The sequence below is a fragment of the Megascapheus bottae genome, chromosome 18 (genome assembly GCF_031878675.1).
Source record: "Megascapheus bottae isolate mThoBot1 chromosome 18, mThoBot2.hap1, whole genome shotgun sequence".
Taxonomy (NCBI): Eukaryota; Metazoa; Chordata; class Mammalia; order Rodentia; family Geomyidae; genus Megascapheus; species Megascapheus bottae.
This window is the reverse complement of record NC_143526.1, coordinates 2,611,446-3,188,161: the sequence shown is the minus strand read 5'-3', so window position 1 is coordinate 3,188,161 and position 576,716 is coordinate 2,611,446. Positions and strand designations below refer to the sequence as shown.

The 576,716-nt window shown below is 37.5% G+C and overlaps 2 protein-coding genes, 1 long non-coding RNA gene, 1 other non-coding gene and 1 pseudogene across 7 annotated transcripts; 3 read left to right on the top strand and 2 right to left on the bottom strand.

Annotated features, from left to right (window-relative positions):
- The first annotated feature begins 23,905 nt into the window (after window positions 1–23,905).
- Window positions 23,906–24,016, top strand: LOC150050012 (U6 spliceosomal RNA). The gene has a single exon (XR_016538784.1). It is a non-coding gene; the product is annotated as a U6 spliceosomal RNA (small nuclear RNA).
- A 61,514-nt stretch (window positions 24,017–85,530) lies between these two features.
- On the top strand, window positions 85,531–86,077 carry LOC150050011 (chromobox protein homolog 3 pseudogene; annotated as a pseudogene).
- Window positions 86,078–112,696: 26,619 nt separating this feature from the next.
- LOC150050010 (uncharacterized) lies at window positions 112,697–371,459 on the bottom strand. 3 transcript variants are annotated; one of them, XR_016538559.1, is made up of 3 exons: window positions 371,223–371,459; window positions 113,789–113,904; window positions 112,697–113,680 (listed from the first exon to the last, which is right to left on the bottom strand). It is a non-coding gene; the product is annotated as an uncharacterized LOC150050010 (long non-coding RNA). The 3 variants fall into 3 exon arrangements; XR_016538560.1 differs by lacking the exon at window positions 371,223–371,459 and adding an exon at window positions 190,700–190,772; XR_016538558.1 differs by lacking the exons at window positions 112,697–113,680; window positions 113,789–113,904 and adding an exon at window positions 166,144–166,498.
- A 61,912-nt stretch (window positions 371,460–433,371) lies between these two features.
- Window positions 433,372–549,923, bottom strand: Zcwpw2 (zinc finger CW-type and PWWP domain containing 2). 2 transcript variants are annotated; one of them, XM_090351789.1, is made up of 10 exons: window positions 549,835–549,923; window positions 547,104–547,253; window positions 515,400–515,745; window positions 499,413–499,572; window positions 476,598–476,712; window positions 467,917–467,963; window positions 454,724–454,782; window positions 451,404–451,471; window positions 438,154–438,275; window positions 433,372–433,891 (listed from the first exon to the last, which is right to left on the bottom strand). In XM_090351789.1, exons 3-10 carry the CDS (start codon window positions 515,684–515,686, stop codon window positions 433,730–433,732), a joined length of 1,020 nt encoding a protein of 339 aa, XP_090207915.1. In that variant the 5' UTR covers window positions 515,687–515,745; window positions 547,104–547,253; window positions 549,835–549,923; the 3' UTR covers window positions 433,372–433,729. The 2 variants fall into 2 exon arrangements, with proteins under 2 accessions (XP_090207915.1, XP_090207914.1); XM_090351788.1 differs by lacking the exon at window positions 549,835–549,923 and having other exon boundaries at window positions 547,104–548,784.
- Window positions 549,924–550,391: 468 nt separating this feature from the next.
- Window positions 550,392–576,263, top strand: Azi2 (5-azacytidine induced 2). The gene is made up of 8 exons (XM_090351787.1): window positions 550,392–550,473; window positions 555,732–555,949; window positions 557,819–557,944; window positions 558,377–558,476; window positions 559,522–559,670; window positions 565,386–565,444; window positions 571,875–571,993; window positions 574,307–576,263. Exons 2-8 carry the CDS (start codon window positions 555,737–555,739, stop codon window positions 574,717–574,719), a joined length of 1,179 nt encoding a protein of 392 aa, XP_090207913.1. The 5' UTR covers window positions 550,392–550,473; window positions 555,732–555,736; the 3' UTR covers window positions 574,720–576,263.
- Window positions 576,264–576,716: the final 453 nt, after the last annotated feature.

The following is a 576,716-nucleotide window of genomic DNA, read 5'->3' as shown; positions in this document are numbered from 1 at the left end:
AGGATTATTGGTGACTATTGACTAAACAGGCTAATCATGATACAATGTAAGAGAGGCTGACGATGGATGATTGTCTGCTCCAGAAAAATTAATCTAGGAAATATAAGCCTTTCCTCCTCGATCTGGCACTCATCACATTAATTTGACCAAGTCATTTCTCATCTATAAACAGTGGAAATTGAGCTAGAGTAAAATTTCAGTATTCTTCCCTATTTTATATGTGTTCAAAGTATTTTCTTATTAAAGATGCCACCCTGAAAACTGTGACAGGTGGAAGGAATCTTCAACTAGCTAGCTAGAACTCAGGTTCATAGATTGCTTCCCCTTACCCAAGATTCCAACCTCTTCACTTTTCCTCTAAGCCAAAATTCTAGGACAATAAGATGACCCTCAGTTTATGATACACTTTAGATATACAAGAATCTGTGGGACTTTTCAGTTTAAGAAGGGTTTTAATGACATTTGCTGAATTTTAGTAGGGACTTACTCATGTTTCTAGTAAATTAGAGATGCCTTCGTCTATACTACAGATTTGCCTCATCACCCATAGGACATGAAATTCTTAAGAAATTTTCCTCTAGGGGGCCAGGAATTTGGCCTAGTGGTTAAAGTGCTTGCCTAGCATGCATGAAGACCCGGGTTCAATTCCTCGGTGCCACATATAGCAAAAAGCCGGAAGTGGTGCTGAGGCTCAAGTGGTAGAGCTCTAGCCTTGAGAAAGTCCAAGGACAGTGCTCAGGCCCTGAGCTCAAGCCTAGGACTGGCAAAAAAAAAAGAAATTTTTCCTCTAGGAAAACATAATGATTCATGCCTAACACCTCAGCTACTTGAGATGTAAGGATTATGGCTATACTTCAGCACAGACAAAAAGATAGTAAGACTACATCAAACCCTAACAAAATAAGTACCAGGAAATTGGTACTTGCAGGGGAGGGAACAAAGCAGCAGTAGACAAATGAAGGTGAGAAGAGGGAAGGATGCAATCAAGAGTACATGGTATAGACCACAAAATTAAGAAAAATAATAGAAGTAGTGATTGAAAGAGGGTGGAAATGTTGAAAGGAGTGGTACAAATCAGGATACATTGAATACATAAACTGCTTTGTGAAATGGCAAAAAATCCACATCCTAAGAAATTAGGAAAAGAGAGTGATGGGTTATGAGTGATGGTTGAGAATGTTGAAAGGCGTGACATTGAACAATACATTGTATCCATAAACTTCTTTGTTGAATGGCAATTCCTTTGTACAACTACTTAAAGATAAGAAAAGTACTTATAAAATAATATAAAATAATTAATGCTAATTTTAAGAGATTAAGACTAAAAAATCACACTAGGCTAAAGCATTCACAGCACACACACACACACACACACACACACACACACACACACACACACACTGACCAGTATAATATGTATTTAAGTAAAACCAAGTCCAAGGAATTGTCGAAAGGTTGCCCTTTGCGGACACCTATTTTTAATTTTAAAATTGTTATAGATTTTTTATATAGAGAGGCTTTTAAGAGGACAAAATAGTTTGGGGTAAAAATTTTAAGTCAAAGCTTATATTGGAAGTCAGTGTTAAACAATTACATGGAACAAAAGTTTGAAAATTCTACATTGTCTGTACTGACTTACTAGAGTGCAAATCTTATAAGTATTCCATATGGCTCCTGAAACACCTAAGCAAGCTTTAGAATCCTGAGTGGTAATTAATTAATGGATCTGTCTGGAGTTGAAATGTTTACCTTGGCTGTCACATACTAAAGTACACTCAAAATAACCACCTGAATCTACAATAATTGGCTTTTATGTCATTAGAATTTTTAATAGCTAAGATGAACCTTACTCTTGTTTTATGTCTAATGCTGTCATTCTAAATGATCTGAAATGACAAGAGACTCCTGCCATAACAAAAGGTATTATGCATACTTGGGGATGTTAGAAGACAATAATTCGGCTATCAACAGTTTCTTTACAATTCTCTTTAAGATAGGGTATAGTAAAAATAACAAGAGAAAATTTCATTTAAAACACCATTTCCCTCTCTAGATTTTTAGATATGAGTTTTTGTTCCCCAGAATTAATATTTTGATGACCAAATGCAAGGCTTTTATAAATCTAATATAATGAGATGGATTTTAAGAAATACACTCACAATCCAATTTCAATTCTTTATAGTATGTCCAGAACAAATTAAAGCAAAACAAAAAGAAATACAGCAAATAGAAAAATACCCCATTGTATCATCTATTGAAAGATAGATGGAAAAAATTTACTTTGAAACTTCTTTAGCTTTTAATCACAATAGAAAAAGAAGGCACAAAATACCATCAGTTAAACAGAGGACGCTGGTGTGTAGGGAAAGGAATTCTACACATTTTGAAAAGCAGTTCTTATAGAAAGTATATAGGAGCTTTTAGGGAAATAGTGTGTTTAATGATGATAATTATTGATTTGCAGAATACTTGATATCATTAAAGTAACACAGACATGAATACATAACTAAGTCATTTAGAATATTTTCCCTGTATTAAAGTATTTATTTTCATGATCATGTTTATTTATTTATTCATTTTTTGCTAGTCCCAAGTTTGCTTGGACTTTCTCAAGGCTAGAGCTCTAACACTTGAGCCTCAGCATCACTTCAGGCTTTTTTTCTATTTATGTGGTGCCAAGGAATCGAACCCGGGTCTTTGTGCATGCTAGGCAAGCACTCTACCACTAGGCCAAACTGCTGGCCCCTCATGATCATGTTTAATGATTAAAAACAAGAAGATGTACAATATCAATTATTTTCTAAGAAAAACTCAGTTTATCCCTTGCTTGATACTAAACAATAATTGTTTAGAACTAGTCAAGTATACTTGAATGTTTTTGCAGCACACTAATAATTTGTATGCTATTTCTTTTCTGCTCTGAAATGGAGGACCTAAGATTGATAAATAAATGAACTTAAAATAGGACAGTAATGGCTCATGTCTGTAAACCTAACTGCTCTGTGATCGAAAGATCAGTTTGAAGTAAATCAGGGCAGAAAAGTCTATGAAACTCATATCTCCAGATAACCACTGGAAAGCAAAGTATTAATTCAAGACCGTGAGATAAAGTCTCTATACTAGCACCAAAAACAAAAACAAAAAAGGGGGGAGGAGGGTGTGGAGAAGTCTACATATCTTAAATTCACTGCAATGAGTAGAGAAGCCAGAAGGCCAGTCAGAGCCCAGATTATGTTTTTGCTTTGGATACAGAGACAAGATGAGAATGTTGCTAAGAGATCCCAAGTTATAGAGTTCTGCCTACCAAGAGCCAGGCCCTGAGTTCAAATACTAGCTCCACTAAAAGAAGAGAGGCCTTACCTGCTCCACAGTGGGGACTTTTGGAGAGAAACTAATCAGATATGCCACAGCTTCTCAAATTCAAACATATTACATAATTAAGATTCTGTAAAATTTAAATTTGAATATATATCTAAGTATAGGTAGTGCATACAGATATATGTAAACATGCTTAGGGCATATGTATCATATAAACCTAATATACATAATATATATCATGCATTATAATTATAAATGTTAATAGATGTTATTTATATGCACATAGTTATGTTATTTGTGTATTATACAAATGTGAAATCATTTGCTAGTTATATAACACATAAGTACATATAGTATATAATGTACAATATACATATTCCCTTAACATTTCTTACATTGCTTATATTGCATATATACCTACCTAACTTACATTACTTACATTACTTATATTGCATATATACCTACTGTAATTATATATATTCTAAGGTATCGCTGTGTAAGTCTATATACAAAACCACACATACTGAATAAAATTTGAAATTTAAAGTGGCGCTGTGGCTCAAGTGGTAGAGCACTAGCCTTGAGCTGAAGAGCGCAGGGATAGCACCCAGGCCCAGAGTTCAAGACTCATGATCAACAAAAACAAACAAACAATAAAATTGTGGAAAGGACAGAAAGATACCTATCAAGTAATGTTTTATGGGCTCTGCTATATACTTCCTGGCTTTCTTAGTGAGTGGACAAGAAAGACATGTGGGCAACAGTTGTGAATGTGGTGGTTCTGTATGTCCATGTGGTATGAACAAAACTTTTCATCATCCAAGGTGAACTATTTAAGTTTGGAGACAATGAATTATCCTAAGACTATGAATTGAAGTGACTGATCAGATTTCCCCCAAAGAGCTGGAACTTGTCTTTCACTCTGCTGCTCCAATGAATATGCCACGTCTTAAACGCATGCAAAATTCTAGGTGCAGAATCAGTGAGCTAGAATCATAAGTATGGCTCTGTGTTGACACGTTTGCCTGCTTCTTTTCATTCCCTGTATTTCTGGTAACAGCCAATTCCTTTGGATAACTCCTCTATCCCTACCACATGTGCCTTTGTCCTCCCAGTGACTCAAGCTTCCAAGCTTCTTTAGCAACAACCTAGCTTTTGAGAGAAGGAGGGTGGTGGAGCATGCTCAGACCTGAAATACAGTAGAATTTTCAGCTCCTGCAACTACAACCACAGCTCCCAGACCCTGGGAGCTTGCCTGCTAATTGTCTTTCAAAACTGCTAGATAATTTCATTTCCTTTTCCCCCCATCCTTGGATTGAGGTTACAGCCTTGGCACTGTCCTTGGACAATTTTTGCTCAAGGTTAGCATGCTCTGCCACTTGAGCCACAGTGCTAATTCCAGCTTTTTCTGTGTATGTGGTATTGAGGAATTGAACCCAGGGCTTTGTGCATGATAGGTGAGCACTCCACCACTAGGCTATGCTCCTGGCCCATCGTTTCTTATTTTTTAATATATTCACTAACCTAAGCCATATTTTCCCAATTAAATCCTATTTTGTTCAATTATCTAGGGATGCTACTGTCTGTTGGCTTAAAAGCCAAAATATTGTAATTAGTATGGTCCATCAGCAAATGACTCATTTACAATTTATTATTCTTTACTGTATACTATGTGCTATCCATTATAGATGTGATTATTTATATCTACATATTATAATATAATCATTGCATCCTGCTGTATTATATTCTGTTTGCATGTATTTTTGTTCTCTTTAAACATTTTACTTCAATTAAATTAGGGATAAAAGAGTAATTGAGGATAAAATAGATTTATGTTGGGAGCCAGAGTGGAATCAAACTGTACCTTGATTTGCATCAGACAATGGCTTTATTGTCTTATTGTTTTCTGGCCTTATTCTGTTTAAATGACCTGAGATTTACCATGTGAATGTAACAGCTGGAAGTTCCCTGGTTTCAAGAAGGGATAGAAGCTGGAGTTGAGAATAAACGAGGCGTCAGTTTTTACCTGGGCGGCAGACCTCCCGGACCTGATGTGTTTGTCTCTCTTCTATTTTTTCCAGTTCCTGCCCCCTATTTCAGGAACCCCAATTTGCTGCCGGTAGGCCCCGGCAGATTTGATCAGTGGTGTATCAGGATCACCTACAGACTTTATTAGGCCACTGGTTCTTGGTACCCATCCCTTGATTCTGACTCAATAGGTCTGGGACTGATCTTAACTACCAGCCTGCTAGATGATAAGGTTGCTCATCTTAGATCACATTTGGGCATCATGGAATTAAGCCAATGTGCAGTAAAGCTAATGTGTTTATATGATGCTTGAATGTAATATTCTCATCAGTCAACTGGGGACAGAACCTTAGTCAGTGATTCTAAACAGCTCCTGGAGACACTGATACTTTCCCACCATAGTAAGTAGCATGGACTCACACAGTGACCCAGAGTACACACACTGAATAATTGCCAAACCTCTAGCCAATTTTAGAGCTGTCATTTCTTACTCACTCTTCTGCCTCCTCTGGAAATGCTTGTTTCTTTTACATGAGAAAGACTATCAATGTTTGTGATAAATATAATGTAACCCTTCTATTAATTACAATAAAAATATATGAAAAAAAGAAAAACATGAAGACCAGAGGGATTGTAGGATTTGAACAGATACCACAGCTGATCTACTTTGTTTTCAACAGAACACAACCCTGATGTTTGACCACCAGCTCAAGCCGTGTTTCTTTAAGTGCTCAAGGGTTCACCAAGCATTGGACTTTCAGATAAATTTTTCCCTGAAAGTTATTTTCTAAAAATAACTACAAACAAGCAATGAATGAAGTCAGCATTCATTCACAATGCAGTAATGGGAAGTTAAGTGAAGTACAGGCAGGACTCAAATTTTGGTCTGACTAGGAGCCCTTCTACTGTCAAGTGCCACATCCAGATGAGAAAGGACACCTGTTTACTATAGCAAGAAAAGATGAGAAGATTACTTATAAAGCACCATGAAAACTGAAGATTCTAGAGACCAGCTTCAAATTTCAGATTTCCACCAGCCTCATGTAACTCAAGAAGCTTTTTCCTCTGACCTTCAAAATAGGTTGGTTTCATTGGTCAGTTAGTTGTCTTATATCTAAATGCTAAAAGATTTTACATTCTAGTTAAGAACCACTGATGTGAAGATTTGTCAGAGCCCAGATTCAACTCTAGTCATAAGGAATAGAATATGAGAGCCATGGTGGTTATCTAAACAGCCATAGCATTTTAAATGATACCCATGTTAGTGTTTGCTAGAGAAGAAAAACCAACAGAAAACCCATACAACACACATACATCTATGCAATATAAACCAGGATTTGTTAGACTGGCTTACACAACTGGAAGGTAGATATTCTACCAGGGCTGACTATATGCTGAGAGAAGTAGAGAACCTAAAAGTTGCTTAACCCTCAAAATAGGCAAATGCCTTCACTGACACACACAGAAGTATATTTTACTAATCTTTTCGGTGTTTTTCTGTTGGGAGCCAGAGTGGAATCAAACTGTACCTTGATTTGCATCAGACAATGGCTTTATTGTCTTATTGTTTTCTGGCCTTATTCTGTTTAAATGACCTGAGATTTACCATATGAATGTAACACCTGGAAGTTCCCTGGCTTCAAGGAGGGATATAAGCCTGGAGTTGACAATAAACGAGGCAGCAGTTTTTACCTGGGCTGCAGACCTCCGGGACCCGATGTGTTTGTCTCTCCTCTATTTTTTCCAGTCCTTGCCCCCTATTTTAGGAACCCCAATTTGCTGCCGGTAGGCCCCGGCAAGTGGCGCCCGAACAGGGACCCTGAAAATCTGGGACGCAGGTGGAGGACCCCGCTGTGGTGAGTGACGCATTGTAGGACTATTAGGAGAGGATTTTAAGAGAGTGAGAGAGCGGGAGGCTGTATTGTCCAGAGTAAAAATTATGGGTCAAGTTAATGGCCGCAGGCTATATGTACCGGTCCTAAGAGGCATACTTGAAGCCCACGGAACATGGGTGAGACAAGGGCTGCTTCCGAGCTTCCTACAGGAGGCATGCCCGAGGTCTATAGAGGAGGAATTCCTAAAAACCTGGCAGCGGATAGGAAAAGGAATTCAAGATTATTATAATGTATATGGCCCCGAAAAGATCCCAGTAGAAGCTATTAATGTATGGAATTTAGTAAGTGAATACATAAATCCTCAACATGAGAATGCTGAACTTAATCTTGAATTAAGGGAAATTTATGAATTAAAGGACCCTTCTGAAAAACCTGAGGCTGAGCCATATGCCGCAGCCCAAGAGAGTCTAAGTGAGATCTTGAAAAGGGAACAACAACCAGTAGATACTGAGTATCAGAATTCAGATTTGAATATCAAGGAGGAAAGTTATGATGAGCCAATGGAGGACCGGATAGCTACGATGGAGAAGAAGTTAGAAGAAATCCTACATCTTCTATCGAAAATGGGGATAGAGCAGAGAGCCCCCCCAGAAGTAGGAAAGAAATATGACCCTCAGGCCACTATGGTGTCTTTTTCTAAACCTTACCCCTCACACCCACCGCCTCCGGCTGCAGCCTTAAGGCCCCAATCCCTTTTTCAACCTTTAGACAAGCCTAAAGGCCCTAGCAACAAGTCCCTTTTAACAGGCACTACAACCAGGCACAGTGCATCGCAATTAAACCTGGCTCAGGCTGCTAGAGAGAGGGAGGATATTTCAGGGCCTCGATGCTTCCCTAGTTTAGTTGATTATGATGAACAAGTATACCATCAACCTGTTCCTGTTAAACTATTACAGGATTTAAAGAGTGCCTGCTCCCAATATGGGCCAACTGCCCCTTTTCTCAAGTAATGTTGGAGGCCGCGTGTGCTGGTGTTGTATGCCCAAATGACTGGAAGTGGCTTGCCAGAGCATGCCTTAGTGCAGGAGAGTACTTATTATGGGAGACAGAGTTCACTGCACAGTGTCGGGCTAAAATTGAAACAAATAGGTCTAAGAACCTGCCTTACACTTTTGATCAGTTGGTAGGAGAGGGAACCTATAAAAACACCGAAGATCAATTGGGTTATGCAAAGGAAGCCTATTTACAAATAAATGCTGCGGTGAAAGAGGCTTGGAAAAGGTTACGTAATTCCAATCGTACAAAAAATTTAGTAGAAGTTAAACAGGGACTGAATGAACCTTATCTAGAATTTTTGTCTCGATTAATGGAGACTGCAGACCGCCTGGTACAAGATGAGAACGCAAGGAAGATTATAGTTAGACACATAGCCTATGAAAATGCCAACGCCGCCTGTCAGGCGGCTATCAGACCCCATAGGAATAAGGGAGGAATCACGGACTTTATTTCACTGTGTGCTGATATAGGACCCTCCCATGTACAAGGCCTCACTTTAGCCTCCGCTCCTCAAGGAAAGACTGTTACTAAATTTATAAAATATAGAGGCCAGCAGCATTCTCGGGCTGCTAGACCCCCAGGGCGTTGCTTCTCTTGTGGACAAATAGGACATTGGATGGCGCAATGCCCACACCAGGCCAAGTTAGAGAAAGAAACATCACCTGGCACATGTCCACGCTGTGGGAAAGGGAAGCACTGGGCTAAAGATTGCAAGTCAGCAACAAATCGCAATGGCCACCCGTTTTCGGGAAACTGGAGAAGGGGCCAGCCCCTGACCCCACAAAACTATGGGGCAGTCCCTCCCTCTTCTCAGCCACAAGTACATCTTCTAACAACCCCCCAAAATCAGTCTCCGGCCTCTTCCGTGCCACCCCAAGCAGCACAGGGAGGGCCTGAGCCACTCCAACCCCAGTCTGGCTCACAGAGACAAGGATTAGGGTATTGTGGAGTGAGCTAATGGATTACTAAAACATCAAACTGTTAAAATACAGAAGGGGGAATTGTATTCTGCTACCCCTGTGAATATACTTATTCATGCTTTATTTGTTTTAAATTTTTTGAATTTGGACTTAAATAATTTATCTGCTGCTCAGCGATTCTGGGAAAAAAGAGAGCAGCGTGCTTTTGCCTTAGTAAAGTGGAAGGATCCCCTAATTGGTGCTTGGCACGGACCCGATCCTGTTCTAACCTGGGGTCAAGGGCATGTATGTGTTTTTTCACAAGGAGAAAATGACACCCGCTGGCTGCCTGAACGCTGCGTTTGGATTGTGGAGAGTGACAGTGGCCATCCAAGCAGCGACTCACTGGGCCTACAACCCCAACCCTCCAGTGGTGCATCCTGCGACGTGGGAAGGACTTGTGTTATTTGTGCATGTCAATTGGGACTGCTACTGATCCACTTGTTCAACACATTCATATGAGCTGTGTTTCTCCTCCTTTTACTATTATGTAGGGACCTGTTAACATATTCATTGACTCTACACAATTTAATATGTGACAATTGTTCTTTTACAAATTGTATACTATTGAGATAAAGGATTGTTCTTTTTATTTTGTCTTTACCATCCCTCTTCTTAAGAACCTTTTTTGTAAAAGATGCCCAGGTGAAAAGCAAAGGCCTCCAGAGGTAAGTAAAATTTGGCCGACCCCCTGTATGTCTGTGTTTTGTTTTATTTTTTATTTTATTTTTTTTAAAAAAGGTGTACTGTGGGCCTAAAATAGAAGCCTGGGTGGTCAAGGGACGCCTTGACCCCCCCCTCCCCTTCTGAGTTTCTTGTCCATAACAAGGCATACCTGAGAGTCCCACCAGCAAGACATGTCTAAATCTAAAAATAGCTGTTTGGTGAAAACATTCATCTGAGCTCATGTTTTTGTGTTAAGTGTATCTGATTAAGTCCAATTTTCTTGTTATATGTCAATGTCTGATTATTTAAAAGTCTCCGCTTCTCTGTCTTGCTCATGTTACATATTTTTCCTTGTCCAGTTTTGTCTTTAAAATTGGTACCAGTTCTAACTATGGATCCTTATGGTTTTTCTGTGCGTACTCAAGCACACATCCTTGTTATTTATTTGAACATTTCTGGGCCTAGTATGGCCGCTCCCCCGTGTCTGCAGTTGTAACAAGCCCTGGAAAAATAAATTCCAGCTAAGTTGCCTTGCAAAAAGTTTTGTTTTGAACCTGGTTCTCACCTGCAAGAGTAAAATTGGCAAAGCTCTCTTGACACTAACTTCCGGAAAATGAACGGCCGATATTAATTTGCGCGCTTTAAGATCTTTGAGTATGAATGTGTGTGAATGAGTGAGTGAACATGTTCAAGGTTAAATTGTCAGCATGCTGTATAAAACAATGGATAAATTTATACTTAAACACAAAGGCAATTGGGTAAATCTAAGCTTAAAACTTCAAGAAAAATATTAGGTTTGAATGTTTTACAATGTCTCAAAGGATTATTACATTGTGTTAAAGAGAAATTGGTAAAAAGTATTTTTCTAAAGATCCTGAAATCTGCATTAAAAAAAAAATCTGGTTTTGTAATACTTAGAGCTGTTTACATTGTAAACATTGTATCCTGTTTAACCCAGAGGTATTAGGGAATTTGGGATTTATTACCTTTAAAGTTTGGAGATATGTATTAGAGATTTAAATGTAAAATTGTTCATTAATGTCAGAAACTTTGCCTATCTGTCTTTTCTTGCTGACTGACACTGGAAATCTGATGATAAAATGTTGAAAAAAAAAAGGGAGGGGGGAAGGAAACTAAGTCCAGACTTAGACTTTTGGTGCACTGATGTTTGTAATTCTTGCATTAGGGAAAAACTGTTATTTGAGTTTAAACTGTTGATGGAGTTCTAGGCAGTAATAATCTAAACTGCAGAATAAAACAAAAAGCCTTTTCTAAAGGCAAAGGGAGTGACTTGGGCCCTAGGGGGCCTGGAGGCAAAGGGAATTCCTTTAGCCTTAAAGGTTTTTCAAATGCAAATAAAGACCAAAGTGTTAAGAGTTTAAGTTAAAAAGTGTAAAAGTTTTAAAGAAAATTAGAAATGATTTTTGAACAAAATTTAAAAGTAAAGTTGTCCTAAAGCTTTGTTTCAAAAAAAGAAGCAAGGAAAATTAGGACTACCAAAATGGTTGCTTAATTGCTATTTCAGCTTATTCTTGTAAGTTACTTTATAGCAATCTCCAGAAGGCCCATGGAGAAGGACAGCAGATCCTCATTCAGATGTAAGTTTGGCCCTCACCAAGTTCCAGGTAAGATCATGCTTAGAGACTATTTCTAAGTTGACCACCTTGTTGCTTCTAATTGGAGTAAAGTGGCCTTTTGTAGGACTCATTGATCTGAAAGCCGCAGTTTTGAGCCTGCCCGGGCAAAGCAAAGTCCTTGTGAGACTGTGGTGTCTAATCTGCCAGCAGGATGCTTGGACAGAGTTGCTTTGGAGCTCCAAGTGGCAGCTGAAAAGCTGGGGGAAGCACTCAAGCACCAAGCTCGGGACTCACAGTGGCAGGGTGCTAGCCTTGAGCTGGAGAGCTGAGAGACAGCGCCCAGACCCTGAGTTCAAATCCAGAAACCAACAAAGTGAAATGCGAATGGGATGTTTATCCCTGTGTGGAGAGACTTGTCAATCTTCTGTGATAGTGGGTAGTTTAAAGTCCTAATTGAGCGAATTTTTTATTTGACACCAGCCACAAATTCAGGAAAGTTTGTGGATCTGGGGCTTGTGTCTCTATTAATCTGTTTAGATCTGACAACTGAAGCATTGTTAAGGTTGCAGAGATTTAGTTCCCCAGACAATCAAGAAAAAGCTTTTGCAAATGGGTACTAAGTAAGTTACACTATTGTATCCAAAGATGGTTTGTGCAGTTGTTAAATGTTAAATATGATCTCTAGTTTGGAGCAAATTATTGTTCCTCATATCTAATCCTTGCAACCCCTTGATAAAACAGGCTAGGCTTCTTAAGGTCCCTGGTCAAGCACAGAGACAACTCCCTTGAGTCAGCTTGAAGAAGTCACAGAAGCTGAATCTCCACCCATCAATCCCCTTTAGATGAAGGGACCAGAGTCATTTTTGGAAAATGAGACAGGATAAATTAGAGGTATAGGAAAGAGTAAAAATTGCACTTGTGTTTCTTTTAAAATAAAAACGGGGGATATGTTGGGAGCCAGAGTGGAATCAAACTGTACCTTGATTTGCATCAGACAATGGCTTTATTGTCTTATTGTTTTCTGGCCTTATTCTGTTTAAATGACCTGAGATTTACCATATGAATGTAACACCTGGAAGTTCCCTGGTTTCAAGGAGGGATATAAGCCTGGAGTTGACAATAAACGAGGCGGCAGTTTTTACCTGGGCTGCAGACCTCCCGGACCCAATGTGTTTGTCTCTCTTCTATTTTTTCCAGTCCCTGCCCCCTATTTCAGGAACCAATTATTTTGACAGTGAAGATTAACCATCACAGGGACACATTAATGGAGAGAAGAAAGGTGAATGCATACAGATATTATATTCAATGTACAGATGTGAAAATGGAGCCATAGAATGTGGTTTGACATGGGGTTAGAAAAGATGGAGGAGAACAATAAAAGAGGTGGTAGTGATCAAGAAGAATTATAAATTAATTCTTGAATTGAAACCCGTCTCTACAACCACTTAAAGACAGTAAATAAAAGGAAAGGTTAAACATTTCCGTGTTAAAGCATCTATATGCAGCCAACAAGTAGAAAAATCCTACAGGCATTTAAAGGTATAAGGCTGTAAAGAGTTAGAAACCAGGCCACTTGATTGTCAATACTTCTTAGACTACTGCACAGCAAGGTGCAGAATTGAGCCAATTTATGAGAAAAGGATATGTCTGTTCAAGAACTGAGGCAAAAATTCCAGTTTGTATGGTTGTTCACCTGTTCTCAAATAAAGGTGACATCTCATCTTTGAATGCAGCTCAGATCACAAAAGTACAAGCTGCTGATGCCACTTTCAGAGTCCACGGGTTTCAACTCATCAGCAGCACTTGCATCTTGATTAGTGATTGTTGCCTGGTTTTGAAAAAAATTCTGTCTTGAAGATTAGTGGTCCTTTTGCATATAGTCAAGTAAGTAAGCTATTGAACAAGGCCAAGAAACCAGTCAGCAAAATGCTTCTTTAGCACAATTTTAAACCATCAAGTCTATATAATACCACCCTTCTGTTCAGATTATGGAAGAATCAAAGCCATGTGAGTCTATCATCAGGCTGAGGTCCGCCCTGTATGTAGCTCAGTTTGTTGTTGCTTTTGATGTTAAATGACTATAATAAAAAAATATTTAGAAGTCTTAGGGTTGTATTTGGGGTAATGAAATTTATGTACAAAATTCTAACTTTCACACCTTTTATTTTAAAAAAGTTCTTTCTCACATACTTACTATACCTCTCCCACTCTTCTCTATTTCTCTCTCACACACACTTCCCCCAACCCCCACCATACACATACACATACACACAAAGCATAGGCAGTGCTGGGCCAAAGCAGCCCTCTTCTGGAGTATTCCCTGCCTCCTTGCAAGCCTCCTGAGCATAGAAATCATGACCTCACAGAAAGGAATAACAGATTTTATCTCCAAGATGCTGACCCAAATGACTCTATTAGCATTGTACCAAATGAAAATCCATACCTTCTTCCTATGTGCTGCTGGGAGACAGAAGTCATGAGATGTTTGGCTTCCATGGGAAACTGGATCCTTCCCTGAGATCAAGGACATGTCCTGAAGTTACCTCTGAATACTACGGAAGCAAAGCCTGATTTATTTGCTTGCAAGTGCTTAAGAGCCTCTCATGCAAAAATATCCACCTTTCCCTTTTTCACTGCAATCCATCACCCCTTGGAGCCAACATCATTCACTGCAAATTCCTAGCTAAAATGATCACATTTAATAACGTAAATCTCACTCAAAACCAAATCAAAAATTGACAAACAAAAGATAGATATAAGCCAGTTGTGAGTGTGTGGCATCTAGAATCTTAGCTGATCATGAGACTGAGACCCAGATAAATGAAGTCTGAAGCTAACTCAAATAGAAAAATGTACAAGACTCCATCTCCAATTATCCAGAAGAAAAGCTAAGATGGAGATGTAGCTCAAGTTCTAGAGTGCCAACCTTGAGTATAAAAATTAAGCAAGAGCAGGGAGTTTGGCCTAGTGGAAGAGTGCTTGCCTAGTATGCATGAAGACCTGAGTTCAATTCCTCAGTACCACACACATAGAAAAGCTGGAAGTGGTGCTGTGGTTCAAGTGATAGAGCTCAAGCCTTGAGGAAAGCTCAAGGATAGTGCTTAGGCTCTGAGTTCAGTTCCTAGGACTGACAAAAAAATAAGCAAGAATTGGATGCTGAGTTCAAACTCCAATCTGAGAGAAAAAGAAAGATGTAAATGAAATTTAAAAAATCATATAATTTCCCTGTATCTGTACTTGTTCTGGAATTTCAACTTAAGACCTGAGCACTCTGCCTGAGCTTTCTAGCTCAATGCTGGAGCTCTATCTCTTGATCCACAGCTCCACTTCAGGCATTTTTGTGATTAATTGTAGGTAAGAGTCCTGTGGGCTTTCCTGCTTTGAACTTCGATGCTCAGATCTTTGCCTCATGGGTTTCCAGGATTATATGTGTGAGCCAGTGGCACCTGACAAGCATACAATATTTAGATTAAATGCAAAACCTCAAAAATTCAGGGTAGGAAGCTATTTTAGGCTCTTCCACTAGTCTCTAGGATTCTCTCTCTCTCTCTGTCTCTCTCTCTGTCTTTGGATTCTTGGGAAATGCAAGGTCCCCCATCAGTCTGAAAATAGGCTATTAAGTGGAGATTACTATAATCATTTATGAAGAATATAAAAACAGCACTTCTGAAATGACAAAAAACAGACCAGTGCTTTCCTTGGCCCAGGTCAGTGGAACTGTCCATGCAGGAGCATTTTACTACTTTTTTAGGAATAAAGTCAGTGATGGTTCATCTTCATTACAAGGCAATTGTTTTGAGGTGGCAAATTACTAGTAGCTTGATTGCAAAGGGACCTGCAAATGTGACAAGGTTCAAGCATTGAAAGCCTGACTTATTAGAAGGGATTATTGCTCATTAGCAAAGGGAAAATTAGACATCAATAAAATGAGAAAAATGTATAGAAACTGGGTATGTTCCAAAAGGCCCAAAATTCTTCTACCTATAGCAGAACAATGGTGGAGAGCAGGGGACGCATCAAAACAGATGAAAGTCTGCTTCTAAAATTCAACCAAAATGAAGAGGTGCATGCATTTGAATTACCCAATGGAAAGTAATGTAACTTACTTGATCATGAGAAGTGAATGTAAACATTATATTGTTCAGACCAGTAAGAAATCTGGAGGAATGATCCTTGGGCACAACATCTAACAAAACTGTAATCTTGGAGAGTATGCCGGCCATCAGACAGACACCAGACTTTGTAAGACTGACATTCAGTTAAGTGTCTTTCTCACATTCTTGATACAGTGATAGTTACTTGAAAGCATATAGTTTTTCAAAAACACTTAGAGTAACTACATATAAATAAACTCATTTTAAAAAATATTCTTTTGATTAGGAATATGATTACAAAAATAATCGGACTTAGAAAGTGATAGGATATTGTTGGATGAATATAGATGAATGCCTGGAGGAAAGAGGTAAGAGAGGGAAAAACATGGCTATTTAGATATACAAAAAAGTAATAGAGTGTCACATCAAAGATAAAAAAGGAGCAAGTGGCAAGATGAGGAAGAAAACAGAATAATAATGTCCAGAGAACAGCACCTCAGAGAGCTTAGCCTACTGCAGATGAGGCCCACTGGGAGAGACAAATGAATTATCTGGTATTTGAACATAGCCCTCAGCTTGCCCAGGAATTCAACCACAATAAAAGGTGTCTGGACACAAAAGCACAAGCTGGCATAGCGTTTAGTTCCCTGAGCCATCTAGATTTTATTCCTAGCCCAGTTTTCAGTTACCTCCCCTGGTATTTCAAAAGTTTAGCTGGGATTTGCAGAGTCCCTATTAATGTAAGCTGTCTGACTCTTTGGCTCTGTGGGCCTTTCTCAATGATTCCCTGAACAGAGAATTAACACTGCCAAGTGTGGCTATGCCAGGGGGTGCCATACTTAAAAAGAAAACTTATTTTTAGCTCCTGACAAATCCCCAAAGCTTTCAATACAAAAGGAAGACAAGTGACTAGACTTTCTTCTTTCTTTGGGCTAGAGGAAATACAAAGGAAGGGGAAAAAATCTACTCAAAGTTTGTTGCTATGTCACTTTTCATTTTTCAGTGTTAATTTGGAAATGTGCTTCAACTTGCTGTGAACCTTTCTACTGAAATATATTACACTGAACAGTGAAGTGTTTTAAAAATACTGGAGCACTCCGGTAACTGTCTGTCACTCTTTGTCGCACATAGCAATTTAAAATTATTGGAGCTCTTAAATTAAGTGCTTAAAGTTGAAGGTGATCACCACTTGCAGCATGTGGATTGTACCGCTATCTCAGCTCTAACAAGGCTTCATTTACCTTTAAGCAGGTCATTTTGGGGAGCAATAAGTGAGTCTGATTGCCCAGCATGCATTGATTTAAAAAAACTCCTGTAGCCATCGATTTGTTTCTATATGTATTTCTGTCTGGGTGCAGTCTTGCTCTGAGGGCTGAGATTGGTTCAAATTGAGCTCCCCAGCACAAGTCCAAAATGCTAATGTATTTAAATCATCTGTTTGAGGGAGGAAACAAATTTAACAATAATTTCTGCTTAAGTCAAAATTGTGCATCAGCAGATATATTTGCCTTTCAAAACCACAAGGTCATCAAGGAAGGAGTTTCTATTTGCCCAATGTCAAAGAATGCAGAAGTAAAATAAATGTATTGGATTTTCAGAGATATTTGGTATAACACAGTGTATTCAATCTCACAAAAAATAATATGAACTTTATCAGGATGTCATATCTTTTTGAAGAAATCTATGTTCTTGCTACCAGTAACTGTATTTTGCCATCCATCTGTACAAGGGGAATAAAGACTTTCCTTAAATATACTCTAATTTTTTTAAATGTTGAAAATTAAATCAGACAATAGACAAAACATCTTATATAGCCAATTCCAATATATCTTGTTATCAAGTATTTCCATGAGACAACTTTACTTTTAAATGTAACTGAAGAAGCTGTATTCCTAGTGCCTCATGCTTATAATCCTATCTACTCAGGTTGTAAAGATCTGAGGATCCTGGTTGGAAGCCAGCCTGGGCAGGAAAGGCTCTGTGAGTCTTATCTCCAATTAACTACAAAAAGTAAAAACAGAAACAAAAATAAAGCAAAATAAAACTTAAAGTGGAGCTGTAACTCAGGTGGTACAGCACTAACTAGCCAGGAGCAAAACTAATGCTCAGAAACAGCTCCCAGGTTCTGAGTTCAAGCACCAGGACTACTGTGAGTACACACACACACACACACACACACACACACACACACACGCACACACACACACCAAGAATGGAAGTTCATAAGATGTCTTCATGTAGAAAGCCTACTACATTATTTTCCAAGATGGCTATATTAGTTTATGTTCTCATCTTTCTACTAGCAACATGTATTCTCCTTTTACTGAGAAGAATGGGAAGCTTGTGCCAGGTTACTAAACTTAAAATTACAAGACAAAGCTCTGAAACCGAGATTCCCTATTTGTGCACCTTCTTTCTTAGTTAAATACATTACTGAAGTTTGAACAAATGTCTCTATTAACGAGCTTCAATTTTTTGTTTTTGAATTATTTATTTGTTTTATTTTTTTTCTTTTTTTATTGTAATTAGTAAAAGGGTTACATGATATTTGCCAGATAGAAGGTGCATTAATTCACATACATTGATACCCTTTCACATGTCTTGGTACCTGTTTCCCTCCCCCCCCACACCCCCCACCCGTCTTGGTTTTCCCCCTTCCCTATCAAATTTCAAATATCCAAATACAAATAAATTCAATATATCAGATAACAAAGTGAGATACTATACCAATATGAGATAACCAAGGGACAGCAAAGGAGATGAGAGACAACATAGTACATTAAGGACAATAATCATTCATTATATGGCTTTTGTTTCACTATCCTGGAGGTCCTTTCAATTAGCTTCACATTATATGTCCTTATGTATCAAGATTTTGCTCTATTGCAAATCTCTGCTAGTAGAGCCCAAGGTTTCTACTGATTATGACGAATGAGGGAAACCATTGAGCCTAAGTTCCTTTGAGTCTGGCTTACTTCACTTAATATGATTTTTTCTAAGTCTTTCCATTTCCTAACAAATGGGGCGATGTCATTCTTTCTGACAGCAGCATAGAATTCCATTGTGTACAAATACCACAACTTGTTGATCCACTCATCAACTGAGGGACATCTAGGTTGGTTCCATATCTTTGCTATGGTGAATAGTGCTGCAATGAACATTGTTGTGCTAGTGGGTTTAGTATGTCCTTGTTTCTGGGTGGTTGGGTAAATGCCAAGTAGTGGAATTGCTGGGTCATAGGGGAGTTCTATGTTTAGCCTTTTGAGGCACTGCCACACTGCTTTCCATAGTGGTTGAACGAGTTTGCACTCCCTGAAAACTCTACAGGAAGGAATAGGAGATACACTAGGCCTCCTTGGCACAGGTCGAAACTTTCTTAATAAGGACCAAGAATCACAACAAATCAGAGAAAGGCTGGATAAGTGGGGCTGCATTAAACTGCAGAGCTTTTGTATGGCAAAAGACATAGCTAGTAAACTAATCAGGAAGCCTACAGAGTGGGAGAAGATCTTCACCAACCAAACAACGGACAAAGGCCTCATATCTAAAATATATCAACAACTCAAAAAATTGAATCACTCCAAAACTAACCTCCAAAGTAACAACCATCCCATTAAAAAATGGGCCAAAGACTTAAAGAGAGTCTTCTCTGAAGAAGAAACAAAAATGGCCTATAGACACATGAAGAAATGCTCAACATCTCTGGTCATAAAAGAAATGCAAATCAAAACAACTCTAAGATTCCACCTCACTCCAGCTAGAATGGCCAGGATCAGGAAAACGAATGACAACAGATGCTGGAGGGGATGTGGCCAGGAGGGAGCTTCAATTTTTTTAATGTTCTTTTGTAAGAAACTTCCAGGAAGAGGTAATAGTACCAAATGGGTCTTTATATACTTTGCCTGTCACCTTCTTTCCTGTCAGGAAACATGTCCTCCATTGAGTTCCCTTAATAGTCATTAAATGCCTGATATACATAACTTGTTGAGGAAACAAAATGTAATGGAATAAAGGAAGTAGAATAGAAAAGAGGAAAAGACTAAACAAGGACACAGTCTCTTCTGGATTAAGACTGGAGAAAAGCTCTATAACTTAAATTATGCATCAGAAGCAAGTGGCACTGTGGCTCTGGAGGTAGGGCAGTAGCCTTGAGCTAAAGAGCTCGAGGTCAGTGCCAAGGCTCAGAGTTATATATAAATCAAAGTTCTCCATCACCCAGGCAGTCTTCTGTACCTCCTGGGGAACTTAGAAAGATGGTCTAATCTTCTATTCTTGGTGCCTTTCAATGCTGAGAAACATGTTCCTGAAAAATGCTGTGGTAAATAGGTGACAGTGGCTGAAGGCACTAACCTAAAAGTCGACCTTGGAAGGGCACCACAGCACCTATCACAGTAAGCTTATTCGGGAATATTGCAAATTCTTTCTCACTTCTAGATCTTTGCATTAGATGTTCTAACTTGAAAAGCTCAGTCCATTCAGACAATTGGCTCAACACAGCTAGTAGATGCAACCAGGAAATATAGGGAGCTGACAGTCCACAGGGCAGATGGCTAAATGATAGATGAGGAAATGCTTGCTTATGCATCCATTTTTTGTAGAAGTTCCTGTGGGATGAACTCTGTCCTTTCTCTAGATGCACTGATCCTAATTTACCCATGCCAGAAATCTTATTGATGGGACTACTATTAGCATTCTTCTCTTCCCTTACATTCCTCACTTTTTGACCTGTACTTCCTTCTTTTCCCAAGTACATTAGCTAAACCCATACATGTTGCTCCGCTTTTGGACAAAGCAAAGCAAAGTCATGGGAAAGGAGAGACGACAAAGTACATATCTCTGCTTCTACTCATGCCTACAGAGCAGTTTTGCCATTTTAGCAAGCTCTTGTTCTCTGATCCAGTGGAGGATTCTAGCTCATGGTCTGGTTCCCTCTAAGAGGGCTGAGACTTAGAGAATCAAGGATTGAAGCCAGCCAAACCAGAAGTCTATGCAACTGACTCCATCTACAATTTACAATCCAAGTGGCAGACTGGAAGTGTGATTCAAGTTGTAGTTAACCACATGAAAGCCAAGTGAGAACTAGAGGCCATGAGGCCATCAGTTCAACCCTAGTATTGATATATATTCCCTCTCTGTCTCTCTGTCTGTCTCTGTCTGTCTCTGTCTCTGTCTCTCTGTCTCTGTCTCTCTCTCTCTCTCTGTGTCTCTCTCTGTGTCTCTCTCTGTGTCTCTCTCTCTCTCTCTGTCTCTCTCTCTCTCTCTGTCTCTCTCTGTCTCTCTCTGTCTCTCTCTGTCTCCCTCTCTCTCTCTCTCTCTCTCTCTCTCTCTCTCTCTCTCCTCCTCCTCCTCCTTTCTCTCTTTCTCCTCTTCTCCATAAGGAGACTAGTGAATGATGTGTATGGACAATACATATATGTGTACACACACGTTATCCCTCATCTCTACACACCCAATAAACAGAGTTAGAATATCAAATACTAAAACTAGCCCATTGTTGCCACAGCTGATCTAAAATGAAAAGGACTGGCTCAAACCCTTCTGTACACACAATATTTTTCTTTAAAAATTACAACTCTTGTATAAACTCTACCGCAGGTACAGGGATGGAATCATTGTCCTCATAATCCTCACTGGTATCTCAAGTTTGAGAGACTAAGATAAGAAACAGTGAGTCACCTGCCTGGAGAGGCCGAAACTTCCATCCAGGGACAGAATTTCCATGAATACACTCTGTTCAGGTAAAAAAAAAAATCTCCCAAATATTCCAGGTAAGTCACTCACCACTGAATTGTGCACCTGTCTACACACAGCCCCTGCAGCTGCTGTAATTAATATGTCTACCCTTCCAGGTGGCTTATGGCCAAAGTCAGGAGTTGGCCACTCCATCCTAGCCCAATCTGGGCCTCACATTAAACCCTCACCTGCTTGAAAGCAGCTCAGCAAATCACTAATGGTTTCTTTTTCAGGAAAATAGAGAAGCCTAAAAGTGTTACAGCCAGCTGACTGACAGAAATCCACCACCTGGCAGCAGCCCCCAGCCAGGAAAACAAAAGGGTCTTTGGTTTACCTGTCAAGACTGCTCATTCTTCCTTCCCTAGGCTCCTTCCCATGGAGATTATCAAATTCTTCCAGCCAGGTGTGATGGAGCAGAGAGTGCTGACAATATCATGGAGGGTGGAAGATGAGCAGCTGTTTGGCTCTGAAGCCATTGGGGGAAAATGATCTCCAGACTCTGCTCTGGGTAGTGGTGACAACAGTCTGGGAGACAAATACTTCTCCTCCAAAAAGAGCACCTCAGAAAAGAAAGGAGCTAGGGTTTGTCCCCAGCGCATGGAAAAAAAAATGTCTGCATTATCATCTTTTCCTTGCCCTTCCTAGAAATAAAGCAAAGTTTCAAAGCTATGAAATATTGTGAGACTTCACTTTGTCACACAGAATCTGCTTAGAATTTGTCTTGTTTTTTTGTTTTCTCTGTTCATCATATTGGCAGGCTATGAAATGTTGTTAGGCTTAACTTCATCACACAGAATCATGTTATTGTTGTTTTTTTCTCTGCCCATCACTAATTGGGCTCTTTTAACATTTGTTTTCAAAATGCATTCCCAGGGACAGGCAATGGGTGAGAAATTTCCAGAAATGCAAATTATTGGGTCAAAGCCTAACCCTACTGAGTCAGGAGCTCTAGGAGATGACCTGGCTCTTTGTTTGTGTGAGTCTTCTTGAGATTGAAAGGCATCTGAAGGATTCATCATCCCTCAGTGAGGAGCGGAATTCACTGAAACGCTCAGCCATCACAAGCAGGCAATTTTACTTCCTGGAATGAGATCACACCAGACAAGTATGAGTGTTCCTACCATTCCCTTTCCACACTGATGTCTTGGCATCACCCCCCCTTCCTCAAAAATATTAGTTACTAACTTCAAGCTTTTCTAAATTTGCAATTTAAACTTCTCCTTTGAGTGTGAATGTTATATTAGCATAGGCTTCTTATGGAATGCAAATGTCGCCAGCAGGTACAAAGAAGAAAACCCTCACATCTGTCATCCTATTCATGAATTTATTTAACCCTAATACTAGCAATCCTACATAAACCGCTTCAGCAGTTTCTAAATTAAAAAAATTAGTTGGAAAAATATTGACTAGAGGGAAAGAGAGAGAGTGGAATGGCAATAAAAGGAAAGTAAATACCAGTGTGCATAAGATATGTAATTAGTTCAAGGCATTAATGACTCACAACTATAATGCCAGTGGCTCAGGAGTCTGAGACCTGAAGGATCACCATTTGAAGCTAACCCAGGCAGAAAAGGCTGTTATTCTTTCTTTAATTTAGCAGAAAAATCCAGATATGGGACATGGATTAAGTGACAGAACCTTAGATTTGAGAAAGTAAGCCAAGTGAGAATGCTAGACCCTGAGTTCAAATCCCAGTCCTGGGATGCACTCACCACCAGTCAATGCCTGACCAAAATTTTTTTAAAGTTATGTGAGGGCTACTGCTGGAACATTATTGGCTCTCACTACTGATAAAAAGATCTTTTTTCTGGTGCCAATCTGGGACTTGAACTTAGGTGCTATTCCTGAGCCCTTTTGCTCAAGGCTACCACTCTACCATTTCAGTCACAGTTCTAATTCCAGGTATTTGGAATTAGAATTGGAATTCCAGGTATCTATTGGAGAATAGAATCTCACATACTTTCCAAGGTGGACTGGCTTCCAACTGTGATCCTTGTTCCTGAGTAGCTAGGATTATAAGATTGGGCTACCTACACCTAGCTGCTGCTGCGTCTTCCTTCTCCTTCTCCTTCTCCTTCTCCTTCTTCTCCTTCTCCTTCTCCTTCTCCTTCTCCTCCTTCTCCTTCTCCTTCTCCTTCTCCTTCTCCTTCTCCTCCTCCTCCTCCTCCTCCTCCTCCTCCTCCTCCTCCTCCTCCTTCTCCTCCTCCTCCTCCTCCTCCTCCTCCTCCTCCTCCTCCTCCTCCTCCTCCTCCTCCTTCTCCTGTTCCTCCTTCACTTCCTCCTCCTCACCTCTTCTTCCTCCTCCTCCTTCTCCTTAGATCTTACCTTCACATATGGGAAAGAAAATTTATCCTTTCATCTCTCTAAGCCTGAAATATTACATACTTAACATAACTTTTTGTAGGCCTATTCATTTTCCTACAAATTGCAAATCATTCTTCCTGATGGCTTGAGTAAAATTTATATATATGCATATATATGTTCACATACATATATACATGTATATATATGTATATACATATATTGTCATAAGTGCAAGATCTTTAGGAAAAATTCCTAAGTCCCTTATACATTTTTTCAGGAAGAGATATTAAGAGGTGATAATTTAGCACCAGACTGGATTGGTTTAAGCCAGGTATATGTTTGCTTTGGCAACAAAAATTTTAAAAATGGACTAGGGCAAAGAAGATTAGCAGTGCCCTGTGCATGGATGACAAGCAAGTCTGTGAAAAATCCTGTTAAAAATAATAACAATAAATAAATAATAAACCAGGGAGTACTGGTTCCAGATGATAAAGAACCATGCAAAGTAAAAGGAATTTAAAAGCAAAATATAAAAGAAAAAAATAGAAAAAAAATGGTGACATTCAAATTATATGAAAAATTCACTATTAACAAAAGGAAAAGGCCAGTTATAGACTGGAAAATACATTTGCTACATGAGTATCTGACAATGTTTTAGTATTTGGAGTGTGCCAAGAGTGCCAATATTTCTCTTTGGAAGAAAATTTGGTAATGGCTATGAAAGGTGAAGCTGTTTATATCAATAACTTAGCAATTGTGCCTTAGTCTTGATCTGAGAATGTGACAAAAATTTGGTAATGGCTATGAAAGGTGAAGCTGTTTATATCAATAACTTAGCAATTGTGCCTTAGTCTTGATCTGAGAATGTGACACTTGGCCATATGGGCAAGAATGATCTTAGTAGCACTGTTTATCACAGCTAGATAACTAGGGAGAGCATGAGAAAATATTAGGTACATTGTGAAAAATTAGACAAAATAAAATTATAATACAAAAATAAAAATTTAAAATTGATATGCCAACATATTCAGTATGTATTGATATAAAAGCACTTTTGAGAGCATAACAACAATCATGGGAATAAAAAGCTCAGTCTCTAGGGCCAACTGTCTGGCCTAGTGGTATAGTGCTTGACTAGCATGCATGAAGCTCGGGGTTCGATTAATTGGTACTGCATACACAGAAAAAGCCAAAAGTGAAGTTACGTTTGGCTAGCTAGCCTTGAGCAAAAAAAATCTCAGGAACAGTGCTAAGGCCATGAGTTAAAAATAGCCTCATCTCACTTTCCTTACAAATGGGGCAATCAGGATATAGAAACAAAAGCCATATAATGAGTGATTGTTGTCCTTAATGTACTATGTTATCTCTCACTCTTTTGCTGCCCCTTGGTTATCTCATATTGTTACAATATTTCACCTTGTTATCGGATATATTTTATATATGCTTAATTGGTTATTTGAAATAGGAGAGGGAAGGGGGGAATCAAGATGAGCGAAGGGAGCAGGAAGGGAAATGGGGACCATGACATGAGAAAGGGTATCAATATTTGTGCAGTAATGTACCTTCTATCTGGTGAATATAATGTAACTCTTCTATTAATTACAATAAAAATATATGAAAAAAAGAAATATTCCACAAAGAATAAAAAAAATAGCCTCATCTCCATGATGGAAGGAATGGGAAACAAAGCCAAGCTCTGGTGGCTCATGCCTATAATTCGTGGTCACTTAGAAGGTTGAGATCAGAGGATAACAAAGACACACCTTCAATTAACCAGGGAAAAGCTAGAAGTGAGGTGTGACTCAAAAAGCTGGAAGAAAGGCGTGACCAAAGTACTAGAATGCTTTATTGAGCGAAAATGCTAAGCAACAGCATGAGGTCCTGCGGTCAAGCCCCAGTGTTAGTATACACACACACACACACACACACACACACACACACAGATTAGAAAGAGAAAGAAATGAAATGAGCAAAGTCTGGCAAAATTTTGATTATATAAGGCCAGTATAGGCATACAACAGGGCTTATGATGTTTCCATTAAAATCTTTTACATAGCTAGGCATGGTAGTACTTGCTTAGAACCTTTTGCTCCGAGAAGCTGATGCAGAAGAATAGCAAGTTCAAGGCCAGCCTAAACTAAATGACAAGATCTTGTCTCAAAGAGCAATATATATATATACATATATATATATACATATATATACATATATATATATAAAGTGGAAAAGAAGCAAGATGAAACTCTAAGCTAAAAACAACAGCAAAACCCCCAAAACTCTTAAACTAAAACACTCGTTTGACTATTTAACTGTGTTATCATTTCTAAGAAGTAATTTTTGTATTTGAATTATGATATCATATGGATTAGATAATTTCATAACCATAAATTGTGGGAATTTCAGCAGTTATTGCATCCCTCCATTCTGTCTTCTGCCACTCAGTTCTGATAACTGAACATGATTGCAAATATGTTGCCTTGTGGGCATTTTTCTGAGTTAGTCTGACCAATGGATCATAAAGCAGTACCTCTGAATGCAAATGCAGTGAGATTGTTATAAATACATAAAAGCTCCTGCCAGGACATAATGTGAGCTCAGTCCATTGAATCACTCCATGCTTTGCCTAAAATAACCCAGTTTTTTTTATTGTATTTTATTTACCCCAGGTTCATTTGTACTGAAAGAACCCATGGATCTTTCCACAAGGAAGAAAGAGCTTTTTTCTGCACTAATGTCTAAGTGAAAATTTCTGTGGTAGTGGGTAAAGGGAAAACATAGAGGAAGAATTTGAACTCTGAGGAAAAAAATAACATGCTTCATGATTTGTTTCATCTTGGTCATCTTTGGAGAAACTGAATTTACTTCAGATCAACTAAAGATTTAACCTCCCTATCAAGAGGGTAAAATTGTATCATAATATAAAACCTGACATGGATACAATTGAATTTTTCATAATTGCTTAATTTTATTGGTTTCTGATCAAAATTATTTTATTTTATTATCAGTGTGATGTATAAAGGGATTATAGTTACATCTGTAAGGTAATGAGTGCATTACTTCTTGAACACTGTTACCCCTTCCCATGTTTTCCTGCCACTTTCCCTCCTCCCACTCCCTCCAAAATTGTAGAGTACATTTCCAACATTCTGTCTTGTGATACAAGTTACTTTCAGTCCTTGTTTTTCCCAGAAAAAGTGAGAGGCAGTAGGGCTCAGAAGAAACTAGCAATATTTTTCTTTTATAATGAATCAAGAACTTTCTTTAAATTTAATTTTATTTTCAGGGTGTTGTATGCGGGGGGTGCAATTACATACTTATAAGGTAATGAGTACATTTCTTGTTGGACATTATTACATCCCTCCCATATTTTTCTCCTACTTTCCCTCGCCCCACTCCACTCCCAAATTAGAGTTCATTTTATTTATATTCCTAATTTCCCCATTCATGCTTCTTCAAAAGTCTTGAGGCTTTGTGCTTAGGGAAATCTCAGCTTTCCAGGGAGAAATCCAGAGTCCTTATGCCTTCCTTGCTCAGTTTGCCATGATCCAGGTAAATGTGATGTACATTTTGGAAGAACTTTCCACTGTCCCAGCTTCTAAAGCTCAGAGATCAGAAACTTCCACCCTGGAAGGTACTGTGTCACTTCAGTCCCATAGAAGAAATCGTGTGTAGGACAGGCTAAATCTAGCTTGTATGTAGCTTTTATTTATTTTAGACTATTTCCATTCTAGATTTTTATAATACAAATAGTGTGACACCCTTAAGGGAAGACAATTTCCTTAAAGGATAAACTCCATGGGTTATCAATTGACATTTGTTTAGAACATCACATATCGACAAAGCTTTAGCTAGCTGTCCCACATTAACATCAGGGGAATGTCAGGATAATACTATAAGACTTGATGTTCACTGATGAAATTGGTAGCTTGTCAAAAAGTACATATTTTAGATTTGAGCATTCATAGATGATGCTTAAGGTGCAGGAACAGTACAAACTATAGAAGATACATTTCTACTCTTGCATGAACATAGAACGAAACCCCAGCACATCTCCCACCCTTACTAATGGATTCATAAACATAGTCTTGAGATTCTGATTTAGAGACTATTCTTTACTTGATGTTAAAAGTAAAATTGGATAGAAAATGTGTGTCACAGCTAAAAGTACGTTGGCCTTAGTGAACCTCTCAAACAAGGTGATTTTAGAGCAGAGAACTAAATAGAACCAAAACTTCATTGAGTTTGTAAACCTTTGTAACGTTGTGTTTTGGATTCCAGAGTCATAAAACACTTTTGCTTCAGACTTTCTTTCCTTATTCTACTTAGAGACATTGGTAGAGGAGAAATAGATTTTACCCATCTTTAATACCAGAAGAAGCTAATGGAGTTTTAAAACAATTTAATTTAAGTTGAAAAATTGTAACATAAGACCTAAGGGACACCTAAAGAGTGGTCTGAAGAATAAACAAAAAAGAAAAAGAACAGGAAATGAAACTGGCTATTAGAGAAGAAAAAGCCCACTATAGGTAAATCAACAGAAATAAAGAGAGAGGGAAAACTGAGAAGATCTAAAGATATCAACCAGCAGAGAAAATTGTAAAGCCAAAAGAGAATTTGTGTATTTAAAGCCTGGAGAAAATGTCGCAAAGGTACTTATGTTGAAAATGAACTGTACAACTTATGGGTAGGGATGAGGGAAAACTGCTAGAGAACAAGGGAAGGGGTGATATTGTCCCAAAAGAAATATACTCTTTATCTAAACTAAGTAACTTTAACCATTGTACATCACCTTGATAATAATTTTTTGAAATAAGTTGAGTTTCTGATATTTTCTGATGTTTGTCTGGCTGAAGGCCTCAAAAGTTTACAGTCAAATGTCTTCTTTAAAAAATGTGTTATTTCCTAGAGACATAAGGCCAAATAGTATGACATTAAATGTAAGGACCTCCAGGATAAGGAAACAAAAACCATATAATGAGTGACTTGTTCTTAATGTGCTATGTTAGCTCTTATCTCTTTTGTCATCCCTTGGTTATCTCATATTGTTACAGTATTTCACCTTGTTATCTGATATATTTTATATGTGCTTAATTGGTTATTTCAAATTGGATAGGGAAGGAGGGAAATCAAGATGAGTGGGGGGGGGACAGATGGGGGAGGGAAATGGGGACCATGTCATGAGAAAGGGTATCAATGTTTGTGAAGTAATGCACCTTATATCTGGTGAATATAATGTAACCCTTCTATCAATTACAATTAAAAATCTAAAAAAATATAAACACACATTTAAAACTAAAAAATGTGTTATTTCATAGATACATATCAAACTATATATTATTATGTCCGTAGAGTATATATCTCATCCTAGACATTTTAAGTCTATGTTTATATCTCCAAGACCATGTCCATAACCTTGGGTACCCAAATATTGAGTCATCACTCTTATACTGTTTGGATGCAAACCCCCAGCTTAACTTTAATTATGTTCTAAAATCGGTGTGCCAGTGATTGCATATAGAGATTCCCTTGTTTGTTAAACATGACATTTGAAATATGATGTAAAAGATATGGAAACAAGAGCTTTATAATATGTCATTGTTTTTCTTAATGTACTTTTATTTCTCCTCTCTTTTGTTGCCCTTTGGTTAATCTCATATTATTACAGTATCTGACTTTGTTACCTGGTATATTGTATATACATTTGTTTATTTGAAATAGGAAAGAGAAGGAGGCGAAACAAGATGAAGGGAGGGGTAAGGGAAGGAAATGAGGACAAAAACATGAGAAGAACATCAGTGTGTGAGAAGTAATGCACCTTCTATCAGGCAAATACAAGTGTAACCCCTCTATTAATTACAATAAAAATCAGTGTTAATAAAATATTTCAAAAAATTGTTATTATCAAGGTGATGTACAGTGGTTACAGTTATTTAGCTCAGGTAAAGAGAGGCTACACTTACATACATAAGGTAGTGAATACATTTCTTGTTGAACATTGTTACCCTCTCCCTCATATTTTTCCCATATTTCCTCCCCCCAGATCCTCCCAAGTTGTAAAGTTCATTTCCAACATATTACTGTTTCATTGGTTCTCCATTTAGGAGGATATGCAGTAAATCTTTCATATTTTTATATACATTGTTCCATAAATCATTGCTGAAGAAGAATGAGTGAATGTTCAGGAGGCACATGGTCCGGTACTCTAAAATTACACAGATTCATCTACATAGAACATGTAGCAGGTCTGATCATGTCATAATTGAACTTCATGGAATATGCCATGTTATTGTCACACAAGTTAGTTATGATTAATATTTCCAATCCCATGCTAGATGTTATTTTATTATCTTTGCTAGAAATACTACAGATGCTTGATTCATTCTTTTTTACTATAAAGTCAACTTCTGAAATTTCACTGAAGATATGCTTCCTTTCAACAAATCTCAAATTATCACTTTATAAGAGGTAACCTACAAGATGCTTTTGCTGGGCTTGTCGATTCATGAAAAGATGGGCATTCAGCTCAATTTTTCTATCATTTCATATGTGTCTTTTGCTCTAATCTATTTCTTTATGCAGTCACTCTAACCAGCTTGGACCTCGGGGTGGTTGGCAGGAGAAGGAAAAGCAGGATTTCCTTATAAGAATCTTCTGACAAAAAACAAAACTGTGTTCTTTAGGAAATACCTTCTTGCCATCCTTTAGAAAAATGACAAAAACAATGAACAACTACCGAGCCTTCAATAACAAACACGAGGAGTTAACTAAGTTATATATGTGTCTAGTTGTTTTCACTGTGCATACCTTTTTCATTCCCTGCCTCCAATCTCCCTACTTAAATTATAAACAATATCTGAACCACTGAATACAGCTGAAAATATTCAGATTGTTCTTCTCCATATCCTTTGTCTGATGTTCACCATCTCTTTACTTGTCAGGCAACTGATCTAATATGAGATTCCTGGGTTTTGGGGCTGGATTCTAAAAATCCTCTCTTACCACATCTGCTTTCCCTCCCTTTGGGAAACACCATGCACTTTTTGAGGGATATATTTCCATAAAATTAAGGCTAAGGAAATATTCAATAGACTTCAAACACTTTTAAACATATTTGGAAGGCAGCAATGCTCACAACTATACCACCCATGCTGTACAACTTTTAAACATATCTGAATATAATATATGTGACTCAGAATCTCTGCCCACCAACAAATATCAATAATGCATGTTTGTGAATTTAACTTTTTTGTTTTTGAAGTTTCTTTAATATCTAGCTATCCATGTATCTATTTATCATCCATCTATTCATCTGATGTTCTTAGTGAAAACCATATGTCACAAATCAATCAATAAGGTAGACTTAGTATAGCATTCTTTGATCAACTACAAACTATACCAATATGTTTGCTTTAGATTTATAACTGAAAGAAATGTAAAATATCTAAGCAGTAGAAATGGGAAAACTATGGAAAACCATAGGTATCTCATCCTTAGGAATGATGCATATTTAACAAGTTTTTCATCTCAGACATTCTTTCAGGCCTAAGTATATACAGTTTTCCAAATTTTCTTTGAATAATTTTCAATATCATGGTCTTCTCACATTATTAAGTCAAATAACTATTGGACATTATAGTCATGTTTAATGGGGTCTTTTGTTTTTTACATTAAATTTATTTAATAGTAAAGGTTACATTCACATGAGTAAGGTACTGAGTACATATCTTGTTAAACTATGTTATGTCATCCCTCATTTTCTCCCAATTTCCCTCTACCTAATCCCTCCCAAGTTGTAAAGTACATTTTCAACATAGAATCTTGTGAGTATCACTGCTGTGTTGGTTTACCTCATATCGTTTGTCTCAAGATTTTTGTTATTCCCCTTCGATTCTCCAAATCAGGTAAAAATCTACAAAACACAGGGTATCAAAAATCAAACACAAGGGATAAATCAAGGAAAAAAACAAACAAAAACAAAAAAAGAAGATAACTTCACACAGTTTGTTTTTTTTTTAATTCTTGTCTCCATGTCTAGGAGTCCATTTAGATTAGAAAGATTTTTAGATAGTTATATACACATAGATATTCAGCTGCTATGATCCTCTGCTAGGCCTATCATAGATATATACTAATTGTTACAAATTAGGGAAACCATGGAGTCTGTTTATTTGGGTCTGAATTACTTCATTTACTATGATTTTCTAAGCCTTTCCATTTCTTTACAAATGGGGTGATGTCGTTGTTTCTGATGGCAGTATAGAATTCCATTGTGTATATATACCACATTTTCTTCATCCACTCATCCACTGAAGGACATCTGGGTGGGTTGGTTCCATATCTGAGCAATGGAAAATAATGCTTCAATGAACATAATTGTGCTAATGGCTTTAGTTTGGTCTTGTTTATGATCATTTGGGTAAATGCCAAGGAGATGGATTATTGAGTCATAGAAGAGCTCTGTATTTGGTCTTTTCAGGAACCTCCAAACTGCTTTCCAGAGTTGTTGAACCAGTTTGCATTCCAACCAACAGTATAGTAGCATTTTCTTTTGGCCACATCTCCACTAGGATCTGTTATCATTTCTTTTCTTGAAAATTGGCATTTTAACTGGGGTAAGGTGGAATCTCAATGTAGCTTTGATTTCCATTTCTTTTATGGCTAGAGATGATGCTCATTTCTTCATGTATTTGCTGTTCCTAGTGATTGTTTCTCTAAGGACTTGTTAAAGGTGAGGGTGGGTTTTTCTAGCACTAGGTATATTTGTGATATAAGGATCTTATCTGTTGTATGGCTAGTGAAAAATTTTGCCCAGCCTGTGGGCTGTTTATCTTGCTAGCTATGACCTTTGTCATGCTGAAGCTCTGCAGTTTAATGCAGTCCCATTTAACCATCCTTTATTTGATTTGTTGTGTTTCTAGATTTTTTTTTTTTTTGCCAATCCTGGGGCTTAAACTCGGGGTCTGAGCACTGTGCTGGGACTTTCTCAAGGCTAGCACTCTACCACTTGAGCCACAGCACGATTTCCGGTTTTTTCTATGTATATGGTACTGTTATTGCATGCTAGACAAGCACTCTACCGCTAGGCCAAACTCCTAGCCCCATGTTTCTGGATGTTTATTGAAGAAGTTTCAATCGCTACCAAGGAGACCTATTGTATTCTCTATCCCTTCTTGTAATACTATAAGGGTATTTGCTCTTACCTGTAGATCTTTGATCCATTTGGAGTTGTTTATGATACAAGGTGATATACAAGGAGCTAACCAGTTTTATACACATGTGTAACCAATTCTGACAAAACCATTTTTTGAAGAGGTTATCTTTCTTCCATCTGATAATTTTATGCCCTTATCAAAGATGAGCTTCCCATAGGTCTGTGGGATCATTTCCAGGTCCTCAATCCTGTTCGACTGGTCTGCAGGCCTGTTCATGTGCCAGGACCAAGCTGTATTATTACTAGAATTTTGTAATGAAGTTTGGCATTGATATTCCTCCAACACTGTTTTTCCTGCTAAAGATTGTTTTTTTACTGTTCAGGGTATTCTGTTACTCCACATGAATTTTTTTATTTCTTCTATTATTTCATTAAAGAATGTTGTTAGGGAATTTATGGATATTATAATGAATTTGTTGATAGCTTTGGGCAGTGTAACCATTTTCATGATGCTAATCTTCCCAATCCAGGAAGGTGGGAGATTTTCCACCTTCCTTAAATCTGCATTCATTTCCTTTTTCAGGTTTTCAAAGTTTTCATCAGATAGGTCCTTCATCTCTTTGCTTAATTCCTAGAAATTTTTGAGGCTATTACAGAATTTTTTCTAGTTTCAGCATTGCTTTGCATGTTGTTGATATACAAATAAGTTCCTGATTTTTGTGGGTTGATTTCATGTATGACCACATTGCCAAAGTTTTGTATCAGTTCAAGTAAATTGGGAGGGGATTCTTGAAGTACAGGATCATGTCATTTGCAAAGAGCTTGTGCTTCCAAGAAGTATGCATATTCTGATGCTGCTGGGTAAAATATTCCACTGATGTCTGTTAAGTATAGTTGATCTATGCAATTGTTTATTTCTGAGGTTTCTCCATTGAATTTTTCCCTGGTTGATCTATGCAGAGATGCCAGGGATGTGTTAAAGTTGCCACCCACCACTGTATTTGGATCTAGGTGTGATTTTAGGTTAGTTGATGAATTTTGTTGCAATGGCCTTTGGTGTATAAATTTAGAATTGTTATATCCTCTTGGAGCAGAGATCCTTTTATTATTATGCAATGTCCTTTATATCTTCTACTAATTTTAATTTGAAATCTATTTCATGTGATATAAGGATTGCAACTCTGGCCTGCTTATGGGTCAATTTGCTTGATTGACTTATTCTAGCTTTTCACATATATGCCATTGTTTTCTGTGATCCACATGTGCGTCTTGAAGACAGCAGATAGATGGATCTTGCTTCTTGATCCAACAATCACTCTATGTCATTTTATTGGAGAATTAAGTCCATTGATATTGAGAGTTAGGATTGGGAGCTCCTGCCATGTTATCCACCTTCTTAGGGGATATGATTCATCGTCTTACTACAATTATCTGATTCTTTGTTTAGCAGCCATTTCTCTGCCTATATCGTGTTCTTGTTGATCATCTTTAAGTATGTTTTGTAGTGCTATTTAAGTAGTGATATATTGTTTTAATTTTTCTTTTCTGTGGAAAATTTTTATTTGTCTCTAAATTATGAATCTGCATACACTATTCTTGGTTGATTTGTTGGTTGTCTTGATTGCTTGTCTTTAGACCATGGTATACTTCAATCCAGTGTCTATTTGCTTTCATAGTTTCTGCTGAAAAATCTATAGTTGTTCTCATTGGTTTTCCTTTATAGATATTTGTTCTTTTTTCCTTAACAGCTTTAAGAGTCTTGTCCTTTATCACTATTGATCCTGTGCAGACTAAAATGTGGTGGTGGGATGTTCTGTTTTTATCTGGACTGTTGGTGGCTTTTTGTCTGAATGGGCCTATCCATTTGGATGTTTTGGAAGTTCGCTGCTAGCATATATTTACTATTCCTTTAGCTTCCTTCTCCTCCTTCCCATTTAGCCTTAAATTAGGCTTCCTGATTGTGTTGTGTACCTCTTACAGTGATATATCTTGTTTCTTGGATTTGTTTTGAATATCCATTTGTTTTTTGTCTAAAAAGTCTAGACCATGTTCAATTTCCAGAGATTCTAACTTCTACATCAGCAAGTCTAGTGTCCAGACTTGGGAGTTTGTTTTGTATTTCCTGCCTACTAATTGCTCTATTTTGATGGCATCAATTTCTTTATATGACTTCTTTACTTTATTTGATATTCAGTGTTCTCTATCAAGTCATTTAGCTTAGTGACTGTATTTTAATTGGAATTCATTCAGCTTTCTATTTGTGGATTCCATGAATTCCTCTCTTAGTCTTTGGTTTTCCCCATCATGCTCCCCTATAGTCATACACAGGTTTTCAATCTTTTCATTTGGCATGTTTACCAACAGTGTTTGTAGAGTCTTTTGAGGACTATCCTCTAGGTTTTTCATTCACTGCTCTGTTACTGTTTATTTTAAGTTGAAGCTGAGGTTTCTTGACTTGCCATTTTACTTTTACTTCTATTGCTTGTTCTATCCATTTGGAAATGAAAGCAAATACAATACCTGACCAAAGCACAATTTTTTACATGAACCAACCCAGTGACCTGTAGCTGCACAGACTTCAGAAGTTCACAATCATAGAAAGGTTTCACTCTATTTCTACTTTTAGGTTACAAAAGCACATCCAATACTACCACAGAACAAGGTTTTAAAACTAAAACCTACCTTAAGCCTGTAACAACACCCCTTTTAGAGATTCAAAAACATTGATAGATATTCCCTTATCTATCTCTCCTTTTCTTTATTAATGGAAGGATTCAAAGGTAAGAGTTTCACAAAGTTGTGAGCAGTGAATAAAACTGTACTGAACTTTAAAACAATCTAAACCAAAGTTATAACAAGACGAGCCATTCTAACACAGGCAAAATTGATAGAAATACACTCTAATTCAATGACAAATCACTAAGGATCAACAGACTAAAGAAAACAAAGAGGAGTAAAGGACCAAAAATATTAAAAATGAGTTGAGGTGAAATTATAGAAATATTATGAGATACAATAAAAAATAAAAGGAGAAAATAAGAGTAGAGGAAAGAGAGAAGGAAAGGAACAGAAAGAAAAAAGCTAAGAGCTAAATTCAGATGAAGTGAGGAAAAAATACAAGAAGAATAAAAAGAAAGACTCTATGCATAAAGTAATATATGTAGAAAGTATGTATTAAGTAATACTGCTAAAATCAAAAATACTAAGATTGAGAAATAGAAAATCAAGTAATCAAAATATAGCCTGAATTTAGTATACATACTACTAAGGCTGAAGCCTACTCATCACAATAGGCTGTGAATCATAGAATAAATAAATCAGCAATGAAGAAGGAAAAAATGGGGAAAGGAGGGGGGAAATAAAGTAAAAAATAAAAAGGAAAAATAAGTAAAAATAGAAAATAAAAATGAAACTTAGGAAAAGAATACCTCTTCAATTTATTTGGGGGATTTTTTTTTGTGCCACCTATATCTGCTATTCAGTCTCTTGATGGAGCCTTTGTAGTGATCAGTTATCCTTGTGGCCTTGTTGTGTTTCTTAAATCAGTTTGTTTGAGTGAGCAGAAAAAAAAATCTGCCTTAAGAACTTGGAGTCTTTGTGTCCCTCTTTCCAGAGTAACTTTGTGGGAGGGAAATCAGCTTACGTGTAACACAGGAAGGAGGTGGCTAGTTTCTGTATGTGAGTCTTTACACATGAGTTTGTGTGTGTGTGTGTGTGTGTGTGTGTGTGTGTGTGTGTGTGTGTGTGTACAGATTTTTTAATGATGTACTTTGGTATACATTCATCAAGAAGTCTCTTTACCACGTATAAGCGTAAACCAATTAGTCAAATTGCTAACAAATTGCTGTTTTGTGATTACTGTTCTCTAAATATCTACACGGAAATAATTTTTTTCTTTTGTCTGTCATGGGGCTTCAACTCTGGACCTGAGCACTGTCCCTGAGATCACTGTCCCATGAGTATCTGGCCTATCCCTTCAGCCACAGTACCACTTCCCATTTTTCTAGTGGTTAATTGGAGATAAGAGTCTCACTGTTCTTTAGTGTCCAGGCAGGCTTTGAATCATTAACCTCAGATCTCAGCCTCCTGAGTAGCTAGGATTATAGATGTGATCCACCTCGCTCAGCTTTGAAGCAGATCTTTATATACACATTTGATTTTTTAAAAAAAAGTCTTTGGTTGGAGATTTAAAATAAATTTGACCCATCTGAAGTACCAGGGATAAAATACAAGGGCACAATGTCATTGTCTTTCCCCCAAATTATCCATAGTTTCCTGGAACAGATTTTGAAAATGGAGCTAAACAATTGCTATATCTCTACATTTCCATGGAAAGTAATTTTGAATTTTAATACCAAATGGTCTGAGCTATTTGAAGCAATTTATTAAAGTACTTTGCCCAAGGTATGTTAGAATCTCCATTGACTTGTGGCTGGTCTTCCTAGAGCTGTGACTTGATCTGCCTCACCAAGAAAGCAATGAGGTTTTATTAGTTCCTGCTGCAAATTTCTCTCTAATCATTGAATGACATATTATTGACATTTTTTTAGGGAACAATGAAATTATCATTGCAATTTTTGAACTGACAGAGAATTGAAGGCTTAAAATATAAAGAAGGTCGAAATGTTCCTAAGCCAATATTTTTCCCAATTTTAAGACTGAAGCTAAAAGTTATCATAACTTCTTATTGTTTTCCAATTATTTTTTCTTTCTTCAAAACATGAACATTGATTTTGATATACAAAGAGGATCAGGAGTTATGAACTTTGAAATAAAGTATTATTATCTTTTAAGAAATTGTACAGAGGGTTTTCCATTCAACATGTCAATTTGTGAGTGCAATTCATCGTGAACAATGTCATCTCTTTCATCATAGAGAAGACTAAACTTTAAGAAGACTCATCAAGAAAAGATATTGACTATTTTTTATGGCATCAAGTCATTTTATTTGTTATGCCTTCTTCACTGCACTAAATAAATCCATCTGAAGAACTTAGGATCTACATTAAAGGCATAAAAGTTGTAGAACAGATGCTATAATAATACAGCATTAAATATTGTGACACCCAGCACTAAATTTTATAGAAATTCAGAAAGGTAAGGATAAGGGTTGAATGCAGCATGATAAATGAATAGTTCAGAAACCCAGGGCCCTTAAGCAATTGTTGAGTTCTGTTAATATCTTGAGTGATTTGAGCAGAAAAAAAAATTCTAAGAACAAGGTGCAGCTGTGTTCAGAGTTAATGTTGAAAACTAATGATTTCAAAAGTACCATTGCATTCTTCCTGTTGTTGTTGGATATATAGTATAGGTACTTTGTATGTAGCCACTTGCAGTTTAGGTACTACTGAGTTACTCCCTGTAAGCATATGCCTGTGAGGACTAGTTGAGAATGGAGATGTATGTGTGCTAAAATTGAAGGTGGGAAGGTCACCTGATTAGTGGAAAGATATGGATAAACCTTAAATAGGAGGAACAAGACTCAAAACTCTGCCTTGTTTTGTCAACTAAGAATGTTGCAAGATGAGAAAAGCATGATTATCATTTTTATTCTGAGGAAATGAGACACTCAAAGTGAATGTGCTTTTAATTCTGCCCTCAACACTCATGAATGATGCCATTACCTATCAGAATCAAACAAACCAGATTATTTTAAAATCACCCTTAATTTCTCTCTTTTCCATATCATTTAATCAGCCACCACAACTAAAGTCTGACATCACTTTCATGATACTCAAATACTCCTCCACCCTTTGCAGAAGCCTCTATCATTCTATCATTGCTCAGCTTAAGAGTAACCAATCTATCCTGTGTTTTTCCAATCTTTTTTTCTCTATTGCTGGTGGGATGTTTTAAAACCTTAATTGGATAATTAATATGATAATATCTTAGATGCTACTTCAATAATTTTCATCTTTATGAAGTATACCAAATCCTTGGTAGCTGTAGTGGACTGTACTACAGCTTTTTGTTCTTACATCAAGATTCTATATCCATAGGATTTGGATATGGAACCATATTTGGATATTGGACCTTCCAGAGATGATTAGCTCATGAGGTAGAATGCCTATCAATGAGATTAGTGACCCCATGGGAACTATTTTTTTTTAATTTAAAGATATCCCAAGGAACTAGCTATTTCCTCTACTATGCAGGACAAAGTAAGACAAAACTAGAAAACTCCCTCCATGGCGAAGACGGACTTCATTCGACAACAAATTAAAAGAGATTCCAAAGGGCTCATTCAAACTTTTCATTGTGTGAGGAAACAAAGAGAAGGCATTGACTATGAAAATAGAAACAGGCCTTGCCACATATTGGACCACTGGTGTTTTTTTTTTTTGTCATTCCTGGGCCTTGAAATCAGGGCCTGAGCAATGTCCTCGGGCTTTCTCAAGGCTAGAGCCCTACCACTTGAGCCACAACACCACTTTCAGCTTTCTTCTATGTATGTGGTGCCGAGGAACCGAACCCCGGTCTTTGTGCATGCTAGGCAAGCACTCTACCACTAGGCTAAACTCCGGCCCATCTACTGATATTTTTTACTTAGACTTTCATGCTTTAAAAAGTACGAGAAATATTGTTATTTAGAAGCTAATGATGTATGATGCTTTGTTATAGTAACCCAAATGGAATAAGACAGTAGAGCACAGAAGATTCTGCATGGTTCAGTCTTCATATAAACCTGGTGTTATCACTTGTAGTTTTCCCTCCATAAATAAAAGCATAGCCATAGCTTCACCCCATGTGTGAAATCTCCCAGCAGTTTCAAACACTTCCTACTAGACCAAGAAAGCCTTGTACTGAGTTCAGTATGGTTTACTCTCTGTGTCTGGGATGATTTTCCTCAAATTCTTTATGTATTATATAACTCCCTGTTTGGTATTTTAAAACACATTTTCTGTGTCTCCTTCACAAAGCCTTTCCAGGAACGCTGATTTAGCATCAGATGACTTCCTGCAGGGAATAAGCCAGATCATGGCTATTGCACCTCCACAAAACTCTGTATAGTCACCAGAATTTGACTGTTTAGTACAGTTTTTATTCCTTTGGATCTTCATGTGTTTTATTTATTCTTTAGCATATTTTTATTAAAAGAGTACTTTTGGCCGGGTACTGAGGACCTGTAATCGCTACTCAAGAGGCTGAGATCTGAGGATCTCAGTTCAAAGCCAGATGGAGCAGCAAAGCCTGAGACCCTTATCTCCAATTAACTATCAGAAAATCAGAAGTAGCCCTGTGGCTAAAGTGGTAGAGCACTAGCCTTGAGCTGAAGAACTTAGGGACAGCACCCAGGCCAAGAATTCAAGCCCCATGACTAACAAAAAAAAAAAAGGAAAAAAGTGTACTTTTGATCACAACACTTACTTGGGATTTGAAAAACATGAGATATACAATCTGTTACCCTTTAAAAAAGTTCTATACAGCTGGAAAATATAACTTTTTGAAAGAAAACTATAAAGAACATTCCACATATAGTAGGTTGAACAGTATTCTCAAATATATATATATATATATATGTAGCTACAAACTGTTAATATAACTACATGGCAGAAATGACTATACAGGCATAATTGAGGATCTTAAGATGAGATCACCTGGTTTACACAAGTGAGCTTCACACCTAGTGACAAGTGTGCTTACAAAAGATGTTCAAATAAAAGAGGAGAAAGTAGAGGAAGATGATGTGAGAACAGAGGCATCAAATGCAATCTATAAACCAAGAGATAACAGAGGTTTTTCCCCAAGCAAGAGCTAAGACGAGGAACCTTGACTGAATTTCCTCAGGAAATACAAAAAGACATCCACTAGCACCATTGATTTAGATTTAATGGACTCCAGAATGAAGAGAAAATGATTTTCTGATTGCTTTTGTTTGTTTATGTAAGTATTAGGGCTTGAATTTAGATTCTTGAAATAATACTTGGATTTTTGGCTCAAGGCTAGTACTCTACCATTTGACCCAGACTTCCATTTAAAGATTTTTGCTGATTAATTGAAGGCAAGAGTCTCATGGGCTTTTTTTGCTCAGGCTGGCTTAAACACATCCTCACATCACAATCTCCTGAATAGCTAGTATTATGGGAAAGAACCACAATTACCCAGCTAAATTTCTCTTAATCAAAGCCATTTAGTGTGTGGCAACTGGTTACAACAGGACTAGGAAATGAATATACTAAACAGTGTATAAATAGAATTTATTTTCTTTTATAATTTTTATTGTAATTAATAGAAGGATTATAGTTATATTCACCAGATAGAGGGTGCATTACTTCATACACATTGATACCCCTTCTCATGTTTTTGTCCCCATTTCCCTCACCCTACCCCCTTCCCTCATCTTGTTTTCCCTCTTCCCTTTCCTATTTCAAATAAACAAAAAACGTATATACAATATACCAGATAACAAGGTAAAATACTATAACAATATGAGAATAACCAGGGAACAACAAAAGAGATGAGAAATAACATAGTACATTAAGAACAACAATCCCAAATTATATGGCTCTTGTTTCCATATCCTGGAGGTCCTTTCATTTAGCCTTGTCCACACCTCACTCCAGTTAGAAAGGCCATGATCAAGAATCTAATAACAAAAGATGCTAGTGGAGATGTGGCCAGGAGGGATCACTTCTACACTGTTGGCGAGAGTGAAAACTTTTTCAACCATATGGAAAGCAGTAGGGCAATTCCTCAAAATACTAAACATAGAGCTCCCCTATGACCCAGCAATTCCACTACTTGGCATTTACCCAGTTGCCCAGAAACGAGGACTTACTAAATCCACTAGCACAACAATGTTCATTGCAGCACTATTTACTATGGTAATGGCAAAGATATGGAACCAACCCAGATGACCCTCAGGTGATGAGTAGATCAACAAGATGTGGTATTTATACACAATGGAATTCTATGTTGCTGTCAGAAAGAATGACATGGCCCCATTTGTAAGGAAATGGAAAGACTTGGAAAAAATCATATTAAATGAAGTAAGCCAGACCCAAAGGAACATAGACTCGGTGGTTTCCCTCATTTGTCATACTCAGTAGAAACCTTGGACTCTCCCATCAGAGGATTACAATAGAATTTATTTTCAAAGTGCTTTAATATGTGCCAATTAGGTTCCAACAGTTGACCTTGTGTGCTCCTCTTATTTTCCTTACCTTTTTTCTGCCTGTCAGTCCCCAGTATAGTAGATGTGCTCAGAGTAAGTGCTTAGTAAATACTGTTTGACAGAAAACTACATGTTGTGTGATAACAGCTAAGATGCTACCTTACACAGAACAAAGTGAATACAAGTGGGCAAATATGTACCTTACTTCTGAAAACAGAAAAAAAAATCTGTCAAAAATAGGAATGAATTGTCAAAAGTACATGATACCAAGTACATAAAATGTGAAATACAAGTCACAGTACAAGTTGTTCTGAGACAGTGTAAATGCATAAATTTTTTATCAAGTTACAAAATAAATATCTAATGCCTCATCCAAATACATGTGCCTCTACTAACATGGAAGCATGCTCATAGTGATGCCTAACTTAAGAGGTAAATTGGGAACTGATGTATTTATTTTAGTTAGAATTCTTTGGAAACACTTTTTTTTTTTTTACAAAAATAATTGGCACAACAGTGTGGGGGGAAACTGGAAGGATAGATTCACAATGACAGAGAGAGAAAGAAAGAGAGCTGCTTTGTATTTCAGTTTCCAGGACCCTTGCTTCCTATGGAAGAATAAAGTTACTGAACTCACAGTGATAGAGACTAGTGTAAGTGCTACAGGAGCACTAAGTGCTGTGCCAACGTAGAATGGAATCTGCTTTGAGAACAATTGCTTCCATATCACGTTAGCACTCATTACTGAGTGTTCCTCATTCACTAAGTCTCTTAAAAAATCAATTCTTTCAGAAACAAAATTCACATTGTCTTTGTTTTCCATAGGCTTCCCGGAGAAGTGAAATTATGTGTTGATTAACAGAAAACTCTAGAAGTACTAGAGACAGGAGGAATACCCAGTAGCCATGTTCTATTGCTACTGGTATCAATCATTCAATTGTTATATGTTATTGCATCTATATAAATAAATTACAACAATAAAAATGATTTTGAGGAGTGCAGTAATAGGCTAAGTTACAGATTTATGAAAGCACAAATTAAACTACCACCTTAGTTTCATAGCTACCCTTTAGAAAGAAATGATTATACTTATTTTTCTGAATTCTTGCAATAATCAAGTATGGGATAAGTATAAATCCAAGCATGAATCTATTATAGTGCTCAACATTAAAAGGGAATTTAGTAAATATTTAATATTGTGTTTTTAAAATACTTGTACACAGAGTTGTGGACTTTTTGCTATAGTTTTCAGCATTCACTAAAAATTTGCCTAAAACCAAAGATATTTTGAAGACACTGAGGAATTAGCTAAGCAAATAAAGCAAAATGGCAGGGCAATGCTACATAGAAAGTGGTCACTACAGTGATCCTGGATTCTGTGCCATTTTTGTTAACTTAACCAGTCATCAGTGCATGGGAAAGTCCAACTTCAGAGAAATAGAAAAAGCTGATGCTATGAAACTGACAAATTAATCAAACATACTGGATTTAGTCACATTAGGGCAGAAATGAAGTCAGGCCCAGCTAGATGCAAAATCTCCACAGCATTGCATGTCATAGTTAGAACATCCCAAATGTCCCAGATCTCACAAAGATTTAAACTCAGCTTCAAATACACTCCAATTCTTCATCCAGAGACTATATAAAACCCTATTTCAAGAAAGATAACATAACCCATATTATCTAGCATTATTAAAAATAATGTCTTGCATTCAGTTTAAAATTATCAGGCAATTCATGAGACAAAAGAGAAAAATAAGTAACAGAAAAAACCATAAATTGATCAGGTGAAATTAGGTTTAGATTAAAATTAAACTTACAACATGTTTATGAAAACACAGGAGAATTTCCCTAGGAAACTTGAGTATCAGAAAAATTAAGTGGAAATGTTAGACTTAAAAGTAATTACTACAATCAAAAATCTTAAACTTAAGGGCTAGGTGTGTTGGCACATGGCTGTAATCTTCTACTTGGGAAGCAGAGCTAGTATTATCACAATTCAGGACTATTCTGAGAAAAAGATTACCAAGATCCATTCTGAAAATAAAGCTGATGGTACAGACCAATAATCACATATACTTGGTAGGTGGAGACAGGAGGATCACTGTGAGAGGCTGGCTTAGGCAAAGGATCACAAATACCTACTGGGAAAGTAACTAAAATGAAAATGTTTGGAAGTATGACTCAAGGTAAAGAGAGTTTGCCAAACAAACATGTGGCCCTGAGTTCAAACCTCAATTCTGTCAAAAAAAGTTAACAAAATAGGCATAGTTAAGAAATTAATAATTTTAATTACTTCAGTAAGGAATACCCAAATTAGGATACAGAGAGCGAGAGAGAGAGAGAGAGAGAGAGAGAGAGAGAGAGAGAGAGAGAGAGAGAGAGAGAGAGAGAGAGAGAGAGAGAGAGAGAGAGAGAGAGAAAGCTCCAGAAATCATGGATCATGGTACAGAATGAATTGCATAGCATAGGTGTAATGTAACCTTTTCAGGCCAAAACTATTGGACAGAAGAAAAATGAGGCAGAAACACTTTGAAGAGATAATTTGCCAAGAAAGTTATCAATCACAACAAAGTATCTCTTTTGGTTCAAGGCAGAATAATCCAATGAAAACTGTATTTGGGCATAACATGGAAAATCCAATGAAACAATAAGTAATCAGTGAATTTAATCTCCCTGATAGCCTCCAGAAGGATAAGAACGTTCCTGTCCAGATTTGGCAAACAATTTTGATGATTGAAACTAATCTAAAGTTAAATTCCCAGATTATAAGATTTGTTATCACCATGACAATGTCAAATTTAGCAAGACAATGTAGTATGAGTGTAATCAAATGAGGTAAATTTCACAGAACAGAATCTCTAGAAATTGATTATATGTACATGATGTTCAACAACACTATTATAGGTTCCAGTGAAGGAAGGCCAACCTTGTCAATAAAGTGTGCTAGAGCAATTGGTTTTCACCTGGTAAGAAAGAAAACATTGATTCCTAAATCATCCTATAAGTTATTCAGCATGGATCCAAATAAGAAAGAAAATAATAAATATACTAGAAAGCACATATAGAAAAGTATTGTTGTGATGTGTGTGGTCAGTTGGTTAGGTTATGAAGCATTTATTAGTCTCAAAAATTGCTAGAAGGACAAAATGACTCAATCACCTTCAAAAGCTGTTCAGTCATGTCAAATGAAGCTGAACATAATCTTCTGTTCCATTAACCTTATTTGTAAGCCAATACTTATAAAAAATAATCATGTGAAATATAGGATATGACTGAGAATAGCCACAGAATTTTTATTCTTAGTAGCAACAAAGTGTATAAAATGTTGACTGACAAAAGCATAAGTGAATGAATTATGATATGGTTACATAATGGAATGGAATACTACAGAGAAATAAAGAACAAATGATATGTCCATCACCATGAACAAATCACACACACACATATTCTGTTGAACAAAGAAAGCCGGACACAAGGTCCTATAGGATATCATTTACATGGAATTCAAAGGCAATCAACTATTTGTTAGCAACTATAAAACCAACTATAAAAACCAACTATTTGTTAACAATAGAAATGACAATAGAGGTAACCAGGAAAGAAGTGTCTTTGACTGGAAAAGCTATATAGGGAAAAACTGTTTCTACATTTGTTGATCTGGTTGGTAATTTTGTAAATGCATAAATATGTAAACATTGATCAGATGGTAAAGCAATAAAATATGAAAAGTAGAAATGATATATATTAATGTGCATGAATTACTGAAACATATCTATAATGTAAACAAAACCTATTAAAATAAACAAAAAAATCTACACCAGAAACAGATTCTTTGAGTTCATGAGTCAAAACTTCAGTAAATAAGTGCACCAAAATAATATGCATGATTCTATATATTTTAAAAAATGGATGTTACTATAAATAAACTTCTCCCCAAAATATGAAAGTATACGTGGAATTTGAGCTGTTTGGAAAATAACGTGATTTTCCTTTATAAGAACTAAAATAAGTAGAAAGACTTCTGTCTGTTAACTTATCTTAATTAGAAACTAAAAATATTTGGCAAAGGATATTACTAGTTTAAGTCCATTCACTTAAATAAGAATCATCAACATTAGTAAAAATTTCAGGTAAGGGCCGGGAGTGTGGCTTAGTGGTAATGTGCTTGCCTGACATACACGAAACCCTGGGTTCAATTCCTTGGTACCACATACCTAGAAAAAAAAAGCCAGAAGTGGTGCTGTGGCTCAAATGGTAGAGCTCTAGCTTTGAGAAACTCCAAGGACAGTGCTCAGGCCATGAACTTAAGCCCCAGGACTGGCAAATAAAATAAATTTATGTAATAGAAAATAAGAACTCATTTGTATTTTAAGGCCAGAGTATACTAGTAAATTGGGACATTAAAAGAAAGATACAATAGGATTATCACAATACCTTTTTGCACTATTGAAGTATACTAATGAAAATTTATAGAAAAATAAAAGTAAATCATAGCCCAATTTCTCATGAAAGTGAATAAAAAATGCCATCAACAAAATATTCATTGCCCAATCCAACATATCCTGACCACACTGAATTTATCCCAGGATGAAAGCTGGTTTAATCTTGAATTAATGTTAATAACTGGTATAATTTACTACCATAAAATGCACCACCACATTTTGCTACCTTAGTAACATGCACTAGTTTCAAGTATACAGTTTGATCTATCATTGGTTCCATTGGTTCTCAGGCCTATCCCTGTGCTATTACCAAGCTGTTTTTATTATTATGTTTTTGTAATAAATCTTGAAGTTTATATTGATATTCCTCCAGCAATGGAAAGCATCAAGGAAGTTTCTTAAAAGCAGAGCTTACCTATGACTCAGCAATTCCACTCCTGGGCATTTATCTAATGGACTACAAATCATGCCACACTAAAACTACCAGCACAGACATGTTCATTGCAGGATTGTTTGCCATTGTCAAGATGAGGAATCAACCTAGATGTCCATATTTATGCATCCGCATTATCACCAATCAGATCAAGAAGAACACAGAAGACTTTTTCTACATAGCTTTTCCAGACACAGACATTTCTTTCCAGGTTACCCCTATTGTCGCTTGTATTGTTACCATATAGTTGTTTTTTGAAAAGATGCCTGCCTCTGAATTCCACATCTTGTTTCTGACTTCCTTTGTTTAACAGAATATGCAATGCCTTTCAATACTGGTTTAAAATATATAATAATTTAATATAAAAGGGCCAGAATATTTAGAAATCCTAGAAAATAATAATCATCACACTCCAATTGCCTTAGTAATCAGTGGATTAACAGAAGTCTAATCCACAGACATTAGGAATGACATAGGATCTCTCTGCATCTCTATTCCACCTCATATTAGAAGTCTTCAATGATAACAGTAGTAAAAGAAATTTTAAAAAATGTAGAGGTTGGGTAAAAAATGACTGAAAACCATACAGCATGATTGAACACCATACAATGTACAGATAAACTACTAAAATAAACAATGAATCATATTAACTCATTCTATATCATGTTAATAATGTAAGTTTTAGTTTACTTTATGCCAACAATGTAATATGGTTCTCTTTTGGTTACATCCTTGTCATCATTTGTTATTGTTAATGAGGAATCTCAATGTGTTTTGATTTGCATTTTTTATGACCAGAGATGTGAAACATTTCCTCATGTCTATTGGTCATTCTTTTACTTCCTCTGAGAAATCTCCCTTTTAGTCTTTAGTCTATTTTTTTTTAAATTGGGCTATTGCGTTTTTGAGGATTTATTTGGTGAGGGTTAAGTTTTTGAGCCCCGAGTATATTTCAGATATGAGGCTCTTGTTGAATATATACGTAGCAATGATTTTTCTCCCATTGTGTGGGCTATTTGTCTTGCTTGCTATATTCTTTGTTATGCAGAGGCTCTTCATTTTGATATAATTCCATTTGTCCAGTCTTTCTTCGATTTTCTATGATTCCTTATCTTTGTTTAGGACTGTTCTTCCCATTCCTACATGGCTTAGGATTTTCACTATCTCTTCCTGTTATATTTTCACAGTAGCTAGCTTTATATTGAGGTATTTTATCCAGTTAGAGAATCTGTTACAAGGTGATCTACAGATATGTGTTTTAAGTTTCTTCATGCTGATAGTTTTTTACATATGTCAGCACCATTTGTTAAAGGGTCTGTCTTTCTTCAAACCTAAGTTTTTGGCTCCATTATCAAATAATAGGTGGCTATAAATTTGTTCACTTATTTCTGGGTCTTCTCTTCCATTGGTTCTCAGGCCTATTCCTGTGCCAGTACCAAGCTGTTTTTATTATTATATTTTTGTAATAAAGCTTGAAGTTTGGTATTGCTATTCCTCCAGAATAGAAGCCGCAAGGAGGTTCCTTAAAAGACTAAAAGCAGAGCTTACCTATGACTCAGCAATTCCACCCTTGGGAATTTATCTAATGGACTACAAATCATGCCACACTAAAGCCACCAGCACAGACATGTTCACTGCAGTATTGTTTACCACAGTTAAGATGAGGAATCAACCTAGATGTCCATCAGTGGATGAATGGATCAAGAAAATGTGGTATATATTATACACAATGATATTTTACTCATCCATCACAAAGAATGACATTGTATTCTTAGTAAGGAAATGGAAAGACTTAGCAACTATTCTATTATTCAAAGTAAGCCAGAGCTAAAGAAATAGAGGCTACATGGTTTCCCTCAGATGTGCATATATATATATATATACATATATATATATATATATATATATATATATATATATATATATATATATATACTGGGACTTGATAAATTGTATAGGACCCTAGCCATTAAAATATAGAGACCAGTCTACGGCCATACCACCCTGAACGCGCCTGATCTCGTCTAAAATATAGAGACCAAAGGAAGAGTGGTGGACAAAGACTCAATAGCTAAGCTATGTGCAGACGATCATGGAAAATAATATTCTTTGAAGTGAACTCCAAGAAAAGGAAACAAGAAATATATTTTAGTTGCCATTGTTGCTGTCTTTGTTTACTTTTACTTTTGTCTTGTTTTTGTATTTGGGAGGATAAGGGAGGGCACAGAAAAGGTGGAGCAAGGATGAACAAATACAACAGTGAAACTCACTAGACATGATGCAGAAAATGAACTGGGTATCTTGTGGGTAGAAATAGGAAGAAAAGACTGAGAGAGAGCAATGTAAGGTAGACCTTCTTCAAAAAGAATTATACTCATAATTCATTATTCATTACCTGTTTCATGTTACTGTAATCCCTCTGTATAACAATAAAAATTTTAAAATAACAATTTTTTAAAAAACCTAAATTTCAGTAAAGTAAAAAATGGTAAATATGGAAAGAACATGGAGTTCATGTAAATGAGGAGGCAAATGAGATATGTGTAATTTTTTTATCCTTCTCTTTCTTTGTCTCTATAATTCCAGTAAATCATAAAGTACAAGATACCATTAAAATAATGAATCTGGAAAGGAAGATATGGAGAGTTATTTATGGACACTCAAGTTTAAATAGGGTTGTTACAAACATTCAGATAAGGTTTAAATAAAGACAGGATGGAGATCAGGGAATGAAATGTTGCACTATGACAGAAGAATGATTTTAATGGGAAGTGTATTAAGAAGACACAGGAGGATTTTACGTTGGATTTTAAATGTTTCAACTAGCTGCTTTGACTATCTGGTAGAGAAAATAGTTCTGTAGTATAATGGAAGGATTGGAGAAGAGTAAAGAGACTATTTGCAGAAATGAAGGTGATAGATGATGGCTAAGACACAAATTAACATTATGCAATCCCCATTCACCCAGAAATACAGAGGCTCAAGAAGAAGCATTATCTCCCTGAAAGAAAAACAATAGTCAACAAAAGTGCATTATGTGCCCCTCAATGGACAAATGGATCAAGAAAATGCAGTATATATACATAATAGAATTCTACTCTTCCATCAGAAACAAAATAATTGAAAAAAATATATATAAGCTACATGATTTCCCTCATTTGTTTTAACTAGAATATGCTTATAAACCTACAAGTAAACACATTGATGTTAAAAGAAAAAATACACTACTACATGATAAGTTATAAAGGTCTCTAGATATTCACACACTGAGACCAGGAGGGTATTCTTAGGAGAGGATCAGAAAGGCTCAATAGCTATAGGCAGCTGATCACATAAAATGATATTTATCAAAATGATCTCCAAGAAATGGAAACAAGCCAGGAGCATGGTTTAGTGGTAGAGTGCTTCCCTAGCATGTAGAAAGCCCTGGGTTCGGTTCCTTGGTACCACCATATACACAGGAAAAGCCAGAAGTGGTATTTTGGCTCAAGTGTTAGAGTGATAACCTTGAGAAAGTCCAAGGACAGTACATGGGCCCTTAGCTCAAGCCCCAGGACTGGCAAAAAATAAAAAAGAAATGGAGACATGTTACAACTTTTCTTCATTGTTGTTTTTGTTTCCTGTACTTTTTGTCTTGTTTGTAAGTTTCTCATTTGGGGCGGAATAAGGGGAGTACAGATGGTAAGACAAAGAGTGAATAAGAAAATGTCATTGTGGTTCAAGTGGTAGAGTAGTAACCTTCAGCTGAAGAGCTCAAGGACTGCACCAAGCCCAGAGTTCAAGCCCCATGATCAACAAAAAGAAAAAGGAGTGAATAAATGCAGCAGTGCTACTCACTGCACACTATGTTGAAAATGAACTATACAATTTGTGGGTGTAGATGAGAGAAAACTGGGAGAGAGCAAGTGAAGAGGTAACACTATTAAAATTCTTCAAAACACTAAACATAGAGCTCCCCAATGGCTGAGCAATTCACTCCTTGGCATTTACCCAAATGCCCAGAAACAAGGACATACTAAAGCCACTAGCACAACAATGCTCATTGCAGCCCTGTTTACCATACTGAAGATATGGAACCAACCCAAATGCCCCTCAGTAGATGACTGGATTAACAAGATGTGGTATTTATACACAATGGAATTCTATGCTGCCATCAGAAAGACTGACATCCCCCCATTCATAAGGAAATGGAAAGACTTGGGGAAAAAATCATACTACATGAAGCAAGCCAAACTCAAAGGAAAATCAGCTCAATGGTTTCCCTCATTTGTAATAATTAGTACATTTCTAGGACTCTCTTAGGACTACAATAGCTCAAAACCTAGGTACATAATGTCATCTAGGATGAGACTAAATGAAATGAACTCTAGGATATGGAAACAAGAGCTTTGTTGTATATAATTGTTGTTCTTAATGTACTATGTTATTTCTCTTCTCTTTTTATGAGAAGGGGTATCAATATGAGAGAAGTAAAGCACCTACTAACTGACAAATGTAATTGTAACCATTCTATATCCCTGTATGCATTACCTGACAATAAAAATAAGATAAATGGTGGAAATGGGAAAAGAGGAGTATCAATGTTTGAGAAGTAATATACTCACTACCTGATTATTGTAATGGTAATATATTATCCTTTATATATTACCCCAACAATAAAATACAATAAAAAGTGAAAAAATAAGTATATTCATTGCCTGCCTTATGTAAGCTTAATATCTCTGTGCACCACCTTTACAATAATAATAATTTTTTAAAGGGTAGCATGACCCAGGAACCAGTGGCTAATGCTTGTAATCTTAGCTACTTTGGAGGCTGATATCTGATTATCATGGTTGAAAATAAGTTCAAGCCATATGGACATCATGGATTCTATAACAATTCCTAGAAAGCTTGAAAATGTAAGGGGTGAATGGAAAAACATTCTCTCTCTTTCTATTTCTTTCTCCCTCTCCCTTCCCTCCCCTCCCCCTACCCCCTTTCTCTCTCTCTTTCTCTCTCTCCAAGGAAGCATTCTACCACTACGCTGTATCTGCAGTCCTTTGACTTCTTAGTTAACAGAGGATTTCACTAACAATTTGTTGAAAGCTGATTTCAGAACATCTTACCTATTGTAGCTCAGGTTACAGGCATTTGTATTCATGACAGCTTATTTTTGTTTCTAGGGATGGATCCTAGAAAATGACACAGGCCTTGGGCCAGGAGTATGGCCGAGTTGTAGAGAGCTTGCCTAGCATGCATGAAGCCCTGGGTCTGATTCCTTATATATATAAAGCCAGAAGTGGTGCTGTGGTTCAAATAATATAACACTAGCCTTGAGAAAGCTTAAGGTTTGTCTAGCATATGTGTGTTGATGACCAGGCTTCAGGACACAATGACAGTATGGAGAGGAAAGAAAACAAAGACTTGAGCTAAGTTGTATTAGATTCTCCTCTGTCTAGGATGCACCTCTGAGGGCAGTTTCCTCCTACACCAACTCCTCAAGAACTCTCAAGGCGAGGCTACTGCTGGAATGACATTCCACAGCCAGGACTCCCATCCAGACTGAGTCACACACTGAGGCCCCTTCCAGTGCAATATACAAAATAAGCCCATGAAGAGTCAACAATATTGTGTGTACGTTTTAATTTGGATTTTCTCAGCCACCTCTCAGCAAAGATTAAAGCACAAGGACTCATCTGACAAATACAGGAAGCATTGCTAATTCAGTAGGAATGAGCCAAGGAAGAGAATGCAGCCTAACAAACTGTCTCCTTGAACATAAATGGAGCTCTATCTGAGACTCTGGAAAACTGCCAAATGATCTGTGGAATCCACCCAACCATTTATGGAACTGGGTGCTCTCTACATAGTCACTCAAACTAGCCATCAGCAGGTCTCACTAGTCATCAGCTGAGGACCACTGAAAACCAGTGAATGTGTTATTTTCCATGCACTGCCAGCCTTCTTGAGGAGAGGCTTTGAGAAGTTCCCAAAGAAAGGTATATGCACAGCCACATCTGGAAGTCATTTGGGTGGGCTCTGAACTTCTAAAGCCAAATGATAGAAGAAGATCAGCCATGGATTCTGCACCACTGAAGACATCTCCCTCTACCAAGCGCAAGATATTTCTCCTACTGGCCAGCATTGCTTTCCACAGTGGAAATGATTACAACAAATTGACAAAAAAAATTGAAGGGAGGAATTCTTTCCTTCATCCATTTCTCTCAAAGCACTTCTCATTGATTTGTCCAACACATTATTGTTATAAATTAATAAAGTAAGGCTCACATTCATTTACCTTATAGATTTCTCAGCCACTGATTTCCTATTATCTGTTTCTAATACTCAACACACTGACTCCTCCAGATAAATGGTTTGCAATGCAAATGCAGCCCCGGACTCCTAGATTTTATTAAGTATATAAAAGGTGTTTGATTTATCTTAACAACTCAACTCATCATTGTGTATTCAAAACTTAGCCAATTAAGCTCGAGTGCATATTAAATGTGGAAAGCATTTCCAATTTCTGGCTGATATTTCTTACTCTCTAATGAATTGCTCATTCTTTCAATTCTAGTACCATTAATTTTAAAATGTAAGAAATACATGTCTAATCTTCCATATATACAAAAAAAGTATTGCCTCATAGTACCTGAATGATAGCACTGAAGTAAATGAATAATAGGTAATGTAGGCATCATCTGACAGGGCCAGGCATATGCAGGTTGTGTTGGAATGCTTGTAGAATGGCTGAATGAACATACCTGATTATGACTGATGCCTATGTACAAATCAGGAAATGGTTCAATTCTCCCTGTAGTACCTTGTCTATTCTCTGATATCCATTGTTTTGAGTATATCTCGCAAGTTGAAAAATACACCCTTACATTTGAATTGTTTCTTAAGGCTAATTGACAGATCTTTATTATTATAGTCCTTTGGTGCATTAATGAATTTCACTAGGAAGCCTTTAATTCATGTTTTTCATTCCGAATATTTATAAATATTCCAAATATTTATAAAATTCTGCCGGGTACAGAGGATAGCGTAAGCCCAGAAGTTCTGGGCTGCAGTGTACCATACCAATCAGGTGTCTGCACTAAGTTCAGCATCAATATGATTACCTCCCAGGAGTGGGGGACCATCAGGTTGCCTAAGGGGGGGTGAATGGACCCAGGTTGGAAATAGAGCAGGTCAAATATTTATAAAATTCTAACTATGGGCCAGGATTGATGAATGATTTTACAATACTGGTAAAACCAAGTCAGTTCATAATTTTTCCCCACATGGTCAAGAATGCTGCCATAACTTTGCTCAGAGATCATGAAACTAGTCACAGAAGAATTAAACAGGTGATATCGCACAGAGACTCTTGAAGACATGAAGAAAGCCATGCCTTGCAGTGTTACTCTATCAGTGTACTCAGGAAAAAAGAACTTTTTGGCTGAACAAAGAACCAATAGGCCAGGTACTGCTGGATCATGCCTGTTATCCTACTGTAATCCTGTCTACACAGGAGGCTGAGATCTGAGGTTTGCAATTTGAAACCAGCTCCGCTAGGAAAGCCCGCAAGATTCTAATATACAATTAACTGACAAGAAAACAGAACTAGAACTGTGTCTCAAGTGGCAGAGCACCAATCTTAAGAGAAAATGTCAAGTAATAGCTCAATGCCTTGAGTTCTAGCCTATGACAAGATCAGGAGAACCAATAGATCTGAGGCCACAGTCTTAAAACACATTTCATTTTTCTTGAAATCTCAGTTTTTGTTCTCATAACCTTCAAGTAGCTGGGAGAGACCCACTCGCATTATTAAGGATAGATTTGTTTTATTTAACGTCTACTTGACTTAAACAGAACAACATCTAAAAAGAAAAAGTGCCTTCCCAGGAATAAGTAACCTGGCATTTGACCAAACAACTGGGCAGTAAAGCTTCAATAGGATGTCATATATAATCACTCATTAGCCAGCTGTAATTTCAGCATTTGGGAAGCAAGAGAGCAGAAGGATCTTGAATTGAAGGCCAACCAAGAGTACTCAGTAAATTTGAAAGCAGTTTCAGTAACACAGAAAGTCCACATATCAAACAAGAGGAACAGCACAATAGCAACAACATGAAAGAATCAGCCATCGTAGTCACAGAGGAAGCGTTTCCAGAATGTAAGCTCTAGCCACACTATTTAGCAAACTAGGGACTGCATTATGAATACAGATGCCCAGGCAGGATAAGTCCACGAGACTCTGACCTCCAATTAACCACCAAAAATCCAGAAATGGAGCTGTGTTTCAAGTGACTGAGTACCAACCTCAAGTAAAATCTCTAGAGGACAGCACCCAGGCCCCAAGTTCAAGCTCCAGTACTGGCAACATTTTTTAAAAGGGGGAAAAACAGAAATGCATATTCTTGTGTCCCTAATTATACTATCCTATACCTCTTGATTCAGACATTTTGGGGGGCAGAGTCTAACAATGTTGCCATTTCTGAAGTATACCTCATAGAATGAGGACCATGGGACTAGAGAATTGAATTTACCTTTTAGGTTGTAGGGAGAAAGTGGTGTTAACTCAGAGACAGATTATGAATTGTTTATTTTTCCATGGGCTTCACTTGCCAGACAGATTTTCATGCTTAAATTACATATCTGATGGTTTCAGCAATATTGCTTTGTACTCTAATTGTGGAAAAACAACAAATCAGAGTAGTATTGATTGTTCATAAATCTTTACTCAAGAACACAAAATAACTAATTCATGGAACTTTTCCTCCATCACTGCCTCTAGCTCCTTAGCTTTGAGATTCTGCAAAATTGGTTCCAATTTCCTTAGCTAAGTCAAAGAGTCTCACATCAGAAACTTCCTCAAGAATTTTTAATAGTCCTTGTGCTGATGGAAACTTTCAAAACTGCTTCATAACTGTTAATTGATAATATACTAAATATAAATGCAATGGAATTCTATGCTTCCATCAAAAAGATTGGCATTGCCCCATTTGTAAAGAAATGGAAAGGTATGAAAAAAATTATAGCAAGTTAAGTAAGTCAGAACCAAAGGAAAGCTGGTTGCATGGATTCCTTCATGTGTAAAAACTGATGTCTATGATATTCTTAATAGGAGATTTCAATAACTCAAATTGCTTATTGCATAGGAACATATATAATGACATATGAACATGAACTCCAAGATATGGAAACAAGAGGTTCTTATTATGTCTTTTATGTAGGTTTATTTTCTGTTTTTGTTTCTTTTAATTTTCTGTACTTTGTGTCTTTTACATAAGGTTATTCAATTTGTAGAGGGAAATGGAATCATAGAAACAGCAGAACAAAGGTTAAACTAATGCCCTATTGATACTCACTTGACACTATGCTGGATATAAACCATAAAACTTGTGGAGGTGAGGAGAAGACAGAGGTAAGTTGGAGAAAATGAGGGACAGGGTAACAGTGTTTAAATGCAAATATATTGGTTATATTACGGATGTAACTCTAACTTCCTTGCTCATCACCTTTTCAATAAAGAAAAAAAGAAGAGATAATATTCTGAAATATCTGATAGGAACAGTTATCAATTTGAACAGTGACTTTAAATATTCCATTTATTTATTCCATGGCCACACTAATGATGCATAACAACCAACCACAAAAGAGGAAGGGCATTCCACAATGACTGTTTACTGCTTATGTATGCAAGGAATGTGACGGTGTGGCTCTCCTGTTCTACGTTGGACTGAGTCCATGTCTAAGGGTGAGTACAGGCCAATCTCAGGAGTCTTCTGCTGGATGACTAGAGTAATTAGGTAACATACGAAGTTTCTTATCCTCTAGCAGACCTGTCCTTCTGATGAGGACACAACACAAGTAGAGGACAAGAAGAAATGCAAAATTGCTTATTCGAGCTTCCAACTGCAGCATATCCATTAAGATCTCATTTGTCAAAGCAAGTCAGTGTTTAGCGGAGAGCTGGAATAGGGAGACTCCACAAATACACTGGGAAATGCACTGACTCACTCTTTGGCACTACCTTTACCTGCCTACTCAGGCTCATTTTTTATTCTACTTTAGATTCATATTCCTGGTTAAACTCATTTGCCTCCTCTAAGCTATACCCTTCTATGAGCTTCCCTACTTCCCTGTGAAAACCCTCAGATATATGCAAGCAAATCCAGAAATGCTGAGAATAATCCTAAGTGACTGAAGAGCTACATGAAGGATTTACTTCAGAGATTTTTAGAGATGTTTACTTCTGGAAATGTGATTGTTGTGGTGTTTATTCTTAAATGACTGAAGAGCTGCATGAAGGATTTGGGAAATTTTTGATATGTTGACTTCTGGAGAAATGATAGCAAGTTCATTGTATTAGGGAACTGACTTTCTTCATCAACACCACACATACTACTGTGCCTGTCCCCGTCACTGAAACTTTACCCATGTGTGAGCAACTATGTGGGATGTGACCATCCCACTTAAGCTTCCAACAAACTTAGTGTCCCCACAGCACTAAGTTTACTATTTTTACATCAGTAATAGTTGTGTTTGGGCACAACTATTGTGTTTGATGGAATGAAGCAATAGATTGTTTCCTAGTTAATGATGTCTTCTATAGCTAGACTGTGTCTTCTACAGTGCAGGGTGTAATACAAGCTTAGTTCCAACGTGTCTATTGGGGCTCGGGCTTCTTTGTGAGCACTGAATGGAAATTTTTTCTTGCTGCTCTTCAGCACAGATTCCAACACTCTTATTTAAGTGGCCATCTGCTTAGTCCCTGAATCTCTGTTTCCTGGAGATTACTAGAGTCCCATTGAGATTCTCACTGTAGGCCCTGTGCTCTTCCTTTATGTATCATCATTTTTCCATTTCTGAGTGACAAGGCCTTCCTTTCAAGAGTTTCTGACTAACCATTTAAACTTTGAAGCTTGACTAGAACCATCAACCACTGTCCAAATATACCCAAAGGTGAAGGTTCAGTTGTTTGTATGGTGAGCTCACTCAACCCAACTTCTACAGGTTCAGTCACCAACACTCATCTAGATTTATTGTTTTATTTATTATTTATTTATTTGTTTGTTTATTTATTTATTTATTTTTGTCTGTCATGGGCTTGACTCTGGGCCTGGGTGCTGTCCCTGAGCTCTTCAGCTCTTCACCTACGACCCTACCCCTTGAGCCACAGCCCCATTTCCTGTTTTCTGTTGTTAAGAGTCGCACGTTCTTCCTAATTAATTTACTAGCTATGTCCTTTGCCATACAAAACTCTGCAGTTTAATGCAGTCCCACTTATCCAGCCTTTCTCTGATTTGTTGTGTTTCTTGGTCCTTATTAAGAAAGTTTCGACCTGTGCCAAGGAGGCCCAGTGTATCTCCTATACCTTCTTGTAAAGTTTTCAGTGTGTCGGCTTTTACCTTGAGGTCTTTGATCCATTTGGAGTTAATTTAGGAAGCCTACAGAGTGGGAGAAGATCTTCACCAACCATACAATGGACAAAGGCCTCATATCTAAAATATATCAACAGCTCAAAAAATTGAATCACTCCAAAACTAATCTCCAAAGTAACAACCATCCCATTAAAAGATGGGCCAAAGACTTAAAGACAGTCTTCTCTGAAGAAGAAACAAAAATGGCCTATGGACACATGAAGACATGCTCGACATCTCTGGTCATAAAAGAAATGCAAATCAAAACAACTCTAAGATTCCACCTCACTCCAGTTAGAATGGCCAGGATCAAGAAAACTAATAACAACAGATGCTGGACGGGATGTGGCTAGGAGGGATCACTACTGCACTGTTGGTGGGAGTGCAAACTGGTTCAACAACTATGGAAAGCAGTATGGCAGTTCTTCAAAAGACTAAACATAGAGCTCACCTATGACCCAGCAATTCCACTACTTTGCATTTACCCAATTGTCCAGAAATAAGGACATACTAAATCCATTAGCATAACAATGTTCATTACAGCACGATTTACCATAGCAAAGATATGGAACCAACCTAGATGTCCCTCAGTTGATGAGTGGATCAACAAGTTGTGGTATTTGTACACAATGGAATTCTATGATGCTGTCAGAAAAAATGACATCGACCCATTTGTTAGGAAATGGAAAGACTTAGAAAAAAATCATATTAAGTGAAGTAAGCCAGACTCAAAGGAACTTAGGCTCAATGGTTTGACATAATCAGTAGAAACATTGGGCTCTCCTAGCAGAGATTTGCAATAGAGCAAAACCTTGATACATAAGGCCATACATAGTATGAAGGTAATTGAAAGGACCTCAAGGATATTGAAACAAAAGCCATATAATGAATGATTGTTGTCCTTAATGTACTATGTTATCTCTCATCTCTTTTGCTGTCCCTTGGTTATCTCATATTGTTACAGTATCTCACTTTGTTATCTGATATATTGGATATATTTGTATTTGGTTATTTGAAATTGGATAGCGAAGGGGGGAAAACAAGATGAGGGGTGGGGTGGGAAGGGTAATGGGGACCAAGACATGTGAAAGGGTATCAATGTATGTGAATTAATGGATCTTCTATCTGGCAAATATCATGTAACCCTTCTATTAATTACAATAAACAATATATGAAAAAAAGAGTCTCACATTCTTTAGTGCCCAGATGGGCTTTGAACCGGGATTCTCAGATCTCAGCCTCTTGACAGATAGGATTACAGGCTTGAGCCACTCTGCCCTGCTTAGATTTACTCTTAACTCTCATTTCTTCTCTCTTCTATTAAATATATGTTTTGGTTTCTCAAAGCCTATGTCTTCCATCTGAATTTTCTTTTATGGAGTTATAACAGCTTGAGAACTAGTCTTGCCTGCTTATCTGACAGAGTGGGAGCTAAACGAGATGAAGAGATATTTAAAGTAAGAAAAACAAAAGGAGAAAAAATAAGAAATAGAGATTCAGCAAGTATACATCATTAGCAGGAAACAAGTTGGTCCCATGAGTGGTGATTAGGCATTTAAAGAAATAATAAGGATGGAAATCCTGAAAGCTATGGTATTAAGAAAAAACACTTAAAAAATAATCACTGTCTTGTAAAGTCAATGCCTTACAAGCAGTTTATTTCATCACATGAAAGGCCTTTAAAAATAAGTAGCCAAGTGCTGGTGGCTCACTGTTGCAATTCCAGCTGTTCAAGAGGCTGAGATCTAAGGACCATGGCTGAAAGACAACCTAGGTATGAAAGTCCATGATACTCCTACCTCCAATACACTTCCAAAAAAAGTCATATATGGATGTGTATCCCAAGTGGTAGAGTTATAGCCTAGGGCAAAAATGCTCCACACAGAGTTTAGGGGCTCAGCACCTGAGTTAAAGCCCTAGGATTCAGAAAAAGAGAAAAAAATAGCTGACCTAAATATTGTGATACTTCCTAGTCACTTATCTTGGGTAATAGAGGAAGAATCTTTTTACATTTCAGGAAGTGTTCTACCATGAATGCTAATGGTGATTGGAGCTGTGTCCTACTTTTCTCTTCTGTGATTCCTAACCCAAACTTCCCTTCTGAATTCCAAACCCACTTGCAAGTTTTGGAAGTACTTTGTGCTATTGAGTCACTTGGTCCCCCTAGAAATACTGTTTCTTCTTCTTCTCGCTGCTGTTGTCATCTAGAACTGATGCTGAACTTCATCAGTCGAGTTCCCTAGCCATCTGAAATCTCATTTAGTGCAGCTGGTGTCACTGTGGGAAATTGAAGATGTAAGAGAACTTGCAATCTGTGTTCTTCAACTTTCATTCCTTCTAGGCTATGTTTAAGCAAGATCACAGCTCTCCACCTAAAACCACATCTTGTATAGATGGCTCTTCCCTATTGCTGCAGTAATTTCTGAAAACATCCATTCTTTCTTAGATGATTAGATAAGAGTCACTGTACACTGTTGATTTCCTTATTCCCTGTTACAACTTTGTCAAAATGGTCTTTATTTGATCCTCTCTAATTTTTGTTAGTTTTGTGGCTTGAGCAAGGTATGGGTGCTGCCTCTTAGCTCTTTCCACTCCAGGCTAGCAGTTTACTACTTAGAGCTGCAGCATCACATTTTCTGGTGGTTAATTGTCCAGGCTGGCTTCAAACTGTAATTCTCATATCTCAGCCTCCTAAGTACTTAGGATTACAGATTTGACTCTTCATTATACATCATGATTGTATTCAGACAATCCAGTGAGTATTCAAACTCACTGTCTCCAAAAAGATTCATCATCCTTATCTCCCCAAGCTCAGCATCACCTTCCAGAAGTTTCCAGACACTTTCACTTCTTCATGCAATCGTCACAGTGAATAACAAACTTGATAAATCATCCAATCTTATACATCTGAGACTCTATTACTCCTTTCCAAACCTAGTCCAGATTAACCCATCATCTATTTCCAAGTTTTCTGCAGGAACCACCTAAAATTGTTCTCCACACTTTTGACCTTAATCCACTGGTTCTACAAAATCCAGGCAGAGATGTTGAGCATTTATTCATGTGTTTGTTGGCCATTTTCACTTCTTCTGAAAAGATTCTTTGGCTCATTAGCCAATTTTAATTGGGTTGTTAGTTTATTGAGGATTTAATTTTTAAGAACTCTGTATATTTGGGATATTAGGCCCTTGTCTGATGAGTAGCTGGCAAAAATCTCAATTCTGTAGGCTGTCTTTCTAGTTTGTTGACTATGTCCTTTGTTGTGTGTTTTGTTATGGAAGTCTCATTTATCAAGTCTTTCTTTGATTTTCTGTTCTCAGGATCTTTACACAGAGTTTCTATCTCTGCCCAAGAGCCCTAAGTATTCCCCGTACTAATGTTTCTCATAATATTTTCATAGTTTCAGGTCTCACATTGAAATCTTTGATTTATTTTGAATTGGTGCTGGTGCCAAGTGATATAAAAGACTCTAGCTTCAATTTTTGCATGTGGATACGTTTGGTGGAACATGACCACTCATCATCAATTACCTAGTTTATTTGTCAAAGATCAGTCAATAAACTCCCAATTTTGTTCTTAGCGTTCAGCTAAATCCCCTACAATAAGACCCACTAATATTGCATTCCCTCAGTCTATCAGGTTCCAGTAAGCCCGGAAACAATTTCAGAGATCAATTTCTTGAATTAGCACTGTATTATGACAGCATCAGGCCTTATCTATGGGTTCCTTACTTTTGTGTCTTCTCCAACCAGCTTCATTGAATTACTGTGCATTTATATTAGCTCTCTTCTCTTCCATAATGCCTCTTGAACCCTACAGCTGCATTAGCCCTTTCCTTGGAATCTTATAGCCTCTATATTAGCCTATTGTATAAATTCAGAGATATAAGTAAAGATTGGAATAAAAGAAGCCAGGTTGTTAATGGCTCAGGACAATCAAAGAAATCAATAATACTGGACATACTAATGACATGAAAATTGACAGAGCTTATGAACTTTTTATTATTCAGTAAATTCCAACTTTATGGAAAGATATACCATGTCTACCTGTGTTTCTGACATAGCAGCTTGTGCCACAAGCAATTTCTCCCATTTTAATGGTTCTCTCTTCACTCTGTTCCCTTTGTATGCAGAAGCTGTTTGTTTGATATAATCCCATTTGTCAACTTTGTTTTTATTTCCTATGCTATTGTAATCTTATCCAGAAAATAATTACCCATGCCAATGTCTGGAAATGTTTGTCATGTATTTTCTTCTAGAACTATAGAGTGTCAGGTCTTAAATTAATTTTTTTATGCTTTTTACTTTTGTTTTCTACAAAACAAGAGATATGGACCAATTTTCAATCTGCATGTTGATGCCCAATTTTCTCCATACCATTTGTCAAAAAGAACAGCATTTCTCCAAAGCCTGTCTTTAACAGCTTTGTAGGGCATAGGTTTATTTCTGACAATTCACTTCTGTTCCTGTGGGGTTTTTATCTGTTTTTATACAAATACCATTCTAGTTTAGTTACCATGACCTATAGTATATCTGCAAATCTTGTTTTATGATGCCTCCAGCTTTTCCTTTTACTTTGTGTTCAAGATTGCTATGAAATTTGCCAAGGATATGTCAGTATTATTTTGATGGAGTACATTAATCTAGATTGCTTTAGTTTGTATGAACATTATACCAATATAAATTCTTCTAATCCAAAGACAGATATCATTCTGTTTTGTGGTCGGTCACATCTTTGTTAATGCTTTGTAATTTTTATTATAGAGGTATTTCACTTCCTTGGTTAAGTTTATTTCTAGATATTTTAGTATGTTTGATTTGTTGAGCTCCTAATCATCAAATACTGCCCAGAACATATTAAATCTAGGTGATTTTTGTGTGTTACGTTACTGAAGTTTTGATAGTCTTTTACTTGGGTCTTTTCTATGTGTAAAATACAATCCATTGCAGCTATGAATAATTTGACTTCCTCTTTTCCTTTCTGTATGGCTTTAATTTTTTTCTCTTACTCTTTCACTAGACATTCTTGCACTATATTATTATTTTTAAAGAGTAGGAGTGAATAATCTTAGTCCTCACTTCAGACAAAATTGTGTGTGTGGGGGGGGGGGAAGAGAAAAAGAGAGAGAGAGAGAGAGAGAGGGAGAGGGAGAGAGAGAGTGTTCCGGGGCCTGAACTCAGGGCCTGGGCACTTTTCTTGAAATACTTTTGCTCAAGGCTATCACTCTACCAAACCAAACTTTTGCTATTTGGAGATAGGAGCCTCATGGACTTTCCTGCCTAGCTGGATATGAGCCATGATTCTCAGATCTCAGCAAGGATTACAGGTATGAATTAATTGCACCTGGCTAGAGGAAGTATTTTTGTACATTCTATATGATATTCCTATGAGTGTATCATATATAACCCTTCATAAGTTAAAGAATGATTTTTCTATACCTAGCTTGTTGAGGCTTTTATTATAAAAGAAATGCTACATTTTTATCAATATTTTTTGTATCTGTTTAGATGATCATATAACTTTTATTTTTAATTTTATTATTGTTATACATTCTTATTTATCTGCTTCTGTTGAATGATTCTTGCATTCCTGGAATTTAGTCATGTCTTAAAATATTCATAAGTATGAAAGGAAAAAGTTTTATCACAAAGAGCAAAGGAGTTGATATTAACAACACTCATGTGATACTTTACTGTTTTGTCCATGATTCAGCATTTCCTCTTTATTATTTATAATAAACCAAGGATCCCTATGAATTACAATTATGTATGAGAATCATCATAAAATAATCACTCTTTTGAATAGAGGGGTGATATTTAAGCATTTACTGCAACATGATAGTTACAAACTATATGTCCAGGGTATGTACATTATCAACTCATAGAACTAGGAAATATCAGGTAAACTAGTTATTCAAGGAAGGAGATAAACATGAGACTTATATTAGTTGGATGCTGTATAATAAAACACCTGAAAATGGAGGAGCTTGAAGCAATATGTAATTCTGCTTATGACTCTGTTGTTTAGCTGAATGGTTGTCAGCCTAACTAGCTCATGTGTGAGGTAAGCTGTGTGTTAGGTAGGAAGCCTGCTGATATTAGCTGAGCTCTGTAATATAGTTGAGAAATTAGTTGGTCATGTACTTGCCATTGATATAGTCCTCAGCTAAAGTATTATGGATCACCTCCACATTGTCTTGCTTCTTCCAATGAACTCAACTATGCTTCTGGGACATTAATGGGGAATATAAGATTGAGAGCAAAGATGTTCAAAACCTTGAGGCTCAAATATGACACACAATCCCTTCCATCTCATTTTAGGACAAATCAATTTACAGATTAGTGAAATGAGGAAACAGATTTCCCTTCTCATGGAAGAAGCTGTAGAATTACATTCTAACATGAGATAATTCAGTGTGTTTATTAATTGAACCACTGACATTCTCCTACAAGGCATTTTTGCTGTCCATATTGCTTAAGTTAGTATATTTATAAATAATGAATTACTTAAGCTTGCTCACGCTTAAGCTCACGCTTCTAATCCTAGTTACTCAGGGGGCTGAGACTGAAAGCCATGATTCAAAGCCATCCCAGGCAAGAAAGGCTGTGAGACTCTTATCTCCAATCAAGCCAGAACTGGCACACATATACACGTACACACCCTCCCCACACAAAAGTATTATAGTACTTAAATTAAAAAATCATACTGTGAGGATTTGTTCTATATCTTCAGTAAATTGAATGCTATTTTTGTCTCATACAATGAAAGGAATAGAAAAAGAAAAGAAGGAAGGCAGAAAGGAAAAGGCAGGAAAATGAAGAGAGGCAAGGGGGAAAGGAGAGAAAGAGACAGACAGAGACAAAGAATCAAGCAGAAAGAATGGCATAGAAAGAACAACTTAGACCCAGGTGCTTCATTTGGCTTTTCAGGACATGTTCTCTAGTTGTTTATTCTGTTCCTAAAATCAGGTCTCCATTTGTAATTCCAAGATAATCCTATCAAATGCAATGGCCCTTTTGGAAGGCATTACATTTCTAGAACATTTTGTTTGCAAAGTATTTTAGAGTCTCCTGTATTCTTATTTTTTGTGAGTTACATGGTTCCTTGTTTATGGCAACGAAAAGATCGTTAAACATTTTGCTGTTACCACTTACATATTGCCATAAAACATAACTAATATCAGAGAAGTCATGAGACAGAGAAATCTTGAGGTCTCTTTTTTTTACTTCCTCAGTTTGAGAAGATTATGTACATTCTAGAATTTTATTTTTAGACTCCTGTCTTAATATTTTATTACTGCATAACATAACATCTTTCTGTCTTAAATCTCAATTCCTTGCCCGCTTCTTGTTCAGTATTGTGAAGTTATGCAGTCAACATTATCCCCAAAACAACATGAAATAAAAAAAACAGATATTGAGAAAACTACAGACCTATCTGTTTCATGAACACAGATGAAAACTCCTCAATAAAATACTGGCCAACAGAATCCAGAAACAAATTTTAAAAATTATACACTATGATCAAGTAGGCTTCATCCCACACATGCAAGGCTGGTTTAACATTTGCAAATCAATCAATGTAATGCATCACATCAATAGAGCTAAGGATAAGAATCATATAGTAATTTCTCTGGACATGGAGAGGCATTTGACAGAATACAACATCCATTCATGTTGAAAGCACTAGAAAAAATAGGAATAAGAGATACATTCCTTAAAATAATAAAGCCATATATGACAAACCTATAGCCAGTATTATACTAAATGGTGAAAGACTGGAACCATTCACCTTAAAATCAGCAACTAGATATGGATGCCCACTCTGTCCACTTCTCTTCAATATAGTGCTGGAACCCTTAGCAAGAGCAATAAGGCAAGAAAAGGTCATCAAAGGGATCCACATAGGGAAAGAAGAAATTAAACAATCCCTATTTGCAGATGACATGATCCTGTACTTGAGTGACCCAATAAGCTCCACTCCCAAACTCCTAGAATTAATAAACTACTTTATCACAGTGGCAAGATACAAAATTAACCTCCAGAAGTCAGTAGCCTTCTTGTACACCAATAATACACAAACAGAAGGCCAAAGCAAGAAAATGATCCCATTCACAATAGCCCCCAAAAGGATAAAATAAAATACTTAGGAATTAACTTAACCAAAGATGTAAAGGAATTATTTAATGAAAACTATAAAAGCCTAACAAAAGAAATTAAAGAAGACATCGTTAGGGAGAACCAAAATAGTGAAAATGGCTATACTGCCAACATTGACATACAAATTCAATGCAAACCCCGTCAAAATCCCAAAGACATTTTTTGCTGAAATAGAAGATACAATCCAAAGGTTCATATGGACAAGAAAAGACCTAGAATAGCCAAAACAATTATAGGCAAAAAGAGCAATGCTGGTGGTATTGCAATACCAGACTTCAAACTCTACTATAGAGCCATAATAACAAAAACTGCGTGGTATTGGCACAAAAATAGACCAGAAGATCAATGGAACAGAACAGAAGATCCAGAAATAGAACCACATACCTATAGGCAACTTGTATTTGACAAAGGAGCCAAAGATATACAGTGGAACAAACACAGTCTATTCAATTATTGGTGCTGGCAAAACTGGGCAGCCACATGCAAAATACTAAAAATTGACCCGAGCCTTTCACCATGCACAAGCATTAACTCAAAGTGGATTAAAGACCTCAATGTCAGACCAGAAACCGTGAAACCGCTACATGATAGAGTAGGAGAGACACTGGAACTCATAGGCACAGGCAACAGATTCCTGAACAGAATTCTAGGGTCACAACAGATTGGAGAAAGACTTGATAAATGGGACTACCTAAAAAAATAAGTTTCTGCACAGATAAAAAATAGACACAAAAGTACAGAGACAGACAACCAACTGGGAAAAGTTATTTACCAACAATACATCTGACAAATGCTTAATATCCAGTATCTACAGGGAACTCAAGAAACTAATCCTCCTCAAACCCAACAAACCATTCACTAAATGGGCAAGAGAACTAAAGAGAGACTTATCAAAAGAAGAGGTTAAAACAGCAGAAAAGCATATGAGAAAATGCTCATCATCCATGGTCATATAGGAATTGCAAATAAAAACAACCCTAAGATACCACCTAACCCCAACAAGAATGGTCAAGATTTTGAACTCAGACAATGACAGTTGCTGGCAGGGTTGTGGAGAAAAAGGAACCCTACTGCACTGCTGGTGGGATTGTAAACTAGTTCAGCCACTCTGGAAAGCAGTGTGGAGGTTTCTTAAAGAGCTGAAAATTGACCTTCCCTATGATCCCACTATGCCGCTTTTGGACATCTACCCTGAGCATCATAACCCAAGTTATGATAAGGACACCTGCTCAGCTATGTTTATCGCTGCACTATTCACAATAGTTAGGTGATGGAAACAACCCAGATGCCCTACTGCAGATGAATGGATACAGAAAATGTGATATATATATATATATATATGTACATATAAAATGGAATTCCACATAGCCATCAGACAAGATAAAATACTGGCATTTGCAGGAAAGTGGATGAATCTAGAGTGAATCATGTTGAGTGAGACAATTCAAGCCCAAAGGAACAAAAGGCACATGGAATCCTTAATATGTGGCTATTAGATCCATACAGTACAAGAGCGAGGACTCAAAATTTGTATACCCAATGCTATGGGCATGGTATTGGAGATAAACACAACTGCATAGACATAAAAACCTATGACTCTATAAACATAATGTTTTATTACACAGTGTAATATATATCTATGATATACAAACCCTTACCCTAATTTTGATTATATTCTAAAAAGTAAGTGCCAGTGATTCTATATAGAGATTCCCTTCTTGAATTCTTGTTTGTTAAACATGTCATTTGAAATATGATGTAAAAAACAATGTTAATAAACTGTAAAAAAACAGATATTGGCAAAGAGCTCTGATTGGTGATTTCTAATGATCATTCCTCAATGCATAATCAATTTGAGAGATAGAGTAAATGATACAATATATGTAAGCCTGGCAAATGAGGTAAAATAAAATAGTAGTGTTCAATCAATCAATCAATCAATCAAATACCTTCTTTGTGCCCAAGGAATTAAGTTGCATTTCCCAGCCCTGAATGTCACATTTCAATCTGGGGAAAACAAACTTATAAATATATTATTATATTCTTTCAGCGAAAAGTAGGCAAGTATGTTATCCCTACAGTTTTTAAACTGAGCACTTTGAGAACAGAGGGGCGTTAGATATTCTGACTTATTTAGCTTTGTCATCTTTTATCAGTAGATGACTTGAATATTTCTTGCATGGAGTTAATGTCTGTCCCCTTTGCCAAAATTATCTATTGAATTTTAATTTCTCTGGTTTAGGAATTAAACATACCTGTGGAAGGTCTTATAATATTACAAGATTATCCACTATCAAAATCATTTGTTCTATTTTAGAAGCAGTGGAAGAAATACATTGGAGAAATGACCTGCCAAAAGTTTGAGAACTCCTATATCAGATTTTCACTGAACCAATGCAGCAGTGATAATTCCAAAACATGTTGGAAATTAACTTTCCAACTTTGGGGGAGTGCGTTGGGAGGGAGAGAAAGTAGGAGAAAAACACGAATGGGGGTAACAATGTTCTATAAGAAATGTACTCACTACCTTATATACGTAATTGCAACACCTCTGTACATTGCTTTTTTAAGAAAATTAAATCGAATTTTAAAGAAAGGTATGGAATGATCCAAGTCACACCTAAAACTAAAAGAGAAAAGAAAAGAAATTAGCAAAGACAGCAATAACATGAGTCAACTAGGGACATGGCAATATTTGTGTAAGGTGGGATGAAATGTTCTCCATTTATCTAAACAGTTGAGACTGGTGTTTCAGATAGAGAAGTTGAAATAAATATCTAGTGATTTCAAGGTGAGCCTCTTGACCAGAGAAATCCTCCTGACAGTAAAAAAAGGTACATAAAGCAGTAAAATGACCTCATTATTCGAAATTAATTATCAAGTTCTCTAACTATACTTAAGATAACCCTGGGTATAACATATTGCAAGAATTTAAATCAGAGATGATTGTTATCAAGGAAGGATGCTTAATAATGCTCTTTACTAAACAGAGTGAAAGATTATAAAAGAAAAATTATTGAAGGGATTTAAGTGATAATATACAACACACCAAAATTCTTCAATGATCATCAAGTGTACTATTTAGTTATATGTTTCTTTATTATTATTTTTTTTTTGGTGCAAGACAGGGGCTCTAACTTCGTACCTGACATTATGAATCATTTGCTAGCTCTTTCCCAACTAATCCATGCATCCAACCCAAAATGTTCTCTCTGGATGCTTCATGAAAATGTGTTCACTGACCTTCCTGTTTCTACCATCTAGAAGGATAGTCAGTACTTGGGGCTAAAGGTTGTACCAACATAGTCATTGACGTAGTGTTCTCAGAATATAGACAGAATACAGCAAAATGACTAAACATAGAATTAACCTATAATCCAGCAATACCACCCTGGGGCATTTCTCAAAAAGATTGCAAGTCAGAATAGTATGAAGACACTTGCATAACCATGTTCATTGCAGCACTATTCACCATACCCAGGTTGTGTAAACAAAAATGTCCTATAAAAGATGAGTAGGTCAAGAAAATATGATACATATGCATACACACTCATACATATATGCAAAGGTATCTTATTTATTGGACCAGAGAAACATGTTAAGTGAAGTAAATAAGACTTAGTGGGACAGAAGCAAAATCTTTCTTCTCATGTATAGAAATTACATACAAATTATATATGTATTTGAAAACATATACAGGGTCATATGCTAATATACACAAACAAATTCCCTAATATTTGATATTCCCAGGGGTATATTCCAATATTATGAGTCATTTGAACAACTAACTTTTAGTTTAACAAAATGAATACTTTAAAGCTGGAACATTTGTTGACAGAGAGAAAGATGTTGAGGAGACTACATGCAGAAAAAGAGGTAATTGAGATGGGAAAGATCTAGAGAAATTGTAAGAGCAATAGAAGAGGTGAAATTACTTTGATCAGTGTAGTTATAAACTGATATGTTGAGTTGAAACCCTTTTGTACAGCCATGCAAGCATAATAAAAATGAAATGAAAATAACTGAGAGTACTTAAAGTATGAGAATTTATCATACATGGAGGCAGATGTTTCTGTATTTGTTGGTATGGTATAGACAGAAGGATCCAATTTATGACCACTTTAGGATAAGTTATGTTATGTCAGTCAGATAAAAAATCTACCATTCTCAGAGACTTAATACAAAAATATCATTTCTTTTGTATATATTTTCTATGGGAATCTTTCTAATCCTGTGATCATTAACATACAAAAAAATGTAGCAGAATTTCAAAAAATGTTTTTTCTGTCTTTTACTTTGGTGATCACAGCAATAGGCATAGGAAGAATATTTTTGATTCCTTTCCAAAATAGAAGGCAATTTTTGGCAAAATTTTCCATTCCTAGATTTTAGCTGAGTGATATTGGAAAATTGAAAACTGTCACATATATAACATCTACTGATTAATCAACGGGATCCATAGGTTCTGCTTTTTTTTTCTTTCAAATTAAAAAAGTAATTAAGTATTAAAATTCATTCAGGTTACACTTGTGATGAAAACAACAAAATAAAACAAAATGACAACAAGGATGACCGTTTCCATTGGTGTACATATCAGCTAAGCTGCTAAGTGTGAACTCTGGATTTTTCATTACTTAGAAACTATAAATATAATAGTTCACCATTACTGGAATGGCTCATTTGGCTTGGTGCATGTACATAAATCATACCATTTACTTGGTTTGTGACAAGTGACTGAAACTCCTTTAATAAATTGAAAACCTCATTCCCCACCCTGAAAAAAATCCTTGGTAAAAGAGACAGAGTTGTGGCTGGGAATTTAACCTAGTGGTAGAGTGCTTGCCTAGCTTGCATGAAGACCCAGGTTCGATTCCTTGGTACCACATACATAGAAAAATAAAGTCAGAAATGGTGCTGTGGCTCAAGTGGTAGAGCTCTAGCCTTGAGAAAGCCCAAGGAAAGTATCCAGGCCCTGAGTTCAAGGCCCAAGATTGGCAAAAAAAAGAGACAGAGTTGATTTAGCATGTTAAGATCTGGGTGACATAATTCTTTGTTGGAGGGAGGCTGACTTAGGCAATGTAGGATGCTTAGTAGAATTCCTACACTTAAGCCACTAGATGCCAAGGCTACTTCCCCTGTTGGCCCTAGTAACGATAACCCAAATATTCTAATGTATTACCAATTTTCACCCAAGCCTAAACCCATTCTTGCCCTCATCTTCCCAAATTTGAGAGCCAACCGAGTTAAAGATATCCAACATTTAGCCTGTTGGATTTTTAGGCTTTCTTGGTGAAATTTGCATGGACAGAGAATAATGCAAATTTTAAATATGGATACAATGGGCCAATATTATTTAAAATATGTTCTATTTCCTAATTTTATCTAGAAGTCCTTTATAATGAAGGTCAGAGAATTCAGAAAATATTACAGTTAGCGCTGTATACAAGAAGCTCACATTTGGAATCCTAGCTACTCAGGAAGTTAAGATCTTGTTCAAAGCCAGCAGGGTCAGGAAATCCATGAGACTCTTATCTCCAATTAACCACCAAAATAAAGCCAGAAGTGGAGTCGTGATTTAGGCCCAGGATCAGAGTGAAAGTTCTAATATTGCCAAACCAAAAAAAAAAAAGGAAAGAAAAAGTGAAAAGAAAATGACAGAGCTTGAGTGTTTGAAGAAATATCTTCTGTTAGTTTTTTTGTTGTTGTTGGGGGATATTTTTGGCACTCATGGGTCATGAACTCAGGGCCTGAGCACTGCGCTTGGGTTTTTCTCAAAGCTACTGCTGTACCACTTGAGCTGCAGCACCACTTCTGGCTTTTCTCTAGATGTGGTACCCAGTAATCAAATTTGGGTCTTCGAGCATGCTAGGCAAGCACTCTACCAGTAGGCCAAACTCCTGGACCCTGTAGAAACTGAGGCTCCAGGAAGGGATTTACCAGGTAGAGGGAAACCCATTGACACAGATAGCACCCTTAAGTAGCCATTCCTTTCTAATCTTTCCTAATGTACTTTGAAAAGATGTTTCCAACTAATGATTTTCTCTTCTATACAATTTTCTGCTGATATTGCTTTTAAAGGAAAACAAAAGGAGTGCATTGGAATTATTTCCCAGTACTCTCAAAGATTCTCAGGGGAAAGAAGAAAGAAAGAGAGACATAGGGGGAAACAGGTGATTTTTTTCATATTTTTATTGTAATTAATAGAAGGGTTACATTATATTCACCAGATAGAAGGTGCATTACTTCACATACATTGATACCCTTCTCATGTCTTGGTCCCAATTTCCCTCACCCCCACCACCACCCCTTATCTGTTTCCACCCCCCCCATCTCTATCCAATTTCAAATAACCAAATATGCATATATCCAATATCTCAAATAACAAAGTGAAATACTGTAACAATATGAGATAACCAAGGGACAGCAAAAGAGATGAGAGGTAACATAATACATTAAGGACAACAATCACTCATTATATGGCTTTTGTTTCTATGTCCTAAAGGTCCTTTCATTTAGCATCATACGGTATGGTCTTATGTATCTAGGTTTTTTCCTATTGCAAATCACTGCTAGGATAACCCAAGGTTTCTACTGATTATGACAAATGAGGGAAACCATTGAGCCTAAGTTCCTTTGAGTCTGGCTTACTTCACTTAATATGATTTTTTCTAAGTCTTTCTATTTCCTTACAAATGGGGCAATGACATTCTTTCTGACAGCAGCATAGAATTCCATGTGTATAAATACCACATCTTGTTGATCCATTCATCTACTCAGGGACATCTGGGTTGGTTCCATATCTTTGCTATGGTAAATAGTGCTGCAATGAACATCATTGTGCTAGTGGATTTAGTATGCCCTTGTTTCTGGATGGTTGGGTAAATGCGAAGTAATGAAATCGCTGGGTCATAGGTGAGCTCTATGTTTAGTCTTTTGAGGAACTGCCATACTGCTTTCCATAGTGGTTGAACCAGTTTGCACTCCCACCAACAGTGTAGTAGTGATCCTTCCTGGCCCATCCCCTCCAGCATCTGTTGTTATTAGTTTTTTTGATCCTGGCCATTCTAACTGGAGTGTGGTGGAATCTTAGAGTTGTTTTGATTTGCATTTCTTTTATGACCAGAGATGTTGACCATTTCTTCATGTGTCTATAGGCCATTTTTGTTTCTTCTTCAGAGAAAACTCTCTTTAAGTCTTTGGCCCATCTTTTAATGGGATGGTTGTTACTTTGGAGATTAGTTTTGGAGTGATGTCATTTTTTGAGCTGTTGATATATTTTAGATATGAGGCCTTTGTCTGTTGTATGGTTGGTGAAAATCTTCTCCTACTCTGTAGGCTTCCTAGTTAATTTACTAGCTATGTCCTTTGCCATACAAAAGCTCCGCAGTTTAATGCAGTCCCACTTATCCAGCCTTTCTCTGATTTGTTGTGTTTCTTGGTCCTTATTGAGAAAGTTTCAACCTGTGTCAAGGAGGCCTAATATATATCCTATTCCTTCTTGTAAAGTTTTCAGTGTGTCAGCTTTTACCTCCAGGTCTTTGATCCATTAGGAGTTAATTCTATTGCAGGGTGACAAAGAAGGATCCTCTTTCACATAGTATTAGAATTCCTAGCCAGAGCAATAAGGCAAGAAGCAAGCATAAATGGGATCCAAATAGGGAAAGAGGAAGTGAAACTCTCCCTCTTTGCAGATGACATGATTCTGTACTTAAAGAACCCTATAGACTCCACTCCCAAGCTCCTTGAGCTGATTCAAAAGTCTGGCAATTATAATAGTCACCTCAGGAAACAATGAAGCCCAAGAGTCAACAGGAGAAAAATACTAGAAAGATGAAACTACAGAAAAAAAATCTAACATCTTGGTATATCTGCATTAACAATAATAATCCTGGAATTCAGAAATAGAAGGCACCCTGTTAGTATATTGACCACCATTTCCTTTCCTAAAACAAACATTACTCGCTAATGATGGCCCTCTTGATTGATGCAAGCTCATTTTCCACCTGGGACAATACCTAAAGTGGAGACTACCTTTTATCCTTGTAGATAAACAGTCTAATCTTTTTGTTAAGGCAATATCCTCAAAACACACAACTGATGCTTTAAAATATTGGGACTATAGTGTATAGTTTAACTTCCTGTTATTTTTTTTCCTTTCTCCCAGAGGAATAAGTGTTCTTGGTTCAAGAAGATGCCATAATCGCCTTACTTTACACAGCAATGCTAATTTCCATTCCCGTCAACAAGAAGGATAGATTAAATAAAATCAGCTATCCATTCATTCTGATTAGATGAAACCCTCTTGCCTTACAAGAGACTGAAAATTCTGAGTGGTCAATTTCTCAAAGAAATAGTAAGTGGGTGGGGGGGATGTAAAATTTTATTATAAGAAATGAGATCACTGGCCAGGAGCATGGCTTAGTGATAGAGTGCTCACCTAACATGCATGAAGACCTGAGTTCAATTCCTCAGTACTACATACACAGAAAAAGCCTGACGTTGTGCTGTGGCTCAAGGCTAGAGCCTTGAGAAAGCCCAAGGACAGTGCACAGGCCCTGAGTTCAAGCCATATAACAGGCAAAAGAAAAGAAAGAAAGAAGATCACTCCATTTTGGATGCTGAGAAGTCCCATACTCTCCTGGCTGCATAAGGTTCCTGGAAAGTCAATTGTGTTGTCTATGACAGAGAGTTGGAGAGCCACTTCATGTCTGAAGGCCTGACAACCAGGGGAGTCGAGGGTAGAAAACTGATGCCCCAGTTCAATTATACAGAAAGAGAAGGAAGTAAATGCTTCTTTCTCCACTACTCTTTTATTCTATTCAGGCCCTAGAGAGACTGGAGAAGCCCACCACATTGAGAAGGGTGATTATTACTTATCCACTTATCCACAAAAACTCTCAAGAGAAAGACACATCCAGAAATAATGCTTAACTGTGATACCTCATGGAGCAGTCACGTTAGCACATAAATTAATCCTCACAAGTCCCATGTCTACTAGGGCAGAGAGTAACTTTTTCTGGATGAATTAGAAAGAAAAGGATACAGACAACTGTGTCTTCTGGCAAGTCAGAGGCCTCTAGAGGTTTGAGGTGTCTCTTACCCTGAGCTTCTGTCCTGTAATTAACTGCCCATTTATTCTCATGAAATTGAGAATAGCTTTTACCATTGCTTTTTACTTGAGAACTTCTGTTCCTAGTAAGACAGAGTTCCTTACAGTTCTCTTTAGGGTGTATATATTTCCTTTTAGTGTCATTCATTATTTTATTTCATGTTCTCAGAATTTCCTGGCTTATTTTATCTCTTCCACAGCATCTCAGAACTTATTTAGAAATATAAAATATCAGGTTTCACTCAATACAGGCCTAGTGACTCAGGAATTTGGGAGTAGGTATGGGCTCTAGCAATCTTCTTACACAAACCTCAATATTATTTTTAATAAATTTTAAGTGTGCAAGTCACAATTAAGTCCCAAGTCTGCATTGACTTCTCCTTTAATTCTATAGCTCCAGTCCAGAGAACTAGGGAGAAAACATCAGGAACTGGGTAGATAAAAGAGAATGAGTCACACAATGATTATCCAAAGCTTTCACTTCCTTGGTAGCTACGGATGAAGCAAATGAAAATGTAGCACAGAATGTCTACATTTTGCTAGGAAGGTGGAACATGACTGCAATCTTAGCTATTTGAGAGATGGAGGAAGGAAGGATCAGAGTTCATGGCCAGCCCAGGCAAAAGGTTGGAGAAACCTCATGTCAAGAAATATGAGTTTTGCAAGGACAGAAAGGAATTACTTAAAAGCCTAAAGAAAGAAGTTAAAGAGGACACTAGGAAATGGAAAGAATTTCCATGCTCATGGAAAAGGAGAATAGATAGGGACCATTGTGGGAAAATGGTTCATACTGCCAAAACTGATACACAATTTCAATGTAATCCCCATCAACATCCCAAGGATGTTCTTTCCTGAAACAGAGGAAATAATCCAAAACTTCATATGGAGCAACAAAAAACCTAGACTAGCCAAAACAATTCTAGGCAAAAAGAGCAATGCAGATGATATTACAATGTCAGACTTCAAACTCTATTGTAGAGCTATAATAGGAAAAACTGCATGATATCGGCACAAAATAGACCAGAAGATCAATGGAACAGAATAGAAGATAAAGTGATAAAATCACATATTTATAGTCAGTTTATATTCAATAAAGGAGCTAGACATATGCAGTGGAATAAACAAAGCCTCTTCAATTATTGGTGCTGAGAAAACTGGGCGACCACATGCAGAAAACTAAAAGTTGATCCCTGTAGCCTATTGCCATGCACAAACATTAACTCAAAATAGATCAAAGACCTCAATATCAGACCTGAATCCCTGAAACTGTTACAGAACAGAGTAAGAGAGACACTGGAACTCACAGGCATAGAAAGAAACTTCCTGAACAGAGTCTCAGCATCACAACAGATTGGAGACAAATGGGACTAGCTAAAAAGAAGGTTCTACCCTGACCATCATAGTCCAGGATTTGATAAGGACACCTGCTCAGCCATGTTCATCATTGCACTGTTCACAATAGCCAAGCAATGGAAACAACCCAGATGCCCCACTACAGATAAATGGATACAAAAAAAAATGTGGTACAGACATACAATGGAATTCTACATAGCCACCAGACAAGATAAAATACTGGCATTCATTGGGAAGTGGATGGAACTAGAGTAAATCATATTGAGTAAGATAAGCCAAAACCAACGGGAAAAAAGGCACATGATCTTCTTGATATGTGGGTATATCAAAACAATACAAGAGCAATAAGAGGATCCTCAGGTATTCCAGGTCATTGACATGAATTTGGAGATATACCTGAATAGACATATAATACTATGTATCTGTGGCATACAATGATTCGGCTTAACTTGAATTATGTTCTTAAATTTATGTGCCAGTCATTGCATATTGAGATTTTTTTCTTGAATACTTGTTTGTAGAACATGACATTAGAAATATAATGTGGAAGCTCATTGTTAATAAAACATTTTAATAAAAAAAGGAACATGCGTTTTAGTAGTGCCCAGATTCCCAGCTAAGTGGGAAATATAGGTAGGAGAATTGCAATGCAATGCTTAAACAGAGTAAAAATACAAAACCCAACCTGAAAAATAAATTGAAGCACAAAAGGACTAGGGGTGTGACCCAAGTGGTAGAGTAAAGGGCTAACAAAGGGAAGGCCATGAGTTCTTCATGCGAAACTAGGCTATGGAATTATAAAACAATTTATGGAATCATAAATTGTGATATCTCTCTCATTTTAATTATTATACATCTTGATATTAGATACTTATTGTTATTTATTATGAAAGTCTATTTCTTATAAAATATTTTTTCTCTTTGATAAAATTTCTTTCTTTTTACAGCAGCATCCAGTTTTATGATTTTGTCATTCTTCCTTAGTCTAATGGTGAAGTGCATTTTGTTAATATATTCTCAAGTATTAAACTTCTATAATTACATTCCTGAGATAAACTCCAGTAAGTCATATGAGGAATAAAAGTTTTATTAAACTATCGATTTCTTTTTACTGGTGTTTCTGTTCAGGATTGGCATCTGTAATAGATTCCATTCTCAGTTCTGCTTCCTCTCAGAGAAATATCTTTCTACTTCTAAAATATTGCCTTTTGAATAGCTCATGTTCATGATTTAAAAAGTTTTTCTTTAATATGACAAAACTTCCCTTCCTTTAGGTATAAATGCAGCTTACCCCTACTACTTTAAAAACAATTTTTCTTTTGTTACTTATACTGGGACTTGAACTCTGGGCCTGGATAGTCTTCCTTAGCTTTTTTCTTTCAGACTGGTACTCTACCACTTGAACCACAGCTCCATTCTAGCTCTTTGGTGGTTAACTTGGATGAGTCTTATGGATTTTCCTGCTCAGGCTGTCTGTGAACAGCTATTCTCAGATGTTAGTCTTTTAAGTAGCTAAACATTATAGGTGAGAGCTACTGAAAGTAGGTTACAAGCATTTTTTTGCCAGTCCTGGGCTTGAGCTGAGGGCCTGAGCACTGCCCTTGGACTTTTTCAAGGCTAGAGCTCTACCACTGGAGCCTCAGCACCACTTCCAGCTTTTTTTTTCCTATATATGTAGTACCAAGGAATTGAACCTGGGTCTTCGTGCATGCTAGGCAAGGACTCAAACACTAGGCCAAACTCCTGGCCCAGGTTACAAGCATTTTAAATTAATCTTTCCAAAAATGTTATATACATGGAAATGTATTATGTGTAATCCTCTTAGTACAAAGAGGTCATTCATTTCATATGTGTGTATGTATATTAATGGATAAATTTGGAATATCTTTCTAAATTATAAAATCTTTTAAGAGGTAAATCATATTAGTTTATACTAAGTAGTAACATTTATTTCATCTCTCCAGAACTATTCAGGTCGTCTTGATTTTTATTATTATAAAATAGACTGTAAAAATCTCATGTTGTTACTCTATCTGACTTTGTTACCTGGTATATTGTATATATGTTTATTTGTTTAGAAACAAGATGATTAGGAAGGGGTAGGGGAAGGGTAATGGGTACAAAAACATGAGATCAATGTGTGAGAATTTAACTGTAACCCATCTATACATTACCACGACAATAAAAAAGAATATTTAAAAAATAAAAAAGGAGGGCCAGGAGTTTGGCCTAGTCGTAAAGTGCTTGCCTACCATGCACGAAGACCCAGGTTCGATTCCTCAGTATCACATACATAGAAAAAAGCCAGAAGTGGTGCTGTGGCTCAAGTGGCAGAGGTCTAGCCTTAAGAAAGTCCAAGGACAGTGCTCAGGCCCTGAACTCAAGCCAGGACTAGCAAAAAAGAAAATAAAATAGCAGAAAAAAATCTTCCTACTAATCCTGTATATATTTGCATATCTATATGTCAAAATTATTTGGATTTGAATTGCCAGCTAAATGTTTTGGCAGGTGTTCATCCCCAGGGTGCACTGCAGAGAAACTTCATGAATTTGCACTAAGCAGAAGTCTGTTCTTGCCACGAGAAGCAAGACTGTGCCTAGAATTGTTGGGGAATAGACTCTCTTAAGTTGGAAAATTCCTGGTACAGCCCCCCTTCAGCTTCCTGGCTGGCACCAACAAAAGTTTCTATTACAGTCTTCCTGGTCCTTTCCCTTCAGGATCTCTAGCTTTTCCTCTCCATGGAAATAATAGAAATTTAGGAGCCTCCATTTCTACCCAGGCCATGAAATAACATCCCCTTCTGAGGCTGTTTCATCTCAAAGTCCTTCTCTATAACTTCAAACAAGTTTTAGCTATTTAATATTTTAGTTAAAATGTATTTTGGTAAAACATTAAGGAAGAATTGTTAGCCAGAACTTTCCTATAGTCTCCATCCTGTTGGACTTTTAACAAAATCTATAGAAGTATCCCCAAGTTGCCTCTGTCCCTGTACCCAAGTGGACAGTGTCACCAGGCAGCCTTTAGCAAGCTCTATTAAAGATTGGCTGTTTGTGTTCTCTCTTATTCTGCCTCTCTGTGCCCTCTATGCTATGCTGACTTTCTTTTTGTCTCCTTTTGTATCTTTGCCTTTTCCTGTGGCTTTCTTTTATGACTGAGACCCAGCTGGCCTCTTCTTGTCCTGTTGGAATTTACTCAGGTCAAGTTTCCAATCATTCTACTACAAATACAGTAGATATGGCCAGAGTGCTTTTTTATATAGCAAGTGAGCTTCTATCTGATTTTAACCTCACACTCCTGAGTTTTCCTATTTCATTCCTGTGGGGTTGCATTTTAGCTGTTATTGCTGATGTGTTTATGGGGTTGGCCAGGCTTCTGAGGCTCACCAAGAAGCATACTCTGCATCTGAGCCTGCTGTGGGAGATGGGCAGCATTAGGCGCCTAGCCACACAGGCTCTTCACTTAACATGTCATAGAATGGATCCCAAATAAGCCTCAGGTTCCATATCAACCACAGTGGAAATAGAGTGCAAGTCAGACATAATACTCCCTCTTTGAGTCCCTTTCACGGGAACACTGTGATACCTGGTATCTAGTGCTCAGGAAGATTCAGCAGTAGCTGACACTGTCATCATTATTATTGATGTTGCTTACATTGTTTTCCTATATTCTTTTCATTCCTTTCCTTTTTCAGAACTTCAAAAGTTTGGACAAGGATTTTCTGTTTAACATGTCCATGTATGTGTCCAATCATTCTTGATTAGTCATCCTATCTATCATTATCTCTCATCCCATATGTTTCCTCTTCCATGAAACATTTTACATTTCCCACTATTGGGAATGACTTTTGGGATCAGGCATGTCATGATAAGATGAGATGCAAAGCTCAGAAATTACTTGGCAAGGAAAAATCTATCCCGGGTCATTGTACATGCTAGGCAAACTCTCTATGACTAAGCCAAACTCCTAGCCCTTGGAGATTTTTTTTGTCAGTCATGGGACATAAACTCTAGGCCTCGGTGTTGCTCTTGAGCCACCTTCAATTCAAGGCTACCACCCTACCCTTGAGCCACAGCACCACTTCCAGTTTCCTGGTGGTTAATTGGAGATAAGAGTTTAATGGACTTTAGTGCCATGCCTGGCTTTGAACCACGATCTTCAGATCTCAGCCTCTTGAGTATCTAGGATTATAGGCATGATCCACAGTGCCCTGCTTGGAGATTTTTTAAAGACAACTTAACGCTATTCAAAGAGGAACAGCCAGGAACTTATGATGAATATCAAGTATGGTCACAATTCTGGCCCTAATGTCTGTCCACATTAGCTCCTGTAGTTGCAAACTAAGAGAATGCAACTGAGTCATTTTTCCCCTCTAAGTTCTTTCTGTTCAGCAATGGCAACTCTCAATGTGGCAATTGCTTTTTGAGCAATTTGTAAATGAATTTTTCATGGTGCAAAAGTCTTTTCTGACACCTTGACATCTCCCATAGGTCCTCCAAAAGCCCTTAGGGGTTTGGGACACATAGCTGTGAGGCAGTGAGGCCATTCTGTGGGACCTGTGGCTTTGCCTCTAAGCCACACTGCTGGCACAAGGGCACATTGTCCTGGAAGAAAAGCTCTTCTTTCCTCCACTTACATCTTTGTTTTGTTTTGTTTGTGGTGCTGCAACTAGGGTTTGAGCTCAGAGCCTCAAGCTCTTAGTTGTGTTATTCATTCACAGCTGGCAGGCTACCATTAACATATTTTTTTTAGTGTGTGTGTGTGTGTGTGTGTGTGTGTGTGTGTGTGTGTGTGTATGTGTGCCAGTCCTAGAGCTTGAACCTGAGATTTTGTGCCTAGAGCTAGCACTCTATCACTTGAGCCACTTCTCCATTTCTGGCTTTTTGGTGGTTAATTGGAAGTAAGTTCTCACAGACTTTCCTACCCTGCATAACGCTGAATCACAATCCTCAGATATAAGACCCCTAATTATAGACATTGACTACCTGTGCTCTATTCACAGGTTTCTCCTTTCTTAATTACTTAGCCAAATTCTTCTAGGGACAAGAATAACTGACCTGTTCTGGCAATGAATGCAATGACAAGCATGGGTGTTATGTCAGAATTATAAACATCCCTTGCATGCATATTCATATGGTAGAGTTTGCCAAATGAAATGTTCACTCATGTATTTTTATCTACTTTTTCTCTTAGTTAGAGTATTACATCAAGCCTATACTTATGAGGATAAGTGGTAAGATAGTATATGTCTATCATGTTGATGTTTGTCAGCTATAGGTTCCTACATGAAATGATCAGATGCAATGGGAAACTACAATAAAAAGGGTGTTAGTGGACTAAAGCATAATAGGAAATCTTTATATTTCAGAACATAGAAGATGATATTTCCCAAGTCTGGACAGAATTAAATATGGCTGCTTTCTAGCCAGCACTGTATATGTGGTTCAGAAGACACTCCGGAGGAAAAGTTGCATTCTCCTACCTCTTTAGCTTAGGTGCATAAGTGTGCCACAATGCTTTGCCCACACCCATCAACAGTGGAGACAAGAGAAGTTTTCCAACTCAAAGTCATTGAAAGTCTACCATAGCTATGGAAGAGGTGACCAGTAATGCCTCTAGCTACAAGACTGCTCTCATTTGTTAGAGTGGGCTTTTACGAACCATTGCAGATATTTTGCTTAACTCAAAATGCCTAACAGGATGGAGTCTGGAACTTTTGTGCCTGTGGTATCACATGTATATGGCCTTTGGCTCCCCCAAGGGCTGTTATACATAAACATAAATCACCTGTCACTGAGTACACACACTCTTTTACTTTCTCATTATTTGTGTGTCTGCTTCTATGTGACCATTGGTCTTTTGGTGATATCATTTTCTTTGTCCAGAAATCATGCCAGGTACTGGTAAACATAGTTGAACAAGGTAAGCATAGACTTACCATTACCTAACATTGAATTCATGGATATTAAAATGGCATTTTGATGCAATATGATAATTCTAAGTGCAGGAATTACAAGATATAAAAGGACATTAAAGGGTCACCATGTCCAAATTTGGAGAATGTTTCAAAGAAAAAAGTGAAATTTAAGAAGTAGAGATTTTGTTATATGTATATTCAAATACCTTTCTTTATTTGATAAATATTCATATGTTAGAGTTTGCCAAATTGAAATAAAATGTGAGATATATATGTATTTTAAATATTCAAATAAGTACTAATGAGAAATTGGCTTGTATTAATATCAAAAACATTAATATATTTTAATCCAGTGCATATATACAATATATCATTTCTACATGTAATCAGTATTAAAATATTGATACATTTTTATATCCTAATATATGCAGTCTTCAGAGCAAAATACATTTTACTCTTTCAACCCATCTTAGTGCTCAATAGCCACTTACAATTACTTCCATACTCAATAGGTTCTAGGTAGGTTCTGTGATATTAGGAAACAGTGTTTCAATTCTGTGCAGAGAAGGTGATGTATCTTCTCTTACACAGCATAGGAAGGACTTAGAGAGAAAGAATATTCTGAGCAGCTAATTAATATAGGTTGAATCTCAGAGGTGAAAAACAGGTAAGGTCTAGAATAGACTTAAGTATCAGAGATAAGAAAAAGGAAAAGGAAAGCAATATATAAAAATACATTGCTAGAAGTCAGATGATAATGATCAATTAAGAAATAAGATCTGTAGGCATATTTTAGATATAAGGCCTGTTTGTTGTGAAGATCTCCCACTCTGTGGGCTATTTAACTTGCTTTCCATGTCCTTTTCCATACAGAAGCTCAGCAATTTAATGCAGTCCCATTTGTTCAAATTTTCTTTAATTTGTTGTGTTTCTGGATCTTTAAGAAAGTTTTGACCCATGCCAATGAGTCCTAGTGTACCTCTTATTCCTTCTTGTAAAGATTTGAGGGTATCTCCTTTTTCCTCAAGGTCATTGATCCATTTGGAAATATTTCTGGTGCAGGGTGACATATAAGGTTCATAGGTGCTTAATCAATTCTGTCAGCACCATTTGTCAAAAAGGCTGTCTTCCTTCCATCCTATTTTTTTGACTCCTTAATCAAAGATTAGGTGGCCATAGGACTGTGGGTTGATTCTGGGTCTTCAGTTCTATTCCACTGGTCCTCGGACCTATTCTTGTGCCACTACCAAGCTGTTTTGATTAATATAGCTCTGCAACAAAGTCTGAAGTTTGATATTGGTATTCCTTCAGTGCTGTTCTTTCTGCTAAGGACTGTTATTGCTATATGGGGTCTTTTATTATTCCACATGAATATTTGGATTGCTTCCTCTATTTACTTAAAGAATGACATTGGGATATTGATGGGTATTGCACTGAATTTGTAGAAGATCTTCACTAGCCATAAAACAGACAAGGGCCTCATATCTAAAATATACCGACAGCTCAAAAACTTGAATATCTCAAAAACAAATCCTCAAATAAACAAGCACCCCACTGAAAGGTGGAGTAAAGACTTTCTCTGGCCATGCAAGAAAGGCAAATCAAAACAACTTTGAGATTCCACCTCACTCCAGTTAGAAGAGCCAATATTAAGAAATCCAATAACAACAGATGTTGGTGAGCATGTGGCCAGGAGGGATTGCTACTACTGTTGGTGGGAGTGTAAACTAGTTCAACCACAATGGAAAGCAGTAGGGCGATTCCTCAAAAAACTAAGCATAGAGCTCCTCTTTGACCCCGCAATCCCACTCCGTGGCATTAACCCAAATGTCCAGAAACAAAAACATACTAAAGCCACTAGTACAGCAATGTTCATTGCAGCACTATTTATCAGAGTAAAGATATGGAACCAACCCAGATGCCCCTCAGTACAGGAATGGCTCACAAAGATGTGGTACTTCTACACAGTGGAATTCTATGCTGCCTTCAGAAAGAATGATATTGCCCCATTTGTAAGGAAATGGAAAGACTTGGAAAATATTATACTAAATGAAGTAATCCAGACCCAAAGGAACATAGGCTCTATGGTTTTCCTTATTTGTAATAATTAGTACACATTTAGGATTCTCCGAGCAGAGGATCATGAAACTTCAAAACCTATGTACATACAGTCATGTAAGATGAGACTAAATGAAATGAACTTAAGGTTTTGGAAACAAGAGGTTTGTCTTTGTGATTGTTGTTTTTAATGTACATGTGAAGTTATTTCTTTTTTCTTTTTATTACACTTATGGTTAATATCTTATGGTTACTGTACCTGACTTTGTTACTTGGTGTACTGTATATAACTTATTCGTTTATTTAAGTAGGGAAGCGAAGGGTAAAAGCAAGATGATTGGGAGGGGGTGGGGAAAGGAAATGGGACAAAAACATGAGAAGGTGTATCAAAGTTCAAGAAGTAAGGTACCCATTACCTGATGAATGTAATTGTAACCCCTCTATACATTATCCTGACAATGTAAACAGGAATCTCTGGAAAAAAGAATTGAAGAAGACCCTAGACGATAGACGATGAAAAGACCTCCCATATTCATGAATAAGCAGAATTAATGTTAAAATGGCTATACTACAGATTCAAAGTAATTCTCATCAGAATTCTAATATTCTTCACAGAAATTTAAAGGATGCATGTTTTCTGTTATATATGGAAGCTAGATTTAGCTTACAATTTATAAATAAATATGTTGGGAGGTATGCAAATATATGGCCCAGTTAATTGCTGAGCTATTTTAGATTCAAGAACTCAAATACCTCAGCCAGAGACTCTGCTGCTGCATGAGCGCAACCGGGAGCATCTGAGTAATAGCTCATCGAGACTACAATTAAAAATGGTCTCTAACAAAACTATGTTGCAAAAAATGGGAAAGAAACAGAACAGAAAGAGTAAAAATGTTGAAGAAGCAGAGCCTGAAGAATTTGTTGTGGAAAAAGTACTGGCCCAACATGTAGTGAATGGGAAGGTGGAATATTTCCTGAAGTGGAAGGGATTTACAGATGCTGATGACACTTGGGAACCCGAAGAAATTTAGATTGCCCAGAGTTAATTGAAGCATTTCTTAACTCTCAAAAAGCTGGTAACGAAGAGGATGGTACAAAAAGAAAATCTTTATCAGTGAATCTGATGACAGCAAATCAAAGAAAAAAAGAGATACTGCTGACAAACAAAGGGGCTTTGCTAGAGGTCTAGATCCTGAACGAATAATTGGTGCCACAGATAGCAGTGGAGAATTGATATTTCTCATGAAATGGAAAGATTCAGATGAAGCTGACTTGGTGCTGGCAAAAGAGGCAAATATGAAGTGTCCTCAGATTGTAATTACTTCTTATGAAGAGAGACTAACTTGGCATTCTTGTCAAGAAGATGAAGCTCAATAAGTGTTTGCATTGTTTATATATATATATATATATATATATATAATCTGAGTCTTGCTTTTTGAATTAATAGTGTGAAACAACTACTTGAAATGAAAATTAAGTTTGATATGTTGGTTTTGAAAGTAGCATTGGGAGCTGTTGGGTTGTTTTTTTTTCCCCCTCAATAGCACTGGTTACTTTGAACAAATATAATTAAGGCTTTCTTTAGTTGCTTCCTTTATCAGAAAATAATATTTAATACCATGGTATATTTCCTCTATATTCAGGAACAGGTTGGTTTGGTTTTTTTTTTATTAGGGATGTATCACTGTGTTACATCGCTGGCCCTTGTTTTATTTTGTTATTATTTAAGACAGGGTCTCTAGGCAGCTCAGGCTGCCCTTGAACTTACTAGGTAGCCAGGCTAGCCTCAACTTTAGGTCCTCCTGCCTCTGCCATAGATAGCAAATACAATACGTTTGCAAAATATCTTGAAAGGAAAGTATCTCTATCAACAGCTTCCCTCACCCAGATGAGACAATTAAGATAAAATTTGATTTTCTGTAATGAGCATTCCTTTACAGAATATGAGAATCTGTATACTAAAAGCACATAGATCATGATGATTCATCCATTCAAATCATGCCATTTGTAGGAAATAAATGGTACTAGATACTACCATGTTAAATAAAAGAAGCCAGATCAAGGAAAATGAGAATTATGTTACCTATCCAATTTGAAATGTAGAATAAAAGGCTATCGTATGATCATACACTAACCTGTGTATAGATCCAAAAGAAATGATACCAGCATACTAAAATGTTATCTGCATCCCATGTTTTTGTTATACTATTCATAATGATTATGAAACAAAATCACCTATATGTTAAATGAATGGATAATAAAATGAGGCATGTATACACAGTGATATACAGCTATAAAGAGAATTGCCACCACCATTTGCAGGAAAATAGAAGGAGCTATATGACATAGTTAAATTAAGTAAGCCAGTCTCAGAAAGACAAGCATCATATACTCCCTATGAAATATATGAACTGCAAAAGGTCAATCTGAAGAAAGGTGAGGAATTATGGGAAATGTATATGATTGTTGAGTAATGTATGCTTGTGTGAAAAAGTGATTAAAGCAATATGTACCATTAATCTGTTAATAAATATGAAGGATTTCATAAGATATTCTCTGCTGTACATCAAATGGTCTTTAACAAATATTTTTACAGTATTTCATTCATAGCCATATTTTAAGATAACAAACTCATAAAATATAAGAATTGAAATCAAATAATATCTTCTCTGAACAAACTCCAATCAAATTAGGAGTAATCAGGGAAAACAACAAGCAAATGTCATGAAAATTAACAATCCTCTCCTAAAGAATCCATTAGTCAAAGAAAAAGATATTTTTTTAATGAGAACCTATAAACCTGAGCACAAAATAAAACAAAAACATAATGTTACATTTTATGAGACATAGTTAAAGCAGTACTAAGACTACTAAGAGGGAAAGTTTTAGGATGCAAGACACCAGTGATACAAGATATTATGTTGGAAACGAACTTTACAACTTGGTGGAGAATCTGGCATAAGGATATTAGGAGAAAATGTGGAAAGGGGTAATAATTTTTGAGTAGAATTCTACTCACTTCCAAAAGAAATATCTACATTACCTTACTTAAAAAAAAATTAACTTTGTAGATAGCCCTTGGCAAGACTGTCATTTTCACGATGTTGATTCTTCCAATCCAGGAGCATGGGAGGTTTTCCATTTTCTTAGTTCTGCTTTAATTTCCTTTTTCAGGGTTTTAAAGTTTTCATTAAAAAGGTCCTTTACATTCTTAGTTAAGCTAATTCCTAGTTACTTTATTTTCTGAGGCTATTGCAAAAGGAGTTGCTTTCCTGATTGTTGCCTCGTTCCTCTCACTGTTGGCATAGAGGAAGGCAGTTGATTTTTTAGGGTGAATTTTATAGCCTGCTACCCTTCCAAAGTTTTCAATCAGCTCAAGGAGCTTGGGGTAGAGTCTATAAGAATCTTTAAATACAGAATCATGTCATCTGAGAAGAGGGAATGTTTTACTTCCTCTTTCCCTATTTGGATCCCCTTTATGCTTGCTTCTTGCCTTATTTCACTGGCTAGGAATTTTAATACTATGTTAAAGAGGAGTGGACAGAGTGGGCATCCTGATTTTAGAGGGAATGGCTTTAACTTTTCGCCATTAAGTATAATACTAGCTGTGGGTTTGTCATACACAGCCTTTATTATATTGAGGAATGTTCCATGGATTCCTAGTTTCTCCAGGGCTTTTAACATAAACGGGTGTTGGATCTTGTCAAAGGACTTTTCCACATCTATTGAGACAATCATGTGATTTTTGTCCTTGCTCCTGTTGATGTGTTGAATTATATTAATTGATTTGCGTAAGCTTTGCCTCCCTATGATGAATCCTGTTGGATCATAGTGTATAATTTTTTTGATAAGTTGTTGTAGACGGTTGGCCAGTATTTTGTTGAGAAGTTTTGCACCGCTATTCATCTAAGAAATAGGTCTAAAGTTCTCTTTCTTTGATGAATCTGTTTGGTTTGGGGATGAGGGTTATACTGGCTTCATAGAATGAGTTTGGTAAAGAACCTTCATTTTCAATTTCGTTGAAGAGCTTGAGGAGTATTGGTGTGAGCTCTGCTTTGAAGACCTTATAGAATTCAGCTGTGAATCCATCTGGCCCTGGGCTTTTCTTAGGTGGAAGGTCTATTATTGCCATTTCTATTTCAGTGCTCAAAATAGGTCTGTTTAGTTGGAATAGTTCTTCTTTATTCAGTGAGGGTATGTTAATATTGGCTAGGAATTCATCTACTTCTTCTAGATTCTCAAATTTGTTGTGTAAAGGTTTGAGAAGTATTCCCTCATGATACTCTGGACCTTGGTAATTTCTGCCGTGATATTACTGTTTTCGTCTGCGATTTTGTTTATTTCGGTATGCTCTCTTCTTTTGATGGCAAGATCTGCTAAGGATTTGTCAATTTTGTTAATTATTTCAAAGAACCAACTCCTTGTTTTGTTGATTCTTTTATAGTATTCAATGCAATACCCATCAATATCCCAATGTCATTCTTTAAAGAAATGGAAGAGACAATCCAAAATTTCATATGGAATAATAAAAGACCCTGTATCACAAAAACACTTCTTAGCAGAAAGAACAGCACAGGAGGAATTTCAGTACCAAACTTTAGACTCTATTACAGAGCTATAATTTTCAAAACAGCTTGTACTGGCACAAGAACAGGCCTGAAGACCAATGGAATAGAACTGAGGACCCAGATATTAAACCACAGACCTATGGCCACCTAATCTTTGACAAGGGAGCCAAAAAAATAGAATGGAAGAAAGACAGCCTCTTCAACAAGTTGTGCTGGCAGAACTGGTTAAGCACATGCAGAAAACTAAAGTTGGATACTTCTTTGTCACCCTGCACTAGAATTAACTCCAAATGGATCAAAGACCTGGAGGTAAATCTGACACACTGAAAACTTTACAAGAAGGAATAGGAGATACACTAGGCCTCCTTGGCACAGGTCAAAACTTCCTTAATAAGGACCAAGAATCACAACAAATCAGAGAAAGGCTGGATAAGTGGGACTGCATTAAACTGCAGAGCTTTTGTATGGCAAAGGACATAGCTAGTAAATTAATTAGGAAGCCTACAGAGTGGGAGAAGATCTTTACCAACCATACAATGGACAAAGGCCTAATATCTAAAATATATCAACAGCTCAAAAAATGACATCACTCCAAAACTAATCTCCAAAGTAACAACCATCCCATTAAAAGGTGGGCCAAAGACTTAAAGAGAGTTTTCTCTGAAGAAGAAACAAAAATGGCCTATAGACACATGAAGAAATGCTCCACATCTCTGGTCATAAAAGAAATGCAAATCAAAACAACTCTAAGATTCCACCTCACTCCAGTTAGAATGGCCAGGATCAAGAAAACTAATAACAACAGATGCTGGAGGGGATGTGGCCAGGAGGGATCACTACTACACTGTTGGGGGGAGTGCAAACTCATTCAACCACTATGGAAAGCAGTATGGCAGTCCCTCAAAAGGCTAAACATAGAGCTCCCCTATGACCCAGCAATTCCACTACTTGGCATTTACCCAACCATCCAGAATCTAGGGCATACTAAATCCACTAGCACAACAATGTTCATTGCAGCATTATTCACCATAGCAAAGATATGGAACCAACCTAGATGTCCCTTCGTTGATGAGTGGATCAACAAGATATGGTATTTGTACACACTGGAATTATATGCTGCTGTCAGAAAAAATGACATCGACCCATTTGTTAGGAAATGGAAAGACTTAGAAAAAAATCATATTAAGTGAAGTAATCCAGACTCAAAGGGACTTAGGCTCAATGGCTTCCCTCATTTGACGTATCAGTAGACACCTTGGGCTCTACTAGCAGAAATTTGCAATAGAGCAAAACCTTGATACATAAGGCCATATAGTATGAAGCTAATTGAAAGGACCTCAAGGATATTGAAACAAATGCCAGATAATGAATGATTGTTGTCTTTAATATACTAAGTTATCTCTCATCTCTTTGCTGTCACTTGGTTATATCATATTGTTACAGTATCTCACTTTGTCATCTGATATATTGGATATATTTGTATTTGGTTATTTGAAATTAGATATGGAAGTGGGGAAAACCAAGGTGGGGGGGTGAGGGGGAGGGTAATGGGGACCAAGACATGTGAACGGGTATCAATGTATGTGAATTAATGCACCTTCTATCTGGCAAATATCATGTAACCCTTTTATTAGTTACAATTAAAATATTTTAAAAAATTTAACTTTATTTTCAAGGTGATATATAGAGGGGTTACAGTTACATATGTAAGGTAATGACTACATTTTTGTCAAACATTGTTGATTTCTCCCTTGTTTTTCTCACACTTTTCCTTCCCTTCACCACACATGCTCTAAAGATTATTTACAACATACTGTCTTATGAGGATGACTGTTCCACTGGGTCACCCTTTGACCTCCATATCCCCCTGCTGTTGTTCCTCTTCCCTTTCTCAGATCAGATAAATATATATACAATACACAGGGTACCAAAATCAAATACAGTGACAAGAGGGAGTAAGCCAAAAGAAAAAGAAAGAAAAAAGAAATACCTTAACACAGTGAATTAAAAACAACAAGAACAAAGAAAAATATCTCATTTCCATATATTGGACTTTCATTTTAATTAGCATTATATGTGCCTATGTACCTAGTGATTGAACTATTGCGATCCACTCCTAGGACTATCCTAGACATATGTTAATTTATTACAAATAAATGAAACTACAGAGCCTAGTTTCCTTGGGCCTAGCTTATTTTACTTAATGTTATTTTTCCAACTCTTTCTCTTTCCTTATGAATAAAGCAATATCATCTTTCTGTTGGAAGAATAGAATTCCATTCTATATACATCCATTCATCTACTGAAAGCATCTGAGTTTCATATCTAAGTTATGATAAATGATGCTGCAGCGAACATGGTGCTGGTAGCTTTAGTATGGCCTTGTTTGTAATCATTTGAGTAAATGCCCAGGAATGGGCTTGCTGAGTAATAGGGGAGCTCAAGGCTTATTCTTTTGAGGAACCTCCACACTACTTACCAGAGTGGCAGAACTAGTTTACATTCCCACCAACAGTGTAGTAGCTTTACCTTCTGGCCACATTCCCACCAGCATCTCTCAGTATTGAATTTCTTGATAATGGCCATTCTAAATGGGGTAAGATGGAATCTCAATGTTGTTTTGATCTGCGTTTCTTTTATGGCCAAGAGATGCTGAGCATTTCCTCATGTGCCTGTTGCTCATTCCTATTTCCTTCTCAGAGAACTCACTGTTTGCATCTTTAGCATACTTGTTAATAGGGCAGTTATTTCTTTGAGGATTTGTTTTGTGGGGATTTAATATTTTGAGTTCTAAATATATTTTAGATATGAGATGCCGTGTCTATTGCATGGTTAGTGAAGATCTTCTCCCAATTTATGAGCTTTCTATTTATCTTGCTAGCCATGTACTCTGCCATGAAGTTTAATGTACTTTTATTTATGCAACCTTTCTTTGGTTTGTTGTGTTTTGGAGTCTTTATTTAGAACAAAAATGGAAATACTCCCAAAGGCTGTCTACAAATTCAATACAATACTCATCAATATCCATCAATAAAAGAAACAATCCAAAATTCATATGTCAATAATAAATGACCCTGAATGGCGAAAACAATCCTTAGCAGAAAAAATAGTGCTGGAGGAATATCAATACCAAACTTCAAATTCTATTACAAAGCCATAGTACTGACACAGCTTGGTACTGACACAAGAATGGGCCTGAGGACTAATGGAATAGAACTGAAGACCCAGAAATGAATTTTCCAACCTCTGGCCAGCTAATCATTGATAAGGGTGCCAAAAATTGAATGGAAAAAAAATCCAGCTTCTTCAACAAATGGTGCCAGCAGAACTGGTTAAACACCTGTAGAAAACTAAAGTTAGATAAACTTGCACCAGAATAAATTTCAAATGGATGAAAGATTTCAAGGTAAAAAAAGATATCCTGAAAACATGGCAAGAAGGAATAGGAGAAACACTAGGGTTCCATAGCATTACCTTACTTTTGTAACTACAAGCCCCCCTGTTCATCACCTTTACACTAAATAAAAGAAGAAAATGTAAAAAAAATTATACATTTCCTTAATTTTATAAGTATAACCCCTCCATACATCACTTTTACAGTTAAAAAAAATCCAAAAAAGGAAAAAGAAAGATAAATGATAAAAATAAATAAAAATTTAGCATAAAGTAAATTTTCCACGTTTTTTTCTTTTGTTTTTCTTAATCATTTTATTCTTACTTCCTAGATAAAATTATTAGCAGTATTTATTAAACTATTTTAAAATACAAACACAATGATAGGAACCTATAGGAAATTTGGAAAAATAGAGAACAAAGATGAAAAAATTAGGAAAGAAATACCAAACTCAAATAAATTAGGAAGACCTAATTGCAAAATTCAGAATTGGTGAAATTCTCACTAAAATGGATCAAAAACTGGTCCTTCAGGAAAAAGTAAAATGACAAACAGCTAAAGCTGTGGCAGAAATTTAAAAGAGGCACCCACATCAGAAATAAATATTACTTTTTCCTCTTAAATGCACCAAATATTAAGAAATAGACCAATTGCTCCAAATTCACAAAATGATAAAAAATTCAGCCAACTTCAAGAAGGTGGCTGCTAACGACAAGTATGATATTTAAGATGGAGCTGCGGGGAAGAGTCCTCACCTGCAGATTTCTTAATCTGTATTTTAGGATAATCTATATTTTAGATATAGATTGTAAATGAGATTGTAGACACAGTACTAAAGACATTATTAGAAGTGAGTTTATAGAGCTCAATCTTGCCCAAAAGAAAAGGAAGTTGAAAGGTCTCATTCTTTAAACTGATTCTAAAATACATGTAGAAGAAAAAGAGATCACCAGAATGAGTAAAGAGTAGGTTCGTACTGACAGATAACATGTTCTGAAAAGCTTCAGTTCTCCTATTGATAAAGGGTGTATGTGGGCCTTCCCTCTTCCTTTTAAAATGGCAAGCACTAAAGGGCTTGGGAGTACAGTATAGAGTAAACTGGAACCATGTTACTAATTGAGAAGAATTTTCCTGGTAATTCACAGGAAAAAATGACAAGATTTAATGATCACAGCATCTTAGGTACAAACAAGCTTTCTGGTTTCCCAAGTTATCCCCTCAGTAAATCCTTCTTTCCTCCTTTCCCACTCAACTTAGATTTGTGCTACATTTAAAAAAAATCAAGCAGTTTCTAGGATATTATTTTCTACCCAGATTCAACTGAAGTAATCTTATCCTTTGAGATTTTACTAAAATTTATTTGCCTCCCATGCTCTCTGTTCTATAGTAACTCATTTGCCTTCCTCACAGTTTCTGCAAGTTGGCAGGGATTTACAGCTTCCTTATTGCATTTATCTCTAGGTCTTCACTTAGCGTCTGCTGAAGCTTGATGGCCCCAGGAAGACTCATCTTTCTTTATGCTGCACTGATCCAGCCATAGAATGCAGCTCCTTTTCTTTGACATTACCATAAACCAGTTGCAAGGCAAATATGAGTGTGTCTGCATAAAGCTGACTTTACTGAAGCTTTGAAATTAGAGAGACCTTTATATTACAGAAAAACAAATAAGTTGAACTGCCTGTTAAACATACCTTTTCCTTTAAGCCAGGTAGGATTATCACTTTGGTGAGTAAGGTTGTTCCTACCCTTGATCTCTACTAGATTGCCTAGTGCTCTTCTTCTAGAAGATTCCATACCTTCTGAGCTTTTTTATTTTTTTATATCACCTTCTAGGGCTTCCCTACCCACAAAGCCCATCCTACTCTCTCACTCACGGTGTGGTACAAAGCCCAGCAATCATGGTCTGCTTAGATATTTACTCAGCAACACAGAATGATTAATAAGGCTGGCCAATATCTTCCCTCAATGTGCAGTTGTAAATTAAGGAAAAAATTATAGGGACTTTACTTTCTTAGTGATAAGATTTGAGCTGCCATAGCTTTAGAAATTGTCAGTGGAGGTCAGTTTTCAAGTCAAGATTCTTGGTTCTGAGTGGAAAGGTACCAATTGTTTGCTTGCATAGTGACTTGTGGATGTGACAAGATTCAGGTATTGGAAAAGCCTGTAGATAAGCAGGATAGATTGGACGGCAGCTGAGCTGTCAAGAGAGGGGAAGAATGGACCACAATAAAATGATAAAAATGGGGGCTAGGAGTTTAGCCTAGTGGTACAGTGCTTGCCTAGCATACACGAGGACCCGGGTTCGATTTCTCAGTACCACATACATTGAAAAAAGCCAGAAATGGTGTTGTGGCTCATGGTAGAGCTCTAGCCTTGAGAAAGCCCAAGGACAGTGCCCAGGCCCTGAGTTCAAGGTCCAGGACTGGCAAAAATAAAAACAAATACAATGATGGAATGGATAGTAACTACTAACCATGTAAATGTGAGTAAGCACAAAAGCATTCTCAGGCCTGGAGTTTGGCCTAGTGGTTGAAGTGCTTGCCTAGCATGCACGAAGACCCAGGTTCGATTCCACCGTACCACATACATAGAAAAAAGCTGGAAGTGGTGCTGAGGCTCAAGTGGTAGAGCTCTAGCCTTGAGAGAGCCCAAGGACAGTGCTCAGGCCCTGAGCTCAAGCCCAGGACTGGCAAAAAAAAAAAGCATTCTCATTATAGCTACAGAAGAAAAATGGTCTGGGAGGGAAACAACATAAAGCCCACTCTTAAAATTCATAACAACCTCAGAAGGTACATGGCCATGAATTACCCAGTAGAAAATAATGCAACTGAGTTGTTGTCCAGGAGACAATGTGAGCCTTATATTTCTCAGCCAGGCATGGAGTTACGAGAAGGAAACCCCATGAGCTAAATATAACATTGTCTGTTGCAATTTCAGTGAGCATGCTGGTAATCCTACTGACAACACATCTAGCAAGACCATCAGTATAGTCTGACGTTTGCTATGTTTCCTGTCTCCGAGTGAGCATGATTCTCACACTTAACTGCCATGCTCCAACATCTCATAACTACACTTTTGGCTCCAAATAACAAATTTCCTCTCTTATAAACAAATAGAATTTGATTGAAAGCCTGAAAATTACCTCAACTTTTCATTCAATTGGAGTGATGTTATCATACTGTGTTCTCAGTGAGTATTCCATAGCACTACGAAATGCAGAACCCCAATCTCCATTACTTAAAGTGAGCTGGGTCAGGAAAATGGCAGTTCCAGGCTAGGAGAAATAGCAAGAGTCGAGAGCAAATAACTTGTTCAATCTGCACTACTAACATTTAGGACTATATTATTCATTGCTATGGGACACAGAAGGACTATTCTGTGCATTGTAAATTATCAGTAACATACACACTCCTGAACATAAAAAAATGGGCTGAGACATTGCCAAATGTAATGGCAAAACTGCTGCTGGTGAAAATCTCTGCTCTGTTCCTGGTAAGAATATCTATCCCAGGTATCACACAATATGAACACACAACATGAAAGAAGCAGACACTACAGTCTTTTAAAACATCAACAAATAATCCATCCTATCAATATTTGATGATTGTCTTTATTCTACAGATGTAATTTAAGATAATCTAATTAAAAGAATAAATTAAAAGAACAATGATTATTTATTATACAAATTGTTTTTAAAATAACACAGTTTGGCACTGCCTTTGGTAAATAAATATATATGGAATATATAAACTAAATGTATGTATGTGCATGTGTGCATTCCAGAAGCATGCTGAGGGAATTAATAATACTATAAAGGTAAGATCATTTGGGGTTGGGTACCAGTGGCTTAGGTGTATAATCCTAGCTACTCAGGAGGTTCAAATCTGAGGGTCTTAATACAAAGCCTGTCTCCAATTAAATGTCAAAAAAAGCAAATAGTGGAACCGTAATAGAGTAATAGAGTTCTAGTCTTGAGTAAAAACATTCAGAAGCTGCAGTCATGCCCTGAGTATAAGTCCCAGGACCAGCAGAGGAAAAAAGCCCATAATAAAATTATTAGTGAAGATATGCTGTTGAGAAAATGGATTTTGTTAGAACATTCTGAATATCTAAACATACAGTATCATCTACTCATCTCCCTAATTACTTGTTAATATAATTTTACAGATAGAAAACTGGCTAAAGCATATTAGTTCCTGATATTTAATAGTCATATTTTGTTTTCAGAAGATAAGCTGTTACATTAGACTCTCATTACTAGTTCAGATCCTTTCCAAAGTCATTTTGGGACAATAATTGAGAGCTAAAAAAAATCAAAATGAAGAATGACAAGATTAGTTGTGGCCTCAGAAGAACCAAGATTCTGGTAGCAATAAAATCTAAGTCCCAGTGCCCCAAAAGCTTGAATCTGTAATCCACAATCCATATCCTGAGCTTAGCAAGAATGAGAGTGGTACAAGTTTATGTAATGTTGAAAAGTACAACTAAGACATTAAAGTCAGTAGATCCAAAGAGCAGAAGATATAGTTCAGCTTGAATTGGTATCTCTTTAAACTCACCAGAAATACAGTTTATAAAAACTGAGTTCAGTCAAAGCTTAGGAGGCTGATAAATTTTTTACCTCCCTACCCCAAATGTCCTTGTCTGACTTAGGGACTAAGAAGAAATGAAACATCTGACAGTTCAGAAGCCACACCTACGTCTACTGGAAAGAGAAAACTAGTTTTACATATAGTTCTATATCCCACAGTACCATTATTTATCTTTTTATTTACTTATTTATTTAGATCTTCCAGTATGTGGTGCTAGGATTTAAACTCATGCTTTTGTCCTTGCAGGGCAACTATTCCAACTTCACCCATTCCAGTAGCCCTACTATATTTTAAATAGTCCCTCAAGCATTTTGCCTGGGACTGGCCTTAGTTACCAAGGCCCTAAGTAGCTAGACATGTATCACCATGCCCATTTTGTTTTCATTAACTTTTTGCCCAGACTGGCCTTGGATTCAGGCATGAACCACTTGGTTCAGTGGTTCTTTTATTTTCCCCCAGTCCTGGGCTTGAACTCAGGGCCTGAGCACTGCGAATCTGGGTTTTCGTGCATGCTACACAAGAGCTCTACCACTAGGCCAAACTCCTAGCCCAGCCCAAATAATTCTTATCTCCAACAAACCGACAAAATGCTGAAAGTAGGGATGCTGCTCAAGTGCTAGAATGCTAGCCTTGAGTGAAAATGGCATTAGCACAAATACCTGAGATTAAGCCACAGTATTGGCACACACACACACACACACACACACACGCACACGCACACACAGAAATATAAATTTTTTCATAACTTTCTATAAGAAGCACACAGGGTCTGGGATCATAGCCTAGTGGTGGAGTGCTCACCTAGCATGCATGAAGCCCTGTGTTCAATTCCTCAGTACCACACACTCAGAAAAAAGCCAGAAGTGGTGATGTGGCTCAAGTGGCAGAGCTCTAGCCTTAAGCAAAAAGTGTCCAAGGACAGTGCTCAGGCCCTGAGTTCAAGCCCTAGGACTGGCAAAAAAAAGAAAGCAGACAATGGACTAGGAATGGTATCTAATTAAAGTCATATGTAGCTAGAATCCATATATAGATTTATGTAGAAGCATTTGTTCCAACGATTTCTTGTATTGGGCTTACTAATCATTCTGGATAAATTAGATTTATATTGGTTCTTTGATTTTTGTTTGTTTGAAAGGTAACTCTGCATAGGCATTATACACCATTTGGCAATTGTTCTTTGAATATCATACTTCAGAATTTTTCATAATTTATGTTTGGATATGACTCAAAAACAGTATTTAGTGGCAGGTGTTTGTTGGATAGATCAAGATAACCCTGTGAATTTGGCCAAAGTATTGATTAATATGAGGAAAAAAGTTATAAAGAACAAGATTATGATCATATGCAACAAATATCTCCATCTTCAAACCCATGGTGCTTTGTCAATTGAAAAGGATATGAATTTCTTCTTCATAAGTCTAGAATTATTCTTCATAAGTCTTCTTTTATAAATCTATAGGACTTATAAAAATAGGTTAGTATTTAATTGCCTACAGGCCAAATCTAGCTTCAGATGTGTTGTTGTGTCTTAAAGTGTCGGCCTACAAAAAGTAAAAGAATTTAAATCAAGATATTCCTTGAAAATTCCAAATTCTATTTTGTTCAAAACATTGGAATCTCTGACCAGTGTTTCTTCAAGGAAACAATAAATGCAAGTCAAAAAATGTAATATTTCTCAGGTAAGCAGAGTATCTACCACTATGTACCCAAACTGTGAGCAGATGCCAGACATCATTTACCATGTCAAATGAACTTTTTAATTTGAATATAATGATTGCTTAACTTGGAAATGGCCTTCCAAGCTTCTGAAGGCATTTCAACTTTCTGAGTTAGAATTAGAAGCCACTAGTAACAACAGACACAGAATGATCACCAGCTCTTAGGGATGGTCTTTAATCTGACTGATAAAAAGCAAGCATGTTGCCACTGAAGAAGGCAAATTGTACTGGGATGTCCTCTTGGCAGAAACTCTACTGAGGGGATTAATGCACTGGGTGAGAATCTTTTCAATACCTCCCTCGAGTCTCTACAGATTTTAAACTATGATCTAAAAGAATACATTCATGCATTTATATTCATAAATATGAGAGTAGGGTTGAAGCAAAATGAACATTTGGTATGCAAAATATGCTATGATTTCTCAAGTTTTCCACATATAAAATTCATGATGGGTGGAATTTTTCTTTATTTGGGAACAATGCTATTTTATTTTATTTTTAATTGTATTTTATTGTCGGGGTATTGTATAGAGGGGTTACAGTTACATTTGACAGGTAGTAGGTGCATTACTTCTCAAACATTGATACTCCTAATGCTATTTTAATCTATTGGCATTCATTATTATCTGATTATCTAATCAAGTAGATGATATAGCAGTCATGGCACTCAGAACAAGAAGCATCTAATACTGGGAAGTGGTTATGACTCCCAATATGTCAAAAATAAAACCCAACTGAAAAATTAACCCAACTTAAAAATGTTATTTTGTGTAAATACCTCCCTGATTTGCCTATCCCTGAGAAGAGATTCAGGTTAATTAGCAAAGATTAGCCTCTAGATTTCCTTTCTGTTCTGACCATCCCTTTTTGAAACCTTTCTCAACCTTTTTGTAAAATAATTAGCCTTTTGTTTTTGAATTTATTCTTTTTTTATTATATTATGACGTATTTGGACCAATAAATTACAATTCAATAATTACAATAGTTCTTTTTTAATTTTAATGTTACTGCATTTTACTATTGGGATAATGTATAGAGGGGTTACAGTTAGATTTGTCAGGTAATTGGTGCATTACTTCATACCCCTTCTCATGTTTTTGCCCCCTTCCCCTCCACTCACCCTTTCCCAATCATTTTGTTTTCCCCTTTCCCTTCCTATTTCAAATAAACAAACAAAGTTATACACAATATACCAGGTTTTTTTTTTATCATGTTGCTCCTTCCATCATTCTCTTCCATTTTGTTCATCTCCCATTCCTACCCTCAAGTTATATCGCAATTTTTACATAATACACATCAAAATCACTTTTTTATCCTTTCTTATCACAGGATTCATAACATCAAGTAGTAAAATAATTTATGGTCAAAGGGTCCAGAAAACAACTTGTCTTACCTCGACCACAGAGAAAGTATGTTTGAGACCAAACTACAGCTTAAAGAGGCTCCTTGTCATCCATCTTATGTCATTACCAGTGCTACTCCATTACAAGAGAAATGAAGAACCATTACCTGCTATAAATTCCTTTAATGGGGCTGGGAGTGTGGCCTAGTGGTAGAGTGCTTGCCTAGCATGCACAAAGCCCTGCGTTCAATTCCTCAGTACCACATACAGAGAAAAAGCCAGAAGTGGTGCTGTAGCTCAAGCAGTAGAGCACTAGCCTTGGACACAAGGACAGAACCCCCAGCCTGAGTTCAAGCCCCAGAACTGGCAAAAAAAAGGAAGAAAGAAAGAAAAGAAAAAGAAAAAAACAATTTTTTAATTAAAACATTCATTTAATGCACTCGGACTCACTAAAGGATTATACCTAACCTGTAATCCTAGTTAATCAAGACACTGAGATCTGAGGGTTGTTGTTGAAAACCACCCCAGGGAAAAGAAAATTGTGTTTTCTCCAATTAACCACTAAAAAGCTGAAAGTGGCAGTATGGCTCAAGTGGTAGAGTACAAGTCTTGCATCTTAAAAATATAAGGAGAATTGGGAGAACCTAAGTTCAAACCCCAGTACTACAAATAAGATATAAATACATAAAATATTCTAATGGTCTCCCATCATGAGGCCATGGATTAAATAATATCTGTTGCAAAATTTATCTGTAAAGTGAATCTACAATGCAACAATATCAATAAATGAACACAAAGGATTAATATCCATCCTATAAAGCAAATAATTCAATTAATAAATGGGCAAATGAGCAATTTTCAAAAGAATTGAAAATAAATGCAAGAAAAAGTATGCAATATACTTAGTCATGTAGAAAATGCAAAAACAACATGGAAATTCCAGTCAGAAGGCCTATTATCAAGAAAACAAAAACAACAAATAAAGACTGTTAAGATTGTTGAGAAACCTTTTTGCACTATTGTTAGAAAAGCAAATTAGTACAGCTATTATTTTTTAAAAGAAAAATCAGTAGAAGCAGAGCACGATGGCTCACATCTGCAATCCTAGCTACTCAGGAGGCTGAGATCTGAGGATCGTGGTTCAAAGCCAGCCAGGCACTAAAAAGTCCGTGAGACTCTTATGTCCAATTAATCACCAGAAAACTGGAAGTGGTGCTAAGGTAGGGAGGTAGCCTTGAGCTGAAGAGCTCAGGGATGGTTCCCAGGCCAGAGTTCAAGTCCCAAGACTGACAAAAAAAATCAGTATAGAAGTGCCTCAAAAAACTAAGAATAGACTATAGGATCCTGCGGTACTGTTTCTGGACATTTAGTTGAAGGAATGTAAGTCAGTAGTATAGACTCAGACTTGTAGCATTATTAACAATAGCTGAATCACCATAGATATCCCCAAACCAATGAGCAGACCTAGAAAATGTCATACAGATATACAATTGAGTATTAGACAAAAATAAATAAGAATGAAATACCTTTTGCAGTAAAATGAATGGAACTTGGAAATCATGTTGAGTGACATAAGCCAAACTCAGAAAGACAAATAACACAATTTCACACATATGTGGAATTATGATCCAAAAACTAATATGAAATGATCATAAACTACTGAGTGAGGAAAGAGAAGTGGAAAAGGAGAAGAAAATGTTGATATAGTTGTGTATATATTATATACGTGCATATATGTCATAGAGAAATAAAGTAGAGAAAACTATTCAAAAAGTGGAGGTAAAATGGAGGAGTTAAGGGAATGATGAAGGGATGAGATAGATCAGAATACATTAGAATAACATGTAGTTATTTCATATATCAGTGAAACTTTCTCATTAATTTAATAGATACAAATAAAAATTCTTAAAAATCATCTGTGGACATGAAAGGTGGTTAAGCCATGGGGAAAGCATCAGGATGGGTTCACTTAATTTATATTATTTAGAAAGGGTTTGAAGATGTGGAAAAAAATCATCTTGCCCTTTTGTCTCTTTTTGTCCTCCAAAAATGGCACAGAACCATTTTAGAAGTGAAAACTAGGCTCTTTTCAAAGACTAAGCTGATTAGTACCTTGATCTTGGACTTTCTAGTCTCTGAATTGTGAGAAATACATTTCTATTTGTAATTTACCTAATAGGTAGCATATTGTTACTGCTGCATAAGTAGACTAAACAACATTTACATTAAAATCAAAATATTTATAGTCTATAAAAATTTAACATGACCTAGCATCTTTAACTTTATACTGCATACCTTTCATTTATGACAATAATCTACTCTACTGGTCCCTTCCTTAAACATAACAAGATCCTTCCTGTCATTAATTTGCATAGACTACTACTCAGTTTACAACATTTTCACTAAACAAAAGTTCTAAAGTGTGGTTGCCTTTTTGCTAATTCTTTATGTCTCAAGTTAAACATCATTTTTTTTAGAGAAATAATTCCTAATTTTATATATATATATATAGTAGCCACAACTCTCATAAATATTATTGTTTCTTAGTAGCTCAAATGACAATAGTCATTCATTTACTTTCTTTTTCCCTTCACTAGAGCATAAAGTACTTGAGAGAGAAAGACAGGGAGAGAAAGAGAGAGAGTTTAACTCTTGTGTTTCCCCAACATCTACCCCAATACCTGACCAAAAAAAGGGTCTCATATACCTGTTGGACATACAACATGTAGTTGCGGTGACAATCCATCCCAAAATTTCCCAAAGAGGGGTAGAATAGGATGTGAGAGCTAGGAACCCAACAATTACTGCCCCATATCATGCCAACTATCAGAAATAAGGACAATAGAAAAACTCCACAGAATATTCTTTAAAAAATAGTAGGGAAAGTGAAAATTTGTTAGGGTGAATCAAGTGGGGATTATTTTTGCATCTTTAAAAATTGGGCTGAACCAGACTTAAAGGAACATGCTCAATGGTTTCCTTCATCTGACATAATCATTAGAAACCTTGGGCTCTCCTAGCAGAGGTTCACAATAGAACAAAATCTAGATAAGTAAGGCCATATAGTATGAGTCTAAATGTAAGGACCTCCAGGATAAAGAAACAAAAGCCATATTATGAGTGATTGTTGTCCTTAATGTACTATGTTATCTCTCATCTCTTTTGCTGTCCCTTGGTTATCTCATACTGTTACAATATTTCACCTTGTTATCTGTTATATTTTATATATGCTTAATTGATTATTTGAAATAGGAGAGGGTAGGGGGGAAATCAAGTTGTAGGGGGGAAATCAAGTTGTGCGGGGGAGGGGGAAGGGAAATGGGGACCATGACATGAGAAAAGGTATCAATATTTGTGAAGTAATGTACCTTTTATCGGGTGAATATAATGTAACCCTTCTATTAATTACAATAAAAATATATATGAAAAAAAGAAAATGGAAGGGAGAAGTCCAAAAATGTAACCAAGATTTCACCTATGTTATTTTTCTTAAATAGATAACTATGTAGCATGAGAAATTAAAATAAAAGGATTGAGTACAAAAAATTGGGCTGAACATCAATAGATAGAGAATAGAGATGAGCTAACAGAAACACACAGACATAAGTTTAAACTTAAAAACATGTTAAAGATTGATACTATACAAGTAGAGTGAGTGGTTCAGAAGTCAATAGGAGGACAGAAAAATGAAGATGTTGTACATTGGAAAAAGGGGATGTCAAGAAAAAAATCTTTGAACGTATCTCATAATGTATTTGAAGTCCTGAAGGATTCTGGACCAGGGTGATGCAAGATCAGTGACATGATCTTTGGGAAAATTTGTGTTACGATGATATTTCTGATGAGAAGAAATGGGAGGAGACTGTGAATTAAAAAAAAACTTGCTAAAAGACTACAATTTGAATGGCAGTACTGGGTGCCTAAGATATAGTATTTCTCATAGAATGTAAAATGAAGACATCAATGTCAGAGAAACATTGGGATGGCTGAATTATGAAGGTATGTAGAATAAAAAGGGAAATTTCAATGAAGCCAATCACACAACTGATACTTGAAAAGAAGGACAATTAAGAAGAAAACACTGACTGAGAGGAAGCTGGGTCTTGTTGCAGGCAGGTGATTTGAGTTGTCTGAATACATCTAGGCAGGGATGTCCTACAGACAGCTGGAAATGTACATCTAGTTTCGGGAAAGACTATGTACTCACCTCTTCTCAAGATAATCCATTAGCATAAACTGTTAAGTTCATTGAGAGAAAAACAGAGATCAGAGAACAAAGATTAAAGACAGAACATTGAGGAGCAACTACATTTTGGGGTCAGACAGAGTGAAAGAAGGACAAAAGAGTTTTGTCAGATGGTTCCAAAATAAACTGAACACCTGCCTGTGTGTGTCAGAAGTTCATCTTCCTAACAATAGCATAAACAAATTCAGCTATTTATCTTCCAGCATGATTCTTCCTGCAGGATCACAAATGTCTTATTAATGTCACCCTCAACATCCACTTGTTACAGCTATTTATTATTCATATTGAAGTGACAGAATAGCTGGCATTTGCTTAAACACTTAGCACAGGCTTCTTGCTACAAAAGAATCTGGGAAGAGGGAAAGATGAGCTGTACATGACAACCTTAAAATAAAATCAAGGTTAGCATGTAAGTTTAAAGACAAAACGCTTTTGTTTGTATGAGTTGCTTGTTGCTCTCCAAAGAAATTTAAAAGAAAATTAATTGGTTTCTATTTACAATGAGAAGAATTTTCCAATATGAATTTAGAAACAGTGTTGGCTTTACATTCTGAGACATTAGAAATGAGGTTTTAACACCTCTTAGCACTTCAGTTTCGGTCTGAGTCACAGATGAGAAACAGCCACATTTGCCAGAGAAGAATGGGAAACAGAGTAAAGGTGCACAGAAAAAAAAATTTCAAAAAGATTAAAAAAATTCAGGCACTGTTGGGTCACATGTGTAACCATAGATACTCAGGAGGCTGACATCTGATGTCACTTGTCAAAACCAGCCCAGGCAGAAAAGTCCTTCAAACTCTTCAATATACTATTCAAAAAAGCTGGAAGTAATGTTGTGGCTCAAGTGGTAGAGCACTAGCTTTCAGTACAAACAGACTCAGGGACAGCACCCAGATACTGAATTCAAATCCCAATGCAGTAAAAATATAAAAAGATCTCAATCTCTATAGACCAGGGACATGTCTTCCTGTAAGCCATTCCTTCTTCCTTTCTTAATTTTTATGTCACTTAATGGCTTCCAAGTTGAAAGCACCATAATTTATCCTACAATTTATCTATGACAAAGGCCTCAAGGCAAAGCAGCATAGCCCTACAGACAAGTGGCTAGAGTTATAAATTTCCCCAGCCCAACTTGAACTTAGTGACAAGAAGCTCTGTAAGGTGTGGGTTGGTGGCTCATACCTGTGATATTAGTTACATAAAAGACTATGATAACATGAAAAGTGTGTGAGACTTTTATCTCTAATTCATTACCAAAAGGCCAGAAAAAAAGCCAAGGGATAGCGCCAGGCCCCCAGTCCAAGCCCCAATACTAGCATAAAAAAAAGGCTCTGAACATAAATGCAGTCCAAAGATTCATTTTAATAACACTTCAGTGATTCTGATTTGAGGATGGAAACATTACACTAAAAGAGCAGACTATGAACTACAGGACAAAAATCTCAATTCTAATACTTCTCATTTAATACTTTTTACAGATGAGAAGAAAAATCTTTATGTCTATGCCAGCTGGCTCCATTTGAAGCTTCTCTTATATAGAATGGCTACTAATATCAGCATACATAATAAATTGTCTAAGAAATGTTTGCTATCTAAAGAATATTTCCCAGCACTAATACGACAGTGATTCACAGTATTTTTGTTTATCATTGTACACATTTGTAGAAAACTGATGTATAATTCTATTGTTTTTTGTCCTGATTGATTGGAATAAGAGCTTTTCGTGGACAATAATCTTAGCTTTAACAAAGATAAAAATATGGGTATAGAATACCTTGCCTTGTAAGCAAGAGTCTTTTAACCATGTCTCAGGTGTAACATCGAGAAAAAAATGGAGTCAGCTTAATAGGATGCCAACTCAACAGAAAGCTGAACAACAAGAATAATTTTTACTGGATCTAAATAACATGTCTACAAAAGGCCTGAATTCATAATAGTGCTCAATAATGAAAAAGAGGGATATATATATGTAAATAATATGTATCGAACATTGAAAATGAAAAATATTTAAAATAGGTTAGAGATCTGACATAAAATTTTCAGTTTCTTAGGACTGAAAGATGCTCAGTAGTAGAGCATCAGTCTTCCCAAGGTGAGGGGTCATAATTAAAATTGCTAGCACCATCAAGGAAAAGACTAAACAACAACAACAACAACAACAAAAGAAAATCCAAATGGCTTCCTTTGTTTGCTATGAGTTTTAATATGTTTAGGTTTTAATAAGGTCATAGGGATAAAAACTTGCTGCAGTAAATTTTAAATCCAAAATCCAATAACTCTAGCAAAGTTAGTGGGAGTTTTCTTGGAAGGCAAGCTTGGTTACCAACTCCCATGGTTACACACATTGGACTATAGACACACTCAAGGAGAGAGTAGAATTTGATGCCTAAACATTGGGCATTGATGGCTCATACCTATAATTCTTAACTAATCAGCATGCTGGGATCTAAGAAAGATGATTCAAAGTCTAGTCTAGGCAGGTAAGTTTATGAAACTCATACCTGCATAATTTCAGAAAAAAAAGCTGGAAGTGAAGATGTGACTCAATTGGGAGAGAGCTAACATTAAGGGGGGAAAAAGCCAAGTGAGAGTAGAAAGTCTGAGTTCAATTCCCAGTGTCAGCATCAACCAATCAACCAAACAAATAAATAATGAGATGCTTAAAAGGTGAATATGCAAAGAAAATCTGCTACTTGGACTCATTTTTTTATCCCTAGGAGGATGAAATTTCTGGATATTTCTCATAAAAATACTAACAAAGAAAAACATCAGGAAGTAATGATTTAATCTTCAGAACCAAGAGCTGATAGACACAGGACCCTACATTCAGGTAGGTTCTATATTGCTAGTACAACAAAAAAGCTTCCAATGGCTTTGATAAAGAAACTCAAGCTTGATTCTGGGGTGGGGGAGGTGGAGGGTGAATCTAAAGCACAAACTCAGGCTGGAAAATATTGGCCTATACTTCAGTCAACTCAAGTAATCCAATAAAACTGTGTGCTAATTTTTCAGAATCATTTAGTTTAAGGCTGCATTCCTTTATTTTTTCTGAGCTGTTCAGATTTTTATAATATGAAAAAATCAAGCATATCAAGAAAAATATGAACAAATTAAAACCAATGAAGATATAAGCTTGTAATATAAATATACTTTAGTAGTGGTAAGTATTTAGGTATAAAATGGTTGCGATTATTTGTGATTGGATATACACACTATGTATATATCTCTTGTTTTAAATTTTCTAATTAAAATTAGAAGAGGTGTTATCAAAATATAATTTTTAGAGTATACTTGTGATCTGAATTTTAGTATTTTATTCACAAAAGAGATTTGATTAATGGCAATAGTAGTGTCTGAATGTTTAGAGAAATTTTTAACTAAGACTAAAATGCAAGCATTAAAAAATTATTTGCAACAGTGCCAGTAGCTCACACCTGTAATTCTAGCTATTCAGGAGGCTAAGATCCTGAGAATCATTGTTCAAAGCCAGCTTGGACAGAAAAGTCTGTGAGACTATATCTCCAATTTACCACCAAAACGCCAAAAATAGTACAGTAGCTTAAGTGATAGTGCCCTAGCTTTTAGCACAAAACCTCAAGGACAGCACCCTGGTCCTGAGTTCAAATCCTAGGATCAGTAAAAGAAAATTATCTACAACTTTTCTGCTTGACTGTATTGAGCCACGATACTCTGGGTCACAACTTCCTGAGTAGTGAGAATTACAGTTGTGAGAGGCCAGTACCTGGTTGTTTTGAATAATATTTGAAGCTCTCATTAAAGTAGTATGTATATTCCCATATGATAATGAAAACTCTATAAAAATGTCTCTAAATAGGCACTATTATTGGCCACAAAACTTTTCACTTGAACTCGAAAAGCTACTTAAAATGAACTACTCATTTTCTATAATGGATAAATTAAAATTAAGACCTGTGGGAGACCTGAAAGTGGGTGGGGCAAGAGAAACACATTATTTCCCAATTTAAAAAAAGGACTCCCATAGTTGAGCACGGTGCCTAACGCCTGTTGTCCTAGCTACTCAGGAGGCTGAGATCTGAGGATTGTAGTTCAAAGCCAGTCTGAGCACTGATGTCCAAGAGACCCTTATCTCTAATTAACCACCAGAAGACAGGAAGTGGTGCTATGGCTCAAGGGGTAGGGCGGTATCCTTGAGCTGAACACCTCAGGGACAACGCCCAAGCCCAGAGTTCAAGTCTCATAACTGACAAAAAAAAAAGAAGACCCCCCCAACCCTCGTCCTCCATTTTTGAACAGAGATAGTAACCCAAATGTGGAAGGAAATACTATTTACTTGATAATACATTAATGAGATTAAAAGGAAAAAATAAGATCCACATCCTGGCAGACTACAAGCTTATAACAGTATTTTAATGTCTGAGGCCAGCCTAGAGCACATGGTAAAACTGTCTCTGAAACCAACAAATAGGGTACCGATTGCAGTGTTTCCTTATATAGGAAGTCTGTGGTTAGTATAGAACCTGTTAGTAATATCATTCTGTAATTTTTTCCCCAAATTGGAGCCTCGCCCTTCAACATCTCAGCAAGCACCCAAAGATGAGGGCCTGAATTTGTCTTCAACCCTGCTGAGTGTAAGCATGGGTGTACGCTTCTTGAAATAAGCATTTGGATCGACAATACTGGGGCTATTCAACATGTCCTTCAGCTACATATTGAAAAACAGCTTCTTAGGATAAGACGTTAGCAAAGAGTGAAGTGAGGAAATAAAGTTTATGGACACATTCTCTAATTCTATTTACTTGTCCAATAAGATAAACATCAAATCCTTCATAGGAAACTCCAAGGAGAAAATATATTTCTTTCTGGATTCCTCTCCACAAGTAAATTTGGTATGTCATGACTATGCCAAAGATTCACTTAGTTGTTTTTTTTTTTTTAAATAAGGTTGACATTGCAATGTTTGTCTTTAAAAGCAGTAGTGGGTCAGTCTGACATGAGTTTTTAGAGCCTTATATCTTAGAGTACTGGTTTGAATTGAGCATGACAATGGCAAAAATCTAAAACTTGTTTTATAAAACTGCTATGGCAGAAAAGGCAAGGCTCTTATGTAACAGCCCTGATCAAAGTGCTACCTACACTACTAAGTATCCAATAATGAGATTTGACAAGAGTCAGGTCCTTTAGGCAATCTCAATCAGTGCTAATCAAAGCAGAAGTGATTCAAAGGCAAATAAGAGTCAATGAGATCCTTCAGAGGTGAGAGGAGGGCTGTAGGATTGTGACTTTCTCCTTTTCCATTAACTTTCTATTTAATTACTTATTCTAGCCAGTGCATTATAATTTCATTTGCCTTCCTGTGACTTCTGTCTGATATCATGATAGTGAAGTTTCTCCTTTCAAGGAAAAATATCTCATAACTTGGAGAAATGATTAGTTCAGAGAAGGAAATCATGTTCTGGCAACTGGATTTCTAATTTAAGATCCTTTACCTGTGCTGGTATTAGAGAATACAAGAAGACAAAGTCAGGCTCTTTTCCAAAGGTACTGCTATGTTTTCTCCAGTGTTTTCTCACCTCTATAATTGACCAGTGCTAGAATTTTTAATTACTCCAGGCTCCCCCTTACAAGCAGAGGATGAGAATTTATTTGCTAATTATCCTTTGGTGTGGACATCTTAGGAAACATTGGATGAAAAGGGAGAACATAAGACAAAGAAGGAAAATGGCCAATAAATGTGATTGGTCAAACTAGGTGTCATCACGGAAGAACTAGGGAACTCAGTCAATGTAAGGTAGGCCAGCTGTGGTCCATTGGCAATATTTCTTTCCTCTTTTCAGTAATTGTCTGAGACTGGTTACAATGAGGAATATATAAAATGCAATCATCAGAGAAGGCCCTCGGGACACCAACTGCAACTGTTTACACCTGTCTTCACCTGTTTAATCTGCTTTAAATTTCATTGCTACTGTGGCTTACACTCAGGGCCTGAGAGGGCTCCCTTAGCTTTGTGTCTCAAAGTTGGTGCTCTACTACTTGAACCACAGATCCAATTCCAACCTTTTCGTGTGGTTAATTGAAGAGAAGAATCTCAGGAGTTTTCCTGCTTGGGATGGTTGGGAGCTAGACCTAAGATCCCAGCCTTAAGTACCAAAGCTCACAGATGTGTGCCATCACTAGAGGCCACCACCTTCCTAAGAACTTTTAGAAGGAACTGGGAAGAAGTTATTTCAGTCTGACAATGGTGTTTTTTGGTAGAGAAGTTCACATCTAAGGTTTGAATTAGATTGAATCACTTCAAAGAGTCTGATCTTATTCCTCCTTTGGCTTGATACATTCTCACTGGAACCTTCCCCTGGCTGAACCCTCTCCCACATTCCCAGCCTCCTCCAGCTCTTAGGTCAACTTTCATCCATGAAGGCCTCTTCTGGACACAATGCACTAGATTCTTAGAATCATAAACAGAAAGTAAAAATTTACATAAGGTAAACTCAACCCAAACTCCATCCACATAAGTATTTGGTTATTTGAAATAGAATAGGGAAGGGAGGAAAACAAGATGAGGGGCGGGGGTGGGGGGAGGGAAATGGAGACCAAGACATGAGAAAGGGTATCAATGTATGTGAAGTAATGCACTTTCTATCTGGTGAATATAATGTAACCCTTCCATTAATTACAATAAAATATATGAAAAAAATTATAAGACTGCTTGCAAAATAAATGTTTCCATACTGATTTACACTTAGTATATATTTGCCAAGTTCTCAGACAATACTTGTGAGAAATATGCAGGAAAGGACAAGAATTACTGGCACCAAATCACAAATAAAACCAATGAAGTTCCTAAGGTGACACTCACAGTTCAAATTGGATCAGAAATGGAGTTCAGGTAAAGAAGCAAGCGATAATGAAGAATCAAGTTTTGGAAGGAAACACACCTGGTTTACCTTTTATAAACTAGGTGGCCTGACATACATAGTAACCTACTTCATGACTGTTTGTCCCACAGTTATTGGGGGGACCTAATTCATGTGGCCATTACAGTAATTAAGTGAGCCAGTGCTAGTAAATGCTGTAAAGCATTTATTATCATTAGTCTCATTTACTATCATTACACCATTTATTAGCATTTATAGCAATCAGTAAGTGCATAATAATTAACTCCTTAATGTGCTATTTGAAATCACTTCAAGGTAGAAAATAGAAAATGTTCCTTTGTTTTTTTTACATGCCTTGGTGTTCCAGGACAATATATTACTCTTACTTCACATTTTAACTATTTGAAAAATCTCAGATGTCACGGTGGAACATGCTTGGGTTTTCTCAAAGCACTTCTATGAAGTGACAGAGGATTTGGATGGACACAATTCTTCCTCGCCAGTAAAGCAGACAGCTATTACAAAAACTGGGAAAATTTTTCCAATATCTACATACATGTTAACTCACTTCCTGTTAAATGATTAGTTTAGTCTCTGTGTGTGAGGGAATAAAGGTGTTGGCCCTATTTTATTGAAAGGAAATGATAAACTAATTGTAATTGGATATGTGGCCATGAAACAGAACAACAGGTTCTCACCTCTGACTTTTATCTCAGGAATCTTCCCACGACTTTAAGCAAGGAAAAATAGGAAGCTTCTCAGAGGGGACTCAATCGACTTGCTCAAAGCCTGTGTATTAAATTTAAAACTTTGCTTGTTTTTTCGCTAACAATAAATCAGACATCATTTCTACTGAGTGCTCAGAATAGGTGATGTGTCATCCATGAAAAGTTGGGTATTTACAGACACTTTATAGACTTTCCATGCATACAGAAAATATCATCTTTCTCATTTTGTGTATTATGAGATTGAGCTGTAGAGAATTTTGTGCACTGTCCTAGATGTATAGAAATAAATTTGGAGTACAGATTTAGGGAATGATTGCTATGAAGAGAGAATGTGTCATGAACAGAGATTTCTAGAACTGCTATAATATGAGGAAAAGCTGACCACAAACTCTGACCCCATAGATTAAAAAAAATAGCTAGTGCTAGTACCACTTTTTAAGAGTAATATTGAATCCTGCTGAACTTCTGGCAGATCAAACACTCCTTAGTCTCTACTGAACTTCCTCATTCAACCAATAAAGACAACAGTTTGTAGGAAATTAACAGAGACAATGTTGCAGAGTCAAATAAAGATATTTTATTGTAAGGCAGGCACAATTTCAGAACAAAGTCAGAAAAACTACAATTTCTGTAAAGTCTATTGTAGAACAAGCTGTGTTCTTTAAGTCCTGCAAAGTAGGCAGATCCACAGAGACAGCTCCTGAGCAACAGTGGCCATAACATCCGTTGAGCTGCTAGTCCTTCTGTGCCTTAGAAAATGGCATTTAGAAAACACTCAGTCACCTAGTGTACATTCAGGGTATTTGAAAACCACTTTCCCACTTTCAATATTTATAATTTCTTTGCCATTCTCACTGCAGGATCAGCAGAGAGCTAAATTTCAACCTGTAAGATTTATGTTCTTTGTATTGTAACATTCAAATCAAATAGTGTGCAAGTGCCCCAGCCATAATGTATGTTTGATTACATTTCAACTCCACGTGGTACCACATTGATATCACTTTGGTAGGCAAGTAAATATGACTCCAGTCATTACCTGGATCCAAAATATAAAAAAGAAAGAAAAAAAGAAAATGTGTTTTTAATCTAAGGATCCGTTCTACACAAATCAAACTACATGGCCCCATTTACTAGCTAGCTATCTTGGGACTGTAATTCAAAAAAAAAGTCCCTAGGAAGAGGATTTGTTCAAAAACAAGGCTAATTTCAGAACAGAATTATACATTTTAAAGCAATTCCTTTTTTTTTCTTTTACAACCCCTGGGCCAAGAAAAGGAAAAGACAGGAAATAAAAGACAAAAACAAAAACCCAACCAAAGTCATCCACAACTGTGTTACTGAAGTGATGACAAAGGAAAGAGTCCAATTCAGAACTACAGCTCTGTGACTCCAGTCTGGCAGGATGCTGGACTTCAGCTCTAATCTTGGCTGCCCTGCTGTTTTTGTTCTGTGGGCCAGCAGCATCTTCCTCACTGTCTTCAGCAACTGCCAGAACACATGAGAAGGTCGTCTATCCTCTCTCTTGCCAAGAAGTAGGCCTATGGAAGGACACACAGGAAAACGCCTATCATGCTAGGGCCCAACCAATATGGTAATTGAGTCTGATGGAATTAAAAAGCAGAGAGTAAGGGTAGACATATTCTCACCTCCTCAGCTGGCTTCTTGCTTCCTCTCCAGAAGGATGGCTTTATGTTTGGAACAGCCAATGGCTTGAAATATTGAAGATGTTGAAGTGTCCATCACCTTGCAGCCCATGCTAGCTCTGTTGACAAGAACATAAAACAAATACCCCAGCATCAATGGCCTATGAAATCTTGGGGAGAAGACACAACAGAGCAACACAGATACACAGAAAGGAGGGAAGAGAAGACAAGAGAGAATAAAACTCAGAAAGGATACTCTACCTGCCACCTCTCCCTGGGATTCCCCTATGCAGTCGTATCCTGGACTGGAAGCTTGAGGTGATTTTTTAAAGACCTCCTAGAAGTCCCAAAGGTCTGAAACGTCTGAAGACATCACTCCACTGCCACCTGAACTGAAAACTCAGCTCCTTGAGAACCTTAGCCAGCTTTGCCCCAACTCTCCTGAATGGGTCCTGTCACTGAAATGCTATATAACAGACAGCAAAATGCAATTGGAAATTAGCAAGCGATCTTCTTTGTTCCTTTGCTCTGGGGTGGTGGGCAGCAAAAGATCAGGAATGTGGGCTGAGTGGGCATCAACTTCATGGTCTTCTCTTTAGTGACTTTCATGGTCAAGTCATCTCACTATTAGCGTCCCAATGAGTGAACAAAGCTCTAAGAAGATTCTTTCAACCTCATGTCTTTGGTTCAATCTAGAATTGCTTGTTGCCTCGGGATCATTGAGAAGTTCAAATAGGTTTTCGTCCCAGCCAAGCTTCCTGCCTTGGACTGAACTCCAAACCTGAAATACGGAAGACACCTGGCTCCACCTGTGACTTTTTTCCCCAAAATCATGGACAACCCAGCCCTGCCTCTGTGATCTCCAAAGAACTCATTTTCCCAGAGCACAGAGCATGGAGTACACAATGAACAATCAATACTGGGAAATAGAAGAAGTTGAAGCACCACACAGAAGCATACAATGGATGGCATTCAGAGAAACATATCCAAACAAACCAATGGCACACCTAAAAGTACAGGCTGGTGGTCTCTATAGAATACAGGATAAAAAAAGAAAACAAAGATGTGCTTTATGTAGAGAGAATGAGTTAGATAGATTTGTACTTTGACCAGGCATTAGCAAGTTTGCACTATTTTGGCAACAAAATAATATTTCCACATACAAGCAGATAGTACTCCTTGCATCATTGATGCTGATACTCAAATACCCTGGCTTTGTCCATATCTTTTCTTATGCAATCCCTCTGCCTGAAATATTCTCCTCTTCCATTGGCCCATGTCATGTAATTATTCAAGTCCCATTTCCAATGTCCCTTTTTCAATGAAGCTAGTCTTTATCCTCTCATCTAGGATCAATACACATATCTGGCTATCTATCTCTATCAATTATTTATCTCTATCACCTACATATCTATACATCTGCCATTTATATTTGTTTATCTACCATCTATCCATCTATATCTGTCTATCACCCATATATTTATTCATCTATCCATCCATCTAGCATCTATATCTATTTATCAACATGCTTGTTTAAAAAAAAATTGGTGATACTGAGCTTTCAACTAAGATCCCCAAGTTTGCTAGGTGGGTATTATATGGCTTGAGCCATGGTTCCATGTGTTTTATTCTTTTATTTATACCTAAAGTGTAAGTTTGCAAATTGATTATCTGCACTCTGAGCAGATATTAAGATGCATTAAAAAGTCAACATGAGGGGAATGGAAAATGGCGCCAAGACAATAGGGACACTACCTAGCTCTCTCTCACGAAAAGAGAGAACCAGGGAGTCCCACGAGTCAAATACCTTAAGATCCACAACAACAAACTCAAGAAGCAACGGAGAAGAACTCAAACCGGAAAAAGAAATCCAGATAAAGCTCATATCCAACTTTCTCAAAGAATTCGGAACGCGAAGACCCTCCCCCACCCCGTGAAAAGCCGTGGTGGAGGGCACCGGGCCAGGCAGCCCCAACCCACTGAAACCAGCATTGGACCAGACCAGCAAGGGGCAGAAGCAGCAGAACCCAGATGCGGACCACAGGCGGTGGCGGAGATCCGAGGGGAGTGAAGTATTCTTCAACACCTTGCAGCACCCACAGCAAACGCAAAGGAGTGAGTAGCCCAGCGGGTCCTCAAACCCATCGGGAAAGCAGAGCTGGTGCCAAGCAATAGAACTTAACTCAGACCCCTCCACCCCGCCCAAGAAAGACTGGCAGGAGCAGGGGGGCAAGGAATTTAGAACCCTGTCCCTTCCCTCAATAGCCCCCTCCCTCAGGCCGTTGACTGGAGACTGACAAGCGGGTGGTGCTAAGACCCAGCACCCCACTAAGGGAGATGGAGGTGTCCTAGCCCCCACCCGCCCATCAGGTTACTCTCCCAAGCCTCTGACTGGAGACTGACAGGTGGGCTACACCAAGACCCAGCACCCCACCAAGGGAGGCGAACGTGTCCCAGCTCCCACCCACCCACCAGGTTCCTCTCCCAGGCCTCTGACTGGAGACTGACAGGCAGGTGGATACTAAGACCCAGCAACCCACCATGGGAGGCGGAGGTGTCCCAGCTCCCACCCACCCACCCACCAGATTCCTCTCCCAGGCCACTGGGTCTGAAGAGTGGGGGGTGCTGAGACCCTGCCTTACAACAGCAGGTGGGGTGTGCAGGAAAATAGGAGCCAGTATCTGTCCCCCTCAAATCTTGAGCCGGGTATCCTCCAGCTGGGAATCCTGAGCAAGACAGCACCGAGGGGGCCCCCCGCAGTCACAGACTCTCTGATAAAGCAGCAGGGAACTGAAGGGCCAACCAGCAGCCATGCTTGCCTTCTAAGAATCAGAAAGGCAAGGCTCTGCCCTTGGAGCCCATGTCCTCAGCTGGGCCCGCCCCTGGGAACAGAGCAGACACCTACTGATCCTGCTGAGAGCCCCTGGAAACTCCCAAACCCCAGACACTTGGCCGGGGGCCCGCCCCTGGAAGAAGCACAGGAAAACCAACCATCCGCCCAGCACGCTGAGACTGAAGCTCGCAAATCCATCCCACGGCCCACTGTGAGGCCACTGGTTGGGCTGTGAGCTAGTCGTGCAGCAGCACACAGCCTCTGGGAACAGGCTGAACACCTGCAAAAACTGCAAACTCTGACATAGTCAGCAGAGGAATCAATTTGGCTGAGAACCACAGGTATTCACATATTCCCAGAACCACCGGTCCCAAACCAAGTAAAGACCGCTACCTACTGACCACAGAGTGAACTACAACAACAGTTCTCGATGCCAAGGAGAGAGCAAAGACAAATTATGGCATACATAAATAATCAAAGTCCCACGCAAAGCCCAAAAGGTAACAAGAGCAAAGGGACGAGAGAGATGTCACCATGCCAAGAAATGATACCTGAAGAGACATGAAACATGACCCTATTCAAGGAGATGATTGTGAATATGACTAAAGAGATTAAAACAGAACTCCAAAAACAATTCCAGGAACATAAGCAGGAAATCACCAAAGAGCTTCTTGAATTCAAAAGAGAAATGGAAGAAAAGATTAATACCCTCAGAGCAGACATGATCAGCTCAGTGTCCACACTTCAAGCAAAAATGGAGGCATTAAGCAGCAGATTGACGGAGATGGGGAATAGAACATCAGAAACAGAAGACAAAACCCAAGAGCTGGAAAAGAGAATCGCCACCTTGGAAAAATCAGTCAGAATCTACCAGAGAGATCTGCAGCTACTGGAAGATACAGCAAAGAAATCTAATCTTCGTATAATAGGGATTGAGGAGGGGGCCGAATTTCAGGACAAAGGTATGCAACCTTTATTCACCAAAAGCATAGCAGAGAATGTCCCCAAGTTCAAAAGGGAAAATACTCACATTATTGAAGGTTTCAGGACCCCAAGCAGGTAAGATCCTAGAAGGAACTCATCTACACATATCATAGTAAAGACACTAGACCCGAATGCCAAGGAATTGATCTTAAATGCTGCAAAAACAAAGAAGGAGCTATATTATAATGGGAAGAAAATTTGAATTACAGCAGATTTCTCCATGCAAACCCTAAATGCAAGAAGAGCTTGGAAAAACATCATCGATGTCCTGAAGACCAACAACTGCCAACCTAGACTGATATATCCAGCAAAACCAGCATTTACATTTGAAGGAGAAACAAGAATATTTCACTCCAAAGAGAAGCTTTATGAATACGTGCACACTAAACCAGCGTTACAAAGAATACTAATTAATCGAGAACAAATTGTGGAACATCGAGAACCCCCATCAAGAAGCAAACATCTATAATTCACTAAACACAAAAGGGGAAAAAAGAGAGAGAAAGAAACCTAGAAGTAAAAATAAATAATGACAATGGACACTGACCACTACTCCATAATCTCCCTAAATGTGAACGGCTGAACAATCCAATCAAAAGACAGAGCAGCAGACTGGATTAAGAAACACCACCCATCCATATGTTGCCTCCAAGAGACACACCTCACTGCCAAAGACAGAAACAAATTCCAAGTGAAAAGATGGAAACGAATTTTCCACTCCAATGCACCATGCAAAAAAGCAGGAGTAGCAATCTTAATCTCTGACAAAATTAACTTCTCAGTAAAATCAGTACATAAAGATAGAGACAGCCATTATATATTAGTAAAGGGTACAATCCATGCCCATAATATTACAGTTATAAACATCTACTCCCCCAACATGGGAGCACCCAAATTCGTCAAACAAAGTCTTTTAGAATTACAGAACAAGATAGACTCAAACACAATCATTGTGGGAGACCTCAATATACCATTCCCAACAAATGACAGGTCAACTCAACAAAAGTTAAGCAAAGATACCATCGACTTAAATGACACCATAGCCCAGCTGGGCTTAACAGATAAACACAGAGTCTTCCACCCAACGGTGAAACTTTTTACATTTGTCTCAGCAGCACATGGAACACACTCCAAAATAGATCATATAATAGTTCATACAGAAAACTTAAGCAGATACAAGGGGTCTGATATAATCCCATGCATCCTATCAGAGCATAGTGGAGTCAGACTAATTCTGAACAATGCAGTCAAAGTCAAAAAACATACAATCATATGCAAACTGAACAACACACTTCCGAATAACTCCTGGATAACAGATCAGATCAGAAATGAAATTCAAAACTTCCTTGAATGTAATGACAATCAAGAAACATCACAAAGGAACTTATGGGACACAGAAAAGGCAGTTCTAAGAGACAAATTTATCACACCAGGAGTGCATATTAAAAAGACAGAAGAAGAGCATGTAAATGACATAAAAAAAAACTGAAACACCTAGAGGAGCAAGAAAAAGTTAATTAATTCTAAAACAGCTAGAAGGACAGAAATAACAAAAAAAATCAGAAATTTCAGAGACTGAAATAAGATCTACTATACACTAAATTGATAAATCAAAAAGTTGGTTCTTTGAAAGAGTCAACAAAATAGACAGGCCCTTGGCAAGATTAATCAAAAAAATGAAAGGGGAGACTCAAATAAACAAGATTAGAGACCCCACTGGAACACTCAAAACTGATTCCCAAGAAATCCAGTCCATAATGAATAGGTACTACCAGGGCCTATATTCAAATAAACAAAAAAATCTAGTAGAAATGGATGATTTCTTAAATAAATATAGGCTACCCACACTGAACAACGATGAGGTAAACAAATTGAACAGACCAATTTCTTACAACGAAATTGTGGAAGCAATCAGGGAAATGCCAACCAAAAAAAAGCCCAGGTCCAGATGGTTTCACTGCGGAATTCTACAAGACATTTAAAGATGAAATAACACCTATACTCTTGAAACTCTTCTGAGAAATAGAAACAGAAGGAGCAATACCAAACTCATTTTATGAAGCTAATATTACTCTCATCCCCAAACCAGGGAAAGACCCAACAAAAAAAGAAAACTACAGACCTATCTCTCTAATGAACACAGACGCAAAACTCCTCAATAAAATATTAGCCAACAGAATCCAGAAACAAATTTAAAAAATCATACACTATGATCAAGTGGGCTTCATCCCACAGATGCAAGGCTGGTTTAACATTCGCAAATCAATCAATGTAATACATCATATCAATAGAGTTAAGGATAAGAATCATATGATAATTTCTCTGGATGCGGAGAAGGCATTTGACAAAATACAACATCCATTCATGTTGAAAGCACTAGAAAAAATAGGAATAAGAGGTACATTCCTCAAAATAGTGAAAGCCATATATGAAAAACCTATAGCCAGTATTATACTAAATGGTGAAAGACTGGAACCATTCACCTTAAAAATCGGGAACTAGACAGGGATGCCCACTCTCTCCACTTCTCTTCAATATAGTACTGGAACCCTTAGCCAGAGCAATAAGGCAAGAAAAGGACATCAAAGGGATCCACATAGGGAAAGACGAAATTAAGCTATCCTTATTCGCAGACGACATGATCCTCTACTTGAGTGACCCAACAAACTCCACTCCCAAACTTCTAGAATTAATAAACCACTTTAGCAAAGTGGCAGAATACAAAATCAAGCTTCAGAAGTCAGTAGCCTTCTTGTACAAAAACAATACACAAACAGAAGGCCAAATCAAGAAAATGATCCCATTCGCAATAGCCCCCAAAAGGATAAAATACTTAGGAATATACTTAACCAAAAATGTAAAGGAACCATTCAAATGAAAACTATAAAAGCCTAAAGAAAGAAATTAAAGAGGACACTAGGAAATGGAAAGACATCCCATGCTCATGGCTAGGGAGAATCAACATAGTGAAAATGGCTATACTGCCAACACTGACATACAAATTCAATGCAATTCCCATCAAAATCCCAAAGACATTCTTTATGGAAATTGAAGATATAATCCAAAGATTCATATGGAACAAGAAAAGACCTAGAATAGCCAAAACAATTCTAGGCAAAAACAGCAATGCTGGTGGTATTACAATACCAGACTTCAAACTCTACTATACAGCCATAGTAACAAAAACTGCTTGGCACTGGCACAAAAACAGACCAGAAGACCAGTTGAACAGAATAGAAGACCCAAAAATAGAACCACATACCTATAGGCAACTTGTATTTGACAAAGGAGCCAAAGATATACAATGGAACAAACACAGTCTATTCAATTATTGGTGCTGGCAAAACTGGGCAGCCACATGCAGAAAATGAAAAATTGACCATAGCCTTTCGCCATGCACAAGCATTAACTCAAAATGGATCAAAGACCTCAACGTCAGATCGGAAACCATGAAACTGCTACATGATAAAGTAGGAGAGACACTGGAACTCATAGCCACAGGCAACAGATTCCTGAACAGAATCCCAGGGTCACAACAGATTGGAGAGAGACTCGATACATGGGACTACCTAAAAATAAAAACTTTCTGTACAGATAAAAACATACTTGCAAAAGTAGAGAGACAGCCAACCAACTGGGAAAAAATATTCACCAACAATACATCTGACAAATGCTTAATATGTAGTATCTACAGGGAACTCAAGAAACTAATCCCCAAAAACCCAATAAACCATTCACTAAATGGGCAAGGGAATTAAAGAGAGACCTATCAAAAGAAGACATTAAAATGGCAGAAAAACATATGAGAAAATATTCATCATCTATGGTCATAAAGGAAATGCAAATAAAAACAACCCTAAGATACCACCTTACCCCAAAAAGGATGGCCAAGATTTTGAACTCAGACAATGACAGTTGCTGGAGGGGTTGTGGAGAAAAAGAAACCCTACTACACTGCTGGTGGGAATGCAGACTAGTTCAGCCACTCTGGAAAGCAGTGTGGAGGTTCCCTAAAGAACTGAAAATAGACCTTCCCTATGATCCTGCCATATCACTTCTGAGCATCTATCCTGAACAGCATGACCCAGGATATTATAAAGACATGTGCTCAGCCATGTTCATCTCTGCACTATTCACAATAGCCAGGCGATGGAAACAATCCAGATGCCCTACTGCAGATGAATGGATACAGAAAATGTGGTATATATACACAATGGAAATCTACATAGCTAACAGACAAGATAAAATAATGGCATTCGCAGGGAAGTGGATGAATCTAGAGCAAATCATGTTGAGTGAGACAAGTCAAGAAGGAACAAAAGGCACATGGTATCCTTAATATGCGGCTATTAAATCCAAAGACTACAAGAGCAAGGACTCAATAACTGCATACTCAAAGTTATGGACATGGTAATGGAAATACAAACATAACTATATAGACATAAAAACCTATGACTCTATAGACATAATGTTTTATTTCATAAATTGATATGTTTCTATGACATACAAACCGTTAGCCTAATTTTGATTAAGTTCTAAATACTAAATCCCAGAGATTGTAATCAGAGATTCCCTCATTGAACACTTATTTGTTAAACTTGTCATTTAAAATATGATGCAAACATAAGCCATATAATGAATGATTGTTGTTCTTAAGGTACTATGTTATCTCTCATCACTTTTGCTGTCCCTTGGTTATCTCATATTTTTACACTATCTCACTTTGTTACCTGATATATCGGATATATTTGTATTTGGTTATCTGAAATTGGATAGGGAGAAGAGGAAAACAAGATGAGGGGTGGGGTTGGGGGGAAGGGAAATGGGGACTATGACATGTGAAAGGGTATCAACGTATGGGAATTAATGCACCATCTATCTGGCAAATATCATGTAACCCTTCTATTAATTACAATAAAAATTACATACAAAAAATTAAAAAATAAATATCTAGGCATGCATGTACCTGCAAATATTAGTAATAATCCATAGAAAAGAATGTCTAAATAAAATGCTGCTGTCGATGAAATAAAAAAGTCACCCTGAGTGGGATGGTCTTTGATTAAGTATATGAATTGCCACCCAGAAATACTGTGCAATGCTGATCTAGCGATTAAAACTATTTAGCTAGTTTCTACATCTATAAAATGTCACCAGATTATTGCATTAAGAACATAGGACACAAAAATATGTAGATAGAAATTAATGTACCCTCTCCAGTTATAGTGAAATAATCCTACAATTTTATCTGTAACTTGCCATTCCCATACACACAATACTTATTGGAAATCTCAACAAAATGTGGAGGAATTCTAATACTGTGTTAAAGTGGAGTGGAGGGAGTGGGCATCCTTGTCTCGTTCCTGATTTTAGAGGGAATGGCTTTAGCTTTTTGCCATTAAGTATAATACTAGCTGTGGGTTTGTCATACACAGCCTTTATTATATAGAGGAATGTTCCATGGATTCCTAGTTTCTCCAGAGCTTTTAACATAATAGGGTGTTGGATCTTGTCAAATGCCTTTTCGGCATCTATTGAGACAATCATGTGATTTTTGTCCTTGCTCCTGTTGATGTGTTGAATTACATTAATTGATTTGCGCATGTTGAACCAGCTTTGCCTCCCTGTGATGAATCCTGTTTGATCATAGTGTATAATTTTTTTGAAAAGTTGTTGTAGACGGTTGGCCAGTATTTTGTTGAGAAGTTTTGCATCGATGTTCATCAAAGATATAGGTCTATAGTACTCTTTCTTTGATGAATCTCTGTCTGGTTTGGGGATGAGGGTTATACTGGCTTCATAGAATGAGTTTGGTAAAGAGCTTTCATTTTCAATTTTGTTGAAGAGCTTGAGGAGTATTGGTGTGAGCTCTGCTTTGAAGACCTTATAAAATTCAGCTGTGAATCCATCTGGCCTTGGGATTTTCTTAGGTGGAAGGTCTATTATTGCCATTTCGATTTCAGTGCTTGAAATAGGCCTGTTTAGTTGGATTAGTTCTTCTTGGTTCAGTGTGGGTATGTTAATATTGGCTAGGAATTCGCCAATGCAATAATGTAAGAATCAAGCATAAAGGGGATCCAAATAGGGAAAGTGGAAGTAGAACTTTCCCTCTTTGCAGATGACATGATCCTGTATTTAAAGAATCCTATAGACTCTACTCCCAAGCTCCTCAAGCTGATTCAAAATTTGGAAGGGTAGCAGGGTATAAAATTAACCCTCAAAAATCATCTGTCTTCCTTTACGCCAACAGTGAGAGGAATGAGGCAACAATCAGGAAAGCAACTCCTTTTGCAATAGCCTCAAAGAAAATAAAGTACCTAGGAATTACCTTAACTAAGAATGTAAAGATCCTTTTTATTGAAAACTTTAAAACCCTGAAAAAGGAAATTAAAGCAGAACTAAGGAAATGGAAAAACCTCCCATGCTCCTAGATTGGAAGAATCAACATCGTGAAAATGACAATCTTGTCAAGGGCTATCTACAAATTCAGTGCAATACCCATCAATATCCCAATGTCATTCTTTAAAGAAATAGAAGAGGCAATTCAAAATTTCATATGGAATAATAAAAGACCCCGTATAGCAAAAACACTTCTTAGCAGAAAGAACAGCACAGGAGGAATTTCAATACCAAACTTTAGACTCTATTACAGAGCTATAAAATTCAAAACAGCTTGGTACTGGCACAAGAACAGGCCTGAAGACCAATGGAAAAGAACTGAGGACCCAGATATTAAACCACAGACCTATGGCCAACTAATCTTTGACAAGGGAGTCAAAAAAATAGAATGGAAGAAAGACAGCCTCTTCAACAAGTTGTGCTGGCAGAACTGGTTAAGCACCTGCAGAAAACTAAAGTTGGATACTTCGTCACCATGCACTAGAATTAACTCCAAATGGATCAAAGACCTGGAGGTAAAAGCTGACACACTGCAAACTTTACAAGAAGGAATAGGAGATACACTAGGCCTCCTTGGCACAGGTCAAAACTTTCTTAATAAGGACCAAGAATCACAACAAATCAGAGAAAGGCTGGATAAGTGGGACTGCATTAAACTGCAGAGCTTTTGTATGGCAAAGGACATAGCTAGTAAATTAATAAGGAAGCCTACAGAGTGGGAGAAGATCTTCACTAACATACAACAGACAAAGGCCTCATATCTAAAATATATCAACAGCTCAAAAAATGACATCACTCCAAAACTAATCTCCAAAGTAACAACCATCCCATTAAAAGATGGGCCAAAGACTTAAAGAGAGTTTTCTCTGAAGAAGAAACAAAAATGGCCTATAGACACATGAAGAAATGCTCAACATCTCTGGTCATAAAAGAAATGCAAATCAAAACAACTCTAAGATTCCACCACACTCCAGTTAGAATGGCCAGGATCAGGAAAATGAATAATAACAGATGCTGGAGGGGATGTGGCCAGGAGGGATCACTACTACACTGTTGGGGGGAGTGCAAACTCATTCAACCACTATGGAAAGCAGTATGGCAGTGCCTCAAAAGGCTAAACATAGAACTCCCCTATGACCCAGCAATTCCACTACTTGGCATTTACCCAACCATCCAGAAACTAGGGCATACTAATCCACTAGCACAACAATGTTCACTGCAGCACTATTTACCATAGCAAAGATATGGAACAAACCTAGATGTCCCTCAGTTGATGAGTGGATCAACAAGTTGTGGTATTTGTACACAATGGAATTCTATGCTGCTGTCAGAAAGAATGGCATTGCCCCATTTGTTAGGAAATGGAAAGACTTAGAAAAAAATCATATTAAGTGAAGTAAGCCAGACTCAAAGGAACTTAGGCTTCATGGTTTCCCTCATTTGTCATAATCAGTAGAAACCTTGGGCTCTACTAGCAGAGATCTGCAATAGAGCAAAACCTTGATAAGTAAGGCCATATAGTATGAAGCTAATTGAAAGGACCTCCAGGATATTGAAACAAAAGCCATATAACGGATGATTGTTGTCCTTAATGTACTATGTTATCTCTCGTCTCCTTTGCTGTCCCTTGGGTATCTCATATTGTTACAGTACCTCACTTTGTTATCTGATATATTGAATTTATTTATATTTGGTTATTTGAAATTTGATAGGGAAGGAGGGAAAACAAAGATGGGGGGGAGGGTAAGGGGTACCAAGACCTGTGAAAAGGTATCAATGTATGTGAATTAATGCACTTTCTATATGGCAAATATCATGTAACACTTTTATTAATTACAATAAAAAATATAAAAAAATTTTTCAGACTTTTACCATGCTATTGTGGCTTCATTTTTTAGGGTCATACTATTTCAAGGAGTCTTTGATTTGTCTTTCCAGGCTGGCTTTGAAAAAGGATCCTGAGATTTCAGCCTCCTGAGTAGCTGGGATTACAGGCATGAGTTACCTGTTTCCAGCTTAATTAATCATTTTTTTTCATGTCTTGGGGCCTAACTCAAACTAGGCAGGCACCCTACCTGTAGGCCATAGTCCTGGCCCCTAATTAATTGTTGGTAGCTGCATGTATCTAAAGGCTTTCTATCATACAATGCTTGTTTATTCTTTTAGAGAGCACCTGACTGACACCTCTCTCTCATTACATAAGGTTATAGCAGGATGTACAGGATGGGACTCACTGTAAAACACATGAGTACAGACTTTGCAATATGATACATTTGAGTTTGAAACTCAAGTCCTCTGATAAACAAGCTACATCCGTAGGATATGAGTTAACTTGTCTGGCTCTCCAATTGCTTTTCTGGTTTTTTTTTAATGTTTATATTTTGCATTTGTTGCTTATGAAGTTTGAACATAGTTCCATTTTGTTTTATAATCCTAAAGTGTTTTTATTTTTATTTTATTTTTTATTATCAAGGTAATGTACAGCGGAGTTACAGTTACATTTGCCAGATAGTAGATGCATTACTTCTCAAACATTGATACCCCTTCTTATGTTTTTGTCCCCACTTCCCTCCCCCATCCCCTCCCAATCATCTTGTCCCCCCCCCGGTCCCTTTCCTATTTCAAATAAACAAATAATCAGTATTCTTGCAGCACTATTTATCGTAGCAAAATTATGGAACTAAACCAGATGCCCCTCAGTAGATGAGTGGATCAACAAGATGTGGTATTTGTACACAATGGAATTTTATGCTGCCATCAGAAAGAATGACATTATTCCATTTAGAAGGAAATGGGAACACTTGGAAAAAAATCATATTAAGTGAAGTAAGCCAGACCCAAAGGAACATAGGCTCAAGGGTTTCTCTCATTTGTCATAATTAGTACACATCTAGGACTTGCCTAGCAGAGGATTACAATAGCACAAAACCTAGATACATCAAGTCACATAGGATGAGATTAATGAAAGCATCTCTAGAATATGGAAACAAGAGCTTTATCTTGAGTGATTGTTGTTCTTAATGTACTATGCTATTTCTCTTCTCCTTTGTTTCCTTTTTGTTAACCTCATATTGTTACTGTATCTGACGTTGTTACCTGGTATATTGTATATATGTTCATTTGCTTTTTTGTTAAGAAGGCATAAAATACTGATTTCCAGGGTAACAGGATCATAATTTATGAGGTAGAGTGCTTGGCACACCTGGTTTACCATTAGTGAGAATGTGTCCTATATGCACATAACTTATGTGAATTTCACTCTCTGTGCTTGGTGAGCACTCCATAGAAAATAGCAATACAGTAGCTTCTCCACCTGCACTTGACCTTGTGTATTAATACTGAAGAGTAAGGGCGACAAAAGATGAAAACCTGTTGCATTATACTGAAGGGCTCTCCGTCTCAGTGAATACTTTGTCATTTTTTTTTTGGCCAGTCCTGGCCTTGAGCTCAGGGCCTGAGCACTGTCCTTGGACTTTCTCAAGGCTAGAGCTCTACCACTTGAACCTCAGCACCAGTTCCAGCTTTTTTTCTATGTATGTGTTACCGAGGAATCGAACCCGGGTCTTCATGCATGCTAGGCAAGCACTCTACCACTAGGCCAAACTCCCGGCCCATACTTTGTCTTTTAAGTGAATTTTTTCCCTAATTCTCTGATTTTAGAACCTAATCTCCCTCATGCCCCAGACAGATAGAGAACTTCAATGCTATTCCCAGCAGAATCAAGTGCTACTTACAGTCTGTTGCTATGATTATTTATGTGACTAGTAGCAGTCCTCCTTGCTCAGCAGTTTTGTGTATCCGTTAGTTCTTGCTAATGCTATGATGGTCACACATTCTTCCTCCTAGTTCCCCCTCCCAGCCATAGACAAGCATGCTTTTTCTGTTTTGGTTTTCAACTTAATAGCCTTGAAGCTATATAAAGGGAAAATGAGGTACAGTCAGCTAACAGCAAATACAGGAGATATTCTTTTATATCCTTCCCTTAAGATTAAGGGAAAAAATATTTTAGGAGAAATGAAGCAAGATAACTTAAGGAAGTGGAGACCTGGTGAATGTAACTCAGAAATACAGTATTTACAAACATAGAAGTGCTATCTTTGCTTCAAAGAGAGACAATAAGATGCATTTCTTCCTGACGGAATGTATGTCTTCCTCAGAAACCTTAAGCCACCTGCCCCAAAATGCAGAAGATGGAGTATCTCCTTGTCTCAAGGGTAAGCTTCTATTTTATAGCAGGATCCATTTTTACCTAAAAACCCAGAAAGTAATGCCACGTGTGATTGCTAGAGACAAAGCACTTATCTTTACATATCTATGAAGCCAGACCCCCTGCTTTTATCTTATAAATAACCAACAGTCCAAGGAGCTATGTGTCTCTCTGGGTATCTCCTCATATGTGTGTATGCCTAGGGGAGAGGAGCCTGGATCTGGGTCTGGATCTCTCCCAGTTTGTCTCATTTTATGATTGTCTCTCCATGTCTATATCTCCCTATGAAATCACCCACACTTTTCTTGAATATGCCTTTGCCCTTCTGTTTGTCTGCTTTTTGTCTGTTTGTCTGATTGCCTGTTTGATAACTTACTCAATAAAGCCCTACCAAATTTTCTTACCACTGCAATTTGTCCAGAAATTTTTATCCTGGACCCTAAGTGAACAGTTTCTATATTTAAAGGGAAGCTTCACTAAACCTCACCTCCATCCAGTGACAATCTTATAGCTGCAAACCCACTCAGCTTTATGATTTGAGTATGGGACTCCACAGATCACGCTTTCCCTGTCCTCTGGTTCTTTGTTAGTAGTTGGATGGGGTAGAGTTTAACTGAAGAGCAGAGACTGGCTCCTGATTGGTTTCTATTAGCTTCCTGCCTGGGCCAGCAGCATGTGGCTCCAAAATTGCCAAGAGCAATTGAGTACACTTTGGACTCCAGCCTAACCAGCTGTCCACCATCTCTTCCTAAGAGATATGTTTGTTCCTCTCTAAGGCCCAGCCTCCAAGCTTTCAAGTTTTAATTGTCCCAATTCTTTCCTTTGTCTTCTCTCTCCCAGGCCTTGTGGTATAATTGCTTTCTGAAATTTACTATTTCGGAGAAATATGGCATCCATTCACATCAGTTGTTTGTTCAAACTCAGGTTAATAATACTTATTTTATATGTATTCCAACTGTTAAAATAGCCATAATAGCTTCTGTCTTCAAAGGAAACATAGTCTTATACTAAATCTTCCATTGAGACACTAGATTACTCAGGGCACAGGAATTCAAGGAGTATCCTAGTACTACCTATGCTTTCTCCCTAGATAAAATTTTAAACCTATCCTGATATTTCTGTCCTAGTTATTTTCTACCTTGAGCTTAAATATAGGATAGGATAAAAAAAGGAATAAAGTATAACAGATATAACCTATGGTGATAAGGTTGTTATTGTTGATGATGATGATGATGATAATGATGATGATGATGATTACTTGTGTTAGTAGAGTTTGAACTAATGGTGGTCTCAGTGCTCTACCAACTTGAGCTACATACCCCAGTTATTTTTCTTTCAAGTTTGCTTTCCAGGTAAAATCTGAAGATAACTGCTTCAATTAGCCTTGGACCTCACTTTTCTAATCTATGGTCTCTCATATAGCCTGAATTACATACTTTCACCAACACATTTGGTTTGCTTAATTTTTATACAATATCAATATTTCCCAACATTTTTCTTGAGCCAACTTTGAACCATGATCCAATAGATAGTGCTAGGATTATAGGCTTATACCACTATAAAGGCTTGGATTATGTAATTTGATATGCTAAAGAAAAATTAAATCATGACCTGAATTCTCAGGGAGTTCAGTTTGAGCACATTTGCCAGACGTTAAAAAGTAGAATACATCAACAATTCCACTAAGATCCATAAACACACACACACACACACACACACATACTTGCAAGGGGTATTTGCTGAAGCTTTAGGTTCTCTTATATCCATGTAGCAACAATTGCACATAATTGGAGGAACAAGAACCTCTGTACTATTTCAGCCTTTTCCAGTCTTGACATTCTCGTCTGCCAGCTCTCTAGAAGACGTCAGACATTAACAAAAGTTCTGACCACAAATCCAAGGACCTGAGCATCCTGCCAACCCCTCTGACCCCTGCACCACCCCTAGATGATCCCTGGCTTCCCTAGCCACTCCCGACAGAAAGAAGGGGCCTGGAAGAATTGGAGGTTCCAGCGGACCCCCCACCATCCTGTCCTGCTCAGGAGACCCTGGATCTGCTCTTCAGCTATGGCAGTGAAGAAGAGTCATCTGGTTCCCCTGCTCGAGGTCCCCTCTCTGACGCCGAGCTAGCCTCTTTGACCCAAGCCCTTCGGGATGAGAAGCCTGGTGCTTACCCTGCATCCCTCCAAGGCTACCAAGATGGCGTGCACATCCTGCTACAGGGAATGCCCAGTGGGAAGGGGTGAAGAAGCGGGCTGCTGAGTATCTAAAGCGGTCATGAGCCTGGCTCAGAGAGTCAGGGGCTGGCCTTTGTTCCTCATCATCTTCCTCCTCTTGCCCTCCTGGTTCTCAGGGTTTCTGGTCCTGCCTTTTGAACTCTACCTCCATGGCTGTGAGCTCTCCTATGTGAGTGGGGCTGGGGTTAGCACCTTCTTCTTTGGAAAGGGGTCAAAGAGGGCAAGCTTGTTTCTGAGTGACAGAAAAACTGAGCTATGATCTAGTTGCGCCAATATGTGATCAATCCCAGAAAGATTTTCTGGAATTCCTGGACATTTGCTGCAACCAGAAACTATGATTCATCAAGTTCCTCAAAGTGACGCAAAGAACTGCATGCTACGAGATGAGCCCACAAGAAAGTAAAGAGAAGGACCTATCTTGGATCACCTCATACTCTAAAAGATTATAGGGCATTTAGCATTAGCAGATGATAAGAATGTTGTCATTCCTATCTACCCCTTGGGCCAGGACTTTGTGGGGTTTTTGCTTTTCTATTTCTTTTCTTAGCTAAGAATAACAGAAGGCCTATCAGCCATTCTAAACTTAGAATTTTTATGAACTAGGACCAAAGATACTAAAGCACCTTCTAAATCAAACTAAAAAGTAAATTTGCAATCAGCTGAGATTTTGCCAAATTATTACTAAGCTTTCTTACAAATGACAAACTACACAAGCAGTGAAGCAGATTATTCTGTATCCTCAAGTTGGTTTCTAAGAGAGTTCACAATATAATGTGGGTTCCACAGGTCCTGGATCAATCTAAGCTTCAAGAGAAAGTGGCTACCAGAGAATTCACATAGCCAGCACCCAGAAGAAAGCCTTTCATAGTCAAGGGCATGCACAGGGCTTCCTACAGGGTGAAGCTAACATACGCTTTGGGACTCCAAAAGAGCCTATCTGATGCTTTGTTTGGGAAAAAATATACCAATACATGGATTTCCATAAATCATGCTGATTGACAAAACTTTAGACTATAGAAGCTTTCTAAAAATACTCCTCATTTGAATAGAAAGCTTATTCCTTTAGAGTCTATAACAATGACAGAAAGACAGACTAATCTGTAATTCATCCAGAGATGAATTGCAAACAGAATTATAAACAGCTGTCACACTTGCCCGGAAAAACTTCAGAATTAAGAAGGGCATGCAAGAGAAGAACAATGCTAACTAAAGACATCTAAAGATCAGATAGCAAAGGATTCATAATATCCTCTTCATAGGCTTCCTCTGACCTCCACTTCCTGAACACAAATGTGACTGAGCTGAGCGTCACATGGGTAACTAAAAATTTTGCAGAATGTACATGGAAAACATACTTGAAAATAAGACAACCAAAGTCAGTGCACTGCTATATGACCTGGTCAATTCATCTATATGAGGAAGAAATTAACAACTAAAATTTTTCACATACATATGAGAAATACATTACCAATGGATGCTTACTTAGACTCACTTCCAAAACTATTCCAATCTAAGAGAAACATGGTACAAAGGAAAATGAAACACATACAAACAATTATTCACTCTGTGATTTCGCAGGTAAGTCATTATGATATCTCAAGATACTAACAGTTTTAGTCACACATAAGGAAGATTTCAGTACTTCAGTAATTTCTCACTCTTTCTCTCTCTTTTTTGGGGGGGGCCTTGAAAGCAATCTCTGCGATATTCTTATTTTTAAAATTTATTGTTATTGGAAAGGTGATGTAGAGCAGGACAATGGTTACATTTCTTTTTTTATTATTTTTTTGCCAGTCCTGGGTTTGAGCTCAAGGCCTGAGTACTATCCTTGGTCTTTCTCAAGGCTAGAGCTCTACCACTTGAGCCTCAGCACCACTTCTGACTTTTTTTTTCTATGTATGTGGTTCTGAGGAATTGAACCCAGGTCTTTGTACATGCTAGGCAAGCACTCCACCACTAGGCCAAACTCCCGGCCCCTGTATTTCTTTTTTTTTCATATTTTTTATTGTAATTAATAGAAGGGTTACATGATATTTGCCAGATAGATGGTGCATTAATTCCCATACATTGATACCCTTTCACATGTCTTGGTCCCCATTTTCCTCCCCCCCACCCCCACCCCTCATCTTGTTTTCCCCAGTTCCCTATCCAATTTCAAATAACCAAATACAAATATATCCAATATATCAGATTACAAAGTGAGATACTGTAACAATATGAGATAACCAAGGGACAGCAAAAGAGATGAGAGATAACATAGTACATGAAGGACAACAATCACACATTATATGGCTTTTGTTTCTATATCCTAGAGGTCCTTTCATTTAGCATCATACTATATGGCCTTATGTATCTAGGTTTTGCTCTCTCCCAAATCTCTGCTAGGAGAGCCCAAGGTTTCTATTGATTATGACAAATGAGGGAGACCATTGAGCCTATGTTCATTTCAGTCTGGCTTACTTCACTTAATGTGATTTTTTTTCTAAGTCTTTCCATTTCCTAACAAATGGGGCAATGTCATTCTTTCTGACAGCAGCATAGAATTCCATTGTGTACAAATACCACATCTTGTTGATCCACTCATCAACTGAGGGACATGTCACCCCTCCCCTAACTTTTCCCTCCCATTCTCACCCACAAGTTTTCTAGTTCATTTTTCACAGTGTCCAGTGAGTTTCACTGCTGCATTTTTCCAACCTTTGTCCCTCCATTTTTTTGCCCCCAAAAGGAACTTTAAAAAATGCAACAAAGAAAAGAAAAAAAAATTAAAAAAAACTCTTGCTCCCACTTCCTGGAGTTCATTTCAATAAATATTATTTTATGTAGTCAGATGCACATAGTTATGGGGGCTATGTGATCCTCTCCTAAGAATATCCTCATATAGTCTCACTCTGTGATTGTCTAAAGACCTGTATAATTTATCATATCCCAGTATATTTTTTTCTTATAAAAGGAGAGAAGGTTAGCACTTTCTATTTAATTATTTTTACATCAGTACTATTGCTTTAACTCAGAGCCTTGCACTCTCCCTTAGCTATTTCACTCAATAATGGCAGTATATGACTTGAGGCACAACTGCTATTTCAGGACTTTTACAGATTAGTTGGAAGAAAGAGTCTCTCAGATTTATTTTCCTGGGCTGGCTATAAACCAGAATCTTCAGGTCTCAGTCTTCTGAGTACCTAGGCTTATAGGTGAGTCATTGTCAACCAGCACACTTTAGCATTTTGAGACTATTATAAAAATTACATGCTATCTTTAGTTATGTTTGATTTGCATTAAAGTTATCATTGGCTGTTTAATTTAAACAAGTTATAATATTAAAGACTGACTTTTAGTGAAGTCACTAATATCTGAAGAAGTTAAATATAAGAATATTCTGCTGGTTGGCAGTAGCTCATATCTGTAATACTAGCCACTTAAGGCTGAGTTCTGAGGATTGTGGTTTAATGCCCCACTAAGGCTGAAAATTACAAGAGACTCTTGTTTACAATTAGCCAACAAAAAGCCAGCAGTAAAGCTATGTGACTCAAGTGATAGATCACTGATCTTGAGTGATCTATCAGGGGGTAGTACCCAGGCTCTAGGTAAAGTAGAAAAGCCCAGGAACAATACCTAGGCTCAGTAACTGCACAGATAATAACTAAATTTATTAATTTAAAGTATGTTCTTGAAGTCAAATATAAATCTGTGCATTTTCTACTTCTAAGGCAGCTAAAACCTCTCCATACTAGTTTTATACAGATCCCTTTTGTTTACCCCCAAATACATGTTGAGCTTGATAATCTCTAGGTATCATTATTAGGAATGAGGAGAGAGTATTTATTATGTTGAGCATGCTTTTGATTTTTGAGGATGCTTCAGAGAACATGAATGCTCCTATTAAATTTTTGTATAGACACTCCTGACTGGCAACTAAAGTATAAATTTCCCCAAAGCAGAATCAATGTATTATGCATGACTCTTTGCAAACTTCACAATACCCACCAGCATGCTAGAGACTAAGTTAAGGTGACTGTATTTTCCAAATGAAAAGATGTAATACTCACTAAAATTCTAAATACTCTATAATACTATCAATCTAGGGTTATATATCCCCAGGCTTACAGTGGTAGGTTTCCGACTAGTGCTTTTGATCAAGTTGGTACCAAGAGTTTCAGGAGGGCCCTCACATTTTTTTTTAACTTAAATAAAAAATCTCGTTACTCTCCTGATTTTGTCTATAACCTACGAGGGAGGGAAAGACACAAAGAAAGTACTGTAATACAGCTTTATCTAAACGACTTCTAGAATTTCTCTCACTTCCTAGCTCTATATTCAAAGATTAAGAGCTTAGGTAGCTAAGGCTAATATCAAACTCATGATCCACCGGTCTCTACCTTCTAAGTGATGGGGTGACAGGTATTCACATTGTGCTAAGTATTGACACAGATATAAACAAAAAGAATATTGCTTAAGGTGCTGGGAGCATAGCCTAGTGGTAGATTGCTTGTCTAGTGTGCATGAAGCTCTGGGTTTGATCCCCCAGTACCACATTCACAGAAAATCCAGAAGTGATGTTTTTGTTCAAGTCGTAGAGCCTTGAGAAAGCCTAAGGAGAGTGCCCAGGCCCTGAGATTAAGCCCCAGGATTGGCAAAAAATTTTTAAGGATATTGCTTAATATGAAATTACTTGGTTTGAAATTTATCTATGCTAACATTTCATTTTGCCAAATCACTTCATAATAGCAAAAATAAGTATCTAAGTTCTCTGGCTCACTAGGAAAAATATAGATTGTAGATCTGGGGAGAGTAGAATTCTACTCATCACTGACAGCTGCTATCTGTAATATTAAACTGATTTACCTATCTATTGAATTTATTTAATAGCAGTACTGATGATTGAACTCAAGACCAAGAGCACTGACCTACATCCCAATCCTTTTTATTTTATTCTTGAAAGCAGATCTGGCTAATTTGCCAGGGTGACATCACAATCTTACTAACTTAGCCTTGGATTTACAAGCATGTACTACCACATCTAGCTTGCAAGAGGCACTTATCTGTCTCACTTTAAGGAATTCCAGGTTTCAGTTGCTTCATTGCAAAACTCACTGCTAAATATCTTGAGTACTTTTAAACATAACATGCATGTACTCCCTCTCATCCACTTGGAGACATCAATCAGGAAGTCTCCTTTCCTGTAGCCCAAGGAAGGTTATGAAAGTCAGCTACCAAAAATTCACTCAATTGAAGTTTTGCAACCATGTCTACACCAGTAAATTTCCAATATGTCAGTTGTTCCAAAGCTGTGACCTAGAGGAACCAAGTTAACAGGCAGAAAATGAATATAAACAAAGTTCACAGTTGTCTGTATGTGGCCTACACAGACACAAACAGATTACTTAACTAGGGCAAACACATGAGGAGCCAGCATGAAATCCAAATGGTGACAGGGCCAATTATGACTTGGCTTGCCTTCCTGAATCCAAAATGTCACTTGTTCTGTAGAAATGCTCTATCTATAAAAGCTCACAGACAGAAAGGCCGTATCACCATTGAAGTCATGTGGAAGAAGCCAAGTAGGGTGGCCTACCTCCAGGCCACCACTGAAATCCTTCAAATCTCTCCACTTGGGGGAAACAGAGATCTTTCATTTCAGCCAGAAGTTATAGGAATAGAAATGTCCTGGGAAGAACCCAGACAAATGAAACCGGCTGGTAGGCCCTTTGTAAAATTCTCAATCTACAGTTCACTTCCAGTGATCACTTGCCATGTGGCTTTTAGGTCCAAGATGTTCAATATTTCTATTGTTCAAGAGAAGCCAAAAATCTAGATTACTTACTTATTGACATTAAAAGTTGGCAACTAAAAACATTTTAATTACCATGCAAACAGATAAGACACAACAGTAGGCCAAATTCCTGGTTTGTTCTGTGGAGAAAAGTCTACACAGGAAAATTTCAGGTTTCTATTTTGCTTTTTTGTAAGCAGGAATGATCGAAGAATATTAGCCTTAAAGTGAGGAAACATATATCTGTGCTAGATCTCAGGTTGTTGCAAGGAGCAGGTAGAAAACCATCCAACAACCCAAGGCCATGATTTCCTTCTATCTAAAATGTAGGCAGACTAAAGCTACTGTGAAGATCACATCAAAATGACTAAACTACACAAAGAGTACTGAGTGTACTATGTGGTTTAGTCTCTTGACATCTGCATTTCTTCAGCTGAAAATCTAGGTTAGTAATATTACCTGAAACATGCTGTGATTTGAATTAAATGCTTAACCTAGACTGGGGCATAACTAGGTAAATGCTCTTATGCTTTCACTGTTATTATTGTGATTACTATTTGTGAACAAGAATCAAATTCTTTTTTTTCCCTTGTCAGTCCTGGGGATTGAACTCAGGGCCTGAGCACTGTCCTTGGTCTTTCTCCAGGGTAGAACTCTACCACAGCACCACATACAGCTTTTTCTGTATATGTGGTCCCAAAGAATGGAACCCAGGGCTTCATAAATGCTAGGCAAGCTCTCTACCACTAGGCTATACTCCCAGCCCCAAGAATCAAAATATCAAACCACAAATTAGAGAGATACTGACAAGAAGAGAAAAAGAGTTTGCTTATGGCAAAAAGCAGGCTTCTCACCTACCACCTAGGGAGATATCCCATCAAGTCCTACCAAAGATGAGTCATAAAGATCAATAAGATCAGTACTCTATATTGATCTTATAATAGTCAAATTAATAAAAGCTGGTTGGTTCACATCTGTAATCCTGCTATCTGATTTGAAGCAGAAAACAGTGGAGAGTCTATCTCTACTCGACCAGCAAAAAGCCACTCATGGCTCCAAGTGGTAGAGCATTATTCATGAGCAAGAAATCTGAGCAAAAAATGAGATCCTGAGTTCTAGCCCAGTTAACAGTACCATGAAAATAAAAACTAATAAAATAAAATAATAGAATATAAAATAATCAATAAGAGAGTATAAGTTTTGGTTGCTGTTCATGACTGATGGAATTGGAATTAATCCTATTAAAATATAAGTTTTAATGGATTTGTAAAGGAGGGCCATGGAAGATAAAGAACATTCTTTATCTTGTTTTGGAATTCAGAGAATAACTTGCATTGTTCAATAAAAATCCAAAAGATAACTAATTTTCCATTTTTAGCCTATCATATAACCCATATATGATTCATTATATAAAATTTAATTGTTCCTCTTTCTCATGAAAGTCTGTCATCAACATCCTTCATCATCATATACAACGTGTGTGTGAAGTCTGTAGACAAAGAATATCATCCTATAAAAGTGAACAAAGCTCCCAAAGCAATCATCTAGGCGAACATGGCTTATGTATACCATCATTATTTTGAATGAAAGAATAAAATATATAGAAGCCAAGGTAAATGGCAATATTATTTTTAAATCAACAAAACTGAATATTTCTAAATATTCAGGTCTTTCTAAACATAGTCATGAAAAGACAGTCCTATTTTCCTTCCCCTGCCATCTCTTATCTCCTACACCTCATTTCTGGTTTTCTTCAGTTCTCTATTTCTCATTCACATCAGAATTTTCATTTCTTTATTCTATAGGTCCTATCAGGCCCATTAATTTAATGAATGGCAATTTGGAGTGCCTATTTTTACCTTTACCTTAGCACACAATTCAGGTTGCAATTTAAAACTCCAGAAATCAAACTACTACTAAAAAAGTAAACCCTTTAAGGCTTACCAAAAGTCACCTTGTCCATTTACTTACCTTTGATCTATCAGAAAAATTTAATCTCTTTTTGACAATGTTCATTGTCTCATCATAGTTTATTTTAATGAGTATTAAACATATATTTTGTCACTTTTTAAATTATATTCTAAACTTTTTAAGTAAAGGAAATTAGTATTTTCAGTATTTGGAAACATTTCCCCTACAAAACATCTACCTGAATACTTTACATTTTGGCATCCTGGTAATAACTTTTAAAAGTAATATAACCCATATTTTTATATAATCATTTTTATATTATCTTTAAGTAGTTGTACAGAGGGATTTTATCAGATTGTATTTTTCACTAAAATAAAGAAAGGAATCCAGAAATTCATATGAAACTGCCAAGTGACTCCAGTTGCAAAAACAATACAAGGGGAGGAGGCTAAAGGGCATGGAGGGAAGTGAGCAGTGCTGGAGTTATCACAACTCCACACTTCAACTTTACGTCAGAGCTATAGTGTCCAAAAAAACCCCCAAACAATTCTGGGGCCAGGAGTTTGGCCTAGTGGTAGAGTGCTTTGCATGAAGACGTGGGTTCAGTTCCTCAGTACCGTACACGTATAAAAGTCAGAAATGGTGCTGTGGCTCAAGTGGTAGAGCACTAATCTTGAGGAAAGCCCAAGGAAAGTTCTCAAGCCCCAGGACTGGCAAAACCAAACCAAACCAAACCAAAAGAAAACAAAAAACCAGTATGATACTCTTGCAAAAATAGGCCTGAAGACCAACAGACAAGAAGACGCATAAATGAACCCAGGATCTATAGCCTGGTAATATTTAACAAGTAAGTCAAAATTTCTGTTGAAAAAAGTCAGCCTCTTCAATAATGTTGTTGGGAAAACTCCCTATCCATATGTAAAAGCATGAAACTGGATCCCTGTCATTTTGTAAGAATATCAATTCTGCTCATCATTCTAAAACTGCCTCTAAGAGTAGCTAGAATTACAGATGTGAGTCACATTAGTGCGGGTCTCCAAAGCTTCAGGCTTCACCTATCTTTGGGAACTTGGCATGGGGAAATGTTTGCCTAGTTAATTCTAAAATACTATGTATACAGTTTAGATACTCAGTTGCAAACTGAGTAGTAGTGACTTATTAATGGCTTCACATACTAAATAGCATAGCAGCATAACAATTCCACTCAGGAAAATTTTTTCCTCATAAAATGGAACTATTTAATAAACCGTATGCCTTTCTTTATATTCTTTATATGTTCAAAAGAAATTCAAATACTCTCATACAATTAGGGGCTACATTCACAAATTTACAGTGCTATCAGTCACTACCCTAAGAATGATACAAACTTGACTAAACTTTATGCTATTCTAATTTTCTAATTTTCTTGTTACCATTTGTGTGTATGTGTGTGTGTGTGTTTCTATTTTAGTTGAGTTTTTTGTCCAAACCATCTAACCATTATTATAGGTATGGGAACCCTATGTGGCTTCTTTATTTACTTTTTAATATTTTTATAATCATCAAGTCGTTGTACAAAGGAAACCCCATTCAACAAAGTGGTTTATGAATAAAAAGTGTCTTTTCAATACTGCTCCCTTCAACATTCTCACCCATCTCTCCAACCTACCCCTGCCCTCACTTTCCTTTAATTTTGTAGAATATATATTGAATTTTTGGCTGCATTCTCTTCCCCTCTTCTGTCTACTTCCATTTTCACCACCCCACTTCTTTCAAGTACCATTTCTTACTGTTAAGCTTTATAACCATGATTTTACTTTTCTAAGAATTATACTGTTATGGTAAATGTGACACTATGTCCTTTCTTGATAACTTGAGTTTTCACTCTCTGAACCATTCCCACTATTCAAAAAACTATATCTTTCCTGTGCTTCCTAACTACGTAGCACAGAAGATTCTCTATTGATTTTTCCAACTTACCATTTTCTCAACACTTCAAATCCTTTGCTAAAAGGAAAAGGTAAAATAAGCCCAAATTCCAGCTGAGTTATTACAATTTTGTGAAATCTCTGATGACTAATTTATAAGATATTCTTCAGCAATATTAAGGAATTCTCTGTATGTTACCTGAATTCTGTAACTTTCCATAGATGAGCTCTCTCATATAACTTTTACCTACTGCATTCAATAAAAAAAAAAACCTTGGTATTTCTTCATTACCAGCATATTTTAGATCTTCTTCTTACAGGAAAGTTGTTTGATAGTAGTTTGTTTGATAGTAGTCCTGGGCTTTAGACTCAGGGCCCAGGTGTTTTTTTCTGAAGACTTTTTGCTCAAAGCTAATGTTCTACTACTCAGGGCCCAGGTGTTATCTCTTAAGACTTTTTGCTCAAAGCTAATGCTATGTCTCATGGACTTTCTTGCCCAAGCTCGCTTCGAACCAAAATCATGCAAACATTACTCAGTTTCTTTAATGCGCCCACGTACACACATACACACACTTTAAATGAGGAAGGACCCATAGTGTCTTAGATATTTACATATAGCACAACCCAAGGGCTTGTGAAATAAAGAACGAAGATAAGTAAAAAGTTGGGAAAATAGTCCAATATCTAGTGATATTCATTGTCAGTAGGTCCAGGATGGGTGGAAACTGTAAGACTTTTGTTTATGGGACCAAAACAAATTCATGACATCATATTTCTGGAAATTAGAAAGTAAGGCAGCTTCTTTGGATGCCAGTGATTTATGAATGTAATCTTAACTACCCAGATGGCTGAGATTTGGAGGATACAGACTCAGTTCATCCTGTGTAGAAAAGTCCATTAGATTCCATATTCCAAATAGCCATTAAAAAGCTGGAACTGTAATTCAAGTTGTAGAGTGACTTTCTAGTGAGATCTGATTTCAAACCTCAGGAAGGAAGCTTTAATGAAGTGAGAGAGTTTTAAAAAGCAAAGTTGTGATATTATCAAAGAGATCCAAATTTCTTAAATGTAATACCAACCAAGTGGATATTGAAGCAGCAGTCTGATTTGCTTATATTTTTCATATAATTTTATTGTAATTAAAGAAAGGTTACATTATATTCGCCAGACAGAAGGTGCATTACTTCACAAACATTGATACCCTTTCTCATGTCTTGATCCCCATATCCCTCCTCCCACCCTCACCCATCATCTTGTATTCCCCCCTTCCCTATCCTATTTCAAATAACCAAATAAACATATATACAACATATCAGATAACAAGGAAAAATACTGTAACAATATGAGATAACCAAGGGACAGCAAAATAGATGAGAGATAACATAGTACATTAAGGATAAAAACCACTCATTATATGGATTTTGTTTCTATATTCTGGAAGTCCTTTCATTTAGTCTCATGTATGGTCTTATGTATCTAGGTTTTGATCTATTGAAAATCTCTGCTAGGAGAGCCAAAAGTTTCTACTGATTATGACAAATGAGGGAAACTATTGAGCCTATGTCCTTTGAGTCTGGCTCACTTCACTTAATATGATTTTTTTCTTTCTTTCCATTTCCTTACAAATGGGGCAATATCATTCTTTCTGACAGCAACATAGAATTCTTTTTTTTTAATTTCTTTTTTTATTGTAATTAGTAAAAGGGTTACATGATATTTGCCAGATAGAAGGTGCATTAATTCACATACATTGATACCCTTTCACATGTCTTGGTACCTGTATCCCTCCCCCCCCACACCCCCCACCCGTCTTGGTTTTCCCCCCTTCCCTATCAAATTTCAAATGTCCAAATACAAATAAATTCAATATATCAGATAACAAAGTGAGATACTATACCAATATGAGATAACCAAGGGACAGCAAAGGAGATGAGAGACAACATAGTACATTAAGGACAACAATCATTCATTATATGGCTTTTGTTTCACTATCCTGGAGGTCCTTTCAATTAGCTTCACATTATATGTCCTTATGTATCAAGATTTTGCTCTATTGCAAATCTCTGCTAGTAGAGCCCAAGGTTTCTACTGATTATGAAGAATGAGAGAAACCATTGAGCCTAAGTTCCTTTGAGTCTGGCTTACTTCACTTAATATGCTTTTTTCTAAATCTTTCCATTTCCTAACAAATGGGGCGATGTCATTCTTTCTGACAGCAGCATAGAATTCCATTGTGTACAAATACCACAACTTGTTGATCCACTCATCAACTGAGGGACATCTAGGTTGGTTCCATATCTTTGCTATGGTGAATAGTGAGCAGCATAGAATTCTATTGTGTACAAATACCACTCATCAACTGAGGGGCGTCTGGGTTGGTTACATATTTTTGCTATGGTAAATAGTGCTGCAATAATCATCATTGTGCTGGTGGATTTAGTATGTCCTTGTTTCTGCACAATTGGGTAAATGCCAAGTAGTGGAATTGCTGGGTCACAGGAGAGCTCTATGTTTAGTCTTTTGAGGAACCTCCAAACTGCTTTCCATAGTGGTTGAACCAGTTTGCACTCCCACCAACAGTATAGTAGTAATCCCTCCTGGTCAAACCACTGCCAGATCTGTTGTTAGATTTCTTGATCATGGCCATTCTAACTGGAGTGAGGTGCAATCTTAGAGTTGTTTTGAGTTGCATTTCTTTTATGGCCAGAGATGCCAAGCATTTCAGCATGTGTCTATAGGCCATGCTTATTTCTTCTTCAGAGAAGTCTCTCTTTAAGTCTTTGGCCCATCTTTTAATGGGATGGTTGTTTCTTTGGAGATTAGTTTGGGAGTGATTCAATTTTTTGACCTGTTGATACATTTTAGATATGAGGCCTTTGTCTGTTGTATGGTTAGTGAATATCTCTCCCACTCTATAGGCTTTCTAGTTAGTTTGCTAGCTATGTCCTTTGCCATACAGAAGCTCTGCAGTTTAATGCAGTCCCACTTATCCAAACTTTGATTTGCTGTGTTTCTGGGTCTTTATTAAGAATGTTTCAACCTGTGCCAAGGAGGCCTAGTCCTATTCCTTCTTGTAAAGTTTTCAGAATGTCGGCTTTTACCTCGAGGTCTTTGATCCATTTGGAGTTAATCCTGGTGCAAGGTGACAAAGAAAGATCCAACTTTAATTTTCTGCAGTTGCTTGACCAGTTCAGCCAGCACAATTTGTTGAAGAGGCTGTCTTTCTTCCATTGTATTTTTTTGTCTCCCTTATCAAAGATTAGTTGGCCATAGGTCTGTGGGTTAATATCTGGGTCCTCTGTTCTGTTCCATTGGTCTTCAGGCCTGTTCTTCTGCCAGTACCAAGCTGTTTTGATGATTATAGCTCTGTAACAAAGTCTAAAGTTTGGTATTGAAAATCTTCCTGAGCTGTTCTTTCTGCTGAGAATTGTTTTTGCAATATGGGGTCTTTTATTATTCCATATGAAATTTTGGATTGCCTCTTCTATTTCTTTAAAGAATGACATTTGGATATTGCATTGAATTTGTAGATTACCCTTGGCAAGACTGCCATTTTCACAATGTTAATTCTTCCAATCCAGGAGCATGGGAGGTTTTTCCATTTCCTCAGTTCTGCTTTAATTTCATTTTTTAGGGTTTTAAAGTTTCATCAAAAAGGTCCTTTACATCCTTAGTTAAGTTAATTCCTAGGTACTTTATTTTCTTTGCGGCTATTGCAAAAGGAGTTGCTTTCCTGATTGTTGCCTCATTCCTCTCACTGTTGGCATATAGGAATGCAGTTGATTTTTGAGGGTTAATTTTATACCCTGTTACCTTGCCAAAGTTTCAAATCAGCTCAAGCAACTTGGGAGTGGAGTCTATAGGGTTCTTTAAATATAGAATCATGTCATCTGAGAAGAGGGAATGTTTTACTTCCTCTTTCTCTATTTGAATCTCCTTTATGCTTCCTTCTTGCCTTATTGCTCTGGTTAGGAATTCTAATCCTATGTTAAAGAGGAGTGGAGAGAGTGGGCATCTTTGTCTCATTCCTGATTATAGAGCATATGGCTTTAGCTTGTCGACATTAATGATTTGCTTATATTTTTAAAGGCAACTGTTAAACAACAGAAACCCTTTCCAATGGGAAGGATACATTACAAATGATCAGATGACTAATGAAGGGAAAGAATTGATAAATATAGATGACTTTTTTTAGTCTTTTTCAAAAATCTAAGTCCACATACAAACCGAAGACATAACTCCATGCAGTAAAGTTGATATTCATAGTACAAAAACTGTAAGACAGCTCATTGCCTGTTATTTTCTCCATCAACATGTTTTTCGAAGTAAAAATTCAAATGTAGCAACAAAACTATCCATTTACTAGGTGATTGTGTTAATGAATTAAGTAATTCCTAAGTACCAGAAATTGTACTAGCCTCTGCAAAAATGAAATCTGGTGCAAAAGGGAAACATGGCCTCTGTCCTTTTGCAACTTGAATTCTGTGCAACTTGAAATTAAAATTGAAAGGAAATCTGAGGGCTCCTTTAATACAATCACACACAGATCCTCCAAGGTTAGCACAGCAGTTATCTATCACTCCTCTGTCAGCCTTGAAGTGCAGAAGTTTCATTATATTAATGGAGCTGTCGGATCTCTTTACACTGAGAAGTGATGTAGAAACAGTAATGGGGCACTTGACTGATTGAGTCTGCATCTCTAGAAGAGAAGAAATCAGATTCCACAACAATGCCAAGCACACAATAAATCTCATTCTAAAAAAATTTTGTATGGATCTCAAACACATTAAAAGTATTACATGCTACCTGGACAACCCTATCAACCCAGAAAAAATACAGGAAATAATGCTATGGGATCATACAGTTTCTGTACATTTTCTGACGTTCATAATTTAGTGCCTGCCTTCAAACACTGGGTAAAACCAACTGAATGCATCTCCTTCCTACTTTGAACTGAGTGATGGCACATTAGTAACTGGAACTTGATTGTGGTGTGTGTAATTTACAGCATGGAAAATGTTACTTTCAGGTGCAGGTGGCTCATGTTTGTAATCCTGTCTACTCAAGTGTATGAGATATAATGATTGTTATTTAAAGCCAATCCAGACAGAAAAGTCCATGAGACTTCTATGTTCAAATGAATCAGTAAAAATAGACATATTACTCAAATAATAGAATGGTGTGAGAGAGTGAGTTCTTGATTTCAAGCCTAATACAACACAATTTAAAAGAAAAAGAAAAGAAAATTACAAATACATTAGAAGATATTTCTTCTTTCTTTCCCTTTCTCCCTTTCTTTCTCTTATTAAGAGCTAAGGGGTAACATTTATCAGTACCCTAATGTCTCAGTGTAATAGATTAAAATTGGGGTAGAATTATCTTTATCGATGGATTTCCAGATATGTATAATTTAATTTTCATTTTCCACCATATTTGAATTGATATTGTTGACTCCAAACAAAATAATGTATACAGTAAATGATTAGTGATCATATAATGATGCTGTATCTGCTTTTAATTTTGGAGAGACTATTGGGTAGAAAATCGTGGTCTTTTATTGTGTTCTAGAGATTAAAAATAAGTCAAAAGATCTTTTAGATATCCACAGTCTGAATTTCTTTTTCATGTACTTTGTTCAATGACTGAATTCAGTTATTCTTTAAATCATGGAGATGGACTATACTAGTAATAATATGTTGTAGAGCTTTTGATTTGTCATATGTTACAGCTATTTTTTCTTTATTCTATTTTTCATCTTCAGACTTGAGATATATATATATATATATATATATATATATATATATATGTACACACACACACTCCACTGTGGTCCTTGGTTTTCTTGCTTTACGTAGGCAGTTCTCTCTATCTAATTTCCGGGATATCTGATGGCACAGTACTTGAGAGCATGGGCAATCGCCACAAACAACTTCATTTTCAATTCCAGCTCTGCCACCTTCAAACTGAGAGTTTGTTTTCCTAATTATACAAAGTTCTTTTAAAAATACCACATTTATGAGGCTGATAGTATGAGTAACTTAACCACACTGTCAAGTTAGCCATTCAAAACTATCTTGAAATGTCCCCATGTCTGCTCATTTTCATTTTGTCAAAGTAGTTCACCAAATATTTTAGATATGGTCTGATATATTCCATTTTTGAGCAGTTTTACATAATGGCTCATAGTCTGAAATTTTATAAATCTCAATAAATGTGTCTTGCTTTAGGGTTCACTGATATAATCTTAAGCAAGACTCCTTTCTCACCCTCTTCTCAAACATCCTTTAACATCTTTTTCCTCTACCTTAGGATACAGACTAGTTAGTACTGGCTGGAGTTTATTTTCTTGCTAAGAAAAGTATTCTTTCTCTCTGAAAACATAGAAAATTTCTCCTTTTGTCCTTTTACCAGGAAATATAGACTGTACATATATATGCCCATGTATACTCTTGTTTCCAAACACTTCAGATATGTGTATGTACACACATATGTGCACTTCTTAACTATGGGTTTAGAACCCCATTGTATGCACTTCATCATATCTAGCTACAGGTAGATATAGATCCGTGTGTATTAATATATGTGTGTTTATATGTTGGCTTGTATTTGTGTAAAAACATAGTTGTATGTATATTATATACTGTATACATATATGTGTATACACATTTTTCTCCTCCTCCTCTTCCTCTTCTTCTTCCTCATCTTCATCTTCATCTTCTTTTTTCTTCCCCACCTATACCTGAATTACATTTTTCAAACAGAAGTCTCAAGTTTATTTGTTTATTGAAATGGTTCCTTGATCTTATTATTATGATTTTTGTTCTAAATTATTGTTGTTCTTCCATCTGTTCTTTTTAGCCATGTGGAAATTTTTTGTTTGAAAACTGTCAAAGAACTTTATTTCTCACTCAGTATTTTCATTTCTTTGTATTTCTGCTTGGTGTTGTGAAAACATCCTTATATTTGATCTCCAAGGAATTTAATTTTGTTTTCAGTAAGACAATATTCTCTTTCCAAAACATCTGCTAAGTTTTTCTATTTATATTACATTTCTAAAATCAATTGTAAAATGTGGAAATTCTAATTGTACTTCCAGTATTTTCACTTTTTCAAATGAAGTTTTGTGTCAGTTGTATTATTCTGTTTTTGACTGGCTCATTCAGCTGTTTATCCACATTTTGGTTCTATTTTCATGTATATAGTAGCATAAACTTCCTCCCCATGTGAAGTTAAGTGTGACTTCCTTCTGCCACTAAAATATAAGAAAACTACTGCATGCTACTTCAGGGCAGAAACTTTTAGAGTCAGCATGTGCTCTGCACAGTTCTTTTTTTATGTCATAGCCACCACCATTGTTTCAGTTAGTAACTTTTCCATTATCTAAGCTTAACCACTAACATTGTTTCAGTTAGTGGCTTTTCTATCACCCTGAGCCATAAAGGAAAATATTGGATGGCATGGAGCACAGCTCTCCAACAAGCCTCAGTGAACCTGAAGAACAATGAGTATTCATCATATCTTAAGCTATTTATTTTAGAGGTCTTTTGTTAGTGTGGCCAAATCCAGTATATCCTGATAACAGCCTGCATAGTCTTTCTCCTCTACATGAAATTTTGTGACTAATCATTGTTAAATCTTCAATTTTTGAGAAGTAATGATGAATAGAACTGTAACCCCTCTATACATTAGCCTGGCAATAAAATACAATAAAAAGGAAAGGTATAAAAAACCGTCCTTCAATAACTTGTACAGATTAATTGATCAGATTGTCTCATATAGTTTGAAGTCATGAATAGAATGTATATTTCTTATTCTGTTACATCAGCTCAGAACACTCAGGTCTTTCTCCCAAGAAGATAGAATAGGTCCTTCTTCATCTCAAGTTTTTGTAAGACAAGTGTCTTTCTCCATGTACACAGGCCCAAATGACACTCAGTGCACCCACAGAGTAAACATCATGGTTAAGTCACAAAGATAAACAACTCATCAATGAGATGTGGGTTCCATAAAATCTCCAAAATCATCATCATGAATTATTCCAACATTTAAGGTAAAATGAACCTCTGGCTCATCTCTTCACTTTTGTTCAATGCCTTTAGCAAAAAAAAAAAAAAAAAACCTCATGACTCATTTTTCTCCTAGCAACCTCCAGGGAATACGAAGCTAGAGACATACTCTGAAGTTTCCTTTAGTCTTAGTTTGATTTCTCAGATGCTACAGAAATGTTAAGGGGCAGGGAATTGAAATGAGATGAAAAAAGAGAGAAGGCCAGTCTGAAAAGAATGTCCTAGTTTTAAAAATAAAATGAAGAATGAACAATGGGAGAAGAAGAAAAACTTCAGAAATAGCTCAGCTTGATGCCAAGCCTCAACTAAATTTTAGTATGCATAATAAATAAATTATGGTCACTTCCAAAGAAGTTAACATTGGTTTTCTTACACAGATATGTCAAATTTGGTTAGTCTAGAGAAAACCCATGGACCTTCGATAACAAACCCAATAAAGATTTTACCATTTCATGATTAATTTAAAAGGATATAGATAAATGACTACTAGTGAGATCAAGTGAAAATATTTAGAAAAAAATCTGTAGTGTTGATTAATGGCTTGAAGCTAACGTGGAGGAAAATCTGTACAAATCATTGAAGTTTTTTTATCTTTTTCAATAACATATATTAATATGTGATACACTAGGAGACATATATCATCACACAAATTTCTTTAAATGAAATCCAGTAACTTTAGTTAGCTACAACATCAGAATCTTGTACAAATTGTGAGATTCCCAAGCAGCACAGGAAATCCTTATATTAGAAAAATGTATACAGACCTGAAGACAGAAAATTGAATGAGTGAGAAGAACAAAAGATTTGGTATTGGAAAGTCCATCTGATGCTTTTGTATTGTTTCTGAAAATAGTTTTCAGCCAGGCATGAGTGGTTCATTCCTGTAATCCTAGCTACTCAGGATGCTGAGCTCTAAAGATCCTTGATCAAGGTCAGCCTGCGCAGACAAGTCTGAGTCTTCTTTTCAATTAACCACCAAAAAGCTAGTGGTAGGGACCCAGCCATAAGCAAAAAAAGTTACAGGACAGCAGTGAAGCACTGAGTTCAAATTTTGCCTTTCTTGATGATTAGAATGCATGTTAAGAGTTAGCCCCCCCTTTCCTGCTGTTAGACAAACACAAATCCCAAACAATGTGCATAGCAATATCAAGTCCCTATACTATTATTCAGATGTCAGCTAGAAGACTGTTGTCTGAAATGAGTTGTTTGTTTGTTTGTGAATGGAGACTTTCAAACTTAAACAGATTAGCAACTAGTATAGGAAATCATATGAGAAAGTTCTTCCTAAGTAGAGTTCTTTGAACTGTTAAAGAATTTCATAGGAAAATTACATTAAATGAAAAAATGTATTTATTACCTTACTTATGTAACTAAAACACCTATGTATGTCACCTTTACAATAAAATAAAAATAGCGGATTTCACACACATTTATTGCATACAGTATTTGACTATGTACATATAAACTGATTATGTACATATGAAGTACATATGAAATATAAAATAGATTCATTTTCTACCTCAAACTAGTAAATAATCTAGTGATGGAAACAAACAGGTACATAGCCATAAGACTTTGCTTTACATAATTATTTCATGAATGCCAATAATTTCAGAGAAACAAAGAAAGAATTTACTTAATCCTGTTCTCACCTAAAGAAATGGAACTTGAATCATCAAATAACTTTCCAAACATGTTTATTCTCACCTATTTAAATATTTAACCCTAGTTCCTACTAGGGTTAATAACACATTGAGTCCCAAGATCCCAGAAAAATCTATTTTACTGTGTCAGAAAGCAAACTAAACACTGACACCCTCAGATCAAAGCTCCCTAATAGCTCAAAGTTCTTTACACAAGAATTTCTTTTCATATTTCCTAGAGACCCCTGCATCTGGGCTGCCAGAAAGGACTTATCTTACTCCTATTATATTAGAATACTTACTAATATTTACTAATATCAGTGCCTTTGCTCTCAAGAAATCCAGTTTGAATGATAAATTCATGTTCATTATTATATTATCCTACCTTCTAAAAACCTATATTCCATTATATAATATTGTATGGTATATAAACATGCTATATATTACATATAATATACCATGTACTAAATATACTATCTATTATAGTAAACATATTATAGTAAAATATATTATAACAAGGGATTATATATGCATAAAGAATGACTATTTTTTGCCAATCCTGGGACTTGAACTCAGGGCCTAAGCACTGTCCTTGGGCTTTCTTGAGGCTAGTGCTTTACCACTTGAGCCAGCTTCTTCTGTTCCAGCTTCTTCTGTGTATGTGGTACCACGGAATCGAACTTGTATCTTCATGCATGTTAGGCAAGCACTCTAACCACTAGGCAAAACTCCCAGTCCACATAAACACTTTTTGGGTGGGGAAGCTGGCTTGGGGATTGAACTCTGGGCCTGGGCATTATCCCTGAGCTCCTCAGCTCAAGTTTTATACTCTACCACTTAAGTCACAGCACCACTAGAGATAACGAATTTTTAATTGAACAAGATTGCACATTATGTTCAATTGTTAATGATCCTGCGATAATGAACATTATTTAAATACCTTTATTATAAAAACAAATTAAAATAATTACCTAAATAAAGCAAAAGGTACTACAGAATTGTGGGGAAAGCTCCCACGGGAAAATATTTTGGGTAAGTAAAACTTATGCAAAACTTAAAGCTAAGAAATAGATTAAAATGTCAGTAAGTAGAAAGGGTATTCCAAGGAAAAGATAGAAAAAGTTTCATGCTCATGTTTATTCATTGACTCATTTATATCTAACAAGAATATAAGTAAAAATGGTTCAAGGAGTATTAGGTAATAAAATATGAAAATTGGCATATCTTGTTAGTCTGATGCTTCTTAGGTTAATGTTTCTTTTGTGTTGTTGTTAATAGAAATTGAAATGAAAGGAAAATAGAGTAGATAGATTCCCAAGGATCTTTCCATATTACTCCTCACAGATGTGGTGCAGAATAACCATCTTAACAGTAATGGTTTGTCTTTTCGTGGCTTGATTCATTTGAGTTATTTTTTTAAACTCTCTCTCCTGCCTGGGGATTTATGGTTTAACAGACTATAATAGGCAAGATAAAGCCATTCGTCATGCAGCCATAATGTGGGAAAGTAAATTTAACTTGGTGAGCTCAATATATAAATACTGGTCTTTGGGGAAACACACACAGCATATTTACTTGAATGCAAAATCCAGGCTGTATACCACATCCTACAAATTTCTCAGAGCTGTGTCATAGAGTAGGAGGCTTTCAGAGCATTAAGTTACAGGGACAGCAGGTTCCTACACAGGCAGAATACTTGTGGATTTTCTAATCTTTTGAGTCCATAGTCCTTAGAGGGCATTTTCATGCCATATTTCACCTCCTATACCTAAATTTCTATCTATGTTATATTTTAAATGGAAATGAATATCACCACGTGGAAATTTCAGGATGGATCTTCAGGATGCACTTACACATATGGTTGGACTGTTCCTGATCATGGTAGAGTGATTGAAAATAGTACTGTAGGAGTTTTAACTCATGATCTACAGTTTGTTCACAGGCCACTAACCATATCACTCTGCCACTTGAGCCACAGTGCCACTTCTGGTTTTCTGGTAGTTAATTGGAGATAAGAATCTCAAAGACTTTCACGCCCAGGATGGCTTCGAACTATAATCCTCAGATCTCAGCCTTCTGAGTACCTACGATTACAGAAAGGAACCATGGCTCCCAGTTATTCTTATTTTCTGTGTTCATATTCCTTCACAGTCTAGATCCTTAAGTGAAGATTCATTGTCATAGTTTTGTGCACATGGTTCTATATAATTGAAGCAGTTATGCAACTCAAGAAGGAACTATAACCTTGAGCTGAAGAGCTCAGGGATATCACCCAGGCCCAGAGTTCAAGTACCATGACCTACCAAGAAGGAAAAAGAAAGAAAGAAAGAAAGAAAGAAAGAAAGAAAGAAAGAAAGAAAGAAAGAAAGAAAGAAAAAGAAAATGACACAATACTTTCAGTTCAGTAGGTAACTTCAGTCATCTTAATCTTCAGAGTAAAAATAGAGTGTACTGGATTTCTTAGACCAGAGGTTAGGGTTCATGAGAAAAAAAATCAGCAATTAAATCCTTATAATTTTCTGAAAATAAAAGCAAAACAGGAAAAGTAAGTAAACATTCAAATTCAGTTAAAGGACAAAGATCTTCAATGGTAAGGCCAAAAACTTATATGGTAATGGACCATGGAGGAAATAAAATACTTTGGAGTAAAAAAATGAGGCAAGGATAATTGAGAATTGTTTTGATTTTTGAAAAAGGAAATTCCAATTCACAAAATCAGGCCATCCATAATTACGAAAGTTGTCCTCTTTCCTCTCATGGAGTATTGATGTCAGCCAAATCAAGCTACTCTGTGAAAAGCACTCTAATATAAAACATTTTTCATACATGTGGTAGAAAGTTCAGTTACTCAAGGTTTTAAATTTTTGATTCTGCATTGAAAAATGAAATTATTGCTCTGTGTACAATGTTAGCACACATAATTAATTCACTGTAAACTCTTACCTTGTCACCTGGAGCAAATAATTTCTTTCCATCAAGCTTAAGTATTTCAGAGCTTTCAAGCTGTCAAACAATCCCGTTTTTTCTCATTAAACATTAGGATAAAGTTATTGATAATTTATATGAGTATGATTTTTTTAATTTATTTTATTATTGGGGAATATACAGAAAGGTTACAATTATATTCATTAGGTAGTGGATATATTACTTCTTGAACATTGTTACCCCTTCCCATGTTTTTCTCCCACCTTGCCTCCCCACAGCTCCTCCCACTCCTCTTGTTTTTCCCTTACCTTTCCATGAAGAAAGGTCATTTGTCTCATGAATCAAGCCTTGAGATGCCCAAAATGATTCTAAGACTCTTAACTGCTAGAATACTGGAATTCATATGTGTGAATTTACTAAAATGGTAAAAGATAGGAGGAAAAAAATAGAGGTACACATGTAAGTTATTCAGACTATGTCTGCTTATCTTAGGACCTGCAGGTATTAACTGGGTTACAATCATGACAGCTCAGGCTAGTCTTTTGATATAATGTTGACAAATGAAGAGCAATTTTCATGGTGATCTCAGCATGCTTACCTGAATGTGCACAGTTAGATAAAAATCCTTAGGTTTCAAAATATGATTATTTTATAATTCATTTTTATACAGTTAGCAATATTCAACATAATGTACTCAAGTTATATTTAGAAAACTTTGCAATCTATATTTCTTACTTGAGAATCTCCTAATTTTATTTAAATCGTATTTTTAAATATCCTTCTAAATTAAGGCAAGTAGTCTCATTCTTTCCAATAATGCCATGGTGGCTTGCACCTGTAATCCTGGCTACTCAGGAGACTGAGATCTGAGGATGGTAGTTCAAAGCCAGCCTGGGCACTAACGTCCATGAGACTCCAATTAACCACTGGAAAACTGGAAGTGGCATTGTTCAAGGGGTAAGGCAGTAACTTTGAGCTGAAGAGCTCAGGGGCAACACCCAGGCCCAGAGTTCAAGGCCCATGACCCACAAAAAAAAAAAAAAAGCAATCCATTACCTGCCGGAGGAAAATAACTTCACTATTGCTTTATCCATTTTTTCTTTGATGTGGAGATAATTATTGATTTTCATCAGCATACTGTAGTGGTAGGTTAGTTATAGGAAATGAATGCTAAAAACCAATTCCCTTCTCATGATGCCTAAAGAAACATCCTGAGTTCTGTCCTGTCTCTTCCCAAGTTCTCCCCATGCCACTCTTTTCTTTTCTTTTTTTTTTTTTGAGAGTTAGTAATAAATCATGGTCAGGATTTCTCTCTTTAAGATATTAAAACTCCTGCCCAGTTCTCATCAAATGGAGACATCTGGGTAATGGGAACTTATCTTTCCTTGACCTGACATTTGTACAACTTAAATCTTACTTTAGGCTTCATGTCTATGAGTTGACTCTCATACATATTTAAAACCATTAGATGAGGGCCAGAAGCATGGCCTAGTGGTAGAGTGTTTGCCCAGCCTACATAAAGCCCTGGGTTTAATTCCTTGGTAGCACATACACTCACAAAAAAGTTGGAAGTGGTGCTATGGCACAAGTGGTAGAGTGCTAGCCGTGAGAAAGCCCAAGGACTGTGCCCAAGCCCTGAGTTCAAGACAGGCAGAAAAAAAATGAGATGGCAATCCATGGAATTTTACATGCACAGATCCATTCCAAAACTGTACCAAGAGATAATCCCTCATTTCCCTGAGATCAACCCACTATCATGACTTGGAAATCCTTCTGTAGTCCATGAAGCCTTAAAAATGGAATTTTTAAGCATGTGTTTGCTTTTGAGCTACTCAGCTACTCTATCTCTCAAACACTTTGCTTTGCCACGTGTGTGTGTGTATATGTGTGTGTGTATGTGAGAGATTTTTGTTGGAGATAACAAGACCTGGGATCTTCACCTCTGTAAATAACCACATGACATTATCCACCTAAGTCTGTCCTGAAAATAACAAGGATCAGAGACAGAGGCAGCTACTGCAAACTGAAGGTACTGAGAACTAGGGAATTGAGGAAGACTTCATAGTACCACGTCCTTTTTAAATACGATCAAATGTTAGGAGCAGAAAAGGTTTGCCAGTGACTGAATACAAGTTTACAAACATCGCCAAGAATGAAAAAAAGAAAGGGTGTTTCCTATCAGAATTGAAGATCTGTTTTCTATTAAAGTAACATGGGAAAAGATAAAATATGATTGCTATCAGTTATTTTGTCTATCACTCTGGCCTCATCCAGTCTCAAAGTTTTTTTCTTTCTTTTTGTAATGTATTGCAGTTTTAACTCAGTGCCTTATGATTATAGGTGGAAATGCTTCTACTTTAAGCCATGGCCCAGGCAACTATCTGAAAGATTTTCTAAATAGGCACTCTTTTATCATAATGTCCCCAATGCTCCCTCAAAAACCTATCATCCAAATTTATGGTCAGCATTATAAAGACATGAGTGTTTGGATTACAGAAGCCCTAACTTGTCATTTGTTTATTTATTTAAGCTAGGCATCAATGACTTATACTTATAATCTTCACTACCTGGGAGGGTGAGCCATTCAGATCATGGTTTGAAGACAGCCCAGTCAGACAAGTGCATGAGAATTATCTCTAATTACCTAGCCAAGACCAGAAGTGGGGATATGGCTCAAGTATCAGAATGCCAACCTTCAGTGAAAACGCCAAGCATCAGATTGAGATCCTAAGCTCAATACTCATTACAGGCAAAATACAATAATAAAATAAAGTAAAATACTCATGGAACAATGTATTGCACTTCACTTTGTCCTATATAGATGTCTCTCTTTTTATTCATCATTTCTGTTCAGATAATCATCAGTTTATCCAAAAATTGGCTCAGGTCTTTCCTACCATTGCTCTGTCTTGTTTTCTTTCTTCTCTTTTCTTATAGTCCTTGTAATCTTCTTTATTACAATATTCCTCTTTCCCCATAGTGGTTAACTATTAAGATTCATTTTATTTTGCCTATAAGCCTGTAAAACCTAGTCATTTCTTCATGAGTACTAATCTATGAAATCATGTAATATTATCCCAACTAAGATCATTGGTATAGCAGGTAACTTACTGGGGACACTATTTTTTGATATTTCCTTCTAGTATCTTACACTAATTTCTATTTTTTCCTGGGCATTGCTAAGTGACTTTTATTGCTTAATGAGTTAAAATAAATTCAGGGACTTTAGGTTCAACCAGCACACACATGCATGATAAAGAGAACTTTAGAAACAAAAGTATTCATTGCAAATTATCCAAACCTCTCCATACAAAAATTGCTAAGCAAGGACAAGAAGAAGAAAATAGTTCTCTAATACATATTTCTCCAATATATATACGTATGTCTTTTTTTTCTTTTTTTCTGCAAAAAGCTTTATTTCATTTGGTCCAAGGCTTGGAAAGGGCTACATGGTGTTTAGTTAGGAAATTTCCCAATGGCTATAGGGAGAGGTTCAGGTGGAAACACTGGTGTTGGATGCAGAAATGGCCCTCAAAGGCTGCTGGACTCTGGTAACTTCTAGTCGTGCTTGCGGGTGAGATGATCAACAAGATGTTCGCCCAGCTAGGGCTGAAGTGCCGCCGGCCTGCAGAGGTTGGTTAGGTGATTTCCCATTTTCTTGATAAACTTTACCTCTTCACCCAGGAAGTGGCTCTCCAGGAAATCACAGAGGTGAGGTTCTGTGCCAGCAGAACCCAAGACATGAAGACACAAAATGTCTTGGTTCAGGTTCTTCTCCAAGGCCAGGGCAGCTTCCATGTCTTACCCCACTCATCTTGAGAGGGCTTCTGCACAGCCTGGAACAGCGTGCGGCCACTACACTGGTTCTGCATCTTCAGGAGACGGTGAGCGCACCCTCACCCTACTCCAACAACTTGTGGAAGAAGTGGCCCACGACGCCACCCAGGGCCACATGGTCACCATGGTCGCCCAGAGACCGGGAGATGGAGGAGACCCGCAAATGCAAGTTGACCAGGTGGTTGACAGCAGCCTCCACCTTGGTGGAATAATTCTGACCAATCTGGGAGGTGTAGAACTAACACACACACACACACACACACACACACACACACACACACACACACACACACAAAGGTGTTGCTTGGTCCTGGAAGCAGGAGATAGGCGAGAAAAGAAGGGTTGGAGGTGGTGAGTGGAGAGGAGATCCGAAGGTAGTTGCTGGTAGGAAAGAGGAGTCTCTGAGTCTGTTCTGTGCAAACACTGTTGAGGCAAGGGATAGATCCGCAGGACGGGTGCACTCTGCTCTCTTTATATTTCTATAAAATATTTCCAGTTAGCCAGAATATAGTCATCTTAACTGGGAATATTTAATATGTAATATTTAACAATTTCTATTAGTTTTTCTCATTTAACCAGAACCATAACATAGATAGTTATCTATTAGGTATTTCTCTAATACATACTTCTCTATTAGAGAGAAGATAAAAGTTAGAAAATCATATTTGTTAGATCCAGTAAAAATCTCAGGATCTCTGTTTTTTTTTTCCAGTCCTGGGCTTGTGCTCAGGGTCTGAGCACTGTCCTTGGACTTTCTCAAGGCTTGAGCTCTACCACTTGAGCCTCAGTACCACTTCTGGCCTTTTGCTATGTATGCGGTACCGAGGAATCAAACCCGGGTCTTTGTGCATGCTAGGCAAGCACTCTACCACTAGGCCAAACTCCTGGCCTCAGGATCTCTGTTTTATAGGCTGTTTGAACCAATTTTTCTTTTCTTTTTTTTTTCTTTTTCTGCCACTCCTGGGGCTTGGGCTCAGGGCCTGAGCACTGGCCTTGGGCTTTCCTCAAGGCCAGCGGCTCTACTACCTGAGCCATAGAGCCACTTCCAGGTTTCTATGCATATATGATACCCAGGAATCAAACCTAGGGCTTCATGCATGCTAGGCAAGCACTCTACCACTAGACCACGCTCCTGGCCCCTGAACCAAATTTTATCCTTGAAATTTTATCTATTTTCAGAACATCTGAAGGCAACAAAGGACAGTATAAAGGTACTCATTATGGGCCATCTATTTCACTTAATAGATAAAGAATATGGATTCAGGAACAATCTTTGCTTTGCCTCATGACAGACATCAGGCTTAAAGGCAGAGTTTTTTTTGTTTTCTCTTTGTTTTCTTTTTGTCCTTAAGTTTCATACATTTTTTCATATATTTTTATTTTAATTAATAGAAAGGTTACATTATATTCACCAGATAGACAGTGCATTACTTCACAAACATTGATACCCTTTCTCATGTTTTGGTCCCCATTTCCCTCCCTCCACCCCTGCCCCTCATCTTGTTTTCCCCGTTCCCGATCCTATTTCAAATAAACATATATACAATGTATCAGATAACAAGATAAGATGCTGTAACAGTATGAGATGAGTATGGTTCCATATCTTTGCTATGGTAAATAGTGCTGCAATGATCATCATTGTGCTAGTGGATTTAGTATGCCCTTGTTTCTGGACGATTGGGTAAATGTCAAGGAGTGAAATTGCTGGGTCAAGTTTCATGTATTTAAACACAGTATTATAAGGTAGAGGACGCCATTTGCTTGCAGTCATATCTCTATTCATCACTTATATTGTTCCTTTCTATATCGTTTTTAAATCTGCTCTCAAGAATTTCTTCTCCATTTGAAAATGAGTTGCAGTAATTTACATTCCCACCTATCATGTAGGATGTTTCCTTCCCATCCCCAATCTTAGCCAGCATTTGCTATTTATTGTCCTCATGACAATAGTCCGCAAGTCTGATAGGGTGAGATGGAATCACAATACCATTTCAGTTCTTATTTCCCATTGTACCAAAGGATATTGAACATTACTTCATATATGTATTTATCATTAGTATTTCTTTTGAGAATCTTCTGTTCATTTGGCAATTTGCTTGTTTGTCCTTTTAACAATTAGCATGTTTTAAATTTGTTAGATAACTGGTTATTTTATCCAGTAAATAGGTAGCAGATCTTCTTTGCATTCTGTATGTTGTGTCTTGGTTCTAGCAATTGTCTCCTTTGCTGTGCAGAAACTTTAAATTTTATGGTCAATCCTTTCTCTTATTTACTAAGCAACTAGAGACCAGTTCATAATTATAACCTACAACTATGTCTTTGTGTATGAAAATATAAGATGAAATCCATTATTTAAAAGAGAGAAAGAGAAGGATAAGTAAGAATAATAGAAAGAGTAAATGTGATAATACATATTTTGTGCATGTCTGGGAATATAACCCCTGTGTGTACTTAATATATGTTTACAAAACAAGATAAAAAGTAAGTAAGTAAAAGAGAAGATAAAGCAAGAGAAAAAGAAAAGAACTGTAGCCCATTTGCACCTTAAGTTACCATCTTATTTTCACATCATTTATGTCCACATGTTCATGATATACAACTTTCATTACTTTATCTGTTTATGTACTTTATAAATGCTAAAAGCCATTGTTTCTTATGTTAACCTTTCCTGATGAACAAAAGACTAATTCCTTGGGAAATATTCCTAGGTAATTATTACTATAAGACAATAAATCCACAGCAACCTTTGTTTTTGCTTGTTTGTTTTTATCCCTCTTGTTTTTTTCTACAACATTTTTGTTCTTAATGTTTCTTGAAACAGAGCTTTGTTAGGTAGCCTAGAACAGATTAAAACTAACAAATAATGCCTCCAGGTATATTATACTATGCCTGGCTTTCCCCTACCACTTTAAAATATTTATGTAATAGCTGTTTATCAAAAAAACCTACTAGGAAATAATATTTCAATTGATGCTGAGTACTCCCAATGAGAATCAGTGAGGATCCTATTATCAGATCACTCAACCACTTTATGTGTACATTTCATTAACATTACTTCAGAAATTTGGAAAGGTTTCCCTTTTATATACAATAGGCCTGCTAGGCTATAAAATCAACCCTCAAAAATCAACTGCCTTCCTTTACGCCAACAGTGAGAAGAACGAGGCAATAATCAGGAAAGAAACTCCTTTGACAATAGCCTCAAAGAAAATAAAGTACCTAGGAATTAGCTTAACTAAGAATGTAAAGGACCTTTTTGATGAAAACTTTAAAACCCTAAAAAAGGAAATTAAAGCAGAACTAAGGAAATGGAAAAACCTCCCATGATCCTGGATTGGAAGAATCAACATTGTGAAAATGACAATCTTGCCAAGAGCTATCTACAAATTCAATGCAATACCCATCAATATCCCAATGTCATTCTTTAAAGAAATAGAAGAGGCAATCCAAAATTTCATATGGAATAATAAAAGACCCCGTAGAGCAAAAACACTTCTTAGCAGAAAGAACAGCGCTGGAGGAATTTCAATTCCAAATTTTAGACTCTATTACAGAGCAATAATTATCAAAACACCTTGGTACTGGCACAGGAACAGGCCTGAAGACCAATGGAATAGAACTGAGGACCCAGATATTAAACCACAGACCTATGGCCACCTAATCTTTGACAAGGCAGCCAAAAAAATAGAATGGAAGAAAGACAGCCTCTTCAACAAGTTGTGCTGGCAGAAGTGGTTAAGCACCTGCAGAAAACTAAAGTTGGATCCTTCTTTGTCACCTTGCACTAGAATTAACTCCAAATGGATCAAAGACCTGGAGTTAAAAGCTGACACACTGAAAACTTTACAGGAAAGAATAGGAGATACACTAGGCCTCCTCGGCACAGGTCGAAACTTTCTTAATAAGGACCAAGAATCACAACAAATCAGAGAAAGGCTGGATAAGTGGGACTGCATTAAATTGCAGAGCTTTTGTATGGCAAAGGACATAGCTAGTAAACTAATCAGGAAGCCGACAGAATGGGAGAAGATCTTCACCAACCAAACAACGGACAAAGGCCTCATATCTAAAATATATCAACAACTCAAAAAATTGAATCACTCCAAAACTAACCTCCAAAGTAACAACCATCCCATTAAAAAATGGGCCAAAGACTTAAAGACAGTCTTCTCTGAAGAAGAAACAAAAATGGCCTATAGACACATGAAGAAATGCTCAACATCTCTGGTCATAAAAGAAATGCAAATCAAAACAACTCTAAGATTCCACCTCACTCCAGTTAGAATGGCCAGGATCAGGAAAACAAATAACAACAGATGCTGGAGGGGATGTGGCCAGGAGGGATCACTACTACACTGTTGGTGGGAGTGCAAACTCGTTCAACCACTATGGAAAGCAGTGTGGCAGTGCCTCAAAAGGCTAAACATAGAACTTCCCTATGACCCAGCAATTCCACTACTTGGCATTTACCCAACCATCCAGAAACAAGGACATACTAAATCCACTAGCACAACAATGTTCATTGCACCACTGTTCACCATAGCAAAGATATGGAACCAACCTAGATGTCCCTCAGTTGATGAGTGGATCAACAAGTTGTGGTATTTGTACACAATGGAATTCTATGCTGCTGTCAGAAAGAATGGCATCGCCCCATTTGTTAGGAAATGGAAAGACTTAGAAAAAATCATATTAAGTGAAGTAAGCCAGACTCAAGGAAACTTAGGCTCAATGGTTTCCCTCATTCGTCACAATCAGTAGGAACCTTGGGCTCTACTAGCAGAGATCTGCAATAGAGCAAAATCTTGATACATAAGGCCATATAATGTGAAGCTAATTGAAAGGACCTCCAGGATAGTGAAACAAAAGCCATATAATGAATGATAGTTGTCCTTAATGTACTATGTTGTCTCTCATCTCCTTTGCTGTCCCTTGGTTATCTCATATTGGTATAGTAACTCACTTTGTTATCTGATATATTGAATTTGTTTGTATTTGGATATTTGAAATTTGATAGGGAAGGGAGGAAAACCAAGATGGGTGGTGGGTTTGGGGGGGGGAGGGAAAGGGGTACCAAGACATGTGAAAGGGTATCAATGTATGTGAATTAATGCACCTTCTATCTGGCAAATATCATGTAACCCTTTTACTAATTACAATAAAAAAAACAATAGCCCTGCTAACATTCTTGACTTTCCAGCTAAAATGATCATAATCATAAAGAATTTCTAGTACTATTGCTTACTTAACTTAAATATCTACCAGTATTTATATTAGCATGGATGTTCTTTCCTGTTCATATTAAATGAGATAAATGAGATATATTTGTTACTCACATTAGGAAAATTTGTTTTCTGTGGCATAAAGTCAATTTAAAGCAAAACTAGGAGATGGCAATAATTAAGAAAATGAGTGATAACCCTCAAAAGGTGTCTGGAAAGTAGTGGAACATGCTAACAGTTATGCAACTAATAATAATAAACTTTTGGAGAAATTGAAAAGAGTATGTATTTCCAGAGGTATGAAAAAGAAGTGCTTTCAGAAACTACTTTATAAAAAAACCTGGATGAAAACTAGAAATCATAGAATGTTCTCCTGATCTAACACACTAAATTTTTTCTTACGTTTTTCTCTAGTAAAGAAGCACTTATGATGAAAAACAAAATAATACTTTTAATTTATGCTTCCAATTATTTGTAAAATGGATTGTATTTGCTTGGTAATCTATATAGTAAACGTAATGATTTGCAAGTAATATTTTTGCTATGAAAGCCTTGCTACTCTCATTGTCAGTTACAGTAAATACTTTTAAAATATAATGGTAGTACTGTCAGCGGCAGCTACTATAAAAATTATAATTAAATTAAATTAAAAATTAAAATACTGATACAATACTAGGTATTGTGGGACATAGATGTAATTCCAATACTCAGGGAATAGAGACTAGAGAATCAAGAGTTCAACACAAGCCAAGGCTCTACAGAGAAGTAGTGATTTAACAAACCAAGGGCTGAAAATATAGCTCAGTACAATACCTAACAGGTCAAAAAAAAGTTAAAAACTATTAAGCCTAGAATTGAATTTAAATTTCTAGTACAAAGAATTGTCAGTAGAGGTATTAAATCAAATTTAGGATAAATATATATAAATGTTTTAGCATAGAAATTAGAAATTTGTTTATATTTTGAGATTTTTTAAAATCTTAATAATTATAGCTAGAATCTATACATTGGTTACCATGAAAAATGATAATAAATACATCCTGGTCTTACACAGAACTATAAATCCTCAGTCATCATTAATGTAAGTTCATTGAATCCTTAATTTAAAATCATTTCCTAACAAATATTTGCTGACAACTTTCAAGCTGCTTGCACTATAACTTCTGAGGACACAGTGGTAAATTGAATAGCAAATGTACCATCCATCAAACACAGAAAAATACTTTAAAAAAAAGTTATCACATTTGATTTATTGCTTCATAGTCATGGTTATTACTAACCACCCAAGCTGATCATAATCTAGCTAGTCAATAAATAACAACACATCTCCATGAGTGCCCTTCTCATTGTCAGTCACAGTCAATCAAACATCGCTCTTGATCTCTTGCTTTCTTGTGTCTCACTGCTTAATTTGTGTGTGCATTCATGTGTGTATGTATGTAAGTATGTAAGTATGTATGTATGTATGTATGTATGTATGTATGTATGTATATATGTATGTACTTGTGCCTGTACTAGGGATTGAATTGAGGGCCTGAGTGGTGTTCCTTATCATTTTTGATCAAGGCTGGCACTCAACCAATTTGACCTGCACCTCCACTTTTAGATTTTACTGGTTAATTCAAGGTAAGTATCTCCCAGACTTTTCTGCCTCAGTGGCTTTAAACCTCATATCTCAGCCTCCAATGTACCTAAGATTACATGTGTGAGTTACAGACTACAAGTCCCACTATTCAACTCTTGAACTTAAGCTTATGGGGGCAAAAATAGGTTCTGCCTTCCTCACTCCATATCACCACCATCTGTTTCAGTTCCTGGCATAGGGAAGATTTCAATTTAATGAAAATTGCTTTCCCCAATTCCAGCAATTTCCCAGTATTTACTAAAGAATATACATAACTCTTCATGTTCCTGAGTTATCATACTTTGAAAAGACCAAGCTTATTAAACTCACATTTTGACATTTGGCAGAAAATAGAGCCTGTAAATATGTAAGCCAGACTTTGTCAGATTTCTGTTCCCAAGATCATTTGATATCCATGCTTCTGTATTCTTTTTTTTTTTTTTTGCCAGTCCTGGGCTTGTGCTCAGGGCCTGAGCACTGTCCTTGGACTTTCTCAAGGCTAGAGCTCTACCACTTGAGCCTCAGCACCATTTACGGCTTTTTTCTATGTATGTGGTACTGAGGAATCGAACCTGGGTCTTCATGCATGCTAGGCAAGCACTCTACCACTAGGCCAAACTCCCAGCCCTTCTGTATTCTTTTGAATCCAAAATATTCTACAAAGCAACCAATTTTCTTTCAATTGCTCCCTGTGTTTTATCAGTTGCTGGAATACTAGAAGGAAAACATAAAAATATGATTAATTAATTCAATCTTACAATAAATGTTTATGGAACATCTGTGATATGCAGATGTTCTAGGCACTAGAGATTAAAAAATACATCTGTTTGAATGATAGTTGAAAAGTTGGTTTAATCATCTTAATTTCTTGGATAAGAAACAAGGATCAACCTTAAGACTTGGATAAGTTATATAGTCCTAAGTTACAGAAAAAGTCATATAATAGAGCCAGAATTTAAACACCTTTAAAAAGCTGTTTAAAAAGCTCAATCTCTTTTAGATACCAAGATCATTTCCTTTCATAAAGTCATTTCTACTCAAAGGATTGGCTACATCAGCATCAATTTTTAGGTGCTTTTGGAAAAGGTGTATTTCAAGCATGCATTCTGGCCAGACACATTGGATCAGAACCTGCAATTTTAGCAAACTTCAACTGATTTGTCCATATATTTAAATTTGTACAGTTTAAATTTAGTACGTCATTAACCAGGTATGGGAGGAAAATTTAAAAGGAAGCTAAGATATTTAGTTAAGATTACAGACGATGGAAAGTGTTTTGCCAGTATTTTGAGGTAAAAATATAGGTGAAACCTTTACGTTTATTACCTAGCATGGGTAAGTAGTTTATACATACACATTTAAGCAAACACATAAAACCCCAAAATTTCACTGACAGTAGCAGAACTGATAAGATGCACTGATTTTTTGCTAAAAGACTTCAGGATATGCCAAACTTACACAAATTATGTGTTTAAGTAAAACCTCTTAATTTAAATTACCTCTAGTTTCCCCAAGTTGCCATGCTGATAATTTATTTCAAGACACAGTTAACTTTCTCAGGCATTCATGCATCTAAATTTTGAGAACTCACTTATGATTAAAAAAATGTGACTCAGAGGAAAGCTTAGGTTTAGAAAACATTTCAGTAATTTTGAGTATTTTGCAGTAATTTATTTCTGCCTCCTAGTTTATGGTTTCTGTAACTTCTCCATCTCCAATTCTTCCCTCAGAATCCAGAAACATGTTATTATCTTTCTTTAAAATTATTTTACTTCATATATAAAACCAACTAACCAGTTAGTCATCCAAGAAAATCCCTCAGAATGTTTTTTTTCCATATTGGTGCTAAGACATTGATTCCTTCCTCATCAGTGTAAAAAATCACAAATAAAGTCTGAGTTATCAAATTCAATAACCACTTTTGCAGCTCACAGTATTTTAAAGCATTATTCTTCCCACAAAATTCCTTCTTCACAACCCCAAGGGCTCTTTTCTAGAACACATGAGTCATCTTGGAAGAAAGCAGAAAACAAAAACCTGTAAAAATACTTCACCATTAAATTCAAAAGCCACTCTTCAAAATATACAAACCAATTGTACCAATGTACAAGAAAAGAAAAAGAAGGTTATGCAAGCCAGAAGCTGTTTGACACTCTCATAGATAAGATAGGTGTAAAAGGAGTGTTAGGCTGGTGATACAGCCAATCCTTTGAGTAGAAATAGCTTTATGAAAGGAAATGATCTTGTTATCTAAAAGAGATTGAGCTTTTAAACAGAAAGGCCTGGTTGTTTAAATTCTGGCTCTGAAGATGTGTTAAGCAATTTTTGATATTTTGATCAAAAATTAGTGTTTTCCTCTACACTAAGTAAACATGACAGCCATAGGAACTATGAGATCTTGACAACATACAGATGTATTCCTTTGTTATCACAGAGGAACATCAAGCCCATAACTATAGAGGTAGTTATTTGTTGAGGTCAAGGAGGCTATGTATCTTTGATGTCACTTCAGACTTCATCTACCATATATCAACAATCATTTTTCTAGTGATTAGCATGCTCATCAATACCTGCATGTGAGAGCTTCTTTCATACCTGCAAGACACAGTGTAACCTTATGAAAAATTCCCCACTTGACCTAGAGATTCTGTTGGAACTTGTGTCCAGTTTTACTTTCTCAGAATGGCTGGGTAATTTTATTACACATTAATTCTCCCATACTCATCCCTCCCTCTTATTAATCTTAGTGAGGCCAATAATTACCTATCTCTCTTCGGAGATTCCCTGGAAAGCATTGTCTATTTTTATTTCCTCTCACTTTCCACATAATCTCAGAGCATCAATCTATGGTTGCTTGTTTCCTCAAAAGCCCTTCTTTCATGTCTTCCTTTTTTGCCAATAGAAAACCATTTCTTCAGTGTTTGATTGTGGTCAGTTCTATCGTTCAAATCTCTCTTCCTTATATTTGTATTTCTGTAATGGTAATTAATTGATTCAAAGATGAATTGGTCAGTGTAAACTCCAGATTAAAAGAACAAATCAAGTACTTGGATAAGCAAATAGGATTCCTATTTTGGCCAAGGTTACACTTTGGAAACAGATTTCAATTGTATCCAACACTGGGGAAGCTTGATTAAGTTGAGTCCTAAGAGAGATTGAAAAATTAGAGTAATTAATCAGGTAGTTCAGTAAAAAGGACTTTATTTTTCTTAAAAAACAAACAAACAACTAAAGGTATTTAAGTTTCCAGTTCACATTGATAAAACTGATGAGAAAATTGCTCAGTTCTCTATTTCACATTTCCTAGTAAACAGTGAAAAATGCCCAGGCATCTGAAAAAGTCCATGAAGTAGCTTAAACATATACATCATGCTCTGGTCTTAAAATAAAGAATATTTGTGCAAATGCCTCATGCATGGCAACTGGAAGAGATAAATCTGCATTTGCATAATGACCTCTGCCAGCAGCCACCCTATAGTATAGCACTTTAAGAATGAAAAGATAAAAATCATCCTTTCTTTCAGCAGCTAAAATCTAAGTTAAACTGGTCCTAGGTATTTTCTCTAATAATATACAGTCAAAATTTCATTTAAAGACAGTTCTATATTTTTTCTGAGAAATATTCCTATTTTTCTCAAATTAGAACAAATATTGGTCATCATCTTCGTGAGAGGTTCAACAACTTTTTCTGTAAAATAATTATGCTAAGTCAGAGAGTAAATACAGTAAGCCATTTTTCCTCTTTATTCATAGATTTATATATGGTTTTAACCAGAGATGATAGATAAAACGAATTGGATTAGTGACAAGATGCTAAAGTAGAAGCTTCCTTTGTCAAATTGTGAATGAGAAGTGTCAGGATTCAAAAGGGAGATTATATTTGGAAGCAAAAGAAGAAAGAGCATGGAAAATCATGAAAGAGGGGTGGGGGCAACTGAAATCACACAAAACAGAAAGGAAACGGAGCAAATTGGAAGAGTTTGGAGCTCCTGTCCCAACTCCTCCCACAAGGAGAATAAATCAAAGCTTCCACCACAGGTAAGACAGGTAGAATTTTTGTAATAGAGTAACATATCCACAATTGTTGCAAGATCTAATCCTCAGTTTAGGAATTTTGTGGGACACTGACTTCCCCAGGATCAGACAAGATAATCTCAGAAAGCTGAAGCAAAGTACCATACTGGGAGAGAACCTCCTGCACAATACTGAAGTGTCCAGGATCTTGAAAACAAGGAGCAATAGTAGCTTAGGATGTCTTATGACACACAACCATCCTGAGAGGAAGATGTCCACTTGAAAGGCTTTGTATTAGTAAATTAATAAGGTAGGAGAAGTCCAGGAGATGGCCCCTTCTACGTGGTGGCAGTTTCATTGCCTGAGGTTCATTTCATAAACAAAGAAAAGGGCTCAAGTTACAGGACATGACCAAATGCCCAGATTACAAATGCTACCTACAGGATGTGTGAGTTTACCACCAGACAGGTCTTGTTTAGACTGAGCCAACCATACAAACAAACAAACAATGGAATGATTGTAGCTCTGAGATACCTATCAGTGTTCAGTAGGTGGGAAATGATGGTGAGGGAGAGATATAGCTGAGAGATTCCAGCAGGGGCTCAAAAATTAAGGAAAAGCTCAGCAGTTGTATCTTAGCAAGTGATAGTATTTTCATTGCCTAAAATCCACTTCAGAGACAAAGTAGCAGTATCTGAGGTGGGGAGAATTACAAGCTAGCAGTGAACTGAGAAATTAAATCAGTTCCAAGAGTTTTAGTTTTAATTCTTGTAGTTTTGGGTCCTAAGCTCCCTTGTAAGGGTCAGGCCCAGAGTTGGGGTTTTAGCTCAGTGGAAGAGCACTGGCATGGCAAGGTCCTGAGTTCAGGACGTATGAAAAAAAAAGGCTAAAATGAGTCAATCCCATATCTCGTGTTTTCTGGTAGTGAATTCAGCCTGAAAGAGATATCTGCTGAGTGGGTTGGACTGTAGCCAGGCCAAACTGAGAGCTCTGAGCATAGAACCAAGGACTTATATGATATCCTCCCAGTGTCTCCTTTTCTAAAGAATAGTGACCTACAGGGAAACTTTTAAACAATTTAGGTCAGCAGTTAGAGCATCTGAGTCACTCAGTTCTCTGTCATTGGACCTAATTAGGATGCTCTGTTTACACCCCCTCTTATCATACACATTTCAGGGAAACTTCTTGAGGATTGCACAAGTGTTGCTTTAAGAGCCACAACAGGAAAAGAGGCTGTGCAATAAGTGGGAATATGGGTGGCCCAATAAAGTAAAAAAATCTGCATACTAGAAATGGCTTCTATCCACAAAAAGGGAAGTTTCTAGATTGGAAGCAGCACTGAAGTGAGTAGCCCACTCACAGCCCATATAAAACACCAACCTACACATAAGAATATACAAGTATCTCCATATAGTTATCTGTCTGTGTGTTACTGAGTCCTATTTGTTGCACTGATCATATAGGAAAATGTTGAGCTACTGAGTTAGATCCCAGTTGAGGGGTGAAAAGCTACTTGCAACACACCAACCCTATTGAGTCCTGCCTGAATAGTGAGAGCATTTCCACTGGAAGATGACACTGAATAAATCACCTCATCCAATGTCTACACTCACATCTCAACATAGAAACCCCAAAATTGTGGAAAAACAGTCATCAAAGACACTTCCAAACTCAATATCCCCAGTGTAGATAACAACAAACAGGGAAGAAGAAGATATCCCTGATAAAGAACTCATAATTTTTGTGTTGCTATACTGAGATTTTAAAAAATGGAGGATGGCATGTATTAAAAAGCTGAATGTGCCTCAAAGAAAATAAAGTACCTAGGTATTAACTAAGAATGTAAAGGACCTTTTTTATGAAAACTTTAAATTCCTAAAAAAGGAAATTAAAGCAGCACTAAGGAAATGTCAAAACCTCCCATGCTCCTGGATTAGATGAATTAACATTGTGAAAACGGCAATCTTGCCAAGGGCTGTCTATGAATTCAATGCAATACCCATCAATATCCCAATGTCATTCTTTAAAGAAATAGAAGAAGCAATCCCAAATTTCATATGGAATAATAAAAGACCCTGTATAGCAAAAACAATTCTTAGCATAAAGAACAGCACAGGAGAAGTTTTAATACCAAACATTAGACTCTATTACAGAGCACAGTAACCAAAACAGCTTGGTACTGGCACAAGAACAGGCTGGAGGGCCAATGGAATAGAATTGAAGACCCAGAAATCAACCCACAGACCTATGGCCACCTAATCTTTGATAAGAGAGCAAAAAAAAAAAAGAGTGGCAGAAAGACAGCCTTTTCAACAAGTTCTGATAGCAGAACTGGTTAAGCATCTGCAGAAAACTAAAGTTGGACCCTTCTATATCACCCTGAACCAGGATTAACTCCAAATGGATCAAAGACCTCGAGGTAAAAGCAGATACACTGAAAACTTTACAAGAAGGAATAGGAGATACACTAGGCCTCCTTGGCACAGGTTGAAACATTCTTTTTTTTAAATTTTGTTTATTATATTTTATTGTAATTATTAAAAGGGTTATATTTGCCAAACAGAAGGTGCATTAATTCACATACATTGATACCCTTTCACATGTCTTGGTACCCTTTACCCTCCCCCCACAGCCCCCCATCTTGGTTTTACCCCCTACTCTATCAAATAACAAATAACTAAATATAAATAAATTCAATATATCAGATAACAAAGTGAAATACTGTGACAATATGAGATACCCAAGGAACAGCAAAGGAGATGAGATAACATAGCACATTAAGGACAACAATCATTCGTTATATGGCTTTTGTTTCAATATCCTGGAGGTCCTTTCAATTAGCTTCATACTATATGGCCTTATGTATCAAGGTTTTGCTCTATTGCAGATCTCTGCAAGTAGAGCCCAAGGTTTCTACTGATTATGACAAATGAGGGAAACCACTGAGCCTAAGTTCCTTTGAGTCTGAAACATTCTTAATAAAGACCCAGAAACACAACAAATCAAAGAAAGTTTGGATAAGTGGGACTGCATCAAACTGCAGAGCTCCTGTACGGCAAAGAACATAGCTAGCAAGGTAACTAGAAAGCCTACAGAGTAGGAGAAGATCTCCACTTACCATACAACAGACAAAGACCTCATATCTAATATATCACAACAGCTCAAAAAAATTGAATCACTCCCAAACTAATCTCCAGAGAAACAACCATCCCATTAAAAGATGGACCAACGACTTAAAGAGACTCTTCTCTGAAGAAGAAATAAGAATGGCCTATAGACACATGAAGAAATGCTCGACATCTCCAGCCATAAAAGAAATGCACATCAAAACAACTCTAAGATTCCACCTCACTCCAGTTAGAATGGCCATTATCAAGAATTCTAATAACAACAGATGCTGGAGGGGATGTAGCCAGGAGTTGTTGGTGGGAGTGTAAACTCCTTCAACCACAATGAAAAGCAGCATGGTGGTTCCTCAAAAGACTAAACATAGAGCTCCCCTATCCAGCAATACTGCTACTTGGCATTTACCCAATTGTCCAGAAACAAGGACATGCTAAATCCACTAGCACAATGATGTTCATTGCAGCACTATTTACCATAGCAAAGATATGGAACCAACCCAGATGCCCCTCAGTTGATAAGTGGATCAACAAGATGTGATACTTATACACAATGGATTTCTATGCTGCCATCAGAAAGACATCGCCCCATTTGTAAGGAAATGGAAAGACTTGGAAGAAATTTTATCAAGTGAAGTAATCCAGAATCAAAGGAACATAGGCTCAATGGTTTCCCTCATTTGTCATAATTAATATAAACCTTGGACTCTTCTAGCAGAGATTCACAATAGGGAAAAATCTAATAGGGCACAACCTAGATGCATAAGGCCATATAGGACGACGCTAAATGAAAGGACCTCCAGGATATGGAAACAAAAAAGCCATATAATGTGTGATTGTTGTTCTTAACATACTATGTTATTTCTCATCTCTTTTGTTTTCCCTTGGTTATCTTATATTGTTCAGTATCTTAGCTTATTATCTGATATATTGTATATATGTTTATTTGTTTATTTGAAATAGAATAGGGAAGGGGGGAAAACAAGATGAGGGGAAAGGGTGGAAGGAGGGAAATGGAGACAAAAACATGAGAAGGGGTAGCAATGATCGTTAAGTAATGCACCTTCTGTACGGAGAATTTAATGTAATTTTTCTATTAATTACAATAAAATATGTTAATTAAAATTGTCTTAATATTTGGGGACATAACTAGCAAAGGCAATTGTAATTAAAAAGAAAACATTCATCATAGGAAGCATCATAAAATCATACCTTATAGTCATAGTAATAAAAACAGCTTGATACTAGCATTCAAATGACCAGAAGACCAATGAAATAGGGCAGAAGCTTCAGGGGTAAGATCACATACCTGTAGCCAACTAATGTGCTAGCCAATGATCCAAGAACACACTCTGGAGATAAGGCAGTCTTTTCAATAAATGGTACTTAAGGAAACTAGGTATTCACCCAGAAGAGACTAGAACTGGAACTAAATCTTGCACTCAGTATAAAAATCAACCACAGTTGGGTCCAATAACTCAATATAAGACATGAAAACTAAATTTAAATTGAATAAGCAGTTTTACAGTAAGAAACACAAATGGCTAATAGATATGTGAATAAATGCTCACCATTCAAGGCCATAATGAAAATACATAGCATCATAAGGCAATTCCTGCTCTTAGAACTAGCCAAACTCAAAATTAGTACATAAGTGGAAATAAAACTTAAGGTTGAAATCAACTAAATAGATACCAAGAGAACTATATAAAGAGTTTGTGAGACAAACAGCTCTTAGAAAAGATAAATGAAATTGATAAACTTCAATGAAAGAATAAGATAGATAATGAGAAAAAGACCCAAATAAATAAAGTTACTGATAATAATGTGAATATCAAGCCAGCACCCTTGGCTAATGCCCATAATTCTAGCTACTATGGAGTCTGATATCTAAGGATTGCTGTTCAAAGCCAACTAAGGCATGAGAATCAATGAGACTGTTCTCTTCAATTAACCACCAGAAAACTGGGACTGGTGCTATGGCTTTGAGCTGAGGTGCTCAGGCACAGTGCACAGGTCTGGAGTTCAAGCCCCATGACTGACAAAATAGTGATCATCATCATCATCATCATCATCATCATCATGTGAATATCAGAACACATGCCAACAAAATCCAGATCAGAAGTAAATATGTTGACAAAAATCTATATTCAAATGTACTGATGAATGTAGAAACATTTTTTTGAAAACTGGACTTATTCTAGATGTACTTAACCTACTAAAATTGCACCAAGATGATAAAATCACTTAAATTATATATTTACAAATATTACATGTATATTAACATATGCAGCATAAAATATACTACTTACAAAATATAAGATAAAATATCAATTGATATACCACTATCAATGAGATTAAAATAGTAATAGTCCCCAAAAAAAGAAAAGCCAAGAGCCAAATGAACTCACTGCCAAATTATATAACAATACTCCTCAAATATTTCTAAGAAATAAAAAAGGAAGGAATATTATTAAACTGAATTTTAAAATTCAGGAAAAGAGAATTAAAGACAATTTTCTTAATGAATATAGACACACTATTTCAATAAAACATTTGCAAATCTAATTCAACCACACCAAAAAAATCATTCACAGTTTAGCATACATGAATGAATAAATGTAACAAAGCATACAAGTAGAATTACAAACAAGGATCATCTTAATTGATGCAGAGAATATTATTAAGTTAAAATTTTATGTCTTTTATGTCACTATATGGTAAAAGTTCTGAAGGCACTATGAATGAAGCAATATATCTCAACATAATAAGGGATACACAGATACACAGGACAGTCCAATAACTAACGTAATACTAATTGAGGGAAAACTGAAATAATTTCCCCTGTATATAGGAATGAGAAAAGCGTGTTTAATTTTCTCCAGACCTATATAACAAAATATTGGAATTCCTATCCACAGCAATAAGGAAAGAAGGAGATATCAAAGGTACCCAAATAGGGTAAGAGGAAGTCAAATTAACTCTACTTTCTTTCTTTCTTTTTTTTTTTTTGCTAGCCTTGGGCTTGAGCTCAGGGCCTGAGTAATGTACTTGGATTTTCTCAAGACTAGAGCTCTACCACGTGAGCCTCAGCACCAATTCCAGCTATTTTCTATGTATGTGGTACCGAGGAATCGAACCCAGGTATTTGTGCATGCTAGGCAAGCCAAAATCCCGGCCCCTAACTCTACTTTCTGATGATGGGATTCTGTACTTACAGAACCCTAAAGATTCCACCCCAAAGCATCAACATCTGACAAACATGTTGAACAATCCTTGAGATGCAAAAAATACACACAAAAAATAAATCAGTACCTAGATGCAAAAATATACAAAAAAGCAAATCAGTAGCTTTTATACATACCAACAATCAGGAAGATAAGAAACCAAAAAAGGGAACAATTCTGTTCATAACAGCCTCAAATATACCTAAGAATAAACTTAACCCATGATGTAAAAGTCCTCTGCAGTGGAAACAACACAACTATGAAAAAGTAACAAGAATGCGGGGGAGGGTAATGGGTACCAAGACATGTGAAAGGGTATCAATGTATGTGAATTAATGCACCTTCTATCTGGCAAATATCATGTAACCCTTTTACTAATTACAATAAAAAATTTAAAAAAAAAGAAAAAGTAACAAGAAGACAAAAATTCCTTCTATGCTAATGGGTTGACAAAAATCAATATCCAATATCAAAAACATAGCCACATACCAAAAACAATAATCAAATTCCTGTAATTTTCATGAAAGTCCTATTTATTATTCAGAAAGTTAGAAGAATCATTTTACAACTCATATGGAAATACAAAGCATTAGCCAAAAGCCTTGAGAAAAATAAAATGTAATGATAAAGATATCACAACACTGAATTTGAAATTACATAGAGAGCCAAAGTAAAAAAAGAATCCTGGTACTGGGACAAAATGGACCTGAAGACCTACAGAAGACCATATATGGATTTTTACAGGTATATCCATTTTTATTTATTATTCATTTATTAACTTATTACAAGGAAATCTAAAACATATATTGGAGAAAGCCTCTTCAACAAAAGCTGCTGGGAAACCTAGTTATCCACATGAAAAAGATTGAAACTAGAACCTAATTCCTTGTCTTGTGCTAATACCAATTCAAAGTGGATGCACCAGAACCCCTGAAACCACTAGAAAAATGAATGAGGAAAAAAACAGAACACATTGAAATAGACATAAAGTTTCTGAATAAAACTGAAATGGCTTAGTGAATAAAAGCAAGGACTGAGAAATGAGACTGAATTAAAAAAAAGATAGCGTACAGAATGAAAGAAACATCTTTGCCAGCTTCACATCTGAAAAGAGATTCATGACTAGATAAAAGGGAGCTCAAACTAAATACCTGAAAAATCGAAAACCTAAGTAGGAAACGGCAAATGAATTGAACTGACAATGTTTAACGAGGTATGAATGACCAAAAAATACATTATGAAGTGTTCAACATCCATGAATATAAAGGATATACAAATCACAATGACATAGAGGTCTTGTGTAGGTGGCTTATACCTATAACACTAATTACTCAGGAAGCTGAAGTCTGAGGATTGTGGTTTTAAGCCACTCTGAGTACAGGCTGTGAGATTCTTTTTTTTCATATAATTTTTATTGTAATTAATAGAAGGGTTATATTACATTCACCAGATGGAAGGTGCATAATTTCACATACATTGATACCCTTTCTCATGTCTTGGTCCCCATTTCTCTCCCCCCACCCCACCCTCATCTTGTTTTCCCCCCTTTCCTATCCAATTTCAAATAACCAAATACACATATATTCAATATATCAGATAACAAAGTGAAATACTGTAAAAATATAAGATAACCAAGGGACATCAAAAGAGATGAGAGATAACATAGTACATTAAGGACAACAATCACTCATTATATGGCTTTTGTTTCTATATCCTGGAGGTCCTTTCATTTAGCATCATACTGTATGGCCTCATGTATCTAGGTTTTGCTCTAATGCAAATCTCTGCTAGAAGAGTCCAAGGTTTCTACTGATTATGGCAAATGAGGGAAACCATTGAGCCTATGTTCCTTTGAGTCTGGCTTACTTCACCAGGCTGGGAGATTCTTATCTCTAATTAACCACCAAAAAAAGCTGGAAATAGAGCCATGGCTCAAGTAACAGAACTATAGCCTTGAGCAGAAAGAAGTCAAGGGACAGAGGCAAGGCCCATATTTCAAGCCAGAGTACCAATACAAAAAGAAAAAGAATATAATTAAATTCTGAAAGCATATCCTATATCTAAATTGACGCAGTCATAAATTATCAGTCATAAATTATTGTCAGGATAGTTTTAGCATTATGTTATCTACTGAGTTTTTTCTGTCTATAATTTTGTGAAAACATGTCTGCCCAAAGCAAATTATGTACAAAAAAAAATCAAGGTAAAAGTAAATGTGTTAGCCAGGTGTGGTGGCTCACGCCGGTAATCCTAGCTACTCAGGAGCTTGAGATCTGAGGATTGTGGTTCAAAGCCACTCCAGGCACTAAAGTTGGTGGGACTCTTATCTCTAATTAACCACTAGGAAACTGGAAGTGGCGCTGTGGCTCCAGTGGTAGAATGGTAGCCTTGAGGTGAAGAGCTCAGGGACAGTGCCCAGGCCCAGAGTTCAAGCCCCATGACCACCAAAAAAAAAAAAAAAAAAAAGTGAGTGTGTTTAAGTGATTCAAAGTGAAAATCTTAGGCTTTTTGAAAGGCAGCACATATATTCATGGAGTTTGGTTGAGATTATCAGGAAAATGAATCAAACATTTATCATATAATATTTTATAGATCCTTGAACATTATCAGATTTCCTCAATGGCAGGCTCATTGGAACCATATAACAATGGAAAGCAAGGCTTTTCTGAACACATAGCCTCTGTCACAACCAATCAAATCTCCTGTTGCAATAGGAAATTAGGACTCTGTTGTAATAAAGTAGTATTTACAATTTAAAGAAAAAGAAAGAAAATAGACGAATGGTTTGGTCTATGATAATATTCCTAAATAAAAATCCCTGTCCTACACTGAGTTGGAAAATACAATAAAAGCAACCTAATACCATGCTCATCACTGTGATCCTTATAACCAGCACCTCTATTTTATAAGTAAGGGAAGATAACAAAGTACATTACATTATTGATAAATGCTTTTGGTTTGGGAGTCTGATAATTTGCTCTGAAGTCCAAGTTTCTTCACAATGGAGAACATTACAAGGTACAGCATCAAAAATAAAAATACTCAAAAAGCATTTGAATACAAGAGTGTAAGACACAGAAAAAAATTAACAAAAGAAAATTTAGAATAGAAAACCAAAGATTTAAAATTAGGCGTGGCAGAGGAAGATGGCAGAGGTGTAGCTAGGATATAACTGATCTCTCTCCAGGAACCCAGCTTTAGTGTCCCATTGAAAATTTCAAAGCATGAGAATTAAATTAAGTGAGCTGTAACAGTACAGAGATTTTGGCCAGAGAGGATAAATCCAGGCAGTCTATTGAAGAAGATGGAATTGAGCACATACCTGCAGCATTGGGCCACAGTGACCACCCAACAGAACCGGGACAGAGGCAACACACTTAGAGTACAGACAGCTTTTCACTCACCTCCAGTGTAAACTGGATGAACTAGGCGCAGATGTCCACATTCTATTGCCCACAGACAGACACAAATGTGGACAATCCAAAAAACCAAGGGAAAGCTTGAGTAACCTCAAAAAGACATCCTTACTCTTCACAGAAGGTGAAGCGGGGTGGCTGAGCCTGAGTAAAACCTAAGTATCTTTGCATCCATCTTGGCACCTCTTGCTAGGGGATGAGAATTCACCTAGTCCTGGAAAAGTGTAGAGGTTAGATGCTATTCATTAAATGCAGACAGGGGATTTGTTTCAGAGGAATTACAGATACACATAGCCTTGGGAAAGTTCTGCACCTGGAGAATGAAGCTCTGGGGAAGGTGAAGTGTCCCCACCCTCTGCATACCTGGAGACAAGGATGGGCATTTGTCAGTCCAGTACCTGGGGCAGAGAGCTTCCTGGGACTCTGCCCCCTGCCTTACCCTATTTAGGCCTGCCCCATTTTCAGGTATCTCCATGTTTGGTCCTGAGTCCTGTCTCGTGGCTGTTCTCCAATCACCATGGCGCCCCAATTCAGCTCTCCAGCAGAGGTGAATTGGCCTGGTGGTATTGTATTTGTTGTTTCTGTCATCTCTGGCCTATTTCCTGACTGTATTGAGTGTGTTTTCTGGCTGCTGGATTTTGAGACGAGAGTCCACCATGAACTTTTTAATAAAGACTCCGAGAATGGAACTAGCAAAACTTGGCTTCTGTATATTCTTGCCTTATTACAAAGGAAACCCTCCCTTTCTTCCTCCCCTGCCCGACACCTGAGAAAAATGCCATCTTTGATTCTGGCATAGAGCCTTCCAGAACAGCTAGCAGATAACCTGGGCCCCGGTGACTAGAGCACCATTTTTCAACAGGGAAAAAGAATATGAGAGTTAGTTCTGTCCAGAGAAAGGTTGTATTTCCCAATATGCGGAAGCTCCTCCAAGGAGGAACAACCTTATTGGTAGGCACATCAAGAGGCAGCCCTACCTCTCTGCAGTGAAGAACAACATCCCATTCATACAGTATCTAAACCTGCAGCTTAGCCAACTACACTAATTAAAAAGCCAAAGTCTGTAAAAATCTCACTGGAAAAAGTAAATAAATAAAAGACTAGATAGGCTGTAAAAGCCAGAAGCCACTCCAGGCTAGCCCCTCTAGAGGGGAAAAGCCACTTATTCCAGGCATGCCACAATCTAACCCACACTCAAGCTCACCTGCAGAGACTCCAAGCTACAAAAACCAGCCACCTCCTTCCTGAATTACACACAAAGCATATTGCTCTCCCACTAATAAATTAGTACGGGAGAAGGGACACAACTCCAAGCTTATAAGGTCATTTTTCTGCTAATTCAAACCAAATGATTTGAGAAAACAACTAAGACACAAATAAAACTGACCACCTCAAGGAAATCAAAATCTCCATCAAGAAACTGATTAGTGACATAGGGGAGACACACGATCCCTCAAATAAATTGAATATTTTTTTCTAATTTAATTTTTTGTATTTTTATCTTTTTCTTCCTTTTTCCCCCATTATTCATTTCTTGTTATTCAATTTATTCCTAGATATGCAGCCAACAATGATTACTAGGCATCTTTCTAATATGTGTGCATGCTTTTACTCAGACTGTTACTCGATTTTGCATTGCTCAGTCCTAGTAAATTTTATTTTACTATTATTCCTTTATAGATATATAATTTTTGTAACTTTTTAATTCACATTTCTATTCTTTTTTCTTTCTCTGAATTTAGCTCTTAGTTTTTGCTCCTCTGTTCTTTTGCTTCTCTATATTCCCCTACTTTTATTTTATCCTCATTCCACTTTTTTATATGACTTCTAATTTCACAACAACGTATTTTCCTTTATTTCTGGTCCTTCGCCCCTTCTTTATTTTCTTCAGTCTGTTGGTCCCTTGTCTTTGAGATACAGTGCTTCTGTAACCATTTTGATTCTATCAAAGTGGCTCATCATGTTATCCTCTTGGTTCAGCTTGATTTAAAGCTCATGATGGATTTGTTCACTGATTACAATTATATAAAATCCCACTCCTAAATCACAATACCTCTCCCCTAACGAAGAAAATGGGAGATAAGTGGGGGAATACCTACCTATGAGTTTGAACCCCTAAAATCAGTGCAATTATAGGGCTTCAGATTGGTGTCTGTCTTAAAACTGTTGTGTATTGGATGTGCTTTCATGTACTAAAAGGAGAGATACATTAAAAATATCTATCTATGGTTTTGAACCTATAAAATCTGTGCAACTACAGGACTCTAGGTTGGTTCTTGTCTTAAACTTGTGCTGTGGAAAGGACTTTTGTTCATTTCCAAATGGGTAGAAGAAGCTATAGATATACAAGAAAAATGCTAAGTCAAGGAACTTTAACTACCAATCAAAACATACAGACAACTAAGCAATCAATGAAAAAACCAAGAGTATAGTTCTTAAAAGGCTCTACAAAAACTGAAAAGCCTGAAAGCTGCATATGACCATGCTTGAAGATGATGAGGTTAATCAATTCCTAATAGAGGAATTCATGGAATTCATAAACAGAAAGCTGGATGAATTCCAACAGAAGGAACAAGAGTCCTCAGCCAAGGGATTTGAGAGCAAACAATGAAAACCAAATCAAGGAAGAGGCCCATATACAATCTAAAACAAAGCTATAACAAAAAAAATGAAGCTATCAAAAAATGACCAGTTAGAGACAGGAAAAATAATACAATGTAGAAAGTCTTGACAGTAGACAGTAATCTTGGCAGGAGACACAATCTCTGAAATTGAACATTACTAGTTATGATACAGAAAGAACAAATAGATATTCAAAACAAATCCAAGAAACAAGGGAAACATGTCACACCCAGATGGCCTAATGAAGATGGTCTAGAAAATGAAGCTAATAGAATAGGAAATATTTTGTAGCAGAGAACTTCCCATACATTCAAAAGGATAGGCCCAGGCAGATACAAGAAGTCTTTAGAAACTCAAACAGACGAGAGAATCACAGGGCATTCCACCATCACATTGTAATCCATACAGGATCAATAGAAACTAAGGAAAAGATCCTTAAAGCTGTAAGGGAGACAAGATCAAAAGCCTACGAAGGAAAACCAATCAGACTAACTACAGATTTCTCAGCAAAGCAAAAAAGCAAGAAGAGCTCAGAATGAAGTATGCCATGCCTAAAGACAAACCAGTTAACCAACAAATCAACCAAGAATAGTGTATCCGGCTAATAAAAACCTTCCACAGAAAAGAAAAATTAGAACAATACATCTCCACCCAAACAGCAGAGTCCAAAGAAAATCATAGCAAGGATCATCAAAAAAAAAAAAAAGCTTGGTTCTTTGAAAAATAACAAAATTGACAGTCCCTTAGCAAATCTGAGAAAAAACTATGTGACACACAAGTAAAATCAGACATGAGAACTGGAACATAATGGGAGAAACAACCAAGATCTAGAACATTTTAAAGAAATAATTTTCAAACCTTTGTACAAACAAATTTGAGAATCTAGCAGAAATGTAAGAGTTCTAGCAAACATTTATATACCCAAACCACACCTAGAAGATCTAAACCAGCTAAATAGACCCATAAAAATAAATAAAACAGAAAAAGCAATTAAAGAACTCCCTTTCCAAAACTACCACAACCAGACAGATTTATAGCCAAATTCTTTAAGGACTTCAAAGGATATATCATTCCAATATTCCTAAAACTTTTCAATGAATTGAAAGCAAAAGATCATTACCAAACTCAGTAAGACCAGCACATATGTACATATGACCATACAAAATGATGCTAATCAAAATGAACACCGAGATATGGAAACAAGAGGGCTTTTTCTGTTGTTTATGTTTTGTTTTGATTTAATGTACCGCATGAAATTATATTTTTTTTACTTTTGGTTTATCCCCTGTTGTCACTCTTTTGGATTTTGGCACCCTGCATCTTGTAAATACACTTATCTGATATGCGGAAGTGAAGGGGAATTAAAAAATGGTGAGACAAAGAACAATTTGTGAACCAATCCAACAGTGATACTCCCATGATACCATGTTGGAAATGAACTTTATAACTTGTGGGCAGGGAAAGTGGGAGAAAAATGAGGGAGCAGGCAACAACATTCAACAAGAAATGTATTCATATCCTTACTTACGCAACTGTACCCTTTGTATACCACCTTTACAGTAAAACAAAATTAAGCTTAAATTTTTAAAAATATGTGAAAATTACAGCTCAAAACTTTCTTAGTAAGAACCCAGAAACACAACAAATCAGAGAAAGTCTGGATAAGTGGGACCACATTAAACTACAGAGCTTCTGTATGGCAAAGGACATAGCTAGCAAATTAACTAGAAAGCCTACAGAGTGGGAGAAGATCTTCACTAACCATACAACAGACAAAGACCTCATATCTAATATATCACAACAGCTCAAAAAATTGAATCACTCCAAAACTAATTTTCAAAGAAACAACCAACCCATTAAAAGATGGGCCAAAGACTTAAAGAGAGTCTTCTCTGAAGAAGAAATAAGAATGGCCTATAGACACATGAAGAAATGCTCGACATCTCTAGCCATAAAAGAAATGCACATCAAAACAACTCCACCTCACTCCAGTTAGAATGGCCAGGATCAAGAAAACTAATAACAACAGATGTGGCCAGGAGGGATCACTACTACACTGTTGGTGGGAGTGAAAACTCATTCAACCACTATGGAAAGCAGTATGGCAGATCCTCAAAAGACTAAACATAGACCTCTCCTGTGACCCAGCAATTCCACTACTTGGCATTTACCCAATCATCCAAAAACAAGGACATACTAAATTCACTAGCACAACCATGATCATTGCAGCACTATTTACCATAGCAAAGATATGGAACCAACCCAGAAGCCCCTCAGCTGATGAGTGGATCAACAAGATGTGGTATTTATACACAATGAAATTCTATGCTGCTTTCAGAAAGAATGACATCCCCCCATTTTTAAGGAAATGGAAAAATTTAGAAAAAATCATATTAAGTGAAGTAAGCCAGTGTTGGGGGCCGAGTAATGCCATGTCTAATAACTTTCTGCTGAGGCTTGTAGTAGGGATAAAATACGTGGATCTCTTTGTCCTGTCCATCTTGTATACTGATAGGCTCCCTCACCCAATATAAGGAGGAGGGATTTAGGGAAAGGAGAGAGATCTTCCTGCCTTGATGAAGCTGCGTGGCGTCTCTGTTCATGCTCCGGGATAAGAAGGCTGGGTGCGGGAGGACATTGGGCCCCTTCCTCTTGCAGGTTGGCCTGGTGGGGGTGTGTTTTTTCCCATCCCCCTACCAGTAGAGGGGGACTGGGGACGAAGGACCCAGACTCAAAGGAACATAGGCTCATTTGTCATAATCAGGAAAAACCTTGGGCTCTCCCAGCAGAGATTTACAATAAAGCAAAACCTAGATACATAAAGCCATATAGGATGAGGCTAAATGAAAGGTCCTCCAGGATATAGAAACAAAAGTCATATAAGGAGTGATTGTTGTCCTTAATGTACTATGTTATCTCATGTCTTTCACTGTCCCTTGGTTATCTCATATTGTTACAGTATTTTACCTTGTTATCTGATATATTGTATATATGCCTATTTGATTATTTGAAATAGGAAAGGGAAGGGGGAAAAACAAATGAAGGGTGGAGATGGGGGAGGGAAATGGGGACCAAAACATGAGAAAGGGTATCAGTGTTTGTGAAGTAATGCACCTTCTGTCTGGTGAATATAATGTAATCCTTCTATTAAGTACAATAAAAAATATATTGAAAAAAAGAAAAAGATGTAAAAATTAAATGTATAGAATCATATTAGGAGTTCATTGGGAAGCCAAGAACTATAACTGTCAGTAGACATTTCCATCTTTCTGCTGTAAACTATATTTAGTAGATACTTCCATCTTTCTGCCACAAACTGTTATTTATCTCCAGAAATTCTGGACTCCTTATACTACTTACTAAGTTATTAAATTGGATATTTTGTTTTAATTCATAAATAATTATGTGTAAAATATACATGGCATATTAATGACATCAAGAATGGGCTTTCTGAAGAAAGAATTCCAAATTTTAAAAGGGGACTTCATATCTGACTAATATCTGAGGCTACCATGGGTAAAGTTAAGTCAAAACACCTAGTAAAAGAAAAAAAATATTTAGAATAATTTTAATATAGTCTTCGTTTTCAAAGCATCATATATTTGAACATATTTATTAGCAAACATCTTTAAAATTCAAAAGATTATTTTTACTCAACTGGCTTACAAATAAATGTTTTCAATGAAATAAATTTTATATGTGAAAACAAGGCATGAATTCATTTAAGTAGATTTTTTTCCTTTCTCCAAAGCATGTTTGTTATTCTAACACTTTGAAAGCCTTTCATTTAGTTACTACTAATTAGTCTAGCAGCACTCGGACTTAACAAAACATTTTCTTGAGTTTGTTCTATTCATTAGTCGATTGACAAAATGTAAGCACCTCCTGAATTCTTAAGCCACACTAAATTGACCAATGTTCACATACAATGTCATTTTTACACTGCAAAATAAAAGCCCATCTTTCTTTCCTTTGGGAGGTGGTAGGTTGGGGGATAGGCACTGAGTAATAATGCTGATTTACCAATGTTCTCTTACTCCCCCCATGCCCACTCCCCAACTTCAGCACACTATTCTCTTCCTACCCAGTTTGTTGTTATTGTTGTTGTTGTTGGTGGTGGTGGTGGTGGGTTTTATTGTTTGTTTGTTGATGCCACTACTGAGCTTGAACTCAGGGTCTGGAGAAGGCCCATTGTACTGGCTCTGAGCACTATACTACTTACCTAACAGCTCTGTGTCTGGCTTTTTGCTGCTGAATTGGAGATTAGACTCACTTGGGTTTTTCTGCCCAGAATGGTTTCCAACGTCAGATCTCAACTTCCTGAGTACATTAGGAATACAGGTATAAGCCACTGGTATTTGACTACTCTCCTCTCTTGTAGTCAATAGAGATCTCATGACTAGCATTAACTAATACAAGATGTATTGTATCATCTCTAGGCTGAGGTACTAAGAAGCCCTTCAGTCTTTCATCCAATTTTGGTGAATATAGTTGGAGCTTTGTGCAGCAGACAGATAAAGACATCTACCTTAGGATCTCAGAAGGTATCCATGCTTGGGGTAATACTCTACTATCACTACCATCATAATTTTTCAAAAGGAGCCCAAGGCTTTCACTATGCTCTAGGTTTCCAATGTTTATATCAATTCTAATCATAGATCACACTTGGCAGCAGTTGTGGGTGAGCCTGTTGCAATAGTGAGATTCTGAAGCTCTTTGTTTTGCATCATCTATTTATCCTATCCTGACTAAGACAACTATGAACTCTTTGAGATTGAGTAATGGAAATCTATTCCAAAAGACTTCTTTGAATATCTAAACACTGGATGTCATAACCATTTATTGTGATCAGCTGACCAATCATCCTTTAATAGGTACCATAGTTTTAGTCACATGACACACATTCCATCTTCTGCTGTAACTTCTAGTAGACACTAGACAGCTAAAAAGTATATTTCACAACTACCTTGTAGCTAATTTAGGCCATTAGAGGGGATGGTGTCAATTTAGCTAAGTAGAGGTTTGGAATTTTGAAGGGTGAAAGTAGGAAGTCACAGAGCACTCAGAGAGATTGGATCTTCATCTTTCAAGTCTGATGGAAAGGGATTCTACTTTGTTGCCGTTGGGCAGAGATTTTATCCAATATCATAACATGGGGGATAGTAGATTTCTTAAGAAAATAAGTAGACCTAGAATTTCATCTCAGCTACTCTAAACTTAGGCGGGTGAATATTTAATCCTACAAAGGTTTTGCTGGATATTGCATAACTCAGTTCTTTTTTTCCCTTTGTATTTTTTAAATGGACTGTTGTTTACAACAAGGAAAACAAAATCTCTTCCCTCCCCACCCCCCCACCCCGCGCACTTTAGGCAAGGTGTTTGAAGTCAAAGAACAAATCTTCATTCCCAAACTATGTTTCCCTTCCTATAGAGAGCCATTTAAGCTTAGGGTCTTGATCCATAATTATCAAAATTTATTTTAGGGAGAAAACCGGACATTGAGAAAAGAGGAATTTCGTGTCACTTTGGGTAAGAAACTTGGTGAATCATTATTTCCATTTTCTGTATGGGTGTGTCTAGGAAATGAATGATATTAAATGGAGTAAAGAAGTTTGTCCTTAATAGTGTGGGCAGGCATTATCCAATCCAATGAGGGTATTTATAGCTCAAAATGCCGGGGGAAGGGTGAATTTGTTCTCAGTTAATCATTTTCTCCTGACTCCAGATGCCAACTGTCTTGATACTCAAGCCTTCATATGTGGACTAGGATTTACAGATCTGTAATTGTGAGATTTCCTGGACAACATAATTATGATCAGTGTTTTTGCATATATATGTACATATTATATATAAATAATACATATGTAATTAGAATATATAATTTCATATTAAATATATAATCATATATAGATATTTACAAACTTATAAGCATTATATAATTATATACTTCTATAAATAATTTATAACTATTATAATATAATTATATATAACTAAATAATTGCATATAATTAACACACATGTATATGCATATATGTAATGTAAATATGTTTACATACATGTACATATTCAGGTACATGTATACCTACACACATACATACATGCATATGTGCACCCATAGCTGATAGACACAATGTTTATCTGTTTATGTCCTGTTGGTCCCATATCTCTATAATGATCAACACAAGAAAATCTATTGTTAGGGGGGAAAACAAGATGATGTGTGGGGTGGGGGGAGGGAAATGGGGACCAAGACATGAGAAAAGGTATCAGTGTTTGTGAAGTAATGCACTTTCTATCTGGTGAATATAATGTAACCTTTCTATTAATCACAATAAAAAATATATGGAAAAAGAAAATCTATTCTTTCCAAATATTCATATAATTGAAATAGAGAACTGTTAATATTTGGTTCCTTTGTAGATATGTAATTAATGATTCACTGTATATGACTTCAAACAAAAAACTACCAAAATACTGAATAACCTAAAAGGTCTGTTGGATATATGTACCTGCTATGACACAAAAGAAAATGTGCTTTTTCTGTACTTGAGTGTCTGTAAAGAATCTGCTTTAGTTTTTTGAGGAACTGCCATACTGCTTTCCATACTGATTGAACAAGTTTGCACTCCCACCAATAGTGTAGTACTGATCCCTCCTGGCCTCATGCCCTCCAGCATCTGTTCTTATTGGATTTCTTGATCATGGCCATTCTTTTTTTTTTTTTTTTGGATAGTCCTGGGCTTGAGATCAGGGCCTGAGCACTGTCCTTGGACTTTCTCAAGGCTAGAATTCTATCACTGAACCTCAGCACCACTTCCAGCTTTTTTTTTCTATGTATGTGGGACCAAGGAATCAAACCCAGGTCTTCATGCATGCTAGGCAAGACTCTATCACTAGGCCAAACTCCTGGCCCCTGATCATGGCCATTCTAACTGGAGTGACGTGTTAGAATTGTTTTGGGTTGCATTTCTTTTATGGCCAGAGAGGTTGAGCATTTCTTCATGTGTCTATAGGCCATTCTTATTTCTTTTTCAGAGGAGACTCTCTTTAAGTCTTTGGCCCATCTTTTAATGGGATGGTTGTTTCTTTGGAAATTAGTTTTGGAGTGACCCAGCAATTTCACTACTTGGCATTTACCCAATTGCCCAGAAACAAGGACATACTATGCACTATTTACCATAGCAAAGATATGGAACCAACCAAGATGCCCCTCAGTTGATGAGTGGATCAACAAGATGTGATATTTATACACAATGGAATTCTATGCTGCTATCAGAAAGAACGACATTGCCCCATTTTTAAGGAAATAGAAAGTCTTAGAAAATATCATATTAAGTGAAGTAAGCCAGACTCAAAGGAACGTAGGCTCAATGGTTTCCCTCATTTGTCATAATCAGTAGAAACCTTGGGCCCTCCTAGAAGAGATTTACAATAGAGCAAAACCTAGAGACATAAGGCCATATAGTATGATGCTAAATGAAAGGACCTCCAGGATATAGAAACAAAAGCCATATAATGAGTGATTGTTGTCCTAAATGTACTGTTATCTCTCATCTCTTTTGCTGTGACTTGGTTATCTCATATTGTTACAGTATTTCACCTTGTTATCTGATATATTGGATGTATGCATATTTGGTTATTTGAAATTGGATAGGGAAGGAGGGAAAACAAGATGAGGGGCAGGGTGGGGGGAGGGAAATAGGGACCAAGACATGAGAAAGGTTATCAATGTATGTGAAGTAATGCACCCTCTATCTGGTGAATATAATGTAACCCTTCTATTAATTACAATAAAAATATATGGGAAAAAATCTGCTTTAACAAGCACTTTTTGCCAGTCTATTCCCCACACAATGAAATGCTTTAAAATAAATTTATATAAATTTAAAAACAGAAAAAAACTCATTCCTACAATGTATAAGCCTGGTTTTCATCAGGTGCAGATGTATCACATTACCTACATTGGCATAAGCTGCAGTCCTAGTCAGGAAAAGAAAATTTGTCAGATCAATTCCAATTTAAGCCTGACCTTTCAACCCAGGGCTCCTCTGAATTTCCCAGTCCTCATAGTAGCTTCTTGGGTGGTATAAACACCTTGAGCTGTCTGACATTTTTAAATATCTAAAGTCAATAGACTTGACAAATAAGTAAAAGAAAAGGTGCTGCTTCAGGCAAATATACTCTGCTTCTCCATATGTTCTCTTCAGTGTGGAATATGGCACAACTTACATAGTGTCAACTTCCTATGTGCAATTGTACAGTCACTGGAAAGTAGGTCAAGACACACTGCAATTCTGTTTCCCAAGACTACATGCAATGCATTAAAGCTGAGATGTGTCAAGTTTGAAGGACCGGTCAGGAGGGAAAAATAAATAGAGGATTAGAAGAAACAAAATATCTCTGCTTGTAAGTTCTTTTATAAACTTTCACCAGTTTTTCAACCAGATCTAAGAAAATCACAGTTTCACTTGGGACAGAAATACTCACTACCCTTTGAAAAATTACCACTGGAAAAATCATTCACAATTCATTTATTGTTGATTTGAAAGATGTGGAAGTATAAGACCAATCACCTGGTTTTAAATGTAACTTTCAATCCCAAACTCATTCTAAAAGCTTGGTTCTAATCTACTTCTTTAATTAGAGTACTCAAACAAGAGGCATTAATATCCCTAAGAGATTTTTAATCATTCCACCTACCTCATGATGGAGGTCATAGCCCTGATTTAGAAAGCAGATTAAGCAAATAAAACAATCATTGATCTTAGCTGAAGACCAAAGAAAGTCACTCCTGAATGTTTGTCAGTATCTGTTGTACTGAAATTGCTACTTCGACTATCAATAACAAGTCTATTTCCTTTTGATGCACTAAAACAATACAAAGATCTACAAGTTTTCCCCAGCAATAAGTAAACTAATATCCATTTTAGATGCCTCCATTTTGATTAGTGCTTAGGCCCTACTAGGTGATTAATAGACAACTTTTCACTTTCTCCTGTTTCAATATTGAGACAAAGGTGACACACACATTTCAGTGAGTTCACACACTCTCTGTAACCTCTTCAATTTTCATAAACAAACATCGTTGTGAAGGCAGTAAAATTGCACTAATATAAACTAGTTACGGGGAAGACATACTGAGCAATGTCAAAATAATAATTTGGGGGCCGGGAGTTTGGCCTAGTGGTTAAAGTGTTTGCCTAGCATGTATGAAGACCCGGGTTCGATTCCTCGGTACCACATACATAGAAAAAAGCCGGAAGTGGTGCTGAGGCTCAAGTGGTAGAGCTCTAGCCTTGAGAAAGTCCAAGGACATTGCTGAGGCCCTGAGCTCAAGCCCAGGACTGGCAAAAAAAAAAGTAAAATAATAATTTGAGATTACCTTTCTTAAATAAGTGAAGGATCCTTCCTTTTACTGTCTTTAGAAATGCTTTGAGATTAACAAAGGTGTAATCAATCCCAGAATACAATACAACTATAAATTCTTCATACCCTTTATCTCTCATGTCTCATTGCAGATCACAATACTTGTCCCATGTGTGTCCCCTACAGGAAAACTTTGAATAATGAAATACAAAATTCCTAAAGTGTTTTTCCAAAGTTTGGCTCTGTATAAAGCCAAAATTCCATTATGAGAAATAAAATTGATAGCCAAGCTCTCATAGCTCATGTCTGGAGTCATAACTACTCAGGAAGTTGAGATCTAAAGAGCTCAGTTTGAAGTCAACCTGGGCAAGAAAATACCTGAGACTCCTTTGTCTAATTAACCACCAAAAAACTGGGATTGGTACTGTGGCTTAAAGTAGTAGAGCACTAGCCTTGAGTGCAAAAGCTTAGGGACAGTTCTGAGGCTCCAAGTTCAAGCCTCACATCTAACTAAAACATAAACAAAACAAACAAATAATAAAATAAAATTGAAGTCCTTTAAAGACCCTAAGTAGTATATAATTAATTTCTCTATAGTTGTATGGTTAGTTACCATTTGAAGAGCATTTTAAAAGATTTATCACTTATTTTTAAAACTTTGTAATTATTGTCTTTAAGTAGTTCTCGAAGAGGTTTCAATTCAATATGCCAGTTCATGAATACAGTGTTTCTTAATAGTAACCATCATACAAAATTTGGGTAAGAATTAAGGATAATGGCCATGCATTGGTGGTTCATGATTATAATCCTAGCTATTCAAGAGGCTGAGATTTGAGAATCACAACTGGAAGCCAGCCCAGACATAAAAGTATGTAAGACTCTTACCTCCAAGAAACTAGCAAAATGCTTCAAATGCAGCTGAGTCAAATGGTTCAGCACTAAGCTTAATTGAAAAAGGTAGTGTGCAAGGCCCTGAGTTCAAATCCCAATACAGGCAATAATTCTTTCATTCATTCATTAATGATAAGCTAGAAGAAGCACTTAGGCTATTATCATACAACATTCTCTGCTTTTCTAATTCCTACATCATCTTTGAGCATAAAATCTTCTAGAAACCCTTACCTGATCTTCAAATTTAACCTAATGCCCCCTTCCTATGGGTCCTAAGATATATAAAAATGTAGGATTAAAGGAAATATATGCTCCCTTTAATTCTTTGGATTTTATCACCACCCCTTTGCCCTAGTATTCATCCTTATATTCAATACCTAGAAGATAGTATAACAAAGAACCTCCTGAAAGGTGCTTCTAGAAATGTTTCATGAATTTCAAAGGTCTACACATTGTAAGTTGTTCCCCCAGTGCTTATAGATTCTGGTTACCCATATGACAGGTAAGAAACGACCAATTTAGGAAACATTGTCAATATTTTTCATACAGTGAGAAACTGATTATCTGTAAGTCAAGCAACTCACTAAAAACAGATTAATGAAGATAACAAACCAAGTATATCTGTCAGGCCTGAGGTGAAAAAAGGAAAATTAAGTGCACCTAGAAGTGCTGATGTAGATTTCCTTACCCTTCAGCAGAGCTGCAGCCTTTGAATTCTCCAAACTGTCCTTTACTGCTAAGATCCAAAAACTACCAAACCCTCACATTTAATCTATTTCAATACCCGGATGAACTATGGTGTTGCCAATGGCAACACTGAGACTGCATGCTGGGAATCCTGTTATGCCCAATAAAATTAATACTGACTGCACCTCCACAGAGAACATGGTGCTCTGCTGGTGCGGACCGAAAACAAACCACAAGGCTGACACTGCCAGAGCTGTGTGCAGTTTATAACTACAGAAGATGGATCAGATGTCTGATTTTTGTTTTGTTTTATTTCCAGACAGTTATTTGAACTTGGAATAGAGCAAAAAATTTGCCCAGTGTTTAAAGGAAGAGTGGCTGCTATAATGCTTTGTTCAGAACTACACTTATCACTTCCTTAAATAAAAGAAGGGAGGTTTACTATTGTTGGTTAATCTTCATGAGAGGAGTTTCCATGTCTGCTTAATAGCAACAGTCACCAGCATGCAAGTCTATCGTATCCACTAATGATAATGCGTTCAATGCCCGGAGGAGGGTCTCAGACGTTTATCACTCAGCAATCCTACCTCCTTAATTCTGATACCAATTCTTCTATGAATCCTAACCTACATACAAGTCTTCAAATCCAGAATAGGACCTGTGTACAAAGACCCAAGGCATGTGAATTTCAATAGCCTTGAGCATCCCCATGCTACATGACCAAGAATAACTAAAGAAGACAACGACATATCATTAAAATATGTCATTAAAATTATTTCCATAGTTCTCTTTTGTATGTGGAGTGGGGAAAAGGTGGGTGCTAGCCCTGGGGACTAAGGACTGTGTCCTTGAGCATTTTGTTTACAATGATGATCTACCACTTGACTCATAGATCACTTCTAACTTTTTTTGGTGGTTGATTGGAGATCTTACAAATTTTCCTGCATAGGTTGGTTTCAAACCACCATCTTCAGATCTCAGCCTCCTGAGTCACTAAGATTACAGGCAAGATCCACAGGAGCCTAGCCACACTATTTTTAAGGTTCTCCTATGGAGCTGGAACTTGCAATCCTCTTGTTTCATCCTCCTACGTGAGAGAATTAAGCACTATTACATCATGACTGTTTTTTAACTATTCTTGTCACTGAACTTGTGTCTCTATTACATTGGCTCACTTTAATATTTAAGAATCAATACAAAAAGTGGTAAAAATTAGCCTAATCAGTTAGATCAGATATTGATAAACTGTAGTCCACATGCCACACTGTGGCTGCATTTGTAAATATATTTTATTAGAATATTATCATCACCTACTTATGGGCTATAGCTGCTTCTAAACTGTAACAATGAGATTAAATACTTTGTACGGAGAACATATAATCTCTAGAGATGAACATATTTTTAGCATTTTGCCACCTCTGACCTAGACTGAGGATATTTCCTTCACATACTCCACTGCCTTGATTGTTATTCCTATTGGAATCCCAATAGCAGGTTATAGATATAAACACTTACACCCAGCAATAATCTTTTAATAATAATTTCAACTTGACCAGAGATTTTAGTTCTGAGAAACTCAATATGCTTTGCACATGATCTCTTTCATTGACAGATTTTATTATGGAAAAAATTGAGGATAACCAATATTATTAAATATAATTGACTCACTGTCACCATTTTGAGAATTTGTACATAGATTATACAATACAAAATTTTAAAGTGTTTGTCTCCTGGGAACATACACAATTTAAGACAAGAATGGTCCCCAGGGGATATATTAAGTGAATTCACAAAGCAAATAAGCATTGATAAATTCCACAAAAGGTTTAAGGCAGATTTAATGGGAAGATAAACAAACAATCATAAAAGTAACTCAATTGTTTTAACACATTTTTTAACAAAATGTTCCTTCACCTGTTTGGCTATTTAAGGTTTGTGGAATCATTTAGTTCATGACAGGAAAGACACATGGGCTTCTTGTAGGCTACTTGTATTAATAATTTTTGAGCTTGTGAATTGAATTATAGATATTCAAATGTCCTTTGGCATAAAATATTTCCCATCCTTAATAAAATGCAAGATTTCTTGATAATAAATCTGTAAATATAGTGACTAAGCTAATCTGAAAAGAAGTTTTAGGCCAGGTATGTATGATGGCTTATGTCTATACTTGAGAGATAGATGTTGGGAGGATCTTATTTCAAAGCCAATCCAAACAAAAAGCTATCAAAATCCCATCTACATAAATATTCCAGCCATGGAGATTCCCATCTATAATCTCAGAGTTGTGTGAATGTAAATAAGTATTTATACACAATGGAATTCTATGCTTCCATCAGAAAGAATGACAGCACCCCAATTGTAAGGAAATGGAAGAGTTGGAAAAACTCATATTAAGTAAGCCAAACCCAAAGGAACATAGGCTCAATGGTTTCCCTCATTTGTAATAATTAGTACAAAACTTGAACTCTCTTAGCAGAGGATTACAATAGCTAAAAACCTAGATACATAAGGCCATAGAGGATGAGGCTAAATAAAAGGATCTCCAGGATATGGAAGCAAGAGCTTTATAATATGTGATTGTTTTTCTTAATATACTATGCTATTTCTCTTCTCTTTTGTTGCCCTTTGGTTAATCTCACATTGTTACAGTATCTGACTTTGTTACCTGGTATATTGTATATTCATCTATTAGTTTATTTGAAATAGAAATGGGAAGGGGGAAAACAAGATGATTGGGAGGGGATGGAGGGAGGGAAATGGGGACAAAAATATGAGAAGGGGTATCAATGTGGGAGAAGTAATGCACTTATTATCTGGCGAATATAACTGGAACTGCTCTATACATTACAATAATAAAATAAAATAAATAACTACCTTTCCAAAATTCATATTTATGTAGATGTACAAACTTATGTCATCATTATTTTCTAGTCAATATATTGTAATTATTTATATAGAACTTACAACATTTCAGGAATTATAAATAATGTAAAGATTTCAAATATTGGGATGATTAGACCTATATTATATCCAAGTATTATAGAGTGGGTTTTGGTATCTGGGGTAGTGAAGAAGGGCTTGGAAGAAATCTACCATAGATACTAAAGGATGTCTGCATCATTATAGAGTGTATATGATTTTTGTAGGACTAGCTCATGTCTCAGTAACTGAGACATATCTAAAAATGAATTGTAAGATAGAAAAGAGAAAGCAAGTGATGACCATTCTACAATGGAGCAATCTATCAGAAAGGGATTGAAGAAAATCCCCACTCGGATGAGAAAGGAAATTATAAATATGACTATGCCCTGAAAATCCAGTGTTTATTGTGTTCATTTGTGAAAACAGCACACAGATTCTAATTATTCAGTCATATTTCAATGACTACTAAGCAATATCTCATTCAAATTTCTCCCTTCAAAATAAGTCTATGACTGTGTCTATTGGAAGCCTGATTTCACTACTGAAACTTAACTCACTTCAAGGGGAAACAAGTTTTCTCACAATCAGCAGTGGCTGATATTACCCAGGACCCCAAAATTCTATGAAAATTCTCATGAGCAGCAGTCAATTCCTTTTGAACTTACATACGAGTTGTTTTGGGGCCTTTGTCTGAAACAGCCCTTTGGGTTGCTCAAATCTCTCCACAGAAACTGCTTCTATGCTCCTCCTCATCTGTCCCTTGCATTCTTTTCTAGCATTTAATATAAAAGTAGCAACAATATCCTTTGAGAAAGATGTTTACCATTTACTTTTTTTTCATTTTAGCTTTATAAATTCATTGAATTTCCTTCTTCAATATTCATTACTCCATGATTTTTTTTTGTGCCAGTCCTGCGGCTTGAACTCAAGGCCTGACCACTGTCCTTGGGCACTGTTTTGCTCAAGGATAGTGCTCTGCTATTTGGGCCACAGTGCCACTTCTGGCATTTTCTGAGTATGTGGTACCGAGAAATTGATCCCTGGTTTTCATGCATGCTGGGCAAGCACTCTATCTCTATGCTATGATCATAACCCCTCATTACTCCATAATTTTAAATATTTCCTCTCCCTTCTGCCTGATATGGACACATATCTGATATCACCAAGCTCATAATTATCACATCAAAATGGTGCTGCTTTCTGCTCCTTCTTTGTGGCAGTCATCTTCCTGACACCACTTTGTTGCTCCTTGGAATTATCATTTGACCTGGTCTTTACAGTCAACAGACATCTCAACCCCTACCCAAATTTTCATTTGATCTCTGCTAAGCCAAAGAATGAGTCCATTGCACATACCATGAAACTCAGGCACAAAATTATGTAATGACTCTATTTTGGCCAACATATAAAGTATCTAAGTCTCTTCACTCCTGCTCGATAATTCTCTACACTAAATTCTTCCATGTCTAGAGACTTATATAATTACTCATGCCAATGTATTTTTTAATAACAAATACATTTATCTGGCTCAGGGATGGCAGCTACAGAAGTAGCTCTACACTTACATTCATAGTAAGAGGTTATTTTCAGGTTATAGTCATTAAACAAAATGTTTTATAAGGACAATATACTCCGTTCCACTGCTACCAAAACCAGAATAATACAGGAAAAGCAGTTCTGAGAGGAAAGCCCATAGCTCTAAGAACCTACAGAAAAATAACTGAAATCTCTCAAGTAAATAACCTTACAATGTAACTAAAATATATGGAGGGTAGCAAAAATCAGTGCAGTAATTAATGGAGACTAAAAAATTATACAAAGAATCAATGAAGCAAAAACTGATTCTTTATAAAAGTTAATAAGATTGACAAACTTCCACCTAATTTGACAAGAAAAGAGACCCAAACCAACAGAATAATAAATGGAAAAGAAAAAAATCACAACAAATATTGAAGAAAGCCAAAAGATTCTGAGAGATTACTTTAAAAACCTATCCTCATATAAGTTGCAAAGGCAATTTTCTAGAAGCACATAGCTGTCAAGCTGAACCAAGAAGATATAAACCACTTAAATAGATCCATAACAAGCAATAAGATTGAAGAGGTAATAGTCTACCAACAAGGAAAAGTCTAGGTCTTGATAGATTTACAGTTTAATTCTCTAAGACATTTAAAGAAGAACTAACTCTAGAATGCCTCAAACTTTTCCATGAAATAGGAAGTGAAGGACCACTACCAAATTCATCAAGCCAGCATTATACTCATCACCAAATTCTACAGGAATCCAACAAAAAAAGAGAACTATTAGAAAAATTGTTTGATTTATAGATGCATAAAATAGTTGCTAACCAAATTCAACAACTAATTTAAAAACCACTATGATGAAGTTGGTTTAAACCAAGAGGTTGCAAGGATGGTTCAATATATGTATATAAATAAACATAATAGAGCACATTAACAGAACCAAGGACAAGAATTACATGATCACCGCAAGAGATGCCAAAAAAAATCCCCTGAAAAAATTCAACATCCTTTTATGATAAAAGCTCTGGAAAAGCTAGGAATACAAAGAATATGTTTCAACCTAACAAAGACTATGTATGAAAAACATGCAACTAACTTCATATTAAATGGGGGAAAATAAAAACCATTTCCTCCAAAATCCAGAGCAAAGTATAGATTTCTACCCTGACCACAAAAGAAATAAAAATCAAAACAATATTGAGAATCCATTTCATCCCAGTAAGTTTTGTCATGTTCATGAACACAAACTATAATGAATGCTGGTGTGAATGAGAGAGTAAAAGGAACCCTATTACACTATTGGTGGGAATATAAATTGTTGCAACCACTCTAGAAGATGGTTTGGAGTGTACTCACAAATTAAACATAGGACTCCCTATGACATAGGAATACTAAACTTGAGTATCTACCTAGAATATTGTAACTTAGGATATAGTTAAGACACTTGCACATTTATGTTCATTTTCATTACCACACTGTCCTATTCACACTATTCAAATTTGGCTATTCACAATAGCTAAATTATGAAAATAAACTAAATAACCTACAGCAAATGAGTGGATAAAGAACACATGGTTTTATATACACTGTATTTTACTAATCTGTTACAAAGAAAATCATGTCACTTGAAGAGAAATGGATGGACCTAAAAAATTATGTTTAGTGAAGTCAGTTCAGACAGAAAAAAATGCACATTTTTTCTTATATGTAGACATGGGGCCTGGAGTATGACCTAGTGGTAGAGTTCTTGCCTAGCATGCATGAAGCCCTGGGTTCAATTCCTTGGTACCATATACATAGAAAAAGCTGGAAGGGGTGCTGTGTTTCAAGTGGTTGAATGCTACCCTTGAGAAAGCTCAAGGACAGTGCCCCTAGGACTAGCCAAAAAAAAAAAAAAGAAAGCAGCAGTCATATGTAGATATAGATATGTAAACATGAAAACATATACAGAATTACATGTATGTATACACAAATTGAGGTATGGTATAACTAGAGGAGGAAAGCAACCAACAAACTGTGTAATAAAATGAAATGAATAGAAGAAAGAGGAAATGTGTTTTGTAAGGGAGGGTAAAGTCAGGTGCACAAATGGAGGGAAGAAGGGTGATCAAATGCAGTCATTTTATTCAATATACATTACATAAAAATTGAACGACACAATTTGAGGGTAGGGATGGGATGGAGAAGGACTGGGGAGAATGCATTTTTCTTTTAAGTGACTGGTAAAACTGAAACCACTTCATACAACTACTTCATAAAAAAGGAATAGTATTGTAATAACCCCAAATTCATGACTACATACTCGTAGGGATTTATGGTAAGCCCCGGATTAGCCACTGGTTTACTTTGAGAGTTTTTGGTATAGACACCACAAAATATACCTAAGGAGAGATTCTTAGAAAAGCAAGAAAACGGGGCTGGGAGTTTGGCCTAGTGGTTAAAGTGCTTGCCTAGCATGCATGAAGACCCGGGTTCGATTCCTCGGTACCACATACATAGAAAAAAAAAAGCCGGAAGTGGTGCTGAGGCTCAAGTGGTAGAGCTCTAGCCTTGAGAAAATCCAAGGACAGTGCTCAGGCCCTGAACTCAAGCCCAGGACTGGCAAAAAAAAAAAGAAAAGCAGAAAACAAACAAGAAAAAATAACCTGCTTCCCCATTCTACTTGGCAAATCACTACTACACTTGAGAGTGAATACTATATTGGGAATAGAAGAAAAATGGATAACTGTCTCCCATACCCACACATCATGGTTCATGCACAAAGTCCTCAGGTTTCCAAGGATCCCTTTGCACCAAAGAAAACTCAAAAAATGTGGAGGAGGAAAAGGTCAGGATGGATCACAAGCGTCCTAAAGCCCTTCTTCATTAAGACAGGACCTGAAAACGAACTCTGGGAACCAAATCAAACCAGTTCAAAATCTCCTGAACTTTAAATTAACCAAGATTTATATTAATATCAACAAAGCATTTGGGGGTAACAGCACTTTGTTAAACCTAACTAAAAATTGATGTGCTTTGCAGAGTTTTCCATACAGCTGTGAATCTGGAAGAGTAATCACTCCTGAGGAAGATAATTAGATGGGAGAACAGTGCTTTTGTTTAATGTCAACTAATCCAGGTAAATAAAAAGGAGAGAACACAAACATTTAGTTCTCATAGTTACCTTTTAGGAGAGGCTGAAGAGACTCAGTTTGCTTAGCCTTCATAAAATAGGGGTTAATCCCAGGCACTGGTAGCTCATATTTGTAATCCAAGCTATTCAGGAGTCTGAGATCTGAGGAACACTGTTTGAAGCCAGCCTAGGAGAAGAACTCCATGAGACTAGTTAGCCACTAGCCACCAAAAGCAAGAAGTCAAACTGTGGCTCTGAGTGAAAAAGTTCCCAAGCCCTGAATTACAATCCCAGTAGTGGCACACAATTGCACACACAAAAAATAAGGCTCCAGGGTAGGTAAGGCCTGATAGATAACTTCCTATCAAGGTTATCAAGAAAGCAGTGCTGAAAAGTTCCTGCAGATAATGGTTTTGAAACAAGCAATGGACAAGTCAGACCGAAGATGGTATACAAAGTGATTTGTTCTCTTGCCCCTCATAAACATAAGCTCATCATCTGGCAGGAATCACCAAGCTTCAGAACAGCTTTATACCCTCTAACTAAGTTGTAGGCACCTATATTGTCACATTTAGACATCAAGGTAAATATACACAAATAAAACAAAACAAACACAAAGTTGTAGGCATCTACAGTGTCCCATTTAAGCATGAAAATAGTCAGGGACAAATAATATGACAACAAGAACTTTTGAACCAGTTGGGAAATGTTTGCTGTGCTAAATCCCTCTAGGTATCTCCAATTCTTGCTTGTTTCTTAGTTTGTCTAAACCACCTAACATATTAAAAGCTGCCATGTTCAGTGGTTCTCAGATCCCTGCTTCATAATTCATCTCAATATCTTTAGGCATATTAATAGCTATTTCCCACCATTACTATGGGTCACAATTAAGTGAATCATAAAATTACTTCTTGGCCAGGTGGCACCACCCTCTCTATTTCCACAGAATAATCTAGAAATGCTATGGTTTCTGAAGTATCATATTAGGCAATGTTGAACATTTTTACCTATAAGCAATTAGCAGACAGCATCCTGGAATAGCAGAAAGCCTACATTTGGCTTTAGAATGACATGTCCAATCCTGTGTGGTCATGGTACAGCTTCAGTGTTTTCAACTGCAGTGCTGAAATATAGACAGACTCTGCAGAGTTTCAGGGAAGAATAGGAAAGGACAAGAAAGAATAGATATCGGAGGCTAATAACCATGTTGATCACTATTCTCCAAGACATTGCTTTTATTTCCCAAATTGTTGTTTGGAAAACAACACTTTGAACCCTCATTTTAAACCATACCAATCAATATCTGGCTCCAGTAAGAGCAAGCAAAGCGAGGTATAATCAAGTGGCTAGCTGATATATCCATGTCCCTTGCCTCCAATAATGGGACAACTATAGGATCTCAAAAATCTGTAGTACACATCATTGATAACTACTCTAAAACACAAAAACTGTACCTAAAATAATACCTGAGAGTGATATTACAATGGTCTGACTTGGGATGGTATAATACAATATCTGAGACTGTGTGAATAGAAATTTGTTTCTCATATTTTTCAAGGCTGAATAGTGTACATCAAGAGGTAAGCCTCTCATCCCTGGAAAAAGAATGGAAATGTGAGAAATCATACTTATATGAGCTTGCATGTAAGAGAACAGATGTACTTTAAATATTGAGCTGGAACTGGATATTGGTTGCTTATGCCTACAGTCCTAGCTACTCAGGAGGCAGAAATATGAGGGTCATAGTTATGCCTCCTGAGTAGAAATATGAGGGTCATAGTTCAAAGCCATGTGAGCAAGAAAGTCTTCTTTCCAATTAACCACAAAAAAATTCAGAACTAGAAATGTGGCTCAAGCAATAGGGTATCAATTTTAAGCAAAAAGGAACTCAGGGACAGTGCTTAGTCCCCAAGTTCAAGCTCCAGTACTGGTACAAAAATTAAAATAAGTACAAACTAAAATATTGTGCCAAACACATAAAAAATTCACTCTATACATAATGACATTAATTTGCATATTGTTAACTATGCCTGCATCATTCACTATCTTCATAAAAGTCCCCTTTTTAATCACAGTATATTGAGCATTAGGCTCCCAACACATGATCTCTGGAAAACACGTTCACTCAGACCACAACAGATAGCCAATTAAAACTGGTCTTGGACTTTTTGAGAATCAGACTTGACTGAATCAAGATCTTTCTATGACAATTGCTAATCAAAATTACTCCAGCAATATGCCTTTACAACAGAGATTTTTGGAACCTGAAGGCTTTGCATGACCAGCAAGCTCCACAGCATCAAGTTCTTAGACCTGCTACAGTAGTCTTAATGGGGCCAATACCATGAAACCTCATTACAAAACCAGGCTATAGTATGGTATTAACGCTCTCTCTCTCTCTCTCTCTCTCTCTCTCTCTCTCTCTCTCTCTCTCTCTCTCTCTCTCTCTCTCTCTCTCTCTCTCTCTCTCTCTCTCTCTCTCTCTCTCTCTATATATATATATACATACATATATATATGTATGTATCTATAACATATATATCTGTGTCTACATATATATGTGTATGTATGTGTGTATAGATATATAGATATAGACATAATCATCCACGAACTTTAAAAGTGGTCCAATTTAATAGTATTTTGAGAGTTTTAGGTGCATACTTTACTTACATAGCTGTAACCCTTCTGAACATCACCTTTACAACAAAATTTTAAAAATTTTAAAGAAGTTAATGTTGTATAAAACACAAATTTAAAAGAAGCTCATAAATCCCCTTTCAAAATAAAAGATTTTGAGGATTTTTGAGAAGGTTCTGGAGCAGCTTTGCTGATTAACATGGTATTGTAAAAGGTGAATGAGAAAAACAAAGGAGCATAGAGCAAACCAGAATATTTTTGTGAAAAACATTTCTATCTCCTTAACAAATGTAGTCTATTTCAGGGAGAGCTGTATTTGACTTTATAAGCACTAATCTGTTACCTTGTTAGGTAGTTGATGTTTTTCAAATTTTACACACCAGTTTCAGCCTTCACATTTTTATCTGGTAGAGCTGATAGCCTCATTAAATTCCTTTTATCTCTTATAGGTCAAACCTCAGCAGTTCTAAAGATACACAAGACATTTTTCATTCTCTTCCCATAGATCTGCACTGTCAAGTCCTTGTCTAATGAAGAACCACCCAAGCTAAATAGACCAAGGGCAATCTTGACACCATCCTCCCTCTCAGCCCACTCTCATTTTGTCTGACTCATCACAGAACATGATACCACCACTGTGGCTTTTTTTTTCAAGCATAAGAACAGTATTCAGCACTGAATCCAATTCCTGCCTTTTGCTTAGCCCCTCCCCAAGAGCCCCATTCCAGACGAATCTTGTCAAGTCTATTTCTGAAATATATCACAAATGCAGGCACTTCTCAGCTTGTCTACTGTCAGCATCTTAAACTGCCATCCCCTTTCCAGAACAATGCTGCAATGGTTTCCTAATAGATCTTTATTAAAGTACTGCCTCTCTCAACTCACTGTTTAGCAGTGACAATTATCATATACATATACATATATTACATATGTATTAGATTCTAAGAATTCCTGCTTATAGATCTTCAGCAAGTCCTACCGTTCTTGTAATAAAATGTCATATTCTTACCACTAACTTAATATTAGTCCAAGTCACCAAGTACATTTTCCTTCCCCACCTGGACTCCCAGCTTCTCTGTTCTTCTTTCATTAGTTCAAATGCTTCTACTCTGACATACTGCATGGCCTTTACATATGCTTCATACAATTCTTGTTCTCTGACAAGATAGCATCATGCGCTTCTGCCATGTTCCTCTCTATCATATGATCTTAAGAATTTATTTCTAAGCCAGGTGGCCAAGCCTCATGTCTGTAATCCTAGGTATTCAGGAGACTGAGATATGATGATTGTGGTTCAGAGATAGCACCCCTGTCCTAATGAAAAATGCTGGGATGGCACAAATAAAGAAGAAGGAGAGAAGGAAGAGAAAGGGGTGAAGGGAGAGGAGGAGGAGGGGGGGAAGGAAGAGGAGGAGGGAAAGAGGAAGAAGGAGGAGGAAGAAGGCAAGAAAAGAAGAAGGAGAAGAAGGAAGAAGACAAAGAGGAGGAGGAAAAAGAAGAGGAGGAAAAAGAAAGTTGGGCTGTAATCTTAGCTAATAAGGAGGCTGAGATCTGAGGATCAAGATTCAAAGCCAGCCTGGGCACAAAAGGACATGAGACTCTTATTTCCTATTAACCTCAAGAAAATGGGAAATAGGGCTTGGCTCAAGGGTAGGGCTGGAGCCTTGAGCTAAAGAGCTCAAGGACAATGCTCATCCAGGGGTAGGGTGGTAACCTTGAGCTTAGGAGCTCAGGGATAGAGCCCAGGGCAAGTTCTAGCCCTATGATCCACAAAAATAAAGAAGGAGAAAGGGAAGAATTGAAGAAGGAGAAGAAGAAGGAGAAGAAAAGAGGAGGAGGAGGAAGAAGGAGAAGAATTTAATTCTTTACACTATTTCCCATCCACCCTCACTGTACAACATAAAACAGTCTCCTCAGGGCCATGATCAGGGCTGAATTTTATTCAGTTTTGCACTTTCAGTGATGCAGAACAATGTCAGGAATAAAGTAAGTATGTTCAGTAAATATTTGTTGGATGCATTCGTGGTCATAAACATGGTGTTTTAGGGATCACGTGGTTGTTCTTATAGATTATCTCCTATTTTATGCTTAGCTAGCACTTGCTTACTATAAAGCTTTCTCTCAGCAAACCCAGCAATAATCTCATGATTTTTATTTCTAATGAGATGCTTCCAATTTCCTCTGATACAGAAAAATAGATTAAAACCCTGTTAGAGCTGAACATTTTCTGAATGAAGATCTAAGTTAGGAGTGTCCATTTAGTGTAACCACTTAAGACCTCTATTTTAGTGGCAAAGGAGACTATATTTGCTTAAACCTTGAGTAGACCACAAAAAGTATTGCAAAGGTAAATAGCAGCAACAAAATAAGTCATAATGTTCATAGGAGTGGTAGTTTAATAACAACCACCAACATAGATGTCAGTGCCTATATGTATACACACATATATGTTACTTATACAGATACATATATATTATGTATGCATATATATATATATATATATATAGAGAGAGAGAGAGAGAGAGAGAGAGAGAAAGAGAGAGACAGCACATAATGAAACCCATCAAATGCTGCTTGGAAAAGGAGAAAGAACCCTTACACAAAAATATTAAATAATAAGATAATTTTTAAAAGAGGGGAAAGGAGAGAGAGTATAAAAACAAATATAGTGGAGGGGGGGATGTTGTTCAAAGTGTAGTATGGATATATCACAATAAAACTCCTTCATATAACTAATGTATTCTAACTCAAAAATAAAACAGTAATTATTATTATCATATTAATATCAGCTCTCACTTTACAGAGTATTTCCTAATTGCCAGGTACTTTCAGATTTATTTTATACATAGTTAATTCACTCAGTCATTACAATTATCCTATAAAATATTAAATATCATGCTCAGTATGCTGATGAGGAAACAGAAGTAGAGAGTACTAAAAATATAGTACATTTCCAAAGACAAAGTGGAACAGAATATAATGGTTAAGAACAGAAATGATTCCTACAAAACAGTAATTAGAATGTGTGCTCATACCAATACCTCAGGCTGCTTCCTAAGGAATCTTTACTGGGTTACAATTGTACAATTTAATATATACATATGCATATATATGTGTATATATACATATGGACATACATAGTCGATATGTTTTAAAGCAACAACACATAGTCCCATTATTCATCTAAAAAGGTTCAAGATGACAGAAAAAGGAATAAATTAAGGGAACACAATCCATGATGGGAGCAAAGAAAACTTTTACATGAGCTAGTGACGTAAAAGAAACTGTCTTTCTTGGAAAAGGAAATCACATCACCACAGTGCTATTTCTAAACGTATAGGTTTTGTATAATTTTACAGATGGCAAAACAAGCTTAAAATAATAACAATTGCATCCATTATGCAATATGTGTTCCTGATCCACATAGGCCTGCATTGAAATCCTTCAAGAGCAATTACCTAGGAAAATGCTCTCACCAGCAATCTTGATTATTTGGAGACATGCATTGGACAGTCCTTTACCACACAGACTCTTGACACAGGGAGTCCAAAAAGAACATCCTGGGCCAGAATAAGACAGGAATTTGTGAAATAAAGGAGTACAGTGGAGAGGAGTCAACATGGAGGTATGAAGTGCTAACTGCTTCTGCTGTTATCAGCTGGTCTGCGCAGGCATAGATGGAGAAAGTATCTTCAGCCTCCCATTCCACTCTTCAACACTTGTGCCTCAAAGCAGAAAACCCTCACATTTCTAGGCTGAACTCATGAACAGCGCTGTGGTATATAGAACATCTCATGCCTTCTTGTCAAAAAGGTCACAGGACAGAAGGAACACGGATCTTTTGCAGTCTCAGTAGAAATTTGTTAGCAGGAAGCATCTATTGGAGTCCAGGAGAATCCACACGGGGCAGGTCACAGGGACAGTAGTGAAACAAGTGCTACAGGACATAGAGTCTTGAGATAGTTGTTTCCAAGGAATTCTGGGTTACACTTTATGGACTATATTTATAGTCAGTTGATAGGGAGAAACAAGGTATTGCCATTGAAGTTCTCTATTACCAACTTCAATAAAGACATAGAAGGTCTTTATAGATGTCACAGGCCTATGAAAAATAACTGAATGAACCAGTCAAAATTCCAAACACTTTGACAGGTTGCGATGATAGATGCCAACTACTAAGGGAAAAATTTTTGAGAAAAAATATTGCTTGGATAAGTCCCTGATTAGAGATAAAACGCTATTAGAAATGAAAATCTCCAGAAAAAGAAAACCATGAAAAGTGGATGTTTTATGTCTAATTCCCAAGGTTTCTACTGATTATGTTCCTTTGAGTCTGGCTTACTTCACTTAATATGATTTTTTCTAAGTCTTTCCATTTCCTAACAAATGGGGCGATGTCATTCTTTCTGACAGCAGCATAGAATTCCATTGTGTACAAATACCTCATCTTGTTGATCCACTCATCAACTGAGGGACATCTGCGTTTGTTCCATATCTTTACTATGGTAAATATTGCTGCAATGAACATTGTTGTGCTAGTGGATTTAGTATGTCCTTGTTTCTCGACAATTGGGTAAATGCCAAGTTTTGGAATTGCTGGGTCATAGGAGAGCTCTGTGTTTAGTCTTTTGAGGAACTGCCATACTGCTTTCCACAGTGGTTGAACAAGTTTACACTACCACCAACAGTGTAGTAGTGATCCCACCTGGCCACATCCCCTCCAGCAACTGTTGTTATTAGATTTCTTGATCCTGGCCATTCTAACTGGAGTGAGGTGGAATCTTAGAGTTGTTTTGATTTGCATTTCTTTTATGATCAGAGATGTTGAGCATTTCTTCATGTGTTGGTTGTTGCTTTGGAGATTAATTTTGGAGTGATTCAATTTTTTGAGCTGTTGATATATTTTAGATATGAGGTCTTTGTCCGTTGTATGGTTAGTGAAGATCTTCTACTAATCTGTAAGCTTCCTAATTAATTTACTAACCATGTCCTTTGCCTGACAGAAGCTCTGCAGTTTAATGCAGTCCCACTTATCTAGCCTTTCTCTGATTTGTTGTGATTCTTGGTCCTTATTAAGAATGTTTCGACCTGTGCCAAGGAGGCCTAGTGTATCTCCTGTTCCTTCTTGTAAAGTTTCCACTGTATCTGCTTTTACATCAAGGTCTTTGATCCATTTGGAGTTAATTCTAGTGCAGAGTGACAAAGAAGGATCCAACTTTAGTTTTCTGCAGGTGCGTAACCAGTTCTGCCAGGTCCTTTACATTCTTAGTTAAGTTAATTCCTAGGTACTTTATTTTCTTTGAGGCTATTGCAAAAGGAGTTGCTTTCCTGATTGTTGCCTCATTCCTCTCATTCTTGACATAGAGGACGGCAGTGGATTTTTGAGGGTAAATTTTATACCCTGCTACCTTTCCAAAGTTTTGAATCAGCTCAAGGAGCTTGGGAGTGGAGTCTATAGGGTTCCTTAAATACAGAATCATGTCATCTGCAAAGAGGGAAACTTTTACTTCCTCGTTCCCTATTTGGATCCCCTTTATGCTTGCTTCTTGCCTTATGGCTCTGGATAGGAATTCTAATACTATGTTAAAGAGGAGTGGAGAAAGTGGGCATTCTTCTCTCATTCCTGATTTTAGAGTGAATGGCTTTAGCTTTTTACCATTAAGTATAAAACTAGCTGTGGTTTTGTCATAGACTTCCTTTATTATACTGAGGAATGTTCCATGGATTCCTAGTTTCTCCAGAGCATTTAGCATGAAGGGGTGTTGAATCTTGTCAAATGCCTTTATGGCATCTATTGAGACAATCATGTGATTTTTGTCCTTGCTCCTCTTGATGTGTTGAATTATATTAATTGATTTGTGTATATTGAACCAGATTTAGCCTCCCTGTGATGAAGCCTGTTTGATCATAGGGTATAATTTTTTTGATGTTTTTTATAGTAACTAATAAAAGGGTTACATGATATTTGCCAGATAGAAGGTGCATTAATTCACATACCTACCCTTTCACATGTCGTGGTCCCTATTACCCTCCTGCCCACACCCCCCATCTTGTTTGCCCCCCTTCCCTATCCAATTTCAAATAACCAAATACAAATATATCCAATATATCTGCTAACAAAGTGAGATACTGTTAAAATATGAGATAACCAATGCACAGCAAAAGACCTGAGAGATAACATAGTACCTTAAGGACAACAATCATTCATTATATGGCTTTTGTTTCTATATCTTAGAGGTCCTTTCAATTAGCATCCCACTATACGGCCTTATGGATCAAGGTTTTGCTCTATTGCAAATCTCTGTTAGAAGATTGCAAGGTTTCTACTGATTATGACAAATGAGGAAAATGATTGAGCCTAAGTTCCTTTGAGTCTGGCTTACTTCACTTAATATGATTTTTTTCTAAGTCTTTCCATTTCCTAATAAATGGGGCGATGTCGTTCTTTCTGACAGCAGCATAGAATTCCATTGCGTCCAAAAGGACCTAGCTAGTAAATTAATTAGGAAGCCTACAGAGTGGGAGAAGATCTTCACTAACTATATATCAGACAAAGGCCTCAGCTCTAAACTATATCAACAGCCCAAAAAATTGAATCACTCAACAACTAATTTTCAAAGAAACAATCACCCCATTAAAAAATAAGCCAAAGACTTAAAGAGAGACTTCTCTGAAGAAGAAACAAAATGGCCTATACACACATGAAGAAATGCTCGACATCTCTGGCCATAAAATAAATGCAAATCAAAAGAACTCTAAGATTCCACATCACTCCAGTTAGAATGGCCAGGAAAACTAATAACAACAGATGCTGGGGGGATGTGGGCTTGAAGGATCACTACTACACTGTTGGTGAGAGTGTAAACTCGTCCAACCACTATGGAAAGCAGTATGGCAGTTCCTCAAAAGGCTAAACATAGAGCTCCCCTATGACACAGCAATTACACTACTTGGCATATACCCAATCATGGAGAAACAAGGACATACTAAATCCACTAGCACAAAATGTTCATTGCAGCACTATTTACCACAGCAAAGGTATGGAACCAACCTAGATGTCCCTCAGTTGATGAATGGGTATAATTTTTTTGATGAGTTGTTGTAGACAGTTGGCCAGTATTTTGTTGAGAAGTTTTGCATCGATGTTCATCAAACAAATGGGTCTATAGTTCTCTTTCTCTGATGAATCTCTGTCTGGTTTGGGGAAGAGGGTTACACTGGCTTCATAGAATGAGTTTGGTAAAGAACCTTCATTTTCAATTTCATTGAAGAGCTTGAGGAGTATTGGTGTGAGCTCTGCTTTGAAGACCTTATAGAATTCAGCTGTGAATCCTTCTGGCCCTGGGCTTAAGTGGAAGGTCTCTTAATGCCATTTCAATTTCAGTGCTTGAAATAGGCCTGTTTAGTTGGATTAGTTCTTCTTGGTTCAGTGTGGGTATGTTAATATTAGCTAGAAATTCATCCATTTCTTCCAGATTCTCAAATTTGTTGGTGTAAAGGTTTGAGAAGTATTCCCTCATGATGCTCTGGATCTTGGTAATTTCTGTCGTGATATTACCATTTTCGTCTGTGCTTTTTTTATTTCCGTAAGCTCCCTTCTTTTTTGGTAAGATTTGGTAGGTGTCTGTCAATTTTGTTAATTTTTTCAAAGAACCAACTCCTTGTTTTGTTGATTCTTTCTATAGTTTTTGTGGACTTCAATTCATTTAATTCTGCTTTGGTTTTAATAATTTGCTTCCTTCTACTGGGATTAAGGTTGGTTTGTTGCTCTTTTTCCAGGAGCTTAAGGTGACACATTAAATTGTTGGTTTGTGATTTTTCCAATTTGTTATTGTAGGCACTCAGAGCTATAAATTTTCCTCTGAGTACTGCCTTTGCCGTGTCCCAAAGGAGCTGGTGTTTTGTGTGCTCCTTTTTGTTAAATTTCATAAACTGTTGGATTTCTGTTCTGATCTCTTCAATGACCCATTGGTGATTCAACAATGTGTTGTTCAATCTCCATGAGTTACAGGGTTTTCATTGGTAGAGATGAGTGTTCAGTTCCAATTTGATGCCCTTGTGGTCTGAGAGAGTGCAGGGAATAATTTCAGTGTTTGTGAATCTGCCCAGGTTTGTTTTATGCCCTAAAATGTGATCTATTTTGGAAAATGTTCTATGTGCTGCTGAACAAAACATATATTGTGTTGTTGCTGGGTGGAATAATCTGCAGATGTCTGTTAGATCTAGTTACTCTATATAGTTGTTCAACTCTAAGGTTTCTCTGTTGAGTTTTTGCCTGGTTGATCTGTCCATAGGTGAGAGTTTTGTGTTAAAGTCACCAACAATCACTGTGTTTCGTTCTATGTATGGTTTCAGTGAAAGTAAAGTTTGCTCCGGAATTAGGCGTGTAGATATTTAGGATGGTTATGTCCTCCTGGAGGAAAGATCCCTTTAGTAGTATGTAGTAACCTTCTTTGTCTTTTCTCACTAATCTTAGTTTGAAGTCAATTTTATCTGATATGAGGATGGCAACTCCAGCCTGTGTATGGGGCCGTTAGCTTGACATACTTTTTTCCAACCTCTCACTTCAAAAATTGTTTGTTTTTTAGGGTAAGATATGTCTCTTGAAGAAAGCAGAATGATGGATCTTGCTTTTTGATCCAACTAGATAGTCTATGTCATTTAACTGGTGAGTTAAGTCCATTGATATTGAGAGTCAGGATTAAGAAGTATTTATTAGTTCCTGCCATTTTTAAAAGCTTTCATTAGGGCCCGTGTCTTGACAGTTCTTGTGGTACTTTGATGGTATGAGTTTTAGGTGCCATTTCTTTCTCTGTATTACATTTGTGTTGGTTTTCTATGTGTAGAACATCTTTGAGAATTTTCTGTAATGTTGGTTTAGTTGCTACATAATGGTGAAGCTTTTCCCTGGAATGGAATGTTTTTATTGTTCCCTCAGTTATGAATGAGAGCTTAGCTGGGTACAGTATTCTTGGTTGGTAGTTATTTGACTTCAGGGCCTGACACATACCTTTCCAACCTCTTCTCGCTTGCATGGTCTCTGCTGAGAAATCTGGGGTTATTCTGATTGGTTTGCCTTTATAGGTGATTGTTATCTTCTCCCTGGCTGCTTTTAGGATCCTTTCTTTGGTCTCTATCGATCCTGTTTGGATTATAATGTGGCGGTGGGATGTCCTTTTCTGGTCAGGTGTGTTTGGGGTTCTAAAAGTTTCTTGTATCTGGATAGTCCTGCCCTTCTGGATATTTGGTGAGTTCTCTGAGCTGATTCCCTGAAGTATGTTTCCAATGCCATTGACCTCTTTCTCCAGACTCTCCTCAATACCAATTTAGATCATGTACGGATTTCTTTAACTCTTTGTTTTCCATTTGAGTGGTTAGCTCAGCAGCTTTATTCTCTTTGGACATTTGTTGGAGGTCGGTCACAGTTTTGTTTGTGGATTCTATGAATTTGTCCATTTTTTTTTGAAAAACCTTTATTATGGCCTCCTTTATGGCTTCCCCTTTTTCACATATCACCTTGTTTATGGTTTCCCCTTAAGTAGCTATGGCTTCCTCCCTTATCTCTTTCTTTATGTTTTCACACTTTTCATTAATGATGCTTATCACTTGCATTTGTATAGCACTTGGAAGACTCTCCTCTAGATTAGCCACTGACTGCTCCATTGCCTGTTTATATTGGGTGGGAGATGCTATTCCTTGATTTGACATTTTTCTTGAGTTTCTTGTTCAGCCCATTTGAAAATGGGAGCAAGATTAATACTAAACAAGATTATAATTTTTCAGATATAACCAACCTAGACCTTTTTAGTTGGCTGACAATAGATGTTCACTCTTTTAGATTGGTAATATCACTCTCTCTTTCTTTTTGTGCACTTACATACAAATCTAATACAACCACAAACCAATAAGTCCCTCAATCCAATCTGTATTGTATATAAGTCCCTCTGGACCTAGAGTATAATTGAACACCTAGATACAGAGCATTGCTCAACATCCATTAAATGTAGATCCATGCATTTTAAGAGTTGAAGGATGAACAGACAACCAGAGATAGAAAAATAATATGAAAGACAACAAGGGAGGAAGCAAAAGAATAATGCAGAGGGTAAGATTATTATAGTAATGAAGAAAAGGTATAGTGCAAAGATAACTGGCCTAAGGTGATAGACAGGTAGAATATTTGAGAAGAAAGTTTAGAAGAACTTGAACAAAACTTATGAAAATAAGAAGAATAAAAAGAAGAATATATAGAGAAAAGAGTGAGGTAGATATAGGATATTTCAATGATACAAATTTCAGAAAGAGAAAAGAAACAAAACAACAACAAATTTTTTTAAAAAAAGAGAGAGACACAGGGGAAGATCCACAGGAGCGAGGACAAGAATCACATGATTGTCTCAATAGATGCAGAAAAGGCATTTGACAATATCCAATACCCCTTTATGTTAAAAGCTCTGGAGAAACTAGGAATCTATGGAACATTCCTCAGTATAAAAAGGCTGTGTATCACAAACCCACAGCTAGTATTGTACTTAATGGCGAAAAGCTAAAGTCATTCCCTCTAAAATCAGGAACGAGACAAGGATGCCCAATCTCTCCACTCCTCTTTAACATCGTATTAGAATTCCTAGCCAGAGCCATAAGGCAAGAAGCAAGCATAAAGGGGATCCAAATAGGGAACAAGGAAGTAAAAGTTTCCCTCTTTGCAGATGACATGATTCTGTATTTAAGGAACCCTATAGACTCCACTCCCAAGCTCCTTGAGCTGATTCAAAACTTTGGCAAGGTAGCAGGGTATAAAATTAACCCTCAAAAATCAACTGCCTTCCTCTATGTCAAGAGTGAGAGGAATGAGGCAACAATCAGGAAAGCAACTCCTTTTGCAATAGCCTCAAAGAAAATAAAGTACCTAGGAATTAACTTAACTAAGAATGTAAAGGACCTTTTTGATGAAAACTTTAAAATCCTGAAAAAGGAAATCAAAGCAGAACTGAGGAAATGGAAAAACCTCCCATGCTCCTGGATTTGAAGAATCAACATTGTGAAAATGACAATGTTGTCAAGGGCTATCTACAAATTCAACGCAATATCCATCAATATCCTAATTTCATTCTTTAAAGAAACAGAAGAGGCAATCCACCTGTGGCCGGGTTAGGGGATGGACTTCAGTAGCGCTGGGGCCGGATTTCCGGCTAAGGGATCTCTGAGAAATCCTTTGCCAGTTAGAATGATGTCGCTGTCAGCATCACCTCTCAGGCTGCAATTGCTTTGGCCAGGTCCTTGCCAGCAGTCAAGATGGCGCTGCTCTCAGCTTGTGGGGGAAGGGCTATGTCCCAATGCTGTTCAGAAGTAGAAACTTCTGCTTGGAGGTACTCACAAATTGCTGGATTCTCCAGTTCCATGAAGCTGGCAGGTCTGTGCATGGCCGGGTGTCGGCTCTGGGCTGGTGCCCGCTCTGTGTGGTTCTGTCTGCAGCTGGTGGGTCTGTGCCGCCAAGAAGTGCTGTCTGCTCCGCAGCTGGCAGGCCTCCATGCTGTCTTCTCGCGCCAGTATTCTGCCTTTTTCCTCTCTGACTGAGATCTCTGTGGCACTAAAGCTTACTTAGGATCAATTTTTTATAAAGAACTGTCCCCTACACTGCCAAAACTTGAATCTTGGTGGGAACTCAGAACGACTCACACTGAATAGCTGCCATCATCCCAGGATCCAGATTTCTTAACTCCCATTCTGATGCTTATATTTTCAATATCTCTATTGGAGAGATAGATACAGTCCTCAAAGCTCTCATCATGAGCAGCATATAGTGGCCCAACGATTGCTAAAAATGAAAAGGTAAACTCTAGTAATCAGAGCATACTTTTTCCATGCAGTTAGCCATTGATTTGCAGGGAAAAGAAATAAAATACTACAACACAAACTTCGCTGATGATTATTTTCATGAAAAATAATATTCAAGGGCCAGGAGCACAGCCTAGTAGTAGAGTGCTCACCTAGCATGCATCAAGTCCTGGGTTTGATTCCACGGTACCACATACTCAGAGAAAACAAGAAGTGGTGCTGTGGCTCAAGTGGCAGAGCACTAGCCTTGAGCAAAACTATCTAAGGATAGTGTCCAGGCCCTGAGTTCAAGCCTGAGGACTGATAAAATAATAGTAATAATAATAATTATTATAATAAAGTAAAATAAAATTCAAAACATTCTAAAGGGGCTGGCAGTTTGGCCTAATGGTAGAGTGCTTGCCTAACATGCACAAAGACCCAGGTTCAATTTCTCAGTACCACATACACAGAAAAAAGTCAGAAGTGGTGCTGTGGCTCAAGTGGTAGAGCTCTAGCCAAGGACTATACTGAGGCACTGACTTCAAGCCCCAGGATTGCCCAAAAATTGTTTTAAATTTTGAAAAGTAAAGAAATAAACATTTTAAAATACATAGTACAGGTAGAAATTGATGTCTGGCTTCAGTTTGCTAAAAGAATATAAAAATAAATAACAGCAGAAAACATTTCACAGTGCCATTAACTTTAAAGCAAAATCTATGGAGTGTCAGAATCCTCAGTTTGTTTTCTTAACTTTCCTTTCTTCACATGCAAACACACATGTTGTATACCTCAAAGTGCGTCTGTGCACTCAGCTATTAGTACTGTTGTTGCAGTTATCAAGATTTAAAACAAAGTGAACCTTAAATAGTGGCAAAAAATTCCCATTTGGCCAACCAACTAAAACCTGCATGCATTCAAAAAAAGAGAATATATTTAAATACAACGAAATAAGCTCTAAATCTAGACTTTCTATTATTAATGCTCATGAAGCAGCAATTTTAGTAAAAAAAAAAGGAGAATATTTTAAGGATTATATGTTCTGCACAATTTCTCTGTGAGAAAAGAACAGATTATGTGTAACTATGAGGTTGGGGGTGAAGAAATATCTCAGGCTCTCCTGTCAGAATTCTATCTCTATAAAAGAATGGCAATGGGCAATGTTCAGAAATATAGCGACGCTTTCACAATGAGACAGCTCAAAGAAGTAAGCTACCTTTTGTAAGGCCATTACTAATATTTTGCATTAAGAACCAGTGATAATATTTGGGGAAAGTATACAAATAAAAACTTAGATACCATATGTTTAATATGTTAAAGTTTTGCCTGAGCCTGACTCCTGATGGCTTACAACTGTAATCCTACCTACTCAGGAGGCTGAGATCTAAGAATGCTGGTTCAAGGCCAACCCAAACAGAAAAGTTCATGAAATTCTTAACCACCCAAATGTGCAAAGTGCTCCTGTGGATCAAGGATAGAGCACCATTGAATGCCCTGGAATGCCCCAGTACCAGTACACACATCCCCAAAAAGTTACAAAGAAAATAAAGAACTAAATCAAACATCTTCTATTCTCCAGATTGTGAAAATACCTCCTATTATTTTTAATGCCTGTAAAATGATGATTCTTACATAAGTGCAAAATACCAAACATGACTGAATTTAATTGTTATTGCACACACTTAGGTGTTCTATTGATGGGCCAATGATTTGGGAATGAATAGCTTTTATGCTTCAAAGGGTTGTTTAGTCACCACATGTATCTACAGAAAGGAGCACACTAATTCACAAGCAGTGCCAGAGCCATGAAGTGAAGAAATAAATGCTTAGATCTACTGAAAAATAATATGCTCTTAGAGAAAACTCTCATCCCCATGCTGAAAGGAGATTCACAATTTAATTACTCTTTTGTCTTACCTAAGTGCTTTTGCTGCTTGAATACCTCCAGCACTCCAAAGTAGCATTCCCCTCCCCATTTCAGACAGCATAAGTCTCCATGTGAATTCTGATGCAGTCATCTTGCATTTGAGAACACTGGTAAGAAGTGGAAAGGCATTTCCCTGATGGTATTAGCAGACAAGAGAATAAAGGCTTGGCAGCCAGTCCTCAGCACTGAATATTGAGGATGAGAAGCAGCATATATCCTTTGTCAAATGTATACAGACTTGGAATGAGTGTGCATGATTATATGGGGGGTGGTATGTGTATTTCTGTGTGCAAACTGGTGAATATTTCTGCATAGAGTGATCCATAGCAAAGGTTCCTTGCCCAATTCCTTACTAGCCATTTTTTAATTCATTGAAGCTGGGATATCTTTCTTGCTACCTGTTATTCTGCTAAGGACATTAAAGTGGCCTTCAGTGCCACATTAAATCAGAATAAGATACCAAAAGAGCTGCTTAGCCACCACCATTCAGGGTCACTTCAAGGACAAATCTAAGCTTTCCATTGCAGTGATATGTGGTCATACAAAGGAAAAAAAGAGTGAAGCTCTGAAAGGAATGAATGAGAGAAAGACTGGATACATGTTACTCCAGGGTTTTATTCTCCAATTTACTCTTTCATTTTCTTTTTTCTATTTTTTTCTTTTTGGATTGGCACATAAAATAGTTCACATTTAGTACCCTGTATTTCTAAATAGGTAACTAGAAAGCAGGAGATTATGAAACAAATTCATAAAATTAGTTTAAAAGATATAAAAATGACTTTAATATGTCACCAAGAAGCCAGAAGTGTGCCTCGGAAAAGGTCCTACGAAGGTTAGATATGAGAAAATTTGCTCTACTTGTTACTCTCCAGACTTGGGTGCTAAACCAGCAATGCTTATGGCATCATGACTGGCAAAGGCATTTAAATCTGGTACTAAGTCTGGCTTAAGTGTTAGAAAATTGTCCACATTTACAGCTAAGGTCCAAAAAAAACTGTGAATAATAGAAAATTGAATTCTGAATTTTCCCTTTTGTAGCTTGTTCTGCCTTCTCATCTTTGGGGTCACCCATTAATACCAATTGCCTTTGGACAAGAGAGCAGAAATTGCTTCAGAAAGGGTCTTTTCTTCTTCCAAATGACATTGGTAAGATGGGCTTTCCTTTTCTTTTTCTTTCTTCTTCTTTTTTTTTAAATAAATCTGTTTCTCTTCTGATCTCCCTGCTTTGTGGTTAAAGTCTTTCAACCTCCTTGGGATGAAAGACGTATTGTAGAATATTGATTTTTTTTCCCCTTCCCCCTTGTAAATTCATGACAAATGGTGAACAAAGGCTTATCTGGAAGTTTAGACATCCAATTAAAATTTTTCTTTCAGGTGAAAATTCCTCTTTAAGAAAGGGCTCCGACTTCTATGCAGTCCTCATATATCTTCATCTCACTGGTGACATGTCCCAGAACCAATCTCAAGTAACTGACTTTAAAAGTAACAGGGTGTAAGTGGAGAGAAAGAGAAAAAAGACTGAGAAAAAAGAAGTGAGTTGAAGAGTATCACTCAACAGGTTTTCTTGCATTGCGTCAAAGAAAAAAATGTGCATATCAAAATTTCCACATAAACTGACAAGCAAAGTGAATGTGTTGGCATGTATGATCATAGCTGCCAAGACTGAGCAATATTCATTTCTGTGCCTTCCCTCAATCAACAGCACTATATGAAGTCAATCTCAGATTCAACACCAATCAATCTCCCTTCTTCCTACCCTTCTTTCTCTCCTTTCTTTGGTTCTGCTTTTCTATATGTGGATTCATTCTCAAAGAGTTCTTTCCATGTAATTTCAAAGATGGCTCTGCTTAGATTCTACTCCTATTCCCTAAAAATTCCTGCAAAAGACTTGACAATTTTTCCTATGGGGACATAACTTTGTCATGTGACTGCACCAACCCAATTTTTTGACAAGAGGTCTGCTATGCTGAGACTGGCCAAGTCTAGTTCACATGCCCTTCCAAGGACAAGAGGCAGCTGTCCAGAGCTGTAAGTTTTATGAGATCTTGATCTATTGAAAGCTACCATAGTTGATGAGCCTACCATAGTTTCATACATGCTACTAGATTCTTGGCTCAGAGATAACTATAGTAATCATAGCACAACAGGAAATACATGCATCATATGAATATTTGCTTTCTGTGGTCCCCAACTCCCTTGGAAAATGTGGATGGTTCAGCTATACCTCCTGTACAGAGTTCACATCTAAGAACTCGTCTTGTCACAGATAAGATCTCAGTGTAAGACCTGCTATCAAACTCTAACCTCTACAGAGATTATCATTACTTTTCTTAAATTACCTTTGCCTTGTTTTTTTTTGTTTGTTTGTTTGTTTTATTTTGGCTAGCCCTGAGGCTTAAACTCAGAGCTGGGACACTTTCCTGAGCTTCTTTTGCTCAATGTTAGCACCCTACCACCTGAGCCACAGCACCACTTCTGGATTTTTCTGTGTATGTGGTGCTGAGAAATCGAACCCAGGACTTAATGTAATGCTCGATGAGCACTCTACCACTGAGCCACATTCCCAACCTACCTTTCTTAAGCTTTAAATAACTTTTATTATCAAAAATTTTCAGGGAAAAAATGGAAGAGCAGATCACAGTAGGCCTTGTAAACACTCTGATATATAAAAAAATGTTTGATTTATATTAGTTTATATCAATTGTATAAGGAAGTTTCAGTGTGATATTTCCATAGATGTATACACTGTACATTAAAATATATAGTGTGTGTACTTCTATTGATTTACTTATTTTTACATTTATTTTATTATCTTTAAGTATATGTATGAATGAATTTCAATCCAATATGTTGGTTTATAAGTACAATGCATCTTGATCAATGTCACCTATTGCAGCATTCTCTCCCATCTCCCTAACTTACATGATTCCATTTTGACCTATGTACACTGAACATTATGACAGTTTTCACCTACTCTTCCATTCACTCCATTCCTCTGCCCTCCTTCCTTTGACCTTTCCCCATCCTGAAGGGAGTTATTATTACCTTTAACAGACCTATTAACTGCCTAGAGGAAGATCCCATCTCCATTCTCCAAGACTGTATGCTATGTAAAATACTGGAAAGGACAGTCTGGAAAAAAATGTTGATACAAAATGTACAGAAATGTAAGCCTCATAAGAACAATTTTTTAACAACATAATCCAAGAAATGATGAAGGGAAGAGCTTCTCTTACCACATGAGCAGAATGTGTTGATGTCAGCAAGGAAATCTTGAAAAAATTAAATATTATTCATGGTAATTTAAGGCAATTTTAAACTTCACATGAAGCCAGATAAGAATGGACCATGCCTGCAATCTTTGCTATTCAAGAGACAACCCTGAGGCTGAGAGCATGGCCTAGTGGCAGGGTGCTTTCCTAGCATGCATGAAGCCCTAGGTTCAATTACTCAGCACCACCTACCCAGAAAAAGCCAAGTGGTACTGTGGCTCAAATGGTAGAGCGCTAGCCTTGAGAAAGCCCAAGGACATTGTCCAGGCCCTGAGTTCAAGCCCCAGGACTGGCTGAGACAGAGGGAGAGAGAGACAGAGACAGAGACAGAGACAGAGACAGAGACAGAGATCGATCTGTGGATTGAGGTTCACAATAACCTCAGCCAAGACCGTTCATGAGACTTTTTTTTTTTTGCTCAGGGCCTGAGCACTGTCCCTGGATTTTCTCAAGGCTAGGGCTCTACCACTTGAGCCACAGCACCACTTCTGGCTTTTTGCTATGTATGTGGTACCGAGGAATCGAACCCGGGTCTTCGTGCATGCTAGGCAAGCCCTCTACCACTAGGCCAAACTCCCGGCCAGTTCATGAGACTTTTATCTCAATTAAATACCAGAAAACCAAAGTGGCACTGTGATTCAAAGTAGTAGAGCACTAGCCTCAATCAAAAAAGTTCAAAAACAACACCCAGACTAAGTTCAAGCCCCACCCACAACCAACAACTAAACAAAAAAAAACTTAAAGTGAATGAAATTTCTTTAAATCAGCACTTCAGCTTTATCACCTGTGAGTCTCTAACACTACTTTTGCAAGTGGATGATCTGTGTCAAAGCCAGTTCGGATACCTATTGATCAGGAACATGGATCTCTAAGGCACACACTTATGGGAAGCACTTTCTAAGTTTAATAGGAAAAAATTTTTATTCTAAGACAAGGGCCACATGAACTTCCTGTAAATTCTCAGCCACATTCAGACTGTCCTTATAAAATACTGGACCTAGAATTTTTGCACTACCATGATTGTTTGCTCCTCTCTAATTCATCAAGACCCCACACATAAAAGAAAGGCTTGATTCAATATGTAGGCATGACATTCTTACAACAATTTGAGGCTCAGAATCCTTTTGTTGTAAGGTCTTCAGTATATGAGGTTCCTTTAAGGGTTGCCTAGGATATAACTGTATTCAACTGTAAGTCTTTACTGAGGCCTAACTGGGCACAAAGTGAGCAAGAGACAGAGACCTGTAGAAACTTTGAGAAGTCTTTGTAAATAACTCCTACTTGGTAAGCCTACAAATGGGGGTAAAAGAGGGCAGAAGTTATGACACAAAACCTAATATAGAAAGGAGAGTAGACTAAAAAGAGATTCTTAAACTGTCTGACTGTTCTGCCGATATACATGTTATATCTAAGTCACTCAAACCTGTTCTTCCACATATATATGAACATGTACATGTGATTATTCACAGCCAGTCTCACCTTATATATACACATATCTCATTCTGGTGGAAAAGAGAAAGGAATAATGTGTTGAAGAGCATTCATCTGTAGACAGATGGGAAACATGCTAAACCTTTCTCAAAAGAATCAGAACTACAAATTTCACGGACATGCTTTATTTTTGTAATCTACTTTTAGAAGGAGAGCTATACTGCTTAGGACACAGAACTTTCTTTTTGGCTAGAGATTAAAATACATTTACCCAGAATAGCAGATCTATGGAAAGGATATCAGTGGTCATTAGTCTGACTTCCATCAGCAGAAGCAGGCCAAAGACTTCCTTAGAAATCACGTACAACTACCCAAAGCCAGAATTTGAGAGTGACCCTCCTCTGTTTGTGGGAGGGGGGTATTTCCTTGTCCACATACTCCTAAATAGTCACTACACTAAGAAGACTAAGAAAGACTCATTTATATACATATGTATGCATATATATATATTATTGTTCGAGATGGGCGTACATGAAACACATCTGTAATCATGAAGCTGAGATCTAAAGGTCACAGTTTAAAGCGAGCCCAGGTGGGAAGTTCTGAGATACTCTAATCTCCAACTACTCACGCCCCCCTCAACCAAAACAAAAAAAAAGCTAGAAGTAGAGAAGTGGCTCAAGTGGTAGAACATTCTCCTTGAGCAAATATCCTAAGTGACAGTGACCAGTTTCTGAGCAGAAATCCCAGTACTGGCACAAAAACAGAACAACAACAAAAGCACTGAATAAATTTTATTGTGTGACTACCAACTAGTACAGAGCATTCCAGCTGAATCAAGAGAAATGTTCATATAACTCCCTACCCTGAATATTTGAGCTAAAATTTCACTCTTATCCATCAGCCACTGAGCTATTCTGGGAGTAATCATTTTGAGGGATTAGAGAGTTTCTGAGTACAGAAGAGTGGCAAAGGAAACAAGGAGAGGGCTCTTTGGCAATATCAATTGGACAATTCAAATGGCCAGAGTGAAGCAAATATCTTATTCAAATACAATGAGGCTGTAGGGTGAGGCAAAATACACTAAGAAAGCAAGCATCAAGCAGGAAGAAGCAGCTTCAAGCATGTACTAACTCATAACCAAACTCACTTATTAGTCAATATCCAACCGTTCATTTCATATTATTTTCTTCATGTTCACAAAGTAAAAGGCCACTGAATAGAGGCAGGCAATTTGTTGTGGCAAATTAAATCTTTATTGTGTGCTTTCCCATAATTTATTTGTTTTGATCATAATCTTTTATTTGTTCTTAACAAACCAATATCAGCCTTCAGTTACTCCTCCACAATTTAACGATTAGAAGAAATGAGTCTCTGTACAAAAAGTATGGTAGACTGGGGTAGCTTGGGGCATCCTCAGGAGTTCTAAGATGGAGGATTCCCTGTTCTTGATGGGTTTTAGATGGAATATTTTAGTCAGGAAAACAATCGGATTTTAAATAAGAATGCATAGACATGAATAAAAGGAAGAAAAACATTTTCATTTTCTTTCCAGTCCTAGGACCAAACACTGCCTTCATAAAGACTGGCACTACCACAACTCAGCTTGGTAGAGCCAGTTATTCTATATAATCAACAATCATGACTCAAGACAAATATTATAATTAGGAAGTTTAGAAATATAGTCAAAATACTCCGTGAAACTTTCTGATGGTTTTCCACCACTCTGGGGCTATAAGTCAATTTCTCCAGTATATTTTACTATAAGTAGGCTCTAACCTTTGAAGGCCTTTCTAGGCCCTTCTCTTGCCTCAACCACTGTATTTCAGTAAGAACCATAAGTAGCTCTTAATCATTCCAGCCCACAAGGGTCCCCCACTTTTTTTGCTAAGCTTACATAAACTTCTATTTCCTCGGGGCCAGGAAGTTTGGCCTAGTGGTAGAGTGCTTGCCTAGCATGCATGAAGACCCCAGTTCGATTCCTCGGTACCACATACGTAGAAAAAAGCCAGAAGTGCTGCTGAGGCTCAAGTGGTAGACCTCTCGCCTTGAGAAAGCCCAAGGACAGTGCTCAGGCCCTGAGATCAAGCCCAGGAATGGCAAAAACAAAAAACCAAACAAAAAACTCAACTTCCTCCTTCAGATGTTACACTCCTTGGAAAAATATACTCATTTGTCCAAGTTCAAATGATAGACTAAGAAACACGAAATAAGATTATTTACTGTTATTCTAAAAGGTAGGTAATGAGCACATCTCTTTCTGAACAATGTCACCTCTTCCCTCATTTTTGCCTAGTTTTTCCCTTCTGACAACCCCCTCCCCAACAAATTGTATAGTTCATTTTCAATGAAGTGTCTAGTGGCTATCACTGCCACTTTGTTCAAACCCTGTCCCAACATTTCTATGCTCCTTCCCCAAAATAGATAAACTTACATAACAAGAATAAAGGTACAGAAAACTAAAACAGTGAAAAAGGAGAAACAAAGAAAAGACCACTTGTTTTCATTTCTTGGAGATCTTTTCAATAATTCTTTCATTTGACCATTATGTGCACCTCGCTATTGAGGCTTTGGAAAGACTTGAAAATTTATGTTACGCAAAATAAGTCCGACCTAAAGAATCCTAGGTAGCATGGTTTTCCTCATTTATTAGAACTACGAGTAAATACACTAGATGGAAAAACGATACACTGGAATATGATAAATTATATAGGACTCATTCACACTGTGAGACCAAAGAATATTCTTCAGAGAGGAACACTAAGGCAAAGTATATCTTTAATGGAAGTTTGGCAAGAATGAATGTCTGTGTGACAGCAAGGGACTCTCTAAGATTATAACAGCAAGTTCATTCCTAGCACCCAAGTAACCTTCACTGGTGAGCATCCCTGATTGGTCTAATATGGGATTCACATATTCTTTCAGATGTCACCTAAGTTGCATTAAAGTAATCATTTTATATTATGTTCTTTCTAATTCAAATAAATCCATCTTTTCAGACTGGCTGAATTTTTGAAGTGGACTTTTGGCTGTCTCTACCTCAGTTTTTCTGTGTCAGGAAGGCCTGTCTACTTTCTAGCACTTACACAGTTTCTGCATGCTTTCTCATTTTATTATGATTAATTCTGCCTCTTGTTAATCACTCCAGACCCTATCTAATTCATCCTGTCTATGTATGGGCTTTCCAGTCCATGAACTTTGTCATATCTGCAAGTTACTATGCAAGCAAGCTACTGGTAATTTCCATTCAGGGTCAGACACCTTGACTTGAAAATGGACCAGCACTGACTTTATTTATAATACTATCTTTTCCCAAGGTTGACTTATCAACCCAATTCTGGTTCTAGGCATTTATACAAAGCCTTCTCCTGTGGCCTTCCTCACCAGCTGTTTAGCTGGTTTTCTTTGTTTATTCATTTGTTTTTTTAGTGAATATTCATGCCCAAAATCTCTGGCCAAGTTGTAACTGTCTCCCAGTCTACAGAAGGTCCAGGTCACAGTTTTCATGATCACTACTGTATGTTTAACCTCAAAACGGAGGACAGTGACTAGGGGGGACAAATTTAAGGTAACTTAGGCTAAATCGTTCTGATTCTGAATACAACAATAAGTTTTCACTCTGATATCACCTAGAGATAACAAGGTAAACAAATTGTGTCTGAGTCGGGTGAAGTGGCTCAAGCCTATAAACCTAGCTACTCAGGAGGTTAAGATCTGAGGATCAGGGTTCAAACCCAGCTGTGCATAAAAGGACATGAGATTCTTATCCTCAACTATCCCCTAGAAAACAGGAAACAGGGCTTGGCTCAAGGGTACGGTGATAGCCTTGAGCTGAAGAGTTCCGGGATAGAGCCCAGTAGTTGTCAGATGTGGGTCCTAGCAAAATAGAAATCAATAAATCTGAGTCATAAAGTCAAAAAGGCATAGAGAATTTGTATGTCAAAGCAGACTAAGAAGGAAAATGACCTTGAAATATAGCCAGTATCTACACAAATAAACAAAAAGCCATAAAACTACTGTTGTCATTGGTGGAAAGGGAGATCCTGGAATGACATTGCAGCCAGACTCTCATAAAAATTACTTTCATCTATACTGCTGCTTAAGTTATGTTAGTTAGCCTAAACTCACTAAGGCTTTCATGGGCTCATTTGGGTATTCTATTGCCACACATATTTTAAAAATTATATCCTCTGGCTGAATTCTCTAACTTAGAGTGTTTTTATGCTTACTTTCTATGTTCATGTAGAAGCTATGATGTGTACACATATCTTACTAATGGACATACAAGTTATTCAGCTATAGCTTACTGATTGCTCTCTTAAATGCTGCGGATTCACAAGCTTGGGGGACTTGACAATGAATGTGAACAAGTGATACAAGACCATTGAGCCCAGACCTGCCATTTGAGGCCTATCAAAATTTCCCCCACCACAGGAAGATGTGTTGTATTGTCCCCTTAAATAGCACAGGAGTAATTTTTAAACCCTGTCCATCTTGCAAAGTTCCTAAGAGATTAAAGTGAGATTAAAATTCATAAATGAAACAAGCTTATTACTCTGTGTGTGTGTGTGTGTGTGTGTGTGTGTGTGTGTGTGTGTGTGTGCATGCTTGCGCGCTCGCATTCAGTGCTACGGACTCTTGAACTCAGGTCCTGGAATTAGCTTTTTTACTAACAGCTGGTTCTCTGCCACTCACACAGCTCTACTTCCAGGATTTTTGGTGGTTGATTATAGAATGGCACAGAATTTCCAGCCTCAGCTACCTTTGAACAGTGATCCTACAATATCAGTTTTCTGAATAGCTAAGATTACAGGCATGAGCCACCAGCATACAGCTAAGACTATCTACTTATAAGATGAAATACATGCTCCTGGATTGGAAGAATTAACATCATGAAAATGGCAATTTTGCCAGGGGCTATTTACAAATTCAATGCAATATACATCAATATCCCAATTTCATTCTTTAAAGAACTAGAAGAGGTAATCCAAAATTTCATATGGAATAAAAGACCCTGTATAGCAAAAACAATTTGTAGCAGAAAGAACAGCATTGGCATTGCCCCATTTGTAAAGAAATTGAAAGACTTGGAAGAAATCATATCAAGTGAAGCATGCCAGACTCAAAGATACATATGCTCAGTGGTTTCCCTCATTTGTCATAATTAGTATAAACCTTGGACTCTCCTAACAGAGATTCACAGTAGGGCAAAACGTAGTTACATAAAGCCATATAGGATATGGCTAAATGAAAAGATCTCCAAGATATAGAAATAAAAGCCATATAATCTGTGACAGTTTTTCTTAATGTACTATGTTATCTCTCACCTCTTTTGTTGCCCCTTGGTTATCTCTTATTGTTACAGTGTCTTACCTTGTTATCTGATATATTGTATATATGTTTATTTGTTTATTTGAAATAGGATAGGGAAGGAGAGAAAACAAGATGAGGGGAGGGAGTGGTGGAGAGAAATGGGGACAAAAACATGAGAAGGGGTAGCAATGATTGTTAAGTAATGCACCTTCTATCTGGCAAATATAATGTGACCCTTCTATTAATTACAATAAAAATATATTTAAAAAATATAAAGAGACAGAGAGAAACAAAAACAGAGAGAGAAAACTATGGTTATTATTTTATGTCTTGGCCCAGAATACAAAATAGTTGATTTCACACAAATTCCTAGCCTAACAATTGTCTAATAGCCAGGATTATATTTACTTCTCACAAAAGGGAAAGATTTGCCTTTGATGTTTCTGTTACATGATCTCAGCCTTATGTAACCCATCTCCATCATTCATTAAAGCCACATGATTAGAATTAGGGTGGGTTTGCTCAGACTGGTCTGCCACAGAATGCTTATGGCAGCCATCTAGTTTTCTTAAATGAAAATTACTCAAAGCTTGGATTATGTCCTATCTTTCATCCTTCAGAAAAAGAGAGATAAAATGCAGAAATGAGCCATGCCACTGGGCCAGGAGTCAGTGAAATCACAATTTGGGGTTTTGGAGGTCATACAAATCAAGCTAAATGCCTGCTTGTAACACAAAATGATATAGTCATTTTGTATTTTCCAACTCCTGCTAGGAGAATTTGGTCAGTTCTCAAACATGAGTACACTCTTTATGTCTGACTCCATGTCAGACTCCAGGACAAAAGAGCATGAGCCAGCCCTAAAGATGAGAAAAAATATCAGTGTATACATGTATGTGAAAAGACCGGAATATAAGGTAAGGGGAACAGAGAAAATTGCAGGAAGAAAAAGATTCACATGAGGATGTAATTTGGGACCCAATTGAATAGAGGTGAAAGGGAAACAATATCAAAACTTCAGCTCAAATCAATACAGAATTTAGCATATTGTGAAACATGTTATAAAAAAACCCATTTTAGTGTAACTAATATATGCCAATGATTTTTACTAGAAATAGTTTTTTTTAAATGTATGTGCCAGTCCTGAGGCTTGAACTCAAGTTTAGATGTTGTCTCTAGGCTATTTTGCTCAAAGTTATCCCTCTACTACTTGAGCCACAGCTCCACATTCATGTTTTGGTGGTAAATTGGAGAGAACAGTCTAATGGACTTTCCTGCCTGGACTATCTTGGAATCTCAATCTTCTAATCTCAGTCTCCTGGGTAACTGAGTTTTCAAACATGAGCCATCAGGACCTGGATTAAACAGCTGTATTTGAAACCATTCATTAAAAAGCTCAAGCTGACAACTCTCAACCTACTGTCACCATCATCTGTTGGCCATAGTACATGAATTTGCTCCTCAATCTTCTGTGATTTTATTCAAATTAAGATAGCAACTATGTCACAGAACTTCTCAAAAAAATATGCAGAATGTAAATTTCAAGAAAAGTGCTGGTAGTCAGAATATAAACTGAGATTATCATTTTGGAAAGCTGTAAATATGTGCGCAAGTACTGGAAGTGAATATAATATTAATATCTAACAGTTTTGCCTTTAGTAAATCATCCCAAATGTGCACAAATGGACACTAAATCCTATAGTGGATAATTTTCTAATAGTCTGATGTATAATAACAGAAAACTAAAACTAACTCAAATTTTTAGCAACAGAAAACTAAGTAAATAAATTTTAGTGTATTCACATAGTGGAACACTATATAGCAATAACAATGAGCAATCAATATCAACATAGAGCAGGATGAATAGCCGAACATACTATGTACATGTACAGTGGCCCAATCTAAATAACATACAGACAGAGGCTAAATTAATGAACATTACAAGATTTTATTCGAGGATTAGTATGGAAGAAAACAATAAATTTCTTGAAATTATGATGATAGTCTTCTGTGATTTTGGTTCCTGCTTACCTGAACGCATTTACTTTTTAAATTTTATTGAATTTTTAATGATTTGAGATGTTTTTATTGCCAGTCCTGGATCTTGAGCTCAGGGCGTGGGCACTGTCCTTGAGCTTTCTCAAGGCTAGAGATCTAACATTTGAACCACAGCACCACTTCTGACTTTATCTGTGTAAGTGGTACTGAGGAATCAAACAAATAGGGCTCCACGCCTGGAAGGCAAGAACTCTACCACTAGGCCAAACTTTCGACACAATTTTGGGAATTTTTAAGGTATGATCTCTTCTTTAAAGCTCTGCACACTGAACGTGGTCTGTAACAGATGTTTAGCATACACTAGGTATTAGAGCATTCTGAGTATGAAAAGTGACAAAAAGTTGGTCTGGGGAGAGTTAGGAATATATGGCTATGGCCATATTCACAAGGGACAGACATTGATCAGCCACATCAGAAGACACTATATCTCAGCTTGATATGTAGTCATGAGTAAAATCATGCTAGCCCATAAAACTGCTAATTAATCTTTGAACTAAAGAATCTTTTTTTCATATATTTTTATTGTAATTAATAGAACGGTTACATTATATTCACCAGATAGACGGTGCATTAATTCACATATATTGATAACCTTTCTTATGTCTTGGTCCCCATTTCCCACACCACACCCCAACTCCTCATCTTCTTTTCCCCGCTTCCCTATCCAATTTCAAATAACCAAATACAAATATATCCAATATATCAGATAACAAAGTGAAATATTGCAATAATATGAGATAATCAAGGGACAGCAAAAGAGATGCGAGATAACACAGTACAGTAAGGAAAACAATCACTCATTATATAGCTTTTGTTTCTATATCCTAGAGATCCTATCATTTAATGTCACACGGTATGGCTTTATGTATCTAGGTTTTGCTCTATTGCAAAGCTCTACTAGGAGAGCCCAGGTTTTCTATTGATTATGACAAATGAGGGAAACCATTGAGCCTATGTTTCTTTGAGTTTGGCTTACTTCACTTAATATGATTTTTTTCTAAGTCTTTCCATTTGCTAACAAATGGGGTGATGTCATTCTTTCTGAAAGCAGCATAGAATTCCATTGTGTACAAATACCACATCTTGTTGATTCACTCATCAACTGAGGGGCATCTGGGTTGGTTCCATATCTTTGCTATGGTAAATACTGCTGCAATGAACATTGTTGTGCTAGTGGATTTAGTATGTCCCTGTTTCTGGACAAGTGGGTAAATGCCAAGTAGTGGATTTAGCTGGGTCATAGGGGAGCTCTATGTTTAGTATTTTGAGAAATTGCCATACTGCTTTCCATAGTGGATGAACCACTTTTCACTTCCACCAACACTGTAGTAGTCATCCCTCCTGGCCACAGCCCCTCCAGCATCTGCTGTTATTAGTTTTCTTGATCCTGGCCATTGTAACTGGAGTGAGGTGGAATCTTGATTTCCATTTCTTTTATGACCAGAGATGTCGAGCATGTCTTCATGTGTCTATAGGCCATTTTTGTTTCTTCTTCAGAGAAGACTCTCTTTAAGTCTTTGGCCCATCTTTAAATGGGATAGTTGTTGCTTTGGAGATTAGTTTTGGAGTGATTCAATTTTGGGGCCTGCTGATATATTTTTAGATATGAGACCTTTGTCCGTTGTATGGTTAGTAAAGAACTTCTCCTATTCTGCAGGCTTCCTAATTAATACACTAGCTATGTCCTTTGCCATACAAAACCTCTGCAGTTTAATGCAGTCCCTCTTATCCAGCCTTTCACTGATTTGTTGTGATTCTTGGTCCTTATTAAGAAAGTTACGACCTGTGCCAAGGAGACCTAGTATATATCCTATTCCTTCTTGTAAAGTTTTCAGTGTGTCAGCTTTTACCTCGAGGTCTTTCATCCATTTGGAGTTAATTCTAGTGCAGGGTGACAAAGAAAGAGCCAACTTTAGTTTTTTACAGGTGTGTAACCAGTTCTGCCAGCACCACTGTTGAAGAGGCTGTCTTTCTTCCATTCTATTTTTTTGGCTCCCTTGTCAAAGATTAGGTGGCCATAGGTTTGTGAGTTAATATCTGGGTCTCAGTTCTATTCCGTTGGTCTTCAGGACTGTTCTTGTGCCAGTACCAAACTCTATTGATAATTATAGAGTCTAAAGTTTGGTATTGAAATTCCTCCTGTGCTGTTCTTTCTGCTAAGAAGTGTTTTTACTAGACGGGGTCTTATTACTCCGTATGAGATTTTGGATTGCCTCTTCTATTTCTTTAAAGAATGACATTGGGATATTGATGGGTATTGCGTTGAATTTGTAGATAGCCCTTGACAACATTGTCATTTTCACAATGTTGATTCTTCCAATCCAGGAGCATGGGAGGTTTTTCCATTTCCTTAGTTCTGCTTTAATTTCCTTTTTCAGGATTTTAAAGTTTTCATGAAAAAGGTCCTTTACATTCTTAGTTAAGATAATTCCTAGGTACTTTATTTTCTTTGAGGCTATTGCAAAAGGAATTGCTTTCCTGATTGTTGCCTCGTTCCTCTCACTGTTGGCATAGAGGAAGGCAGTTGATTTTTGAGGGTAAATTTTATACCCTGCTACCTTTCCAAAGTTTTGAATCAGCTCAAGGAGCTTGGGAGTGGAGTCTATAGGGTTCCTTAAATACAGAATCATGTCATCTGCAAAGAGGGAAACTTTTACTTCCTCATTCCCTATTTGGATCCCCTTTATACTTGCTTCTTGCCTTATTGCTCATACGATGTTAAAGAGGAGTGGAGAGAGTGGGAATTCTTGTCTTGTTCCTGATTTTATAGGGAATGGCTTTAGCTTTTCACCATTAAGTATAATTCTAGCTGTGGGTTTGTGATACACAACCTTTTTATACTGAGGAATGTTCCATAGATTCCTAGTTTCTCCAGAGCTTTTAACATAAAGGGGTAATTGATCTTGTCAAATGCCTTTTCTGCATCTATTGAGACAATCATGTAATTTTTGTCCTTGCTCCTGTTTATGTGTTGAATTATATTTATTAATTTGCATATGTTGAACCAGCTTTGCCCCCCTGTGATGAATCTTGTTCGATCATAGTTTATAATTTTTTGATGAGTTGTTGTGGACGGTTGGCCAGTATTTTGTTGAGAAATTTTGCATTGAAGTTCATAAAATCAATGCGTCTATAGTTCTCTTTCTTTGATGAATCTCTGTCTGGTTTGGGGATGATGGTTATACTGGCTTCATAGAATGGGTTTGGTAAAGAGCCTTCATTTTCAATTTCATTAAAGAGCTTGAGGAGTATTGGTGTGAGCTCTGCTTTGAAGACCTTATAGAATTCAGCTATGAATCTCTCTGGCCCTGGGCTTTTCTTAAGTGGAAGGTGTCTTATTGCCATTTCGATTTCAGTGCTTGAAATAGGCCTGTTTAGTTGGATTAGTTCTTCTTGATTCAGCGTGGGTATGTTAATATTGGCTAGGAATTCATCCACTTCTTCTAGACTCTCAAATTTGTTGGTGTAAAGGTTTTAGAAGTATGCCCTCATGATGCTCTGGATCTTGGTAATTTCTGTCATGATAGTACCATTTTCGTCTGTGCTTTTATTTCGGTAAGCTCCCTTCTTTTTTTGGTAAGATTTGGTAGGTGTCTGTCAATTTTGTTAATTTTTTCAAAGAACCAACTCCTTGTTTTGTTGAATCTGTCTATAGTTTTTTGGACTCCAATTCATTTAATTCTGCTTTGATTTTAATAATTTGCTTCCTTCTACTGGGATTAGGGTTGGTGTGTTGCTATTTTTCCAGGAGCTTAAGGTGACACATTAAATTGTTGGTTTGTGATTTTTCCAATTTGTTATTGTAGGCACTCAGAGCTATAAATTTTCCTCTGAGTACTGCCTTTGCCATGTCACAAAGAGCTGGTATTTTGTGTGCTCCTTTTTGTTAAATTTCATAAACTGTTGGATTTCTGTTCTGATCTCCTAGATGACCCATTAGTGATTCAACAATGTGTTGTTCAATCTCCATGGGTTACAGGGTTTTCATTGGTAGAGATGAGTGTTCAGTTCCAATTTGATGCCCTTGTGGTCTGAGAGAGTTCAGGAAATAATTTCAGTGTTCGTGAATCTGCCCATGTTTGTTTTATGCTCTAAAATGTGGTCTATTTTGGAAAATGTTCCATGTGCTGCTGAACAAAACATATATTGTGTTGTTGCTGGGTGGAATAATCTGCAGATGTCTGTCAGATCTAGTTGGTCTATACAGTTGTTCAATTCTAAGGTTTCTCTGTTGAGTTTTTGCCTGGTTGATCTATCCATAGGTGAGAGTGTTGTGTTAAAGTCACCAACAATTACTGTGTTTTGATCTATGTATGGTTTCAGTGAAAGTAAAGTTTACTTGATGATGTTTGGAGCTCCAGAAATTAGGCGTGTAGATATTTAGGATGGTTATGTCCTCCTGGAGGAAAGATCCGTTTAGTAGTATGTAGTAACCTTCTTTGTCTTTTCTCACTAATCTTAGTTTGAAGTCAATTTTATCTGATATGAGGATGGCAACTCCAACCTGTGCATGGGGGCTGTTAGCTTGATACACTTTCTTCCAACTTCTCACTTTGAAAAAATGTTTGTTTTTGGCTAACATGTGTCTCTTGAAGCCAGCAGAATGATGGGTCTTGCTTTTTGATCCAAGTATATAGTGTATATCATGTAACTGGAGATTAAGTCCATTGATATTGAGAGTCAGGATTGTGAAATATTTATTAGTTCCTGCCATTTTTAAAAGCTTTCATTAGGGCCTGTGTCTTGACAGTTCTTGTGGTACTTTGATGGTATGAGTTTTAGGTGCCATTTCTTTCTCTGAATTACATTGGTGTTGGTTTTCTATGTGTAGAACATCTTTGAGAATGTTCTGTAATGTTGGTTTGGTTGCTAAATAATGGTGAAGCTTTTCCCTGCAATGGAATGTTTTTATTGTTCCCTCAGTTATGAATGAGAGCATGGCTGGGTACAGTATTCTTGGTTGGCAGTTATTTGACTTCAGGGCATGACATATGCCTCTGGTTGCTTGCATGGTCTCTGCTGAGAAATCTGAGGTTATTCTGATTTGTTTACCTTGGTACGTGTTTGTTCTCCTCTTCCTGGCTTCTTTTAGGATCCTTTCTATGGTTTCTATCAATCCAGTTCGGATTATAATGTGGTGGTGGGATGTCCTGTTCTGGTCAGGTCTGTTTGGGGTTCTAAAAGCTTCTTGTATCTGGATGGGCCTGCCCTTCTGGATATTTGGGAAGTTCTCTGAGATGATTCCCTGAAGTATATTTCCATACCATTGACCTCTTTCTCCAGACCCTCCCCAATACCAATTAGCCTTAAAGTAAGCTTCCTAATTGTATCTTTGACCTCCTGAAGCGTTTTCTCATATTTCCTACATTTGAATTGACTCATTTTCTGTTCTTTACAACAACTAAATTATTTTCAACCCCAGAAATTCTCTCCTCTTCATTTTCTAACCTGCTATGTAAGCTTTCTACTTTATTCTTCATCCCCCTTGCTTCTAATTGCTCATTTTTGATGCCTTACATCTATTTTTGTAGATCATTTATGGATTTCTTTAGCTCCTTGATTTCCATTTGAGTGGCTAGCTCAACAGCTTTATTCTCTTTGGACATTTGTTGGAGGTCGGTCACAGCTTTGTTTGTGAATTCTATGAATTTGTCCATTTTTTTCTTTGAAAAACCTTTATTATGGCCTCCTTTATGGCTTCCCCTTTTTCACATATCTCCTTGTTTATGGTTTCCTCTTGATTAGCTATGGCTTCCTCCCTTATCTCTTTCTTTATGTTTTCATACTTTTCATTAATGATGTTTATCAATTGCATTTGTATAGCGCTTGGAAGACTCTCCTCTAGATTTGCCACTGACTGCTCCATTGCCTGTTTATATTGGGTGGGAGATGCTATTCCTTGATTTGACATTTTTCTTGAGTTTTGTTCTGCCCATTTGAAAATGGAAGCACAATTAATACTAAACAAGATTATAATTTTTCAGATATAACCAACCTAGACCTTTTTAGTTGGCTGACAATAGATGTTCACTCTTTTAGATTGGTAATATCACTCTCTCTTTCTTTTTGTGCACTTACATACAAATCTAATACAACCACAGACTAATGATTTATGACCAAACCAATAAGCCCCGCAATTCAATCTCTATTGTATTTAAGTCCCTCTGGACCTAGAGTATAATTGAACACCTAGATACAGAGCATTGCTCAACATCCATTACATGTAGATCCATGCATTTTAAGAGTTGAAGGATGAACAGAGAAGCAGAAATAGAAAAATAATATGAAAGACAACAAGGGAGGTAGGAAAAGAATAATGCAGAGGGTAAGATTATTATAGTAATGAAGAAAAGGTATAGTGTAAGGATAACTGGCCTAAGGTGATAAGTAGAATATTGGAGAAGAAAGTTTAGAAGAACTTGGACAAAACTTATGAAAATAAGAAGAGTAAAAAGAAGAATATATAGAGAAAAGAGCGAGGTAGATATAGGAGATTTCAATGATAGAAATTTTAGAAAGAAAAAAGAAACAACAACAAAATAAAACAAAACAAAACACACCAAAAAAAGAGAAAAAAACAAAGGTGAGGGGAGATTCCTCACTATTGTGAGTTCTTACCCAAAAGATACTAGGGTTGAGAACCAGGAGATTAAAAACAGGTGACTGTATCAATATAGATATCATTTTTATTCAGACTGTACCCAGAGCTGTCACTGTGTTTCTAGGAACGACCACAGTGACAGAAGGAATGCGGGAAAAGAGAGGAGAAAAAAAAGGAATGAATCATAACATTAAAAAAAAAGTGTAGGTAAAATGGCAAAAAGAAAATAAGAACACCTAAAATTGCAAATGAGAAGGGGTAGAAGAACAACAAAAAAAGGATATTCTCCAGTTTTTTGGGTTTTTTTGGTGGGGAGAGGATAGGAAACTTGTGTCTCCACTAAATTCGGGGTTCAAACACAAAGTCTTTTTCTCTTGTGATTTGGCTTTGTGGTTTTTCAGATCATATTGCTTGATTGGGAAAACAAAGATGAATGATTCACAGGCAGCTTTGTTTACCAGGTCTGTGGCATGGCGCAGGGGACGGACTTCAGCAGTGCTGGGGCTGGATTTCTGGCTAAGGAATCTCTGAGAAATCCTTTGTCCGTTAGAACGATTGCACTGCCAGCACCACCTCTCAGGCTCCAATTGCTTTAGCCAGGTCTTTGCCAGTAGTCAAGATGGCTATGCTCTCAGCTTGTAGCAGAAGTAGAAACTTCTCCTTGGAGGTACTCACAGATTGCGGGATTCTCCGGTTCTGTGAAGCTGGCAGGTCCGAGCACGGCCCGGTATCGGCTCTAGGCTAGCACAGGCTGTGTGTGGCTCTGTCTGCAGCCAGCGGGTCTGTGCCTCTGAGAAGAGCTGTCTCTGCTCTGATTCAGAAGAGCTTTGTCTCCCAGGCTGCCCCGTGCCTGGTGGGGCTCCACGCTGTCTTCTCCCACCAGTATTCTGACTTTTTCCTCTCGGACTGAGATTTCTGTGGTGCTAAAGCTTACTTTGGATCAATTTTTGGTAAAGAACTATCCCCTACACTGCGAGAACTTGTATCTTGGCATGAGCTCAGAACAACTCACACTGAACCGCTGCCATCTTCCGCCAATCTCTCCCCAACATATCTTTTATTGAAGTAAAGAATCTTAAATTGGGCTAGTAGTTTGGCCTATTAATAGAGTGCTTGCCTAGCATGCAGAAGATCCAGGCTTGATTCCTCTGTACCACATACATAGAAAAAGCCAGAAATGGTACTGTGGCTCAAGTGTTAAGATCTCTAGCCTTGAGAAAGCCCAAAGACAGCGCTCAGGCCCCAAGTTGCAGCCCCAAGACTGGTAAAAAAAAAAAAAACAGAATCTGAAAAATATAGCTATTCCAAAGGCTGAAATCTGAGGATTGCGCTTTGAAGTTATCCCAGGCAGACAAATCCATGAAATTCATATCTTCAATTAACCAGAAAAATAAGCCCCACAGATATGAAGGTATGGTTCAAATAGTAGAACAGCTGCTTTGTTTGGAAAATCCAAGCCAAATGTTTGAGGCCTTGATTTCAAACCCCAATATCAGTGCTTATGAGCATACACATACACACACACATATATTGAAAACATACCATATAAAAGGTAGCTAGAGAAGAAATACTTGAGAGAAAGTCTTATTCAGAAGCAGAAAAGTGAAATAGGATTTTAGTTCAAAGACAATGTATTCACTTCCTTATATATGTAACTGTAACCCCTTGTACATACGCTGACATGAAATTAAATTTTAAAAAAAAGAAAAATATAAAGAGGAAAAGAGTCTCCTATGACATGTCGTGTGGTATATTTTAGTGGGACTAATGTTTGGAACAGATGAAAGCTACATATATTGTTCTAAGACCTCAGCTATGGAAATTTTAGAAGAGTAGAATTTAGAATAGAACTGGAGGGAGATTTTAGCCACCATGGCAGTGAAGAGAAAGTGAGAATAACACTGTTTCCAGAAGAAATTGGAGACAGCAATGTCTTTATAATCGATTGAGTTATTTATTAATAATCTGAAAGAATAGTATGGCAATGCAACTGAATGTATAGGAAAGAGAAGATGACTCACTAAATAATGACCGGAGTGGCAGCACAAGTTCTCCAGTTGAAATAATAGTCCTTGGAGAGCAGAGTAGGCCTTTTTCTCTAACAAAGTCAAGAAAGAAGGAAGGATGGGTACTACTGCCATCTGCTGCTGTTGCTGGTCACAATGGCAGCAGCCAACACTGAGCTTCCATTCACATATGAAGAAATTGAGTACAGCTAACTTACACAGCTTGTCCTGTTTAAGGGGCAGAGCTTCACTGCTCCCCAACACTCTCCCCCAAATATTTCAGACCTCATCTCTTGATATACAGCCATTTTCTCAGACATTCTTCTAATATACAAACATAGATACAGGAAATAAAAGGCATTCTTGTTTGTGGAGAGTAACATGATGTGAAATGTTGTATAAGTCACCTGTCATCTCTAAGCCCTGTTATCTACAGAATGAACAACGAGGATGAGATGAATCTTCTCAGTTTCTATCTCCTCCATTTCTTTGATCACTTTGAAAGATAGCCTTTAGCCAGAAAGACTGGGAAGACTTTAATATCTAGTTGTAAAATCTTTTACAATTTTTAAAGTGATGAATGAAGCTCATTCAATCCATGGGTCAGTAAACCTCCCGTAAAGGGCAACACAGTAAATATTTTAGGCTTTCCAGACCATATGGTGTCTGCCACAAATACTGAACTCTGCTGTTGTAGTGAAAGGAACCAGAAACATATAAATGAATGGATGTACCTACACTCCAATAAAACTTTATCTACAAAGATCTGTTGTAGGCCAGATTTGATGATGAACTACAGTGTGCTAATTGCTACAACTTAGAAGCTAATGCCACTAGCCCCACGTATCCCTGCAAGATGCTCATGGTAAAGAATCTGGTTAGATTCACCCACATCTACATGCTTGAAGCCATGGAAAGTGATGACATTCACCTCTTGTGATATCAAGAGGCAAATCAAATAATATGGACAGTAAGCTGGGCACTGGTGGCTCATACCTATAATCCTAACTACTCAGGAGGCTAAGAACTGAAAATTGTAGTTCAAAGCCAGCCCAGGCAGGAAAGTCCATGACACTCTTATCTCCACCTGAAAACCAGTAGTGTCACTGTGGCTCAAAGTTATAGAGTGCTAGCCTTAACAAAAAATCTTAGTGACAATACCCAGACCCTAAGCTCAAGCCCATGACCAACTAATAATAATAATAATAATAGTCATTCTAATACTAAAGACAGATATTGGATTAATGTACAGAATATACAGGTCAGCTGTTCTTTATTTCCAGTGACTAGAAAATAAGAAAGCATGGAATTAAATTTCACTTAGAGTTAGGGAGAATGGTGAAGTTACTGGCTATGAAATACTATATGTAATATAATAGACTGGCTTCTCTGAGTATACTGAGTAACTGAAGAGATTATGACATGTGAACAATGAGAAACATGTCCTACCCAGAATCACTGGAAAGGAAATGCTCAAAAAATCACATTTCTCTGACTTGGAAAACTTAGCCTTAATTTTGATCAATTGTCATAGAGACTTGTTAATTACACTGCATTGTATCCATTCATCTCTCTGGAATTTTCCAGGCACATGTAAGCTTTTGTGTTTAAGAGTCAGGATCATTTCTGTCAAAGCAGTTTCTTTACATAAGCACCGCCATTTTATAAGAAGCTGTTTTAGTTAAGCTACCTGATATCACGAACAAGAAGTATTTTCCTAGTAAGTTTCTGATTTGGCAAGATGTTCTGATCTCAATCAATTTCTTATAGAAACTTTAATCCCTTTTCAAACTACCTAAGCATTCAGGATCATGAATCTAAGTTCTGACCAATCCAAAAAAGGGGCAGTAAAAAGATTGGAATAAAACCTTTGTAGATGTCCCATACAGTGACCTTGTAGAATTGACTTCCTGTGGGAAGCACACCCTTCTACAGAAGTAAAATTTTGCCTTGCTGTGTTGCTCTCAAGTTGGTGTCCTCATTTCTATATGGCATCCCAATATAGAAGACATTTAAAGCATGTGGAACTCACCCTTACTTACTGGGAAGAGCCAAGTGGATCATGAGTTAGGCCCTTTCACAGACTGAAGCAACTAGTACATATCCACCTAATCAGGACAGGAAAATTGAACCTCTACAAGCCTTGGCCACCATGATGATAATTAGCCTCAACGACAGGAAAATACCATGGAAGGTAGAAACAAGAGAATCAAGAACAATCAATCAAAATTCTAATGGTCCTGGGTCAAGAAAGTCATAAAAATTGAAAAAAAAAAAAGCTGGGTGCAATGACTCACATCTGTAATCCTAGCTAATCAGGAGGCTGAGATCTGAGCATCAAGGTTCAAAGCCATTCCAGGCACAAAAGGACCTGAGAATCTTATCTGCAATTAACCTCTAGAGAACAGGATGTGGGGCTTGGCTCAAGGGTAGGGCCTTGAGCTAAAGAGCTCAGGGAAAACACCCAAGCCTAGTTCAAGCCCCACGACCCCCCCCCCACAAAAAATTACATGAACTCATGTATGTGGAGATATATATCCTCCTTTTTGTCAGAAGTCACTGAGTTACTTTCACTATCCTTTAAAAAATTACATCCTAATTTATCTGTATTTCCCTAACTTATACATAAACATACCTTGAGAAAGGAGATGAAACAAAATAATATGATTAAGGAGCCAATGGCTCATGCCTGTAATCCTAGCTAAAAAGAAAATTGAGACCTGAGGACTGTGATTCAAAGCCAGCCTGGGCAGAAAAGTCTGTTCAATATATTACCAAAAAAGCCAGAAGTGGAGCTGTGGTTCAAGTGGTAGAGAGCTATCCTTGAGCTCTCCTTGAGTACCAAAAAAAGAGCAAATAAGCAGGGACAGCACCCAGGCCCTGAGTTCAAACAAAAATATCATCTTAACAATTTTCATATGTTTATAAACTATTTGCAAACTTTTAACATACCTTTGAAATAATTGTCAAATGATCACTCTCACTTCACAGCTTAAGACTGATTTCCTTTGGTGCCTATCCTTTATTGTTGTTGTTGGTACTAGGGCTTGAACTGAGGGCCTGTGCATGGTCCCTGGGTTTTTTTTTTTTGCCAGTCCTGCGTCTTGAATTCAGGGCCTGGGCACTGTCCTTAGGCTTTCTCAAGGCTAGAGCTCTACCACTTGAGCCTCAGCAGCATTTCTGGCTTTTTTCTATGTATGTGACACTGAGGAATCAAATCCAGGTCTTCGTGCATGCTAGGCATGCACTCTACCACTAAGCTAAACTCTTGGCCCTGTCCCTGATTTTTTTGCTAAATACTAGTACTCTTCTACTTGAGCCACAGTTTCACTTTCAGCTTTTAGGTGACTAATGTGAGTTTGAGTCTCATAGACTTCCTTCCTGGGCAGGTTTGTAATTATAATCCTCAGATTTCAGCCTCCTGAGTAGCTATAATTACGGGCAAGAGATGTCAGCAACCAGCTTTGGCCTGTCCTTTGAATTTGACCAGATAGAAATCATATAATCCAAATTCCTGTCTCACAAGATAATGCCCTCCTACATATTGGTTCTTTCATCCTGTCTCTAAAATCCTACTTCAGATGGGCTCTGAGAGGAAGGACAGAAAGGACATAATGGAAACGGTTTCCATTTTCCATACATCCTATCCCAAGGGCAAGAAATATTTTAGGGCAACACAAAAAAATTCTGGTTCACTCAGGAATAAGAACAACTGAAGGATGTTCTTGCTTCATTCATTCTCTCCATTTTATTATTGTTTTTGTTACCTTTAGGATTTAAAGTATCAAAAGAACATTTTAGAGAGTATTGGATATTTGCATCATCCTAAAAGCAATAGCAGAGAATCTTGTTGGCCGCCATGACATTTTCTGTCTTTTTAGCCAGCAGCAAAACACAGATAATATATTAAGCAGCCTCTTGAAACCATCCATCTTCTCAAGATGTGTGCTGATTCTCAGCTTGCAAAATGCATGTAGTGAATGTCCATCAGTTAAATGTCACTGAAACAAGGCCTCAAATGCCAAGTCCTCTTCTCTTCCTTCACTAAGTGAAACTTTTTAAAATGGCATGCCCTCCTACAAACTCAAATATAGACAGAACAGACCCACTACAAAATACGCATTTCTGTACATACCCAGAATATACAGGGAAGCAAGGGAACCAAACAGAAAGCAAGCACAAAAGTCAATAAAAAGCAAACACAGGGGCCTTGAAGGCACTGCATAAATCTTGCTTCTTATTTACTTTTTATATGCATATATACATGTGTATACATGTACACATGTGTGATTGTTCATATATTTGTGTATTTAATTATCAATACTGATATTTGAAATTACAGCCTCTGCCCTGCTGAGCAGATACTTATCTACTTGATCCATGGACGCAGCACTTAAATTTTACTTATAATGAATTTTCCTGGGGGAGGAAGCTCCAAAATTGAAATTAACTGTAAATATTAGAAAGAAATGTGTTTTAAAAGTTTTAAAGAAACCAGATATTGGGGGCATATCTGTAATCCCAGAACTTGGAAGATTAAGGCAAGAGGATCAATAGTATGAAGCCAGCCTGGGATACATACCAAGACCCTGTCTGAAAAAAAAATTATCTTAGCAACAATCCTTGCTTGCTCTGGATTCAGCTTCTGCTCTTCTCCATTCTAGTCTATCCATTCCTCTTCTGTCATGCTAGCTTTTCTCCCATCTTGTGAAAGATGAACTCAGCTATAAATGACAATACCTTTGGTGCCTACAGACTTGCAAGTCTACTAAATTATTCTCATATTTTTTTCTTCCTCTGGGGACATAGAATGTTTTTATCACCAGTATATTAGCAAAGAAGGCCAAAGATTAATCTCGGTGCTTACTTTGGAAGAGGAGATATTATTAATGAGTTAAAGGGTATAAAAACATAATTTATTTGTATATGAATTTTGCTTCATATTTATTTCTGCCTACCATATATTATGGAAGAACTTTAACCTTCATATGCACCCTTATCACTAAGAAAAAACTTCGTAACTTCAGGTCAAGTTGATTTAGGTAGGGTTTAAAATTATTCACAATAGTCCATAATATTGATACAAAGAAAATGATTAGACAGCTTTTTCTTTTGCTGAAGAGATGATTGGACAACTGTTTAGAGAACTTTCTGCCTTTATCTGTCCACTATAACTAAGCCAGAAAATCAGTTTTAGGTTCTGGGACTCTTACATACATTGAAAAGTCAACATTCAGGGAGAAAATTAGAAGTTACAGGATGACAACTCAAATGCCTTGTGAGCATTACCTTTGACAATGAATACAAAGCCATGTGAAACTGTTCACTATCCTGACATATCCATTCACTCTGCAATAAACAAAAACAAAGAACAGTCTGGTTCAGAGAGCAGAGAGAAGTTAAATTAGCTTGTAATTCGTCAGACTAACACTTCTCAATTAACCATGTCTCTACCTCCAGCCCTGTTAACAGTAATGTTACTTACCTTAATTCTTTGCCAGTAAGCACAGAGAACAAATTGCATTCATTCAGGAAAATCTATGTGTCTATTTCTTTGTAAGTTCCAATTAACTATGAGTAGTGCTATTTCCCTGTCATAAAACCACACAACAGTAATACTTAAGAAAGTAATGGAAATGAACTTTACAACTTGGAGAGGGAGTTGAGGGGAAGGGAAGTTAAAGAAAAATGAGGGAGGGGGTGACAATGATCAACAAGTAATATACTCATTACCTTACATATGCAACTGTAATGCCTATGTATATCACCCTGACAATGAAATTAATTTTTTAAAAAGAAGATATAGAAAGATATGTTTCTCCCATGTGACTATGCAACTAAGAGCAGCCAGGGTAACAATAACAGACTTTATTTCCAAGAGACAAGGAAAGAAAGATCATCAGGAATCAGGAAAAGAGACAATAGGGCATCTGAAAAGCCACAGGTAAATAGAAAGGCCAAGAGGGGAAGTCAAAACTACAAACACAGGCAAGCCAGGCAGCCCTGGTAACAGACAGGCAGCCCTAGCTACAGGACAATCAGATAGTCCTCTCAAGTCTTACAGTGCAAGGATTTGGGCAACAATGATTCCTCCTGCATGGCAAACTAAAAGTTAATTTTGTCCTTCCTCATATTTTAGAATTTTCTAATGGAGTGCCATCTTGAGATGGCACTTATCTGACATTCTACACTGAGGACTAAAAGAAAAGAATCAATTGCAAATCAGAGAGGTAGGGATACCAGGCAACAATGTTGGATGCAGTGCACAACCACAGAGGTTAGGGTAGGACACAGACTAGCTGAGAAATATGTGAGGTGGGAGTTTAGGATGTGAGGGACATGAGAATTCAGTGGCTCTATCCCCATTAGTAACAAACTGCAAGTCATGACCTGTATTATCACCACAGGGACTAAGTGATCACAGCTTAAGCTGATCATCAAAGGACTGCTCAGCCTTGAGAGCTGTCATCTGCTGAATGTGGTTGTTACCCAAAGCAGACAGAGAGGAAGTGAAAACTTCAGACACTATCTAGAAGACCATGTTATTTTCCAGTTTCCTCCCTCACACATTGATCATTTTTCTGCTTAGGATATAGAAATCTAACACTAGCTTTTGAGGGCTGGGAGTTTGGCCTAGTGTGTAGAGTGCTTGCCTAATACAAGTTTGTGGAGCTTCCTGTTTTAGTTCTCATCTGCAGTGCAAATCTCAGAGCTGTGAGCTCTTATCCCACTCCTATCCATCAGGGGAAACCCTTAGGTTAGTTGTTTGCTATTTCTGGTGGAACAAACTGGAGGAGCTGGAGTCGAGTGACTGTCCAAGCTCCAGCAGCAGATCCAGATATGAAATGAAGAAAATTTTCTAAAGTCAATACAGTCCTGATGCAGTTCCTTAACTCTACAGCCTTGACTGACACAGTTGTTGCTGTTACACCTCTGTTTCCCCCACTGAGTGGTACAGAAGAATGAACCCTCAAGATAAGACTGCTTATGAAGAAGTCAACTGAATAAAATTAGGAGAACTAGCAACCTGAAAAAAATGGACAAATCATAACCTGGATAAACAAGAAGCATAAAAGAGAAAAGCAATATGACTGCTCCAAACTTGTTAATAAGAAGATTGAAAGCTGCAAAAGAAAAACACCAATTGACTCACAAAAACAAACCCATAAGAATCACATCAGACATCTCGGCACAAATCTTAAAAGCCAGACAAGTGTGGAATGATATATTTCAAACTCTGAGAGTAAATAACTGTCAACCAAGATTACTATATGCAGCAAAGTGTGCCTTTAAGATTGATGGAGATAAGAAGACCATCCAACACAAACTAAAGCAGTACCTAGCTACCATATCAGCAGTATAGAAGATATTTGAGGAATAGTACACACAGATAGGGAAATAATTAAACATTCCCAAGTCAGTAGACCAGTAAACTCCAAAGACAAACAAGGTGGGGAGAAAAAGAAAAGAAAAATTAACAGGACACAAATCAACCAAAAAGAAAAGAAAGAACCAACAAAATTACAGGAATCCCCAGACATCGCTAATTGTAATCTTAAATCTAAATAGCTTTAGGCATAACTAAAAGGTGCAGATTGGCTGATTAGATTTTTAAAAGACACAACTAGTGTCAGCAGAAACATACTTACTAACAAAAGTACATATAAACTGAAGCTGGTAGCATGGAAAATAAGTGTTGGGGCCTGGCCTTCATCTCTGAGGCTTGATTCCCGGCCATTAAAGGGCTTTGGCCAGGCATTCCCTCCTTGCATACCTCTCTTAAGGCATCTCTGTGTACAACTCAACTGAGCCCCCCTCAGCTGCGAGTGTCTCGCAGCAGCGCAGGTCTCACACGCTTTCCTGCACTTGTCCTGCCCAGTACCTAAAAGTTTGCCCCAGACCTTTAGTGATAGCATGGCGGCCCTCTATTGCCTACCTTTCCAGTTCCCACCTTCTCTTTCCCCAACAGTATATAACTAATTGCCTGATGCAATGAAGAGAGAGATCTGATGCGCTTTCATGGCTGACATAGCTCCTGGCTCAGTGTGATTTTTTTCTTCCCCGGTAATTGGGGGAGGGCTGGGTCATCAATACTTACCATCTCGCTCTGCTCTGGGGGACTTCAGGCTGACCTTGGGTGTCCCTCCTCATTCCCGTGTTGCTCCACAGTAGCAACAAATAAGATACCATGAAAATTGAAACAAAAAGAAAGGAAGACTAGCAACACTCATATCTGAAAAAATAGAATTCAAACAAAGTTAGTCAGAAGACATAAAGACCCCTTTTGATAATTATACACAAAAAGATCACTAACGGGATTAGTCCATCAATACAATACAACTACCTAGGTGCTGGTGACCCATCCTGGAATCTTAGCAACTCAGGAGGCTGAAATCTGAGGCCTGGAATGAGTGGCCAGCCCAGGCAAGCCACTCATCTCCAGTTACCCAGTATAAAGCTGAATGAGAAAGTATGGCGCAAATGAAGGGAGCGAACAGTTAAAAAAAAAAAAAACAGAGCAAGAGTGCAAGGCCCTGAGTTAAGGCATTGTTACTGGTACAAACACAGAAGCAACATCAGCAAAAAGAGTGAGAGAGAGAGAGAGAGAGAGAGAGAGAGAGAGAGAGAGAGAGAGAGAGAGAGAGAGAGGATAGATAGATTTATAAGAACCAATCGTTGGTGACCGTATTTCTCAAAGACTATGTCCCAATATAATAAAAGTGGTTAACTTTAATATCATACCTTCACAAAAGGTCATTTATATGGAAAAATCAAGGAAGAATCTTCAATGCTAAACTAAACAACCAAGCAAAGGGTCTCAACATATAACTACAGAGAATTCCATCTAAGAGCAGCAGCCCTATAGAATTTTCTCCCAAAGGATCACATTTGACCACTAGACGAATACTATAAACAAATGTAAGAAAAATTATATTCTTTCTTGTCATATTGTATTAGAATAAAAATAGAAATCAGTATTAAATAATAGGTGTTATGCAAACACATAGAAACTGAACAACACTCTTTTTTTTTTTGCCAGTCCTGGCCTTTAGCTCAAGGCCTGAGCACTATCCTTGGACTTTCTAAAGTCTAGAGCTCTACCTCTTGAGCTTCAGCACCACTTCCAGCTTTTTTCTGTGTATGTGGTACCGAGGAATTGAACCCAGGTATTCATGTATGCTAAGCAAGCACTCTACCACTAGGCCAAACTCCCGGCCCCAACACTCTTTTTCTATAAGGAATTTATATTTCATACAACACTCTTTTGAACAATCAATAGAACATTGAATACTGAAGAAACCAAGGAAGATATTTTAATCCTAGAATCAAATGCAAAAAATATAAAATTCTAGTTCCTATGGAACATAGCAAAGAAAATTATAAAAGGAAACTATAGTTATGAGTGCTTACATGAAAAAAATCAGACAAATCTCAAATAAATACTTCCAACTCTTAGAAAAAATAAGAACAAGCTACACAGAAATTAAAGGATAGAAAGAAATAATAAAGATAAGGAAATAAATTGATGAAATAAAGACAAAAAAACAATACAAATACTCAGCAAAACAGAGTTGGTTCTTTGTGAAGAAAAACAGTATCACTAGCAAGCAGTATGTTAACAAAAACATCCAAATTAATAAAGTTGAAGATGAAAAGGAGACAATTACAAGAACTTATTAAAATTCAGAGAGTTCTCAGTGCAAATTTTGAGAACTTAGCTTCTAATCAATTAGAAAGTCTAAAAAATGAATATATAGACACATATGACCTATCTAAATTGAACCAAGATGTAAGCAATCTGTATAAATCTATATAATAAATGATGAATTAAAAGGGTAATAAACAGCCCAGAGTGTGGCCTAGTGGTAGAGTGCCTCCCTAATATGCATGAAGCCCTTGGTTTGATTCTTCAGTACTACATAGAAAGAAAATGCCAGAAGTGGTGCTATGGTGGCCTAGTGGTAGAGTGGTAGCCTTGAGAAAGCCCAAGGATAGTGCTTAGTCCCTAGGTTCAAGCACTAGGAATGCTTGAAAAAAAAGAGCAATAAAGAGTAGTTCCACAAAGAATAGGATAAACCTAAATAGATTCATGGTTAAATTCTTTCAGACTGATAAAAAAAATACCAATTCTATTCAATAAAATAGAAAATAAAGGAATGCTTGGCCTGGAGTTTGGCCTAGTGGTAGAGTGCTTGCCTAGCATGCACGAAGATCCGGGTACCACATAATTAGAAAAAGCCAGAAGTGGTGCTGAGGCTCAAGTGGTACAGTTCTAGCCTTGAGAAAAATCCAAGGACAGTGTTCAGGCCCTGAGCTTAAGCCCAGGACTGGCAAAAAAAAGAAAAGAAAAGAAAAGAAAAGAAAAGAAAAGAAAAGAAAGGAATGCAATAAAAATCATTTTACAAAACTAACATTATTAGGATACCAAACCAAATAAGAACATAACTACTATCAAAACAAACTTATAAACCAATAACCCTAATAAGCATAGGTATAAAATGCTTATGAAAATAATTGGAGGGGCCGGGAGTTTGGCCTAGTGGTAGTGTGCTTGCCTAGCATACACTAAGACCTGGGTTCGATTCCTCATACCACATTCATAGAAAAAAGACAGAAGTGGTGCTGAGGCTCAAGAGGTAGAGCTCTAGCCTTGAACAACTCCAAGGACAGGGCTCAGGCCCTGAGATCATGCCCAGGACTGACAAAAACAAAAAATAAAAGAATAATAATAATTGGAAAGTAAGTTCAACATATCAAAAAGATATAAACTATGATAAAATTGGTTGAAGTCATGATTCAAGGATAGTTCCACTTATGCAAACTAGTAATTATAGTATAAATTAAAATTAAAGACAAAAATTATAAGATCACTTCAATAGCCAAAGAAAAAAATCTGATAAAATTCAACATTCCCTAATGCAGAGAGCTCTAAAGAAAGAATACACCATTTCTATAAGTAATAAACCCATAGACATCGTGAAAATGGCAATACTGCCAAAGATTATCTACAAATTCAATGTAATACCTATCAATATTCCAACATCATTATTTAATGAAATAGAAGAAGCAAACCAAAAATGCATATGGAATAATAAAAGACCAAAGCAAAAACAATCCTATGCAGGAAGAGCAGTGCTGAGGAATATCAATACCTAAAACGAAAGCCCACAATGCTACAGCCATTTGATTCTTCACAGACAACAAACATACGTTGCAGAAAAAGATCTACCTTTCCAGACACAAAGAAACAGGATCCATGGTTTCCCTCATTTGCAATAATTAGTATTTGTATAGGATTTTCCTAGCAGAGGAAAAAAAAAACCTATGTGCATATGGCCATATAGAATGATACTAAGTGAAATGAAGTCAAGGATATGGAAACAGAGGTTTACCTTTGTGGTTGCTGCTTTTAATGTACTATGTTAAGTTATTTCTTTTTTTAATACATTTTTATTGTAATTAATAAAAGGGTTACATGATATTTGCCAGATAGAAGGTGCATTAATTCACATACATTGATACACTTTCACATGTCTTAGTACCAATTACCCTCCCCCCACCCACAACCCAGTCCCCTTATTGGTATTCCCCCCTTCCCTATCAAGTTTCAGATAACCAAATACAAATAAATTCAATATATCAGATAACAAAGTGAGATACTGTAACAATATGAGATACCCAAGGGACAGCAAAGGAGATGAGAGACAACATAGTACATTAAGGACAACAATCATTAGTTATACGGCTTTTGTTACAATATCCTGGAGGTCCTTTCAATTAGCTTCATACTATATGGCCTTATGTATCAAGGTTTTGTTCTATTGCAGATCTCTGCTAGTAGAGCCCAAGGTTTCTACTGATTATGACAAATGAGGGAAACCATTGAGCCTAAGTTCCTTTGAGTCTGGCTTACTTCACTTAATATGATTTTTTCTAAGTCTTTCCATTTCCTAAAAAATGGGGCGATGTCGTTTTTTCTGACAGCAGCATAGAATTCCATTGTGTACAAATACCACAACTTGTTGATCCACTCATCAACTGATGGACATCTAGGTTTGTTCCATATCTTTGCTATGGTGAATAGTGCTGCAATGAACATTGTTGTGCTAGTGGATTTAGTATGCCCTTGTTTCTGGATGGTTGGGTAAATGCCAAGTAGTGGAATTGCTGGGTCATAGGGGAGTTCTATGTTTAGCCTTTTGAGGCACTGCCATACTGCTTTCCATAGTGGTTGAACCAGTTTGCACTCCCACCAACAGTGATCTCTCCTGGCCACATCCCCTCCAGCATCTGTTATTATTCGTTTTCCTGATCCTGGCCATTCTAACTGGAGTGAGGTGGAATCTTAGAGTTGTTTTGATTTGCATTTCTTTTATGACCAGAGATGTTGAGCATTTCTTCATATGTCTATAGGCCATTTTTGTTTCTTCTTCAGAGAAGACTCTCTTTAAGTCTTTGGCCCATTTTTTAATGGGATGGTTGTTACTTTGGAGATTAGTTTTGGAGTGATTCAATTTTTTGAGTTGTTGATATATTTTAGATATGAGGCCTTTTTCCGTTGTTTGGTTGGTGAAGATCTTCTCCCACTCTGTAGGCTTCCTGATTAGTTTACTAGCTATGTCCTTTGCCATACAAAAGCTCTGCAGTTTAATGCAGTCCCACTTATCCAGCCTTTCTCTGATTTGTTGTGATTCTTGGTCCTTATTAGGGAAGTTTCGACCTGTGCCAAGGAGACCTAGTGTATCTCCTATTCCTTCCTCTGGAGTTTTCAGTGTGTCAGCTTTTACCTCCAGGTCTTTGATCCATTTGGAGTTAATTCTAGTGCAAGGTGGCAAAGAAGGATCCAACTTTAGTTTTCTGCAGGTGCTTAGCCAGTTCTGCCAGCACAACTTGTTGAAGAGGCTGTCTTTCTTCCATTCTATTTTTTTGGCTCCCTTGTCAAAGATTAGGTGGCCATAGGTCTATGGTTTAATATCTGGGTCCTCAGTTCTATTCCATTGCTCTTCAGTCCTGTTCTTGTGCCAGTACCAAGCTGTTTTGAGAATTATAGCCGTGTAATAGAGTCTAAAGTTTGAAAGTGAAATTCCTCCTGCGCTCTTCTTTCTGCTAAGAAGTGTTTTTGCTATATGGGCTCTTTTATTATTCCATATGAAATTTTGAATTGCCTCTTCTATTTCTTTAAAGAATGCCATTGGGATATTGATGGGTATTGTGTTGAATTTGTAGATAGCCCTTGGCAAGATTGTCATTTTCACAATGTTGATTCTTCGGATCCAGGACCATGGGAGGTTTTTCCATTTCCTTAGTTCTGCTTTAATTTCCTTTTTTAGGGTTTTAAAGTTTTCATCAAAAAGGTCCTTTACATTCTTAGTTAAGCTAATTCCTAGGTACTTTATTTTCTTTGAGGCTACTGTGAAAGGAGTTGCTTTCCTGATTATTGCCTCGTTCCTCTCACTGTTGGCGTAAAGGAAGGCAGTTGATTTTTGAGGGTTGATTTTATAGCCTGCTACTCTTCCAAAGCTTTGAATCAGCTCAAGGAGCTTGGGAGTAGAGTCTATAGGATTCTTTAAATACAGAATCATGTCATCTGCAAAGAGGAATAGTTTTATTTCCTCTTTCCCTACTTGGATCCCCTTTATGCTTGCTTCTTGCCTTATTGCACTGGCTAGGAATTCTAGTTCTATGTTAAAGAGTAGTGGAGAGAGTGGGCATCCTTGTCTCTTTCCTGATTTTAGAGGGAATGGCTTTAGATTTTCACCATTAAGTGTAATACTAGCAGTGGGTTTCTCATACACAGCCTTTATTACATTGAGGAATGTTCCATGGATTCCTAGTTTCTCCAGAGCTTTTAACCTAATGGGGTGTTGGTTCTTGTCAAATGCCTTTTCCGTGTCTATTGAGAAAATCATGTGATTTTTGTCCTTGCTCCTGTTGTTGTTTTGAATTATATTAATTGATTTGTGTATGTTGAACCAGCTTTGCCTCCCTGTGATGAATCCAGTTTGATCATAGTGTATAATTTTTTTGATGAGTTGTTGTAGACAGTTGGCCAGTATTTTGTTGAGAAGTTTTGCATCAATGTTCATCAAAGAAATAGGTCTATAGCTCTCTTTCTTTGATGAATCTCTGTCTGGTTTGGGGATGAGGGTTATAGTGGCTTCATAGAATGAGTTTGGTAAAGAGCCTTCATTTTCAATTTCGTTGAAGAGCTTGAGGAGTATTGGTGTGAGCTCTGCTTTGAAGACCTTATAGAATTCAGCTGTGAATCCATCTGGCGCTGGGCTTTTTTTAGGTGGAAGTTCTCTAATTGCCATTTCTATTTCAGAACTTGAAATAGGCCTGTTGAGTTGGGTTAGCTCTTCTTGGTTCAGTGTGGGTATGTTAATATTGGCTAGAAATTCATCCATTTCTTCTAGATTCTCAAATTTGTTGGTGTAAACGTTTGAGAAGTATTCCCTCATGATATTCTGGATCTTGGTAATTTCTGTCGTGATATTACCATTTTCGTCTGTGATTTTGTTTTTTTCGATACGCTCTCTTCTTTTTTTGGTAAGATTTGCTAAGGGTTTGTCAATTTTGTTAATTCTTTCAAAGAACCAACTCCTTGTTTTGTTGATTCTTTCTATAGTTTTTTTGGATTCCAAATCATTTAATTCTGCTTTGATTTTAATAATTTGCTTTCTTCTACTGGGATTAGAGTTAGTTTGTTGCTCTTTTTCCAGGAGCTTAAGGTGAGACATTATCTTGTTGGTTTCCGATTTTTCCAACTTGTTGTTGTAGGCGCTCAGCGCTATGAATTTTCCTCTGAGTATTGCCTTTGCTGTGCCCCAAAGGAGTTGGTATTTTGTGTGCTCCTTATTGTTAAATTTCATAAACTGTTGGATTTCTGTTCTGATCTCTTCGATTACAGGGTTTTCATTGGTGGAGATGTGTGTTCAGTTCCAATTTGATGCCTTTGTGGTCTGAGAGTGTGCATGGAATAATTTCCGTGTTTCTGAATTTGTCCAGGTTTGTTTTATGGCCTACGATGTGGTCTATTTTGGAAAATGTTCCATGTACTGCTGAGAAAAACGTATATTGTGTTGTTGCTGGGTGGAATATTCTGCAGATGTCTCTTAGATCTAGTTGGTCTATATAGTTGTTCAGTTCTAAGGTTTCTCTGTTGAGTTTTTGCCTTGTTGATCTGTCCATAGGTGACAGTGGTGTGTTAAAGTCACCGACAATCACTGTGGTTTGATCTATATATGGTTTCAGTGTAAGTAAAGTTTGCTTGATGAAGTTTGGAGCTCCGGGATTGGGTGTGTAAATATTTAGGATCGTTATGTCTGCCTGGAAGAAAGATCCCTTTAGTAGTATGTAGTAACCTTCTTTGTCTTTTCTTACTAATTTTAGTTTGAAGTCTATTTTATCTGATATGAGGATGGCAACTCCAGCCTGTTTATGGGGGCCATTAGCTTGATAGAGTTTGTTCCAACCTCTCACTTTCAAAAGATGCTTGTTTTTTTGGGTAAGATGTGTCTCTTGAAGACAGCAGAACGATGGCTCTTGCTTTTTGATCCAACTACACAGTCTATGCCATTTAATTGGAGAGTTAAGTCCATTGATATTGAGAGTTAGGATTGAGAGATATTTATTAGTTCCTACCATTTTTAAAAGCTTTTATAAGGGCCTATGTCTTGACAGTTCTTGTGGTCCTTAGATGGTATGCTGTTTAGGTGCCATTTCTTTCCCTGTATTGCATTTATTTTGGTTTTCTCTGTATAGAACATCTTTGAGAATTCTCTATAGTGTTGGTTTTGTTGCGACATATTGTTGCAGCTTTTCCCTCAGTTATGAATGAGAGCTTAGCTGGGTACAGTATTCTTGGTTGGTAGTTATTTGAGTTAAGGGCATGACATATATGCTTCCCGTCCCTTCTTGCTTGCATGGTCTCTGCTGAGAAATCTGGGGTTATTCTGATTGGTTTGCCTTTACAGGTTACTGATCTCTTTTCCCTGGCTGCCTTTAGGATCTTCTCTTTGGTTTCTATTGATCCAGTTCGGATTATGATGTGGCGGTGGGATGTTCTTTTCTGGTCAGGTCTGTTTGGGGTTCTAAAAGCTTTAGAACTTGGGAGTGTGTTGTGGGAGGGAAAATGGGAGAAAAAATGGGAAGGGGTAACAATTTTCATGAAGTGATATACTCACTACCTTACAAATGTAATTATAACCCTTTATATATCATCTTGATAATAAAATTAAAATTTTATGAAGACATCAACTTTCACAAATGATGCAAACAACTGGATATTCATATTTTGCCATTTGACATATATGTACAAGCAATGGCTTTGTGAAGAGAACTCTAGGATCTTAGGAAAAAAGAGCATGAATGTACAAATGAAATTGTATCACACTAAATAATTTCCACACATCACAATAAAAAAACTACCGGCACAAAGAGACAACTTAAAATATGGCTGTCTGTCTATACAGACTATATTTGTCATCTATTCATCTGGCAAGGAATTGCTTTACAGAATATGAAAAGAACCTAATAAATGAATCATCAAATAGTACTCCAAATAATAAATTAGTAAATTAACAGAATGCTTTCACAGTTATTTCAAATAGACAAAACAAAAAAAAGACATGTACATATTCTTAGCCATAAAGGAAATGCTAATCAAAGTGACAGAAATTCCTCTCAGTCCAGTCAGAAGGGTTATCATCAAAAAAACAAGCAACAAATATTTCTGAGGATAAGGGAAAGAGGAACTCATGATACTACTGGAGAGAATGTAAATTAGTGCAACCAGTATGGAAAGCTGTATGACATTCACTATAAAAACTAAAAGCACTGGCTGGAAGTTTGGCCTAGTGGTAGACTGCTTGCCTAGTGTGCATGAAGACCCAGGTGTGATACCTCTGTACCACATACATAGACAAGCCAGAAGTGGTGCTCTGGCTCAAGTGGTAGAGCACTAGCCTTGAGGAAAGTTCAAGGACAGTACTCAGTCCCTGAGTTCAGTCCCCAGGACTGGCAAAAAATCTAAACTAAAAGCCCAGAAATCTCTATCCTGTTATACCACTTCTGAGTATATATCTGAAGGAATGTGAATATGCATGGGTAAAACCTGCACATTCATAGGTAATACAACACTATTCACAGTAGCATTTATGTCTTTGCACTGAAGAACAGATAAAATACTATGGATCTATTTAGTTAGTTGAAATCTTGGTTTAGCTTGAATGTGTCAACATTTGCTAGAAATTTTTTCATTTCTTCCTCATTCTCAGATTTGTTAGCATATAGGCTTATAAAATACTCCCTTATAATGTTCTGAATCTTGCTTGTTTCTGTCATGATGTTCCTATTCTCAGTTCTGTTTCCATTTATTTAGGTTTTCTCCCTGCCCCGCCTCTCTCTCTGCTTGTGTATGTGTCTTTCTCTTATAGTCATAAGTACTTCAGAAGCAAAGATTATGAATGTTGAAGTGTGGGGCCAGCCTAACCAAAAAAAATTTTTTTTAATTACTGAGGCTCTATGTCAACAACCAATGGCTAGGCACAGTAGGACACACCTGTTTCCTCAAGCAATGGATGCAGCACAGTAAGAAGAAAAAAGACCTGACCAGATTGTACCTGACTAAATTCCTAACTGAAAATAACAAATGCCAATGGACCTCCAGGACACGGAAACAAGAGCTTAATTATAAGTGACCGTCATTGTTTATGGAGTATGTTTTTCTCCCTTGTCTTATGTTGCCTTTTGGTTAATCTCATATTGTTACAGTATCCCACTTTGTTACCTGGTATATTATATAGATGTTTACTTGTTTATTTGAAATAGGAGGGGGAAAATGAGGGGAGGGATTGGGGGAAGGGAAATAGAGACAAAAACATACGAAGGCTGCTGGGAGTTTGGCCTAGTGGTAGAGTACCTGCCTAGCATGCACGAAGACCCAGGTTCAATTCCTCGGTACACATATCCATAGAAAAAGCCGGAAATGGTACTGTGGCTCAAGTGGTAGAGCTCTAGCCTTGAGAAAGTACAAGGACAGTGCTCAGGCCCTGAGTTCAAACCCAGGACTGGCAAAAAAAAAAAAAAAAAAACATATGAAGGGATATCAATGTGTGAGAGGTAATGCGCCCTCTATCTGGCGAATATAACTGTAACCCGTCTACACATTGAAATAAAATTTTAAAAATAAAAAATAACAAACGCAAGAAATGGACTAGAGGTGTGGCTCAAGTGGTACAATGCTAGCCTAGCAATTGTGAGGCCTTAAGATAAATTCCTATTACCACCCAAAAAAGAAAAAAAAAACAATAAAGGAAGTTTAGAAAAATGGGGTAGGTTACGGGGAATGTAATAAGAAAGGCAGTAGAAAAGCTGAATATGATCAAAGAATATTACATATACATGTAGCCATCATTGCAATGAACCCCCTCACTATGTACAATTAATATATTCTAATAAAAATAACTTTTCAAAGACAACTAGCCCTCTACAACCTGTATGGTCACTGTGATAGCCAATTTCTCAAGGGTCTACAAAAACCTAGAAATATCAATGGAAAAAAAAAAAACAGAGGAGTAGGATAGGTTCAATTTTCGAGCCGAACATTGAGTACAGCCAGAGCAATTATTCAACAAGGATGTCAACAGGATTATTTGGGGTTTTACCAGTTTCACTGGTGAGAAAGCAGCAAAGACTTTTTCCCTGCTATAAAATTCTCATTGAGCAAGCAAACAAACCAAAACATTTTATATAGTGCCTCACCATTGCTGACAATCTGTGATATTTAAAACAAGCCAGCAGTATGAACTAACCTAAGCTTCAAATATTAACAGAGTAAGGAAGAAAGTTCAAGTGAATCCTTCATTGTTCCCACTGCCAGGAATGGCCACCAAGCATCTCTGGCTAAAAGGGAACATTTAAGCACTCCATAGTTAAATCTAGTGACTCTTGTTCTGGAATTGGTAGTTTTCTAAAGTACTAAACTCAAGGAGATCTCTCTCCTTCCATTCTCACATTATGACACTTAGTGTCCGTTGACTTTTGACATCAACAGGCACATAATTTTGCTCCATATTTTCCACATATTTTCATATAAATACTAAGCTACATATATGTTGTTGTATATAGTGTTCCATTTATGTCTGAGCGTGGGCACAGAATTTGAATTCAGACCTGGGTGCTAGCCCTGAAGTTTTTTGCTTAGAGTTAGAACTCTACCACTTGAGCCACAGCTACACTTTGACATTTTTGGTGGTTAATTAAAGATAGTCTCACAAACTTTCTGCTCAGGCTGGCTTCAAACTGCGATCCTCAGATCTCAGCCTCCGGAGTCGTTATGCATGAGTCAAAGCATCTGGCTCTAGCTTTACATTCTAAAGGATCCATACCTATGTATCACACATATAAAATCTCTATCTCTTCCTCTCCCTGCCAATAATTAAAATAGCTTCAAACAAATCTGAAGATACCAATCTTACCTTTGCTAGTCTGTACTTGTATGCATTTTCTCTCATAAAAGAGAAAATATTTTTTGCAAGTGTGTCCTTATCCAACTAAAATTCTAATTCAGAATCTATGAGAAGCCTTTCTAAAAAATATGAGTTCCTAGGTTTCTACCTGCAGAAATTCCAGTGGAATTCGTCCAGAGGAAAGGTCTGACATTTAGAGACAGATTTACTTGCATTTGAAACTCTTCTCATAACTAGGACTTATTCATTCATAAGAAAGTTACATAAATTCTCTGAACCACAGTCTTCTATTTCAAGTGAAGTGAAAATTGTTATTGTGAGGATCCAAGATAAATGTACAAAATCCATAGCCTATTTCCTGTCATTCAGTACAATTCTAAAAATGCCACCTAATTATTAATGCTCAGTATTTTTTCAGGTTTTCTGACATGGACATGGAACTAGTCTAGAAGAGAAGGTCGTGTGGCCTTCAAGGATTCTTAACATTCTTAAAATGCCATGCTGTTGCTAGCCATGGTAATAAGCACTGTAATCCTCACATTCAGAAGGAAAAAAAGGAAGCCTGAGAAAGAAAGCAAGGCCAACATCAGCTATGTAGCAAAACCAAGCATCAAAAACAAATAAGTAACAAGTAGCAAACTGTTCAGTAATTGTATTAAAAATTGGTACCGTATCTGACATACTAGTTTGATATCTTAAAGAGAGATTTAATATTCTGGTTCATTTTATTACATATTTATTTTCTTACTTAATATCATTATATAAGTGAACAATCATATTTATCATCTGAGTTATTGTGTGACAAATGTTTTTTCCACACAATAGAGGTCAATAGAAAAAGTCTTCAATATTTACTTAACGGTACATTACTTGTTTTGAAATGAAGCCTGAAATTAATGGTCAACTGAATAATGGTGTTATTTTTTGTTTTTTATGTTTCTAAGTATCATGTGAAATTATACTATATATAAGTCTGAGTGGATAAACACTGGACACATGCTATTAAGTTGTCATGGTCAAATAGTTCTTATAGTAGATTACCTGAGTGGTATCATGATACCAAATGTTACCACCATATAATGTGTGACTGCAACAATCAAATATAAACATAAACAGAGTGCCTGTGGCTCAAAAACTGTAATAGGAGAAGGCTGAGATCAGAGGATCTCAATCTGAATCCAGCACAAGCAGTAAAGTCCATGAGACATGTAGCTCCCATGAACTATTCAAAAACAACTATCCAAAAAAAAAAGTGTAGTGACTCAAGTGGTAGAGTACCATTCTTGAGGAAAAAGCTCAGGGACAGCATATACCCAGGACTAACATGCACACACATACACCACACACATGCACACACACACACACACACACACACATACATACACACACAACTACAAATATGAAAGATTACATACAAATGTGGGAAAATATTTCATTTTTATTATACTGATCTCATTTTGAAACAGATTTTCAGCCACATATTGGTGGCCTGTGCCCCTTTTCCTATCTCCTGAGAATGCTTAGAACTGAGGATCACAGTTCAAAACCAGCCCAGACAGAAAAGTTTGTGAGGCTTTTCTCCCCCAATTAACCACCAAAAAATGTGAACTAGAGCTGTAGCTCTGAATAAGGGTTTGAAGCCCTCAATTTAAGCCCAAATACCCATAACAAAAAAGTAAAGAAATTTACAAGGCTATTGCACATTCCTGTAAATAAATTGTGTCTGTAGAACAATTCCAAAGGAAGTGATACAGAGGGTGGTACATCAATTTCTTTAGCATGGCACCTGCTTTCCTTCTAAAATAGTATTCCAGCCCTATTATTAAATATGCAATGAATTCATGAGCATGGTCTCTTGCTGGTACACAGACTATAAGTCCTCAGACTTGTGAGAATATGAGCAAAGACAGCAAGGGCAGTAACTTTCTTTCTCAGTCTTCATGTTCCAGATATTGGAAAAAAATAAAAGCAGAATAGGGAAAACACCTAGGGATATCATCCCAAATATATCAAATTACTATTCTGAACATTCATTAACCATCAGAAATATGCTATGCTGTACAGTCTTTAGTAGATATCTATCAAAAGCACATTTTTTCCTTACAAATTAACAGGTGAAAGAAAAAAAAACAACCTTATCATCTTTGTTCCTTTGTTCCTCTTGATTCTTTTCTCCTAGAAAATATTGCTTTAAATTGCTATTTGTTCTCATAATGGAATAGTGCCTTTGAGGTCTCTTACAGCTTAAAATGCTCTTAATGTGCAGTCAATATACATGTAAGTTCATACTGATTATATGCAGCTCAAAAGACTTTAAAACAGCTCCCTAGAAGCTTTTGCTTTCTATTCTGAGTTCCCATCAGAGTTTCCTAGAGGCTGATATTCAACACAACACAGCAGAGTCTCCTCTTGGCAATGATTTTCCACAAAAAGGGAGACATCAAAGAGAGTTCACTACCGTGAGAACATCTCTCTGATTTCATTGAACCAACATGAGGAAGAACAAAATGTCTCACTCAGAAACATGAAAAGTGCCTATACAGCAAGCAGAGAGTTCACCTCTCTCCTTGCTGTACTGTGCTTTCTTGGCTGATTCTTCTATGGTTCCATCACATGTGTTTTTCAACACTTATTTTGGTACCCTCACAGTTTCTGCTGAATTTGAAAGGATTTTAGACCCTATTCCCAAAGTTCAGGTATCCCAAATTAGGTCTGGTCACTTGTACCTATATGTCAAATAAAGAGATATGGGAAATGGCAGAAAAAAAGGAGATTTACTGCATGGCAGCCATGAGAAGACAGCATTTCACTGTACCTTCAACCATCTTCATAGGTGCAGACATTGGCTTCAAGCTACATAGACATGAGGGCAGGTACTGAGAAAGGTATACATAGTTTAAACAGTCTCAAGTTGAGGGTATAACCTGGTAGACTATTAGCTCAATCTGTCCCAGGAGAAATTCCAGAGAGGTTATTATTGGAACAGAATACGTACCAGGTAGTCTCTTGAATCTTTTGGCTATTTGCTTTAGATCATAGAAGTCTTTGCTTGTTTGAGGGACAATTTGCCTTCCACACAAGATGGTTATCTGAATCTCTTTTCCTGCAAAAAAAGTGGATGCAAAGTGACTGTGGCAAAGAATACCTCAGATGAGAGGGCACAGAAAAAATTGGGGGGACTTTTCCTTCACATAACCCAACAAAAGAATCTTTTAAATTCATCTAGCAAATTCAATGGGCTCATTTGATGTGTGATTTTCCTGTACTCTCCTAGCTCATACGTTCAAGTCTGGCTTGTGTTTTTCATTTGTGCATTTCTATAGTTAAAATGAAACAGACACCTTGAAATGCTAACCATGCTTTCTATTCTGCAGATCATCTTTACTTGCATGTCTTTAGAAAGATTCAGCATGGACAGTTCCAGTAACCTAAGAGTAAGAAAAAACGGAACCACAACACAAGTACTCTGGACTTGGAATCTGGTTGTCTTGTCTGAGGAAGAGGGGTGAGATTGGTACTGTTTTTTCACTGCTTTATATTTAGTACCCAAGAGATTTTCTGAAACAATGTAGGTGCTCCAGTGTTGGCCATATCAGTAAACCTTTGATGACAATGAATTAACAGACCCATTGAGGTGGTGAAAGGGCCACAAACCACAAAACACAAACCACAAACCAAGGTGCCTCATGTGCCCACGAAATACATATTGAGTGGCTCTTCTACTGCCTGCTCCATTTCTGAAATTGCCATTTCACTTCAAAAGGTATTATTCCTGCTTAATGTTTATTTGGGAAAGGGTCTTGCTAAATACTCCAAGTTGCCCCAAACTCGCCACTGTCCCACCTCTGTTTGAGGACTGAGATTACAGGCATTTGCCACCATACCTCGCTAGCTGAAAATTTTCTGAAGCATGCCTACCAAGTACAACCATTGTACCATGTATATCAGAAAAAGAGACTTAAAAGCTAAACTCCTGTATAACAAGCTACGATTCTTGGTCTCCTAGAAGTCTCTGAGTTTCACTTTAATCAGGGAACATATGGCACAATCCTGGACATAAAACTGTGCCTTTTATATCTGCTTTCACTAATCCTTTCTAAATACCATCTCTATAGTTACACATCACAAAATACTATGTTATTATTTTGTTAGAAAAAATGCCTGATCTATTGGGACCTCACGAAATTCAGAAAATTAATTCAAATTTGGTATTAGGCACTCCAAAATTTTTTTCTACAGCTTTATATTCACCATGCCAACAGTAATAGATAGTCTACAGTTTTACCAAGAAGGATAAAAACATGGTGGTTACTATCTCCCTCAAAACCAAAACCAGAAAATTCATGGCACATTTAAGTGAAACAATTACCAGTATGTTGAGAAGCAGTGTGACCAAAGGCAGAAAAAAATTTTTGAACAGAACTTGGGAAGGATTAAAATGATTTTTAGAGGTTTAAATGTTTGTGAGTAATCAGACCATCGTTAAGTTAGGGCCACACTGACATTCACACTGAAGATGCTGCTTAAAGGCTAACTAGAGCACAATAAGCCAATCTCCTTGAGTGTCTCCTTAGAGAAATCCATTACCTGTCAAGAGAGGAGAGGTCAAAACACAATGCGATGAGTTGAGTAGGATGCCTAAAGAAAAGTTTAAAATAAGATATACTTAGTTTTTAAATGCGAAGAATTCATAGATACAGACACTACGTCTACAAGAAAAACATCTCAAACAAGAGTGTTTAGAATGTTAGTTTCCTTGATCAACAGCCTGCCTACCACAGAGAAGACATGGGGTAAGCATCATGTACATAGACTCAGCAACAGGTAGCAGCAGAAAGGAAGAGCTGACACTTGAGGGAGCCATACATGTTGAGAAAAGCACTTGAGGGTTCCTTGGGATCAGTCTAAAGCCAAGATAAATATAACTCATATAAAAAGTAAATAAATATAACATAAATATGTATGTAAAGTAGATAAATATAAATAAGTAAATTAAGCCAAGTCATAAATCTAAAGTCAAGGCATATAAAACTCAAAGAACAACCCAAAAGGAAACTTCAGAACTAATGGCTAATGGCTCATACTTATAATCCTAGCTCTGCAGGAGACTGAGATCTGACGATAGCCGGTGAAAGCCAGCCTGAATAGAGAAGTTTGAGAAATCCCATTTCCGAAGTAACCAGCAAAAAGCTTGGCTGGAACATTTCCTTCCTGTGATAGAGTGCCAGCCAAGAAAAGAAGGTTGAGCAAGTGTGAGGCTGAGTTCAACCCTGGTGCCAATCAAAAAGAAAAAAATGAGAGAAACAAGGGAGGAGGGAGGAAAAGGGTGGAAAAGTGAAGGAAACACATCACAGTATTCTTGTCTATTGTCTGGCTTTGAGGCTGTGTGCTCTCGAAGTACTTTTACCTGCTACCCTGCAAGTCATAGAAATCAGTATAATTTTTCAATCTAAGTTACAAAAGAAAGAGAGATGCCATTTCCTCAATAATATAGAAACAGACACTGGTGATAAAAACTTAATTAAAGGGCATTTTTGTATGGAGGCAGATAAAATACAGAATGAGTAAGATATAAATGTAATATTAAAAGCTGCATTAAATTAAAAAAAATCACCAAGCAAGCACCATAGAGAAGGATCTTAAAGAACTTAACCTCCCTGCTTGACCCATAGCAGAATTAAATTATACTTTCCCCATCCAGATTCCTCCCATGAAATCTATTCTGTTCAGGATGAAGGTTAAGTACCAAGTGAGAATGACTTAGTCCTACTCTTCAAATCCAATTCCATCATGACACTGTTGTCTCAAAGTACCTGCTGGAGATCAAAGATGAAAAGAAAAAGCAGCAAAAAATCAGAGTCACACTCTCAGGAACATTATAAAGCTGAAATGCAACCATTTCAAATTCTATCATCCTCAAGTACAAATAGAATTTTCATTTATCAAATAACAAGCAGAGACTTAGCCTGTTGCTGGTCCACTCTTTCTAGAATAACACCTTTCCACACAAGGCAGCAAGGCCTATTGTTGACCCTCATTTCTCTAAAGAGCTTACATCTTCTGAATCTCCTCTCCTTTGGGCCCATAAAGAACAGTTACTTGACCCCACGAAAAGTTAAACTCAACAACTCACGCTACTACAGGATAACACCTAAGACCTACATAGCATAGTGACTGTTTTGTCTATAATATACACCTAAGAACAGCTTCAACTAGGAAAACTATTGTATTCATCATCATTGTCATCAAAATTATTATCATCATAATCATCAGATACCTGCATAATTTCACACCAAAGGGGTTTTGATGATGAAGAATATGAATTAAGCGGGGCCGGGAGTTTGGCCTAGTGGTACAGTGCTTGCCTAGCATGCACAAAGGCCTGGGTTCAATTCCTCGGTACCACATACATAGAAAAAAGCCGGAAGTGGTGCTGAGGCTCGAGTGGTAGAGCTCTAGCCTTGAGAAAGCCCAAGGACAGTGCTCAGGCCCTGACCTCAAGCCTAGGACTGGCAAAAAAAAAAGAATATGAATTAAGCAGATAGCCTAAAGTGAACATGTGTGACTTGAGTCTCTTCTCTATGATTTGCTGGTTTTTATCAGACGTGGGAAGTAAAATTAAGGTCTGGTACTGTCCCTGTGCTCTTTCGAACAAGGCTAGTGCTCTACCACTTTGAACCACATCTCACTTCCAGCTTTCTGGGGATTAACTGGTGAAAAGAGGCTTAAGGATTTACCTACCTGGGCTGGCTTTGTGCCAGGATCCTCAGATCTCAGCCTCCTGTGTAGGACTACAGGCATGAGCCATCAGTACCTGCCTAGGATTGGCTCTCTGCCATGGTCTTTACAAGGAAATACCTCCACAATGTTCCTTTATAGGAGAAGGGGTGGGGTGCAACTACAATTTGGAGCCACGTTTGGTAGTGCATGCCTATAGTCTTACCACTTAGGAGGCTGAAACAGAAGAATCAATGCCAATCTAGACAGCATACATGGTAAGAGTGACAGAGTAAGACAAAAGAAAGAGAAGATAGAAAAGAAAAACACTGAGGAGGAGCAGAAGGGAAGAAGGAGAAGAAATAATCTGTAGCCTATATAAGAAAGCAAAATCTCTGTCATTTTGAGAGTGGGTTTCTTACATTGCCCAGGCTGACCTTGAACTCACAATCCTCATATATATGTTTCCTATGCTCACATTATGGGTGTTTTCCACCATGCCCAGAGATTCATTTTCTTTTCATCTCACTATGCTCTCAAGCTATAATCAACTGCTTAATATAAAGGCCCTGACTAGAATCATTTCATGGAATTTTACAAACTGAATCTGAGAATACCGGTCCACTCCCATTGTTCAAGTCACGTAAAATGTTAAAGTTGGTTGCTTGCAAATATTCTCTCTGCTCTGAATAGAACTTGTCTACAGTGAGAAAGGGAGTCAATCAGCTCTATAGAAATAAATGAATAAGGCAAAGAAAGTTTGCATGGTTTCAATCTCCTGTCCCAACTATTCTAGATTCTGCCATTACAGTGTCTTCTTAGAAACTTATTGAGGTAACCGTTTCTTAGTTCCAATTCTACACTTTTTTCCCACTACAAGTTTGATTTCTCAAAAGTGCACAATATAAACTATTCATCATTTTTTCTTATATAAAATCATTTCTAGGGCCTCAAGTGTGGTCTAATGATAGAGTTCTTGCCCAGCATGCACAAAGCCCTGAGTCTGATTCCTTGGTGCCACATACATAGAAAAAGCCAGAAGTGGTACTGTGGCTCAAAAGGCAGAGCACTAGCCTTGAGCAAAAAAAAAATGTCCAAGAACAGTGCCCAGGCCCTGAGTTCAAGCAAAAGGACTGGCAAAAAATCATTTCTAATGTAAACTTTTGAGAAGGCTAAAATAAAAGATAGAACTATCTACTAGACAATGCTGTTAAAATGTGGAGTTCATACTTCTACAGGTTGGTAGTTATGTGAGCTAGGATTGGGTTATTTATCTTCTTGGGCCTTAATCTACTTATGTATAAGCTAAAAATAAAATCACAACCAGTTCACAGAATGTATAGGAACTAAAATACATCAACAAAGAACACACAACGGGGTGTTAGAGTACTTAGTAAGTACAGTAGGCTTTAGGTTCAATTCTAAGCAGCTCAAACCAAAGGAAACAAAAGGAAAAAGGAAAGGCAAGAAAAGGGAGAGGACGGGAGGAGAGTGGTAGGGAGGAGAGACCATGGGACTCAGTGGAGAACCTTCATACTGTCTATTGAGAATGTACGCATATTGTTTTTTTTGTTTTTTTTTTATTGTAATTAGTAAAAGGGTTACATGATATTTGCCAGATAGAAGGTGCGTTAATTCACATACATTGATACCCTTTCACATGTCTTGGTACCCGTTTCCCTCCCCCCCCACACCCCCCACCCGTCTTGGTTTTCCCCCCTTCCCTATCAAATTTCAAATATCCAAATACAAATAAATTCAATATATCAGATAACAAAGTGAGATACTATACCAATATGAGATAACAAGGGACAGCAAAGGAGATGAGAGACAACATAGTACATTAAGGACAACAATCATTCATTATATGGCTTTTGTTTCACTGTCCTGGAGGTCCTTTTAATTAGCTTTACATTATATGTCCTTATGTATCAAGATTTTGCTCTATTGCAAATCTCTGCTAGTAGAGCCCAAGGTTTCTACTGATTATGACGAATGAGGGAAACCATTGAGCCTAAGTTCCTTTGAGTCTGGCTTACTTCACTTAATATGATTTTTTCTAAGTCTTTCCATTTCCTAACAAATGGGGCGATGTCATTCTTTCTGACAGCAGCATAGAATTCCATTGTGTACAAATACCACAACTTGTTGATCCACTCATCAACTGAGGGACATCTAGGTTGGTTCCATATCTTTGCTATGGTGAATAGTGCTGCAATGAACATTGTTGTGCTAGTGGGTTTAGTATGTCCTTGTTTCTGGATGGTTGGGTAAATGCCAAGTAGTGGAATTGCTGGGTCATAGGGGAGTTCTATGTTTAGCCTTTTGAGGCACTGCCACACTGCTTTCCATAGTGGTTGGACGAGTTTGCACTCCCACCAACAGTGTAGTAGTGATCCCTCCTGGCCACATTCCCTCCAGCATCTGTTGTCATTCGATTTCCTGATCCTGGCCATTCTAGCTGGAGTGAGGTGGAATCTTAGAGTTGTTTTGATTTGCATTTCTTTTATGACCAGAGATGTTGAGCATTTCTTCATTTGTCTATAGGCCATTTTTGTTTCTTCTTCAGAGAAGACTCTCTTTAAGTCTTTGGCCCATTTTTTAATGGGATGGTTGTTATTTTGGAGGTTAGTTTTGGAGTGATTCAATTTTTTGAGTTGTTGATATATTTTACATATGAGGCCTTTGTCCGTTGTTTGGTTGGTGAAGATCTTCTCCCACTCTGTAGGCTTCCTGATTAGTTTAGTTGCTATGTCCTTTGCATGCAAAAGCTCTGCAGTTTAATGCAGTCCCACTTATCCAGGCTTTCTCTGATTTGTTGTGATTTTTGGTCCTTATTAAGAAAGTTTCGACCTGTGCCAAGGAGGCCTAGTGTATCTCCTATTCCTTCCTGTAGAGTTTTCAGTGTGTCAGCTTTTACCTCCAGGTCTTTGATCCATTTGGAGTTAATTCTAGTGCAAGGTGACAAACAAGGATCCAGCTTTAGTTTTCTGCAGGTGCTTAACCAGTTCTGCCAGCACAACTTGTTGAAGAGTGTACGCATATTGTTTTGATTTCAGGTTATTGAAAGTCTTTGTATTTTCAAAGAATTACAAAACAGTGACAGTCAGGATATGTAAGACCACCAAAAGCCAGAGGAATTGATGCTGAACATCTGGTTCTGACAACCCCTTGGGGATTCTTCAGCACTTGCCTAAAGGCTGATACAACTCTTAGGAATTGTGAGAGACTTTCAGCCTAGGCTGTACCTGAAGTCAAGTGCTGTTATGGAGTTCTTTACATACGTACCTCCATGGCCTACAAAGTACTTTAATTATTATCACCATGATGCCACTCTAAAATGTGTGCAAAAGACACAAAAGATACAACTAAAAAGACACAATTATTCTACATACAGAACAAATTGAAACAAATTAAAACAAATATTCTTGTTCTTACTTAAAAAAGTATAGTTGAATTTTATAAGGAAAGATAAATGCAGAGAAGAGAGGAGAGGAGAGGACAGGAGAGGAGAGAAGAGGAGAGGAGAGGAGAGGAGAGGGGAGGAGAGGAAAGAAGGGGAGGGGAGGAGAGGGGAGAGGAGAGGGGAGAAGAGGAGAGGAGAAGAAAAGAGGAGGGGAGCGGAAGAGAGGAGAATAGAGGAAAGGTGAGGAGAGGAGAAGAGAGGAGAAGGGAGGAGAAGGGAAGAGAGAAGAGGAGAAGAGAAGAAAGGAGAGGAGAAGAGAAGAGGAGAAAAGAGAAGGAAAGAGGTGAATACACAATAAATGTGAGTACATATTCATGGGCTTAAAGCGAGATCCTGAAAATAATGAGAAATCTGATTCATGAAAAATAATAAGTGAACCCTCAACTGTGGGTCTAAGAAGAAATTAATCTTTGAGGCATCTACTGTGTATAGAGCAATTTTCATAGTGCTTAAAATATTGCCTAATATTAACTTTTAAAATAAACTTATTAAGTAGTTATAACTGAAGCCACTCCAGAGGCAAGAAACCCAAAGGTTAGGGAAAATTAAATAGTCTGTCCACTATTGTATGAGGATTTGAACCCAAAATTGTTTATATTATAAGACAACAAAGCCACAAGAATAAAAATGTTCAATATTTTTAGGTAGTTCTGGTATCATAACATAAGTTCTGGTATCATAACCCTCACAGAGTTGGATCTAAAAACCAGATGTTTTTTTTAGGTAAAATGAGATATGGACAAGCCGGAAATGGTAGTTCATGGCTGTGATCCTAGCTACATAGAAAGCTGAGGTTACAGGGGATACATGGCCTCAAGGGTAGCCCAGGCAAACAATTTACCAGGCCCCATCTCAACCAGAAGCTAGGCAGTGATATGAGTTTGCCATTTAAGCTATGCAGGAGGCTGAGACTGAGAGGAGTGTGGTTCCAGTCTAACCAAGCAAAACCGTTCAAGAGATCCATACCATTTCAACAGAAAAGGTGACATTTATAATGATGTGTGCCTGTCATCCAGATTATGATGGGAAGCATACATTGGAGGCTCACAGACCAGGCTGCCTTGGAAGAAACAAAAAGAAAAACAAAACCTAAATTACAAAATACCTATACCATGAAGAACTAAGAGCATGCCTCTAGAAACCTCAGTGCTCTCAGAAAAAATTAAATACAGAAAAGCAATTGTTCAAGTATCATTTAATGTATCTTTAAAAGGTTTCAAAGACTTGTCCTTAAAAGCACAAAAGTCTAAAATTGGTTGTACATTTTTCTGTATTTGTCTAGGTTTTGAAAACACTGGTGGTGAAACACAGAGCTACAAAGGACAAAGAAGAGCAAACAGCTAAGCCGTGTTTTACCAGCCTCAGCTGGGTGTGGATATGTGCGGAGTATGTACCCAGCTTGGGACATATCTTCCCTATTCAACATTGGGGAAATAGCTTAACCATGCTCAAGAACAGAAAGAAGAAAAGTATATGTGAATTCTGCCCTCTATCCTAGGGGCATACTGCTTCTTTACAGCTTTTTTAGACTGAATTTTGAAAGTCTGAAGAAGGTGGCAGATTAGAGGTTTCCACAGTTTTGAGTCCTGGAGTGAGAAAAGTCAGATAGCTAATAAAGGACTATATTCTGAGGAGTGAAATGGAGGAAACGCTTTGGGATCCACAGAGGAAAACTTCAGGTCAGCAGAAGAGCATCACAGAGAAAAAGAGGGTGAAAAAGGATAAATCTACTAGCTAAATCTGTCTTCCCTTCTCCACCTCCCCACCCCCACCCCAGCTAAGGATTTTGAGGACAAAATAAGACAGAGGAATGTAGGGACAAGACTGAATTGCCACTTGCAAGCTTTTTTTATAAATAATTTTTATTGTGATTAATAGAAGGGTTACATTATATTCACCAGATAGAAGGTGCATAACTTCACAAACATTGATACCCTTTCTCATGACATGGTCCCCATTTCCCTCCAACCCTCCCACCGCTTATCTTGATTCCACCCCTTCCCTATCCAATTTCAAATAACCAACTAAGCACATATAAGATATATCAGATAACAAGGTGAAAAATTGTAACAATGTGAGATAAGCAAGGGATAGCAAAAGAGATGAGTGATAACACAGTACATTGAGGACAACAATCACTCTTTATATGGCTTTTGATTCTATATCCTACAGGTCCTTTCATTTACCGTCATACTATATGGCCTTATGTATCAAGGTTTTGTTCTATTGTAAATCTCTGTTAGGAGAACCCAAGGTTTCTACTGATTATGACAAATGGGGGAAACCATTGAGCCTATGTTCCTTTGAGTCTGGCATATTTCACTTGATATGATTTTTTCTAAGTCTTTCCATTTCCTTAAAAATAGGGCAATGTAGTTCTTTCTGATAGCAGCATAGAATTCCATTGTGTATAAATACCACATCTTGTTGATCCACTCATCAACTGAGGGGTAACTGGGTTGGTTCCCTATCTTTGCTGTGGTAAATAGTGCTGCAATGAACATCATTGTGCTAGTGGATTTACTATGTCCTTGTTTCTGGACAATTGGGTAAATGTCAATTAGTGGAATTGCTGGGTCATAGGGGAGCTCTATGTTTAGTCTTTTGGGGAACTGCCATATTGCTTTCCATAGTGGTTGAAGGAGTTCACACTCCCACCAACAGTGTAGTAGTGATCCCTCCTGGCCACATCCCCTCCAGCATCTGTTGTTATTAGATTTCTTGATCCTGGCCATACTGACTGGAGTGAGGTGGAATCTTAGAGTTGTTTTGATTTGCATTTCTTTTATGACGAGAGATGTTGAGCATTTCTTCATGTGTTGGTTGTTTCTTTGGAGAATAGTTTTGGAGTGATTCAATTTTTTGAGCTGTTGATATATTTTAGATATGAGGATCCAACTTTAGTTTTCTGCAGGTGCTTTACCAGTTCTGTCAGCACCACTGTTGAAGAGGCTGTCTTTCTTCCATTCTATTTTTTTGGCTCCCTTGTCAAAGATTAGGTGGCCATAGGTCTGTGGGTTAATATCTGGATCCTCAGTTCTATTCCAATGGTTCTCAGGCCTGTTATTGTGTCAGTACCAAGCTGTTTTGAGTATTATAGCTCTGTAATAGAGTCTAAAGTTTGGTATTGAAATCCTTCCTGCACTGTTCTTTTTGCTGAGTTTTTTTGCTCTATGGGGTCTTTTATTATTTCATATGAAATTTTGGATTGCCTCTTCTATTTTTTTAAAGAATGACATTGGGATATTGATGGGTATTGTGTTGAATTTGTAGATAGCCCTTGGAAAGATTGTCATTTTCACAATGTTGATTCTTCCAATCCAGGAGCATGGGAGGTTTTTCCATTTCCTCAGTTCTGTTTTAATTTCCTTTTTCAGGGTTTTAAAGTTTTCATCAAAAAGGTCCTTTAAATTCTTAGTTAAGATAATTCTTAGGTACTTTATTTTCTTTGAGGCTATTGCAAAAGGAGTTGCTTTCCTGATTGTTGCCTCGTTCCTCTCACTGTTGACATAGAGGAAGGCAGTTGATTTTTGAGGGTTAATTTTATACCCTACTACCTTGCCAAAGTTTTGAATCAGCTCAAGGCGCTTGGAAGTGGACTCTACAGGGTTCTTTTTTTTCATATGATTTTTATTTTAATTAATAGAAGGGTTACATTATATTCATCAGATACAAGGTGCATTACTTCACATACATTCATACTCTTTCTCATATCTTGGTCCCCATTTCCTTCCCCCCAACCCACACCCCTCATCTTGTTTTCCCCCCTTCCCTATCCTATTTCAAAAAACCAAATACAAATGTATCCAATATATCAGATAATAAAGTGAGATACTGTAACAATATGAGATAACCAAGGGACAGCAAAAGAGATGAGAGATAACAGCACATTAAGGACAAAAATCACTCATTATATGGCTTTTGTTTCTATATCCTAGAGGTCCTTTCATTTATGGTCATACTGAATGGTCTAGGTTTTGCTCTATTGCAAATCTCGGCTAGGAGAGCCCATGGTTTCTACTGATTATGACAAATGAGGGAAACCATTGAGCCTATGTTCCTTTGAGTCTGGCTTACTTCACTTAATATGAATTTTTCTAAGTCTTTCCATTTCCTAACAAATGGGACTATGGAATAGAACTGAGGATCCAGATATTAAACCACAGACCTATGGCCACCTAATCTTTGACAAGGGAGCCAAAAAAATAGAATGGAATAAAGACAGCCTCTTCAACAAGTGGTACTGACAGAACTGGTTAAGCACCTGCAGAAAACTACAGTTGGATCCTTCTTTGTCACTCTTTAGTAGAATTAACTCCAAATGGATCAAACACCTCGAGGTAAAAGCCAACATCCAGAAAACTTTATTAGAAGAAATAGGAGATTCACTAGGCCTCCTTGGCACAGGTTGAAACTTCCTCAGTAAGGACCAAGAATCACAACAAATCAGAGAAAGGCTGGATAAGTGGGACTGCATTAAACTGCAGAGCTTCTGTAGGGAAAAGGACATAGCTAGTAAATTAAATAGGAAGCCTACAGAATGGGAGAAGATCTTCACTAACCATACAACAGACAAAGGCCTCATATTTAAAATATATCAACAGCTCAAAAAATTGAATCACTCCAAAACTAATCTCCAAAGTAACAACTATCCCATTAAAAGATTTGCCAAAGACTTAAAGAGAGTCTTCTCTGAAGAAGAAACAAAAATGGCCTATAGACACATGAAGAAATGCTTGACATCTTTGGCCATAAAGGAAATGCAAATCTAAACAACTCTAAGATTCCTCCTCACTCCAGTCAGAATGGCCAGGATCAAGAAAACTAATAACAACAGATGCTGGAGGGGATGTGGCTAGGAGGGATCACTACTACACTGTTGGTGGGAGTGCGAACTCCTTCAACCACTATGGAAAGCAGTATGGCAGTTCCTCAAAAGACTAAACGTAGAGCTCCCCTATGACCCAGCAATTTCACTACTTGGAATTTTCCCAATTGTCTAGAAACAAGGATATACTAAATCCACTAGCACAATGATGTTCATTGCAGAACTATTTACCATAGCAAAGATATGGAACCAACCCAGATGTCCCTCTGTTGATGAGTAGATCAACAAGATGTGTTATTTGTATGCAATGGAATTCTATAGGGTTCTTTAAATGTAGTATCATGTCATCTGCAAAGAGGGAATGTTTCACTTCCTCTTTCCCTGTTTGGATCCCCTTTATGCTTGCTTCTTGCATTATTGCTCTGGCTAGGAATTCTAATACTATGTTAATTCTATGTTAAATCCTGTCCTGGGGCTTGAATTCAGGGCCTGAGCACTGTCCTTGGGATTTCTCAAGACTAGCACTCTACCACTTGACCCGCAGCACCACTTCTGCCTTTTCTGTGCTTCCATGGAATTGAACCCAGTTCTTCATGCATGCTAGGCAAGCACTCTACCAGTAGGCCACTCTCCCAGCCCCACTTGCAAGCTTTTTCAGACTGGATTCTTAGACTTTGGCTAAACATCAAAAAGTGAACCTACCTGTTCACCACCAATCTGATTCAAAGCCACGCAGAGCCCAGTAACAGGTAGATTGTTCAAGGAACACAGAAACAAGGACAAGGAAGAAGGAAATACAACTCAAAGTTGGTAAATGAAATCAGCAAATCATATGTGGTGTGTCTGCATCAGGAAGGTCCATTTCTAATAGCCCTGTATTGCAGAGGACCAAAAGGACAGGACTCAGCATGAATAAAATATGGAAGGAAGGCCAAAGAACAATTCAAAGACAATCCAAACCACTTGTGGTGACACATGCCTGGAATCTCAACACTCTGGAGACTGAGACAGGAAGATCTCAAGCTTCAGGACAGAGTGGGCAACACAGATACACTATCAATCCTATGATCTCAGCCCGCTGGGTAGCTACAATTACAAGTGTGAAGCTGCCAGGGCCCAACAACTTTATAAATTTTAAAAATTGTATATAGGTCATCTCTTAAAAATTTAAGAATATATTTATAGTACTCTATTTTCCCACTTACTTGTTAACTCTGCCTAGAGTTTTGGAAGGGCTTACTTTAATTTGGGGCATTTTTAAGGACAAATTATCACTGTAGGTCAAGTCCAACTGATAATCCTCTGCCTTCACCTCCTGAAAGCTGGTATTACAGATATATACTCCCTGTCCAGCCTGATAGTTTTGCTTTTAAATCTTATCCCTCTAAAATTATTTAGTGGACTCATCGCTAAGGCAGACTAAGATGTTATAGTGATGAACTACACTGCACACTGAAAAGAAGTCTGAGAAGATTTATATTTAAATGCTATCAAACAGTGATGACTGTTCTCTCTCCCAAATGGTTCTTTCCCACAAAGGAATCCTTGAATATATTGAAAATGACTCAATTGATTTTTCAATGTGATTTACATAGAGCTTTACCTCTAATCATTTGTTGAATACAGAAAATAGGGCTAGATTAAATCTGCAATTCCCATACTATGATGAGGAGGTGATGCCATTATGTGAAATTACTACTTGAAGAAAACTTGAGCTAGTCCCTAACTGTATTTGAATCAAAATATTCTATTTTCTAAAAATGCTTAAATAAAGCCATCAATACACGACTATGTAGCTGTAAGGTTATGAGTACTTTGAGAATGATTTGTTCCTATTTAGAGCAGCTCTGAAACACACATCCACAAGCATTATTAGAAGTGTGATCAACCCCATTGAGACTTGCTTTGAAGAAGTGGCTTTAATAAAGCTAACTGCTAAAAATCACATTCATTCTTAACATCTAGCTATCTGATGCCACCCATCCACCTACAGAATTTCTCAAATAATGCTTCATTTGATAATTTCAACAGGCCTATATATACTGAAGATCTTAAAAAATACTCAATTTTCATTTTCCACTAAATCAAACTGATCTGGACTCATTTTAATTTTAATTCATAAAATTTCAAAATTATATCTTTCTACTGCAAAGGGACACATCTAAAAGTTTATGATATATATGCAATATTTCCTCACGTCTATTATCATTGATTTATGGAGATATAGAAAACTATTAAAAAGGGGCCAGGAGTTTGGCCTAGTGGTAGAGTGCTTGCCTAGCATGCACAAAGACCCAGGTTTGATTCCTTGGTACCACATACATTGAAAAAAGCTGGAAGTGGTGCTGAGTCTCAAGTAGTAGTGTGCTAAGCCTTGAGAAAGTCCAAGGACAGTGCTCAGGCCCTGAGCCCAAGCCCAGGACTGGCAAAAAAAAAAAGAAAAGAAAACTATTAAAAAGTTTGGTGCAGAAGCAGAATCGTAGTCTAGTGGTAGAGTGCTCTCCTAGCATGCATAAAGTCCTGGGTTCAATTCCCTGGTACCACATACTCAGAAAAAAAAGTTAGAAGTGGCACTGTAATTCAAGTGGCAGAGCATTAGCCTTGAGCAAAAGTGTCCAAAGACAGTGCCCAATCCCTGAGTTCAAGCCCTTGCAAAAAGATTGGAGCATATTTCAACTGTGAAACTAAAATGAAAGTCTTAAAAATATTCTTTCTCACCATGCACTGGTGGCTCACACCTGTAATCCAAGCTATTGAGGAGGCTAAGATCTGAGAATCACAGTTCAAAGCCAGCCTGAGTAAAAAAGTCCATGAGACTCATTTACAATTAAACACACACACACACACACACACACACACACACACACACACACACACACACACACACACACAAAGAAAAGAAAAAACACCAGACATGGAGCTTTGGCTCAGAGTGATGTCATTGCTAGCCTTGAGAAAAAAAAAAAAAAAAAAAAAAAAAAAAAAAAAAAAAAACACAGCTCAGGGACAGAGCCTTGACTCTGAGTTCAAGCCCACATCTGACCAAAAACTTATTTCTCTAACTTTAAAGAGGGATTGTGGCTCACAACTATAATCCTAGCTACTCAGAAAGCTGAGACATAGTTTGAAACCAGTCCAGGCCGCAAGGTTCCAAGGCTCCATCTCCAAAATAACTAGCAAAAAGCAGGACTGGAGGCATGGCTACAATAATAGAGCACCATCTGAGTGAGCAAGCACAAGGTCTTAATTAAAACCCCAGTACTGCCATAAAAAGTGAGTTGTAGAACATTTAATCTAATTTATAGAAAATTATTTCCAGCCTCTGAAATTAAACTGCATCAGATAATTCCAATACATTTGGAACAATAGCACATTCATTGCCATTAAACTTGGCTCGGTTATAATTTTAAGTTACAGTTGCATCAGTTACTTCTCCAATCTAAAAACAAAAATATCTTTTAGAAAGCAAAGTAATTAGGTATATCCAATATATGTTTTTCCTTTTTTAGAAAACTTTAGCCAGGTACAGTGAAATGTAGCAAGATATAAATTTACCCTTGTAAAATAAGTTTCCTAAACAGGTCATCTATGGCTCCAACTTGTAATCCTAGCTATTTGGGAAGCTGAAATTTGAGTATTATGGTTCAAAGGCAGCCCAGGAAGGAAAATTCATGAGAATCTTATATCAGTTAACCGCATAAAGCCAGAAGTAGCCCTGTGGCTCAAATGACAGAGCATCAGCCTTCAGTGAAAAAGCTAAGGACAACACCCAGGCCCCAAATTCAAACCTCTGTACTGGCATAGACACACTCACAAAAGCAATCTAAGAAGATGAAAATGAATTAACAATGAATAATACATCAATATTGAAATAAGACAATGATTCCAAATCATCATCATAATCATTAAGTTATATTTACCATCAGGGGTCTAATGTGAGCTAGGGAATCAAAAGAAAAGAAAGAAGTTGGATTTTAATTTTCATTCATGAGAAAGCAGTACAATGCATCTAATCCTACGGAAACACTGAAATATCACACCAGACTCTCAAACATGAAATCCAGGCAAAGGAGAGTAGCAAGAAGAAAATACTGTGAAATGATGTCACCCTTCCTCAGAGCAACAGCATGGCAGGCCACAGTTGTCCTCAACTAGGAGGCAACTTTTGGGCATCTTCACTGAAACTGCCATGCAAGACAAATTGACTATGTGAGCACACATTTCATACCCTGGATTGACAACCATTAAATACAGAGGATCTCTCACGCCTCCCTTCCCACACAGGAGGTCCACTTACCTCGAAAACAGGAAATTGGAAATATCAAAAAAAACATGAGACCAGGAGTTTGGCCTAGTTGTAGAGTGCTTGCCTAGTATACACAAAGCCCTGGGTTTGATTCCTTGGTACCGCATGCACAAAAAAAGCTGGAAGCGGTGCTGTGGCTCAAGTGGTAGAGCTGTACCCAAGACTTGGCAGAAAGGAAGAAAGGAAGAAAGGAAGAAAGGAAGAAAGAAAGAAAGAAAGAAAGAAAGAAAGAAAGAAAGAAAGAAAGAAAGAAAGAAAGAAGAAAGAAAGAGAGGGGGAGGGAGGGAGGGAGGGAGGGAAAGGAAGGAAGGAAGGAAGGAAGGAAGGAAGGAAGGAAGGAAGGAAGGAAGGAAGGAAGGAAGGAAGGAAGGAAGGAAGGAAGGAAGGGAAAGAAAGAAAGAAAGAAAGAGAGAGGAGAGGGAAGGAGGGAGGGAGGGAGGGAGGGAAAGGAAGGAAGGAAGGAAGGAAGGAAGGAAGGAAGGAAGAAAGAAAGAAAGAAAGAAAGAAAGAAAGAAAGAAAGAAAGAAAGAAAGAAAGAGGCTGGAGGAAGGAAGGGAGAGAGGGAGAAGGAAGGAAGGAAGGAAGGAAGGAAGGAAGGAAGGAAGGAAGGAAGGAAGGAAGGAAGGAAGAAAGGAAGGCAGGCAGGCAGGCAGGCAGACATGAATATAATCTCTCATATTCACAGACAAAATGACAGAAATTGTTTGGTAATGCAGGAATGAAAGATAATGTTTGTAACCCAATAACCATCCTTAATAATACTGACCTGATAATCACAGTTCAAAGCCATCATGGGCAAGAAGGTTTGTGAGACTCTTATCTCCCCTTAAGCACTAAGAAAAATTGAAATGGAGCTGTGGCTCAAGTGGTAGAACACTAGACTTGAGCAAAAACCTCAGGGACATCACCCTTAGTTCAAGCTCTAGGACACACAAACACACACACACTCAGAAAGAGAGAGAGAGAGAGAGAGAGAGAGAGAGAGAGAGAGAGAGAGAGAGAGAGAGAGAGAGAGAGAGAGAGAGAAATAATGGGTATCTCTGGCATGTTGAGAAACACAAAACATGTTTGAAAAGAGTAAATCAAGACTGAATATTGGATGTTTTAATTAATTTAGAATGAGGGGTGGGGGTGGGGGCGGGAAATGGGGACCAAGACATGAGAAAGGGTATCAATGTTTGTGAAGTAATGCACCTTCTATCTGGCGAATATAATATAACCCTTCTATTAATTATAATAAAAAGATATGAAAAAAGGAAAAGGTAAACTTGCTTTGGAAGTTGTCTATCGAGTCTTCTTTTTCTGGCAAAACACTAACCTTGAGAAAAATGTTCAAGGAGAGTGCCTAGGCCCCAAGGTCAAGCCCCAGGATGGGTTGAAAGAGACAGAGAAAGAGAGACAGTGGTGAGAGTTTTTCAGTTTAACTCAACAACTCCCAAATTATAGGATGAAAGATGAAGGTCAGACTACACAGTTACACACCATTCTCACTGGCTTTAACTCCACAGCCTCCCAACATCCGCAGCAGAACCCAGATCAGTAAAGGATAAAGCTGATAAAGCACAGCACACAGACAAAAGGGATTCCATGCAATTGCTCACCTGGATGCAGGCAGACCTTGAAGAGCTATGATGAGGGAAAATGTGGCAAGAGGCTCAGAGGAGGATAATATAGGGGAATGAGTCCAGATGGTTCCCTGGTTACAATTCAGAAACCAAAGAAAAAAGTCAACACCAAACTGTAGTATAACATGTATGTCAGAACTTTGTAGAGTACTTGCTCTGCAGATCCCTGAGGATTATATGCTCTTCAGATTGAACACACAGTGGAAAGGTCAGAGCTGTTCCCAGTCTCCACCTCTCCAAAAATAAAAAAAACAATGCAATGCCAGCTGTGAGGACCATGAGGAAGAAAGCTTAGTGAAAAGGACACAGTGAAGTCCCAGAAAAAGATTTAAACCAGAGAAGCTCTTCCAATATGTCTCTTATCTCGAAAGTGAATTGAGTTGCTCATAATTTTATGAAGAGCTTAAAAAAATTTAAAAACTGTTATTAACTAAAAGGAAGAAAATGCAAGCTGTTTGAAACTCCTTTGTCTTAGTTTATCACTTGCTTATGGCTCATATACCTATAAGGACAGTTGACATTTTGTGAAGTGACCATATTGGGAAAATAAGGAGGCTAATATGCTTTCAAAGAAATATGCTATCTGTGAATATTAAAAATGATGTGGCCTGGCCTGGAGAATTGCCTAGTAGTAGAGTGCTTGCCTACCATGAAAGAAGCCCTGTGTTCAATTTCTTGGTGACACATACACATAAAAAGCTGGGAGTGCTGCTGGGGCTCAAATGATAGAGCCCGAGTCTTGACAAAGCTCCAGGACAGTGCTCAGGCCCTGAGTTCAAGCCCCAGGATTAGCAAAAATGTTGTGGCCATTTTGCATACAATTCTCAAAAACAAGCAATCAACAAAACTTGCATGAGTAAAGCTAGATGTTTTCATGTGCATTCTTATTTCCATTAAATTTGAATCTTGATGTATTTTCTGGATAGTAGGTTACTATTACACTATACACTGTGGGTTAAGGTACAAGGATGCCATGACATCAACACTTCAGACCCCTGCGCTGGGCCCCTGCTGCTAGGTTCTTTTTTCATTGCATTGAGCCTCTCTTACTGCTTCCCATTAGCAGCATTAGATATTTCAAGGTCTAGCTATTGATTATTAGAGACTCTACAGTCTCAGACACTGAATCGATTAGAAGTATTGAAAGAGAATAAAAGTATGCTTTTTTTTAATTTGTCAACTGTGATTTAACCTATGTTGGATAATATTTTTAAAACTTTTTGGAAGAGCTGGGCACTGGTGGCTCAAGCTTATAATCCTAGCTATTTCGGTAGCTGAGATCTGAGGATTGTGGTTCAAAACCAGGCTGGGCAGAAGAATCATCATAAGACTTTTAATGCCAATTAACTACTCAAAAATCAGACCAGCACTGGATAGCACCAACAACTTGAGTTTAAGCCCCTCAAATGACAAAAAAAAATAATTGGAAGTTATGTTGAAGAAAGTGTTAAATCTTTTATTACCAAAATAAATTTTACAGAAATTTCACTCATTCCTTTGTGATCCCATGGTTGGGAAAAATTGCAAATATATTAAAACACAAAAACTGAAAATGCTGTAGCTAATACAAACAACTCCACAATTAGGGTATTCAGATCATGTTTTACTAAGCTTTTAGATATATAAATAAAATAAAAGGATTCACTCTAGGAACAACTAGGATATTCTCCTTGGAGAAAATAATCATTATTTGTTGTGACTACAGAGACTCCCATAACAATTACTAAAAGTTACATTTTGATTCTTTGTTCTAATCTCTTTCTTTCCTTCCTTCCTTCCTTCCTTCCTTCCTTCCTTCCTTCCTTCCTTCCTTCCTTCCTTCCTTCCTTCCTGCTAACACTGGGGCTTAAACATAGGAAACACGCTTTTGTTTGATCTTCTCACTCAAGGCTGCTATTCTACCACTTGAGCTATACTTCTACTTCTGGTTTTTCTGGTGGTTAATTAAGTGTTTCATGGACTTTTCTGTCAGGGTCGACTTCAAAACAGGATCCTCAGATTTCAGTTCTTGAGTAGCTAGGACTACAGATGTGAGCCAATAGCACCCAGCTTCTCTTTAAAATTTTTTTAAAATTGTCTATCTCTAACAAGGACTTTAGACAGCAGGACTTTTGCAGAGTTCTATAAGCTTGACTTTGCATTATAAAGGAATCAAGACTTAATGACACACTGACGTGACAAAGGTGGGATAGAAATAAACAGGAATATTAGAAACAATAAAAAACTATATCATTAAAATTATATTTTTATTCTACTAAAAATGTCATTTTTGTCTATCTGGAAACTCTTACTTGATTTATTAGAATATTATTTAGCAAAACATATACCTGTCTTTCAGTGACTTTTTGTGTTTTCTTTGTGTCCTCCTAAACTGTGAATTCTTAACCTCAACCCTACAAGCTCTTTCTTCTTCTTCCTTTGCTTTCTCAGAAAAGCTCAATACACTGGCAACAAAAGTACCAAAGGGAATAAACTTTTGGTGAAATACTTCCTAGATTCTCAATTCTAAGCCAGGTCTATGATGCAGTTGTTGAGGAAATGAGGACCTGCAGTAAAGTGTGGATGCACAGTGCAGTCATGTGATGACCAACTCAAGCTCAGGAGCCCCCCATGGAAAGCCTTGCCTAACTGATCTCTCCTTCCTCTGCAGAGCAACTTCTCACTTACCAGACAGCTCACTGCATATAGGCTCAACTATGGGGCCTTGGAGGGCTCCCATCATCTATTGGATGACAGGCTGAGTCAAGTTTCCCTAGAGTACACAGATTACACTGCTCTTAGGCTGATCCGTATTCAACTTTTGTTGTCATATCACTGCTGCATCCACAGCAGAACAACAGTGGAAATTTCTAATTGTTCTGTCAGAAACAAAGTCAGTGATGATCCATTTTCAAGTCAAGGCTTTTGGTTCTGAGTGGGAAATTACAAGCATTTCACTTACATAATGACTTGCTGATGTGGCTAAGATCATTCATTGGAAAACTCAGACTGGAAGGCAGGTGGTCTGACTGGCAAGGGGAAAATGGGCTACAGTAAAATGAGACAGTGGTAAAAACCAAGAATGCTCCAGAAAGCACACAATCCTTCCCAGCACAGAGAAACAAAGTGGGGCTGAAGACAGCCAAAAGTCCTCTTCCAAAATGCAACCAACTTGAAGAAGTACTTGTATTCAGAGTATCTAGTGGGGAAATAATATCTTAGGTGATGTCCTGGAAAGAATGTGAACCCTATATTTCTTAGACCAATGAGGATTGGATAGGAGGGAGGGATTCCCATGCACTAAGTATAAAATTGCATGTAGTAATTCCAGAGAGTCCATCCTTTGAGCTTGGATGGATGAGTCGGTTTCTTACAGTTCAAACTAATATAAAATAGGGATACTACCATAACAACCCTTATACTAGTTACTGGAAATATGAAATAAGCGAAGCACTTGGATTGTACCAAGCACATAATAAACATAAAATGCAAAGTTTCATTAGTATTCTTTCATAATCATATTTCCACAACAGATTTGACTTTTAATTACAAAGACTCCTACTCACTTATATCTAAGGGTACTTTATACTAATTCTATCTACATGTAACAAATATTATTCAGTTTTGAGGATCATGGTTCAAAGCAAGCCAAATTTGCAAAACTCTTATCTGCAACTAACCAGAAAAAAGCCAGAAATGGATATGTGGCACAAGTGGTTGAGTCCAGCATTAAAGGGAAAATCCAAACCTCAATACAGCAAAAAGTCAGTCAATGGGAATGAATGAGTAAATGAACCTATGAAGTGAATCTGAAAGGTACTTAAGATACAGCACAGTGAATCAGAAGGGTAAAAGAATTTGTACACATGATCATAAGACCAGAAAAACTTTTAAATTGTGAGTGAACAATTCATAGGAATAAGAAGAGAAGCTATATATGGTGAGGTAATACCTCCAGCTCTACAAAATGGCTGTGTACATAAGAAAAGGGCATCTCTGTGGATAAATGAAGTTCTTCAGGAGCCTCTAGTAATGGGAAATAACTGTTTACTTTCTAGTTTCCACCTTTTTAGGATCAGGAGTCGTGGAGAGTCCAAAGCCTTCATCAAGATCCAGAGCAGACAGGGCCATTGCTTCCCAGGAAGCCTGCAGAGCACTTTTGATTTGTGAAACACATGCCAACAAGCAGGTTTCATTTGATTTACATAACTAAGCTACTGTTCCCCACCACTGCAAGCAATATCTCTCAATTTCCTCTCCAGATACCAGCTTGCAGAGCGATATCACACCATACAGTTTGAAGTTACCCAAGGAAAGTGAAATGCAATGCTTCTGCATCTTGATCAGTGTCATCCCTTCTTTATACTCTTAAACCTTGGAAGAAACCCACAATAGATAGAATTATTGTCCCCAATTTACAAGTAGAGAACCTAAGACTCAGAGAAAGGGAAGAGTGGCTGAAAGAAATATAGATACTGTAGTAAACCTGACTGAAGGAGATGAAGCTTATTGGTTTTGAAGTACATGCTGGGGGATAATGATGACAAAGAATTCAATATTATAAACACAACCGCTTTTACAACAATAATTTGGAAGGACCTAATGCAAGAGCCAGGCTTTGTGATCGCTGATGTGTGTTAAGTTGTCTAGGTCACAGGATGCCTGCATGGCTGATAAGGATCATTTCTGCACTTTCCTTGGGGGATGCCCAGGAGAGATTAGCATCTGAACCAGAGGACTCAGAGACCATCCTGTCATTGTGAGTTGTCTAATAAACCCACTCAATGCCTGCATATGACAGGTAAAAGAGACTGCAGTTCACCTTCCCTCTGCCAAAAGCAGGAATTTAGATACTCATAATCTCCTGCTTGTGGCACCTCCGGTTCCCAGTCCTTGAGGCTCTGGTAGAATTTAGAACACCATCTCCTGGCTGTCAGGCTTTCCAAGTATGCCTTGAACTTTTCTGCTATCCAGTTTGTGGATAGCAGATAGCAAGATTAACCTCAACAACTCTGTGAGTGAACACCTTACACTGGTGTCATTTATTGCTTAGTCTCTGTAGACTCCTGACAAATACAACCTTGAAGCTGCTCTAAATTTTATTCAGTGCAAGAACAGCTCCTGTTCTGTCTGGAGTTAGAACTAATTTATTACATTCACTGAAATATTTACTGAGTGTGTGGGCCCCTGTGCTAATGCTCTACAGGATGCAATCCTGGAAATATCATTCTATGCCCCCCAGAATGTAGGCATGGAGACTAGTCTATGTGACAGTGTGGCTAGATTTAAATACCTAGATATTTAACTAAATACTACAGAGGTATTGCCATGATGGTATCTTCTAAGTAAAGTTAAGATATACAATCTGTTGACTGTAAACGAAAGTATAGTCAGCAATGCAGGTGGACTTCATCCAATCCATTAAAGGCCTTTAAATATTTGAGATCCCTGAAGAATTGCCTGTGTTTCCAGCCCATAGTTTTGCTATGCAATTTTCAGACTTGCTAATCCACAATCACAGAGAGCAATTTCCTGAAATGAACGTGTTATACAAATAACTATAAAATTATTTTATACTCATAGATTTATAAATATATTTTAAAATTACATATATTTTATACCAACCAATGTGCATATACACACACACATAGTAGTTCCTCTTTATCAATGATTTTGGTTTTCTGTTTTTAGTTATTTGTTGTCAACTGTGATTTGAAAATTTTAAATGAGAAATCCCAGAAATAAACAACTCATAATTTGAAATGTCTGTGCCATTCTAAGCTGTGTGGTGAAATGTCACATCCTGCTGCACACCACATTGTCTCTCGCCCAGAATATGAACCATGAATATTTCCTTTGTTCAGCATGTCCATACTGTATGTATTATACACCAGTTAGTTATCTTAATCATCAAAAAAAAATCCCTGTAGTTCAATTAAAAGTATGAAAAGAGTCATCTTGGCCATTTGAATATGCTAAGAGAGGCCATAAAGTGCCTCTTTATGTGTGATGTCTATTATCACAAGCAGAGAATGTGTATAGTACAAAAAGATTTTGTGAGAAAGATACCACATTTCTAAATTTGTATAACAGTGTGTTGTTCTGTCATTACTGTTTGTGCTCTCTTATTGTGCCTAATTTAATGCCATTAAACTTGATCAGAAATATGTATAAAGAGGAAAAAATATGACAAACAGACTTTGGTGTGTGGACCTACATGTATACCAGTACTGTGGCTTGATATCAGGGCCTGGGTTCTTCTATCCCATAACTCTTTCCCTAAAGGTTGACACTCTACCAATTGAGCCAACCTCTACTTCTGGATTTGGCTGTTTAGTTGCATACGATTCTCATGTACTTTCCTGCCCAGGCTGGCTTCAAATTGCAATCCTGAGTAGTTAGAATTGTAGGTAACAGGACAGGGCAATGGAAGCATAGGTTTTGTGTCACCATCATTCCTAGGTCATTCCTCGCGATGTCAAGGTGCCCTTCCCTGAGCAAAAGCATTCACATAAGATGCCTATGTGAAGTGGAGAAAGTCCAGGGGACATGTGACTTATCCAGTGAGCAATACTGTCATGCCAGGGAGAGAAGGCATGTCTTTCTCTGGGTAGACAGAACACTTAGATTTGTTGAAAGACACATGTGCTGAATTTTAGTGTCACCTGTAGGCTTTCCATAGCATTCAAATGACACAACTGTAGAACGTAGGTCTACAGGACTAGCAATACTAGTTCACATCTGCAAATAAGATACAGAAGGAAGAAAGGAAAGAGAATAGTTTTGTTGCTTTTGTTTTGACTTGGTTTTTGGTAGTGCTGAGTACTGAACTAAGAGCCTCAGTTGCTCAGCTTACTTGCTTAGCTGGAATTCTATCACTAATAATTTCCCCAGATTGCTTTTTGCTGATTATTTTGGACTTAGTGAACTTTTCTGCATAAACTGGCAACAATCATTGATCCACCAAATCTTAGCCTCCTGAGTAGTAGGATTAGAGGTCTGAGCCACTGGTACCTGGCTGAGAACAATTTTTTTTCATTTCAGTCCTGGGGCTTGAATTGTCTCTAAGGCTCTTTGTGCTCAAGGCTAGTTACAGTGCCATTTCTGGCTTTTTTTTCTGAATAGTTTATTAGAGATAAAAGTCTCAGGGACTCTCCTGCCCAGGCTGGCTTTGAGCTGATATCCTCAAATCTTAGCCCCTTGAGAAACTATCATTAGAGGAATGAGCCCCCAGTGCCCGGCTGAAAGCAATTTTTAGACTTGTAGTTGATGTAGATTAGACCCAGTTATTAAAATCATTTCTTCATGCACTTATTCAATGAAAAATGACTGATCAGCTAATACATGTTAGTTAATGAAGATTCAAAGGTATCTTAGATTTAATCATGTATTCCAAGGAAAAGTACATGTCAACAACAGACAAGCACTGAGGAGATCAAATTACTGGCAGTAGGAAGTTCAGGCACTTAATGCTTATGCTTTCTAAAGTATAAAATTAAAAGAATTTCTAGAGCCTAAGTCAAAACTCATAGCTGTAATCCTAGCAACTCAGGAGGCAAAGATCAAGATGATCTTGGTTCAAGCCAGCCTGAGTCAAATGTTTCTGAAATTCTGTCTCAATACATTGGACATGGTGGTCCATATCAGTAAAGCCAGCTATGTGAAAGACATACATTAGCAAATCAGTCATAAGTTAGTTCCAAGCAAGATCCTATCCCTAAAGTAATTAAAATTGCAGGGGGAGGGGGCAAGCTTTGAGGTGTGCCTAAAGTAATAGAATGCTTGCCTTAGCAATAGGAAGCCCTATGTTCAAGACTTAGTACTGTCCCCTCATCCATCCCCCCAAAACGGGAATTTCTGAAGGCTTTTCCTGTGCATATGGTGCTCAGAGGGTAAAAGAGTAAAAAAAAATAGGATCAATACATCATGTTTGTAGTTACCTATTTCTTTAGAAGGTAATCAGAGAATATGGTTACTTAAAAGATACAGCTGAGCAGGCCGGGAAGTGTGGCCTAGTGGTAGAGTGGTGTCCTAGTATGTATGAAGCCCTGGGTTCAATTCCTCAGTACCACATAAACAGAATAAGTTAGAAGTGGTGCTTTGGCTCAAGTGGTAGAGCACTAGCCTTGATGAAGGCCAGGGACAATGCCCAGGCCTTGAGTTCAAGCCCCAAGATTGGCAAACAGTAAAAAAAACAAACAAACAACAAAAAAAGCAATAAAAAGCAGCTAAGCACTGAAGTCCAGAATTATATGAGGAACAATATTCTCTGGAATCTCTGTAACTCACTTTTTGGCAAAGTGGCTCTTTTGGTAATATTCTTCCTGAAAAGCAGAATATTAGACACAGACAGCTTGTTATTCATTCATGATTGTTAGGGGGAAAACTATTCTCAAATCATCTTAAAGGTTCAGTCCTATATTTAGTCACTTTACAATGTCAGCAAGAATATATTAGCTTCTTAATTGCTTTAAAAATTATCTTGGTTCCAGGTGACAACTATCCCATATTAAATTCTTGCCTCCATTTCAAAGTTCAATCCTGTCAGGAATGAGAGGGTATAAATAGTAATCGATAATGACTGTTTAACAGTGTTACTGAGTCTGATTTGTTAATTCATTTGATCTTTATAGTTTTTCTATATTGGAATCAGGAGTAAATAGTCTAAGTAATTTGCCTATGAACACAGAAAGTGAGCACATAGTAGTAAAGATAGGATTTGAACAAAGGCTGTCCAGCTTCAGTACCTGAGCTATCAAACTCAGACTTTGCTACCACTACTGTAATCACTGTGATTCTATTTCCATTTTATGTTGCACAGAATTACAGCTATCAACCAAGGTTCTCGGCTCCCCCATGGCACCCAGTACTGCTTGAGACAGAAATCCAACTAAAACCTTAGGCTCTCAATGAGATATAAACAATAAATACTTTTCATGAATAAAATATACTTGAACTATGGTTCTGTCTTACATTATGTGAAAATCCTACAGGTTGATCTTACCATATAGACCTCATATAACAGGTAAAAATCAAGTCATCACATAAGTTGAGAGAAAATAAAATTCCAACTAGACAAAAGTCTCATAAAATTGCTTTAAATAGTAAAGTAGAACAGCCCTGAGCTTATACTGTTCAACCACACAGCAGCAGACTGAGCACTCCAAAGAGGATGAAATTCTTACATGGAGATGCTCAATGCTGCATTGAAGTGGGTGAGAAAGAACACTCTGTAATACAGGCCAGACTAGAGAATATCTCTCCCTTCTATGCCATTTGGAATGATGACAAGATGGCCACAATTCTACAGCAGCCCTGAGGGACAGGGAAAGAGGGAAGAGACAGAGGAGAGGCAGAAGCACAAAGAATGAAGGCAAAATGCCTTCATGACAGGCCTGGCCTGTATATGAATGCTTTAAGAAGACCAAAAATAACTTACATAAGTTAACTACAGCATGCTTGACAGAAAAGCCAAAAGAAATCCAGTTTATAGATTCAAAACACAATCACAAACTGTTTCTGTAAGTGTAAATAGATGTTTTTCTTTTTTAATATATTTCTATTGTAATTAATAGAAGGGTTACATTATATCCGCCAGATAGAAGGTACATTACTTAACAAACTTGCTAACCCTTCTCATGTTTTTGTCCTCATTTCCCTCTCCCATCTTGTTTTCCATCCTTCCCTACCTTATTTAATAAACAAATAAACATATATAAAATATATCAGATAACAAGGTAAGATACTGTAACAATGTGAGATAACCAAGGGACAGCAAAAGAGATGAGAAATAACATAGTACATTAAGAGCAACAATCATACATTATATGGCTCTTGTTTCTATATCCTGGAGGTCCTTTCATTTAGTCTCATCCAATATGGCCTTATGTATCTAGGTTTTTCCCTATTGTCTATTACTATTTTTGAGATTAGATATTTTTGCCCATATTTCCTAAGCCAAATCCTCCTATTTAAGCTATCTTCTGTATTGAGATTAAAAAATACATGCCACTTTGTGCAGTGTTTTGGGTTGAGAAATGATTTTACTAATTTACTCAGTCTGGCCTGGACTATAATTTGCCTTATCTCAGCTTTCTGTAAAGGTAGGATGACAGGTTAAATGTTTATTTATAATTTATTTCTTATTTTGTTTATTTTTATTATAAAATGTAACCCAAAATTAGCTTATATGTTTTACTACCTGAAGTGATAATAATGGATGACTTTTAAAGCTTTGGAAGGAGTTATGAATGCAGAAAATGAGTTTCTCCCACTGAAATAAAAAGCTGCAGTGTCTTATCTATAAAACACTAGATGATACCAAGAATCTCCTAAAGCTTAATTGCAACCACCACCATCTCTCTATAGCCATACCTGAGGACAGGAAGGCCTCCAAGTTTTATTTGGAGCACATGGAACAGAAAATAGTAGTACAAAGCCAAGCACCAGTGGTTCACTCCTATAATCCTAACTTCTCAGGAGACTCAAATCTGAGTATCAGTGGTTCAAAGCCAGCCTGGATGGGAAAGTCATGAACTCTTATCTCCATTTAATTATGAAAAAGCTAGAAGTAGAGATGTGTCTCCAGTGCCAGAGAGCTATCATTGAGCCAAAAAGCTAAGGGACAGCACCAAGCCCTGAGTTCAGACTTCCAGTCTAAGATATCCTACCCTCTTCAAAAACTAGCTAGTCATAACTGAATTGTAAACTAAAGTTTAGCTAATTCCAGCAGAGGGGCAAGGCCCACTGTATTATGGATGAAAAAGTACAAGTCCACGTGCTGCTCTGTGTGCTTGCTTGCTGGGATTTCAGCTACCGGTACATTCTTCTGTGCAGAAGGAAAATTTACCTTACACAGGTCTTTTCAGTTTGGTGTTACTATTCCTATGCAATATCCCAACGTCCCAAGCCACATTTATCAACACGAGAGATCATCAGATCTTTCACATCTGAGGAAATCCTGGGTGGTCATTCTTAGTTGAGATATGTTCTGCTGCCCTGTTGTGGCAGGCTCCAAGTTGGGTTAAACCAGCATTCATTCACAGCTGGCAATAGGCTTAGAACTGGAGGGAATCCAGCAATACAATACAGAGGCCCAGACAATAGGGTCCAGACTAAAATTGCAACAATCAGGTAACTTCCTGCATGAGCCATAGCAAGAAAAAACATGCTTATTAGTACTCTCTTGGTGGTCAGTTATTTGAGGGATTTAACTCATAAGGGACTAACTATCCACAAACAAGAAGGAAATGGATACTGATGGATGGCAGAAAAATACTCTCTAAACCTAAATTGAGGAGCCATTGGGCAGCACAAGCTATATGTGACATTCTCAAAACATGTGACCAGAGATCTATACTCTAGCAAAGCAGGTGGAAGAGGCTGTTTACTCTGCAAAACAGGCCTTGAGGGGACCATCTCAAGAAGGAAAAGCCCAGCTTTAATGTATTTCCAAACTCATGAACTTGGAGATCTCCCTTATCTGGGCTGTTCTTCTGCTCTCCTCTCTTTTGTCTTGGAAGAAAGTTATTATGTGTGCCAAGTTCAGTTCTGATGTGTTCATTATATTCTCAGCCTCCAGGCAACAAGGATAGATGGTACAGGTTGCATATCTTGGTGGTATACCAATACAAGCCTCAATATTGCATCCTGATCAAGCCGTGAAAGCAAGAGACTCCAAGTGATCTAGGAAGGACCTTTTCAAGTGTTCCTCAGCACTGAAAGATCATACTGTAGAAAAGATTTGCTCTCCTTGGGAAAAGTGAGCCCTTGTGACAGGGTGGTGGCCTGTGTCATCCAGTCCTAGAGATATCAAATTACTTTATAAATACTGACCAGGTTGTCATTATTTCTCTTCCATCAAGGAAGTTCTCTTAAGATCATTAGCATTCCCAAGAACCTCCTCCCCTGTAACTCTCTAATTTGATGTCTAGCTATTACTCCCTGTGATGACTTGGAGAGACAAAAAGATTTAAAAAAAATTATCTTCAAGATTAAGTTTAAAGTCCCAGAGGGTGATTATCTGCCATAGTATAGTCAGGGGCATAACAGGAGTAAACATAGACAATTGAGGAACAAGATAAACCCTGGTCATGGTTATAGATCCTCACTCTATAACTGAGGATCCTTTTGCATTTACCTATTGCATGTTAGAAATTTCTCTTACTGGTATTCACAATCTGATAGGCAAATTCTGTTTTAGATTAAAGGGAGTTATGGGGCCCTCAGATGTCCTACTTTCAGCATTGCCTCCTAGGCCTCAAGGGAAAGGGGTGAAATGTTAAGACATATGAGAGCTGTTGGTGAAACAAATACATAGTTAGGATGGATAAAATATTCTGTTTGCATATTCTGTTATGCACATGTGGCAGATAGACCAAGGCCTTAGGTTGTCCCCTTCCCATTGGGATGGATCGTGGATCCAGCCAGCATGGTATGCATGATAACCTTCTTCCAAGACAAGACCGTGCAAGGCAACAATTCCTGAAGGATGATGTCACTACTGTTTCCCATGGTCTATTAAATCCACCTGAATCAGTTACTTCACCATCCTATAACTGCCTTTTGAGGCAGAATGGGAAAATTCAGAGTTCCTGGGAAATATATTTGGATATAATAAAAGCCTGTCTTTTAGCAGTCTAGAATAAATGTTTGGTGGTACTGTGGGGAACTTTTTTACTTAAGGCTTTTCTGGCCAAATGGAATAGAACTTGTACTTTGTTTCAACTGGCTATCCTTCTCACCCTGACATTTCAAAACACCAAAGCACCAGTGGCTCACACCTATAATTCTAGCTATTCAGGAGTCTGAGATCTGAGAATCATGATTTGAAGTCAGCCTGGGCAGGAAAGTCTGTAAGACTATTATCTCCAACAAACTACTTAGAAAAGACAAAGTGGCGCTGTAGCTCAAGTGGTAGAGAACAAGATCCAGAATTCAAGCCTCAAGACAGACAAATTAAAAAAAAAACTCTCTTCAAATTATAAGGTGGATCAATTAGATCTACCATGGCTAACAAGTTTGTCTGTTATACTAGGGAAACATGTTGTAAATGGGATTGAAGAACAATTAAGTCCCACTAGCAAGATGGCATGGGAAAGTCTGATGGTTCCTAATATGATTCCACAAGAAAAGGAGGATTATATATCCTGACTTGGGATAGAATTTGTACCTTCATCTCCCAAAATACAGCCCCAGATGGCACCATCAATTAAAAATTCAGAGATATATGACCCCCTCATTAGCTGGTTGGAAAATGGAAAAGACTACTGACCTCAGTTCTAATGTCCCTCATCGTTGTATTAGGACAATGGCAATAAGTGGGTGTTGTGGATAGTTCCACAACTATATGAATTAGTATTCATATAGGGATTAATTCAGATTTTTCCATCGAAATGTGATGCTTAAAAGTTCCTGCTTTGGCCTAGCGTCTTCACTCCTACTCATTATTCTAAGCCAATTATCACCAAGTAAAGAAAGTAGCAGAGGATGTGAGTTAAGACATCCTACCCTCTTCAAACTGGCCATTCTTGAGCAGAGTGAAAAAACCTTATCTTGGCCATTTAGGTCCTGCTGTGAGCTTGTGTGCTATGAGTTCAGCCTTGCTGAGTTCCTTTCAAATTGGTGTCTTTATTCTGATTTGACACCCAACATCCTGAGCCATACAACAGGAAGCTGAGATCTGAGGATAGCAGTTCAAATCTAGCCCCAGACAGAAAAATCCATGAGATATTTGCCTTCAATTATCCAGCAAAAGATCAGAAATAGAGGTGTGGCTCAAGTGGTAGAGCTCCAGCCTTGAGTGAAAAATGCCAAACAGAAGCTGAAGATCACAGTCAAGTTACAGTACCAGCATAAATAAATTAATATGAATGAATGAATATCAAATTGTGCCATTCTTGTTTATGTATTGGTTATTTATAATAAAACCTTGGTTTTTGATTTATGCTGTATTAGCCAAGACAGAACCATTTGAATTAGTATAGACATGAAAAGAGCAAAGAAAGGAGCAAAATCACAATGAGAAGTCTGAAGGCATGCACAGAACCTGACCATCACAGAACTGTGGACAAGCTCGCTTCTGCTCAGCCTCAAAGGTCCTCATCCTTTGTCATCCACTGCTCTTCAGCCTAAAGGTTTGTACCAGGAACTTGACATCATCCATGAATTTAATACCAGCTGCTTCTTCACTCTGAAATATCTTCATTCTTTGTTTCCATGTTATCTTGCTTGTGTCATCTTCTTTGTGTGATTTTGTTTTTGTTTTTGTGTTGAGCGATGATCTCAGTTTCTCACTTATGCTAAATGCCTATTCCCTTGGGAGCTCCACCTCCATACTCTGTATTACCTCATTTACTGTCCTATTTAATAGCTTGTTTTCATTATCAAAAATGACTTTAATTTCTAACTTCTTTACTTCACTTTTTTCTTGTTAGAATCCAAACCAGAAACCTCTTTGGTGCCCAGGACTAAGGTAATGGGGAAGAAAGTTTCTGTATAAAGCAAAGGAAAAGATATCACTATAGTAATGACCGCTAGGCAGGAGCTAAGACCTTCAAAGTCCAACTGAGCTATTATCAGAAACCCTAGGAGCAAGCTAGAATGCATGCTCCTCCAGATTACTTGCTCTTACCCTCTAATTCCCTACTCCTCAACTCCCTTCTTGCCAAGCCCCAAAGATGCAGAAGGCAGGGAACTGACATGGGTTGGCAACTTCATTCTGCAGTAAGAACCAGAAAATAAAGGCTTATGATTTCAAGTAGCTCAGCTCTGTTGTATAGCCACACAGTGCAGTAACATTAATTATGTAGCTGGGCCAAGAAAAATTTACTTCCAGACAGAAATTTGAGTTTCCAATAATTTCTACATCTTATATCTTCTTCAGACCACTTTTGGTATCTATTCCACAAAGTCACTCTTAGCTCATAACCCTATAAAAACAATCAAACATCAGGTGCCTTTAGCTCATACAAGTAACTGTAACTCAATAGGCTGACATATGAGGTTGGAGACTTAAGCCTAAAGATTCTGTTTTATTATATTTATTGTAATTAATAAAAAGGTTACAGTTATATTTGTCAGAAAGAGGGTGTATTACTTCACACACATTGATAACCCTTCTCATATTTTTGTCCCTATTTCCCTCCCTCAGCTCCTTCCCCTCATCTTGTTTTTCTCTTCCCTTTCCTATTTCAAATAAACCAATAAACATATATACAATATATCACATAACAAGATAAGATATTATAACAATATAAGAATAACCAAGGAACAACAAAAGAGATGAGAAATAACAGTGCATGAAGAACAACAATCCCACATTACATGGTTCTTGTTTCCATATCCTGGAGATCCTTTCATTTAGCCTTATCCTATATGGCCTAATGTATCTATGTTTTGAGCTATTCTATGCTGCCATCAGAAAGAACAACATTGCCCCATTTGTAAGGAAATGGAAAGACTTGGAAAAAAAATCATATTAAGTGAAGTAAGCCAGACCCAAAGGAACATAGGCTCAATGCTTTCCCTCATTTGTAATAATTAGTACAAACTTGGACTCTCCAAGCCTAGAGATTCTTATCACCAATTAACCAGGTAAACTTCAGAAGTGGAGGTGTTACTCAATTAGTAAAGTACTAGCCTTACACAAAAAATGCAAAGTAACAGTATGAATTTCTGAGTTATAGCTTTGGTATTAGCTTAGAAAAAAGGGAAAAGAAACAAGAAAAGAAGGAAGAAAACATAGCAAATAAGCTCCCATTAAAGCCCCCTGCAGAGTTGTCCTGTGAGAGCAATTTGCTAGACTCTGGATAAGAGCTGAAAGAGGAGTTGCAAGTCTAAAAGAAAAAACAAAAATATCCAGTGCCTCTGTCTTCCAAGAAAGCAGCAGACTTGCCACAATCAAGTCTGTGGGGGAATAAGTATACCAAGTAGTCAAAAAATATTGAGTCAGTTATAATAACTATACTGTTAATTATTTTACTAAGTGGTCAAAATCCCTGGAAGCCTCACTAAATCACATTCCTTGAAAATATTTCTGTATCACATAGCTTTTCAGCTTCTATGTACAATCAAACAAGCCATACATTGGATCTTAGATGATAAAAGGGTGGAATAGGCATCTTAATATACCACCATCAGGGCCCCAAGATACCACATCAGATTTAAGAAAGAAATGATTCAATGGCAGAAAAGTATTTGCCTTTGCCTTGAGCCAAGGGCAATTCTAGTACTCAGCCTAAGGGACTCTATGCTTGACTACTGATTCATCTAAATGGATACATGTGTTTGCATCTCCTGAAAGATATATGTAAGTGGGGAGTTGCTGGACAAAGTTCAGCTTATCTGCTTTCACCTCACCAACAAGTGTACTCCAGGTTGTGGGGCCACATCCTGGCATTAGGTAAAGATGACTATCATTTACTACCACCTGGATCCACTCAGGGCAAAACCCTAAATTTGGAGCAACAGAGACAGGTTTCATGAAAACTCACTGATCAGTTAAACAGGAATTCACCTCTTGAACAGAAAGGAGGGGAAAAAGATATTAACCTATATCACGGCAAACATTAAGTATTTTTAATAGTAATAACATAATAATAGGGAATTGCTTTATAACACTGATTTCCATGTACTGTTGTCAAGCTGTATACAAATATGTAAATGCATTCATTTCATCCTTGCATGAAAATTAGAATTAGAGCTATGCATGGTGGCATACAACTATAATCCCAGCTTTTGGGAAGCAGAGGCAAGAGTTCAAAGCCAGCCTGGACAACACAGTAGAAGTTTATCTCAAAATGAGCTAGCTAGGCAATCATAACATTCAAAGCACATATGTGAAAAGGGAACTAGGTAAATTGAGGGAATGTGTGGCTTTAGGAAAGATGGGTAGAGTAATAAAAGGAGTGACATTGATCAGAGTGTAGTATTTTTTTTCCAGTCCTGGGGCATGAGCTCAGGGCCTGAGCACTGTCCTTGGGATTTCTCAAGGCTATTAGGCCACAGCACCACTTTCAGCTTTTTCTACGTATGTGGTACAGAGAAATTGAATCCCGGTCTTCATGCTTGCTAGGCAAGCACTCTACCACTAGGTCAAACTCCCAGCCCAATCAGGGTATATTATATTCACAACCTAACATCTTGAATTGAAACCTCTTTGTACAACTACTTGAGGATGATTTAATTTTAAAAAAAATAACTAGAACTATTTTTACTCCCACTCTCAAAATGAGACTATATGAGGCCTACTTCCATGGGTGAGATATCTGTTTTGCTCATCTAACCGATACTGATGCTGATCTACTGGAATCGCTGTCATAGACAGTGAGATTCATTTTTTAACCAACAATTTGTCCATTTTTAATCAAATCAACTTCACACACAAAACTGAGAATCACAAGTTTATCTGTTATCAACTGTATACCCACATGCATCTCTTTAAGCCATATTTAATCTTCCAGCTAAGGGAAGTAGCAATTTCTCCTAAGACAAATCAAACATTCAAACTATCAAACAATCAAAACTATAACTAATAACCTCATCGCAGGTACAAGTAAAGTGAAGGTAAAGTCCTTTAGTGACGCTTATTGATGTCCTGACTTTCTGTAATTTAGGATCCAAATAATAGAGAGACTCCTCAAATTACAATGAGGTTTATGTAGCAATACTCCCATTTTAAGTTGAAAATATTGCAAACTGAAAATACATATAATATAGCTAACCTACTAAACATGTCTCCCCAGTTTATTGTAGCATGTTGTTCATCTTCATGACAAGGCAGCTGATTTGAAACTGCTGCTCACAGCCACTTCTCAGAATCATCAAAGAACATCAGTATCCTGGGAAAGGTTCAGATTTCACAACACACAGACTGCTACTTACTAAGGACAAATCACATTTTTCACTATCAAATCATCATAAATGATGATCAAGTCATCATAAGCGAGTGCTATGGCATAGATATGATTTGGGTTCCTGAAAAGTTCAACACTTGGTCCTTAGAATGGTATTGGGAAGTGGTGTGGGGCCTTTAGGAAATGAGGCCTACTGACAGCTGATTGGGTCATTTTGAATTTGTTTGAAAAGGAATTGTGGGAATCTGGTCATACCGAGGCTCTTTTTCTTGGTAGGGGAGTGATAGGATGTTTTGCTGCCTCCTCCCTCCTCCCTCGCTTCTACCAGAACCCTTAATAAATGGGATGGAATCACCTGATCTTGAATTTTGAACCTCTGAAACTAACAAATCTTATGTTACTTACAACAAGACAGAGACACTTGCTTAGTCCATATGAATACATAAACAAAAATACAACAAAATTTAAAAATGTGGTCAATATACTCACATTTTCTGTAATAATAATGAGGTAGGTGCAGTGGTAATACCTGGTATCTATTACTATTCCCTTCTGTCCATTTTCTATTACCTTTGCCTTCAGAAAAAACTTCAGCTGGCCATAGATCTTTACCTGGCAAAGAGATGCAAACTCTTTTTCCTGAGGGTCTGAGACATTGAAAGTCTTGTCTATATTGGGTTACTGCTGTTAGATAGCATGGCATGTCAATGCTAAGAATACTAGGACATAGTGTATGGCTCTCTTGTACTTCAGTCTTCCTCATCACCACTATGAAACAGTTGTCCAAATCCCCTTGGAGGTGAGAATCAGTCATCAAAAGACCATCTCACCATACTCCTTTCTTCACCTGTTTTCTTAGTTAAATTCATCAGTATTCCATTATATCTGACTGCCAACCCTAACAATCAGATCAGGTCAATGTAATCACTGTTGTGTCTCCTAAAAGAAGCTCTCTTCCCTTTGGGATAAAAACCTCCAGGCCATGGGGCCAGGGGTTTGGCCTAGTGGTAGAGTGCTTACCTAGCATGCATGAAGACCTGGGTTCGATTCCTCGGTACCACATACATAGGAAAAAAAAGCCAGAAATGGTGCTGTGGCTCAAGTGGTAGAGCTCTAACCTTGAGAAAGTCCAAGGACAGTGCTCAGGCCCTGAGCTCAAGCCCAGGACTGGCAAAAAAAAAAAAAAAAACCCTCCAGGCCAACAGAACACAGTCTCAGGACCAGGAAGTAGATATCTACTAGTGGATCACTAGGGTGATAAGGAACACTAGGGTGCCTTGTCGTCCCTTGCTTGAACTCTGGCGACAGGAAGAGCTTCTGTTAAACATTTTTCCAAGAAAGCTTTCCCAAGCCTAGCAAGGTACAGCCCCTGCTATGATTTAGATATAAAATACCTGAAAGGTTCGTGTAGAAGGCTTGTTCCCCAGCTGGCCACTCTATGGAAGAGAGGTAAAGCTTGGCTAGAGGGTATGGGTCACAGAGGGCTCTTCAGCTCAAAGCTACTACCCTACCCTTGAGCCAAGCCCCACTTCCCATTTTCTAGAGGTGCTTTTATGCTCAGGCTGACTTTGAACCTTGATCCTCAGATCTCAGCCTCCTGAGTAGCTAGGATTACAGGCGTGAGCCACCTCACCCAGCTGTGAGTACATTTCTTGTTGAACATTGTTACCCTCTCCCTCATTTTTCTCCCACTTTTTTTTTACTCAAATAAGAATATATTATACATTGGTATTAGCTTGCTGAGTTTTATTTTGATGAGGAGTTTACAACTGATAAATAATCTCCAGTTAAGTATAACATGATGAATTTGTTTGAAGAATCCCCATTGGCATGTTTTTAAAGAGTATTACCTTCTCTTTTGCTCTTTCTCTGTCTTAGAACAATAGAACCAAGAAACCATGGACTGAAATATCTGAAGCTGTGAACTGAAATAAATCATTCCTCTAAGTTGTGTGCCCAGTATTTAGTAAGTGAGAAAAAGTGATTGACAGCTGCCTGCGGTTGATTGGTCTGTCAGCACCACCACTGGCTGGTGCAACAGATGAACTAAAATGCCAGCTTCATACTTAGAATTTCTCCCTTGTCAAAGGGAGGCTCCATCCGCTCACCCTATTGTCTATTTTTGCCCTTCCTTCTGTTCCTTGTTTCCTCTGTACCACTGATTTCCCCCATAGCTATGCTTCTATATCATGGCAGGATATATAATTATTACCTAGTTGCTTAATATTTGTCTTAGAGACCTTGCCTCCAAGGCTTCACCTTTTCATAGACATTTCCTAAATAAATATCCTCCTTGAAAATGATTTTGTTACAGGCTTTTAAAAGAAATATATTCATCCCCTGCAAATAAATTAATATTATACTCATATATGTCTTGTAAGCATTTTCAGTATTCTGAAAAAGATTCATACTTAATAATCAAGTGTGTTTGCATTAATTTAGTTTAACATAAACAAATGTGTCACAAATTGTTATTTTTGTACTTAAAATATATATTTCTTTTTAACAGTATAAGCCTTGGCTTATTCACAGGAAAATAAATAAGAGGAATCTGTTATTTATATGAGACTTGTAAAACCTACTGCATAATTATTTTCTACTTTAGAAAGAAATATGCTGGTTTCAAATAACCAAATACGCATATATCCAATATATCAGATAACAAGGTAAAATACTGTAACAATATGAGATAGCCAAGGGACAGCAAAAGAGATGAGAGATAACATAGTACATTAAGGACAACAATCACTCATTATATGGCTTTTGTTTCTATATCCTGGAGGTCCTTTCATTTAGCGTCATACTATATGGCCTTATGTATCTATTTGTTCTATTGTAAATCTCTGCTAGGAGGGCCCAAGGTTTCTACTGATTATGACAAATGAGGGAAACCATTGAGCCTATGTTCCTGTGAGTCTGGCTTACTTCACTTAATATGATTTTTTCTAAGTCCTTCCATTTCCTTACAAATGGGGCATTTGATATCGGATAGGGAAGAAGGGAAAACAAGATGAGGGGCGAAGGTGAGGGGAGGGAAATGGGGACCAAGGCATGAGAAAGGGTATCAATTTAAGTGAAGTACCTTCTATCTGGTGAATATAATGTAACCCTTCTATATTACAGTAAAAAAAATGGGGAAAAAAAGAAAGAAGTAAGTTGGAAGTGGCACTGTGACTCAAGTAGAGCTTTAGCCTTGAGCTGAAGAGTTCAGAGACAACTCCCAGGCCCAGAGTTCAAGTCCCCACCCCCAAAAGAAAGATAACAAGTTTGCTACTGCTGAGTTCAAACCATGTTCTAGAACAAGCTTTCTTTAGAGGGTCACTGTCTGCCATTACCCTTCGAAACCAGTTCCTCTAACCTAGCCCTCCTGGGATTCTGATGACAGAGAGCAAGCATAGTGCAAGCAAAAAAAAGTCAACTTGCTCACAGTCATCACCATAACACAGCCAGCCCAAAGAACAAAGAAGATAACGTGTATAAAATAACATTTACCAGTCCCAGTCATGGCTCTATAGGCTCATAATAGTAAATCCCAAACAAAATGGAACCATGAACTCCCTTGGAATTTTAATTACATGTAAAATGCCCTCTCTATTTTCATTCAGGAATGGAGATATCACAGCATTGAATATATATATATATATATATAGTGTTATAATCATAAAGACTCAACTCAAACATGACTACTGACCTTATCTCTACAATTCCTTACAAATTCTAAGATGTGGCTTAGCATGAGAAACTAAGTTCAGCTAACCTGGGCAAGCAATTTGTTGAAAGGTATGAGCCTTGATTAGTAAAATAACAGCCTTTAAAACATCTCAAAAAAGCACTTAACATATCTAAGTAGATGGTCTCATTCATTCCTCAAATCTCAAGAGAAAAAAAAAAAACCTAGTCCATTCAGCGGACTTTCATCCTTTACAAAATCTCAGGGATATGACATTATATGCAACTGACCTTTTCAAAAGAATCACACTGATATTCATATGGTAAGTAATTTTTTAAAAATTGAATTAGAATGACAGTAAAGTGTAACATGGGTACAGTGATAGGATTTGAAATAAATATACAAATTGCACACTTTTTAATAGTAGAAATCCATATTATTCCTGATTTACATTAAATACTAAACACTACTTTTACTTCTACGTCTTTTTTTTCTACTACCAAAGCTTGAGCTCCAGACTCAGCATTCAGGCTCACAGCTGGTACTCTGCCACTTGAGGTATATCTTCAGCACCGAATTTTTTTCTGGTTATTGAATGGAGATAAAGTCTCATGGCCTTTTCTGCCTAAGTGCCTTCAAACTGAGGTCCTCTAGGGTTTAGCTTTCTGAGTAGCTGGGATTACAGGGGTGAGCCATCAACCTCTAGCTTCAAAATGCTGCTTTTTGAAAGGCAAAATTTGTCAACAAGATTCCAACAAAGGCTTCCATGGAGTTTCCAGAATTGAAATTAAACTAAGGTAAGGATTTTTTTTCTCTTGAGAAAGGCCCATCTCCAAATTCTAATAACTTGCCCACAGCTAAATTTACATATGAATATGTCTTGGCTTTTGTTATCCCCTCTGTAGGTTGTAAATTGCTATGGGAGGAACAGTCAAACCCAGAACTACAACCAAGCCAACCTGTCCGCTAATAAGAGAAAAATTACGAAGCCTTTAAAATTTATCCTTGAGCCAGGCACCCAGTAGCTTATAGACTTACATACCCATTAATCTTAACTACTCAGGAAGCTGAAATCTGAAGGATGTTTGCTAGATTCTATATCCAAAGAAACCAGCAAAGAGCAGAGATGGAGCCATGTCTCAAATTGGTAGAGTGCTAGCCTAGCAAGCTTGAGGCTCTAAGTCAAATCCAGTACCACCAAAAACATTAGTTAACTAATTGATTAATTGTTCTAAAAGTAATATTCTCCTTGAAGGATCATGAATTTCAGACTAAGCTTGGCATTCAGTGAGTCCAAGCCATAGTGTAGTACATAGTAAAAGCTTGTCCCAAATCTCACACACACACACACAATGTTTGCTATAATTTCTTTCTCAGGGGTTACTTACAGAAAGTACTAGAGAGGCTTTTATATAACTATTCATATGGTTTCATCTGTATTACATTAAAATATTTTTATTTTATTTTATTATCAGAGTGAGGTATAGAGGGGTTACAGTTACATTCATAAGGTAGTGAGTAGATTATTTCTTGGACATTATTACCCCTTCCCATGTTGTTCTCCAACTTTACCCCCCTTCCTCCTAAGTTGTAGAGTACATTTTCAACATATTGTCTTGTGAATATCGCTGTTACACTGGCTCATCCTTCGTACTTGGTCTCATCATCTTGTTTATCCTTTTCCCTTCCTGAATTCAAAAGAGCTCAAAAGTGATGTGCATATGGCCATATAGGAAGAGCCAAAGTAAAATGAACTCCAGGATAGGAAAACAAGAGATATGGTGGGAATTACACTTTAGAATAGAGAAATTCTGACTGTTGAATTATATTAATTGATTTGCATATGTTGAACCAGCTTTGCCTCCCTGTGATGAATCCAGTTTGATCATAGTGTATAATTTTTTTTGATGAGTTGTTGTAGACAGTAGGCCAGTATTTTGTTGAGAAGTTTTGCATCGATGTTCATCAAACAAATGGGTCTATAGTTCTCTTTCTTTGATGAGGGTTATACTGGCTTCATAGAATGAGTTTGGTAAAGAGCCTTCATTTTCAATTTTGTTGAAGAGCTTGAGGAGTATTGGTGTGAGCTCTGCTTTGAAGACCTTATAGAATTCAGCTGTGAATCCATCTGGCCCTGGGCTTTTCTTAAGTGGAAGGTCTCTTATTGCCATTTCAATTTCAGTGCTTGAAATAGGCCTGTTTAGTTGGATTAGTTCTTCTTGGTTCAGTGTGGGTATGTTAATATTGGCTAGAAATTCAACCATTTCTTCTAGATTCTCAAATTTGTTGGCGTAAAGGTTTGAGAAGTATTCCCTCATGATGCTCTGGATCTTGGTAATTTCTGTCATGATATTACCATTTTTGTCTGTGATTTTGTTTATTTCAGTATGCTCCCTTCTTTTTTTGGTAAGATTTGCTAAGGGTCTGTCAATTTTGTTAATTTTTTCAAAGAACCAACTCCTTGTTTTGTTGATTCTATAGTTTTTTTTGGACTCCAATTCATTTAATTCTGCTTTGATTTTAATAATTTGCTTCCTTCTACAGGGATTAGGGTTGGCTTGTTGCTCTTTTTCCAGGAGCTTAAGGTGACACATTAAATTGTTGGTTTGTGATTTTTCCAATTTGCTATTGTAGGCACTCAGAGCCATAAATTTTCCTCTGAGTACTGCCTTTGCCGTGTCCAAGGGAGCTGGTGTTTTGTGTGCTCCTTTTTGTTAAATTTCATAAACTGTTGGATTTCTGTTCTGATCTCCTCGATGACCCATTGGTGATTCCACAATGTGTTGTTCAATCTCCATGAGTTACAGGGTTTTTGATGGGTTTTGGAGATGGGTGTTCAGTTCCAATTTAATGCCCTTGTGGTCTGAGAGAGTGCAGGGAATAATTTCAGTGTATCTGAATCTGCCCAGGTTTGTTTTACGCTCTAAAATGTGATCTATTTTGGAAAATGTTCCATGTGCTGCTGAAAAAAAAACGTATATTGTGTTGTTGCTGGGTGGAATAGTCTGTTAGATCTAGTTGGTCCATACAGTTGTTCAAATCTAAGGTTTCTCTGTTGAGTTTTTGCCTGGTTGATCTGTGCATAGATGAGAGTGGTGTGTGAAGTAAGCCAGACTCAAAGGAATATAGGCTCAATGGTTTCCCTCATTTGTCATAATCAGTAGAAACCTTGGGCTCTCGTAGCACAGATCTGCAATAGAGCAAAACCTAGATACATAAGGCCATATAGTATGACCCTAAATGAAAGGACCTCTAGGATATAGAAACAAAAGCCATATAATGAGTGATTGTTGTCCTTAATGTACTATGTTATCTCTCATCTCTTTTGCTGTCCCTTGGTTATCTCATATTGTTACAGTATCACACTTTGTTATCTGATATATTGGATATATTTGTATTTGGTTGTTTGAAATTGGATAGGGAAGGGGGAAAAGCAAGATGAGGGGTGGGGGTGGGGGGAGGGAAATGTGGACCAAGACATGAGAAAGGGTATCAATGTGTGTGAAGTAATGCACCTTCTATCTGGCAAATATAATATAACCCTTCTATTAATTACAATAAAAATATATGGGGAAAAGAAGAAAAATTCTGACTGGCAGAATTAAAAACAAGCTACCTGCATTAGGAAAATGGAGGAGAATGGAAAAAGAATAGACTAGACTTGATCATCAACAGGTGAAGAGTATTTACTGTCATCAAGGGACACAGACCTTCCTGTGAGCTTAAAGGTTGCACACGGAAGTGGATTTGGGGTCCCACTTATATGGATTTTAACAAGGAAATAAAGGAATCAAGATCAGGCTGTAATTATCTGAGGGCTAGGAATGGGTACTTTTGGTGTTAGGTCCTAGGTCCAGAGTGAAGTGTCCTGTCTGGGGTGACAGGGACTTTTGGCTGTTCCCAGGTGAGTGGTCTGCCTACAGGCAAGCAGGTGAGCACATACTTGGTGCTTTGCTTGACCTGGGGTAATAGGATGGGATTTAATCCTTCATATTCCATCTTTAGATAAATAAAATGATTGGGCTGAGAGAGAAGCAACATGGAGTTATGAGAACAAAGCAGATTCCCATCAATCTGCACATATGCAAACAATTTCCACACATTTCTAGCTAAATATCTTGTTTTGTGTACCAATACAAACTACTTTGCAAAGTAATAAGTATCTTCCTCTTTGTTGTTCTGTGTCTTAATACTAGCCAAGTGGGACAAGATGTGAATTTGGCAGGGCTGTTTACTCTCCTACTTTAGCAGGTGTTAAGAACACAGGGTTGCAGGAAATCACAGACTTAGTGAGGGAAAGAGGTATTGTTGCGTTGCCATGAAGGAACAGGGTATCTAAGCAAGAAGCAATCACTACTGCTTTCCCAAATATTTGTTCGGCTTCTTCTGTCCTTTAGCTACATAAATACAAAATACTGGCTTTAAAACGGGACCCTATGTTGATGTAAGGTCATCTACCAAGAATTTTTCTAAAGGAAGCTTTGTCACTAATTCTGGGTAAGAATCTTAAGGCAAATCTCTCCAAAAAAGAAGGAAATGAGGGTCCTTGCTTTTTAGATTCGTTTCTCTGAACTTGAATAAGAATTTCAGTAAGACACACACAGTAAAAATCAATTTTACTCAGCAAAATAAAATAGGAAGGCAGATAAGTCTCACAGTCAAGCCACAGCTGTTTAGGAATGGATGTTATACACTCAGACATAGTTGTAGGACATGAAGGAAGTGTTCTAACATTAGCAATACTTATAGGTGAAGCAGGACAGAGTAACAAAGATGCTGTGAGCATAATTAAGCAATCCCAGGCAAAATGACCACGTTGAACATTATCTCAGCTCTGGTTCTGTGAGAGATTCAAAGAATAAATAAAACAAAATACATCACAAGATAATGGACAAAGAATGATATTTTTCAAACAATATATTACAAAGAAACTGATAATTTGAAAAAAAATGAAATTAAAGTATCACCTTATACCACATCCATATGAAAACCAAGTGGAAATGAAGTATAAATGACAGATCATAGTTAGATATCTAACATATTTGGAAGAACATTTTTGTTTAAAAAGAAGGTAAAGCCGGGCACCAGGGCTCTTACCTATAATCCTAGCCACTCAGGAGAATGAGATCTGAGCCACACTAAAAACTGTGAGACTCTTATCTCCTGTTAACTACTAGAAAAACAGAAGTGGTGCTGTGGCTCAAGGGGTAGAGCAGTAGCCTTGAGCTGAAGAGCTCAGGGACAACTCACAGGCCCAGGAGTAGGGCTGTAGCCTTGAACTAAAGAGCTCAGCGACAAAGCCCAGGCACAGAGTCCAAGCCCCACAACCCACAAAAAAAAATTGAAGAATGTAAAAATGATTAACAAGATAAGAGGAGACTCAAATCAATAAGATCAGGGATGACACAGAAAAAAATTACACAAGTAGGCAAGATACCCAAGCAATCACAAAGAACTATTTCCAAAATCTATTGTCACTAAAAAAGGAAAACTTAGAAGAAATGGACAAATTTATAGAGAAATTCAAATTGCCCGAACTAAGCCAAGATGTTATAAATCAACTAATTAACCAGTAATATAAAATGAGAAGTAATCAGAAGTCTTCCAAGAAGGAAAAGACCTGGCCTAGTTGGATTCACCACAGAATTCTGTAAGACTTTATGGAGGAATTAATACCCATACTCCTCTAACTTTTTCATGAAATAGAGGCAGAGAGAGCAATCCCAAACTCATTATATGAAGCCAATATCACATTCATCACCAAATCACATAAGGATACAACAAAAAAAAGAGAACTACAGACAAATCCCTCTGATGTACACAGATACAATGTTACTCAATAAAGTATTAGCCAACAAAATCTAGGAAACAAATTTTAAAAATAATACATAATGACAATTCCACAGATGCAAGGCTGGTTTAACATATGCAAATCAATAAATGTAATTCACCATATCAATAGAGCCAATGTCAAGAACCACATGATTGGGCTGGGAGTTTGGCCTTTTGGGAGAGTGCTTGCCTAACATGCACGAAGACCCGGATTCAATTCCTCTGTACCACATACATATAAAAAAAGCAACATCTATTTATGTTAAAAGCTCTGAAGAAACTAGGACTAGAAGAAGCATTCTTTAAAACAACAAAAGCCATATAAAACAGACCAACAGACCAATATCATACTAAATAGAGAAAACTAAAACCATTTCCCCTAAAGTGAGGAACAAAGCAAGGATGCCCACTCTCTCCACTCCTCTTCAATATAGTTCTGAAATCCCTAGCCAGAGCAATAAGGCAAGAAAATGACATTAAGTGGATCCACATAGGGAAAGAAGAAATTAAAGTATTTTTATTTGCAGATGGCATGATCTTTACCTGAATGACCCAAAAAACGCCACTCCCAAACTCCTAGACCTAATAGACCACTTCAGCAAAGTAGCAGGATACAAAACACACAAAAATTGGTAGCATTCATGTATATGAACAATGTACAAGCAGGAAGGGAAATCATGAAAACAACCCCATTTGCAATAGTCTTAAAAAGAATAAAATATCTGGGAATTAACCTAAGCAAATATGCAAAGGAATTATTTAGTGAAAACTGTAAAAATCTAAAGAAATAAATCAAAGAGGACACCAGGAAAGGGAATGATCTTCCATGTTCATGGATAGGTAAAATCAATATTTTGAAAATGGTCATACTGCCAAAAATGATACACAAATTCAATGCAAAACAAATCAAAATCCCAATGACATTCTTTACTGAAATAGAAAAATCAATCCAAAAATGCATGTGGAACAACAAAAGACCTAATATAGCCAAAGCAATTCTAGGCAAAATAAGCAAGGAAGGCAGTATCGCAATACCATATTTCAAGCTCTACTCTAGCCATAATAACAAAAACAGCTTGGTATTAGCACAAAAATAGACCAATAGAACAGATTAGAAGACCCAGAAATAGGACCATGTACTTACAGTCAGCTGAAATTCGACAAAGGAGCCAAAGATATTATTGGTACTGGGAAAACTTGTCAGCCACATGCAGAAAACTAAAAATGGATCCTGCATGTCACCATGCACTAACATCAACTCAAAATGGATTAAAGACCTGAACATCAGACCTGAAACTCTAAAACTACTGCAAGGCAGAGTAGGAAAGACATTAGAACTTCTAGGTGCAGGAAGGAAATTCCTGAATAGAGTTCCAGGAGCAGAGCAGATTGAAGAGAATCTCAACAAATGGGGCTACATTAAAAAAAAGATAAAGACATAGCTACTAAAATACAAAGACAGCCAACCAATTGGGAAAAGATATTTACCAGCAACACATTAGACAAAGGCCTAAACCCATTGTATACAGGGAGCTCAAGAAACTAATCTCTCCCAAATCTAATTAACCAATGGCTAAATGGGCAAGGGAGTTAAATAGAGACTTCTAAGAAAAAGTGGCAAAAAAAAAACCACATCAGGAAATGTTCACCATCCTTGCCTGTAAAGAAAATGCAAAACAACCCTGAAATGCAACTTTTCCCCAGTCAGTATGGCCAATGTTCTGATTCAGACAACAAATGCTTGTGAGGATGTGGAGAAAAAGAAACCCTACTGCACTACTGGTAGGAATACAAACTACTGCAACTACTCTGGAAAGCAGAGGTTCCTCAAAAAACTAAACATAGACACACCCTATAACCCAGCCATACTACTCCTAGGCATCTACCCTGAGCAACATGAACCAGGACATGACAAGGACACTTGCACATGGATGTTTGTTGCTGCACTGTTCATAATAGCCATGTTATGGAAACAACACAGATGCCCCACTACAGATGAATGGATCCAAAATATGTGGTATCTGTATACAATGGAAATTTACACAACACTTCCAAAGGATGAAATAATGGCATTCACAAAAAAATGAACGGGACTAGAACAAATCATGCTGAGCAAGGTAAACTAAGATTAAAGAGACAAACAGTACATAGTCTCCTTGATATGTGGATGTTAGATTTAAAATGCAATGGGATATGACAACATAAACAGGATTCAAGGTACCTATACACAATTAGACAAAAAGAGGACAGTCTTAGGCAAAAAGCACCGAATTGCAATACCCAAGCCCCGCCTCATATGTATATAAAGTAATGTGTGTACTGAAAAGAACCCCAAAGATAAGGAAACAAAGAACCTCCTGCTAATTTGTCTTTTTGGTTTTAGATGTCTCTGTATTCTTTATCTCGTATACCTCATACTAATGAACATACAAGGGAGGATGGGGAGAGGACACAGAATCAGTGGAAAGTGGGTGGAAATGTGCAGCGGTGGGAACAGTACTAAGCAAAAAGAAAGAGATGAACTAAACATTCAGTATATGTAAAGGTAATCCCATGTTTATCACCTCTACAACAACAATTATTATTTTTATTGTTAGGATAATGTTTAAAGGGGTAATAGTTACATTGATCTGGTAACAGATAATTATTTCTCAAACCTTGATACCCCTTCTCATGTTTTTGTTCCCCCTTTTTTCTCCCCACATCGCTTCCCAATCATCTTGTTTTCCCCCTTCCTTTCCGTATTTCAAATAAACAAATAATATACCAGGTAACAAAGTCAGATACGGTAACCACATGAGATTAACCATAGTGGAAAAAAAAGAAAAAAAATATCTTCACATAGTACATTAAGAACAACAATCACAAAGATAAACCTCTTGTTTCCATTTGGTCATACAGGATGAGACTAAACAATAATTTATTAAAAAGCAAAAGACCCAACATCAAAATCTGCATGGATCACCTTGACTTATTTTATTGGAACCATTACTATAATTAGTATCTTTCTATGTGTAATAGTTTTATACTTTCACAACTGAAAATTAAGAAAGAATACAAAGATAAAAATAGAAAAAATGTTATAATCACCTGCAGTGCTGAGAAGCACATTAATATTTATTATGTTTTAATATTTTATCCTTATTACATTACACGGTATACCATGCATGTGCACACACACACAGACACACACACAGATATGCATGCCCTTGGCTAATGTGAATGTACTTTGATGTGGTTAGAAAAGGAATGTAGTCCAAACTTCTAGAGTGAGTCATCTACCCTAAACCAAAGCCAATTAAGGTTTGATATTCACCCTGGCCACAGAAAACCTCCCAGGAATGGGTTCATAAACCAGTCAGATCCTGCTAATCTTACTCCAGCATGGCTTCTTGCCATGCCTGGCAGATGACCAGGAAGGAAGATACCCATGGAATGGAGTAAAAACACCAAGAACACAGCCAATACATAAGAGAAACTAATCCTAAACTGAGCCAAGAGATTAACTGAATCTATATCCAGCCCCACCCCAGAATTTCTGGAATGTGTGACCCAATGCAGTTTATTTTTCTTATAATTTATTGTATTTTATTCTTGGCATAATATACAGAGGGGTTACAGTTATTATTTTTCTTACATTTTTTATTCTTTTTAATTTTGTTGGGATGATGTACACAGGTGTTACAGTTACATTCATCAGGTAGTGAGTACATTATGTCTTAAGAATGATTACCCTTCCCATGTTTTACTACCACTTTCCCTCCCCATACTCCCAATAATCTTATTTTTCTCTTACCTTCCATTTCACAAATAAACATATAGTCATTATACCAGGTACCACGTTCAGATACAGTAACAACATGAGATAAACCATAAGAGGAAAAGAAGAGAAAAGAAATAGCTTCACATAATACATTAAGAACAACAATCACAAAGATTGTTTCCATATCCTGGGGTTCATTTCATTAGCCTCATCTTATATGGCCATATGTACATAGCTATTTGAGTTATTATGTTCCTATGTTAGAAGAATCCTAAACATATACTAATTATTATAAATGTGGAAAATCGTGGAGCCTATATTTCTTTGGGCCTGGCTTACTTCACTTAATATGATTTTTTTCCAAGTCTTCCATTTCCTTACAATTGGAGCAATGTCATTCTTTCTGAAGGCAGTATAGAATTCCATGGTATAAGTGCACCATATCTTCATATCCATTCATCTACTGAAAGGAATCTGGGTTGGTTCCATATCTTAGTTTCGGTGAATAATGCTGCAATGAACATGGCTGTACTGATAGGTGTATTATGGCCATGCTTCTAGATACTTGGGTAAATGCCAAGGAGTGGGATTGCCAGCTCATAGGGGAGCTCTGTGTTTAGTCTTTTCAGGAACCTTCATACTGCTTTCCAGAGTGGTTGAACAAGTTTATGCTCCCCCCAATAGTACAGTGGGGATCCCTTCTGACAATAGCCCCGACAACATCTGTTCTTTTTCTTAGATTTCTTGATAATGACCTTTCTAACTGGGGTGAGGTGAAATCTCAAAGTTGTTTTGATTTGCATCTCTTTTATGACCAGAGATGCTGAACATTTCATGTGTCCATTGGTCATTTTTATTTCCTTTTCAGAGAAGTCTCTCTTAAGTCTTTCGCCCACCTTTTAATGGGATGGTTGTTACTTTGAGGATTTGTTCTTGAGAGATTTAATTTCTTGAGCTGTAGGTGTATTTTTGATATAAGATCCTTGTCTGTTGTATGGAAAGTGAAGATCTTTTTCCACTCTGTGGCCTTTCTATTTATCTTGCTGGCTATGTCCTTTTCCATTCAGAAGCCCTGCAATTTAATGCAGTCCCATTTGTCCAAACTTTGATTTGTTGTGTTCCTGGGCCTTTATTAAGAAAGTTTCTTCCCCTGCCAAGGAGCCCAAGTATGTCTCCTATTTCTTCTTGTAAAAATTTCAGGGTATCTGCTTTTACCTCAAGGTCTTTGATCCATTTGGAGTTGATTCTGGTGCAGGGAGACAGAGAAGGATCCAACTTAATTTTCTACATGTGTTTATCCAGTTTTGCCAGCACCTTTTGTTGAATAGGCTGTCTTCCTTCCAGCCTGTATTCTTGGCTCCTTCATCAAAGATTAGTTGGTCATAGGTCTGTGAGTTAATTTCTGGGTCTTCAGTTCTGTTCCATTGGTCCTTGGGCCTGTTCTTGTGACAGTACCAAGCTGCTTTTATACTATAGGTTTGTAGTAGAGTTTGAAGTTTGGTATTGATATTCTTCCAACAATATTCTTTCTGCTAAGGATTATTTTTGCTCTTCAGGGTCTTTTATTATTCCATAGGAATGTTTGGATTGCTTCTGCTATTTCATTAAAGAATGGCATTGGTATATTGATGGGCATTGCATTGAACTTGTAAATAGCCTTTGGCAGTATTTATATCTTCACTATGTTAATCCTTCCAATCCAGGAGCATGGGAGGTTTTTCCACTTCCTATTTAATTTCCTATTTCCCTTTTTGGGTTTTTAAAATGTTCATCGTAAAGGACCTTTATATTCTTAGTTAATTCCTAAGTATTTTATTTTCTTTGAGGCTATTGCAAAAGGAGTTGCTTTTCTGATTTCACCCTCTCTCTTTTCCTTGTGGCCATAGAGGAAAACCATTGATCTTTGATGGTTAATTTTATACCCTGCTATTTTACCAAAGTTTTGTATTAGTCTGAGTAACTTGCGAGTGGAGTTCATAGGCTCCTTTACATACAGAATCATGTCATCTGCAGAGTGGGACAGTTTTACTTACTCTTTCACTGTGTGGTTCCCCTTTATGTTTGCTTCTTGCCTATTGCTCTAGCTAGGAATCCTAATACCAAATTGAAGAAGAGTGAAAAGAATGGGCATCATTTTCTCATTACTGATTTCAGTGGGAATGGCTTTAACCTTTAGATATTAGATTGATGTTAGCTGTAGGTTTGGGCATCTATAGCCTTTATCACACTGAGGAAGGTTCCATGGATTCCTAGTTTCTCCAGAGCTTTTAGTACAAAAGGGTGTTGGATTTTGTCGAATGTTTTTTTCTGCATCAATTGATGCATGTATTTCTTGTCCTTGCTCCTGTTGATGTGATGAATTATATTAAGTGATTTGCATATATTAAACCAGCTTTCATTCCTATGATGAATCCTGTTTGATCATACTGTATGGTGTTTTTGATGAGTTGTTGAAGTTAATTGGCCAGGATTTTGTTGAGAAGTTTTGCATCAATGTTCATCAAGGAAATGGGTTTATAGTTCTCTTTCTTTGATGAGTTTCTGAGTGGCTTGGGATGCTGGCTTCATACAAGGAGTTTGGTAGAGAGCTTTCAGTTTCAATTCCATTGAAGAATTTGAGGATTACTGGGGTCAGTTGTGCGCTGAAGGCCTTATAGAATACAGCTGTGAATCCATCAGGTTCTGGGCTTTTTTTGGAGGTGAGGTCTCTTATTGCAATTGCAATTTCATTACTTAAAATGGGTCTGTTTAGTTGGTTTAGATCTTCTTGATTTAGTTTGAGTATATCAATATTTCCTAGAAATTCATCTCTTTCTTCAAGATTCTCAAATTTATTAGCATAATGGTTTGAGAAGTATTCCTTTATGATGTTCTGAATCTTGGTAGTTTCTATGGTGATGTTTCCATTCTAATGCCTGATTTTTTTTATTTGGGTGTGTTCTCTTCTTCTTTTTGTAAGATTTGCTAATGATCTGTCAAATTTTATTAATTTTTTCAAAGACATAACTCTTTATTTTATTAACTCTACAGTTTTTTAGACTTTAATTCATTTAATTCTGATTTCATTTTAATAATTTTTTTAACTTCCACTGGGTTGCTGTTTGGTTTGTTGCTCTTTTTCTAGGAGTTTGAGATACTTCATTGGTTTGAACTGAAAACTTTACAAGAAGGAATAGGAGATACACTAGGTTTCCTTGGCACAGCTCGAAACTTTTTTAATAAGGACCCAGAAACACAACAAATCAGAAAAAGTATGGTTAAGTGGGACTGTATTAAACTGCAAAGCTTCTGTATGGCAAAGGACATAGCTACCAAACTAACTAGAAAGCCTACAGAGTGGGAGAAGATCTTCACTAACCATACAACAGACAAAGGCCTCATATCTGAAATATATCAACAGCTCAAAAAATTGAATCACTCCAAAACTAATCTCCAAAGAAACAATTATCCCATTAAAAGACGGGCCAAAGACTTAAAGAGAGTCTTCTCTGAAGAAGAAACAAAAATGGTCTATAGACACATGAAAAAATGCTCGACATCTCTGGCCATAAAAGAAATGCAAATCAAAACAATTCTAAGATCTCACCTCACTCTAGTTAGAATGGCCATAATCAAGAAATCTAATAACAACAGATGCTGGTGGGGATGCGGCCAGGAGGGATCACTACTACACTGTTGGTATGAGTGCAAACGCATTCAACCACTATGGAAAGCAGTATGGCAGCTCCTCCAGAGACTAAACATAGAGCTCCCCAATGACTCAGCAATTCCACTATTTGGCATTTACTCAGTCGTCCAGAAACAAGGACAGAGTAAATCCACTAGCACAATGATGTTCATTGCAGCACTATTTACCATAACAAAGATATGGAACCAACCCAGATGTCCCTCAGTTGATGAGTGGATCAAAAAGATGTGGCATTTATACACAATGGAATTCTATGCTACTCTCAGAAAGAACGACATTGCCCCATATGTAAGGAAATGGAAAGACTTAGAAAAAATCATATTAAGTGAAGTAAGCCCGACTCAAAGGATCATAAGCTCAATGATTTCCCTCATTTGTAATAACCAGTATAAACCTTGGGCTCCCCTAGCAGAGATTTACAATAGAGCAAAACCTCGATACATAAGGCCATACATGAGGCTAAATGAAAAGACCTCCAGGGTATAGAAACAAAAGCCATGTAATGAGTGATTGTTGTCCTTAAAGTACTATGTTATCTCTCATCTCTTTTGCTGTCCCTTGGTTATCTCATATTGTTACAGCATTTTACCTTGTTATCTGGTGTATTGTATATATGCTTATTTGGTTATTTGAAATAGGATAGGGAAGGGGGGAAAACAAGATGAGGGGCGAGGGTGGGAGGAGGGAAATGGGGACCAAGACATGAGAAAGGGTATCAATTTGTGTGAAGTAATGCACCTTCTATCTGGTGAATATAATGTAACCCTTCTAAATATTACAATAAAATATATGAAAAAATTATTTGTTTGAGATTTTTTCAATTTGTTGGTGTAGGCACTCAGAGCTATAAAGTTTCCTCAGAGTACTACCTTTTCTGTGTCCCAAAGGAGCTGGTATTTTTTGTGCTCCGTTTTGTTAAATACCATAAACTGTTGTATTTCTCTTTTGATCTCTTCAGTGACACACTGATGATTCAACAATGTTTTGTTCAATCTCCATATGTTACAGGCTTTTCCTTGGTGGATACTGGTGCTGAGATCCAGCTTTATATCGTTGTGGTCTGAGAGAATGCAGGGAATAATTTCAGAGCTTCTGAATTTGCACAGATTTCCCTTGTGCACTAAGACGTGATTTATTTTGGAGAATGATCCATGTGCTGCTGAATCAAACATGTACTCTGGAGTTGCTGGGTGGAATAGTCTGTAGATGTCTGTTAGGTCTATTTGGTCTATGAAATTTTTTAATTGTTGAGTTTTTGTCTTGTTGATCTGTCCAGAGGTGACAGTGGTGTGTTAAAGTCATCAATAATTATTGTGCTTAGATCTATGTATGTTTTCAGTGTAAGCAAGGTTTATTTGATGAAATTGGGGTCTCTGAGTTGGTGTATAGACAGTTAGAATGGTAATATCCTCCTGAGGAAGAGATCCCTTAATTAGTATATAATAACCTTGTTTGTCTCTTCTCACCAATTTTAATTCGAAGTCTATTTTATCAGATATAAGAATGGCAGCTCCAGCCTGTTTATGGAGTCCATTTGCTTGATAGATTTTATTCCAGCCTTTCACTTTCAGAATACGTTCTTTTTTTTTTAAGCAAGATGTGTCTCTTGAAGACAGCAGAAAGATGAATCTAGTTTTTTGAACCAACTAGTTAGCTGTTTTTTAATCCAACTAGTTAGCCAATGTCATTTAATTGGAGAGTTAAGTCGGTTGATATTGTGCATTAGGATTGTGAGATGTTTGTTAGTTCCTGCCATTTTATACCCCCCCCCTATTTTAATTATCAACCCTTCTTGTTAATGCACACTATAATGATGTGGAATTCTGTTTAAGTGCCACTTCTCTGTTAATATTGTATTCTTGTTAGTTTTCAATATGTAGAATATCTTTAAGAATTTTCTATAATCCTGGTTTGGTCAATATATATTGTTTCAATTTTCCTCTACTTCAATATATAGGTGTTGCTCTCCAATTAAGAAAATAAGATTAAGATATTAATGGCCAAGAGAAGCTCAGTATATATAGAACATTATGAGTTATGTTTGGTATGTTTTTTTTGCTTTTCCTGATGTTAAAATTGCAATATTATACGTACTTCTGCCTTTCTTTTTTGGCATACAGGAGATAAGAGTCTGCAGGAGATGAAAAATGAAAAAACAGGAAGGAAAATAGCGACATTTTACTGGGAAATTTTAACATCTGAGATGATGACCTGTCATCAGGATTGAGTGTGATTAATGAGTTTTGGCCTAGCATGCACAAGGTCATGGGTTCATCTTGAGCCCTATGCACACACACACACACACACACACACACACACACACACACACACACACACAAGCACCAGAAGCAAAGCAAAGACTCCTCATGAAAGATCAATTACAGTTGGAGGAAAATTAATGTAAATGGAAAGTTTTGTTAATAGTAGGTGCTCCTAAGGGGGAGCGGAAATATATCTGTAGTGGTTATCTATTGACTATTTGGTGGACTGTTTAGCTATTTTCCCAGAACTACCCTTGTGCCATCATCTTCGTACATAGCCTTCTGCACAGCTGCAATCATAGACATGTACCTTTATTCTTGGCTTGTTTGCTGAGATGGAGCTTCACCAACTTTTTGCCTAATCTGGCTTTATCTACCATCCTCCATCAATCAGGAACTGAAGCCACCACGCCCAATGCTAATAATACTGTTTTGATAATAATAATAATGCTTTGAAAAAAAGTTAGGGCTGGGAGTTTAGCCTAGTGGTAAAAGCGCTTGCCTAGCAAGCACAAAGACCCAAATTCAATTCCTCAGAACCACATACATAGAAAAAGCTAGAAATGGTGCCGTGATTCAAGTGGTAGAGCTCTAGCCTTGAGAAAAGCCCAAGGAGAGTGCTTAGGCCCCAAGTTTAAGCCCCAGGACTGACAAAAAAAAAAGAATAATGAAACTCAACTTATAAAAAGACATACCTGGGCTGACAGTGTGGCCTGGTAGTTGAGTGCTTACCTAGCATGCACAAAATCCTGAGTTCGATTCTTTGGTACCACATATATAGAAACAGCCAGAAGTGGTGCTGTAGCTCAAGAGGTAGAATACTACCCTTGAGAAAGCTTAAAGACAATGCCCAGACCCTGAGTTCAAACCCCCGAACTTGCAAAAAAAGAAAAAAAAATAGTCATCCACTGCTAGAAATGGTGATGGCTAATGTTTTAGGTTTATCCACTCCCTACTGGATGCTCTCACTACTTCCTAATAACAACTTAAAGATCATTCTTTTCTTTTTTTCCTTATAAAATATCAGATTGCATCACTTATTTATCAAAAACAGATGACAGTGTGAGAGGGGCTATAGAAAAGTGCTCATTACTGCCTGAGGAAAAGGGTACTGGGGCCAGAAGAGGAGCCAGCCAGCTAGAAAACCAATATTCAATGACTTCTTCTTTCTAACTGCCATTATATTCAGCCCACTTTGCTTCAAGGACACTAGGCTATGCCACCAAAATGCCTCTCTCCAACATATGGCACATTTCCCAGACTGCATTTGTAATTAAAGCTCTATAGACCCTTTAAGTGATTCCATTGCCTAGAATTCCAAAAGAACATTCTCCAAAGGTATAACCATTACACTAATGACACCCATTGATTCATGCCTTATTACCCGGGGAATGAAGCAGATCAATTAAAGGAAAAAAAAACTCTGTAACAAAACTAAAATCATTAAATCATGTTAGCAGACACTGTACGAAGTCAAAGACTATCCAGGCACAGTGGTTCACACCTGTAATCCTAGCTACTCATAGGTTGAGATCTGAGGATTGCCCTTCAAAGCCAGGCCAGGCATTAAATTGCAGACTCTTATCTCCAATTAACCACTAGAAAATCAGAAATGGCACTGTGGCTCCAGGGGTAGGATAGTAGCCTTGAGCTGAAGAGCTCAGGTACAGCACCTAGGTCCAGAGTTCAAGCCCGACCAACAAAAAAAAGTCAAAGACTGGGTTCATCCTGAATTTTGGTTCCTCTGATAACTGTAAACTACAGAGAAAAGAAAATCATCTAATATCATCAAACCAATCATTTAGAAATGTCTGTAAGTCTGGACATGTAATGTCTGGATATTGGACATTTCTTCTCTCTCTTGACTCATTTACCCACCCTATGGCTGAAATGAAAGATGACAGAAATGTCAAAAAGACAAAGGATGGATAGAAAGTGATAATCAATAAAATATAGATACCCTGCTTCTATCTACACCACCAAGACAAAACTATATTAACAGCTTCTAGTGGGCAAAACATTTTGAGAATTATGACTACCACCAGATGGAGGTAGTATTTAGAATTTCTGATCCATTGATTTTGCAAGATTTTCTTAAGCATGGTATGATTGAATCTTACATATCCTTTCTGAATAAGTATCAAAGCAAAAACAATGAAAAGGGTTAGTCAGACAAAACATACTATGTCTACATCTGAAATAGCTTAGTGAAACTCGTTGATGCAATTGATAAACATTGAAAAGAAAAAAAATGACAGGAAAGAAAGTGAAACAAATGCAAATGAAGAGAGGGAACTATTGGGAGTACAGTAATTAACCAAAAGGGTGAATGAAAATTACTATATCAGAGGTAGTTTGTCTCCATGTATGAAAATACAACAGTGAAATCTGTTGAATTGCTTTAAGAAAGAGAAGTTAAAAGGAGAAGAGAAACAAGATAAATTTGATCACAACTAATGTGTATTAATTAAGAGGATGAAAGAAGCACACTTATAATCCTAGCTAGTGAAGGAGCTAAAATATGAGGATCACAGTTCTAAACCAGCTGGGACAGGAAAATAAAAAAGTCTGACTGAGACTCTTCTCTCCAACTAATTACCAGGAAGCCAGAAGTGGATATAGTTGCATGGGTGTACATCACACAAAGGCATATCTGATAGTGGATCTAAGCAGGGACCAAGGTTGGCTCTATACAAGTCAAGTTCAACTGGAGTGAGGTCCCTGTTTTCATCTACAAACAAGACTACCCAGGTGGTACTGCCATTTATTTGTCTGACTTTGGACAAGATACTTAACCTCCTCTTTTTACTTCATTCATAAAATAAGAAGACATCACAAAGGGCTTCTGCAAAAAACAAATTGGACAATTCACTTCAAAGATAAGTGGATAAGGAAGTGGCACTATGGCTCAAAGTGGTAGAGCATTAGCTTGGAGCTGAAGAGCTCAGGGATAATGCCTAGGCACAGAGTTCAAGCCCTGAAAACCACAGAAAAAATATAGATAGGTAGATAGATAGATATAGATGAGTAGATAATGGCAACATATAGAGTAAATCTAAATAAAAGTTTGTCCTTAGCTCTTCTGTATAAATCATCCCCAGTTATGTCTTCTACAGAAAATCTTCAGAAATATTTTCATTATAATGGTGACTTTTCACGGGCTGAGACATCCTCAATTTAAATAAAAGTAAGAGTCAATGGCCTGTCAGTTTCCCAACAGCCACTGATAAAACAAAACTGACTCAAGAATCTGCAAACACTGGATTTCTCCAGAAGAAATTTTTCTGTAATGATTGAGAAAGAAGTAGGAACAACAAAAAGCCTTTTCCATAAGCAAAAGGAGGTCTGAAAGTGGAGGGAAAAATACCAAATAAATTATTTCTCTTCAACTTGGTCTGACTATATCTTTTCCTCCCAAATGAATGCCAGGTGTGTCGTCCGGATAAAACTTTCAATTAAGCTGCTACATAAAGATTCGATGACCTTTAGAACAACTAGTGTGCTTGAAAAAGCTATTAATCATCATTAGAGTACGTGTCAAGCATGATCCAAAAGTATGAGGCTTCATACTGGGCTCACGGTAACAAAGGTGGTAATATTTCACTTCAAAGTGGAAAGAGGGAAAGGTCAGCTAGAGACACAGGAAGATGAGTTCCCATTGGGGAGGGCTGTTGCCTCAGCCTGTTTTCCCAGTTTATAGAAATGAGTTACTGGACACAGCGTTTATTAAGCTGTGAGCCCAATTACTAGCACATGGCATGAGCCCTATTGCAATTACAGTCCCTCAGAGAGGCAGCCAGCCACCAACTGCAGTACAGAAGCACTGCTTTGAACAAGGTTTATAAATGACTTTCATTAACTATCATTTACTATTAGTGCAAATAAAAGCACTAAGTGCCCACTTTGCTGTACAGAATGACCTTTGTCCCAGATTCTCTCTCTAAATGATGAGGGCTAAATGTATTGTGACAGCAACAAATCACATTGAATGGAGCCCAGAGTTTGATGGTGTTGGGTATCCCATCAACTACAGAGAGCCTGGCAAGGCCATTCCATCCTGCTTCCATTTAGAAATATGCAGATTAGAGCCCTGGGAAGAAAAATGCAACACTTTCCCAATCATCAGAGTCCTATTTCAATAGCTTAAAAATATATCCAGTTACATCATTACTTAGAACTTCTTGCAATAAGAATGTGTTTTCCTTCTTTATGAATCGGGTTTATAGGCCTAAAACCACTAATCCAAACAGCTTAACCCTAGTAGGAAGATAAGAACCCAGACATCATAGCCCACCAGTCAGGAACAATCCTCGCCAAAATCCACATATAATGTTTTGCAGCTCTGCTTCATCTCATAAAAAGTTAACACAGCTGTGTGATATTTAATACGGAGGTGCTGAGGCCTGATTTTGTAATAATTCAGGATAACACATTTCCCAGAAACATCAAGGGAAATATCAGGAAGGCAAGACCTTTCACAGAAAAAATATGGTTTACATGAGAACTCCAACTTCTTATTTTAAATAAAATAATAAGTGGCTGCCAAATATAGAATAAAATGCAAAAAGTCCATGTAAACACTGGTAATAGCTTTTTATTTCCTAACAGAGATAATCATTCACTTCCCAGGAAATGTTTGACCCCAAACAAGAGATCAAGGCTTCTAAGTACACAGTCTCAGACAAAGAAGGGACAGAAGTAGAAGATGCAAAAGTTGATTTCTAATGGAAAGACAAGTCCAAAAGTTAGAATTCAATGCTGCACATATGTGGTACTAGAAAGAAAGTCAGTTAGCATGAACTTTATAGGGAATACTAGAAACATACCATTCTTTAAAACTTCTTATCTCTCAGTGATATCTTCTTGTTTTTTGGGTTTTGTTTTTGCTGGTCTTGCGGCTTTAACTAAGGGGCTTGCGCTATACCTGAGCCTCTGTTGTCAAGGCTAGCACTCTACCACTTGAGCTACTTTTGTAATTTCAGTTTTTCTGCATAGTTTATTGGAGACTTTCCAGTCCTAGCTGGCTTAGACCCAAGATCTTCAGATCACAGATTCCTAAGTAGCTAGTGTAACAGGCATAAGCCACTAGAGCCCGGCTTCCTCAGTAAGATTGCTTGCTATGATCAAAAACATATTGGTTTGTCCTGGTTAGTCACATTCCTCAATGTTAAGGTTAGACATAAAATAGTGAACATGAAAGTTATGACCTGGACTTTTACAAATAGGGCCATTTAGGAGGCAATGGGAACTTAGCAAGAGGTATTTAGCATGAAGATTCACAAGAAATGCAGCTGAGCAGCAGGTGGCAAGAGCCTTAGAGGCTTTCTACTAATGCCAGAATGAGAGGTATGCTGATAAGTGAACATTGGAAAATGGTAATATTAGAAATAAAGTCAGTGGTGGTCCATTTTCAAGACAAAGCATTTGACATTGAGTGGAAAATTATCAGTATTTTGCTTACATAGTGACTTCTGGATGTTCATGAGTTGAAAAGCTTGTAGGGAAACAGGATGTATTAGAAGGAGACATGTGAAAGGGTATCAATGTATGGGAATTAATGCACCATCTATCTGGCAAATATCATGTAACCCTTCTATTAATTACAATAAAAATATATAAAAAAAGAAGGACCTGGGACAATTAGCATAAGAAGAATGCATCACAATAAAATGAGAAAATACGGGGCCGGAAGTTTGGCCTAGTGATAGAGTGCTTGTCTAGCATGCATGAAGACCCAGGTTCAAGTCCTCGGTACCACATACATAGAAAAAAGCTGTGAAGTGGTGCTGAAGCTCAAGTGGTAGAGCTCTAGCCTTAAAAAAGTCCAAGGACAGTGCTCAGGCCCTAAACTCAAACCAGGACTGGCAAAAATAAATAAAGAAATAATAAAATGAGAAAATAGGTAGAAACTTTGCATGTGCCAGAAAATACACAAGCATTCCTGCCACAGGGATAGTGCCTACTTTTAAAATTCAACCTACCTTGGGGCTGGGAGTTTGCTCTTGTGGTAGGGTATTTGCCTAGCATGAACAAAGACCTGGGTTCGATTCTTTGGTACCATATACACATAAAAGCTGGAAGTGGTGCTGGGGTTCAAGTGGCACAGAGCTGGCCTTGAGTAAAAAAAAAAAAGCCTGAGGACAGTGCTCAGGCCCCAAGTTCATGCCCCTAGACTGGAAAAAACAACCCACCTCAAAAGATACATGTATTCGAATTACTCAATAGAAAGTAATATAACGGGGGGCTAGGGATTTAGCTCAATGGAAGAGTACTTGCCTGGAAAGTGCAAGGCCCATAATTGGGTCCTCAGCTCTGGGGAAGAAAAGAGAGAAAGTAATATAATTTCGGCAACATCCAGAAGAGAATATGAATTCCATTTTTCTTGGACCAATGAGAAACTGAGGAATGGGATACCACATGCTAAACATAAAATTGCTTGTTGTAATTTTGGTGATGTGCCTTCCAACAGAAACAAAATCTTGAAAGACCACCATCAAACATTAAAGTCACATTTGCTGCGCTTCTTTGTCTTCAAGTCTATCCTGTAAACTTGGACAGGTGAGTGTGTTTCATACAGTCATGGTTTTCCTTTCAGCCCTGAGGTAAATTTGCTTGTGCCTCTACAAACCCCCGCTCTCTCTGCCATCTCTTCCCCCTCTCTTTCTCTCTACATTTATGGAAAACTAGAGAAAAGGGGAAAAAGGAAATACTTTTTTTACCTTAATACAAACGAAAAGAAAGGGTAGCCACAGCAGCAGATGTCACTTTGATCTTTAGGAAGCTAAAAACATGTGGTTTCCATGGACAAGTCTTATTGCTATGGATTTTTTTTAGCAAGATATTATGTTTTACTAACAGCAAAAGAGTAAGAACAATCTTTATGAACACTTCAAAACCAAATCAAAAGCCCTATTATTGCATATTCTTTATTGAAACCTACAAGAATTTACAAGTTAGGAAAATTTAAAAATCAAGTATGCAAATTCACTTTAAAGAGACAGGTTGGCTTCTCTGTGAAGAAAGGAGACTCTTTGGCAATTGAATGCATGGGTAGTTACCTGTAGGCCCTGCACTTGATCAAAACACACACACACACACACACACACACACACACACACACACACACACACTGTAAGAGGCATCATAAAAGCTGTTTTCATGGGGCCCTGTGAATTAACTAAACTTAAATCTCCCCCAAATTTGTATCTGTGCCCCCTTTTTTGCCAGTTATGGGAGCTGAACGCAGGGCCTGAGCACTGTCCTTGAGCTTTCCTCAGGGCTAGTGCTCTACCACTTGAGCCACAGCACTACTTCTGGCTTTTATATGTATGTGGTACCAAGGAATTGAACCTGGGTCTTCCTGCATGCTAGGCAAGCACTCTATCACTAGGCCAAATTCCCAGCCCTTGTGCCCTTTAATATGAGCTATTTTCTGCCATACTCACTTTATAACCACCTTGGGCTCCAGGGAAGAAAATAATTCTCTAACAAGCCTCTTGTAACAGAGCCAAACTGCCCCTGGAAAAGATAGAGTTATCTTCTATCTTCTCAACAGAAACAGCCACAAATTCAAGAAATCATCTTGCAGGCAACTTGTTTCTGCTCTGTCTCAGTGCTAAAGTGGTAACAATTCTCCTCAGAAACAAAAAAAAAATGTGTCCCTAGTTATAACTCGGGACTGTTTTAACGATGCATAAGTATCTTACCTCCTGCCCCTAAATCTCCCTCCTTAACCTGAAGCCAGTGTGTCTGTGCCTTTGAAGATAAAGATGTACAGAATTGCTGTCTTCTAATGGCTATTATGGAATACATCTTTCTCTGCTCTTCATCAATGTCTCTTTATTTGGCATTTGTGGGCATATTTGTGGCATAAATGAAATATCTAACCTTACTGGCTTATCCTCATCCTATCTTGAAACTTGTCAGTCTGTATAGCTTTATAAACCAGTTGGTTAACATCTCTGAATGTGTAAATGTAAACTATACAAACATATTTTACATATATAAACTATGTATGCACACTCTGTTGGCTCTCTCATTAAATATCTAACCTCCCCCTGACTTTAGTTTTACAGAGTTTCAAGATAACAGAAACATAGAGCCAAAGACAAAGTATACCCTTGAAGCCAATTGTTGAGCTATAACTCCTGTCTTACAGCCTACCTAGTTGTGAACCTCCTGCTGTCACTTGTATCCCAAGCCTCATCTGGTCAGTACCTAATTTCCCTAAATGTACATAAAATTGGCAGCTTCTGCCTTCAAAAACCCCTCTTTACTTCCCCTCAGGCAAGAGATCTTTGTTGGCAGGCTAGCCACACTCCACAACCAGCTTCAATAAAGGATCTTCCAATTTCTCAGTGTGTGCTATGCCTGTTTCAACTTGTTTGGGTGTAACATATATGTGACATATTTGGCATATGTGGATCAGCATCCAAACCTGACATGAGATTCCTGATCTTGCATTTTGGATTTAAAGGTTTGCTTTCAGTGTTTTCTCTGCAGATGGGAAATGTGAATCACAGGGAGATAAGTAAGTTTTCTCCAGTCACGGAGCAATCACAGTTGGCAATGCTTAGTTTGGGCCTTGTTCTTCTGCGGAATGGATGGATTTGAGCATCTTGTCCTCATGCTACTGAACACTTAAGTCAGTGAACTCTCAGCTGGATGAATTCTAAGTAGCCCGCTGACTGTAACTATGAGCAGTGTCTATAGGGTTTGCTAGTGGCAGGAATCTATTCCCTTGGGAGAGTTTCACTGTGTATATCAGAGGGCTTGCTGATTTTATACCTTATGATCAGGAACTTGTGAGCTCCCAATGGTGAAAAGAAATACTTATTTCACTAACAAATTACTGTTCTGAATTCACTGGGACTGAGCCCAGTCTGTAGCAAATACACAAAATGCTACACCATAATTAAATTCTGAAGAGATTTGGAGCAAAATAATCTAGACATCCCAGTCACCAAATTAAGCCCATTTCTCTTAGTTAAATACACCCAATTACACAATTCATGGTCTCAGGTATTTTAGGCTTGCCCCAAGTATTCTAAAAGAGAGAAGGGTTGAGAGGAGATAAAAGAAAAGCCTGAGGTCATGTGTTTAACCTATAAAAAGCTCATTAGGTACCCTTATTACCTTACAAAGAAATTCCCAAGAATGTAACAATTCAGGGCATGCCTTATTTGTACCACTTCACTTCACACCATTGTGCTTTTCAGATGTGGATTATATTGCCTATTGTGCTTGTCTTTTTAATGCCCTTCTCCATTTGACATGACAAATTTATGAGCCACCATTGTAAATAAAATATTCTAAATGTTTCTTCAAATAGATGCTCCACTTTTTTTTAACAAAAGCAGTCAGTTCCACTAAATCTTGTTTCCTCTGAAGAGAGAGTGCTATTAAATTTGATAAAATTGGGTCATGTGCAACCCTGTCTGTTTCCTAATTTATTCATTCCCTTAACCTACGCTTACCCATGCTCAACAGGTAATAGTTCACAGAGTATCCATGCAAGACTTTAAAAAAATAAGAAGAAAAGCACCTGGAGAATAATGCCTGGAAAATAGAGCAATGAGACCAAATGTAGGCAGATATTGCAACCAAGGGCTTAGCGCAAACACCAATGTTCAAAGCACTGACAAATTAAAACTCTAGGTTTACCACATGAGGACATAGTCTTTGGGAACATTATATAACCTTTTTAATGTCAGTTTCTCACCTAGAACATTTCTTATGTCAGCATCAGCTGAACAATTACCACTTTTTAAACATTCTGATTAGCACTATGACTTTATGAAGGTGTCTTTTTGGGAACAACATCATGAACATTGAAGCAGGAGCCTCCTTTCTTTAGGGAACCTCCTCCAACATCAGTGGTCACCAAGCCGATAACAGTTCTTTAGAAACTCCTGGCAGAAGAGCACTTCAGTTCTGGAAACAGTATTGTATTTTTCTGGCAGTTCTAGGCTTGAGCTCAGTGCCTCAGCACTGTCCTTGACCCTTCTCAAGGCTAGAGCTCTACCACTAGAGCCTCAACACCACTTTCAGCTTTTTTCCATGTATGTGTTACCGGGGAATTGAACCTGGGTCTTCATGCATGCGAAACAAGCACTATACCACTAGGCCAAACTCCCAGTCCCACAGTATTGTATTTTTTTTTTCTGCCAGTCCTGGGCTTGAGCTCAGGGCCTCAGCACTGTCCTTGACCTTTCTCAAGGCTAGAGCTCTACCACTTGAGCCACAGTACCACTTGTGGCTTTTTTCCATATATGTGGTACCGACGAATCAAACCCGGGTCTTCATGCATGCTAGGCAAGCACTCTACCACTAGGCCAAACTCCCAAGCCCAGTATTGTATTTTTATTAACAGTTGGGGTCCTAAGAATTTGGTGACATTTAAAGGTTTGATCGAACATCTTCAAAGCCGGCATGTGAACCCAAGCAAGTCAGGGACAAGCTGAGTTATTTTACTGAATGCCACCCATAGTTGATAACATAACTGAATAATGTAGGTAGACTATACTACCCAGTATGGAGTGAATATTAAGAGATTGCAGCTGTGATTTTCATTTTGACTTGATATTAGTATATTTGATGCTGAGGTAAAAAGAAATAAAAGAAATGTAGGACCTTATGGTTAAAATGTTACAAATTTTGTTTAGTATTCTAAACAAGGATGTTTTTCAGTTGTTATTAACTTCTTTTAATGGAGAAATGAGAAGTGTGTCTACATATGGGATATTGTATAATTTATACATATATGATATCATACAATTCCTACACATATGGGTGTATAGATGTCTTTTTTTTGCCAGTCCTGGGACTTGAACTCAGGGCCTGAGCACTGTCCTTGGACTTTCTCAAGGTTAGAGCTCTACCACTTGAGCCACAGCATCACTTCAGGCTTTTTCTATGTATATGATACCAAGGAATGGAACCCCAGTCTTTACACATGCTAGGCAAGCTCTACCACTAGGCCAAACTCCTGGCCCCAGATGCCTTTCTTATATTTTCTTTGTCCATGAGTGGTATCACTTGGTCATAGGGCAACTATATGTTTAGATTTTTGATGACTCTCTGAGTGACTTTCAATAAAGGTTACACTAGTTTACACTACTACCAATAGTGTATTAAGGTTCTTTTTTCTCACCACTTGCTCAGCATCCATGTTGTCTATATTTGTGATGCTGGCCATTGTTACTAGACTGAGATGAAATCTCTATGCTATTTTAAGTTATATATTGCATGGATAAAATTCCTGTTTACTTACTGGAAGTGAATTACTTATATCAAGTGAATTACTTATATATGTTATTGAAACCAGCAATAATATCACCATTAACAACAACAGATTGGCTCAGGGCACAGATACTGACTCTGGAAAGCTCGTCTGATATTTACAAGCAAATTGAGCAATCTCTCTTTAAATTTTATTGTCAGGGTAATGTAGAGAGGGGTTACAGTTATGTTTGTAAGGTAGTGAGTACACTATTTCTTGAACATTGTTACCCATTCCCATGTTTTTTCCTACTTTCTCTTCCTCCACTCCCTCCCAAGTTGTAAAGTTCATTTCCAACCTATTGTCTTGTGAATATCACTGTTATATTGACTCACCCTTTGTCATTTTTCTCATCATCTTGGTTTTTTCACTTCCCTTCCCTAATTCAAATAAACAAATAAATGTATAGACAATTCATGGTACCAAAGTCAGATCCAGTTACAAGAGGGGATAAACCATAAGGGGAAACAAGAAGAGGAAAGAAATAACTTCACATAGTATATTAAAAACTACAACCACCAAAATAGACTTCTGTTTCCATATCTTGGCATTCATTTCACTTAGCATCATCCTTATACAGCAATATGCACATAGCTTTTGAAATTATTCAGTCTCTTGAAGCCGCTTCTATACAGGGCCCATCTACTTTATCATGCTGAGATGGGATATGCAAAGGATTTAGCATAGTGCCTAGAAGAACTAGATTCTCTGAAGATCAGCCATTTTCTTGGATATGGCCTTCTCTCAATAAACTGCAAGACCTTTTGTGTAAGTTATATATGTCTCATTAGGGTGGTCTGATACTAACAAAGATTTCTAGCACTTGGGATAGTTACAGCACGTTCTCCAATTTACCCTAGCCATGTTAGTACATACAGGGAAAAGCTGCACAAGGATTTCTAATTTTGCATTGTTCTTTCCATATCCTTTTACTGGATATTTCCTTTTCCTTAATCAACTCCTTTCTAGAAGTGGTTTAATGGATTATTTTTTCTTTGTTCAGATTGAACATTCCCAATCTAAATACCTAAAATCCAAAATGTTTGAAAATCTGAAATTGTGTATCATGGCATTCAAAAAGTCTCAGATTTTTGGAGTATGTCAGATTCCAGGATTAGGGCTATTCCAACAGTAAAATGCTGTTAAGCACTTCAAAATATGAAAGATTTAAAAATCAAAGGCACTGCTGGTCCCAAGCAGTTCAAAGAAGGAATGCTTTTCCATCATACATCAATTTCTAAATACTCTCTGTGCTACTTTCGTAATTCTTCCAGCACACATGTAATCATCACAAAGACCATGGATTATATTCCAAAAATGCATGTCCTCTCATATAGCCAGACATGTAGCCAGGCACAAGTTGCCCATGCTTATAATCCTGGCTAAGCAGCAGGCTGAAATCTGAGGATCACAGTTGTAAGCCAGACCAGGCAGGAAAGTCCATGAGATTCTTATCTTCAATTAACCACCAAAAAGCCAGAAGTACAGCTGTGGTTCAAGGCGTAATACAACAGCTTTGAGAGAAAAAAGCTAAGGGACAGTGCCAGTGCCATCTGAGAAAACAGAGAAAGAAAACAAAGAGAGAGAGAAAGAAAGGAGAAAAAGGACTACTTACTCCAATGTAACGTGTATTCCACATCTTTGTGACTTACTGTTTCCTCTGTGTCTTTATCAAATAAAGCAAATTATAGCTATATGTTAGCCATTGAGGAGACAAGTATGATTTAGAGAAATCATAGCAAAACTCAAATGGTTGAAAAATGAAAAATTCAATCTAAATGTTGGTCTTTTTTTCAACACCATAATTTTCAGCCAAAGCCCAAGAAACTGTCTTTATTTCTCCCTAGCTATTTTAGATTATTAAAAGTCTTTACTCTTCCCTTTTATTTCTGCCCTGTAGTCTTTGCTTCTCATTGGAAATGTTTATTCTTGGGAATAAAAGCTTTTGTCATATAGTCAAGGCGTATTGAACTTTCCTCTTTCATCACCAATTAGCATTTTTTGTTTCTCTTTTCTGGTTATGCCCTTTGCATTTATACTGTATTCTCCTTGAATAGAGACTAAGATCTTTCGCAAGGATTTCAAATGAGAAAAGTGAAAGTGGAACACTTCAGCCTTCTTTCAACTTTTCCCTTTTCAAATATTTAAGACCAAAGTATCACTTTTGAAAGTCATCACTTTATTAATCCACCTTCCCAGAGAGTGACTACATTGTGTGCTTTCTAATTAAAACAACCACTGCAACAAACCTTCATTTTCAGTTTTGATACCAAAGAAAAGATCTGTGGAATAAAATGCTGTTGAGCTAATGGTATGAATGCTGTCTTGGAGAGCAAGCACCAGTTCCAGCCAGGAGCACAGGCATTGATTTGAGCTTAGCACACTATAGAGATTTTCATTCCTTTGGCTTTGGCTTTTTGAGACATGGTCTCTGTTGGTAGCTCAGGGTGACCTTGAATTTGTTATCCCACTGCCTTGCCTCTAGAGTACTGGGATTACAGTCACAAATCATTGCACACAACAAAATTCAACCTTCTCAAACTATTCTTTCTGTAATTATTTTCTTTCAGTGCCAACACTTGAGGGGCTCATACCCTCACTTGACTTTTTCACTCAAGGCTGGCAATCTAATATTTGAGCACAGCTCCACTTCCAGCTTTTTTTTTTTGCCAGTCCTTGGACTTGAACACAGGGCTGGGCACTGTCCTTGATCTTTCTCAAGGCTAGCACTCTACCACTTGAACCACAGTACCACTTCCAGTTTTTTCTACATATGTGACACCAAGAAATTGAACACAGGACTTGGTGCATGCTAGGCAAGCACACTACCACCAGGTCACACTCCCAGCCCCACTTTCCAGCTTTCTGTTGGTTAGTCTGAAATAAGAATATCACAGTATGCTCTTCCTGAGCTGGCTTGGAACCACTATCCTGAGATCTTAGCTTCCTGAATAGCTAGACATACAGGTGTGAGCTGCCAGTGACCAGCTTCTTTCTGTAATTTTATTGAAAGGGGAAAGATTTGTATGTGATCAGTCTACTGTCTCCAGTCAGAAGACTTCAGATACCATCTAAGTCCACTATCTACAAAAATTAACAAAAAGTACTAAATGAATGATGGGAAACATGAGAAATATACACTTTTCCTCATAATAATAAGGGGATAGTTGTCCTACTGTGTGAACTACAAGGTATCTTTGGATCAGAACACAATTTGGATACAATATACTAACAGAAATATCGTAAATATACAAAAAAGATATTATATTTTAGAACATTTTTTTGCCTGTCCCAGGGCTTGAGCTCAGGGCATAAGTGCTGTCCTCGGACTTTCTCAAAGCTAGAGCTCTACCACTTGAGCCACTGCACCATTTCTGGCTTTTTCTATATATGTGGTACCAAGGAAATGAATCCCGGTTTTTGTGCTTGTAAGCAGGCATTCTACTACTATGCCAAACTCCCAGCTCTATTTTAGAACATTCTACATCCTAGTTTTCATATCTATGACATCTTTATAACTTCCAGCTTCTAAGTATCCCAAAATCCTGCAGTTGACATAAGAATCTTCCAATTATTCCTGAATTCATGATGAATCCTGAATTGATATTCATGAAAAAATATTATTGTCTTCTAAATTATTTCTGAAGGGCAGTTTTCTGATTTTACTGCAAATCAACTTCCACTTACGCATTATCTTAGAAGGCATTCCTGATTCTTCCCACACTCTTTTCCTTTCCTACAAGTGTGTGTGTGTGTGTGTGTGTGTGTGTGTGTGTGTGTGTGTGTGGCTGTGGGGCTGTGGGGCTTAAGTGCTATCAGGGCCCAAGTGCTATCTCTGAGCTTTTTTTCTCAGTGCTAGAGTTCTAGCATTTTTTGAGCCACAGCATCACTTCCAATTTTCTGGTGGTTAATTGGAGATAAGAGTCTCAAGACAGCCAGCATGGGGGCTCGACTCTTGACTGTAATCCTAGCTACTCAGGTGGCTGAGATCTGAGAATCATGGTTCAAAGCCAGCCCTGGCACTCTTGTCTCCAATTAACCACTAGAAAAGCAGAAGTAGCCCTGTGGCTCAAAGGGTAGGGTGATAATTTTGAGCTGAAGAGCTCAGGGTCAGCAACCAGGTCCCATGACCAACAAAAACGAACAAACAAAAAGTTCTCATGGACTTTCCTGCCCTGGTTAGAACCACAATTCACAATTCTCAGATCTCAGCCTCCTGATTAGCTCTGATTACAGGTATGAGTCAACAGTACCAATTTACTACAAAATATTTTGGGGGGAGGAGTGGCAGTACTGACACTTAAACTCTGGGCCTTATCATCTCACTTTTTTCTGCTCAAAGTCAGAGCCACAACTCCATTTCCAGTTTTGTTTTGGTTGTTGTTGTTGTTGTTGTTGTTTTCTGGTCAGTTGGAGATAAGAGTCTGGTAGCTATTTGTACCTAGGCTGGCTTTCAGATTTCAGCCTCCTAAGTAGATGGGATCATAGATTAAAGCCACCAGCACTCTGCTCCCTCCTAGGATATTTTAAAGAACAGAAAAACCAAACCAGGATGTGCCAGGAGGCTAGCAGAGAGTTCTACAGATAGTAAGGATTAGTCATGCTTTGTAGTTTTGTAAGTGACATTCTTCACACTTAACAGAAACCTAAGTTTTCCTAGTGAATTCCTCAAAATATTTGCCATTTGTTATACAATTTGCTTGTAACATTTCTTTTGTGTCCGCTCACTTTTACCATGAGTCCTTAGCATGTTAATGATAATTGTGATCCTTGTAATTGTGATCATTCCAACATCCCTAACATATCTGAATTGGTTACTTGCTCTGTCTCTCCACACTGTGTTCTAATATTTTGTAATTTTTGTTGTTGTTGAAAACCAGGAATAATGTGGAAATAGAACTATGGGAAATAGGCCTTTATTGATATAATGATATGGTAAGAAAGGGGAAGCACTCTGTGATTCTGTGATTAGGTCTGGATTTATGTGAACCTGTGGTTCTGGGCTGTGAACTTTATGGAGCCTCTCAATCTAATCTTCCCTTCCCCCATCCAGGGCATAAATTCCACAGTGGTTTTGCTGGGTGTAGTGGCTTAAGACTGTAATCTCACCTATTGGAAGGCAGGGATAAGAGGACAGTGGTTCCTGGATAGCATAGACAAAATGTAGGAAGACTTGATTTTAAATAATAAACTGTGTTGATGGTGTTGATGCATGCCAAATTCTTGTGAACATGGGGAAAGAATAATGGTCTGAGGTCATCCTGAGCAAAAGGAGTAAGACCTTCACTGAAAAATAGCTAAAACAAAAGGAGTAAAGAGGACACAGCTAAAGCAATAGAGTGCAAAGGAGAAAGAGGTTCCGACTTCAAAACCCTACTACTATTTAAAAAATAATAATGATCAGGTTACTTTAAAATATACTTCCCACTGGGCCCTAGTGGCACATGCCTATAATTCTAGCAATTCAAGCTGCTAAGACATGAGGTTCCTGGTTTCAAGCCAGCCCAAGCAGCAAAGTCTATGAGACTTTTATCTCCAATTAATCATCAAAATACTGGAAGTGGCTCAAGTGGTAGAGTGCTAGTCTTAAGCCTAAAATGTAAGGGACAGAGCTCAGACCCTGAGTTCAATCCCCAGGATTTGCACAAATTTGCACAACAGACCCTACAGCTGGGAAAACAGAGATGCTAAGGTAAACTGTTAATAAGAGGACTTGACTAAATCCCTTTGGGGGTGACCAAACTAGAAAGTTTCAAGTGATGACAGAAGGATTTTCACACACATTTCTCAAAAATCTGCTTGCACAGATGAGAGCAAACTGGGGTAACTACTCTGGAAAGCAATACAACATTAGTTACTGTGTATGCTAAAACCAAACAATGCAAGCCCAATACAGAACTCTGATACAGTGGTACGCAGGAAGGAGGTGGGGACCTCTCTAAGAGGGAAAAGTCATAAATACAGTAGATGCTCTTAAATAATATGCAACTAATATTGAAACAATTGTTTGTATATAAAACTTGGATAGATATATCAGACATATTGAGTAAAATAAGAAACCAAGCAAGGCTAAGTGTGAAGAGGTGCACCTGTAATCTCAGAACTCAGGAAACAGAGGCAAGAATATTAAGACCTTAAAGCCAGCCTATTCATAGTAATAGTAATACTCTCCTAAAAAGAAAAGAGGAACTAAATGTTAATTTCATGTGGTTATTGCATCTGACTTTGTTACATGGTATATTGTATATATATTTACTTATTTATTTGAAATAGAGAAGGGAAGCGGGGAAAACAAGATGATTGGGAGGGGATGGGGAAAGAAACAGAGACAAAAAGATGAGAAGGGTTATCAATGTGCAAGAAGTAATGCACCCACTACCTGACAAATGGAACTGTAACCCCTCTATATATTACCCCGACAATTTTTTTTTAAAATGCAGAAGAAGGGATGAAGGGAGGGAAAGGGACAAAGTGAGTTCCATCGAAGGTGACGTAGTTAGTACAGATAGGTAAGGAGATTTCTATGTGGAAGAGGAAAATTACAACAAAAAAGTACAAAGCATTAAAGGTGGAAAGTGAAGACGAAATGAGAGGTCAGCTGCTTGATTCCAAGGACAATACATATCCATAAAAACCCTCCCCAGAAGACTCTTTTACTCACCTTTCTAATTTTCACTGGGCCTAGCAGCTCTCTACAGCCAGGAATATCCCTAATCTTTTGTCTGTTACTTACCAATTTTCAATGCAATAAGTCTGTTCATAACTGAGTACACCAATAAAACAAACAAAAACTGTTTTCCTTTTCATCCATGCTCTTTTCCTCCTTTTACAAGTTCAGACACTTTTACACTGAGAATAGCTTAGCACATATCTGTTCTTAGGAGGCTGAGACTGAAGGACAGAGAATTTGAGGTGACCCTTGGCTGCAGAGTGAAATGCTGTCTCAAAAATGAACACCCCCTTGGTGAGGAGTTTGGCCTAGTGGTAGAGTGCTTGCTTAGCATGCATGAAGACCCAGGTTTGATTTCTCAGTACCACATACATAGAAAAGCCAGAAGTGGTGCTGGGCTCAAGTGGCAGAGCTCCAGCCTTGAGAAAGTCCAAGGACAGTGCTCAGGCCCTGAGCTAAAAGCCCATAACTGGCAAAAAGAAAAAAAATGAACACCTCCCCATCAAACAGAGACCTTAGAACATTTGGGAATACATTAGAAAATGTTGTAACCATTGACACTATAGGTATACTAGAATATACCTATAACTATATCCATATTAGTTATTTACATTTTGGAAAGCCATGGCAAAAAGTCTTGCTTTAAAATAGATATCAATGAGCATCAAATCCTAAATAAGATGCTAGGCTCCCCACCAGAGTTAGAGTCAGATTGTGTCTTTATTTGTGGAGCATTTTCAAAAACTAAAAAAAATCTTCCAGGTGCGGTAGCTCATGTCTGAAATCCTCAGATCCTAAGGAGGCTGAGATCTGATGATCACAGTTCAAAGCCAACCCGGGCACTAAAGACTGTGAGACTCTTATCTCCAATTAACCACTAGAAAATGGGAAGTGGGCTGGGGCTCTTGGGTAGGGCGGTAGCCTTGAGCTAAAGAGCTCAGGGACAGTGCACACACACACCAGAATAAAGGCTTGAACTCAAGGCCATGCTCCTGCTTGGCTTTGTCGCACTCCAGTTTGTCTTATCTCCACTTCCAGCTTTTTACTGGTTAATTGAAGTTAAGAATCTCATGAACTTTTCTGCCTTTGCTGGCTTTGAACTGTGATCCTCAGATCTCAGCCTCTTGCATAGCTAGGATTATAGAAGTGAACACCCAGATGTTTTTGACATTTTTGTGCTGGTACTCAAGCTTGAACTCAGGGACTCACAAACTTTCTTGTTCGTGGCTGGTATAACACCACTTGAGCCATGTCTCCAGAGCAGCATTTGGTGGGTAAATGGAGTCTCACAGACTTCTCGGCTTGGGCTGGATAAGAATTGTGATCCTCTAGGTTCCAGCCTCCTGGGTAGCTGGAAATACAGAAATTAAGTCACTGGTACCCAGTAATAACAGTAGAAATTAAGTCACCAGTAATATCTTAATTTTAAAATTTGTTTCCACTACTGAAAAGGGGTTTCAGTGTTCACAATCAAACACAATGGTTGCAACAACTCCCTTCCTCTCCTCATTCATTAATCATATTTTACTACTCATATAGCAATAGACAAATCTGTGCTCACTAACAAAATATTAATAGGAAAAATAAAAGAAGTTCACAAGGCCTCCCTAAAATAGGCTTCCCTTCTTGTCCCAGAAGAATGAATTAAAATGCTCATTTTAGTTTCCAGAGGTCTAAATCTCCTCAGGCACCTCCTGTGATCTTTTATTTAGAAGGAAAAAATATTCAGAGGTCTGTACTTTCTCTTTCAGGCATTTAGCCAGAGATGTGAGGAGGGAGAGGGAGACAGAAAGGGAAAAGAGAAGGGAGAAGAGAAAAAAGAAAAGCTTTCAAAGAGAGCTCAAATAGTAGATGGAATGGAGAGAATGAAGGATAAGAATGACACTGATAAAGATGCACTGTATATATACATTGACATGTTGAAACCCCTTTGTACAACTATTTAAAGATAATAAAATAAAAAGAAAACATATAAGGACCAGATTAGAAACAGAATGTATCAAGGGGCGGCTGAGACTCGAGTCGTTCAGAGGAACCCTGGATACAGAGATTATATGTGACTCCCTGTGATCTTTCCTAAAGAACTGCAAATTGTGTTGATGGGTAAAGCTTCTAGCTATTTTTTTAAAAAAAACAACATAAAAGCCACAACAATAAACAGCACTAATCTCTTTCTCACAAAGACTGGTCACAAAGGAACTGAAGTGGAAAAATAACTTCCCATTTCAATCTGTTCTACAGAGTGGCTCTGAAACACACACAGAAACCTAGTTTAATGATCACCTGGCCAGAGCCCAATAAACCCTGGGTAATGGTGCAGTTCCCAGGCAGAACAGTGACTTCCCAGCTGAGCAGCAGCTGGAAGAGGTCACCAAGAGGAGCATCTCATAGTGAGAAGCTCTACTTCATTCTTGCCAGAGGACATTCTAAAAGTGCTTACAGCTTCCCATAGATGCCCAAGTGACACCCTTCAACCCATATCAAAGTTTAACAGCTATCAGTACCAAGAAATGATTTCATTTCATTTGCAGAACCGAAATAACCCACCTTAGAGACTTAACAGGCTTCTTCTCTTTGATCTTAGAAGGGAGCAGTTGATTGTGCAGCTACAATAATGACAAGCTCTTCCTTCCAGGGAAAAGACTCACTAAGTTCTTCTTCCTTTCTCTTTGACCTCATCTGCTGTGTTTTCTTACCAGCCCTGCAGGTGTCTCCATGGCCCCTCAGAAAAACTTCTGCATTATGAGAATAGCCCAGGCAGAAGTGTACAAAGAAGCAGGTCTGCATGAATTGTAAAGTGAAAATCATGTTTCATGGAGCCTCTGAATCACTGGGTGAGGAGAGCTTGAAGTAACTCCCAAAAACTCATTAGAGAACCCAGTGGTCCCTCTCTACACATGCATCCATTGTAAAGATATTGTCTGACAACAACAAGATTACCCAAAGCCTAGCACCAGTGCTTCAAAATTAGTTTGGAAAGAAAAGTCTCCATTTCCAAAATAAACAACAAATAGTAGAGTACTAGTTGTGAGTACGCAAGCTCAGCAAACATGAGGCCCTGAGTTCAAACCCCAATACAGAAAAAAATGAAGCAGGCTTATGCACTAATGTATACTAAAATTTATCTATAATAATATTCTCTGCAGGCCTGTCTATAAGAGAAAAATTAGGAGTAACTTACAAGTTCAACATTAAGAAAATAATTGTGTAAAACTGTACGCACACAAGTGAAAAACCAATTGATGAAATGTTGTTAGTCTGTTTTGAAATGGATACTATATGGAGCTTCAACCCAGATCCTTATGCTCTCATGAGGCTTTTCCCCACTCACCCTAGGGCCTTATACTTTCATGAGACTTTTCCTCGCCCAAGGCTGGCATCCTTCCACATGAACCATGCCTCCATTTTCAACTTTCCATTAATTAATTGGAAATGAAAGTCTCATGAGTTGTTCTGTCTTGGCTGACTTCAAATTGTGGTTGTCAGATCTCAGCCTCCTGAGTAGCATGGATTACAGGGCTAGCCCTCAGTGCATAAATACTTCTGTACCTAGAAAAATTATGATATTATAGTATGATATTTAAGAAAGCAACCTGCAATATACTGTATCTACAGTGTTCTAATTTATGTTGTTATGTCCATTTATGTGTGTTTGAAAATAGTGGTGAAGCCATGCACCGATGGCTCATGCCTATAATCCTAGCTACTAGCTAGGAGACTGAAACCTGAGAATCACAAGTCAAAACCATCCTGGGTAAGAAAGATTATGAGACTCATCTCCAATGAACAAGGAGAAAATAGGAATTAAAGCGGTAGCTCAAAGTGGTAGACCACTAGCCTTAAACTCAAAAGTTTAAGTACAGGGGACCCAGGCCCTGAGTTCAAGCCTTATGATCAGCAAAAAAAAAATGATTAATTAATAATTAAAATACTGGTGAAGAAAATATGCTAAGGCCTCTGGATAATAACTCTCCATTATGATGATTTTTCTCCTCATATTTTTACCTATTAGTATTTTATGATATTTCTCATGTTGGATTTGTATTGCTTTTGATATAGAAAAAAATCTAGTAATTTTTATTTTAGGAAATTTTTTTGAGAGAAGATAAACTTGCTACTTTGTTTGAAACTGAATAGAAAGTTAGATGGAATAAAATTCAGAGACCAAGGAAATTAGGATCTAGACAAGGGCACACCACCACCCCCCTTCCCCAAAATGGATTGGCAAATGTGAAGTATAACCAGCACTAAGAGTCTATAGCTTCCACCTCATGCACTTAACTTGAAGAGTAAAGCACTGGATACTTCTCTCCTCTCCACATACAACTTTTTCCTTTCTTTTATCCATTGACTATCCCTTCATTTACTGGCTGCCACCGTGAAGAAAGTAGCCCCAGAATAATGCCAGCTACTGTTCTGACCCTTCTGTCATCATTACTTGCAGCCTTTAGAACTGAGCTACCAATATCCAGACATCTTAAAGGTCACTGAGTTCTCTGTATCTAAAACCAAACTTACTATCTTCCCTCCAGAGCAGCCTGTTCTTTGCCCACTAAGCCTTCTTTCTACTTAACAATACTGTCGTGCACCCAAGTACAACACATGGCCTGCTGTTCAAAGCTCCTTTCTCCTTCTCAAGTCAAAGATCAATCCCCCACCATCCCTAACCTGAATCAGGGACTCCTTTGCTGCAGTTCAAACCATATTCTCATTATCTCATCCCCTATGAGACCACTTCTGTCTGCTAGATAAGAACAACACTCTGGCTGTCCTACTGCCCTTCAAAGACTCCTTTTTATTTTCAATGCATATTTTCTTATGCCCACACTAGGGCTTAAACTCAGGACCTAGCCACTGTCCCATAGATTGTTGCTCAAGGCTGGCATTCCACCACTTGAGCCACACCTCTACTTTGGTGGTTAATTAAAGGTAAGATTCTCATGGACTTTCCTGCTCCAAGTAGGCATTGTACTTTCAGCCTCAGATTTCTGCCTCCTGAATAACTAGCATTATAGGCAAGGGCCTATATATCTAGCCAATGCCTAGCTCAAAAAGGCCCTCTTTTTTTAATTTATTTATTTATTTATTTATTTTGCCAGTCCTGGGCTTGAGCTCAGGGCTTGAGCACTGTCCTTGGACAGTCTCAAGGCTAGAGCTCTACCACTTGAACCTCAGCACTACTTCTGGATTTTTTTCTATGTATGTGGTACCGAGGAACCAAACCTGGGTCTTCGTGCATGCTAGGCAAGCACTCTACCACTAGGCCAAACTCCCAGCCCAAAAAGGCCCTTTTTAATTTCTAGTCTGTCTTAATGCTCTCCCAACCAACTGCATCATGACATCTACCTCCTCTAGATTTCTGCAAGCCCAAAGCATGGCAATTCTCATGGGTCACTGTATCCCTTTTCTTAACCTTTCATCCATTCTTTTTTTTTTGGCTGGTCCTGGGCTTGAGTTCAGGGCCTGAGCACTGTCCTTGGATTTTCTCAAGGCTAGAACTCTACCACTAGAGCCTCAGCACCACTTCTGGCTTTTTTCTATGTATGTGGTACCAAGGAATCGAACCCAGGTCTTCGCGCATGCTAAGCAAGCACTCTACCACTAGACCAAACTCCAGGCCCTTCATCCATTCTTTTTTAATTTTATTTTATTGTAAGGATAATATACACAGGGGTTACAGTCACATAAATGAGGTAATGAGTACGTTCTCTGGGATCTTTCCCAAGCTCTCCCTCATTGTTCAACTCCTCTGTTAAAGCTGGGAACCCAGCTAGAGATTTCCCAGCTATTTCTACAAATGGGAAAGAGCATGTGACACAGCCTGACCAGTGAGACACCAGGGCAAACTTGCAGGGGAGTTTCTAGATCAGATTTATTTTGCAGGTATCGGAGAAAACAGCTGACAATTTGTCTCTTCTTCTTACCTTCTGGAGTTGCAGAAATCATCTTGTCACCATAAGCAAAAGACAGGAAAATCACAGATATTATAGTTTAGAATCATAGGGCTTTCCTCACCCAATACAAGCAGTCAACAATCTTTAGGTTTATTAGGTGAGTGAAATCAGTCTCCAACTGAATACTGATGCAGTAGGAGATTAGTATCTCACATTAGATTTGTTTGACAGTCCTCGGGCTTGAACTCAAGGCCTGGGCATTGTCCCTTCGCTTCTTTTTTCTTAAGGCTAATCCTCTACTACTTGATCTACAGTGCCATTTCTGGCTTTTTTCTGAGAGGTTTATTAGAGATAAGAATCTCTTGAACTTTCCTGCCTGGGCTGGCTTCAAATCCCAATCCTTAGTCTCTGCCCCGTGAGTAGCTAGGATTAGAGACATGAGCTATCTGTGCCTGGCTCACGTCATATTTCTTTTTAAAAAAAGACTAATTTTTCAAACAACACACACACAACTCTGAAGTTTCTGGGTCAGGATTCCAACTCAGAATTGTCTAACTTGTAATGCTGTTCTTTTTATTACTTTTGAAGGATGGTTTAACAAAGTTGGATCAAGAAAAGAGCTGTCAAAGACAACACAAATTTGCAAGTCCAGCAAATGAGAAATCTGTACCAGCTGTATCCATTTACCGGTTGAAAGCCTTTTAACATTGGTGATAGGTAAATTCTTTCTAAGCTGCCTTCAGAAGAGTTATCAATGCTGCCACTCTTGGTCACACGAGATTGGATTCTCTTCTACAAAGCCAAAGTAGATGCTGCTCAGTGCTCTATTTTCTTCAGCATGCTTAAAGATGTATTCACAAAGGAGACCCATGATCTACGAAAGGCTTGAAGAAACATTTAAAAACTGTATAAGCATTGCAAAGGCACCATATAAAGGAGAATGAACAGAAATTCAGAAGTCAGAAGACCACATTTTGGACCAGGACTTGTTTTAAAAAGAGTAGGAAAACATGTGTTCAGTGTGACTTAAGTAAGGATTAAGAACCTTATAATTTAGTGTCGGTGGCTCACTTCTGTACTCCTAGCCACTGAAGAGTCAAGATACTTGAAGTGGTAGAGCATTAGCCTTGAGGGAAAAAGCTCAGGGACAGCACTCAGGCCTTGAGTTCAAGCCCCATGACCAACCAAAAGAAGAAAAGAAAAAAAAATCAAGAAACATAATTTAATTTTCTCTAAAAACATGAAAATAAAAGGTCAAGCCAGGTGCCAGGTTGCTCATACCTGTAAACCTAGTTACTCAGGAGGCTAAGATCTGAGGATGGCATTCCAAAGCCAGCCCAAGCAAGAAAGTCTGTGAGATTCTCATCTGAAATGGCATTGGGGCTCAAAGTGGTAGTGCACTAGCCTTGAACACAAAGAGTCTCAGGGACAGTGCCCAGGTTCTGAGCTCAAGACCCACAACCAAAAAAATAATCAAATATATTCAGGGCATTGAATTTAGTCTGATAAAGGACAGGACATTGTGCTGCACAAAATACATGGACATTCCAACTCTATCAACTAAGGGGACTTCGGTATCAAATTCAGTTAGCATAATAGTTAAATGAGGATGGTGTTATTCACCTTATACCTAAGTCAAAGCCTGGCCATAGTAAATATTCGACAAGTTGTGTTGCTGATAACAGTAACAATATTAAAAGTCAAAGGCCCAGAAATCCATCAGCAGCCTGATGACCATGTAAACATTCGAAGCAAAAGAAACAGGTGAGATATGCAAACTAGAGCCTTACGAGGAGCAGTGAAATGTATAGAAGACCTAGAATACTTCTACAAACAAAGCTGATTGTTTTCTATATATTTTGAAATCCTCGCATTATTCAAGAATCTATCGGGAAAGGATAGTGGACACTTACACTTATCTATCCAAAGTGATGACCTTCCCCACCTCATTTATATACTAAGATTATAAAAATTCCCAATGTACTTTGAGATCATATGATTCTTACTGTACTTTTATTGGATTCTAATATAAACATTATTTTTAATTTTACTTGTAAAATTCAAAATATAAATAACTAGTTTTGTGAAATGTGACAGGCCAAGTTCTGAAAGGCTAACATCTTCTATCTTCTGTCTAGAGAACTAACTACAATTTGGGAACCAACTTCTCCATGAATGGAAAAGTTTCCCTTGAACCAGCCATCGCTATGGCACTTGGCAGTAATTTCTACCAGCACAAGCAGTGCTGTATAACCAACTTTTAATTTTTACCAGCACCATCCCATGACCATGTGACTAGTTCCTAGTTGTCACCAGTACCAGCAATTTTGTGTAAGTACTGTTTAGTTCCTACCTGCGCTAGCCATCTTTGTGTGATTAGTTTACAGTTCTTACCAGGTCCCAGTAGCACCAGCCATTATGTGGGGCTAAGTCCTAGTGCCCACCAGTACTATCCATTATAACTAGTTCCTCATTTTCAGCTCAGTAAAATGAGTGATTCTGTCATCTATACATTTTCTCCTTCCACAGTTGAAGATAAATAAAACTTTGGTTGTCAAAGATTGCAGAAGCAAAAATGGAGTGAGTCACTGCATAAAAAACAGCCACCCACTGACCAGGTATGTGTTAGAAGTAAAGTTCTATTTGTGTGGGAGACCTTACATATTTACTTTGTAAGACAGTTGAATCTACTTCAGATTCCATAGAGGAAATTATGGGAAATAAAAAGATTTGAATCGAGAAGACCAGTTGTGTGGAATACTAAGCAAGAGAAAACAAGAGGATCTAGGTACATACAACTTCAGCCCTTTAAGAGGATTTTTCACAATTTAATCACTACCACTCACTACAAAATCTAGACAGTAAACTTGACAGTGATCTTTAATAGTAAAAAGAAAAAAATCTTAGCTGTTGAAATCCACATTAAGGTTCATATTATTCTCTATTTATATGAAACGTATAGATTCAGTGTGGTATTCATGGAACTTAAATTTCTATCCCCATGAAAGAAAATACTAAGAAATCTTTCCAAGTAACGCAGGTCTACTGCCAACCACCAGCAGACTTTTTAGCCACAACTGGGCAACCTTAGAAGTCCATTTGCCTGTTTGCAACCTTTAGATGATGCAACTCATACCTGTGCTGCAACTTCATGAGAGACATTGGTCCAGAGCTTTCAGCTATTTGGATTCCTAACTCACAGAAGCCAAGATAAACATTAAGTATCTATTTTAAGCTGTTAAGTTTCAAGGGTAATTTGTTATACAGTAATACTTGGTAAACAGCAACTAGCTTCTTCAATACAGGGACAAAGACACCAAAGGATTCAGAAATAATGCATATGCACACTTTTTCCTAGGGTAAAGATTCACCTTCTAAACCCTTTGAATACCCCCAGAAAATAGGAAAATGGACCATGACATGTATCATGCAACTACTCCCTATTCTCCAGCTGAGATACAAGATGAAATCAGTTCTGTTTTGTGTGGCAATCCTGGGCCTTGAACCCAGGGCCAAGATCTTGTCTCTGAGCTTTTTTGCTCAAGGTTAGCATTCTACTTCTTCTATTTTTTAAGTGATTTTTTCCAGTCTGGTCTTCAGCTCAGGGCCTGAGCACTGTCCTTGGACTTTCTCAAGGCTAGAGCTCTACCACTTGAGCCTCAGCACCACTTCTGACTTTTTTTCTATGTATGTGGTACCAAAGAATCGAACCTGGGTCTTCGTGCATGCTAGGCAAGCACTCTACCACTAGGCCAAACTCCAGGTCCTTAAGTGATTTTTTAAAATTGAATTTTATTGTCAGGATAACGTATAGAGGGGTTACAATTACATATTTTAGGTAGTTGGTATATTACTTCTTGGATATTGATCTCATGTTTTTCTCTAACTCTCCCTCCCTCCACCCCCTCCCAATCATCTTGTTTTTCCCCTTCTCTTCCCTATTTCAAATAAACAAATAAAGTATAAACAATATACCAAGTAACAAAGTCAGATACAGTAACAACATGAGATAAACCATAAGGGGGAAAAAAAGAAAAAAGAAATAACTTCACATAGTACATTAAGAACAACAATCACAACAAAGATAAACCTCTTGTTTCCATATCCTAGAGTTCATTTTGCCTGGTCTCATCCTATTGGCCATATGTACATAGCTTTTGAGCTATTGTGATCAGCATTCTACTTCTTGAGCAACAGCTCCATTTCTGGCTTTTTGGTGGTTAATCAAAGATAAAAGTCTTGTGAGACTTTCCTACCCAGGCTTTGAACCATAATTTTCAGGTCTTGGCCTCCTAACTAGGATTACAGGCATGAGATTCCTGACTTTTTAAAACAAGATAATAAAAGTTTCACTTACCAATGTGAAAAGCAGATTTAAGGATTTCATTCACTGAGTGTGCTATACGTTGACAGGCAGAATGGAAAGGAGGGGGGAAGACATGGCTAACTGAACCTAGCATTTATTTCATCCAGGAAATCAGAGACTGTTTCTTAAGAGCTTCACATTTCACATAAAATGAAGACTTCAGGGCAATTTTATGCTTGTGTTGCGCTACAGCACTCTGCACTTCTCGCATCCCATGATTGAGAACTCTCACACAAAACTACTTCAGCTTTATCTTTCTTGACTGAGGGCACTTAAGTGATTGAAAAAAGCATTCTCTCTCATTGCCATCTCATTGCAACTTGCTGGCTTGTTGCAAGTGCCATAGTGTTTGATCATGGTGGCATGACTACTGAAAAACAGAGAGCAAAGACCCTATGGGGGCTAATTTTTCTCTTACATCATGTGTGCTGATACACTGATAAGTCATAATAATACATCCCACATCAGAAAACCTTCTCAAGATGATGCCATGTCATACCCCAACAATGTGTGATACACACAGGCCATTCTGATTAGCAGCCCAAGTCCATAGGAAGTGTGTGTGTGTGTGTGTGTGTGTGTGTGTGTGTGTATGTATGTGTGTACATTCACCAATACTTGAGTTTGAACTCAGGGCTTCACCATCTTGTTCAGCTTTTTTTGGTCCATGTTTTGCTCTACCATTTGAGCCATATCCCTTTTTTGAGCTTTTTGCTAGTTAATTGGAGCTAAGAGTATCACAATCTTCAAAGTCAGCTCAAAGGAGGCTTTCAAACTTGCATCCTCAGTTCACAGCTTTCTGAGTATTAGGATTATAGGTTTGAGCCAGCAGTACCCATCTGAAAAAGGCTGACCCTTTTTTTTCAACTCTAAACTTACTTCTCCACTAAATCTGAAATATAGCAAATAATAAAAAATGATTTGGAATTTGTATAACCTAACTGATCCTATCAGATTATTTCCTTGTATACTGCATCTCTCCTCTCTGCTTTTATTTTTAAGCAAAATCTATTTGTAGAACTTAAAATTATTACCAAGAGTGAGTCTGTAATTATGGATTCAAGTTTCTATAGCTAAGCCTTATTTTTTCATGCAATTGACAGGAATTATTTATCAATGACCAAGTTTCATGGATTAAATAAGGCAGAGGTGTTCACACTATGTAACCTGAGTGCCAAATTGAACCTGATATCTGATTTTGTAAATGAAGTTTGGTTGGAGAATGTATCTATCAAAGTAGATACCCTGTATCTACCACTACCCTGTATCTACCACTACTCTGTATCTACCAATGCACTACATCATAGTAAAGGAAATTTGAATACTGAGACAAAGGTGGTATAACCCACAAAGCCATAACCATTTGCTACCTGGCCATAATGAAAAACATTTATGAATCTTTCAAGTAAAATATCAAACCTCTCACTCTGGACTCTGAGTGTACAATGATTTGTGGGTCCTTCCTAACCATATCACACTGATTGGGTGCTAGACACTTTGCAGAGTAAATCATAATAATATATTTAATACACCTGATTTCAAGATTTTTCTTTTCTGTGGGTCATAGGGCTTGAACTCTGGGCCTGGGCACTGTCCCTGAGCTCTTCAGCTCAAAGCTACCACCTTACCCCTGTAGGCCTGGGCATTGTCCTTGAGCTCTTCAGCTCAAGGATTACTGCCATACCCCTTCAGCCACAACCCCATTTCCCATTTTCTAGTGATTAATTGGAGATAAGCATCTCACAGTCTTTAGGGCCCAGGCTGGCTTTGAACCTCGATCCTCAGATCTCAGTCTCCTAGTAGTTAGGATTACAGGGATGAGCCACCGTTCCCAGCTAAATTTCAAGATTTAAACAACATCAACCAAATTTATTCAAATGGTCTTAGTTCATGCTTATCAAAATTAAAAAGTAGAGCCTGGACTGTGCACTTATTTAATAATTTTTAAGGCCACTGAGTTTAGCCTTACTTTAGAAATCTGAATTGGTTGGTTGATCACATTTTTCAACACTAAGTATTGTTAACTTTAGATTACAACATTTTCTAAGGTGAATATTTCTATTTGTTTTGGTGTGCCAATATTGGGGCTTGAACTGAGGGCCTGGGTATTGTCCTAGAGCATGTTTTACTCTGGGCCTGGGCACTGTACTTGAGCTCTTCAGCTCAAGGCTACCACCCTACCCCTGGGCCTGGGCATTGTCCCTGAGCTTTTCAGCTCAAGGCTACCACCCTACCCTTGAGCCACAGCCCTTCTTCCACTTTTATAGTGGTTATTTGGAGATAAGAATCTCATAGTGTTTAGTTCCCCGGGTTGGTTTTGAACCTCAATCCTCAGATCTCAGCCTCTGAAGTAGCTAGGATTACAGGTGTGAGCTCCCACATTCGGTTAATAGTGAATTTTTTTGAAATATATTAGTTTCTCTCATTTGAAAACTCATAAGCATAGATTAATCAAATTGTACACAGTAAGAAAAAATTATCATAGATTTTAAGAAAAGTATAACAGAGTTTTTGAATTCACCTGTCTAGAAACAGAAAGTTCCTCTCTATTTTGGTATTGAAATAAAGTAGGTTATTGTATGAGACTTGTCTTATCATCAAGCCAACAGAAAGAGTTCCAGAAACCCTCAGTTTTATTAACTAAATGGAAAGATACACAATTGTTTGTGTAAGGAAATTTCTCCTCAAGCTAGTCTTTTAGAATTAAATCTGAAAAAAGAATAAATCAAATCCCAGAGATTTGATTACTCAGAACAAAGAAAATCCTTGGACATTTTTCATTTTTAAAAATGTCCCCTAAAAAGATTTTCCTTCTGAAGTATACACAGAAGCAAGACCCTAATCATTCAGAACATTCTCTATATAGGGTTTCAGAGCTTTGATGCTCTGGACATTTAAGGTAATTCTTCTGTGGCTCAGCTCTGCTGTACACAATGGCATATTTATTTACATTCTTGGCTCCACCCTGCAAAGGTAAGGAATACCCCACCAGTGGTCCTAAGAACCAAGAGCTGTTGCAGATATTGATAAATGTCTAAGTTTTACTTCCAGTTAAAAACTGGTCTTTAGGACTAGTGGTAGAGTGCTTGCCTAGCATGCACAAAGACCCAGGTTCAATTCCTCAGTACCACATACATAGGAAAAAGTCAGAAGTGGTGCTGAGGCTCAACTGGTAGAGCTCTAGCCTTAAGAAAGTCCAAAGATAGTGCTCAGGCCCTGAGCTCAAGCACAGGACTAGTCAAAAAAAAAAGAAAGAAAAAAAGAAAAAGAAAAACTGCTCTTTAAATTCTGGCTTTTACAAAGTTGTGGAGATAAATGTACTTTAATACATTGCGGGTGGAAATGTAAGCCAATGTAACCACTATGAAGTAGTTGCATGGAGACACCTCAAAAACTAAATGTAGAGATACATTATAATCCCTCACTACCATGCTTTTTTTGCTTTTTTTTCTATAGAACCATAATAACAAAAACCACCTGGTATTGGCACAAAAACAGACCAGTGGAACAGAATAGAAGATCCAGAAATAGAACCACATACCTATAGGCAATTTGTATTTGACAAAGGAGCCAAAGCTATACAGTGGAACAAACACAGTCTATTTAATTATTGGTGCTGGCAAAACTGGGCAGCCACATGTAGAAAATTAAAAATTGACCCTAGCCTTTCACCATGCACAAGCATTAACTCAAAGTTGATCAAAGACTTCAATGTCAGACTGGAAACCGTGAAACTGGTACATGATAGAGTAGGAGAGACATTTTCTGTACAGATAAAAGCATAGTCGCAAAAGTAGAGAGACAGCCAACCAACTGTGAAAAAATATTTACCAATAATACATCTGACAAATAGTTAATATCCAGTATCTACAGGAAACTCAAGAAACTAATCCCCCCAAACCCAACAAACCATTCACTAAATGGGCAAGGGAACTGAAGAGAGACTTATCAGAAGAAGAGATTAAAATGGCAGAAAAGCATATGAGAAAATGTTCATCATCTATGGTCATAAAGGAAATGCAAATAAAAACAACCCTAAGTTACCACCTTACCCCAACAAGAAGGGCCAAAATTTTGAACTCAGACAATGACAGTTGCTGGTGGGGTTGTGGAGAAAAAGGAACCCTACTGAACTGCTGGTGGGATTGTAAACTAGTTCAGCCACTCTGGAAAGCAGTGTGGAGGTTTCTTAAAGAACTGAAAATTGACCTTCTCTACGATCTCACCATACCACTTTAGGTCATCTACCCTGAACATTATAACCCAAGATATGATAAGGACACCTGCTCAGCTATGTTTATCTCTGCACTATTCACAATAGCCAGGCGATGGAAACAATCCAGACGCCCTACTGCAGATGAATGGATACATATATATATATATATGTACACACACACACACACACACACACACACAATGGAATTCTACATAGCCAACAGACAAGATAAAATAATGGCATTTGCAGGGAAGTGAATGAATCTTGAGTGAATCATGTTGAGTGAGACAAGTCAAGACCAAAGGAACAGAAGGCGCATGATATCCTTAATATGTAACTATTAGATCCAAACAGTACAAGAGCAAGGACTCAATATTTGCATACCCAATGCTATGGACATGGTATTGGAAATATGAACATAAGTACATTGACATAAAAACCTATGACTCTATAGACATAATGTTTTATTTCAAAAATTAATACATATCTATGATATACAAACCCATAGCCTAATTTTGATTATGTTCTAAAAACTAAGTATCAGTGATTGTATATAGAGATTCCCTTCTTGAACACTAGTTTGTTAAACATGTCATTTGAAATACGATGTAAAAACCAGTGTTGATAAATTCTTTAATAAAAAAAAAGACATCACAGATACAATGACTCACTTTTCAATTCAAGAGTTCCCAAGCCCCAGTCTGATTTAATTCAACAATGTTGGACAGCCTCTTGTATCCAATCAGGAAAATAAAATAAGTAGCCCACATCTGCTACAAACTATTATGACAGTTTATTCCTTATATACCTCACTAAACATAAAAATAAAAATGTTCTCTTAACAAATATGTATGTGTTATGGTGTGATGTTTTGAGCTATGAATTCATGCTGGAAAGATTAAGTGTATATAGATATGTGTATATATCTCCATCTTTCTGTAGTAAAGATAAGCAGAATTTCTTGTTATGGCACCAACTGTAAAATGTAGTTGTTTTTGTGTGATTATTGTAACTCCCCAATGACCAGGCTTGTTTCTCTAATGCATCAGCAGCAGAAATCCAGGCTGTTTCCTAGAGAGTGAACAGACCCTCAGCTGGAACAGCCATCTGTCAAACTGTCGTACCTCAGATATTGTCTGACCCTGAAGAAGTTTAGACCTTCATAGTTAACACAGCATAAAATTAACCCAATGCAGAACTTTTTCAAGACTAACTTCTACTAAGTTGTTCAAAAATACTTAGCCTATAACTAACACCAAAAGGAAAAAAATTGAAGTAAACAAGGGAGGAATGTAGTACTAATTTATATAGAAATAATTTATATTTTATAGCCCTAGAGTTTCTCTAGGCAAAATTATGTGGATGCATGACAATAAAGGCATCATATCACTCACTCTCCAGACATCATAGTAGCTGTGAAATGTAAGGTCCTTCATAGTGCTTTTCCTTCCTTTCCTTGTGTCCTTCCTTCCTTCCTTGTTTCCTTCCTTCCTTCCTTTCTCTCTCCCTCCCTCCCTCCCTTCCTTCTTCTCTCTCTCTTTCTTTCTTTCTTTCTTTCTTTCTTTCTTTCTTTCTTTCTTTCTTTCTTTCTCTGCCTCTTTCTTTATTTGCCTCTTTCTTTTATCTGCCTCTGTTTCTTTGACTTCCAAATCACCCATGAGCTGAATTATAACAAATGAGCATAACTCTGAGCTGAGTGCCTTTAATAACACAGGCGTCTGAGGAGTGAGCACAAGGAAGATATGTAATAAGGTCACTAAGTTAAAAACCCATTACTTTTCTTCACCCATGCACCTTATTCAAGCCTCTTCATAAATATCATGCTGCTTGATTGTTGACATACAAAGGGCCAGGAATCCATCTCTTTCTCCACAAATCTCAGGGATGGAACGTGGCCTCATTGGTATGTCAGCTTCAGACTTTTGATTCAAGCATGAAAAAAATAAAAAGGCCAATACTTACTGAACAATTAGAGTTCCTTTGGCTTCTGCACCCTAGCTTTTGGAAAATAGATTAATTTCAGTACATCTTTAATAGCTCTTTTAGTGGCAGACTCTAACTTTTGGAAAATATATTAATTTCAATACATCTTTAATAGTTCTTTGAGTGTTACATGAAAGTGACAGAAAAGAGTCTTCTTACTGAATTAGCCATAAACCTTCTTCTTCTTAGTTATTGTTCTCTTACCTTCATTTTTCCTTTCTACTCCAGATTATCAGCCACTGCAGGGAAGGAAGAGAGCTCACATCTTTCTCTGGCTTCTATGCATTGCTACCATCTGAATGTGATGCCCAGGGGCTTCTCAGATAACTGGATTCATAAATAAAAGTGTTTTAGACCACTTCAAGGTGTCACTCAAATCTCCATCCAAGCTAACAAGGAGGAAATTCACCAAATCTACCCTAAGCCATTTTCCTGTCTCCTTTCCTGCTGATACTCCCATAATGTGCTAGACAAAAATACAGCAAGTCTCTCTTAGGCTCCAATAGGACTGATGTCCTAGTTCTTCCTCCAGTCTTAAAATCATCACTCTTCTGTCTCATGCATGAAAAAGAAAACAAAACAAAATGGGTTAAAAGGGTGCCTTCTATTATCAGAATTGTTTTTCATGTTCTCGTTATCCTTTGTATACATACCTGTGACAAATGAAGACTGGACCTTACAAATAGCGTACCTGAATACTTTTTCTTTATTATATAATTCAAAATCAATTTGCTGCATTATCATTGCAAGAATAGAGCTCTGTGATAACATTAGACTAGAGTTCTGGGCAACATTCCTAGGCCTGTGTCCTCTAACAGGAAGTGCCATCATAACAACCCATAGTATGAAGGATACCAGTCCTCAATGTCTATGGGATGTTAAAGATGCTTCAGGATAGTGGTTCAACTGGCCACTCATAAAAACTTCTTTAAGTCTTTTGACAAACCTCCATATTGCTTTCCAGAGTGGTTGAACCAGTTTACATTCCCACCATCAGTGTAGTAGCCTTCCCTTTTAGAATGCTAGCACCTCCACCAGCATCTGTTATTATTTGTTTTCTTAATTAGGGCTATTTTACAGGGGTGAGATGGAATCTCAATGTGTGTGGGTGGGTCATGGAGCTTGAACTCTGGGCCTGGGCACTGTCCCTGAGCTCTTCAGTTCAAGTCTAACCTTCCACCACTTGAGCTACAGAACCACTCCTGGATTTTTCTGCATATATGGTACTGAGGAATCAAACCCAGGGCTTCATGAATGCTAGGTGGGCACTCTACCAATAGGTCATGCTCCTGGCCCTCTTTTTAATTCTTTTTTTTTTGCCAGTCCTGGGCTTGAGCTCAGGGCCTGAGCATTGTCCTTGGACTTTCTCAAGGCTAGAGCTCTACCACTTGAGCCTCAGCATCATTTCTGGCTTTTTTCTAAGTATGTGGTACCGAGGAATCGAACCCGGGTCTTCATGCATGCTAGGCAAGCACTTTAACCACTAGGCCAAACTCCCAGCCTCTTTTTAATTCTTTAGTGTATTTAATAATGGAATTCTGTTTCTTCAAGAATTTGTTATTGATCTCATTGAACACTCAATAGTGGCAACTCTCTGGGTGCTCGTGCTCTGGCTCACTTTACCGTCAAAACCAGGCCTACACATTCACAACCATGTCGACGGAACCTGCAGTTGGCATTGCTCTTGGCACCACCTACTCCTGTGTGGATGTCTTCCAGCATGGGAAAGTGGAGATAATTGCCAACGATCAGGGCAACAGGACCACGCCAAGCTACATTGCCTTCACAGACACTGAACATTTGATCGGTGATGCCACAAAGAACCAGGTGGCCATGAACCCCACCAACACTGTTTTCGATGCCAAGAGACTGATTGGACGTAGGTTTGATGATGCTGTCATCCAATCTGACATGAAGCACTGGCCCTTCATGGTGGTAAATGATGCAAGCAGACCCAAGGTCCAAGTTGAGTACAAAGGCAAGACAAAAAGCTTCTACCCAGAGGAGGTCTCCTCCATGGTTGTCACAAAGATGAAAGAAGATTGCAGAAGCCTATCTTGGGAAGACTGTTACCAATGCTGTGGTCACTGTGCCTGCATACTTTAATGACTCGCAGGGCCAGGCAACCAAAGACGCTGGAACCATTGCTGGTCTGAATGTATTGAGAATTACCAATGAACCAACTGCTGCTGCTATTGCTTATGGTTTAGATAAGAAGGTTTGAGCTGAAAGAAATGTGTTGATCTTTGACTTGGGAGGTGGCACTTTTGATGTGTCAATCCTTACTATTGAGAATGGGATCATTAAGGTCAAGTCTACTGCAGGGGACACTCACTTGGGTGGAGAAGATTTTGACAACCAAATGGTCAACCATTTTATTGCCGAATTCAAACGCAAGCCAAAGAAGGACGTCAGTGAGAACAAAAGAGCTGTTCAGCGTCTATGTACTGCTTGTTTTGTTTGTGAGCATGCTGAGCATACCCTCTCCTCCAGCACACAGGCCAGATCGAGAGTGACTCCCTCTATGAAGGCATTGACTTCTACACTTCTATCACCAGTGCTCGATTTGAGGAGCTGAATGCTGACCTGTTCCGTGGCACTCTGGATCCTGTGGAAAAAACCCTTCGTGATGCCAAACTAGGCAAGTCACAGATCCATGACATTGTCCTGGTTGGTGGTTCCACCTGTATTCCCAAAATCCAGAAGCCTTTACAAGACTTTTTCAACAGGAAAGAGCTGAATAAAAGCATTAACTCAGATGAAGCTGTTGCTTATGGTGCAGGCAGCCATTCTATCTGGAGACAAGTCTGAAAATGTTCAGGATTTGCTGCTCTTGGATGTCACGCCTCTGTCCCTGGGTATTGAGACTGCTAGCAGAGTCATGACTGTCCTCATCAAGGGCAATACAGCCATTCCTACCAAACAGACTCAGACCTTCACCACCTACTCTGACAACCAGCCTAGTGTGCTCATTCAGGTATATGAAGCTGAGCAGGTCATGACCAAGGACAACAACCTGCTTGGAAAGTTTGAGCTCACAGGCATACCTCCTGCTCCACGTGGTGTTCCTCAGATCGAGGTCACTTTTGATATTAATACCAATGGTCTCCTCAATGTCTCTGCTGTGGATAAGAGCACGGGAAAGGAGAACAATGTCACAATCACCAATGACAAGGGTCGTCTTAGCAAAGAAGACATTAAACGCATGGTTCAGGAAGCTGAGAAATACAAAGCTGAAGCTGAGAAATAGAGGGACAAGGTATCGTCTAAGAATTCCCTGGAATCCTATGCATTCAACATGAAGGCAACTGTTGAAGATGAGAAACTTCAGGGCAAGATCAATGATGAAGATAAACAGAAGATCCTTGACAAGTGCAATGAGATCATCAATTGGCTGGGTAAGAATTAGACTGCAGAAAAGGAAGAATTTGAACATCAGCAGAAAGAGCTGGAGAAAGTGTGTAACCCCATCATCACCAAGCTGTACCAGAGTGCAGGTGGCATGCCAGGAGGAATGCCAGGGGGCTTCCCTGGTGGAGGAGATCCTCCCTCAAGCAGCGCTTCCTCTGGGCCCACCATCAAGGAGGTTGATTAAGACAACCCAAATATACATGTAGCATTGTTCCACATAATAAAACATTCAAACGACCCAAATTTAGCAACTTCTATAGCAGTTTTAAAAGGTTGAGCTGTGGTAGTAATTTACCGGGCATTCTCAATACTTGAATATGGAACAGGTACACTGGGAAAATATTAACATTGCACTTTATAAAGCACTGTATTGTAAGTGGAAAATGCAATGTCTTAACTAAATATATTTAAAATTGGCAAAAAAAAGAATTTGTTATTGAGAGGTTTAATGTTTTGAACCCTAGGTATATTTTTGATATGAGTCCTTTGCTGTTTAGCAGGTAAAGATCTTCCAATCCATGGGCTTTCTGTTTATCTTGCTAGCTAGCCTTCCATCATACTGAATGACATCACCCCATTTGTAAGGAAGTGGAAAGATTTGGAGAAAACTATACTAAGTGACTTAAGCAAGGCCCCCCACAAAAAAAGCCACAGGATCCATGGTTTCTCTCATTTGTAACAATTAATACATGTATAAGATAGCCCTAGCAGAGTATCACAATATCTTAATAGCTACATACATATGATCATATAAAATGATGCTAATTGAAATTTACTCCAAGATATAGAAATAAGAGGTTTTGGTTTTTCTGGGTTTTGTTTGTTCATTTGGGTGACTTTTTCTTTTTTCTTTTTTAATATAATGTTTGAAGTTATTTCTTTTTTCCTTTATTTTCCTCTCTTTGGTTTATCCCATTGACACTGGAGGGTTTTTGTTTGTTGTTTGTTTGTTTGTTTGCTTGGTACCCTATGTCTTGTATGTGTCTTGTATATTTATCTGACTTGGGGAAGGGAAAGGGAATAACAAAATGGAAAAACAAAGGACAAGGGGCGAACCAATGCAATAGCAATACACATAAGACATATTGGAAATACACTTTACAACTTAGGGAAAGGGGAGCTGTGTGGGAGGAAAAGTGTGAGAAAATGAGGAGGGGGTAACAATGTTCGTTAAGATATATACTCATTACCTTACGTATGTAGCTCTAACCCCTCTCTACATAAAACAAAGAACAACAAAATAGAAAATTTTTATAAAAGCTTTGAACTTGAACAGTAGAAAAGTCATTTCTTGGGAACACTTTACCAAATCTAGTTTCTGTAATGGTTAAGGACAAATACAAAGATTTAGTAGAACATCTAAACAAAACCAGCAACCCAGCAAGTACTTGAATAACATTATGCTCTGAGCAACCTCTATAAAACAATGTTGCTAATGCGAAAACAGAAGAAAAAAAAAGTACTTCTCTTCATTGGCCATTTGTATTTCTTCTTTGGAGAAGTTTCTATGTAATTCTTTGGTCCACTTAAAATATAGTTGTTGCTTCTTTAAGGATTTGTTTATGGGGATTTAATTTTTGAGCTCTAAGTATATTTTAGATATGAATTCTTTGTCTAATGCTTAGCTAGTAAAGATCTTCTCCCAATCTTTTGGTTTTCTATTCATCTTGCTATCTATATCATTTGCCATGAAGAAACTTCAGTTGCATGCAATCCCATTTATATAGGGATTCTTTGATCTTTGGTGATTCTGGATCTCTACTTAGGAAGTTTCAACCTATGTCTAGGCATTCTAGTATTTCTCCTATCCTTTCCTGTAATGTTTTCAGGGTATCTGCTTTTACTTTGAAACCTTTGATCCATTTGGAATGAATTATGGTGCTGGCTGATATATAAGTATCTAACTTCGATTTTCTACGCATGTATAGCTAATTGTGCCAGCACCATTTGTTGAAGAGATTGTCTGCTTTGCATCTTGTGTTTTTGGCTCCTTTATTAAATATTAAGTGGCTATAGGTTTGGGGTTCATTTCTGGGCCATCTATTCTGTTCCACTGCTCCCCAGGACAATTCTTGTGCCAGAGCCAAGCTGCTCTTTTTTAATTACTATGGTTTTGTAATAGAGTTTGAAATTGGGTATTAATAGTCTTCCAGCACTCTTCTTCCTGCTTAGGATTGACTTGCTACTTGGGAGTCTTCTATTATTGGACATGAATTTTTTTGATTGCTTCCTTTATATCATTGAAGTATGTTGAGGTTTTGTAAGTGTTGCATGAATTTGTAGACAGCTTTAGGCACTATTGTCATTTTCACAATCCTTCAAACCTAGCAGCATGGTAGGTTTTCCTTTTTCCTTAAATCAACATCTATGGCCATAAATGAAAAGGAAATCAAAACAACACTGAGATTCCACCTCACTACAATTAGATTGGCAGTTATCAAGAAAACTAACAATAACAGATGCTGGGCAGGGATGTGTCCGAAAGGGAGCATTATAATACATTTTGTGGGAGTGCAAACTTGTTCAAACTCTGTGTAGTATGGTGATTCCTTAAAAGAAAATAGCATAGTTTTTCCCTGTGGCCCAGCAATTCAACTTCTGGGCATTTATCCAGGTAACCACAAACACACCACACCAAGGTTACCAGCACAACCATATTCACTGCAGCATTGCTTACCATAGCCAAGATATAGAACCAGCCCCTTAAATGGATGAACAGAGCAAGAAAATGTTCTACATACACAAAGAAATTCTATGCTTCCATCAGACAGAATGATATTGTCCTATTCTTAAGGAAATGGAAAGAAAAGACCTGGGAAAAATATTAACCAAAGTAAGCTACCCTAAAGAAACGTTGCATGCTTTCCTTCATTTGTAGTCATGTAGAATGTTCCTATAAATCTATAAGTAAATACGATGGATAATGAAATTACACTTGGACATTATAAGTTAAACAGAACTCTAGACATTCACATAGGATCAAAAGAGGATATTCTTAGGAGAGAATCACAAGGGCTCAATTGCTATGTGCATTTGATCACATAAAATGATGTTCATTGAAATGAACCTCAGAAATGAAAACAAAGTAGTGGGGTGTGGTGGCTCACACCTGTAATCCTAACTACTCAGGAGACTGAGATCTGAGGATCAAGGTTCAAAGTCAGCCAGAGCACACAAGGACCTGAGACTCTTATCTCCAATTAACCTCTAGAAAATGGGAAGTGGGGCTTGGTTCAAGCATAGGATAGTAGCCTTGAGCTGAAGAGCTCAGGGACAATGCCTAAGCTGAGTTCATGTGCCATGACCCACAAAAAATAAAAGAAAAAAGAAAGAATAGAAAAAAAAGAAATGAACACAAGATATTTTTTTAACTTTTTGTGTTTTTTTTCTTTCTTCTGCTTTCCCCTTTTGTGGCTTTTTAAAATTTCTGTATCTGTTGTCTTGTATGTAAGGTTTCCTGGCATGGGGAGTGTAAGGGAAGTCAGGATTGGTGGGGCAAAGGGTGAACTCGCTCAGCAGTGGTACTCACTCTTCACTATGATCTTCACAAGTTGTAGAGGAGGAGGGACAGGAGGGCAAAACACAAGGAGGAGCTGACCCTATTTGGAAATACACTCATAATGTGACTTAAGGAACTGCAACCCGTCTGTACATCATCTTTACAATAAAAAATGAAAATTAACATTTTGTAAATAAAGCAAATCCAGAGAAGGTGAGAAATCTCTATTCTTGTCAAAGAATGATTTCTTTGTTCATCAGAGATACTTCAGTGACCAAAGGAGAAGCTGTAGAACTTTTTGCAATGATAAACTTATTCACTGCCTATCCTGTCAAACATATATCCATCAGACATGAGCTTTTGAACACTTCTACTTATAGCTATTAAAAATAAGGAACTGATTTTGTTCAATTATTTTAAATTTAAATAGCTTCATGTGTTTATCAACTACTAGGTAAGGAAAGAAACTGAAGAGGGGAGTTTGAGGACTGCTTTTTCTACTAAAGAAGATATGAGAGGCAATGTAAAAGATGATTTTACTGGGCCTGTAAATTAATTAAAAGCTAGATAGAGTCCCTCTGATCAGACCTATTCCCGGTCTCCAGGAAAAACAGGATTCACTGATAAGTCATATGAAGAAAGTCAAACTGACTCTGAAACAAGCAATGCCATCTTATTATCTTAAAAGGAATAAAAAAAAACTATTAAAGAAAAACACAGGGGACCATGTGCAGGCAACCTATTGCTATTTTGCCTTAGTGACAAAAGGATAACTTCTCTGAAATTCTGCCTGAAAAAAAACAAAACCCTCGAGCAGGACTTTTAAACTATGCGTAAGTTTCTCACTACTTTCCCCAATTCTCCCTGTTTAAGCAGAAACCATTGTCTATATTCCTAAAGATGATTGAAGATGTATTGAAATGCTATCTTCCCATGACTGCCATGCAATAAGTCTTTCTCTGCCCTCACTGTGTTAGTGGGCATATAAGGGATAGTGGCCCAACCTAACTTTGGACTCCAAGACTTTAGGCCAGAGGTCTACAAACCTGCTTTCAAGAAGTTGTCACAAGAAAAGCTATAAGCTGAGAGCAAAGATGATATCAGTTTCTATTTGCATGTCAACTCCAACTGACATAGGCAAATTTATACTCTAAGACTGAGCTGAACTTATAAGGAAAGAAGACTATAATTAGCTACTAATCTGTAAAATGAACAAAGGAAGAGGACTTGGATCACACTATGACAGTCTCCATGAGCCAAGATGCTTTTCAAGCATCTGTAAGTTGAACAACTGTATCTGTTAACATCCAGTGTTTCCTGGGTGGAAGATTTTTAATGCTTTTGGACTGAGTTTGTTGCAATGAGTGTGTTGCCCTATCGATAATTCCTTCTTCATTATTATGTTTGTTAGTAATTATTATGTTTATTAATAAAACATCAATATTGTGATATTCTGTTTATTAATAACATTATTATGTTTATTAATTAAAAACGTAAGCTACTTTTGCATACTTTTCTCAAGGTCTACACAGTTAATGAGAACAAAACTACCATTTGAATTGGGGTCTTATATTCACCTAATCTAACACACACACACACACACACACACACACACATATATATCTGGGTAACCATAATTGCACAGTTTTTCTGAGAAATGGATGTCTTTGGATCCTGGAAGGTAAAATGAATACCACAAACCTCAATGAGCTAACTTCTGAAGTTGACATCAATTTTCAGGACTGAAATAAAGTCTCAGAATATGTCTCTTTGCCTTAAATTAATTGTTCTGATTTTTCTATCAATGCCAGTGTCATTTCATCTGAGGATTACTTGAAAAACACACCTACCACAGTGCAAGCAGTGAGTACTGGGAAACAAGCCAGTAGCTATAAAGAAGAAGACTTGAAGTCTTACCCAAGGAAGTGGAATAACAGCCTGGTAGACTTAAAATTAAATCCTTTCTGTGCCATATACTAGCTGTGTGACCTTGAGATCAATAATAGTTATTTTTCAGGATACCTGTGGAGCATAAATAAGACCACCCCATGTGAATCTACCTGGCTTTATGAGTGGCAGATGATAAATGTCCAACATTAGCTCTCCCCTACCACTGTTACTACCATCACCACCCCCCAAAAAAAGAATGTAATCTCAGATGTCTAAGGCTTTGTAATCTCCTCATACTTCTATTTCTCAGAGTTTGTGAAACCTAAATCTATAGGAAAATAGTACATCAAGAAGAACACAACCCGTTTTCTTTTTCTAAAATGACAAATTTGCTGAATTAAAACCCCCTATGTGCAGCTAATTAAAAATAAAATAAAATAAAAATAATAAAGTAAAATAGGGTAATAAAATTAAATGGGCCAAGGCCAGGAGTTTGGCCTAGTGGTAGAGTGCTTGCCTAGCATGCATGAAGGCCTAAGTTCAATTCCTTAGTACCACATACACAGAAAAATCCAGAAGTGGTGCTGTGGCTCAAGTGGTAGAGCTAGAAAGCCCAAGGACAGTGCTCAGGCCCTGAGTTCAAGGCCCAGAACTGGCAAAAAAATTGAATGGGCCAAAGACTTTTCACCAGACATACAAGCAAACTAACGCATTAAAAACCTATTCAACATCGGACACGGATAATATCAATATGTACCTAATAGAGAAAGTCAAGATAAAACCACAAGAAGATATCAGGATGACTAAAATGACTAACAAAAACACTGTGCTAGCTATAATGCAGAGCAAATGGAATTCTTTTTTTTCTGTCTGTACAAATATTTTTCATATATGTGTGTGTGTGTATATATATATATATATATATATATATATATATATACATATCTCCAGTCTTGGGATTGAGTTCCGGATCTGAACATACACCTTGGGTTTTTCACAAGGCTAGAACCCTACCACTTGAGCCACAGCACCACTTCTGGCTATTTCTATGTATGTGGTACCAAGGAATTGAACCTGGGTCTTTGTGCATGCTAGACAAGCACTCTATCACTAGGCCAAACTCCTGGCCCCTCATATATTTTTATTAAATTAATAGAGGGGTAGCAGTTATATTCACCAGATGTAAGGTACATTACTTCACCCACATTGATATCCTTTCTTATGTTTCCGTCCCCATTTCCCTCCCCACACCCCGTCCCCTCATCTTGTTTTTCCTCCTTCCCTTTCCTATTTCAAATAAACAAATAAATGTATATACAATGTATCAGATAACAAGATAAGATACAGTAACAATATGAGAATAACCAAGGGACAACAAAAGAGATGAGAAATAACATAGTACAATAAGAACAACATTCACTCATTATATAGCTCTTGTTTCCATATCCTGGAGGAATTCTGAGATATAAATCTTGACAATGCAAAAGAGTGGTTTTGTTGTTGTTGTTGGTGGTGGTGGTCATAGGACTTGAACTCTGGGCCTGGGAATTTTCCCTGAGCTCTTCAGCTCAAGGCTACCACCCTACCCCTTGGCCTAGGTATTGTCCCTGAGCTCCTCAACTCAAGACTAGTGCCCTACCCTTGTGCCACAGTGCCATTTCTGGTTTTCTTGTGATAATTGGAGATAAGAGTCTCATAGACTTTTTGTGCCTGGGCTAGCTTCGAACCACGATCCTCAGATCTCAGCTTCCTGACGAGCTGGGATTACAGGCAAGAGCCACGGCACCCAGCTTAGTGTAGTCTTTTTGTTATGATATACATTTATATTATTTACTAATCCCAATCCTATGAATTCACTAATAAAAAGTAAAAAAAAAAAGGATGGAGAACAGAGATGATCTCTCTCTCACACTCTCACTCTCTCCATGTTTTATATATGTGTGTGTGTGTGTGTGTGTGTGTGTGTATGTATATATCATATGATATATAGTTTATATATAAACATATAGTTTATATATAAAATATGCTTTCTATACATAACGATATCTACACAAAGATACAAAGATCCCTATATAGATATTTGTATATGTATGGAGAGAAAGATCTAGAGATCTATCTATATTTATTGATAATATGGAGAGAGATAGAGAGGTACATGAGTACAAAGATTAACAGCTTTGTTGTTAAAAGCCAAAAATCCAAACAACCTAAATCTTCATCACCAGGTGATCTGGAAAACATTTGTGATATATCTACACAATGAAATACTACTCAGTATGAAGAACAGACAGACTAATGATACACCCCACAAAATGGTAAAATAACTTTTTGTTCAGCAGAAATAGTGAGCCATAAAAGACGAAGAACATGTGTCATATACATACAGTAGTATGTTACTCAGCTGTTAGGAAGAATGAAACTGTTCTTTGCAGAAAATTGGTAAAACTGGGGTTTGTTTTATATGACATAATTCAGGATTAGAAAGACAAATATTTCATGTTTTCACTCATATGTGGTATCTACATTTAAGCAAAAACAAAATAGACAAAATGACCAAAAATGGATCAATGAAGACAGGGAAGAGACACAAGACAGTGTAGTGGGGGTTGAATATAATCAAAGTATATATATATATATATATATATATATACACACACACATATATATGACATGACAAAGGTCATGAGATTCATTACCACATGTACAAAACTTCACAAAAATTACATACATATATATATGTGTATGTATGAGTATGTATATATATATATATACATATGAATTGAGGAGATAGTAGCTAAGTATCTTTCTAACCTTCAAAATCTGAACAACTTTTTATTTATTAGTATGAGATGTGCATATGTGGCATAGCACTGAATTTGTTTTATTGATTAACGGGTGCTTACAAAAGTAGGTAAAAACAGAAATTTTATCATTTCATACTACAGAAACATGCTGGAAGAAAAACATTCAAATCATCTTTCAAAGTAAGAATGTATGCAATATGAGAACTACAAGAGACCAAAGAGAAATATTCAAATCATCTTTCAAAGTAAGGATGAATACAATATAAAAACTGCAAGAGACCAAAGACAATAGGCACTGTAAATTATTTCAGGAGCAAGAATTTATACCAGAGTTTGCTGTATATTTTGGACCTTAAATGTTCTTCGGACAGTTCTGTCCTTTAACTTGGACCAACTGGAAGTTGATAGGGGCTTCCTAGGACTGAGTTTACCAGTTTTCTATACTAACTATTTTTTGAAGCATCTCAATACTCTTCTCTTTGTTGAGGAAGAAAGCCCTGCTGTCATTCTTCCTTTAGCTTCCTAAAAGCCTAATCATAAAAATTTTCCCTCCATTTTTCCACACAATCCTATTTGGGAATTTCTGTATTCTTTTTACAATTGCTTGAAAAATCAATAGCTATTGAATACTTGCTTTTCAGGGAAATGTTTCCAAATTGTTCTTTCTTAGCAAATAACAAAAATGTTCTGCAAAGTAATATGGGTAAAAGGCTTCTCTTTATCATCAAGGTTTTTTTGTTTATGTCTCCTCAATCTTTTTCTTTAAATGGCAATCATGGAAATGATTCAGGAATTTTGTTGCTACTTTCTTTAAAAAGAATAGAAACTTTCGTGGTTATTTTTTCAGCAGCATATTGCCTCATGAAAAGGAAGCCATTAGGAAAAGTGCCTAAGTGCTAACCCTTTAAACATGGGAGCTAGGACTCAAGTCTACTTTTGTTTTCTTGAATTCTGAAAGATGTATAGTCAGGCCTAAATATTATTATGCAGAGTACTATGTATTTATAAACTTGCCTATTTATAATTACAAAAGCTTGCATACTTAGTCAACTCTATATAATATTTAGAATTCCTCCCTAAATCTTTTGGAGCTGCCATTGCCTATATCTTCTTAGCTTCTCCAGGGGTAACTTACAGGAGTTCATCTAATAAGAAAAATGCAGTCATTTCGTTTACCTTCTCTCCATACTAGACCATTAGCAATGTTCTAACTCTTCCCTGATAGTCTGAGATAGATAGTCATGAGTTACTCTTAAGAAATTTGTGGGTGGACTTGGCCATATTAGGAGATGTATTATCTTCTTTATTATCTTGCAAGCAGGTCTGTTCCTTGAGGTTCATCTTTAAAAAACTTACTGCTGTTTCCAGCTGAAAAATTAGCAAGGCTATTAAAAAGTAAATTAAGAAGAGTTGTTTATAAAATTCAAGCAAGACACCCGATGGCTCATGTAGGTAATCCTAGCAACTCTGAGGATCAAGGTTCAAAACCAGCAAGGAGGAAAAATCTCCACAAGATTTATCTCCAATTAACCACTTAACAATTTAAAAAAAGAAGTAGAGCTGTGAGCTATGGTAGAGAGCTAGCCTCGAGCAAAAGAGCTCAATGACAGTGCCCAAGCCCTGAAGTCAAGCCCCAGGACCGACAAAATAAAAATAAATAAAAGGTTTAAAAAAAGAGAGAATAAGTACTTTGCCTCGCATGTAATTTTAAGAATGTATTATCATCCAAGCAAGGCACTGTAGTTCATTTCTCTTTTCTTAGCTACTCTGGAAGTTGGGATTCCGAGTTCAAAGCTGACCTTAGGCAGAAAACACTGAGATTCTTATCTCCAATTAACCCAGCAAAAAGCCTGAAGTAGAGCTCTGAGTCTAGTATTGGCCCGAGTACGTGTCAATCTTGAACAGTAACCTAAGAGACAGCACCCAGGCCCCGAGTTCAAGCCTCAGGAGTAAACCTAGTCAATACATACATAAATAATTTGATTTAATTAAAAGGCATGTGCTATTAGTAAGAGCCTTGCTCTCGTTGTCCTCTGTTGTTTCTGATGGAGCCCAAGAATTTTTATGTTACTTTTAACAACTGAAGACATGGACTCTCTACTAATTACAGAGTCCTCTCTTCCCATCAATATCAAGTCTGTCTGATAGGGCCCGTGAGAAATTAAGATAGGTCCCAACACATGGAGGAGTCCTTCATTTGAGGGAACATGACAGAGAAATACCAAGGTCCAGGAGAAATTAAGCTAAGGAAATAGAGCAGATGCGTAGAGATATAAAAGTATAAGTACTCAAGTCCTTCTTTCACAATTGCCATTCAATAGGACACAATCTTTGATGACCCCATAAGGACTATCCCCAACCTCAAGTAAATCAGCAGTAGTGCAGCAGCAAGAGCAGCAGCAGAAGCAACAGTGCTTCTGCCCAGCTGTTCCCATGCATCTCTATACCTGTGTCTTATCGAGGGGAGTTGGGAAGGGAATAAGCTATTTATTCCAACTTATAAAAAGCTGTTCTATTTGGTACATCAAAAGCCATTTATATATGAAATACATGCCATTTTCTCACTTGTCACACAATAAACACAATTTTATTGATGTTTTCAAATATGTCCCACGTCTGGGGACCACTCTGGGGCACTGTGAACTCTTCAGTCAAGCTGCTGTTAATGAGATGCAGAATAAGCTTCCTTGTGCATCAGAATAAAACATCTCCAACCACTACCTCCACGCGATCCTACAATAAGTCTTTCTCTGTCATTCTAAACTTTGACATACTCTCTGTGTCTTCCAGGCTCTTGCTCCACTCTCTTGCTCCTTTGGAGGTTGGTGAACTTCTTCCTCTTCATACACATAGAGCAACTGCTTCCTTCTCTGCAATGTCTTTTGTTTTCCTCTCTTACTACTCTCCCACTCTCTCTATACAACACCACAATCTTGGTGCAAGGCACACTTACACAAAGCTTACATTCCTAGTATCTACAGGAAGAGCTACTATGTGTTGAGTGAACACACTAGTACAGAAAACAGTGTGACCACTCACTTACCAACTGTCTGCTATGTACCAGACATGATGTCAGATAGGCCTGGGTGCCAATCAGTAAGTGCCTTGTCCCACACTTGCCACTACAAAATAAGAAATTTACAAAGGCCTGGAGTTTGGCCGAGTGGTAGAGTGCTTGCCTAGCATGCATGATGTCCCAGGTTTGATTCCTTGGTACCACATATATAAAAAAGTGGTGCTGTGGCTCAACTGGTAGAGCCCTAGCCTTGAGATAGCCCAATTCAGGTCCTGAATTCAAGCCCCAGGACTGGCAAAAAAAAAGAAAGAAAGAAATTTACATTGTTTATGGTGCTATCTCCTGTAGGATTCCCTCTGCATAAGGGAAGACCAGACTGTGAGCCTCATAGGTCAGAGGCCTATAAGTCCTAGACTCAGAAATCACCATGCTTTTATCTATGGACATGCAAAAATAAGTAATTTTTGTGGAGATTATGAGGTTTGAACTTAGGGTTCTGTTTGCTAGGCGATGCTCTACAGCTTAAGCCAACAGTCCCATTTTTGTCTTATTTTTCACTCAGGCTGCCTTGCACCTCAGTCTTTCAGTCTATGCTTAGCACCATAGCTGGGATGATAAATGTGTGCCACTATACCAAGCTGTTATTTGAGCTGAAGTATCTTGAACCCTTTATCTGGGCTGCTTGAAACTACAAATTTCCTGATTTCAGTTTCCTGAACAGTTAGGATGACAGAGTTGGTACAACTGTGGTCAGTTATTAATGAACATTTTGCCCAGTCTAACTTGTATCTGCAGTCTTCCCTATGTCTACATCCTAGGTATGATACTCACACTATATATTATATTCTCTATTGTAAATATTCTATTCTATATACTCTATATTCATATGTTTATTTTAATGAACACTAGTATCATAAAAGATCTACAGGTTATAACTCACAGCCCAACTCTATTCATACTTAATCTACCCAGCAAATTAGTTCTATTACACTCATTTTATTTATTCGTTTGTTTATTGTGCCCAGATGCGGAACATGACCTCAGTGCTGAGTGTTTGAGCTTTTGGTTCAAGGCCAATGCTCTACCAATTAAATCATGCTCCACTTCCTCCTTTTTCATGATTAATTAGAGGTAAGTCTCAAAGGCTTTCCTGCACATGCTAGCTTCAGAGCTCAGCCTCTTTGGTAGCTGGGATTACAGATACGAGCCACTAGCACCCAGCAAATATTCTCATTTTATTAGGAAATAAGAATTTTTAAAATCTTAAGCAGATTTTAGGTACTTCACACAATCATATCAGAACTCAGAAAATAAGGACTTTAAAAGAAGTGCAAGTGGAGGCTAGGAGTTTGGCCTAGTGGTAGAGTGCTTGCCTAGCATGCATGGAGACCCAGGTTTGATTCCTCCGTACCACATACATAGAAGTGACTCAAGTGGTAGAGCACTAACCTTGAGGAAAGCCCAAGGACAGTGCTCAGGCTCTGAATCCAGTCCTCAGGACTGGCAAAAAAAAAAAAAAGTACAAGTGGTCTTGATTCATGATGACTGGAAGCATAGCCTAGGCCAAAGAGTCTTCAAACATCATTCTGTCTTAGGTTAAACCATTGCTTATTCAGCTCTACATTTCTCATCTGTGAAAGTGCAATGGGACAGGGTAATAGAACAGACCTGATGAACCACACTTTATACTCTATTTTGTTAATTTCAAAAGTCCTCGTGGAAGCTAATGAAATGTTGAAGTATCCATATTTTTTTTAAAAACCATATATTTTTATTGTAATTAATAGAAGGGTTACATTATATTCACCAGACAGAAGGTGCATTACTTCACATACATTGACACCCTTTCTCATGTCTTGGTCCCCATTTCCCTCCCCCCACCCCCACCCCTCATCTTGTTTTTCCCCCTTCCCTATCCAACTTCAAATAACCAAATATGCATATATACAATATATCAGATAACCAGGTGGAATACTGTAAAAATATGAGATAACCAAGGGACAGCAAAAGAGATAAGAGATAGCATAGTACATTAAAGACAATAATCACTCATTACATGGCTTTTGTTTCTATATCCTGGAGGTCCTTTCATTTATCCTCATTCTATATGGTCTTAAGGATCTAGGTTTTGTTCTATTATAAATCTCTGCTAGGAGAGCCCAAAGTTTCTCCTGATTATGACAAATTAGGGAAACCACTGAGCCTATGTTCCTTTGAGTCTGGCTTAGAAGTATCCATATTTTTATATGCTTTAGTTCTAACACATTAAGTTGGTAACAGGTTCATTTTGTAATTAAGAATTTTAAAATATTCTTGTGCTATTTCAAAGATACACTAGTTCTTTATAAAAGTAACAAAAATTGATGAATGCAGAAAATATTTCATTAGTTTCCAGAAAAAAAATACTCTCAATCTTTTGTAAAAGACGCTTATACTCTCATAATAACAATTATGTATTTCTTTGCGTTTTTGTAATTTTACATAAAAGTTATTTTCTATTTTTTTTTTGCCAGTCCTGGGCTTGAGCTTCAGGGCCTGAGCACTGTCCTTGGACTTTCTCAAGGCTAGAGCTCTACCACTTGAGCCTCAGCACCACTTCCGGCTTTTTTCTATGTATGTGGTACCGAGGAATGGAACCCGGGTCTTCATGCATGCTAGGCAAGCACTTTAACCACTAGGCCAAACTCCCGGCCGTTATTTTCTATTTTTATTCAAATAAAAATATTTGTGCATAAAATGTAAAAATAGTAAATGAGAAAAATAAAACTATTATACAATATTAAAAAAGTCCTTGTGTTTGCACATAGAATTAAGGATCAAGAAGTGGTCATGGTTAGTGGTGCATACCAGTAATTCTTGATACTTAGGAAACAAAGGTAGAAAGTCTTGAATTTCTAGTCAGTCCAAAGCTAGTAAGATCCTATCTCACAAGCAAAGTATGTTTTAAATGAATTAAGTTGTAGGGCAGGTAACAGAATGTATGTGACCCTAGATTCAAACCCAAATGACACAAAAGGAAAGTACTTTTTTAAAAAGTAAAGACAACGTTCTCTGTCCTTTCTGCATATAACCAATAAACCCTATACATTTTTTTCAATATTCTTTTTAATGCAATGCTATTAAATGTATACTCTTATGTAAATTTCTCTTTCGCTACCTCTCCTTCAATGACCCTCCTTTTTCTCTCTGTTTCTTCCTCCCTAAGAGAAGAGTGATGAAGGCTTTTTCAGCCAATAACATCCATTTCCTTTCATCAGAAAACATCCTGATTTGTTTTCCCAGGACCTATAAAACCCCTCCAGTGAATATTGCTGGCCAAAACCTTCAAGGAGGATAGCTTGCTTCCCTACCCCCACTCCAAATCAGATATCTGATGGAGTGAGAGTAAAAGGATTACTTTTCATTCTGGGTCTTGAGCAGACTGGCACAAAAATGAAGAATGACTGGAACAATTCCTCTGTGAATCTGGGACACATTTCCTCATTTCTTTCTGCCTAGAATATCAGGACTTCCCTTCTCTCAGCATTTCCTAAGACTGTTTGACAAACAAAAATCTGTTTTTACAATTTTCTTCTGATTTTGTAATTGCTTTACAACAAAACTTAAAATCTATTTCTCTTGCTTGTAATCAAAGAGCCCTAACTGAGAAGAAAAAGGATTAAGCTAACAGGGTATATCACTGTTATACAGTTTGCCATCTATCTCACTAACTTCAGGCACCTATTTTTTATATCCAAGGGATGACAATCCATATGCCTCATTAGAATCCGACACATATCCCTGGGACTGAGGTAAGGTCTGAGCCTTTCCACATGAGCTCTCCTCACCTTCTCTTCTAAAGAAAGAAATGTCTGTTGATGAGTAAGGATAACATTTTGCTAACTTCTTACTCACCAGAAAAAGACCTGGAAATCATGATAAGAACCCTACCACTGGTTCCCAAGTTAGCCTGACTACCAAGCCATATGTTTAATTTATTCCAGCTCTAGGATGCTTTGAGATAAACTGATAATTCCAATGGAGGTTAAACACAGTTTACTCTCCTTTTCAAGACCTTTGACTTCAATAATAATATCTAATTGTTATTAGCAATATTGAGTATTCACTATCTAAGAAGTATTTTCTTAAAGGATTTTAGTTGCGTATGGTAGTTCGAGCCTTAATTACAGCTGACAGGTATCGATAAGGTGGATCGTGGTTCCAGGCCAGACCACGCAGATTTAACCTTCTCAAATAATAAGTGTGACATGATGATACACATCTGTGTTCTCAGCTTTGTGGCACACATGTGTTGGAAGATCCAGGTCTGAGATCAGCCCCCAAAACACAAAACCCTAACTCAAAAATAAATAGTTAAAAAAAAAAGAGGATGGACCTGTGGTTCAAGTATGATAAGTATGATATACCTTGAATTCAAACCCCAGTACTGAAAACACACACACACACACACACACACACACACACACACTATCACACTATTATGGTTTCTATCTTACCTAAGCCATACAATAATCATAGGTAATTGGCACTAGAACGATTGCTACTTTACTAAAGAAAAGACTGGTATTTGGTTAGAAAATGAAGACATTGAAGTGACTTTCACTCACTCCCAAGATAACCAAAATTAAACTTGGGTTTTTCTGATGTCATAGTCAACAATTAATCACTGTATCATCCAATCTAATGTGAGAAAGTTTTTACTTCTGGGTGGGAAATGAGAGTCCACATGGCTAATGGTGCAAAAATGAAAGAGAGAGATTCCATTATATTTCATCCTATGAACAATCGAGTCTTGGACTCCTGCGTAGATGGTCTTAATCCCATTCATTGCCTGTTCTCCTTTGCTTGCTGCTGAGACTGCAATCCTCCACATAGATAGCAAGCTAATGGAAAACAGGAATATTTTTCAGATTAGAATTAAAAAAAAAACTGGGTGCTGGTGTCTCATACTTGTAATGCTAGCTACTGGAGTGGCTGAGATTTGAGAATCATGACCCAAAGCCTGTCCACATAGATATGTTCATGAGACTCTTATTTCCAATTAACCAGCTGGGAGTGGAGCTGTAGCTCAAGTGCTAGATAGAGTGGCAGCCTTGAGTGAAAAACCCAAATGAGAGCATCAAGTTCTGAGTTAAAGCCCCAGTACTGGCATCAAAAAAAAAAGGTTGAAAAGAAGACTTTCTTGTGAACAGTTGCCAAGACTTCTGGTTCATCCAGCCTATTTGAGAATCCTGATCCTCATAATTTTCAAGCCAATTCAAACCATGAGATAAAAGGAGAAGCAAATAATCACCATGAAGTTAACTCTGAGTGAGCTTTCAGTCAGAGCGCTCATAGAATTCTTCTAGTAAAAACAAGGACTTTAATACGAAAGTAGAATGGAAATCACCGATATTGCTGCATGCTTACAACAGACATTACTGAACAGCTAAGCCAATGACACTATGCAAAGGTTATGTGCTATCTATGCTTTGACATATGTATATACATATAGATATAGAAATAGATATATAGATATGCTAGGGAAGGTTGAATATGAGTGTACAGAGCTCTGCCTCATTTTTGTAACACTTCTATAAATCCAAAATTATTTCAGAATGAAAAGCTTAAAAAATTCATTGGGGATGACATTGATCAAAATGCATTATAGTTAATAGACTATTGAATTGAAACCCCATCATACAACTAAAAGTTATAAAATAATAATTTTTAAAATTCAATGGACCAGTTGGACAAGAGATTGCCAAAGTCATCTTCCTTAAGACTAATGTTTCATGACAGAATTGATGATGGAATACAATGAAACTGAGAAATTCTGAGTCATTTTCATCAACGTAGTAACATTGGTATCAACAATTCCAAATCTTTCTAGTCCAGAGCCACACAAAAGAATAACATATCCTGCAAACCAAGGCTTTACTTAGTAAGAACTGAACTACAACCAAAATGCTTCATCATGATCCTTCACAGTGGGCCATAAAAATGTTCCTTTATATAAAGTATCATGGTAGAAGATAAAGATGTGTGAAGAGGAGTAAGGAGGAATAGGTGGAGAAGTTACAGGGGTGAATGGGAAGAAAGAGAGGATTACTTATTGATAAGATGAAACTAAAGCACACAAGAGTCATTCCTTTTACTCATTTGGAATCTGTGAAAAAGAATTTCTCCATGTATGTATAAAGTAATATATTGGAATAGTCTTCTAGGCAGAAATTGTTTAACCAAAAGTTTATTCAAAGTAAATCTCAGAAATGTATATCCAAGAGTTATTTGATAGAAACAAAGTATGTTGGTAGAATTTTAGAAGTCACCAGAACATATATTCAGAGCCTGAAAAAATTTGGTAAAATACTTTTGAAGGTGATCAAATCCAGAATCAAGAACAATTTCAAAATTTAAAGTTCTCTTAAAATGTATATAATTTTTAATCTTCATTCTTCAGAATAGAATAAAAGACATTTGCCTAGCTTAGATCTTCTTTTCAGATGAGAGAACAAGCTTGAAATAACATCATAATAATAAAAAATATTTAAGTGGGAGCCAGATGCTGGTGGTTTATGACTATAACCCTAGCTATTTGGGAGGCAGAGATCTAAGAATCAGGGTTTAAAGCCACCAGGCAGGAAAGTCCTAGAAACAGTTACCTCCAATTAACCACAAAAAAAGCCAGAAGTGGAGGTGTGGTTCTAGTGGTAGAGCAACAGCCTTCAGTAAAAAGATAAGGGACGAGCCTCAGGGAACACAGTTCAAGCCCCACTATTGGCACAGAAGAAAATATCACTGGGGTAGTTGAATTCCACATTGTCTTTGCTTTTTGTAAAGGTTTAATATGAGAGCATACAGGAAAATATATGGCCAATTTAGGGCCTTCTCAAACACAAAGAATGAAAGCATGGGTAGTATTCAGTCACTGTAACATTTTTTTCAAACAGAAGTTTTTAGTGAATCACAGGTCATATCACAAAGCATCGGTGTAAAATAAAATCCCTTAACTGACCCATTTTCCTAACCTCTTCTCATAACACAGGTATTCTGAGGACATGGGTGCATGAAACTACAATTTACGAAACAAGCTAATCTGGTAGTAAACTCACATTTCATTTCCAGCTAGATCACTGAGGTAAATTCATAAGGAAATTAATCATAAATCCAAATCTGGGGAAAATGCCATTAATCCAATACTTTCTTCTCAAGAAAGTTGCATCCTATGTAAGATGCTTTTACATGTGGGAAGATTTAAGATAAATAATTTGTGCTTCAAAATGTATTAGTTTCATAACTGAGAAGAAAGCATCATGGTCCAGTACATCTCTCCTTTACTGTTTACAAATTCTACCATGATTATGTATTTACCTCATGCTAAACAACCACATTGCCAGTCATCATTCTGCTTCTTGAGCTTGTATTTGAGTAGAATAATCTGGTCAGACACTCAAAGGCCTTCCCACTGATAATCAAGATGTTGTTACAAAAACAATTAATTTATGCCTTGACTTAATATCGTTTAAAAACAAATCAGTTAACAAATTCTGAAACATAGCTACTGGAGAACGCCAGAGACAAGCATAGGGTTAACTCAAATGATTTCTAGGTTAAAAGGAAAGAAGCAATGTAATTTCTAAGGCAAACACCTGGAGGAAAAAGAAGTAGTATTTTGTTTCCACCTCGAAAAATTACAGACAAACATGAAGCAAATCACATCATTGGAATACTCAATTATCTGAACATACTAATTAACTAAATGCAATCAACTTGCTTTCAGTCCTTTCCTCACCTGCTGAAATATTTCTAGTGTGGTTATTTCTCACAACCAGCAAAACATTAGATAGCCTGCAAAGTGCAGTAAAGAGAAACAAATAAGCTCAGATTTTGCTGATGGCAGGAATTTCTCATGCTCTGGGCATATGAACCAACAATATGGAAATGGAAACATTGGTAGTATCTTTTAATTCTTCTTTGCATCCCTTTTAGAAAAGAGACTCAAAGTTCAATTAGGTAATATGATGCTCCATTATGGTTATTTCATAAAACAGAGCAGTCATTTAAAGGAGTAAATATGCAGTTTTGACACACTTAACTATTCATGAAATCAGTAGTGACTGGAAGACTGAGACTATCAGAATATTAAAATTCGTCATAGTTGTCCCAAAGTAAATCTTGAAGGCATTTGTAAGGAGTCCAGCTCCTTGTAGGATGCCATTTAGATAACAGTATTGATTTTGGTAAATAAACAACAATTTTAATTCTTACTACAGTTTCAAAAATGCAAAACATTTGTACACTTGTTAAATGAATATTGTAATCCCAACACATTTCAGGAGTTTGCTTAATCTATTTGAAGAATCTGAGGGAAACTAAGGCCATCTCCAAAAGCTCTTAAAACAGTAAACTGTCTATTTCTCTGTACACTTCCTTATCTAAGTATAAAAGTGGAAAGAATGATCGACTCTTCTTTAGTTTGAATATTCTGATTTACTGAACCAACTTTTAGTTCCCCAATATCAGCAGCTAGTTTCAAAACATTTTAGAGAATACACGTGTTCACTTTATACAGATAAAACTGAAATGCACAAGTTCCCACAAAACTAAACTGCCAGGGTGTGTGCAGGGACCGCCCAGAGACAAAACCACACTAAGAACGCTTATGAATGTTTCCAAGGCACGACTTTCTATGCCATATCCTCTCTTTACGGATTCCCCGGGCACAAGAAAACACCCGCACCAGAACATGGCATTTGAGCCCCTTCTTACTGAAATCCAATTACCTGAAGAACTTCTAGCTATCCCAGGGGTTTACAATGACACAGCAGGGCTGCGAAATTTTCGCAGGGTTCATTCATCAGCTTGCCAGGCAGTTGGATCCTCCAACAGAGAGGATGTCAAGTGGAGAGGATGACCACCTCCACGTTAGGCTAGGTTAAGCCAGGCTACCCATTCTGCCAAGGAGCCAAACTTTCCTCTCATTGTTACCATCTTTACACTGATGTCACTTCCCTCCAAAGAGTCTCACAAGCCACTTGGGCAGCTCTGGAAGACACATTTCCCCCAGATCCACATCATCCGAATAATCCCGCTACACCGTGGAGCAAGCAAAGGTCGCCACGCTGGCCGCTCTCTCCCGGGCGCTGGGCTCTGCCCTTAGCATCACACCGCCCCGCGCCACAAGACTTTTCTCTACACATCACGGATCAGAAACCAGGACAGACTTCTGCACATGCCTTTCAGTTCCCAAAGTCACTATCGCCATGGATCCTCGGAAATCCCACGCCTGGTGCCACATCTGCCACCCCAACCCCCCACGCAAACGAAGTAAGGGGGGTTGTGGGGAGCGGAGGGGTTCCGTGCCAACCCTACCAGAGCTCCCTGCTTTGGTTCCAAACATGTCACAGCGGCCACAACTGTGGACCTACCTTGCTCTCCCCTCTCTCGCCATTGGATCTCCTCTCCGGATTGGGACCTTCGCTGTCAGCGCCGGCGCTGTCGCTGGGCAGTTCATCCTGAGCCAGCTGCGACGATGGCAGCGGCGGTGGCTGAAACTGGGGCTGGGGCTGGGGTGGCTGTGGCGGCGCCTGGCAGGCTCCGCCGGCCCCCTGGGCGCGGGGGATGGGCTCGGGGCCGGGAGAAACTCCCTCCACATCCATCTCCATCTTCCCATTCACTGGAGGGCAAGACAAAAGCGGAGCGGAGACTTGGCCACGGCGCCCCGGCGGCTCCTCAGCTGCCCGTGGCGCGCATGGCTCGCCGAGGAGGGGCCGCCTCCCGCGCGCCCCCCCTCCGCCACCCTTCGCCCAGCGCTCGCTCGCGCGCGGCGCCTTCGGATCTCCTGCTCGGCTCCGGCGCTGGCGACGGCGGCGTCTGGACCCGCGAAGCGCGAGGAGCCGCTGGCCGCCGCCGCCGCTGCCACCGTGTCCTTGGAGCGGTGGCCTTCAGGCGTTCCCCCGGCGGCAGTCCCGCGAAGCCCAGCCTATCCCAGCCGCGACCTGGGCACCTCCCCGCCTTGCCTCCGGGTCCCAAGCCGCAGCTCCCGGCGTCTCCAAGGTCCCCGGGGCTTCCTCCCTCCCCTGGCAACCTTTGGAAACAAAGTTGCTGCAAGAACCAACCAGATGGCGGGGATCTGCCTGGAGAAACTGCTAAGAATTGGGGGTGTAAACTGGAAGTGAAAGCCAGCATCCCCACCTGCCGAACGACGCCGACCCCCGCCGGAACCCCTTCCCCGAGCCACTGTGATCAGGGGACAGAGAGGTATCAGATAGCCGCAGCGATCTAGGAGAGCAGGGCTGGTGGCAGTCGAGACCACCAGAACCCAGCTGACCCCCACCTCCTGGTCCCCCGACCCTCACTTCCCTGCCTGATTCTGTGTGCCCCGAGCCTAGCTCCATCTGCTCTGGAGCCGGCGGTGGGTAAGGCAGCTCTGCACTAGTGGAGCAGCGAAGAGCTGGCAGTGCCAAGCAGGAAACCCACCTAACCTTGCCTTAGGAGGATAGCGGGTTAAAACCAGGAAGGGGTGGGGCCCCAGTGGAATCTGGGTGCCCTGCACCAGTTTGGCTTCAAGGTAAGCCTCTGGAGAGTCAAGGGGGGAGAAGGAAGGGTATCCTTGCCAGACTTGGGGAGAGGGATCACCTTGGTCTTTCCTAAGTGTCAAGTTCTCCATTTTCCTGGGAGCTGGGCAAGTCTCCAAGATGCTACAATGACCCCAGGGGCAGACAGTGAGCTGCATCTATAAAGACGGACAGAGATGACAGGGAAATTCTCAGACGGAGCTCACTAGTTGGGGAGGTACGTTTACCCACCTGAGGCCTTTATTATTGGCGATTTTGGGTCCTTGAGTGTCAAAGGCTTAAGAGCTGGGCTGATAGACTCACACGTTTGTAAATCCGAGCCCTGGTAACTAGAGGTTATGTCTTCAGGCTCCTGAGAACAGAGATAATTGATCCAGTTACTCGGGTTGGAGGCTTATTGCCATAGCTTCTGACTACCAGCGGATGGACACTTATCTTTGGCTCTGGAAGTAGTAGAGAACAGCACCAGCGAGGGTCACGGCTCCCAAATCTTGGGTGACTCTTGTCTCCTAATAGTAGCTTCTGAGCTTAAAATATTGTCATCATCACACTAAGATCTTAGCAGCTTCCTGTAACTCTTCAGTCACTCGGGGCCTACCAAACCCTTGTCTGCTTCGTTGCAACCCATCATTTTCCCTCACACTTCTACTTCTCACATTCTTCAGCCTCAGCTGTCTCTGCCCCTCTGGCAGCCTTCTTACCACTACTACATCTTCTCTTCATGATATTAGTTCAGTTCTCTTTGAATAACAACAACAACAAAAAGTTCAGATAAGCAAGGAAAGAGAATCTGTGTGCAGGAGCCTTTTATTGGGGCTGATAATATACCACAGGGACACAGTGGCAGGGCTTCTCCGGGATAACTGGGGAAATGAGCCATACAGCTTCATTATATAGCCGGAAAAGGGCCATGACAAGGGTGCAGCATGCAAATGTGTCACTGTAATTTACACCAATCACAGTATAGCTTCAGGTTCCACAAATCGCAGGCCTTATTTAAGCACCAATCACAGGCCTTCCTTGAATTGCACTCCTCATAAGCTTTCTGTTGAACCACCAGGGGAAGTGATTCCTGCGTTTTCAGTGAGAATAGCTACAGAATGAACCGGGTCATCCAGAGTTCAGCCGAGCTTCATCTTGAAGTGATGTCTTTCAAGGCCAGTTCTGGTTGATTGGAATATTTGTAACTGGAGCAAATCTTCCTAAAGGAATTGTGTCTTCAGCAGCAGCTGTGGTTGTAATAGTCTCCTGCAGCTGCTAGAATGTCTACTTGGTGATAGGAAAGGTCCCAAAACAGCCAGGCAGAAGGGCTGACAGGCCAGATGCCAAAGAAGGACTGCTTGCCTTACATTTTCCACTCAACTTTCCCAAAATAAGAGCGGGGTCTGTCAGCTGCCATCTGAGGGATCTAAGACTTCAATCTCAACAGTTTTGCTTGTTCACTGGAAAATAGATGAAATAACACCACCAAAAAAAAAAAACCACCAACAAATATTTACAATATCGTAACAAAACTCAAGCCTAAATTTAACATCACTTAGAGGCACTCTTCAATGGAAAGAAATAGAGGTTATTAAGAAACTGTGACATTGATCAAGGTGTATTTTACTTATAAATTAACACGTTGAACTGAAACTCTTTTGTACAATTTCTGCATCTACTTAAAGATAATTTAGAAATATTATTTAAGTATAAATTTAAATATTATACACATACATCATATAAATAAAGAGAATATGTTAAAGGTTAAGAAGAAACCATGGTTCTAAGTATGGAGTTCTAGAATGCCCCCCAAAAGAATCAACAAGGAAGCGAGATAGTCACATTTTTTCTAGCAGAAAGTAGCTTTTTCTCTTGACATATACGGTAAAACAGGATAATACTGGTCAAATAAAATGGGAAAATTACACTTATGATTGCTTTGAATTTAACTTAAAAACAGCTTTTATATGCAAAATATACTATCTCAGTAAGTGTAGTTACACAAGATCATAGCTTACATTTTTTCTGTCACTGAAATTTCTTTACTTCTGTAAGTATGGCAAAAAATTGTCACTTTAATCAATATAGACAGCATTTGGTATAAGGCAACCTGAACATGCTTTTGGAAAGAAAAGAGTTTGAGGACAGAATTACACAATTTCTTTTTCTCCAAGGTTTCTTAAAAAACAAACAAACAACAGCAACAACAAAAACCTTTCAAGCTTATTTTCTTTATTGAGCACTTGCTAAAAAATAAAGTGTGTTTTCTTAATCTGAAATTCACTATATTTTTAAACAACATTAGGACCATAATGTACCAGGCCAGAAAATAACTAGGGCTATTTTCTTTTTAAAAATGTTATTTACTCTCCATTTCCTCTCCAGTAAATGCTAATAAACCAACAAGCCTTATAGGATTTTTATTATAGTGAATTAGATTATCTGGGTAATGTGCTTAGCAAATTATATAGTACAGGATGCATTCATTGTCTATTATACTGGGAACAGTAAAATGATATAAATTTACATTGAGCCTTTACCTGGAAGCCTTGATTTAGAGGGAAATAAATATAGGTTCAATTAATCTTTACTCAGGTTTTCTAATTTTTACATCTTCATGAAACAAAACTCTATCTGAGGACAGAAAGAAACTAAGAGTATGCAATGAAGTTTTGAATTTGACAGATTTTCCTTCTGTAATGGAGAAATAAAAATCACATGTCAGTTACAGACAGGCATTAGAAGAGCTGACTGTTATTATTCTTCCATGTTCATTACTCCCAAAATGTGTTTGTGAACTTCTTTCAAAGCTTAAATGAGGATTAAATCAAAAGAAAGGTAAAATACCTCAACTAAATTTGGTCTAAATTTAGCCACATGCTTTTAAAGATTCCTATTAAATGCAAATATTTTTCCTCTACCCTAGATTTTTTTGGGGGGGACATAGATTTTTTTTAGCATCTGTCGTAAGTAAATATGGACTCAGAAAATATATTACATTTCAAAACTGTTGATTGCACCTAATTATGCATGTAAATTGCTACTTCAAGCATGCAGACAGCTTGTAACATTTTAAAAATTTTGCCCTACTAGTCATCTGAGGTGTTTGTGCTACTGTTTCTTTATTGCCTGAAATGACTCCATATCTCCATTAACATTCCATTAATGATAAGCTAGTGAATAATTTTCACCTTTTGCTCTCTCGCTCTCTCTCTCTCTCTCTCTCTCTCTCTCTCTCTCTCTCTCTCTCTCTCTCTCTCGCTCTCTCTCTCTCTCTTTCTCTCTCTCCCTCTCTCTCTGTCTGTCTCTTTCAAATAATTCAAATTAGTAAATCACTATCTTCTTTAACAAAATTCTTGTTCTTTCTATATAGATCAGACCAGTTGAGTTTTCTGAGTCACTAAATTGAGGTTTTACAAAGTAGTTTCCAAGGAAAAGAATGTCATTACCTCATTTAAGTAACTGTAACCCCTGTACATCACCTTCACAATAAAAAATAGCAATAAAAATAAAAGAAATATGCTCTTAGAACCACCATCTATCTAATGCATCTGCACCTGCACTTAATAGTATCCCCAAGTGATTCTCACTACATTTGAGTTTAAAAAGCATCACTGTAACATAACACAAGGTTGGAGCTTTCAACATTGTACTTATCTTTGGTACATACTGCTTTCTCCAATGCAATCCAAAAAAACTCATTAGGAAACTACCAGGCAGTAACCTTTATGGTTAAAATATTCTATTCCCCACAGCACTCTCCTGCCCCGCAGGATCTTTCAAGAGTATAATGGAAAACACTTGACTTAAGAATCTAAAATATGGCGGGACATCAGTGGTACATACTTGTAATCCTAGCTACACAGGAGGTGAGATCTAAGGATCACTGTTCAAAGTCAGCCTGGGCAGAAAAGTCCATGAGACTCTTATCTCCAGTTAATAACCCCAAAGCCAGGAGTTAAGCTGTGGCTCAAGGGGTAATATCCAGCCCCTTAGTTCAAGGCCCAAGAACAACACACAAAAGAAAGAAGGAAAGAAAGAAAGAAAGAAAGAAAGAAAGAAAGAAAGAAAGAAAGAAAGAAAGAAAGAAAGAAAGAAAGAAAGGAAGGAAGGAAGGAAGGAAGGGAGGAATGAAGGAAGGGAGGAAGGAAGGAAGGGAGGAAGGAAGGAAGGGAGGAAGGGAAGGAAGGATCTGAACTGTGGCATACTCAAAGAAGGATGATTGCAATGGAGTAATTCCTCTGAACAACTAACAGTTTAACAAAATTAATACCAAGAATCTAGAACATACATTGTGGGAGAAGAGTAATGTCAAAAGGAGGAGGCAGACAAAGGGAGAAAGGAAGGGTGGGTAAATGTAGTCATAATAGATAATGTACATATATAATAATGGAACTATACAAACTGATGGTGTGGATGGGTGGGATTGAGAGAGATAAGGGACAATGATGGAAAGGATGACATTGATTAAAATGCATTGTATTCATAAACTGACATATTAAATTGGAACCCTTTGGTGCAGCTACAAAAATATAATAATTTTTAATTTTTCTAAAAAAATAATGTATCTTAATTATACCTCTCTCTCCATATATATAAAGTACAGCATTTTCTTAGGCTGGGAGCGTGGCCTAGTGGCAGAGTACTTGCTTAGCATTCACGAGGGCTGGGATTTGATTCCTTGGTTACCACACACATAGAAAAAGCCAGAAGTGGTGCTGTGGCTCAAGTGTTAGAGTGCTAGCTTGAAGAAGCCCAAAGTCAGTGCCCAAGTCCTGAGTTAAAGCCCCAGGACTGGCATTTTAAAAAAGTATAATGTTTTCTAAATTGGCCAGGTGTCAGTGACTCATGTCTGTAATCCCAGATATTCAGGAGGCTGAGATCTATGCAGAGAGGTTCAAAGCCAGTTAAAGCAAAAAAAAGCCCATGACACTCTTATCTTCAATAAACTACCAAAAATGTTGGAAGTAGAGCTGTGGCTTAAGGGGTAGAGGGCATAAGAAGCTTAGGGATAGTGTCCAAGCCCTGAGTTCAAGCCCCAAGACTGGCACCTTGGCCCCAAAATATTTTGTTGGTGATGGGGGAGTGCTTGAACTCTTGTCCTGGGCACTCTCCCTGAACTCTTCAGCTCAAGGCTAGTGCTTTACCACTTTCAGCCACAGCACCACTTCCAGTTTTCTGATGGTTAATTCCAGATAAGTGTCTCATGGACTTTCCTCACCATGCTGGCTTTGAACCTTGATCCTCAGATTTCAGCCTACTGAATAGCTAGGCATGAGCCACTGACGCCTGACAAAATAATTTTTAAAAATCTAAAATAACAGGCCAGGAGTTTGGTCTAGTGGTAGAGTGCTTGCCTAGCATGCATGAAGACTCTGGTTAGATTCCTCAGTTCCACATACTTAGAAAAAAGCTGGAAGTAGTGCTGAGACTCAAGTGGTAGAGCTCTAGCCTTGAGAAAGTCCAAGGACGGTGCTCAGACCCTGAGCTCAAGCCCAGGACTGGCAGAAAAAAATTCTAAAAGTATTATCACTTTATAAAAAGATGTAAAAAATGTGTATTTTTGGCCTTCTACCTGAATATCAAAAAGTTTCACAGTTTCTCACTGCTAGAATTATCAGTCAATATATTCTGCAACAATATAAGCATATGCCAATTTTATTAATGTTAATGAAATGACAATCTAATGAAGTCTCAATAAATAATGTGTGATAAGTTTGTTCTATTTTATAAAATATCAGAAATTGTAACTTTAAATGTTTCTTTTCAAACATGTAAGGACATACATCAATAAATTGTGTGTGTGTGTGTGTGTGTGTGTGTGTGTATGTGTATGTTGGTACAGGGGAATAAACTGAGGGTTTGGGTCACTGTCCCTTAACTTTTCCATTCAAAGCTAGCATTCTACCACTTGAGACATCACTCCATTTCCAGTTTTGTTGTGGTTAATTGGAAGTAATGAAAGTAAGAGTCTCTTGTATTTATCTGTCCACTCTGGTCTCAAACTGTGATTCTCAGATCTCTGCCTCCTGAATAACTAGTATTAAAGGCATTCACCACTAACACCCAATGAAATCAACATTTTAAAAGCTCCTGGTACAATAGATCTCACTTTTCATGCACATGAAACCACTTGTAGACTGTTACAATAATACAGATTTAGACTCAGCAGGCCTTGAGTTGGGCCTGAGAATCTACATTTCTAACAAACACCAATATGATTCCTATGCTTCTGGTCTCCAGGATTTAAAAATTTGCTTTGTTTTATCTACATCAAATGGTGCTCAAAATTTACTGGGGAACTTTAAAAATCATTCTGTACCAGACTGAAATTCAGCTAAATTAAATAGAGCCTCTGGAGGTGGGATTTAAGCATCAGTGATTTTAAACCTCTCCGGGAAACTACAATATATACCAAAGTTTGAGAAACATTGCTATCATTAATGCTGAAGATGTGGTCAATAATGGTATCTGGGAGCTTGTTATAAATGTAAATTCTAGTACCTCATCCAAAGCCTTCCTGCTAATCAGAAACTTTAGTTGAGGAGTTTGACCATCTTTGTTTAAGCCAGACCTGATCGTAAGGCTTACTCATGTTTGAGAGTACATATACTAAATAATCTCCTATGGCTATGTGTTTGATCACTAGAGAATGTTAAAAATCTAATTTCCCTACTAATCAAATAAACAAAAACACCCAAGGGTAAAATTTAGCTTAGTATTTTTCAAAAATTTGCTTAGGGGATTCAGTTGTGTAGACAGGTTGTGACATAAGCTTGTCAAACTTTGTGTGCGTACGCATGCACACACACACACACACACTAAATTTAATAGTAGCTGGCCAAATTACAGTGACAAGCTTAGCTCTACTGTATCTTTGAGAGATGTAGAGGTTAACAAACAACAACCTAATCCCAATTTCTTCATCTCTTGGCTCTTTATTCTGAGAATCTGCAGAATTCTTAAGAATAAAGTTCTAATTAATAAGAGAAAACTACAGATACCTTTATTCTACTGGAGCTTTCTAGGGCTGGCCTCCTTGTCCAGTGGAACTTTCTGCAATGATAACAGTGTTCCTTTCCACTCTTCCATGACACACCACCTGCCACATGAGGCTTTGATTAATGTGTCTGAGATACTGGATTTTAAGTTTATTTATTTCAATTTTAGCATATTCATGTGGTTAGTGGCTTTGGTACTGGGCAACACAATTTCAAAGTAATATTTTCAAAGTAATTCTTCCTCTTGCTTAACCTTTATTCAAGTTCTGAGTTTGAAAACAGCTCAGCTTTTGTATGTATTAATCCCTAGGATGAAAAACAGTTGCCTTACCACCACATTTACATAATTACATTATACTTCTTATTTTGAATGAGAGGATTTTAACCTGAATTAAATGCCATCAAAAGTTGTCAAAACTACTTTCATTGTATGCATAATTACATACCTTTAACTTTACAGCCTTTTCAAAAGTCAACACAGAGCACATTTAGGAACTGCCTTAAAGAAATAAAAGAGAAAAGACTGAAAATGGATTCACAGTAGAAGATGCATAAAGGCAACATCCCCCTCAAATCTTGTTGTTGATAATGAAAACTACATACATTAAAAGTATAAGTATTCTGATAGCAAATGTCAGAAATTGAGAAGGTGAAGATTATATCAAAATGCAAGATGAAACACGAAACAGATTATGAAGTTAACATTGCCAGATATACCACGTAAAATTTAATAAAAATGTACTTAGTCCAATTATAACTGCCAAATATATATGGATCAAATCAACTAGTGATATAAAAAACAAGATAAGAGTAAAAAAGAGAAGGAAGGGAGGATGTGAAGGGAAGGAGGGAAGGAGGAAGGGAAGGAGGGTGGAAGGAAAGGAAAGGAAAGGAGGTGAAATTTTTTTAACAGTAATCTGAAAATAGACACTCAGCCCTTTGATCTTTACTTTAGAGTAATGCCAGCAGCAATCAAAATAGTGCTATCTCACTTTTATTTAGTGTGCTTAGACCTCACCCACTCGAATCCCCAAAACAAGTCTGAAAGAGACTAATCTCTCAAGAAAGATATCATTCAGGATATTCAGATTGTGCTATCTGAGTAGACAGAAAAGCAGAAGAAAAGAAAGAAAATTACTACTTAAGAGAGAAGGAGACAGAATAAAACTTAACCTTTAACCCAGAGTTTCAGTTGGGGTCCTCACTTATCAAATTCCTGTAAGAGAAGATTTCAAACTAAACTTCAAGGAAGACAAATGTAGTAAAAGCAATAACAAAATGTATTCAGAATAGTACAGTTTATTAAGAGAAGAGAGAATACACTCCCATAGGGGAGAGGAAATGATATGAAAGAGAAGATCCAGGACATATTTTTTGTATCTCAGCTTTATTGGAGTTTAAGAATTTTGGATCATATGAACTTATCATGATAGCATTTTTATCAATTCTATATTATTACAAATCCTCCAACAATATTTCTGCAATATGAATATACCTTTTTGTTTTTATCCTTTTTTGCCTCTCTCCATTTTGGAACAATCATTGCTTTGAGGGAAAAAACAAAATCTTTCCTTATCCCAAACTTTCCTTCCAATCTAATCTAATCTTTGCATCTTCTACTTACTGGTTCCTTTGTGTATCTTTTTCATCTGAACATAGTTGCAGATACTATTCAAACTTTACTGTCATTTGAGTATTTTACAGGGTCTTTTAGGTATTCTTTCTTTGGCATAAGTTATAAGTTATTACATTCCAACTAGAGCTTGCTAATATAATAAAATTTCCAAATGACCTTGAATAGCAAAACTACCTTAGCACAAGCAATGAGACAGAAGGAAGAGAAAGTACAAAATCTTCATATTTTAACTCTGTAGTTGCAGGTAAAAAATACAGTTATTCTGTCTTCTCAAACACAGAAGAGAATTACATTTCCACCTTTGGAAATGGGTTGCAGAAATGTAAAAATAGGCAGTGTGTACCCCTCTTGATGTCAGAATCAAAGAAAAATGAAATCACCTGCTCCTGAGTGTAGATCTCATCAAGTCTGCTGGCTTGACGTACCAAAATATGTCACCAGATTTGGGCTACTCATTCAGAAATCCAGTTTCTAAGAGAAGAAAATTCAAGGGTAGACAGAGAGGAGATTTAAACAGAACAGGTTCATTAAGTCTAATCAAAGTGAAAGCAAAAAAAAGTGCCAAGGTCCAAAGACCTCAATTTTTTCTTGGGGCCTGAAGACAAGAGGTTGGTTCCTCCTGGAAAACTGGATATGTGCATTAACTTCAGGATACTGAAGTTATAGATGCCATCCACTTCTATATATGAGAATGGGGAAGATTTTGGCCTTGGATGTCAGACTCATGCAGTTATTTTCTTCAACTTGTAAAAGCTATGGGTATGCAAGACCCTATTATACGTCACAAAGCATTCCCTTGTAGCCGTATAGAATGTTATTCCTTATCAATATCTAAGTATGCTTTTAGTCATTAGATTTCCTAGCTCCCTGCTTGGCCACTATGACAAGCCCTTTTCCTTCGAAAAAAAAATGGAACTATATACATCTTCCGGTAGGAGATTAACATGCAGAAAATTTTTGTTTGGATTGAACCATACCCAGTTGAGATTCACAATAATCCCCACAAAAGAAATTCTGTTGCTAAAGGCAACCACCTCACTTTGTACAAGGTCACTTCTAGCTAGTGCAATGAATGGATTCCTGTGTTTCTCAGCAAAGAAAACTCCAAGAAATGTAAGTACAACTTCAGGAGGGTGGTGAGGAGCTGTTTAAATTTAAATTATCCTGGCTTTGATTCAGACACCAGAAAACCTCTCTGACTCAAGGATCTCCTTTTCCTCAAAGGGCAATCTTCTTGATAATCAACCTAAAAATGAGTGGGGGGGGGTGGAGGAAAAGTGAAGAGGACAAAAGACATCCCTCAGCAATGGGATTAAAAGCCTACATTTACTTCTGTGTTTCTTCTAAGATTAACTGACCACACCTACCAAAACAACCTATTAAAATTCAATTAAAAACCCTAAATTAATCTATGCAATTATTAAAGGACTTACTATGCATTACTTATCCAAAGATACACATTTCTTAAAACTATAGGTGCACTTTATAGGCAAAAACTCCAAAAGAGTGTGCTTAATGAATTTAATTTCTGGGTCACCAGAAAAAAATTCAGTACATTTCCATTTTAACAGCAGTCACATTCTGCCTAGGAAATGTTGGGATGATTATGCGTCAGTGAGTGGATCCCTTGACTTCCTGAAACTTGTACAGAAAGAGAGCCTTTCTAAGATTCTAGACTTAATTGGTACTTCTAAATGCTTAGATAGGGCCACACTCCCTTCTAGTATTTGCGCTCTCTCTCTCTCTCTCTCTCTCTCTCTCTCTCTCTCTCTCTCTCTCTCTCTCTCTCTCTCTCTCTCTCTCTCTCTCTCTCTCTCTTTGCTGGGGGACTTGAATTCACCACCTGGATGCTGTCCCTGAGCCTCTTCGTGCTCAAGGCTAGTGCTCTACCACTTGAACAACAGTGGCACTTCCAGTGTTTGAGTGGTTAATTGGAAATACAAGTCTCATGGGGATTTTCTTCCTGGGCTGACTTTGAGCTGAAATCCTCAGATCTCAGCCTCCTGAGCAGCTAGGGTTACAGGTGTGAGCCACCTGAACCCAGCTCCCTATACTCTCTTTTGATCATTTCTCTGCCTTTTCTTATGATTTGACCTTGCCAGCCTGGGTTCCTGACTGCTTTTCTAGGCATCTTTGCTCCGTATTTGCTTCATCCACTAAGAGTATAGTCTTTACCTTGTAAACAGCACCAGCAAGGAAACTAGTATATGAGCTGAGTCACAAAGATGACGCAGGTCGTAGTCTTTACCATGCAAATAGCACCAGGTATGTGAGTGTGAGTGGTAATTTAAGTGATGCTTTTGCTGCACCTGTGAATTAGCTAAAAGCGGAATAAAAGCTGGTTCTCAGATCCCCAACCCTTTCTACCTAAACCCTTTGATGTAGGCCATTCTCTACTGCAGTCATTTTCTAACCACCTTCAGCTCCAGGAGAAAATGAGATTGATCAGTAAGTATCATATAACAAAAGGCAAACTGCCTCCTTCAGACAGATAATACCTTCTTATCATTTTGCAGCAAAAGATAAAACTTCCCCGAATGGAACTCCAAAAGCAACAGACAAGTGACCAGGTGTCTTAGAGATACTGAGATAATGGCTGACTAGGCCATACTTATGACCTGGGACTTTCCTAAATATGTACACCTTGTTTTACACATCTTCCCTGCTCTTCTCCCAATGTAACCTAAAGCAAATGTCTGAACCTTTGAAGATGTACTGAAGTGCCATTTAATACATTTCCTTTCTCTGACCTTCACCATATCTTTTTATTTGGCACAGAGGGGTCAATGTCCAAACCTAAAATGAGGTGGGTCTGGATTAGAAAACCCCAATTTCATAAATATACTGCAAAGTACTATGAGAGCACAATGAACATCAAAGGTAGTACAGTGACGTAAGTGTACTGTCTGAGACAGGGTTGTACAGCCCAACCTGGGCTGTATATCAAATTAATGCATTTCAAATGCTGGGATTACAGGCATGTACCACCATTCTCAAGTCTCTCCAAACCAAAGAACATGCATAATCAAAATAGGCTTCCTATTACTAGTAAAGTCTAAGTTGGAAGATAAAGCTTTGTCTATAAACCAAGAGTCTATTTCTGAACACCAGAAAGAAGCAGTAAAATCCACACAATTATAGCTGTGTGGGCAACTTTCCTGAGATTGCTAGCTTCTAGAAAGTAAAAGAAAAGCCAGAAAATTCAGTTCATTTTTTTTTTCCTCCAATTCACTGAGCAGATAAAACACTGCTCCTGGAGTGAAGACAGGCCAGTTAAATTCTTTACAAGTGTAAACAAACACCAGAAGTGAAGAAGTGTACACATTTTGGGGTTTTTTTGTATTACTGTTGGTGGCGGTGGTGGTGTTTGATTCTGCTTTTTTTTTCTCTTTAGGAAGAGGCTAAAGGGGAAGTTCAGAAAGCAAGAAAGGAAGGGTAACAAATACAATCACGCTAGTCAGTAGATACTATGTGGAAAATGTCCTATGTGACTTGTGGACAGGGATGGGAGGGGGGAGACTGGGGGAAAGTAAAGGAAGGGGTGACATTATCTATAAAAGAAATGTACTCATTACTTGACATATGAAACTATAGCCCCTCTGAAAGACACCTTAATAATAACAATAAAATTATTACCTAAAAAAAGAACTGAAGACAAAGTGTTATTTCCCTCAAGGGAATTCTTCATCAATTTCAGTTTTACGTCTCATCAACCATATCCCAAAATTTCCTGCCTGGCATAGGAGAGTTGGGTAGGCCTTCACGAACAGTTCCTTGCCTTTTTATTGGCTCACAGGTCCTGTGTGGCTGCTAAGCCACCATCATTTTTATAGGCCACACTGTCCTCAATTGCAGAACTAACCAATTAGGTCCTAAGAATGGTTGGCCAGACTTAGCACCTTTAGTACAAAGCTGTTCAGAGTTAAGTCTCTGCTTCATCTGTGATTAGTATCTCATTTATTTCTCCAGAGCAATCCAGAAATTTTACATAAGTGTGAGAATTGCAGGGCTATGTACTGGGATTTGAACTGAGGACATTTTCTTTGGTAAGCAGGCACTGTACCAGTGAGCCATACTTCCAAACTCCCTCTTTTTATTTTTGGGATAATGTATAGAGGGGTTACAGTTACATTCATCAGGTTGGAAGTGCTTTACTTCTCACACATGGACACCCCTTCTCATGTTTTTCTATCCATTTACCTCCCCCCCAATCATCTTGTATTCCCCCCTTCCCTATCCTATTTCAAATAAACAAATAAACATATAGATAGATAGATAGATAGATAGATAGATAGATAGATAGATAGATAGATAGATAGATATACATAATATACCAGGTAACAAAGTAAGATACAGTAACAACATGAGATTAAGCATAAGGGCAAAAAAAAGAGAAGAGAAATAACATAGTACGTTAAGAACAACAATCACTCAAGATAAAGCTCTTGTTTCCATATCCTAGAGTTCCTTTCATTTAGTCTCATCCTATATGACCTTATGTACTAGGTTTTGAGCTATTGTAATCCTCTGCTAGGAGAGTCCTAGGTGTATACTAATTATTACAAATGAGGGAAACTCCCTTGGAGTCAGACTTACTTCATTTAATATGATTTTTTTCAAGTCTTTCCATTTCCTTATAAATGGGGGGATCTCATTCTTTCTGGTGCTGCATAGAATTCCGTTGTGTATAAATACCACATATTCTTGATCCATTCATTTACTGAAGATCATCTGGGTGGTTCCATATCTTCACTATGGTAAATAGTGCTTCAAGAACATCATTGTGCTAGTGGCTTTAGTATGTCCTTGTTTCTGGACAATTGGGTAAATGGCAAAGAGTGGGATTTCTGGGTCATCTGGGAGTGCTAGGTTTAGTCTTTTGAGGAATTGCCATACTGCTTTCCAGAGTTATTGAATGAGTGTACCCACCAACAGTATAGTAGTGATCCCTCCTGGCCACCTCATCCCTGCCAACATCTGTTGTTATTAGATTTCTTGATAATGGCTATTTTAACTGAGGTGGAATCTCAAAGTTGTTTTGATTTGCATTTCTTTTATGGCCAGAGATGTCAAGCATTTCTTGATGTGTCTATAGGCCATTCTTATTTCCCCCCTTATTTTGTAGAACTATTTTATTTATTTACTTATTTTGGTCCTTGGTGGGGCTTGGACTCTGTCCCTGGATGCTGTTCCTGAGCTCTTCAGCTCAAGGCTACCACCCTTCTTCTTGAGCCACATTGCCACTTCCAGTTTTCTAGTGGTTAATTGGAGATAGGAGTCTCGTGGACTTTAGTGTCCAGGCTGGCTTTGAACCATGATCCTTAGATATCAGTCTCCTGAATAGCTGGGAATACAGGCATAAGCTGAGCCCAGCTCAGTGTAGAACTACTTTTGAAGTAGGGTCTTATTTCCTTTTCTAAGCACATATCTAAACTGTTATCTATTTTAGGCTTCCTATATGACTGGAATGGCTAGTGTCGATCAGAGATCACCTTTCCCATCTTCGTGAGACATTGTGGACTTTTCTGCTTAAGCTGTGCTCAAAATATTGTCCTATCAATCTCAGCTTTCTAAGTATCTAGAGTTACAGGAATGAGCCATCGGCACCCACCTAGGTACCATTTTTATTGCAAGTGCTGAATAAATATTACATTTTCCTAATTTGGCTTTTTAAGCCACAAATTATCTTTCATTCCCTTGAATATCATATTTTACAAGACCCACCTCATATAGTGTCCTGTGTATGATAGAAACTAAATAAATGTTTGAGAATGAATATTAAAAACCTTTTATGTGAAGGCTTACAAATGACCTTGCCTCTCATCTTGGAGAATTTACTCTCAAAAAAAAAAAAGAGAGAGAGAGAGAGAACAAGAATAAGCTATCTGAGCATAGGCTTCCCCAGTTGCTCTTTTTCTGTGTCTTGAACAGGACTTGCCATGGACTTAACAATAATGGTGTGTGTGTGTGTGTGTGTGTGTGTGTGTGTGTGTGTGTCAGTTTCACCAAGAAATTATAGAAAGAGTAATTGTAGCTTTGCAAGTACTTCTTTTGAGTCTTCAGTCTCTTATTTATGAAATGAGGAGCTTATAATTTCTTTCAACTCCAAAACTCTCATATAACTATAGTAGGTGTTTTCTGACCAATTAAGTACACACTGGCAATAGCAAAAGGCAAGTGAAGGTAGAAAACTCTTGGTAGTTTTTTTGTTTGTTTTTGCCAGTCCTGGGCTTGAGCTCAGGGCCTGAGCACTGTCCTTGGACTTTCTCAAGGCTAGAGCTCTACCACTTGAGCCTCAGCACACTTCCGGCTTTTTTCTATGTATGTGGTACCGAGGAATCGAACCCAGGTCTTCATGAATGCTAGGCAAGCACTTTAACCATTAGGCCAAACTCCCGGCCCCACTCTTGGTAGTTTTAAAAAATATACTTCCATTTTCATTACTTGATACTAGATCTTCTGTTTCCATGTGTAGTCATTAGTGTCCCATCATTATACTTGATCATTATTTGTACTATGTTTTGACATTGTCAGTCTGGTTTATGACATCAAATCCAGTCAGTTTACAGAATCATCATCTATGGTGTATTTGTTCTCCTAGAGCGTTTTGTTTTTTTTCTTCTTTTTTTATTTACCTAAGTATGGATTTGATCAGATGTTTCTCTTTAGGGCATTGTTTGATGTTTTCTAACAAAACTGGGACAAACCCCTGGGGCAAGATTTAAGCACAGTGCTTGTTTGTTTAACTATCCCCAACATTCTTTAGAATGACAAAAAGTGTACATATGTTTCTAGTCAAGTTACCTACTAATGTAGTGTTTATTCTCAGCTCCAAACTCTTGATTCCCATTCTCCAGGATCTCTGGTCAAGGATGCTGGCAGTAAAAGTCTATATGGAACACAAGGAGAGGGCCTTGATGAATTCTACTCCTTTCTGTCTCAGTAGCTCCCACTGCAACTCAACTCTTCTGTGTCTCCAGCATCTGTCAAACTTAGCTTTGCTCAGTAGCCTCGGGTCTTGCTGGAAAGCAAGAATTGAATTTCCAGATTCTAGGATAAGGTAATATGCCTCATCTTTTTTTGTACTTTCCCACTTTGGAGCTAGAACCAGCCTCCACTATCGACAACCATGCAATGGGTAACCAATTCTATCGTAGTCCCTTTTTATTGAAGAGTGAGAGTGGTGTATGCTTCCCACTAAACCCTAAGTTGTCTATGTAACTCATTTTTGAAAAGATGATTTTAATTATAATAAAATTTACAAAAATAAAATGCACCATATCAATCATATGAGTGTACTTCTGTGGCGTTAAGTGAACATTCATGCAGTCATCATCACCTTTCATCACTAAAACTCTTTTCTTCATTTGTACTCATTAACAACTCCTTGTTCATACTGTCCTGGCTACTACTATTCTACTGTCTTTTTAATGAATTTGATTTCTTTAGGTACTTAATATAGATGGAATCATATCAGATTTAACTTTCAACTCATTTTCTCAAGGTTCATCTCTAATGTCATTTATACCACATTTTATTAACCCATTCATCCATCAAGGGATATTTGGATTGTTTCCACATTTTAGTTGTATGCATAGACTACTATGAATATGCATTTGCAAATATATTTGGGTTTCTAATTTCAGTTATTTTTGGTATAGCAGCTAATGTGCAACTGATGAATGCTATGGTAATTTCTAATTTAGAACATTCTTGAAGATCTGATATACTATTTTCCAAGTGACTGCACTATTGTGCATGCCCACCAACAGTCCACTAACTTTCAATGTTCGGCCATATTTGCCTTCTTTCTTTTCAATCATAATCATGCTAGTGCGTGTAAAATGGTATTCTCTTATGGTTTATATGTTTGATGATTGCATCTGAGTGGCAAACCTTGTTCACTCAACCGTATGTACTAGTCATATCATGAAGCAATAAACAGTTATTTCTGGAATTTGGTCTATCGCCTCTCCATGTTTTTATAATACATTTAGATAGGCGCCTTACCAACACCGAGTAACTGAATACCAGTGAAGATTTTAGAGACGATGGACCCTCTTTAAATCATGTCTCAGGCACTCCTCTGATAACTTTGGACACTTTGCCAATTATGTTCTCTGATTTCAGTTTTAAAGTATGTTCCATTGCAACCTATTCCTAGGACAGCTGCAATAATATCTTCCTTACATATTTACGTATAGTTCAGATTCTCTGTTTTAAATATTTTTACTTCATATCCTACTGCTTTATTTATATGCTTAAAACTTCATTAATTTTTCTAAAACACAGTGTCAATAACAAAGAGCTGAAAATATGTACATGACATTTTCACTGACGGTGAAATATCAGAAAGGTGGCCAATTAGGAGAGCAAGCCCCTGGTGTCAGGTAAACTCAAGTTCTAATGCCACCAATAATAAATTCATGACTTTGGAATGTTACATTATTTGATTCCTCTGAGCCTACGTACCTTATCTATAGAACAGGGATGAATGTGGATCCTCCCTTTAGTATTATAGTACTCAATTCTAAAAATAATACATAAAATTCTTATTTGTCACCCTTTATAAATTTATATTACTCATTCAATTTCATTTAAATTTCAGATTTAAATACACTCTTGACGTGCCATTCAAACTCTTTCAGACCATAAAGGTGTTTCTAATTTGTTATATTTAAACTTAAGAACATGTTGATAAAGAATGTTTCTGGTCACATAGGCTCAATGGTTTCCCTCATTTGTCATAATCAGTAGAAACCTTGGGCTCTCCTAACAGAGATTTACAATAGAACAAAACCTAGATACATAAGGCCATATAGGATGATGCTAAATGAAAAGACCTCTAGGATATAGAAACAAAAGCCATATAATGAGTGATTGTTGCCCTTAACGTACTATGTTATCTCTCATCTCTTTTGCTGTCCCTTGGTTATCTCATATTGTTACAGTATTTCACCTTTTTATCTGTAATATTGGATATATGTATATTTGGTTATTTGAAATTGGATAGGGAAGGGGGGAAAACAAGATGAAGGGCAGGGGTGTGGGGAGGGAAATGGGGACCAAGACATGAGAAAGGATATCAATGTATGTGAAGTAATGCAACTTCTAGCTGGTGAATATAATGTAACCATTCTATTAATCACAATAAAAAATATATGGGAAAAAAGAATGCTTCTGGTCAATTTGCAACTCTTCCTTAGCTACCTCAAACTTCAAAATATGATGTTTTATCAACTGTGACAACTAGCATGTAAGGGATAAATAACCTCCAGAGACCTGGTTTTATTTCAGTATGTTTGAATGTTGGAATTTGATGATATCAGGTCTTTTGTGTAGAACAGGAAATCAGAAGTACTGATTATTTGTTATTGGCGATGGTAGGATTTATATTAGGTCTACATTCTTTTTTTTTTTAATTTTTTTTTGCCAGTCCTGGGCTTGAGCTCAGGGCCTGAGCATTGTCCTTGGACTTTCTCAAGGCTAGAGCTCTACCACTTGAGGCTCAGCACCACTTCCGGTTTTTTTTTCCTATGTATGTGGTACTGAGGAATCGAACCTGGGTCTTCATGCATGCTAGGCAAGCACTTTAACCACTAGGCCAAAATCCCGGCCCCTAGGTCTACATTCTTGCTAAGCCGATGCTTTCATATGAGTCATAAATAAGCCTTTGTAGTTTGTGTTAATTTCAGAAGCTTTGCTTGGGATTGGCTGCAGACCATCGTCAGCATCCTCACATCCTCCCACATACCTTGTCAGTAGGACTACAGACGTGAGACAGCACATCTGGCCACGTTCACCTTCATTGTTTGTTGGCTTACTTACTTGACATTTTCAGTGCTGGTGGTTGAACCCAGAACCTATGTAGGCTAAGAAGTTGCTCTACTACTTTACTTATGCCCCTAGCCCATTGAATTCTGGCTTTGAAATAGTGTCTCACTAAATTTGCCTGGGATAGCCTTGAGGTTTGATCCTCTTACTTCCGCCTGTTGACTAGGTAGGGTAATACACATATGCCATCAGATTTGATTAGCAACCCCAAACATAGCTAAACATGATTTTCTTACAAATATAGTACTTTGACCCAACTAATATCCAAATTCATTAGGAGGGTACTATGAGTGTTAACTCAATAATTTCTCCTTGCCTAAGAGAGCAACTAATGCCAAATATTTATCTCATATTTCATTTATTTTCCAAACATGTTCCAGATAAGAATAAATATGCTAGATATACAGAGCTGTAAGACACCAGCCTCAGCCCTCAAGGAAGTTAGGGCACAGATAGGCAACACAAAGTATTGTAGAAATCCATAGATTATCTAACTTAGTCTCAAAGACAGAGAGGAGATAGTAGTTGTGCTCAATCTGGAAAGATAGGATGTTAACAAGTAGGAAAGAAATGAGAAGAAACTGGTGTTTCAGACAGAGAGACTAATAGATACAGAAGCAAGGAACTAAGAGTAATATGGTACAATTCATAACGTCAATTATGCAAAGAAAAAATAAGATGTCAATGGAAAGATTGACTTGATGTAGAGTGTGAAAGTCTTCCTTATCATGATAAGGAGCTCAGATTGTGCACAACATGGAGGAATGATAACAGGATTTTAAGCTGGAAATAAAAATAGATGAATCTATGAGGCATGGAAAACAATGAGGGTACCATATCAGCAACAGAAACAACAAAATATTTTGAATAAGACAGTGATGCTAGAAAGGAAGAGAGATAATAAATTCATCACATTATTCACAGCCATAATCAACTGGGCTAAACGAACCATCAGATATATCTATTACTTTTAAATCAAGAGTTTCAAGATTGCAGACCATGTGTGTACCGAACAAAGCTGCGAAGATAGCCAAGGGAAAGGTAACATCTCTGTTTTTCCACATATACAATCTTGAGTGTGAAAGGCCTGTGCCTTTGCATTTGACTAAATCTTATACTAAAAATGACTTCTCTTGTAGAGATCAGTATAAGATAAATGACACCAAAGTGAATTGACACCTCCCAAGATCCACAGCTATTCACACACCATTTATGAGCAAAGGCTATCCACTCTGTAAACCAGCTCTAGAACTTTAGTTCAAACTTCTTTGCATCAAAATATTCTTTTAATTTTATTGTCAAGGTGGTATGTAGAGGGGTCACAGTTACATATGCTAAGGTAATGAGCACTTTTCTTGTTCAACATTGTTACTCCCTCCCTTGTTTTTCTCCCACTTTTCCTCAGCCCCCAAGTTGTAAAGATCATTTCCAACATATAGTCTAGACCATGGCAACCATTTTAGAGTTCTACAGTTGAAAGAGACTCATTTGTATGTGTATGATTAGCATATATCTTCTCATAATTCCCTGTGTCAAAGAAGATCTTAGTAAGTTGAACGACTAGTTCTTGGCAAACTGAGCAATGATTATTGGATGAGTGTATCCAGAGTTTGAACTCTGAGGAGCATTAGTAGAATTAAGAGTGAAATGTAGATTCAATTCATAGCTGAAACAAGGAAAACACAAGACTTTTGTTTTCAGTTAAAGATGTTTTTAAGCTACAAGTAATGAAATTAAATCAAATTATTTTAAGAACAAAGGAAATGTCCAGGTCCACAGAATTAAAATGTGAAAAAAAAAGTAGAGGCTTTAGAACACTTGGCTCTATCTTTATTGTGTGGTCTTTTACATCAGGCTGGTTTGCACTTGCTGAACTACATCTGTCACATATCCTGTCAATTACCAAAATCTGATTTGACACATTCCAATCATTTTTCACCTCTAGACAAACAAATGGTACTAGACAACAGAACCACAGCAGAAAGTGGGTAATACAGATGCTAGAGGGACATCAATGCCTGTTGCCATCTGTACAACTTACCAAAGGGGTCAGAAGAGTGGAGTCAGGTAAGATGGAGGCAAAAGTAGCTAAAAGCAAGATAGACATGTCCCCAACATCAGACTCAATCTACAGGACATAGGAAAGTTACTCGGGAGGCTGAGATTTGAGAACAGTGGCTCAAAGCCAACTCAGGTAGGAAAAAAAATCTATGAGACTCTTATCTCCATTAATTAAATGCCAATTAGGCAAAAATCTACAAGTGAAGTTGTGGTCCAAGAGGCAGACTTGAACATAAAAATTCAGGGACAGTGTCTAGACCCTGAGTTCAAGCCTCAAGCCTGGAACAAAAAAAGAAGGAGAAAAAAATAAAAGAACCAGAAAAAATGTGATAAATGTGATATGAGATAGCTCATAGCAATAAAATCACTCTAGGATAAGAGAAAGAGGCATTTATTTTTTCAAACAACTAACGGACTATTTAGTAAATGCCTGCTTTGTCTTAAAGATAGTAGAACTCTGAAATACTAAATGTTTCACTAAATTCAACAGCTTATTCTCTAAGAACAGGCAGTGACAGAATGTTCCAATACTGAAAGATTCCTTTGACAGTAACAAGAAGTTACATACCAATACTGAATAAAGGGGGAAGGGTCATAGCCATCGGGAAATCAGATTTCATAGTTTATTAAGATCTAGGGACAAAGACCATACATTTTGTGCTCATTTATATTTTTTAAAAAAGTGGCTCTGAGATTATATCAATTAGTAGCTATCTTTCACACTTCTTGGCAAGAAGTAGATGCTCCATAAATGTTCATTGAATTAAAGTATTCGTTGAGCAGTAGTATACACTCTTCAGTTTTTTTTTCCCACAAATCCAAAAACATGAAAGGCTTTTATAGCAAGTCTCTGAGACTTAGTGATAAAAGAAAGCAGTCTGTCCATAAACTGGGCTGCTGGAGGTGCTGGGAAGTTGGAAGTGCTAAACAGTCCCTGAAAGAAATTCTTATGAATCATTGTTGATTGGGGTGGTCACATGGCAGGATGGATTTGACTGTGTTCTATGTCATCCCGGAGAGGTCTTGAGTAGGATAGAGTCCGAATTGCCCACAGTTCTTACCTCAGCCTTCATACTTATTCCATCAGAGTCCATCTCTTTCCCACTGTCTTATCAATGTTTCCTGGGGTCTCAACCTAAATAAAACCTTTCGCTTTGAAATGACAAACTTCAGGAGGGTGTAGACCACCCAAGCACATTCTCTTTCTTCTTTCTCCCTCTTTATGGCCAAACCATTTGGCCACAGACAATAAGCCTAGTCCCAGAGTCAGATGGTCACTGGGCTGCACTCACAGAACAACATATGGCCATCTTCTTTGCAGCATTTCTAGTCAATCTTGTTGCTTCAGGGAAGTAGCAAGATCAATATGAATACAACAACTTCTGGAGAAGTGGTTTTGGTTCAGATAAGAAGTGATGGATATCCTTGCCCTTTTTCTGTCTTGACTATGAGCAGGAAGACTGACGCTTCAGCAAAGATATCCATACACCAGATTAGAGCCAACAACACCAACCTATCTCTGAGACTTTGTTTTTTGTATGTGAAGAACATGAAGCTTTAAATCAAATTTATGTTGCTTGTAGCCAAAGCAATCCAATGGCCACAAATAACCTAGACCTATGTAAAGAATTGAAAAAGATTAAAAGAAAAAAAGAAGCAACCCAAGATTTATGGTGGAGAGTGAAAACTAATCTACAAGATAATTAGAACCATTTTTATTCATTGTAAGTTAATAGACACTATGTAATTGTTAAGCATAGGTTGAAAAATGGATTAGGACATATTCAAATATTTTAGGGTGTTTGGGACTACATGGATTTTCAGGTCAACTTAGGGTTCAACAGGACCATCACTATAGAACTGGGGGGACAAAACCAGATGCCATTGTCTCCTGCCTTTAATCTCAATACACTGAGTTCTTGAGGACTGTAGTTTAGAGCCAGCTTGTGCTAACAAGTCTATGAGATTCCTATCTCCAATTAATCAGCAAAAAGTCAGAAATGGAGATAAGTCTCAAGTGATAAGAGAGAACTGAGAGAAAAAGTTAAGCAAGAGCCTAAGGCCCTCTGTTGAAGCCCCAGTAGTATCACAAAAATGAAAAGAAGGGAAGGGAAGGGAAGGGAAGGGAAGGGAAGGGAAGGGAAGGGAAGGGGAGGGGAGGGGAGGGGAGGGGAGGGAATGGAAGTGGAGGGGGAGGGAGGAGGAGAGGAAGGAGGAGAGGGAAGGGAAGGGGAGGGGAGGGGAAGGGAAAGGAGGGGGAAATAAAAAGGAAGGAAGGAAGGAAAGGAGGAAGGAAGGAAGGAAGGAAGGAAGGAAGGAAGGAAGGAAGGAAGGAAGGAAGGGAAGGAAGGGAAGGAAGGAAAGAGGAGAGAATAGTAGTTGCAACAGTCACCCTATCAGTAGCCCTAGCAAGTTTCAGAGAGGAAATCAACACAGAGGAACAGGTTGGAAATATACGCTGCAGAAATACTGACTAGAGTGACAAAGTCCAAGCTCTGAACTTGAACTCCCACACTCTAGCTCCAAATGAAGGCAGACTGCAGCTGCTGATGGCGAGTTTCATTGTAGATGTAGACATAGACCTGAGAGCCATTTCAGAAGAGCGTGTTTCGATTAAAATATTGCTGTGACTGAATCCAGAATATCTGCTTTGAAACCCTTTCAAGGCACATTAAATCAGCTCTGTGGATAATGACAAAAGTGTTAGCTTCTGTGACACAACTCTGAAGATGTGACATGGATGTCATCAGGTGTGGTATTAAATGTCAGCTTAGAAAAAGTAGAGAACAAAAAGTAGAGTAGATTGACGGAGTGGAAACTGTGCTCCTCAGAGGAGCCTGATGACGCTGGTTGGCATTCGCAGCATCTGTAATCCATTAGCCATTCCTTCAAACAATCCAGGGAACTAAATTCATTTCTTCATAATGAATAAACTGAAAGGGGATCAAGGGATAAGCTCAGGAGACAAGAAATCTTTTCTTTAAAAAATGTTATTATCAGGGTGTTATATATGGGGGATACAGTTGCATTCGTAAGGCAGTGAGTAAATTACTTCTCAAACATTGTTACTCCTTCCTATGTCTTTCTCCCACTTTACTTCCCCAACCCCCTGCCAAGCTGTAAAGTTCATTTCCAACATATTGTCTTGTGGATATTGCTCTTACATTGGTTCACTCTTTGTCCTTTGTCTCATTATCTTGTTTTTCCCTTTCCCTTCCCTGATTCAAATTAAAAAAAAAAAATGTGTATATAATACACCAGATACCAAAGTCAGATACAGTAAGAAACGGGATAAACCACAAGGGAAAAACAAACAAAACCAAAGAGAAAAGACAAAACTTCATACAGCATATTTAAAAACAACAACCACAAAGATAAACCTCTTGTTTCCATATCCTGGGGTTCATTTTGCTTAGCATCATCCTATATTGCCATATGTACATAGCTAAAAAAAAATCTTTTCTGTAATGAGAAAAACAAATGGTATCAAGAGTCTAGATGCTAGTTTTTTTTTTTTGCCAGTCTTGAACTTGAGCTCAGGGCCTGAGCACTGTCCTTGGACTTTCTCAAGACTAGAGCTCTACTACTTGAGCCTCAGTACCACTCCTGGCTTTTTTCTATGTATGTGGTACTGAGGAATCAAACCTGGGTCTTCGTGCATGCTAGGCAATCACCACTAGGCCAGATTCCTGGCCCTAGATGCAGAATTTTTGTTTCAGGGAAAAATATCATTCCTACTACTTCTAACTTGGATCATTGACTAATAATGGTAATTAAAATCAATATGATATGCATATTTTACAAAGGGTTGTTGCCTATTTTACTTTATAGGACACTCAGTGAAGCCACAGGAAATAGAATATATCAAGAATTCAATCCTAATTTTATAAAGGAGATAAGTTCTAGGAGTGTAAGCAATCTACCAAATAACCTGGCTGATAAGGAAACTACAGTCTCCTGCCTATTACTCCCCTCTTGCCATGTGAATTTAATGGCCAATCCTGGTTACTCCTGGAATATCTGGCACACATATTAAAACTGATTGAACCTTTTTACTCAATGAACAGTTGTTTATTCATTGCTAACTATGCATCAACTCTTTGCTACCTGCAATAGAGTCTAAGGAAAGACAGGTCTGGCTCTCATGTTGTTTCCAATTCCTTTCAATGTACCTAACATTTAAATATACTTTCCAGCTAGATCTAAAATATCCCAGGATATTATAAATTATATATGACTCTAGACACTCATATGTAGTTAGACCAAAAGAGGATACACTTAGGGGAGAAACCCAAAGGCACAATGCCAATTTGTGCCTCTGATCATATAAAATAATATGTACATATATGGAAACCAACTCCAAGAAATGGAAACAAAAGGGTTTTTCCCTTTGTTGTTATTTTTCATTTCTTTTCTTTCTGTCTTGTTTGTTCATTCATCTGTCTTGGAAGGATACAGGAATAGAGGAAATCATACGTGAAAATGGAAGAAAAAATGTAGCAATGGTACACATTAGACATTATGTTGAAAATAAACTATATACAACCTCCAGGGATGAGAAGAAAAACCTGGGAGACAGTGAGAGAAGGAGTGACATTGTCCAAAAAGAAATGTACTCTTAACATGACATATGTAACTGTAAGCCTTCTGTACATTAGCTTTTCAATAACAATAAAAAGAAATAATATACTTTCCTAATACGTGAGTTTACATCTTCATCTGGCCCTGATGCTAGGGACCAGATCTGCCCTGATTTGCTGAAGCATTCAGAAAGGTTAAGGTGATTTTCAGAAGTGGATAAAAAAGGTCAGTGAGAGAGATTTAAGAACCAAAGAAGAAGTTCTAAAATTTTACTCTCCCAGAAGGGAAGATGTGACTCAAGTAATAAAATGCCAGTGTTGAGCATAAAAGCCAAGCAAGAGCATCAGGCCCTGAACTCAATTTCTAGTATTTCAAAAACAACTTTTTAATTTAAAAATAAGATTCTCCTCTCCCCCCAAAATAAAATAAAATACCACAGTCCAATAGAATCTTTGGGGGACAATGTTGCCATACCCTGTCTCATCGTGCCACTTGTACCTACCTAGCACCGCCTGAAATGGCCAGATTTCCTGAGGAGCTGAATTTTTGTGGCTATCATATTGGACACAGGAGCTTTGTAAGTCAATTTTAGAGCTGAACCTCTGCAGCACATTCTGCGCCAAAGGGCTGAATAAGCCACAGATTCCACAATGGTGGAAATATATGTATCCTGAATGGCCACTACTAAAATTCCTCCTGTAAGATAACTACATTTTCTAAAAAAGTTCCTGGCCAACCAAGTTGGGATGACAGTGAGTGTCTGAGATATAAGGACTGCACTATGGCAAGGGGTTTGAAAGCCAGCTCTATTAAAATCTTAGACTGCATAAGTTTAGTCCAGGGCCTGCCCCATGCTTTGTGGGCATTTTTTTGCACTATATTCATGGAATATTAATATCAACCACTCATTTATGAGAATCAAAAGTGTCTGTGGATGCTGACAAATGTCAGGAATCATGAGATAAAGAAATTTCTTGACCACACACGCTGGCTTTCATATGGAGCCAAGCCACCATAGACCAAACCCTAGAAAACCATGCATCTCAATAAATGTTTCTTCCAGTAAGTTGTCTGTCCTTTCAGGTATTTTGATCACAATGACAAAAAAGTGAACTAACAATCTCTACAATTAATATTCCTTGACCAAACTCTTGTTCTGAGACAAAACTTTTGTCAACTCATTTCTGAAAGAAATTAAATGAAATTTTAAGAATCCTTGTTCATTGGCATTTCAAATGAGATAAAAAGTGTTCTGCTTGGATGTCACAGCTGGTCGTCAGTTCCTGGGCTCAATAATGTAATGGAATGGAAAATTCCTCCTTTGGCACTGTTACTTATGGTGTGCTCAAGTGGCTCAGCCTCAAGCAGGGAGGAAGACCATGTTCTCTTATTTATTGCCTTTCTCTTCTCTTTCCACCCAACAACTACAAACCAGATTGAATGGACAAAGCCGGTCTTGATGATCTAGAGTATTAGATACCTAAAAAGGTCACTTTCCAGTGTAGCCATGTTTTAATGGACCTTGATACTCTTTTCAGAGAACAAATATTAAGGGACTATTTCTGGTCCCTGTCTTGTCATGTTACCTCCCCCCCCCCCCCTCTCTCTCTCTCTCTCTCTCTCTCTCTCTCTCTCTCTCTCTCACACACACACACACACACACACATTCTCTCCTTTTTTAAGCTTCACAAAGGAGTTACAACTTAACATGTCCATTTATAAGTACAGTGCATTTTGATCACAGTCATCCCTTCCATTCATCATCCCCCTGTCTCCCATCTCCCCTTCCACCCCACAGACACACCAAATTTCCCACTTCTTTTTTTTTCAAATAAGTATAATGAATATTATGATTGTGTTTATCTGCTATTATTTATTTTCCATTCATCTGCCACTCCAATTATTACCTGCCATCTCCCTACTTATTCATGTTTCAGTTTCTAGGCATTCATTTTTGTTAAGCTGTCTATTCATTGGGGTTACTCTGTGAGATTTCATTTCTGCATATTTCATACTTTAATAAACATCTTTCATGCCTTCTTTCTCTAGACTGGTGTCCTATAATTCTAAGTAAAGAATTCTTACTAAATTCTTACCAATTCTTACTAAATTCTTACTAAAGAATAATTCTAGATGGTTTTCTGAGTCTAATACTTTACCATGCTTGCAGTTGTGGTACAGTAGTTAAATGTAGTACAAGCTTCTGAAAGCAGTCCTAGTTACTAAAAAGAAAAAGGGTAAGTTGTCAGTAGATTATTCTCTCAAGGTGTTATACGACCCCTTGACATGTGGATGGTACCCAGGAATGAGGGGTGGGGGGAAGACTCCTAAAGTCAAGCTGAGAAGTTTATTAGCATGAGCCAAAGTTCTGCTCTTACTTCCTTCTTGAGTACTAGTATATGTGTGATATGCAAGTACGATGCAGCTGTGGAAAATTTGCTGGGATTACACATGCTTCCTCTTGTTAGAAGGTGATTCCCATGCATTTGTTGATCTGCAAATATAAATTCCTATATGTATTATCTCTCAAACTATGAGATAGGCATCCAATTTCAGTTACTTTGTACAATGCCAGCTCAAGTTAGCATGAAGTAACTTGGAACAATACACACTTAGCACAGTGGATTGATTATTTTCTTTTTTTTGCATTTTTTATTGTAATTAGTAAAAGGGTTACATGATATTTCCCATATAGAAGGTGCATTAATTCACATACATTGATACCCTTTCACATGTCTTGGTACCCATATTCCTCCCCCCCCACACCCCCCACCCGTCTTGGTTTTCCCCCCTTCCCTATCAAATTTCAAATATCCAAATACCAATAAATTCAATACATCAGATAACAAAGTGAGATACTATACCAATATGAGATAACCAAGGGAAAGCAAAGGAGATGAGAGACAACATAGTACATTAAGGACAACAATCACTCGTTATATGGCTTTTGTTTCAATATCCTGGAGGTCCTTTCAATTAGCTTCATACTATATGGCCTGATGTATCAAGATTTTGCTCTATTGCAGATCTCTGCTAGTAGAGCCCAAGGTATCTACTGATTATGACGAATGAGGGAAACCATTGAGCCTAAGTTCCTTTGAGTCTAGCTTACTTCACTTAATATGATTTTTTCTAAGTCTTTCCATTTCCTAACAAATGGGGCGATGTCATTCTTTCTGACAGCAGCATAGAATTCCATTATATACAAATACCACAATTTGTTGATCCACTCATCAACTGAGGGACATCTAGGTTGGTTCCATATCTTTGCTATGGTGAATAGTGCTGCAATGAACATTGTTGTGCTAGTGGATTTAGTATGCCCTTGTTTCTGGATGGTTGGGTAAATGCCAAGTAGTGGAATTGCTGGGTCATAGGGGAGTTCTATGTTTAGCCTTTTAAGGCACTGCCACACTGCTTTCCATAGTGGTTGAACAAGTTTGCACTCTCACCAACAGTGTAGTAGTGATCCCTCCTGGCCACATCCCCTCCAGCATCTGTTATTATTCGTTTTCCTGATCCTGGCCATTCTAACTGGAGTGAGGTGGAATCTTAGAGTTGTTTTGATTTGCATTTCTTTTATGACCAGAGATGTTGAGCATTTCTTCATGTGTCTATAGGCCATTTTTGTTTCTTCTTCAGAGAAGACTCTCTTTAAGTCTTGGGCCCATTTTTTAATGGGATGGTTGTTACTTTGGAGATTAGTTTTGGAGTGATTCAATTTTTTAAGTTGTTGATATATTTTAGATATGAGGCCTTTGTCCGTTGTTTGGTTGGTGAAGATCTTTTCCCACTCTGTAGGCTTCCTAATTAATTTACTAGCTATGTCCTTTGCTATACAAAAGCTCTGCAGTTTAATGCAGTCCCACTTATCCAGCCTTTCTCTGATTTGTTGTGATTCTTGGTCCTTATTAACAAAGTTTCTACCTGCGCCAAAGAGGCCTAGTTTATCTCCTATTCCTTCCTGTAAAGTTTTCAGTGTGTCAGCATTTACCTCCAGGTCTTTGATCCATTTGGAGTTAATTCTAGTGCAAGGTGACAAAGAAGGATCCAGCTTTAGTTTTCTGCAGGTACTTAACCAATTCTGCCAGCACAACTTGTTGAAGAGGCTGTCTTTCTTCCATTCTATTTTTTTGGCTCCCTTGTCAAAGATTAGGTGGCCATAGGTCTGTGGTTTAATATCTGGGTCCTCAGTTCTATTCCATTGGTCTTCAGGCCTGTTCTTGTGCCAGTACCAAGTTGTTTTGATAATTATAGCTCTGTAATAGAGCCTAAAATTTGGAATTGAAATTCCTCCGGCGCTGTTCTTTCTGCTAAGAAGTGTTTTTGCTATACGGGCTCTTTTATTATTCCATATGAAATTTTGAATTGCCTCTTCTATTTCTTTAAAGAATGACATTGGGATATTGATGGGTATTGCGTTGAATTTGTAGATAGCTCTTGGCAAGATTGTCATTTTCACAATGTTGATTCTTCCAATCCAGGAGCATGGGAGGTTTTTCCATTTCCTTAGTTCTGTTTAATTTCCTTTTTTAGGGTTTTAAAGTTTTCATCAAAAAGGTCCTTTACATTCTTAGTTAAGCTAATTCCTAGGTACTTCATTTTCTTTGAGGCTATTGTGAAAGGAGTTTCTTTCCTGATTATTGCCTCGTTCCTCTCACTGTTGGCGTAAAGGAAGGCAGTTGATTTTTGGGGGTTGATTTTATAGCCTGCTACTCTTCCAAAGTTTTGAATCAGGTCAAGGAGCTTGGGAGTAGAGTCTATAGGATTCTTTAAATACAGAATCATGTCATCTGCAAAGAGGGATAGTTTTATTTCCTCTTTCCCTACTTGGATCCCCTTTATGCTTGCTTCTTGCCTTATTGCACTGGCTAGGAATTCTAGTACTATGTTAAAGAGTAGTGGAGAGAGTGGGCATCCTTGTCTCTTTCCTGATTTTAGAGGAAATGGCTTTAGCTTTTCACCATTAAGTGTAATACTAGCAGTGGGTTTCTCATACACAGCCTTTATTACATTGAGGAATGTTCCATGGATTCCTAGTTTCTCCAGAGCTATTAACATAAAGAGCTGTTGGATCTTGTCAAATGCTTTTTCCGCATCTATTGAGACAATCATGTGATTTTTGTCCTTGCTCCTGTTGATGTGTTGAATTATATTAATTGATTTGCGTATGTTGAACCAGCTTTGCCTCCCTGTAATGAATCCAGTTTGATCATAGTGTATAATTTTTTTGATGAGTTGTTGTAGACGGTTGGCCAGTATTTTGTTGAGAAGTTTTGCATCGATGTTCATCAGAGATAGGTCTATAGTTCTCTTTCTTTGATGAATCTCTGTCTGGTTTGGGGATGAGGGTTATACTGGCTTCATAGAATGAGTTTGGTAAGGAACCTTCATTTTCAATTTTGTTGAAGAGCTTGAGGAGTATTGGTGTGAGCTCTGCTTTGAAGACCTTATAGAATCCAGCTGTGAATCCATCTGGCCCTGGGCTTTTCTTAGGTGGAAGTTCTCTAATTGCCATTTCTATTTCAGACCTTGAAATAAGCCTGTTGAGTTGGGTTAGTTCTTCTTGGTTCAGTGTGGGTATGTTAATATTGGCTAGGAATTCATCCATTTCATCTAGATTCTCAAATCTGTTGGCGTAAAGGTTTGAGAAGTATTCCCTCATGATATTCTGGATCTTGGTAGTTTCTGTCATGATATTACCATTTTCATCTGCGATTTTGTTTATTTCGATATGCTCTCTTCTTTTTTTGGTAAGATTTGCTAAGGGCTTGTCAATTTTGTTAATTCTTTTAAAGAACCAACTCCTTGTTGTGTTGATTCTTTCTATAGTTTCTTTGGATTCCAAATCATTTAATTCTGCTTTGATTTTCATAATTTGCTTTCTTCTACTGGGATTAGGGTTGGTTTGTTGCTCTTTTTCCAGGAGCTTAAGGTGAGACATTAACTTGTTGGTTTGCAATTTTTCCAACTTGTTGTGGTAGGCACTTAGCGCTATAAATTTTCCTCTGAGTACTGCCTTTGCTGTGTCCCAAAGGAGTTGGTATTTTGTGTGCTCCTTACTGTTAAATTTCATAAACCGTTGGATTTCTGTTCTGATCTCTTCAATGACCCATTGGTGATTCAACAATGTGTCGTTCAGTCTCCATGAGTTACAGGGTTTTTGTTGGTGTGATGTGTGTTCAGTTGCAATTTGATGTCTTTGTGGTCTGAGAGTGTGCACGGAATAATTTCAGTGTTTCTGGATCTGTCCAGGTTTGTTTTATGGCCTAAGATGTGATCTATTTTGGAAAATGTTCCATGTGCTGCTGAGAAAAACGTATATTGTGTTGTTGCTGGGTGGAATATTCTGCAGATGTCTGTTAGATTTAGTTGGTCTATATAGTTGTTCAGTTCTAAGGTTTCTCTGTTGAGTTTTTGCCTTGTTGATCTGTCCATAGCTGACAGTGGTGTGTTAAAGTCACCGACAATCACTGTATTTTGATCTATGTATGGTTTCAGTGTAAGTAAAGTTTGCTTGATGAAGTTCGGAGCTCGGGATTGGGTGTGTAAATATTTAGGATCGTTATGTCTTCCTGGAGGAAAGATCCCTTTAGTAGTATGTAGTAACCTTCTTTGTCTTTTCTTACTAATTTTAGTTTGAAGTCTATTTTATCTGATATGAGGATGGCAACTTCAGCCTGTTCATGGGGGCTGTTAGCTTGATAGAGTTTATTCCAACCTCTCACTTTCAAAAGATGATTGTTTTTTGGGGTAAGATGTGTCTCTTGAAGACAGCAGAATGATGGCTCTTGCTTTTTGATCCAACTAGACAGCCTATGACGTTTAATTGGAGAGTTAAGTCCATTGATATTGAGAGTTAGGATTGAGAGATATTTATTAGTTCCTACAATTTTTAAAGGTTTTATTAGGGCCTGTGTCTTGACAGTTCCTTTGGTCCTTAGATGGTATGCTGTTTAGGTGCCATTTCTTTCCCTATATTGCATTTATTTTGGTTTTCTATGTATAGAACCTCTTTGAGAACTCTCTGTAGTGTTGGTTTTGTTGCGACATATTGTTGCAGCTTTTCCCTGGAATGGAATGTTTTTATTGTTCCCTCAGTTATGAATGAGAGCTTAGCTGGGTACAGTATTCTTGGTTGGTAGTTATTTGACTTAAGGGCATGACATATATGCTTCCAGTCACTTCTTGCTTTCATGGTCTCTGCTGAGAAATCTGAGGTTATTCTGATTGGTTTTTCGTTATAGGTTACTGATCCCTTTTCCCTGGCTGCCTTTAAGGATCCTTTCTTTGGTTTCTATTGATCCAGTTTGGATTACGATGTGGCGGTGGGATGTTCTTTTCTGGTCAGGTCTGTTTGGGGCTCTAAAAGCTTCTTGTATCTGGATGGACCTGCCCTTCTGGATATTTCAGAAATTCTCTGAGATGATTCCCTGAAGTATATTTCCAATACCATTGACCTTTTTCTCTAGACCCTCCTCAATACCAAGTAGCCTTAAAGTAGGCTTCCTAATTGTATCTTGGACCTCCTGAAGCGCTGTCTCATTTTTCCTAGATTTGGATTGACTCTTTTTCTGTTTTTTCTCTATAACAACTAAATTATCTTCAGCCCCGGAAATTCTCTCCTCTGCATTGTCTAACCTGCTATCAAAGCTATCTACTTTATTTTTCATCTCCCTTGCTTCTAATTGCTCATTTTTGCTGCCTTGCATTTCTTCTTTTAGCTCATGTATGGATTTCTTTAGCTCCTTGATTTCCATTTGAGTGGTTAGCTCAGTAGCTTTATTTTCTTTGAACATTTGCTGGAGTTCGATCACCTTTTTATTTGTGGATTCTATGAATTCATCCATCTTTCTTTGAAAAACCTTTATTATGGCCTCCTTTATGGCTTCTTCTTTTTCACTTATCACCTTGTTTATGGTTTCCTCTTGTTCAGCTATGGCTTCCTCCCTTATCTCTTTCTTTATATTTTCACATTTTTCATTAATGATGTTTATCAATTGCATTTGTAAAGCACTTGGAAGACTCTCCTCTAGGTTTGCCAGTGACTGTTCCATTGTCTGTTTACATTGGGTTGGGGATGTTGTTCCTTGGTTTGACATTTTTCTTGAGTTTCTTGTTCTGCCCATTTGAAAATGGGAGCAAGATTAATACTAAATACGATTATAGTTTTTCAGATATAACCAACCTAGACCTCTGTAGCTGGCAGACACTAGATGTTCACAAGTTTTGATTGGTGTTATCACTCTTTCTTTTTGTGCAGTTACCAACCAGTCTAATACATCCACTGATTAGCGATTTATACCCAAAACAATAAGCCTCTCACTCCAATCTCTGTTGTCTTTAAGTCCCTCTGAACCTAGAGAATAATTAAACACCTAGATATGCAGTATTGCTCAACAGCCATCAAGTGTAGATCCATGCAGTATAAGGGTTGAAAGAGGAGCAGAGGTCCAGAGATAGAAAAATAGAATGAGAGAGGTCAGGGGAGGTACAAGAGGATTAACGTAGGAGTGTAAGAATATTGTAGTAATGAAGAATAGGTATAGCGTAAGGATAACTGACCTAAGTTGGTAAGTAGGTAGCATATTTGAGTACAAAGTTTGGAAAGTATTAGAATAAAACTTATGTGTTGCTGCACGACTAGCTCTTAGCCCAACCAGTGGCCTCACAGTGGACCAGGGGATGGATCTGCGAGCTTCCGAGCACGGTTGGCAGACGTTTTCCTGTGCTGCTTCCAGGGGCGGCCCCAAGCCAAGGGTCTGGGGATTGAGAGTTTCAGGGGCTCTCAGCAGGACCAGCAGGAGACCCCTCTGTTCCCAGGGTTGGGGCCCAGCTGAGGATGTGGGCTCCAAGGGCGGAGCCTCGCCTTTTTGATTCTCAGAAGGGGAGCTTGGTTGCTGGTCGGCCCTTCAGATCCCTGCTGTGTTTCCACTGCTTTGTCAGAGTATGTGACTGTGGGGGGCCCCTCGGTGCTGTCTTGCTCAGGATTCCCAGCTGGAGGATGCCCCGCTCAAGAATTGATGGGGGGCAGATGCTGGCTCCTATTTTCCCGCACCCCCTACCCGCTGTTGTAAGGCAGGGTCTTAAAGCCCTCTACTCTCCAGATCCAGTGGCCTGGGAGAGGAGCCTGGTGGGCGGGTGGCAGCTGGGACAGCTCCGCCTCCCCTGGTGGGGTGCTGAGTCTTAGGGCCCGCCCGCTTGTCAGTCTCCAGTCAGAGGGCTGGGGGTTGAGCCCTTGGGCTGGTGGGAGTTGGGACAGCCCCGCCTTCCTTGATGGGGTGCTGGGTCTTATGGGTAGCCCGCCTGTCAATCTCCAGTCAATGGCCTGAGGGAGGGGGCTGTTGAGGCAAGGGACAGGATTCTAAATTCCTTGCCCCTTGCTCCCACCAGTCTTTCTCGGGCAGGGTGTTGGGGTCTGAGTTAAGTTCTATTGCTTGGCACCCGCTCTGCTTTCCTGATGTGTTTGGGGACGCGCTGTATTACTCACGCCTCTGCATCTGTCTGCGGGTGCTCCACGGTGGTGGGGAGTCTTTCACTCCCCTCAGGTCTCCGCCGCCGCCTGTGTTCTGTGTCTGGGTTCCACTGCTTGCTGTTCTGGTTCCTCGTCTGGGTTCTGCTGCTTCCGCCGTTCGCTGGCCTGGTTCTGTGCTGGTTTCTGCAGCAGTTAGGCTTCCGGCCTGGCGCCCTCCACTGCCGCCACTTTTCGTGGCTTGGAGCCGGCGCCCGCCACCGCTTTCTCGGCGTGGAACCGGCACCCGCAGCCACTTTTCGGGGCTTTCTGTGGCTTTCACGGGTTGGATCCAGCGGTGAGAGGTGGGGGAGGTGTCCTCGCATTCCGAATTCTTTGAGAAAGTTGGATGTGAGCTTTATCTGGATTTCTTTTCCGGTTTGAGTCCTTCTCCGTTGCTTTGTTGTTGTGGATTTCTTTAGGTAGTTGGCTCATGGGACTCCCTGGTTCTCTCTTTTTGTGAGAGAGCTAGGCAGCGTCCCCATTGTCTCAGTGCCATCTTCCTTCGGATTGATTATTTTCATCCTGATATCTGACCTGGCATCCTCATCAATCTTCTGACCATGTACATTAATTCCTCAAATAATACAGATCATCTGATTGGCTGTAGTACAGCCCTGTCACAATATACATTAGACCATCTGGTGACTCCGTCTCCTTCATGGAGTCATCTGCCTAATGTTGCTTAAGTCCTGCTGAAAAAAAAAACAAAACGGTTGAGGCTGTCTGCAAACAAGCAAGCCATTCTTCCCCTTCCTTTACATGAACCAAAGAAATTCTGAGATGTATTGTAATTTAGCTGCTCACAACCTGAAGAGACTGTTTCGCATTCTCAGTGAACACATAGTAATGTTCAGAATGCAAATTAAGCTTTATTGGTGCCATAACCTGGGCCATTTATTTCAGCAGTTCCAGTAGTTGCTTGATGCTGCTAATACAGCCATGACAACTTTGTTGACAGTAACTGCCTCCTCCTCTTCCTTCTCCCCATCCTCTTCCTCCTTCTCCTCCTTCTTGTCTTCCCCCTCCTTCTTTCCCCTCCTTCTTTCCCTTCCTTCTCTCCCTTCCCTTCCTCCTTCCTTCCTTCTCTCCTCATTTTGTCTTTGCTTTTCATTTCTGGTTTCCCTTTCCACCTCCACTTCCCCTTCTTTCTTAACTATGATGATTAGATTGTCCCGTTGGTCAAGTGTTGGGGCCTTATCTCCATTTCTGAGGTAGTTCATCATTTCAGTTCCGGCTCAGGGGAACTGAGCCGGCTTTGGCCAGGCATTCCTCGCATTCCTTGCATACCTCTCTTATCTCTGTGCACCTGATTTGACTGAGCCCCCTCCCCCACCCTGCAGCACAGGTCCCCTGTGCTTTCCTGCCCTGGTCCCGCCCAGTACCTAAAAGTTTTCCCTTAGTGATAGCTTGATGGCTCTCTTCCTATTGGCTAGCTTCCCAGTTCCCACCCTCTCTTTCCCCAACAGTATATAACTCGGTGCCTGATGCAATAAACGAGAGATCTATTGCGCTCTCATGGCTGACACAGCTCTTGGCTGACCCAGCTCCTGGCTTGGTGTGGTTTCTTCCCCGGTAATTGAGGGAGGGCTGAGTCATCGATATTTACCATCTCGCTAGGCTCCGGGGACTTCAGGCTGGCCCTGGGTGTCCCTTCCCATACCCGTGTTGCTCCACAGTAGCAACAGTCAAGCAATCCTTCTGTTTCTCTAAACTATTTATTTGGCTAACAGATTAATCAAGGCCCTTTTACATGTGAAGAATCGGGACTGGTTTCTGCTAGAGATGGTCAATGAAATTGAAAACAAAATATATTAGAATGCTGGTATCCAGACAGTATTAGCAGACAGTACTTAGACAATGTTTTGAAGGAAATAGACTTGTACAAAATACAAAGAGAGTTAGAAAAAAAATAGGTCAGTTTAAGGTCATTGTTAACTTAAAGATACACAGTAAGGTAAATTTTTGTCTTCCAATAATTTGAAACATAAAAGTATTTATAGATTACATATACTGGGTATAAAAATCATTCAACATTGGGATTATCATCAATGAAAGGCTAGGAAAAGCAAAGTGATAACTGACCTACATAACAGTAATATGAAGGAGAAAATGGTACCTATTTTCCTTGGTGGATAAAGCTATCACAAAGCCATTCATGTAATCTTCAACCCTGCACAAGCTACCACCAATACAATGCCATAATAAAGCAGCTTCATCTTTCTTTTTCCTTTTTACCATTCCTGAGGTTTGAACTCAGGGCCTGAGCACTGTCTTTGGGCTTTCTCAAGGCTAGAGCTCTACCACTTGAGCCACAGCACCACTTCCAGGTTTTTTTATGTATATGGTACCAAGGAATCGAACCTGGGTCTTTGTGCATGCTAGGCAAGCAAACTCCTGTCCCCCATCTTTCTTTTATGATATAGAAGGTAGATATTTGAATACATCCAGGGGTATGTACTTCTCTATACAGACAACTCTCATGACCAACAACAACAAAAACGTAAATTGAACTACAACAACATAGATTAAGTTATACTGAATTACGGAGCTCATTATTCAGGGAACCCATATCACAGCTCTCAGTGTTTACAATGCCATGCCTTATGCTCTTTCCAGCTAATGCACAGGTCTGTGACGCTGGGAAACCCCTGTTCCTATGGTTCTACAAAGCATTGCTTTAGTCTGGAGCTACCTGCAGCCACTCTCCTACTAGACATGACCCTAAGGTAGACTTTCTGCAATGGCACTACCCTGTGAAAATATTCTCCTTGGCCTGGTTCAGTCTTTGAAGTCTAGCTGGGGGTGGTCATGGTTCCACATCTCTTGCAGTCTGCATACCTGTAGCCATTGTAATTACATGGCTGCAGGGTCATGGCTTGTGTCTTCTCAAGTGGTTGCTCAAGCCACACCTAGGTTCTCTTGAGTCACAGCTGGATGGTTGAGGCACTGCAATGAAATTCAAGGCTCAGAGATATGGGTCAGCTCAGGGCAACAAACACACTAAGGTCTCTATCTGGATGCAGTGTTGTCATCTTAACCTTGGTACCTGAGCCTGTGATGGAGAGGATCTTCCAGTCATCTCTGAGATGCTTCAGGGTCATCATTCTTTCACTGGCATCAGGAATAGCTCTCTTCTTATCAAGTGTTAGCCTGGTCCCACCCTTAGTGTTCTCTCATAAACATGCTTTTTAAGAGTTTTTATTTATGTACTTTTATATAACCCCCCATCACCTTTCACCCTAGAACATTCTTGTCCAGTTTCATTGTTCCATTTTCACCCATGAGCATTTAAAAAATCTTTACCATAGTAGGGTGCCAGTAGTTCACACCTGTAATTCTAGCTACTTGGAGACAGAGATCTGAGGATCCAGGTTTTAAGCAATGAAACTTGCTGTGATTTGTGTCATCACTTCAATATCTTCACCCTCCCCCTTCATCCATTCCCTTCCCTTAATCAATATAATTTTGATTTTATTTCCTTTATGATGTGAATTTCTTCATCAAACATGCCTTTTTATTCTTTAATCTCCAGGCTGAAAACTTTTTCTGCTCCTCTTTTAATTAAAAACAATTCCACCTTTAATTTAATTCTCTTGTCTTACATTGTATTATAAGCCATTAAGAGAAATGCAGTACCGTGAACATTTTTAACTACAGGTTTCTCCTACCAAATTTCTTACTCCATTCTTCTGAATTCTACTAAGTACTATGATCAGGATGTAGTTCATCCTGTTTGAGTTCTGCACATGTTTGTTTGCTCCTTCCCTCTTTTGTAACAAGGATGCTCTTTTCTTCAGCTTCCAGAAAATTCCTCGCTGTCATGTAAGAACATCTCAGAATGGCCATTACTGCTCACATTTTGATTATGGACACTTAGATCACTCTAAGACCAACTCTCATTACACCTCTGCTACACATGAACTGGATCACTCTTGGCTTCCTTCACAGCCACCCAGGCTTTCTCTGCCATGCAGAAATTCAAAATAACAAGCGTTACTAGGCAAGATTTCTTGAGCCTATGCTTGGGATTTGTATACTATCATTCTACCTTATTCGATTTAGCCAAAATAAGATTTACTGGTGAGGACAACGTGATTCTTTCAGCTTCTATCCATTTCCCAGCAAAAAGGTACGTCCATATTTTCAAGGTATTTGTCATACTGTTTTGTCATTCTTATACAAATTCCTATCTTAGATTTCTTATCATAAAAATAACAAAGACCAGGTATTTGTAAGCATAGAATTTTCCCCAAAGTTTCAGAGATTTGAAAGCCCCAGTCTCCTGCCAGGTCTGTTATCTCCTGAACTGGTGAATTTTTTATTTCATTCCCTAGAGGTGTTGAATGCTGTGTCCTCAGATGGTAGAATGGATAAAAAAGACAATAAAAAGTATATGATAATTCCCTCTAGCCTTTCCATAAAGCATTAACAAAAGACCACCACAGGGCAGAGTACACTTCACCATGAAGTTTGTAAGGGACACAGCATTCCCACTATGACATATACCCTCATGTTTCTACTTAAGTGGTGAAACTTATTTTGGCCAGATAAAATGATAGTGTACCAATTCTATGCATAGGTTTCAATAAACCTTGAGCATTTCTGCTCTTATATTTCTGGCATTTTCCTCACTCAGTCTTGTGCCCCAGAGAAGCCAAGTTTATCTCAGAAATTGCAGCTAATGCAAAGATGTAAGAGTGAATCTAATGAAAGTCTGAAAATCCACAAAAGCATACAGTATAGTAAATGATTTGTTGGTTTGGGGTTGATTTGTCATATCATGACAGCTGACAGATGCTGTAGGAAGTAGGGAAAATTGTCAGAGTTCAGAGACAGCTTTCAGGAAGTTTCAACAATCCCCAGTTTCTGCTTCCCTGCTCATAGTTCCATATTCCTGGGAGAGGTAAATCATGAGGTAGGTAGGCTAGAACTTCAGAGAACATAATCCTCTGTGTTTAGGAGATCGAAAGCCTCCCTAAGGACAATTGCCACAGCTGGTCCATGTTCTTCTTCAACTTCTCTCCCTATTCGGATTATTATTAAACATTTCACTCTGTTCCAAATGTCATGTCAGAATTTAAGAAAAGGAAACTGTCATGAAAATAAATTGTCATCATGTCTGTTGATGAGGTTTTTCATAATGCATCATTTTTTCTCAGTATAGATGTGTATGGTGAGTGGAAAACTGTGACAACTGGGTACTTATAGCCTCTAATCCTGGGGTTTCCTGGTACAAGCTAGGGCTTGGCTTTATCCATTCAGAAGAAACCTGCTTTGTGACACTTGACAAATGAGGACTTCAGCATGTCTGTGGACACTATGGGACTGTTAATCTTTATTTGTGTTTCCTTAATAATCTTTAAATCTGGACAAATTATCTTCACCAGGTTATGTTTGTCCCAAGTTTCGTTTACTATTTCCAAGAATTTAATAAACATGGACAATGTTCCATGTTTAGAAAGGGAATATTTAGAAAGGGGAAATAGTGTTTTCTTCTGTTCTATCTCTACATTGCTTTATGAGACTTGGAAATAATATCTGAAAGTAGTTTTCCTGGACCATATGTAAAACTGTCATCACAAGTGGGGTTTTGTTCTTGTTTCTTTCTGCTGGTCTTGGCACTCACATTTGGGGTCTGGGTTCTGTTACTGAGCTTTTGTGCTCAAAAGAGCTTTTAGAACTCTATCACTTGAACCACAGTTCTCCAGTTTTTTGGGGGGGAGGGTGGTGGTTAATTAGAGGTAAAAATCTCACAGACTTTCCTGACAGGTTACCTTTGAACCACAATCCTCAGATCTCAGCCTTCTGACTAGGATTACAGGCATGAGCCACTGGTGCCAGCTGATCTTCTGTTTTCTAGGGGAAAACTTGGCTTCTTGGCCTCTTTAGGCACCAACACTTTCTTTTTTATGAGAATCATCAGAGGCCAGGTGAGGTGGTTCACAACTACAACACTGTCTGCTCAAGAGACTTAGATCTGAGGATAGTGGTTTGAAACCAGTCTGAACAGGAAAGGTTGTGAGAGTCTGATCTGAAATAAGCCACAAAAATCTCATGAGCCCAAAATCTAAGTGCCTTGCACTGAGTTTAAGCCCCAGGATCAGCACACAGAATAAAAAGAATAAATTAAAAGCTCCATGTCAAAAGAAATAGAAGAGACAATCCAAAATGTCATATGGAATAATAAAAGACCACGTATAGAAAAAATACTTCTTACCAGAAAGAACAGAGCAGGAGGAATATCAATACCATACATTAGACTATTCCAGAGCTATAATTATCAAAACAGCTTGGTACTGGCACAAGAACAGGCCTAAAGGTCAATGGAATAGAACTGAGGACCCAGATATTAAACCACAGACCTATGGCCACCTAATCTTTGACAAGGGAGCCAAAAAAATAGAATGGAAGAAAGACAGCCTCTTTAACAAGTGAAGCTGGCAGAACTGGTTAAGCACCTGCAGAAAACTAAAGTTGAATCCTTCTTTGTCACCCTGCACTAGAATTAACTCCAAATGGATCAAAGACCTGGAGGTAAAAGTCGATACACTGAAAACTTTACAAGAAGGAATAGGAGGTACACTAGGCCTCCTTGGCACAGGTCAAAACTTTCTTAATAAGGACCAAGAATCACAACAAATCAGAGAAAGGTTGGATAACTGGGACTGCATTAAACTGCAGAGCTTCTGTATGTCAAAGGACATAGCTAGCAAACTAACTAGAAAGCCTATAGAGTAGGAGAAGATCTTCACCAACCATACCATGGAGAAAGGCCTCATATCTAAAATATACTTATAGCTAAAAAAACTGAATCACTCCAAAGCTAATCTCCAAAGAAACAACCATCCCATTAATAGATGGGCCAAAGACTTAAAGAGGATCTTCTCTGAAGAAGAAAAAAAAATGGCCTGTAGACACATGAAGAAATGCTCAACATCTCTGGTCATAAAAGAAATGCAAATCAAAACAACTCTAAGATTCCACCTCACTCCAGTTAGAATGGCTAGGATCAAGAAAACTAATAATAACAAATGCTGGAGGGGATGTGGCCAGGAGGGATCACTACTACACTCTTGGTGGGAGTGCAAACTGGTTCAACCACTATGGGAAGCAGTATGGCAGTTCCGCAAAAGACTAAACATAGCACTCCCAGATGACCCAGAAATCCCACTCCTATGCCATTTACCCAATTGTCCAGAAACAAGGGCACACTAAAGCCACTAGCATAACAATGTTCTTGCAGCACTATTTACCATAGTGAAGATATGGAACCATCCCAGATGATCTTCAGTAAATGAATAATGGATCAAGAAGATGTGGTATTTATACACAATGAAATTCTATGCAGCCATCAGAAAGAATGAGATTGCCCCATTTGTAAGGAAATGGAAAGATTTGGGAAAAAATTATATTAAGTGAAGTAAGCCAGATGCAAAGTAACATAGGCTCAATGGTTTCCCTCATTTGTCATAATCAGTAGAAACCTTGGGCTCTCCTAGCAGAGATTCACAATAGAACAAAACCTAGGTACATAAGGCCATATAGGATGATGCTAAATGAAAGGAACTCTAGGATATAGAAAAAAATCCATATAATGAGTGAGTGTTATCCTTAGTGTACTATGTTATCTCTCATCTCTTTTGCTCTCCCTTGGTAATCTCATATTGTTACAATATTTCACCTTGTTATCTGATATATTTTATATATGCTTAATTGGTTATTTGAAATTGGATAGGGAAGCAGGAAATCAAGATGAGCGATGGGCATGGGGTGGAGGGACATGTTTGTGAAGTAATGCACCTTCTATATGGTGAATATAACATAACCCTTCTATTAATTACAATAAAAAATATATGAAAAAAAAACCTCCATGTCAACTTTGCTTCATTTTGTTTCTAGTTATACAATGCAGACTAAAACAGGCTTTTACTCTTAATTTTTATCTCACTTAAGCTTTTCAGGTAAGAATTGAATTCCCAGGATCTGTTCTTAGAAGATAAAGACTCAAAAATGTGGTTGTGTAACTCTAGATCAGTTCAAAAACTCTGAAAATCATGGGTGAAGATAGTAAGTTGTCCAAAGGTAGGAGTATGCTAAAATCCAACATGTAGGCAGATAGGTAAATCCTTCCTGTAGACTTTTGTTCAATTTAAGCCCTCAGTGGCTTGTTGATGACAGCCCACTTGAGAAAGGCAATTTATCTTCTGTTCCTACTGAATCTAGAACTTAAATGCTCATCTGGAAACACCATTAGAGACACATGCAAACATAGTGCCTAATTTGGGCATTCCATTAATTCTTTTTTGTGCATCTTCTATCTGGTGAATATAATGTAACCATTCTATTAATCACAATAAAAATGCATGGCACATATGGAAAAAAATATATATAATCTTAAAGAGGTAGGTATTCCAGCTACAGAATCAATACACTGAACAAGGATGACAGAAAGAAAGAAATGCCCTCTCTACACAGATTCTAATCTTCTGTCCTTACATCTAAAGGCTGAATACAAATGAGGCCCTCTGGACAGCAAGCCTAGGTGAGAGATGGTCAGAGTTATTCCCTAAACAAGAGTTGTAGAGATGAGTAGAGAATGGATGGAAAAGGCAACAGAATTTCCATCCATTATTTTTTATTAGAAGGAGCAAAATAATATGTAAGAGTAGTTTATGTTACGCTTAATTTACAGAAGGTTGGCAACAAGCTCTATTTAAGATCTATAGTTACTGACTTTCTGAAAACAATTATTTGCTTAGACTTCTTGATGGCTCAATATTTTATTTCTATAAAATATATGTCTATATTTTACATGAAAGTTTCTAATTCTTAAAGGCATTGCTGCATCAAATTTACAACAAACTTTGCAGTTTAAAGTAAAAGAAATATATGAATCAAACTTAGCTGCGGTCTTAATGCCCCTAGACTTTCAGATTTATCACTCTAGTCTCTGCTTTTATCTTTGTACTTCCTCTTTGTCTCTGTGTAGGCATCCTCTTCAGTCTGCCTCAAAAATCACTCTGCCTTTTACAAAATAAGGACATCAACCTTCCTAGAAAATAGAGGATGAAATCAAACCTTACTATGAAGTCAAGGATCATGGCCTAGAGATAGAGTGCTTGCCTAGCCTACAGGAAGGCCTGGGTTCGATTCCTTGGTACCACATACGTAGAAAACGCCAGAAGTGGTGCTGTGGCACAAGTGGTAGAGCTCTAGCCTTGAGAAAGCCCAAGGACAGTGCCCAGACCCTGAGTTCAAGCCCAGGACTTGCAAAAAGTAAGCTCTAATTTGATTCCTCAGTATCACAGACACAGAAAAAAAAAAGCCCCGAAGTGGTTCGATGTGCTGTGGCTCAAGTGATAAAGTGCTAGAAATGAGGAATCCCAAGGTCAGTGCTCAAGCCTTGAATTCTAGGGCAAGGAGGGCAAAAAAAAAACCTTTCTATATTTTATTGTTATTTTATTTCTGTAATTTCTGATTTATTAATATTGATGGTGATTTTTTTGTGTTGAAGAAAAACATTTTTATATATTCATTGTACATTGCACTTTTTATTGATATTAAATACACCTGTTATGATTCCATCTTTTTGTTCATGGTATTGTAATCTCTGATTTACTTTAGTTGAATTTGTTAATTCAGTAACCATTATGCAATCTTTGATTTTCAAATAGTTTTTACTTTGTTTTTCATGCCCCTTTAAATATATTGTATATAGTTTTACATTTTGAGGAATATAGTACTTTTTTTACCCTGCTTAAAGTCAAATTTCCTCTAATATGTTATTTTTCTCTTTTGGTGGCTTATTTAATTTGACAAACTAAAGTCCTAAAAATATTTTTTTCACATATTTTATTGTAATTAATAGAAGGGTTACATTATATTTGCCAGATAGAAGGTACATTAATTCACATACATTGATACCCTTTCTCATGTCTTGGTCCCAATTTCCCTCCCCCCCACCCTCATCTTGTTTTCCCCCCTTCCCTACCCAATTTCAAATAACCAAATACAAATATATCCAATATATCAGATAACAAAGTGAGATACTGTAATAATATGAGATAACCAAGGGACAGCAAAAGAGATGAGAGATAACAGTACATTAAGGACAACAATCACTCATTATATGGCTTTTGTTTCTATATCTTACAGGTCCTTTCATTTAGCGTCATCTTATATGGCCTTATGTATCTACGTTTTGCTCTATTACAAACCTCTACTAGGAGAGCCCAAGGTTTCTACTGATTATGACAAATGAGGGAAACCATTGAGCCTATGTTACTTTGCATCTGGCTTACTTCACTTAATATGTTTTTTTTTTCTAAGTCTTTCCATTTCCTTACAAATGGGGCAATCTCATTCTTTCTGAAAGCCACATAAAATTCCATAGGGTACAAATACCACATCTTGTTGATCCACTCATCAACTGAGGGACATCTGGATTGGTTCTATGTCTTTGCTATGGTAAATAGTACTGCAATGAACTTTGATGTGCTGGTGGATTTAGTATGTCCTTGTTTCTGGACAATTGGGTAAATGCCACATAGTGGAATTGCTGGGTCATAGGGGAGCTCTATGTTTAGTCTTTTGAGGAACTGCCATACTGCTTCCCATAGTGGTTGAACAAGTTTGCACTACCACAAACAGGGTAGTAGTGATCCCTCCTGGCCACATCCCCTTCTGTTATTATTAGTTTTCTTGATCCTAGCCATTCTAACTGGAGTGAGGTGGAATCTTAGAGTTGTTTTGATTTGCATTTCTTTTATGACCAGAGATGTCGAACATTTCTTCATGTGTCTATAGGCCATTTTTTTTTCTTCTTCAGAGAAGACCCTCTTTAAGTCTTTGGCCCATCTATTAATGGGATGGTTGTTTCTTTGGAGATTAGTTTTGGAGTGATTCCGTTTTTATAGCTATAAGTATATTTTAGATATGAGGCCTTTGTCCGTTGTATGGTTGGTGAAGATCTTCTCCCACTCTGTAGGCTTCCTAATTAATTTACTAGCTATGTCCTTTGCCCTGCCCTCCAGAAGCTCTGCAGTTTAATGCAGTCCCAGTTATCCAGCCTTTCTCTGATTTGTTGTGATTCTTGGTCCTTATTAAGAAAGTTTTAACCTGTGCCAAGGAGGCCTAGTGTACCTCCTATTCCTTCTTTTAAAGTTTTCAGTGTATCGGCTTTTACCTCCAGGTCTTTGATCCATTTGGAGTTAATTCTAGTGCGGGGTGACAAAGAAGGATCCAACTTTAGTTTTCTGCAGGTGCTTAACCAGTTCTGCCAGCACCACTTGTTAAAGAGGCTGTCTTTCTTCCATTCTATTTTTTTGGCTCCCTTGTCAAAGATTAGGTGGCCATAGGTCTGTGGTTTAATATCTGGGTCCTCAGTTCTATTTCATTGGCTGGATTGGGGTGTTACTTCTCATAAATGGACTGGGAATATGTTTCAGCCATGAAGCATTGACATGAGCTCCGGAACTCTTAATCAAGTAAGCTACATGGAGTGTCTTGTAGACAGGTTGCTTGTCTGCATCTTTGCTCCTTTCAAAATGGATGCTTCTTATCTTTTATACTGGGAGTTAGCATTTATCTCTTGGACCTTTTACAGCTTGTGTGCTTGCTACACATCTCCCTCAGTTTATGTTCCCAGAGGAGTAAGTATTCAAGAGTTGGTTGAGATCACCTCCAAAAAAGAGTACTGAATTTTGTGCTGGTTGGAGAGATCTGAGTGCACACCATCTGTTTTGAACATTAGGCTCTTCCTCTGGATGGCATCTTGCTGTCATCATACAAGAGAAGGGTCTTACAGATTACCTCTCTTCTCCAAACATTTGCCTTCCCCAAAACAGCAGGCTTACACTATAGCTAGTGCCCGCAGCATGCACCATGTATTTCATCTTGCGATCACATTTTCAATTTCTCCTCCCTTCTCAGGAAGTTGGGAATAGGCTGCAACCCTTTGCTGCTTTTTTCGGTTGCCTCAGTTTCTCTGTAGTTTTCAGTTATGTAACTACATCCTTCATGTTTTCCATGTTCTTCCTGTGTTCACAATATAGTCTCTCTGGTTTACCTGACTCCTCCCTCCACTCTTTTCTTACATGATAACTTAAGATGCCAAATGTAACTTTCAGTTCTGTATTATTCTTCTCAGAGGAATGCCTGATAATTAAAGTAAGGATTGGGGCCAGGAGAGGAGCCTAGTGGTAGAGTCTTGCCTAGCATGCACAAAGCCCTGGGTTCAATTCCTCTATACCACATTCTCAGAAAAAGCCAGAAATGGTGCTGTGGCTCAAGAGGCAGAACACTAGCTTTGAGCAAAATGTGTTCAAGGACAGTGCCCAAAGACTGGCAAAAAAGAAAAAAGAAAAATGTAAGTATTTACCTACTTGAGCTGAAGTAGAAACTTTTTAAAATGTGATATATGGGAAATCAGACATAATATCATTTATTGATGATCATTATCATCTTTTCATCATTATTCACTTATCATTCCATTCACTTCTGACATGTTCTTTCAGCAAGAGAGAGAATGGAGGCAAAGTCCATATTGTGGAATGATGGAACACTTCAGATAAAAAAATATTAGTGTTGAGGAGAAAACTAATTAGTGGTCAATTTAGAACCTTATGGCTTCAAACATATATGTTTAGTAAGCCTGACTGCTCCATGCAGTTTCAGTAGCCTTCAAACATATCTGCATTACTATGGAGCTGTAGGATTTATTAGTGGGTACTAATAGATTTAATGCAGACACAAAGCTTCAAGGAGCAGAAACAACCAAAGGAAGATCACAACAGTAAATTTTCCACTGTTTTTGTTCCAGCTACAAAGATGAGCCTATTTGACTCATTAGCTATGTTTGTCTTTATAAAATGATAAATGTTCATGAACAGATCTGCTTAACATGGACTCATGTCTATTACCCTGTTCAAATTAAAGAATAAAATGAATCAGAAAGCAGAATCCAGGCTACTGAGAGAAATTCAAATACAAAGCTGCAATTCTGAGAAACTCAATTACCTGAAAAGTAAAATCGGGTATAGTATAGACACAGCTGCGGGTACTTCAGCCTTACTGAGTATGCCATGTCATGTATTTTCCAGCTCATAACTTCTGCACTATAGTTCTCTCTGTCTGGCATGCTTTTGCCCAGATTTTTGCATAGCCTCCTGTTTTTTTGTTGCTTTTGGGGGGGGGATCTTGAACTCAGGACTTTTCACTCAAGGCTGGTACTCTAACACTTCAGCCACATCTCCACTTCTGACTTCTTTGCTAGTTGATCAGTTAAGAATCGCAGATTCATAGGCCTAGGCTGGCTTTGAAATTTGATACTCAGATATGAGTCTCCTAAGAAGCTAGGATTATTGGTATGAGCCACCAGCATCTGGCTTTTGGTCTTTTTCCTCCTAAGCTTGAAGTTTTCATTGAGCTATCCTAATCTATTTCATTTATTACTATATATCTTCTCCACTAGGATTTACTTTGTCTCACGTTATTTACTACTTTTATTAGCACTTAGAAGAATATATGAGAGGGCAGTAGATAAATATTTTTGACAGAACTAGAAGGTGATTATAAAATATGTATATGATTTGTTGAAACTAATATTATCTTAGTACTGTGAAAGGTCACTGTGAGGAAAAAATAAAGCTTTTTTACTTTGACATGTTGATAATCCATTTGGTGTGACAACCCTATCGCATATTATATTAACCACTTATTAACAGGTCATAGGTTATTCCAAAGGTCAGTGTTTAAAGCATTAAACATGTATTATCTGACAGAAATTTGGGGGGTCTGAAATCTAGGTGACTGGGTGGTTCTGGCTCAGTTCTCCCCTGGCAGTGTAATTAGGATGCCTGCCTGCCTGCCTGCCTGCCTGCCTGCTTGCCTGTACTGTGGATATCTGAAGACTTACTGGTGCTTGTTGGTTGCCAACAAGAAACCTCACTTCCTCCCTTATGGACAGCTCAAATGTCTCTATTGAACAGCAGAAAGACTCACTGCAAGGTGACTGCAGTGGTAGCCGCAATGTCCTTCAGGATTCTGCCCTGGAGGTCATAACTACATAAGTCCATGGAGTGTGAAAGAGATTTGAACCAACCAGACTCTAAGTACCAGAAGGTGACAATAACCCTGCAGACCTGTAGTCCACAGGTAAAAAAAAATAATGAACCATATATGACTAATAGAAGTGTTTCATTGAGAGAACTTGGACTTATATAATTGAAATAGTTAAGTTAGATGGAAAGTTTAACTCTTTTGGAGGCAAGGGTATTTGTTCTAAATAATTTAATAACAAATTTATTTTTAAATTAATTTTATTGTCAGGGTAATGTCCAGAGAGGTTATAGTTACATATATAAGGTAGTGAGTCCCTTTCTTGTCAAACATTGTTACCCCCTCCCTGGTTTTTAATCCAACTTTTCCTCATCCCCCACCATGTTGTAAAGTTTATTTCCAATATATTATCTTATGACTATCACTGTTGCATTGATTCACCCTATGTCATTTGTCTCACCATTTTGTTATTCCCTTTCCCTTCTCGAATTCAGATATCTATACATATATATAACACACATATATATAATATATATATGTGTGTGTGTGTGTGTGTGTGTGTGTGTTCCACCAGGTACCAAAATCAGATACAGTGATAACAAAGAATGAACTATAGAGAGAAAAAGAAAATGAAAGAAAAACAACATCACACAGTACATTAAAAACAATAACCACATACAGTGCCTGACTAGCATGCAGGAAGCTCTGGTTTTGATTCTTCAGTACCACATACACAGAAAAAGCCAGAAGAGGTGCTATGGCTCAAATGATAGAGCAGTAGCCTTAAGAAATCCCAAGGACAGTGCTCAGGTCCTGAGTTCAAGGTCCAGGATGGCAAAAAAAAACCCACAAAGAAAAACCTCTTGCTTCCATATCTTGGTGTTTATTTCCATTAGCATCATCTTAAATGGTCATATTTACATAACTACTGAGATATTGTTATCCTCAGCTAGGACAATCCTAGGCATATACTGCTTATTAAATTTAGGGAAACCTTGGAGCCTACGTTTCTTTAGGTCTGGCTTACTTCAATTAATATGATTTTTTTTCAACTCTTTCCATTTCCTTACAAATGTGGTGATGTCACTCTTTCTGATGGCAGCATAGAATTCCACTGTGTATATATAATGCATTTTTTGTGATCCATTCATCTACTAAGGGCATATGAGTTGGTTATATATCTTTGCTATGCTGCAGTGAATCAATGGAAGGCTGGACAAATGGGACTTCATTAAAACAAGAGCTTCTGTATGGCACAGGACATAGCCAGAAAGATAAATTAAAAAAAAAAAATCCCGGGGTTGGGAGTTTGGCCTAGTGGTAGAGTGCTTCCCTAGCATGCACGAAGACCCAGGTTCCATTCCTCGGTATCACATACATAGAAATAAACCAGAAATAGTGCTGAGGCTCAAGTGGTAGAGCTCTAGCCTTGAGAAAGTCCAAGGACAGTGCTCAGGTCCTGAGTCCAAGCCCAAAACTGGCAAAAAAAAAAAAGCCCATGAATTGGGAGAATATCTTCACTAGCCATATAAGACACAAGAGCCTCACATCAAAAATATACTTAGAACTCAAAAAATTAAATCCCCCCAAAACAAATCTTCAAAGAAACAACCATCCCATTAAAAAAAAAGTGGGTTAAAGATTTAAAAAGACTTATCTGAAAAGGAAATAAGACCAACAGACACATGAAAAATGCTCAATAACTCTGACCATAAAATAAATGCAAATCAAAACAACTTTGAGATTCCTCCTCATCCCGGTCAGAATGGCCATCATCAAGAAATCTAGTAACAACAGATGCTGGTAGGGATGTGGCCAGGAGGGAATGCTATTGCACTGTTGGTGGGAATGTAAGCTTGTTCAGCCACTCTGGTAAGCAGTATGAGTTTGAGGTTCCTCAAAAGACTAAACATAGAGCTTCTCTGTTACTCAGAAATCTCACTTCTGGGCATTTACTCAAATGACCACCCAAACAAGGCCATACTAAAACTACCAGCACAACCATGTTCATAATGAATTCCTTTCATTCATTCAGTAAATGAATGACATTGCTTGCCTTGCTGTCATATGAACAGGGTTATAAAATCCATAAAGCCCTAACCTTGCCCTGAAATATTCATATTCAGAAAGTTGTTTTGCTCTGATCTTCTCCTGACCTACCACCTTCTCTAGAAGGCACACAAGCCACAGAGCTAGAATTACTCTTCCCAAAGGTGGGACATATAACATAGAACCTAATTTCCCCAAAGCTAATCATAAAATGTAACTGCAACCTCTGCTTGATGTGTGAGGTCTACCCATAGAAAAATACCTTGTCTTACCTTGCTCTATAGTATGTCATAAGATTCATCACCTCTCCCTGCCTCCTACTCTAGCATGGATCCTGTTGTCTAACCAGAAAGATGTGGTGTGACTGGAGTTGCTAACAAAAATCTGAACAGAGGCCTTTCTTGGTTTTCTCTCAGTCGTGTTACTGTTAGATGAGACCCTTATCTAGAGTTGTATCTTTGGTTTTCTCCTGACCTCCTATTTCTATCTCTTAACTCTAAGTGTAGAAGTAGAATCTTTCACTAGAACTTTTTGGTTCTTCATTTTGAAGCCTCCTATATCAATGAAACATGATAAATAAATGAGTTGTGTTTCTCTTTTGTTAACCTGGCTTTGTTTTCAGACTGGTGGTTATTATTCTTGTGATGAATGATAAATATGCATTAACCATTCCTGTCTGAGTTGGTGCAAAAGCCACCACCCAAATCCAGGCCTTATGAACAGAAGCTGGAGATAAATACAATAAAGCACTTACATACATTTAGGGGGGGAACCTATTTTCCATATTTTTGCTGTTATGTCTGCCCTCCATGCTTCCTCTTCACCAGTCTGGAACAAATAATCACCTGACAGTGAGTCAGCAAAGGATCCTAGTTTCTGAGGTATTTCCTCATCCACTGAGACCTACCTGAACCACACCCTCAGGCCTTTCTAGGACAGAGAGACAGGTCCCTCGGCTCTGAGATCACTTCCACATCCACTGAGGTCTTGTTTCCTGCCTTTCCCTATATACCCTGGCTCAACATGAGTCCCTCTTTCTCTTTCTCTTTTTCCTTCCCCTCTGTCTCTGTATGCCTCCATCTTGCATGGACTCACGGTTTCCTGTCCCCACAATAAATTTTTTTCTGCCTGAACCTTTTGGTGGGTTTCCTTGCCTGTTAACCTTACATCTGGTACCAGAAACTGAGGAGGGACAGAGTCAATAGTCACTGGATCCTCTCCTCCCTCTTCTCTTTCTGAGAGTTAATCTTCACTCTCACCACCCCTCTTCAGACCAGGGAAGCCGGAGGAAGCCCACATTGGATTTCTCATTTTTATTGCTGATCACGTATCAACCACATTTTAAGCTCTTTACATTTGGTGAGTGAGTGGAATCTTCCTCCTCACCCTCCCCTCTAACTCTGACCGACTCCCCCGCTCCTCCCATGTCTGGAGAATAAGTACTCTCAGAAGCCCCTGCTCTGTCTGCCTAGATGTTGCACCATACCAGAGGATTCCTATGCCTTCTTGGCCAGTCATTTCCTGTTTGGAAAATGTCTAAAACTGGGGAATCTGACACTCACTCTGGAAAAGGCTCTGGAAATGGTTCGGAACATTGGCCATTTCTAAGCTTTTAAACACTCACCAGACTCCCTCTACTTCTACATGATCGGGCCTTCTATGTTTTATGGAACTCCCCCTCCTAAGTCTTGTGGAACTCCTTTCCCATTCCTCCCCGTTTCCCCACCAGACTCCTTGCTGTCACCCCCAGCCTGTTCACTCCCCTGGGATGTCTCCTTTCTATAGATATTCACCTACTCAAGCCAAACATGCCTTACGGGCTAGAACATCAGTTTCAATGGCCCAACCTTTTGGTCTGTGCCCTCAAGAGTGTGAGGCAGGCTGGGTCTTGAGAATCCCCTCTAGGCTCCTTCTCAAAGGCTAGTCATTCTGGATTTCAAATCATTTAGACAATTGAAAGAAGAAAAGAAAAACTGAACTGTTTAAAAATGTGGCCTTAGCACTAATTGGTTAATTGCAATCACTGACCTAAATACAGTACTTTTGACCCCAGAATATTGTGAGATATGGATAATTTCTTTCAGAACAATGGTAAATGATCAGAAATTCCATATGTTCAGATTTTGACTGTCCTTCTCTATCTCTCTAAGCCCTTCACTTCTGCCTCCCAGCCATCTCATCTAGAAAGGTAACTTTCCTTGTCTTATAGTTCAATTTCTCTCTCTCTCATTCTGGACTGGAGAACATTTAAAACTGACTCTCTCTTTCCTTAGGATCACCCATGCGCTTTTAGAGTGTGCCCCTTTCTTTCTGCTTGTTTTTCTGTTTGCTTTCTCAATAAAACTCCACCAAATTTTCTTACTATCATGACTTATTCAAAAATTTGCCATCTCAATCATGTTATTCGTTAAGGGTTTGGCCTCAAAAGGTTCTCACCCTTCCACACACCCATTTAGTCTAATGTGCCTTGCTTACAATTTACGGCCCCTTTTCACAGGCCCTTCAAACTGAGACCCAACCATCTAAAGTGCTTTGTTAACAAACATGTCTAAATCTATTCTATTTGTTGTCAAAAATTTGGGTCTTAAGTTTTGCCTTGTTTTTGTTTGATGTTGCCTATTTTTCTAGAATTAACCATGTGGTTCTGTCATGCAATGGAAAAAATGTATTTTGCCATGGGAATTCCAGAAAACATAAAGCAGATTTTCATTTAAAAAAATTTAAATGTGCCTTAAAATTTGTTTGTATGTGTGTGCATGTGTTTAAACATGTTTAAAGTGATTCATTGTAATATGTATAAACGCTCATTCATGGTGTCAAAGTTATTTGCTTTTTGACTAAAGGAGTTAATTTCCTATGAGCTGTTAGTTAAGAGAAAATTCTTGGGGCTGGGAGTTTGGCCTAGTGGTAGAGTGCTTTCCTACCATGCACAAAGACCTGGGTTCAATTCCTCGGTACCACATACATAGAAGAAAAAAAAAAGAAAATTATTTTCAATGAAAGCTGTGATGTGAGCTACTCTAACAAAGAACTCTGCCCCCCCCCCATGCCTGACTGTGGTGAAGTCACAGTTACTCTCCCTTGAGGCAGGTCTAAGATCACAAGCCAAAGGAAAAGAGCAGGAAGTTTAGTTTATAAGCCACAAAAAGTCCATCAGATTTGGTTACAAGCAAGTTTGTCTAATACATTAGTACAAAATCAGTATCTCATTCTTTATATCCATCTATGAAAGTAATCGTGCACTATTATCTGTCAAATTTTTAATATGTTTTCCAAATATGTAAGCCACATGTCATTCAGAACTGACAATGGTTTATTTCACTCTTCAGTAGTAAAGTGCTATATTTAAACAGTTCAAAAACTCTCAGCATGTTACTAAGTTTCCCCCCTTGCAGTTTCCAGGCAGACCCACAGAGAAACAATTCTGACAAGTACTTGTTGGTCAATTCTTGGCAGATAAACTTTGCTCATTATTTCTTTTGGTCTCCTCATTGTTTTTTTTGTTTTTTTGTTTTTCTTTTTTTTTGCCAGTCCTGGGCTTGAGCTCAGGGCCTGAGCACTGTCCTTGGACTTTCTCAAGGCTAGAGCTCTACCACTTGAGCCTCAGCACCACTTCCGGCTTTTTTCTATATGTGGTACCAAGGAATCGAACCCGGGTCTTCGTGCATGCTAGGCAAGCACTTTAACCACTAGGCCAAACTCCCGGCCCCTCCTCATTGTTTAAATTGGAAATAAAAAGTGTTTTGTGGCAACGATTGAAGTTCAAAGCCAGCCTGGCCAGAAAAACACCTCTCAGACTCCATCTTCCAACTAACCAGCAAAGGCCAAGCTGTAAGCATGGCTCAAGAGATTCTTATCTCTAATTAACTAGCCATATGCTGGAAGTGGCACTGTGGCTTAGTGGTAGAGCTATAGCCTTAAGCAAATGTGCTAAGGGACAGTGCCCAGACCTTGAGTTCAAGCCCTATGAATGCTAACAGGGACAAGCTATCCTAGCAATGAGCTAGTAGACACCCCCTAACCCCCTTCACCCCCGGGCCAAACTAGATAAGGGAATGAGAAACAGTGGAGAGGAAGTGGAGACAGAGCAATTTAAATAGAGCCACTCTGTGCCTACCCTTTCAAAATTAACCAGAGCTGGGAAATCAAAACAAATAAGTTAGTAAGCTTTCCATCTAATGTCTATATCTCTTTACCTTCTAACTGAACAGGAATTGACAGTCTTGCCTGCTGTTTGTCCTTACAGTGAGTCTTAAAATCAGGACAGTTAGCCTTAGCATCTTCCTAGGTCTCCCATACCTACTCTATAATCCAGCCATCTACCAAGGCCTCCTATTGAGTCCTTAACTACTCCAATCCAGCCTCAGCTTCTCACTGCTTATTCTTAACCAGTCTACTATGCTCTCTCCTATCTAGCTGTGAGATATCAGAAGTGGCTAGGGATATTTTCCACCAATTCCAGGACCACACAGGATATAGAAACTATCCAGGTCATCCAATTTTTAATTTTCTTCCCTTAACCTTTGTGCCATCATATGCCTTCTAATATTTTTTTCTCATTGTTCAGCCTCTGTCTTGTAAGATTTCTTAGATTCTATCCAAGGACATATATATGTGCTCACCACCCAGGAACAGTCGCTGCTTGCTGCCTTCTCCCACAATGGACAACAACTCTGCCTTCTACCCCTACTGTCAATGCCCCTTGCCAGCAGGACGTAGCCAAAGAGAATCAGTGTCCAGTTATAACTATCAAAAGCCTGGAATGTTAGGTCTGCTCTGGTGAACAGCCCCTCCCTGCTTCTTATCCACTTGCCTGGAACCAGTAATCACCTGACTGTGGCATCCGGCAAGGATCCCAGGCTCTGAGATCACCTTCTTATCCACTGAGGTCTTCCTGAACCAGCCTGGTCATGCCTCCCTTGGACAGTGAGAGAGGCTCCCTAGGCTCTGAGATCACTTTCACATCCACCATTTTCTTATCTGCCTTTTCCTATATAATTTGGCTTAACAGGAGTTCCCCCTCTCTCCCTCTTTTTCTCTTTTTCCTTCCCCTCTGTCTCTGCAACCTGTGTGGTCACCCAGTTTACTCTCCCCACAATTAAGTCTTCTGCCTGAACCATGTGGTGTGTTTCCTTTCCTTTCCAGTTAACCTTACACTTGCTACCAAAAATAATTCAATTTAATCCAGGAAAGGCAGATTTTTAAAAATATTACTCATGTTATCAAATATAAAATGTTCACTAATCATGAATATAATACAGGAGGAAAACCTACATCATCAACATAATAATGGAACCAGCAGAAAATGATCTCATCCTCTAAAGCACATTTACTTCCCTATTGAAGCCCAACTGAAAGAAACAGAAACTAGATTTTAAAAATTCTCTTGGTCCACCAAAATATTTACTTGACCAATAACTCTCCACTAGTATTTTTCACAAAATACATGGAGCATCTACATTGTGACCTATGAGATGTTTAATATTGTACTTCACTTACTCTCACTCCGTTGCCTGATTTATTAACCTTATCTCTTTGTGGAACCATAAAAACTCCCCATCTCATAGTCACTTATAGTCCCTGTCTCTTAAGACAAAGATTAACCCAACGTACTGTTACTTGAAATAGCCTTGCTCAGAAACAGACTCTTACACAATAATAACTTGGGGGAAATAAAATGTCTTAAACTGTGCTAACATTCTGGGTTTTTAAAAAACTTCTAAAACTTTTGAACAGTCCCTCCCTCCCTTATTTTCTTCCAACCCTCCCCCAGTTGTAATACTCTGTCATTTCAATTCCTCTTCTAAGAAAAACAAGAAAAAAACTATAAATGAATACAAAGATTGAATGACAAGATGATTAAAGCAAAAGGGTTTGCACTTATGAAAATATAAGAACAGATTAAATGTGTATTGAGGGTATTACATAAATATAAATATAGCAAATACTAGGTAATCAGAAAAATCATGTTGAAAATATTTGTGGCATGCAAACAACATGCAGTTAAGAGGAAAGAGAAAATGGGAGTTTCATTTTGTTGACAGTGTCACATGCAGTTTTTTTTTAAGTACATGTTATATGGAAATATGTTTATAAGCATTTGTAAAGTGATTTACCTGCACTTCATAGGATTGCATACTAAATTTCTTTCTTCCTTAGTGAGTCCATGAGTAAATGCAATTTTCTCACTGAGAGCAGTAAAAGACCCTACCAGGACAATCTGGGCAAGGGCCTTCCTATACAGTTTCTGCATTCCTCACCTTGGCCTTGAGCAGTTCCACATTCAGGTTCCTGGTTATCATGTCATGGCCCATTGCCCCTGGAATCCTTGCATGTGAACAATGGGCTGAATTGGCACTAGACATTTGCGCCAGAACAATTATCTTGTCCAAGGTGCTGAGTGACTTGCGGAGATCTGGGGCAGGCTGAGTGGAGCTTCTGATTGGGTCTCCATGGCCCACAGGCTGTGCAATGATCTTGAGTGTCTTGTAGTTGTCTCATAGAAACACCTAGTCACTTCCCTCCTTTGGAACCCTTCCAGTTCAGCAGGAGCTCTGCTTGCTATTTTCCTTCTTCCTCTCTGTCTGTGGAGTAATTCTTCAAGATCACAGAGACAGGCACATGGAACTATTTGTGAGTAGACCTACAGCTGTCTACAGACACAAGTAAGTCCTGCTGAAAATGACCCAGTTGGCTGAAGCTTGGAGACTTCCTAACTCTAAAACAGGTTTTTGTTTTTTGACAACAGGTGTTTGCTACCCTGCAGTGTTGTAGCATGATGGGTGGAGTAAGAAGGAAAATAAAACTACTTAGGCTCAAACCTAATATGTTTATGTATAGAACTTGCTAGAGAATGTTTCTGTAGATGCCAGGAAGATTAAAGTCAATGTAAAAATTATGTTATAAAATATTCAACATGCTATGCTGTGGCCTGGGTAGGTCACCGAGTTGAAGGACATGGAGCTTCTACCTTTAATAACTCACACCCAAAATAGGACATCTCTCTTGACACAGATACACTGCTCTCAACAAATGTGTGGATACACTATAGTCACCCAGCTGCCAGTTGCTGAAGCTGGTTAAAAATGCATTAGCTCTTCACCAGTATGATTCTGACAGTATGTTAAAATTAAAAAGAAGAAAAAACTGCTCTAGCTGCCCCATGAACTTGAAGTAATGAGGTCTATAAGTTGACTTGAGCAAAAGAAAATTATATTAAGCTTTCACAGAGGACAAATGAAAGTGTCTACCTGCAGCCTTTCTGACAACCAGGGACCCTTTGCCATTTAATACTCTGCAGCTGTGGTGCTTTATTTCCAGGTAGCTGAGACTTTAATAAGACTGTGGAACCACTCAATCTCATAGTCACAGGCTGCCTGCTGGCAACCTTAAGGTGCTTGCTGTGGAAGCTGACAATCTGAGCTACATCAGGGCATGGGTTTGCTCAGACACTGGGCACAGGTGGGTACAGTAATATCTGCCTTCTGTACTGTGATGCATGCCAATTGCAAAATGGACTGATTCAAAGCCAGTCCCTTGGATGTTTAATTCATGTTATTCTGGTGGTCATTACTCATCTGTAGTGTAAAAACTGTTTTCTCTTGCTGAATGCAGTTTTGCTTCTTTGGTGTGATGTAAAAGGACTTCCCTGATTAAGGCCAACCTGCCCAGTCCAGACTTTACCCCCAATATTCCTCCCCTCTTACCCTCTAAAAGGCTCACTAGTTACTGATAGTTGCTATTCCTACGTTTCTGAGCTTTTTGTCCATGAATTTAGTCTTCAGCCAAACATGACTGTTTTATGGGTCCTCAACTACACTGTAAAATATATAAGGACAGGACAACATTCTGAGCCACACAGTTGTACTTACATTTCTCTCCTGCCTTCACTTTCCATCAACAAATGGCAAAAGGTTTGCTTTATAAAATTTAAAATGCTTGCAACTTAATTGCCTGTCAAAATAAGAAAATGTCAACAACAAAATAGAGGAATGTTAATCAAACACTTAATGAGCTTCCTGGCTTTGAACAGATATTTTGAGCTTGGGCTCAAATTCTATCCTGCTAGCAATTGGCATCGTTAGCATAGATTCCCAGCAAAAAGTATTCATGCATATACTACAATGTATCTAAAATGAGGTAGGAATTTGCTATTACCCATCAGTGCTAAAACTACTTTCTTCTTCCTGTTTTAACTGAGTGTTTGGGAGAAAGGAAATAAATGATAAATGTACTTCGTGTGTATGTGCATGCACAGGTATTAGGGCTTGAATTCAAGGCCTTCTGCCTTTTATTCTTTCTCAAGTCTGGCACTGTGCCACTTTATTTATACTCCCATTTGTAGATTTTTACTGAATCACTGGAGATGAGTCTCACAGTTTACTGCCCAGACAAAAATTTCTCATTCCAAATCAAATGTTTAGGCAAATGTCCTAGCATATTGCTTTACAGCACATTTTGAATTTTGTATTACTAGTATACTTTGAATTTAACTTCTTTTCCTGGGCAGATACAACTTCCTTATGATGTTTTCCTGAAGGTTTAGCAAGAACATTTAGCGGTAAATACAGGGTATCTCTCAGCTTGAACTTGAGCTTGTTAGTCAATCATAGAGTCCTCAGTCCTAGTCCCCCAGACACAGGTGTGTCACCTTGGGCTCTGCAAAGTAAGCACATTAGTTAGTTAGGCTGTTCAGTTTACATCAGAACATGGGCTGTCTACAAGCAGGAGTGTTGACTAGCCAGGCAGGATTATGAGCCCTGAACCCAGAGTTGTAATCCATACAGCATCCTCATGCTGTTTAGCAGCAGTCTACTGTGAAACTGGAGTGCCTATATATTTCCATGGACAGAGAATCCCCAGCTTCTTGGTGGAAACAGACTGCAATTTCCCCAGTGGACAATGTCAACCCAAATGTTTGTTCTCAGAATCATTCTGAGCTATGCAGCTTCACAAAGACTTTAGTGGAACTCTACAAGACTTCTACAACTGAAATGCTGGAGAGATTCATTCAATACAGAAATTTCAGTACCTGTTTATGAAATCAGCTCTGGTTGTTACCAAGAGATATTGGCTGCATGGCATAAAATTGATCTAATTGATTGATTGTATTATCTCAGTGTATTATTCATATATTATCGTGTATTTCTTCAGTGAATTACCTTTGTTAAATACCAGAACTCGGGTCTTCCTTGATTCCTTCCTCCCTTCCCAGATATGTCCCTCTGTCTCACTCCTAACCTCTAAATCTTAATAAATCATTGATGTAATCAACTTAGCTTACATCTATTCACTTCTCTCCACTGAAGTAACCCTATTCCAGCTCTTACAATTTCCCAATAGAATTTCTAAAGCTGCCTCTTCACAGGTCTCCTGAGGGATCCTATCATAATTATACATCACTCCAGTAATTCATTTAAGAGCAATACCCACATTCTCTCCTGCTGTTGTTCTTACTTTAAGCTTTTGTTTTTTGTCTTTATATGCATGGAATGTTCTTTTTCACCTATCTAGCCACAGAAAGAGGCACTGAGAAGGCAAGAGCAGGAGCCATGAGAGGTATGTACATAGACCCATTTTGCAGTGTCTAGGACAAGATCTGGAAGGGCACTCACTAAAACTGCTCATAGGAGCTTTGAGGAACAATCCACTTTTTACTTTTAGTTTGTTGGAGCATTTATGGTTAGATTAATTTTTCTGGATACATTATCAATTGCATTTCCTCTATAGGGATACTGATTCATTAGGCAAGTAAATGTTCATAATCCTGATGTTCGAGTTTCCAGGAATTCTTTAGGCAGGAAGTCTAAAGAAAGGTGTTTGTTGCAGTTGTTTCCAATACAATGAGGCAATTGATGTTTTTGTCTTTTTCTTGTTAGTCTTGGTATTTGAACTCTAGACCTGGGTGTTGTCCATGAGCTCTTCAGCTCAAGGCTACCACCCTACCTCTTGAGCCACAGTGCCACTTCCAATGTTTTTGTCTTTTAAGAAATTTGCAACATTAGGGGCCAGGGAGTTTGGCCTAGTGGTAGAGTGTCTACCTACCATGCACCAAGACCCAGGTTCAATTCCTTGGTACCACACACAGAGAAAAAGCCGGAAGTGATGCCGTGGCTCAAGTGGTAGAGTGCTAACCTTCAGAAAGCCCAAGGACAGTCCTCAGACCCCAGGACTGGCAAAAGAAAAAAAAAGAAAGAAATTTACAACTTTATCATATGACATTTATTTTTTATATTGTGTAATAGTTCAGTTCCACTACACAGGTTCTCTAAATGTATTAGATTTAATTATCTAAGAAGTCTAATAGCAGGCAGTCATTTTATTTCTTAGTCACATCTAAACAAGAGGCTTAAATATTCATTGTAAAACGTATTTGGGACATACATTTATAATCATCTTAAAATTATGACAGAATAATCCACAAATATGAACATCAAGGTTTATGAAGTAAATTCTAACTGTAACTCAGATACAACTTGATTGGCTCCTCAAACCCTGAGCATTCTCAAAATATCAAGTAGAAAGTTATTACAATTATCAACCTGTTATAGGCATATATCACTAAAGCTTTTTAAGTTTTTTTACTTAGATAAAATATAAAGATACCAGAATTGTCATATCAGCATTTGAAAATACATATATTCTAAAATTCAGACATTAGTGCATCTATTTCTTTAAACTTGTTCGTTATTGTCTCAATACATTCTCCAGCTTTTAATTTTATTCCATCAATTACAAGATAGTCATCTTCATGGTGGATCTGAAATGGACTGCTTTCAGGAGCTTCAAAACTGCATTTAGGTAACTGCAAAACAACCATATAATTCATCAGAACTATATAAAATTTACTTGATTATTAGATTAAAACAGTACAGTAATTCTTAAAGCCACAGCAATATACAAAATTTTCTTTGCTGGTGATCAAATAATGAATCCCAAATATATAGTATAATATATCCTGTGTGTAGTGAAGTTGTTATTACCTGGGCATCATGGCTTATGCCTGTTATCCCCAATATTTGGTAGGTAGAGATCGACAGGATCATAGTTGGAGGTCTTAGCAAGACTCCATCTCAACAAACAAGGTAAACAGAAAGGTGCATGTCTGCTACATAGGAGGCCATACATAGGCTACGGCTAAACCATACTGAGATTCCTGTGGACTGAGGCTGGCTCCAGGCAAAAACATTCTCTGTTTGAAAAATAACTAAGGTTGGGCCGGGAGTTTGGCCTAGTGGTAGAGTGCTTGCCTAGCATTCACGAAGACCCGGGTTCAATTCCTCGGTACCCCACATACATAGCAAAAGGCTGGAAGTGGTGCTGAGGCTGAAGTGGTAGAGCTCTAGCCTTGAGAAAGCCCAAGGACAGTGCTCCAGCCCTGAGCCCAAGCCCAGGACTGGCAAAAAAAAAGAAAAAAGAAAAAAAAAGAAAAATAACTAAGGTAAAATAGGGCTATAGGCATGGCTTCCATGGTAGAGCTTCTGCCTAGCAAGTTCAAGGTCTTGAGCACAAACTCAACAACTTTTCTTCCATAAGAGTTATTATTCAAGCCCTGTTTCTAATTCTTCAATACTGCTGCTTTTTGATACTGCATTTATTGTTTGAGACTATGTAAACCTTTTCTAATCTTCTATATTGATTGTATTAAGGTTTTTATTAGTATGTATTAGTAGTACAAGGAAGGGTTTCACAGTGAAACCTATTTCTATTCATGAATACAAGGCACCCCATCACTCTAACCCCCTGGATCGAGTTCCCTATCTCTCTCTACTCTTAAAACAACTTCAACAACATTCATTTTTCTATTCTTGTACATGTGTTTAAAGTAATTTGACCATGTTCACCTCCATCTCTTTCACACATTTTCCTATCCCATTAATTTCCTCCTTCCAATTAGAACCTGTTATTCTGTTTTGTTTTGTTTTGTTTTTTGGTCAGATGTGGGATCTGAACTCTGGGCCTGAGCACCGCTATCCTTGAGCTCCTCTGTTCAAGGCTAGCACTCTACCACTTTGAGTCACAGTGCCACTTCTGGTTTTCTGGTGGTTAGTTGAAGATAAGAGTCTCATGGAGTTTCATGCCAGGACTGGCTTTGAACCATGATTGTCAGATCTCAGTCTCCTGAGTAGCTAGAATTACAGGCATAAGCCACCAGCACCCTGCTTCTGTCATTCATTTTACAATGTACTTTAAGTGTACCATGGAGTCTCAGCCTGGTATTTTACACATGCCTATATTTATTTTAATTAATATCCTTTATTCCTTTCACTTTCTCTATTCCCACTTAGCTAAGAATCAAGAGATTTCAGTGAAACTCCTTTTGCCATTTTTATACTTCGACACACTATATTTCGATATTAATCAACCTCTAAAGGTTTATATTCAAAATTATAATTAGGAAGATATAATCTCATTTTATGTACTTACCTTTTCCTCAGCTTATTGACATTGAACAATCACATATATTTTTGCTGAGTAGGGAGAACAGTGGTAAAATGCACAAGCATGAGATTTATAGCCTCAACTTTATAAGAGTTAGGACTAACTTCTCAAACAATTCAAAGGGAAGAAAAGAATATACTTCTAGTTCATATATTTTAACATATAAAATTTACTTTTAAATCCAAACAGCCATTATATTTGTCTACACAATTCCATTTTTTAATTATTCAGACATTTTTATAAAAATTTGGTTAGTTTCTCCTATTGCTTACTGAATCAATATCTGCCAACAAGATTTAATATCCAAAGGAGATAAAGGAGAGCCTAATTAGGAAAGTGACTCTACCAAGACATATCATCTCTAAAAGCATTTCAGTGACAAACAGGAAATAGTTCTGGTAACACATGGTATGTGGGTTTTTTTCCTAATGTGGTATTATTCTCATCCATCCGTGGAAATGCTGAAGGTATTCAAATGGAATTCTTACATGTGAAATGAATGATACAAAATTATCAAATATAAAGCTGCAAAAATAGTTTTAAATGATCAGGTAAATCCTCTTGATGTACTTAAATTTATCTAGAGGATACTTCTAAAAAGACAAAGCTTATCTCCAGTGTAAGTAGAGTTGTGTTTGGGGGCCATATTAATTCTTTGTAATAATCAAAAGGGAACAAAAATAATTCAGAGTTGATCATTTGTTTCCTTTTAAACTGGAAATTAGTCCAGTTTTGATGGTTTCATTGCTATTTCACTTAACAGTGAACAAGTCCCTAACCATCTTGAGCCTGGCATGCATGTGCAGAACAGTTAGGAGGCTGCCAGAAGGTGGCACTCCTACCATACAGCAAGCTAAAATAACTACCTTTGACAATTCCTGAATGCCTTTTGAAAGCATAAGAATCTAAAATAAAAGCCTAATGAAATAATAAAACTATGTATTTTACCATAAGAAACAAAAGTCAGAATTAATTTTCAATTCTATCAAGTTATTATTTATAACGACAAAATAAACCAATTTGTTGACTGCAAAGGCTCCAGGATATCACTGTAAAGATCAACCTATGTGTCATTTTGAAAAGAAAAACTGTGAGCATTGAAGATAATATGAACCAAACATAAGATGTTCAAATAGAAGATAATTCTTATAAAATAGTGATTTGTATATCAATTAGGTATATATAAGATGGATAGCGTTGACCTATAGTATAGCTCTTATTCCACAAAAGGTTCATATGAAAAACAAATCTTGTTAGAAAAGAACATTAATTGGGAGAATGGTATCTATAATGTATGTAAATTCAGGTAAGTTGGCTGGTACTGCTAATGCTGATTAAGAAAATTTAATCATGGTTTTCAATTCAGCAGGAATTGTCATTAGTTTTACATTCTTGTAACACATTTATCTCTATGATGGAAATTATGCATGTTTCCCTAATTTCTAACTCAATATATCGAGTGTTCAAAACTTCCATCTTTAGCTAGAAAGCAGATAAAGCTGTTGTGAAGGAGAGTGGGTGAATACCTGTAATTGTACCACTCAGGATGAAGCCAGCCTGGGTTACACAGCAAGACCCTCTCTCAATAAGACAACAATAACAACAAGACTTATTTTTTGTACTTATTGAAGCTAGAACTGAAATCAGTATGTCAGCCAAATGTACAAGCTACTTTTCCCTTTCTGAATACCATTCTTCCCTTTCATCGGAAAACAGACTTGGTAGCTGTTTAAATGAAAATGTGAAAGATGAGAGATGAAGAAAATCTTAGTGTTCATTCTCTCTAGAAACTCTCATTGCCTACTCTCATCTATAATGATATGTGATTATATTCCAACCATTTATTGCAGTTTACCTTACTTAGTCCTTAAAATGATTGTCCAAGGCAGGTGATGAATAATTTCACTAAATTATACACTTCCTTAGTGGGAGGACCAGGACTTTGAGTTAGTTTTAATACATCTTCTGGATGGTATTAACAGTACCATGGATGGATGGATGAATGAGTCTTAAGCATGCCAATTTTCTAACTATTTAATGAATAAGTGTAGTACCTGGTACAGTATCAGCTGTGTAACTTATTTTTCTCACATCTATAAATTTGAGTCTTTGCATTAATGATCTGAGTCTTGTTTAACACATCCTCATTTTATTTCCAAAGGCATTGAATGAAAGAAGCACATACACCCTTTCTGTGTCTATATAATTGGACAAAAGAGGATAGTAAAGATAAACCAGACATAAATGGTGAACCTCATGTGAATAATAAAGTTTTATAGAGGTTATTCAAATACATAGACGAGACCTAGCAGATTTTCCAGACAGCTAATATCTTCTCTTGTACAGTGACAATCTATTGATCCTGGCTCTTTCCCTGACTGAAAAGGTCAGAGTAGGGAAGAGGTCTTTCTGTAGTAGACTACCTCAGCTATCACGAACCCCCTCCATCTTCTCGATCTCAAACCGAAACTATAACTTATAACTAGTGCATTACTCACAACATGATACTCAAGGCTCAAATTTCATATGTATAAAATTAGTTTGTGAAATTAAACATGTACAATCAGGAGCAATTTAAAGAATTTGAAGTTTCTATTTAAACCTCATGATAACTGCCAATACTACCTTATTTCCTGTATTTATTTCTTCTTGTTCTTCCTTAGATCCATCAGGCATTGTTGTAGGCTCAAGTGCTTTCTGTAACATTTTTTCCAAATCTTTCAGTAAAATTTCTGTCTCAGAGACAACTAAAGGAAAATAATTTAACATAGTACATCCTTTAATTACTTTCATGTAATTCATAACCTTAATCATCTAGAAAAAAGAAAGCTTCTAAATGTTATAGGAGAAAATATTAATGTTATATAGGGTTTTTTTTTAAAAAAAAGATCTTTGTTTATGCAGAATTACATTTTTATCTCCAGATGAATATCTTGTAATTATTTGAAAAGTATAGGTGATATACTTGTCATTCACACACTAAAATAACTTTGAAATCTTACTAGAAAAGGTGTGTTTCTTTTATAGTCCTAGGATACTAAACTAGAGTTTGATACTTGTAGACCAGACGACAGCCTTTTTTTTTTCCTGTAAAGAAGCAGAAGGTAAGTTTGTGAAACTTATGGTCCAGATGATCCCTATGATAACTGTCCAGTTCTGTTATTGTAGTAAAAACTATAGCTATGTACATAAATAAAAAAGAATGGCTATGTCTGAATAAAACTTAACTTAAAAAACAAGTAGCAGCTGGTGGCCTGTGGGCCTATTTGTCAGCCCATACTATGGCCTAATGAAATGGTTTAAAAGGAAAATCAAAGCTACAGGCTTTTCTAGTTACTTGGAAGGCAGAGATCAGGAAGACTGTAGTTTGAAGCTAGCCCATGTAGAAAATTCTTGATATTCCCCCTTCTCAAACAATATCTGAGCCCAATGATGTGTGTTTGTTATTCGTTACAGTTCCAGGCCAGCCAAGGAAAGAAATTTCCAGGAAATTCTAACCCAAATGAAGAAAGCTGGGGTGTGAAGTGAAAAATAATCACAGTCCAGATGTGCACTCGGACAGGAATAATAACACAAAAATAAACTACACAAAGAGGGAAGGAGAGAATGTGGAATAAATATGATGGATGATGTGAGTTTGTTCAAAATGCACTGTGTACACTTATAGAAATATCACAATGAAAACCTCTGATACTACAAATGTACATTAATTCAAAAGTCAAATAATTTAAAATGAATAACCAGGGTGAGGGGGGAGAAGGCACTGAAGATGTGGCTTATTGATACAGTATTTACCTATACAGCACAAGCTGCAAACTCAAACCCTCAAAAGGGAGAGAAAGCAAGAAAGAGAGAGTGAGAAAGAGAGAGAGGCCAAGTTGTTTATTCATTCTTAACTAAATCACAAAATATCTCGATTCTCCAATTTTGTTGCAAAAGAAAAAACTACTGGGCCGGGAGTTTGGCCTAGTGGTTAAAGTGCTTGCCTAGCATGCATGAAGACCCAGGTTCGATTCCTCGGTACCACATACATAGATAAAAGCCAGAAGTGGTGCTGAGGCTCAAGTGGTAGAGCTCTAGCCTTGAGAAAGTCCCAAGGACAATGCTCAGGCCCTGAGCTCAAGCCCAGGACTGGCAAAAAAAGAAAAAAAAGAAAAAAAAGAAAAAACTACTGCATTTATAAAGTATATTTTGCATGACTTTGAAATAAATTCTTTAGACAAGAAAAATAATAATCACATTGAACCTGAGTTAAACATAATTTCCCAGATCAAACAAATAAAAGCCTGTATAACTCTAAGAAATAAAAACATCAACTAAAAATATGAATTTGAATTCTCAACTAATATTTTTATTTGCTATAGGGTAATGTTGATGCAAATCTAAGTATGCATTAAGAATAAATACCATTTATTAATAGTATAGATAGGCAGAAAGTGTTTACATTTTACTACACTAATAGAACTTAGAAAAATGATTCTGTCACTATATAGAAAAAGATAAGACATTTTACAAATGTCATAGTTTTTCATGCTGAATTCACAGTCATCTCCCATTATCATTGTTACTATTGCACTTAAATGAAATATCATTGATCTGTTGACTGAATTCAACAACAATAGAAAACTTTTTAATACTTCTCCTAAACATTTTGATACTGAGGCTGTTCACTGAATGACATGTAGTTAATATGTAGTGCCTCCAGCAAGGGTGGAAGTCCAAGATAACAACAGATCTTGACTAGATTTGAAGGCATGAGTAAGCTAATTTAATTATTCCCAGTGCTTAGACAGACTCAAATGCCTAAGGTTAAAAAAAAGAAACATTTTTATTTCTGATGATAGGCTAACATAAAATCAATTTTTGGTAACAAATGGCATTATAAGCTTTTTTTTTTTTTTTTTCCAGTCCTGTCTTGAGCTCATGGTTTGAGCACTGTCCTTCAACTTTGTCAAGGCTAGAGCTTTACCCCTTGAGCCACAGCTCCACTTATGGCTTTTTTCTTTTTCTTTTCTTTTTTTGTGGAGAGAGTGGGCATCTCTCCTTGTCTTGCTCCTGGTTTTAAAGCAAATGCTTCTAGTTTTTCTCCATTTAGTTTGATACTAGCTGTAGGTCTGTCATATATGGTTTTAATTATTTTAAAGAATGTATCTCCTAGTCCTATTGTCTGTAGTGCTTTCAACATGAATGGGTGCTGTATTTTGTCAAATGCCTTCTCAGCATCCAGAGAAATTATCATATGATTCTTAACCTTAGTCCTATTGATATGATGTATTATATTAATTGATTTACGAATACTACATCAGCCTTGTACCTGTGGGATGAAGCCTACTTGATCAAAGTGTATAATTTTAAATTTTTTTTCCTCTGGATTCTTTTGGCTAGTATTTTCTTGAGGTCCTTCCCTGGTTTGGGGATGAGTGTGATATTGTCTCATAGAATGAGTTTGGGATGGCTTCCTCTGCTTCTATTTCTTGGAAAAGCTTCAAGAATGTAGACATTAACTCATCTTTAAAAGACTTATAGAGCAGCTTGATCAGGATGCTTGTCTTGTTGCCTTCTTCGTGTCTCCTGTCCCTTTCATTCCTCCCTCTAGGTTCTTGGCCCTAGTTGACATCCCGCTGGATGGGATAAATGACGCCCAACGTGCGGCTCGAGTGCCTGCGAGGAACACTGTCTTCCAGGAAAACTTGGATCCAAGTGATTGTGTGACCAGCTCGGAGTGGCCTGCCCGAGACATCTCAGTCAACGCTGAGGAGTGAAGACGGTGCAAGGTAAGTGACTGGCCATGGGACAGGCATCATCATCACAGGAATTGTTCATTTCAGATTTAAAAGAGGCTCTCAAGACATGGGGAACTTGGGTTAAAAAGAAAGACTTAAAGGCATTTTTCGATTACCTAGGAGAATTATGTCCTTGGTTCCCCAAGGAGGGAACGATTAATGAGGTTAAATGGAAAAGAGTTGGGAACTGTTTAAATGATTAAGAAGATTCATGTTTTTATAAGAATTTTCATGTAGTTATTGCAATTGTGGTCAAATAAGGAACATTTTCTGCTTGAAACTATAAATAGTGCATGCTTAGCCATGTACACTGTAAATAGCCTTTACCAAATGTGTTTGAAAAGGAATTGTTTTTATGTAGATAAAATGATCATTGATCTTAAGATTGTTTTTTTACAATTTCCCTACACCCTAATGATATTTTGTTGGCGGCTCAGGACAGGTCAGATCTCTAGATTTCAGATCTCCAGGCCGAGAAGGTCTGGGAGGCCTTAACATGCTCCGCATTAATGGCAGCCATTCTTTTCAATTGGGCCACATGGGACCACGTATAGCTCCTGGTGAGGAGGAAGATTAACTTGGGAGAGGACCCTCCCCTCGGGGTCTATCCAACTTTGTCTGCCCTTAAGGCCTGCTTCTATCCTGGCTCAGTTACATCTAGGGCCAAGGAAACTTTAAATAAGGAGCACCCAGAGTTGTGGCAAGTTAGCTCTCCCGCTGCTCAGGAAAAAAAAAGGGGGGCAGGGTTTAGAGCCTTGCCCTGAGGAGGGATTTTTGGGCCCCTTTGATCCTGAGATCCGGCCCCAGAGCCTTACACCAAGTGTTCCTGCCCTGGAATTTGCAGCAGACAATTTGGGGGCAGAGCGGCCTCCGCCATTTTACTATCCATCTTCCCGCGCTTCACCTCGTGTTAAACCGGAAGAAGAGGTTAACCCGCCATATCACGGCAGCTCCTCCCCTGAATGGAAAGGGCGGGTCAAGCCACCATTTTACTCCTCCCCACCATGTTTGGCCTTCCCTGTAAATGCTCACCCTGGGGGCAATAGACCTGCCCTAACAGAGGTTAAGAAAGCAGTCTGCGAGGATGGGCCTAATTCGCCCTGGGCTGAGACCATCCTCCAAGGCCTGGCTTACCAGCTCACCACCCAAGACTGGAAAAATTTAAATAAGGCTGAGCTTCCTGGCCCCCTGTATGACCACAAACTCATCTGTGCAGGAATGAAGGAAAGATCTATGAGTAGGTGGATAATTGTCACTAAGGATGTGGACACTCAAGCCCACCTGTCACAGATGCTGGTTGCGGCCCTACAAGCCCAAAAGGCCTGCGTGCTTACCTCTTCTAATGGTGCTGGGAGAGGAGTTTGTTATGGGTGTGGCCAGCAAGGCCAAGTCAAAAGAGATAGCCCTGGGGGATGGATATCTGATCCCCCACAGGAAAGCCTTTCAGGCCAGACAAAAGGCCTAACTCCACCTAAAATACCCTGTCCCCAGGAGCTGCAGTCGCTTTCAGGCCTTAAGTTCCCAGCAACTAGAAACTGCCATAGGCCCCAGCTCCTGGATGTAGCTGGCCTAGCAGCATCTTAGCAATTGGCACGCCCCTTGTCCTGGCTAGAGCCATTCAGCCACTGCTCTTTTTTTTTTTTTAATTGTAATTAGTAAAAGGGTTACATGATATTTGCCAGATAGAAGGTGCATTAATTCACATACATTGATACCCTTTCACATGTCTTGGTACCCATTTCCCTCCCCCCCCACACCCCCCCACCCGTCTTGGTTTTCCCCCCTTCCCTATCAAATTTCAAATATCCAAATACAAATAAATTCAATATATCAGATAACAAAGTGAGATACTATACCAATATGCTCTTAAAGAGGACCTGCCTTATAATCTCTATGGAGAGACAAGATATGGATGTTGTGGCATTCTATGATGACTGCATTAGTTATGAAAAAATTAGCATAGAACTGCTCCCCCAGTTCTAGGGGCCACAGTCTAATCGCATAGGGAGCAATGGCCTAATGATGGGAAAAACAAGTGGAGCTACTAAAATTAATAAGGATCAGACAAATACAAGTTTCAAATACAGGTTTCTTCATGATCTCCCTGCAGTATGTCCATAGGGGCCACCCAACCAGGGCTCCCAAGTCTTTCATCAATTCCTAATAATTTGTATATTTATGCTATTGAAATAAAAGATTGCTTTTTTCTAGAAACAGTGGTTTTCCTTTAACAACTTTTTTTTTTTGAAAAGACATCCAGGTTTAAAGCAAAGGCCTCCGAGGTAAGTAAAAGTCGGCCAACCACCCTGTATGTCTGTCTAAAAAGTGCACTGTGGGCCAAAAAAAGCTGGACGCAGCAAGGCCTGGGTGGTCAAGGGACGCCTTGACCCCCTTCTGGATCTCTTGTCAGTAACAGGGCATGTCTAAGAGTCTCACCTGCAAGACATGTCTAAATAAGTTGTTTGGTGAGAGCGTTCATCTGAGTTTGTGTTGTTGTGTTAAATGTATCCAATTGAGTCCCATTTTATGTTGTAAGTCAATGTCTGGTTCTGTTTGAGAGTAGGTCAGGATGGCCTCCGCCGGCCAGCTACCAAGGAATGGAAATTTCCGTAAGGGAGGCGCCCCCTGAATTCCCGATTTCAGGGCCCCACGGTCTTTCCATAACTCTGGTAGTTTAAAGCCAGGCATGCCATCAGAAGTTTAGGAGTTTCTTAAAATTCTCTGCTTTTCTGTCTTGTTCTTGTTTTTCCTTGTGTATCTATTTAATTATTTCTGGAAAATAAAAGTTTCGTCCCCACCTGGGGTAGGTCTAGGGCCTGGTATGGCCCCTCCCACTCGGATGCAGTGGAGGTGAGCCGAGACCAGACAAAGCAGCTGAAGGCTTAGTCTAGTTTCCTTTTTCCTAACAAGCTGCTGAAGTGACAGTGTGGAGACAGTTGGTGGCAGGACACAGACTTCAGTCTTAGTTCTTCTAGGTTTAAGACTCCCACCCAACTTTCATCTGAAAAAAGTAATATGTCTGATATCAGAAACAAGCTCTGGAAGAATAAATTTCAGCTAAGTTGCCTTGTTAGAAAGCTTTGTTTTAAAACCTGGTTGTCACCTGCAAGAATAAGATTGGAAAAAAAAAACCTTCATGATACTAAAATTTCCGGAAAATGAACGGCCGATATTAATTTTGTGCACTTTAAGATCTTTGAGTATGAATGTGTGTGTGAATGGGTATGAGTGAACATTGTTCAAGGTTAAATTGTCAGCATTCTATGTAAAACAATGGATAAATTTATACTTAAACACAAAGGAAATTGGGTAATTCTAAGTTTAAACTTCAAGAAAAAGCATTAGGTTTAAATGTTTCCTATGTCTCAAAGGATTATTACATTGTGTTAAAGAGAAACTGGTAAAAAGTATTTTTCTAAAGATCCTGAAATCTGCATTTTAAAAATCTGGTATTGCAATGCATACAGCTCTTTACATTGTAAACACTGTATCCTGTTCAGCACAGAGGCCTTAGGGAATTTGGAATTTATTTCCTTAAAGTTTGGAGACATGTATTAGAGATTTAAATGTGAATTTGTTTATCAATGTCAAAAACTTTGTCTTTTAAAACTGTTTAGGTAATCAAATGTCAGGAGAAAGGACAGGGAAAACTTAGGATAGTCCTGGGTGGCCATCTTTGGGGGTGAGAGGTGAATGGGCAAAGGTGCAGCTCTGGGTTTCCATAGTGGGACAGGTCCTAGGGAGGGTCCACGCATGGTGAAAAGAAAAAGTAAGCTTGCATAAAGGCTGTTCATTTAAACCTGGTCAGATCGGCAGAGTGGACCATCTTCATCCTATCTATATTTTTCCTTGCAAACTGACACTGGAAATCTGATAACAAAATATGGGTGATGTAACTAGTATTTCTTAAACTGCCACTAAAAATGTATTAAATTGGGGAAAAGAGTTTTTAAAAGGAATGTTTAAAAGTTTATCTCTGTATGATCTGGTTTCATGCTACTGGATTGCAATTGGATGTATTTTAGAAAAAAGAAGGAAACTAAGTCTGTACTTTTGGTGCACTGCTGATTGTAGTTCTTGCATTAAGGAAAAACATATTGGAGTTTAAACTGTTCTAGGAGTTCTAGACAGTAATCTAAACTGCAAAAAAAAAAAAAAGCCTCTTCTAAAAGGCAAGGGGAGTGCCTTGAGCCCTAGGGGGCCTGGAGACAAAAGGAGTTCTTTGTGCCCTTAAAGGTTTTTCAATTGCAAATAAAGGCTAAGGTGTTAGTTGTTTAAGCAAGTATCAGTAAAAGTTTTTAAGAACATTGGAAATGGGTTTCTAAACAATATTGGAAAGTTGTCTTAAACGTTTGTTTGAAGAAAGAGTAAAAAAGGAAAATTAGGACTACCAAAATGATTGCTTAATTGCTATTTAGCATGCTCTTGTAAAGTCTCCTTATACCAATTTCCAGCTGGGCCATGGAAAAGGATAGCAGATCCTCATTCAGATGTAATTTTGGCCCTCACCAAGTTATAGGTAAGATCATGCTTAGAGACTATTTCTTAGTTGACCACCTTGTTGCTTCTAATTGGAGTGGCCTTTTGTAGGACTCATTGATCTGAAAGCTGCAGTTTCGAGCCAACCCAGGCAAAGCAAGTCCCTGTGAGACTGTGGTGTCTAATCTGGCAGCAGAGTGCTATTGAGGCAGAGTTGCTTTGGAGCTCAAAGTGGTAGAGTGCTAGCCTTGAGCTGGAGAGTTGAGCGACAGCACCCAGACCCTGAGTTCAAATCCAGCAACCAACAAAGTGAAATGCCAATGGGATGTTTATCTCAGTGTGAAGAGACACTATTGGGATGAAAGCAATGAAGCATACAGATGCAGTAAGCCACTGCCTGGATGGCAGAGATGGTGTCAGATCCTAGAGTCACTAGTGCTTGGCCATTCAATATTAATCAGAGCCGAGAGGTCATAAACAGTTTGTAAGCATGCCTTACTAATGCCCATGCCTTTCATAACTGGGCAGGAACTTGTCAATCATCTGTGATAGCAGGTAGTTTAAAGTCCTAACTAGCAAATTCAGGAAAGTTTGTGGATCTGAGGCTTGTGTCCCTATTGATCTGTTTCAATCTGGCAACTGAAGCATAGTTAGAGTCGCAGGGATTAAGTTCCCCAGACAATTAGGAAATGCCTTTGCAAATGGGTGCTAAGTAAGCTAAACAATTGTAGCCAAAGAAGGTTTGTGCAGTTGTTAAATGTTGAATATGATCTCTAGTTTGGAACAAATCATTGTTCCTGATAGCTAATCCTGGCAACCCCTTCGTAAAATAGGCTAAACTTTTTAAGGTCCCTGGTCAAGTACAGAGACAACGCCCCTGAGTCAGTTTGAAGAAGTTATAGAAGCTGAATCTCCACCCATCAATCCCCTTTAGACAAAGAGACCAGGGAATCATTGGGAGAATTCACCGAAGTCAGGCCTTAGGTTAAGCTTCTTTAACCAGTTTGCTTCTTTAACCACTTTGCTGCACAAAAATTTGCAGGCAATCCAGCAGGAGGTGTGACATTCCATTAGAGTTCCTGAGAGATGAAGCTGCTGCCACATATTCTGTCCTGCCTGATTCCACCACCACCGCACAACTGTTTCCTGAGAGGACTGGAAAAACTCTTGGTGATGGGACATTCTTGTGCTAAACTCAAAGTCCCCTAGGTGGTTGCAGCCATTATGGTGACTCTGGATGGGTGAATTTTCCATCCAGTGCCGAACAGCCTAGACGTGGGAGATGCTAAATGGGTATGAGGATTTTAAGATGAAGGGAGGAGATGTCAGAGACATTCTCCCCCTCCCTGAATTCTTAGTGTAAGAATGTGCCTGCATCTTGTAATTAGGTCACTAAGCAACACATGCCTGCTTGCGTTGATATGCAAACATCCTACCACCTGGCCTCTACAAGGAACAGGAGCAAACATCCTACTACTGCACCCCCTACCCTGAGCATTCCTATACCCCAACCCCCTCCTGCCTCTCCTGAAGAGGCATATAAACCCCTGTGTGAAAAATAAAATTTGCAGCTTGATCAGAAAAAAAAAGTCTTATAGAATTCCACAGTGAAACCATCTGGGCCTGGGCTCTTTCTGATTGGCAGGTTTCTGATTACTTCCTCTATCTCATTGTACGAAATTGGTTTGTTCAGTTGGATTATCTCTTCTTGGTTCAATTTGGGCAGCTATGTTTATTTAAAAAATCATCAATTTCTACTAAATTTTCCTGTTTCATTGAATATATGCCCTTGGAAGTACTTATTCATGATGGTCTGGATTTTTTGTATATCAGTTGTGATTGTTCCCATGGCATCTGTAATCTTGTTGAGTCTCCTTTCTCGTTTTTTTAAAATTAATCTTGCTAGGGGTCTGTCAATTTTGTTGACTTTCAAAAAACCAGTAGATCTTATTTCAATCTCAAAAATTTCAGATTTTATTTTTGCTATTCCTGACCTTCTGGTTGTTTTAAAGTTAATTTTTTCCTTGCTCTTCTAGGTGCTTTAATTACTTCTTTAGGTTATTTACATGAGTTTCTTCTGTCTTTTTAATATGGGCTCCGAGGGTGATGAATTTTCCCTTTAGGACTGTTTTTTCTGTGTCTCATAAGTTCCCTTGTGATGTGCTTTCATTTTCATTGCATTAATTTGGTCTGTAGCCCAGGTGTTACTCTGTAATGTGTTATTCAACGTCCATGTGTTTGTGTGTGTGTTTTTTTTACAATGTTCTATGTTGTTCAGAACTAGTCTGATTCTACTGTGGTCAGATAAAATGCAGGGGATTATATCAGCTGTCTTGTATCTGCTTAGGTTCTTTGTCTGTTATATGGTCTATTTTGGAGAATGTTCCTTGGACTGCAGAGAAAAATATATAGTGTTTTGAGTTTGGGTGGAAAATTCAGTGGATTTTTGCTAAGCCCAGCTCGGCTATATGGTATCATTTAATTCAGAGGTTTCTTTGCTTATCTTTTGTTTGGCTGATCTGTTCTTTGGCGAGAGTGGCATATTATATCTCCCACTATGACTGTATTTGAGTTTATCTTGTCCTATAGCTCTACAAGAGTTCCCTTGACATACTTAAGTGCGCCAATTTGGGGAGAGTAAATGTTTATAAGTGTAATACATTGGTTATGAATTGATCCCTTTATTAACATATAGTGACCATCTTTATCTTAATGTACTAATTTTACCCAGACATTAATTTTGTCAGAGATTAAGATTGCTACTCCTGCTTTTTTTTGTTTGGTTGTGGGGCTTGAAATCTGGGCCTGGGCGCTGTCTCTGAGCTCTCCAGCTCAAGGATATTGCCCTACCACTTGAAGTAGCTGAAAGACATATATTTTGCTAGTTTAATAATGAATGTTAAGAAGTTATTGATGATGGGTTGTACATCAATTTTTACTCAAACATTGCATAAATTGTCTATTTCTCCAAATAGAAACAACATATTTACCAACAAAAAACAATGAAACTATAAAACAAAACTCTAAAAACGAAAGCAAAAGAAATAAATTAGGGAAAATATGATAGGCAACAATTCAATTTAAAATATGCCTAGCCCAGGCCGGGAGTTTGGCCTAGTGGTTAAAGTGCTTGCCTAGCATGCATGAAGACCCAGGTTCGATTCCTCGGTACCACATACATAGAAAAAAGCCAGAAGTGGTGCTGGGGCTCAAGTGGTAGAGCTCTAGCCTTGAGAAAGTCCAAGGACAGTGTTCAGGCCCTGAGCTCAAGCCCAGGACTGGCAAAAAAAAAAAATATGCCTAGCCCAAGTAACAATGCCACATCCCTCTATAAACTTTGTTATTAAGCTTACTTGTAATCAACTTGTCAAACACATCAGATCATTGAATGATGCAAATCCTCTTATCTGAATTATATAAAAGAAAGGGCACCTATGACTGGGGTACAAGCCAACCCATTATTAGACAAGCCAGGCAATAAAATGACTTTGTACCAGAGGATTCAGCTCAGCTTGTTCCTCTTGTCATGCTTGTTGTGATGCACTCAATCATGAAATCTCTACCTATTCACATTCAGCATCTGGAACCAACATTGTACCGTGAGCTATGTCTGTGTTTTAATATACAATTGTGTCTCAAAATCTCCAGGACTGGGCTACTAGAATCTTGCTTGACTGACATTGTTAAGCAGGTGTAAAAAAGGATCTGACAACTGCAGCTCAAATAAGGAATTGACATGAAACCAACATTCTTAATAGTCTCTTATCGTTGCCTTCTTACCAAGTTTTATTACCCCTAGTCCTCTCCCAAATTGTATTAGGAAGAAGTGAGTCCCCAACCTCTGTCAACCTGCTATCCCTTATGCAGCTAATGCAATGAAGCTTAGGGAAAGGTCTCTCTTCAAAAAAATAATTCAGAAAGTGAAAACAGAAGAACAGAGATAATACTGAGTAAATATCTAAGAGGCAGGGAAGAGGGATCCTTATCTTGGGGGCCTCAGGTACAAAGACTGGTTCCTGGGAAATCAGTTCAAGGGCAAACAGCCTTGCCTTTGGAAAGGAAAACATGTACTGATTATGTGAGGTAAAGTAACCAAGAATAACCTTCTTGATTAGTGAGGAAACAGCGGAAGACTGCATTTGAAGAGCCAGAAACAATAGAAATGTGTTGGAGTTTAGCAGAGGAACAAGTCATAAAAAGTAAGTATTCTGCCAGCCACCAATGGCTCAGGAGCCTGAGATCTGAGGATCACTGTTTGAAGCAAGCCCCAGGTAAAACACCATGAGATTCTTACCTCCAGTTAACCACCAACAAGCCAGAAGTGGAGCTGTGGGTTTGTTTTGTTTTTTGTTTTTGGTTTGTTTGGTTTTTTTTTTTTAGAGTATGAGAGTCTTTATTGCAAGCTGGAACCTGGACCCATAACCGACACTGACACAGCAGGTCTAAGTTGAGTGTCCCGACTTCCTGTTGTACAGGGTGGGTTTTTATAGGGTTTGGGGAACTATAGTCACAAGTTTGAGCAAATCATAACACACCACGGACAAATAGCTGGAAGCAATTGGTTAGCTCAAAGGGTTGATGTATTATGAATTGATTGGGTAGTGCTAGTGACTCCACTTCTAACACAAGGCATTAGTCTTGAGAACAAAAAGAAGCTCAGGGACAGCACCCAGGCCCTGAGTTTAAGTCCCATGATCTGCACATACTCGGAGGAAAAGTAAATATCCCATCCTTTCTCTGCTGGTTTTGGTTTCTTTTAATGAAACTATAAATGAGTGGCTTATTAGCCTGACTTCAAGGGAAAAGGACTGTGGTATTGATAACTCTCTGGATTTAATTGGCTTTAAGCATTATTGACAAAGTTCTATCTTAAAAATAAGCATTTTCTCGAATTTCAATACTCAAGAAAATATGGGAAGAGTAAATCAATTGTAATACCTAAAACCTCCTTCCTACATTTCCATATTTACATTACTATGTTATATTACCAACAAAACTTAATGCATCTGGTGGTTTCAGGCTTTATTTCCTTTATTTTTCTTTATATTGTATTTATTATTCTTTTATATCTTTCCCCCTCTTTGGACTCCCAAGTTTGGAATAGAGAAGTCTAGATTTGTGTGAAAAGAGTTGCTGAAAGTGCCTGGAGCTACAAAAATCTACTTCCTAAAATCCTAGGCTGGACCAATTCTTACATTAATGGTCCTATATCTCTACTCTCCAAGTCAGGGTGGGCCTTGAGGCTATGATGACTAATACATGACCTTTCACTGACAATACTAGAGTGAAAGGGCAAAGATGATTAAATGCTAGGCATATGCCTCCCCATAAATGCAGTTGTCAAATCACTTGAGGAGAGGCCACAAGAAGAGTGTCTCAGTTCCTAGCATATAGTAACTCTTCCCAAACACAAGTTGCAGCAGCTTGAAGTAGTTCCTTATCAGACCACCTCACCTCTACAGGAGATAAACTCTATAGGAGATAACTGGTGTTAACCAGTTAACCAGTCAATGATGACCTCAACTGCTGCAACCTCATCTCTTAAGATATAATTCATAAAGACAAAGTACCATAAAGAGAGTTTTTAAAGGTTTTTCAATGTGAGCAACATACCCATGTTTTCCTTTGATAAGGCATCATCAGAGCAAACATTTTCAATGGAGCATTTTAAAATGGCTTCCCTAGAAGAAGAGTTTGATAGATTTAGTTTCTAAAGATTAATTATATATAACATAATATTGCACATACAAAAATGGTTATTCATGTGTGTTCATTATTTATCAGTAATAGTCTAGGAATATAATGTTAAGATTTTCTTCCCTGTCTTACAAGTACAATGCAGTGAAATAAGCAAAGAGAATAAATATTAATCTTATGAATCCACCTAAAAGATGATTTTGCTGGTAAATTTAAAAGTTCCAAACTTTGTATCTGTGCCCTTTGATCTGAACAGTTCTCTAAAGCAGTCCTTTTGTAATAATCACCCTGTTAGTAAGAGGAAAGAGAAGATTCAGTGATAAATATCTTGTGTAGTAGGCAAACTATCCCTCAAACAATGTCTTCTTTATATCATTTTAAAGAAAACAGATGAGGGGCCAGGAGCGCAGCCTAGTGGTAGAGTGCTTACCTAGCATGCATAAAGCCCTGGGTTCCAGTCCTTGGTGCCACATACATAGAAAAAACTGGAAGTGGCATTGTGGGTCAAGTGGCGGAGTGCTAGCCTTGAGTATAAGGTGTCCAAGGACAGTAAGGAGTTTGAGAAATCAGAAGAAATGGGAAATCTAGCAACACAGGTAAATGGCTGATCATGACAGAACCAATTTTAGTCAAAATGCAGTCATGCTTCTCCTATTGTGCTGGAAAATATTTGTGCAGATGGAGTTTCTCTAACTAGAAGATGTTAAGAATATCACCTAACTTCACCAAAAGCCATCTTGTAAATAGAGATCATTATAATTTGATACTCTATATCTACTGATGAGGTTGCTGCGATGTATAAACAAGATAACTATTGAGAGCCAGGAGTTTGGCCTAGTGGTAGAGTGATTGCCTAGCTTGTACAAAGACCTGGGTTCGATTCCTTAGTACCACATACATACAAAAAAAAGCCAGAAATGGTGCTGAGGTTCAAGTGGTAGAGCTCTGGCCTTGAGACAGTCCAAGGACACTGCTCAGGCCCTGAGCTCAAGCCCAGGAGTGGCAAAAAAAAAAAATTAATATTGAAAGGTGGTTTTGTTTTTTTTTTTGTCGTAGGACTCTGGGCCTGGGCCTGTCACAGAGCTCTTCAGCTCAAGGCTATTGACCTACCTTTGAGCCACAGAACCACTTCTGGTTTCTAGTGGTTAACTAAAGTCTCACTGACTTTAGTACCCTGGCTGGCTTTGAACTGAGATCCCCAGATCTTAACCTCCTGAGTAGCTAGGATTATAGACATGAGCCACCACACCTGGCTGAAAGTTTGTTTTTTAAGATTTAGTTATCTTCTGAAAAATTATAAAGAAATTTTTATGTGTATTCATGTGTGTGGTAGTAACTTGAGCTTGAATTCAAAATATCTTTTTTCTTCTTCTCTATCTTCTCCTCCTCCCTCTTCCTCCTCCTCCTCCTCCTGCTCCTCCTCCTCCTCCTTTTCTCTTCCTCCTCCTCCTCCTCCTGCTCCTCCTCCTCTTCCTCCTCCTTCTCCTTCCTCTTCTCTTCCTCTTCCTCTTCTTATTTGGCCTATCTTGGAGGTTGAACTCCACTTAGGTGTTCTTCAACTCCTTTTTGTTCAAGGCTAGCATTGTTCAACTGAGACACACCACTTCTGGCTTTTCTGTGATTCATTGGAGATAAGAGTATCACAGACTTTCCCGCCCAGGCTGGCTTTAAACCATGATCCTCAGAACTCAGCCTCTTGAGCAACCAGCCTGTCCAGCTGAATTCAGATTCTTGAGCTCTTATTTAGCTTTTATGTTCACAGCATATGCCCTACCATTTGAGCCATACTTCTCTTTCCAGATTTTTCCTAGTTAGTTGTAGTTAAGAATCTTACTGATTTTTCTTGCAAGGCTGGCTTCAAACCAAGACCTCTCTCCATATCTCAGCCCTCTGAGCAGTTAGCATTGTAGATATGCACCACTAGCACTTGGCTTCCAAATTTCTGAGACTCATACTTTATTAATTTTATTTTATTATTTTTTGTTTTTGGGTGTATGGGTCATGAGGCTTGAACTCGGCCTGGGCGCTGTCCCTGAGCTCTTCAGCTCCAGGCTACCACACTACCCTTGAGCTAAGCCCCATTTCCTGTTTTCTAGAGGTTAATTACAGATAAGTGTCTCAGGTCCTTTTGTGCCCTAGCTGGCTTTGAATCTTAGTCCTCAGATCTCAGCCTCCTGAGAAGCTAGGATTACAGGTGTGAGCCAATGCGCCCAGCTTTAATTTTATTTTTTACTTGGTGATAGTAGGGATTGAACTAGCCCAACAACTCTACTGCTACCCATTTTGTGTGAGTGGAGGGGGGCAGTCGGTCATAGGGCTTGAACTCTAGGCCTAGGTGCTATCCCTGAGCTCTTCAGCTCAAGGCAAGTATTCTACCATTTGAGCCACACAACACCATTTTCAGTTTTCTGGTGGTTAATTGGAGAAAAAAGTCACAAGGATTTTCATGATTTTTATGCCTGGGCTGGCTTTGAACCGTAATTCTCAAATCTCAGCCTCCTGAGTAGCTAGGTTTACAAGCGGGAGCCACGGGCACCTGGCACCACCCATTTTTTGACTGGTTATATTGGAGACTGACAGATCCTCCTGGTGTGTGATTGTCCCACAATCTATTTTAGATTTAAAATTGTAGCTAGGATGACCTACCTGCACTACCACACCCAGCTTCTTTCTTTCTTTTTTTTTTTTTTTTTTTTGGCCAGTCCTGAGCTTGAGCTCAGAGCCTGAGCACTGTCCTTGGACTTTCTCAAGGCTAGTGCTCTACCACTTGAGCCTAGCACCACTTCCAGCTTTTTTCTATGTATGTGGTACCGAGGAATGGAACCCAGGTCTTCGTGCATGCTAGGCAAGCACTCCACCACTAGGCCAAATTCCTGGCCCGAAAGCTTCTTTCTTTTAAAATGGGATCTCCTAAACTTTTCTGCCTACTATTGCCTAGAACTGCAATTGTTCCATTTTAAGCCTCCTATGCATCTCATATGACAGGTACAAGCCACTGTGTACAGCTACTGATTGACAAAAAGGTCAAGAGTATGTCAAATCTGGCCTCAATCCATTATCCTATCTGAGCCTCCCCAACAGAATTATGTGTTTGAGCTACTGATAATTGGCCCTTTTAGAAATGTCAAATACTTTTTCCTTATGAAATAGAATCAGGAGTATGAAGAAAATATAGTAATTGAGAATGTTATTTACATTTCAATTTATTATGATATATTTAATTTTATAAGGTATACCTTTTACTTTTTCTGTATTTGGGCTTTTTCATTTCAACATTATTTTTGGAAACACATATCTATAAAAGAAGAGCAAAAATCAAGTTAGTTCACATGGAATTATATCTGCTAAATATAATATGTTCTATATTATGAGCATAATATACCTTGTAAGATCATAACCCTATGTAATCCAAACAATTCAGTGAAAGAACAATAGGTACACACTCATTAAATTTATCTAAAAAGTCCTGTCATCTACCTCATAGTTACTACAACTGTACCAATCTCTTCAGCTTTCAGGAATACCGGTGTGGTCTAATATGGACACACATCTTTTGTACTGTCAACACTCTTCACTTTTTTACCTTCAAAAACATGTAAAAATGCTGAATAAAATGAGTTTTTAAGTTTTATAAACATATATAACCTTTCAAGAATGAAAGAATTCATGTCCCAGAATGTAATAATATATCCAATAAATGCAAAGGGAAGTAGATGGAGAGTAACTTGGAAGAAAGACCAGGCAACACAAACAACAAGGTAAAGAAGTGCCATTATTGTTGCTGTCCAGATTTTAGCAGTATCAGCTTTTATTTAAACATTGGAGGAATATATAAAATTTCCTTTGAATATTTAGGCTAGAACTTCAAAGCAATTTTTACTTCAAAATGCTTGTTAACTTCTCTTTAACCTCTGGGTATGATCAGTTTCTTGGTTTCATTTTGTCTAGTTAACTGTTTCCTTTATCTTTCTTATACTGATATTAAACCAAACACAAGGATGGGAACAACTTTTTATTTTGGCTAGTTCTGGGGCTTGAACTCAGGGCCTAGGCACTGTCACTAAACTTCTTATGCTCAAGGCTAACACTTACCACTTGAGACATGGTGCCACGTCCAGCGTTTTCTGTTTATGTGTGGTACTGAGGAATCAAGCACTCTACCAGTAAGGTACATTCCCAGCTTTGGAACAACTTTTTTTTGTGTGGGTCATGGGGCTTGAACTCAGCCTGGGAGCAGTCTCTGAGCAATTCAAGCTCAAGGCTCCTGCCTACCCTTGAGCCATGCCCCATTTTCTAGAGGTTAATTGGAGATAAGAGTCTCAGGTCTTTTTGTGCTTGGTTTGGCTTTGAGCCTTAATCCTCAGATCTCAGCCTCCTGAGTAGCTATGATTACAGGCATGAGCCACAGCACCTGGCTGGAACAACTTTTTAAGGCAGCTAGAAATACTATAATCAGGGAAGATGGCAGCAGTTCAGTGTGAGATGTACTGAGCTCCCGTCAAGATTCAAGTTCTGGCAGCGTAGGGGACATTTCTTTACCAAAAATTGATCCTAAGTAAGCTTTAGCACCACAGAGTCTCAGACAGAGAGGAAAAAGGCAGAATACCAGCGTGAGAATACAGCGTGGAGGCCCGCCAGCTGCAGAGCAGACAGCGGTTCATGGCGGCACAGACCCACCGGCTGCAGACAGAGCCACACAGAGCCTGCATGAGCCCAGAGCCGACACCCGGACATGCACGGAATCCAGCAATTTGTGAGTACCTCCGAGGAGAAGTTTCCACTTCTGCAAGTGGAATGGCATTGGGAGGGTACCCCTCCCCCACAAGCTGAGAGCAGCACCATCTTGACTGCTGGCAAAGACTTGGCCAAAGCAATTGGAACCTGAGAGGTGATGCTGGCAACACCATCATTCATTCTAACTGACAAAGAATTTCACAGAGATCCCTTAGCCAGAAATCCAGCCCCAGCACTGCTGAAGTCTGTCCCCTGCATTGGCCACAGACCTGGTAAACAAAGTCGCGCGCGGATCTTTCAGCTTTGTTGTCAAGCAATCTGATCCGAAAAACTGCAAAGCCAAATGACAAGAGAAAAAGACCTTGTGAAGTGTTTGGATCCCGAATTTAGTGGAGACACAAGTTTCCTGTCCTGCTCCCCCCATAACAAAACCTGAAGAATACCCGTTTTCTTTTTTTATTTGTTTGTTTGTTCTTCTACCCATTTTCATTTGCATTTTTAGGTGTTCTTATTTTCTCTTCTAATGTTATGATTCATTCCTTCTTTTAATTTATTTTTATTTTTATTTATTTATTTTCTCCTCTCTTTTCCCGCATTCCTTCTGTCACTGTGGTCATTCCTAGAAACACAGTCACAGCTCTAAGTACAGTCTGAATAAAAATGATATCTATATTGATACAATCACCTTCTTTTTAAAATCCTGGTTCTCAACCCTAGTATCTCTTGGGTAAGAACTCACAATAATGAGGAATCTCCCCCCACCTTTTCTTTCTTTTTCTTTTTCTTTTTTGTGTTGGTGTTCTGTTTTTTTTATTTTGTTGTTGTTTTGTTTCTTTTTTCTTTTTGAAATTTGTATCATTGAAATCTCCTATATCTACCTCCCTCTTTTCTCTATTTATTCTTCTTATTACTCTTCTTATTTTCATAAGTTTTATCTTTGTTGTTGTTTTGTTTCTTTTTTCTTTTTGAAATTTGTATCATTGAAATCTCCTATATCTACCTCCCTCTTTTCTCTATTTATTCTTCTTATTACTCTTCTTATTTTCATAAGTTTTATCTAAGTTCTTCTAAACTTTCTACTCAAATATTCTACCTGTCTGTAACCTTACGTCAGTTATCCTTACACGATACCTTTTCTTCATTACTATAATAATCTTACACTCCTGCAGTATTCTTTTCCTACCTCCCTTATTGTCTTTCATATTATTTTTCTATCTCTGGTCCTCTGTTCATCCTTCAAGTCTTATAATGCATGGATCTACATTTGATGGTTGTTGAGCAATGCTGTGTATCTAGGCATTCAATTAACACTCAAAAACCAGAAGTGGCATTATAGCTCAAATGGTAGAGTGCTAGCCTTGAGCACACAGAGAGAACAGTGTCCAGGCCTTGAGTTCAATGACAAAATAATAAACAAACAAGGGAGTCCATTGTTGTGGACTGAGCTCCTGCAACAGACCAAACCAAACCAGGACAAACCCTTTTTCTAGCTGAATAACTGAACTTACAACAGGTCAGTTTCCCCAGAAATAGAAGACTTACTACAACTTAACTAGAATGGGCCTATACATCCCTAAATAAACACATTGGGTTGTACACAAGTGTTTACAAATGGAATAAATATAATATAATAAGTATAATAATATAATATAATATAATATAATAAATATAATAATATAATAAGTATAATAGACCCTACTCTATAGAGTTCAAATAGTATAATCTTGTAGAAAGACTAGATGAAAGCTAAACAAAATCAAAACCAGGAAATGGGTACATGTAAGTGAAGGGATGAGGCCAAGGGAAGAGAAGAAAATAAATGAAGGGGAAAGGTCAGGAGAAGTCAAGAATTCCCTATATATCACAGCACTAAAAAAAGAAAGAGAAGGGGTGGGTAAAAGTGGGGTAAGAATGTTGAAGAAGTGATACTGATCATGATGCATTATAAGATGGTTTGTTATACAGCACCTTCTTTGTATAACTACTTACAGATAATTTAAAATATAAATACAAATAATAAAAAAAAATAATAAAAGACTAACCACAACCAATCTAAATGGGTCCAGTTAACCTGAGCTACCATGAGCAAGAAATTTCTTCTATTTGAACCCACACAAGGAAAACAACTTTAAGTAGCCTGATATTAAGCAATCTGCCTTTTGTATTAAGCTATCTCTGTACAGCTGTGGCTACTTATAAAAGCTAATAGGATCATTCTATCCATACTTACTGACTTATGAATTGCTAATAAGTCAATTAAGTCTTTAAATTCAATTTGTTGAAGTTTAATTCTTTGACAACAGAAAGAAAACTAACAATAGAGAAAATGCCAGACTTGTGATGGAAAATTTCAACAATTACATTTTAAAACACTGACCTATGGAGAAGGGAAGGATGCCTGAAAAAGTACAATCCTAAAGGAAACTAAACGTGTTTTAAACCCAGCTGTGACTTTAATGAAGGGTTCACTGCTTTCTACTCTTTTCTGAGTTTTCTTTCTGCCTAGAATTAGAAACAAATAGTAGGGTTCTTGGTGGTTTATCCTTGGGGAAATATGCTTGTAAAGCTGAATAAATTAAATGACTTGAAGTACATGAATTCCATATTAATAATTGCGAGCTTAGCAATTAACAGGAGCATCTAGACATTCAGTCATAAAATGAAAACAACTTACCCTACCAACCAAGCTAATGAGAATTTTCAGCTTGGTATGAAGAATTTGTTAATAACTCTAGAGAATTTGTTTCATCAGAAAATATAATATCCTAAATTGTTCACAAATGTATAAATCAAGAAAGTAGTCATAAATAGCATTAACTAAATTCTTGACATTAATAAGTGTTAGGAAAAACACATAGACCCATAATTTCTATATGTAAGACAGACAGAGAAAAAAAAGACCAAACTGAAAAAGAAGTCCTTTTCTAATTGGAAATTGTACCAGGGAGATAAAGAAAAGAAAAACTATAGAAAAATGAAGAGAACCAAGGAGACTAGAGAAATTACAGAAGGTCCAAAACAAATTGCTGACCAAATGTGAATCAATGACATTAAGTTCATTACTATAGGTATATTTAGTTGGAATGTCTAGGTATTTTCTTGTATTTTGTGAATTGAAATTGTCATTAGTTTAAAACACTCACTCTTCTGTAGGGTAAACTTCTCGAGCAATTTTTAAAATGTTTTTTCTTCTTCAAATATCTAAAAATTATCTTCAAATATTTGTAAAAGGCCTTTTGACTTACGGTGTCCACTCGTGTGTACAATAACTCTGAATGTATCTCCCTTTCTACAATCACTCTCACCACAACTCCCCTAAAATTTTCTGTTCTATAAAAAATTCTGAAAGTAATTTTGAAAAGCATAAAACAGCTGGGCGTGGTGACTCACGCCTGGAATCCTAGCTAGTCAGGAGGCTGAGATCTGAGGACCAAGGTTCAAAGCCATCCCCGGCACAAAAGGACCTGAGACTCTTATCTCCAATTGCCCTCTAGAAAACAGGAAGTGGGGCTGTGGCTCAAAGGTAGGTAAGGGAGACCAGGGACAATGCCGAGGATGAGTTCAAGCTCCATGACTCCCCCCCCCACAAAAATCCCACAAAACCTTGTGGTAATATTTGTGATACATAGATGAACACAGTAAGTATAATATAACCAATAATTAGAACTATGAAAATACAAAATAGAAAAATGGTTATAAATAAGAATATCAAATTAATAAATTTTTAAAGAATTTATTAACATTTTTACATCATATTTCAAATGTCATATTTAACAAACAAGTATTCAAGAAAGGAATTTCTATACATCACTGGCACATAGATTTTACAGCATAACTAAAATTAAGCTGAGTGTTTGTATGTCATAGATAGATATTAATAAATGTAATAAAACTATAATTCTATATAGTATATAGCCGATCATAGATTTTTTTATGTCTATGTAGTTATGTTTGTATCTCCATGACTATGTCCATAACCTTGGCTACCCAAATATTGAGTCATCGCTATTGTACTGTTTGCATCTAATATTTTGTTAATTTGGTCTTGACTTATCTCACTCAACATGAATCACTCCAATTTCATTCACATCCCAGAGAATGGCATTATTTTCTCTTGTCTGTTGGCTATGTATCTACATACCACATTTTTTGTATCCATTCATCTGCAGTAGGGCACCTGGGTTGTTTCTATCACTTGGCTATTGAGAACAGTATAGAGAGGAACAAGGCTGAGCAGGTGTCCCTATCATATCCTGGGTAATGATGCTCAGGATAGATGCCTAGGAGTGGTATGGCGAGATCATAGGGAAGGTCTATTTTTAGTTCAAGAAACCTCCAAAATGTCTTCCAGAGTGGCTGAACTAGTTTACATTCCCATCATCAGTGCAGTAGAGTTCCTCTTTCTCCACAATCCTGCCAGCATTTGTTGTCTGAGTTCAGAATATTGGCCATTCTAATTGGGATAAGGTGGTATCTTAGGGTTGTTTTTATTTGCATTTCATTTATGGCAATGGATGATGAGCATTTTCTCATATGTTTTTCGGCCATTTTAACCTCTTCTTCGGATAAGTCTCTCTTTAGCTCCTTTGCCCATTTAGTGATTGGTTGCTTGGGCTTGGGGGGGGGGGGGTAGAGGGATTAGTTTCTTGAGTTACCTATAGATACTAGATATTAAGCATTTGTCTGATGTATTATTGGTAAATACCTTTTCTCAGTTGGTTGGCTGTCTTTCTACTTTACTAGCTATGCTTTTATCTGTACAGAAACTTTTTATTTTTAGGTAGTTCCATTTGAGAGTCTCTCTCCAATCTGTTGTGACCCTGAGACTCTGTCCAGGATGTTTTTGCCTGTGCCTATGAGTTCCAGTGTCTCTCCTACTCTATCATGTAACAGTTTCAAGGTTTCAAGTATGATATTGAGGTATTTGATCCATTTTGAGTTAATGCTTGTGCATGGCGAAAGGCTAGGATCAATTTTTAGTTTTCTGTATGTGGCAGCCCAGTTTTGCCAGCACCAATAATTGAATGGGCTGTGTTTGTTCCACTGTATATCTCTGGCTCCTTTGTCAATTGCAAGTTGACTATAGGTATGTGGTTTTATTTCTAGATCTTCCATTCTGTTCCATTTATCTCTGGTTGTTTTTGTTATTATGGCTCTATAGTAAAGTTTGAAGTCTGGATTGTAATACCACCTGCATTGCTCTTTTTTTCCTAGAACTGTTTTGGCTATTCTATGTCTTTTGTTGTTCCATATGAACCTTTGGATTATACCTTCTATTCCAGTAAAGAATGTTTTTGGGATTTTGGTGGGGATTTCACTGAATTTGTATATCAATTTTGGCAGTATAGCCATTTTCACTATATTGGTTCTCCGTAACAAGAGCATGGATGTTTTTCCATTTCCTGGTATTCTCTTTAATTTTTTTCCTTAGGCTTTTATAGTTTTCATTAAATAATTCCTTTACATCTTTGGTTAATTCCTAAATATTTTATTCTTTTGGGGACTGCTGCAAATGGGATCATTTTCTTGATTTTGCCTTGTTTGTATGTTGTTGTCTTATAGAAAGGTTACTGACTTTTCCAGGTTGATTTCGTATCCTGCCACTTTGCTAAATTGGTTTATTAGTTCTATGAGTTTGGGAGTGGACTTTATTGGGTTGTTCAGGTATAGGATCATGTCATCTGTGAATAAAGATAGTGTAATTTCTTCTTTCCGTATGTAGATCCCTGTGATGTCCTTCTCTTGCCTTATTACTATGGCTAAGGGTTCAAGCACTATATTAAAGAGAAGTGGGGGGCCGGGAGTTTGGCCTAGTGGTTAAAGTGCTTGCCTACTATGCATGAAGACCCGGGTTCGATTCCTCGATACCGCATACATAGAAAAAAGCTGGAAGTGGTGCTGAGGCTCAAGTGGTAGAGCTCTAGCCTTGAGAAAGTCCAAGGACAGTGCTCAGGCCCTGAGCTCAAAACCCAGGACTGGCAAAAAAAAAAAAAAGAGAAGTGGACAGAATGGGTACCCCTGTTTAATTCCTGATTTTAAGGTAATGGTTCTAGTCTTTCTCCATTTAGTATGATACTAGCTGAGGTTTGTCATATATGGCTTTAATTACTTTAAGTAATGTACCTATATTCCTATTTTGTCTAGTGCTTTCAACATGAATGAATGGTGTATTTTGTCAAATGGCTTCTCAACATCCAGAGAAATTATCATATGATTCTTATCCTTAGCCCTATTGATATGATGTATTACATTAATTGATTTGTGAATGGTAAACCAGCCTTACATCTGTAGGATGAAGCCTACTTGATAGAAGTAATTTTTTAAATCTTTCTCAATTCTGTTGGCTACTACTTTATTGAGGAACTTTGTGTCTGTGTTCATTAGAGAGATAGTTCTGTAGTTCTTTTTGTTGGGTCTTTCCCTGGTTTGGGGATGAGTGTGACATTAGATTCATAAAATGAGTTTGGTATTGCTCCTTCTGCTTCCATTTCTCAGAAGAGTTTCAAGAGTATAGGTATTAATTCATCTTTAAAAGTCTTGTAGAATTCCACAGTGAAACTGTCTGGACCTGGGCTCTTTTTGGTTGGCATTTCACTGATTGCTTTCGCTATCTCACTGTATGAAATTGGTTTGTTCACTTGGCTTATCTCTTCTTGGTTCAATGTGGGTAGCCTATATTTATTTAAGAAATCATCCATTTCTGCTCAACTTTCCTTTTTCTTTGAATATAGGTCCTGGAAGTACTTATTCACAACGGACTGAATTTCTTGAATATCAGTCATGATTGTTCCCGTTGAGTTTCTAATCTTGTTTATTTGAGTCTCCCCTCTCCTTTTTTTGATTAATCTTGCCAGGGATCAGTCAATTTTGTTGACGCATTCGAAGAACCGACTTTTTGATTTATTAATTTTATGTAAGTAGATCTTATTTCAATCTCTGATATTTCCAATTTTATTTTTGTTATTTCTGTCCTTGTAGTTGTTTTAGAATTCACTCTTTCTTGTTCCTCTAGGTGCTTCAATTTCTTCTTTAGGTTATTTACATGAGCTTCCTCTATCTTTTTCATATGGGCTCCTAGTGCGATAAATTTGCCCCTTACTACTGCCTTTGCTGTGTCCTATAAGTTACTTTTTGATGTATCTTGATTGTCATTACATTCAAGAAAGTTTTGAATTTCTTCTTTGATCTGTTCTGTAACCCAGGAGTTATTCAGAAGTGTGTTGTTCAGCTTCCAAGAGTTTGAATGTATTTTACCCTTTATTATGTTGTTCAGAACTAGTTTGATTCCACTCTGATCAGACAGAATGCAGGGAATTATATCAGTCCTCTTGTATCTGCTTAAGTTTTCTGTATGAACTCTTATATGACCTATTTTGGAGTATGTTCCATGTGCTGCTGAGAAAAATGTATAAAGTTTTGCCATTGGGTGGAAGACTCTGTGTATATCTGTTAAGCCCAGCTGGGCTAGGGTGTCATTTAACTCAGAGGTGTCTTTGCTTATCTTTTGCTGAGTTGATCTGTCTTTTGGTGAGAGTGGCGTATTGAGGTCTCCCACTATGACTGTGTTTAAGTCTATCTTATTCTGTAACTGAGTTTGCTTGGCAAACTTAGGTGGTCCCATGTTGGGGGAGTAAATGTTAATAAACTCTTATATTCATGACCCCTTTACTAATATGTAGTGGCCATCTTTATGTATTGATTTACTGAGAACTTAATTTTGTCAGAGATTAAGATTGTGACTCTTGCTTTTTTGCACGGTGTGTTGCAGTGGAAAACTCTTTGCCATCCCATCACTTGGGAGTTTGTTTTTGTCTTTGGCAGTGAGGTGGGTCTCTTGGAGACAGCATATTGATGGGTTTTGTTTCTTAATCTAATCTGCTGTTCTGTGTCTTTTGATTGGATTGTTCATCCTATTCACATTTAGGGAAATTATGGAGAAGTAGTTAGCATCCTTTGTCATTATTTATTTTTCCTTCTGTGTTTCTCTCTCTCTCCCTCTTTTCCCCCTTGTGGTTACTGATTTATAGATGATAGCTTGATGGGATTTGTTGCTGTTCTATAATTTGTTCTTGATTATTTAATATTTCTATAATGCTGGTTTAGTGTGCATATATTCATATAGCTTCTCTTTGGAATGAAATATTCTTGTTTCTCCCTCAACTGTAAATGCTAGTTTCGCTGGATATATCTGTCTTGGTTTGCAGTTGTTGGTCTTCAGGGCATGAATGATATTTTTTCCAAGCTTTTCTTGCATTTAGGGTTTGCGTGAAGAGGTCTGCAGTGATTCTAATTCTTTTTTTACCATTGTAGTATAGCTATTTCTTTGTTTTTGTGGCATTTAAGATCATCTCCTTAGTATCCAGATCTAATGTTTGTTTTACTATGATGTGTCTGGAAGAGTTCCTTCTGGGATCCTGTTTGTTTGAGGTCCTGAAGGCTTCCACGATGGGAGTGAGATTTTCCCTTTTGAAGTTAGGGAAGTTTTCTGCTATAATCTTGGAGAATGAGCATTGCATTCCCTTTGTTTGAAACTCCTCCCCTTCATCAATTCCTATCATAGGAAGATTGTATTTTTTGGCTCCATCTGCCAATTCTTGGCCTTCTCTTCGGTGAATTTCAACTGATTTCTCCAGACTGATGACCTTCTCTGTTCCAGCTCTTATGTTTTATCTTTGTTCCTGATATACTATCCTCCATTTGAGTCAATCTGTTGCTTAGTGCTTTCATTTTAGTTTGCATTGTGGACATTGAGCCCATCATGTCTGCTCTGAGGGTATTCAACTTTTCATGTAGTATAAGCTTTATCTATTTTTGTCTCCACTTCTCTTTTGACATCAAGGAACTCCTTGGTGATTTCCTGCTTATATTCCTGGAACTGTTTTTGGAGTTCTGCTTTAATCTCTTTAGTCATGTCCGCAATCATTTCCTTCAACAGACATGTCTTGAGCCTCGTCAGGTGTCATTTCTTTGGTTGGTGACTTCTCTCTCATCCCTTCCCTTTTGTTTCCTTTTGGGAGTTGTGTGGGACTTTGATTATTTATATATTTCATGATTTGTCGCTGTGATTTCTGCATTGAGGGAGTTTGCTCTGTGTTCAGTAGGCGGCGATCTTTATTTGGTTTGGGCCTGGTGGTTGTGGGTATCTGTGTATATGTGTGGTCCTCAGCCAAATTAATTCCATTGCTGACTGGGTCTGAGCTTGCAGCCTTTGCTATTGTGTCCACAAGTTCCCAAAGGTTGTATGCAGCTGTGCACCTAGGTCTCAGTCAGCCCAGCTACTAGTTGGCCAGCCCTGTTCCTAGGGGCATGGCCAGCTGGGGATGTGGGCTCTGGGAGTTTCTGCAGTACAGTGGAGCAATGAATTTCTGGTTCTCAGGGTTCAAGATCAGCTCTAGCTGGTCTTCCCTCCAGTTCCCTGATGTGTTTTGGGGTTGCTATCCGTGCTATTTCTATTTTTCAGTACTAGGGCAGAGCGCATCTCTGATTTCCACCAGAAGTACTGGGCCCCTTTGGGCTGTGAGACTTTCTGTGACTCTGTTGGGAGGTCCCCTGGTACTGGCTTGCCAGAGTTTCTCAGCAGGAGGGCAACCCACCAAGTTTTGGCTCACTAAGGTGCAGGCATGTGCACAAACTCCCACCCGTTGTTGGAACACTGGGTCTTAGCGCCCCTCAGTCTCCAGTGTCAGTGGCCTGGGGGAGGAGGCTGTTGGGCAGGTGTGAGTAGGAACACCTCTGTTCCCGTTGTTGGGGTGCTGGGTCTTAGTGCCCGCCTGTCAGTCTCCAGTCAATGGCCTGGGGAGGGGGCTGTTGGAGGAAGGGGCGGTATTCTGAATTACTTGTCCCCCTCCCAACACTTGCCAATCTTTCTTGGACAGGATTGAGAGGGGTTTAGGTTAAGTTCTGTAGCTCGACACCAGCTCTGCTTTCCTGAAGGGTTTGGGGGAGCCTGGTGGGTTACTTACTCATTGGTGGTTTGGCTGTAAGCTGTTCCCTCGTGTTGGAGGGTCGTTGGCCTCCTCTCTGGTCTCTAACACTGACTGTGCTGTCCATGTCCAGTCTGTGTGAGATTCCTGCATCTGGATTCTGAAGCTTGCTGGAGTTTCAGGGCTTCCTGGCCTAGGTACCCACAACTCTGTGGTGAGCGGTGGGGGAGGAGTCCTTGGGTTTCTGATTCTTTGAGAGCAATTAATATAAATTTTATCTGTGTTTCTTTTCCAGTTTGTATACTTCTCCATTGCTTCTTAAATTTGTAGTTGTTGATTTCTTAAGATAGTTGGCTCCTGGGATTCCCCAATTCTCTTTTTGTGGGAGAGAGGTAGACTGGTCTACCACAAAGTAAGGTTATGTGGCTCAAGTGATACAGTGCCTACCACTAAGTGCAAGGCCCGCAGTTCAAGTTCTAGCACACTCCCACACCTCCTCACTCCATACACACACACACACACACACACACACACACACACACACACACACACACGCATGCACATGGGGGATCTATGATCATATTACATAATACAACCATGGTATATGTAATGCATGTTACCTTGGATAGGATACACAATCTCATAGACTTTCCATCTGCCTCAAATCTCTATTCTCCAGATCTTAGCCTCATGAGTAGTTAGGTTTAAGGCCACCAAACAGAAACAATCTAGTTTTCAAAGGACTTATAAACATACATACATACACACACACACACACACACACACACACACACACACACACGAATACGAAATAATGCCTATCCAATTGCCTGATCATCTCTAGATTCATGCCTATTCACCTTTGTTTAAACTCCCTAGGGTCTACCCTATCCCAATTCCATCAGTCAGCAGAGGAAATCCTACCATGATTTTTCCTTTACAACACAATTCATTTTATGGTGAACAAAAGCAGTACATGTCTGGAAGAACTTGTTCTATTGTATGATTCTCAGTCATGTCTTGTAAGTGCATTGTCACTGAGAACATCAGGGTCTGTGATATATAAATCATATTTTTGACAGTAAGTTAGACATTTCCTCACTTATTCAGAATATGTTCAATTTTTTAAAAAAGAGAAATACTTTGGAAATTCTGCTAAGCATATAAGCTTTCATTAAAAAGTCTCTGTGTCCAAAAAAATTACTGAAATGCCTGATGTTAATGACACATCCATATTTTCAGCACTTGGGCAGCATAAGTACAACAACTTTAGGCCAATTTGGGCTACATAGTGAGAGTTTGTCATCTAAAAAGACAAAACAAAACAAAATTTTTTGAATGCTTGATGCTCTGTACTTAATTATAATGTCCATGTAAAGCTATAAATTCTAATTATATAAAATTTTCATAGGATGATCTGAAAATATTATAACAACTTAAAGTATAAGAAAAATTTAGTATATGAGTATGCATATGAAATACTTTTGCATGAGTATGTATATGCAATATGAAATACTTTAATGACAATTATTAAAGGAAAGGAGTTGTTCACTTTTCCTCTTATTTCTACTATTTTAGTTCCTAATTCTATAACAATGATATTGGTAATCATAAATGAAGTTTTGTAGAGTTTGTCTAAGAAAACAGATATATACTCACCTAACCTTTAAAAGAAAAATAGATTGTCATGTTTTAAAATAATTTTATTTTCTTTGAAAAATACCATCATATGAATAGAATAGAATTATAATTTTTTAAACACATGACCTTACCCTTTTCTTGGCCGTCCTAGCAACTTTGGTATCTGCTTTGGATTTATCTACAAAATAATCAAATAAAAGATGTTTCAAAAATGTCTGCAACCCCACACAAGGGAAGGCATAATTAAACAATTAGTTATGGTATTTTGTTTCCAGTGGTCTTTCTAGTTAAAATTGTAATAAATTCAGTATCTGAGAGTTGAATAAAGCTAACCAACCCAAACAAACAATATCAGAAATTGATATATATGTTTTAAAAACTTCCCCTAACTTTCATTGGTTAGTTGCCCTTCCTTAACATAGCATCAATCATATCTGATTTTTTTACATACTTGTCAGCTTGCAATGTTCTTGAATATATTGTGTCTGGAATTAAATCCAGAATATTATGATAGGCACATCTACTATATTCAGAATTTTGAATAAAAACCTACAGGGGAAAGGGGAAAAATAAGATGAAGGGAGGGGTGGGGGGATGGTAATGAGGACAAAAACATGAGGAGAGGTATCAATGTGTGTGAAGTAATGCTACTTTTATCTGGTGAATATAACTGTTAATACTTCTATAAATTACAATAAAAATATGAAAAAAAACTTAGAGGGGGTGTTGAACTGGGGCTTTGTGCTTGTTAGTGAGGCACTCTCCTACTTAAGCAATGCCACTAAACATTTGGATTGCATTGTTTTATTTATTTTTTCATGCATTCATTCATTCATTTTTTTCCTGATCCTGGGGCTACAACTCTGGGTGTTAGGGCACTCTAAGCTTTTGTGCTCAAGATAAGCCCATTACCAGTTAAGCCACACTTCCACTTCTGGCATTTTGTGATTAATTGGAGATAAGAATGTTATAAACTTTTCTATTCAGGCTGGCTCCCCACTACAATCCTCAGATTTCAGCCCCCTGAATAGTTAGGATTAAAAGCATACATTTTTCTAGATGTGATCATTATTTTTTCTATAAACCTTAACTACAGAATGTACTTTTGCTTTGCATTAATAAAGCTAATCCTGCTTAAGTCTCCCCTACGATCATCCTTAAATTCTATCAAGACAGGAGTGTGGACTAGGGGTAGAGTGCTTGCCTAACATACATGAAACTTTGGAGTCAATTCCTTGACACCATATACACAGAAAAAGTAAAAAATGATGCTGTAAAATTGGAAGTAAACACCAGTTTCCACCAAGGAACACCCTGTAACTCGTGGAGATTGAACAACAAGTTGTTAAATTACCAGTGGGTCATTGAGGAGGAGATCAGAACAGAAATTCAACAGTCTATGGCATTTAACAAAAAGCACAAAAAATAACAGCTTCTTTGGGACATGGCAAAGGCAGTACTCAGAGGAAAATTTATGGCTTTGGGTGCCTACATTAACAAATTATATAAATCTCAACCAACAATTTAATGGTGCACCTTAGCTCTTGGGAAAAAAAAGCAAAAATCCAATCCCAATTCCAGAAGAAAGGAACAAATTGATCTATAGATGCAACACAGTCCCAATTAAAATTACAACAGGTTATTCTGAGGAAATCTTCAAACTAATTCTAAAATTTAAATAAAGAGGAGAAAGACTTATAAAAATTCTGTATTGAAAAAAACTTGGAAAATTGACCTACCCAACTTAAAGATTTACTATAAAGGTAAAGTAATCAAAACAATGTGGTACTAGGAAAAAATAGTCAAATTGATTAATGACACAGAATAGAGAGCTCCGCAAATAACAACAGAAAATATACTTAACAGATCTTTGATAATGGCGCAAAGACAATCACAATGGTTATGTAATACTATATATTTACATGAAAAAATTGAAATTTAACATGGACCTTACAAAACTTAGCTCACATAAAATATAAACCTATTTAAAATCTAGAAGAAAGTGCTATAGTTTCAAACTGCATGTCCTTTAAAGGTCCATGTGCTAATGGTTTTTTTTTTCCCAGATAGGGCTTTTGGGAGACTGTGGAACATTTGCCATGTGAGACTTTAAGGATATCTTTAAGTCTATGCTATGACTGGAGTCGTAGCATCAAAGAGCATTTAGGACCCTATCTCCTTCCTTTTCAGCTTTCTTTATAATTACAGAAAATAAAATGAATATGATTAAAAGCTTTTAAGGACCTGTAGAAGACTTACTAAGTTGTTAAACCATGTGGGAAGACTTTGGGATTTATTATAATCTGATTAAGTAAATCAGATTAAGTTATAATCTCATTGCATTTTATTATATATCACTTAATAATGCTGAACATTTTAAAATTGAAAGAGTTATATTAAACAATAATGTGTGAGTTCATGTAGAGTCAAAGAATATAGGATAAACATTAGAGCAATTATTGCTAGATTGGAATAAATAGGTGAAGAAATCCTCAAAACAGCTGTGATGAAATAAGCAGATTATTTTAAGGTACTTAATTTTTTGTGAAAAGTCTGCATAATGGTCTCACAAAACTAACTTAAAATATGGTGAGAAACTGATTCCTCTACACTGGATGTCAAGCAGACACAAGAACTAACAGCTATTATATAAACAATAAAGAGACCTATCCCATTTTCACAAAGATACAAATAGTGGGCATCTGTTCATGTCCCACTACTCTGGCTACCTCAAGACAAAAAAAAAGTAGTTAGACTATAGTTCTCAGCAAAAAACTGAATTACATCAAATTCTATGTGTTTTCCATGGAGAAAACGAAAAATTGATCCCACCCTGTCACCATGCGTAAACATTAACTTAACAGATCAAAGACCTCAATATCACACCTGAAACTCTGAAACTGCTACATGGCAAAGTAGGAGAGACACTGGAACTCATAGGCACAGGCAAAAACTTCTTGAAGAGAGTCCAGGGAGACTTGACAAATGGGACTACCTAAAAAAAAAAAGTTTCTACATAGACAAAGACATAGCTACTAAAGTAGAAAGACAGCCAATCAAGTGGGAAAAGATATTTACCAATAATACATCAGACAAATACTTAATATCCAGTATGTACAGGTAACTCAAGAAACTAATCCCCCACATCCCAATAAATGAATCCTAAATGGGTAAGGAACAAAAGAGAGACATCAGAAGAAGAGGTAAAAATAGCAAAGAAATATATGAGAAAATGCTCATCACCTATGGTCATAAAGGAAATGCTAAAAAAAACAACCCTGAGATACAATCTTACCTCAATCAGAATGGCCAATATTCTGATCTCAGACAACAAGGAATGCTGGTAGGGATGTGGAGAAAGAGGAACCCTACTGCACTGTTGGTGGGAATGTAAACTAATACAGCCACTCTGGAAGGCAGTTTGGAGTTCCTGAAAAAACTAAAAACACACCTTCCATACCACCCAGCCATATACCACACTTAGGCATCTACCCTGAGCACCATAACCCAGGATATTGTAAGGACACCTGCACAGCCATGTTCGTCACTGCACTATTCACAATGGCCAAGTAATAGAAACAATCCAGACACTATACTATAGATGAATGTATACAAAACATGTGGTACATATATAAAATGGAATTCTACATAACCATCAGACAATATAAAATAATGGCATTCACTGGGAAGTGGATGAAACTAGAGCAAATCATGTTGAGTGAGATAAGAAAAGATCATAGGAACAAAAATTCCATGGTCTCCTTGATAGATGGATATTAAATCCAAGCAGTACAAGAGTGATGACTCAATACTCCGGTACTCAAGGTCATTGACAAGAACTTGGAGATATAAATATAACTACATAGACATATAAATCTATGAAGGGACATATAGTCTATACACATAATGATATATTACATAGATTGATATGTATCTATGTATCTCAACTTAATTTTAATTTTTTTCTTAAATTTATGTGCCAGTAACTGCATATAGATATTTCATTCTTTTTTTTTTTGCCAGTCCTGGGCTTGAGCTCAGGGCCTGAGCACTGTCCTTGGACTTTCTCAAGGCTAGAGCTCTACCACTTGAGCCTCAGCACCACTTCCAGCTTTTTTCTATGTATGTGGTACCGAGGAATCGAACCCGGGTCTTCATGCATGCTAGGCAAGCACTTTAACCACTAGGCCAAACTCCCGGTCCCAGATATTTCATTCTTGAACTCTTGTGTGTTAAACTTGACATTTGAAATATGGTGTAAAAATAATTGTTAATAAATTTTTATGTGTTTTCCTTTAGTAAGAAAATCAACTACTATAGTAAAAATCAATCAGAAAATAAGCATTCTCCAAGAAATCTGGACAGAGATTAAAAAGGACACATGACACAAGATACAATAGAATCCACACAAAATAGAGAATACATAGGTCATAATCATTAATAAAGCAAGCCTACTGCTAGTGGAAAGTAGAACCAACCCGGAGCTAGTGGCTGATGCATATAATATTAACTAATCAAGAGGCTGAGATCTGAGAACTGTGGTTCAAAGCCAGCTGGGACAGAAAAGTCCACAAAACTCTTGACTCCAATTAACCAGCAAATAACCTCCAAATATTGGAGGTGTGATCAAGTAGAAAAGCAATGGGTATGGATGACAGATGCTTGTACAGACAAGGGAAATGGAGCCCTAAAATACTTTTGGAAATGGAGACTGGTGTAACTAGTATGGAAAACGGTTTGGAAATTCCCCCCCCCAAAAAAAATAACCTAAGAACTATAATCAAGCAATATCATTCCTGGGCATGTATCCAAGGGATAACAAATCAGGGTACATTAAAGTAATTTGCACTACCATGATCATGGCTGCACAATTCATCATAGACATGGCATGGAAACAGCCCAAATTCCACTCAGTGGATGAATTGATTTAGAAAATGTAGCACAGATACACAATGGAATTTTACCCATACATTAGACAGAATTATATACATCATTTGCAAAGAAATGATGGATCTGTTAAGTGAAGTAAATCAGGCCCAGAGAAGCAAAGAAAACATACTTTCATTTGTGGAAGCAAAACATAATTTATAAATGTACAAGTAAACAAATATCAAATTTTATATGAATATACTGGAAAGAATTGACAAAGTATAGTACATGAGGAAGGGGGTTATAAATGATGTAATTCCTCAGAAAAACTAACTCAGAGTCCATAAAGATGAATACCACAAAACTGGTACTAGACATGTGATGGGGGAAGAGAGTCCAAGGTAAGGAAGATAGGGAATGAAGAAAAGAAGAGAGGAGAATGTAGCTATGATCTTCAATGCATACTAGGAAAATTGAGAGCTGAGTTGAGAATAGGAAAAAAAGATGAAAGGGGTAATATTGGACAAGATGTCTTGTACTTATAAACTGCCTTGCTGAATGGTAACCCCTTTAAACAGTTATTTACAAATAACTGTAAAACATTATTTTAAAATAGACATTAAATTTTGAATAGAAGGAATATAGTCACATTGTGGTTTAAAAAATGTTTCTTTTCCTGAGCTTAAAGTGATCCAGAGTGATATACTTGTCACACACCCTTCATACTCTTTTCATGGCTGCTTATTTGCTTTAGCACTGAAACTTCATTAGGATAATATTTGAACATTTTCCCCAATAAAATGGCTTTACAAAGAAGATTACAGAAAATACATATGGATATTTCCAAAAAAGAATGTTTAGTCTAAGAACTAAACATAGTCATCTATTTTAGAATTAAAGGTAATAAAGAGATCAAATAAAATATAAAATGATTATGAGAAAAAACTCATAACATTTTTAAGCTCTTTTAAAATGATCATTTTACTAGCTTATTATAACCTCTTTATATTTAAATATGTGCTGTACCTATTATACTCTTCCAGATGGATTAATTTAAAAGTATCTATAAAACATGATGATTCCAGAGAATTATCTTTGAAAATGAACTAAAATATTACTATATTTATCTAATATTCAAAAGTTTGTTTATATTTTGTACTACACTTGAAAATAAGATACTTTAGAAATATTGTGCACTGAAGTTGGGCCCAGTGGCTCACACCTGTAATCCCAGCTGCTCAGGAGGCTGAGATCTGAAGATCAAGGTTCAAAACCAGCCGATGCACAAAAGGACCTAAGGCTCTTATCACCAATTAACCTCTAGAAAATGGGAAGTGAGGATTAGCTGAAGGGTAGAGATGAAGAACTCAGGAACAACACCCAGGCCCAGAGGTAGGGTGGTAGCCTTGAATTGAAGAGCTGAGGGGCAGCACCCAGGCCAAGTTCAAACCCCTTTCCCCTCACCAAAAAAAAAAAAAAAAAAAGCTTAGGGACAGTGCTCAGGCTGAGTTCAAGCCCCATGGCTAACAAAGGAAAGAAAGAAAGAAAGAAAGAAAGAAAGAAAGAAAGAAAGAAAGAAAGAAAGAAAGAAAGAAAGAAAGAAAAAAGAAAGGAGAGAAGGAAAGGAAAGGAAAGGACAGGAAAGGAAAGGACAGGAAAGAAAGAAAGAAAGAAAGAAAGAAAGAAAGAAAGAAAGAAAGAAAGAAAGAAAGAAAGAAAGAAAGAAAGAAAGAAGAAAGAAAGGAGAGAAGGAAAGAAAGAAAGAGAGAGAGAGAGAAAAAAACTGTTATCAAGAACAGTTGAGGACCAGTGGTATAAAACTCAAGACCCAGAAATTAACCCTTAACCCACAGATCTATGGCTACCTAATCTTTGATAAGGTGACAAAAACAATTGGATGGAAGAAAGACAGCTTCTTCAACAAGTGATGCTTACAGAATTGTTTAGACACCTGTAGAAAATTAAAGTTGGATCCTTATATGTCACCCAGCATGAGAACCAATTCCCAATGAATCAAAGACCTTGAGGTAAAAGAAAATACCCTGAGAAATAAGTCTCCTGACACAGATTGAAACTTTCTTAATAAAGGCCCAGAAACACAACGAATCAAAGCAAGTTTGGACAAATGGAACTACATTACCTGCAGAGCTTCTGTATGGCAAAGGAAATAGCTAGCAAGGTAAACAGAAAGCCTACAGAATGGGAGAAGATCTTCAGACAAGGGCCTTATATGTAAAATATACCTACAGCTCTAAAAATAGACTCTCAAAAACAAACCCTCAAAGAAATAACCATCCTATTAAAAGCTGGGCTAAAGACTTAAAGAGAAACTTCTCTGAAGAGGAAGTAAGAATGGCCAGTAGACACATGAAGAAGTGCTTGACATCTCTTGCCATAAAAGAAATGCAAATCAAAGCATCTTTGAGATTCTACCTCACACTAGGCAGAATGGCCATTATCAAGAAATCTAATAACTACAGATGCTAGTGGATATGTGGCCAGAAGGGAAGGCTACCACACTGTTGGTGGGAGTGTAAACTTATTCAACCATTCTGGTAAGCAGTATGGAGTTTCCTCAAAGACTAAACACAGAGCTCCCCCATGACCCAGTAATCCCACTCCTGGGCATTTACCAAAATGGCCGTAAAAAAGGACATACTAAAGTTCCCAGCACAGCCATGTTCATTGCAGCATTATTTACCATAGCTAAGATGTCCCTCAATAGATGAATGGATAAGAAAATGTGGTATTTGTAGACAATGGAATTCCTTGCTGCCATCAAAAAGAATGACATTGCCCCATTTTTAAGGAAATGGAAAAACCTGGAAAAAATCATATTAAGTGAATAAGCCAGACCCAACAAAACATAGGCTCCATGGTTTCCCTCAATTGTAATAATTACTGTATGTCTAAGATTTTCTTAGAAGAGGATAATAATAGCTCAAAAGCTATACAGGATGATGCTAAGCAAAATGAACTCCAGCATAGGAAAGCAAGAGGTTTATCTTTGTGATTGTTGTTCTTAATATACTATATGAAGTTATTTCTTTTCTATTTTCCCCCTTATGATTTATCTCCTTGTTATTGTATCTGACTTTGGTATCTCGTATAATGTATATACATTTATTTGTTTGTTTGAAATAAGTAAGGGAAGGGCAAAAATAAGATGATTGAGATGGATGGGGGTAGGGAAGGTGGGAGAAAAGCATTAGAAGGGGTATCAATGTTCAAGAAGTAATGTACCCACTACCTGACAAATATAACTGTAACCCCTCTAGACATCACCCAACAATAAAAATAAAAAAAGAAATACTGTTCTCTGAAAACATGCAGCAGTATCCAAGTGCAGTTATTATACTGCAATTCATTTTAAATCTATTAAAATTCTTACATGTTTTTGAATACACAAGAGGCCTAAGAGTTAGAAAAATAACAGGAAGCATTAATTACAATCCTTAAACTTAAATCAGTATATTTTCATCATGAATAATATTTTCACGGCTAGATGCCAGTGGCTGTAATTTTAGTTACTCAGGAGGCTGAGCTGTGAGGGTTGACCTTCAAAGTCAATCTGTGCAGGAAAGTCTCTGAGTCTCTTACTTCCCACTAACCACCACTGGAAAAAAAAAAGCCAAAAGTGGAGTTGTGGATCCAGTGATAAGAGTTCTAGCCAATAGCACAAAAGCTTGGGAACAGTGCATAGGCCCTGAGTTCAAGCCCAAGGACTGGCATGCTCTTACATACACAAAGATGTGTTCAAATACACATACACATATACAATAGTTAGGAGGACAAAATACATGCTATTAATACATGCAAAAATTATTTGACAAGGAACACATGAAGAGATAAAGAGACAGATTTTTTGATGTATTAACATTTTAGAAAACATATATTGGAAGGAATCCTTATCTGGTAATGGGAAGAAATGAAAAATATATACCATGTTTTGATAGGTAGCATGTTTCTAGTCTTTGCTCATAAGAATATCCATAAAGTAGGGAGGCCTCTTCTAGTGCACTTCTATACCACTTCTTTTTATTCATACATCTTCCTGGCTATATAAAGACAGAAAAAAAGCAAGGTTTACTTTTAAATAAATTAAAAACTCCAGGTGATTTAATTATTAAGCTGGAACTGATTGAAGGGTACATAAATTGAAAAGTACATAAAAACAAGAGACAATAAATAGTTCATATTTGTATTTTCCAGAGTTTGCATTTATCTAACACCTAGTTTTACATTATTTAAGCATTTAGGAAGTGATTGTTAAGCATTGGTTAATGGTAATTATAGTCTTAAACATTGGTTACTTGGTAATACAATTAAGTAATAATATACTTTTGCATATTGAATCCAAAAAACTTTTATTCATTAAATTAATGCTTAGAGAAAATAAAAAGATGAAAATATAAGTAGCTTAATTACCATAAAAATTCTTTTTTTAGTATATTAGTGTTTATGTGTGTGTGTGTGTGAGAGAGAGAGAGAGAGAGAGAGAGAGAGAGAGAGAGAGAGAGAGAGAGAGAGAGAGAGAGAGAGAGAGAGAGAGAGAGGGAGTACTAGATCTTGAACTCAAGGCCTAGGCACTCTCCTTTAGGCCAGTACTCTACCACTTAAGATACAGCTCAACATACAGATCTTTGGTGGTTAATTGGAGGTAAGAATCCTTCAAAGGGGCCGGGAGTTTGGCCTAGTGGTACAGGGCTTGCCTAGCATGCACGAAGACTCAGGTTCGATTCCTGGATACCATATACATAGAAGAAGCTGGAAGGCATGTTGGGATTCAAATGATAGAGCTCTAGCCTTGAGAAAGTCCAAGGACAGTCCTCAGGCCCTGAGTTCAAGTCCCCAGATTGTCAGGGGGGAAAAAAGGATCCTACAGACTTTCCTACTGGCTTTGAGCAAGGATCCTCAGAGCTCAGCTGCCTGAACAGCAAAGAATTTGTATTTTTAAGATATATTTTCAACTCTAATCATAAAAATATTGTGTAATAGTTTCTGTACTATTCCTTAGGACTATACTAGGAAATACTTTTATCTTTTTGTTAACTCTTCTGAGAAATTAATGTGTCATGGGAGGAGGGAACTTTAGTGAGATAAGAGAATTCAAAAACTACAGATAAAATCTTGTCTGAATCTTTAAGAAGTTATCGGTACATCTATGCCACCTAGTGGTAACATAAATGAATAATTTCTAAAGAAAGTCAATTTTATAAAGAATTTTTATTTTTAGAATTTTATTCAAAAATGTTAAAAACAGAAGGATTACAGTAACATAAATACAATAAACAGCACATTTCATTTTGGATAATGTCATCCCATCCCTTCAATTTTATAAAGAATTTTGATTTTCAGGATTAGACTCAATCTGCATTGGTTTTACATTTGAGGTTTTTAAATTCAAGAAATGATATGCTGGGCCGGGAGTTTGGCCTAGTGGTTAAAGTGCTTGCCTAGCATGCATGAAGACCCGGGTTCGATTCCTCGGTACCACATACATAGAAAAAAGCCAGAAGTGGTGCTGAGGCTCAAGTGGTAGAGCTCTAGCCTTGAGAAAGTCCAAGGACAGTGTTCAGGCCCTGAGCTCAAGCCAAGGACTGGCAAAAAAAAAAAAAGAAATGATATGCTGAAATTATAGCAATACATATGTAACCCCTCACAAAGTATAAAGGCATCCATTATTAATAGCTCCTGTGTATTTTTTCAGAGATCATGTATTCGTTTATATGTAATTTGTTAACTGATTCAATATATCATAAAACAGACCATATGAAAACTGTGTGAGAGAAGAAAACTTTATAGTTTGGACAAAGTGAGTAAAAGGATGGTATTTGCTACCTACTAAGATGGGTCAAGTTATTAAGAAAGTGAGATGATATGGTTACTGTATCTGACTTTGTTACCTAGTATATTGTATGTTTGTTTATTTGAAGTAGGGAAGGTAAGGGGGGAAGCAAAATGATTAGGAGGGGGTGGGAAGTAGGGGAATGGGGATGAAAATATGAGAAGGGGTATCAATGTGCGAGAAGTAATGTGCCCACTACCAACTGTAACCCCTCTATACATTACCCCGAGAATAAAAGAAAAAAAGTGACATTTTTGGATATCTCTCAAGAGCATTTCGCTATGAGAGTATTCCTTCCATTGCCAATACCACAAGAGTAGAGAATAGGAGATTTGGAGAAAGAGCAAGAGATAAGGTGTAGACAGGATCCAGAATTTAAACCTATAATCCTAGAGACCCAGGAGGTATAGAGCTCAACAAATAAGTCCAGGTAAAAAAAGTTTGAGATAGTCCATCTCCAATTATAGGAGAAATGCCATACTGGAGGCAGGGATCAAGTGGTAGAGCAAAACATGAGTAAGAAAGCTGAAAGCTCAAGACCCTAAGTTCTGTTATGGTCATATTTTAAAACCATAAATATTTTCTCTTTAAGAAATAGCTATATGAGATGGCAGAAGATGGAGGTACAGCTTCAGTCTATCTAAGCTCTGTCAAGAAACAAGTTTTAGCATTCTAAAACTGTGAAATGTTCATAGCCAAAGAGTCACATAAAGTGAGCCATAATAGTACAGAGATTTGGGCCAGAGAGGAAAAAGTTAGACAGCCTGTTTGAGAAGAGAGATTTGTGACCCAGCAATCCCACTTCTGGGCATCTACCCAAATATCCAGAAACAAACCCATACTAAATCTACCAGCATAACTATGTTCATCACAGCATTATTCACCATAGCTAAGATATGGAACCAACCAGATGCCCCTCAATAGATGAATGGATCATGAAGATGTGGAATATTTACACCATGGAATTCTATGCTGCCATTGGAAAAAATGGCATTGCCCCGTTTGTAAGGCAATAAAGACTTGAAAAAAAATCATATTAAGTGAAGAAGGCCAGAGCCAATAATTATTATACATTTAGGATTCTTCTAACATATCATAATAGCTCAAAAGCTAAGTACATATGTTCATATAAGATGAGGCTAAGTAAAATGAACTCCAGGATATGAAGACAAGAGGTTTATCATTGTGATTATTGTTCTTTTTTTTGCCAGTCCTGGGCTTGAGCTCATAGCCTGAGCACTGTTCTTGGACTTTCTCAAGGCTAGAACTCTACCACTTAAACCTCGGCACCATTTCTGGCTTTTTTTCCCCCTGTGGATGTGGTACTGAGGAATAAAATCTGGGTCTTCGTGCATCCTAGATCAGCACTCTACCACTAGGCCAAACTCCTGGCCCGTGATTATTGTTTTTTTTTAATTATATGGCTTATGTTTACATCATATTTTAAATGACAAGTTTAACAAACGATTGTTCAAGGAGGGAATCTCTAATTACATTCTCTGGGACTTAGTATTTAGAACTTAATCAAAATTAGGCTAACGGTTTATATGTCATAGAAACATATCAATTTATGAAATAAAACATTATGATTATAGAGTCATAAGTTTTTTGTCTATATAGTTATGTTTGTATTTCCATTACCATGTCCATAGCTTTGCGTGATTATTGTTTTTAATGTACAATGTGAAGCTGTTTCTTTTGTCTTCTTTTCTCCTTAAGGTTCTGACTTTGGTAGTGGGTATATGGTATATACGTTTGTGTATTTGAAAATGGGAAGGTAAAGGAAAAATAAGACAAGTGGGAGGGGGAGGGAGGAGAGAAAGTGGGAAAAAGCATGGGAAGGGATAACAATGTTAAAGAAGTAATGTATCCACTACCTGATGAATGTAACTGCAACCCTTCTGCAATCCCTCTGCAACCCCTCTGTTCATCCACCCAACAATAAAATAAAATTTTAAAGAGAGAGAGAGAAAAAAAGAAAGAGAGAGAGAGAGATTTGAACATCTGCAGCACTGACAGTGGCAGTGGCAGCAACTGTGGTGGCTACTGTCCCCAGAGCAGTAGCACCAAGACAAAGGTGCCCGTGTCTGAGAGCTCAGCTCATCACTTACTGCATAATGGACTGGGGGACTACTACTACCCTGATGAGTACCAACAGATGCAGATTACAGACGATCCCAAACAACAAAGGAAAGCACGATTACTCAAAAGTCATTCTCATTTCTTCTCACAGAATAGCATTAGGAAGATAGCCCTTTCCTACCGTCTGAAAAGAACGCCATCTTGGATACTGGCAGAAAACCTGTCAGAGCAGCTAGCAGATAATTTGGGCCTGAGAAGCAGTGACCCAATGCCAGTTTACAACAGGGCAAAGAAATCTGACCACTGTCAATTCTTTCCCCCACCCAGGAACGGTTTCCAGCCCTAGAGGGCAAAGCACCTCCCAGTGTATTTTCATTTTGTTTTTGTGGGTCATGGGGGTTGAACTAGGCCTGTGCACTGTCCCTGAGCTCTTCAGCTCAAGGCTACCGCCCTACCCCTATTGCCTGGATGTTATCCCTGAGCTCCTCAGCTCAAGGATACCACCCTACTCTTGAGCCAAGCCCAACTTCCCATTTTCTAGAGTTTATTTGGAGATAAGGTTCTCAAGTCCTTTTGTGCCCAGACTGGCATTGAACCTTGATCCTCAGATCTCAGCCTCCTGAGTAGATTATTTTCATTTTTATTTCCCCCTTTTGCTAGTTTTTTTCTTCATCCTATTTCTTTTCTTTTTCTACTTCATTGCAATTCTGTTCACTCCTAGAACATAGCCAACAGTGATTATGGAATACTAAAACACCCTGGCACAAGAAGAGGCCTGAGGATCAATGGAATAAAACAGAAGACTTGGAAATTAACCCAAAGACCTATGGCCACCAAATCATTGATAAGGGAACCAACAAATGGAATGCAAAAAAGATAGCCTCTTCAACAAATGGTGCTGGCATTATTGGATAAACACCTGTAGAAAATTAAAGTTGGATCCTTATATGTCACCCAGCATGAGAACCAATTCCCAATGAATCAAAGACCTTGAGGTAAAAGAAAATACCCTGAGAAATAAGTCTCCTTGACACAGATTGAAACTTTCTTAATAAAGGCCCAGAAATACAATGAATCAAAGCAAGTTTGGACAAATGGAACTACATTACCTGCAGAGCTTCTGTATGGCAAAGGAAATAGCTAGCAAGGTAAATTGAAAGCCTACAGAATGGGAGAAGATCTTCAGACAAGGGCCTCAAAAAATAGACTCTCTCAAAAACAAACCCTCAAAGAAATAACCATCCTATTAAAAGCTGGGCTAAAGACTTAAAGAGAAACTTCTCTGAAGAGGAAGTAAGAATGGCCAGTAGACACATGAAGAAGTGCTTGACATCTCTTGCCATAAAAGAAATGCAAATCAAAGCATCTTTGAGATTCTACCTCACACTAGGCAGAATGGCCATTATCAATATAGATGCTAGTGGATATGTGGCCAGAAGGGAAGGCTACCACACTGTTGGTGGGAGTGTAAACTTATTCAACCATTCTGGTAAGCAGTATGGAGTTTCCTCAAAGACTAAACACAGAGCTCCCCCATGACCCAGTAATCCCACTCCTGGGCATTTACCCAAATGGCCATAAAAAAAGCTACAAGCACAGCTATGTTCATTCCTTCATGAGAGGTACAACTCACCCAAGAATTAACATTTGTGTGTCAGGATGTATGCCTTCCTGAGAAAACTGCTCTCCCCAAAATTTAAACAACCTCCTACCCAAACTGCAGACAAGCCTTCTTTATCTCAAAGATAAGCAGCTGTTTTATGGTACAATGTATTCTTACCCAAACTTCCAGAAACTCAGAAAGTGTAACACCAGGAGTTATTAGAACAAAGATAAAACATCTATCTGTAAGGTCTGCCCCAAGAAGATGGTTCTGGAGGCCCTACTCCTGGCTAAGTCTTCACCTAGTACCTTACTTTCCTAGGTAACTGGCACATCTGGAGACAGTCACCTCCCCTTTCCCTGAGGTCACATCCTGGACCACTGAGGGTCCTAGACTCTGAGGTCACATCTGCATCCAGTGTGGCCACATCTTCCCTCACCTGGTCCTACCTTGGCTTCATCTTCTCCCCAACCCTTCCCTACATAAGATGGGGACAAGTAGTTGCAATGCCCTTAGGCCATCCATCTCCACCATGCATGATGGGGTACAGTTTGGAATAAACTCCTTCCTGCCTGAATCCTTCATGGTGTTCTCTTTTCATAGGCCTAATCTAGTTTAAAGGTAATACTATCTTTGCATAACGATGAAGTCAGAGCCCATATCTTTACCATATGAATATCCCTAACAGCCAAAGAGTTGTGTGTCTCTCCTCTGGATACCTACATTCTGTTTCAGCCTTTCTCTTTGCCTGTTTGTCTGCATCCCTGCTTGCTTACTTACTTAATAAAGCTCTGCCAAGTTTTCTTACCATCCTGACTTGTCCAGAAGTTCTTATTCTGTGATTGAAGTGAAGGACTCTCAGTGAAGAGTCTCTTTTTTTAAAAATAACCTTCATCTGCATCCAGTGACAGGTTCAGGAATACCTATTTTAAGGATATTTGTAGCAGAACTTGATGACCAGAAAGATGTACAGCCAATAGTAAAGACAACACAACATCATTACATCCACCTTGTATTAATAATAATTGTTACTTCTAATATTACAAAAGAATAAAACTCTAAAAAGAAAAAAAGAATAAAATTTTATATTTTAATGATCTCATGAAAAGCATTCAAATCCATGGCAAAAAATCAATGTACTAAAGGTGGTTTAGAAGCCTTTCACAGTTTTGTTGTTGAAAAATTATAGGTAAAGAATAACTTAATTAATCAAATTAGCTGAATTAAAAATTGTAGATAAGAAGGCCTTTGTGGTTCAATACTCCATTACAAATTATACTTAAGAGCTATAGTAACTGACACAGCAGAAACTGACACAAAAATAGGCTCAATGAATAGAAGACTCAGAAATAAACCTAAATGGCTAGTGATAGCGTGCTTGCCTACCAAGCATGGAGACCCGGGTTCGATTCCCTGGTACTATATACATTAAAAAAAAGCTAGAAGTGGGGCTGTGGCTCAGGTGGTAGCGCAGTACTATCCTTGAGAAAGCCCAAGGACAATGCTTTAGGCCCTGAATTCAAGCCCTAGAACTGGCAAAAAAAAAATTAAAATAAACCTACATGGCTAACAGTCATCTCATTATCAGAGTTATGAAAAATAGGATGTAAAAGTCTCTTAAACAAATAGTACTGGGACAACTGGTTGTTTACAAGTAGGTGATCAAAAGCAGATCCCTATCACTCTATAGACAAATAATTCCAAATTAGATCAAAGACTTTCATGTATGATCAAAAACTGAAATAGAGAAAAATAAAGAGCAAATAGTTCGACTACTAACCTTGATAGTCATTAGCTAATGACTTTCTGAACGAGTGATAGTTCAGGAAAAAAATAACAAGAAGTGATAGCTGTTTATCAAATGAAAATGATTCAGTAAAACAAAGGAAACAATTAACAGAATGAAGACTCAGCTTACAGAATGGAAGAAAGCATTTGCCATTTATACATCTGGCAAGAGATTAATATGCAGAATATACTAAGTACTCAGTAACATCAGAAGAGCACATAATCTAATAGACTGGCAAGAAACACAAATGTCAAGGAAAAGGTGCCATTTTCTTTGTCAGACATGGGGCTTGAACTCTGGGCCTAGGTGCTGTCCCTGAGTTCTTCAGCTCAAGGCTAATGCTCTATTACTTGAGTCTAAGCACTACTGGTTTTCTTCTGGTTAACTGGAGAGAAGAGTCTCACAGACTTTGGTGCTGGGCTGTCTTTGAAGTGCAGTCCTCAGATCTCAGCCTCCTGAGTAGCTAGGATTACAGGTGTGAGTCACCGGTGCCCAGCAGGATCAACAGTTTTAATCCTAAAAGGGAATGCTAATCAAAACTACATTGAGATCTACTCCACTGAGTCAAAATGACTATCATCAAGAAAACAAACAATATCTAAAAATGTGGCTTGTGGGAGATAGGGCTTGCCAAGCAAGAGCAAGGTCCTGAGTTTTAAATTCCAATCCTGCTAAGAAGAAATTAATAATTCTGGTGAAGAGTAGGGGGAGAAAATAAATCCTAGTGGGAATGTGGTTGCTTCACTTTAAGAAAATGAGATAGTAACTTTGTTCACAGTATAGAGGAGTTAAATGAATAAATATTTTATTTATATGGGAACTTCATTATTGTTTTTTAGCTTAATGATTTATGCAGGACCTATTTTCATTCCCTAAAAAGTTTATAAAGTTGTTGTATTCTGTTCCCTTTACACATCAAGAAGGTGAAGTACTGAGTTTGAAACTTGTACACATTTACATAGCTATTAAATTAGGCCTAAATTTATACATAGGCAACATAGCTCCAGAAATTCTGTGCTCAAGAAGTACAAAATGATACCATTTCATTACAAGTAATTCCATTGTACAATCTAGAAGGTGGTGTTATGAACAGCTACTAGTCCATATCATAAAAATTAGATGTGGTTTAAAATGATTGGAACTTGTCATGTGGCCCCTTATATAAAGCCAATTTTGTATTACACATTAATTTTTTTCTAGCACTTTAACAGCTTAAAAATTAAATAATCATTGAACCGTACATTTAAGCAGAATTAAAGTGGCAAATACCATACTTCATTTGTTTTAAAAATTTTAAAATAATTTAAAATTTTTTAAAATAAAGACTAAGTCAAGAGTTAATTTTTAAGGTGAGTATTTATTTGAACTGTTATCTCCTGCTGCTCAGTCTGGCTGACTGTTTTATGAAGGATGTTAAGCACAGCTAGGAGAAATGTACAGGTTTAAAGCAGTTGAGAAAATAGGCATGTGCTCATTTGCCTTGATTCTTTTAAAAATCAAGTTTGGTCCAAAGTACTTAAAGTAACAGTATTAGTGATTATAAATACCTGAACCTAAAAGAAAATCTACATATTTGACTGCTTTTTCTAATTAGTACTTGCTTACCTTTAATGGACAATGTATTTATAGGTAAGCATAGGTTATATTTACATCTAGACAGATGTTTAGAGTCGGTAGGAGATTTAGGTGAAAAAGATGGTTTAATATGTGATACAAAAGCAGCACATATTCTATAGGTCAAACAGAAGTGTGAAGAGGTCATAATTATTTAAACATTAGTTTAATCAGAATTGTTTGGTATTTAGGAAATGAGCTTCTTTCTGAGTTCATATATTTATCCAATGTTTTACTAAAAGATACTTCAAAAATAAAAGATAGAGAAGGAACAACAACAACAAAAAGAGTGAAAGAGTATATATTCACATATAGACTTTTCACTTACATGAGTTTTGCAGTTCACTATTCCCTCATGAAAAATGCATCTAGTAGTTTTTTTGTTTTTGTTTTTGTTTTTTTAACACATATTTACTAACTTAAGAATTCTCAGCCAGGAGTTCGGCCTAGTGGTAGAGTACCTGCCTAGCATGCATGAAGAAGCATGTACCACATACATAGAAAAGCTGGAAGTGGTGCTGTATCTCAAGTGGTAGAGTGCTAGCCTTGAGGAAACAGCCCAAGGACAATGCTCAGGCCCTGAGTTCAAGCCCCAGGACTGACAAAAAAAATTCTAGCTTAGCAATGATGATTCACGCCTCTAGTCCTAGCTATTAGGAAGATTGAGATGTAAAGAGTACAGGTCAAAGCCAGCCTGGGAAGAAAAGTCATGGAACACTTATCTCCACATAAGTACCCAGAAATTTGGAAATTGAGTTGTGGCTCAGATGCTACAGTGCTAGCCTTGAGCAAAAGTATCTCAGGGACAGCACTCAGGCACTGAGTTGAAGCCTCAGTACAATCCTCCCCCACCATACACACACAAGAACAAAAAAGGAAAAAAGAAAAAAAGCTCATTGTAAGGCATTTTTACTTCATTCATAAGGTGCGTAATTCTGAGGTCAATTATATGCCAGAATATGGAAACAAGAGGTTTATCTTTGTGATTGTTGTTCTTAATGTACCATGTGAAGTTATTTATCTTCTCTTATGATTTATCTCATATTGTTACTGTATCTGACTTTGGTACCTAGTATATTGTACATACATTGATTTGTTTATGTGAAATAGGGAGGGGAGGGGAAAAACAAGATGATTGGAAGGGGTGGAGGAGGAAAAGTGGGAGAAAAACATGGAAAGAGATATCAATGTACAAGAAGTAATATACTTACTACCTGACAAACACAACTATTCAACAAAAAAAGGAAATCAAATTTTTAAGAAAAGATGAAATGCAAAAAATATTAAACAATATGACTGATTTTTCAAAGACAAAGTAAGCATTTATAGGAAATTAAGAATACTAAATTTTGAAATTTCTTTTAGAAAAATGTTGCTATTCTACTGAAGAGTTAATATGAGAAACTTTAGTTGGTACTTATACATTTTTCTTGTATTTGATACTGGAAAAGTTAACCATCTGTTCCGTTCTTTCTAAACTGAGTGAATTTGGTCATATTAATTTGATGTGGACTTTTAATGCACAAGTTTTCAGCTATCTGAATTCATAAGAGATGAAGTGAAGAGATGACAAGGTGAGTTTAAAAATAGCTTTCAACAGCAACATGAGTAAATCAGAAAAGCACAAGAAATGCAGGAAAAGAAGCTGCTTTAATTCAGTCACAAAGAACATTAGAGATAGTATTTTCTATTCTCCTCACAAATTCCATTAGATAAATCAAAAGTGTTATTGGGGAATTGATGAAATTTTGTCCCATTCTTCTGCCAAAGATTCAGCTTAAAAAGGCCCTAACTTATCTTCTGATTTCAGTGGTTCTTAGCACTTCCATAAATTAGGAATGCATTGAAACAACAATCTCATTTCAGTTATGGACTGAAGAATAAGATGGATCAACTAGTTATGTTAGTCTCAATATATAATAAAGGATATTCCCTACCTGTCTTCTCTTGGTACTTTTTATTACTTCTTACAAATGTGGGATTCTGTAGGAAGGTCTTAAGCAAGTAACTGCATAATAATGTGAAGTTAATTGCTTATTATGAATATACAACAACCAATAACATTTATTGTTTATCATAGGACCAACACTGAACTAAACGCTTACTTAATCCTTACAACAGCTTTATGAAGCAATGTGATAGACACTTGGATTGAGAGACATCTGGACTGGTAAAGCCCATTTATGACTGTGTCTATTAGGACATTTGCCAAGAAGAGCAACTAAGAGTGATGACTCATCTTCAGTGTGGATGGCACATTCCATAGGTTTGGGCTCAAATGAAATGAGAGAGGAAAATAGGAAAAAGACAGCACAGGAATTCTTTCTCTGCTTTCTGCCTGAAGTAAGTCAAGCTGCTAAATTCCATCTGATCTTAGGCCCAGAATCAATGGAATGAAACCATGAACCAAAATAAACAATTCCCCTATTAAGGAATTATTCTTTTAAGCTGTTTATGTCAGATAAATTGTGACAGCAACTACATAAAATTAGTATCAGAACGGAGGGTTATTGATGTGAATACTTGACAGTGAGGCTCACTAGAACTGTTTTATTACAAGAATTTAGAAGAATTTAGAAGTGCATCTTAGAGACTCCTTAGAATGATGCAAGTTGAGGATTAAGCTTTGACTAACTCTAGTGGGAGCTAGGAAATGTAAACAGTAGACTGTGAAATAAAACCTCTGAAACTACTCAAAAGTAATGGTTCCTCCCTTTAAGCTATTTATGTTAGTTATTTTGTCACAGTACTTTTTAATTATTTTTGCGATGAAGAGTCTGGCTAACAGAAGCAGATACTATTATAACTTCTATTTTACAGATGAAGCATCTGGGGTTTATAAAGCTTAGGTGAGTTGTCTAATGCCAATCTTTAATTTGGAAGAGCTGACTAGGGATTGTTTCCTTGGCCATTTTGTTAACCTCCATGAAGCTCTGTTCTTTTCATTAAATTCTTGGCATACTATTTTTCAATAGATTACAGTTATAGAGACATGCTCTAGTTCTCACACTAATTCTTCAAGGCAAAAACTAAAAGATGTTTACAAAGTAAAGTCTTAATCCACTACTTCTAAAATTATAGAAAAGTTTGTACCAACTACATAATTAGCATGATAATATTAGAATGAGTTTCCTATTAGATACGTTTTTCCATTTTTTCTCCTAGGTAGAAATGTGTTGGGAGCCAGAGTGGAATCAAACTGTATCTTGACTTGCATCAGACGATGGCTTTATTGTCTTATTGTTTTCTGGCCCTATTCTATGTAAATGACCTGAGAATTACCATATGAATGTAACATCTGGAGGTTCCCTGGGTCTGGAGGAGGGAAGAAGCGGGAGTGAAAAATAAACGCGGCAGTTTTTACCTGGACTGCGGACATCCCGGACCCGGTGGGTCTGTCTCTCTTCTATTTCTTCCTAGTCCTTGCCCCCGATTTCAGGAACCCCAATCTGCGAACCCTGGTTTGCTGCCGGTTGGCCCCGGCAGAAATGGTATATATTTTCTCATTTTATATAGATAGATTTGTAGATATATTCCAAAATCATTTCTGATTATAATGATCTCAATCATTTCTCTTTCCCTCAATCTGTGTTAAAATTTTGTCAGTTTGATGATCTTGTCAATGAATCACTTTTGGTCTCACTGGTTTTTTTTTCTCTATTGTTTCTGTAATTTATATGTCATGTACCTCTAATCTTTATTTTTTCCTTCTTGCTGGTAGAGGTTTAGGCTGTACTTTGCTGTCTAATTCTCTATGTTATAAAGTTATATTTTTCATTTATTTCTCTCTCTCTCTTTTTTTTTTTGCCAATCCTGGGACTTTCCTAAAGGCTAGAACTCTACCACTTGAGGCACAGCATCACTTTTGACTTTTCTTTGTATGTAGTACTGAGGAATTGAACCTCGGTCTTTATGCATGCCAGGCAAGTACTCTACAACTAGGCCAGACTCCCGGCCTTCATTTCTTATTTTACCTGGTAGTGTTTATTGCTCAAATATCCCCTAAGCACTGCTGAAATTAGTTTGGGTGTTACATTTTCATTTTTATTCATTTGTACATATTTTATAACTTTCCTTGTGATTTCACCTTTGATTTTTTTGTTTAAGAAGTTTCCAATTTTACAAATTTATATATTTTCCATTTTTAATTCTGACATTATTTCTAACTTCATCCATGATCAAAGAGAATATTTTTCATGGCATGTATCTTTTCAAATCTATTCACCTTTTTTTTTTAACCAACTTCAATATTACTCTTGATTATTTTTCTACGTTGGTAATCATCATTTCCTGAATCAAACTCCTTGTGTTTTTTTTTTAATCATTGAAGTAAGACAGTTTGATCATGGATTTCTCTAGCCTGGCATGTAGTGATCCTAAAGTAACAAAAAGTCTTTTTTTTTTGCATTTTTTTGCATTTTTTATTGTAATTACTAAAAGGGTTACATGATATTTGCCAGATAGAAGGTGCATTAATTCACGTACATTGATACCCTTTCACATGTCTTGGTACCCATTTCCCTCCCCCCCCACACCCCCCACCCATCTTGGTTTTCCCCCCTTCCCTAACAAATTTCAAATAACCAAATATAAATGAATTCAATATATCAGATAACAAAGTGAGATACTATAACAATATGAGATAACCAAGGGACAGCAAAGGAGATCAGAGACAACATAGTACATTAAGGACAACAATCATTCGTTATATGGCTTTTGTTTCGATATCCTGGAGGTCCTTTCAATTAGCTTCATACGATATGGCTTATGTATCAAGATTTTGCTCTATTGCAGATCTCTGCTAGTAGAGCCCAAGGTTTCTACTGATTGTGACGAATGAGGGAAACCATTGAGCCTAAGTTCCTTTGAGTCTGGCTTATTTCACTTAATAGAATTTTTTCTAAGTCTTTCCATTTCCTAACAAATGGGGCAATGTCATTCTTTCTGACAGCAGCATAGAATTCCATTGTGTACAAATACCACAATTTGTTGATCCACTCATCAACTGAGGGACATCTAGGTTGGTTCCATATCTTTGCCATGGTGAATAGTGCTGCAATGAACATTGTTGTGCTAGTGGATTTAGTATGCCCTTCTTTCTGGATGGTTGGGTAAATGCCAAGTAGTGGAATTGCTGGGTCATAGGGGAGTTCTATGTTTAGCCTTGTGAGGCACTGCCACACTGCTTTCCATAGTGGTTGAACGAGTTGGCACTCCCACCAACAGTGTAGTAGTGATCCCTCCTGGCCACATCCCCTCCAGCATCTGTTGTCATTCGTTTTCCTGATCCTGGCCATTCTAACTGGAGTGAGGTGGAATCTTAGAGTTGTTTTGATTTGCATTTCTTTTATGACCAGAGATGTTGAGCATTTCTTCATGTGTCTATAGGGCATTTTTGTTTCTTCTTCAGAGAAGATTCTCTTTAAGTCTTTGGCCCATTTTTAATGGGATGGTTGTTACTTTGGAGATTAGTTTGGGAGTGATTCAATTTTTTGAGTTGTTGATATATTTTAGATATGAGGCCTTTGTCCGTTGTTTGGTTGGTGAAGAACTTCTCCCACTCTGTAGGCTTCCTAATTAATTTACTAGCTATGTCCTTTGCCATACAAAAGCTCTGCATTTTAATGCAGTCCCACTTATCCAGCCTTTCTCTGATTTGTTGTGATTCTTGGTCCTTATTAAGAAAGTTTCGACCTGTGCCAAGGAGGCCTAGTGTATCTCCTATTGCTTCCTGTAAAGTTTTCAGTGTGTCAGCTTTTACCTCCAGGTCTTTGATCCATTTGGAGTTAATTCTAGTGCAGGGTGACAAAGAAGGATCCAACTTTAGTTTTCTGCAGGTGCTTAACCAGTTCTGCCAGCACAACTTGTTGAAGAGGCTGTCTTTTTTCCATTCTATTTTTTTGGCTCCCTTGTCAAAGATTAGGTGGCCATAGGTCTGTGGTTTAATATCTGGGTCCTCAGTTCTATTCCATTGGTCTTCAGTCCTGTTCTTGTGCCAGTACCAAGCTGTTTTGAGAATTATAGCTCTGTAATAGAGTCTAAAGTTTGGAATTGAAATTCCTCCAGCGCTGTTCTTTCTGCTAAGAAGTGTTTTTGTTATACGGGGTCTTTTATTATTCCATATGAAATTTTGAATTGCCTCTTCTATTTCTTTAAAGAATGACATTGGGATATTGATGGGTATTGCATTGAATTTGTAGATAGCTCTTGGCAAGATTGTCATTTTCACAATGTTGATTCTTCCAATCCAGGAGCCTGGGAGGTTTTTCCATTTCCTTAGTTCTGCTTTAATTTCCTTTTTTAGGGTTTTAAAGTTTTCGTCAAAAAGGTCCTTTACATTCGTAGTTAAGCTAATTCCTAGGTACTTTATTTTCTTTGAGGCTATTGTGAAAGGAGTTCCTTTCCTGATTATGGCCTCCTTCCTCTCACAGTTGGCGTAATGGAAGGCAGTTGATTTTTGAGGGTTGATTTTATAGCCTGCTACTCTTCCAAAGTTTTGAATCAGCTCAAGTAGCTTGGGAGTAGAGTCTATAGGATTCTTTAAATACAGAATCATATCATCTGCAAAGAGGGATAGTTTTATTTCCTCTTTCCCTACTTGGATCCCCTTTATGCTTGCTTCTTGCCTTATTGCACTGGCTAGGAATTCTAGTACTATGTTAAAGAGGAGTGGAGAGAGTGGGCATCCTTGTCTCGTTCCTGATTTTAGAGGGAATGGCTTTAGATTTTCACCATTAAGTGTAATACTAGCAGTGCGTTTCTCATACACAGCCTTTATTATATTGAGGAATGTTCCATGGATTCCTAGTTTCTCCAGAGCTTTTAACATAAAGGGGTGTTGGATCTTGTCAAATGCCTTTTCTGCATCTATTGAGACAATCATGTGATTTTTGTCCTTGCTCCTGTTGATGTGTTGAATTATATTAATTGATTTGCGTATGTTGAATCAGCTTTGCCTCCCCGTGATGAATCCAGTTTGATCATAGTGTATAATTTTTTTGATGAGTTGTTGTAGACGGTTGGCCAGTATTTTGTTGAGAAGTTTTGCACTGATGTTCATCAAAGAGATAGGTCTATAGTTCTCATTCTTTGATGAATCTCTGTCTGGTTTGGGGATGAAGGTTATACTGGCTTCATAGAATGAGTTTGGTAAGGAACCTTCATTTTCAATTTCGTTGAAGAGCTTGAGGAGTATTGGTGTGAGCTCTGCTTTGAAGACCTTATAGAATTCAGTTGTGAATCCATCTGGCCCTGGGCTTTTCTTAGGTGGAAGTTCTCTAATTGCCATTTCTATTTCAAAGCTTGAAATAGGCCTGTTGAGTTGGCTTAGTTCTTCTTGGTTCAGTGTGGGTATGTTAATATTGGCTAGGAATTCATCCATTTCATCTAGATTCTCAAATTTGTTGGCATAAAGGTTTGAAAGTATTCCCTCATGATATTCTGGATCTTGGTAATTTCTGTCATGATATTACCATTTTCATCTGCGGTTTTGTTTATTTCGATATGCTCTCTTCTTTTTTTGGTAAGATTTGCTAAGGGCTTGTCAATTTTGTTAATTCTTTCAAAGAACCAACTCCTTGTTTTGTTGACTCTTTCTATAGTTTTTTTGGATTCCAAATCATTTAATTCTGCTTTGATTTTAATAATTTGCTTTCTTCTACTGAGGTTAGGGTTGGTTTGTTGCTCTTTTTTCCAGGAGCTTAAGGTGAGACACTAACATGTTGGTTTGCAATTTTTCCAACTTGTTGTAGGCACTCAGCGCTATAAATTTTCCTCTGAGTACTGCCTTTGCTGTGTCCCAAAGGAGTTGGTATTTTGTGTGCTCCTTACTGTTAAATTTCATAAACTGTTGGATTTCTGTTCTGATCTCTTCGATGACCCATTGGTGATTCAACAATGTGTTGTTCAGTCTCCATGAGTTACAGGGTTTTCGTTGGTGGAGATGTGTGTTCAGTTCCAATTTGATGCCTTTGTGGTCTGAGATTGTGCATGGAATAATTTCAGTGTTTCTGAATCTGACCAGGTTTGTTTTATGGCCTAAGATGTGATCTATTTTGTAAAATATTCCATGTGCTGCTGAGAAAAACGTATATTGTGTTGTTGCTGGGTGGAATATTCTGCAGATGTCTGTTAGATCTAGTTGGTCTATATAGCTGTTCAGTTCTAAGGTTTCTCTGTTGAGTTTTTGCCTTGTTGATCTGTCCATAGGTGAGATCACAGACAATCACTGTATTTCGATCTATGTATGATTTCAGTGTAAGTAAAGTTTGCTTGATGAAGTTCGGAGCTCCGGGATTGTGTGTGGAAATATTTAGGATCGTTATGTCTTCCTGATGGAAAGATCCCTTTAGTAGTATGTAGTAACCTTCTTTGTCTTTTCTTACTAATTTTAGTTTGAAGTCTATTTTATCTGATATGAGGATGGCAACTCCAGCCTATTTTTGGGGGCCGTTAGCTTGATAGAGTTTATTCCAACCTCTCACTTTCAAAACATGATTGTTTTTTGGGTAAGATGTGTCTCTTGAAGACAGCAGAACAATGGCTCTTGCTTTTTGATCCAACTAGACAGCCTATCCCGTTTAATTGGAGAGTTAAGTCCATTGATATTGAGAGTTAGGATTGAGAGATATTTATTAGTTCCTACCATTTTTAAAAGCTTTTATTAGGGCCCGTGTCTTGACAGTTCTTGTGGTCCTTAGATGGTATGCTGTTTAGGTGCCATTTCTTTCCCTATATTCCATTTATTTTGGTTTTCTATGTATAGAACATCTTTGAGAATTCTCTGTAGTGTTGGTTTTGTTGCGACATATTGTTGCAACTTTTCCCTGGAATGGAATGTTTTTATTGTTCCCTCAGTTATGGATGAGAGCTTAGCTGGGTACAGTATTCTTGGTTGGTAGTTATTTGACTTAAGGGCATGACATATATGCTTCAAGTCACTTCTTGCTTTCATGGTCTCTGCTGAGAAATCTGGGGTTATTCTGATTGGTTTGCCTTCATAGGTTACTGAACCCTTTTCCCTGGCTACCTTTAGGATCCTTTTTTTGGTTTCTATTGATCCAGTTCGGATTATGATGTGGCGGTGGGATGTTCTTTTCTGGTCAGGTCTGTTTGGGGATCTAAATGCATCTTGTATCTGGATGGGCCTGCCCTTCTGGATATTTCAGAAATTCTCTGAGATGATTCTCTGAAGTATATTTCCAATACCATTGACCTCTTTCTCCACGCCCTCCTCAATACCAATTAGCCTTAAATTAGGCTTCCTAATTGTATCTTGGACCTCCTGAAGCGCTCTCTCATTTTTCCTAAATTTGGATTGACTCATTTTCTGTTCTTTCTCTATAATAACTAAATTATCTTCAGCCCTGGAAATTCTCTCCTCTGCATTGTCTAACCTGCTCTCAAAGCTATCTACTTTATTTTTCATCTCCCTTGCTACTAATTGCTCATTTTTGATGCCTTGCATCTCTTCTTTTAGATCATGTAGGGATTTCTTTAGCTCCTTGATTTCCATTTGAGTGGTTAGCTCAGTAGCTTTATTTTCTTTGTACATTTGCTGGAGTATTTGTGGATTCTATGAATTCATCCATCTTTCTTTGAAAAACCTTTATTATGGCCTCCTTTATGGCTTCTTCTTTTTCACTTATCACCTTGTTTATGGTTTCCTCTCGTTCAGCTATGGCTTCCTTCCTTATCTCTTTCTTTATATTTTCACATTTTTCATTCATGATGTTTATCAATTGCATTTGTATAGCACTTGGAAGACTCTCCTCTAGGTTTGCCAGTGACTGTTCCATTGGCTGTTTACATTGGGTGGGGGATGTTTTGTTTCTTGATTTGACATTTTTCTTGAGTTTCTTGTTCTGCCCATTTGAAAATGGGAACAAGATTAATACTAAACACGATTATAGTTTTTCAGATATAACCAACCTAGACCTCTGTAGCTGGCAGACACTAGATGTTCACAAGTTTTGATTGGTGTTATCACTCTTTCTTTTTGTGCAGTTACCAACCAGTCTAATACATCCACTGATAAGTGATTTATACCCAAAACAATAAGCCTCTCAATCCAATGTCTATTGTCTTTAAGTCCCTCTGAGCCTAGAGAATTATTAAACACCTAGATATACAGTATTGCTCAACAGTATCTAGTGTAGATCCATGCAGTATAAGGGTTGAAAGACGAGCAGATGTCCAGAGATAGAAAAATAGAATGAGAGCGGTCAGGGAATGTACAAGAGGATTAACATAGGAGTGTAAGAATATTGTAGTAATGAAGAATAGGTATAGCGTAAGGATAACTGACCTAAGTTGGTAAGTAGGTAGCGTATTTGAGTACAAAGTTTAGAGAGTATTAGAATAAAACTTATGTGTTGCTGCACAACTAGGCCAACCAATGACCTCACAGTGGACCATGGGATGGATCTGCGAGCTTCTGTCTGAGCGCGGTTGGCGGACGTTTTCCTGTGCCGCTTCCAGGGGTGGCCCCAAGCCAAGGGTCTGGGGATTGAGAGTTTCAGGGGCTCTCAGCAGGACCAGCAGGGGACCCCTCTGTTCCCAGGGGTGGGGCCCAGCTGGGGATGTGGGCTCCAAGGGCGGAGCCGCGCCTTTTTGGTTCTCAGAAGGGGAGCTTGGCTGCTGTTCGGCCCTTCAGATTCCTGCTGTGTTTCCACTGCTTTGTCAGAGTCTGTGAATGTGGGGGGCCCCATGGTGCTATCTTGCTCAGGATTCCCAGCTGGAGGATGCTCCGCTCAAGAATTGAGGGGGGGGGCAGATTTTGGCTCCTATTTTCCCGCACCCCCTACCCGCTGTTGTAAGGCAGGGTCCCAGTGCCCTCCACTCTCCAGATCCAGTGGAGTGGGAGAGGAGCCTGGTGGGCGGGTGGGAGCTGGGACAGCTCCGCCTCCCCTGGTGGGGTGCTGAGTCTTAGGGTCCGCCCACTTGTCAGTCTCCAGTCAGAGGGCTGAGGGTTGAGCCCTTTGGGCAGGTGGGAGTTGGGACAGCCCCGCCTCCCTTGGTGGGGTGGTGGGTCTTAGGTATCCCGCCTGTCAATCTCCAGTCAATGGCCTGAGGGAGGGGGCTGTTGAGGGAAGGGACAGGATTCTAAATTCCTTGCCCCCCTGCTCCCGCCAGGCTTTCTCGGGCGGGGTGGAGGGGTCTGAGTTAAGTTCTATTGCTTGTCACCCGCTCTGCTTTCCCGATGTGTTTGGGGACGCGCTGTATTACTCACACCTCTGCGTCTGTCTGCGGGTGTTCCAAGGTGGTGGGGAGTATTTCACTCCCCTCTGGTCTCCGCCGCCGCCTGTGTTCTGTGTCTGGGTTCCACTGCTTGCTATTCTGGTTCCTCGTCTGGGTTCCGCTGCTTCCGCCGTTCGCTGGCCCGGTTCTGAGCTGGTTTCTGCAGCCGTTGGGCTCCCGGCCTGGCGCCCTCCACTGCCGCCACTTTTCGTGGCTTGGAGCCGGCGCCCGCCGCCACTTTCCCGGCGTGGGGCTGGCACCCGCAGCCACTTTTCGGGGCTTGGAGCCGGCGCCAGCTGCTGCTTTTCGTGGCTTTCGCGGCTTGGATCCATCGGCCAGAGGTGGGGGAGGGGTCCTCACGTTCCGAATTCTTTGAGAAAGTTGGATGTGAGCTTTATCTGGATTTCTTTTCCAGTTTGAGTCCTTCTCTGTTGCTTTTTGAGTTTGTTGTTGTGGATTTCTTTAGGTAGTTGGCTCGTGGAACTCCCTGGTTCTCTCTTTTTGTGAGAGAGACCTAGGCAGCATCCCTATTGTCTCGGCGCCATCTTCCTTCCTTCTCAAAAGTCTTAACACAGTATGAGAGTCTGGCATGTCCCAAAGAAATTTGAGATAAGAGAATTAAAAGTTGGGTACTGGTGGCTCATGCCTGTAATTCCAGCTACTCAGGAGGCTGAGACCCGAGGACTGCAGTTCAAAGCCAGCTGGGACTCTAAAGTACAAGAGACTCTAATCTAGAAAATCGGAAGTGCCTCAAGAGGTACGAGTAGGGCGATGGCCTCGACTGAGAGCTCAAGGACAGAGCCACATAATGGGGGGGGGGGAGGAGGAGTGAGAGAGACAGAGACAGAGACAGAGACAGACAGACTTTCATCATGCTTTCATCTTCTCTACTTGTACTAACATGAAAACTCTTACTTCTTGAGAATAATACTTATTTAAATAATTTAAAAATAAATTTTTATCTTGGAACTTAAATATAATTACTTTTTTATTGTAATTAGTAAAAGGGTTACATGATATTTGCCAAATAGAAGGTGCATTAATTCACATACATTGATACCCTTTCACATGTCTTGGTACCCATTTCCCTCCCCCCTATACCCCCCACCCGTCTTTGTTTTCCCCCCTTCCCTATCAAATTTCCAAATTAATTGGAAATAAGAATCTCACAGACATTTTAGTGTCTAGGCTGGCTTTGAACCAGGATCCTCAGATCTCAGCCCTGAGTAGCTAGGATTACAGGAGTGAGTCACAGTGTCCAGATTCTAGTCACCTGCTTTTTATTTACCACATTATTAATTATCTAAGACTCAATCATTTTTATGAGCAGTTAGGTTTCCATACTCTAGAAAGATGGAGAGAGCAGAAAAGAAACATTCCTACCAGGCTTCTATGGTTGACAGAGACATTGTTAGAAACATACCCAAAACATGAAAACAGAGAGAGAATCCCATATTGAAGTGACTAGATCAAAACTAATGGGAAGTAGATGTGTGTGGTGATATTCAATATTTGTATAGTTTTACTAAAAGAGTGTTTCCTTCAAGCTGATTCCAGACTAAACTGTGTAAAAATTCCATAGATGTTGAAGAAAAAATAAAACTATTTTAAAGTGCTTCAAATTTCCACAGATTTGATGTTATTATGGGCTGAATGTCATGCTTTAATTACATATACACTGAGTATATCTGAATATATACATATATATTTTTCACAACAATGCTGAAAAATACAGACAAAAGAATCTGCATTTATGGCATCTATTTCTTCCCATTTTCTTAATGGAAGTAAGAACAGCTTGACTATTAGAATGTAAACACAGATAATTAAACTGACTTTTGTTAATTATAACAAATCCTAAGGAAAAAGTCTGATTTATCTTTTTGTCAGCCTCAAAATCTGGTCGGCTCAATAATTATGATATGCAAGTCAAAATGAAAGAAGTAAAAATTGTTTGCATATTAAAAATATCAAAAAATGTTTAAAAAAACAATTGTGTAAAATTTTCAATTGATTTTTATTGCATTGCCATTTCTAAGTAAAAGTGAAAATTCCCACAGATGATAAACTAATCTGCTCAGACTTCTACATAGTAGTAATGGGGATGAGGACTAGCTTCATGAGAAGTTGCACTTCCCAGTAGCAGGGAAGATTCAGACTTATCTGCACCTGCCACGAGGTTTTACTGGTGCCTCTTGGTCCTAACATTTAGTAAATTGTTGCATTAAATCATTGTCTATAAACATTAAGTCCTATCAATATTGAATTGTTTCTGACATATTTATGTAATATATTTCTTAGGTACTTTTCATTCAGTTTGTTCATTCCTCCTTGAATTGCATAAAGTCATACAAATAGCATGTCAAAAAGAGGCCAAAAATAATAAAATAAAATTCCATAGGTAGTTCTACACCCACAATTTTTGGGGAAATATAAACTTCTTTAAAACAAGTGTTGTAATTTAACAAATGGTATATATTATTTTGTGTATATAAAGTCATTTTATATATTTAAAGGACGGGAAAAAATGTCATTAGTAAAAATAAATGCAAAAGTAATAAACTTTTGATGTAACTATACTGACCTTTTGTGTGATACCATAATGTTCAACAAATCTTGCATCTATCCATGATTTTGAGTGGGGATTTCCCAGGAATTCAATGTGATATTGTTCAACATTTCCATCCAAGTCATAGCTGACATAATTTCCTTGAAGAGGATCAGGGCAAAGTACCCCTGGCCAACTTTAAAATATATATATTTTAAATTATTGTAATGCTTAAAATATCAAGTATAAATACATCTGGCAAAATTATATATTAGTATTTTTCCTCTGAATTTTAAATATAAAATGTTTTATTACATGTTTAAGTAATGTGGTATTTATTTGATACAAGAAATAAATTGTACCACTGTAGCTATGAAAAACTTTGAAATAGAGACAAATTTAAGGCATAAAATATACAGAATAAACTCTAAAGTGAAGAAGTTTTAGCATCAGTGCTATTTAAGTAATGATAAGAGGAAAGATAAGAACATATAAAGGTTTATCAAAGATTTGAACACAGGATGTAAAATATGGTCAATGTATTTCATGTACAATGAAGCAATGAGGCTTACCAGACTAGTTAGGAAAACAGGAATGTGGAGAAGAATGCAGTGACCAAGGAAGACACTCTAATCAAGATGTATATGCTAAAATGAAACCTCCTTTGTGTCTCATTTATGCTTAAAAAAGGATGATCTGTTTCTAGAAAAACAAATGTTTAATTTAATTTCAAGTCATTTGTATGGTTTCTGCCAAACCAGGGCCAAGCTGATATTCACTGAGTTTGGACTGCTGCAGTATACTTGCTGTTCAAACTATGGTAACACTTTGGAATAAAACTAAAGGGAAACACTGAGTTATATATTATCCTTTTATCATTTTGTTCCATATTTTACAACCAATTTGTTTAAAATATTAAGCTCTAGGTCTAAAATGAATTTTATTAAAAATATTTATTTATTTTTTTGCCAGTCCCGGGGCTTGAACTCAGGGCCTGGGCACTGTCCTTGGACTTTCTCAAGGCTAGAGCTCTAACACTTGAGCGAAAGCACCATTTCTGGCTTTTTTTCTATGTATGTGGTACTGAGGAATCGAACCTGGGTCTTTGTGTATGCTAGGCAAGCACTCTACCACTAGGCCAAACTCCCGGCCACCCAAAAATATTTATTTTTAAAGGATTATGTCTGCATCTACTGAGGTATAAATCTGTCTTTGATTCTGTTTATAGATTTGGGTCTACTGAACCATTCTCATACCACTAAAATGAAAGGTCATGGTGTACATGCTTAATTTGTAAGTAATTTATTAAAAACTGTTGGAATTGGAGGCATAGCTCAGTTGGTAAAGCACTACACAATGCATAAAAACATCTGGTACTGAGTTTTTGAGTCCCACTCTTTGAAAAACAACAACAACAAAAAGAATAGTTGGGTCTATATTCATCAAAGAAATTAGTTTATAATTTTCTGGTTGTGGCATAAATATTGTAAACTTCCTTTTTTTCTATGTAAAAGTTTTAAAGGCATTAGAAGTTGAAAGAATATATCTTAATATAAGACAGGCTGCATATAACAAACCTACAGTTAACATCGAACTAAATGGGAAAAACTACATCATTTCATCTAAAATGGAATGAGATTAAGGGTACCTATTCACCCTAATTACTGAATTCCAAGTCAGAACAATAAGCAAATGAAAAAAGATATTCAAGTAGTAAAGGAAGAAGGCAAATTATTCCAACTTAAAAATGGTATGATTCAAAATACCTAAAGATTTTACAAAAACATTTCTATATCTGCTCAACCCTTCAGGCAGCATATAAAATACAAAATAAACATTAAAATGTATATATAACATCAATGAATATACTAATAAAAAATCAGACAAACAGCCCCATTTACCACTTATAACCTAAAAAAAAACAACACCCAACCCTTAAAAGTGAAACCCATAAAAACTTGAAAAAAAAAATTGAAAATAATAAAAGATATAAAAACTCCTATGTCCACAGATTAGCAGAATTAATACTATGAATATGGCTACACTATTAAAAGTAATCTATATTTGATAGAATTCTCATCAAAATGCAAATGTCATTCTTCACACAAATAAAAAAATTAGTCCTAAAATTCATAGAGAAGAATAAAAATATCTTGAATAAAAAAATGCCACCTTGAACAAAAAAGGTAACGCCGATGGTATCACAATACTGGACAGCAAATTAAATTACAGGGCTAACAAAAACAGAGTACCAAAAACAGTTGGACTTGGCTTAAAAAACAGAAAAGATTATCAATTGAACAAAATCCCTCACCTCATCAAAAATTCACATTGTAGTGATTTGCCTTTGACAAAGGTACCAGAAAGTTTGCTGAAGAAAATATAGCTTTGTCAACAATGGTGCCATACCAACATGCCAACATGAGAAAAACCACACCACCACGCAAAAAAAAGGTGAAACTAGACACCATTCTCTCAACCTAAAGAAAAATCAACTCAAAACAGATTGAAGATTTTTAGATATAGCATCTGAAATCCTGATACTACAGCAGAATATAGGGAAAAGACTGATAGAGCATAGGCATTTTTTTTTATTTAATCTTTCAAATTTTATTCTCAGCGTAAAGTACAGAGGGGTTACAGTTACATTCGTAAGGTATTGAGTACTTCTTGAACACTGTTACCCCTTCCCATGTTTTTCTCCTATTTCCACTCCCCTCACCTCCTCCTAAGTTGTAAAGTTCATTTCCAAGACATCTTGTGAATATTGCTGTTACACTGGCTCATGCTTTGTCCTTTGTCTCTTCATCCTGTCTTTCCCCTTCCCTTCCCTATTTCAAATACGCAAATAAATGTATATATAATACACCAGGTATCAAAGTCAAATACAGCAACAACAGAGGATAAACCACAAGGGGGAATAAAAAGAGTAAAGAAATCACTTACAGACGATTGGCGGAGGATGGCAACGGCTCAGAGTGAGTCTTTCTGAGCTCTTGCCAAGATAACAAACAGTTCAGGCATCATAGGGGAAAATTCTTATAGGAAGATTGATCCTAAGTAAGCTTTAGCACCACAGAGATCTCAGTGAGAGAGGAGAAAGGCAGAAAACCAGAGCAAGAAAACAGCGTGGAGCAGTGCAAGCTGCTCGGTGTGGATGGCGATCTGAGCAGACAATGCTTCTCAGCAGTGCAGACCCGCCAACTCCAGACAGAGCCACACGGAGCCTGTGGGAGCCCAGAACTGTCACAGGGCCGTGGTGCAGTCCTGCCAGCTTCAAGGAACTGGAGAATCCAGCAATTTGTGAGTCCCTCTGATAAGTTTCCATTTCTGCTCACAGAACAGCTTTGGGAAGGAATCCCCTCCCCCACCAGCTGAGAGCAGAGCCTTCTTGACTGCTGGCAAAGACCCAGCCAGACCAACTGCAACCTGAGAGGGGAGGCTGCCAGTGCCATCATTCTAAAGGGCAAAGGATTTCCCAGAGATAGCTTAGCCATAAGTCTGCCCCCAGCGCTGCTGAAGTCAGTGCCTTGCACCAGGCCACAGGCCTGGTAAACAAAGCCGCCCGCAAATCTTTCAGTTTCAGCTTCTTTTTCCCTATCAAGCAATCTGATCCGAAAAACCGCAAAGCCAAATCACAAGAGAAAAAGACTTTCTGAACTGTTTGGAACCTGAATTTACTGGAGACACAAGTTACCTATCCTGCCCCCAGTCCCAAAAAAACTGAAGAATACCGTTTTTTTTCTTTTCTCTTTCCTTTTTTTGTTCTGTTTATTTTTTTTCTTCTACCCCTTTTCATTTGCATTTATCTGTTCTTAGTTTTTTCTTTGCCATTTTACCTACACTTTTTTTTAATGTTATGATTCTTTCCTTTTTTTTTTTCCTCTTTCTTTTCCTGCATTCCTTCTGTCATTGTGGTCGTTCCTAGAAACACAGTCACAGCTCTAGGTACAGTCTGGATACAAATGATATCTATACTGATATAGTCACCTGCTTCTTAATCTGCTGGTTCTTAACCCTAGTATTTCTTGTGTAAGAACTCACAGTAGTGTGGAATCTCCCACCACCTTTTTTCTTTCTTTTCTTTTTTTCATTGATGTTTTGTTTATTTTTTTCTTTAAAAAATTTTTATCATTGAAATCCCCCATATATACCCCCTCTTTTCTCTATATATTCTTCTTATCACTCTTCATAAGTTTTATCTTATTTTTTCTAAATTTTGTACTTAAATATTCTATCACCTTATCTCAGTTATCCTTGCGCTATCCATTTTCTTCATTACTATATTAATCTTACACTCCTACGTTATTCTTTTCTTACCTCCCCTGTAGACTTTCATACTATTATTCTATCTCTGGTCCTCTGTTCATCCTTCAACTATTATAATGCATGGTTCTTGAGCAATACTGTATATCTAGGTGTTCAATTATAGTCTAGGTCCAGAGGGACTTAAATACAATAGAGAATGGATTGTGCGGTTTATGGTTTTGGTAATAAATCAGTGATCAGTGTGGTATTAGACTTATCTGTAAGTGCACAAAAAGAAAGAGAGAGTGATAATAAAATTGTGAATATTGATTGTCAGCCAGCTAAAGAAGTCTAGGTTGGTTATATTTGAAAATCTGTAATCTTGTTGTAGTATTAATCTTGCTCCCATCTTCAAATGGGCAGAACAAGAAACTCAAGAAAAATGTCAAATCAAGGAATAGTATCTCCCACTCAATATAAACAGGCAATTGAGCAGTCAATGGCAAAATTAGAGGAGAGTCCTCTAAGTTCTATACACATGCAATTGGTAAACATGATTAATGAACAGTTTGAAGCCATAAAGAAAAAGAAACAGGAGGAAGCCATACCTAAATGTGATGAAACCATAAACAAGGTGATATGTGAAAAAGAGGAAGCCATAAAGGAGGCCGAAATAAAGGTTTTTTTCAAAGAAAAATGGATGAATTCATAGACTCCACAAACAAAAACCTGACCGAACTCCAACAATTGTCCTATGAGAATAAAGCTCCTGAGCTAACCAATCAAATGGAAATCAAGGAGTTAAAGAAATCCATACACGATTTAAAACAAGAGATGCAAGGCATCAAAAATGAGCAATTAGAAGCAAGGGAGATGAAGAATAAAATAGAAAGTTTTGATAGCCGGTTAGACAATGCAGAAGAGAGAATTTCCGGGGCTGAAGATAATTTAGTTGTTATAGAGAAAGAACAGGAAATGAATTAAACCAAATCTAGGATATATGAGAGAGGATTCAAGAGGTCCAACATACAATTAGGAAGCCTAAATTAAGGCTAATTGGTATTGAGGAGGGTCTGGAGAAATATGTCAATGGCATTAGAAATATACTTGAGGGAATTATCTCAGAGAACTTCCCAAATATCCAGAAGGGCAGGGCCATCCAGATACGAGAAGCTTTTAGAACCCCAAACAGACCTGACCAGAAAAGGACATCCCACCACCACCTTATAATCCGAACTTGATCAATAGAGAACAAAGATAGGATCCTAAAAGAAGCCAGGGAGAAGAGAACAATCACCTACAAAGGCAAACCCATGAGAATAACCCCAGATTTCTCAGCAGAGCCCATGCAAGCAAGAAGAGATTGGAAGGATATATGTCATGTCCTGAAGTCAAATAACTACCAACCGAGAATACTGTACCCAGCTAAGCTCTCATTCATAAATGAGGGAACAATAAAAATAATTCCATTCCAGGGAAAAGCTGCAAATTATGTAGCAACCAAACCAACATTACAGAAAATTCTCAAAGATGTTCTACACATAGAACACCAACACAAATGTAATAAAGAGAAAGAAGTAGAAGTAGCACCTAAAACTCAATCCTGACTCTCAATATGAATGGACTTAACTCTCCAATTAAACGACATAGACTATCTAGTTGGATCAAAAAGCAAGATCCATTGTTCTGCTATCTTCAAGAGACACATCTTAAAAAAAAAAAAGAGACACATCTTGCCCAAAAGCACAAACATTTTTTGAAAGTGAGAGATTGGAATAAGGTATATCAAGCTAATGGTCCCTATAAACATCCTCATATCAGATAAAATAGACTTCAAACTAAAATTAGTGAGAAAAGACAAAGAAGGTTATTACATACTAATAAAGGTTTCTCTCCTCCAGGAGGACATAACCATCCTAAACATCTACACACCTAATCCCGGAGCAACGAACTTCATCAAGCAAACTTTACTTTCACTGAAACCATACAGAGATCAAAACACAGTGATTGTTGGTGACTTTAACACACTACTCTCACCTATGGACAGATCAACCAGGCAAAAACTCAATAGAGAATCTTCTCAGTTGAACAACTGTATAGGCCAACTAGATCTAACAGACATCTGCGGATTATTTCACCCAGCAAGTACACAATATACATTTTTTAGCAGCACATGGAACATTTTCTAAAATAGACCACATTTTAGGGCATAAAAAAACCTGTGCAGATTCAGAAACACTGAAATTACTCCTTGCATTCTCTCAGACCACAAGGGCATCAAATTGGAACTGAACACCAACCTCCACCAACGAAAACCCTGTAACTCATGGAGATTGAACAATACATTGTTGAAACACCAATGGGTCATTGAGGAGATCAGAACAGAAATTCAACAGTTTATGAAATTTAACAAAAAGGAGCACACAAAACACCAGCTCCTTTGGGACATGGCAAAGGCAGTACTCAGAGGAAAAGTTATAGCTCTGAGTGCCTAAAATGACAAATTGGAAAAATTGCAAACCAACAATTTAATGTGTCACCTTAAGCAACTGGAAAAAGGGCAACAAACCAACCCTAATCCCAATAGAAGGAAGCAAATTATTAAAATCAAAGCAGAATTAAATGAATTGGAGTCCACAAAAACTGTAGAAAGAATCAACAAAACAAAGAGTTGGTTCTTTGAAAAAAGAGGCAAAGCTGGTTCAACATACGCAAATCAATTAATATAATTCAACACATCAACAGGAGTAAGGACAAAAATTCACGTCTCAATAGATGCAGAAAAGGCATTTGACAAAAACCAACACCCCTTTATGCTAAAAGCTCTGGAGAAACTAGGAATCCATGGAACATTTCTCAGTATAATAATGGCTGTGTATGGAAAAACCCACAGCTAGCATTGTACTTAATGGCGAAAAGCTAAAGCCATTCCCTATAAAATCAGGAACGAGACAAGGATGCCTACTCTCTCCACTCCTCTTTAACATAGTATTAGGATTCCTTGCCAGAGCAATAAGGCAAGAAGCAAGCATAAAGGGGATCCAAATAGGAAAAGAGGAAGTGAAACTTTCTGTCTTTGCAGATGACATCATTTTTGTACTTAAAGAACCCTATAGACTCCACTCCCAAGCTCCTTGAGCTGATTCAAAACTTTGGCAAGGTAGCAGGGTATAAAATTAACCCTCAAAAATCAACTGCTTTCCTCTATACCAACAGTGAGTATTCTCTGAAAAAGAAACAAAAATGGCCTATAGACACAAAAAGAAATGCTCGACATCTCTGGTCATAAAAGAAATGCAAATCAAAACAACTCTAAGATTCCACTTCACTCCAGTTAGAATGGCCAGGATCAGGAAAACGGATAACAACAGATGCTAGAGAGGATGTGGCCAGGAGGGATCACTACTACACTGTTGGTGGGACCTCCAGGTATAGAAACAAAAGCCATATGAGTGATTGTTGTCCTTGATGTACTATGTGATCTCTCATCTCTTTTACTATCCCTTGGTTATCTCATATTGTTACAATATTTCATCTTTTTTTTTTTGGCCAGTCCTGGGCTTGAGCTCAGGGCCTGAGCACTGTCCTTGGACTTTCTCAAGGCTAGAGCTCTACCACTTGAGCCTCAGCACCACTTCCAGCTTTTTTCTATATATGTGGTAATGAGGAATCAAACCCGGGTCATCATGCATTCTAGGCAAGCACTTTAACCACTAGGCCAAACTCCCGGCCCCAATATTTCACCTTTTTATCTGATATATTTTATATATGCTTAATTGGTTGTTTGAAATAGGAGAGGGAAGGGGGAAATCAAGTTGTGAGGGGAAGGGGGGAGAGAAATGGGAAACAGGACATGTGTGAAGTAATCTATCTTCTGTCTGATCAATATAATGTAACCTTTCTATTATTTACAATAAAAATTATATGAAAAAAAGAAATAACTTCACATCGTATATTAAGAACAACTACCACAAGAATAAAACTCTTGTTTACATATCCTGGAGTTTATTTCACTTAAGCTCATCCTATATGGGCATATGCACATATCTTTTGAAATACCACACTTCTCTGCTAGGAAAAACCTAGACACACACTAATTATTACAAATGAGGGAAACCATGGAGCCTATGTTCCTTTGGGACTGGCTTACCTCACTTAATATGATTTTTTCCCAAGTCTTTCCATTTCCTTACCAATGGGCCAATGTCATATTTTCTGATGGCAGCATAGGCCTTGTCTAAAATATACCTACAGCTCAAAAAATTAAATCAAAAACAAATCATTAAAGAAACAAGCTTCCATTTAAGAGGTGGGCTAAAGACTTAAAGAGAGACTACACTATAGAGGAAGTAAGTATGGCCAATGAACCCACGAAGAAATGCTCAACGTCTCTGGCCAGAAAAGAAATGCAAATCAAAACAGCTTTGAGATTCCGCCTCAATCCGGTTAAAATAGCCATTATTAAGAAATATAATAACAACTGATGCTGGCAGGGATTGCTACTACACTGTTGGTGGGAGTGTAAACTTGTTCAACTCCTCTGGAAAGCAGCTTGGAGGATCCTCAAAAGACTAAACATAGAGCTCCCCAATGACTCAGCAATCCCACTTCCTGGGCACATATGCAAATGTCCAGAAACAAGGCCATACTAAACCTACCAGCACAACCATGTTCATTGCAGTATTATTTACCATAGCTAAGATATAGTACCAATACAGATGCCTTTCAGTAGATGAATGGATCAAGATGTGGTATATGCATACAATGCAATTATTTTTTGACTGTAGCTATCACATAAAAGCACGAATCAAGAGATAACCCATAGAACTGAAGAAAATCTGTTGACAGATTCATAATTTCTAACAAAATGACAGAGGCTCTCTCTCACCCAAGGTGAAATAGCAGTCACCAAGGAAAAAGAAACAAATACTGACATGGGACAAAGGGAAATTTTTTTGGGGGGTGGTTCCAGTCCTGGGACTTGAACTCAGGATTGGGTGCTGTGCCTGAGGTTCTTTTTTCCTCAAGGCTAGCACTCTATCACTTGAGCCACAAGCCACTTCTGGCTTTTTTCCAAGTAGTTTATTGGGTATAAGATGTTCATGGACTTTCCTGCTCAGGCTTGTTTCAAACCACTATCCTCTTATTCCAGCCTCCTGAGTAGCTAGGATTGGGAACTCATACATTCTGGTAGGAAAGTAAACTACTAGTACTATTACCAATGTAGGAATCAGACAAACTAAAAAGAGACCTATGTTGTGATCCTTCCATATTACCTTTGGGAATATATCCACCTGAATGTAAATCAACATAATGGAAAGATATCTGCATACCTATGTATGTTTACCACAGCATTATATGTGTGCAACTGCCAAGCTAAGAAATTATCTAGAACAGATATCTAATGAGTACATAAGGAAAATGTGTTTTATCTACACCATGAAGTCATAAAGTGTAATAGATTATGCAATGTCAGGAAAATGGATGGAGCTAGAGATCATCGTGTTAAGCATTACACATTTTTCTTTCTTATGTAGAATCTTTACTGTTCATGTGTCTGAGATTAGAGGATCATATTCAAAATCAACCAGGGAAGGAAAGTTTATGAGACTCTGGTATCCTATAAACTTACTAAAAAGCCGGAGGTGGAGCTGTGGCTCAAGTGGCAGGGTGCTATCATTGAAAACAGAAGCTCAGGGACAGTACCTAGGCCCTGCGTTGAAGCTGCAAGACTAGCACCAAAAAATAAAAGGGGAGGGGAGGGGCAGACAGTACAATAACAAATGAATATGACCAAAGTGTATTACATATACATATATGAATTTCATCATGAATCTCATTAGTTTGCATGATTACAATATACTATAAAAACTAAGAATTTTTAAAAAGAAAAAAAAGCAAAGTTTGATAAATCAGGAATAGTAAAATTGAGGCTCTAATACAAAAGATAGTTTATTAAGGAAAAATAATTTAGAGCTTATTTAACTAAAAAAGAAATGTTCTGTAAAGGAGATATCTGAGACTTTCTCTGCTTTCCCGCCCCATCTAGAATCAATCTCAGTAGGATTCATTGATCCATTTGACACATGTACACAAAGTATTTCCACCATATTCACCATCTATCTCTACTTGTTCCTATTCTACCAGTGCTCCCTTTTCTAATCTTCCTCCACAGTCACATAAATCTGTTACATGTCTAGCTGTATGCATGTATGATCTGCTATTTGTTTACAAGTATGTTTATGGAGAGATTCATCATACACATGTGAGAGATAATGTCCTGAACCAGCATTTGATTAACATGATTCCCAGTGGTCATAGGGATTTTACTGATTATAGTAAATGATAAAAAAACAGGGCTCTCTTTACAGTCTTCAAATATGAAAATTTTACCAGAATAATCATTTACATCAATTAGTTTACTTCTACTGAATCAACCTAGAGATAAAATATCTTAATATGGTATATGATTCTGATTTGTGTTGAATTCACTTGACAGGAATTTTATTGAGAATTTTTGTATATATATTTATCAAAGATATTGGCGTATGATTTTCTTTTGTTCTTTGGAGTTTTTTTGTAATGCATGTAATTCTGACTTCATATAATTAATTTGTAGAGTTCCTTCTCTTTCTATTTCCTGGGAAAGCCTGAAGAATATTTGTGTTAGTTCTTTAAACATTGTAGAATTTTGCAGAGAATCTTTTCTGTCCTGGGCTTTTCATTTGTTTGGAGATTGTTTTATAACTGGTCTAGTTTTATTACTTATTACCAATTTAATTAAGTGGTTTATATATTCTGAATTTAGGTAGGTCAAATATTTCTAGAAATGTATCAATTTCTTCTATATTTTCTTACTTTTTATGGGTCATGGAGCTTGAACTTGGTCTGGGTGCTGTCCTTGAGCTCTTCAGTTTGATCTGAGCCCCACTTCCCCTTTTCTAGAGGTTAACTGGAAGTAAGAGTCTCAGGTCCTTTTGTTTCGGACTGTCTTTGAGCTTGATTATCAGATCTCAGCCTCCTGAGTAACTAGGATTATAGGCTTGAGCCACCACATCTGGCTTTATTTTTCTTACATTTTTATAAAGATTTTCAAAGTATTCCCTGATGATCATTTGTATTTCATTGTTATTTTTTGTGATGTCCCTATTTTCATCTCTAATTTAGAGTATTTTCCTTTTTACTACTACTGGCAAAAGGCTAATCAATTTTATTTGACTTTTTATTTTATTGCGTTTTTAAATTTATTTTCCCTCCCATCCCCTTTCCCCAAATAAGTTGTAGAGTTCATTTTCAACATAGTATCTAGTGCATATCTTTTTAATGAAACAACATTGTGTGACTCTTAGTAGAATTGTTTTGCTTTCTAATTCATTAATTTCTGCTCTAATCTATGGGTTTAGTTTGTTCTTGTTTTTCTAGAAGTTTGAGGTGCATCATTAGACTATTTATTTGAGACATCCTTTTTCTGAAGTAGGCACTTTCCTGTGACACCATCTTTGCTGCATCTCAGCATTTCTAGAAGGTTGTGTTCACGTGAACATTCAATTTTATAATCTTGTAGATATCTTCCTTCCATGTTTCTTCAAAGATGCATTTATCATTCAAAAATATGTTGTTCAATCTCCACATGAATCAATATTTTCTGTATTTTCTTTTGATATTGAGTTCCAGTTTTATTCCATCATGGCCTGGTAAAATGTAGGGAGAACTTTCAGTTAACTAAATATTTGCTTAATGTCCTAAAACATGATTGATTTTGGAGAAAGTTCTATGGGCTGCTAAGAATGTATACTATTAGCTGTTGGATGAAATATTCTATAGGTGTCTATCTACAGTATCACTTAATTTGAGATTGCTTTGTAGAATTTTTTTTCTCTGGATATCCTACCTAATAGTGAAGGTGAGGTATAAAAAGTCTCCACTAGCATTGTGTTGGGATCCCTCTATGCTTTTAAGTGCAGTAATATTTGTTTCATGAAGTTAGTTGCAGCAATATTTGGCACATAGATGTTAGCCACTTTTATTTCCTCTTAATGGATTGTTTTCTTCTTTAATGTGGAATCACCTTCTCTGTACCTTCTGAATGATTTGATTTGAAGCTTACTTTTCAGATATGAAAGTTGTCTACCTTTTGAGTTTGGAAGCTAATGTTTGTTTTTAATCAGTAAGACAAATTTTTGTAGGTAACAAATGATCAGATTTTGTTTTTTATTGCAATTATTTGTTGATCATAGGTGTTTGTGCTTTTACTTAAAGATATGCATTAAGTTACGCTTTTTCTTGTTTTATAATGTTTATATCATCATTTGCTTATTTGTTCCTCTTCTATAATTTATTTACTCTGTTATGTATAGTGTTTCTTTTTGTATCTTTTGTACGGCTGGTTTTATGACAATAAGTTGCTTGAGGTATTTGTATATTATGGAAGCTTTATATTTGCCTTTTAGTTATTTATGGTAGCTTTGCCAAGTAGAATAATTAAGATTGGTGTTTACTTACTTTCAGTGTTTGAAATATATGATTCCATGTCTCTTTGCTTTTAAGTTTTCTGTTAGGAAACCTGTTGGCATGCTAGTGTAATTTCCATTATATGTAACTGAGTGCTATTCTCTTTGGGCTTTCTATCTGCTTCCCCTTCAACATTTTCATTATAAATCTGTCAAGGGGTTTTAGTTTCCTGATCTGGTCTCTTTTGTTCCTTAATTTCCTTGTGTACCTCAATATCTATTTTATCCAAATATTTGGAACTTCAACTCAAATGTTTTCAATCTAAAAAGGTTTTTATACCTTTAGCTTCCACCACTTCTTGTTCTATGCCTATAATTTGGGAGCATGGTCTTTTAATAACATCTCAGAGTACCTGAGAAATCATTTCATAGTTAAAAAAGAAGATTTTACTGCCATTCAGTTTATTGCAAAAGAAATTCAGGTATACCTAGCTAAATTCTTATCTCCATGCTACCCAATACAAGCAAGAGGCATTAACCACTTTTATGTCAGGAACCAAGATGCACTAGGAAGCCTGTATCCAGGCTGTTATTGGAAAAGAGAAAAGGTCTTCAGGCCTCCATGTGAGTACAGAAATGTGGGCACAGGATAAGGGCAGCAATGAGTAGGGTAACCATGCTGTGAAATACTGAGGCACAACCAGGATAACAGGCTAATGTGGTGAGGGAGAGGAAGATGGAAGATTCTTACTCTGTAGATGCATTGAAGAGAATGAAACTTTAGGAACAACTGCCTTTAGTGACTGCAAGATTCAAAATAAGTCCAAAGGCCATACCTACCTTCCCACCTTCCCCAGTTAGCTAAATCTACTCTGCTGATAGATAAGATGCAAAAATTATTATATTTGGCCTTGCATTTCCAGAATTGTAATTTGAGTCTTTTTCAAGATATCTGTATCCTTGAGGTCCTCTTTCACATCTTGCAATGCGTCTTTATTCAGTTGTGCTTTTCTTTTTAATTCTTTTTGAATTCTATCATCTGTTTATCCTCTTTGAATTCATCATCACTGTATTGGTCATTTTTACATCACATCATTCTTTTGGACTTTCTTCCTCTTCACCATTCTTAGCTAATGATCACTATTGTAGCTTTTGTAATATGAGATCTTGGACGGCCATAGGCCACTTCAAGCAGCTAAAACGCTGTAATAATCCTAAAATCTCCCATAATCTGAGCTCTTTTCTTATAGAGATCTTTCTTAACCTGGCTTTCAGAAAAAAGGACTGCTTTCACTTGGCTCAAAGGAATCAGAGACCTTTGAGCCTTTTTCTGCTTCCTAAGCATGATCTCAGCTTGACTAAGTTAGAATAGTTCTAGATTTTTTTGGTGTTAAGTTCAGCTGCCCAGGTAAAGTTCTGACTACAACTAGAGCTTGCCTAGCTGTAAGTCACTTACAAGAAGTTATCACAACTTGATCATGCTGATTTCTCCTATAATCTGAGCACTCTACTGATGGATACTAGGTGCGTTTCTGGAGATGATCCGTAAACAATGAGACTGCTTTTACCTTAAGTCCCTCACACTGGGACAGGGGATCCTGTCAAGATGGTGAACCCTACTATTTTGTGACACATGGGAGTAAAGTTTAGTCATTGACCAAAAACATCTCTGCAATGAGGTTTGAGGTTGATAAAGTGTGTGGATTTATTCCAGAGCTAAATCTGCCACTCTGTCACAGAGGATGCCAAGTTTACATTGTAGTAGAGGCTTTACCCTCAGCCTCTCACTGGGGAAGCTGGGACTAGAGCTGTAAACTGTTTCTTAATTTCCATTGTTTTCACTGCCCTTTTTTGCCACACTTTTCAGCTATTCTATATCTCCTCTGTGATTCTCAATACAGTTCCCCTCTTTAAAAAATTAGCATGGAGACTGGAAGTTTGGCCTAGTGGTAGAGTTCTTGCCTAGCATGCACAAAGACCCAGGTTCGATTTCTCAGTACCATATACATAGAAAAAGCTGTGGCTCAAGTGGTAGTGCTCTGGCCTTGAGAAAGCCTCAGGCACCAAGTTCAAGCCCCAAGATTGGCAAAGAAAAGAATTACCATGTAATTTTCTAATATTTCTTTCTTCTTTTTCCCATTTACAAAGTCTAACTGGAATTTTTTCTTTGTCATCTCTTATTCACTCTATACCCTGGGCTTCATCTTTGCTTTATATAGTCTCAAACCGAGCATTAAAGACCATAGAAGCCCAGTAAAGCCTCATAAAAAATTATCTCTTATACCAAGAGACCAATAGTGGAAAAGCTCAAGGAGGTAAAAAGAAATTACATGCTATCTTCTCTAACCCAGATACACATCAGGGAAAAGAATCTATGGCTCCACCAACAGAGACCATTGATGATAATGGATTTCAAGTCATTTAGCAATATTGAAGCACTTTCTCTGCCTCCACATCTTCCCTACTCCGTATTGCAAGGATTCCAAACAGGATGATTTTCCCCACATGGTACCAGTGCAGATTAGTTGAGAATAGTAATTAGATATCCTGAAGCTTTCATCTATTTTGTAATAAGTCTGAATTTTCAATTCTGTTTTACTGTAAAATGGCCCTCCTCTGTGGGAATCAACAGAGGATGAACAAAGCTGGACTTCCATTCCTACCTGGCTTTAATAAAGAGAGTTTATAATCCCCATGATGTAAAATTAGAGTACTAAACTGATGTAAATAATATCCAAAATGAACAGAAAGTATAGAAAGGAAGAAGATACACATGAATATTTTATGACTAAAATATAGTAAGAAAGCTAAAGAGTTAATTTCAGTGGTAGAATACATATGAGAGAGGAAAGCATAAGTGAAGCAAACATAGCACAAAGTGAATGATCTATATGAATAAGGAGAATAAAGAGAAATGGCCTAAAAAAGTTTACTCTAACTTTCTTTTCCTTTCTCAAAGAATGATAACATATTTCATGTAAAAGTACATAGGAAGAAAGGATCACAGTAAAATCTAATATAAAGATATTGTGGTAAAATGATTAATACTTCTCACAAAAATAAAAAGACTGCCATAGACACAAAGCTTTTAAATAAAAACTGTCCCTTAGGGCTCCAATGAGATAAATAGAAATAGAAATGATAGATAATGTAATGAAAAGATAACATTAATAAGAACTAGAAAAATTAAAACTAAGTGATTAGAAATAAAGATCTGAATGTAAAATGAGAAACAAATGAATTCATACTTGAATATATTCTGAGAATACATAAAACAAGCAACTCTACACCTCAATGGTTTAATACAAAGAAACATAAATCTTACCTCGGCCAATTCTGTAATTTTACCAAAACCAGGCTGCCTAGAGGGAGCTGTGAATAGACAATTTTATATCCACTTTTATGAAGTTGAGACTCATCAGGAAATTCTTCTTCAGAAACTGAGCACTTATTGTATCTTGAATCATTGTTCATGAAGCAGTACCATGGTTCATCTTGATTAACTTTGATTACATCCTCATTCGACAACAATCTCCATTTCAAACAACTTTCATTCTCACATTGAATCCATACTTTGTTAATGAATGTATTATTTACCACTGGGGAGTCCATTGCACAGTTGCAATATATTCATGTATTTGGTTGTCCAATTTTTAATAATTTTCTTTAATCTGAAAAATAAATAGAATATTAAGAATTCAGGAGTATAAAATTCAAACTAAAGTCAGAGAAATATATCCTTCATATCTTTTTACCCACCTCTTTAATATCTTGCAAACAGTATATATGATAACTAAATTATCTTTTTACCTACCCAGAAACAAAGGAACAAAATAGAAATATCACTTACATTGTTTAAATGGTGCAAAATTTATATTAAGAAAAAGTATAATGTGATAGGCATAAAGGTGATCCAATTTTTATTAACTTACTACATAGAACATACCAGCTTTACCATTCTTTCTTTGTTCTTTTTTTCTTTAATTGAGGTAATATTTAGAGGGACTACAGTTACATTCTCCAGTTACTTCTCACACATTGATATCCCTTCTCATGTTTTTGTCCCGATTTCCCTCCCCCCATCCCCCGAGATTGTTTCCCCCCTTCCCTTTCCTATTTCAAATTAACAAATAAACTTAAACACAATATAGCAGGTAACAAGGTCAGCTACAGTAACAATATGAGATTTCATCATACAACCCAGCCTGGCCTCAATTGTTCCATCATCTCACCTCACCTTTCTTAATATTAGGATTACTATCACACCAAAACCCATTAGGTATTAATGTACACACAATTCATAGTATTACACAAATTGTATGTGGGGTGGGAGTTACAGAAAGTTTAAGCTGGTAAAAGTTGTGTTAAGTACTACAGCAAGAGTTACTACAAGGTAGATCTGAGACTGTGCAATTTTATCTACTATACAGTTCCTTGAGTATACATAAGGAAGTTTTTGACTTTTCTCTTCCAAGATGCCAGGGAATTTAGTAAAATATTTCACGTGACAATTTAAGCATAATCTAAAAACAAATAAATCAATCACGGTTCTTGTTTATGCAGTTTAACCTTTTATATATTAATTCAAAATTTTCTGAAGCTTTTTTTAAAATGTATTTTTTTTGTTTGTTTTTAAGGTGTTCTGCAGAGAGGTTACCATATGTCATTCCTACCTTCAGTTTCCCCTCTTGTTTCAGCCCACAAGTTGCATAATGCATTTTCCACAGCATATGATGAATACTATGATTGCATTTTTCATACTTTCTCCCTCCTTTCCACAATACCTTTTGAACTTTCAAATAAACAGACTCAACTTTGTATTATGAAAATTAGCATATATAAAAAGAATTGTTCATATCAGCTTCCCATATTTAAAATCAAGAACAATATTTCCCTGTACACTGACAAATTTTTTTCATTCATTCAGTGGTGGATGGACAGCTAGATTAATTCCATAAGTTGGACCTTATGAATAATGCTGCTATAAACATGGCTATGAAGCATACCTATTGATGCTGCCTTATCGATACCGATCCTTTGAATCTATGCTGACGAGTGGAATGGCAAGACCACATTGTAGTTTTGGTTATAGATTTTTGACAGGAACTCCAAACTATTTCCATAGTGGCTGTACTATTTCAAATCCACAGCAATAACTTATGAGGGTTTTTTATATAATTTTTATTGTGATTAATAGAAGGGTTACATTATATTCACCAGATAGAAGGTGCATAACTTCACAAACATTGATACCCTTTCTCATGACATGGTCACCATTTTCATCCCACCCTCCCCCCACTTATCTTGATTCCCCTCTTCCCTATCCAATTTCAAATAACCAAGTAAGCACATATAAAATATATCACATAACAAGGGGGAAAATTGTAACAATATGAGATAACCAAGGTATGGCAAAAGAGATGAGAGAAAACATAGTACATTAAGGACAACAGTCATTCATTACATGGCTTTTATTTCCTTATCCTGGAGGTCCTCACATTTAGTGTCATACTATTTGGCCTAATGACTCTAGATTTTGTTCTATTGTAAATCTCTGCTAGGAGAGCCCAAGGTTTCTACTGATTATGACAAATGAGGGAAACCATTGAGCCTATGTCCCTTTGAGACTGGATTACTTCACTTAATATAATTTTTTCTAAGTCTTTCCATTTCCTTACAAATGGGGCAATGTCGTTCTTTCTGACAACAGCATAGAATTCCATTGTATATAAATACCACATCTTGTTGATCCACTCATCAACTGAGGGACATCTAGGTTGGTTCCATATCTTCCCTATGGTAAATAGTGCTGCATCGAACATCGTTGTGCTAGTGGATTTAGTATGTTCTTGTTTCTGGACCATTGGATAAATGCCAAATAGTGGAATTGCTGGGTCATGGGGGAGTTCTATGTTTAGTCTTTTGAGGAACTGCCATACTGCTTTCCATAGTGGTTGAACCAGTTTGCACTCCCACCAACAATGTAATAGTGCTCCTTCCTGGCCACATTCCCTCCAGCATCTGTTGTTATTAGTTTTCTTGATCCTAGCCATTCTAACTGGAGTGAGGTGGAATCTTAGAGTTGTTTTGATTTGCATTTCTTTTATGACCAGAGATGTCGAGCATTTCTTTATGTGTATATAGGCCATTTTTGTTTCTTCTTCAGAGAATACTCTCTTTTTAAGTCTTTGGCCCATCTTTTAATGGGATGATTGTTACTTTGGAGATTAGTTTTGGAGTGATTCAATTTTTTGAGCTGTTGATATATTTTAGATATGAGGCCTTTGTCCATTGTATGGTTGGTGAAGATCTTCTCCCATCTGTAGGCTTCCTAATTAATTTACTAGCTATGCCCTTTGCCATACAGAAGCTCTGAAGTTTAATGCAGTCCCACTTATCCAGCCGTTCTCTGATTTGTTGTTTTTCTTGGTCCTTATTGAGAAAGTTTCAACCTGTGCCAAGGAGGCCTAGTGTGTCTCCTATTCCTTCTTGTATTTAAACAACCCTATAGACTCCACTCCCAAGCTCCTTGAGCTGATTCAAAACTTTGGCAAGGTAGCAGGATATAAAATTAACCCTCAAAAATCAACTGACTTCCTCTATGCCAACAGTGAGAGGAATGAGGCAACAATCAAGAAAGCAACTCCTTTTGCAATAGCCTCAAAGAAAATAAAGTACCTAGGAATTAACTTAACTAAGAATGTAAAGGACCTTTTTGATGAAAACTTTAAAACCCTGAAAAAGAAAATTAAAGCAGAACTGAGAAAATGGAAAAACCTCCCATGCTCCTGGATTGGAAGAATCAACATCGTGAAAATGACAATCTTGCCAAGGGCTATCTACAAATTCAACGCAATACCCATCAATATCCCAATGTCATTCTTTAAAGAAATAGAAGAGGCAATCCAAAATTTCCTATGGAATAATAAAAGACCCCGTATAGAAAAAACACTTCTTAGCAGAAAGAACAGCGCCGGAGGAATTTCAATACCAAACTTTAGACTCTATTACAGAGCTATAATTAACAAAACAGCTTGCTATTGGCACAAGAACAGGCCTGAAGACCAATGGAATAGAACTGAGGACCCAGATATTAAACCACAGACCTATGGCCATCTAATCTTTGACAAGGGAGGCAAAAAAATAGAATGGAAGAAAGACAGCCTCTTCAACAACTGGTGCTGGCAGAAGTGGTTAAGCACCTGCAGAAAACTAAAGTTGGATCCTTCTTTGTCACCCTGCACTAGAATTAACTCCAAATGGATCAAAGACCTGGAGGTAAAAGCTGACACAATGAGGGTTTTTTTTAAATAGAATTTATTAATAATGATTTTTACATCTATTTCAAATGACATGTTTAACAAAGAAGTGTTCAAGAAGGGAATCTCTATATATAATCACTGGCACTTAGTTTTTTAGAACATAATCAAAAGTAGACTAAGGGTTTTGTATAACATAGATACATATTAATTTATGAAATAGAACATTATATCTATAGAGTCATAAGTTTTTATGTCTATGTAGCTGTGTTTATATTTCCAATGCCATGTCGATAGCATTGGGTATACAAATATTGAATCCTTGTATGTGGGGTTTTTTAATCTTAAATTTTAATCAATATTAGATATTTTTTGTTTTGTTAATTGGCATTCTGACCGGGAGAAAATATTATAGGTGTTTGAATTTGCATTTCCTTCATTGTTAAAAATGTTGAAAATTGGGGGCCGGGAGTTTGGCCTATGGTAGAGTGCTTGCCTAGCATGCACGAAGACCCGGGTTCGATTCCTCGGTACCCCACATACATAGCAAAAAGCTGGAAGTGGTGCTGAGGCTTAAGTGGTAGAGTGCTAGCCTTGAGAAAGTCCAAGGACAGTGCTCAAGCCCTGAGCCCAAGCCCAGGACTGGCAAAAAAAAAAAAAATGTTGAAAATTGGGCTGGGAGTTTGGCCTAGTGGTAAAGTGCTTGCCTAGCATGCACAAAGGCCTGGGTTCAATTCCTCAGGACCATATACATAGAAAAAAAGCTGGAAATGGTGCTGTGGCTCAAGTGGTTGAGCCCAAGGACAGTGCTTATGTCCTCAATTCAAGTCCCAGGACTGGCAAAAAACAAATGTTGAAAATTTACCTATATATTTATTGGTCTTCTTTTGAGAGGTGTAATGTGATATTTTAATGAAGTCAGTGTTTGTAAGAACTTCCCTCTTAGACTGCCTTTCTTATATCTCACGGATTTCGATAGTCGGCATTTTCATTTGGTCCTAGCAAGATTTAAAATTCTCCTAATTTCTTCTGTGATCTACTCATACTTTAAAAGAATATCTAACCTTTAAATGTTTATATATTTTCTGTAGCTTACATTGTTATTGTTCCTTTCTAGTTTTATTCCATTATGATCTGATGAGATAAGAAAAACATGAAATTATTTCATTTGTGTATTTACAATTTGTGACACAGAATATGATTACTTTTGGAGACTATCCAATGGGTTGTTAAAAACAATGTGTATTTTTAAGTTGTAAAACTGAAGTATAACTATTCTTTAAATATCTATTATGTCTACGTGATCTATAGTGAAACAACCCCAAAATGTCTAATTTTTGTACATAGAAGAATTGGATGATCTTTGTGTTGATAAGAGTGAAGTACTAAATTCCTGTGATTCTATTTTTTTCTAGTAAGGAATGTGGAAGAACACTCCTCATGCCAGGAAACTCTTAACCTTGAAGAATCCATACAGAAAAATCTAGCCTGTGGAAAATGCTGCTACTTAAAAGGACCATTCCAACTCAATCTAGCTGCCCTGGTACAGAAATGTAATTGAATGTAATTCAATAAGTCAGATAAAAACCGTAAAGTATAGTGCCAGATTTTTGGAGACCATTGCTTTCAGCCTCCTGAGGAAGTAAGATTATCAGATGGCACTTGGCAGCTTGCCAATGAGTCAGTACTTGCTGACCAGGAAGTTTCTTTGCATTTGTTGGTTTGTTTCTTCCGTGCTTGTGGATAGAACATGATTGCTAGATTTCTTCCAGGTTCGTTTGCTGCTTGTGCAGATGACGTTTATTGTGAATGGCTGCTTAAGGATATAGATAGTATAGGATTTCCGGAGAAGAGAGGAGAAAGGCAGAAGGAGAAAGGCAGAGAGGAGAAAGGAGAAAGGTAGAAAGGAGAAAGGAGAAAGGCAGAGAGAAGGAAAAAGGCAGAGAGAGCAGGAGAAAAGCAGAGAGAGAAGAAAGGAGAGAGAAATAAAAACCTCTGCTTGCAGCTATTTGAGTCTGTGATCATTCCCAGTCTACCTCCGAAGTGCTGTGTCGTTGCGGCAGGCGGCGACACCAGAAGACAAAATTAAACAGAAAAAAGATTATCAAAAATAGAAACAAAACCTTGTAAAATAAAACACTTGGAAAATAACAAAAGAAGAAGAAGGGAGGAGGAGGAGGAGGAGGAAAAGAAAAAAGGAACAACTATCACAATTTGCATAACATGAATCACATGGTCTGGAACAGAAACATATGACTAGACTTAAGAACTCACTGGGTACAATAAAAAGGCAGAAAACATATTCAATAGAAAACATATGCAATAAAATGGTATAACATTTCTCAAACTTGGTAATAATGATAGATAGACATGTATAGCAGGCAATCCAACTAAAACACACACACACACACACACAACCAAACAATAACATCTTGTTATAGCATAACTAAAATGCCTATTGCAGACAATAAAGGATACAGAACATTTCACAAAAAAGTATCAAATCATATACAAGATAAATACATAAGAATCATACCAAACTTTGAGCAAAAGCCCTACATGTTAGAAAAATCAATATACAATATATTTCAAGCTATGAAATGCAACTGCAAATCAAGAATGTATCAGGAAGAGTTGTCATTCCATTTTTTTTTAGAGAAAGGAAAATATTCCTAGATAAGAATAAACTAAAATACTTCATGTCCATCAAGCTTGTATGGTAGAAGATAGTTAAGGAAATGGTACGTAGAGAAGAATTCTTTGTGTTCAAAAAACAAGAGTCTAGAAGAGAATAAAACTTAAAAGCAGAATAGAGGAACACATAAGAATGAAAAAAATTATTAAATATGCTTAACCTAACAAAGCAGCAACAGATGAAGATAAATAACAGTGAAAGAAAAGAGAGAATAAAACTGATATTAACCTGGAAAAAAAAAACAACATAGCCATCAAATATCTTTCACTTATTATTATAAAAATCACCAATAACAACAGAGAGATTATCAGATTACATAATCTCACCAATAACAACAGAGAGATTATCAGATTAGATAATGTTGTTGCCTGATGGCCTAACATTCAGAATAAAAGAAAATGCTCAAGAAACTAAGCCTTCAAAGAATCCCTAGTCCAATGAATAAATTGGAAAACCAACTAAACTGAGATTTCTCCTCAGAAGTAAAAGGACTGATAGAAACAGGACAAAATGTTCAAATGGCTGGACAGGAAATGCAAATCAAAACAACAGGACAAAAATAGTGGCACACATGGCTGCCGCCATTTTCTTATGTATCACATGCTAGAACACCTAACTTTTACAAAGACTTGATATTTTTTAAAGATGGGGAGAGGGAAAGTGGAAGAAAAATGTGGGAAGGGTTATCAATGTTCAAGAAGTAATGGACCAACTACCTGATGAATGTAACTGTAACTCCTCTATACCTCACCTCGACAATAAAATGCAATTTAAAAATTATACTGAGGCCAGGAGTGGTTGCTCATGCTTGTAATCCTAGCTACTCAGGAGGCTGAGATCTGAGGATCAAAGTTCAAAGCCAGCCCAGGTAAAAGTCCCTGAGACTCTTATCTCCAATTAACCACTAGAAAACAGGAAGTGGGGCTGTGGCTCAAGGGGTGGGTGGTAGCCTTGAGCTGAAGAGCTCAGAGACAGTGCCCCGGCCCAAAGTTCAAGCCCCATGACCCACAAAAAAAAAAATACACATGAATCAAAACACAATGATTACTTAGCCTTCAACATACTATTGTCATCAATGAATAGATCATCCAGCCAAAAAAGTCATCAAAGAAACACCTACAATATTTCATTCAGCATCAGCACAATACACATTCTTCTTAGCATCCTATGTAACATTCTCCAAAATAGACGATATCCTGGGTCCTAAGGCATATTTCAGCGAATTTAAACAATATAAATTACTTCCTGTATGTTATCAGATTGTAACAAAATAAAATTAAAAGGTTAACAGCAAGAATACCACAGAAAATACTCATGGAAATAGAACAATGAATTGCTGAATGGTAAGTAGGTCACTGAGGAGATAAGAAGGGAAATTCAAAAGTTCCTGGAATGCAATGTAAATAAACATAAAATGTGTTGGAAGATTTGGGACACAACTAAATTAATACCAAGAAAAAGTTATAATTATTAGTGCCTATATCAACAGATAATGTAAATCTCCAATTAATTCTCTAAAGTACCATATCTAGATCTTAGGAAAACAAGAACAAACCAGGGCTTGGTTGCTAAAGCCTGTAATCTTAGCTACCCAGGAGGATCAGATTTGAGGATTGCGGTTGAAAGCCAGCCCGGGCACTAAAGACCATGAGACTCTTATCTCCAATTATTCACTAGAGAAGGGAAGGGGGGCTGTGGCTCAAGGGGTAGGGCCAGTAGCCTTGAGCTAAAGAGTTCATGGACATCTCCCATGTCCAGAGTTCAAGCCCCATGAGCCACAAAAACAAAAACAGGAACAAAGCAAATCCAAAGCCAGTGGACAGTAAGAAATAATATAGTTTAGATGAGATATATGAGATATACATGAATTACAGGCTAAAAAAAGGAAGCATAAAAGCAACAAATCAAAAAGTCAGTTCTTTGAAAAGATTAACAGAATTGATAAACCTTTAGTAGACCTGACCATAGAGAGAAAAAGTGGGGGAGGGGGTGGAGGGGGGAAGTAGAGAGAGAGAAGGGAGAGAAATAAAGTCATGAATGAATGAAAAAGGGAACATCACAACAAATATGAGTAAAAGTAAGAATATTATAAGGGAATTCTTTGCAAACCTTTAAACCAACAAACAGGAAAATTTGGCAGAAATGTATGGATTCTTATATAATATTAATGTATCAAAACTGAGTAGAGGATAATTAATATTTAAACAGGTTCACTGAAAAGTAATAACAATATAATATATCCCAACAAATAGAAGATTAGCCTGTGCACCAAAAGCTCATGCCTGTAATCCTAGCTACTCAGGAGGTTGAGATCTGAGGATTGCAGTTCAAGGCCAGCCTAGGCCCAAAAGTCAGTGAGACACTTATCTCCAATTAACCACCAGAAAACTGGAAGTGTCACTGTGGCTCAAGCAGTAAAGAGATAGCCTTAAGCTGAAGAGCTCAGGGACAGAGCCCAAGTTCACAGTTCAAGCCCCATGGCCTATAAAAGAGGGAAAAAAAAATCACAATGGTTATACATCTGAGTTCTAGAGGACATTCAGAGCATAAGTAGCACCAGTTCTCCTTCAACTTTTCCATAAAATAAAAAGGAACAATCACTACTAAATTCATTCTTAGCAGCCAGAATCACACTTATTCAAAAATCAGATGAATATTGAAGAAAAAAAGAATTAGAGATTAATCTCTCTGGTAAACACAAATGCAAATCTCCTTAAAATACTGTGAACCAAATGTAATAATTTATCAGAAAAAATTCCTAAACTATAATCAAGTGGGATTCATTCAAGGGATGAAAAAGCAGTTCAAGGGGGCCGGGAGTTTGGCCTAGTGGTAGAGTGTTTGCCTAGCATTCACTAAGATCTGGGTTCGATTCCTTCTTACCACATAAATAGAAAAAAAAAGCTGAAAGTGGTACTGAGGCTCAAGTGGTAGAGCTCTAGCCTTAAGACAGTCCAAGGACAGTGCTCAGGCCCTGAGCTCAAGCCCAGGACTGGAAAAAAAAAAAAAAAGAAAGAAAAAGTAGTTCAACATACACAAATCAATGAATGCAGCAAAACACACTGAAGAATCCATGAATCACATAATCATCAATAGATACAGAAGAAAGCTTACACAAAATACAACTTCCTTTTTATATTCAAAGCTGTGTTGTAACTAGGAGTAGATGAAGGATTCCTCAACATATTAAAGGCTGTTTATGACAAACTTACAGCAAAATTGTAAAATGTTACAAAATTAAAACCATTTCCTCTTAAATCAGGAACAAGAAAAGGATATCCACTATCTCTACTCCTTTTCAATATAGTGGTATAATTCCTATGAAGAGAAATACGGTAATGAAAATATATAAGCTACACAAATAAGGAAGAATTCAAACTGTCCTATTTGCAGATGACATGACCCTGTAACTAAAGAACCATAAACTCCAGCCTTTTGTGCAATAGCAGTATATAATATCAACACACAGATATATGAAGAAATGTTCAAAATCTCTTCCCATAAAGGAAACATAAATCAAACAAAACTGAGATTACACTTCAACTCAGTTCAATAACAACAGATTCTGGCATGAATGTGAGGAAAGGGAACCATGATATATTGTTGGAAATGTTGTTCAATTGCTCTGGAAAGGAGATTCTTCAAGAAATAATGTATAAAACTACTCTATGATTCAGTAATACAACTCTTGGGCACTTATCCAAAAGATTACAAATTAGGATACACTAAAGCCACTTGTACAACCATGTTTACTTCTGCACTTTCACCATAACAAAGGTATAGAGACAGCCCAAGTGCTCATCAATGAACAAGTAAGTCATAAGAATGTGGTATGTATACAAAATAGTTTTAATTATCCACTAGAAAAAATGTTATTACATTTATATACAAAGAAATGATGGACCCAGAAAAATTGTGTTATGAAAAGTCAGGTAGAGTAGGACCAAAGATTGTGTTCTCTCATATGTAAAAGCTAGATTATTTATATGTACACAAAGTAAAGACATACAGGTTAGTGTGAAAGTATACATAAAGTATACATAAGCAAAGTACAGTATTTACAGATGAGAATTCAAATGGTAGAATTCCTTAAGAGAAGCAAACTCATAATCTAACAAAACAAATACTGTAAAAACTGCACTTGAAATGTGTGGCCAAGGTAGGTCAAGAGGAAGGCATTGACAAATTAAGGGAAGAAGGACATAAGAATGTATTTAAAATACTCAATGTATATTCTATAAAGCTAGAAAAATTCTATGTTGGAGAAAATATAGTCTCTTAAATGAACAGTGCTGGGAAAACTTCATATCCACATGTAGAAGACCAGAACTAAATCTGTCTCTCATTCTGAATTACTAACACTTCAAAGTGATCCAAGCATCTTAATATAAGTGATGTGCCAGTATCTTATACATGCAGTCCTAGCTACTTCAGAAGTCTGAGATTTGAGGGTTGTTTCAAAGCCATCTCGAGTAGGAGAGTGAGTAAAACTCTTGTCTCTCCCTACTGGAAAGCTAGTCATGGAGCTATGTCTCAAGTGGTAGAATGCCAGACTTGAGCAAAATAATCAGGGACAGTACCTAGGTCTTAAATTCATTCAACTCTGAGGACCAAAAAATAAAATAAAATAGAATATGCAGTTGTAAGATCTAGAACTTTGAGGTACTGTAATTTTGGGGGGGTCAGTCATGGGGCTTGAACTCTGGGCATGGGTGCTGTCTCTGAGCTCTTCAGCTTAAGGCTAGCAACCCTACCACTTGAGCCACAGCAGCACTTCCAGTTTTCTAGTGGCTAACTGGAGTAATAGTGGCTAACTGTGGTAATAGTACCACAGACTTTCATGCTCAGGCTTGCCTTGAACCACAATCCTCAGAGCTCAGCCTCCTGAGTAATTAGGACAATCTGTTCAATGTTTGTGATATGTAAATGACACAGTAAATTCTTATTGTACAACAGAAGTAATATTTAATACATTTATATATTAAATTAACATTAATATGCAATAATAAACATATTTGTGTGTATTCATAAACAATCATAATTAGGATAGACAGATAGAAGGTAGATACATAGATATATACACAGAGACATAGAAAATTTTCCTGAACAAGATTACAATAGATTAGGAAATAAGAGAAAAACTGACATATGTAATTATGTCAGATTAAAAGATTTGGGGGAAACAAAGGAATAAATTATAAGAGTAAACAAATAGTCTTCACAATGCTGGAAACATATTCATCAGCTATTTATTTGATAATCCAGAATATATGAAGAAATAAAAAACAAAACTTAAAAAGAACAAAGGGCCCAATTAAAGATTGGAATATGAATTGACCACAGGTTTCTGGAAAGAAATACCCCTCCATCCCCATACACATACCAAAGCAAAGAAATCTGACAACCTTGCTCCAGCAATTTCTGGCAGAAAACAAAACTCACTTGCCTGGGAAAGATAGCCCCACTTAGGGGGATGAAGCCCCTACCAGAAAGGGACTGCTCTACCTGAGGCTAGCAAAGGGAGAAGAGCCCACACTCCACTGCAGAATTAAAAAGAAGCTTACTACTATAGACTAAAATCTCACTGGAAAAAAAAATATCAAGAGGCCATAATAGCTGGGGGTGCCTACAGGCTGGACTAAAGGCCCATCTCAAGAGCAGGACCCTAAGGGAAAAGTGATGGATTCCAGACAGGCCACATTCCCACTGACAGACAAGCTCCATGGCAGTTTCTAAATAACAGAAAACAGCCTCTTCCTTCCTGCCCTACCACACAAAGAAAATCCTTTCTCTCACTAAGTTAAGCTGGGATGAGGGGTACAAAGATTCCAAGTTTGTAAGACAACTTTTTTTCTGTTTCCTTAGGTTGTAAATCAACCTAAGCCACAAGGAAAACTGCCCACCAAAGGAAATCAAAGGCTCCCCTGAGAGACTGGGTTTTGGACATCAAGGAGACACAAGGTTGCACAAACCAATTGAATAGATTTTTAAAATTTTTTCCTTTATTTATTAATTTTTATTGTCGGGGTCCTTCATCCCCGGTCCCTCTCGACTAGTAGAAGGGATGGGGGAAAACACGCCCCAACCAGGACAAGCCGTGAGAGGAGAGGGCCCACTGTCCTCCCACACTCAGCCTTCCTTCCCCAGAGCACGAACAGAGATGCCACGCAGCTTCATCAAAGCAGGAAAATCTCTCTCCAAAAATCCCCCTCCTGAGGAAGTCCCTCCTGCTAATATACCCTCACTCTAGGTTCCAGCACAGAGTGATAAACAATAACACATTTGTAACCAATGGTAATCAAGTCTTGTGCCCTGCCTCTTGTGCCTTGCCTTGTCTCAGCAGAAAGTTATTAGACATGGTGTTACTCGGCCCCCAACATTTTATTTTTTACTTTTTGTTTTAATTTTGTATTGTAATGTATAAAGTGGTTACAGTAATATTTTCCAGATATTAGGTGCACTACTTCTCACACATTGATACCCCTTCTCATGTTTTTGTTCCAATTTCCCTTCCCCCACCCCCTCCCTACTTTTTAACTTTTTGGGGTTTTTTTTGTTTTTGTTTTTGTGCCAGTCCTGGGCTTGGGTTCAGGGCTTGAGCACTGTCCTTGGACTTTCTCAAGGCTAGAACTCTACCACTTGAGCCTCAGCACCACTTCTGGTGTTTTGCTATGTATGTGGTACCGAGGAATCGAACCCGGGTCTTCGTGCATGCTAGGCAAGCACTGTACCACTAGGCCAAACTCCCAGCCCCTACTTTTTAACTTTTATTTACACTTTTTCTGGGATGTTCTGCTGTTCTAATTATATATACACCTTACATTTATTACTATATTTCCTTTCTAATTGTGTGCACACTTAATTAAGGTTATATTTTTGATTACTCAATATACTATTTCCTAATCAATCTTATATTCATAATTTTAATTTTTTGTTTGAATTGAGTTGTTTTCTTTCTTCTGTTCCTTTCCTTTTGTATATTCCTCTATTCTTTATTTCTTTTGTCACTTATGGGGCTTGAACTCTGAGCCTGGGCGCTATTCCTGAGCTCTTCAGTTCAAGGCTACCACCCTACCCCTTGAACCACAGTGCCACTTCCTTTTTTCTAGTGGTTAATTGGAGATAAGAGCCTTACAGACTTTAGTGCTTGGGCTGGGTTTGAACTGCAATCCTCAGATCTCAGCCTCCTGATTACAGGTGTGAGCCCCTGCACCTGGCCTATTCCTTGATTCTTATTTGCTCCTCCTTTTTATTTTTCATATATCTCTTAATCTTTCTTTGAATTTCACCTTATCTAATATACCTTTATTTCTGATCTTTCTCTACTAATTTTTTTAAGTTGGTCCCTAGTTGTTTGCGAGTAAGACCAGATTGTATCTATTTTCACAACAGCTAAGATGCTCATCCCATTGTGTTATCTTTTCAGATCAGATTGCTTTATCTCTCACAACCGATCAGTTCACTAGTGACAGCAATGTATAATCCCCACTCCTGAAACACAAGACCTCTCCCCAAACAAAAAACAAAAAGGAGAAGTAAATAGTGCAATACCCATCTATCATTTTGAACCTTTAAAATTGGTTCAGGTAAAGGGGTTGGGGTTGGTTTTTGTCTTAAAATTGTGTTCTGTTGTGGTTTCAGATCTGATTTTGTTTCCAAAAAAGAAAGGAAGGGAGGAAAATACCTATCTATGATTTTTGAACTTCCAAAAGTATTCGATTACTGTTGTGGTTTTGTTTTTGCTTTCATTTACAAATGGGCAAAACAAACCATAAAAAAAAAAACAAGAAACATAGTGAGTCAGAGCAAGAGTGGGGCCTAGTGGTAGAGTGCTCACCTAGCATGCATAAAGCCTGGGTTCGATTCCTTAGTACCACATACACAGAAAAAGGTTTGCCTCAAGTGGCAGAGCACTAGCCTTAAGAATGCCCAAGAACAGTGCTCCAGACCTGGGTTTAAGCCCCAGGACTGGCAAAAGAAAAAAGAAAAAATGGTAAGTCAAAAGAATCTCAACTCCCACACAAAATAAAAAAGGCAACAAAGCAGCCAAATAAAAATATAGAGGATAATCCTCAAAATGATCTATAAACATTACTGAGAAATATGCTAAATGAACATTGAAAGCCTGAACATGGCTGCATGTGAGCATGATGAGACCAAGGAAAATTAATAGAGGAATTCATGGAATCCATAAACAGAAAGCTGAATGAACTCCAACAGAAGGAAAGGGAATCCAGTGAAAATATAGCCACTCACTGTTCAAAGCCAGCATAGGCATAAAACTCTTATCTTCAATTAACCACTAGAAAACCTGAAGTGCTGCTGTGGCTCAAAGTGATCGATTGCTAACTTTGAGCTGAAGAACTCAGAGACAGTTCCTAGGCCCAGAGTTCAAATCCCATAACTGGCAAAAAAAAGGAGAAAAGGAAAGCAGGAAGGAAGGAAGAAAAAAGAAAGGAAGGAAGGAAGGAAGGAAGGAAGGAAGGAAGGAAGGAAGGAAGGAAGGAAGGAAGGAAGGGAAAATCAAATTCTGTAACTCATGGAGACTGAATAACACACTGATAAATCATCAGTTGGTCATTTAAAAAATCAGAAAGGAAATTCAAAAATTTGATATTTAACAAAATGAACACACAAAATACCAGCATCTCAGAGACACAGTAAAGGTGGTACTCAGAGGAAAATGTATAGCTCTGAGTGCCTACACCAACAAGTTGAAGATAATACACCAATTGATGAGAACACATCCAAATAAATAAAAGAAGAGCCAAGAATGGGAACATCATGACAAAACCAAGCAAAACTCTGATCAGTATTAGGGAATATTTTATAAACCTGTATGATAAAAATTTGGAAGAAATGAAAGAAATTTTAGCAACCAATGATATAATGAAACTAAACTCAGAAACTTTAATACAACTAAATAGACCCATAAAAATAATTAAATAGAAATAGACATAAAAAAAAACCTCCCATCTAAGAAAAGCCTAGGACCGGATAGAGAACTCACTCCAATACTCCTCAAACACTTCCAAGAAACTGAAAATGAGAGATAACTACCAAACTCATTCTATAAAGACAGCATAACCCTCATCCCTAAACCAGATAGAGACTGATCAAAGAAAGAGAACTGTATAGCCATTTCTTTGATGAACATTGATCAAAATTTCCCAATAAAATTCTCACTAAGTGACTTCAACAGCTATTCAAAAAATTAATATATCCAGCGGGATTCATTTTGAGATATAAATCTGGTTTTATATATGCAAGTGAATTAATGTAATTCAACACAGCAATAGGAACAATGATAAGAATAACATGATTATCTTAATAGAGGAAGAAAGAGCATTTAACAAGATCCAATACCCCTTTATGATGAAAACTCTGGAGAAACTAAGAATTCATGAAACTTTCTTCAATATAATAAAAGATTATAACAAATCTATAGTCATCATTATTCTTGATGGTAAAAAGTTGAAACTATTTCCTCTAAAATCAAGAACAAGTCAACGATATCCAGTCTCTTGACTCCTCTTTAATATAGTATTGGAATTTCTAGCCGGAGCAGTAAGGAAGAGTCAAACATAATGGAGATCCAAAAAGGCAAAAAAGTAAAATTCTCCTTCTGCAGTTAAGATGATTCTGTATTTAAAAAAACCCATAGACTCAGCCTAGTGGTAGAATGCTTGCCTAGCATTCCTGAAGACCCAGGATCGATTCCTAGGTATCACATGCATAGAAAAAGCCGGAAGTGGTGCTGTGGCTCAAGTGGTAGAATGCTAGCCTTGAGAAAACCGAAGAACAATGCTCAGGCCCTGAGCCCAAGCCCAGGACTGGCAAAAAAACAAAACAAACAAAAAAAAACCCCAAAAAACTCATAGACTCATCTCCCAACTTATTTGAGCTGACCTAAAACTTTGGCAAAGTAGCAGGGTATAAAATTAACCCACAAAAATCAGTAGTTTTTCTGTATGTCAAAAATGAGATGAGCAAGGCTAAAATCAAGAAAGTAACTGCTTTAGGAATACCAAGAAAAAAAAAACACCAGGAATTAACTTAACCAAGAGGTGAAAGACATCTACGATGAAAACTTTAAAAACCTGAAATATGAAAACAAAGCATACTTAAAAAAAATGTAAAACTTCCCATGTGCCTCAACTGGCAGAATTAACCTCATGAAAATGGCCATCTACAAATTCAATGCAATGAAACAGAAGAAATTCAAAAATTCATTTCATATGTAATAATAAAGACTCTGAATAGTAAAAAACAATCCTTAGCAGGAAGAACAGTGAGAAATATTAATATCAAACTTCAAATCTTATTATAAAGCTGTACTCATAAAAATAGGTTGGTATTGGTATATGAATAGGCCTGAGGACCAATGGAATAGAATTGCAGGAGGAGAAATGATTCCACAGATGTATGGCCACTTAAAAAGAGAGCCAAACAACAGAATGGAAGAAAGACAGCCTTGTCTAGAAATGTTGCTGGTAAAATTGGCTACACACATGAACAAAACTCAATTACCTCCAAATGGATCAAAGCCTCAATGTAAGATCAGATACCCTGAAAATATTACAGGAGGCATAGGGGAAACACTAGGGTTTCTTGGCACAGGAGGAAACTTCCTACGTAAAGATACAGAAACACAAAAAAAAACTAAAAGAAAGACGAATGGGATTGCATTAACTTGTAGTTTCTTCATGGAAAAGGACATGGCTAGCAAGCTAAGTAGAAGACACACAGAATGGGAGATCTTTACCAGCTATACAATACACAGGGCTTCATACCTAAAATAGCCTTACAGCTCAGAAACTTAATTTCCTGCAAAACGAATCCTCAAAAACAATAACAACAACAACCTCATTAGCAAATAGATTACAGACTTACACTAAAACCTCTCTGAAGAATTAGGAATGGCCAATAGACACATGAAGAAATATTCAATGTATCTGGCCATAAAAGAAGTGCAAATGAAAATAATACTGAGATTCCACTTTACCTCCGTTAGAATGCCATTATCAAGAAAACTAAAAATAACATGCTGGCAGGGCTGTGGTCAAAAGGGAACACTATTACACTGTTGTAGGAATATAAATTTTGTTCAACCACTCTGGAAAGCAGTATGGAGGCTCCTCAAAAGGCTAAACACAGAGCTTGCTTATGCCTCAGCAATCCCACCCTGGGCATTTATTTAAAAGACCACAGACAAAGCCAAACTGAAGCTATCAATACAACCATGTACAATGCAGCCTTATTTACCATAAATAAAATATGGAAGCTAGGTGCTTGTGGCTCATGCATGTAATCCTACTCAGGAGGCTGAGATCTGAGGATCAAGGTACAAAGCAAGGCAGGAAAGTTCATGAGACTCTTATCTCCAACTAACCCCCAGAAAACCAGAAGTGGTGCTATGGCTTAAGTGGTGGAGTGATAGCCTTGAGATGAAGAGCTCAGGGACAGTTCAAGCCCCACAACTGACCGAAAAAAAAAAAAAAGCAAATGTGGTATATATACAAAATGGAATTCTAAGCTGCCATCAGAAAGAATGGCATTACCCCATTCATAGAGATGGATACATTTGGAAAAAATTATATTAATAAAAGCAAGCCAGACTCATGGACATACAGGCTCCATGGTATCCCTCATTTGTAATAACTAGAATATACCTAGGATAGTTATGTGCACATGACTATTTAAAATAATGCTATTGAAATCAATTCCAAGAAATAGAAATGAAGTGTGTGTGTGTGTGTGTGTGTGTGTGTGTGTGTGTGCGCGCGCGCGCGTGCGCATGCACATGTGTGCTGTGTACTGTTGGCAATTATTATTTTTTATTTCTTTGTCAATTCCCTGTTTTGTTTGTTTTACTTCTTGTACCCTTTGAGTGAACCAATGCAAAAGCAATACTCATTAGACACTATGTTCAAACTATCAGAGAGGGAACTGGACTAGGGGGAAGAAGGGTGCTAGCTCAAAATAAGGGAAGGATAATATTGTTCAAAAATGTACTCATGACCTTACTTATGTAACTGTAACCTCTTTGGGCACCAACTTTACAACAAAATAAAAATAAAAAGTTTTGTAGTGATTGATTGGGCAACAGCAAGGACTATATATTTCAAAAATATCATATATGAATTGACTTCAGTATCATACTATATTGCCTTGGTGAATAGATCCTGATTTCTCTTCTAATCACTTATCTATTATTATTATTATTATTATTATTATTATTATTATTATATGAGTGATTGGCCACCCTGTAATGTCTCCACAATTTATTTTTTCTCATTTCTTAGTTATGGAAAGGCTGACAAATTTCCAAATTTTAAGCTCTGATTCCCTTTCAGTTAATGCATCTTCCAAAACATACATTCAGGACAGTATTATGTCAGTTTAATACTTCAAATGTTCCTCTATTTTAGTGGTGGATGAAATAATGACACAAATTGTGTTTTATTATTATTATTCACTATGGACTAAATGCTTGTATCCTCCTCCCTGCTTCAAGTCCAATATGATTATATTTGGTCCTGAGCCTGTGGGAGCTAATTAGGGTTCAGACCTCATGATGGAATTAGTGACCTGACAAGAAGTAGCACAGAGCATGCAGTTTGAGGCTTTTGATAGATTGTCCACTTTAAGAGCTCCACATTTAGAGTTCATTAATCATGTAATATCATATATCAAAAAGGATGAATAAAAAAATCCATCACAAATCAACTCAGCATTTCTTCTGGTAGGATTATTTTGATATATAAAGTAGCAAGAAAAAACAGGTTAGAATAAGCCAAGTGCCCATTTTACACAGGTAAAAATCTTCAAAAATGGCAAATTAATCCATACCTACAACTAAAATACACAAGTTTTCAGTAGATTCATCAGTCATAGTACCACAAAAAATGTCAATAATTATTAACATGTATGGCAAATGTTCTAAGAAATCCAGAGAAAATGAAATGTCTTTTGTTTCCTTGAAAATTTATTTTTTGGGAGATTTAAATTTTTGAGCTCTAAGTATATTTTAGATATGAGGCCATTACCTGATTCATAGCTAGTAAAGGTCTTCAGTTATTTTATGGGCTTTCTATTTAATTTTGCTACCTACATCCTTTGTGATGCAGAAACTCATCAATTTCATGCAATTCCATTCATCCGATCTTTGATTTTTTTTTCATTCTGGGTCTTTACTTAGGAAATTCTGATGTGTGCTTAAGAACCCTGATGTTTCCCTTTTCCCTTTTTGTAATGTTTTCATGATACCTGGCCTTACTTTGAATTCTTTGATCCATTTGGAATTGATTTGAGTGCAGGATGATAGATAATGGTCTACCTTATTTTTTTTTTGCACCTTTATAGCCAATTCTGCTAGCACCATTTGTTGACAGGCTGTCTTTCTCCTTCTATCATGGATTTTAGGCTCCTTTATCAAATATTTGGTAGCTGTAGGTCTCTAGGTTCATTTTTGGGTTGATCCTCAGGCCTCTTGTGCCAGTACCACACTGTTTTTATATGTTTTTTTAATAGCGATTGAAGTTTGGTATTGAAGTTTGATATCGGAGGAATCCAGCACTATTGTTCCTGCTAAAGATTGTTTTTGTTATCTGGGGGTCTTCTATTTTCTATATTATTGAATAAAGCCATTTGGATTTTAATGGGTATTGTATTAAAATTTTAGCGTTGGGCAGTACTACTATTTTCACGATGTTAATCCTTACAATCAGGAGCATGGAAGGTTTTTCCATTTCCTTAAATCCGTTTTAATTTCTTGTTTCAGATTTTTAAAGTTTTATTACAGAGATCATTCACATCTTTGGTTTATTTTTTAAGTATTTTAGAAAACACATGAATGGTAAAAGACAAAAAAACATTCACTTGGACATGTTAAACAAGACTCTAAACATTCACACCATGAGACCAAAGGAGTATATTATTAGAAGAGGATCACAAAGGCAAAATAGATATGTACATGTGACCATATAAAATGATGCTTATCAAAATGAGCTTCAAGAGATGGAAACAAAAGTTTTTTTTTTTTTTAATTTTCCTTATTGTGGGTTTTTTGTCTGTCTTGTTGGTTTTTCCTCTTTTACCACTGTTTTGGATTTTTTGTTTGTAAATTTACTTATTTAGAGGAGGGTGAGGAAGAACACAGGATGGTAGGATACTATACACTATGCTAAAAGTGAACTGTACAACTTGTCGGGGGAGGAAGGCTGGAAGGGAAAACCTTGCAGAAAAATGAGGAAAGAGATCACACTGTTCAAATAAAAATGTATTCATTACCTAACCTATGTAACTGTAAGCCCTCTGTATATCAACTTTACAATAAAAATAAACAAAAAATTGTAATGACACAAAATGAGACCCCATTGTGCAGCCACTTGGTTCCAATTAATAAAACAGAATAGGATCTCTTTGATTCCCTTTCTACATCAACTCCTGCCATCCCTCCTGGATAGAAATGGGTAAGAGGTCTGGTTTCTGGTCTTCCAACTTCTCAGAAGCTGCATTATCATTGTTACATCAAGACCTGCATAAATGTTTGCCAGGGAAGAAATTTTTTTTAAATCCCTTTATAGATAATCCTGTAATAAGAAAGTTAGGCAGGGATTTGGTTAAAATCAGAAGCTACTACTGCATTCCAGATAACATTGGACCAGTAATGACAACAAGCATATTGATCATGAGGACTTTTTAGTTGGTACTATAAGCATCAGAATAGTGAGGATGAAAGGCTTATTGCAATTTAAAATCAGATGACAAATTTTATAATGTCTCCAGAGTGTTAACTTGCTTTTCAATGTAAGATCTAGATTTGGCCTTACCCTTGCATCTACCATATTGGGACAATTAATGTTACTTGTTAATTTCAGCAAAACACTGTAAATTGATGGGCACTGTTAAGAATACTCTAAAATATTAAATATAAGATATTACTAATGCAATACTAAAGCTAATATAGGCTAGGGCTTAACTATAAGGTGAAATTGTGGTTGTTAGTAGTGTCTACATGGATTTAGATGCATCTGCTACCTACTGGTTACTTAAGCAGTTTCTTTGCTGGCCTAGACCTAACCCAGAAAACACATGTTATCTACAATTACTGGTACAATGACTAGTTGTTGACAGGATCAAAGCTACTTAATTATTACCATTAATTTTCTTAGCAAATCTACAAGGAATTAGCTAAAGAATAGTTGAAAGATTAAGAGATATAATGAAAAAAATAGGAGGAGGCGCAAATAAGAATAGAGGAATAGCCCAGTTGTGGGGGCTCATGCCTGTAATCCTAGCTAGTCTGGAAGTTGAGATCTGAGGATCACAGTTCAAAGCCAGCCCGGGCACTAACACTAAAGACTTTAAGATTCTTATTTCCAATTAACTACTAGAAAATGGGAAATACTGTGGCTTGAGGGCTAGGAAGGTAGCCTTGAGTTGCAGAGTTCAGAGACAGCACCCAGACCCAGAGTTCACGCCCCATGACTGACACATACTCACACAAGCACACACACACATAAAGAATAGTTTTTCAATAAGATGTGCCAGCAAGGAAGAATGACAAGGAATATCATTCTATCATCATCTTATCTCACAATATGGTGTTTGAACTTCTGTATTTTATTTCTTTTATGTAAATGTCATTGAATGTCAGAGACCAAGGAGTTAAACGGAACAAAGCAAAGACCCTCTAGCCTTGAGCAAACTGCACCTGGTTGAGTCATCTGCACAAAATACTTCTTGGAATAACCGCAGGTTGTGTCGCTTGGGTTAGCACAACGGCCAAAAGAATAGCCTGACCCACCCCTAACCTTGAGATTTCCCATTCTTGTTATCGCAAAAACTCTCCATCCCCCCCTCTATACTCCCTTCCTTACACTCAGGGTATATAAACCCTGCTTTACTTTTAATAAATGAGACCTTAACGCGACTCAGATTGTCTCTGTCTTTCTTTATGCGCCTGGTCTCCTTCCTCTCTTTCCCCCACTGGTTTTCTTCTCTTAGGAGGTGCCTCCTCGAGCCTGACGAATAACTGAACCCGCAGGACGGGAGAATTGAAATTTTCCTAGTTTCTATTTACAAAGATTTAACTGTTAATTTACATATAAGTCATTGTAAATTGATTGTGTATCTTACAACCTTACTGAGCACATTTATTATCCTCATTTTGGTGGACATCCTTTTGGTAGAAATTCTTTAGAGTTCCTACATACAAAATCATGTCATTTGCAAACAAATAAAAATTTATTGTGTAACATGTAGATACAGAAACATAAAATGGAATTTTATTCATCTACCAGGAATAATAATATTGTTATTTGCAGGGAAGATTGACCTAGAAAAATTAGACTGTGGATAATAAAGCAGACTCAGAGAGACAAAGGGCACATATTTTCTCTTATATGTCAAATTCAGATATATCTGGAAACATACACAAGATTATGAATAGATACATGATCAAATTGACAAAAGGATGATATACTAAGTAGTATAATTTCCTAGGGTGACTCCTTTGAACAACTAATAGAAAATTCAACAAAAAGTATAAGAAGCTGAAACATATCTTGAACTGAGGAGGTGGGCCTACAATGAAGGAGAAAATGAATAAAGAAAGGAATAGTGGTTGAAGACAGTAAAAATACTCAATGTCCATTTGTAGAAATTGAACTAGGAGCAAGGCACTTGTGGCTTACATCTGTAATCCTAGCTACTCAGGAGGCTGAGATCTGAGGATCTTATTCTAAGCCAGCCTGAGCAGGCAAGTCCATGACACTCTTATCTCCAATTAACCATCAAAAAGCCAGAGGGGCAGCTGTATCTCAAGTGGTAGAACACTAGCATTGAGCATAAAAGCTCAGGGACAGAGGCCTAGCCTTGAAGCCCCAGGACTGGTACAAAAACAAAAACCAACAAAAACAAAACAACTCCAACTCTTAAACTAGATGAGTATGTAGTATGCACATAAATAGACATGATAAACTGAAAATGCTTGCTATAACTATTTGAAGACAATGATTACATTTAAGAAAATACATATATCTGGATGTGTGGCTCAGAAGTAGAACTATGAATACATATGTATTTATGTATATATACATATATATGGAATAGTCCAACAAATATTCTAAAAATATATTATATTATTGTGGGAAGAGATTTCACAGGTTTATATCTGGGGTGGAAACAGGGCTCTGAAATAAGAGAATTGCTAGGTAGAATTCGCAAAGTTCTCTGATGGGAAAAATAAGGAAATAAGGAAAAGAGATAAATCAAATCTGACTAGTACATTTTCAGCCTAAACATTCAGACCAAAGTTGATGACATTTATGTTCACAGAAAGATGGGGTGGTTGATTGTGGTGGATGGTGCTTAGGACTTCAATAAGAACAGAAAAATTAGAATTGGAGTACTGGAATTGAACATGGAAGTCACTGGTAACCTGGCAAAAACAATTCCAGCTTCATTATGGAGCTGGATTCCTGACTGGTTAAAGCTGAAAGGGCAAGGAAAGGATGACAAGAATTTTAGAGAATGCTTTCAGTAGTTGTTTATGCTTGTTTCAGTGAAGGGTAGGAGTGCAAAGTAAAGAGCAAGCTAGAAAAAAAACATATGCTCAGAACAGGAGGGGATCCCAGTATATTAAAAAAAATTGATTCACTTCATAAATTTGGCAAATGTTTAGGAATACTCTACTATACAATTTATTTTTCACAACACCTTAAGAGAAAGCTATCTCCTAAGGAACTTTTTTGATACATTACTTGAGCTACAAAGTAATCAAAATCCTGGTTCTCCAAGTTTTGCTACAGAAAAAATGTGTACTGGGAAACAAAAAATTATACAGATCTCTAGGCATTCAGTTACCAAAATGAATTCCAAGAAATGGATACAAGAGGTTTTTCCCCTTTGTTGCTGCTTTTGTTTTATTTGTCTTGTTTGTAACTTAATCTGTTTCAGGGAAGTTAATGGAATCACATAAAGGGTGGGACAAAGGGTGAACAAATGCAGCAGCAATACTCACTAGACACTATGTTGTAAGTGAACTGTACAACTTGTGGGTGGGGCAGGAGGGGAAAACTGGGAGAGAGTGAGGTAGAGGGTGACACTGCTCAAAAATAAATGCACTTGGGCCGAGAGTTTGGCCTAGTGGTAGAGTGCTTACCTAGCATTTTACGAAGACCCAGGTTCAATTCCTCGGTACCCCACATACATAGCAAAAAGCCGGAAGTGGTGCTGAGGCTCAAGTGGTAGAGTGCTAGCCTTGAGAAAGTCCAAGGACAGTGCTCAAGCCCTGAGCCCAAGCCCAGGACTGGCAAAAAAAAAAAGAAAAAGAAATATACTTGGGCAAGGAGTGTGGCCTAGTGGTAGAGTGCTTGACTTGCATGCATGAAGCCCTAGGTTCAATTCCTTGGTACTACATACACAGAAAAAGCCATAAATGGTGTGGTGGCTCAAGTGGTAGAGAGCTAGCCTTGAGCAAAAAGTGCCCAAGGACAATGCTCTACTACTTGAGCCATAGCACCACTTCTGGCTAGAACCCCCTTGGTGACTACTAGGCAAGCACTCTACCAGTAAGCCAAACTCCCAGCCCTAGAAATATTTCCTGAGGGTATTCTGTGAGACAGGCATAACACAAAGTCAAAGACAAGATCTCTCTCCCTAGTAATGATAAATATCATTATGAGCTAAATATAGAGAACCATGTAGTATACATTTGAGACTTTCATGTACATGGTGTCAAGGCACTTTAGGATAATTTGAAGCATCTTTGGGAGGTTCTGTCCATAGAAGTCTATATTTCCTCTATATTCATCTTGACATACTTTATTATAATTTACATTAATTTATAATACTAAATTATAATAAAGCACTCTACACGATAAGAGAAATAAACAAAACAAAGTTCTCATCTGTCTTGATAAGACCTAATAGTGTCAACTGCTCATTGAATAGGTATTTGAATGATAGAAAAAATACAAACTTTTTTATAGATCAGCATGGCTAATACAAAAGATAATTTTACAAAACAAGATATGTGTGTGTGTATGTGTATCTGTGGAGTGTCATCCTAGTTCAAGGCTAAATTCTTACTTCATACCATATGAGGTATCATAATTAAAGCAAGTTAGTTAAGTCATATCAACATCATCTTTTATTTTCTTTATGTGAACTTAGGACCTCATATTAAACAGGTGCTCTATCACATTGAGCTGTTTTCCCAAAACTGTTTTTTGGCTTCATTTTATAAAGTGTCTCAGAGTTTGCTCAGGCTTGCCTGTTCTGATAGTCCTATATTCCATATAGTTGAGATGATAGATGCAATTCAGCTTGTTGAATGAGATGGGGGTCTTGCTAACTTTTTGTCTGGGCAGGTCTCAAATCATTATACTCCTTTTTAGTATTTCTAGGTAGCCAGGATTATAGGTATGATGTACTGCATTGGGTTCTGGAGGTGGTATGTGTGTATTACTAGGTGTTGAACCTAGGGCCATACACATTCTAGGCAAACCCCATACCCTTGAGCCAATCCAAGCCCATACTGATGGTCATACTGCTTCATTCACCAGGTAGCTTTCCACACACACACACACACACACACACACACATATATATTATGTACACACACAAACATACACACACATACGTATATTTCAGTGCCTAATTCACTCAAGATATAATAAATGTTTGTTTCCTTTTTAGACTACTATATGTTTGTAGTAATATAAAAATAAAAATATACAAGAGCCAATACAAAATGAATGCAATTTATCTTCTTAGGATTTTTCTTGAGCATCCAACTTAAATAACTAGTTTACTTGTTGTAAGGGCTGCCGAAAGGAAACTCCAAGCAGTTCAGGAGAAGACGGTTTACTCCGAGCAGTTCAGGAGAAGAGGGTTTATTGCGTGAAGAAAGAGCAGACTCCTGAAACCACTATTCCCGGTTCTTTACTGAACCCATTAATCCCAGTTCTTTACCGAACCCCTTATTGCCTCGCCCTTTCCACTCTGGCCAGAGACTTCCGCGAGGTTCCTCAGTTTCCCCACCGTGCCAAAGTGACCTGCGCTTTGGAGGTGGACTGGGAATGATTATTGCCTCTCCCTCCGTGAGGTTTCTCAGTACTTACCCACCATGCTAAAATAACGTCCCCGTACGGGCCACCACCTGTCGCTGCCCACCACAACGGCATGTCACTTCAGAGGCAGACTGGGAATGATCACAGGTGCCTCCCCTCAGGTCTGGCTTGCTTAAATGGGCAGCTGGTAGTCAGAGATGGGTAAGTCCCAGTTGTTAGCCTATCAATCTAAGACAGGAGCCAAGTAAAAAGTACTTGATGATCCCATGACAGGTAAGAAGACTAACGAGCTTGGAGACGCTTAAGACAGGCACAATCGATCTGATATGATGGTAGCCCCACATATCCTAGGTCGTCTCCTTTTTTTTCCTTTCTTTTCTTTTCTAAAGTAAAAAAGGGGGAGATGTTGGAGACCATTGCTTTCAGCCTCCTGAGGAAGTAAGATTATAAGATGGCATCTGGCAGCTCGCTAATGAGTCAGTACTTGCTGACCAGGAAGTTTCTTTGCATTTTTTTATTTGTTTCTTCCGTGTTTGTGGATAGTGGATCACTAGATTTCTTCCAGGTTTGTTTGCTGCTTTGCAGATGACCTTTATTGGCTGCTTAAGGATATAAATAGTGTGGGGTTTCCGGGGAATGGGGAAGAAGGGAGAAAAGATGGAGGAGGGAGAAGAGAGAAGGAGAAAAGAGAGAGGCAGAGAAGAGAGGAGAGGGAAATAAAAGACCTCTGCTTGCAGTGATTTGAGTCTGTGATCATTCCCAGTCTGCGGCAGGCAGCGACATTGAAGGAACTAGTTTTTGTCTCTCTGGATAGCTATTCAATTTTGCCATGACCATTTATTTAAAAGCTGTCTTTTGGGCAACAAATGTTTTTGCCATCATTATCAAAGGCAAGTTGGCTGAATGTATGTGCATCTTCCACTCCAATTCACTGGCAGTCATTTACCAGCAAGACAACTCTAGCTTATAATTTGTGCTCTTCACCCAAGCATCTTCGTGTCTGAATTTGAGATCCTTTCTCAACTTGTGTTGCTGGTTCCCACTGGTTTTTAGGGAGGTCAGTTATCTGCTTGGAAAGCTATAATGGCTTAGAAATAGAAAACTGGTTTTCTACTGGCCCTGGCTGAGAAATTGTCTTTAAAACTTCTCCTATGATGAATCCCAGTTAATAAGTTGGGAAGGGCTTGAGTCTTCCTTTCTAGCCTGTTTGCTATACTAAACACAGATTTCCCTTTTTAAAACTTCATTTTTTCCAAATCGGTTTTATATATCCAGTTTGTACAACTGTGAAGTCTCTAATTCTCTTTTGTCAGAAGCAAAAGAGTACCCTAAGAGGCATCCTATTTCCTAGCTTAGCATTCTTTGTTAGAAATCCCTTTTATAAACCTTAAGTTCCATATTTGTTTCTTCTCTTTTCTTGACTTTCAATTACCTCTAGCTATTCCCTAAAACCACATATATACCTGAGATTTTCTTTCATATTTTAAAGACATGGAAAAGTGCTAAGTATTCTAATCCACTTTCTATATTATCTTCTCCTTTTATTTAGTCTTGAACAATCAACTCAGTTTCAAAACTTAACACCCCAATGATTTTCTCAATGTGCTTTTATGTAGTAATAGCTTTTTCCTGATCTTTAAAATTTATTATCTAAAACAGTATCAGAAAACATCATTTATTATATTTTAAAAGTACATTAGACTGGGAATGTGGACTAATAATAGAGTGCTTGCCTAGCATGCACAAAGCCCTGGGTTCTATTACTTGGTATCATATATCCAGAGAAAACAGGAAGTGTTGCTGTAGCTCAAATGGTAAAGCACTAGCCTTGAGAAATCTCAAGGACAGAGCCCAGACTATGAGTTTAGGCCCCAGGAACGGCAAAAAAAAAAAAAAAGAGTATATCAAAGTGTCCAGATATCAAAGATAGCACTTTTGCAAACTGAAAGTGTGGATTATTCCAAAAAGAGGATTGGTGAGAAATGGAAAAATGTAATTGCTTTTGCAATATTGACCATATTCAGATACCAGTTCAGTTTTGGAAGTTAAGAGAGAAAAGTTGAAAGGTGATTATTCCTTATGAGTAATCTTAAGGGAATAATTGATCGGTGTCAAGGCCAAAGAGAATGTATGCCTTTGAATTCTATGATGCAATATTTGATGTTAAAGTGGTGACATCTTAGTCATACATGTTCCAAAAATAATTTATAACTCAATATTGCAAAATTTAATTATGTCTCAGTGCATTATGACATGTATTCCCCAAAGTTATGGACACGGTAGTACATATGCTATCATTTAAAATAAATAATTGATCAACAGATTCTCAACTTAGTCTTTCCAGATTTTCCTACTATCCTCTAATTCTCTGTGAATTTTTAAATTTTAGGAAATATCAGCAATAAGTATCAATTCAATCAATGAATTCATATGTTAAACGGCAAAAGAATACAACTGTGAAGGCTCAGAGAGTTGCTCCTCATTTAATGAAAAGTGTAGGAATTTTCCTTCTTGTTCTATCAATCCCAACTACATTCTCTGTTACTGTTTGATTCTTCTTCTGGTTTCTCCTACATTCATTTTCTTTAAGTTTAGCCTGTATGTCCAGTAAAAGATTAGCTGTGAAAGATACAAGTCTATAATTTATGGCTATAAATAACAGTAATTTCATATCTATCATAATCCAACCTTCAAATGTGCAGGAATCAACCCTCCTTTGACAATTAATATGACTATTATTCTTCCTGTCCCTAAACTACCATTTTCATCTCACTTTCTCCACCTAAGCTTACTGAAATGAAATTTTAGTGTTGAAAATATTTTAAACTCATCAATTCCAAGATTTTCTAATATATATATTTCCTTAATACTGTTACCATCAAATTGCAATACAACTTAAATAGCAAACAATTACAAAGCACAATTATCGTGAAGTATCAAAATTAAACCTTTATTACAAGCATATTTCATAAGGAATTTGATAAAGCTATACATTCAGATCTTTCTCCCAGTTTTATCAGGTATCTAGAGATGAATATTACTTATTACTAGAAAGACAAGGTTAATTCTACTATTTTGCATTCTTTTATTGTATGTTATTTGGGAGTGGAAAACTTTCTAGTTATAGCAATAACCATCACTGAACTTCTAAGCGACATAGACAAAATTAACTAGAGCTCTATCATCAAAATGTATTTTTTGCCATGCAACTTAGGGTTCACCCCTGTAATCCTAGAGACTGACTGAGGTTCAAAGCCAGCCCAGACAGGAAAGTCTTGAGACTTTCGTTACAATTAACTACCAAGACAGAACTAAAGCTGTAGCTAAAGTGGTAGAGCACTAGCCTTGAACAAAAAAGCTCAAGGTCAGTGCCTAGGCCTTGAGTTCATACCCTAGGACTGGCACACAAAAATAATACATTTTTAAGCCAGGTCGGGTGGCTCATGCCTGTAATCCTAGCTACTCAGGAGGCTGAGATCTGAGGATCACATTTAAAGCCAGCTGCCCCAGCCCGGCGAGGCAGGGCACCAAAGTCCCTGAGACTCTTATCTCCAATTAACCACCAGAAAACTGGAAGCGATGCTGTGGCTCCAGGAGTAGGGTAGCCTTGAGCTGAAAAGCTCAGGGACAAAGCCCAGGCCCAGGTTTCAAGCCCCAAAACAAACAAACAAAAAACAAAACAAAACAAAAACAACCATTTTTAATGATTAGCTGATAACTCAATTTGACCCTCTGAAGTACTTCAGAAAGCAAATGGAAATCACTGAGTTTGCAAAACAATCAACTACTTGGTCATAATGTTAATCCCTATCTAAACACCACTATCATGATTTAGGTCAGGTTTAAAGTTGCTACTTTATTTGTATAGAGAAAGAAAATTACTTGAAAAAAGTAGAAAGATATGTAGCATAATTCCAAGCCAGATGAAATTTATAGGCAAAACTATAGTAAGGTGACTACCTGAGAATTAAGATTTAAACTCTCAACTATTACCCTTGGAGAAAACTCTCCTTGATTATTACCCCTAGATAGCCTTCTTGTATATGAAGATTACCTGAAGATTAAGGGATCTGTGTTGTTCATGTAAGAAAGGAAAAAGTATGCCCAGATATCAGAGTTTTCATTTTTAGAAGCAATTCTTTTTTTGGGGGAGGGGTGGGGAAGAGGGGGCTGACAGTACTGGAGCGCTGAACCCAAAGCCTGTGTGTTGTTCCTGGGGTTTTTTGCTCAACGCTTGTGGTTTACTGGTTGAGTCACTTCTATTTGTTTATTTAGTTGTTTGTTTGCTTGTTAATGAACAAGAAAAATTAAAAAGAAGAGTCTGGCAAACTTCTGCCCAGGCTGGCTTTGAACTTCACTCGCAGATTTCAGTCTCTTGAAGTAGCTATAACAGGTGTGTGCCATTAACACCTGGTAGAAGTAATTTTTTAATATGCTTGTTAATTTTGTAATATCATTCTCAGACAGCAAATATCTGAGTCTGGATATATGATATGTGGGGAGGAGAAGAATGCTTTTTTTTATCATGATCTATCCTTGAAGCTGGTAGCAACATAAAAACACAGATGTGGCTGTTACAAGTTTTTAGCTTCACACCTTGAACTATATCTCAGCAGTAGATACAGGAAATATTACTCAGAACGCAGAATAAAGCAACAGAAAATATGATCCATACGTAGAATGATTTTAATCAAACTGAGTCAACTTATAATTTAAAGCAGAAATTCATTTTAAAATTTAAAATTTTTCACCAAAAATTATTGTTTCTTCTTAAAGTATTACCTATATAAAAATGAAAAAACAGATTTCTTCATTATTTTTACATGTTGCCTAGTTAAAAACAAGATTGAATTACTGCTAAAAATGCACAATTGCCTAAAAATGGGAGAGGCAGTAACCAGCAATGGGCAGAAATTGTGCAAGGCCCTATTTTTTTTTTTTGGTCTAATTCTGTTGTGAATTCCAAATCTACTCCAGTGAAAAATGGTACCTACCTGTAGTCAATATTATTTCCTGAATATCTGGAACTCTGTGAGATGGTGGATGTAGGTGGAAAAATGGAGGTAGTGAACCTCTTTCAATATATATCAGTTTTACACAGTGCCTGGTGTCAAGAGAGCTCAAGCAACTCCCAAATGTTCTTTCTGTAAGAAGTACATTTATAAAAGCAGTGAATTAATACTTTTCAGACTGAATCCATAGCCACAGAAAATATGATGGTTTAAAAGCAGACAAAAATTGACACAAGCCTGGCGCCTGAAAGAAAACTTTCTGGATAATACAAACCCTAATTCCTTATGTAGTTGATGATGAATAATTATTCACTTTTCCTTCAAAGTATCTTTACTAAGAGATCTTTTCCTTTGTAACAGTGTAAAACTTTTATCATGTAACACTGAACTATGTGACAATTTCCTAAAAATTTGTTTAATTCACAAAAGTTAAAGCAGATGCATTTTAATGGAAAGTGTGCCTGTTCTAGTTAAATGCAAATGAAAGTCTAGATTCTATTTAGTTACGACTTAACAATAGTACAATTCCCCCAAATGAAAAACTATTTGTTGTTGTTGTTGTTGTTACTGCTGTTTAACTAATACATTCCGACTAAGCAATTATGTTTGTAAATAAAAACAAGGTGTTTTGTTTTGTTTTGTTTTGTTGTCGGTCAGGGCTTGAACTCTTGGCCTGGGTGCTGTCCCTGAGCTCTTCAGCTCAAGGTTACAGCCCTACCCCTGGAGCAATAGCTCCTACTGGTTAATTGGAAATAAGAGTTTAATGGTCTTTCATGACAGGGCTGGCTTTGAACCAGATCTCAGCCTCCGGAGTAGCTAGGATTAGAGGCATAAGCCACAGCACCCAGGAATCTAGTTTTAAAAAGTGATTACAATCCAGATGTGTATATTTTGAAACAAAAGAAGACCCTCCTTATGAGACCTTAAAATACTGTCATGCCATTTTCTTTTTACCTTGACAGAAAAGATAAAAATGAACCTTTCTGCCTTTTCAATAACTACCATTTTTTAAAATACATATATATATATTTAATAGAATTTCTATGTTTCTAAATGAAGCCTGATCGTGTTATTTATAACAACTCTAGATTTCTCAAGGGATTAGTAAATATTTTTGTTTTGTTTTGTTTTATTTGCCAGTCCTGGGCTTAAGCTCAGGGCCTGAGCACTGTCCTTGGACTTTCTCAAGGCTAGAGCTCTACCACTTGAGCCTCAGCACCACTTCCGGCTTTTTTTAAGTATGTGGTACCAAGAAATTGAACCAGGGTCCTCGTGCATGCTAGGCAAGCACTCTACCACTAGGCCAAACTCCTGGCCTGTAATTAGTAAATATTTTTAAAAAACCTAACTAGTCGAAGGCTGGAATGACTTGCTTATAAATGAAACACCCATGAAAAGTGTCATGGAAACTACTTTCAAAATTACAGACTGAAAGCCCCTCGCGGTGGCTCACGCCTGCAGTCCTAGCTACTCAAGAGGCTCTGATCTGAGGATCAAGGTTCAAAGCCAGCCCGGGCACAAAAGGACCTGAGACTCTTATCTCCAATTAACCTCTAGAAAACAGAAAGTGAGGCTTGGCTCAAGGACAGGGAGGTAGCCTTGAGCTGAAGAGCTCAGGGACAGCACCCAGGCAGAGTTCAAGCTCCAAGACACACACCCCCCACCCACAAAATGTAGACTGATTCTTGTCTCAAAATATGAAAAACGCTCTCTTCCATATAGCTCTGTCCTGAAGCGAATAGCTATTTCCTGCTGTTGCTGTTGTTACACTTGGGTGTTAAACTGACCAACTGTGGCCTCTATTTACAAGACCTTTGAGTTTTCACTTTAAACCACAAAAGGGCGGGGCTTAGCAGCAATGGAAATATTAGGTGCTTGTGCGTGCGTGTGTGTATGTGCTGGTACCGGGGCTTGAACTCATGGCCAGGGCGCTGTCCTTAACTTTTTCGCTCCAGGCAAGCGCTCTAGCACTTGAGCCACAGCTACACCTCTTCCAGCTCTTTTCGCTGGCTCATGGATTCTCCTGCCGGCGCTAAGCTTCGATCTCAGCCTCCTAAGTAGTTAGGATTAAAGGCAAGAGTCACAGGCGCCCAGGCAAACTATGTTTAAGCAAGCCCTCCCACTTTGTGGCGTCTACAAGGCGGGTTGAATTGACACACCATGCTGAAGGACCTCCGAGAGAATACGTACGAAATGGAAGCCTTCCGTGGGCCAAGAAACTTAGTGGAGTGTCCCGGGCAGCTAAGGAGCATAAACTCCAACTGTGGCTTCCGGTTCACTTGCTCAGCCAGCAACAGGGAAGAGCTTCCCCAGAGGGAAGCGCTCACCTCCGTGACCCGCCCCGCCCCCAGGCTGTCACCTGACGCGGGGTCGCCTCGCGTGACGTCACCGCTCGGAGCTGTTTCCCACCCCACCCACGTCATCTAGGAAGGACCCAAAGTAGGGAGCCCCGGGAAGCCACGGTGGGCGGCCTCGGCCCCTCGCGTGGACCCGAAGGCAGTCGGACGAGAGGAGCGCCAGAGAGCAGCCGGCCCAGCGAAGAGGCCACAGAGGTCCGGTGCCTCCCCCGGACCCGCGACGAACAAGCTTCACAGGTCGAGTCCAGCCTGCTTGCACCCAGGAAAACTCCGCACAGAGCTGCACTTCACGGTGGCGCTAGAGGGCGCCCCAGAAGGCGGCCCTCAGCCCCTTGGCCGCGGCGGCGAACGCTTACCCGACTTCACGTGGCCTCCCGGCGTCACCCTGCCGCCGCGGGGGCTCACGGGACATGTCGTTCGCCCTGTCCTGCCCCGGAGGCTCACGGGATATGTAGTTACGTTCCCCACCCAACCTCTCTTCCAGCCTGGCTTCGCAGCGTCAGCGCCCTCCCGGTTCCCTCAGGCCTGACTTCCGGTTCCCAGGCGCAGCCCCGACCTCCTAGCTGCCGGGAGTGGTTTTCCAGCCGTGAGGCGCTCCTCCACCCTTCCGGTCAGCACCTCGCATCGCCCCCTCCCGCGGCGCACGGCTCGTCCCGCTCCGGGCGGCCGGCGCCGGCCGGCCTGGATCTCGCGTGCGTTGGCTGGGTAGCGGGCCCTCTCCCGCGGCAGTCGAGCTCCTCCGGATCGGCGCACCCGTCCTTCGGTTAACCTCTGGCGGGCAGGACCACGCCCCGCTTGTCGCCTCCACCGAAATGGGAATCCCTCCGCGGCGCCCCTGGAGCGGCCACCTTCGCGGGGAAAGCCGCGGGGTCTTCCAGGAAACCGGAAGCCCGTGGTGACCTCCGGCGACCCGATTTGTTTTCAGTCCGTTTCTAAATACTGGGGACTCGGAACTCGGTGGCCTTGGGGGCGGCTCCGCGGAGCCTGGGCTCAGGGTGAGTACGTCGCTGGGCCGGCGGGAGCGGTGGTTTCGGCCGCGCCAGGCCGGCCTCTTCCTGCTACAGGCCGACCCGAGTCTAGACGCCTGCCAGCTCCTGTCCCTCCACCACGGAGCGACCCGCCCTCCTCGGGTGTCCCCTCCCCGCGCATCCCCCCGCACCCCACCTGTTACCAGCCCTTCCTCGCCCTCCTCTTCACTTGTCACCGAAGCGTTTCTTTCTGCGCTCTGATTTCCCGGGGCGCCATTAGTTTCCTTTCATTCACTGCGGAGACACAGCGTTCAGACCAGAGGGACGTAAGACTAAGGCGGTACTGCCTGGGGTGCTGGGAATCTAGGAGTGACAGTAGGTAGTCCGTGTCTCCACTGTCTAAGCTGTGTTTTTCAGTCCTCTATCAGTGGTCTTTCTTTGAAGGAAGGGTAACACCCTTATCCCCTACACACAGGAACTGGGAACACTGGGGAAAGTGAAATCATACACCCAGAAAACACTAAGCTGCCCCAGACATGCTGGGAATATCCTGACGTAATCAAAGACAGTGACCCTTGATCCTTCAACATAGGAAGTGAAGTGAACTAATTTTAAAAGAAGATACTAGACTACAGTCTGGGTTTCTGAATTCCAGACCAGTGATACCATAGAGTTAATTCTGTCTTGTTTGGATAGTTATGAAAATAACAGAAGAATTCACATCCCAACTTTACCACTGTTTTGTGGTGTAACTGTAGGGAAGATACTCATCTTTTAACGAGTTTGTAAATTATTATCTTACCACATACCTAAGAAGTACGAAAATGCATATGAAAACATTAGTGGTTGGTATCTGTCAAGTGATCGATAAATGGCAAATATAATGGTGCTGAAAAAGAGATAAATCATATTCCTAGAAAAAAAAAGACCAATCTGGTATCAAAAGATAGTTACATATTTTCTAGTGGACATGAAGATCTGAGCCTCCTTAGTGTTGATCACAATGAAGACTCAAACTTAGACATTTTTAAATACTTTTAGTTAGTCCTGTTTGAACTTGTTTACCCATAAGCCTCTCTTTAGCTTCAGATATTATTGTTGTCTTTTCTCACCAACTCATTTAACAAATTGTGTTCTTGTTTATCTGTAGATGATAAAGGAATTCTTTTACATATATTTTTTATTGTAATGAATAGAAGGGTTACATTATATTCACCAGACAGAAGGTGCCTTATTTCACATACATTGATACCCTTTCTCATGTCTTGGTTCCCATTTCCCTCCCCTACCCCCGACCCTCATCTTGTTTTTTGCCCTCTCTGTCTGATTTCAAATAACCAAATGTACATATATACAATGTATCAGATAAGCTGAAATACTGTAACAATATGAGATAGCCAAAGGACCAAAAGAGAGTACATTAAGGACGACAATCACTCATTATATGGCTTTTGTTTCTATATTCTGGAGGTCCTTTCATTTAGTTTCATACTATATGGCCTTCTGTATCTAGGTTTTGTTCTATTTAAATCTCTGCTAGGAGAGCCCAGGGTTTCTACTGATTATGACAAATGAGGGAAACCATAAAGGAATTCTAAATGCAACTGGATTTCTGTAAATCATGTAGTATGGACTAAAAATTATGCACTAAAAATTATTCAGTGGAGCTAAGTAACCATGTGATTTTTCTTCTTTTTATATTTTTTAAGAAATTGTTTAGACTAAATCTAAACAATTAAAATCCAGCACTTAGTGCACTAGGCAAATATGCTATCATTTGAGTCACTCTTCAAGCCATTTTATTATTAAATTTCTTTTTCAGATAGAGTCTCTCATTAATTTTGCCCCAGCTCACCTCAAATTCGCCGTTTTCTTCTGCCTCTTAATAGCTAGAATCACAGGCCTGTGATTCTGAGGCAGTGATCCACATTTGAGTTTGTCCAACACTAGACAAGGTTTTCTCCAGCTTTTTAGAACATTCTTTAAAAGCCAGATTTCTTTGTGTCTTTATGGCACATTGCTATGGAATGTGTGTGTGTACACATTTTTTTTTGCCAATCCTGGGGCTTGAACTCAGGGCCTGAGCACTGCCCTTGAGCTTTGTCCTCAAGGCTAATGCTTGCCACTTGAGCCACAGCACCACTTCCGGCTTTTCTATGTATGTGGTACTGAGGAATCGAACCCTCATCTTCATGCATGCTAAGCAAGCGTTTTACCATTGGGCCCAACTCCCAACTCCTGGAATATATTTCTTAGTAATTTTCTTGACAGAAATTCACTTGAGCTTGTCTTGGTGCAGTGTTTTGATAATCATGAAGTTACTATCTAGTAAATATATATATATATATATATATATATTTATACTGTGTGCGTGCATGCATGTGTGCATGTGGTTCTGGAGAGCCAACCCAGGGCTTTACATATTCACATCTTAGACAATATTAGGTCTATCTTGATCTTGTATATTAATATTCAATTATACTTTTACACTTCATTCAGAAAATAAAGCATCTTGACCACTTGATCGAATATCCATGTAGAAACATTTTTTGTTGTAACAGAAGCATAAAAATAGACCTTTTGTTATAATAAGATAGACTATTGCTACTATAGCTCTCTTTGTTTCTCTGTATCAGTGGGGTTCAGAAAGGATAAAGGAGGCTGGGAGTTTGGCCTAGTGGTAGAGTGCTTGCCTAGCATGCATGAAGACCCGGGTTTGATTCCTTGGTACCATATACTAGAAAAAGCCAGAAGTGGTGCTGAGGCTCAAGTGGTATAGCTCTAGACTTGAGAAAAATCCAAGGACAGTGCTCAGGCCCTGAGCTTAAGCACAGGACTGGCAAAAAAAAAGGATAAAGGAAACTTAAGTAATAAAATCGTAGCCTACACATAACCTACTTTATTACTTTGCTAGCAGTTTTCAGTACAGAAATACATAATAACGGCACATCTGCCTTGTACTACTTAGCTATTTTCTAAGCTCTTTCTTTATAGGGCCCTACAGCTGTTAAACTCACGAGGTTAGATTTATAAACAGTAATAGTACACATTCATATTAATTAGATATCTAATAGAGGGACCGTTTTACCTGTTGTTAAACTAGACTGAATTGTGCCACTTTAATAGGCATCTACTTTATTCTACTTTAAAGTATCTTCTCCTTATAAATAAACTTTATATGCTGATACTTGATACTTTGAGTTTGCCTTACTGACATAGCCACAAATAGTGATAAATTCAACAATATAATTGGAGTGATTCTTACTGTTTTTAGAGTTGAATCCAGAGAAAGCAAAGTAAACTCCTGTAGAGGAAGAAATCTTCAAACTATTCATTATTAGGAGAAAGAGCAGCTTGTATCAAAAGAAGCATGAAAATCTGTGCCTTACTTTAAACATTCTATAGACTAGTTCATTTTTGCTCTTGGGCTTTGTTGATAGAATAGAAAATGTTCTAATTTATAGCTATGAGTTGTCATATTTCCTTCAAAACTTTAAATGGTGTTAATAAAGATTAAATAATAGGATTTGTCTACTTGACACAATATACTTATTTTCACCTGTCTTTTCTATAATGTCACTTAGACACAAACCATTTCTGTCTTGAGTTGAAAGTAATTGGAAGTTTTTAACAACAAAACGGCAAAAGCAGCCAGGCATCAATGCTTCATGCCTGTAATTGCCGCTACTCAAGGAGACTGAGATATGACCGTTGTCATTCAAAGTCAGCCTGGGCAGGAAAATCCATGAGACACTTTTATGTCCAGTTAGTTACCAAAACAGCCAGAAGTGGAACTGTGGCTCAAGTAGTAAAGTGTTGGCCTTAAACAAAATTGCTTAGTCCCTGAGTTCAAGCCCCTACGACCAGCATAAGGAAAAAAAAATTAGAAAAGCAAAAAGGTAGTGAAAATAAACCATACAATTAAAAATAGCAAAACATTTTGTTAAGTATATTATCTGACATAAAGCAAAGCACACTTTGTAGGCATCAGCCAGTACACGAAGCTGAATTTTTTGAGGAAATAACCATAGTGAAATATGTAATAAATTTCTTCTTTATATTTTAATTGTCTGCGTAACTATTTTACTTTGAATTCTAACTCAGTCTCTTTACCTGTAAAGTTCTCAAATAAATGATGAGCCATTTTTATTTCAAGCAAGGAATAGTTTTCAATAATCATTAAATGCTAACTAACATATAAAATTGTGAAGTATTAGGCTCTCACATGTGACCAGCAACCTTTTAGTTTTTTTGTTTTTTTTTTAAATGAGGTTGTAAAAGGTTTCAGCTACTCCTTCTCCTTCCATAGCATTTCCCCCCCAGGATTCTGAAGTAGAGAACTAATTCGGAATTTAATAACAAAAGCAAATGTAAAGAGCAAGTATACTTTTTATTAACTAATAAGATAATTGATTCTCAATGGTTTTGTGGTCAAAATTTGATTTGAATTCTTTTCTGTCCACTCTTCATTTACTAATCAGTGTTAAGAACTTCATAAGTAGTGATGAGGGACATAAGATTAAATAGACATATCCTGTAGTTTCATGGAGCTTAGGTTAAACAATTGGTAAAGGAAGAATACAGTATACATTAAAGCATATATAATATGTCATAATTCTTCTAGACATGAGAATGCTAAGATTGATGAAGGGAAGTATGTAGGCATCAGATGTTCTTTCAGAGGAAAAGATACTTCATGTGGCACAGTTATGTGTATATGTTCCTTTTCTGGTAGTGGATGATGTTTGTGTGTGTTTTTTTAGTAAATCCTCAATACTCTTAGCACACTTTTTATAAAATTTTATAGAGCTCTCTCATAGTAAATAATAATTGCTGGAGATATGGCTCAAGAGACAGACAGTACCAGGCCCTGAATTCAAGCTTTGATACCAGTAAGAAAAAATAAAGTGCATGAATGGATGGAGTGGATGGATGGACAGACGGACAGACTGACTATAGCTATCAGTCATTTAAAGTTCTTGAGCTTCCATGATGTGATGTTATTATCTTCTTGAGCTTCCATAATGTAGTGTTATTACCTCATGTTATTTATTTATAAATACTAAGATAGAGATTTTAAACATCTTTCCCTGAATTCTATAGGTAAGAAATACTAGAACTTGGATTAGAGCCCAGGTAACCCTGCTCTTAACTATGCTATGCTGCATCGAAAAGAAAACAAACATTTAATCATTGTTCTGATATTCACATTTTTCAAAGTGTATCTTTTCTCTTGTTCATTATTTAATCAGACATTTATACTTTCCATTTTTTCTTTTAAATAGCTGCCATGGAAGCACTAGAAGATGATATATGCATTCTTAATCATGAAAAGGCTCACAGGAGAGACACAGTGACTCCAGTGTCAATATATTCAGGAGATGAATCTGTTGCATCACATTTTGCCCTAGTTACTGCATATGAAGACATCAAAAAGCGACTTAAGGATTCAGAGAAAGAAAACTCTTTTTTAAAGAAAAGAATAAGGCTTTTAGAAGAAAAGGTAATTTTTCTTTTGCTTTTACTTTTTATGACAGAATAATTCAAAATATTTGAAATTTTAAATATTTTCTGTCTTCTGTGGTTTTTACTAACTTTCCAAGGACACTTCATGATGAATTCCTAAGTAGGCTTTAAACTTGTGATTTGCTAGGCAAATATTTGTAAAAGAGAGTTTAACAATTTGAAGATGTATTCCAATTTTCTTTTTTTTTTTTCCTTTGGTTGTGGGACTTGAATTCTGGGCTTGGGCACTGTCCCTAAGTTCTGTAGCTCAAGGTTACTGGTTTACTCCTTGGGCCTCAGACCACTTACAGTTTTTTGGTGGTTGATTAGAGATAAGAGTTTCACGGACTTCCGGAATTCTGGAATTCAGGGCTGGCTTTGAACCTCGATCCTCAAATCTCAGCATCCTGTGTTGCTAGGATTACAGGTGTGAGCTTTTTCATTCTTTTTTTCTAGTATGTTACCATCATAACTCTATGTATCTGATTCTGAAATTACAAATCTATAAGAAAGTGACATACTATCACAGGAGGATGTTTCTAGATTATTTAATAAGTTCTTCCATATTCTCTTTTGTTCAACCTGTAATAGGAATAATGCTTATAAGTAGTAATGTCATTTATTTTTTCATGCAGATGTTAGCAGTTAAAAATGTTATGAACAGATAAGCAGTGTAGCTGTTTATTTATTGAGAATTCTTCCTTGATTACCTATTTACTTTTGAGTTTTAAATTTTGGTATTTGGTGTGTTTTTTTGTTGTTGGTTTTTTTTGCCAGATAAATTTACATTTGCTTCTTAGAAATAACACCTTCTACAAAGGGTAAAGGAAATGAGTTCATCGGCCTATAAATTAATTTTTCTGTATGAAAAGACTTGAAGACGTAACTTGGTATAGAGTTCAAATTATGTAGGACAGGAGTAAAGATGGATTATAAAAATGGTCAAAACTGGGACTGGGAGTGTAGCCTAGTGGTAGAGTGCTTGGTTAGCACGCACGAATCCCTGGATATGATTCCTTGGTACCACATACACAGAAAAGCCAGAAGTGGTGCTGTGGCTCAAGTGGTAGAGTGCTAGCCTTGAGAAAGCTCAAGGACAGTAGTGCCCAGGCCAAATTCAAGCCCCAGGATTGGCCAAAAAAGAAAAAAACAAGTGCCAAAATTTCTTTTTATTCATACCAACTTTAATAATGGTTAAACAATTCTGTAATATATTGACTAATTTGTAATATACTGGATAAAGTGAGAGAAGGTAACTTTTGAAGTTCATGGTTATGCCTATTTTAAAATATGGTAGAAAAACAGGATTTGGCTGTCTACTTTGTGACCAGTAGTTCTATACCAGTTCTTGAATAATACATGATTAATGAACTAGCATGTCTTCCTTAAAAAGTTCAGTCTGGCCAGGCACTGGTGCCTCACTCTTATAATCTTAGCTACTAAAGCCGTTGAAGATCTGAGGATTATAGTTCAAAGTCAACTGGACAAGAAAGTCTATTGAGACTCTTTTCTCCAGATAACTACCATCAAAAAGCTCAAAGTGCAGATATGGCTCAAGTGGTAGTGGCTAGCCTTGAGCAAAAGATCTCAGGGACAGAACCCAGATCCTGAGTTCAAGCCTGACCAGCACCAGAAAGAAAAAGTTGAGTCTGATGCAACCAGACACTATTTCTGATCATGGAAATCAAATATTATAGAGTTAAAAACCACCTAAGCACTTCAAAAGAACATTATATTCTGGTATGGCTTACTCTTACGGTAGGGTAACAGTGATTTATCAGATACTGATGAAAGTATTTATGATACTTTAATTGTGGAATACTTTCTAAAGTTTGTTTTGTTTTGTTTCCTAATTTCATACTATTAGCTTGTAGGAGCTAGACAGGATGAAGAGACTAGTTCTGTAGGACGAGAACAAGTAAACAAGGCCTATCATGCATATCGAGAAGTTTGCATTGATAGAGATAACTTGAAGAGCAAACTGGATAAAATGGTAAGTTGGTTTGAAGAGAATAACACTTGAATATTATAGTGGGGTTTTCTCTTTTAAAAAGCTTTTAAGTTAAGAAAATCATATTTTCATTTATTAAATATTTATTAACGTACATTCAAGGCAAAGTGCAATTTTAGCCATTTTATTTGCAGCATATTTCCGTATCAAAATATGTTATTTAGAAATTTACATCTACTATCACTAGCTTACTTTGCAATAACATGACATAGTAGATTTAGTAGATGTGTTAAAAATAAAGCCAGTGAATAATAATATCCTACATTAGAAAAAAGGAAAGATGAGTAGGAAATGGAAATCATTTTCATATCTTGTTTTTAAAGACTAGAATGAGGGTTTTGTTTTCAATATTTATAATGAACATATTACAAATTTTATATTGAATGTAATTTGGCATTTTCCCTACTTAACTAGAATAAAGACAACTCTGAATCTTTGAAAATTTTGAATGAACAACTTCAATCTAAAGAAGTAGAACTCCTCCAGCTAAGAACAGAGGTGGAAACTCAGCAGGGTATGCCACTTACTTGTTATAAATTCTAACCAAATACATTTTTTTCATTGTGTACTATATCCACCATTAGTATCTTATTTTAAGTCCCATTTTTGTTTTAGGCTAATGTTAATTTTTCTGTTCTGCCTTCACACCGTATGAACTTCTTTAGCCTTTCTTGGCTCCAAATTGTACTTTTCCTAGAGATAATGATTGGATTTATTCAGAACTAGTTTGTGATGACATATAGAAGGAGTGGAATCCATCCTTATGAATACTTCTGCTCCACTGGTATATTCTTGCTGGCTCACTTTGTGCAACATTTGCCTAGTTAAATCATGCAGTAGTATCAGTTGATTTTCTTCCTTTCCTTTCATAAATTCTTAAAAGGTACAGATGAGATGCTGATGTGAAGTTGGGAGTTCTAGATAATATTCTGTTGTCATAATTGTTCTCACCAGAAAAGTAAAAAATAGGCATCTAAGAGTCATTTTCATAGAAAATTGACATGATATATCTTCCCATAATTGGCAGAGGCTTTTTGTTGATGGAAAATGCAAAGTATTACATTAAAGATAAAGTAGTATCCAGGTATATGAGTTTCCTAGTAGAGTGTTATGAACAAGATTATTTCAGCACGTTTGTTAGGTCTGTTGGTCAAATTTTGTACTGTGATGATACTGAGATGGAGCATTAGCTGTTTAGTTTATTCACTTCATTGTTTTTATAACTCAACTTTGGCTTATGTAATGTTGATTATTGATCTGTCAAAATTTTTGTATACACTGAAAAAATGGTATTTTTTTTTAAAAACTCCAGACAAATTTATACCTAAGTAAAAAACCAGAGATGGGATGATTAATATATTCTAAAAGGTGGCAAGGTATCTTATGCTTATTGACATAGGTCTTTGAAAATATTGTTTCTTTTTTCAAAACTCTTAGTGGTTATACATGTTTTATATTCTTTTTTCCTATTATATACATTTTGCCAGCATTTTTAACCTTTCTAGAATTGTAATCACTATACAAGGCAGATAATGATTTTGATGTCCATCCTCTCGTAGTGATGAGAAATTTAAATCCACCTTCAGCAAACTGGGAGGTAGAAAAATTGAGCTGTGATCTGAAGATACATAGTTTGGAACAAGAGCTGGAATTGATGAGGAGAGAATGTAACAATCTCAAACTAGAGCTACAGAAAGCCAAACAAACGGTAATACAAAATTATTCAGTTCATTATTCTTTTTTTTTGTTGGTCATGGGACTTGAACTCTGGACCTGGGAACTGTCCTTGAGCTCTTCAGCTCAAGGCTTCTGCCCTCTCCCCTAAGCACAGTGCCACCTCTGGTTTTCTGGTGATTACTTGGAGTCACACAGACATTTTAGTGCCTGGGCTGGCTTTGAACCATGACCCTCAGATCTCAGCCTCCTGGGTAGCTAGGAGTTCCGGCGTGAGCCACTGCACCTGGCTCATTGTTCTTTTAATTAATTAATTAATTAATTAATTAATTAATTTAGTGGGTCATGGAGCTTGAACTAGGCCTGGGCCCTGTCCTGAGCTCCTCAGCTCAAGGCTACCCCTGGGCCTGGACACTATCTCTGAACTCTTTAGCTCAAGACTATTGCTCTACCAAGCCCCACTTCCCATTTTCTAGAGGTTAATTGGAGATAAGAGTCTCAGGTCCTTTTATGCCTGGGCTGGCTTTGAAGCTTGATCCTCAGATCTCAGCCTCCTGAGTAGCTAGGATTACAGGCGTGAGCCATTTCGCCCAGCTTTCTTTTAAATATGTAGGATCTTAAAACAATTACAACAACTCAGAAAGGAAATGGTCTCATTCCCTGAAAGATTTAAAAAAAAGTCATTTGATCTTCCCCTTTAATCATTTGTTATAAACTTGACACTTAGCCTGACATCAAAAAAAGTATGTAATTTAAAAGACTAATTTTTAAAAGGCTTATTAGACTAATACTTCATCGTTCCTCAGGTGGCTGAGATAAGGATCAAGGTTCAAAGCTACCGTAGGCAGAAAAGTCCATGAGACATTTATCTCTAATTAACCACTAAAACAAAGCCAGAAGTGGCACATGCACATGTGCTTGTTAGATTATTATGATGGTTCTTTCAGACTTTCTTTTTTCATATATTTTTTATTGTAATTAATAGAGGGTTACATGATATTTGCCAGATAGATGGTGCATTAATTCCCATACATTAATACCCTTGGTCTCACATGTCTTGGTCCCCATTTCCCTTCTCCCCACCCCCACCCCTCATCTTGTTTTCCCCCCTTCCCTATCCAATTTCAAATAACCAAATACAAATATATCCGATATATCAGGTAACAAAGTGAGATACTGTAACAATATGAGATAACCAAGGGACAGCAAAAGAGATGAGAGATAACATAGTACCTTAAGAACAACAATCATTCATTATATGGCTTATGTTTCTACATCCTAGAGATCCTTTCATTTAGCGTCCTACTATATGGCCTTTTGTATGAAGGTTTTGCTCTATTGCAAATCTCTGCTAGGAGAGCCCACGGTTTCTACTGATTATGACAACTGAGGGAAACCATTGAGCCTAAGTTCCTTTGAGTCTGGCTTACTTCACTTAATAATGATCTTTTCTAAGTCTTTCCATTTCCTAACAAATGGGGCAATGTCATTCTTTCTGACAGCAGCATAGAATTCCACTGTGTACAAATACCACGTCTTGTTGATCCACTCATCAACTGAGGGACATCTAGGTTGGTTCCATATCTTTGCTATAGTATCTTTCAAACTTTCTTTCCTTCAGTTTCCTTCCCCCCCCCCCTTTTTTTTAATCCTATCCAGTTTAAAGAATTCTGAGGTTTTAAATTTCTCATTTTATATAACTTAGTAGTAGGACTAATTAGACATTAAAGACCTATACTTCAGGAGCAGCTTTAACAGCTAACAGTTTAAGAATCTACAAAATCCCAAGTCTGACAAGCTGCTGTTGGTTATCTTAAAGTCATTGTCTTAAAATACAGGATGCTTCTCAGGTCCTTAACAAGAGTCTGTTTACTAATACTTTACATTTGGTTCTATATAAGCTTGAGCATAGATGTGAAAATCATGGTAATGTCCTATGATAAAAAATAAAATATACCGAAGCAGGAAAGTATGAGAGCACTGCTACAAATGGAGGATTTGAAATAGCTGTTCAAAGAAATTGAAAAACTTTGTAGTCTAGTACAAAAATAATTTCTGAGTATTTATGTATTTTGAACAAGTATAAACAGTTATCCCAGCTCAACCATTACAATATTCCACATTCCTGTGGGATGCTTCCATGTAAAAGAAGAACAGCTTCCCATATTTTCTGACTGCCAACTAGGACTTTGTACCTGAACCCCAAATATCCTGAGCTTGTATTTCTCAGAGGGGTCCATTTGATAAGAATAAACTGTTTATATGAACCACATGACTCCATTTGCATTCAGCAGTGAGAACTTGCTAGAGAGTCCCTGTGTGGGTTTGATAAGGGGAAATGCTATAAAAATGATTGTTAATTTGTTATATAGCCACATGTTTGTTTGCTTGTTTTTCTTATTTGATATCAAAAGTTGATTTTCCCAGCTTTGAACTTGAGGTCAGACACACAGCACCATTCTTTCGGATACTTCCTGCATCTCGTTCCATAAGCCCAGTTGCCATAGTCACCAATGGGCCTTTTTAAAAATAGGCGATTGCAAGATTTACACTATGAAGCTCTAGATAATTTGTCAGTATGCACATTCTATTTGGAAACAGTTGATTTTTCAGCTTTTATGCACCATTCATGGACATTCAGTGTAGAGTAGGAAGCATTATCATGAACTCATGGATATGTGGCTCACAGTTGTTTTGTTTTTTTAACTGCAACATTAGGAACATCATTGGGCATTTTAGAGAACTTTCTGTGGACATTAAAGCATTTTTTTCATAAAGATTAAATTTGTGTATGTAACGCAGCACATAGTGTTCTCATGTAAGTAATTTTACAAAAAATAAAAACACTTTCTATTAGAGTAATCTTACAAGTATCTGTTGGATGTTTTGGGTAGTTTTACTCTTTTCCACTAGGTGGTGCTAAGGAATAACTTTGCTTTAGTTTAAATCTGCCATAAGCAACCAGCTCTTGGAAGGGCACTTGTATTGGTAGACAAAGCTTGCCATTATCTCACTTAATAGCATTGGTCAGTAGTGATAAATTAATTCTGAGCTGCATAACACTGGCTCAAGCTATTAGCACTAAGCCTCCTAGCTATTTAGAAAGCTGAGACATGGAGGATCAAGGTTTGAAACCAGCCTGCGTAGAAAAATCCTCAAGATTCTATCTTAAATTCATGAGTAAAAATACCAGACTGGAGGCATAGCTTAAGTAGTAAACTGCCAGTAGTGAGCTAAAAGCTGAGTGAAAGCTCTAGGCCCTGAACTCAAGGCCCAGAACCAGCATTTAAGGGCAAGGAGCTTGGCCTAATGATAGAGTGCTTGCCTAGTATGCAAGACCCAAGTTTGAGTCCTCAGTACCACATACACAGGAAAAAACTGGAAGTAGTGCTGTAGTAAGTGATAGATCTCAAGCCTTGAGAAAGCACAAGGACAGTGCTCAGGCCCTGAGTTCAAGCCCCAGTACAGGCAATAATAATAATAAATAAGTAATAATTCTAGATGATATAAAGGAAGAATATTGAAAGGGGAAAAATGATATGACCTTTTACTGTTTATTCATGGTGATAAGAGACTATGAAGTAAAATATTTCAGTTACTATAAAGAAATGAACCAAGTAAGTAAAGAATTGACCTGATAACTTATCAAGACTGATAAAGAGTATATACTTTTCAGTTCTGTCTTACAAGTTTTCTGGTTAGATACTCTCAGATGTGGGAATCTGAGAGAAGCCAGATTATAATATTATAATAATTTAATAAACTTATTTATATAGCTATAGTTACAGATGCTTTTTAAGATGGTACATTCTTTGTATCTTCTGTATGTAATGCCATCCTACGTGGAATATGGTGTCTTTTGTTTTTTAATGTCAGTGAACACAGCGTTTGGCATCAGTAAGCTCAGTTTCAGAAGTATATCCTCTAATATCCCAATGAGAAAATCTAAAGCAAAGAAGTGTAAAGAAACACTGGCTCAGTAAAGTGGAGTTGGTATAGAAGGAGTCTTTGGTCTCTAGTTACTATAGAGATTCACACTGTGTTATTGACTATTCAATGTTTTGAGTTCAATAATATAAGAACCTGTATAACTTGAACTTTGTTTCTCATGAGTTTGCAACTATGGCACTATTTGTGCAACTCATATTGCACAAGGAAGCAGCTGTCTTAAGAACATAAAAAACTCCATTACTGGCTATGAACAGTCTTTGCAAATTAAATAATCCCTTTATGTTTATTGCTGATTTACATTAGATTTTTCTAAACTGTTGGGCAGTAGCTAGAAAAAGATTTTCCTGTTCACCCTCTCAAATTTAAAAAATAATAATAATTTTACTTTAAAAACAAACTTTTCTGAGTCTTTAACTCCTATTTCCTGAATGAAGAACAGAAGTGTTTTTGTTTCTTTGTACTTCAATCTTGTTATACTAAAGCAAATCCATGCTAAAATTTTCATGAAAAATAAACATTTCTTTCCTTAGCACTGGTGGCTCATGCCATTTAAGAGGTGAGGATCTCAAGGGTTGTGATTAGAGGCCTGACTGAGCAGGTCCTTTAAACTTCATCTCCAAAAGGATCAGCAAAAAGCCAGGCTGGAAGCATAGCTCAAGTGGTGGAGCACAAGTTAAACAAGCTGAAATGAATCCTGAAATGAAAAACTGAAAAAAAAAAAGAGGGAAATTTCTAATAAATAATGCCTGCTTACACATACCCCCAAGGAAAATACTTCTTAAATTAAAGTCACAGAGAAACTAAAAGTGGTCTGAGAGGAGTAATATTTTTTAATTTCAAATGAAAAGTAGAAAATGCCCAAGAATATATCTTCCTTATTAGTGGTAAATATCCCCAGCTCATGAGTGGGCCAGTTTGGTTTCCCTTTCTTTAGGGAAAAGGAGCAGTTTGTTGGGGTGGTAAAAGTGTAGAACCCTAACTGCTTAAACTTTTACAATGTAAAGGATTTTACTGTTTTAATTTTCCAAATGCAAAATACCTTTACAGTGTTATGACATAATTTAGATTATATAAGGAAAAAAGTGAAATTAAATTGTTTTCTTGGCTTATATTGGCCTTTAGTACCAGAATTAGTTCCCATAGTGTTCATCTTAGCTGAACAAGTGTGAATTAGCTTATATATTGAATTCATTATGCACATCTTTTAAAGGTTATTTCTGTTATACCTACAATCTAAACTACTGAAACTTAAATGTATATAAGTACTATTAAGTCCTTGCCACAATTAATAGAGATATGAACAAAAAAATGGAAGCGTATTAAGGATAACTTATTAAACATTGCAAGTTGAAATCCTAATGTTTTGTGAAGTCTGCTTTTATATTTGGAGGAGGAAATAATTCATGATGATTTTTAATAGCAGTAAACTGATTCACTTTTTTTTGTTTTAATACAAAAACTGGTATCAAAAAAATTCATATTTATTTTCATGGAATTCATCCCATGAACATAGTAAATGTTACATTTTTTTAAATATAGGCGTTAGGTTAATTTGTTATTCTTAACTAGATTCTTACGCATTTTACAAGTTCTTTTACATTAGAGCCATTTATAGAGAAAGTAAAATATCAATGCTGTTAAATGTCATTTAGAAATATTTGGGATAAGGCAGTACTTCATTAAAATTGAGTATGAAATTCAGTTTTATACTAAATGATTATAGATGTGTATTTTGTAAAAGTTGAAATAACTGTGGTAATGTTTCAGTTTTTGAACTTTATTTTTAAAACAAATGCAGGATTCATCTCAGGAAGACAATCAGAAGAACAGAGATTTCCAAAGACTAAGCATTTCCAGGTATGTACAGTCTTCAGCATTAAAACTAGACATGCTTTCTTCAACAGTTCAGTTCTGTGAGTATCTACATTGCTATTATGATTAACTTTCAAAACAAAGTAGGTACTATTTGGATATTGATTATTAATCTTTGATCATAATAAGTTTAATAAGTAAGCAATAGTTACATACATACACTAGTAGAAAAGCATATATTTTGTTCTCAAATTTTCTAAAAATTGTTACATTTTAATTTTAAAAATTAACCACATGGAAGTTTTTTATAATATAAAACTTTTATCCATGGAGAGTTATATAGTTCCATTTACACTAATATCCTTTTTCTTCAAGACAAACTTTGTAATCTTATTCTTTGACACACGATGAAATTTGAGAACTTTTCCTTGTTAGCAGTCAGAGTTCATGTGTAAATTGCCTTAGATACCTACTTTTACCAAAAACCTGCTTAAGAAAAACAGTGAATTAGGGAAAACAACTTGAGGAACAATTTGAGCTACTCTTTTTAAATCGGGTCCAGCAACCAACCCCTCCCCTCCTCCCCAGTTCTGGGGCTGAACTCAGGGCCTGGGCTCTGTCCTTGAGCTTCCTCAAAGCTATTACTCTACTGCTTGAGCTACAATACACCACTTCCGGCTTTTTTGGATAGGTGGTACCAAAGAATTGAACCCAGAGCTTTGTGCATGCTTGTCAAGCACTCTACTAGTAGGCTACACTCCTGGCCCCCAGCAAACATCTTCTATAAAACAGCAACCGTAACTATTTAGCCTGGCCTTAGTCTCTGTTGCAACCATTTTCTTGCTGTTTTAACTTGCAATCGTGACCTCAAAATACATTTAGTACAATGTCATGCAAACATTTCCTTAAAGGCAATCTTGGTTAAAATGATCTTTTCTCCTATCAATTTCAGGTTTCCCTTAGTTTTACTTGTCATTTCTATATGCCAGTTCAAGTCATTTTGGTAAAGAATGAGGGAATTGAGATACTAGAATCCATGGATGAAATGCAAGGGCTGTATAGTATATTAGCTATGCCTGGTATAAAGTAGGAATGGGCTTCCATTGATGGGAGATTACATAATGTAGGTTATTTCTACTGAAAGTATCTTGAAAAGTTACTTGCCTGGAAAAAATATCTTTGAAGGCATAGGATGACAAGAGAGAACAGTTTTATAAAGAATTGCTTTAAATTCAGTTTAATAGTTAGTTTGTGCTAAAACTATTACAGAGGGTTTGGTATTAGGTTGCGCTGTTGAAATAAAGCTTGTTGTTTGATGGATACTCACTTGGTGCATAAGTACACTTGTGAATTCTTACAAATTGATTCTTTCTATTTATCACCTGTGAACAGTGCGAACTGCAAAACTGATTAGGTTAACTTCTTAGTAGGTATCCAAATTTGTAGCCTATCTTGGATAAATATCATATGTACATTTTGACGTTAGCTTCGATCCAAATTGTGTTTTTCCTTCATCCCGTCATATACATATTTTCAGTTTGTAGTCCTATATTTTAGTAATCTTTTTAAGTTATCTGATCTCTTTTGGTGTATTGTTTTTTGGTTAGTTTTGTTTTTGCTTTTTTGTACTTGGGTTTGAATTCAGGGCTTCACACCTCTACCACATGAGCCACTTTCCCAGCCCTTTTTAAATTAATTATTTCCAGAAGTAGGGTCTCATTTCATGCCTGGGCTAGCCTGGAGTGTAGTCTTTGCCTTTCTCCTTACCATGTAGCTGGGATGGCAGGCCCATACATACCACTAAGCTCAACCATAGATTGAGAGCGAATAAACTTTTTGCTCCAGTTGGCCTCAAACTGATTCTCATATCTCCACCTCTCACGTGGGAAGAACTGCAGGCTTGAGCCACCAATCTAGCCCTCATCCATTTTTAAATGCAACAGTTCAGATAATAAAGTTTACTGTATTAAGAAGAAAAGTGTACATGGTAGTATTTCCATAAAACTACTAACTAAAGGTGAAGGTATTTTAAAAAATTGTTTGGAAAATTCCCTTTTTAAAAAAAAAAATCTCTAACACATGCCAGGCAAAAAGGTAATACTAAATTGTTTCCTTAACATAAATCATCCTTCCTTTTTTTTTTTTTTGACAGTCATGAGGTTTGAACTCAGGGCCTAGGTGCTGTCCCTGTATTCTTTTGTTCTTTGGCTAACACTCTACTATTTTGAGTCACAATTCCACTTTTGGGTTTTAAGTGGTTAATTGGAGATGCAGAGAAGCAAGTTTCATAATATTTAAATTAGAGGTGGGAAATTTACCCTGGAGGACTGAGAAGCTTGTGTTGTTGGTAGTCTACATACTCCTAGGTGCTTGGACAATGACAATAACAATAAGAAAACTTTCCTAAAAGTGATCCTGAGAGTGATCAGTCATTAGACAGGACAGGGAAAAGCTCCCTTTAAAAAACAACCTTGTGGCCGGGAGTTTGGCCTAGTGGTTAAAGTGCTTGCCTAGCATGCATGAAGACCCGGGTTCGATTCCTCGGTACCACATACATAGGAAAAAGCCGGAAGTGGTGCTGAGGCTCAAGTGGTAGAGCTCTAGCCTTGAGAAAGTCCAAGGACAGTGCTCAGGCCCTGAGCTCAAGCCCAGGACTGGCAAAAAAAAAAACCTTGTACACTACTACAAGGTCTACATAAAGTGTAAAACTGTCTACATAGTTGACCTACTTGAGAGAATGTGGATGAAGTGCCTAACATATAACAAATGTGCAGCTACAGTTACAGTTTTAAGTTTCAGTATTCTAGTGTTTATGTAAATAGATTTTGCTGGTGTTCTTCAAGCAATAGTTTAAGTTCACAATCCTCGTTAGTAAGCTAGCATGAAGTAATAGTCTATTCAGTCTCAAAAATACTTGGATAAAACACTAACTCACCAGAGTTTTGGTGAACCTCACTAAAAATTTTATGACAACTTACCTTTAAAAATCTCAATTAATGGTAGCAATATTTTGTCTAAATAGATTCAATTTGAGAAACTTTTTTACATACTTGGGATAGCATAGTCCTTGAATCTATATAGCTGGCAGCCCTAACTACAGTTACTTTATTATCCACAAGAGGGAGAACTTATACTTTGTAATATTTGTTAGTTTTTTATTCAGTTTATATGACATTAAGGATAGAAGACAGACTTTATGTCAATACCAGTGACTTTTTTTTTCAACTTAATCTAATTTTTTGAGCAGTTGCCATTAAACTGGATTGAAAATTTTAGGTTACTGTTTTCTAAACACATTTACAATTGTTTCTCTTAGCTTAGGTATTTTAAATGACTAGGTAGTCTTAACATTTCATTATCCAGACACAATTGGGGTATTCCATACACAGTCTTGGGATATTTTATTTTCTACAATACAGATACTAATTTGCCATCTCAAAATTGCCAATAAAAAACTGTTCCTAAATTGCATTATTTGTATCATGCACAAATCATATATAGGAATTAGCACATGTACAGAATTTGTACTCACTTTCTTGGGAAGCATGCCTAGAATTGTACCAAAGAACCAACAAAATTCTTTACAGTAAAGCAGATGTGAAATATTCATTTAACAATCACCTGGTATGTTAGGTAGATATGGTTACCTGATTTCTGTGAATTATTTCACACCTGTCAAACTCCTGCAAAAGCTCTGTAATTTCTAATATACAAAATATTAACTAGTGACTTTTTTTTTGCCAGTCCTGGGTTTTGAACTCAGGGCCTGACCACTTTCCTTGGGCTTTTCCTCGAGGCTAGCACTCTACCACTTGAGCCATAGCTTTTTCTGTGTATGTGGTACCAAGGAATTGAACCCAGGTCTTCATGCATGCTAGGCAAGCACTCTACTACTAGGCCAAACTCCTGGCCCACTAATGACATATATAATTCTTACACAAGCAGATTTTTTCTCTAAAGCATTATTGTGCTGCTACATTAAAGAATTAAAATCTGAGTAGGAGTACTTTGACAAAAGTAGGTGAAATTTAATCGTAAGTAATTCAAAGTATTTGTTTTTAAATGCACTATCGCTTCTATAGTGACTATATTAGATTTCGACATGCAAGAGCTATCCCTTTGAAATTTTAAGTTTTTATTTATAGCTGGATAAAAATTTGAAGGACATCTACGCAAATGACCACAAACAAGGTGATACTAAAGCAACCAGCTCAACTATGTTCATTGCAGCATTATTACCATAGCTAAGATATGGAATCAATCCAGACGCCCCTCCATAGATGACTGGATCAAGAAAATATAGTGTATGTACACAATGGAATTCTACGCTTCCATCAGAATGACATCGCCCCATTTGTAAGGAAATGGAAAGACTTGGAAAAAGTGGTATTAAGTGAAGTAAGCCAGACCCAAAGAAACATAGACTCCATGTTTTCCTTCATTTGTAAAACAGTTTGTCCACTATTTTCTTTTTCTTTATTTGCCAATCTTGAGATTTGAACTCAGACCCTCACTGTCCTTGGGCTTTCTCTACCACTTGAGCCACAGCACCACTTCCTGCTCTTTCTGTCTATGTGATACCAAGGAATCAAACCCGGGGCTTCATGCATGCTAGGCAAGCACTACCACTCGACCAAACTCCTGGCCCCTATCTGTGATATTCTTAGCATAGGATCACAGTATCTCAATAGCAATGTGGATCTGAAAATATGAATGATGCTTATGGGAATAAACTCTTTAAGAATTGGAAGCAAGAGGGTTTTCTTATTGTACTGTTTGCAGTTGTTCCCCCCACATACACCCCTTTGGGTTTATTCTGCATTGTCATTGATTTTTTTATTTCTGTACCTTTTGTATATGTTTATCTGATTTGGAGACTAGAAGGGGGAAATCACAGAAATGTAGGACAAAGGGTGAAGCAATGCAACAGTGATACTAACTAGCCACTATGTTGGAAATGAATTTTACAACTTGGGGAGGGAGGAGGGTAGAAAATGAGGGAGGGGGCAACACTGTTCAAAAAGAAATGTACTATTGCCTTATTTATGTAACTATAATCCTTCCGTATATCACATTTACAATAAACTAAAATTTTTTTTTAAACATTGAAAGGCTGGAAACATGATTCTCAGTGGCAAGGCACTGCTTTTTACCTAGCATGCTCAAAGCCCTGGGTTCAATCTCCGGAATGTAAAAAAATAAAATAAAATAAAAGAGCATGAATGTGGCATACATGTTTACTTTGGTTTCTATACTACTAAAATTCTCTTGATAGGTAGTGTTCTATAATCAGTTATTTTATTTGCGTTGAAGATTCATTTAGTTGGCAATTAAGAACATAAGAAAACCATGAATGTAAGAATACTTTTACAAAATAAAACCTTTAAAAGCACAGAAATAACTTAGAATTCTTGGTGAGGTAAAATGTTTTTAATTTTAAAAATGAGAGGTGTATCTTTGAGGTTTTCATTTCATTTCATGTAATCCCTGTAGCTGTAGCATCTTTCTCCTTATGAAGAAATCATCTGGCTCTCCCTGTCTTGTGCTGTCTGTCATATCACATTGTTTAGAACCAACAATATGAGACAGCCCAGTCAAACATAAAGAATGTAATGTATGAAACCTAAATTTTATTTTAATGTAGACTTGGTATATATATTCAGCAAACTGATAACATCATTTCATTTCACAATATAAAAATAATCTAAAAGATAAATTGAGAATTTTATATCCATACCTGAATGAGTGTAATTTTATTGTTGATCAGATTTACAAAGAAAGAACATATTCCTTTCTGCTTAGTAATTATAGTGACACCATTGTACATTACAGACTGTAGTCTTGATTCTGAGAAGAGCCCTGTAAGAATCTAAGCAGTAATAATATAGTCACTATAACCTGTTTAAAGTAGTTAAGTGCTTGAAATCAGGAATGTTCTTAGGCCTTTTCATTTACCCATCCTATCTTTCAGTTGTTTACATCATCATGAAAAAAACTTCAACAGAATGATGCTAAATGAAAGGACCTCTAGGATATAGAAACAAAAGCCATATAATGATTGTTGTCCTTAATGTACTATGTTATCTCTCATCTCTTTTGCTGTCCCTTGGTTATCTCATATTGTTACAGTATCTCACTTTGTTATCTGACATATTGGATATATTTGTGTTTGGTTATTTGAAATTGAATAGGGAAGGGGGGAAAACAAGATGAGGGATGGGGGTGGGGGGGAGGGAAATGGGGACCAAGACATGAGAAAAAGTATCAAGGTATGTGAATTAATGCACCTTGTATCTGGCGAATATAATGTAACCCTTCTATTAATTACAATAAGAAATATATGAAAAAAACAAAAAAAATGGAAAGTCTTGAAAAAAGTAGTAATACAAATTTGCTTATTTCTATTTTAAAATTTTCCAGTTTATCCTTAAAAGGATAAGCATTAACTTTTTTAAAACAAAACATTTTATTGTAGTGATAATATGCAACATACATACTGGGAATTGAAGAAAGAAATGTCTAATTTACATCTGGTGACTCAAGTACAAGCTGAGATACTAAGAAAATTGAAAACCCCAACTGGAATCAAGAAAGGCAAGTCAAACTGTTCAAAGAGCAACTAGCTCTTATCAAAATCTCATCAAATGTGTTTTCATTAGTGCAAGTGTGCATATAGTATGTTCACAGCCCTCCCATTCTCTGCTCTAGTCTCATGCTGGTCAACTTCACACATAAAGGTGTTGCTGATGTGTTTTTTCTTCAATACTGTATTCTTTTCCCCTTGTGGCTTTCCTCAGCCAAGTGTTGCTTATGTGTGTAAGACTGAGGTGTTAAGTTTGTTCTAGTTGACCTTTTACCACAACTGCTTTGTATGTTTTTAAAAAGAAATGCCAAAAGCAATTGTTTCATTTCAGTGCTATAGAAGATACCAAAGACAAAGATGTAGCTTTTCAAGTTGTTTCCAAAACAGTAACTGTGATTCATTTAAGTTGTTTGAATTTTTGTACACTTTTTTTTTCCTAAAAAAGATAGCTGAGATAAGCAAGGTGCATCCCCCTTCTATCTTTCAACCAAACAAAGATTTTCATTGATTTGACTTATATTTTACTGCTTGACTGACTGAACTTTCTGTATTTTGTGTTTTCTGGAAGTGGATACTTGACAAAGCTATTTTTTTATACCCTGGAGAATAATCAGGGCATTTGCACATAGTACTACATAGTAGGTTTATTTCTAAAAATTGTGTACCATGAATTTGAATGTCCTATCATTTACTCAAGAATTGAATAAAATGAAACATGACTTTTAAAAAAAGTAATTGTTACTATACTTCACGTTTTAAAGAAAACACCAGAGAATTCTTTTATAAATAGTTCTTCTGAGGAATATTTAAAGTTATACATTAGGTAAATTTGAATTCAGACTTCCTTTCAGTTTTTAGAGAGTTAGTTACATATGAGTTAGGCAAAAGAATACTGTGTTGAGAAAGCATGGCTTAAGTGACAGTTCATTTCATCCTTGAGTTTTCTGAGGTCAGTTACATGTAAAATATAGTGAGTGTGTGTGTGTGTGTATGTGTGTGTGTATTCTATGTGGATGGTAGAGATGAAAGATGGCCAAGCTGTTTCGGAGCATTACAAAGATTAAAAGAAAAGCTCTTACAAAAAACACATGGTTCACCTTTCTGTTCCTTTTTAGCTGGTTAACAACACATCTTATGCTTTGGATGATAAATCTACATTTCCATTGATAGTGGGGAGTACAAATTTATTCTTTAGTAGAACTACTTGTTTTGATTAGATCACTGTTTTCCCTGACCCACACCAGAGCTAAACATTATTATATCCAGTTCTCTCCACCCCTGTGGAAACAAGCAAACAAAGTAAAACCATACTATTTTATTTTATAGTTCTGCTTTCTTTCTTCTAAAATCAAGCTGCAGTTATTTACTTAGCCATCCTTGTTGCACTGGAAGTGCAGAGGAGACACACCCATATTCAATGTGCTGGCTGTAGCTAAACTAACAGTAGCTAATTTTCAGCAATCTTTATTCTAAGTCATTGTCTATGTATGAAGCCCTTTATCATGAACACTTTTATCACTTTTTATTTGACCAATATTGTGACCACAGCAGAATTTACATTTGCTATTCTATGTATTTTCTAGTAAAATTTGCAACTGATATTTAAGCTACTTTAACCATAAAAGCCTCTGAATGTTGACTCAAAAGTTTCTTAAAAACTTTACTTTCGTAGACCCTTTTATAGATGGTTTCGATTTTTTTTTAGTAATATAGTGTTTTTGCCGGATGCAGTGGCTCATGCCTGTAATCCTAGCTACCCAGGAGGCTGAGATTTGAAGATCACAGTTCAAAGCCAGCCAGGCACCGAAGTCCGAGAGACTCTTATCCCCAGTTAACCACCGAAAATCAGAAGTAGCAATATGGCTTACAGGGTAGGGCGGTAAGGACAGCCTCCAGGACCTAGAGCCACATAGCCAACAATAACAAATATGTACATAATATCCTATTTTTAAATGAAAATATACTGAAATCTTAACTTTATTCCCACTGGCATAACTGATCTGTAAGCTTTCATAAGCCACCTGTAGTGTAGGGCCAAGAACAAGATCTGGTAGCTTTTGGTTTACAACTTTTTTAAATATGTGATTTTTTTTTTCACTTTTAATAGTTCTGTGACATGATAGGATTTCCACATCCATTTAACAGACACGTATCACCTGGAACACTTGAGAGTGAGCTTAATTCAATGGTGTCCCCATTGAACATACTAATTTGTAAAGGTTAATTATCAGTTCTAGAATTCAAATCAGTGGAATACTGTTGTATTTTTATGGTCGATGCTATGAAAACTGACACCCGCCTTTTTTTTTCTTTCTGTGGTTTAGCCTATGCTCCAGTAGGATGTGCTGAAGACCTTGGAAAAGACAACACTAAATTACTCGTGACGAATTTCACAGCAACATACAGAAGACATCCCCCTCTCTCACCAAATGGCAGATCTATTGGTCATATTGTATCATCCCCTTTACCAGGAGATATAAAAGTCTTATCAGAGAAAACAGTTCTCCAATCATGGACAGATAATGAGAGATCCATTCCTAGTGATGGTACAGAATTTCAGGAGCACAACTCTTATGGCAGAAATTCTCTAGAAGACAATTCTTGGGTTTTCCCAAGCCCACCTAAATCAAGTGAGACAACATTTGGGGACATTAAAAATAAAACTTTGCCGTTACCTAACCTTCCACCATTGCATTACCTGGATCAACATAACCAAAACTGCCTTTATAAGAATTAATTCTGAAGAGATTCATAATTTGATTACAAAACCACTTTCAGTGGTTCTTTCAAGAGATTATTTAACAAAATTGGTTTTGACTAAGAAGTTGCAGAGTTCTTCAATATGTACATTTGGACATACTGTATGATAATATGTAACTGATTTTCCTGTATGATAGAGCAACCTCTAGCTCCATATTCAAGAAATCAAAGTATAATACTATATAAACTAATAAACCTAAGGTTTCAAAAAGACTTCTTCCTTTAATAACAACTTACAATTTTGCTTCTTAAATAAAAATGGAAAATAAAATTTCTAGCAGTTTTATGAAATGAAATGCTAAAAACCAAAATAAAATGAAGCCTTTTTAGCAATAAGAAAAACTGCATGCTTGATGAGATAGTATAAAGAAGCAGAAGGTACTGTGAATAGGTTCTATTTCTGTTGTTTATAATACGTAAATAGTGGATAAAATATATAGGTTATTCTATCTCCACTATTTCAAACCACTTTTAGTCACAAAGCAGATAAAAATTTTAGTATTATAATTTGAACTCTAAGACTTGAAATAACCATTGAAGCCAACTTTGTTGCAGTTCGTTCAATCTTAAAGATTGAAATACTGTGACATATGTTTAAACTAATATGTAACCCAGCACTCAATTAGAGTATATCACTGGTTTCAGTATAGTCTGTCCTTTCAGTGGTCCATAATGAATAAGGGTAACTGAATAAATAATTTGCTATAAAGAGAATACAGCTGCTTATTATGAAGAACAGGTAATAGGTTACTTTGTTTGGATGTTATATTTGAGAAAGCTATTTTTAATAATTAAAAGTTCCCTTGTAAAACTACATTTTGTACTGTATTGATATTAACGATCATGAAATATCCCAAAATGTATTCTGGCAAATCATTTGTAAATAAGGAACTATCAAAGGATGGCTTCAATTGGAAAGTTCTGTAAATTCCTTCAGGGTAGAGGTATTAAGAATATCAGTAATAATTATTTGATTTATACACTGGGATACTCCTGGAATGTAGTGTTTAATACAAGAGTACTCAATCCATTTTATAGGCATTTTCTTATTGTCTCAACTTGGGAGTGTCTCACGTTTTATTACTGAATAGCATACATAGATGTTCACTATTCACCAGATTCTGTTGTCTGTTACCTTACTTCACTCATTCAAGCTTGTCTGTGATTGAATTGATACCAGATGCTGGAACTTATTCTGACCAGTGTACAAGCTGACTCTAGGGAGTACAGTCTGCTTCCAAGTAATAGAACAAAACCTAATATGCATAAAACAAGTAACAGATTCTAGGCATTAGCTGAAGGAAGCAACCACCTGTGTAATAAAGCAACAAAAACTATTTCTCATGTGGCTGCATAGACTGTGCATTATCTCTAACCTCTGATGTAGCAAGTTATTGGTTCACCTTTTTAAAAACCAAGATTGGAAATTTTTCTTTGTAAATAAAGTTTTATGGAATAGCTTGATGTTTTAAGCAGTGCTAAGAAACTGATATAATTAAAAATATTGATTGATGTTTTAAACAGTGCTGAGAAACCGATTTAATTATTTTTCTTTGAAATGGAAGTGGATGTAAAATATTGCCCTGGCCTTATATATTCCAAGTTCAGATACTAAGACTATTTGTTGTTTTATTATTGTTTAGAGGGAACAAATTCCCTCTCAACAATAGAGTAATGACACCTAACATTAGTGAATAACATTCTTGACAGTTTATAAAATGTTAAATGATACATGATTCTATAGTTAGAAAGATTAATTCAAAAATTTTATCCCACTAGAATTTTTGCATAAACATGATCACTTCTATTCTCATTCAGATTCAAAATGAAGCTTAATGATTTAAAATTAGAAATTCAATATTGATCTCTTTCACATTCACTGAAACTCATTCCACAGAGCTTTCCTTAGAAATTTCTTTAATCTTGAGAAAACTCTTGCAAGATAATCCATTTCAGCAATATAAAAAGACACAG

Coding starts and splice junctions, on each gene's coding strand:
- Zcwpw2 (XM_090351789.1), bottom strand. CDS start 515,686: ATGGACTCCCCAGTGGTAAATAATACATTCATTAACAAAGTATGGATT. Junction 467,964..476,597: donor ATGCTACCTATCAAAACATG/GTATATATTTTT, acceptor ATTATTTTGTAG/ATAAATCCAAAGCAGATACC. Junction 454,783..467,916: donor CTAGGACGGCCAAGAAAAGG/GTAAGGTCATGT, acceptor CTTCTTTTATAG/ATATGTGTTTCCAAAAATAA.
- Azi2 (XM_090351787.1), top strand. CDS start 555,737: ATGGAAGCACTAGAAGATGATATATGCATTCTTAATCATGAAAAGGCT. Junction 555,950..557,818: donor TAAGGCTTTTAGAAGAAAAG/GTAATTTTTCTT, acceptor TCATACTATTAG/CTTGTAGGAGCTAGACAGGA. Junction 565,445..571,874: donor CAAAGACTAAGCATTTCCAG/GTATGTACAGTC, acceptor ATTTTATTGTAG/TGATAATATGCAACATACAT.